The following is a 576716-nucleotide window of genomic DNA, read 5'->3' on the forward strand; positions in this document are numbered from 1 at the left end:
GTGTGAAGCTCAGAAGGGATTAGGAAAGTCTGAAGAAAAGGAAGTACTAGTGGTGAAAATGGCAGAAATATTTAAATCTCTCCTCAAGAAACAAGCAAAACTCAATGTAACTTCTTACAATTATTCTGGTAAATGTAAAAACTGTTCTGATTTTTGAAAAAAGCTTTGGAGTAAAGTAAGGTATTCTACCTTAAAAATGTTTATTTTTATAATAAGTAACAGCCACTGGAACACTTGAGAACACTATAACACTGTAGAACATTTTAAAACAGAGGTTTAAAAAAAGTGAAAATCAGTAGACCATTACTTTGAACAACAGCAAAACTGTAAACACCATTTACATTTTTTCTAGTCTTTCTTCAGTGGGTGTACAAGTGGAGGTGTGTGCATTTTTATATATACCACATCGCACAGATGCACATACTTGAGATCTGTTGTGCTTTTCCACTTAACATTATATAAGTACTTCTTGACATGAAAAATTCTTCAGTTTTTAGCTGCTGAGTGTTTCTAACATGTTTAGTTTCATACAACCAACCACTAAATCAGAAAAGGCAAATCAGTATGTATTAAAAGGCAGCAATTTAAAAAACCCCACAGAGTATTTCCTTTGACAGAGGAATGATCTTATTTTTACAAATGCTTAGCAGTAACCAGGCCTTCACGAGCCTACAAGGGACAGGAGTATTTCTGAGAGAGGCCTATAGAACCTACTTTGTATAATCTCATAATAAAAACAAATAAATCAAAAGTAAAAACTGAGGCACATTGCCCACAGGGAATTGTGAATGATAAAATAAGCACTTTAATCGAAGTTTAATGTTACATGCTTGGCCACATTCTACAGTAGAGTCGGGCGAATCTTCCTGTCCACCTAACATGGCAGTCCACACCACACGAAAACAGAGACAGATAAACCCGTGGGGTGGGGAAGGGCGGGGGTCAAAACTCCCACATCTCTGTGGGTGCGAGTCTGCAGTTCCTTTCCTCATCTGAGATTATCTGCCCATTTTGGCAGAACATTTCTGTAAAACCCCAAATTTCACATATGGAACACCCAAGACACCCATCTGGCTCCCCCCACCTTATGCTTTGGGTTGAAAATGTCACAGGAACAAATGTTACCTCCTATGATTTGAGAAACAAGAATGATCCAACAGCACCATCACATCCACCTAAGCTGCCTTAGTGGTGACATTAGCACCTCGCTCCTCTACTTGTCCCCCTGACCCCCGTAAAATGGGTTTATCAATATATTTATACATATGCATGTGTGTACACAGGTATGGCATTTTATTGAGTTATCTCCCCTATTCTGAGCTTTTTGAAACTTGTACTTAGTTTTCATTTTGGATAAATACTCATCTTTTCGGTAATCATAATGGCTGCAGTGGAAATAGACATACATTCTACTTGTCTGTAAGGTAGGTCGTTTTGTATCTTAACTGGTCACGCCAAACAACGGCTAAGGAGGTTGTGAAATGGGGACGAACTGAAAAATCAAGGGCTGGGCATATTTTTTTGGCCCCTGACGCTTCACGTACTTCGTACCGCCATTAATAAGTACACTTGTTCCCAGCTTGGACAGGGTACTGAAGCCGAGCCAGAAAAGCTCGCGGGTGTCTCCCGGGACGCGGCACCCTCTCGGGGAGGGAACACGCCCTCGGTCACAGCCCGTGCGGCCCGCGCCTTAGGTAACCTCGATTCCGGGGCGGCGGCTCAGTGCGCACCGGTCCCCCCGCGGGCGCCAGCAGTCAGTCCAGCGCTCGCCGGCCCGCGGCTGCCGCTCGGCTCCCCGACCGACCGCGCCTTCCGCCCGCCGCCGCCCCTCTGCCAGCGGCCCGCCCATGCTCTCGGCCACCAGGCGGGCTCGCCAGCTCTTCCACAGCCTGATTCCTGTTCGGGAAATGGGCGACTCCGCTTCTAAGATGATCAGCCCCCAGGAGGCCTTGCCGGGCCGGAAGGACCCGATCGCCGTGGCGGGTAAGGGCGCGGTGGTCGCGGCTGCGCATGCGTGCAAGTGCCCGGTGGCGGCGCGTCCTCCGCCCTCGCGGAACAAACCCGTGGACTGGACTCCTTGGGACTCAGGCTAGGGTCTGCGCAGGCGCGGGGAGGCGCCGGGAAGGGAGGAGGCAGGGGTCGCTTCTGTTTCTTTGTTTGGACCCTCACTCCCTAAAAGCACACACAAAATGCTTGGCCGGAATCTTGAGAGCTGGTGTAAACACACAGAGTGCAGATTCCCAGCGGCTCCAAACGCTGATCCCGTTTCAGCCTTTTCTCTCGGGTATGCGCGTCCGCAGTCCGGGCTTCTCTGCAGCCTTTCCTTTCTCCTTTGCACCGGCTCTGGGACGCTGGCCTTTTGCAGTGATGGTGCGGTGTTCTTTTGTCACTAGAAACAAAGCCATGATACAGACGCTGGAAACTGCAATTTTGAAATTGTATTTCAGCCCAGAGTCCTGGTGGTAGGCATTATCCTCAGGCTTCCATTATCTTCCAAGACTGCCTGGTTTCCTCCATTGGCAGGAACTGCTCCTGGCCCTGTGCTCCCGAGTCTGCACTTGTGTGGCAATCCTGCGGAGGTGTCTATTTCAGAGCTGAGTTTCCCAGACTTTAAAATAACTTTCCAATCTCAGACCAACGCTTTTGGAAAGTACAATAAAAGTGAAATGCCAGAAAAGTGATCTCGTGCTTGGATGCCAAGTAATGTTAAACTACCCCCAAATTTTAAAAGCTTAATTCTCATTTCTGTGGTAGACCCCTTGCAGTTAGTTTGCAGACAGCACAGGTCCACCATCCCCAGCACCATAATTTAAGTAGGATTACTTTGACGCAGTGTTTCTCAAAGTGCGGCCTTATCAACTGGTGTTTTCAGTCCTCCATCTGATTTTAATGCATCCCGTAGTTTATAAACCACTCACTGCCTTAGAGCTGTTGGATAGTGATGATTAATATTTTACAAACGGCTCAATGTCAAGATAGATTCTGCATTTGAAATTTCCCAGAAATTCTTCTATTTTCCTTTTCCTTAAAGAATTGGTGAGTATTTATAGGAAGAGGTCATAGTGAGGGTCTGCGTATCATATACAATACTCAATATGAGACTGTAAAAGGTAGAGAGAGGTTTTTGGATGTCAAGCAGTTTGGAAAGTGATTGCGTGACCTGTTTTTTTATTTACCTACATTAGCAGTTGTATTTCCTGTGCCTGCCATCACATCACCTCCAACTCATCGGCAGTCCTAAAAGTTTATTTTATTTTTAACTCAAATTCAGAGAATGAGTTTTAGAAGAAAGAAAAAAATCTAGATTACTTTTTTTATATCTAAACTATATTTGACTAAATTATCTGAACTTTGTCTTAAAAATAAATTCTTTGAAAATTTGCAAACCAGCATTCATAAATGGGTATTTACGGTTAAGGCAATGCTTTCTCAAGGCTGCACTTCCCTAGCTTGTACTGAACTTCCTTTTTACACACTACAGTGTCTTTGATATGCCCTCCTAGACAAACAACCCCAAAACTCTTGATCACATTTCCAAATTGGTTCAAGATCAAGATTGACCAAAATTTAGTTATGTTTTTTGTTAACCAAAGTCTTCCCAATCAGTTTCCCAGTATGTAAATGACACTTTTGGTAAAAGATTGACCAACATGATAGAAATCAGCCAAAGATTTTTTTTTTTCATATCCACATAATAACTCTGCAGAACCTCAGGACCTGGTTCTACTCCAGGCTCTTCTCTCTTTTCTTATAGCTGTTTGTACATCTGCTTTTGTTGATGTAGGGCCAAACCTACAATGTATATGTCCTTATTGTTCAGCTATTCTAACTATGCCCTCCCCCCAATATTTTCATTTTAGACTAGAGGCCCAGTGCATGAAATTCGTGCATGGGCAGGGTCCCTAGGCCTGGCTGGCGATCAGGGCTGATCTGTGGGGTGACCAGCGGGGCAATTAGGGGCCCCTGCTGGCACCCTTGGCCGGCCTGGCACTGCCCGCTCACTGGCCCCATCTCCCACCGCTGCAGCTGGTCGCCTCCCTCTGCAGAGACCATTGGGGTGATCTGCTGGGAGGTGGGGTGTGGAGGGTGTGTGTGGGGGGGGAGGGGCCCACTAGCACCCGCCTTGGCTGGCCTGGGTCAGCTCCTGCACCTTCCCCCTGTTGGTCAATGCGTGTCATAGCGACCGGTCATTCCACTGATCGTTCCACCATTCGGTTGATTTGCATATGAGGCTTTTATTATATAGGATTGTGGCTTATCCAGTCTCCATTCCTGATACTACTGCCTTGATGGAGAGCTGAAAGTCCTAATTGGCCCCAGAAATGGGCAGTGTTACCTCTTTGATAGGTTTTGGTGGTTATAAGCTTGAAACTTATGGATTTATTATTGTTCTGAAAGTTAAATTAATCTCAATTCCAACCTCCTATCTGTTTAACAGCTGTTCACTAATCTGTATTACCTCTGTCTGTGTCTGTTATTTTCATCCGAACTCTGAAAAGTTCTGTGACGAAAGCATCACCTTTTGATTTTTAGAAGACAAGGCCTATCCATTGCATGTCTTTCGCTCAGCCTACTGTGAGGTGTGCACTATTACCAAATACTTTTGGTGCAAAGGATTATCATCTCAGCTTTAATCCTACCTTTTTTAGTATGTTTAAGAAAACTTACACCTTTTTTTTAAGCTGTGGCTCAGTAGATTTCTACTTTGCAAGAGGGTAAGATTCAATCTCTTAAACATCTTTAATGTTTACTTTCTCCAAGGCTATCTAAAATGAACCAAAACATGAGTAGGCCTACTTTGGGTTATTAGTTAAAACTGAACTTGAACTAGACTGCCTCAATTGAAGCACACTCTGTTCAGGTTAGTGGTGGGTTCTGGATAGCACTGGCTAGCTGGCAGGGCACACACGACTTTGTCTGATCTTATATGTGGAGGTGGTTTTGCTCTGTTTTAGTGTCTGGCTACACAGCAATACTGAGAGAACTTTGGGACTAGAGAAAATGGGGGATTCATGCTTGTTGAACTAAATTGGTGGGCAATTAATTGCTATACATAGGCAGGAGGCGGAAGGCTTATAATTAAAACCCCAGAGTACCTCTTACATTATTCAAATGTAAGTTTATTATAGTTAAAACTGATCTTATTTCCAATGAGTTAATTATGGTAAAAGCCCAGATTTTACTTTATATGGCACTTTTTCCCCCCCTTCATATTGGAAACATTGCTAATCTGGTTTTTTGACCAGGTATTTGGGATTTGGAGATATTCAGGATAACATTAATAACTCCTATTTAATCTATTTCTTGCCTTTATATTCTTAGTGTTCACTGCATTTATTGCTGTGATGCCTTTTTGGGGTGAGGAAGAGATGTAGCACACCTGCTAAAGATATATTTGTTTAAGAACTTTAAACATAAGTAGAAAAACAGTAAAGCAATGTAAGTAATCCAAAAGGTGGCTCTTTGAAAAATAATTAAACGGCAACAATAAAATTTATAAACTATTACCTAGGCTAATAAAGAAAAAAGGGAAGAATGTACAAATACACAAGAAAAGAATTGAGGGGGAATAATGGAGAAAAATTTTAAGACTAATAAGAGACTATTTGCTTACCTCTTTGAAAGTTTGAAAACTCGGATGGAGTAGATAATTTTTAGGAAAATACAATTGACCCAACCTGATCCAAGAAAGGGGTAGAAAATCTAAACAGATTGATTTTTCTAAAAAAAAAAAAAAAAAAAATTGTCAAAGAGTTCTTGCCTCCTCCCAAAGCATTATGTCCAGACAATTTTATAGGGGACTTCCACTAAATATTTAAAATCAGATAATTTCAATATTATTTATGCTGAAAGAATTGTCAAATTGTTTTAAAGAAGCAAGTATAATATTGAAACCAAAATTGATAAAGATTGCCTCAAAATAAAACTACAGAACAATTGTATGTATGAATATAGATGCAAAACTGTAAAATAACTATGAATACACAGGCTCCAGCAATGCGATTTAGTCTCAGAATGCAAAGATGGGTTAATATTAGGAAATCTATTCATATAATTCATCATTTAATTGATCAAACAAACAAAAACGATGTAACTGTCTCCCTAGATGCTGAAAAGTTGTTGGACCAGTTTAACAACCATTTTTGATAGCACTCAGAGATAGCAACTTCCTTAACTTTGATAAAGTGTATCAATTTCAGCCAAAGGCCAACATGGTGCTTAATGGAGAAACATTAGAGGTTTCTACTAGAGCAGTGGTTCCCAACATGAAGCACACGCCCCACAGGGGAGTAATTTGATTTTTAAGGGGGGCAATTCGAGAATGAGTTATTTTAAATGAATTTTTTGCATTTCTTATGGCTCTAGGGGCCACATATATAGTATGTAAATATATATTGTGACATATTTATGCATTTCAGTTCTCTATTATGTGTTTTGAAACTGTGCTATTTTTATATCATTTCATATTATTATTATTTTTTAAAACAATTTCTTAGTGATTTCTTACTCAGTACTTCAACTGTCCTTTCATTCTTTTTTTTTTTTTTTCTTTTTTTTTTTTTAGAAGGGAGAGGGATAGAGAGTTAGAAACATCGATGAGAGAGATCGACCAGCTGCCTCCTGCACGCCCCCCAGTGAGGATGTGCCCGCAACCAAGGTACATGCCCTTGACCGGAATCGAACCTGGGACCCTTGAGTCCGCAGGCCGGCGCTCTATCCACTGAGCCAAACCGGTTCGGCTGTCCTTTCATTCTTTTATTTTTCTCTTTCATGGATGCCATGTTCTTTGGAAGCTTGTTTAGACCAAGTTAATGGCCTTGTAGGCTTCCTCCACGTGAATAAGAGTTTATTTTTTGAATAATATGAATTATATGTCATGGGAGGGGGGCATCAGGATTTTAGAGATGCATAGGTGGGGCATGGCCAAAAAAAGGTTGGGAACCACTGCACCAGAGTCTCAATCAAGAAAGAATGTGGAGGTGGTCCACTCTTGCTCAACCTAGTTGCAGGTGTGCATTGTTAGTAAATACTTTTGTTGTTAAGGGTTATCATCTAAGCTTTAATCTTACCTTTTTGTGTTCTTAAAATGTCCATCCTTTTATAAACTGTCGCCTGGTATATTTCTTCTTTGCAAGAAGTTAAGATTCAAACCTTCAAACTTTTTAAATGTGTAATTTGTTCAAGGCTGCCTAAAGCATGACCAGGCCTACTTTGGGTAATTGGTTATTATTTAACATGTTTTGTAGGTGTTAGCCAGTGCAGACAAGAGAAGACAATTACAGATCTACAGATTGGAAAAGAGAAGATAAAATTAACATCATTTGCAGTTGATAGGATTACATATCTGAAAAATCCAAGAGAATTTAGTAAGGTATCAGGGTATAGTCTTGCTAGACAAAAACCAATGGGTTTACTCTATATAAACAACTTGTTAGGAGATATAATGGAAGAAAACACCCCATTTATAATAGCAACCAGAAAAGTTAAAATTTAGGAGTAAACTTGGCAAGAAATATGCAGGAACTATGTGAAGAAAACTTTAAAACACTACTGAAAGATGCAAAAAGAAAAAAAAAGAAAACCAAATGTTAAGACATACCAGGTTCTTGGATAGAAGACTGAACAGGAAACATATATATCAGTTTTCCCTAAGTTAATTTATAAAGGTAATGTGGTTTCAATAAAAATACTAATGATATTTTTATTTCATTCTAGAACTGGATACACTAATTAAAAAATTCATATGGGAAAATAAATAGGGATAGTTATGGTAACTAAAAGAAGAGCAAACAGGGACAGCCAGCCCTTCCAAACAGTGTGGTACTGGTGCATTAATAGCTAGGTCAATGGAGCAGAAAAGAAAGATCAGAAATTCTTAAATACATATGGAAATGTAGCATATGAAAAAGGTGATGTCTCAAATCAGTGGGGAAAAGATGGAATATTCAGGAAATGGTTTTGGGACAATTAGGTAGCCATATAGAGGAAAAAAGATTGTACTTTCCATCTTAAAACAGGATAAGTTCCAAAAGATAGATGATGATAATAGCTCATACTTATTAAATGCCTACTATATGCCAAGCACTGTAGTAATTACTTTATGTTTACTAATATAAAATGGTTAATATCAAAATGATTAAATGTATTAGTAAACATAAAGTAATTATTATTATTCCTCATTTGTAGATGTGGAAACTAAGGGCCATAAAGGTTAGGTGACTTATCCATGCTCATATTGCTAATAAGTGGTGGCTCTGGGATATGAATGTAGGCAATTTGGCTTTAGCGTTTGGGATGTTAACTACTATACTGTTTTTCCATTTAGTTAAATGTAAAAAATGAAATAATTTAAATATGAGAAAGGGAGAATTCCTTTATAATCTCGGTGTGAGGAAAGCCTTTCTAATCATGACTTGAAAATCAGAAGACTTAAAAGATTGAAAAATTAGATCACATCTAAATAAGAATTTTCTGCAGGCAAAATTACCATAAGCAAGTTCAAAAGACAAACTGGATTATATATTTGCAACTCATATCATAGGTGAAGGACTAGTCTCCCTAATATATAAGAAGCTCCTAGAAAATAATAAGAAAACACCAACATTCATTAGAAAAATAGGCAAAGGTATGAACAGTTTCCAGAAGAGGAAGTACATTTGGCTCTTAAACATATAAAAAGATGCTCTACTTCACTCATAATGAGGAGAATGCAAATACCATTTTTCATTTTTCAGACTGGCAAACATCCAGAACTTTGATGATACACTCTGTTGCCTTAAGGAAAAAGGTACTCTCTTATAATGCTGGCAAGAGTGGAAATTGGCTCAACTCTTAGGGAAGGCAATTTGGCAATATATATCAAAAATTTAATTGCATATACCTTTTGACCCCTGAATGCAATTTCTGGGAATTTATCCTACAGATACACTTGCACACATGCCAAAAGATGACTGTACCAGGTTATTCACTGCAGCCTTGTTTGCAATAGCCAAAGATTGGAAACAACCCAAATGGCCATCAGCAGGGGCTAGTTAAATAAATTATGGTTCATCCTCACAATGGAATATGCAGCTGTAAGAAAGAACATGGAAACCCTATATGAATGGGTATGGAGAGATTGCCAAGATGTGTTAAGTAAAAAAAAGCAAGGTCAGAAAAGTGGCATTATAGCATGCTAACTTTTGTGAGAACAGGGAGGAAAATAATAATATGTATGCACAAAGAAACTGAAATAATGGCTAAGAAACAAACAGCCTGTGAGAGAGCTATGCAGTGAGCTGAAGGTGGATGGGAGACTTTTTATTTCCTTTTTAAAATTTTATGACTTGATTCTTGTCATGTGACTGCTTTATTGAATTAAATAATTTCACTTTGAAGATGATCTCTCTCTGTTGTTTTTAAGTCAAATTGACCACCTATCATTTGTCAGCCCTATTTCAAGTTCATTTTTTAAAAGAAATTCTGCTCTTTTTCTTGTCAAGTAGTTTTTTTTTTTCTTCCTCAATTTGCTTTTGTAATCAAAATCTCCATTTTGGCATGATTTAAAAATCTAAATTTAGAGGGTGAAATTGGAATGAGTTAATCCAAGTCATTTTACATTTCATAAATATTCATTTTTATTGAAGCAGCAATTGTGGTGGCATCATTTATACAAAGAAAAGATCTTTGGGGACAAATTCTTTCCTTTATTCTGTAGAAGACATTATGTGTATTTCTTTTATTTTCAGTGATGTACATAGACTTTAAAAGAAAATGACAGAAAACAATTTCCCTTTTAGAAAAATTTCCCCTAATGTGTGATTAATTTCTAAATTGTAGGACACAGAACTATGATTTCTCCACTTTTCATCCTATCTAAAGCTCTTCATTTTGCCCTGTGTTCAGACCCTCCGGTGTTTCCCTGAAGTCCCTGGAATAAGGGTATTCCATACCTCCCCAGATCTAATCCTTACTCCCTCACCTTTCTTCCCACAGTGCCCATATAGAACCCATCTTTGGGCTCACATTGGTTTCAGTGTTCTGCTTCTGGAATTGCTCAAGTGATTTTATCCAGGATTCCACACTCCAGTCCTTTCATTTAATCATTCAACAAGTGACTATCAAATAAATGCTTGCTTAGGTAAGATATTGTGTTTTCCATGTATACTTCCTTAAAGCTTGCCCTATTTGAATTCATTTCTCCAATAAACTCATCCCTTTTCTCTCTGACCTAAGTGAGCCCTTTCTTTTCCACTGGACAAATAATTATGGACTGTTTTATGAATCTTTCTATTGGTCTTTCATTGTTACTTAGATGTTTTGTTGCTACCCAGGTTATTAAATCTATACCTTATTTCCCCATACGAGGGTGAGCTCCCCAGAAGATGGCTGTTCAGAGGAGGAGCCATGTTTCAGTCCTTGAAGGGAGGTGCTGGGCTGTGTTGGATATTTATTTTATCCTCTATAGCACTTCACAAAGGGTGCTGCCTACATCAAGCACTCAATGTGGTTTGTGGATATCAGCCAGCATACTAGTATGGTCGATGCCTGAGAACAAAGTCCAGAACTGGCAGTCTTTCCTTCAGACCCATCGTGTGACCAATGTAACACAGAGACGCTAACATAGGTGACCTTTTGTCCATGGGGTACGAACTCTTAATTGTTTTTCCACTAGTGGTGATGGATTTGTGTTGATTTCAGACTTTCCTCTTACTCTTATGACCAGTGGTAAACTTTTCTACTGGCCACAATGATGGGAAGCTGCTCATCTTCAAATCTTGGAGCAGGGACTAGTTAGAAATTTGCAACAGTGGTGGGGAAAGAGTGTTTTGCTCAGCACAATCCATGTAGGACTTTGGCCTGCAACCCTTAGTCCAGAGGTCACAGTGTACCCCTGACTCAGGTTTGGGAGGCAGGAGAGTGAGGACAGATGAAGTGAGGAATGGGAGGCTGGTTGGGTAAGGAAGCATCAGGCTGTGTCATGAGCCCCAGGAGAGCCAGTTTCCTTGAGGCCCTCAGCAAGGACCAGAGTAGAGGCTCCTTGGTTTAACCCCTTTATAGGCCCCAGAGGCCTGCTACCCATCACTGTGCTATCTTGGCAGATGGCCAGGCCCCTTCCCATGCCACAGCAGCTGGCTGGCCCGGCCATCCTGTGCCAGTGAAAGTCATTGAACTGGTGATGTATGAAAGACTGAATTCTGCAAAAGATGGTTTTGAGGTGTCAATGTGTGATGAGTGGAAGTCATGGATTCTATATCCTATTATTTCAACTTTCTTCCATCATAAATTCCCAGTTTGTCAGAGAGCATCACAATATCTAATGTTTTGTGAAAAATGTAGAACTAGACTATCAACTACTTGAAAATGTAGAACTAGACTATCAACTACTTATGCTTTGTGCCTAGAACACAGTAGGCTGACGGTAAATATTTGTTGAATGAGTCTAGCATACTCTGTTGTGAGCTCTTTGAAAAGTGGTTCCTATGAACAGTACCATGCATAATAGACACACACATATTATATATTACGGCACACAATAAATAGTCAATAAATATAGACTATTTCTGGGTGTGTCTGTGAAGGGTGGATTGAAGAAGACAGTGAAGCATGGTGGCAACCATGCTTGGTGGGAATTGCTGTTTAATATTTTAACCCTGCTGACTTGGCTTCTGGCATTATTTGCTTGCTAAAATAATAGAAAAGTTATTTTGATTTTCTGAATTATATGAATCATCCCATTCAATTGAATACCCTATTGATTGTAATTTGAGTACCCCATTGGTTGTGGTCATACTGGTTTTAGAAAACACATTCCTCTGTACCTGGAGGCCAGGACTGCACAATTCCTCTAAATTACCTCAGTGGCTCCAGATAATGTGTTTCCATTGCTCAGTGGTCCCAAGCCCCTTGGGCTCCAGGTAATGCGTTCCTGTTGACTCAGTGGTCCCAAGAACCGAAACTATAATTAATATTGGTAGATAACTAATCGGCTCAATTTAGCTTCTGTAACAAATTGCTTTTTTGTAAACCAGGTTCCTCATTCCAAACCCCGAGATGTAATCAATACCTTTGTGATTTTTGCCTATATAAATCTGGTGTTGGGGCTATGTAAGGACTACGAGATTTGGAGAGCAAATGCCCCCTTGTAGTCCCGGATTTGAAATAAATGTTACTCCTTAATTCGACTTCTTGAGGCGTCCTTGTGTGATTCGCGGGGTACATTACAACAACAGGAAAGGTAGGCGTTTGGTGTGATTGACCCACATCCCGCATGGTTCAGGGTTTGGGCTCTGGAAGAGGGGCCGCGCACAACTGACAGAGACGAGACAAGAAATAATAATTTGCAAGTTGGGGGGCCAGGCAGGAGCCCAAAGCAAGAGGAAGGACTCTGCTTGTGCTCAGGCCTTGCCATCCTTTTATTCAGTTTGGGATACACATATGGCCCTTAGGCAGGCAATTTCCAGTAACAGACAGACTATCTTATCAGTAAGGATTTACATGACTATCTGGCTGGGAAGTTGCTTCAGCTACCATTGTCTTCACTAAACAGTTGGTGTATAGCTCTGACCTTTGCCAGGGCTCAAGGGTCACCAGCATTCCAGGCTCCTTGTCCGTACCTCTCTGCTAGTGAAGGCAATAGGCGGCTTCCCACAGTTTGGGGCCTGGGGATTGCCACTGTTTGCTGGTTTCCAAGTTACTGGTTTTTCCTTTCATACCAGAATACTTTATGAGCTGGAAAGAATTTTTGCAGCCAAATGGAAATGTATGTGATAAGGAGTGGGCCATATTTGAAGAATGGAGCGTCAGCCTACCCTGTTATATGATGGCAGTCTCTTACCTGCCACTTCCTCTCCTTATAGTTCAGAGCATTAGCCCGGGCTTGACTGAACAGAGCTGAGTTTCTGCTATGCTGCCCAGAGCTTTAATTACATCAGATTTCTAGTGGGGCATGGGTTTGTCATCATATGACAGTTCAACCATTTTAACTTGGATCTATCTCCTTATCAAATTTTAAGCCAAGAGATGGTAAGAGGTTGGGAGTTTCTGACAATGGCCTTATCTTTGGATAAGTAGAATTGGCATTTGCTGGGGTTACCCCCTCCTTTGTCCTTATTTTATTGCTTTTCTCTTTCTACCCTTCTCATGGCTGGCTAGCTTCTTCACTTCCACTCTAGTCAGTGAATAGCTTCTGAAATCTATATCTATTTGCAGATATTTATAGGCTGTGTATGTCCCGCTGTAACCCTAAATTTAGTTCTAAGACCAAACTTACTATTTTCTATACAAAACATTATATACATATTTTAATTCCCCATTTCTGCTAGTGGCATTAATATGCTTCTAATTCTCCCTAACCCTTAGCTACATTCATCTGTGATCCTTGCCTCTGTATTTACTGTCTTTTTCCCAAAAGTCTTGATTGTTTTTGCCCTCTATTAGTCAGAATTCTCCAGAGGAACAGAACCAATAGAATATATGTAGATATATAGAAAGAGATTTATTATGAAGGATTGGCCCATATAGTATTAGAGGCTGAAAAGTCCAAGATCTGCCATCTGTAAGCGGGAGGCCCAGGAAAGCTGGTGGAGTGATTCCTGTGCTACTTTGAAGGTAGCCAGTGACTTAAGTCCCAGTCTGAGTCCTAAGGCCCGAGAAATAGGAGTGTCTAAGGGCAGGAGAAGATGGCTGTTCCAGCCCCCGAGAGTAAATTCATTATTCATGCACCTTTTTGTTCTAATCTTACCAGGTTGGATGAGGTTCCCCAACATGAGTGGGAGCCAAGTTCTTTATTTAGTGAACTTATTCAAATGCTAATCCATTCCAGAAACACTTTCACAGGCACAGCTAGAAATAATGTATTATCTGGACATCCTTTAGTCCAATCAGGTTGATACACAAAATTAACCACCACACTTTCCTTGGTCTAGTCTTCGTTTTCCCCAGTCTGTTGTGAGCACCACTCTCAGACGTCTGTTTAAAACTCAGATTTCCTTCTGTCTCTGCTTAGGAAATAGTGGTAACTTTGTGTGACCTGTGCGATGACACTGTTCATCCTGGAGTTAGAAGCTTTCTGTAACTTGCTGCTGATGTCAGTGTTCCAGGTCTCTGCTTCCACTCCTGAGGCTTACTCCTGCTCTTAGCTCTTCCTCCCAGGATGCTTGCTGTCCTCCTCAGAGCCCATTTAAATGTCCTGGACTAAATATTTTGAGGCTAAACTCAGCTCTTCCCCTTCCATGCTGCCTTTAGGGACTGTTTCAGCTTAGATTGTTCTCAGGGTTGGAGATGGAGCTAGGGTTTTGGGGCCCTGTTTTACACTTTGATCCCAATGTGTCTCCTTAGGGAGGTGAAGGATGAGTTGCTTTAATATATTTGGAGTTCAGTGATTGCTATTTTTCTCCTTTGTTTCCTGAACTTCTGGCCTAGTTACAGTGCCCAATTGGCACGGCCAGAGTTTTTGGATTACAATGGCTAAGTGGCTTGGTCTTCAGGTAACTTCCTCTGGATGGCCTGTCATAATGTTCTTCCCATTTGGTGAGATACTTCACTACTTTGACTCAAATACAAACTGAGGCATATTAAAAATTTAAGATCTTAATAGGACAGAAATGTATTAGAATTGGGCAGCATCCAGTCTAGTAGATAGAAATGAGTTCTGAGCAGCTGTACAAAATGAAAGACTTTTCTAGGAAGAAAGGAGTGAGAATGAGTAAGTTACAGTATACTAGGAGAAAAAGCGGGTTGGTTACCTCAAGGTTAGCTCCCTCCCAGCGGTTCTCAACCTGTGGGCCACGAACAATGAAAATACATCCTGCATATCAGGTATTTACATTACGATTCATAACAGTAGCAAAATTACAGTTATGAAGTAGCAACAAAAATAATTTTATGGTTGGGGGTCACCACAACATGAGGAACTGTATTAAAGGGTCGTGGCATTAGGAAGGTTGAGAACCACTGCTTAGGAACTATCAGGTAGATTACCTGATAGTAATCTAGGGGTCTATCAGGCAGATTACTGAACTATTGCTGATCAGGTACTAGTAATTCCTGATTGACTGGTTTAAGATTTCACTCTGGGACAGCCAAAACTGTAACTAAATGAAGTCTTGGTTGGTTTGGTGATGTTGGGATTGGCTTAGACTACTCTATTTTGGGCTTGGTGTGTGTGTGTGTGTGTGTGTGTGTGTGTGTGTGTGTGTGTGTGATTATGCCAAATGCTTGATTTTATCTTGAGCAGGAATTGTCATATTGTATGGGTCAGCTGGGACCTCTTCTATAAACTGGATTGCTTATAAAAGGTTGAATAAGGTTATTGCCCTTCACAAAGGAGGACATAGTTCCTATATTTTGTTAGGACTTTTGTATCATTTCACGTGAGCATACCTGCGGTGTTTCTCAGCATGGTATATTTCTGATCCACCAGCTTGTTGAATAAGTATATTAAATTTACATTATAGTACAGCTAAGACCGGTAATAGTTGAAACTGGAAGAAATGCAGAGTTATGGTATGTTTTGATGAATGTATGTATCATTACATTAAGAAGAAGAAGAATAAAATTTAGAGACATTGAATGTCTTCCTAGAGGTTGGATGCCGGGGTCCAACCCCAGCAGGTCCAGGGGTTCCCAAAGGTGTAGACGGAGTCGGCGAAGAAGGAAGGACACGGAGACAGTGTTCAGTTGATCAGCAGCCTAGCCAGGATCTCTAGCCCGGATCTCCAGCCAAGTTCTGGTCTGGAACTCCAGAGAGGTTCTGCTCAGGTTCTCCAGTCAGGTTCAGTCACCAGGTTCTAGTCAGGCTCTCCTGCCAATCTCCGCAGTCAGGTTCAGTCCAGGATCCCTGCCATGCTCTCTCGCCAGGCTCCGCCTCCAGGCTCCGAGGCCAGTCCCTGTCCAGGATCCTCCGGCATGCTCTCGCCAGCGAAGTTCTTCTGTCTCTAGAGAACGTTCTGTGTAGGTTCTGTGCCTAGGCTCTGTCTCTCTTGGTCCTGTCTTCCAAGCCCTGTGTCCTTAGTTCTGTGTTCTGAGTTCTGTGTCTTGCTGTCTTATTACATCTGTATTTATACCAGTTGATTCAATCCTATCAATCTCTATTACAAAGGTTAGGGCGTTTCTTATCTCCATTCCAGGGAGTAAAGATTATGTAGCTTAAGCATGATTGTTTGTAGTGATTAACTACCCGCCTGGCACTTAGTTAAGGAGTTTCATCCCCTCCCTGACTTCAGGGAAAAATTCCTACCTGGGGAAACAACCTTTCTAGGAGAGGCATCCCCTCCCTGACTTCAGGGAAAAATTCCTACCTGGAGAAACAACCTTTCTCGGAGAGGTGACCTTGGTTAAAACACAGCACCAAGAAGGTGAGCAAACATATTAAGAACTGTATGCCATATATGCCAGGTCCCTTGAAACAGCAAGGATGGACCGGCTCCTGGCAGTTGGATATAAAATAAACTCTTTTGAAGATGTTGCCATGGTAAGATGAATTTTCCTCTGTAACTTTTCCATGTTTTACCTTTGATTTTTTTTTTTAAATTTGTAGTTTATAGTTAAGGAATTTATAGTTTGCTTGGGTCAAATACAGTATGAAAAACTAAAAAGCACTGGTCACATAAGGCCAAAAATGATTCTTTGGCCAACTGAAAAAAATTTGATATTTTAACAGATTTTTACCCAAAAGGCAAGAGTCATGAGAATGAAATACTATGAGGGAATTCATAGCTTTCCAGCTGGAGAAAATGAAACCTCAAGTAAAAAATCTTGAATGTGCTGTAGTTAGCAGATAAAAAGAAAACCGTGTTAGAGTTTGCAGAATGGAGTAGCCAGCTGTCAAACTGAGCCCCCGAGAAAACACTACATTGCTGAAAACCTCCATTTCCTTATCTCTTCTTAAGAACTAATTCATAAAGAGCTATGTCATCTCGCAGTAAGCTCTCTGCAGCTACTCCTGCTGGTCCCTGGAGTTCCTCGCTAACCACTTAGCATTCCTCGCACACTGAGATGTGTGCACTGGCATGAAGCGCCGTTCAGAGCTCCTGCTACCACACAGGACTGCACTGGGCCTGATAACAGGCGAGCTCAGGCAGAGTCTGTCTCTGGTTACTGGGGAGCCACATCCCTCCAAGAGTAGAAACTGCACCCAACTGCCTCTGAATATAAGAGGTTCAAGGAGCCCCTTGCAGATAACTTTTGGTTTAAGAAGTTAAAAACATTTTATTTTCTTATGCTTATACTGTGAAATTCTGTGGGTTAATAAAGTGGAATAAAAGGGAATAATTATTTTCTGGTGAAAATTAGGAGTTGGATGAATAAGATGATGTATGTTTGCTACAGTAGCTTTTGGGAAACACATATCCAATTTAAGGAATAAGCTACATACATTTAAATATGAATAACCAGGGATAAGATACAAACCAAGAGGTTTCATTTGGGTTCATTAAAAACCCACAATTTTTTTTTTTTTTTTTTTTTTTCAGAATAAGGAGATTCATTAAAGAGCTAAAGCCTAGGCTTAACTTTATGGATATGTTGGCTCTGGAAGAGCAAGTTCCAAAGTCTTTCTTTTAGTTTGTCTTTTTTGGGGGGAGGAGGGGGTTAGAGTTCTTCCTGTCTCTTGATAGCATAAGATGGTTGCAAACTCCTAATCACCCTGTATTTGCATATTCAGTTGACCAAGACCTAGACCAGGAGTGGGCAACCTTTTTGTGAGTGTGTGCCAAAACCAGCAAAATCTCTGACTCAAAATTCTTCTGCGTGCCAACCCTAATTTTTTGAGAACATGTTACTCCTACTTGATATCTCTTAAGGTGTACGTATGTGAAGAACCTTGAAGAAATAATAAAATCCATTCGAGTGACAAAAACACAGTATATGATGATGAAAAATACATTTATTTTTTAATGTATACATGTACACTGATAGTCCAACAGAAAACTTTATGACTCTGTTTGATATTATCAGTGGGACTTTTGCTGCTGCATCACTGATGACAGAGATTTTACATCAGGTTTATATTTCGTGACCTTCAGAGATATGCACGAGCTACTACTTTCATCCGTCAGGCTACTCCTATTACGAGACTTAACAAAATTCATCACTGAGAACAAAGATTCACAAGTGTATGTGGATGGAACCAAAACACTGGTCGGCTCTAGGAAGGCAGGGAGAGTTAAGGCAGAGGCATAGAAATTGCTCTTCCCCTCTCTCGTCAATCCATGTCTATGGTCTTTAAGATAACTTGTTATGTAAAATTATTTATTTATCTAAGATGCATCTACACTGAATTTATCTGAAAAATAAAAAAGTCGATATTAAAAAATTTGTAAATGGAAGATTATAAGAGAGGGTTTCGTGTGCCAACAAAAGTTACTGGCGTGCCATGTTTGGCATGCGTACCAGGGGTTGCCCACCCCTGACCTAGACCCTGAGTTGTTGCCTGGTGCCCGCCTCCAAAGAAAGCAGAGTATGGATGTGTGTAGATCTGGCTTACTTCCAAAGGCCTTTCCTACTCTGACATGTCTGTATTTCTATCAGCAGTAGTATTTTGGGTAGTTTTTAGCCTTATAACTACTGTTAACTCCTTACCTTGACTCAACCTGAACAAATTACTTGCATTGCATTTACTTCATAGCCTGAACCTTCTTTCTTACCTGGATTCCCTGACTTTTACTGTTGTCTGCATTGCTGTGTTTCAGAATGTTTGCATGATGTCAGATACACGACTTTAGTAATCGCTAAAGGGTCCAGTGGAGTGCTGCAATCTAAACTTGAGGACTCTTTACACTACTTTTTTTTTTTTTTTTTATCATATTTTGTTTTTCTAAGGGAGTTTTAAAGACTTTAGCTTTGACAAGTTTGTTGCTTTGGTGGAAGATGAGGAGCTGGATAAGTGATGGGCTGAGTCCTTAAGTTGGAAATAAGTAAATATGCTTGTTTGAACACTGCAAGGAAAACAAACCATTGTGGTTTTGTGCTTATTGAATATTAATAGGTGGAGAAATTATGTCCTGCATCTCTACATACACATTTTGTTTTGCTTGCTAGATTGACTCTCTCTAGAACATGCCTTTACTTATAAAACCTCCTTTTCTTCTCTTTGCTCGCTTCCTTTTAGTTAGCCCTCCTCACTCAGTGATGTCTTCTCTTACTCTCCAACCCATTTTGACCCTCCTCTCTTATAAATTTATAGCATGTCTTTTCTTTACTACTCATTTGGCCTGCAAGCATATTGTTTGAAGACATTTGTATTGTTATCTTATTATCGTTTAGACTTATAGTAGTGATTTAACTTTAATATATGTATATATTTTCTCTATAACTGCATTTCAAGTTTAGTGAGGGTTTATTTACTTATTTGTATCCCTCATGCCTATGTATATTTATGTTATATAATAATTATTTGTTAAATGAATGAAAAATATTGAGCTTATACTGTGTCATATTATGTTTGGAAGTTGTCAGCTCAATAAAATGCTTTTAGTATGGTGCAGGTCAATAGGTATTAATATTAATGAATCTTAAATGGATATTCTGTTTTTATCGTACCTTCCAGCACAAACTGTCCATTTTTAGAAATTTGTTTATGACTGCTTGTGTGAGCCCAGTGGCTGACTTTCCAAATATGTAGTTATTAGAGGAGATCTGAGCTCTTAGCTGCTCTATTACCATATGTGTTTAATATTTATGGCAGTCTTTCTACAAATATGTAAAAATGTTGGTGAGTGAAGGAAATGGTTCCCAGTGTGGCAGAAGAAAATATCTTATAAAGATCCGCAGTTATCTGTAGCTTCCCCAAGGCTGTGTTTACATAAAAAAAAAGACATTGTTTTATGTTCTAGAATCAAGAGATGATTTTATGATTTAACAAGTTCCACCAAGAACTTTTGTAAGGTTATCAGTGCCAGCATAACTACTGCAGAGATCACATAGCATATTAGTCTCTGGATTTATTGAGTTTGCTGCATTCCTTTAGTATCATTCATATTTTTCTCCCGAGGGTACCGCTTTCCTCTCTTGACTTAATAACAAGATATGGAAACTCATTTGTGCTGCAGTGTATGATGCTGGGAAATGAATGCCTGGTTATTATCTCTCTCTACAGGACCTTTCAAGACCATAGGTAGATGTTTGCCACCTCAATATAAATAGGTAGCGTTCAGATTTGTATTCTCTAGTGAGGGACAAGTTGCTTTGGTGGAAAGCACAGGCGTTTCATGTCCGGACCGTGACTCTGAACTTCACTTCATATGCTTACCAGCTGCGTGACCTTGAAGGGATTTGCTTGGGTTTTTTCATTTGTAAAACGGAAACAGTGGCACCTGCCTCAAATGGCTGTTTCTGGGAACAGATGAGATAATGGAGAGAGCGCCTAGCATGATACCCGGCTCCTGGCAGATGCGCAGAATGTTTCTTTTGCAGTATGATGTGTCCAATGGGGACGTTTAGGGGACAGCTTACTGCTGTGTGTTGTCTAAATTTTTTCACTTTTATGTTTAATTCTTTGAAGGCTTTGGGATGTAAGCCCAAGCAGTTTTTGTCAAGAACCGCAGCATAGGAAATTAAATGCACAAAATAGTTTTTTGATTTAGAACTGATTTACAAAGCCAACATGGGAAAAATTAACTTTTTCGTAACTGTTTTTTTTTTTTTTTTTTTGGCGGGGGAGGGGGGAGAGTGAATGGAATGAAGATGTCTCTGCAGTTTCAAAACTTCCTTTTTGTTCCTCCCCTCCCCCTTCTCTCTCCCTCCTCTTCATCTTCCTCCTCCTCCTCCTATTTCCCACTTTTCCTCACCTTCTCAGCCAACTTAATATCACATGTAATAAGCCACATTGGAGACAAGAGTGGAAGCTGAAGTATGAGAGGTTATGTGTATGGGCAGTTTGTGCAGGCACATGCTCACATACAGACTGGGCACTTGTATGCTAGAGATGGGTGGGTGCTGGGGATTGTCTGGGAGAGGCTTCAGCCCCATTCCCATGGCTCCTGCAAGAGCCTGACTTTCTATTGTGACTGCCTCCGGCATTGCGGCATTACCATTACCTGAATTGGGATCTGACCCTTCTGGGTCAAGTGTCCCTCCCAGGGCTTGGGGCCTCTTTGGAGACAGGAGCTGTGACTGGAGCTGACAGGACCTGTAGCTGCTCTGGAGTTGCTTCTCTGGAGCAGGTCTGTTTTCACCAGGAGAGAAGGAAGGTCCACCCTCAAGAAGGCAGAGGTGGTAGAGTCCTGGTTGCATTCAGGTTCTCACTGTTTGCTTTGAGACCTAAGTACCTTCCTGCCCTCCCTGCAGCTTCAGTTTCATTCCTATTTCCCTGAAATCCTTGAAACAAAAACCAAGTTCTCCGTGTGTGTCTCTGTTGCTCTTTCCATCTCTGGTCTTTCCTCTCTCTCTTCACTCCCGCTCTACCCTCCCACTCTCCCTCCCTCCCAGTTCAAGTTGGATTTTGTCACTAGTAACCAAAGGTGGCTTCCTTGAATCTGGATTTGGCTTTAATGGAAAATAAATGGAAATTGCCTGTTTCAAGCCAGTGATCTCTAACTAGCTTTCCACAAGAACCACTTTTAGAAGGCTGTGCCAGATAGAGCTACAGGCATAGACATCCAGTTTTCACCCATCACTGGTGGGGATTCCTGCCTGCTTGCATCGCCAGGAAGCCCACCCCATGACAGTGCCCTGGAGGCTGTGGATTTGCTTCTCCAGGGCCTCGCCCATGAGCATTTTCCTCCAAGCACATGATATGTAAACATTTAGGTTGCAAGAACCAGGAGAGTGGTAGAACCTGGTTCAGCAATATGATGTGACACTTATGTTCCTTTGTTCTAGCAAAATAAAGCTCTCTATTAAAGTATCGTCACCAATGATAGCATTCCTCACTAGAAGTGATAACATTTATAGATATGCAAGCTCCTGGTATAAACTAACAGCTTTGTTATTAAACCCAACTATTATCAAGTGTTACATCGTAAAAGCTTGCCCCTTTTTTCCCTACGTCGAGGTACATTTTTACTAGTCTTCTGTATTTGGCATTTCAGAAGTTAATAATCACAGGGTTCATGGCCTATGTCAGTGATGGCGAACCTTTTGAGCTCGGCGTGTCAGCATTTTGAAAAACCCTAACTTAACTCTGGTGCCGTGTCACCTATAGAAATTTTTTGATATTTGCACCCATAGTAAAACAAAGACTTATATTTTTGATATTTATTTTATATATTTAAATGCCATTTAACAAAGAAAAATCAACCAAAAAAATGAGTTCTCATGTCACCTCTGACACGCGTGTCATAGGTTCGCCAAAACTGGCCTATGTAGCAGACCCCATTAGCCACTTAGAACTTTGCCCCTATAGCCAGTCTTGTTAAGCTCAGCAAAACCAAGGTGAGAAGCCACTAAGCCACTATGGACTGTGGAATGACTGCTGAGTGTGGCCTGGCCAGTTTTGGGCTTTGGCTGTGCTACTGATGTGCTGTGCAACTTTGTGCAATTCACTTACCTTCTCTGGCTGCCCTTGAATTTATATTAAAAGTGCTTAAACGCAAAGTCCCTGGAGGCTCTTTTTCCATTCACACAATGATTTTAAGTGCTTTCTTTGTATTATGCTTAACACTTCCTCTATTCCCTTCAGAATTAATCTTCTTTCCTCAGAAGCCTATTAACTCCAACTCTAAGCCCTGCATCTTTCTTGCATGGTCACACTTGCTTTTATTTCTTCTTTCTTTTATTCTTTTCTTCTTTTTTTCCACTTGAAAAGGCAGAGAAAGAGAAAGAAAATGGAGGTGTGCAGCATGGTTGCAATACAGTTACCACTTTTCCTGGTAGCCTCTTTCTCAATCTGGAGGAAGTTACTTTGGCAACCATGAATCCATCTCCCTGCCTCTGAACTAACTTTATCTTTCCTCATTATTATTTCATTTCCGTGGGATGACTTCTTACAGTTTTTTAAAATCGGATTTTCTTCTTGAAATTTCTTAGAGACCAACTTCTTTTTCTATATCTAAAAATTGGAAAGTACAGTTGAAGCAAACCCACAGGCAATTTAGAAGTAGGACCATGCTGTGGTGTCCTCAGCGAGCAAAGTCCTTTCCACATGGGCTACACGGAAGCCTCCTTTTTCTTTGCACTCTTGGTTCTGCATCAGCCTACAACTCTGTCTGTCGCCTAAAGGTGAAAGTTGTCTACCGCTTTCCCTTCCAAAGACTAGTCTCCCCCTATTACTGTGCACCAGGTCTTCAACAGTGGCCAGGTAGCCAGTCATAGTCCTGTAAACTGTCAGTCTAGAAAGAAATAGTGAATGGAACGCAGAGGCAGGTTGAGATGGCATGCTGGGGCAATGCTGGGGCAAGATGTCACAACACAGATTACAGCAGAAGTAGTGCTGGGGAGGGCTAGGGGAAGGCACCAGGTTGGCACAGCAGGCTGGGGCAGACCCAGTCGGGGCTGCACACAAGATCCAGTCTGAAGGCAATCCCAGATCACTGCCAGGAGGGGGTTGACCAGGAAGTATCATGTGAGAACTAGTAAAACACATGGCCAGTGTTGGTGAGGCCATGTGGACTCATCTGGCACTCCTTTGGTGGTCTGAACCCAGCATAGCTGACCTCCTGTTCTTGGCTGAAACCTCAGTTCCAAACTGTGGAAGTCCAAAGCTAAGCCATCCTTAAGATTTATCTAAATTGTGTGTGTATCTGTGTGTGTGTGTGTGTGTGTGTGTGTGTGTGTGTGTGTGTGTGATGCCTATGTTTTCTTGGTTACCTTTGCCTCTAGGTTCCTGTGCTGCAGATACTATCTCTTTTTCACACTGCATTGACTCCTTTACCATTATATTTACCATAACATGAGTGAAAATGTTCTAGATTTAACTGAAGATTGAGGCAGGAGTGATGGAGGAGGGACTGCCTGCATATGGTACAAAAAGAGGTGAAACTCCTTCCTCAGATACTCCTGGTCCCAAGCACCTTTTGGCCACCCTTCCATTCATGCTTTCTCCCAGGCCCTTCCCAACATGCAGGACAAATAAGGCCTTGCACCTCTCAGATTGCACTCACCTGCCACCCTCCTCTTCCTCCTTTCTAAGAAAATTAAAATCTTTTCTCACATAGAATGGATCCAGACTTCTTGTTGACATGGGTTCCAGCTGATATCTATGCTCTAAGGCAGCGGTTCTCAACCTGTGGGTCGCGACCCCTTTGGCTGTCGAACGACCCTTTCACAGGGGTCGCCTAAGACCATCCTGCATATCAGATATTTACATTACGATTCATAACAATAGCAACATTACAGTTATGAAGTAGCAACGAAAATAATTTTATGGTTGTGTCACAACATGAGGAACTGTATTTAAAGGGTCAGAAGGTTGAGAACCACTGCACTAAGGGGTATTTGTGCCTCCCTTAGTCTTGTCACATGTATACATTTTATCCCCCCACCTCCACTAGGCACTAACATCTTTGAAGGCAAAGACTGTTTATGCTTCATTATCTTATTCCTGGAGCAGCTACCTTTGAACATTATATAACAGTTATTCAGTACATAGCTACCGAACAAATAGATGTGCTCAGTGTGATACTAATGATTAAAAGAGTTAATAATTTCTTCTCTTAAGTTTATAGTTTAGTTAGGAAGACAAAAATAACACAGATGAGAATAATTGAGCCATGAACTTGTGGCCTTGAACAAAGGGGTGAATTTCTCAAGAATTTGGAAACACTTAACTTTATTTATATTCTTTGTTGTGTATGTAGCATTTAAATAAAACTTGGGCACCTATCCAACTTATCATTAATTCAGATACATTTTTTTTCTAGATTAAAAACAAAAATATAAAGGCATATTTCCAGAGATTTTAAAAAGGATATCAAAGATTATAAATTTCATTTTAGTATTAGCAAGTGACAATCTAATTTTAATACGTTATTTTGAACTCAATACATCTAAAACTCAGTTTAGTTTTGTTTTCTGGCTAATTATTTTAACAGGGGGACATTCCTATGGAGGTTTTAGGATAAAATATTATTTTTGGATGTGTGACACATTTGTATTTTTAAAATCTCATGGGTATTTTAAAGGGAAATCTAATTCACCTGATTTTTATCTAAATATAATTTACTCACAATAATGGAGAAATATTTGATATCCAGAGGAATCTATTGATGCTCTTAAAGCTTTTCTCCTGGGAAATAAGACATCCCATTTTCTAAGAGTAAATCACAAACCTACAATGTCTACTTGTTCTGCTGATTTAAGGAAGCCTGAGTTAAGCATCAGATTGGGCAGTCCAGAGCAGTTTTTTTGTTTTTAATTTTTGAGACTTTCTTTTAAAAGCATGCATAGGACATTTTCTTTGAGAGAGGGTTTTCTTTTTTTCCTTATTCTGACAGTTTTATCTGTTATCCTGTTTTTCCCCCAAACAACAATTTAGGAAGATTTCAGGTAATAAAACAATTTTGATGTTTGTGGATTAATGGTGTCTGTATTCAAGATGTTTCAGACCTGTCAGAAGCTTGGGAATGACATTTGAATGTGTTTCTTAATTTTAAAACACCTTCTATGACAGTGATGGCGAACCTTTTGAGCTCGGCGTGTCAGCATTTTGAAAAATCCTAACTTAACTCTGGTGCCGTGTCACATATAGAAATTTTTTGATATTTGCAACCATAGTAAAACAAAGACTTATGTTTTTGATATTTATTTTACATATTTTTTAAAAATATATTTTATTGATTTTTTACAGAGAGGAAGGGAGAGAGATAGAGAGTCAGAAACATCGATGAGAGAGAAACATCGACCAGCCGCCTCCTGCACATCCCCCACCGGGGATGTGCCTGCAACCCAGGTACATGCCCTTGACCAGAATCGAACCCGGGACCTTTCAGTCTGCAGGCCGACGCTCTATCCACTGAGCCAAACCGGTTTCGGCTATTTTACATATTTAAATGCCATTTAACAAAGAAAAATCAACCAAAAAAATGAGTTCGCGTGTCACCTCTGACATGTGTGTCATAAGTTCACCATCACTGTTCTATGAGAATTAGATACCAGTCCTAAGTGAATATTTTGAATTTAAAAGAGGAGGTTTAGGCCAAGGTAAAGCCAAATTTTGTACTCTTAAAAGACCTGAAGTGCATTTCCAAATAAAAAAATAGGTCATGATATTAATATTTTGTTTTGGAAGTGAAATGTGAAAGAAGTTGGGCATTATCAGATTCTAAGAGGATCTTGGGTGGCACCCAGGAATGGAGCACCTCTGACTTCTCTCCGGGCTCCTCCCCACTTCCGGATCTAAGTCTTCCGGCCCCATAAGGACAGTGTTGTTCCCAGCCCTTCTCTTCAGGGGTAGGCTTCTCATCTCTTACTTACCTTGTTCCTTCGGGTTCCCCTTCTCCACTGGAAGCCAGCTGGCTGGAAGTCTGGGCAGGGGCCCAGCAATTGCTCCACAGCCCTTTGCTGCCCTCTGCTGCCTGCAGCAAATGGCTCTCAACCCTCCAGGCCCAGCTGGCCCCATAGGATGTGATTCCAATAGTTTCTCTGCTCCTTCCTTTAGTTCAGCAAATAGTTTACAGCCTGATAAATCTTCTTGAAATATCATTTCACATGAGAAGCAGCTCGATTGCAGCAGTTAGGTGCACAGACTGGAGGCAGACTGCCTGGGTCCTGTTCCAGCTCTGCCAGTTATGAACTGTATGATCTTGGGCAGGTTAGTTAAATTCTGTATGCCTCAGTTTCCTAGCCTAAAAAATGGGTTGATAATATCCTTATGAGAAAGATATTATTATTATCAGGATTGAATGAAATAAAATGAGAAGTGTTTAGAACAATGTCTGGCACATAGTAAGTACTAAATAAATATTAGTTATTCTACTTATCACCCTCCCTTTTAGTAATTTGTGCTTTTTTATTGCATACTAGCTATTGATGGACCATATATTGTTTATCCATTCACCATGTGGTGGGTTTTGGGATTGTTTCCAGTTTTTGTCTATTAAGGATAATTCTTTGATGAAAGTTCTTGTGCAAGTCTTTGTGTGGACATGTATTTTCTCACAGGTATACTTAGGGATGGAAATTTATGGCTTCTATGGTAAGTATAAGTTGAACTTTTAAAGAAACTACCAAACTGTTTACCGTTTTACATTCCCGCCAGCAATTTATGAGGGTTTCAGTTTGTAGCATCCTCGCCAACACTTGATATTATCTGTCTCTTTTCTTTCTAGTAGGTGATGAGGGATGAATCAAAGATGCCTCTTGGATTTTCAGGTTGAGCAATTGAGTGTTTAGTGCTACCATTTAATGGAGGCTGGAAGAAGAATGGGCTTTTTTTTTTTTTTGAGAAAAATAAAAGGTTTGGGTTTGGCAAACTTGAATTTGAGGTACCTATTAACCATTCAGAGGGATTGTTAAATAGATACTAGTATTGGGATGTCTGGGCCATCTGTATTCTTTCCATCTTCCTGAATTCATTAAATAATGGAACGTGGAATAACTACTTCAATTTTCTGTTCTCTGGATATATGTCCGATGGTCTGGAAAAATCACCTAACTTCTTTTTTTAAAAAATCTTTATTGTTCAGGTTATTACAGATGCTCCTCTTTTTTTCCTCCATTGCTCCCCTCCACCCGGTCCCCACCCCACTCCAGGCCTCCCTCCCCGCCCTGCCCCACTGACCTTGTCCATAGGTGTGAGCTCTTTGTCCAATCTCTTCCCGCATCCTCCACATCTTCCCCCTGAGAATTGTCAGTCTGCTCCCTTTCCATGCCCCTAATTCTATTACATTCACCAGTCTGTTCTGTTCATCAGGTTTTTTTATTCATTTGCTTTTTAGGTTCACTTGTTGATAGATATGCATTTGTTGTAACTTTGTTGTTCATAATTTTTATCTTTACCTTTTTCTTCTTCTTCCTCTTCGTAAAGAATACCCTTCAGCATTTCATATAATCCTGGTTTGGTGGTGATGAACTCCTTTAGCTTTTTCTTGTCTGTGAAGCTCCTTATCTGACCTTCAATTCTAAATGATAGCTTTGCTGGGTAGAGTAATCTTGGCTGTAGGTTCTTGCTATTCATCACTTTGAATATTTCTTGCCACTCCCTTCTGGCCTGCTTAGTTTCTGTTGAGAAATCAGCTGACAGTTGTATGGGTACTTCCTTGTAGGTAACTGTTTTTCTGTTGCTGCTTTTAAGATTCTCTCTTTGTCTTTTGCCCTTGGCATTTTAATTATGATGTGTTTTGGTGTGGTCCTCTTTGGATTCCTCTTGTTTGGGGTTCTCTGCGCTTCCTGGACTTGTAAGTCTATTTCTTTCACCAGGTAGGGGAAGTTTTCTGTCATTTATTTCTTCAAATAGGTTTTCAATATCTTGCTCTCTCTCTTGTTCTGGAACCTCCATAATTCGGATGTTGGTAGGCTTGAAGTTGTCCCAGAGGCTCCTTACACTATCTTCATATTTTTGGATTCCTTTTTCTTTTTGCTTTTCCGGTTGGGTGTTTTTTGCTTCCTTGTATTTCAAATCTTTGACTTGATTCTTGGGATTCTCTAGTCTGCTGTTGGATCTCTGTATATTATTCTTTATTTCAGTAAGTGTATGCTTAATTTATGATTGGTCCTTTTTCATATCCTTGAGGGTCTCACTACATTTCTCAGAGGTTTCTAGAAGATTCTTGAGTAACCTTATAACCATGATTTTGAACTCTATATCCAGTATTTTGCTTTCCTCCATTTCTTTCATTTGTGACTTGTTTCTTTGTCTCCTCATTTTGGCTGCTTCCCTGTGTTTGTTTCTATGTACTGGATAGCTGCTAAGTCTCCTTGAGTTGATAGAGTGGCCTTGTGAGGTAGGTGTCCTATAGGGCCCACTGGCTCAGCCTCCCCAGTCACCTGAGGTGGATGCTCTTGGTGCACCACTTTGTGGGCTGTTTGCACAGTATTGTTGTAGTTAACCTTTGATTGCTGTTTGTATCACTGGGAGGAATTGAGCTCCAGGCCAATTGGCTGTGATGACCAGCTGTGTCTACACTGGAAGATCTGTTGCACAGGAGACATCCTTATGGGGCAGGACTTGCTTCAGTGGGGCTTTGGTGCTCACTGAGTCTGCCCCTTGAGTGTGTCTCTTATGGATGTGAAGAGTTGTAATCTGGTATGGTCTCACTCTGTCCACTGGGTACACTGGCTCTTGGATCTCCAAGGAGGTGCAAGGCCAGCCACTGTCTGGGGCCGCCCAGCAGGAGCTACAGAGACATCTGCAGATTCCTCCTCTTTGTATGGGATTTGGAAGTGCCCAGACGAGGCCCATCTGTGAAGCAAGGCAGGCTGCTGCTGTCAGGCCTTGGCCCTTCTTTTGGAAGCTCTGGGGCTCTCTGACCCAGCTGCAGTTTGACAGGTTTTAGGCAGAGAAAGGACAGGCCATTCATATGCAAAAGCCGATGCACACAGCTTGGGTGGGGTTGTAAATTGGGTGGGGTCTCTGGGAATCACCAGGGTGGAGCAAACAGCAGTGGCTACCAGTCAGCCTTACACAGGAGAGGTCCCTGGTCTCCACGTCCCGCGCCCTCTGCAGGAACAATGATCGCTGTGAACACCTCTGAGAGAAAGCCGCCCTCGCGTTCCTGTTCCGATGCCAGACAGTCCAGTTTCTCCCTGTATGTGTCTGGGTCCCCCAGAGTCTTGCCCGGAACTGGAGTTCAGAGCAAGCGGGAGCTTGTATCTCCCTCCTGATTAAAAGAGCAGCAGATCCAGGTGCCAGGACTTGCCATGCCTCTGCACCTCTTACCGGTCTCCATGAGCTTTCTTCACCTCTCTAGTTGTGGAACTTCCACTCAGCCAGCTTTCCCGTAGTTCTGGGTGGTAGTTGTTCTGCCTTTTAGTTGTAATTTTGATGTGGTTGTGAGAGGCAGCAAGTATAGGTGTTTATCTATGCCGCCATCTTGGTTCTCCTCAAAATCACATAACTTCTGATGTCAGTTTCCTCATCTATAAAGTAAGATAATCTGTCTTTCTCCAAAGGTTGGCTGAAGAGTGAATGAATTAAAGAATGTGAAAGTGCTTATTATCATGGTTATTATTATTATTAATGCAAAATTACCTTTTGTTTATGTCATTTGTGTTCATTGTGGCTTCTACCCCATGTTTTTTAACATAAGCAGTGCTCAGTAAATCCCGATTTAATAAATAAATGAATGCAGATAATGACTAGTGTGTAATGATGGAGAAGAGAGAGAGGAGAAGGAGGAAAGAGTAGGTATAATTTGAATTGGCCATCATAATGCCACATTTGAACTTTATGGAAAGGCAATTTATCTTTTATGTTATGATACCAGGAAGAAGCATGGAAAAGTCAGGATTCAGGGAAATATTTAGATAATAACACTTATCACATAAAGCATAGTAATTTGTAAGTGTCTTAGATATCTTCACACTAGACTTTACGCTTCTTGAGAGCTGGGGCGATTTCTAATGTGCCTCTGGGTTTCCAACAGCCTTTGCTTACTGCTTTAAACATAATATGAACACAGCAAATATGTGTAAACGAATACATATACTTTTACACTTCTCTCTTTATTCTAATTAATGTTGACAAGCATTTGACTTTTGGTTGGTTGGTAGATGACTCTTCAGCAGGTTATTTCCTTCCTGTGACCTTAAGATGTCATGGTCAGGCTCTTAACATAGCTGATGGATGGCCTGTAATTGTAATTACTTGTTTATATACATGCTCCGTGATGGCAGGGGCTCCATGTCTCTGGCATAGGCCTGCACATTGTGGTTGTTCAGATCATGCTTGAAAGAATTGTTCTCAGTGGACAGCTGTATTCAAGATGTAATGAATAGTTGGGAAAGAAGACCAGATCTGTTCTCTTTGGGGTTTCAGATTACATATCTAAAGATCTAAATCTAGGGAAGGAAAGAAAGTAGGTAAATGATCAAGTAAACTCTATTCTTCCCCCCCCCCCCCCCATTTTCTGTCTTGTGGACAGGAGAGATATATTCTTGATATATTTAGGGAGTGGATCCTTATTACTGTCATAAATCTTAGATGGCAATATTAGCTCATGTAAATATTTTGAGACATCCAGAACCCAAAGTTCATGTTAGATTAGCTCACTAGGGAGTGTTTTCCTTGATTGGCTTAAAACAAAAAGATTTTAAACTGTTTTTAGAAAAACTTTTTTGCTGTTGAACAAAATCTTGTCTGAACCCCATACATATAATTCATAAAAAAAGTTACTGTAGTTAATGCAAGACTGATGTCCTAGAACCTCACCCGCTTATCATTTCTATGTCTTCTGTAGATGCCCTATCACATCCAGGGGACCCCAGGGGATTCCCTGGAGGATAGTTTAGAGGAGGTCTGTGCACTTGACCTCCTGTTCTGCCACGCTCAGTAGACTTCTTCTGAATTTGTAGAAAGATTTAACCATGCTACCATCTGCCACCACTAACTTTTAGGCTATATAAAACTTCTAAGAATCAGTCCTTTCTGATTATACTTTCTTTTTTGTTTTGTTTTGTTAATCCTCACCTGAAGATATTTCTTCATTGATTTTTAGAGAGAGTGGAAGTCGGGGGGGGGGGGGGAGGAGGGAAAACAGAGAGAATCATCATGTGAAAGAGATACATCAATTGATTGCCTTCCGCACACATCCTGACCAGGCTAGGGATGAGCATGCAATCGAGGTACATGCCCTTGACTGGAATCAAACCCATAACCCTTTAGTGGTTCTCAACCTTCCTAATGCCGCGACCCTTTAATACAGTTCCTCATGTTGTGGTGACCCCCAACCATAAAATTATTTTTGTTGCTACTTCATAACTGTAATTTTGCTACTGTTATGAATCGTAATGTAAATATCTGCTATGCAGGATGTATTTTCATTGTTCGTGACCCACAGGTTGAGAACCACTGCTTTAGTTCATAGTCCAACACTCTTACCCACTGAGCAAAAATGTCTAGGGATGATAGCACTTTCTATGTGAAGTTGAATAACCTTTTTAGGTTTGGGGTTACTAGTAAATCAGATAAACAGTGCACACTGAGAGGAAAATGCCCCATATTTATGAATGTACCATTGTGAACTTACAGTCTCATGGTCAGTATCTTTGTGGGAACAGAGTAGTGTCCTGTCTGAGTGGCTGGGAGAGGAAACCACAGGGAGATGGAGGAGAGGCAGGGACTGAAGGGTTGAGTCAGATCATGGGTTAGCACAGAGAAGGCCTTCGTAGGCCTGCTGGGATCAGGGTACGTGGGAAAAGCAAGGTGAATCATGGGAAGATAAGATTTGCTAATGTAGAGGAGGGTGACTATCAAAATTTTGAATTCAGTTAGGGAGGAAAGGCAGTGTGACTGAGTGTTTCAGAAAGGGCGTGGCAGTCCAGGAGAGCAGGCTGCCTGAGGAGTCAGAACCAAGACAGCAGGCCAGAGGGAGCGGTGTTTTAGTGCAGTCAGGAATCCTGGAGTTGGCTGGGATAGAAGCAAGTCAAAACAGAGTAAGGTATTAGAATGTACTGGGTAGATTCCTGAAGCAGATTTATGGACAAGGCTTTATAGCTCATGTATAGTATTTCCTCTATGTAAGAGGCTTAAAGGGCTTTCGTAGGTTTACCTTGGGAAGTAATCATCCACAACCCTCAAAAATACTGGAGAAAGTGACTGCAACTTTATTTTTATTGAGATATAATTCTCATACCATAAAATTCACCATTTTACAGTATATGATCCAGCAGTTTTAATATATTCACTAGGTTGTACAACCATCACCACAAATCCCAGAACATTTTCATCTCTGAAAAGAACCTGTAACCTGGGCATGTGCCTGGACCAGGGAATCGAACCTTGACCTCCTGGTTCATAGGTCGATGCTCAACCACTGAGCCATGCTGGCTGGGCAATTTTTACTTTTCTTAATGACTGCCCTGGAGTTTGCAATACACATTGACAACTGATCAAAATCCACATTCAAATAACACTATATACCACTTCACAGGTAGTGTGAGTACCTAATAATAACAAAATAATCCTAATTTCTCCCTCTTGTCGCTTGTATCATCATTGCCATTCATTTCACTTATACTAGTATATAAGCATTCATAAGTTTATATCCACACACCATACACACATAAAGCATATAATTAAGTACATTGCTGCTATTTTTTTAAAATCAGCACAGAAGTCTTTTTTATTTTTGTCCCACTTACATGCCATGAATTCATAGGGAATGGGTTCCAGCAGCTCAGGCTTCTTTCCATTGTTCTCACAAAGCGTGCTTCTCTGGATGGAGCAGGCTGCCACTTCCGTTGACCCAGGTACCTTTCTCTTTGGTTTCCTTCTTTTTCTGATCATTTTCCTTCACACGTTTCAGGAAGCTATCTCGGCTCTTAGAGAGCTCAATATGCTCAATATGTACATTAACTCTCTTGGCAAGAATCTTGCCCTTAACTTGCTTGTTCACAATAATGCCCACTGCATGCTGGGTGACATTGTAGACTTCCAGTGTTGCCATGGTAACATTTGTGGGGCATTCCTTTTTGAACACTGCCCATTCCCTTGATATCCACAATATCATCTTTCTTGTAGATTCGCACGTTTGTGGCCAAAGGAACAACTCCACGTTTTCTAAAAGGCCTAGAGAACATATAACAGGTGCTCTCCTCTTTCCCTTTGTGTTAGTCTTTGGCAAATTATTGGAAGATGGTGGTTCTGGCCGAAAGGAAGCTTGCTGCTATTCTTTTGGACAAACTATTATCTGTTAGATCACTTAAAATAAAAAAAGTAAAAACTTTTTAAAAATTAAATTTATTGGGGTGACATTGTTCAACATGATCATATAGGTTTCAGGTGTGGGTTTCTATGTTACAAGATCTGTATATTGCACTGTATTCCCATCACCCAAAGTCAACTCTTCTCCTGTCACCATATATTAGGACTTCCTTCTGCCCCCACCCCCTTCCCTCTGGCAACCACCACTCTGCTGTTAGTGTCCATGAGTTTCAGTTTTATATCCCACATATGAGTGAAATCATATGGTTCTTAGCTTTTTCTGTCTGACTTATTTCACTTAACATAATATTCTCAAGGTCCATCCATGTTGTTGCAAATGGCAGTATTTCGCCCTTCCTTATGGCTGAGTACTATTCCATTGTGTATATGTTCCACTTCTTCTTTAGCCAGTCCTCTATCACAGGATACTTTCATTGTTTCCGTATCTTGCCCACTGTGAGTAATGCTGCAATGAACACAGGGATGTATATATATCTTTGTGAATACATGATTTCAAGTTTTTCAGGTATATGCCTAGAAGAGAGATTGCTGGGTTCTATGGTAGCTGTATTCTTAATTTAGAAAAATAAAAACTTTTTGTTTTACCTGTACTTATTCCTTCTTCAGTGCTCTTCCTTTCTTTACTCAGATTGAAGTTTCTAATCATGAAAAGATGTTGGGTTTTGTCATTTGTTTTTCTCTCTGTATATTGAGATGAAAAAGTGTTTTCTGTTCTTTATTAATATGGTATATTACATTGATTGTGTTTTATAGTATATGTTGAACCAACCTTGTATTCCTGGGATAAATCCCACTTGATCATGGTTTATAATCCTTTTTATATGTTTCTAGATTCAGGTTGGTAGTATTTTGTTTGAAATTTTTGCATCTATATTCACAAGGGATATTGGTTTGTAGTTTTGTTGTAATATCTTTGTCTGATTTCTTTATTGTTTTTCTATTCTCTATTTCATTTATTTTCAGTCTAGTCTTTATTATTTCTTCATTGGTTATTTAGAAGTGTTATTTGATTCTCATATATTTGTGATTATCCTAATTTTTATGCTGGTATTGATTTCTACTTTTATTCCATCATGGTTGGAAAAATGCTTTGTATGATTTCAATGGTTTTAAATTTATTGAGGCTTGTTTTATGGCCTAACATATTGTCTGCCTGGAGAATGTTCTGTGTACCCTTGAGAATGTGTATTCAACTGTTGTGTGAAGTATTTCATAGATGCCTGTTAGGTCTGTTTGCTTTATAGTGTTGTTTAAGTCTTCTATTTCCTTCCTCTTCTTCTTCTATTCATTATTGAAAGTAGAATTTTCAGGTCTCCAACTATTATTGGAAAATTATCTACTTTTAAGAATTGTCTTTTTCTCTCTTCAATTATTTCATTTTTTGCTTTATGTACTTGAGTCTCTTTTCTTATGTGTATATATGTTTATAATAGTTGTATCTTCTTGATGAATTGACTCTTTTATCATTATAAAATGTCCTTACTTGTCTTTAGTAACAATTTTTGTCTTAAAGTCTATTTTGTTTGATATTAGTGTAGCCATTCCAGCTTTCTTTCTTTTTTAAAAAAATATATATTTTATTGGTTTTTTACAGAGAGGAAGGGAGAGAGATAGAGAGTTAGAAACATCGATGAGAGAGAAGCATCAATCAGCTGCCTCGTGCACACCCCTCACTGGGGATGTGCCTGCAGCCAAGGTACATGCCCTTGACCGGAATCGAACCAGGACTCTTCAGTCCCCAGGCTGACGCTCTATCCAGTGAGCCAAACCGGCTAGGGCCCAGCTTTCTTTGGGTTACTGTTTTCATGGTGCATATTTTTCAAAATATGCTTTTACTTTCAACCTATTTGTATCTTTAAATCTAATATATGTCTCTTGTATACAATATGTAGTTGGATAATTTATTTTTATCCATTCTGTGAATTGGATTTTAATTGAAGTCTTCAGTTCATATAAGTTTAATGTAAATATTGATAAGATTGGAGATACTTCTGTTTTCTCTTTATATTTGTTTCTTTTTTGTTTGTTTTGGTTCCTTTGTTTTTCAATTACTGCATTCTTTTGTGTTAAATAAATATTTAAAAACATTTTTCTATGGTAACATTTTAGTTCTCCCTCCCCTTTTTAAGTGGTTGCTCTGAGGATTACTGTTAACATCTTTATTTATAATAATCTAATTTAGATTAATACCAACTTAACTTCAATAGTATACAAAAACGTTGCTTCTATTTAGTGCTTTTCTATCCCCCCTTTATCCTGCTGTCACATTTTACCTCTTCATAAACTGTATGCCCACCAACACAGACTTATAATTATTGCTTTTTGCTATTGTCTTTCAAATCAGGTAGGAGAAAAAGAGTCACAAACAAAAATACATTTATGCTGGTTTTAATATTTGTGTTTATAGTTACCTTTATTTATGCTCTTCATTTCTTCATGTGGGTTAGAGTTATTGTCTAATTTTCTGTTATTTTAGCCTGAAAGAGAAGTTCCTTTAGTATTTCTTGTAGGGCAGCTCTGCTAGCAATAAACTCTGTTTTTGTTTATCTGGATCTTAACATCTCCTTGATTTTTGAGGGAGAATGTTGCTGACATAGAATTCTTAGATTTTTTTCTGTCTTTTAGTACTTTGAAAATGTTGTCCCACTCCCTTTTGGCCTCTGTCATTTCCAATGAGCAATCAGCTGTTAACCTTGTACATGAGGAGTCACTTCTCTCTTGCTGCTTTCAAGAGTCTCTCTTTTTCTGTAGTTTTCAATAGTTTTATTACATGTTGCAAACACTGTCATCCTGCCCACCTCTATTTGAAAGGATAGCGCAGGACTTTTGTTGCTTTAATTCATCCCTTATGTCTCTGTAGCATTTCTCTGATCTATCAAATTTATGATATAGTAATATGTGGTTTTGTTTTTTTACCATATTAGATAGATTTAGAAAACTTTAGAGTAATATTTGTGTGATCCATGGCCATAATTCATTTACCTAAGAGATTTGTTGAGCACCTACATATCAAAAGTTCTATGCAAGACTTTCAGTTTCCTTAGATGAGTGACAGATGGTCCTGCCTGTGAGGTGACACATTTACTTGGTAGAGGACACATACTCAGCTAACTACAATACAATTAGAATGAAGGTATGCTGAGTATAAACAGAGTATTTTTGGAGCATAGAGGAGAAAGTCACTCATTTTTATATTTGACAGATAAGCAAACTGAGGATTATATAGATTAAGCAATTTGAGACTTTGAGGTTACATACATTAGAAAGACAGGGCCAAGGACGATAACCTGTTATGATGGTTCTTTTTATGAAACCATGGTGAGCATAGAGTGTTGTTATGCTGTATTTTAAAGCATCAGAGGTAAAAATGATTTTTAAAAATGAAATATTAGAAAATGATTTGGCAAATGTTGATGCTGTTGGTGCCAGGATTTGCGTATTGTACCACAGTTTCCTGTTTTCAAATGTATTAATTGACCCACAAAGGACAGGTAAGTACATGAAGCACAGAATGGCTATTTTGCTTCAAAAGATGTGCATGCTACAAATAAAAATAAACAGTATTTATACTTTACTAGTATGAATTTAGCAAACAAGTGACTATATTGAAAATTGAGGTTCAAATATTAAAATATACTTAATTTTACTAAATCTACCCTAAGTATTTTCTTTTCATTTTAATTGATATTTATGCTTTGAAGAGAATTCCCCCCTTCACCTCATAAAATTTTGGAGATGCTGAGTTTATAAAATTAGAGTTTCCTTAATAATAGGAATTGATGATCAGTCAGAACTATGCTCTTTTCCCATAGGGTAAAGCATTACTTACTTGAGCATAGAGTTTTAATTTTAATCTGGATGCCTCCTTTTCTATTCTCCCATGATTCTTTGCAGCGGGGCAAGAGAAAGCAAGTCTTATAAAAAGAAATACAGTATGTGGTGCTTATTAAAGTTACATACATCTCAGAGAAGAATTTTGATTTACTGCAGGTTGTGCATATGTTGCATATGGACATTTCTAGGGAACAGATTCCTTATTACTAAACAGCGAATGGCTTCTAGTACTCCATTATTGCTCCGGGAACATGTTAGTAATGATTATGAAAGGTAGGATACCATGAAATCTGTAAGGTGATTTGGCAGAAGTCGATGCTGTTGGTGCCAGGATTTCGGTACCGTACCACATTTTCCTGTTTTCAAATGTATTAATTGATCCGCAAAGGACATCTTTTGGAGACAAGCATTCAGACAGACTGGCACAGGCTGGACCTCCGCCAAGACTGCTCGGAAGGTTGCCATACTGGGAGCAAAGAGTGAGAGAGAGAAAGAGGGAGAGAGAGAGGCAGAGGGAGAGCTGAGGAAAGAAAAAAAGGCAAGACTTGGCACAGCTCAGTCAAATCAGCTTCTTTTGTCTGCTTTCTCGGCTTGAGCTTCAGGAAAGAAAATCGTCCTGGGGTACAGAAAAACTCAGAACTTTTTGGTTTTCAAACTTAGAAGGTTTTTTAAGTCTCTTGGGCTATTTGAAAGTGTTGGTACATTCAATGACGTTTGGTCACCAGTATTTAGGGAAATAAAAGCCTTTTTCAAAATGAAGCTTCCACAGTGTCCATGCATTTGGGAAATACTGTACTTGATTTTTTGCATGTATGACTAAACCATGAGAGACAGGATTAATATAGAAGATGGCAAGGCAAATTTCTAATTAGAGAGAATATTAATTTTCTACAAAATAAAGTTTGTTCATCAATACAAACCTGCTTTCAAATCAAATCAGACATCCTTCGGAATGTGTTCAGAACGTAAGTTTTTAGATTTTATTTTATTTTTTCCCATTTATAGACATTCACTTTTCAAGGAGCCTTTCTAAGATTTTATGCAACCTAGCCAGGAAGTCAGAGTAAAAGTTGTTTCATCCATGTGTTTAAGAAAACGTTTTCTTAAAGCAACAGCTTTTATTTCTGCTGCTTCATGCTGTCCTAAACTACATCCCCCAGCAATGAGTGACAACACTGAAGACCAGAAAGGCAAGCTGAAGACACCCGACTTCGCTTGAAGGGCAAACAAGAAATGTGAGCTTGGTCATTATTTTTGTGTGTGTCTTTGCTCTGAACCAGTTTTTGGAGGTGGGTGGGGAGGTGGGTGGGGAGGTGTCTGTGTCTAAAAGATGTGTGCGATTAGGGAATTCTCATTGTGAGAAGGAAATGATAAAAGGTAATTTTTATGATGTTGGCAGAAATGGCTGGGAATGGTAGAGAATAGAAGTTTAAATCTTTTGGATAAGAAATAGTGAGCTGTGATTGAAATACTTGGGGAAAAAATCCATTATTTTTAGTTCATTAGATTGTATAATTAAAACGATTACTACAGCTTGGCTCTCTCAAAATGTTTTAAGTAGAAGAAAAATATAAAAAGTTCATCGATTTTCTTTTCAATATTACCCAGTATTTTATTTGCATTTATACTTTATATCTAATTTTTAACAATAAATGTTTCCTGTTAGGCCTGGTTATGATTACATTGTGATAGTTCTGCTGTTAAAAATCAGCATTATTGTAGGATAGGTTAATTGTAAGGCACGTTTTTTTGTGGACCACCCTCTTTGTTATAAATATTCTATTTCTAAAGAAGAGAGTTTGAGTTGTAGTAGGTTATGATTTCCTGTAATATTATATTTCCTTTTTATTTTATATACTAAAAGAATACAGGAAAATCGTATACATCCACATAAGTACTAATCATTTTGGGCAATATAAAAGACTGCCCCAGGATCTATGCTTTTGTTTTGAGTATGCAATCATGGATTTGTTAATCCTTTCACAATTTTTGTTTTTGTTTTTGTTTATATTATTGCGCACTTTGAGTAATGAAGTTCTGAAATGATTTTTATAGTATTATAATGATACACAGCAATGGCATTTAATATACAAGCATAGTAAAAATATATATGAAAAGGTGTTTGCATAGTTAAGCTTAAGTATTTACTTCAACTTTTTTGCTAATCAACATTTTGATCTTCCATAAAATGAAATCACTAATGTTCATGTGTGTTGCCAACACGACGACCTTTGTTTTATAAGCTTCTTTATACACCATCTCACTGATACTCCTAAGATGGACGCCAAAACATAAAAGACGTGCTGATAGGCACTGGAAAAGAGGTGTTTGCCTGGCCACTGTCTTCCTTTTTGAACTGATCACAGGATCATTCATGCCTGTACTAAAACCCAACAATATGTGAAACAAAAAGCAAGTTCAATAAATAAGTTAAATTGCAGCTACATTTTAATACTGACCGTCTTATTACCGATTTTTATTTACTTAATTTACTTCTTAAACAAGTTTGCTAAGTATGCAACTTCTTTAGTTTGTTTAAGACCATTTGCCCTTAAAGTTGGAATTATTTGCTAGCTTATTTCCTAACTTCTTTGTAGCGAATTCAGTAAGAGCAAACTTATTTTTATATCCAGACTTTTTTATGTCTAATTATTTTCTTAACAGTATAATAAAAAGTAAGTGAATTTAAAAACACAGATGTCAGAACATACCTTTAGAAATATTTAATTTTTTTTTGTATTGGCAAAGCTACATGTATAGTGTTTATTGGATTTAAGATTTAATAATAAATATTAACTTTAATACCCAACAAAGTTTCTTACCAATATATTCTCTCTGGCCTACTTGTTACATAACTTAACATGAAAAAGGTCCCATATTAAGATGCTCCTTGTTAACTGGGTATAACAGCCACTCTTTGTACAACCTTTTTTTAAAGGTATGTTCAAGAAATTGTGTTGATTACATTTTCAAGCACACATTTAGGTTTAACATAATGCATTCTTCTTTACTTTTAGACCTTTTATTTTACAAACACATTGACATAGGTTATTAATATTTCCATATTAGTATTATCATTTCACATTTTATTTTAAAGTATATAAATACTAGTGGTATGATTGTAGATGGACTCTATCTCAGCATGTTTTTTGTGTATATTTTGAAGTAGAATTATTAAGACAGAAATGGATTAATAGTTAACTGCTACTTGATGCCTATTATTAAGTCTCATTTAGATGTATATACCTGAACATACGAAAACACGATTTGTAAACTAATGCAAACCTCTCAGGGGGCCTTAGTCTATCATTTTATAATTATTCACTCATTTATTCATTTAAACAAATGTTTATTGAGTACCCATTTAAGTATGCTAATATTTTATTGATGAAGTTATTTTGGGTAACAGGGAAGGATGCCATATACATGGATAGCAGATGGAATGGATTTAAAATAGATGTACAAAATCCTAGATAGAAAAGAGCACTATTATAATGAGATTGATTTCAATAGGTTAAAGTATGTTAACTTTTATTGCACAACATATGTATTATAGAATGTTATTATGAAAAATCAGGCAATTAGTTGTAGCCCTTATAGCTATAAGATTTTGTTAATCATTATTTAGGTTGCTGCATTTTATTGGCCAAAAAACTCCAGTAGTTCAAGTCTTCTGACAAATGTGTAAAATAAGCAATTCAAATGGTGTGAGGAAGAAATTACACAGGGAAGACTGAACCACTGCTCACATTCTAGATTTTATATATGTCAAAGTAGGTGTCATTAAACCTTCAAAGATATGGCTGTAATGTAAAAAACAATGGCCTGTTTATGAGGAATTTTTTCCTTTCCTTTGTTTACTTTTGTGAGTAAAAGGAAGAGGAGGCCAATCCCATACTTGTAAGCCAGCAAGCATGGCCCTCAGAAAGTAAGTTTGCTAGGGGTGGTGTATTTTAAGTGAACCAATCAGTTCACTTTGCGTAAACTCTAATGTTTTGATTCTTTTCTTTTTTAGCTTTGTTCACTAACGTAAAGACTCATAGGCAAAATACAGCTCTTGACTCTAGATGTAAATGAGCATTTAACTTGTTTATTCCATTAACTTGTACTTTAATATAAAAAGAAAATATAGGTTCAGATCCTGAAGAGGAGATAAAAATCACATGAGCCAGGGAGATGAGCTTGGAAGCTGTTGTAGTGGCCAAGGCCCGTGTCAAAGCTGGTGATCAACGGTAATGAAGATGGGAAGTGTTTCAGCTGTAGGTATGGATTACTGAAGTAATTAAACAAATATCCCAGAAGGCCTGCTTTGTGCCAGGCATTATGCCAGATGTAGGGGATATTAGGATATAATTTCTGCTCATAAGGAATTCATAGTATAACTGGGTGTTGCAGAAAGAAGGATAAGAATAACTGATAAATTACAGTTTACCTGATACCTCATTTAATCCTAGCAACAATGCCTGGCACAGGAACTGGTACATAATGGCCACCCCAGAAAGCTTCTTTGAAGGAATAAACCAAGTTGTGAACCAGCTATTAACATCTTGGATCTTATTTAATTAAAAGAATTTTCCCCCTCATGATTGAGAGACAAAAAGCATTGTGCTTGCTTTTATCTTGAGTCTGTGTTGCTGGTTATGGGCTTAGATGGAATGCAGAGTAGGGCCACATCTTTGTGAACAAATTAGAATCCCTCCAGGTAGCCACCGGAGACAATATAAAATAAAGACTTGAGCACCCATTCCCTCCCAGCTGGCTCTCCATTGTCTTGCATTCTCCCTCTCCCAGTTTCCCCAAAGGATTCCAGAACTGTGTCTTAGGCCTTGTGGTGTGGTCTAAAGCATGGAGCAGACCAACTGATTGTCCAGCAAGTTGAAAGTCTTTTTTATCAGCATAGGAAGAAGCTGAGGGGATTGAGAGAAGAGTAAAATAGGGGAGAGGGAGAGAGGAAGTGAGGGAAAAGTATGGAGAGCTGAGGGTACTGTCCCATAGCCGGCTTCAGTCCTAGTAATAACTTCACTGAGAGTGAAGATAAATGTGGGATGTCGTGGTTAGACTGGAAAATCAGAAGCAGCCAGCATTCAGAGTGTGATAAGAGATTATGTGGGATTGCTGAGGCCAGTTTGTGTTGATCAGCATCTTTCTAGTCTTTTTCCAGAGGTGTTCTGAGAACCATTAGAGCAGTGGTTCTCAACCTTCCTAATGCCGCGAACCTTTAATACAGTTCCTCATGTTGTGGTGACCCCCAACCATAAAATTATTTTTGTTGCTACTTCATAACTCTAATTTTGCTACTGTTATGAATCGTACTTCAAATATCTGATATGCAGGATGTATTTTCATTGTTACAAATTGAACATAATTAAAGCATAGTGATTAATCACAAAAACAATATGTAATTATATATGTGTTTTCCGATGGTCTTAGGCGACCCCTGTGAAAGGGTCGTTGGACCCCCAAAGGGGTCGCGACCCACAGGTTGAAAACCGCTGCATTAGAGGGCGGGACAGAGACAGGATCATTGTATACAATTGTGTAGCCAGGAGGTGTTGGGGCTGAAATTCAGTCGCTACTTTCTTATTTAAGCCCTGTGCCTTGGTCTGCTGGAAGAGAGTAAAAAGTCACTATGGGTGTGAGTGGTGGTCCTGGAGAGAGTGGGCATGGGGTCAGTCGAGGCTTGGAATTGGAATAGTAGCAATGGAAGAAGGTCAAAGTGTCTGGGGCCGGGGAGGGGTAGAGTGTGTGATCCTGGCGTCCAGGCGGGGTTAGGAGATGTTATTGGAAGAGTTCCAGAGAACAGGGTGAAACAGGGAGAGGTGAGTGTGTAGAAATTTTGGTAAAGTGAAAGAAAAGGTTCAGAGTTAGGAGTTTATTCTGAAACCTAACACATTGTGACAAATAGCACCACTGCAAGGCATGACTTAGTTTGGTCATTGGTTGTGCTTAGGTCATATTATTTCTCTAAAAGCAACTGTAGAAAAGGAAAAAAGTTACCTGTTTGTGTTCTTTGTTCCACAATGTTATAAGAATGAACATTTTCTGTTTCATAGCTAAGAATCTCTTACTCCTAGGATGTGAAAAACATTTTGGTTTGGGTTTTGAAGAATTTGAACCTTCTGTAGTGATGCCATTCTTTTCATCTCATATATCAATGCCTTTTATATCTCTTTTGCCGTTAGCCTCTGTAAGTTATTTTCCCTTACATGAAAATTGGTTCATATTGTGGTCAGAGGCTCAGGAGTGCTTTATTCTAGTGCTTTTGAAACAAATAGGCCTTACCATCATGGGGTAGATAGAATGGGATTCAGAGCTTCACCAACCTCAGTTTGAATTTTGACTCCATTTTTAACTTGTTAAACTTTGGTCAAGTAACATAATCCCAGTTCCCTCATGTATAAAACAGAGACCATCCTATTTTCCTCAAAGGTTCTTGGGAGGAGAAATAAGGAAATATATGCAAAGCTCTTAGCATAGTGCCTGGTACATAGGTTAGTATTCAATAAATGGCAGATATTATTTTTTAATTAAACATTAATAAAATAGTGGCAAAAATACATAACAAAATTTACCATCTTAACCATTGATAAGTGTATAGTTCAATGGCAGTTATCACCATCATCCCTCCACAGATATCTTTGTGCTGTCAGCACCATCATCACTATAATCCATCCACAGAAATCTTTTCATCTTGCCAACTTAAACTCTCTACCCATTAAACAACAACTTCCCATTCCCCTTCTCCCTAGTCTCTGGCAACCACTATTCTACTTTCTGTCTCTATGAATTAGACCAGCCGTGGGCAAACTACGGCCCACGGGCCAGGTCCGGCCCGTTTGAAATGAATAAAACTAAAAAAAAAAAAAAAAAAAAAAAAAGACCGTACCCTTTTATGTAATGATGCTTACTTTGAATTTATATTAGTTCACACAAACACTCCATCCATGCTTTTGTTCCGGCCCTCCGGTCCAGTTTAAGAACCCATTGTGGCCCTCGAGTCAAAGAGTTTGCCCACCCCTGAATTAGACTGTTCTCTGTACCTCATGTAAGCGGAATCATGTCCTCCGGTCCATCCATGTTGAAGCATGCATCAGAAGTTCCTTTTTTTTTTTAAGGCTGAATTGTAGGTACCATCACATTTTGTTTACCTCTTTGTCTGTTCATGGATACTTGGGTTGTTTTCCCTTTTGGCTATTGCGGATAATGCTGCTTTGAGATGAGGATACAGATATCTATATGAGTCTTTGCTTTCAGTTCTTTGGGGCATATACTCAGAAGTACAATTGCTGGATCAATAGGCAGTATTAGCACTCATAGCAGGTTACATTTTTAAAAAAACTTGTAAGCTAAAATTATATAAGTTGACTTTGACTTTCCGGCATAGATAGTGGTAGAATAAATAGGAGGTCATAGACCTGATTAAGAGCTTGTTATGTCTATCTTTTTGTGGAAATAACTCAAACCCCACATTTGTTATCTCAAATTATTTTATAGAATAGAGTTTTGCAAGTTAATTAGGGCAATAATCTAATCACTTATAAAATACTATTTATGTATTATCTTATATAATAAAAGCCTACTATGCAAATTGACCAAATGATGGAACAACCAGTGGAACGACCGGTCACTATGATGCACACTGACCACCAGGGGGCAGACACTCAATGCAGGAGCTGCCCTCAGCCCACAGGCCCTAGGCCAGCCAAGGCAGGTGCCAGTGGGGGCCCCCCCGATCGCTCTGCCTGTCGCCTCCCGTAGAGGGAGGTGACCGGCAGTGGCTGTGGCGGTGGGACGGGATTGGCCTGGCCAGCAAGTGGGCAGTGCTGCTCCCCAATTGCCTTGCTGGTCACCTCCAAGGTGGGTGCCAGCGGGGGCCCCTTGATCGCCCCGCTGGTTGCCCCACTGAGGGTGGTGACCAGCGGCGGCAGTGGGGGGTGGGTCTGGCGAGTGGGCAGCATCAGGCCGGCCAGGGTGGGTCCCCCCGATCGCCCTGCCGGTCGCCCCACAGATTGGCCCTGATTTGCTGGCCAGGCCTAGGGACCCTACCCGTACATGAATTTCTTGCAGCAGGCCTCTAGTCTAATATAATAGTCACATTTCATTATAACACCAAGTGTTTTTTTCTTTTTTAGCATTTTTACCATTTCTGGTTTGGAGTAATTTCTTTAGCTCTTCTTTTAGGGTAGGTCTAATGGTCACATGCCTTTTAGTTTTCCTTCATCTGAGAATGCCTAGATTTCCCTTTTTCCTGAAGGATATTCTTGCTGGATGCAGAATTATGGGCTGACAGTTCTTTTTTTTAGCATTTGAAAAATGTTGTGCCACTTCCTTCTGCCTCTGTGGTTTCTGATGAGAAACCTGCTGTCATTCAAACTGTTTTTTCCCTTTCTAGGTAAAATGTTTCTCTCTCACTAATTTCAAAATCTTTGTCTTTAGTTTTCAAAGAGTTTATGATGTATCTTGGCATGGATTTCTTTGGTTTTATTCTGGGATTCAGTCAGCTTCTTGAATATGTAGGTTTATGTCTTTTGCCAAATTTGCAAAGTGTTCAGCTGTAATTTGAGTACTTTTTTAGGCCTACCCCGTTTCTCCTTTCCTTCCAGAACTTGGATGACATGAATGATAGATCTTTTGTATAGTGCTACAGGTTCTTGAAACTGATTATTTAAAATTTTTTCTTTATTGTTCAGATTGGTTAATTTCTATTGTTCCTATCTTCAGGTTTCTTGATTCTTTCCATTGTTGTCTTCTTTCTAGTTAGTGAGTTTTAATTTCAGCTATTGTATTTTTTTCTGTTATTTCTTTGCTGAGACTTTATATTTTTTTCATTTGTTTCATGTGTGTTCATAATTGGTTGTTGAGACTTTTTTATGATGAATGCTTTAAAACCTTTGTCAGATAATTCTAGCATCTGTGTCATCTTAGTGTTGTCACTAGCTGATTGTCTTTCCTTGTTCAAATTTAGCTTTTCCTTGTCCTTGCCATGACAAGTGATTTTGATTATATCCTGGACATTTTGGTTATTATGTAGTATGAGACTCTGGATCTTATTTAAAACTTCTGTCTTAATAGCCCTCCTCTGAGAGCATACCAACATGGAGAAGGGGGGTACTCTCTCATTACATAAAGGAGCCGGTGGAAGTCCAGGCTCCTTATTGGCCTTTATGTTACTGCTGGGTGGGGGTGAAGTTCAGGCTCCTTTTCAGCAGCACTGTTATTTTTAGTTTTGCAGTTAGTGAAATAACGTGAACACTTCCTGAGCTGTGTATTCCTTAAATTTATCTTGTACTGTTGGGTGTTACTTGTGTTTAACTACTTACTTAATGAGGAGAGTCAAATTCTCAAATTAGGGATTGAGCCCTCTCTAATCACTAGCTTTCCTAAGGTTAGTATATGTTTACCATTACCACATTGAAGAAAAGATTTTATGTGAAGAAACAAGATTATATTTTCTACTTTATTAGCTTAGAATATTTTGTTTTTAAAAGGAGATAAAAGCCTGGGCCGGGTTTTGGTTTTTCCCATTAATAACATGTAGGGCTAATGTTGCAGAATATTTCATTTTAGTTTATCTATTCTCCTATTGCTCTTTGTCTTGTGCTAACCATGCTATAATGGCCAACTTACACGTTTTCTATACACATATTGTGATCTCTAGGGGAATTACCTACAAATGGAGCTGAGTTACCAAATACGTCAACTTTACTCAACAATGCCAAATTATTCCTCAAAGCATCTGTACCAATTACCATCCCTGAACTAGGGATGTGAAAGTTCTCATCAAAGTTCTCATTATCTCTGCATCTTCCACATCTTCACCAATACTTGGTAGTATTAGACTTTGAAAATGTTGTGAATCTGGTGGACAAGAAATATTTTGCTGTTATTTTTATTTGTGTACCTGATTACTTAGTGAGATCCAGCATCTTTTTATATTGGCAACTTCGATTTCCTTTTTGTATGTTGTCTATTCATACCCTTTGCACATTTTTCTTTTGGGTTGTCTTATTTATTTGTAGTATATTGTAAATACCAAGCCTTTATTATATGGATTGAAAATATCTTCTCAATCTTTGGTTTGTTTTTCATTTTACTTGTAGCGATTTTTAAAAAAATATATTTTATTGATTTTTTACAGAGAGGAAGGGAGAAGGATAGAGAGTTAGAAACATCGATCAGCTGCCTCCTGCACACCTTCTACTGGAGATGTGCCCGCAACCAAGGTACATGCCCTTGACCGGAATCGAACCTGGGACCTTTCAGTCCGCAGGCCGATGCTCTATCCATTGAGCCAAACCAGTTAGGGCACTTGTAGCGATTTTTAAAATAAACTATGGTATGTGTTTGGTTGGAATGCTTCCAGTTTTCATTTTCAAAGATGATTTATTTTTGTGGTAATACTTATAATCCGTGCTTTTGGATGTGGCAGAGGGGGTTAGTGGGACTAATATTTCTTTGATTGCACCAGAATCTCCCCCTTAATTAATATCTAGTGGATAAAGTTTTTTATTTTCCATATAGACTTTTGGTCAACTGAAATCTTTGTTAGATTCCTAGTTCCTGAGCCCTACTTACTGAATTAATGACTGCTGTTAAGTCTTATTTTATTTGCAGAGCCTCATACAGCATACCAGTAACATGGGCACATTCCCAATATGTCAGCAGTGTTACCAAAAAGGAATTCTTGGGCCCTTAGAAAGAATGTGCTGTTGATCTGATTACAGTGATTTCTATACAGTAAATAATCTCAGTGCAATAAGCACTTTCTCCTTTCCCTAACCAGTCTCCTTGCTAACAAAATAACTTAATTGAGAATTTCAAACTGTTGGGGCAAGTGGAATTGAGTTGTGGCTGAGGCTCCTTGTATATCTTTTGTTGTGCAATCAAGTAGCACTTATTCACCAACTTTCCTTAGCTGTCCCCTCTAAACAAAACCCACCTAATCTCCCAAATCATTTTGCAAAACAAAAGAACACACAGAAGGATACAGAAACCAGGAGGATTGGTGGCAGATGCTAGGTGCTGTGCATGCAGCCCTCCCTCTCCTTTCCCTGCTAGTTACTATTTATGTGTAACTGCTTTAATAATTATATGGTATCTATTTTAAAATGTGAGTGTGAAAGTATGCTCGCTCCACTATACTGATAGGAAACTGGGTTGTTCAGCCCATTTGGCACCACTGCCTATCAGATGGCAGTTTGCCATGACCAAGGGTAAAGTTCTAGGTAGAAAGTCATAACCAATGGAAGACTGGACTTGCAAATCCAAACCTATAGGGCAAGCCTCCTGTTCTGGATTTTGCAGATTTTCCCCTCTTAAGGGCAGTGGCCCCTGCTTCGCTCAGGGCATGTTTGTCTTACTATTCTTGTTTGCTATTTAGTGCAGTGAATGAACTTCCCAACAGCATAGAAGTAAACTAGCTAAGTGTCTTCTCATTGGCTGAGCTTTATAATTCTTCCTTCTTCCACTTATTGAATTCTTCCCTGGAATTAGCATTTGGCACCACTTATTATCTCTGTACCACTCCTCCACTATTTAAACATTTTATGAAAAACTTTAATAAAGAATATGTGGAAATCTGTCATCTGTTTACAAACTGTTTTCTCTGTTACTTAAGTTACTGCAACTCTCTTTGTCTCGTCTTTTCTCTTCTCTTCTCTTCTCTTCTCTTCTTTCTCTTCTCTTCTCTTCTCTTCTCTTCTCTTCTCTTCTCTTCTCTTCTCTTCTCTTCTCTTCTCTTCTCTTCTCTTCTCTTCTCTTCTCTTCTCTTCTCTTCTCTTCCTTCTTCTTCTTCTTCTTCTTCTTCTTCTTCTTCTTCTTCTTCTTCTTCTTCTTCTTCTTCTTCTTCTTCTTCTTCTTTCTCTCTCTCTCTCTCTCTCTCTCTCTCTCACACACACACACACACACACACACACACACACACACACACACTTCAGGTGAGAAAATTGTGGCTCAGAGAGATGAAGTGCCTGGCTTAATTTGTGACAACACTAGGGCTAAAATGAAGTCTGCCTCCAAATAACTTGTTCATTCCATGATTTGGCATTTGTTCACTCTGTGATGGGTCATTGGGAGAAGAGCAAGTTGCTACTATTATAACAGTCCCTTCCATACACCACTTGGGACTGTGTACTTAGGTAAATCCTCGCCCTTCATTCATTCATTCAATCATTCAATCCATCATTTACAAAAAGATCTGAGTGTCTGTGGGAGTTATGTGATGTGGATACAGTGATGGACAAAATATATAAACCCTCTGCCTTCATGGAGCTGATAGCATAATGGTGAAGAAAGGTCACAAACAAATAAATTCAAAGTGTAATGACATGTATGACAAGGGAAGAGGGTCCTGGCTTAAAAAGCTTCCTTTCACCCTAGTCAGTTGCTTAGTGGTTAGAGCATCGGCCTGTGGACTGAAGGGTCCTGGGTTTGATTTCGGTCAAGGGCATATACCTTGACTTTGCAGGCTGGATCCCTGGCCCTGCTCAGGAAATGTGCAGCCAATCGATGTGTCTCTCGCACATCAATGTTTCTCTCTCTCTTTCCCCCCCCCTCCACTCTCTCTGAAAATCAATGAAAAAATGTCCTCAGGTGAGGATTATCAACAACAAAAAAAGCCTCTTTTCTCTTTTTGACATAGAAGGAGAATAAAAATTCATGTATTTAGAGAAATGGACCTTTTGGGATGTGAGACTCTTCTGATTTTTTTTTTAGTTTAAAATATTTATTCTTCTACTATATTTAGTATTAGTCAAATCACTAGGACTAAATATTACAGATTTTTATATGGAGATTTTAGATATTAGATTCTTTATCTACTTATAGAAATCTTTAATTCCATTCAAGTATTTTCTTTGAATCAGTTTTGATCATTCTGGGTTTTAGAAAATTTTATTTTTCAATTACAGTTTACATCTAATATTGTTTTGTATTAGTTTCAGATGTATAGCATAGTGGTTAGACAATTATATACTTTGCCAAGTGTTTCCCCCAATATTTTCAGTATTCGATTTTTTAATGTAATACCAAGTATACAGTCATAAAAATAAACAAAGGCTCTAGAATTTTAGAATCTTAGATGTCATTTAGTCTGCTTCCTTGTAGCCAAACCAATGGGAATCTCCTTTCTTAGCTTCCTGAGAAGCAAATTCTAGAATCGCTGGGCAGTAGTTTCCTATGCTAAACAGCACCTAGCAAAGAGGTATGTAATGAATTATTCTGTGTGTCTCTGACTCAGAACATTCCCCACACTTTCTCTTCCACCCAGACTCCTTTGAATTCTTTGGAATAACAGATCAGAGGAGATGAGCTTTGTTTGGTTATTTCTGGATGTAAGTGTTAGGAAAAAAGAAAAAGAAAACCACAAAAACCTAACATGCAGTTTAAATAAAGAAAAATGAGTTTTACTTTCAAGAGAGCTTTTGCCATTTTCTTAATGCTTATTCTTCTTTGGAGAGCTCATTATTGAACAGAGTGTGACAGTAGTTTACTGTGGCGAATGTGTCTTGTCCGGACCGAGGGATGAATTAGAGCACTGATGAAGGCCAGAGGAGCAGGCAGAGCTGCACCTAAATCGCCCCCAGATAGTTGCCAAGCCTATTCTGCTTTTTTAAAGACCCCCCAGGGAGCATCCCTAATGGCCTCTAGTTTCCCTTTTCAGTGTTTAATAACCTTTGCTGTCAGGAAATTCTTCCTTGTATTTAACCCAGTGTTCCCTTGCCACAGTTCAATCCCATTTCTCTTGTTGTCCTTGGTGGCGATGGAATAGCAGGTCATTATCTTCTTGATAATATCCTTAATGTTCTTGAAGGGCATCGGAAGTTTCCCCTAAGCCTACACTTCCCCCAGTGGAATAAATACATTCCTTTTCTCCCTCTCCTTCTTTAACATTTTGCTCTTAAGTATCCGATCCAAATATTCACATCAGGCCTATCTTGAGATGTCCCTTGGTTTCATTCTTGCTCAAAGAGTAAGATCCTGTTGTCATTCCCCTTGCTGTTGGTTTATTCACCTTGACAGCTGTTGGCTGCTCTCCCTCAAGGTGTGAGTGTCATTCCGGAGGCTGATGGGCTGTGAGGAGGAGTTCCTGCCTCCGACTTACACTTCGAAGGAGGAATCCAAATACCTCTTGCCATTCATGGTACTTCTGATGGTGTATGGATTGGGCCTGCTGGTTTCTCTTTCCCATGAATACATTGTATTCTGATTTACATTTTGGTACATTTAGGATTTCCAGTGACTTCATCCTTAGAAAGATATGGCATGTCATTAGTGCTCTCCTCACTCTTGATTTAATTTTATAATTGCCACAAGGGAAGTTGGAACATATAAACTTTGCTATATAAGTGATGGGTGGACATGTCTGTTTCCCATCAGATCTCTGTATGATCCTCCTGAGGGGGTGTGGCTGGTCTTTGTCTCCCCCACCACTCATCAGAAATGCCTGACACGTTCTAAACAAACTTAATGACTTGGTTGATTGTCATATGAGTTGTTGAGAAATTTTACTTCCTTTTGTGTTTTTAGGTTTTTGTCTCCGCGCTCCTTTCACCTAAGCATGAAAGCAGCGTAGAGCTTTTGCCTGGCTGCCAGTGCCGGCAGCCCTCCCACTTTGGCTGCCAAGCTTTTAGCAGATGAAATAAAATTCTATTTATACGTGCTCTCTGATGGATTTCCTCCCTACCTGTGGTGGTGCTCCATCAGCAGGTGTACTGAACAGATGGAGAAGGAGTTTAATTTTTTCAGTTCAATTAGATAAACTCTCCAGGTTCAGATGAGTACATTCCCTTTCTCACGTAGTTTCTTACTCTTGGCATTAAAATTGTCGAGCATAGCAAAACACAAATTAAGACCAGGAGATAAAATGCATATAGAGTCTGCCTTTAATAGAAAAACTTTGGCAAAGGAACCACATTTACCATCAAATGATAAATCAATTTAACCCTTTTCTCCCTAGCAGTTAATTTTAATGCTATTTAAAATACTATTTGGGGCACTAAAATGCTAAAGTATATAAATGCTTTCTTTTTTATGATGTACTGTTTGCATTTGAACTTACACATTTTGAAATATACTATTTTTGAAGAAACAGTTTGTCTCTGATCATAGTTCAGTGTATATTATGAAGAATCTTAATGAGGAGCTGAAATTATTAATTTCATAAAGTTCATTTGACATTGACAATTGAATTGTCCAGGAAAATGATCAAATGGAAGTATGTGTTCCAAAACCAATATGAACGTGACCTTTCTTAGCTCTGGGTTTTATCATCACTAGCCAGTGAAGGATAGGGTACCACAACTTCTGACTTCAACATACACATAGGTACATTCTACATGCCAAGTTTTCCCTTTGTGGGGTGCATCATCTCCTGCTCCCAAGATCCTAGATTTCTGTTAGCCCCTGGCTCTGTGATGCAAGGCCAAGCCTGATGGCCTCATGGAGCGAGTCATTCATTCAACAAACATTTACTGAGCTCCTGCCCGGTGTTAGGACCTTGCCTTCAATTAAGCCCATATCTAAGCCTCACTTTGTTCCCTTTAGCACCATCAAAATTATTTAGTTAATATCCATTTGAAGTTGGATTTGAAACAAGTCAGATTTGGCCTATTTTATTAAACAGGGTGGGGCAGAAGTAGGCTTACAGTTGTTCATATGAAAAAAACACAATAATCCTATCTAATAAAGAGGGAATATGCTAATTGACCCTCACACCATCACAAATTGGCTATGCCCACAGCCAATAAGGAGGGAATATACTAATTGACTGCCACGCCCTCAATGATGGCAGCGCCCACAGCCAATAAGGAGGACTATACTAATTGACTGCCATGCCCTCAAAGATGGCAGTGCCCACAGCCACAAAATGGCTGGCAGGGGAGGGTAGTTGTGGATGATCAGGCCAGCGGGGGAGGGCAGTTAGGGGCGACCAGGCCTGCAGGGAAGGGCAGTTGGGGGCGACCAGGCCTGCAGGGGAGGGCAGTTGGGGGTGATCGGGCTGGCAGGGGAGGGCAGTTGGGAGCTACCAGGCCAGCAGGGGAAGGAAGATGGGGGCAATCGGGCTGACAGGGGAGCAGTTAGGTGTCGATCAGGCTGGCAGGGGAGTAGTTAGAGGGTGATCAGGCTGGCAGGTAGAAGCAGTTAGGGGCAATCAGGCAGGCAGGCGAATGGTTGGGAGCCAGCAGTCCTGGATTGTGAGAGGGATCCCAGATTGGAGAGGGTGCAGGCTGGGCTGAGGGATAACCCCCACCCCAAGTGCATGAATTTCGTGCACCGGGCCTCTAGTTAATAGGTAATAATACAAGAATAAACTCTGTGTTTCACATACTCACAACTGTAAACCTACTTCTGCCCCACCCTGTGTGTGTGTGTGTGTGTGTGTATATTTGTTCAGATTCTAACAGAAACAGCCTCCCCTTGTTTTATTTTATCCAATTCTTAATTATTTCTGACCAATTTTTTAAGGATGTGGATTTTCCAGATTTGTGGCTTGCTCTCTATCCTCTCTCCCATTTTATTTCCCACTAAGAGTTATACCAGGGGTGTTTGGAGCCAAGAGATTTGAATAAGCAAGTCTCAGTGCTGGTTAGTAGTAGAGCAAGTAGTTTAGTTAGAGAGAAAATGTCACGAGAACCACCATTTGTTACTCAGGTCATTGTCTGGTGAGTGCATTAGAAGATTCTCTTTAGATGTGTTCTGCACTTTTTAAAATGGACTCTCATATTTGGTGATATGATAACTTAAATGTTATCTACCTAAATCACTTTTCTGATCCTTCGTCTCCTTTGCAGAATCTGAGTCAAGTGACTGTCTTGGTTTTCACAATAGAGAGCTCACTTTTTCACAGGCTGGCTGACCCATGCTATCTTTGGTAAGTTATTCTATTGAGCTGGGATGCTGTGATTTTTCTTCCTATTTCATCTGCTGATCCTCCCTTTACCTTCTGGGGTCATACAGAACAAAATCGAATTCCAACATGTGGCAGCCTTTCACATATTTGAAAAACGTACCTTCTGTATTCAACCATTGATAGGTGACATGATTTAGTTACATGGCTTTCCTCTACCCTGCTCCAGATTAGCTGCCTCTTTATTATGGAGTGGCATGCAGGAAGGAGACTGACCTTTTGTATGCTGTAGCCGACAAGTGCCGAGGAAAGCCAGGCCATCACTGTTCCAGTTAGAGGTCAAGCAATTCTGGCAACTTCCTATTTGCTTGATTGGACTAAATAGAGCATCTTATTTTTTCAGCATGACAACAGGGTTTCTCTCGCATCCAGGGACAGGTGGAACGTTTCTGGGCTGTGATGCATTCACTTTGATCATCTGACTCGGCTTCAGACATTCCTTGGTACCCACTATATGGCCGTGTGATTGTGGTGCATGAATGGGTGGGGAATGATGTCGAATAGGGTGCTGAATGACAAATATGGGGCCATCTGGAATGCTTAGGTGGCCTGTGAACATAAATCATTCCACCTCCCCATGGCTCCTTCCCACATTGCAATGCATATTTTCTCTCACAGGACCACTTAATCTTGTCTCATTTTAAATACTTCGTAAAAGCTAAAACAATAGGATGCTAGGTTCTTAAAGTATATAAAATAGATCCCCACGTTAATTCCATTTATGATTTTTCCATCTCTTCTCCTGCAGCAAGTAGAGCCTTCATAGGGAGGGACTATCAGACAGGTTTTTTGGAGATTTCTTTTTAAACATAGCATTAACACATCATACCTTATTTTCAAGGGGAAGCATATGTGATTGAGGTTGGAATATCTTCATGTGGAAATGTTCACACTCTCCAGAAGTACCTGGCACCTGGTAGGTACTCAGTATATGTTTGTTGAATGAATGAGTGAGGCAGAAGTGTTCCACTATTGTTTCAAATGCTAGTATCCCACAAGAGTGGTAGAGTTTCCTCAAGTGGAGCCTCACAATAAGCCCTTATCATACTTGGGTGGCTACAGCATAAGGATCTCTCAAATCTCTATTAATATGTCAAATCCTGAAGATGTTTAGATTAGTACTTCTCTCTTTCAGACAAATAGTTGCTTCATGTAGATTCAGCCCCGCTTAATTTACCTCAGACAATTATATATATATAATTATATATATATTATATATTATATATATATATTATTGATTTTTTATAGAGAGGAAGGGAGAGGGACAGAGAGTTAGAAAGAGTTAGAAACATCGATGAGAGAGAAACATCGATCAGCTGCCTCCTGCACATTCCCTACTGGGGATGTGCCCGCAACCAAGGTACATGCCCTTGACTGGAATCGAACCTGGGACCCTTGAGTCCATAGGCCGATGCTCTATCCACTGAGCCAAACCGGTTAGGGCTCAAACAATATTAATTCAACAGATATTTTTTGAGTATTTATCACATGCCTGGTGCTATGCTGAGAGCTGAAGATACAGTGGAGAGCAAAACATTCAGATTTCTGTCCTTAAAGTAGTGGGGGAACAGATAAAATACATGTTACGTGTGTGTGTGTACTATATCCCTACAAATTGTAAAGGACAACTGCAGGGTGATGCCAAAACATATTGAGTTACTATTATGTGTCAGGCATTTTGCTAAGTACTAGGATTACATACAGCAAGGATGTTAAAAAGGAAGAGAAATTTAATTAGGCATAGTCTGTCATCAGGGATTTCAAAACCTGGCTGCAGAGAAATATCTATAATTATGACACAATATGAGAACTCCTATGAGAATTGTTATGAGCAAAGGGTTACCCAAACATAGGAGTAGGAGTGACCAATTCTATTCTGTAATTACATTGATATTTGAATGGGATCTGAAATAATAAGTAGAATTGCATCAAGTGTAGAAATTAGAAGGAAACATTTCAAGTGGGAAAAGCATAAGCTAAGAAAAAGAGACAAAAGTACATAGGCTATCTGAGGCCTGACAGAGTTCCAGAAGATAAAGTGAGAAAGTCATGTTGCAATTTGTTGAAGACCTTTCTGTAAAAAGTTAGGATCCTTGCTATAGAGGCAACCTCAGATGCAGAGGACATAGCAATGAGAATACTCTGTGAAATTAGGTTAAATGGATGATTTTTAAAGAAAATAGGAATTACCAAAATTGCCATTAAAATGGATAGAAGAACACAAGTGAAAAAGGTGAAGGGATTAAGCACACATACACACAGAAACCTCATAGATGCAGACAACAGTATGGTGCTTATCAGATGGAAAGGGGGATGGGAGGACTTAGGAAAAGGTAAAGGGGGGATAAATGGTGATGGAAGAAGACGACTTTGTGTGGTGAACACACAATACAACATACAGATGATATCTTATAGAATTGTACACATAACCTCTGGATAGCTGCTAGTTGATTTTCTTGTGAGGGAGGCTGAAGTTGGGAATGACCCATGTTGTCGTCTTGATGATGTCACTCTGGGCTTTTGTTGGTTTGTTCATTTGTTTTATGTGGGAAAGACATGAACTTAAACATTTAAGTGCTGAGAGATTGAGGTTTAAGATACAGAAAAGGGGAGGAAGGGATATTCTTTGGAGGACTGGGATACAGAGCACAGGGATCCACCTGAAAAGGGAGAAGGAACAGTTCTTCCTTGTAGTGGGAAGGTAGGAAGAAAGACCGGTGGAGACAGTGAGGTTATAGGCTTGGTGATGGGAAGTGGGGAAGTTTTCTACTTTGAGGTGCTATCATCTGCTGAGAGTGAACAATAGGCGGCAGGGTTGGAGGTCTGAGTAAAGTAGATAATAAAATGTGTCAAATAAGAAGAGAGAGAGAATTGACTAGGGAAACATGGAAAGTTATTTGGGTACTTGTTAAAGGTGGAAGACCATGAATTTATACTGGGAACAATCTGTGAATTCAGATGATTCTTAGCAGCTCATGTATATGCATGTTTTTTTAAAAATTATTTTTTATCTAGATATATTTCACATACTATAAAATTCTCCATTTTATAGTGAACAGTTCATTGATTTTTAGTATATTTATAAACTGGTGTAGCCATCACCACTATTTAATTACAGAACATTTCCTTTATCCCAGAAATAAACTGTACCCCTTAGCAGTCACTACTCATTCTCCCCTCCCCTCAGCCCTTAGCAACCACCTAATCTACTTCCTGTGTCTTTGAATTTTCCTATTCTGGACCTTTTATTTAAATGGAATCATAATAGATGGCCTTTGGCATCTAGTTTCTTTTGCTTACCATAATGTTTTCAAGGTTTACTGTGTTGCATTATTTATCAGTACTTTATTACTTTTTATGTCTGACTAATATTCCAGTAAATGGATATACCACTTTTTGTTTACCTATTCATCAGTTGATGGGCATTTGAGTTGTTTCCACTTAAAAAAAATTGTCATTGATTTCAGAGAAGAAGGGAGAGGGAGAGAGAGATAGAAACATCAGTGATGAGAGAGAATCATTGATCAGCTGCTTCCTGCTTGCCCCCTACTGGGGATTGAGCCTGCAACCCAGGCATGTGCCCTGACCATGAATTGAACTGTGACCTCTAGTTCATAGGTCAACACTTAACCACTGAGCAACACTGGCCAGGCTGTTTCCACTTTTGGTTGTCATCAAGAATGCCACTGTGAAGAGTTGTGGACAGGTTTTTACATGTACATATATTTTAAATTAATTTGTGACTATACCTAGGAGTAGAATTGCTAGGCCGAATGGCAGCCTATATTTAACTTTTTGAGGAACTTACAAACTGCTTTCCCCAGCAGCTGTACTATTTTAATTCCTACTAGAAATGTATGAGGGTTCTAATTTCTCCACATCCTTGTAGATACTTGTTATTGTCTGTGTTTTTTATTATAGCCATTGTAGTTTTTATTTTATTTTTATTGATAAATCTTTATTGTTCAGATTATTACAGTTCCTCTTTTTTCTCCCCATAGCTCCTTTCCACCCAGTTCCTACCTCACCCCATGCCCTTACCCCCCCCCCACTGTCCTCGTCCATAGGTGTATGATTTTTGTCTAGTCTCTTCCTGCACCCTCACACCCCTTCCCCCCAGAGAATTGTCAGTCCACTTCCTTTCTATGCCTCTGATTCTATTTTATTCACAAGTTTATTCTGTTCATCAGATTTTTTATCCAATTGATTTTTAGATTTACTTGTTGATAGATATGTATTTGTTGTCACTTTGTTGTTCATAATTTTTATCTTTACCTTTTTCTTCTTCTTCCCCTTCTTAAAGAATACCCTTCAGCATTTCATATAATACTGGTTTGGAGGTAATGAACTCTTTTAGCTTTTCCTTATCTGTGAAGCTCTTTATCTGACCTTCAATTCTAAATGATAGCTTTGCTGGGTGAAATAATCTTGGTTGTAGGTTCTTGCTATTCATCACTTTGAATATTTCTTGCCACTCCCTTCTGGCCTGCATGGTTTCTGTTGAGAAATCAGCTGACAGTTGTATGGGTACTCCCTTGTAGGTAACTTACTGTTTTTCTCTTGCTGCTTTTAAGATTCTCTCTTTGTCTTTTGCTCTTGGCATTTTAATTATGATGTGTCTTGGTGTGGTCCTCTTTGGATTCCTCTTGTTTGGGATTCTTTGCGCTTCTTGGACTTGTAAGTCTATTTCTTTCACCAGGTAGGAGAAGTTTTCTGTCATTATTTCTTCAAATAGGTTTTCAATATCTTGCTCTCTCTCTTGTTCTGTCACCCTCATAATTTGGATGTTGGTACGTTTGAAGTTGTCCCAGAGGCTCCTTACACTATCTTGATATTTTTGGATTCCTTTTTCTTTTTGCTCTTCTGGTTGGGTGTTTTTTGCTTCTTCGTATTTCAAATCTTTGACTTGATTCTTGGGGTCCTCTAGTCTGCTGTTGGATCTCTGTATATTATTCTTTATTTCAGTAAGTGTATGCTTAATTTATGATTGGTTCTTTTTCATATCCTTGAGGGTCTCACTACAGTTCTTGGAGGTTTCTGGAAGATTCTTGAGTAACCTTAGAATCGTGGTTTTGAACTCTATATCCAGTATTTTGCTTTCCTCCATTTCTTTCATTCATGACATGTTTCTTTGTCTCTGCATTTTGGCTGCTTCCCTGTGTTGATAGAGTGGCTTTTTGTGCTAGGTGTCCTGTAGAGCCCAGTGGACACTCTTGGTGCACCCCTTTGCAGGCTGTGTGCACAGTCTTGTAGTTAAGTCTTGATTGCTGTTGGTATCACTGAGAGGAACTGACCACCAGGCCAATTGGCTGTGAGGACCTTCTGTGTCTACAATGGGAGAGAAGCTGTGCTGGAGACACCCTTATGGAGCAGAATTTGCTTCAGTGGGGCTTTGATGCTCACTGAGTCTGCCCCTTGAGTGTGTCGCTTATGGATGTGAAGAGTTGTACTCTGGTATGGTCTCACTCTGACCACTGGGTACACTGGCTCTTAGATCTCCAAGGAGGTGCAAAGTCAGCTACTACCTGAGGCCATCCAGCAGGAGTTACAGCGAGATCTGCAGATTTCTCCTCTTTGTTTGGGGTTTGGAAGTGCCCAGATGAGACCCATCTGTGAAACAATGCAGGCTGCTGTCTAGGCCTTCTTTTGGAAGCTTTGGCACTCTGACCCAGTGGCAGTTTGTTAGGTTTTAGATTGCAAAAGAACAGGCCACTCATATGCAAAAGCCTCTGCTTACAGCTGGGGTGGGGTTGTAAATTGGGTGCGGTGGAGTCTCAGGGAAACATCAGGGCAGAGCAAACTACAATGGCTGCCAGTCTTCTCTGCCTTGGAGAGGTCCTGAGGTCTCTGTGTCCCGCGGCCCCGTGTAGGAACAGTGATCGCTGCAAGCACCTCTGCGAGAAAGCCACCCTCTTGTTCCAGCCCAATGCCAGATAGTCCAGTTTCTCCCCGTATGAATCTGGGTCCCCAGAGTCTTGCTTGGAACTGAAGTTCAGAGCAATTGGGAGCTTGTATATCCCTCCCGATTGAAAAAGATAACAGCGTATTCAGTTGCCAGCCCATTTCCGCGTGCGCCTCTGTACCTCTGCACTTCCGCACCTCCACACCTCCTACCGGCCTCAGTGCGCTTTTCTCTTTCCTTCTAGTTGTAGAATTTCCACTCAGCCAGCCTTCCCGTGGTTCTGGATGGTATCCATTTTGTCTTTTAGTTGTAGTTTTGATGTGGTTGTGCGAGGCAGCAAGTACAAGTGTGTACCTATGCTGCCATCTTGGTTCCCCCTCTCGTATTTTATTATAATCTTTGTATGCATGTTGAAGGTAAGCACTTGGATTGCCCCATGGTTGGGATTTTTCTAGGAGGCTCCATGGAAACAGAAAGGCCTAATGCTTGAGAATGAGTGGATGGTTGAAGTGATGGGCAAGGGAATAAATTATAGAAATGTTCAAGACCCATGGGAAGGAAACTATTAAATCTCACTAAACGGTATAAATAAAGACTTAAGTTAATGAAAAAAATCAAGATTGTAAAAATGTCAGTTCTCTCATAATCTCATGTAAATGAAATTAACTTCAGTAAAGATTCCAATGAAATTTTTTTGAAGGATTTTTAAAAATAATTATAAAGTTCAACTGGAACAATACATGTATGAAAATACTTAAGATATATTTGAAGGGAAAAAAAGAACAATAATAATGAGAACTTATATACCAGATATTAAAACATATGGCAAATATAGTAAACAATGTGGTTTTAGCAATGGAATAAGCCAGTGGATTGAGGGAAAAGACAAGAAGACCCAGTTTCACATGGGAATTTATTATAAGGTAAAGATGACGTGGCATCAGAGGTGAAATGATGGGTAATTTCATAAATGGTGTTGGGGCAACTGGCTAACTATATTAATAAAATGAAAGTATGTTCCTACAACACACCTTATAGCAAAATAAATTATAGATAGGTTAAATATTTATGAGGAAAATTGTATCCATAGAACATTAGAAGAGAGGCTTTGGCGTCATGTGGGGGTTAGATTTTGTGGACTGGTAGGGAGATCAAAGATACAGAGACACATAGTAAGAAGCCATGTGAAGACAGACACACAGGGAAGATAGCCTATATGAAGACACATAGAGGAGGTGGTCAGGTGAAGATGGAGGCAGAGCTTGGAGTGATACAGCTACAAACAGGAACATCAAGGATTACCAGGAGCCACCAGCAGCTAGAAAGCAGCAAAATAAGGCTTCTTCCCTAGAGCCTCCAGGGGGAGCACAGCTCTGCTGGTATCTTGATTTTGGACTTCAGGCCTCCAGAATCACGAGAGAATAAATTTCTGTTTTTAAGCACCAAATTTGTGGTAATTTGTTACCACAGCTCTGTGAAATGAATAGAGTGACTAATCAGATTTGATTTGATAGGAGTAGTCAGAAACATTACTGAGTTTTCTACAAGATTGATAACATAAGCTGTGTTTGATTATTCAGTTCTTGGGTAAACAAGAAGTTCAATTTCATGGTTAAGAAGGCCTCACGGATCTGCATAATGAATCTGAGGAATCCGAACTAGTCCCATGGGGGCAGGAACTTTGTCTTAGTCACCACTGTTTCCCCAGCATTTAGAACAGTTAGAACAGAAGATAGCCAATAGCTCTTGAATGAAATAACTAATAAATAAAAATACAAACTATGTCAATTTTTAAAATAATGAAGACATTTATTTTGAAAAAAAGTCAGGCTGTGATGAGGACAGTGGGACCAGAATAGCTGCAATGCTCATAGGTAATGCATGTTTATTTAACCTGTAACTCATGGCGACTACAGAAGAAGGAGGTGTCGGTTCATAGTGGAGCCACCACTATGACCCAGTATTGCTGAAATAGTAGCCTTGCTCGCTGCTGTCATAGAGCCTGGCTTAAAGCTGAGTGGCAAGGAAGGAAGGAACCATCCTTGCAACTAATGATATTAAATCCCAAGTTAGATTATAGTATTTTTTTGTTTGTTTTTTAAAATGTGCTTTTTATTGATTTTTAGAGAGAGAGAGGAAGGGAGAGGGGTAGGGAGAGATAGAAACATTAATGAGAGAGAAACCTTGATTGTCTGCCTCCTGCACACACCTACTGATTACTGGGGATTGAGCCCGCAACCTGGGCATGTGCCCTGACCCGGAATCAAACCAGTAACTTCTTGGTTCCTGGGTCGATACTCAACTGTAGAGCCATGCTGTCCGGGCTAGATTATAGTATCAATATACCAAATATTAGTTCATTAATTTCTTTTTTTTTAATTAAATCTTTATTGTTCAGATTATTACATTTGTTCCTCTTTTTTCCCCCCCATAACTCCCCTCCTCCCAGTTCCCGCCCCACCCTCTGCCCTCACTCCCCACCCACTGTCCTCATCCATAGGTGCACGATTTTTGTCCAGTCTCTTCCCACATCTCCCACACCCCTTTCCCGCCCAAGAATAGTCAGTCCATTCCCTTTCTATGTCCCTGATTCTATTATAATCAACAGTTCATTCTGTTCATCAGATTATTTATTCACTTGATTCTTAGATTCACTTGTTGATAGATGCATATTTGTTGTTCATAATTTGTATCTTTACCTTTTTCTTCCTCTTCCTCTTCTTAAAGGATACCTTTCAGCATTTCATATAATCCTGGTTTGGTGGTGATGAACTCCTTTAGCTTTTCCTTATCTGTGAAGCTCTTTATCTGACCTTCAATTCTGAATGATAGCTTTGCTGGATAAAGTAATCTTGGTTGTAGGTTCTTGGTATTCATCACTTTGAATATTTCTTGCCACTCCCTTCTGGCCTGCAAAGTTTCTGTTGAGAAATCAGCTGACAGTCGTATGGGTATTCCCTTGTAGGTAACTGAGTTTCTTTCTCTTGCTGCTTTTAAGATTCTCTCTTTATCTTTTGCTCTTGGCATTTTAATTATGATGTGTCTTGGTGTGGTCCTCTTTGGATTCCTCTTGTTTGGGGTTCTCTGCGCTTCCTGGACTTGTAAGTCTATTTCTTTCACCAGGTGGGGGAAGTTTTCTGTCATTATTTCTTCAAATAGGTTTTCAATATCTTGCTCTCGCTCATCTTCTGGCACCCCTATAATTCTGATGTTGGTACACTTGAAGCTGTCCCAGAGGCTCCTTACACTATCCTCGCATTTTTGGATTCTTTTTTCATTTTGCTTTTCCGGTTGGATGTTTTTTGCTTCCTCGCATTTCAAATCATTGACTCGATTCTTGCGCTCCTCTGGTCTGCTGTCGGGCGTCTGTATAATATTTGTTATTTCAGTCCATGTATGCTTAATTTCTAGTTGGTTCCCCAATATAAGATCGAGGGTCTTATTAGTTTTCGTGTAGATCTCATTAAGTTTATCGGCAGCTTCTAAACAGTTCTTGAGAGACCTTAAAAGTGTGGTTCTGAACTCTATATCTTCCATTGACAATTTTGTCCTGTTTCTTTGTCTCCGCATTTTGTTATGCTTCCTTGGTGCACCCCCTAGTGGTCTTTGTTTGCAGTCTTATAGTTAAATCTTGATTGTTGTAGCTAATTCCAGGGAGGGTTTGACCTCCAGGCCAAGTGGCTATGAGAATCAGCTGTGTCAGCAGTGAGAGAACTTCTGTCCTCTAGGGAGGTGCTAATCTAGCCTTTGCCTGAGGCTATCCGGCAAATGGTTCTGCGCTGGGCTTGGGCGGGGCGGGTCGCACAGGATCAACAGGGTGGGCTGGAGGGAGCAGTTATGGCGGCTCTCAGTCCTGTCCCCAGGGGCTCTGCCTCTCTGAGTTCCAGCACCCGTTGCAAAGCTCGGAGAGAAAGCTGCACTCGCTCTGACCGAAGCCAGACAGTCCTGCTTCTCCCGTTTGAGTCTGGGTCCCTAAAGACTCGCCCGGATCTGGTGCTCAGAGTCTGTGACTCCCTCCCGATTGAAAACAACAACCGCGCCCTCCGCCGCCAGCCCGCTCTGGGCACTCCGCACCTCAGAATTTGACTTCAGCACTGCGCCTCCTCTGAGTGTCCGTGTGCGTTTCTCTTTCCTCCTAGTTGTAGGACTTCCACTCAGCCAGCGTTCCTGTGGTTCTGGGTGATGTCCCTTCCGTTTTTTGGTTTCACTTTTGAAGTAGTTGTTCAAAGCAGCAAACTCCGGCGTTAACCTATGCCGCCATCTTGGTTCTCCATTAATTTCTAATATTGTTTAAAAATGTATCCATTTGACAAGAAGTTATTAAGCACTTACTGTATGTTAAGTACTGTGCTTGGCTCTAGAGTACAGAAGTCAAAGATGTAATCTCTACAGGTTGTTGGGGGCAAAATATATAATTTTTTAAAATATATTTTTATTGATTTCAGAGAGGAAGGGAGAAGGAGAGAGAGATAGAAACATCAATGATGAGAAAGAATCATTGATCGGCTGTCTCCTGCACTCCCCTTACTGAGGACTGAGTCCAAAACTTGGGCATGTGCCTTGACTGGGAATTGAACGGTGACCTCTGGGTTCATAGGTTGCTGCCTCAACCACTAAGCAACACTAGGCAGGCCAAAATAGATAATTTTGATATAGTGTGATAACATGTCATTGTGATGAGCCTGGGATGCTGTAGGAGCCTAGAGCAAGTCCTGCTAAGATGGAACTAGGCATCATAGAGTTTAAAAAAGATTTAAATTTTATTTGGCTGTATGTGAGAGGTAGAGCTTGGATGTTGGCAAAATAGTGGGTTTGTTTCATGGAATACCATGAGGGGTGCTGAAGCAGAACACCTGCCCCAAATAATTCTGAAAGAATGATGCCTGAAATTTTACCTTGGACAATTATTTCTTTGCCTTATGCTTTCCAGATGTCCTCTTTTAGAACACAGATTCCTCTTTGGACCTCATGCACCACTCTAATTAGGCATTCCTACTTTGCTGGGGATTGATTTCCTAAGTTGATTTTTCAGGGAAGAGACAATGGCAAAAGATGGGATACAGGATGGTTAAGTCTGGAGAGAAGTTGGGGAAGAGCGCTCTCTGGGCCCAGAGAAAGAGCACTGGGCATTTAAGGAGAAGATTGCCAAGAAAGAGAGGAGAGAGTCCCTTGAAGGGGCACCAAATATAGTCTGGAAAATCCCCTGGGGCTGGGTCTGCCTGGCACTCTCCTAGAACTCTAGCCACCTGCAGTGTGCAGAGAAAGGGGAGCGTGCTGCTCTGTCCTGTGTAAGTGTGAACTCGTGGCTTTCTCTTTGGGAATGAAGAGAGGCTGGCTTTCTGTAAATTTAAGTATCAATATTCTGGGTATTAGAATGAATCTTAGTTGTGGGGATCATGTCTTTTATCAATCCAATAAAGTATCTTGTATACTATATGAATAGTCACTAATTTAATGGTGCCTATGTGAGTAAAATAAATACATATATACATATACTTGCCCAGTTACCTCAAGATCAAGCAGATGCATTTCAGGCTTTTTGGTGATAGGTGTGAATGTTATTTGCTAGAGTTAAAATATTTTAATCTTTGGTAACTTGACTTTCCTTTCTCCAATGAACCAATTAGAAATGTTGTCAGAGAAAACTCAAACTTGTTAGCATTTTCAGTCATGAATGGATCTTTGCTGTGATAAAGAAAAATCCTGGGTTCCTACTTCCTTGCTTGAATTAATAGAAATGTAACATTCCATTTTGATCAGAAGATACCAACCTAAACAAAGACATATGAAGAATTTTATCGCTCTGAGAAGATGTTTAATTTTCATCAGTCAGGAAAGATACAGACACCAAATCAAAGGTGCTTTATTTTGTTCTCACTGGGTTTTAACTATCCCCCTGGGCCAATGTTGATTGGCAGATCTTGAGCATTAGCTGTAGTTTTCTTATTCCTCACTCCTGCTTTGGAGTAATGTTTTTACTTCATTGCCTATATGGCCTTGGCAGATATAATCAGTCATTGGTATACATCCTTAATTATAGGGAAGATTTTATAATAATGATTATTTTATTCATTTATTCATCAGACATCGAATGAATGTTAGCTATGTGCAGTGAACTATGGGAAAGGCTAAGGGGAAACAAATATGTAAATCATGGTTCTAACTACAGTATGTGTAAAGATTCCTGAATGACATAAATAATCATAGAAGATATATCTTTACCTCAACTGGCTTATAATCTCACTGAAGAAAAACTATAGGCCCAATTATCTAATCTTGTCAGAGACCCTCAGTGGATCTCCATTTTTCCCCTGCTATAAAGTCCAGACTCTTTAGCTGTTGTACCTTGTTTTCTTTGCTTAGACTTACCTTCCTTATTTTACTAGCTGGTACACTTCTACACATTATTTAAAACCAGCTCCTCTGTTATCTCTTTTGTGAAACTCTTATCCAATATCTCCCCCTCCCCTTGTGTAAGAGTTGGTTTCTGAGCTTATGCTAGAACATCTGGGATATAGGATCACTTTGGATAGAAGTTATTCATGCCTAAAATATTGGAAGCAACAGTCCTTTTCTGGCTCAACCAGGCTGGTTTGACCCCCTCCAGAAGGATATCAGTATTCATGAAGGCAGGGTCTAGAGACCCAAGAGGAGAATCCCCCTTGTGAATGTGGGGGGGACCTAGAATGTGCCTTTTAACTCTCATCCATCTGTGTAGACTCTTGTTCTGCTTCCTTATAGTTCATGGCTTGTGTCTATACAAGCACTCTCTAAGAACATGATAGTGATTTATAGCTATTAACTCCATGGAGATCCATTATCTTGGATATTATTTCTAGTATGTTTTAACAGTGCTATGTAATTTATCCATAAAATTCATGTCTTCATAATAAAATGTGAATGGGTGTCTGTTGAAGGAAAAAGATTTTTGATGAACAAGATGATGACAGGACAGTGCCAGAACCTGTTATTTAAGTCTTCATTGGGTCACATTCCTTAATATCAAGAGGAGGTAATAATGAAGGCTACGTGGTTAATGTGCTTTCCACTGCAACCTCAGAGAACTAGTGATTAAGTCCTACATTTGGGAGTTGTTTGCAATAGGCTGAGTGATTGAAGTGTGGAGTTACTCTAGCATGGAAAAGCAATAATGGTTAGGTATTTCTATATGTATTTGGTTCTTTGATAAGCACTAGTTTTACTGAGATGAATGATATACAGCCTTGTCCTTTAGGAGTGAAAATCACTCAACAACAAAGAAAAGAGTTTTGAGTGCTCTAATAGAGGCATGTATTTGATTATCGCAGAGTATAAGGTTGTTAGTAAAGAATAGCCTTAGGTATTTGTCCAATTTTCCCAGCACCATTTATTCAATAGACTGTCTTACCTCTCTTACCTCCTTTGTCAAATATTAACTGACCATAAAGGCATGGGTTTATTTCTGGGCTCTCTATTCTGTTCCATTGATATACATTGAGTGGCCAGATTAGTATGACCACCCCATCAGTACTTCGTTGGGTCACCTTTTGCCTTCAATACTGTGGCGATTCTTCTTGGCATTGACTGCACGAAATGTTGAAAGGTGATGCGAGGAATCTGACACCATGCCTGATGAATAGCACTGTCCAGTTCTGTGAGATTTGATGGTTGTGGAACCAGATGCCTGATGGCTTTTTTAACTTTGTCCCACAAATGCTCAATTGGATTGAGATCTGGTGATTGTGGGGGCCACCTAAGCAAGGTAAAGTCTCCCTCATGTTCTTGAAAGCACTCCTGCACAATACGAGCACCGTGGCATGGCGCATTGTCTTGTTGGAAGAAGCCATTTCCACTGGGATACGCCATCAACATGATAGGATGAAGTTGATCAGCAACGATACTTAGATATGTTGTGCTATTCAGACATTATTCCACACAAATTAAAGGGCCCAAATCATGCCAGGAAAACATGCCCCAAACCACAACACTGCCCCCACCAGCTTGAAGGGTTGTACAAATGAATGTGGGGTGCATGCTTTCATGCTGTTTCTGCCAAATTCTCACTCTACCATCTGCATGATGCAACTGGAAACGTGATTCATCGGACCACATGACTTTTTTCCAATGCTTGACTGTCCAATCCTTGTGTTCCTGTGCGAATTGGAGACGTTTTATCTTGGTAACTGCAGACAGCAAAGGTGTTCGAACAGGCCTTCGGCTGTGTTGCTGATACTTACTCCATGGCTCCGAGTGCCAACAATCATCCCATGTTCAAAGGCTGTTAAATTGTGTTGTTTACCCATATCTTCAGAAAAAAATCACTACTGCTGTTGTGGTAAACAACCTGCTTCCCTATGTATAATGGTCTGGCCCTCTGGCAACTTCAGCGTGAAATTATAGCTAATTTGCCTATAACTGTCAGGTGGTCATAATAATCTGGCCACTCAGTGTGTATATGTCTGTTTTTATGCCAGTACCATGTTATTTTGATTACTATGGCCTTATAGGATAGTTTTATATTAGGTAGGATGATACGTCCAACTTTATTTTTGGTGGGAATTAGATTGGTACAACCACTGTGGAAAATAATATGGAGTTTCCCCCCAAAATTAAAAATGGAACTGTTCTATGACCCAGTAATTCCACTTCTGGGAATATATCCAAAGAAATACAATTTAGAAAGAATATATGCACTCCTATGTTCATTGCTGCATTATTTACAATAGCCAAGATTTGGAAGCAGCCCACGTGCCCATCAGTAGATGAGTGGATAAAAAGCTGTGGTACATTTATGCAATGGCATACTACTAGGCCATAAAAAGAAGGAAATCTTACCTTTTGGGACAGCATGGACGTACCTGGAGAGTATTATGCTAAGTGAAATAAGCCACTCAGAGGAAGACAAGTACCATATGATTTCACTTATGTGTGGACTCTAGTGAACAAAATAAACTGACAAACAAAATAGAAACAGACTCATAATACAGAGAACAAACTGACAGCTGTCAGAGGGGAGGGTGGTTGGGGAGCTGGGTGAAAAAGGTGAAGGGATTAAGCAAACCCCCTCCCCCCCCCCCAAAAAAAAACTCCAAACAAACCAAAAACAGACACAGACAATAGTATGTGATTGTCGGAGGGAAAGGGAGGTGGAAGGGAAGAGGGCAAATGGGGGATAAATGGTGGTAGAAAGAGACTTGACTTAGGGTGCTGAGTGCATGATGCAGTATGCAGATTATGTTATAGAAATGCACACTTGAAACCTGTATGGATTTATTAACCAATGTCACCCCAATAAATTTAATTTAAAAAGTAACAAAAAGCTTACTAAGTATCTGGGGGAAAAAGAAGAATAGACTTAGAACAGGAGAGGAGATGGAGTTAGGGGAAGGTGTTCCAGAATTTTGGCCATGGGTTAAATACTGAGAACAGTAATGTCTTGGAATTAATTGTCTCTCTGCATAGTGGACAAAGGGACTGCCTTAGTCAGGGTCCTAGAAGAAGTATACTCAAGAGGGATAATTGGAGAAAGTTGAATGAAGGTACTATTAACAAAGGTGTGGGCAGGATTAAAAGAAATGGCCAGGCATAGTAGAGCACCCAGGAGCTAGCAACAACTTTACCAATCCTAGACCCAAAGGGGCAAGAGGAGAGAGCATTTATGAGGGTGGAACCTGGGCAGTGGTAGAGGATCACCTGCAGGAATTGTGCCCTGTAGAACACAACCACTGCCAAACGTGGCCTGGCAGGGAGAGACAGGGACTACTTTCCCAGCTAGTTTCTCCCACCAGTGCCTCTCATTGGCTGAACCAACCAGAAGCCAGAGATCAAGAGAGCCCATTTGATGCATAGTCCATTCAGGGCACAAACAAGGTAGAGAAGAGTGTAGAGTGGTTCTGGACGAGCAAATAGAATATCCAGCTGAGGAACTTATTGGGTACAAGGTGAGAGTAATATTTAGCAACTTTAAGGGCTCTGCTGCGGTTGGCAACAAAGAGTTGTAGTTGTACCAAAAAGGAAGGATGTGACATTTTTATTGGGTGATCAAGGAGAACTTTCTCTGCTGATTGCAAGAGATGCCACACTGTCTAAGACTTGTATCTGCTCATTGGTGTCTGTTTTCTGACACTAGCAACATGGACTATGCATAAAGGGACAGTGACCTACCTTTCCTTGTATGGCTCAGTCTCACAAAACAAATGCACCTAAAACTTTCTGGATTCTTACATATTTTAGTCAGAATTACTTCAATTCAGTTTAGTTTAGTTAAGTTCTAATTCAATTCAGTTCAAAACACTTGTTGAACATTTATACTTTTTTTTGAAACTGTGCTAAATGTGCTCAGGACACCAAAGTGAGAAGGCATAGAACCTTTCTGCAGGGAGTCAGAATATAGGGGGAAAGATGACTATGTAAACAAATCGTATAATTGAAGTAAAGCATGATCAGTGGAAAATGGGACAGGACAGTAGAAGCTTTCTTGATTGATTTCCACCTAAGACTCACTGTGTTAATTTATAAGCCGCATTCTCTCTCAAACCATGTGGCTGATGTGCTTGGTAGACTGAATACTTTTCTGTATATACCTGTGAATTTCTATAACGTGTATTCCTTACCAAGAGTCTGTTGTGTTTGTTCCCAAACCTTTTTATGTCAGTGTGCTTGTTACTAAGTTTACACAATTTAATTATATATTGGGTAAACCAACAGAATATAAGTGTAAGAAAAGCTTTTATTTGCATTAAAAAGAAGTGAAACATTTTAGAAAAACTTAATAAAAACTAGTCACTTAAAAATGCCATTGAAATAGTTACAGCCTCTCATCCCTTGAACCTGGCAGGGAAAATAGTACTGACACAGATCGATTTGTTGATGGTGGACAAGATTAAGACTGTATTTTCTCAATGGCAAATGTTCAGGACAAAGAGAGAATCTTAAAGGCTGCAAGAGAGAGACAGAAAGTTATGTACAAGGGATCTCCCATTAGATTATCAAATGATTTCTCAACGGAAATACATCAGGCCAGAAAAGAATGGAAGGAAATTTGTAAAGTGATGCCAAGCAAAGGACTGAATTCAAGATACTCAATCCAGCAAGGCTATCATTCAAAATTGAAGGGGAAATTAGGAGCTTCACAGACATAAAAAGGCTAAGGGAGTTTATCACTACCAAGCCAGCAATGCAAGAAATGCTAAAGGGACTGGTGTTAAAAGAAGAAATAAAAAGGGAAGAAGGAACACAGGCACAAAAAATAAAAATGGCTACAAACAAGTACCTATCAATAATAACTTTAAACATGAACAGACTAAATGCTCCAATCAAAAGACATCAAATGGCTGAATGGATAAAAAACAATGACCCATATATGTGCTGTCTATAAGAGACCCATTACGGAACAAGGGACTCACACAGACTGAAAGTGAAAGGATGGAAAAATATCTTTCAGGCAAATGGAAATGAAAAAAAGCTGGGGTAGCAATACTTATATCTGACAAAATAGACCTCAAAGTGAAGGCCATAACAAGAGATAAGGAAGGCCACTTCATAATCGATACAACAAGAGGATATAACCCTGGTAAACAAGAGGATATGCACCCAATGCAGGAGCACCCAAATACATAAAAAAACTCCTGGAAGATATCAAGGGAGAGATCGACAACAATACAGTCATAGTAGGGGACTTTAATACACCACTGACATCACTGGATAAATCCTCTAGAGAAAAAAATCAGCCAAGAAACAGCAATCCTAAATGACTCACTAGATCAGATGGACTTAATTGACATCTTCAGAACATTTCACCCCAAAGCCACAGAATATATGTTCTTCTCAAGTGCACATGGGACATTTTCAAAGATAGACCACATATTGGGTTACAAGCAAAGTCTCTCCAAATTCAAGAAGATTGAAATCATATCAAGCATCTTCTTAGATCACAGTGGCATAATATTAGAAATAAACTACAATAAAAACAATAAAAAAAATTCAAACACTTGGAAGCTGGATACCATCTATTAAACAATGGTTGGTTTATCAAAGAGATCAAAGAATAAATTAAAAACATCCTGGAAATGAATGACAATGAAAATACAACAACCCAAAATCGATGGGACACAATGAAAACAGTTCTGAGAAGGAAGTTTATAGCTCTACAGGCCTGGCCTACCTCAGAAAATAAGAAAAAATGGTAGTAAGTCATCTAACTATATAATTTAAAGAATTATAAAGAGAGAAACAAGAAAAGCCCAGAGTGAGCAGAAGGAAGGAGATAATAAAGATCAGAAATAAATGACATAGAGATTAATATATATATATAAAAGATCAATGAAACCAAGAGCTGGTTCTTTGAAAGTATAAACAAGATTGATGAACCTCTAGCCAAGCTCACCAAGAAGCAAAGAGAGAGAACCCAAATAAACAAAATCAGAAATGAAAGAGGCAGAATAACAACAGACCCCACAGAAATACAAAAGATTGTTTAAAAAAAATACTATGAACAACTCTATCCAACAAACTAGACAATCTGGAGGAAATGGACATATTCTTAGAAAAATACAACCTTCCAAAACTCAATCAGGAAGAATCTAAAAATCTCAATAGGCTGATAACTATGGAAGAAATTAAAGCAGTCATCAAAAAGCTTCCAGCAAACAAAAGCCCAGGGCCAGACAGGTTCACAGGGGAGTTTTACCAAACATTCAAGGAAGAACTAAAACCTTTCCTCTTCAGACTATTCCAAAAAATTCAAGAGGAAGGCACACTTCCAAGCTCATTCTGTGAAGCCAGCATTACCCTAATACCAAAACCAGATAAAGACAACACAATGAAAGAGAATTACAGGCCAATATCCCTCATGAATATAGATGCCCCAATCCTCAACAAAATTCTAGCAAATCGGATCCAGCATTACATCAGAAAGATCATAGACCATGACCAAGTAGGATTTACCCCGGGGATGCAAGGATGGTACAATATCCAAAAATCAATAAACGTGATACATCACATAAGCAAATTGAGAGATAAAAATCACTTAGTCATATCAATTGATGCAGAAAAATCCAACACCCTTTCTTTCTTTTTTGTAAAATAAATATTTATTATTCAGATTATTGCAGATCTTCCTCTTTCCCCCCCCCCATAGCTCCCCTCCACCCAGTTCCAACCCCACCCCATGCTCTTACCCCGCCCCCACTGTCCTCATCCATAGGTGCACGATTATTGTCCAGTCTTTTCCTGCACCCCCACACCCTCTTCCCTCCGAGAATTGTCAGTCTGCTCCCTTTCCATGCCCCTGAGTCAATTACATTCACCAGTCTGTTCTATTCATCAGGTTTTTTATTCATCTACTTTTTAGGTTGATAGATATGTATTTGTTGTCACTTTGTTGTTCATAATTTTTATCTTTACCTTTTTCTTCTTCTTCCTCTTTGTAAAGAATACCCTTCAGTATTTCATATAATCCTGGTTTGGAGGTGATGAACTCCTTTAGCTTTTTCTTATCTGTGAAGCTCTTTATCTGACCTTTAATTCTACATGATAGCTTTGCTGGGTAGAATAATCTTGATTGTAGGTTCTTGCTATTCATCACTTTGAATATTTCTTGCCACTCCCTTCTGGCCTGCTTAGTTTCTGTTGAGAAGTCAGCTGATAGTCTGATTTATGGGTACTTCCTTGTAGATAACTAACTGTTTTTCTGTTGCTGCTTTTAAGATTCTCTCTTTGTCTTTTGCTCTTGGCATTTTAATTATGATGTGTCTTGGTGTGGTCCTCTTTGGATTCCTCTTGTTTTGGGTTCTCTGTGCTTCCTGGACTTGTAAGTCTATTTCTTTCACGAGGTGGGGGAAGTTTCTGTCATTATTTCTTCGAATAGGTTTTCAATGTTTTGCTCTTTCTGTTTTTCTGGCACCCCCATAATTTGGATGTTGGTACGTTTGAAGTTGTCCTAGAGGCTCCTTACACTATCTTCATATTTTTGGATTCCTTTTTCTTTTTGCTCTTCTGGTTGGGTGTTTTTTGCTTCCTTGTATTTCAAATCTTTGATTTGATTCTTGGGATCCTCTAGTCTACTGTTGAATTTCTATATATTATTCTTTATTTCAGACAGCATATGTTTAATTTCTGACTGGTCCTTTTCCATTATTTTGGCATTCTCATTAAGATCCTTAAAGGTCTCACTAAGTTCCTCGGAGGTCTCACTAAGTTCCTCGGAGGTTTCTGGAAGGTTCTTGGGTAACCTTATAACCGTGGTTTTGAACTCTATATCCAGTAGTTTGCTTTCCTCCATTTCTTTCATTCGTGACATGTTTCTTTGTCTCCGCATTTTGGCTGCTTCCCTGTGTTGATAGAGTGGCCTTATGTGGTACGTGTCCTATAGGGCCCAGTGGCTCAGCCTCCGAAATCACCTGAGGTGGACACTCTTGGTGCACCCCTTTGTGGGCTGGGTGCACAGTTCTGTTGTAGTTAAGCCTTGATTGCTGTTGGTATCACTGAGAGGAATTGACCTCCAGGCCAATTGGCTGTGAGGACCTGCTTTGTCTATAATGGAAGAACTGCTGTGCTGGAGACACCCTTGTGGGGCAGGGCTTGCTTCAGTGGGGCTTTGGTGATCACTGAGTCTGCCTCTTAAGTGTGTCATTTATGGATGTGAGGAGTTGAAATCTGGTATCTGACCACTGGGTACACTGGTTCCTGGATCTCCAAGGAGGTGCAAAGTCAGCCACTGCCTGAGGCCACCCAGCAGGAACTACAGCGAAATCTGCAGATTTCTCCTCTTTTGGGGTTTGGAAGTTTTAGAGCTCTCTGACCCAGCTGCAGTTTGTTAGGTTAGTCTGCGAAAGGACAGGCCGTTCATATGCAAAAGCCGCTGTGCACAGCTTGGGTGGGGTTGTAAATTGGGTGGGGCAGGGTCTCAGGGAATCACCAGGGCGGAGCAAACAGTGATGGCCGCCAGTCAGCCGTCTCTGCGTCTCTGTGTCTCTGCGTCCGTGCCCCCATGCAGTAACAATGATCTCTGTGAGCACCTCTGCGAGAAAGCCACCCTTGCTTTCTGACCCGATGCCAGACAGGCCATTTTCTCCCCGTAGGAGTCTGAGTCCCCAGAGTCTCCCCAGAAACTTTAGTTCAGAGCAGTTGGGAGCTTGTATCTCCCTTCCAATTGAAAAAAACAGTGCACCCATTTGCCAGCCCGTTTAGCGCGTGCCTCCGTACCTCTGTTCTTGGCGCCTCTGCACCTCCTACCCATTCTCAGTGTGCTTTTTTCTTTCCTTCTAGTTGTAGAACTTTACTCAGCCAGGTTTCCTGTGGTTCTGGATGATAGCCATTTTGTCTTTTAGTTGTAGTTTTGATGTGATTGTGAGAGACAGCAGGTACAGGTGTTTACCTTATGCTGCCATCTTGGTTCCTCTCCAACACCCTTTCTTGATAAAAACTCTTAGCAAGGTGGGAATAGAAGGACCATACCTCAACATAATAAAAGCCATAAATGACAAACCCATTGCCAACATCATACTCAATGGGCAAAAACTGAAACCATTTCCCCTAAGAACAGGAACAAGAGGGGGTTGCCCACTCTCACCACTCCTGTTCGACATAGTACTGGAGGTACTAGCCATTGTGATCACACAAGAAGAAGAAATAAAAGGCATCCAAATTGGAAAAGAAGAAGTAAAACTGTCCTTATTCACAGATGACATGATACTGTACATAGAAAACCCTAAAGACTCCATCAAAAAATTATTAGACTTAATAAATGAACTCGGCAATGTAGCTGGATACAAAATTAATGCCAAGAAGTCTATGGCATTTCTGTACACCAATAGTGTACTTACAGAAAGAGAGACTAAAATAACAACCACATTTACCATCACACCAAAAAATTTAAGACGCCTAGGAATAAACTTAACTAAGGAGGTAAAACTACAGGCCACTGAAAAAAGAGATAGAGGAAGACATAAACAGATGGAAGAACATACTGTGTTCATGGAACTGTAGAATCATCATCATTAAAATGCCATACTACCCAAAGCAATCTCTAGATTCAATGCACTCCCCATTAAAATACCAATGGCATATTTCACAGACCTAGAACAAACTCTCCAAAAATTCACCTGGAATAAAAAAAGACCCCGAATAGTTGCAGCAATCCTGAGAAAGAAGAACAAAGTAGGTGGGATCTCAATACCAGATATCAAGCTGTATTACAAAGCCACTGTTCTCAAAACTACCTGGTACTGGCACAAGAACAGACATATAGATTAATGGAATAGAATAGAGAGCCCAGAAATTGACCCAAACCACTATGCTCAGTTAATATTTGACAAAGGAGGCAAGAACATATAATGGAGTCAAGACAGTCTTCAATAAATGGTGTTGGGAAAATTGGACAGATGCATGCCAAAAAAAAAAAAAAATGAAACTAGACCACCAACTTACACCATACACAAAAATAAACTCAAAATGGATAAAGGCCTTAAACATAAATTGGGAAACCATAAAAATACTAAAGGAATCCACAGGCAGCAAAATCGCAGACATATGCTGAAGCAATTTCTTCACTGATACAGCTCCTAGGGCAATGGAAACTAAAGAGAAAATAAACAAATGGGACTACATCAAAATAAAAAGCTTTTGCACAACAAAAGAAACCATCAATAAAACAACAAGAAAGCCCACTGTATGGGAGAACATATTTGCCAATGTTGTCTCCAATAAGGGTTTAATCTCCAACATTTACAGGGAACTCATACAACTTAACAAAAGGAAGATAAACAACCCAATCAAAAAATGGGCAATGGACCTAAATAGTTACTTTTCGAAAGAAGACATAAGGAAGGCCAAGAGACATATGAACACATGCTCAAAGTCACTAATCATCCGAGAGGTGCAAATTAAAACGACAATGCGGTACCATCTCACACCTATCAGAATGGCTATCATCAACAAATGACAAGTGCTGGCGAGGATGCGCAGAAAAAGCAACCTTCGTGCACTGCTGGTGGGAATGCAGACTGGTGCAGCCACCTCGGAGAACAGTATGGAGCTTCCTCAAAAAACTAAAAATGGAACTCCCATTTGACACCATGTTCCCACTTCTAGGAATATATCCCAAGATACTAGAAACACCAATCAGAAAGGATATATGCACCTCAGTGTTCATAGCGGCACAATTCACCATAGCTAAGATTTGGAAACAGCCTAAGTGCCCATCAGCAGATGAGTGGATTAGAAAACTGTGGTACATCTACACAATGGAATACTACGCTGCGATAAAAAAGAAGGAATTCTTACCATTTGCAACAGCATGATGGAACTAGAGAGCATTATGCTAAGCAAAACAAGCCAGTCAGAGAAAGATAAATATCACATGATCTCACTCATTTATGGAATATAATGAACAACACAAACTGATGAACAAAAACAGATCCAAAGACAGAGCAGCATCGATCAGACCATCAAACCTCAGAGGGAAAGAGGGGAGGGTGGGGGTAAGGAGGAGATATTAACCAAAGGACTTGTATGCATGCATATAAGCCTAACCAATGGACACAGACAACGGGGGTGAGGGCATGAGTGGGGGGGGCAATAAGGCGATACAGACACATATGTAATACCTTAATCAACAAAGAAAAAAGACTATTTTCTTTTTGAAATTTATTTATTTAAATTCTTTATTGTTGAAAGTATTATATATGTCTCCTTTTTCACCCATTAACCTCTCCCAGCCCGCCCCCAACCCCCCAGCTCAGGCCCTCACCCTCTTATTGTGTGTCCATTGTTTATGCTTATATGCATGCATTCAAGTCCTTTGGTTGAGCTCTTACCCTCCCATCTCCCCCGCCCCAACACACACATCCTCTCCTGCCTTCCCTCTGAGGCTTGACAGTCTGTTTGATGCTTCTGTGTCTCTGGATCTATTTTTTTGTTCATCAGTTTATGTTGTTCATTATATTCCACAAATGAGTGAGATCATGTGATTCTTATCTTTCTCCGATTGGCTTATTTCGCTTAGCATAATGCTCTCCAGGTCCATCCATGCTGTTGCAAATAGTAAGAGTTCAAAACTGTACTTTCTTGATGGGCTCTAAATTTTTCTATGAGGTGGGAGTAGACAGTAAAATGAGAGTGGGGGCTTGAAGATAAAGACATTTTGAAATAGATGATGTAGATAGTGGGAGAGGGAGGCCATTGGAGGCATATATAAGGACTTCTTGGTGGCACTGATGGCCCACCTTAGGCTGAATACCATGACTTTGTCATGGCACCAACCTAAAGGATATGTGTCTTCCTCTCGCAGTGCTCAATAGGCTGGTGTAGAAGTGGATAAATAGATGCTTGTAGTGATCCAGGTGTGGGATTTTGTGGGCAGGTGTGGTAGAAGTTTAAAGGAAAAAGAGAGTAGGTGGTTGGGGCAAAGAGTGATTTAAGCTTTTCCTTCGGGATTCTCGCAATTCACTAATGATGAACACAAAGGAAACAGAAAAGACACCTGCTATATGTTCTCCAGGCCATTTAGAAAACATGGGGTTGTTCCTTTGGCAGCATACATACGAATGTACAGAAAGGTGATGTTATTGACATCAAGGGAATAAGCACTGTTCAAAAGGAATGCTCATAGCATGGCAAAATGGAAGAGTGTACAGTGTACCCAGTATGCCGGATGTGGGATGTGACTGTTGGTGTTGTTGTAAACAAACAAGTTAAGGGCATGATTATTGCCAAGACTGTTCATATATGTATTGAACACATTAAAGCACTCTAAGAGCCAAGATAGCTACCTGAAACTCATGAAAGAAAAAGAAGGAAGCCAAATAGAAAGGCACCTGAGTTCAACTGAAGCACAGGCTACTCTACCTAGAGAAGCACAGTTTGTGAGAACCAATGGAAAAGAGCCTGGGCTACTGGAACCTACTCCTTATGAATACATGTGGTATGATATATATATATATATATATATATATATATATATATATATATATATATATATATATAGAGAGAGAGAGAGAGAGAGAGAGAGAGAGAGAGAGATATCTTCCAATTATTTTTTTAAAAGTGATTTAAATTATGAATTGCGATTTATAGTCTTATTAGCATGTAAGTGGATCCAGAGAATATGGTGGGACAAGGGGATGAGATTAGAGAGTACGATGAGAGGGAAAGTTCTGTGAGGCTGTGGTCAGAGAATGGGTCATTGGCATTTGGGATGAAGGGCTAAAAGTATTTTTTTGGTTGTGTGTAGCTGTGGATGTGGGTTGTGTTAGTGAAGTGATGGTGAAGGTCAATGGAACTGAAGACATATAGGAACTTTAAGGCAGGGGAGTTCTAATGCCTTCTTTGGGAACATTAAGACCACCTCCAAATGATGCCAGGATGGAAAAGTGGATAGGGAGACAATTGGCAAAGCCATTGACCAAAGTGGGAATGGTTCCATGAAGGTTAGTAGGTCAGAGTCATGAGCCTCAAAGGAAGGGAATGATGATTTTCATTAAGGAAGGGAATGATGATTTTCCCCTTCTTATTTCTATGTGACCAATAAGATCTCTTCTTCAGTAAGCACAAAATTTATGCCTTTAATTGTGAAAAGTATCAGCTACTATTTGAAGAGGGATCTGCTTGCTATATGTATGGAAAATTTAGAAGTGACTTTGGTGCCATAATTTGCAGTAAGGCTCACTTCTTGCTCCTGTTATTCTACTTTGATATAAAATAAGTTTTCCGTTATGAGACATCAGTCAGTAAATAGAACACAATGTATGGTTAAATAATTAAAATTATTTTCATCATTACAATTATAATATGCCTTGCCATTTCAAACCAAATATCCACTTATTGTTCCTGAAATTTGCAAGAAATCTATTATTCAAGGATGCAGAAATGATTTTTTTATTGAGTTAAACATTTTTATGGATTAGATATGGATTCAATAAAATAATTGAATTAAATTGGATAGCATGAATAATTCATGACATGTAATTTCACATCAGTTCTAGCATAAAAATAAAACTATTGGTTTATGTGGTGGGAAAATGTATTTTATTATTTAGAAAGGTAGTGAACATTTATTATTTTGGAAGATAATTCACTTTATGATTAACAAGAGATATTGAATTGTAAGATTGAAAGAAAGTACAGTGGGGTCTTGATTTACGAGTGTCCCAACTAGCAAGTTTTTTGATATATGATTCGTCTCTCGGATGATTTTTTGCTTTGAGTTGCGAGCTAAAATTTGGGTTACGAGCCAGCTTCAGATACCCCACCGCTAGTTGGCGCAGTGAACGTCACAGTGAACGCCACAACATCAGCCCAGCATCACGTGTCTCACTCGTTCACTTTAAGATTTGACATACGAGTAATTTGAGTTACAAGCTCCATTATGAAACGAATTAAACTCGTAAGTCAAGGCCCCACTGTATAAAATTTGAACTAAGAGGCTTTGATTCAAGTCACCACTTCCATTTACTTAATGAACCTTGTTGCTATGTGTTGGTCATTGGTGATTTCAGAAGGTCTACTGTAATAGCTTCCTAGATGGGTAAGTCCAGTAATTGTGCCATAACATTCTAGGGAGCATGAAGGTTGCTAGGTGCTTCCTTTAAAGAGTAGATGGTGATTTTTTGGCTAGTTCATTCTCTGGGGCTGGGCTCTTAAGTCCTTAACTACATGGGAGACTTTTTCACTCCTTTGTCTTTCTTCCCTCGGTGCAGGCCAAGCACCTCTTCTTTTCTGGTTAAACTTTCAATTTTTTTCCAGGAAGAGCATGACTCCTGATGTGAGTGGAGAGCTGGCTTTTGGCACATTTTGTTGGGATCTGAGTCTGGTACTTCTTGGGATGGGTTGGTAGAAAACCTGACTCTGTGGGAGTTGTAATTCCTCGTATTAGTTCAAGGCATGACTCATTTGTTTAAAAACATTTATTGGGTGCTTATTCTGTGTGTAGCCTAAGGTACTGAGACATCTGGGTGAATAAGACTCAGTGAGTTTCTCACAGCATTGGATGGGGTGGAGTGGTGGGTCCAGAGGCCAGGAGCTGGGAGGCACAGATAAAAGTTTTAATAGAAAAGTGAACCCAGATAGACTTGGCCTGACCCTTGATGAGGGAGTCAGAGTTACCAAGCAGAAGGACAGGGGAGAGAAGTGGGGGCATTCCAGGGGTGGGAATAACCTGTGCAATGGTACTAGCGTGAGAAGGAATCAGTCTGGAGCTGCTGGCTGTTGCTGGAGGGAAGTAGCAGGAGGAATATGGTGGGAGATAGGGCTGGAGAACATTCAGGGCCAGGTTATGAAGGACCTCAGCTTACCAGGCTAATGAGTTGAATTTGATCCTGAAGGCAAAGGGGGAGCCATTGAGCAACGGTGAATGATAGACACACTCTGTGGGCCTCAAAGTCATATGAACGTCTCTAATGAAAGTTCTTTCTCTTAAACATTTTTGGTTGTTCCAAATCTCAATTGGTCCACAAAGGTAAGATGTAATAGGTGATGCAGTATCTTAATCCCTGCCATCATTTAATGATGACCAAAAGTTCATTCGCCGAAATTGATACTAATAAGAGTTATTACTTACAGCAATGTTTCATCCTCTATTAGGCTACTAGAGCCTTTTGGCCATTTTATAGTAAGACGACCATCATCTTCTTCAAAAGACCTTTGCTACAGCTTTTATTACTTGAGATTAATCAAAGGCCCCGAAGATCAGGTTTCCTACAGAACTTGGTCAGATTTTGGAATAAGGCTCTATGTTTATCTGTGTTTACAAGAAAAGAAAGGAAAATCCTGGAAATGATTCTACTACCATATTATACTTGGAAGACTATCCCCTGGGTAGGAATCCAGCTTCCTATATTAATAAATTAGTAGATACTACCTGTTGAGTGGAGTGTATCAAAATTGTTGAAGCCAGACAAAATCAGGGACGATGCCAGAGAAAATGAACTTCATTGCCCAGTATCGTAGTCATTTTTCTTTCTATAAATAACTGTATTGTTTTTGTTAAATGATGCATGCTTATTATGAATGAAGTTAAATGTACCTCAAAAGTACAAAGAATGTAAAAAAAATCACTGCAAAATCTCATCCTCTAGAGATAATCACAAATGGCATTTTGGTGAATGTAACTTTGAGACATTGCTCTAGAATTCATAGCTCGGTGTTCTTTGTTACTATCTGTTTATAAATTCCAGAGCACTTTATCCTCTGTAGGATGAGCATTGATTGTCTACATTTTTTTACTCCTGAAGTTTCTTAAATTGGGGACTGTGTTCAGTTTTGTTCCTTCTCTTTACAGTCATTGGCTTGTTATAAACAAACATATAAAATGCATATAGGAAATAGTGGAGGAAAAGAGAAACTGAATTGTTTTTAATTATCCTTGATTTGGATAGCCCACTTTTAAAAATATATATTTTTATTGATTTTAAAGAGAGAGGAAGTGGCAGGGTTGGGGGGGGGGGCAGGGTAGGAAGGGGAGAGAGAGAGAAAAACACCGATTGCCTCCACGCACCCCAACTGGGGATCAAGCCAGCAACCTGGGCATGTGCCCTAGCTGGGAATCGAACCAACAATCTTCTGGTACATGGGATGACACACAAACAACTGAGCCACACTGGCTAGGGCTGGATAACCCACTTTTTTTTGGTGGTAAAATATGCATAACATTTTAAAGGTACATTTTTACAAATTTAGTGGCTTTAAGTACATTCACAGTGTTGTACATCCACCAGCACTCTCAATTTCTAGAACTTTTCATTATTCCAAACAGAAACTGTATCCATTAAACAATAACTCCCTATTTACCCCCCCCCCCCCCGAGTCTCTGGTCACTTCTATTTTACTTTCTGTCTCTATGAACTTGCCTATTGTAGGTACCTCAAGTAAATGGAATCACACAGTATCTGTCTTTTTATGTCTGACTTATTTATGTCACTTAGCATAATTTTCTCAAGGTTCATCTATGTTATAGGATGTTTCAGAATTTTATTCTTTTTTTAAAGTCTGAATAATATTCCCTTGTATGTGTATACCACATTTTGTTGGATGACCCACTTTTTGAATTTGGTTTGAGTTCATATTTGTGTTTAGTGGTCATTTTATGAGTAGATGTCACAAGACATCACCCATAAGGAATGAACAGAGGGCGGATATATTAAATGATATTTTCTATCCCTAGCCGGTTTTGCTCAGTGATTGGTGCGTAGACCATGTACTAAAGGGTTTTGGGTTCTATTCCAGTCAAGGGCACATACCGCCCTTGCAGGCTCCATCCCTGGCCCCAGTCGGGGTGCGAATGGGAGGCAACCAATCTATGTATCTCTCTCACATGGATGTTTTTCTCACTCTCTTTCTCCCCATCCCTTCTACTCTGTCTAAAGATAAATGGAAAAAAATATTCTCAAATGAGGATTAACAAAAAAAATGATATTCTCTAGTGATTCTTCCTGAAGCTTACTATTTAGCATTAAAACAATCAATGAGTATTTGATACTGGAACTAAAGACTCTTATTATGTTTGTTGATGAAAGATAATTGAGTAAATTCACAAGTACTTTGGTAACTTGATTAAAATTCAAAAGGTTGCTGTTATGTAGAAGAAATACACAATAAAAAAAATGCCAGAGTTTGAATAAGCACAAGTAGAGAAATTCAGATAAGGAAACCATATATTTTTATCTTTATGGTGATGTAGAAATTTAAATTTTACTGAATTTCAGTTTTTTGTTTTGTTTTTGTTTTTTAATTATTCAAGAAGAATGGATTTTTTATGGCCTACAGTAGAATGTGGAATGATTTCTCTTTACATATGGGCATGCTGCCAGCTCAGTCTTTTCACCTAGTTGTTCCTCAAACTGGAGTGAGTTAGGGACCCTCCTGTGGATTGTGGTGCATTGTGGGGAGAGGAGGAAGGCAGATACAGTCTTCCTCTTGATGTGTTCTTCAAGAGATCTTTAAGAAGTTCTGTTTTAATTCCAGTGATAATAAAACATTAACATAAACATCTTCAAGATCATATCGCATTACTGGATTAACTAATCATTTCTGATTTGTCTATTTTATAGTATATCCGAACTTCCATGACTCACCTATAATAATAAAAGCATAAATGCTAATTAGACTGGACAACCTTCTGGACGAAGCCAGGGCTGCAAGGGAAACCCGGGCCCCGGGTGACAGAAGGAAGCCGGTGCTGGCAGCCAGGGGAAGGAAGGCCTACTCTTGCATGAATTTTATGCATTGGCCTCTAGTATTAATTTATAATTCTTCTGAGGCACTGCTGGCATGACCCCCTTAGGTAGTAGCTGACCCTAGAAACTGAGCTACTCAGCATGCACCTCTCAGTCTGGTTTTGTTGTCTGTCCAAGTACATTTTAGGAGGGAAATTGTCCCCATGGTGATATTCCAGATTTAGGCCAGTCTCTAGAATGGGAGAAGGTTACTGTTTTGCATCTTTTTTCTTCAGACAGTGCTAAAGACCCACTAAAAAGCTCTTTGCTATTCAACTTTTCCTTTTCATCAGAGGTCCTGACTAGTCATTACCTCACTGATTCATTCATCCAACAGATATTTACTCAATGTTTGCTATGCAATGGACATGTTATAATAAATCATATCAAAAGCTTGTTATGCTAATTATATTTAGATTAATTGTTTTCCAGGACAGGACTTGAGGAAGACATTCAGTTCTTCTTGTTAACTTACCAATGCCTTTACTGTCAGCCAAACTTAGGCGGCAACAATATACAATATGTGCTCTTCCTAAGTCTTAATTTTCTCACTAGTTTGCAAGCCCTCTGAGGGGAGAAGACTGTATCATAACTCTCCCCTTTCTATTCTATACAGAGTACTTTGTGGCTAATGGATGGATCCTATCAACCAGAATATCCTATTCCTCTACTTCTGGTGTCCAAAACTATGTTTAAACAGTCAGCTGCGAACTTGCTGCAGGTATTTTCCTGCCATGGATACTCTGGCATTATTGCTGTTCCTGTCATTACCATTAGTAGGGTATTGTGGAGATGGAGATTAGAGAGAAGTGAGCACAGCTTCAGAGTGAACAAACTGGCTCCCCTACTTGGAAAATTTATTTGATCTTCAAAATGAGAATTAAAACACACGCCTCAGAGTTGTTGAGAAAATTAAATGAAATAATATAGGTGTGAAAAGATGAGGTGAAGAAATTGCTGTGGCTCTAACTTGAAATGATGATTTGCTTCTTTTGCCTTCAAGGACATTCCTGCTCCCTGGTCCCCCAACCCCCCATCCCCCAGCCTTGGGTCCAAGGAACCATGAGCACCAAGAAGCAGGACTTTGAGGAGGAGCAGGAGAAAGACCAGTTGAGAGAAGGGAACCTGATTTTCATAATAGAGTTAGAACACAAATTCCCCGGATAGGACCCTACACATCAGAAGGAGTGGAAGTGCCATTAATAGGTGATTTTAGGTCTTCTCTCCCCATTCCCCCGTCACAGAACCCTGGGAATCTCAAGAAAACAAAGATACCAGTTACTAGGAAAAATAAAGACATTCTGTCTTGGTAAATGGCTGAGTTGAATCTGCACCCAAATGTGCTTTCACTTGTGAAAGCAGTGCATGTCTGTCTTGCTCACAATTGGCAATTGACAAAATGTTTGTTCCTCGCTCTGCATTTCCCTTTTAGTTCTTTATCTCTCTAGTGATACACATATATATATAACCCATGCCATATAATGTGTAATAGCAATATGGATTTTTAAATGTGTGTGTGCATGTACTAGCAGCACTCACCTCCCTTAGAAATAACCTGGTAACTGGGACTAGGGTGGAGGTGTATTTCTGGCCATCACAATGACTGGGAATGGCCACCAGGATGATCGGGGATACAAAACCATTCAGCAGAGTGTGGGGCGGCTCCCACAACAGGGAATTGTCCTGCCCAAAGCATCCCCATTGAAAAGCACTGAGCATTTACAGTAGGGAGGACCCCTCAGCAACGTTGTGAATTAGAGACTGTTTATAAGGGATAACAGCTTTTCAGGGGAAGTAAGAGAGCCTCTACCTTGACTAATGGTATTACTCGGTGAGAATAGAGACTGCTTCTTGATCCCTGCTGTGAAATTCTGGATATGTTAAATTCTTACCTGTTCATGAATATTATTTCAGATTTTAGGGCATTGCTATCATTGTTCTCTTAATATAGGCATGGATGAAATAAGGGTTGATACTATTTGGATTTTGTCCCCTCATATATTCTTTCATTGGGAAGCTATTAGATAAAAATTGGGTAGGTTTTGTGGACAAAGCATTTCACCAGAGAAATAATCTTAGCGTCACTGTGCACACACACAGAGACTGCACACACAAAGAAACTTTGGAGGGCTCTTTTGATACGACACAGGGAGACTGACAGTGCCAATAATAGCACAGGGCTGTATCTCTCACAGTGCTTTTGAAGGCATAGGAAGCAAATGACAATTCCAGTGGTAGCTAAGATATATTTGCAGTGGCTGGAAAGAAACTGGCATTCTTATAGGAGTCCAGGAAATTGTCTTTGAGCCTTTGAAGGCATACAGAAAGCTAATGACACCTCAGAGGAATAGCGTTCTCAGGTTTTAGATGCCACAGATGCCAGCGAGGCTAAAGCCAGGATATAAAACCTTTCTTATAGGGCCTTTAAGAATCCTCAGTGCGCTTTTATTAGCAGGCTGAGTGTGTATATAGAAATGTTAATGGTCTGTGGAGCAAGCTCAGCTTGTTTTTGCAAACTACAGAACTATAAAAGTTATCCAAAAAGGACACACATTCTCCTTCCTTTCTTTGTTCCTTTGTTTCTTACTTGTTTTCTTCTTTATGTAAGAATAGAGCACCTATCATGTGCTGGGTTCCATGGACACAAAGATGGACCTGATGTGGAGTCTTCTCTCGTCTAATACAGGAGAAATGTGCGCATTAATATCTGCAATGTAAGGTAGAAGGAGATGATGCAAACAAAGCACAAATTAAATGGAAATTTAGCTGCAGAAGAAATTATTTCTGGCTGATAGGATCAAAGAAAGCTGCATAGAGGAAAGAGTGGAAATGGTATTTAACTGTTTTCAAGAATAAGTAGGATTTGGGCAGGTAGCAATTAGCTTTCAGGGAGGAAGAAGAGAGTATTTTAAGGGAGGGCAATCCAAGCTGGAGGAATAGCATTGCAAAGACTAGGACAGGAACGGCATGACAAGGGGACAACTAAGGGATAGGAGGCTTCTGGCTTGTACTTCTGATCATTCAGAGAATGAATCTGTATTTTTTTAGTCCAGTAATTAATGATTTGGAATACTGGTCCTCACATTGTGATGTGCCACAGAAGTTCATATGGAGCTTGTTCAAAATGCTGATGCCTGGGAGCTTGTCGTTTAGAAGATTCCAGAGATCCTGCTGACCTTCACTGCCTGCTGTGGAGCACCCAGCAGCCAGCCACTGGAGTCTTGCTGTTTGCCACCGGGCTGGGACACAACACTGGGATGCTGGGAACAGAAGAGAAGTGGAAATCACTTTCTAAGAAGTATAATCCCCAGATCTCCTCTTAAGCAACTACAATAACATCTCATATTTTATTTAATTTTCTCTTAATGGAAAAACCAGTTATACTAAATGAAAGCAAATGACTGGTAAAGAATATTTGAATGATGTTTATAAGCCTTTTATATGATTTTTTATTGAGCGTTTGGTCTCCTAATTGATTAATACAGGAAAGAATGAAGGAAGACTGACATTTGTTATATTCTATCAGGGTTCAGATAGAGTGAAATTATTCCCACTTTGCCAATAAAATTCTCAAGGTTGATTGCTATTTTTAATTTATCTGAGCAGTGCTTTTCAATGAAGTGACATTGGTCCTGATCATTCTGTAAATAGGGAATTTCACCTGAGGAGTGCAGTCTCCCCCTTCACCAGCATATGTGAGCTTTGCTATCACTGATCTGACATGGTTGATGTCACAGCCATGTTCCACTGTAGTCCTGCCCTGGCCACCGACTGATGTTATTGTCAGTGGATTTCCTGTAGCGTCTTTGGCCTTAAATGAGCTTTTCGTCCCCAAGCCAGGGTCTGGCTATTGTGTAGGTTGTATTCTGCCAGCTATTGAGCCATGCAGTTGTGTCTGAAACATCAAAGCTGCTGTTCGATTGCTTGACTTAGCAATTCCCTGCTGCCTGGCTTGCTCCAGCCCCCTTTGTCTTCTCCTGACATTCCCATATAAGACATTCCCCTGTCTGCTTAAAAGCCCCAGTACAATCCTGCAAGATGTGTAATAGTAAGAAGCATACTAATAATTACTATTTACCGAGTGCCTATTGTATGTCAGATGTGGTGAAGTGACTCACCCGAAATCAGGGAGTAACGAGGTGGCAGACTTAGTACACTAAGACATGGCTTTTGACTTGGATGCATCTCACGCTTTAGGGAAACAAGTCCTCAGTCATTTACTAACTTACACTTGGGCTAGGGGGCTGGAAGTCTCCACAGCAGGCCTGGCCTCACATGAGTTGCACTTACTCATAGCAGGTACAATATGGGATCCTGCGTTGGAGCTGAGTCCTTCAAGAGTGCCTTATATAAAGGTGTGGAGCTGTCCAGCCCTCAGGGAAGCAAAGCCATCCATGTTGGGTGTGGATGCTCTGGGAAGATGTCCAGGGTCCCTGGATCCATTGTCAGCAAGACCTATATTTTGAATTCTGTTTGTCATGGACCATGTGGGATGGCAAGAGTGGTTGGAGGGGAGGAATTACTGCTGGTTGAGCATTAGCTACATGGTGCTAAGCACAGTACATTCTGGACTAGCTCATTGGGTCCTCATGTCCCTCTAGAACAGCGGTTCTCAACCTGTGGGTCGCGACCCCTTTGGCGGTCGAATGACCCTTTCACAGGGGTCGCCTAAGACCATCCTGCATATCAGATATTTACATTACGATTACGATTCATAACAGTAGCAACATTACAGTTATGAAGTAGCAACGAAAATAATTTTATGGTTGTGTCACAACATGAGGAACTGTATTTAAAGGGCCAGAAGGTTGAGAACCACTGCTCTAGAAGATTTGTGTTATTGACATGTTTTAGAAATGAGGATGTCCTGGGTTCCCCCCCACACCCCCACCCCTACTCAGGAAGGCACTTGAGCCAGGTCCTGCTTTGCTCTTACCTCAGTGCTTCAGTGACAGGGTGCTGGCCATGGGCATGTCTAGATCTTAGGGTTCTCCCTTCTGACCCCCCAGGAGAGATAGTTGGCACTAGGCCAACAAACCAATGTTCTGATCTAGGCTTCACTGCCTACGGGTTAGGTGGCCCTTCAAGCCTGAACCTATTCAACCTTAGTTTTAGCATCCCTAAAGGTGAAAAATATACCTAAGCCATAGGGTTATCGTTAGGCTTAAATGAGAAAATTGTTGTAAAGTACCAAGCATATAGCCTGGCTCATGCTTAAGAAAGTGAGTGACTCAAAAAAGTGAGGAACCCAAGAAATGGTAGCGACTGTTATTATTGTGATTTCTTGAGGCTGAATGCATATCCTGCACATAAATCTACCTCTTTAGATTTTGTCTTAAAAGAATAAAATGTCTTTCCCATGCCATCTGGTTTCCTGTGTTCCACTCTCCCACTCTCTACCTTTCTATTGTTCTGTCATAGGTGAGCTGCTCAGACTTCCAGGTGCAAGTCAGTATCTATTACCATATTTAAAAAATGAGAAAAAACACAGCTTTCTGCTCCCTGATGTTCACCAGTTGAAAAACACAATACAGCACTCTACATTTTTCAATGTTGAGCTTGCGTGGAGTCAGAATTCAAACTGGAGATAGATTCTTTCCATGCCCAACTAGTTGGTACAAAATGGGAATTTTAATTGATACCCGTGTCAGTGTTGCTCTCTGATACAGGAGACAGTGTGACATACCCATGCCCGCGTCACACACACACACTAAGTCACTGTCAGTGCTTGCTCTGGCTTGAGGACCTTTTGCTATGAGGTTCATTTTCCGGCACAACCTGCAATCTAACTTTGCCCGTGGCCCACAGTCATTTCACGGACAGCATCCAGACGAGACTGCATGCTCCCTGTTAGAGCTCCAGCAGGAACGGCCTTCCTGCTTTAGAGAGGTATCAATGAAGTGTTTTTTTTGGGGGGGGAGGGAGTCATTTCCTATAACAAAACAGAGCAGCTAAACCAAATGTTTGGTTGAAATATGTCTGTAATGAACTCAGTTTAATTTTGTTTAAAAATGCCATTACATTTTCTATTCAAATGTTCTTTTCCAAGCTGTGTTCTGACTGCAGTGTAAGCTTTGTGAGAAATCAGTCCCAAAGAACTCTTGCAGTGTTCCGTATCCAAGGTAGGCTACAAAAGAGCTGTTGCTAAGGGAATGAACTGAGGAATTTAAATGTATAAATCCTGCTATTATATTTAAATTTCATGTGACATCTGACCCAAGCTTTACTTTAAGGGGAGGAGGAAAATAGAGTAGGAACTATAACAGGCAAATACTAATGAGATAGGCACCGTCGTCACTTTAGAACCCTCCACCATTAGTATTTATGTTTCACTCTTGCAGTGAACAATCCTGTTTTTCTTTTTCAAAAGAGAACTACCTGCAAAGATACCTTGCCTTTCAGGTTATGTCTTTAACACAGGCAATTTCCATCACTGGGGGTTGTGGCTTATTTCAGAGAGAGGGGAAGTGATTAAGAAGAAATAGTATTTTATTGTTTTAACAATCTTAAGAGTGACAAAAGAAATTGCACATTTTGCTTGGTGTGTTTTTTTTTTTTGGGGGGGGGCAGGTCTATTCTACCTCAAGTGATTTTTTGCTCTGTTATAAACTAGATAGAAGAAATTTTCTTGTGCTGAAAAATAGTCAAAGCAATTTCAGCGGGTAATATTAATGATTTCAGTAGTAATATTGTGATATGATTAATGTGCTGGGTATTATATACAGTATCACACTTAAATGCATACTGTGCTAAGACAAAAGTGTGCTTCATGACCCCAAGTATATAAAATGCACAGCAGCTCCGTGTGAGATGACAGTAGTATTCTCTGCATTTGTGTGCCATTAGGCTAAATAGATCTAGATTGAATCATATGAAATTGCCATTTTGTGAGTGTTCACTATTAGCAATTTCATGTAGTTCAACCTCAAATGAATTTGCATTTACCCAAACTGGCAGGCATAGCTCTAGAATTTCCTTGGGACATCCCTGACATGTTTCACAGGCATTAAAACATGTGGGATTTCCCACAAAGTATAACTGACCATGCAGGAAAGTAAGACTCTTAAATGTTTTATCTAATAATCACAGAACTGAAAAGCCAAAAGGTCCCCAGGGTTGAGTGGTAGCCTGGCCTCGTTTTACAGAACGAAACCCTGAGAGGTGAGGGGACTTGTCTGTGGTCATGGGGTCAGTGGATACCTTGTGAGACTCAGGCTTAGGCCTGTGTGGCTTCTATAGCATCATGTTCAACCTTCCCCTGTTGATTTCCAGTCACAGGCCATCACAGCCAGTATTGTATGTGATGTCTCCAGCATAGCAGTCAACTAACCAGTGTGGTCCTGTGGCTATACCAGGCACAGGGGTTCCGCGCAGCAGGAAGTCCTGTGGTTCAGAGAAGAGCAGTGGGGAAGGGGGTTGGACATTCTCCATGGAAGTGAAGATGGATGTCAGGTGGTCAAGTGAGGAGGGATGGGGCCTCACGGAGCAGGGGCCTATGTGAGTATTTCTGGGAGCGCCAGCAGGAGAGATTGTGCAGATGAGGGCTGGGTCTGGCAGAATTTATCTGAACATGTAGATAAATTCAAACGTAGTCATATGGAACACATACATCTTGGCAGGGACTATGGGCTTGTGAATTTTAAAAGTGCAGTAAGTTTGAAAAGTTTGGACGCATGTAAACCTGTCTGTAGTAGGAGCATGTTTCTTTTTCCATAGTGGACACCATAGTGGAGCACCTTTTTTGGTGCTCCCTTTCTGCTTTCCTGTCAGAAAAGCTCCATGGCTACTCGACTGGGATGCAGGCCTGCGCCATATTGCTGGTTGGAAGTGGTCCCAAGTTCAACTCTTTCTTTCCTCTTGAAAGTTTCACCCCAGGGATCTTATGATCCTCTCCTGCCCCTGGCACCCTCCTTGTCCATCTCCACAGGCTTCAGTAATTTTGAGTTTGGGAGAGAAAGGGTTTAATGCTCAAGGCCTAACATTTATTCTTTTCTCAGAAAGGCTTTGTACTCCTGCTAATTTAATATGCTCACCCTGGGTCCTGCAACCACCAGGCTTTCCTGTCTGGCACAAGAATCAAGTTCCATTTCATTCGAGCACTAAATTCAAACATGTAGATAAATTCAAACGTAGTCATATGGAACACATACATCTTGGCAGGGACTATGGGCTTGTGAATTTTAAAAGTGCAGTAAGTTTGAAAAGTTTGGACACATGTAAACCTGTCTGTAGTATGAGCATGTTTCTTTTTCCATAGTGGACACCAGTGCTTACCAAGTCAAGGGGCTCGGAAAGCCCTGGGCACACACCTTTCTGGAATTCTGCAGCTGGGGCAGGAATCACACCAGCGCATGAGGAGTTGATTATTGGATCCCTTCTCCGGATGCACCTTGCATGGCCTCTGGAGGTTTATTTGTGGCTATATCTTTGCTTCTCTCCGCCATTCTCTGTATGTCTTTCTCAAAGTTAAAAGTTCTCTCTTTTTTTCTTCCCCACTGAATTTCCACCCTGCTGGCTGTCCACTGTGGGAGGCATATAGTCATATCAGGAACACCTCTAGTCACTGTTCCCAGGGGACTGAAAACACTGCCCCTTTATTCAGATAAATCAAATACATGTTTTTCGAATTCTCCAGCAACATGTGATGGGCACTGGCCTGAGAGAAAATCTGCTTCCACCTTAAGTCCTTGTTGTAACTGAAGAGGGTGTCCGCTTAACAAAACAAAACTCATCCTGTTTGCTGGGTGGATGGGCATTTGTCTTTATTTCCAACTTTAGTTAACAGCATATTTTAAAAAATTGGTTTTCCCTGTTTGTGTCTAAAGAAATTGTTTTATGGTTTTGTTTAACTTAGGAACTTCGAGGTGCCCACCATTTTTTCACACAAGTGTCTGAAAGATCCTTTTCTCACTCTGAAGTTGCTCGTTGCCTTCCTTGAGAGCAAACAGGACTGCCTCAAAGACACGCTTGGCATCAGCATTTGCTTTCTTTTATCCTGTGCCTGTTTCATTGTAAGAGGATTGTGGTATACTTCAAAATAAAAGAGTTCAGTGAAAACTCATTCCATAGTAAATGAGCTAAGCCATTAGGAAGAATTGACCATAGAAATCAGTCATGTGATATTGGAGCTAAAATAGTTAATGTGGTGAGTTGCAACCTTTTATGAAGTGGGGGAGCGCCTTTCTCACTGGAAATCTTAGAACCTCATGCTTAAGACAGCCAGAAGCACTGAGTGTGACTGGGGAGGTGTAAGGAGCCTGGGTCTGGATGTGGCGCCTGCTCTTCCTTTGCTTCCTTCGGTAATCTCCTCCTCAGAAATGTGGAAACCGTTGTTCTAATGCATTAATTAGACAGGTATAGTGATCTCCTAAGTAAACATAGAGGCATGTTTTTATACATCATTTTATTTGACCCTGGGGAACAGACAGAAAAGGCATTATCCCAATTGTCCCCATTTTTCATAAAAGGAAACCATGGCTAATATGTAAGGTAGGAGGGACTGGAATGTAGTTCTTCTGACTCTTATTAGTTTAGGGCTCATTTCACTGAATCATAGGATTGTCTGTGAATGAAATAGAAGCCCAGGCTTCTTCGAACTGATGGAACTGTCTTTGGAACGTTTTGGCCAGTAGTGGATTGTAAACTGGAAGATGTTCAGAGGTGGGTGACTGGGATACAGCCCTTGAAATCATAGCTAGGAGTCGAGATTTAAAAATGCAAATCTCTGACAGTTAATTCATTGGTGTGAACTGGCTTCAGTACAGGCATGAGAGGCTGTGTAAGAAGGGGTTTGAGGCTCTGAGGGCTTGGAAGCCTGAGGACCAGGAGTGGATGTCACAGTGATGGGAGAGTGGGAAGACAGGGATGCTTAAACTCCCGTGGCTCAGAGAGGAACATTCTGTGGCCCAGGGGACACGGGCAGCCCACCAGTTTTCAAAATACAGCCTTTGTTCCTTTTTCAGGATAAAAATTAGAAGGCTGCTTTCATGTTTCCATTTCTCCAATATGTCAATTTTTTTCAATGACAGCCTTTTATTCAATATAGTAGGTAATCTGAATTTTAAGAATATTGTATATTTCCCCACGGGACTAAATTAAGCTATTTGCATTTTGAATGGAATAAAAGACTCTAAAAACATTTTTTTTCTCCCTCCTGAATCATCCTCGGAAAAAGAGGCTGCTCACCACTGATTTATAATTTTATCTGGGTAAGAGCCACTTGCAGAAAAAGCAACTGTCTGAGTGCACTGATGCCAGCACAGAATGAAGCCCAAAGGGGGAAAAAGTCAGTGAGAGAGATTTGGGTTCAACCTGACAGCAGCAGCAGCACAGTCACAACAACCCAAACACAGAGCTGGTCACCAGGAGCAGGTGGCTGGAGGTCCTCGGCTTGCCACTCCCGAAAATGTGCAGAGGCTGGGCACCGCCAGTCCTGGGCACAAGGGCTAGACCTCCAGGTCCATGGCACATTAGACTACTCTGTTCTAATGATAACCAGGACTCGGTTTTTTTTAAAAGGTCTTCATTGAGCTATCATGTCAGAAGGAGTAATTCGACCTTCTTGCATTTGAGTAGATGATGCTGAAGAAAACTTAGATTCGAATTTCTCACTGTTGGAATTTTCTCAGAAAGAATCTGAGAATGTTATGACGTTAATTGGGCCAGATTTGGTAATACAATATATTTGAAGAATATGTAATCTGCGAATTAAAAAACTGATCTGAATATTAGATAAAACAATAGTCCACATACTTTTTTGTTACTCTTCACTCAAGGATATTTTTTTCATTGATTTTTAGAGAGAGAGGAAGGGGGGAGGGAGAGAGAGAGGAGAGAGGAAGAAACATTGATGTGAGAGAGACACATTGATAGGTTGTCTCCTTCACAGGTCCTGGACCTGGGCCAGAGATAGAACCTGCAACCCAGGTATGTGCCCTTGACTGGAATAGAATCTTTCACCATTTGGTGCTCGGGCCAATGCTCTAACCACTGAGAACATTGGCCAGAGCTATCCTTTTAATTTTGTCTTAAAATGACATTGATGTTGATAAATGTGTCCCCAGGGTAAAATGTAGAGAGGAACTGTGTTCCTGAGGATTGTGTATAAAGTGCCCTATTTTCAGTTTTTCTGCATAGGTTTTCAAAAATTTCCTATTTTTATTTTTGATTCATTATCAGATTTCAAGTAGTTTTCCCTAAATGGTTAGTTTTACCTTTCTCTGTCTATCAGCTTTAGTACTTAATGGTCTGTAATAAATTCATATTTCAGTGTATTAAGGGTTCAATATTGTGAACAAAAAAATGAACAAACAAACGAAAACCCCCTAAGTGAACTGTTTTATAATATACATAATTTCCCAATTTATATGTTTTATAATTTGGATTTTCTTGCAGCAGAGCTGGAGAGCAGTTTTTCTAATTACAAGCCACTGATCCACAGGAAAAATGAATCAAGCTCTACTAAGTAAAGAGCAACTTAATTTCTTTGAGAAATGTATTGTACTCCTTTGCCTTAACAAATAAGAACAGGGGACATAAAACTCTATTTAATAAATGCTAGAGATAAAAATGAGGAGATATTGAGGATAAAAATAGAGAAAAGGGAGGAGAGAAATCACAGAAACACACACACACATACACACACACACAGATATAAAGGAAAAAATGAAGACCTAGAATGAGAGACAGACAAAATGAAACAGACACTTTAAGTGAATATATAAGAACATACATACACAAGGCTCAAAAACTGAAATCTTTTTTGGGGGCCAGGAAGGTAATTATATAGCATAATGAGAGATAGTGTCAAATCTGGTGAATTTTGGAGTCTGTCCCCCATAATGGAACTTATAGCCAATAAAACAAAACATCGTGCTGACCAAAGGAAATTCATCTGTCACTAACTGGCCACCAGGTTAGACTCCTGGGTTTTGAGCACACACAGAAGTAAGAGCTAACATTTACTGAAAGCTTACTATGTGCCGGGCCTTGCTCCATGTGCCTTTCCTTTAATGACTATAATCCTCATGACATTCCTGGAGGCACATGACTGTCATTATCCCCATTTTAGAGATGAGGAAACTGAGGCACAGAGAGATTACATAATTGGTGAGTGGTGGAGCTGAGATTTTAATCCAGGGAGTCTAGCTCCAGAAAGGCTATACACAAAAGGAAACTCCACACAGATGCAGGAGACATACAGTAACACTCACATAGGCTCAGCCATCTCCCTGCCTTTTTCCCAGCCTCAGTGAAGTGCAGACAGATATGGCAGAGACAAAGAGAACGCCTTAGACTGCAGCCGTGGGCAAACTATGGCCCGCAGGCCGGATCCGGCCCGTTTGAAATGAATAAAACTAAAAAAAAACAAAGACCGTACCCTTTTATGTAATGATGTTTACTTTGAATTTATATTAGTTCACACAAACACTCCATCCATGCTTTTGTTCCGGCCCTCCGGTCCAGTTTAAGAACCCATTGTGGCCCTCGAGTCAAAAAGTTTGCCCACCCCTGCCTTAGAGAGAACACAGGAACCTTCAAGCTGGTCTGTCATGGAATATCATCTCAATCTTCTGACTTTGGCCGTGCACATAATTTGCATCATGATTTTAAAGCATTTACATAGTTGTCTGCCTCTTAAAGGTATACAGATAAATGGGTCAGGGTGAAGGAATTCACCCCGTGGCAAATGCTTGCTTTTAAATTTATTGCGATTATTTTTTGCTTGTTTTGGCCTCTTGTAAACAAATTGACAGTATGAATTTGCTTGAGACAATTGGTAGCCGTTTTTTATTTGTTTTTGCCAGATGAAAATGGGGTTAAGGATTATCATGGTTGTGTTTTGCCTAGCCTGTGGCAGGTACTCAGTAAGTGTTGATAATTAAATCACAAAATTTAGCAGGTATTTAACAATAGATATCCCCACAATTTTCAGAAAGTATTTACATGCAGTATTTTACTAATTATCTCAGAAATGTCTTGAGATCAGCAGGATAGATAGTTATTATTCCCATCTTACAGATGAGGAAACCAAGACTCAGGGGGCTAAGTGATGTGACTGAAGTCTTATGACTGGCAAGTAATGGACCTAATACTGCTACCCAAGAGCTTCTGCTTCTAACTCCAGGTTCTTTCCACTGGGCAACACTGCCCTTCAGTGATTGATACTGAAAGCCATGGATAAATCTCAAGGGAAATGTGTTTTCCCCTAGAATTGCAGTATTTCTGAATAATGTGTAGCTGTAATTTTTTCTGTCTTGAAAGGAGGAATTCTATCTAATAAAAGAGAAACATGGTAATTGGTGTACGACCGCTACCCTTCCCATTGGCTAATCAGCAAGATATGCAAATTAACTGCCAGCCAAGATGGCGGCTGGCAGCCAGGCAGCTTAAACTGAACATGAGGCTTGCTTGCTTCAGTGACGGAGGACTGCAACATTCCCCGCCTGCCTTGCTGGCCTCTGAGCTTGCAGTTTAAGAAACATTGTAACAAATATAGAAGCTAAACAAAACCCCAGAAATCAGCTTTCAGCCGGCCGGGATCTCAGAACTGGAGTTGATACAGAGTTTCGATTATAGAACTTAAACAAACCAGATACCTGCTTTCAGCAGCTGAAGCCTCAGAGCTGGAGCCAGGCTAAAGCTGGCCCAGAATAAAAAAAGAAAAAGAAAAAAAGGAGAAGTTGGGAGCTTCAGTCCCAGCCTGAAAACAGCCCTCAGCCCCTCACCCAGACTGGCCAGGCACCCCAGTGGGGACCCCCACCCTGATCCAGGACACCCTTCAGGGCAAACCAGCCAGCCCCCACCCATGCACTAGGCCTCTATTCTATATAATAAAAGGGTAATATGCCTCCCAGCACCAGGATCAGCAGAGCCGCGAGGCCTCCTGGCACCAGGATCAGCATGACAGGGGGCAGTGCCCAAACCCCCTGATCACCCTGCAGCTCTGTGTGTGACAGGGGGCGGGGCCACAACCTCCCTATCAGCCCTGCTCTGTTCCTGACAGGGAAGGTGCCCAACCCCCTGATTGGCCCTGCTCTGTGCCTGATGGGGGGAGCTCCCCAACCCCCTGATCGCCCTGTGGCTCTGTGTGTGACGGTGCGGCGCCCCAACCCCCCCCACCCCACGGGCCCTGCTCTGTGTGTGATGGGGTAGAGCCATAACCTCCCCATCGGCCCTGCCCTGAGTGTGAGAGTGGCGGTGCCCCAACCCCCTGATCTGCCCTGCTCTGTGTGTGACAGGGGACGGTGCCCCAACTCCCCTATTGGCCCTACTCTGTGAGTGACAGGGGGGAGCTCCTCAATCCCCTGATGGGCTCTGCTCTATGCATGACAGGGGGGAGCTCCCCAACCCCCTGATCGGCCCTACTCTGTGCGTGACAGGGGGTGGTGCCGCAACCTCCCCATCGACCCTGCCTTGAGTGTGACAGGGGGCAGTGCCCCAACCCCCCAATCGGCCCTACCCTGAGCATGACTGAGGGTGGCATCACAATCTCCCAATCAGCTCTGCTCTGTGCATGACAGGGGGCGGCGCCCCAACTCCCCAATCGGCCCTGTTGTGAGCCCGACCAGGGGCAGCACCTAGGGATTAGGCCTGCCCTCTGCCAGCCGGGAGCAGGCCTAAGCCAGCAGGTTGTTATCTCCCGAGGGGTCCCAGACTGCGAGAGGGCACAGGCCGGGCTGAGGGCCCCCCCCCCCCCCTGAGTGCACAAATTTTTGTGCACCGGGCCTCTAGTATTAAATATGTGTAGTGTTTTAATTCCATACCCCCTTTTAGATCTTTAACCTCTTTAAGAGAATATGTAGGACTATGATTTTTCTGTTTATTTTCAATGTCTCACATTCTGTTCCTCTGCCTTTGAAGGAGGACATTGAGTATGATGTTCTAATGCAGTAGATTTTTCCAAGGCTATTTGATAAGATCTGTTTTATTAAGGCTCACTGACAAAGTCAGTTGCAATAATGGCTAAAAGAGTTTTAAAATATTTGCCAAAGTATATCTTCCTATCATGCAGTTTTTGAAATTATTTTAATTAAGCATTGGAATTAGCATTATTTTAAGACCATGTTTTAATTTTTAAAAATCTTAGTTGAAAATTAAATGTCCTTGGGAACAAAGGAAATACCTTCTCTTTCTCGACCTCTACTCTGCTCTTTTATTTTGCCCCTGTTTCCTGCAAATTCAGAGAACTTAGTCATATGGAGTGAGAGGTGGAATATTTTACTGGGACATGCTTCAATCCCCACCCCATTCACACTCCCTAAATCAAGAAATTAAACATGAGTTTATCAAAGGAATGATATAGAAGGAGGATTTCCATTGCCCTAATTTCATGTTGTCCTCTCCTTTCAGGGGCAAGAGGGGCTGAAATGTGCTTAACTGTTTGTACATTTCCTGTGCGAACATGTTTATCCCTCATATTATCTGAGACTAACTGAAGAGGGAGTGTTTAGAAAAAAGAGAGGACAACTAATACAAGTTGAAAGTAAGATGCTTGCATCTTAATTTTAAGAGAACATAGAAAGCCAAATGCTTTCAGAAAAGGGCCCCTTCATGGAGTAATTTGCCTGGTATGGCATCCCAGTTTGTTGTATAATTTCAGCCCTGTTACTATGGAAACCGGCTTTAGTGTAGCAGTGATTGTTAATCAGGATTTGTCGTTATTCCTCTTTCATCACGAGGCTCTATATCCGTATGGATTAAATCACAGTTCTCATTGACAATGGCATAGATCAAACATTATTGCCCCACATAAAACCCTGGGCCACTCCCTGTCATTTCCCCCCATTACCAGAAGCTGCGAACGCCAGCTGAAGTCTAACTTTTACAAGGAAATTAAGGCTCCTCTTAGCTCCTCTGCTATCTACTCTCATGACAAGTAGGGGAGGAAGAGGGTTACTTTCCTTTAAACTTGCCTGTATCTACGGGAAGAGCAGACATAATTTCATGCTATTGCAAACCCGAGTCTGCAGATATAAATCCAGGCAGGAAGTTGTGTCAGTGTGACTGCCGACTTCTTTAATCCTTCATCTATCTGTATGTGCATGTCCAGCATTTGACTAAACTCTTGTTCTTGGAGCAGTCTGCTTTCCCTTTCTTTCCAATTGATCTGGATTCCTAGCGTTTCTATAGGAAGACTGCGTCAAGACCAGAGGCCAACCTGCTACCCCAGTTGTTGCTGCTGTTCTGTCCTAAACCAGAGAGCACCATGGGGCGTGTGGGGTAACCCTTCACTCTTCTCACTTTGGAGAATTGGGTGATGACATTACCTGGATGGGGAAGTTCGCAACCCTGAAGTGTGGTGCTGGATTTAGTAGTGCCAGATCACCACCTTTTTTTAGGAAAATCAGCTCGAAAGAATAATGTTATGCTTTAAGGGTCCACCACCAGCCTGTGTGCCTTCTGATTGTTCATTGTTTTGTTTGGGAGCAAGAACCTTTAAACTGTGCTGGTTAATGCCTTTGGAGCCAGTCTGCCTGGGCTTTATTTCTGGCTCTTCCACTTACCAGCTGTGTGACCTTGGCAAGCTCTTTAACCTCTCTGAGCTTAAATACAAAATGGCAGTAATAGTACCTACCTCATGAGGAATAAGTAACCTCATATTCTGGCACTTGTGAGTGTTGTATAGGTGTTTGTAAATAAATGAAGAAGAAACAACATTGTGCTTACATGTATTCAAAATATATTACAGATCGGATCATCCAAATATTAGTGAGGTGTTGAAAACAGCCCTCCCCTCTCCCTCTCATCTCACCCCCCTCTTTCCACCCCCTGCTTTCTCCTCTCCATCTCTGCACTGTGCCCAACCCCCAAGTATAATTCTGATTGGCTAAATTAATTCTGCAGCATCCTGCTGTGAATAATTATGTTGATCCAGTGTGTATTCTGATGCCTTTTTTCCCCCTCTTTGCCTAAATTATAATGTGACAATTGCGGCTCACAGCTGGCTCATCAGAGGTGGGCAGTTTGGGAATTGGCGCATCTGAATGTGCTTCTCTGTTAACCCTCTGCCTTGATTGCTTAAGACAAGACATATGTAAACCCCATGATTATTGCCGTTTGTTTGGACTTTGCAAAGACTCTGCCTTCAAACATAAAGCTGCTGGGTTTGTTTGGGGGGAGGGGGGCAAATAGGAGTCCCCTCCCCCTCCCCCTCCTCCTCCCCCCTTTCCCTTTCAGACAATAAATAGCTGTCAGGCTTATGTCAAGGATGAAATTATAGGTGCACATGAGGCCTTGATTACATTGTTTTGGAGGGATTGCTATTAACATACCGAAATGAAGTCTAATTTTTCACTGACAGAGCTGAGTCAAAACTCAAGTGACAGAGATAGGACATACATTGTGAGGAGAGAGAGGTCCAGTAGGGGCCCCTGTTCTGTGTGGGACGGGTTTTTCGTATTTAAAAAACACACAATGAAAAACAGAATAATGAATGTGAAAAATGTCTTGTTGGAAAAGAAAGACCAAGTGATGAAGGATGAAGTAAGATACTTGGGTTAGCTAAGGTTCTTGGTGAAATCGCCATGTGTGATTTTCAAGTGTATTTCATTCATTTTAAGGCAACATCTAGATTATTGAGTCAGCCTCTGTTTTAGCTGAGGAATGTTCTGTCTTGATTTTTTATTTTGCTTGCTGCCTGCATAATTCATTTCCTACTGCCACATTCCCCACACTCGCATCCTCTGAAGATGTGTGCTTATGATCACCCAATATGCAGGGTGAGTGCCCTTGTTGTACTTTTGCTGTTTATACTTTCTGATGATGTGAACATGTGGCTTGTTAATTTTCAGAATCCTTCATTTAAAAGGGGTTCTTTGCATGTGGCTTTCCTGGAATGTTTTAAGGAGTGGTGCCTCATAGAATGGTAGATTAATAATTATATGTGTTTTTTTATAACTGTCCCTACTCACTAGGGTAGAAATTTAAAATGTGTACACACACACACACACACACACACACACACGCGCGCGCGCGCGCACGCGCATATGCATAGGTGTATGTATGTTGTATTTTTTATGTATGTACTTTGACATTGTAAGTACTTGAAACGTTATTTCATACCATTGTCTCATTGTTACTGTTATTAATGGGGGTAAATGGAGATTTAGTGTGGATGGCAGAGAAGAGGGTGTCCTTCAATTTGAAATTGGGCAACAGTGGAGAATGTTTGTAGACAGACCATATATTTATTTTTTTTTGAAATAAATATTTTTAGTACCTACTAAGTGCAAGACACTGCGCTGTAGTTGTGGGGACTCAGTGGTGGGCGGAAGTGGTTCCTGCAGTTCAGGACTGTGTGGTCTAGACCAGAAGATAACACGTGCTCGCACAGTTCTAGCAGAGGGGTCTGAGGGATGACGCTCAGTGCGATTGCAGAGGAGAGCTGATACTTGCTTTGCATTCCAGCTGTTCAGCTTCTGACAGGTAAATTGAGGAAGAGAGGGATCAGTGCAGCTTCATTGGAGGAGGTTGTATTTGAAGTAGGGGGAGAATTTTACACAGAAATGGAAGAAAAACATCCCAAGCAGAGTGAAACACAAGCAAAAGCAGGGAGCTCAACTGGTGAGAGGTCTGATTGGGCTGCAGGTTCGCATCTGGGCTGTGCTTCTGTATCTCTGGGGGAACTGGTAGTAAAAAGGACTGCTGCCCGAATCCATAAGATCAGAATCTTGGGCCTGGCCCATACCGTCTTGGGCAGGTTTACAGGGGACTGTGCTGTGTTAAATACCACTGGGCTGCAGCAGAGGTAGACGGAGGAGGCACCAGGAGTGCAGGCTGCAAGGACAGGTGGGCTTTATCTTAGAGAGCCTTGAAGTCCATGCTAAAAGTTTATGCTTCTACCAGACAGAAGGAACCTCTGAATGTTTAAAAGTAGGGACTTGGCACGTTGAGACTGTTCTTTAAAAAGCGACTCACAGATGTATGGAAGATGGCTTCTGGAAGTTGGGATGCCAGCCGAGGCTATTTCAGGTTACCAGCAGAGAGGCAACGGGGCTCTCAAATGGGGGGTGGTTGCAATGAGAATGGAAAGGATGGGACAATAGGAGAGATATAGAGAAGCAGAACCAGAGCAGGACCTGGTGACTGCCTGCAGGTGGGGCAGTGGGAGGAAGGGTCCAGACTGCATTCCTGAGAGGCCTGGGGAGCCAGACCAGAGGAGGAGAGGAGGTGCAGAGAAGACGCAGGTTTGCAAGAGATGGTGTGTGGTTTTTTATATGCTGCACTCAAGGGATCAATAGTCTATCCACAGAAAATGTTCAACGAAGAGATGGAAATGTGGCTGTGATCCTAGGAAAGAGACTTAGGAGTCTGCAGACAGGATGTTCAGACAAGCTGCTTCCAGCATGGCCTCCTCACCTGGCTGTGGGTTGGAGGGCTTGCGGCCTTGTCATTGGTTGCCTGAGTGTGTTTACAACATGGCAGCTGGCTTCTCCCAGAGTGAGTGACTCAGCATTGAGCAAGTGAGAGAAGGAAGCAGAAGTCAGTGTCCTTTGTGACCTCGCCTCCAAAGTGACATTTCATCACTTCTGTAGGATGCTATTGGTCACACTGACCAACTGTGTTGCAGGATCAGAGGAGACTGTATGAGGGTGAGAGAATCAGGAACCGCTGGGGGTCAGACTGGCTATCATACCCTGTTTCCTGGCCCTGCACTGAAAATAGTAAAAAACACAGAGCGATCACTGACTCAGAAAAGTCTGTGAAGGGATGGGTCCTAAGCTGCTAGGTGGGTTCAAACTCAAGTTCAAGGCAGTCTGTGCTGCCTGGAGGATGCATTCAGTTGTTCAACATTTGGGGGCACCTCTATATGCCAGAGGCCAGGAAATAAAATGAACAAGGCCTTGTCTCTCTGGACTATCACTCCTAGAAGTTTGTTGTCCCTCAACTCTGATGTGGCAGAGGGACAGGGCAGAAATGCCTGACCCAACAATTGCTCCCAATCCCAGGCCATGATGCGGAACTCAAGAGGGAGAAGTAACTTTGAAGGGACTGTGAAAGGATGTGAGTTTTTCATCATCTGAAGTATTTATTGCTGCCAGAACCTTTTCTGCAACATTGCCAAGTGACTTTCACTAAGGCCCCTGGCACAGAGGCTGCAGGAAGGCTTCACAGAGATCCAGGCCAGTGTCAGTTCTAAGCCCAGTGAAGCTGAGAACTGGGGAGGGAGTGGACAGATATGAATCTTCTCGGCTTTGTAGCATATTTGACTTTACCCCATGAGCTGGAAAGGGATAAAGGTTACATATCTTTTTAGACTAAGGTTTACAGATAATGCCCTATTTCTGGGAACACAAGGATGAGATGAACTTTCTGAAATGATGTGGTCTCTGATCCATTAAAAAGTACATTAAAATTTATCCACTATTGAAATTCACCCTATTTTAACATGAGGGTTGGGGCTAAAGAGTTTGTTTTTATTAAGAGATGGAAAATATTGTTTTTAAATTTCAGAATAGGAATTTAATTATATTTGAAAAGTAATGAGTTCTGGGTACTTAGTTTGGTTAGTAATTTGTTAAGATGAAGAGATGTAATTAAAGAAAAACTGAAGTAGAAAAGACAGAAAGACTGAGTCTCAGATACACGGGACTCTATAAATGAGGAATGAGGGAACAGGAGATCCAGGGGTGCATTTGTTGGTGGCAAATTGCTGGCTACACCGACTTCTGTCCTCCCTGATCTCCTGGACCCCCAGGTCTCCATAGTCTCTCTGGGTAATAAAAGGAGGTCTCAACCTTAAGACCACCACATTAACACCTCTCTAGTACTTGCTAATTTTCCCTTTTCACATAGAGAGAGGAAGCCTCAGAAACCTTCCGTTGGCTAAAATTTTAATGATATTGTCTGGTTTCATTGTATTTATTCTGTAGCTACCTTCTGTTAGTGGATACTGATACTGGCTTTCCATTTATGGTGGTGGTATGGAGTTCTCTTTGGAAAATAAATGCATATACACCTAAAAAGTGGTTTGCATGAAAGATATTATGTAAATAATATTATAGCTGGCAGAAATTATGAAGGTGGCAATGAAATGACTAACATTTAGAAAACACTACCTTAGGGCACTTTAGTTTGGCTTTCATTTACTTAGTCAAAATCAGGTTGTCTCAGTTGGCTTGGACTGTCCTAATAAAATAACACAGACTAGGTAACTTAAACAACAGACATTAAGTTGTCACAGTTCTGGAGGTTGGGAAGCCCAAGATCAGGGTACTAGCATGCTCTGGTTTTTGGTGAGGTCCATCTTATGGTTGGCAGGTGGCTGCCGCCTTGCTGTGTCCTCATATGCCGAAGAGAGAAAGCTTTGGTCTCTTCTTCTTGTAAAGACACTAATCCCCTTATGGGGACATCCATTATTGTTTAATTATTATTATTGTTAATCTCTGTTCCAAATGTATAAGTTAAATTTTATCATTTGTATGTATGTATAGGAAAAACAGCATATAGAGGATTCAGTACTATATGCAGTTTCAGGATCCACTGGGGGTTTTGGAATGTAATCCCTACAGATAAGGGGGACTGCTGTACTCTGTTGGGCTGGGGAAAAGACTGCCCTAATGATACAGAAATGCTTTAATAATAAGGTTCAATGTAATACTGCAGGAATGCTGAGACTTGACTGACTGAAAGGGCAGAAAAGCTCTGTGAGTATTCTGTAAAGAGGGAAAAAGGGGGCTCCATATGGCTTTTAGGATGTCTTTTGTCCTTAAAGCTTCTCAAAGCTCTTTTCAAATGGAAGCAAGTGGATGGCATAGAGATGTTGCTTATTATATCTGTGAAGGAACTGAAATGGTGCAACCAGCTCAGAGCAAAGACCAAAGCAACTTTAGGCGAGAGAATCAGTCTGTTGTATTTGTAGAAATATGTGCACTTCAGTGATAATTACCATAGTCCTTGTTTACTATTGCTACACTATATTAATTATCTATTCAATGTGAATTAAATACATAATTCTAAACATCATCCCCCCAAAATTACCTTTTATCAATTGAAATAAGCCAATTAAATATTTCAATATGCAACCATGTAATCAACAGCTTAATGCATGTTAATTATAACCAAAATTTCAATTAATGTGTTAATATATGACCTCAAATCTCTACAAACAACAACAAAAAAGCAGCCTCACATTGCAATTATAGCCTAGTTTGATTGACAGGTATCTGTGAGTTTGTTTTTGTGTCTGATTTGGTAATTTGACTTATATAAAAAAAGCTAGCCTATTCTTTCCTTGGTTCTGAAGGCACTGCATAAAAAGCTCACAGTTTTGAAAATACAACCATCTTCTCTTCGGTTCCTGCATTGCCTCTTTCCTGCAATGTCAGATGCATCCCCTTAGGGCATCCTTTCAGCTGCCCCATAAGCCTTCACTGTGACTGCTCCACTTTTTTAGATAAGTAAGGTAGGGAATGGACAGATTCATGGGGCTGCCTGAACACACTGTATAGGAGATTTCAAAGAGCCCAAGCTATTGTTCACCTGTGTATTTGCAGGGCAGGGGGGCAGGACATGGTGGTCATGCATCACATACCCTTTGTTCCAGTTGGGAGCCATAATGAGGATCAGAGGAGGGAAGAATCATGGAAAGCCTGCTTGTGGGGTGTCAGGAAGGGCCTTGTGGAAGTAGCTTAGTTAATGGAAAGGACTCAGACAGGAAGAAATTATTGGGGGTGAAGGACATTCTAGTAGAAGAAAGGTATGTTTGGATTGGGTCAGGACACAAGTTTGGCTAGAATTTAAAATCACTGGAGAAAAGCAATGGCGAGATAGTTAGCCTGGGAAGGTTACTCTACCAAGCTTATTTCTTATTCTCCATGTGCCACTTGACGAGAAGGTCTTGTTTCAGCCCTGAAGTGAAGAATGAGGTCACATAAAAGGTTACCTGGCCTTTTTACCTGACTTTGAATGTGTAACACAACTTCACAGCATCGGTGTCCCATCACTTGACCCTGGTTTCCTTGGTTTCTTATGGCCAATTTATTGTGAGACTGTTTTATTCAGAAATAAACCAAGGATGTTTCTAAAGGAGTTATTTATTTTATTTTGTGCATACCTCTACTCTGAAACATGATTCACTTAACTGCACTGGCAATTTTGTTATGTGCAGCTAAGTTGTGAGAATATTTGTGTGTGTGTTGAAATGGAAAATACCCTTGAAAATTCAGTAAATTGGACTTAAACTTGAAAACAATGGGTGGAGCATAGAACTCTGTGTAAATAAATGTATATATGTGTCTATATAAAATATATATTCATATATATACATAAACACATACGTATGTATGTATATACAAATAAATAAAAATTGGGTTGACTCATAAAAATATAAACATGTCAAATATAAATTCTAATAGAGAAGGTGTTTTTGTGATTCAGAAAGAAGGTGTAATAAAGAGGTATTTTTAAGACCAAGAACTAGCACCTGTCAATTTTTTTGCCCAATTCCTCATCTTCTTGACAGGAAGCTGAGTCACTGGATTTGTATCATAGGCTGTAAGCAATCTTGGGGCAAACTTATTTCAGACTGGATTATTTTGAGACGTTGGGTAAATCAGTGATTGGGTATCTGGGTGGATTGAGAAATCATCAAAACAAATCTTTCCCGTCAGTTTTTCAGACTCTGTGGATCTCCTTCTAAGTACAGAAGTGCCTTTCTAAAAATATTAATAAAGGAGTGATGCTGTCTGTACATTCTGAAGGAGCTTGTTAAAAATGAGGGGAGGATCATGAATGAACACCCACATTCATAGCAGTATTATTCACAATAGCCCAAATATGGGAACAACCCACTGAAAAAGATGGAAACATCCATCAACAGATGACTGGATAAAAAAAATTATATATATATAATCCTATCTAATAAAAGAGAAACATGGTAATTAGCCGTACGTCCACTATCCTTCCCATTGGCTAATCAGGGTGATATGCAAATTAACTGCCAGCCAAGATGGCGGCCGGCAGCCAGGCAGCTTAAACTGAACATGAGGCTTGCTTGCTTCAGTGATGGAGGACTGCAATGTTCCCCGCCTGCCACTGCCAGCCTCTGAGCTTGCAGTTTGAAACATTGTTACAAATATAGAAGCTAAACAAAACCCCAGAAACCTGCTTTCAGCCCGCCGGGATCTCAGAGCTGGAGTTGAAACAGTGTTTCGATTATAGAACCCAAACAAACCAGATACCTGCTTTCAGCAGCAGAGGCCTAAGAGCTGGAGCCAAGCCTCAGAGCTAAAGCTGGCCCAGAATAAAAAAGAAAAAGAAAAAAAGGAGCGGTTGGGAGCTTCAGTCACCCACCAGCCTGAAAACAGCCCTCAGCCCCTCACCCAGACTGGCCAGGCACCCCAGTGGGGACCCCCACCCTGAAGGGTGTGTGACCAGCTGCAAACAGCCATCATCCCCTCACCCAGGCTAGCCAGGCACCCCAGTGGGGACCCCCACCCTGATCCAGGACACCCTTCAGGGCAAACCAGCCTGCCCCCACCCGTGCACCAGACCTCTATCCTATATAGTAAAAGGCTAATATGCCTCCCAGCACCGGGATCAGCGGAGCCGTGAGGCCTCTCGGCACTGGGATCAGCGTGACAGGGGGCAGCGCCCAACCCCCTGATTGCCCTGTGGCTCTGTTTGTGACAGGGTGTGGCACCCCAACCCCCTGATCAGCCCTGCTCTATGCCTGATAGGGGGGAGCTCCCCAACCCTCTGATTGCCCTGAAGCTCTGTGAGTGACAGGCTGCGGTGCCCCAACCCCCGATCGGCCCTGCTCTGTGTGTGACAGGGTGCGGCACCCCCCCCCCCCCCCACGGGCCCTGCTCTGTGTGTGACAGGGTAGAGCCATAACCTCCCATCGGCCCTGCCCTGAGTGTGACAGTGGCGGCGCCCCAATCCCCTGATCGGCCCTGCTCTGTGGGTGATAGAGGGCGACGCCCCAACCACCCCCCACGGGCCCTGCTCTGTGTGTGACGAGGTAAGCCATAACCTCCCCATCGGCCCTGCCCTGAGTGTGACAGGGTGCGGTGCCCCAACCCCCTGATCCGCCCTGCTCTGTGCATGACAGGGTACAGAGCCCCAACCCCCCTGATGGGCCCTGCTCTGTGAGTGACAGGGGGCAGCGCCCCAACCCTCTGATCAGCCCTGCTCTGTGCGTGATAGGGGGTGGCGCCGCAACCTCCCCATCGACCCTGCCTTGAGTGTGACGGGGCGGTGCCCCAACCCCACAATCGGCCCTACCCTGATCGTGACTGAGGGTGGCATCACAACCTCCCGATCTGCCCTGCTCTGTGCATGACAGGAGGCGGCACCCCAACTCCCCAATCAGCCCTGCTGTGAGCCCGACCAGGGGCTGCACCTAGGGATTGGGCCTGCCCTCTGCCACCCGGGAGCGGTTCTAAGCCAGCAGGTTGTTATCTCCCGAGGGGTCCCAGACTGCGAGAGGGCACAGGCCGGGCTGAGGGACCCTCCCCCCTCCCACCCGAGTGCACAAATTTTTGTGCACCGGGCCTCTAGTTTTATATATAAAAGCCTAAGTGACCTGCTGACTAGCCAACTGGCTGGTAGCTATGATGCACACTGGGGGCAGACACTCATTGCAGGAGCTGCCAAGCAACAGCAACTTTGTAGAGTGCCCCCTTGCACTCCTGGACACCCCCTCGGGGTATGTCAGACTGCCAGTTTCAGCCTGATCCCCGCAGGCCAGGTTGAGGGACCCCATCAGTGCATGAATCCATGCCCTGGGCCTCTAGTATATGTGTGTGTGTGTGTGTGTGTGTGTGTGTGTGTATAATTTAACCTTAAAAAGGAAGGAAATTCTGACACATGCTACAACATGATGAACCTTGAGGACATTATGCTAAGTGAAATAAACCAGACACAAAAGGACACCTATTGTATGATTCCACTTATATGAGGTACCTAGAATTGTCAAATTTATAAAGACAGAAAATAGAATGGGGCTTTCCAGGGGTTGGAGAGTGGAGGGAGAATGGGGAGTTAGTGTTTAATGGGGATAGAGTTTCAGTTCGTGAAGTTGAAAATAGTTCTGGAGATGGATGGTGGGGATGGCTGCACAACAGCGTGAATGTACTTAATGCCACTGAACTGTACACTTAAAAATGGTTAAGATGGTATATGCATATATGCATAGCCCATGGACACAGACAATAGTGTGGTGAAGGCCTGGGTGGGGTGGGTGCGGTGTGGAGGACACCAATGGGAAAAAACCGAAGGGGACATCTATAATACTTTAAACAATAAAGATAAATTAAAAAAATGGTTAAGGTGGTCAAATTTATGTTGTTTGTATTTTAGTACAATTTGAAAAATGAATGTGGCATTTTATTGAGGGCATGGGATAACAGAAGCTTGAGAAGTTGGCATGACAAGACTTGTCCAATACGGAAATCGTGATGAGCTATGAGGTGAGGAGAGAAGGCACCTAGTATTTCTTCCAACTGAATCATTCTTCTTCCCATGTCTTCACCTTCCTTTTCCTCTTAATAACTTATCCTGTCTCTTTGTCACTTACCCACTACATTTATTTTCCCCGTTCACCTCTTCATTCACCTAATCTATTTTCACCCCCTCATATTTAGTCTTCTTATATCCTTGGAAAACACTCACATACACATCTTCCTTCTACTTCAACCTCCAAGTCTCATTTTCCCTTTTTAAGGCACAAGACCAACAGGTGGGGTAGAGATCTAGTGATAATTTTTTGGCCAAGAGTTAGGGTTTTGATGTTGGTCACTTCCCAAAGCAACAGCAGGCAACAAACAGCACAAGTGAGGATGCTGCCCATTGCCAGAGAAACACATTAAAAGCGTGGCTGCTTTTCTGTAATGAAGAGTGTGCTGTTGTGTTACTGAGTGTGCTTCTTGAGAAAGCAAGTGAAAGTGATTTAGAAAAAAGTTGAGAAAGAGGACATGAAATTGGTTTTTGAATCTTGTGTCCTCAATTCAATTTTAGGATGTTTTTGGTTGATATTACTAATTACAAATCACTGTGATGTTTAACATCATAGAGAAGGAATCACATCAATGGTATTTTGACCCTTTTCATGTGTATATTCAATACCGTGTAGTCAAAGTTTAGATCAAAACTACTATGGTTTTGGGCTAAGGAATCTATACTTTCAGAAATAGTTATGGAGGAGACAGAATAATAGTTTGGAATCCTTAACACATTATATAGGTTTAATTTGTTGGCTGTAGAAAGCAAGGAGGGATAAGATCTGATAGAGGGGTGAAAAATGGTCCAAATACACTCACTAATTAAATCTGTGCTTTAGAACCTTGCAGAGGTGTAGCCTTCTTGCCAAGGTTACAGTAGATGTGACCATCCAATTAAAAGCACTACCTAACAAGGTATACCAAAATCTGCTTCAATAAAGTGAAGGCCTCAAGGCCATATTTTTATTTGTAGGAACAATCAATTTCCAATTTAAATAGGACAATTTCACTTATTTCTTGTGAAATAATTTTAAAGCATAGGTCAGACCTATTAATTCAAGGTCATTTTAATAAATATACGGGGGCTGGGTGGGAGATAGGTAGAGATGGGAAAAGGGTGGGAAATGAGGGACATCTGTAACAGTGTCAACAAAAATAAAAAATTTAAAACGATTAAAAAAAGAAAATTACTTCTGTATTGGAAAATATTTTAAATTTTTTTTTTTTGGTAATAGTGATCTACCATTTCAATGGAAATTGGAACCATGGTCTTTAAATGCACTATACTGTTGATTCACAAAAGCTTAACATTACCTATTTACCACAGGTACTATAAAATTTAATGTGAAGGCTAGTTTTAATAGACAATTTGACTTTTATATGTATATGTGAATTCATATCATCTTAAATTCATATGTTGAAAGAACAAGCTAATTTTATGATTAAGAGAATCATTAAAAAGATCTATTTACTTTGAGTTTGCCAAAGAATCCTCTATTTAAAAAATTATACCCACACTGGATATAGTCTAATGACAAAAGCAAGAACAAAGAAACATTGAAGTTTTTTTTTTTTTTTTTTAAAGGAGACTTGTGTTTTAGGGATATTGGTGATGAAATTCTGAAAGTATTTTTGTGTCTTTTTAGGAGAGAGCAAGTGAATAAATATATTGATGTATTGGAAGCCAGAATTTTTAATGTGGAGGAAGCAGAGACACGAATATGGAAAAGGGGGAATATGAAGAAGGATCTCACAGTTTTGGATTTAAGTTGAAAATATCAGTATAAAGTCACGTTAAAAAAATACACACACACACACACACACACACACACACACACACAAGCTGTAACTACTGAAAAAGTAGGAGCTATATCATGCCAGTAATAATGAGCATCTCTAATGCCCAAATCTTGGTTTCTAAATTCCATACTGCACTGAAAGAAACCTTTGGAGAAGTTGCAAGCCTGAAATATTTGGTTGTTCCAGAAACAAGAAATACTGAAAGACTAATGAGGTCATGTCAGGGGACTAGCTGAAAGGGACTCTCACTAGTCAAACTTGGGACCATTGGAGCATCAAAAAGAATATTGATGATCATGGATTATAACATATTAAGTTTTTTAAAAAAATCACGAGTTCACAGTGGTGAGAGAAGGGCAGAATGGGGAGGGGGGGAAGCTCTATTTTAGAGAAGAAGATTAGACAAATATAGAAGGAATTATAGAACTAGAAATAATCATTTTGTATAATCATTGACTCAGGATGGATGCTAAAACTATTGGGAGAAAGGCTGTTGATATTGAAGAACAGAATATTCCAGAATATTTGCTTGTTCTTAAGATTGATTATTTAGGAAAACATGCCTTTGAAGTAGAAGGATTGGTTGTCAGCACCTTAACCAAATGGTCTAGTTTGGCCTCAGGAATAGGGAGCGTCCCAATGTGATGGAGTGGATGTTCACGACTGCCACAAGATTAGCCTGGGCCCCTTAAATGACTTAATGCTGTGTGGACAGAGGCAAGTGCAGGAACTAATTCAGACTAGGGGAGAGTAAGAAATAACAGTCAATTGTTACGAATGAAACTTGGTTGGAACTGGATCAAAACAAACAAAAGAGCCACAAGAGACATTTCTAAGACAATTGGGTTGAATTTGAGTATGAATTTTATGTTGGATGATAATTTTGAATTACTGTTCACTTTTTAAAGGTGTGGTTAGATAGGAGAAGGTCTTTGTTCTTCAAGGCTGCATGTTGAAGTAATTAGGGTGAACTTTTATGTTGGTTTAAGCCTACTTTTGAATAGTTTAGCAAAAGAGAAACGTATAAATACATGTGTGTGAGTGTGTGTGTGTGTGTGTCTATAAGAGAGAGAGAGAAAAGGTTTGCCATGATGTTAGTAGTTGATGAATCTGAGTGAGGAGTTTATGAGAACTTAGTGTACTATTATTTCAACATTTCTGTAGGGTTGAAACTTTTCAAAATAAAGAAAGAATTAAAACTAAGTGAAAAAGGATATCCTATTATTTTTTCCATATAGAAACATAAAGTTATGGTGCTAGGGTAGTCTCTGGGAAATAGTTTCCAATAAGACACGTTCTTTCTTCTACCATGGAAAATGGGAATACTGATGTATTTCTGTTGAACAGTAGTAACGAAGTGAAATTTTCCAGTAATGCAGCTGTACTTGTTTTCTTCTAGTTCTTGATCAATAAACTTAATTTATTATAAATTAGAAGATTCTTTATATATTAGATCAAAATGGATTTTTACATTTCTCCAAATGAATTATGGTAAGTAGAGTAGAAAATGAATCAATAATAATGCTAATGGAATGCCTACTATGTGCTTGGAAATGTGCTATGATTTTTACTGAAATTGTCTCCATCTTTCATTTCTCCATGTTTCCTCCATGAGGAAATAGGCTTGGGGTGCTTGTGCTTTTCCCAAGGTCACATGGTGAGTAGGGTGTAGAGTTGACATTTAAATGAAATTCTCTCTGACTCTGGTGTTTTATATATTCATCTTACAACCTCATGCTGCCTATACCTGAAAATAATGATTTCCAATAGTTTCCCAAGTGATGACATTTTTAAAGAAATTCATGGTAGTAAAGATCAGGCTAATACGTCTCTGAATGTATATTTGAGTTTAAGTGAGCAGATGATGGCATTAGAATTGTACTGGGATTAAGGAGTCCTGGATGTTGCTCACGGTGGGACTTGGGGTTCCTCAGTGTTCTTGAGTATAATTATTGGTTTATCTAGTTGATATCTCAGTTGATTTGAGGAATTAAAATAGCAGACACTTTGAAAGATTTTTTTAAAAAGATTATTGTGGCAGAAATAAGGTTTGGGAGTGGGCATGATAAGAAGGGCTTGGGAGTACAGTGATGGGAGGTGGCTGCAAGAGAGGCAAGGCTGGGTTGTTAGGGGTCTGTAAGCACTTAAAAGTTCTTGTAGGATTGTAGGGGTGTTTTTATTCACACCAAAATTTAATAGTAATTCTTTCTCTGTCTCTCTACTCTCTCCCTCTGTTTTAATAACAGCTTTATTGTTATGCAGTTCATATACCATACACTTCACCTATTTACGCTGTACAAATCAATGGTGTTTAGTATAGTCATACAGTTGTGCAACCATCACCACAGTCAATTTTAGGACATTTTCATCACCCCCACAGGAAACCCTGTATGTAAGTCATTCCCCATTTTCTCTCATTTCTCCCTTTACCCTAGGAAAATACAAATCTATTTTCTGTTTTTATGGATTTGTCTGCTGTGGACATTTTATATAAATGAAGTAATATAATATGTGATCTTTTGGCTTCTTTCACTTAGCATAAAATTTCAGGGTTTATCTATGTTGTAGTATAAGTACTTCACTTTTTAAAAATATATATTTTTTTATTTTAGAGAGGAAGGGAAGAGGGATAGAGAGATAGAAACATCAATGATGAGAGAGAATCATTGATCGGCTGCCTCCTGCACACCCCCTACTGGGGATCGAGCCCGAAACCCAGGCATGTGCCCTTGGCCGGAATCAAACCTGGAACCCTTGGTCTGCAGGCCAGTGCTCTATCCACTGAGCCAAACTGGCTAGGGCTAAGTACTTCACTTATTAATTGCTGAGTAATATTCCATTGTGTGGTTATACTACATTTTATTCATGTTGATGGACATTTTGGTTCTTTTTACTTTTTGTCTATTATGAATAATGCTGCTCTGATCTTTGTGTACAAGTTTTTGTGTGGACATTAGTTTTTAAATTAATTTGACAAAACTTGTGTTGTATCTGCTCTATGGTTAAGGTAGTACAAGGGAAACCTGAGGTATAAGACCCCCCCCCTTATTTTTTTACCCTAGAGTGGGGAGATGTGGAAAGAAAAGCAAGGCATCCTCTGAGCCAGGCTCCAGGACCTGGTGTACCTGGTGCTAGAGCCCAGAGATGATGACAGATACCTGCCTGCAGGGGTCCATTACATGATAGGACATGCTCCCTGCAGGAAAAAAGTGTTACAAGGACAACAGGGGCAGCTCTTCGCCCTTTTCCAACCACCATATCACCCATCAGAGACAGTTTCAGGCTGCCATGGGGCTGGATTAGATGATCTCTAAATCCTTCCCAGGTCTTAGATGGGAAGATGGGAGTATTGGGATGGGGGCTCTAAACCCTCTCTCCTGTATGTGTGTGTGTGTGTGTGTGTGTGTGTGTGAGAGTGTGTGTGTGCATGTGAGTGTGTGTGTGTGTGTGTGTGTGTGTGTGTGTGTGTGTGTGTAGGAAGCTTAACTTTTATTTCTGGAATGTTGTGATGCTTTTTCCCTTGTAAGAAATGTATAGAAGTGCTGTTCTCAATACAAAATATGGTTAAAGAACCGACTTCCCTTCAATTTATTGAAAAATTTTCCAGGCTAATATCTTTGTCAAAGCTTTGTAGTAAAGCAGATTTTGTGTGTGTGGTAGTGGGGGGAAAGGGGAGAGATTGCCTCTTGTAAGGCAGAATTTGCTTGGCATTATCTCTTAAAGTCTTTATTTCCAGCAAAAATCTTGTAAACATGCTGTTTGGATTTAAATGACGGGTGGACCACATTTCATGAAGAGGTCACTGGGAGAAAACTGTCTCTAAATACTTAACTCATTTTTTTTAAGGAGATACATTTCCAATTTTGGAATATGAATTCTTAATGGGCATTTTACTGTTAAATTTGTTAGAAAATGTTTATAGAGTTTCCCTTAGGAAGATACCTTTATAACTTGAAATCTTTTAAAACCTTTTAGGAACACTGGTCAGTATCATGCTTAACAGGGTGTTGAAATCAAGTGCTTTTCCTCTTTTAGTTCTTGCACTTTGTCCATTGAAAATGTGCAAAGAAGTCCATCTGAAATTCTCTTTGGGCCACTTAATTCAGCTTCATTACAGAGAAAGTGGAATAAAATATTATCAAACAAACCCAGCAGGTGATTGGAAATATAGTTGGGGTGAATCAATGGCTCATCCTTAAAATGGCTTTATTTTTCCATTTCATGAATTTAGCCAGAGGGTCCTTTTAAGCTAAAACTCTAGGCAATATTTTTCCTCTGCAGGGTTAGTTAGAGAAGATGGGTAAATAGATTTTAGTTTTTAAAACTATGAATACAAAAGGTCACTTGAATTCCAAATATATAAATTTATAAATTCAGTTACGTTCTAGAATAAATAGAAGTAATTAGGACTGCATTAGTGCAGCATTAATTAACATTGCTAATTCTGTCTATGTAATTATGTCAAATAATAACACAAATAAAATGTATAAATATCAAATGAATACGACAGGAGCCTCCCTTCTCTTTTTAACGCCACCACATTACAGCGTCAGATTATGAACACAATATCATCAGGCTTCCAGACACCCACTTCTAAATACAGGCGGCATGAACTCTAATGAAAACATGAACTCCAGTATAAATCTCCTCTGCCACCTGGTTCAACTAGGGGCTGCCTAGCAAGCCAATAATTCCGTTCCTCCGAGCATTGCTGAGAATATTTATATAATTAAATATCATCTGTTTCCCCATTTAATTCCTGGTGGCTTTTTTTCCCTGGCTGTTTCTGCTATTTCCTTGGGCAGGAATGGCCCAATAATGTTGCCGCCGCTCTGATGGATTATCTTCATTAGCTACTTGGGGTGATGAGTCCCCGAGTAACGCTGAATTTGATTTACCGTGTGCAAAAGCCGAACCTTTTGTGAAAGCTCTAAGTAGGGCAGGTTTTATGCAGTTTGTTTGAAGAAGGGGGGAAAAAAATAAAGTCGTTCTTTTAGGAAACAATTTTGGAAAATACTTTGTTCTCCTAGGTACAGTGGTTGGCAAACTCATTAGTCAACGGAGCCAAATATCAACAGTACAACGATTGAAATTTCTTTTGAGAGCCAAAATTTTTTAAACTTAAACTATATAGGTAGTACATTGTTATTAACTTAATTAGGGTACTCCTAAGGCTTAGGAAGAGCCACACTCAAGGGACCAAAGAGCCACATGTGGCTCGCGAGCTGCAGTTTGCTGACCATGGGGAGAACTTCTTTTTACAGGATATCAGCAAAGTAATGATATTGAAAATCCTTTTTGATAAAGAAAAGGCGAATGAAGAACAAGTTGTTCTAAAAAGAACACAGGAGACCCGAGCTAAATCTAGGGGTAATGCTGATACTAGGCACAATTTTTGGGGTCTCAGTTTCTGTGTTTGAGAAGCAGGGAACTGGGTTGGTGGTTCTCCAAGGCCCCTTCCGCAAGAAACCAGGTTTTGGAGTTGGCAGATGTGTGTGACTCCTGCCCCTGGCATTGGTAGTGTGGCTCCTGGGGAAGTCACCCAGTCTCTTTAAGCCTCAGGCTCTGCATCTTTAAAGTGGGCACACACCACTTCTTTCTTCTCACTTGTTTCAGGGCAGTGGTGAGGACTACATAGGAAAATGCACTGAAAGCAACTGCACAGAGCCCAAGGCCATACAAGCAGGGGAAGTGGGATTCAAATGCAGGCTTGCTGACTGGAGCCCTCATACCCTTAGCTATGATTGGATCCTGTGAAATGGGAGGTCATGTAGTAACTATCATGGTGCCTTAGAATCAGTAGACTGTTGTGCTCAGAACCTAGGGTGGGTCCTTAGCTGTGTTGCTAAACTTCTTCATATCATTTCAATTTTCTCTTCAGTAGAACAGTACCCACTGTTCAGGGCTGCCGTGAGAAGGAAGTGAGGCCAAGTGTGTGGAACTGCTGTATATACTGCTAAGCAAATGCAAATGCTTGTTCCATTAAAATGTCATGAGGCAGTTGATCATTGAACCATAGCTAGTTATGCCATTTACCTTGGAGGTGGGGCATTATGCCTTCTGAGCTATAGAGAAAAAAATCCTTTTTTAGTGCCACATTAGAAAACCAGATAAAGCCAGTAGATATCTGGAAGTTGGAAGAATAAGGGTAAAATCAGGATGGCATTGGGTAGAAATAGAGTTCTATTGCATGCTAGTGCACTCTGGATCAAAGGACCATCTATCTGTTGATAAGAGTCAGGCACAGGATAAGTAAAGTGGGAGCCACAGGCATCATCAAGGGGGAAGGTAGGCTTGCGTAGGAACCTCAGCAGGGCACAGACCTGACTGAGATGGACACTGGATGCCCGTGAGGCAGCAGACGGCCGCTGGAACAGGAGCAGGTTTAAATCTCGATGCTTTATAGAACTAGTCTTTCTGCTTTCTGTGTTTTGAATGCACAAAGGAGAAAAATACTGCAGATCCACCCCTGGAAATATAAAAGGAGATCATTCTCTCAATATGTTTTATCTTGTACTTCATTCTTTAAAAATATATTTTTATTGAGAGAGAGAAATGGAGAGGGAGAGAGAGAAACATCAATGATGGGAATCATTGATTGGCTATCTCCTGCATGCTTGCAATCTGAGCATATGCCCTGACCAGGAATCAAATCACGACCTCCTGGTTCATGGGTCAGTGCTCAACCACTGAGCCACACTGGCTATATATGATTCTTGAGGTCTTTCTCTTAAGTTTTCTCCAACCCCCATGATTCTCCTCTTAAGAAATGCTTCCCCCCCCCCCTTAAAACCATATACTCATTGCAGCTAAACTAATATCACAAAACAGTACTTTTAACTGGACATAAAGAGAAAATGAGGCTTAGATGTATAGGTCTTTCTCATTAGTCCTGAATTGTTATCTTTTACAGTTTAATGTAATTCTAATTCTATTTTTCCTGACCTCCTTTCTTTTAATTTCTTTTAAAAATTTATTGATGAGAGAGAGAGAGAAAGAGAGGGAGAAACATCTGTTTCTTGTTCCACTTATTTATGCATTCATTTGTTGATTCTTGTATGTGCCCTGACCGGGGATCGAACCTGCAACCTTGGCATATCAGGACCATGCTCTAACCAACTGACCTACCTGGCCAGGGACCTGCCTCTTTTCTTGATTGCTATGTTCCTGTTAAAGTTTCTGTACATCCCTCCTGGGTGAAAAGTCCCTCGATGGGCTATTTACAGTCTTTGGGCTTCAGTATATTTGGCACCAGGCTTCTTCTGTTAGCTGTTAGCCCGGGCCCTCTATCTCACTGCTGTTTAGGGCAGTCAAAGAGACGGGCCTGGTGGGCTTCTCCAGCTTTGCAAGCGTTTTGTGCTGTGCTGGTTCTGACCTCTCCCCTTTTCTTTAGTACTCTCCAATAGGCTAAAAAAAAAAGTAAAATATTTAGTAAGCAAAATCCCATGTCACAGAGGATAGCAAAACTATTGGGATCACGTACTCATAATTTTTATTTTTAAGATTAATAATATATTTGAAAGCAGAATGCAATACCTGGAGCACAGTAGGACTTTAATAAATATTATTCTCTTTAGAACAGTTATCCTCAACCCTGGCTGCACGTAAAAATTACCTGAGGAACTTAAAAAATACTGATGCCTAGGCTCCATCCTTGACCAATGAAGTCAGAATCTCAAGGGGTGAGGTCTAGGTGTTCATATTTTTAGAAAACTTCCCAAGTAATTTTAATGTGCAGCCTAGGTTGAGAATTGCAGCAAATGGCCTTTTTTTTTTTAAAAAAAAAATATTTCTTGAGGTGCTGGTTTCTAATTAGAGTTAATATCATTACAATTTAATGCATTTGTTTTGTTAAACTTAATGGGAACTAACATGTCTCTCTCCAATAATATACCCACTTTCTCTGGCATAAGCACTTATTGTTTTTAAAAACTAGGTTTCCAATTAAAAACCTAAACTCACCCCAGGGCAGAACCTTAGAATTGCATCAAACAAAATTTTAGATCATGGATTTCAAATGGTTTCCCGACAAACCCAGTTTGAAGCAAGCCAGGGGGTAAGACAGGGGAAAGGTGGGCAGCAGTGAGTTCACACCTGGATTATGTGCCAGTTTGTGCACAGATGGCTTTAGTTTCTTAATGACACTTTACTAAACTCTTAGGTTTTTGTAGCCAGAGTCTATTTTCTAACTCCCAATTCAGGACACATAGGCTTGTAAATAAGCAAGTATATAGAGGACATTGTCATTGGAACTGGAACCTCAGTTTCCTCATCTGTAAATTGGAGGCTTTGAGGAGTCCCTCATGGGATTGCAGGGAGAATTAAATAATTGCTAACATTTACTGAGTGCATACTATGTGCCAAACACTATTCGAAGTTATAAAAAGGATGACATTATTTAAATATCAATACATTTCTGTGAATAGGCGTCATCATCATCATCTTCCTTTTACAGACGAAGAACCCAAAGCACAGAGAGGCTAAGTAACTTACCTGAGATTCTAGGACTGGTCCATGGGGTTCTGGGATTTGAACCTGTGCAGTATAATTCCAGAGTTTGTGCACAAAAATCTCTGTGCTATTATATCCCATATATGAGTAAAGTCATACAGCTCTTGTCCTTTTCTGTCTGATTTATTTTTCTTAGCATAATACTCTCAAGATCCATCCATGTTGTCAAAAGTGGCAATATTTCATCTTTTTAAAGGTTGAGTAGTATTCCACTGTATATATGTACCACATCTTCTTTATCTAGTCATCCATTTAAAAAGCAGCAAATAAACAAAACAAACAAACAGATTCATAGATACAGACAACAGAATGGTGTTGACCAGAGGGGAAGGGCCATGGGGGGAAAACAAAGAGTAAAAGGGAAGGAGACTAGACTTCATGTGGTAAACACACAATAAAGTTATAATATAGATGTTGTATTATAAAACACCTAAAATTTATATAATGCTATTCACCAATGCTACCCAAATAAATTTAATTAAAAACACACACAAAAAATCCCCATTGCCTAGGTCACACGAAGGTGCCTGAGATAGTGCCTGGCGCAGCAGAACAGACCCTCAGGAAAGAAAGAACCTGAGGCTAGTAAACTGGAAGGAGAAGAGGTGATCCTGTCTGCACTCAAAAGAGCTGAGACAGAATTGGCATGGGGCAGCTGGTGGAAGGGATGGTATGCTTTTTTAGAAGTTTTTGAGGGTTTGGTTACCTGAGTTGCAGGGGAGAATGAACTTGGAATATTGTTAATTAGTGGATAATAACATTCAAAGGTTGAAATGTGTAGAGATGCATTTTAGCATAATGGGGTGTGTGGGTATGTATGTGTGTGTGTGTGCCTATGTGTATGTAAGTCTGTGTCTATGTGTGTATATTTGTGAACATTTGTGTGTGCTTGTATGTTTGTTTAAGTGTATGTTTGTGTGTTGGAGAGTTACCTGGCAAGTGACCTGGCCTCACCCTTAAACTTGACATTCTCTGAGCTGGGGAATCTACATTTTACTTCTGGAATCTTGTATGCCCCCGCCCCATCATTCAGTTGATCATACTTTCAGGGTTGGATACTATTTCTGCCATCTCAGTTCAGTCCTTACTAAATGACGGGTTCAGCCCATTTCCTGGAATCTGTGAGCAGCCCTGCCTGCCAGCTGGGTGGCCTCAGATGTCTGCAGAGCCCACAGACTTACCCCCAAATCACAACGCTGGATAAATGTTACCACCATTTGGGACTGGTGTCCAGGTTGCTCTCCGTCTCCTTGCCCCACTCTGCACCCTCTGACCCCTTTAATTAAGTCAGGCACCCTGCAGAAAGGTCTGGGATAAATCTAGTGTGCTCCTAGGGTTGAGAAACCCTGGCTGCTCACACCTAACCTATGGAGAGGACCGAGTTATACAGAGAAGTTAGTCTCATCATAGTGCAGAAAGGCAGCAGAGCCAAATACCTTAACTCCAGGTTATTATGCCTTTTCCGTTCTCCCCTTTCTCTATCATCCTCCAACATTGCCCTTGCCCCCTCTCCCACGCAAGGAATTAAAATGTTTTGTCTGGAAGTAAGCGGACTTGACAAACATGGCCAGGGCTCCCGCGGCAGCTGTGTTCAGCGTGTTTGGATGCTAGCGATGCGAGCTTTAACATGGAGATTGGTGTCCAAAGGCGTTCGATATCGCCATGTCCATTTCCATTGTGCTGAACATCACGTGGAAACCAATCAAATAATGATCTTGGGAATGAAATATTCAACGAACAATGTTATTAACATATAAAAGACTTATGGGCAAATCACTTTTAAGTATGACAAGGCTTCAAAATGTGTTTCATTTGAGCATGGGGAGAAAGGCTTTGGGGGGTTGTTTATCAGCAGTGCCATGAGGGAGGCTTATTTCTTCCCTTTAAATCTGGATGAATATGCATGTGTGCGCTGCATGATAATAGCAATCACGCCAGCCAGGAGATTAGCTGAGCTTGTGCTCCAGTAATTCCAGCATGCAAATTCCAAGTACAGAGCAGGCAGAGGAGGCGTGTGCCGCATTTTGCCCTCCTCTACCTCCCAACCTTTGTGCTGTGTGCTGGATGTGCCTCAGGGACCTTCGCAAAGTCAAAGCCTGCATAGGTGGGTCCTTGCATGGATGCGGATCCACTCTCGCATATTGTAATATTGTGAGAGATACAGAGAGGAGTGCATGAAATTTAATGAATAATTATAGATACCCATGTAATCCCTCCCACCCCCAGGAAAAGAATATTGCCAGTGCCCTAGAAGACCCTCCCCAGCCCCCTAACCCAGATGTTGTTTAAGAAAACCGGATATGGAGAGCAGACACGTGGGTGACCAGGAATGGAAAAGCTCTGTTAGGTCTTGGCAGTGCCACTTCTTGACCAGAGGATGGTTCCTTTCCTTTCTGATATTTAGGAGGCAGTAGGGTTTGTGGAACCCCATTGTGGGTTGCACATCTTTGTGACCTTGGGCAAGACCCCTGTGCTCCTTGTGCCCTAGTTTTCCTATCTGTAAAATGGGGACAATGAAAGTACCTACCTCATGGGACTGTTGTGAGGATCGAATGTGTTAATACATGCAAAATGCTCAAAACTATGTCAGGCACGTGTATGTTTTTAGTTACTGCTGCTACTACTTTTAGTATTATTAATGCTCTTGGCTCTATGTAGATGTGTGATTTTGTGTGTGGAATTCTCAGTCTGGAAAATAATACCAACATATACAGATGTCTGTATTATTTTGGTCCATCCATGTCGCTGGGGGATTGTCATCCCAGGCCAGCTCAGATGTCTCAGCCATGTGCATTGTTTCTCCCTCCTCTCCCAGGAAGAATATTGCAACTTGGCCCAAAAATAATTTTTAAGAGAATGCTTGAGTATGAATATGATTATTGGTGGTAGGGAGGAAAGAGCTAACATTGATTGAATATCTAAACAATGCCTTTTAACCCTAGGGGGAAAAAAAGCCCTGTACAATAAGGCACTTTTAGCTCATTTTACAGATTAGGCAATGAAGCTCAGAGAAGTGAAGCAACTTGGCTGATGTCACACAGTAAGTGGTTCAGCTGGGCATCAAACATGAGTCTATTTTCGGAGACTTCAGGGGCTTCAAGCTCATTTAGTCCAACCTCCCAACCATGCAGGAATATTTTCTTCTACACACCTGCTAAGTGAAAACCAGGCTTTGCTTGAATAAATCATAGATTTAGAAGAGCATGGCATCTTGCTTGAATATGCTAAGTATATACCAGGGTCCTGATTTATAGTTTCCAGCCACAGGTAATGCTGCTGGACTTCAAGGCATGTATAGATATTCATGACCAAAAGATGCACAAATTGTTCTTAATCACTATGTGTTATGGGCAGGCTTTGAGTTTGAACCCCATAAAGGGAATGTTATAAAAGTGCTTCTGCATTTGTATACTTTTTCTCATAACCTTCTCTCATGGTGGCAGGACATAGCTCTCTTTATCCAGATACTCAAATTGGGACATCAGCTATAACAACCTTCGAGGGCTTCCGAGTGACAATGCAGCAAAGACAGGGGTGGAATCCTAAGTCTGTTGGGGCTATTGTTAGGGTCTAATATATTCCCTCACTTCTTTATTGGTCTATCTGTCCAACTGAAGAATTTTTAGAATAGGAAAGGTGGCAAAAAACCTTAGCCTATTCTTCAACCTGCATTATTGTGTAAATAAAGTAGAGCACTTTACTTCTACCAAGGGAAGTTAATAGAAAGGGTTATTTAACTATTTGTATGCCTGCTGATTTTTATTCAGTGTCTCCATTAACTGTATTAGTGCTATTTTAGTTTATTAGTGTTTGCTCATTTCAGAACTACTCTTTATGAAATTAACTCAAAGTGGATCAAAACCATAGACATAAACATAAAACCATCAGATTTCCTGAAGAAAACATTGGAGAAAATCTTTATGACCTTGAGCTAGGTAAATAATTCTTACATAGGCAAAAACAACAACAATAACAAAATCCAACTAACTGGACTTCAAAAAAAAAGTGTTCTTTGAGAGACATTAAGAAAATGAGAAGACAATTTTTGCACATATTTATCCCTAACCATTTCATTTTGTTTGAAGCTATTATAAATAACATCTTTAAAAACTTTCCATTTCTAACTGCTCATTGTTAGTAAATAAAAATTTATTTGATTTTTGTATGTTGACTCCTATCCTGAGATCTTTTAAACTCCTATTAATTCTAATAACCTTTTGGCCCATTCCTTGGTATTTTCTATGTAGTCCATCCTGTCTTTGTGAATAATGATGGTTTGATTTTTCTTTGCCAATCTAAATGCATTTTATTCCTTTTCTTATCTTATTGGACTGGCAAGGACCTCTTGCATGATGTTGAGTAGGTAGATAGAATACAGTGGATAGGCCTCACCTGGTTCTTGATCTTTGGGGAAAAGTCCTTAGTCATTCTCCACTGAGAACAATGCTGGCCTTTTGCTAGTGAGTCTCTAGCTTGGTTTTCTGCCATTTATTTTTACTTTAGGCTTATTGATGAGAAGGTTGCAGTCTCCCAACTGACGTTCCCCCAGTATCTTTAACATTCTGCTAAAGAGCACAGGAAGGGAAAGGCTGGACTAGGTGTAATCTAGTTAGAAAAAGCTGCTACTTGGGAGTCAGTCTTAATTTGTTTCAGAAATATTTGATCTTTCTCTTATTGTCCAATGCAGGCATATCCCCCCGATTGTGTCCTTGTTCTTTTCTCCCTGGACTCCCTACCCCTGAAAAAAAGTGGCAGAGATAATACTTTATGTGCATTATTCCAATTTCAGTCTTACTTTTTGAAAATAGAACTTTAAGGACATGAAAGTTCTTGTATTTATAGCAAGAGTTCTTGTCAACTTTTCACTCTTTAGTTTCTGTGAGAGAAAACAAGGTCCTATTTGTCTTTGTTGATAAGGCATCAAGTAACTGTTATTAATGAACAAAACTGTAGAAAGAAATATACTTTTTAATTTGTCAGTGTTGTTCTTCCCCCAGTGATTAAACTGCTGCACATTTGATAGCACTGGCAGCAACAGCAAACTACTGATATGGAATCACCCAGTTAATTAAATAAAGATTATATTACTGGAAAAAGCTAAATCATCAACTCAACCATATGAAAACACTTTTAAAATCATCTTTAAAATGTCTTTGCAATTTGTTTAGCTAGTAGTAGAATTTGTGCAAAGTATCAATCATTATAACAGCATTCTAGTTCTGTTAACAACTACTTGAAATCGGAAAGTATTATATTCTGTTGTTTAGATTTCTCAAAGCATTTCTTTTATAATGTAATAAGGTGCTTATGTATTTTTTACTAGAAGAGATAACACAGTATCTGAAGTCTGAAGTAGTCAATGGAATCAGAGGAATTCAGGTTATGGTACAGGGATATATAGGTAATATTCCAAATATGATGACGATAATGATGATACCAAACTTTCCCAGATTCCCTCTTAGACTAGGGAATACCCTTTGAAGGATGGTCAGAAGGATGAAAGTGCAGCAGGGCTACCTACACCTCTTTCATGCCAGTGTCTCAAAAGGAGGTGGCAGGGACAAAGGCAGTGGGCTTGGGGAGGAGGGGTGGCTGGAGTGATGATCACCTTGCATGGCAGATGATGCTGGGCTACTAAAGGAGCTCATGGGTCTTGGAAGAGGAAATAAATGATGTTTTAGGAGAACTCAGCAAGTGCTGATTGATGTTGGAGGGACAGAATATGCAAGGAGTGAAGCTAGTTGGAAGGTCATGGCTGCTGGACTAATTTCTGGGGCTGACTCTGAAGCCAGAGCAAAAGAGTCCAGTTGTGATCATTTGAAGAGGTAAGTGGGGAAAGAGGAAAGAGATAAGCGTGACACAAGACTTCTAGCTCGGGACACTGGCTGGATGGCAAAGTATTAACTGAGAAGCAGAGATTAGGAAATTAAGGAATCAGTTGATAGAAGGAATATTATCTTTGACCTAAAATAGAGGAGAAATAAAAATTCAGGCCAAGGAGGCAAAGAAATACCCAGCCTGGTATTGGGAATGGATGTTAAGATGAACTTCTAAGAGAGAAAGTTGGACCAAAGTGTTACTTGGTAGGAAGAACTAGACCATCAGAGAGGGAATCAAGGAGCCGTGGAAGAACAGAATTGTGCTCTACTCTGAGGCGAAGTAATCATCAGCAAGAGACTGGGCACCTACAGCTCACCTTCTCCTTAAGTGGAAACTTTTTGTTGTTGTTGTTAACCCTCACCAAAGGATATTTTTCCATTGATGGTGTTTTTTAGAGAGAAGGGAGAGAGAGAGAGAGAGAGAGAGAGAGAGAGAGAGAGAGAGAGAGAGAGGTCAATGTGAGATAGACACATGATTGTTTGCCCCCTACTGGGGCCCGGGACATGCCCTTGACTGGGAATTGAACCTGAGACCCTTTGGTGCATGGGCTGATACTCTAACAACTTGATAACACCAGCCAGGGCTCACCACTCTTCTTCTTTTTTCTTTTTGTTAATCCTAAGTGGAAATTTTTCTTCATTAATTGGGCCATACATATATCAAGCATCTATCATGTACCAGGCACAGTTGCTGTGTTACAAAGATGAATAAAAGAAAGCCTTGAGGTTATGTGTAAGAAGGGGACATACTGAACAGGTAGTTATAAAGATATTGTGAAGTGGAAATTACCACAACAAAGATAAAAGGAAAAAGAGCTGACATTGAATTGGGTCTTTAATGAGTTTAGAAGGTGAAGGGGGGAGAAAGAACATTCTAGAAAGAAAAAAAGCATGTAGAAAGGCCTTTTAAAATAGCACTTACGTAAGTAGATGAGCATGGAAGGAGAGTTGCTTTTTTCTCACAGCAGTCTCTGTCCCTTATGAGCCCTTCTTTTGTTCAAAGTGTTTCCTGCTCCAAGCTTTTATTTAAAATCTTAATATCTTTGGTTCATATATGTGGTTTTTAACTTTTCATATTGAAGTGTCAGGGCATCTCTGAGCTGAAGGCTCTCTGTATTTGACTGTATATCGTCTTTGTTCTCTTGTCATGTGTGAGATTAAAAAAACACCCAGTTATTTTGAAATCAAAAAACCACAGTGGTGAAGTATCTGAGGATGTCGACTAGACCAGTTGAAATGGATTATTGTCATGGTTTAATTTAGTCCAGCCAAAGAGAGGGATCATATTTCAGTAGTGTGTGTCATCTTGCTTCTACATTCAACTGAGTAGTCTCTCTCCATCCCTGAACTTGAGAGAATTAGCCTTTCTGGCTGGTTCCAGGCATTGCCTACAAATTGAGGCTACAACTGCTCTCCAGGCATCTCCCTGACACCTCAAACTGAGCCCTCTGTGGGCCCCATGCCTAGGAATCTTTCCGCTTGTCTCTCTTCTGGGCTTTCAGCCAGGCTCAACTTTTCAAGATGTTGTCTTCCAAATCCTGCCCCGATTAACTCAATCTGCAGCCCCTTCTTTGTCACTGTTTTCTTGTCACTCTTTTAAGTTTTTCCTACAGTCATCTGTGTTCATAGTCTGTCCCATCTTAGGCATTTGCATTTGCAAATGACTACATTTACATTTAACTCGCAGAAGGCAGCTTTTGCCTACTGCATAAAGAAATATACCTGGACTGCATATAAAACTGAGGAACTGGCCCAGTCATCCTGGGTGCCATGGGCTTGATCAACTGGGCTCAACCTCCAAACCAAAGAGGATGAGCCTGGGCAGATTTCCAGAACAGGAGCTAAGATGGAGGACTCCCAGCCACATGGCAATCCACAAAAGGTTTTAGGAAAGGGAGTTTGGAGTAGAATTAGCTGTCTACACATTACAAAAAGGGATTTGGTTACTTGTTAATATATTGGTGAGGGTGTGGCGCAGTAGAAGTAGGGGGCTTGTATCCAGCCCTGTAAAACATCATGCAACCATTCTTTCCCATAACTCGTCCTTCCCTGCTTGAAAACTAAATGATACAATCTAAACTCTTAGCTTTGGTATTTAAAACCTTCCATGATCTGGCTTCTACCTCCCCAAGTCATAACTCTCCTAGACTCCCCACACACTGCAACCCAACATCATCTTTCTTGCCCAGCCCCACATAATGGCGACCCACCCTCCAACCTCTGTCTCATCATTGTGCACATGTCGCACCCTCTGCCTGGAACATTCGTAGACCCTTTCTTTACCTGCCTTAACGCCTCTCCTTTTAAAGGTTCATCTCTCTGGCAGGCATTCTTCCAGAATCCTTCCATGTCTTCATCTGCTTTGGGTTAGATGCTACAGCAATAGCCTGATATGGTCCAGTCTCACCCCGTGCATATTGCTATCAAACATGCATCACATTGTGTTATAATAGTTGATATACTTATTTATGTCCCTAACAGTCATAAAACTCTGTGCTGAGAGGGATGTCTCTTTAACATTTGTATCCCTGGTACCTAGCATTGAGCCTGGTTTATTGGCAAAAGTTTGCTGAATGAATACCTAACTATTTCAGCTTTTCATATATAAGATGTTTGGCACCATTTAGATCTAGTCTTTGTACTTAGATAAGCATGGTGACTGATGATTGAAGGTCCTTCAAACCTGTGCTGTAGTCAAAGAGACCTTTGCTTTCCCCTTTCATCTAGGTCAGTGGTTCTCAACCTTCCTAATGCCACAACCCTTTAATACAGTTCCTCATGTTGTGGTGACCCCCAACCATAAAATTATTTTTGTTGCTACTTCATAACTGTAATTTTGCTACTGTTATGAATCGTAATGTAAATATCTGATATGCAGGATGTATTTTCATTGTTAAAAATTAAACATAATTAAAGCATAGTGATTAATCACAAAAACAATATGTAATTATATATGTGTTTTCCGATGGTCTTAGGTGACCCCTTTGAAAGGGTTGTTTGACCCCCACAGGGGTCTCAACCCACAGGTTGAGAACCGCTGATCTAGGTAGATATAACTATTTTATATTTCTAATATTTACTTCTGGACTTATCAAGTTTACTTATATTTGATTCATTCCTTACAATTGAGGTAGCAGAAGGGGATAAGGCAGCAACATTTTCTTCTCTTCCATTTTAATTTTTACCAGCTTTTGTTCTTCATGTAGAACGTTGCCTGGGTCATCAGTATTGGGCTAAAGGACTGGGATGGCCCAAGTTGAATGGCAATTACTCTGTTGCTGATAGCCCAGATGAAAATAGGACTTATTAGATCTGTAATAATGAGAATCTGTGTTTAATGCAGACCTTTTAAGCAGTTTGAAACAATCTCAAATTCATCTCTCTTTGCAATATGTCAAAATGTCACATTATGGTTTTAAAATTCAGGATGAGAACTGAAGTTTCAGAAGAAGCCTGCCTGTGGAAAAGTTCTCAAAACTGCTCTTTCTAAATTCAGAAGCATTTGTTCATCTAAAATCAAGCCTCCTCAGAAAAGTGAGCACTGTGTGAGCAGTTCTCCTATGGTGGGTGGTACCAAGAAGAATAGGGTCTCAGTCCATAAGGACCCAGGACAGGCAGGATGAAGAGGGAGCAGGTATGGGGCCTTCCTAGAAGCTTAAGTCTTAAATTCAGCAAATGTACCCAAGTCAAGAGTTCCTTTGCCTCAGTTGTCAAGGTGGGCTCCAGAACTGAATGCTCATACTTGTGTATCAATAGCCCATCCCTTGTTTCAGCTGTGGAGGACCTCAGCTTTTCCACCAATCCTGAGTTTTTTTCTGTTTTTCATGTGAAGAATAAAGTTCGATGAAATCTGATGCAACAAACTTCTGTGAAAAGGTGCTTAGTAATCATGGTCTATCCTCTTTACTTTGTAGACCTGAAGACCAAATCAGTAAGACAAATGGCTTTCTGAGGTCATACTTCATTACCACTGCAATTGGGTGCCGGAGGCAGAATCTAGATCTTACCCAGGGCTCCTGTCATCACTTTTAGAAGGATGTTCCTTGTGGTCACAATAGAGCCTTGTGACCAACCCAACAACTGTGTTTTCTAGTTATTTTCACTAACCTGCATCCTTCTTAACTGGGAAATGGCCCTAAATAATTTAGCTTCCTTTCTTAAGAATAGAGTTTCATCTGGAGACTTATCAATGGGGGCTCTAACCTTACCATATTTCATAAGTGAAGCAGGGTTGTGATGGAGCACTTGTTTTTCAGCAGAGACCTTAGAGTGAGACAAGGTTTTGTGCTGCTCTTTTTTTCCCCCCCAGTGAGTCTCACGCAGCCGTGGGCAAACTACGGCCCGCGGGCCGGATCCGGCCCATTTAAAATGAATAAAACTATTGAAAAAAAAGACCGTACCCTTTTATGTAATGATGTTTACTTTGAATTTATATTAGTTCACACAAACACTCCCTCCATGCTTTTGTTCCGGCCCTCCGGTCCAGTTTAAGAACCCATTGTGGCCCTCGAGTCAAAAAGTTTGCCCACCCCTGGTCTCACGCATCTTTACAAATGATATATGTCCTAAGAGGTGTCATTTTAGTGTTGAAGAACTTCACTGGTGAAATGCACCAAGCGTATACCTCTTCTGGTTTTGAAAACTCTTCATAGCATTCGTAGACAAAGAGATTGTTCTTGATTCATTGGTGAGGGATTGGTTTGAATCTTCTGACTCTTAAATTATTATGGACTTCAACAACTCAATAGACCTGCTGTAATTGGTGAGGTACTCTGGTGAATATAGTGGGGAATTAAAAGTTTGATTATTTGAACTGAAGGTGCTTATACCATATTTCCTTGTGTACTGCTATTCTTTAAAAATCATGAACTTTGATATCTTTTGTTGGTAAATTTCTTTAAGTTCATTGAGCTTGCTAGGTGCAAAATGCTTCATAAGTGAATTTTTAGCAACCCCCTACTTGGGGAGGAAGGAAGTGATCACATTTTAGTACTTACCCTAATGGCTGTAGAAATAACAGTTTTGTGTGGTATATCAGCATTGACTGAAAAGTTGCTTATAGGTATTTGCCACATGTTTTGGTGACACAGTGTGCACCATTAGGGACATTTAAGATCCTTTTTGGTAGCAGTGTTATCAGTTTATATCTGGAATTTGTTGATGTTTTACAAATTGGTGAACTTTTTCTAGTAGGAATGTATATGAACAGCCACGAAATTTCTTGAAACCAGTCTTGGAAAGAAGAAAAGCTATGAATACCCATGAATGCTTAGTTGAAAGTTCATGTTACCTGCATAGTACCTTATTCATTTATAGACAAATCTATCTATTGCGGAGGTAAGTGACTTTTTTTTTTTTTTAAGAACTAGAGGGAGTCTATTGAGAAAACAGAAATAAAGAAGCCAAATGACTTCTCTAGAATCACCTAGAACTAGGTCTGGAACCTGGGAGCCCTTTCCACCATCTCACCCACTTCTTTTATTCCAGAAACATAAGCAAATATCTTGCCTCTGATAACGCCTAATGAGTCCATTTATTGCCAAGGCTGGCAAACTTTGTGATTTCTACCAGAGCAAGCAACCTTATTTGTAAAGAGGCTGACTAATTATCCATGACATTTTAAATGTCTGCATTGTCCTTGAGCTAAGAGTGTGAAAATCAGAAGACTCATGGGTGTATACACTTCCTGATAGATTTCACTTAGTTTAACAAACTCTGACAGTGAAAACGAAATGAATCTTAGCTGTTCAACAACAATAATAACATTCCAAGCAGGAAAGTAATTAAAAAAACCTGTTAACTATAATATTGCTAATTTCGGATCACAGAAGCTACCACAGAGTTATAAGAAGAGTGATGAAGCTATAATAGACACATCTTTGTCTGAGAAAAGTGAAAAAGGCGTATATTTACTTGGCATAGACATCAGTGACAGTAACAGCCCTTTTAGTAGCTCAGCTTTTATTTCTTCAGGTGAAATTTGAAGTAACCCGGGTAGATGAAAAGCCTATGATGTTGAAGGATTGGAAACTCTTGATTTTATTAAGAGTTGGAGCTAAATTGAGATGCTGTGGGATGTTTTACTAGATAAAGAGGCAGGGGAGAGAAATGTTGTTGTCTGCGATTTGAGAAGAACAGGATGGTGCCAGTATCTGGACCTGTTGCTCAGAACTGTTGTCCAATGAAGAGATTCCTTTTCTTTCATGGTGATTCTGTTTGTTTTCTGCTTTTTACTAGAGGCACATGACTCTTAGTACTTATACCTGATTGCAAGTTTCTGGATGTCCTGTTGATTCGTGGGCATTAGAAAGAGTTAGAACCCCTCTTCATCACAATCTCACCCTTGGTGGTACCTGTCCACTTTGACAACGGGTGAGTCTGTGTCCCATCCTTTGTCATGGCTGCCCCACATGTCACTGGTCTCTTAATAATTGAAAAACATTATTATTTTCACTATTATTTTTGCTATTGTATTTTATTTTTATAAAAGTATTACTATTGCCTCTATAGTGATATGTGATAAGATAGGGTCAATCTATTTTTAAAAATATAGTAAATTTTTCAAGTTTGACTCAATCAAGTTTCTTGTAGGAGCTGCAAATATTTGCATCTGTCCACCGAATAGATACCAAGGACATAAGACAGGAGGTTCAGCTTCTCTAATTGTGGGATTCGGGGCTTTGGGAACTGGTCTCTTCATCATTCCGGTAAAGGGGTGGGGCTGAGTGATCTCTATGGTTACTGTCAGCTCTAACAGCCAATCATTTATAATTATAATGCATCTACATCTGTGCATTTTAGTCCTTCTGAAAGGAAAGAAGGTTTTGTCTTGGCACGGTTTTGTCTTGAAATGGCATGTGTGTTTTTGTTGAATGGGTGCTTTTTTGCTTGTCCTGGCATGGTTTTTTCTTGCTTTTTCCTATGTTGACATTTCTGGTTTCTAGTCCAGGACTGAATATGCCACCAGCTGATGGGGCATATTAGTTAGGAATACAGGCTTTGGAATTAGACACACCTGTGTTCAAGTCCTGTTTCTAAAGCACTGTTGAGGTGGTTTTCTGATATGGGAATGGAGATGATGCTGAAATGAGATTTAATGAGATGCTGATGGTCAAGTCTTTAGCACAGGGCCTGGTACCTGGCCAGGGCTGCTTAGCTCCTTGCCACTCACCTCTGAAGTAAAGGTTTTTATATGTAGAAGTGTGAACTCCTAAGTTGTATACGTTTAACATATTTGTTTACCATCGGATGGTGTAATTTTTTTTTGTAGCTTCCTTCAGTTGAATGCCTTGAAGAAATGGACAGGAAACCACATGTTTTCAGAAGACACTGGATCAAAAGCTGTATAGATACACTCTGCCTGCTCGTTTACCACTTCCAAATACTGCTGGAATTTTGAAGCTACCCTTTTTTTTTTTTTTTTTTAGCTAACTTCCTGAATTTGATCTGTTGCCTATGGCCTCTACCTTTATACCTTTCTATTCCAGGCTTCCTCTCTGGGCTTCCTGATCAAACCTATGGCTAATCTAATAAATACTTATTGAAACATAGGCACTGTCCCAGGCACTGGGGATAGGTGAGAACAAGATGGATAGTGATGGGAAGAGAGACAGAACATAACCAGTGAACAGTTATCTAATTTCATATCACGCTACATGTCACAAAGGAAATGAAGCAGGAGGAAGTGTGAGCAGGTAGCAGAGGGAATGCTGTGAGGAAAGGCTGTTCGGGGAAGGCCTCTGGGGAGAGGTAGTGCTCGAGTAGAAACCTGAGTGAAATGGGAGCATGAGTCAAGTAAATATCCACAAAAAGAATGTTCCGGGAAAGACTTGGAAGTGGTAACAATCTTGAAATGTTCAAAAGACAGCATGCAGTGCGGCCAGGGAGGAGTGAGTAATAGAGAGAGGAAATGAGGTGGAAGCCAGTCCTGGACAGACTGCAGGGGTCTTCAGGCCCCGGGAAGGACTTTGGAATGTGATAGAGAACCTCTGGAAACTTGGAAGCTGGGATAATATAATTGTAGCTACATGTTTTTTTTTTTGTTTTTTTTTTACAGAGATATAATTGACATATAACATTGTGTGAGCTTAAGGTGTGCAACGTGTTGATTTGATACTTTTACCACTAGAGCACATTAGCTAAAACCTCACATAATTATCTTTATTTTTGTGATGAGCACAATTAAAATCTAGTCTCTTAGTAACTTTGAAGTTTATAATACAGCATTGTTGACTATAATCACTATGGTGTGCATTAAATTTCCAGGAGTTACTTATCTACTAGTTGCAGGTCTGTATCCTTAAACAACATCTTTCCTATTCCCCTACCCCTAGCTGCTGGTAGCCACTATTCTGGTATCTGTTTTTACTGGTTCAGATTTTTTAGATTCCACATATAAGTGATATCAAGATTGTATTTATATTTAAGACAATTATTGTCCATAGTTTGGGCTGCTATAACAAAATACCATAGACTGGGTGGCATGCTGGTTGATTTTAGTTTTAAGTTTGCAGTTTCAGCCTCAAGGGGATTTATTCTTCTGCACAATTTAAATGCACTGCCACTCCCTGGTGATCCCAGGCCTAGATCTGTATGGGATATAAGTGGTCCATCTTGTGCTTTCTTTGAGACCCGAGGTATAGAAGCTCTACCTAAGTGTATCTAACTTAAATCCTGTGTTTTTAAAATGCTTTTTCTGTCTTTTACATCAACATGTCTTTAAAGTACATAATGCCGTTTAGATTGAGTCTTTAAAACAACACATGCTATGATCCAATTAGCTATCTCATCTCTTTTTAACATTTTCTTTATAGTCTCTTCTAATGCTATAGACAGCCATGTTAAGAACTCCCAAGTCTCTAGTGTATCTTAAATCTTAATTCTGTTAGCTCTTAGCTCTTGAAGCTTGCTTGGTTCTCTGCACTTGTCAGTATGTTGGTTCCTTCAGTTCTGGCCATGAGTATGTCATTTTAGGCCATTATACTACGATGTGGGAGGCGATAGAGACATTTATGCTGAGGCTTGGGAATGTTTGAGAACTAACAGAAGACAGACCTGCAGCATGCCACCTGGTACTGATAAGGCCAAATGTGAGAAATGGGTCAGGAAGTGGGAGGTTTAGGGAATGGCTGTGGTGCCCCTGGGGACTACTGTTAGGACCAGGGAAGGATCCTACAGTGAAGAAGCCAGTGCTTGGGAGTCTGTTGAAGCCTCAGTGAATGGCACACTGTCTGTCTGGGAACTCAAAGCAGAGGCAGTCAAGCCAGAAACAGTTTAAAATGGAAAAGTGCAGATTGAGTAAAATAACATCGATTAATGAGGCAGGCCAGTCCATGGCAAGGATATTTGATTTGTCCCCAGAATTTATTCTCTTCTCTCTCTCTCTCTCTCTCTCTCTCTCTCTCTCTCTCTCTCTCTCTCTCTCTCTCTTATTCTTCAGTGCAATGCAGGTCTATGGCCTTTCTGCTAGATGGAGAGGAAGAAAGTGTGGCATCAGAGGAGGCAGAGCTGAGGCTGGCATGGCTGGAATTGGTGGTGTTGCTGCTATTGGTGGTGTTGCTTGTGGAGTTTTAGTTCTCTCACTGCTCTCCCACACAGTCAGCCTCTGAAATAATCCCCACCCTCTAGTGCTCCCCTCTCCCTTAGAGACTTATCCAAACCTATTTCCATTGAAATAGGAAAGCCCTCTTCTCTCTCCAGGCTACATTAAATGGCTTGGTTTACATTGGATTCTAGGGTTTGTTTGTTTGTTTGTTTAATGCTTCCCCAACTAGTTCTTTTTGAAACTGGCAAGAAATCTTTAAAGGTAAATACGTATTTAAAACAGTATTAAGGATACCTTAGATACCATGCCCATCTTCCCACTGTTTTCACTCAACCTGCTTAACAAATGTTAAGTGTTTCTTGGCAGGCAAGTAAACCAGGCATGACCCAAATTTGATGGATGAGGTGATGTAGATTCAGAGAAGGTAGGTGATGTGTCAAAGGACACACACCTTCTAATTGTAGATAGCCAAGATTTCTGCCTGGGTCTTCCCACTCAAAACCCAATGCTCAAATTTAACAGAAAATAGCCAGGTTTATCACCCAGCCTGTGAGAGAAGAGAAAGCAAGGGTGAACCACAGTAAATGATGTTGAATAAAACATGAGCATAAGTAGTTTGCATTTGTAGTCTTATGATTTTTATTGCAGGCTAAAACCTGGTTCTTAATTCTTTCCTTGTGCCTTCTGCTTTTTGTAAATATTCACAACATTTACCATAAAACCCTCCATCTGAAGGCTAAAGGACTGTATCTGTCTCCTGCAGAAACCTTGCTGCTCGCTCATCTCTGGAGATTGGCTGTGCCTTTAGTGAGTAAGAACCCCCCTGTGGACAATTGGTGACTGAGGGACAGCTGGCTGCAAGGAGCAGTTCATCAATGTGCATCACGACCGAGCCTGGCAGTCATTAGGATTCATTATAAATTACTCAGAGTCCAGCAATCTTATTTAGTTCTCTTTCCCCAGCTACCAGCTGTGGATCTAGGGTTTTCCCCCCAAAGAACTTATCTAAGCATGGGGGCAAATAGGTCAGATGATCTGATGATGAGTGGGTAAGGGTAAAACAAAAGCTCGTTTCTACCTCACAATAGATGCTGTGAAGATGCTGTTGGGGAATTAATTAGAACTGTGGGCACAGTTTAGGCCTTGGTACCTTTGATGGGCCAAGGAACTTGAATATATTTGTAAATCTTTGGGAAGAGGGACAAGAACAGAGAAGGGAGAGCAATAACTAGAGGGAGAGTGAAAGAGAAGAGAGTTATATGTGCTACTTTATGACCTTCAAGATCTTGTCCTTGATTGCCTTTTGTTTTTGCTTCAGCTACTACTGACCATTCACTTAATCCTGTCTCCATCTCAGATGCCTTCCTTTCTTCCCAGTTTTCCACCTGTGGAAACCTACTCATCTTTCAAAGCTGACTCCTAACATGTGGACCAAGTACTTTCATGTGGATCATCCATTCACAATTCCTACGATCGCTCTTTAAGATGCATTATTTTTATCTTTTTTATTTTTCCAGATAAGGAAATTGAAGCTCAGAGGCAATGTGGTTTGCTCAAAGGCACAGTTCTGATGGGGAGTGGAACACTCCAGCCATGGCTCTTTCCATATTATACTGCACTAGTATCTTACTGTTGCTCCCTTCCCTCTTATTATATTCCTGCACTGGCCCTGACACAGTGGCAAGATAGCCACGTTTGGCTTCTGTGTCCCTGGCCCTTCATCATGTAGCCCCTCTCCTGTCCTATATCGGCCCGACATTCCCCATGACCTGACATTCATTCTCATCCTCTTATGTTCTGCCTCTTAGAGCTTTTTTTAGGACAGGGGCTGGAACATTTTCCTATAAAGGTGCAGGTGGCAAATACTGGCTCTGAAGGCCATATAGTCTCTGTCACAATTGCTCAATTCTGTCCTGTAGAGTGAAAGCCGTCATAGAAAATAAATCATGAGCAAGTATGGCTGTATTCCAATAAAACTTTATTTAATGACACGCAAATTGAATTTCATATGATTTGTCTCAAAATATTTTTCTTCTTCTGATTGTTTTCAACCATTAAAAATATGAAAGCCACTTTTAGCTCAGGTTGTACAAAAACAAGTGGTAGGCTTTGGCTAGCAGGCCGTAGATTGGCAACCCCTGTTCTAGAACTAATTGGGTAGTGATCATTTACCTTCTGGTAAAATTGTCACTGTGTTGGTTCTCTTGGAAGCACTGACAATTTCAGCCTGTAACTGCAGGTGAAAGGCTTTATTTCTCCTAAAGGGATTTGGACAGCTGTGGTTGTGATGGAGGTGGGAGGAGCTGCAAAGGGGGGGTGGGTGGAGGGGATGCCAGGGGGATAGCTGCCTTTGCATAAAATAAGGTCAGTCCTGCTGCACTCCTGTTGTCTCTTCCGTGAAAATGTTAGATTTAAATCCTATATGTCATTTATCTTTGAGCTCTGTATAGAGAAAAAGGTCTTGCTTTGGTTTTTGTAAAAATACCAGGCTTAGATCTTTTTGTGTGAACTGTCATCAGCCATTCTGATTGTTGATCTTGTAAATTCATGCTTTTTAAAAAGTGCTGGCAGAGGGATTGATTTTGTTTCTGAACAATTTCATGAAGTGTTCCTTTCAATAGAGACTTACATTGAGTTTCACTTCAGCTATATTTTCCACATAAACCAGATTTCAAAGGCACGGACGACTTCTTTGGGATCCTTCTTTAATGCGAGAGCTTCAACAGAGGGCATGATCAGCAGCTGGCTATCTTCTTTGGCCACAGGGAACACAGTGAAATTTGGTTGGTGATTTGTTGAGTATCTTGAAGGGTTTGTTTTTTTACTAACTCTTGGGTGCATCCTAGAGCAAAAACTTTCTTAAAATGTTCCTCTTGTTTGTCGAATTTGGAAAGAAGCATAGGAAAGGAAATAGAGATTTAAGGAATTGCATTCTCACTAGTACCCAACATGTCTTCCACCCTCACCCCCTACCCTGTGTTGTATGTCAGGAAGCTTACCAGGAATGTTGCACCTGGGATATTGGGTAGGTGCTTGACTTATACATTCACCCCTCAAAATGACCATTCTGTATTCCAATTGTTTAGTAGATTTCTAATCGTACTAAGTATTGCTACCAAATAGTCGTTGCTTGCTATTATTATTTTAAAATTAAGTTTAGAAGATCCTTCAAGTATATTAGATACATAACATGTCACCTGCCATATGGAGCTTATACTGTGGCTATTTCTATTCAGAGGCAGTTCGATAGTAGTTATATTGTATTAAAGACATAGAACTATCAATTATTTAATACTTTGAAATGATTATACATGTAGACTACAAACATGTGAAATTTAGTTTAAACAAATGAGTTAGTACTCTGGAACTTTGACAATTATGTTCTGAGAAGGAAAATCTTTTCAATGACTTTATAAGGTTTAATTATTTTTAAATTCTATTTTCAGACAGTTAGGGAATATTGATATGTTTAGGATTTCTCACAAGATTAAAACTGCTCATTTTAAAATAGTTTAAGACTCACAAGTAGTTGCAAAAATAATACAGAGTTCCAATGTGCCTTTCAAATAGCCTCCAATAATGGCATGTTGCATAATCATATTTACAAGATCAACAATCAGAATGGCTGATGACAGCTCACACAAAAAGATCTAAGCCTGGTATTTTTACAAAAACCAAAGCAAGACCTTTTTCTCTATACAGAGCTCAAAGATAAATGACATATAGGATTTAAATCTAACATTTTCACTGAAGAGACAGTAGGAAATTGACATTGGTATAATACATTAACTCAAATGTAGATCTTATTTGGATTTCACCAGCTATTGAATGCATTTTTGTTTTTGGAGTCTAGTTCTATGAAATTTTATCATATGTTTAGATGTGTGTAACCATAACCACAATCAGCATACAGAGAAACTCTCTTGTCACCCTTCAATATAGTCACTTTTTCCTCATAAGGTTTTGTTTAGACTGTTCCTTAGGATGTGAAATTAGCAGTAAAAGCAGAGGTATATTTTGGGGAAGTGTTAAGATTTCAATTGATTTCCACAGTGATACATCTCAAGTGAATGAGTTCTTTTTTTTTTTTTTTTTTTTTAGTTTCCACATATGAGATCATATAGTATTTGTCTTTCTCTGTTGTGACTCATTTCACTTAGCATAATGCTCTAAAGGTCCATCATGTTATACATGGCAGAATTTCCTTTTCTATGGCCGAGTAACATTCCATTAAATATACATACCACATCTTCTTTATCCATTTATCTGTTGATGGATATGGATTGTTTCCATATCTTAGCTATTGTAAATAATAGCTGCAATGAACAGGGGGATGCAGAATCCTTTTGAGATAGTGATTTCTATTACTTTGGATATATCCTCAGAAGTAGAATTGTTGTATCACATGGTACCTCTATTTTTAATTTTTTAAAGAAGCTATATACTATTTCCCATAGTGGCTATACCAATTTTCATCCCCATCAGCAATGCACAAGGGCTCCCCTTCCCCCACATCCTCATCAATATTTATTATTTCTTGTCTTTTTGATGACAGTCATTCTAACAGCCAAGAAGTGATATCTCATTGTGGTTTTCATTTATATTTAATTGATGATTAGTGATGTTGAGCTCTTCTTATGGTCGGATGTCTGTATCTCTTCTGTCTATTCAGGTCCTCGGACCATGTTTTAAATTGAATTGTTTTGGATATTAACCATTATCTGAGATATGATTTGCAAATATTTTTTCCCATTCAGCAGGTTGCCTTTTCATTTTGTTGATGGTTTCCTTTGCTGTGCAGAAGCTTTTTAGTTTGATGTAGTCCCACTTGTTTATTTTTGCTTTTGTTATCTTTGCTTTTGGTGTCAAATCTAAAAAAGCTATTGCCAAGACCAATGTAAGTAGCTTACCCCCTGTTTTCTTTTAGGAGTTTTATGGTTTCAAGTCTTGCATTCAATTCTTTAAGCCATCTTGAGTTGATGTTTGTGTGTGGTGAAAGTTAGAGGTTTAGCTTTCCCAGAACTATTTATTGAAGAGACTATTCCTTATCCATTGTATATTCTTGGCTCCTTTGTTGTAAATTATTTGACCATGTATGTGTAGGTTTGTTTCTGAGCTCTCTATTCTGTAGCATTGGTCTGTGTATCTGTTTTTTGGTCAATACCACACTGGGGTTATTTTGGTTTGTTTTTAAAATATATTTTTACAAAAATATCCTTGAAAGACAATATTTAAAGAAAGGGAGAGGTAGGGAGAGGGAGAGATGGAAACATCGATGAGAGAGAATAATTGATCGGCTGCCTCCTGCACACCCCACATTGGGGACTGAGCCCGCAACCCAGGCATGTGCCCTGAATGGGAATCAACCCATGACCTCAAGGTTCATAGGTTGACACTCAACCACTGAGCCATGCCGTCCAGGCAATACCATACTATTTTGATTATTATAGCTTTGTAATATAGTTTGAAACCAGGAAGTGTGATGCCTCCAGCTTTGTTCTTTTTTTTCAAGATTACTTTGGCTATTCAGGTTTTTGTGGTTCCATACAAATTTTAGGATTGTTTAATTCTAATTCTGTGAAAAATGCTTTGGAATTTTGATAGGGATTGCAATTAATCATAGATTGCTTTGAGTAGTATAAACATTTAAAAAATATTCATTCACCTTGGCAGGTGTGGTTCAGTTGGTTGGGTGTCATCCATGCACCAAAATGTTGCCAGTTTGATTCCAGGTCAGGGCACATGCCTGGGGTTTCATTGGACTTGATCTCTGGTAGGGGATGCGCAGGAGGCTACTGATGGATGTTTTGCTCTCACATAGATGTTTCTCTCTCCTTTTGCCTTCCCGTCTCTCTAAAAATTAATTTAAACATTTAAAAATATTAATTCTTTTACTTTACGAGTTTGGGATATCTTTCCATTTATTTGTGTCTTCAGTTTCTTTAATCAATTCATCAATGTACAGTGGGGCCTTGACTTACGAGTGCCCCGACTAACAGGTTTTTGAGATACCAGCTGTCTCTTGGCCAATTTTTTGCAGTTGATAGAGTAATTTGAGTTAATGAGCTCCTTAACGAGCTCGGTCTCGGAACGAATTAAACTCGTAAGTCAAGGCCCCACTGTATTAGTGTTTTCAGTGTAGAATCTTGTTTTAGCTAGTTTAAGCCTTTTGACTTTCCATGTAAATTTTAGAATCAACTTATCAATTTATACAAAAACTTCTTGGGGTTTCCATCTACATTGTGTTTACTATAGATTGATTTGGGGAAAATTGACCACGTAAGGATACCAAGTCTTTTAATCTATGAACATGGTATATCTCTCCATTTATTTAGATACTCTTTTAATTCTTTCAGCATAGAGAATTTGTTTAGATTGTGTAATTACTTTTTAAAGAGTTATTATTCTTTATGTTAGACTTCTTGTTTATAATCTACTGTGTGGGTTCTTGTCTTCTGATTGGACCCAGATTGCTACACTGGAATATCTTGTAAGTACTGTTTGAATTGAGACTTTTGTGACCTGTGGATTTTGTCCTCATTTTAAAGAAAGGTATGAGACATTGCTAGGTATTCAGCTGGTACTTTTTCTCCTCTCCTCACTAACCCCATGTCTCATGTGTTTTAACCTGCAATTAAACTAAATGAGGGAGAGGAAGACCAGAGTGTGGTGAATTACATTTCTGCAAGAACTGAAGTTCAGCAAACAGTGATCCAGGAACACAGTTTCTTACATCACTGAAATGATCAGCTCCAGCTTGACACTTCCAGTATTTTATGGTGGTGAGCAGAGTACTTAGAATTTCTTGAGGTACAGGATATAAAAGATCCCACAATTTTGATGCTTAGAATAGAGGTACTGTGACTTTAAGATGCTATGGATGAAATATTCAAGCTAATAAAAAAAACCTAGTTTAATACCAACAACAATTTTGATTTTTCGATTTGGTTTTGATTCCCATAGAAAAGGGGGAAAAATATATTTCTTAAAGGTACCATTATGCATAGAAATATTTGTCATATTCTTACATCCATCTAGTTAAAGAAAAAAAGTCCCAAACTCAACCAACCAAATAACAAAACAAAATCCCATCAAAATTAAAAACATCTTCTCCATTGCAGTTAAGGCCTTTGGCATGAATTTAAATTTAGCTTCCCTGGGAATTTTGGAAAAACATTTTTCTTCATTGTTTTTTATAGGCCCTGTGAGGCAGAGATACAACTTTCTCAAACAAAGCAGCAGGAAAAGCAACTAACAATCCTCTGGATAATGCAAATGAATAAAAATTGCCAGAATTATTGCAGAAGTGCTAAAAACCTTACTCTGTTGTTTTAGACACTATTCCTAGACTTTAGTGGTTCAGGGATGCCGATTTTAGCACTCCCGGCATATTAGGGAACAAAGTTTGTGGAGAAAATAAATGACACAGCATAGTCTCCACCTTAGAAATGGATCATATTCCAGGGTCATGTTCAGTTAGACTGGAAGTATCTTTTCCATGTAGAAAACAGTTTGATGAAGAATAGTTTGATTTCCTGGCTTATGCCATCAGTTTTCCTTTGCTAAGCATTACATTATTTTTTAAATAAGAACATGGTAGTGTATTAATTATCTACTGCTATATAATCAATTACCCCCAAATTTAGAAGCTTAGAAGAACAATCATTTTTTTATGTCACAGTCTTCTTGGGTCAGGAATCTGGGTGTGGCTTAGCTGGGTCCCGTTGGACCAGTGTCTCTTGGGAACCTGAAACCTGCCATCAAATGAACTTGAGAGCAATTCTCCCCCAGCTGAGCCTTCATGTAATACTGCAGCCCCTTCTAACCGTGATTCCAGCCTGTAGGTCTGAGACCCTGATCCAGAATTACCCAGCTTCCCATTCTCATCTGAAACGAGACCACTAGATTAAACTTGCATTTGAATAGTGGTTATTGTGCAACGAGGGATTTCCTTCTCTCCTTGTGGGGAAACTTGTTTTCCCCAGTGACAGATAAAGTGGGGATCACTTTCGGTGGTTGAGTTAGTAGCTGGGTAGTTTGGAAAAGTAGGGATTTTTAATTTTAATTTTAATTTATTTATTTTTTTGGTCTACTTGTAGCTTGTAGCCACCATGACCAGTATGAAAGGGTGTGTTCTTGATGGTAAAGGGTAGAACTTAGGGTGTGTTTTCACGTAGAGACAGTATGCCATAAATGGTGGTTAGAATCTTAGGAAAGAGTTCCATTTGAGACTCATTATAAGTTGAGGAAGCCCTTGTGGGCTAGCTCACCACCACTTACAACAGTATGTGCATGAGCAAATGGATTCTATATCCCAGACATCCATCTTATAAACATGCTTTTGAAGTGTGACTCATTTTTAAGTTGGGGACTTGCCTGTATTTCATTAGGTCCTCCCCAGCTACCTTCCCCACAATAGTTTACATTTTGAACTATTAGCCCTTTGGGAAGATAAAATGACAGAAAATAGAGATTACTATAATTTACTCTTAGCGCTAAGAGCCTGGCAGATGCTATCAAGATAAAATCAGATTTTCTGCAGGGTTTGCACCTACATCTCTTTATAGTTACATTATACCAGGTCACAGTCATCTTTTCCTTTTGTAGAATTCTAGAGTCTTAATCTAGGTATTTCCAAAAACCACTTAATCATATTCAGGACATGAGATACATTTTTGGTCTGCCTTACACTCCCTTCAGCCCATATCTGTATGGAAGCTGATGGCCTTCCAGCTGAGAGGTTACTGTTCCAGCCCCAGAGTGAGTTCAGTGGAAGACTGCTCGCCTGGCCTCCCACATGCTTGATATTTTTAGACATGGCTCTTATTTTATTCAGCAGTACACCAGCCAGCCAATCACTAGAGAATTTATCCAGGAATCAACCTGTTGCTTGAGCATATGTTCAAAGGATGCCACCTCTAATCTCTATCCCTTCATGAAGTCAGCCAAAAGCATGTTTTAAGAGCCACCCCTATCTCCACTTAACTTTCCTGAGTAACATGTTCAGTTTTGCCTCACTCGTTCATGGCACACAGTATAAATACATCGTAAAATGCCTTTCTGTCTCATTTGTAGAACTATAATTGAAAATTATGTCCATGATGTGTTTTTTTAAATTCTTTATTGTTTAAAGTATTACATAAGTCTCCTTTTTTCCCCACTGACCTCTCCCCCTGCCGCCCCCACCCCCCAGCACATGCCCTCAGCCCCCTAACCCCGTCTGTGTCCATTGGTTAGGCTCATATGCATGCATATAAGTCCTTTGGTTGATCTCTTACCCCCTCACCCCCTGCCTTCCCTCATAGGTTGGACAGTCTGTTGGATGCTTCTACGACTCTGGATCTATTTTTGTTCATAAGTTTATGTTGTTTCATGATTTTTCTTAATATGAATGTGTACTGGGTTATCCAGCTTCTCTTACTCGGCCACATAACCAAGCCTGCTCTCTCAGAACGACAGGTCCTTAGGGGAAATTTCCAAAGTAGATAATTTACAGGTGTAAGAGCTGATTTTATTTTTTTAAATTCACTGACTTATTGAGAATCAGTTGCAGGCTTCATAGAAAAACTTGGTTTGTGGGTGTGTTGTTTTTTTTTAGGGAAATAATAAAATGTCTCAGCTGCTTTTAAAATTGGGAAAGGTGAACATAACCTCTATTCAGTAAAACTAAAATAGATTTAAAAATACCCAAATCTTCTTTTGTGGGTGGAAATTACAAGGGACAGAAACAGGAAGGATAAGAGGTAGGAGGGACAGAGAAATAATTAAAATACATACCAAATACCAGAAAGGCAGAATGCTTGCTGATGTGCTAGTCTATCTCCCTCTCTCTTTCCCTCCATTTTCCTTCCCTTCCTCCTTCCCTCTCTTCCTATCTTTCTCTCTCTTCTTCTAAAATAAAAAAGTAAACCCAGAAATACCTTTTATTTTAAGTAATGTTTTAATTCCATCTAAAATTTGGAATGGTTGATCCTCTTAAATTCCTTACTCCCTTAAAAAGAGGACAGTTACCATATTGCTTGAGAGAATGTAGATCAACTGGAGAAGAAATGGAGTGGTATCTCTACCTTGAGGCCTTTTAGGATACTGTAAGTTACTTAGACTTTTAAAGCTGAGCTGCAGTTTAGCTACTGTGAGATACAGGTGGGGCCGCCTTTGGCATTTGTCCTGAGCCTGGATGAGTATAAGCATCAGGCTGATCTGAGCTCAGGCTGCTTGCCTACTCCTGGCCAATCCCGCATCTGGCATGGCCTCAGCCCTGGGAACAGGCTCTGGGCTGCAGGGATGATCACGTGGTAACAAAGACTGGGTCATTAAATTTTTGTTTATTTCTATTTTCAAAAAATAGAAATAATGCATCCCATGGATCAAACTTCTGAAAGTAAAAACAGAATATTAAAAAGTTAATTGTATCATATTATCTGCCTTATCCTACCCATTGACCCCCCCCCCCCAATGAACAGTGGACACTGTAGAGAGTTCCATGCCTATATCTACAGAGTTACCTCATTCTTTATAATGGGTGCCTATTATTCCACAGCACAGATTGTTTTATGCCGAAGGTTGTTGCCATTTTTTTTTTATACAAATAATCCTGAAAGGACTATCTTTGCAGATAAGCAAAATGTATTGTAGGAGCTGATCTCTGATGAATGTCAATTGTCAATGTTAATATTCCATCTTTTTATCAATATTTTATTCCCCTTAGAATCTTTTGTCTCCTCTTTGCCCTCAACAATAGATAATAATCTAATAAATTGAATGCTTGCTGATTTTAATATAAGACAAATTGTCATCTATGTTTATATCTATGACAATTTCTCTTCTTACAGGCCCATAATTAGCTGTATCTCCTTCATTTCTAATGTAAAAAGAGAATCAAGACAAGTTTCCTGTAATATTTGTAACAACACATTCCATTTTGATTAGGAGCTTCCATCTCGAAATAAAGTCATAATTCCTTTTCAGGAAAGAACAGCAACAAGAAAGCAAATAGATCTGACCTTACCCTGTAGCAGCCTGCTTTGTAGTGCTGACAGGGGATGTTGTGGAGAAGTTGGTGCTGGTCTGGAACAGATTGCAAGGGGAGGTCTGGACTTGTCAGGCTCAGCTGAGCACAGGGCCCGATCATTTATCACTGTCAAAGGGTTTGGGGGTGGAGGGAAGGGGAGTTACTGGACCATTCCTGTGCATCGCCTGACTGACAGCTGACAGCGCCTCATAAGCATCCATCGAGGTGCCCTGCACATCCTGTTGAAGGCTGCTGACAAGTTCACTAGGGGAAGAAAGAAGGCCTTCTGTTGCATGCTTTGTGCTTTGCTAGAGCTTTGCGCACCTTTCTGTGTGGCGTATATAGAACCATTTGCACAAAGCAGGTTTACTGGTATTAGAGGCATACAGTTAGGCTTCAAAGTGATAACAAAACTGATAGGATGAGAAAATACATCTGTGGGTCTCATGCCTTAATTACATTCGCAGGCCTGGGATACTGCACAACACTGATTATTTTAATGTGGCTGAACTGACATCAGCAAATGCTGGCGAGAACGTAGATAACTTTGCTGCATCCACGTGTAACAGACTAAGCAGTGCCAGCCTGCCACCAGGCTCCCCACAGGTCTTTGAAAGGCAGTGTTTTTAAAAGCAATACTAAAAAGTATGATTTCTCTGCAATACTTTATAGCTATGATTAACATTCTTCTAAAATGTCTAAAATATGGGTTAGAATCAATAGGAAATATGGACCTTAGAATGAAAGGAAATAGTTTTTATTTACAGCCGCATTTTCAGGACAACTGTTTTCAATACTGTTATTCACAGGGATGTCACATTTATCAGACTGACATGAAGATTTTAATCCTTAAAAGAATTTTATTTTAAAAGGAATTTTTATTCTCAAGATTATCTAATTTTGGTAGTCATTAGGAAGTACATGTGTTAAGAGGGTGGCAGGGAGGTTTCATAGAAGTCAGGTGAAAAATTTCCATCAATTAATATTATATGCTTATCAGACATGCTCTTACATGTGGTAATTAATACCATTGCATTACGAAGGTGAGCATGGAATTCTCCTAAAGCAAAATGAACAATGATGGAATGCTTTTACTGGGCTAATGTCATATGAATCGGGAACTCGTGCTAGTCTGATAACAGTTGGGTAGCAGGGTGTGGAAGAGCTGCAGGCAGTGTTGCTAACACGGAGCCTTGGGGATGTGTTCCTGATTAGCAGAACCCAAGAGTGGGGCAGGGCCATTGCTGCTTGAAGGATGAATAGAGGGCATTGTCTTACTATCTTTGTTTACCCAACAGTAAGCCCAGTGCCTGGCATGTAACCGGTGTTCCATAACTATTTTCTGAACTGTGATGTTATTTAGGCAAAATGTGGTTTCCTGTGCCTTGACTTACTGGGATAGATATGCACCATCCCCCTCCCGAGTCCCTCTGTTAACCTTCATTCTCCTTCCCTCACACCTGTCTACCTAGGACAGTGGTTCTCAACCATCCTAATGCCGTGACCCTTTAATACAGTTCCTCATGTTGTGACCCAACCATAAAATTATTTTCATTGCTATTTCATAACTGTAATTTTGCTACTGTTATGAATCATAATGTAAATATCTGATATGCAGGATGTATTTAGGTGACCCCTGTGAAAGGGTCGTTCGACCCCCAAAGGGATCGCGACCCACAGGTTGAGAATCACTGACCTAGGACATCATAAGCTCATGAAACCTACCCAAGTCTGGAACAAGGTCTGAGATGCCCTCATCAGATGGGATTTCATAGGCCAGCCGTGTGGCTGCTTTGAGTTAGTCCCTGAAAGTTCCAGCCCTGTCACCGAGGGGGCAGAGTCTTAAGGAGCAAACAATAGAATTCAAGGGACCCGAACCTGGAAAGGAAAAGGGCCCCGTGCTGAGTTCTTCTGTGATCAAGGAGGAAATAATCTCTCATTGGTTATTTTCTTTTAAGGGAGCTTTTATGCTTCCTCTTGCTCTTTCTATTAAACAAACAAACAAACAGGAATGGGACTCATAGGAAAACATTTAGATTTTTACAAGATGAAAATATACCTGTTAGGATCTAGATTTCTTCTTTTTAAAGTTTGCTTTGTAATTTTTTTTTTCTTTTTATAGTTGACTGGTTATCAACGAAATATTTGCTTTAAAATTTGGAAGTACATGAAAGTGTAAAGAAGGAAGAGTAATCACCTATCATTTAGCATATATAGGTAGCTATTATTACATTTTGACCCTCTTTCCTTCTAGTCATTTTTCTGTGCCTCTGTTCTTAATTGGGTAGGATACTCTTTTTTTTTTTTTTTTTTTTTTGCTTTTCCTCACTCAGCTCTGTATTATTACTATTTCCCAATGCATGGAAAAACCTTTTTATGACATACTTTTAAAATTACAATACCAAAAAATTACCATGTAATACTCCACCTTAGGACTGTGTCACAATTCCTTCGTTATCTCCCTTTTGTTGGGTCATTTAGGTGGTTTACAGTTTTTCACAGTTGTAAACAATTCTGCTGTAAACATTTTCGGATAGCTCTGCCTTAATCCTGATTATTCCCTAAGGTACATACCTGTACTTGGATTACTAGGTCAAGGACTTAAATGCTCTTGACTTTCCTGATGCATATTTGCAGGTTGCTTTCCAACTGGATTGCAGCTGTTCCCACATCCATGGGTAGTGCTTGAGGAAGCCCAGCTCCCTACTCCTTCATCCATATTCAGCATTGGTTTTGTAAGTTTTGCCATTTTCATGAATTAAAAATAGTATCTCATTGTGTGGTTGAGTATCTATTCACGTGGTTATTTGTTATTTATATATTTAAATTTTTTATGAGTAATGTGTGTTCCTGTCGTTCTCCACTTTCTCTATGGCAGTGGAATCGCTGTCTTTTACAGAGTCGTGGAAGCCTGCCTGGGGAGCATGCAGAACTAAATCCAATGCTGTTTTTTAGGGCCACTGGCTTACCTCCTGCACTCTAATTGTAGGCACCCTGTGGTCACTCCTTCCCTATCCAGGGCAATCTTGTGGCCTCATGGAACTCAGCGACACAGCAGGATCATGCTCTACCAGTTTCTCTTAGGAGCAGGAAAGGGCTTGTGTATGAGAGTGTGTGCATTTGGCATTGATGTTACAAGTTCATAGTCATGCTTGTGGTCTGTGCACTGAGCAGACCTCTGAAAAGACAGCAGGTGCATCATGAAAAATAAAAAGGCCCTATGCTTACTTAATGCTTTATTCTTTTTTTTTTAAATCCTCACCCAAGGCTATGCTTTTATTGTTTTCGAGTGAGAGAAAGGAAGGAGGAGAGAGAGAGAGAAAAGCAATGGATGTCAGAGAGAAACATCCATCAGTTGCCTCCCATAAGTGCTCTGACCAGGGATCGAACCCCTGGAACCTAGGTAAGTGCCCTGACTGGGATTCAAACCTGTGACCTTTTGGTGTATGGGACAACATTCCAACCACCTGAGCCACCTGGCAAGGGCAGTGCTTTATTATTTTAAAATACATTCTCATCTTCATTGCCTCACTCTTTTAGCTGGAAATCTTCCCTTAGTGTTCTCTAACAAGTTTGTTGATTAAATGGATCTCCTTATGTGTAGGGCCTATAAAATTTATCTTTGCTCCCACAACTCAAAATGTAATTGCCAGTGGATATGAGCCAAAGACCCTACCCATCAGTATGAGCTTATGCCTCTCCAAACTCCAGCTTAGGCTGGGGTTTACATATGGCCTTGTTCTGCCCATCCTGCTATGACTTCATACTGTGAACTTCGCATTGTGAAGTTGCAGTTCTTCTGCAGAGGGCTGCTGGGAGGTGCAGGGGCTGCCTGCAGGGCTGTCGGCTTCTTTACTGGCCAGGAGATGCATCTTAGTTTTGCTGCACCTGGAGCAAAGGGAACAGGGAGAATGGTGGTGGCGGATGGAATTCACTGAAGGAAGGACAGTGGTCAGAGCATAAGGATGTAATCCTGAATGATATATGACTTCTTTTTTTTGAGCTGCAACTTGAACTCTAGCCATCTAATTTTTACGTTTTGTCCATAGCATATCTTTTGTTTTTAGGGTAGCCCCCACTTACATACAGTGAGGGCTGACCTTCTCTTTCTCCTTGAGCTTTGAGAGCAATGCTTGCCTCTGGGTGCCCACAGCAGTTGGGGACTACTTGTCTCACTCTCCCTATAGCCTTACTGGGGACTCTGTTAAGCCTCTGCCAGCCACAAATTCCATCTGCCTCTAGTTGTGCACCTCATCCTTCAGTAAGAAGGACTCAGGCTTCCTCGGACACAGGGTGGTTGGAGCGCAGATTCAGTTGGCCCTCACTGAGTAACGTCCTCCCAGTAACTGGACCACCACCATGTAACTTCCCCATCTTTCCCTCCTCACATACAGAGCACACACCACTGGGGGCAAAACCCACTCTGGGTTGAATTTCACCTTAAAACACCATGGCCCCCATAATAGGAACTTTAAAGACAAAAACAATATAGAACCAAGGTCCCTCAGGGCAGAGGTGACTAGAAGCATCATTACATATTCTTTCCCAGTGCACCTGTCCCATATTTGAGTGACTGGCGTGACAGGTGCATCCTCAGGACTCCAGCTCTCACAGTCATCATATCATCCTCACAATAGGGTGGAGGGCACTTTGGCCAGCCAGGGCCCAGAATGCTCCATGAGCGTGACCGAGGCACCTCTGCTGGAGACAGGAGAGGCAGCTCAAAAGCTAGGGCCGTGGGCCAAATATGAACCCCACTTAGTTCCAGTCTAATTTGTACCTTGAGACACCAGGAGCAAGTGACCGGGAGAAAGAGCCACTAAGGAACAGACAGTGGTGGGAACTGTGACACCATATTTTTTGAGGTTTTAATTGCCATTTTAGTGAAATAAACACACTTTTACATCAGTCTCAAACTGAACCTAATCCCTGATAAGCCTCATAGCAGCATGAATGACTGATAGTAACAATGATAAGCATGGATTGGGCTTTTAAGGGGTTAATAACATGACTGGGAGGGGCTTGCACTGCTAGCTGACCTGCAGCTGTGAGGCTTTATTAGTCTGATAAGAGGCTATACCAGTACAGGGATGATTCTGGTCCAGCAGCTGACCAGGACTCCCAGGACAACAGTAGCTGTTCCTAGAATCTCCAATTAGGTGGTGTTGCTATGGTCACCCAATCTGGAGGAGATTGGACCTGCAGGAGAATACTGAGGGCCTGAGAGCCCACTCTCCAGCCCCCACCTCCCTGCCTTTTACCTGTCCGATCCCCCCTCACCTAGAAGATAGGAATTTTAGCTAACTTGGTTTGCGTTCTTAATATAGCTAATCACTGGTTGGTTTGTGTCAGAATTTGCATTATTAAGGGTTTATTATCAAACAGTTTTATTGTATTTTTCAAGCAAGAAAACAGTCATAAAGTTTGAAGTACATTAATTATACACAAATAAAGCAAAAAACAGTGTCAGTATTATCTTCTAAAGCTTTTGAACATGCCCCCCAAATCCCCTTCAAAATCTCTCCAATAGTTGACTTTGGCCCAATCTTGCTCTAATTAACCTTGCTGCTCCTCAAGCACTGGGCTTTCAAGATTAATGGAAATCTATTCCTTGTCCTCATATACCCTTGACTGAGGACACGTCTGGCCATCATCAGAGGTTGTCCTCCTGGAGCATGTGGCCTTGGCCATGTCCCCACGGAGCAGGGGTAGGGACATCTGCCCGACCAGCCAGATTGGAGGCATCCACCCTGCTGTGGCCAGGCAGCAGATGTAGCTGTCAGAAAGCCCCTCCTGTCTCCATTTCATGGTCTGCTGGTAATCAATAGTTAGTACCCAATCAATGAGTGACTTTTCTATTTAGTCAGTGTGATTGTTTCTCTGGTGAAATGTCCAACTAATTATGAAAAAAAAATTTATAAATGCTCATTGGGTTCCCAGGTTAGTCCTCCCCACCTCCAAATCTTACTTGACCTAAATAATGTGTTTAAAGGATCTCTGGTTCTTTGGCTCCCAGTTACTAGCCTCAGCACAGTTTCAATGGGAAAGTGCCCTTAGAAGTTCAGCCTTGGTTTCCAGGAATAGAACTGCAACTGTTCAGTTTTTAAGGACTCACCATTCCCTCATCATAGAATAGAAAGGAGCACTCAGATTTCTTCCCATTCTTTTGTCCCTAAAGCTATCTATAGTTTTCGGTCTGTCTTCTTATTGAAATTTATCAAGCAGAAATGAGAAGGAAAATGGCTTCTTTCTTTGTGCCATCTTTCTGTTTTATTCACTTAGGCCAGGAATAACAAAATGATTTAAGCAAACATGAGAGATTCTTTGGGGTGCTAAGAGGAGAAAGGATTTTGTGGTCACATTTGGGGTTAGAGAAAGCATGCTGTGGTTGCTTAGGGATGTCTGTCATGTGCATGGAAGTGGAGGAGAGGTAACTAAGTGCCATGTATTTGTTATCCCTGATTCAGATCTTATAAAATATCAAGTTCACACAAAGATGATAATACTAGTCTAACAGTTAAGTCGGGCTTACCATGTGCCAAACACTGTTCTAAGTGCATTATGTATGTTAATTCATTTAATTCTCAGAGCAACCCACAAGGTTGTTACCAATGAGGAAACTTACAGATGAGGAAACTGAGGCACAAAGAGGCTAAGTGACTGAGCTAGGAAGTGGGAGAGCTGAGATTCCAAGCCAGCCTCGTTTCAGAGCCCATGTCCTTAGCCACTGACACTGTACTGTCTTTTGTTGGTGAAGGCTGTCTTTGCCCCCCTAGGGCTGCAGTTCAGAAGGAAATGTGAAATCCAGTTTACAGACACTGTTATTTTTGGGCCTCAGGCTCTAGAATAAAGGATAAAACAAGGTCTGGGTAACTTAGCAGTAAGGAGAGAGTGGCATTTGAACTTTCACCTTCCTCTCCAGTTAGCATTTCTAGTCTTTTTACCTCCACCAGTACTCTGCCTTCTCAGCTGAGAACAGGTGAATGGGGAGGGAAGTGGACATTTAAGGAGCAGAACAAAGGAGTCTCTTTGTCCAGGCCACATGGCTGGGGACACTTCTGAGTGTCCATTTTTAATGATCATTTTTGTATGAGGGCCACATCTATATATATAAAAGCCTAAGCAACTGAACGACCAGTCGACTAGTAGTTATGATATGCACTGACCACCAAGGGGCAGATGCTCAATGCAGGAGGTGCCCCCTGGTGGTCAGTGGGCTCCCACAGTGGGAGCGCCGCTCAGCCAGAAGCCGGGCTCACGGCTGGTGAGCGCAGCTGCGGCAGTGTGAGCCTCTCCTGCCTCCAAGGCAGGACAGCTGAGTGGCAGTGGCAGTTGCAGCGGGGCCAGGATGAGCGGGATCAGTGCCCATCCTGGCTCGGGCTCCTCCCCAGCCACCTGCTGCTTTGTGCACTGCTACAGCCCTGTGGCGATCTGGCCTAAACTGGCAGTCCGACATCCCTCGAGGGGTCCTGGATTGTGAGAGGGCCCAAGCCAGGCTGAGGGACCTCACCAGTGCACTAATCTATGCACCGGCCTCTAGGGTACATATAAAGAGAGAGATGTTTTTAGTGAATGAAATGATATATCTTTCATAATGGCTAAAGAGAGTCCTTTTAGAACTGTTTATGTCTTACACTGTTGGTTAACAACAGTGTATTGAATACTATGCTATATCCCATATTGTGCTAGTATTGTGGATGTGGTGAGCCAAAAGAGACTCAGGCCCTGCCCTCCATGAGCTTACAGTCTACTCATCCAAATAGCGACAAGTATAAGGTGCAGCTCTGGTGAGTGTTGCAGACAAAGGTCGTTGGTTCCAAGAGAGCAGTGTGGCTGAGGTGAGCAGAGCACGTGGGGCCTGTGTCGGAATTTTGACGTAGCCTCAATGCAGTGGAAAGCCACAGTGGGAGGAGGTTGGGGAGTTTGTGTCATATAACCAGAGTTATACTTTCTTTTCAGAGGCAATGAGACTACACTGGGAAGAACAAGTCAGAGAGGGTGTGTAGGGACACTTGGAGGAGTCCAGGCCAAGAGGCCACAATAATTGGGGCTGGAGTGGTTTTGGTGCTGTAGCAAAGCAGTAGAAGTTATTCTAAAGATGTTTGGAAGGCAGAATTAGCCAGATTTGGTGATAGATTAGACGCGGGTGGTAAGGGAGAGAGAACGGGTAGGAGGATAGCCGTCCTATGCCCAGAGGTTGGGATGCTGGAAGAAGGTCAAGTTTGGAGTGGATGGTCAGCTTGTGTTGGAGGTGCTTTTGAGCTGTCCCAGAGGAGATGTCAAACAGGCTACACTTTCTATTGTAAATGTGTACTGGTTTGTACATGAGGTCTGATGGACTATCCTGGGAAACCAAGTATTGGGGAAAATTTTTTTAAATCTTTAATTTGTTGATTTCATAAAAAAATCCAAGCAATTATATTTTCATTTAGAAAATAAGAATCTAACAATGATAAAGGAAATTAATAAAGGTAAACATCTTGCATAATTTCCCTAGTTATTTTCAGTTTTGCATGTTTCTCTGGCAGTTTTTCCCATAAGCATTCACATTTTAATTAGTTGTCATTATAATGTACATCCAGTGTGTAATAGGGTTGTTTTCACTTACCATTATCCCAAATATTTTTCCTTATTCCTATACATCTCTCAGATGCTGTATTTAAAATATGTAGCATAATATTTCATGCTTTTGAGAAATCATGGATTATAAATTTCTAAGCAATTTCTTTATTTTGGATATTTAGTTGATTTTAAGATTTCATTATTAAAAGTAGTAATACTTCAATAAATATTGTTATGCATATCATTTTTTTTTCTAGGTGGCATTTTTCTTAGGTTGAATTCTTTTGAGTGGGAGTAGTGGGTCAGTGCACTTGAATAGGTGTACAACTCTTGATGTGTATAAAGGAAGATGTTTAGAACCACGAGCAAGGCTGTGGAGTGCTCACCATAGAACAGAGTTGTGACCTCCACATGGGGTGTCATCACATTCCTTTGTATTCAGTAACCAGTGGTCCTAACCATATGAGTGAGTGTGTGATAAAGTCCCATGCCACCTGACCTTTCACCTTGCATTTACTAAATTATGCCAATTAGTGCCTAGCGATTACTGTAGGGCTTGCTCTCTTGTTCACCTAGCCTGGCTCCGACTCCCCGCTCAGGTTTTCTCTTAGGATAGTGCCACAAATACTTAGGAACCAGTGGGAGCCCCTGAACTAGTAGTATCCCAAAGGGATCATCTAAACTGGACTGAACTTCAGAAGCCTTCAGGTTCTAAAAGGCTACAGTGGTGGTGCAGAGGGTGCTTAGGGCTCCCATGGGTTTGGATGGAGTTCCATGACCCTGTCTGTGCCTGTCAATCTGTCTTTCATTGCCATAGCTTCTCAGCATATCACCTCTAATATGCCCTAGACCAGTGGTTGGCAAACTCATTAGTCAACAGAGCCAAATATCAACAGTACAACGAGTGAAATTTCTTTTGAGAGCCAAATTTTTTAAACTTAAACTATATAGGTAGGTACATTGTTATTAACTTAATTAGGGTACTCCTAAGCTGGCCTTTGCTAAAAACATCCTCAATCTGATTGAGGTACATTTGCTGGGTCGACCCCTTCCAACTTTCCATCCACACTCGTCTTGTGTACTTGTTTCATCTATCTCCTTTCCAAAAACCGACTTCTGCGCATGGGCCACGGAGTTTCAGTCGCACTGTAAGTGAGCTCCCGCACGTGGTATTTTGTGGAAGAGCCACACTCAAGGGGCCAAAGAGGCGCATGTGGCTTGCGAGCCGCGGTTTGCCGACCACTGCCCTAGACTCTTGGTTGCATCTACTCCTGGTTCTCACTCTCTGCCTTTCCAAGTCCTGCCTCTCCTTTAAGACTCTACACAACTTGTGATTCCTCCAGGTCATTGGCTCTGATTTTCCAACTGACTGTCCCTGTGCTGTGAACTCTTTGCCTTTAGTCCTCATTCCAGGACTTAGCACATAATTGTAAGCTTTCTGGTAAAATTTGCTTTTGAATTGTTTACCCTCCTGAAGGGCAGGAAAAAATGTCATACTCTCCCCCCAGACCCCTCAGAGCCTAGCTTTAGTGCTGAGTCCTTTGCCAGAGTTCAATAAATCTAATGTGACCCATTACATCAAAATATATGCGCTACGTGAGGCAACGTGAAAGCGTTCTAGCCATTCTTCTCTTATGCATTTTTAATATAAATGCTCATATTCAAAAGTTGCTAATGCTATTAAAATACTCATAGATGGACCATATTCAGATATTCCTGATCTGGTTGCTGTTTGGTGTAATGGGAACAAATTAATGCTGGAAAACAATCACATGGTCACTTTTCATTCCTAAGTCCTTGATCTGCACTGGGATGGGGAGGATGATTGGTGGAGGAGACCAGGGTGCATGAAGAGTAGTAGCAAGCACTAGAGTATCTGTCTGGGCTCCAAGAAGGTGAGTATCTTTGGCTCCTGAGAACAGTGCTTGAACTGTAGTGAAATGATATGTTCTTGAAAAGTTGGTCTCAATGTGACCCTGCTGTCGTTATGACTCACTTTATTGATTGGGTCTTTAGTGGAAGCCTCCCAACCCCCCGGAAGCTGGAGCTTCCCTTGTTCTCCAGGGGATGGCCTGACACAGTGGGGACCCCCTGGCTAGGAGGCAGGAGCTCTCAGGCTGGGTTGGCATTGCCTCCACCTACTGCACAGTCCTGCCTAAGGCCAGGCCTCAGCACACTCATTTGCAAAGTGACATGTTTGCACAGCCTGTCTCTAGGCTCTTCTATAAAAGATCAAACCCACAATACTTGAAACTGTCATAAGAGGGTAAGCTTTGGTGTCATTTCTAAATAAAAATGAGAAGCAGGCTCTTTGACACATTTAATGACATGTGTTAGCATGTGTGTAGAACTTTACACTTAACTTGCATTTCTTTCTTTCTCCCTTTCTTTTTTTTTATAGCCAAACATCATGTCAATGGCAACAGAACAGTTGAACCTTTCCCAGAGGGAACACAGATGGCTGTATTTGGTAAGATATCAACTCTGAAAGAAAACCCAAATCGTGTGCAAAGACTAGTGCCAAATTTCTGAGTTTTAGCAAGTGTCCTCAGGGCTTCAAAATCTGGGCTCTTCTAGATATTTACAAATCATCGGAGCCAACCCCCCCCCCCCCCAACTACTGAGTTTTTAGTATTTCTTGGATCAGAAAAGCTTATTCTATATATTTTAATATGCTTTCCCCCCTTCTCTTTGCAGACCAAATATCAAACTGTGTATTTGCTACTTATTATGTCCACACTGTGAATTAACCTGATCATTTAGGGCTTGTGTTTTTCTTCCAGGGAGGGATTTTTTTCTTCCACATTGATACGTAATTTTGTTAAAGGCTGGATGGAATTCAAGTAGTTTTGAGTTATTTCACAAAACTCGATCTAGTTGAATGACCTCTGTCTCCTCCATTATGAATTGAGCATATTCTTTAGGAGAAAACATCAATTAAAATGTTTTAAGCAGAGTAAAATGTGATCTCTGAGTGTATACAGGGGTGGGCAAAGGTAGATTTGCAGTTGTAAGTACCCAACAGGTGGACAGGTGGATGAGGGCCAGTGGCATGGCCACCACAGTCCCCAGACCTCTCACCCCAGTGGACGTCTTTTGGGTGCTGTCAAAGATAAAGTCTTTTCACAGAAACTGCATACTGTAGGTGATGTGATTCACTGCATAAGAGAAGCATGTTAAGAAACCAGTGACAATAAAGAACTCCATGCCAAAGTGCTTGAGTGCAGCAAGTAGACTGCGAGGATGTGACACAATGAAGGCCGGCAATTTGAGCAATTACGAGATTGTGCCTAAGTGCACTGTGCATTGCAACATTCTTCTGAGTTACTAAAGCTATTGTAATAATCATAACCTGCATGTCTTTTTTCATATGAACAACTGTAAACCTACTTTTGTCCACCCTTCTGCAAAAGACTGCAATTATATGGTGGAGCAGCACTTCTCTGTTAGATTCCAAACCTTTTAGTGGGGAAGTCCTTTTTAAAAATTTTATTTACTTTTAAAAAATATATTTTTATTGATTTCAGAGAGGAAGGGAAGGGAGAGAGAGAGAGAGAAACATCAATGATGAGAGAGAATCATTGATCGGCTACCACCTGCATGCCTCACACCGGGGACTGAGCCCACAACCCAGGCATGTGCCCTGACTGGGAATTGAACTGTGACCTCCTGGTTCATAGGTCAACACTCAACCACTGAGCTATGCTGGCTGGACGGGAGGTCCTTTTTAATTCATGGTTTCTCACCTCCTATCTGATGTCACCTAAACTTCCTTCAAAATGTCTCTACATCTGGCACTTCCTCCCTTCCTCTCCTCCTTCACTGTTCTTCCTTGTATCTACTTCCTGTCTGCCCTCTCCTTCTCCTCCTCCTGTCTTCTCTCCAACAGTGTCCTGGGACCCTCTCAGGGATCTCCATCTCTGTTCTCTGGACTTTCAGCTTTTTGTTCTGGTTCCTTCCTCTGAGCCTTCAGACAGGTTCTGTGATCTCTCCCATCCTAAGACCTGCAGCCCCCAACTTCACTGCCTTCTCTAGCATTCCCCTGCCCTGCTCTTGATGGCAGTTTCTTGCAAGGGCTTTTGTTGTATCACTGCTTTTAGCACTGAAGTTTCTTTGAGCTGGAAATTAGCCTTAGACAACCCATATCTATATTAGCCTACTCAGGATAAAATGTTTCCTTAATCCCGGAGCTGGAACAGAGTTAGCAATCGGTGATGATTTACCATTGAAGAGTTATGAGACAGAGAGCTCATCCTGGCTAGGCGTTTGTACATCTTGCTCCGTATGAGCTGTCACCTTTTAAAATATCAGTGTTTAGGGATTATTATACTCAGACATTTAAATGAAGGATTTGATTTTTTAAGAACTACGCATAATGACACTCTAAAAATGTGTGCCAGATATTTGACTCATAACTCCCTCTGAGGAATGATGTGCAGGTGAGGCCATTTTACCTAAGTTGTTGGCCCAGCACAGTGTCTGTTACCAGGGTCACAAATGTCACATCAATGTTCAAAGGGTTCTTTTGAAGATTGTTTTTGTCTTTTAGATTTTTCAACCCTGAGACATGTTAGAAACTAGGTTTCGTGTCTTATTGGGAAGTGTAAAATAATACCTGTCTTAGCAGATTTCCCTCTGTTGTGATATGGGGAAACTTCGTTTCTGAAGGACAGTCCTAGTACCAGGCAGGCCAGTGGTACTGTTTGACCACAGAATTGGAAAGATCTGTGAATAAGTCTCTATGATGAGATGATTATTACCATCATCATTGTCGTCGTCATCATCATCATCATCATCATCATCATCATCATCATCATCATCACCATCATCACAGGTTTGGTTTATAATAGCTTCCCCCCAAATCCCAAACCAAGGCCTTTATTGTTCAACTTTGGGCAAGCAATTCCTCCTCTACAGGCCTCAATGCTTTTACCTGTAGGATGGGAAGGTTGATGGGGGGCTTTGAGACCCTTTGCTTCTGCGTTTTACATGTTCAGGACCAAAGGCTCATCCTGTAGCAGGCAGTCCCACTGTGATGGGACAAGGGGTGTGGTGTTAAAAGAGATGAATCATGTGCATAATTTATACAAGTACAGAATGTAAAATAGAATATTTTTTGACATCTAAGAATTTTTACATTATTAAAACTGCGGTTTGGCTCTTCCAGATGCTTAAATTAAGGTCCCTATTTTGGTCAAGTATACGATTGCATTTTATGTTAATGTTTTTAAAATTGTTCTCACGTTCATTACTCATCCACCTGGCCCGAAGTGGAGTGAGGAAGCGGTTTGTTTTGGGGGTGGCTTCTCTCACTCTGGGTTGTTTATAGTTATACTCAATTGGTTAAACTAAGTATAGCACTTAGCTCTTTGACATATGTTGGGTATTTAATCCTTCCAGCACCTTGCAAGGCTGGTAGGATTATGTAATCCCCTTCCCAGAAAGGTCAAATGACTTATGCCAGATCACTCAGCCAGTGAGACAGTGGAGCTAGAATTGTAGCCCAAGTCTGACTGACCCTGAAGTCCACACTCTTTTGACCATGTCCCTAGATTCTTGGCACAGGTTGAAGAAGCCGTGGGAGAGTCTGGTAGATTCACAAGTGCCTTTCAGCTGGATCCATGCACAAAAGTGTGATTTCCAGCTAAACCAATTTGGCAAATTGATTTGTGAATTTCTATGCATTCCCAGGGTGCTCTGAAGGGCTCTCGAGACAGCTTTTGCTTGTAGTGACATCTCCTACTATTTATCTTTCCCGTTGATTTTAGTTGCATGTATTATAGAGGAGAGTGTCTTACATATACGAGTACTTGACTGTGAGTTCACCAAAGCAACAATAGCACTTTCAAAGATATGGGTTGTCTGAGGCTAATTTCCAGCTCAAAGAAACTTCAGTGCTTCTTTCTTGGAGGCTTTAATATTTTATGCCAAAATTGCATCATTAGTTTCAATTTCATTATCTATTGGTTAATCATTTGAATGTACCATGCTGTTGAAATAGGAGCTTTTAAATTTAATCCACTCTGAAAGTGGCCATTGAACTGCTAGTAGGCATTTATATTGGAGTGGCTACTGTAAGGAAGGGTAGAGTGAGGGACAGGGCATGCTCCATTGTGAAAAATACATGAATATGTTATTGTATCAAGTGACCAGAGATTATATACAGGGTGTCCCGAAAAACTGCATACACACTTTGAGTGATTATAAAGTCAGTGTTTATTAACATACAGTTCATTTTCAAAATTTAAAAGAATCTACAAAATGAATAATTTTTTGTCCATGCCTGTTTTCAAACTGATGACCATTCTGGTCCAGGCACTGCTAATAACACAAAGCAATGGAATCACAAACATCAAGAATCATTTAGTTTGGTATTTGTACACCTTCAATTAATCAACTGTTGCTGGTTTTGTACCGTCAACTTTACCCTTTATGTACTCCCATAAAAAAAGTCTAGTGGCACTTTAGGATAAAATGTATTTGTTCAAAGCAGGGGTCCTCAAGCTTTTTAAACAGGGGGCTAGTTCACTGTCCCTCAGACCGTTGGAGGGCCGGACTATAGTTTAAAAAAACTATGAACAAATTCCTATGCACACTGCACATATCTTATTTTGAAGTAAAAAAAAAAACGGGAACAAATACAATATTTATATTTGCATGTGGCCCGTGGGCCATAGTTTGAGGACCCCTAGTTCAAAGCTTAGTCTGGCTTCACCCATTATTTCAAATTAGTTAAACCTGAAAAGGAGTGAAAATTAAGAGAGTCATCAGGTGTTAAAGTGTGTATATATTTTTTGGGGAACCCCTATAGGTTATTTCCTAGTTTCTGACCTGTAATCTTCACAGATTAATTTTTTATTATTATTAGGGCAGAAGTTGTGGGATTTTTTGTTTGTTTTGTTTTTTAAAAATATATTTTTATTGATTTCAGAGAGGAAGGAAGAGGGAGAGAGAGATAGAAATATCAATGATGAGAGAGAATCATTGATCGGCTGCCTCCTGCATGCCCCCCACTGTGGATCAAGCCCGCAACCCAGGCACGTGCCCCCAGCCGGAATTGAACCTGGGACCCTTCAGTCTGCAGGCCCATGCCTTATCCACTGAGCCAAACCGGCCAGGGCCTTCACAGATTAATTTTAGAGTAAGATGTTCATCTTTTCAGATTTTCTTTGTGGCCCATTGGTGAGTCCTTGTCTTGTTTTCTGTGACCACAGTTCTTTAGCTTCCGTGTTGCGCTCTCTCCTCTGCGCTTCGGGACAATGATAATGGAGGTAATAAGCTCTGCTCTCCTGTGGGTTTCTCCCTGTCTGTGTATGATGCTCTCTTTCAAGTCAGTGGGATACCTTTTTTCACAAGCTGGAGAAGCAGAACCGAACATTTTGCAATTACTTAATGCCTTTGTTCCTGGTAGCTGAGAGGGCCCCATGGCTAACATCCCTTTAATCCTACACTGGTCCTGTGAAGTGGGCTTTATTGTGCTCCTTTAGAGACAGAGAAACTGAGTCACCCAAAGATGAAAGAAATCTGGTCAAGTAGAGGGAATGCTTTCTCAGGCACGGGGACATCCACATTACATTTGTCAGCAGGCTCTACCTGACTCAGAAAGGTCTCTCGGCTCTCAATAACTTATTGAAAGTGACATCCCGTTGGCAAAGGGCCACTCCGTCCACGCTGAGAGCACCCGCTACAGCCTCTCTGTGGTGGTGGTTCTTAAGCACGGAGCAGCTTTGCATTTTATTAAAAATATTCCATGGTCAAGAAGATTTATCTTTTCAAAATAAAATAAGAGCTTATTGAGAAGAGAGCAGAAAAGTTGTGTTGGGATTCCTGTCTTAATTTTTAGTACAATTTAAAAAACTGAAATTACAATTTTTTAAAACTTTAAAGTATGGTACTTGACCATAAAATGTATCATCCAAAAGGATACTTTTGAGAATGAAAAGGGTGCTGTTAAAAATTATCCTATATAATAAAAAACTAATATGCTAATTAGACCAGATGGCAGAACAACCTTCCGGAATGACCTTCTGGAATGACCAGTGGGAAGGGCCGCGGGGCCTCGAGACAGCCGGGGCTGCGAGGGCCGAGCCCCTTGTACGAATTTCCCTATAATGAGAATGTACATTATAAAATATTGTGCTGAGTAATAAATACACATTGATTAAAGTTGAAATTGAAAAGCAATGAAATAAAATAAATAAATTGAGGTAAACAAGTGGAAAATTAAAATGCAGTAGACTTACATTATATATAGTATATATTATAGTATAACACCAGTAGTTATATTAGCTTCCAAGATTGTACTCAATATATACTGTTATATTCTTTCTGAATGCCTTGAAGTTAAAAGTGAAGTTATATTTATGAAACCATAGCAATTAAATAAGAGATGGAGAATTGATCTGATCATACTCTTGCAATTGTCCTAATACTGTACTGTCCAGTGATGTAAGTTAATGAGCTCTCCATCATTAGAGGTATTCAATGAGAGAGGTCATTTCTAACCAATTGAGAAGTGGGGCTAAATAGCCTTAAAGATCCTTTCTTCTCAATAAATGAGAACTTACTTTGTTTCAGAATGTTAAACCTTTTTGAAAAACAATTACTTCTAACTCTAAATTCTTTGATCCTACCATTTAGAAACCCACATCTAGGCTGTTTGGTGAGAGGTAAGATTCTGCCATGAGAGATCATCATGTTCAGGAATTGATACAAGGGACAACAGCAGAAGTGCCTCAGTGTTGTCATGGGCTTTTTGGCTTCCAGGAGTCTGAGAGCAATAGCTCTGTGAACTCAAATCCCTGCAAAACCCATTTTCTCTCTCAGGTTCTCTTAGGGCTCTCCAAATAAGAGGGAGCCAAAGACAGCCATGAAAATGTGCTGATGATCTCGTTGCACACGTCTGTTTATAGCCAAGCTGCCAAGAATTTGCTAGCCTCTTTCTTGAATAGCTTTGTCAAGGACTGATCCCAGGGCAGGGGCCTTGGCTGTCAGAGGCCCATGCATGCAGCTCACTCTGGGACTCACCTTCCACCCCAAGGGAGAATGAGCTCAGTGACTGTAAGATGAACCAATCAAGACACCTCCCCTCCCTACTTGAATTGGAGGTGATTTTTGAAACAGCCACAGTTATTTTGTCTGCCAGCCAAGAAAACAGCATTGAAAGCAGCAGGCAATATGTCAGACTTCAAAGGAAAATATATTGGTGTCTCATTGGCTTGAATCCAACATTATGTTGGTAAATAATCAAATCCCGGTGTGGCATATTTCTTCCTGAACCTTGACTGAAAACTACTGAAGACCATTCTGTGGGCTGTGGAGTGGCAGTCACTCATTCTAGGGAAAAGCCAGAAAGAATGACTTTGAAATGTGTTTATAATTAACCAAACAATCTAAATTCACAAGGCTGTTAGAACAGCAGGCTGCTAACTGGTGCAAAGTTCTTAAGTGATGAGGTACTTGGGGAAACAAAAATAGGCCTTCTTCCCATGGTAAACTGAAGCACCTTTAAGGAACAATAATTGGTCATTTGGAGCCATGTTTTAAGATGCACTTTATCTTATATATCTTTTTCATGTGTGTGGTGATCTCAATTTTTATTTTCTTTTTGAGTGCGGAGAGGTCAGGTAATATGGGGAAGGAAAGAGGAAGAGACCTTTCCAAGCCTGTATTGAAAATCCCTTTTGATTTGTATGGCAGCCCACCTGATCCAAGAGAACACAGCTGGAGTCAGAGAGGGTGTCCTGGTGTGGGGAAGGGTGGGAATGTATTTAGAGAATGGAAGCTGGAATCTGGGTGGGGATTTCTGTACTTAGACAATGGAGCTAAATCCATTGTAGAAAGGAATAAATCAAATGTTTGGTAAAGTAATACTTCACTTGTTTAGAGACCACGTATCCATCAGCCTTAGCATTGTGGAATGCGTGTAAGACCCAGAAAATAATTCCCCTCCCCAAGAAAAAAAAGTGTGGAGAAGTTCTAAAGAATTCAGAATTCACGGAGGTCTTGTAGTCAGATAAATCTTGCTGGGTGACTTCAGACAAGTTTGTGACTTCCTCTAAGCCCCATTCCTCATCTATAAAGCGAGGGGAAGAATAGTTACCTCCTAGGGTTGTTGTCAGAATGGCATGAGTCATCAAGGGTGACAGCATGCTGTTAGATCTCAGACTCTTCTGCTCATAGGGCCAGCTGGGGAGGTACTCCTTGCAGGGGCCACCTGCTCACCCCAGTTAGAGCTAACTGTGATCAAGGCCCCAAGCAGGTGACCCCAACATTAGTCTGTTCCATTTGATCCATAATCTCTCTGAAATAGACCTGATGATTCCTTTAACTCAGGGATTTTGAAGGATAGCACACAGCATTAGTTGAGAACTGATCTAATACTGGCTGGGTACGGGCCAGCCCTTGTTAAACTTTCTTTTAGGTCCACTCTGATCACTGGCCTAAGTTAAATTAGACTGATGCTTTCCTTCTGAGTCAGTACAGAGCTCTCAGAAATACCAATATTTCTCATTTGGCCTCAACTATAGAGCTGGTCAGTTTTAGCTATTTTTTTTCACTATTATCACTAGTATACAGTGTCTATCCATTTGACCAACTTTTAAAACAGTTTTGAAAATGAGAAAGATTTATTTAATTTATCTTACAAGTACAGCAGAAATTTCTATAGAGAAAATATGCTCAAAAGGATGTGCAGGAGAAACAGCCATGTTTCTACTGCTTCTCTGGTAATTAACATTTTTAGAAGAGAAACATAGATATGGAAAACAACAAAAACTAAAAAAGTTAATTGTTATTCAATTTAACTCAATCAGCATGTTTAAGAAAAATACTGAGCCTGTGTTGCAGGTAACATAAAAAAGAATATTCTCTCTCTTCCTTTCATTCTTCCCAACCACTTATTTTGGGCCTTATTATAAAATGAAATAAAGGAAAATTAAAGTATATACAAGAGATGGCAAAATAACACTTATTAGATTTAAGTAAATGTTAGACCTGAGAAAAATATGAGAAATGAAATATACAAAGAGCGCAGCCACAATTCAGTTTAACTGATAGAAGTTGGCCACAAATTTTCTTCTATATTTTCTGACAGATATGTAAAGATCAGTTAGTTGTATAATTGGTTTCAGGTTTTAAAAATTGTGGTAAAATATAAACACTATAAAATTTACTATCTAACCTTTTTTAAATGTACTATAGAATTAAGTACATTCACATAGTTGTGCAACCATCGCCACCACCCCCATCCTGAACTTTTTTATCTTTCCCAACTGAAATTCTTTATCTATTAAATAATAATTTTCATTTCCCTTCCCCCCAGCCCTAAGCCACCACCATTCTCCTTTCATTCCTGTTTTAAGGCTAATATTTCACTGAATGTACATACCACATTTTGTTTATCCATTCATCTGTCAATGGACACTCTGTTGCTTCCACCTTTTGGCTATTGTGAACAATATTTCTATAAACATGTGTGTACAGATATCTCTCCAAGACCCTTCTTCTTCTTTTTTTAATGTTTCTATTGATTTTAGAGAGAGAGGAAGGGAGATGGAGAGAGAAACATCTGTTGGCTACCTCCTAAAAACCTCCTATCGAGCCCACAACCTGGGCATATGCCCTCATCAGGAATGGAACCGGAGACCTTTTGGTATATAAGATGACACTCAACCAACTGAGCCTCACTGGCCAGGGCCAAGACCCTGCTTTTAATTCTTTTGGCAATATACTTACAAGTGGAATCACTGGATCATATAGTAATTCTGTGTTTCATTTTTTTAGGAACTACCATACCATTTTCCATAATGGCTGAACCTTTTTACATTCCTATCAACAAAGCACAAGGGTTTCAATTTCTCTACATTCTTGACATTTGTTATTTTGTTTGTTAATTACCATTCTGATGGTGTGAAGTGATGATTGGTTTCAGTTTTTATTTTAATTTATTTATTTATTTTTAATTGCTTAAAGTATTACAAAGGGTATTACATATGTGTCCTTCCCCCCCCCTTGACAGTCCCCTAGCCTCCCCTACCCCCCAGTTTCAGTTTTAATGATACTGAAAATCTACATGCTTGGGGGAATCATAAGATTTCCTGATTCTAGAACCAGAAAGAAATTTCTTTTCAAGGATATTAATAAAGAAGACATGTAATGTAAGAGAGTCAATGGTACAGCTATAATAACCTTGGAGTGAGCAGCATGAGGAGATTTGTGAGCTGTTGGTCACACTGCCCCTCTCTTTGGGTTCCTGATGTCCACCAGGGGCAGTTTGGTTCACATGCGCTTATGGGTACCACAGTGTGCTTCTCTGGCAGGTAGGCTCTGGCTTAACCTAGAAGTTACTTGTCTTGTATCAAAAAGAGTCAGTGGACTAGTTATCTTTTAGGTAATGTTCTATCATTGTTATTTTTCTCACTAGATTTTAAAATATATTTATTTTTTAGTTCCTTATTGTGAAAACTTTCAAGCATATAAAAACAGAGAGACTACTATAATGAAGCCTCACTCACTCAGCTTCAACAATTATTAGTTAGGGCTGAATATGTTTCATCTGTATTTCCACTCACTCTCCTTCACCCCAGGTTATTTGAAAGCAAATCTGAAATGTAATATAATTTCAACCATGAACATTTTTGTATATATCTCCAAAAGAGCAATTTTTAAGAAAACACACCACAATGCCATCATTGTACCTAAAAATAGTTCCTTGTTATCATTGAATATCCCATGAGTCCATATTTCCACTGTTGTCTCATAAATGTTTTTTTCAAACTATTTGCTTGAATCAGGATCTAAATAGAGTCCATACATTTCAACTGGTTGATATAAATATTCAGTCTCTTTTAATCTATAAGTTCATCTCTCTTTTCCCTTGCAATTTATTTGTTTGAAAAATTAGATGATTTATTCTGCACTGTTTTCTTCAGTCAGGGATTGAATGGTCATGTTTTTCAGGCCCCTGTATTTTCTGCAAACTGGGAGTTGGAAGCCTGATCAGAATCCATAGGTATAAACCATTTAGGAGACATTTAATAATCAGTTGCCTCTCTTTTGGTGAAGCCATTAATGATTATTGCTTAGATCTATTACTTTATTAGAGGCTGCAAGATGGTAACATTTTAATTCTAGCATGTCCCTGTATTTATGAACTGGAATATTTCTATAAAAAGAAATTTCCATTTTATCAACTATTTAGTACCTTGACATCTAGTTTGATTAGGAAAGCAGCTTCATTTCTCCAGATATTTACCATTTTGCTCCATGTGTCTGTGCATGGATTAAATGTATATTCATGACTCAGAAGCATACATAAGTATAGTTGCTGAAGTCAAAAGTGATTTAACAAGTGATGGAAACCTCTTTAATTGGACTGAATGACCATTTTTGCTTGTGCATTTAATGAAATTATTGATATATGTAACCACTTGCTCAAATGCTTGAAAATATAATCACAGTAGACAGATTTCCTCAACAGATTTGGGTAAAACAAAGAAGTGGCACATAGTCGGGTGGCAGAAGGTCATGTCTCCGGCAAAGTTGGATCTAAGGGACTGCTTTATTCTCTCCTGTTCTCGCCCCCGGTCTTGTGACCAGGGGACATGCTGCCATGTGGGTCTGGTCCTGAACCTCAGTGGCCCAGGATCAAAAAGCCAAATCCAGGTGGACCTGAGGGCTGGAGACCATCTTGCTTCTAGACATGGAATGCTTTCAAAATATTGAAATGATGGAAATGGATAAGCAGCCAAGAAATGACAAATCCTCCCCAGGAATGTTGCTTACCATGAAGACGAATAACTGGGCTGTTTCACCTGGGGTGCTTTTTCATGCTTTGGCTTCATATTGTGAACGAGTTAGAGGGTAGATATAGACATATTTATTAGAGTGCATTGTCCATACTTTCTGCCCTCCAATTTTCACAGACTGAGTAGGTAAAAACTATGTGCAGTTCTCACTGCCAAACATTTTGGGATTCAAGAAGGAGAGCTCTTTATTGACCCACTTATTTTTTTTAAATCTCATTTTATTTTTATTATTATCATGTATATTTTTGTTATGTTTGGAATGATGCTATGTATAAAAAACAAAATTAAAATAATTTTTTAAAATGAAATTTTTAAGTCCAATACAATGTACAGTTATTTTTTAGGGCAATCAAAATCCAGCAGTGCCAGTTCTGTTTTTTCTAGGGATAACTGGAGATGTTATCACTGAAAACCTAGGAAAGTGGTATCCAACTGAAGCAACATATTTGATCCACACTGAGAAACAGTTGTTTAGCCCAGCATACCTTTAGCCAAAGTAGTGTGAACAACGATGAAAGACTCTGAACTTTTCCTGCATTCTATAGAAGATAGTGTCTGCAGTATACCAGGGGCTATTGCACAACACACATTTTGTCTTCCTCTTGTGTCAACAATGCCCCAGGACTTAGAGGATTATCATGGACCAAGACCAAGTATCTTCATTGAGCCCAAAGACATTGGGATCAACAATGGTGCTTGCCAAATGGATGTCTTCCTGCTGTAGGCTTCACCATATATCCTTCCAAGTCCCAGCTGCAATTCCAAGACTCATGATAAAATAGAAAGAACTCATGATAGTTCATGGTAGACCTTATCATGAACAAACTCAAAAAGATATTTAAAAAAATATGCTTGCCCTAACCGGTTTGGCTCAGTGGATAGAGCGTTGGCCTGCGGACTTAAGTGTCCCAGGTTTGATTCCGGTCAAGGGCATGTACCTTGGTTGCGGGCACATGCCCTGTCGGGGGTGTACAGGAGGCAGCTGATTGATGTTTCTCTCTCATCGATGTTTCTAACTCTCTATCCTTCTCCCTTCCTCTCTGTAAAAAATCAATAAAACCTATTTTAAAAATTAAAAAAATATGCTTACCATAAGACGAGTGAAAATATTCTCACGTGACATTCCAGAATGAAGCTTTCTCAGGAATCAATGCTGTTTCTTTTGTGGGAAAAGGAAAGATCACATTTCTGATCTCTCTTAAACACCCCTATGCAATCCTTTGAATCTCAAATGTCTTTCTATGTGATGACCCTTTCTGGTTTCTTAATTTTCATAATACTGTCACTTGTCAGGTCAAGAGAAAATACCTCCAGTGGCAGCCTGCATCCATCTTGCTTAATACACCCATGTATTCATTTAGTACTTGGAAGAACTTATTGTCACCCTCTGTCCATCAGGCTTTTTCTTCCTTGGTGTATGACCTTGGCCCAGATGGTACTGACATTTGCATTGGGACGAGTTTGTATTCAACTCATAGGGAACATTAATGGGAGAGAGTTTGGGAAGGTCATCTGGGAAAGTTTTAGGAGTATGATAACACTAGGAGCTTAGAGAAAGACCTACCTGAGGAACCAGTGAACTGCCATGAAGGCATGGGAACTGCTTACGAACATTCCTTTGTTTAGGCTGAAAATTTGCGATTGGTCAGTATGTTCTTTGGCCAGGTCTTACCCAAACAGCTTTGTAGTAGAAATGTGCAAAAGGGTGACCAGAAGATGGAAAAGGCCTCATTGGCATGGATTCAGCATCTGCCCTTGCTTTCCCATCTGTAAAAAAAATTAGAGATGGATTCTCAAGCAGATAGCCTGGGTTTTAATCCTGATACCAGTACGTAGGTCTTCAGTGACACATAAACAGCTGGGCAGGTGCACCAGCTGAATGACAAAGAGCTTTTCAATTGCTGTTAATGCATTGGTAACAGGACTAAAAATTTTGTCTCTGTTTTTTCTTTTTCATGTAGGACTTTTTAAATCTACCTAGCAATGAAATGTTGGTAAAAATACCAGCAACAACCTTTATATTTGTGAAGTAATTTTCACATTATAAAGTATTTTCATATATATAATTTTATTTGATTAAATGACTCTAGGGTCAGGCTACTAATTAATGGTAGAACTGGGTCTAGCATTCAGATAATGTATTCAAGTATTAATCAAATTGTTCACTCATTGCAGCAGGAGACAAACAGAAACCCCCTACCCCTCAAAGAATTTACACTCTATTCAGGTAGGACAGTAAATAAGATAACTATCTGAAGTATGTAATACAGGATTTCACAGTGTGATAAGTGCTGTCGATTAAAATAAAATGGGGCGGAGAATAGGAAATGCTAGGTTGAGGTTGGGGGTTACAATTTAAAACAAGGTAGTCAGGGAAGGTGTCAATGAAATGGTAATATTTAATCTAAGACCTAAGGGAGGTTGTCATGCAGAGATCTGTAAATTAAGCTTTCTAGGCAGAAGGAATATTTAAGTGCAAAGGCCCTGAGGTAGGAATGGGCCTGGCATGAGTCCTGTGTGCTGGGGTGTAATAAGCAAAGGAGTGTGTGTGTGTGTGGGCGGGGGGGGGGGGGGTGGCGGGGGGAGTAGTAACAGAGGTCAGACATTAAGAGGGAGTTAAATTATAAAGTAATTGTGTTAACTGTGGTTTGTACACTATGGGAAGCTTTTAGAGGATTTTGGGCAGAGGAGTGACATGATATGACATTTTTTTTTGAAAGAACCACTGTGGCTGCTATATTGAAGATAATTTGTTTAGGATGGTAAGTGACGTAACAGGGGTACCCTTTAGGAGGCTATTGCTTCCTAGTCCAGTACTTTTGACTTGAATACACTGCCTTTAATTAGTAATAATAATAATAATAATAATAATAATAAATCTTCATACCTTTTTGTGTATTTCTCAAATGCGAAGTCTTCATAGTTTGAACAATTTAGGGATTAGGGGTGCTGGCACCCTGTGCAATAAAAAATCTGTGTATAAATTTTGACCCCAAAACTTAACCCCTAATAGCCTACTGTTAATCAGGAGCCTTACGGATACCATAAATCGTTGATTAGTATGTATTTTCTATGTTGTATGATTATATACTGCATTCTTACTTAAATTAAGCTAGAGAAAATAAAATGTTATTAAGAAAATCATAAGTAAGATAAAATATATTTCCAGTACTATACATTTGTTAGTTTGTTTATTACTCCTCACCTGAGGATATTTTCCCATTGATTTTTAGGGAAAGTGGAAGAAAGAGGGAAAGACAGAGAGAAACATCGATGTGAGAGAAACACATCGATTGGTTGCCTCTTGCAGGAGCTGCAGCCAGGCCTGGGCCTGGGAGGAGCCTGCAGCCAGGCCTGGGCCCTTGACTGGAATCAAACCTGGGACCCTTAGGTCTGCAGGCAGACGCTATATCCACTGAACCAAACCGGCTAGGGCAGTACTGTACATATTTATTGAAAAAATCTGCATATAAATGGACCCATGCAGTTCAAACCTGTGCTGTTCAAGGGTCAGCTGTATTTTTTATCCCTGCATATTAAGAATTTAAATGGTCCTTTTAAATAACACATTAGCTAAAACAGATACAAATACTTTGTGGAGAGTATTTAGGTATTATTATTGCTGTACTTATAGATCAATATTGCTTCCATTTTTAGATGGAATTAAATTACTCAGAATCATGTTGAATGTGTGCATTGATTCCATTCAAAGTGAGTTCCACAATGCATTGAACAGTTTAGAAGCACTTCAGATTGTATTTCTGGTGCACACAAAATGTGGAATGGAGCACAGGTCAAAGAAATGTAGTGAATGTAGTGATGTGATTTAAAACATGAAATCAATGCTTAAAATAAGACTAAAACTTGTCAGTGAAGTAAATCAACGTTTGCATTAATCTCTTAACTCTCCTCTAGCTCCAAAAACTGTTGGGATGGAATGTCTGATATTTGTTACCAGCCAAATTTGTGTTTAAATCCTAACTCAGTTGATTTATATTTTTTAAAAAAAGTTTTTAGAGAGAGAGAGGGAGGGAGATAGAGAAACATTGATGTGAGAGAAATATCAATCAGTTGCCTCCCGTACACTCCCCAACCGGAGATCAAACCCAACAACCTTGGTTAGTGCCCTGATGGGGAACCAAACCCACAACCTTTTGGTGTATGGGACAAAGCTCCAATTAATTGAGCTGCCCGGCCAGGGCTCAGCTGATTTCTGAACTTGCACAAATTTCTGAACCATTAGCTGAGGATAATTTTATCTTTGGACAAAATATGTGTAAAAAATTCAGTTGTCTGCAAGGACTGGAGAACAACCAAATGTTGGTCTTTGGACAGAACCTAGAAAAAACATAGTTCTTGAAATAAGGAAAACAAACTTGGTAAGCACCACATTTGACCAGCTTTTTCTTTGAGGTCAGTTCCCAGTTCCTAGTTGCTTATAAAAAAAAGAGAAAACAAGTAGAAAATGGCTATCATATTAGGCTGAAGAGACAGAGGTGGAAACTAGGAGCTGCTAGAGTAGCTAGAATCCAGTGGGAAACATTCTGGAAGGAAGGAGCAATAGAGGGGGAATCCCAACATCTTTGCACAAATTTCCCTCAAATCTGTGGTTTACTTTGTCTGTGCATGTACAGTGTGAGACTCCAAGGAAACCAGGAGAAAGCAATTGATAAAAAGCTGCGATTTCAGTACCTGCTTAGTTCTTGCAAAGAGCTGGAGTTCAAGTCCTGCTAAGTTAGACATAAAATGTTATGTTTTTCTTTGAAACTCTAATTATAAAACCAGGTTAAAGGGTTATATCATAGGTCTAAGGGGAAAAGCAAAATAAGCTCATTCTTGTAAAATCTAAAACTAAGCTTCCATAGGATCAAGACAACCCACCAGTAATTTAATTGCTTGACAGAACAAAATTCAACATTCTCTGGAAGGAAGATCACAAAATCTAATATGTATCATCCACAGTGTTTAGTATGCAATAGAAATGATTGGACATGTGAAGAAACAAGAAAAGGTAAAAGAGAAAAGTTAATAGAAGCAGGACCAGAGATGAGTCATATGTTGAAATTAGCAGATAAGGACTTAAAACAGATACATTAAAGAATTTACAGGACAAGGTAGACAGAATGGGTTGATAGGAAAATATTAACAAAAAAAGGTAAACTATAAAAATGAATGAAATAGATTTCTAGGACTAAAAACTATAGCACCTAAAATAAAACAATTATTTTTGGATAGACTTAACAGGACATTGGATATTGCATAAGAAGGGATTGGCGAACTTGGATACAGGTCAGTAGAAATTATTCAAACTGAGGGTGGGAGCAAAAAAATATTTATTAGAAAAATGAACCAAGCCTTGGTGATTATGAGATAATGTCAGTTGGTTTAATGTATTTATAATTGGAGTGTCAGAAGGAGCCTAGAGATAGAGATACTGGGGGATATATATATATATTTGATGAAATATTATTGGAGGTAGTCAAGATGAATGCCACATCTGGAGGGTCAAAGGCAAGCATCAATTCAGGAGCAAAGAGTTTCTTTCTAGTGAGGATAGAGATGAAATAAAAATAGATGACTCTAAAACAGAAAAGGTCTATCTCACTCAGTGGCCACCCCTGTTCTCACTTCCATACTTCAACTCCTTTTCGAACATGTTGTTCCTCCTCCTCTGGTTCCATAGTGACATTGTGTTGAGATGAACTCAGATTTGGGTTCAAACCTTAGCTCTGCCTCCAACTAGCAAATCATTGCAGTCTGGATCATCATTTGTTAAATGGAAATAATGCTAACTTTCTTATAAGGCAGATCTCTAAGGGATAGACTGTAGGGTGGTGCTGGCTACATCATAGCTAGACCTTCAACAGATGGTAGTTTCCTTCTTCTGCTGAGCCTATCCCTGTGGTGGTCATCTGACATCACTACACACACAGTTTATCAGGTTAAGGAAATTATACTTTCTTTTAAGAAAGCAAGAACCAAATAAATGATAGGATCATGGTTGAATTTCAGAAAAGGTCACTCAAGCTTCAGTGTGAAGAATGAATTGGAAGGATGTGAGTTAATTTTTGAAAAAACAACAACAAACAGATTGGAGGTTATTGGAGGCTACTGCACATGCCTTCATACTATGCTCTTCCCAAACACCTATATTATCTCCTTTTCTTTCACAAGAAACTCTGTTTTGCCCATTTAAGCCATGTCCTCAATCATTACCAGCAAACGTAAGAATAAAATCTGGTTGCTATTTCCTCAAGGGCAGACGTACTCTGTCTTCAAAGGGTGAGCTGATGGTAGCCTGGACCATGGTGGTGGCAGTAGGCATGCAGTCCCTCTGTCAATCTGAGAGCCCTCCTGCCAACCTATTGCTGTTTTCCTACCTTTCACTAACAGCCTCCCAGCTATATTGTTCCTTCCTGATGAAGTGAAATGATCCAAGTTAACACTAGCCTCCCTCTAATGTTTTTCTGCTTCTCAAGAAAAATAAGAAGAGGGTCATATTGTAGTTGCAGGTTGTTTTGGGGACCATTCAGGAAGTTTTCTTCATCTGGAACCTCCTTTTTACCCCCATCTGTCCTACAGGATGGAGCTGGAACTGAAAGCATTCTATTGTGTTAATCAACACCCACGGGCAAATATCACGGTCATTTATTCATTGAAGTTCCATAAATCTCCTATCCACTCTACAAAGGAAAATAAAATTGCAAGTACTTTAGAGAGGCAGGGTCCATGAACAGATACATCTGGGAAGTAGAAAAATGCTAAAGGACACCTCTTAGGAAAAATGAGTGTAACCAGTTTCCTCCAGCAGCTGAGAGAACGGTGCTGCTCATTTTGCGATGCCTGGGCGTCCACAGTGCTGGCATGTCCGTCCAAAGGCCCTCCTGCCCAGAGGAATCTACTACCTTATCAGTCCAAAACTGGGACCAATTGTGGCTCCACCGCCCTTGAAGGGACGCAGACACATTGGTCACCTTTTGAGGAGCACATAGTGAGTGGATTCAAAAACATGTCTTAATGAGGAGCAGATGTAGGAACTCGTATTCAGCTCAGACAACAGGAGGTCCATGGAGTTACCAAGGCTGTCTTCAAATGGTCAAAGTGTTGACAGATTGTCACCAGGAAGAGGAGCTAAATTTGTTCTTCATGATCTCAATGGAGAGGATCAGAGCCAAGGAGGGAACATTCCAAGGTTTCAGCTCCATGCAGGGATGAGCTTTTTAACTGTCATTAGACCTGCAGAGTTGGACAGGACTGTTTAAAGAGGTTGAAGGCAATTCAAGCTTTGGACATCGTTTTGCTGTGATATGACAGATTTTTAAATATTAGAAGGGCATTTAAACTAGATTAGAGGTAAGGTTCCTTCCAACCCTGGACTGGTCCTTGAGCCCTCCTGGTGAACAAAGACCATGAACTCTTCAGAGACTATTCCCAGGATAAAGGATGAAATACAGCAACGTGTATAAAGACCTGGAACCACATTAATCACAGTACAAAGGCACAGTGGAGCGTAGCTATATCTGTGGGCACATTTTAAATTAGGGAAGAGACTGCAAAGAATAATTAATCAAATTTAAAGCAGCATTAACAGTTGATGTGGACAGAAGGCAATTAATTGTCATCAAATACTGAAAACATCAATGAGACTCTAATTGCTATATGGTTATTTTTTAGCAGAAGATATTTGAAAATTGCGCAGTTTTCAAGTAAGAGTAGTGATAAGGAAAGTTGTTGTCTTGAATTATTTCACATGATGTAGGTTTGCCAGAAAGTAAAGCTAGCAAAGAAAATATACTGAGACCAAACTGCCACCGGTATTCACCCTCTTTAGGAGAGTCCTAGTATTTTAGAGCTGAAACTATTGGCAAATCCCTGTTCTCCTGCCCCTTCTCTGCTGCACAGCTGGACGGTGTTGATTTGCACAGGCCATACACTGCCAGGGTCTGTGAATGTGTGTCTGTGACCAGGGCCTGGCTACCTCTAGTCTCAGATTTACTGAGTTGTGTTTCTAGAATTTAACCCATTTCTGCAGGTCCCCCTTCTGATAAAGGGTTCACACTTACAAACTTGTGACTGGAATTTGGATTCTGGTTTTTCTCCCTGATCAGAGCTATGGTCTAGACCAGATGTGACATCACCCCCTTTAAGGAGGACAGGGAGTCATGGAGAGGAATGCCTTGGAAGTGTGCTGTGAACAGTGGACTATATCTTTGCTGTTGACTCTCTATATACTTTATTTACATCTAGTAAAATCCATTACAGAACATGTAATTCCAGCAGAGTGCTCCATAAAATCATGCTGTTTGCGTGAGATCCTCACGAGCTGCCTTTTGCTTAGCAGGTGCCACTGAATTCTCTATGATGAATAATGTGTTTCCACGGAATTATCCTTCACACCCGGTATCTATACTAGGGCGCCTCTTAATTCAGCTCGTTTACAAGTCTCCACAGCTTTCCACCAAGACTAGATTCTGAGGTTGTTTCTAGGGAGGCAGCATGGCATAGTGGAAAGAACATCAGCTTTGAATCCCAGGCATGCCTGGGTGGGAATCCTGGGTCTGCCTCAGTTCTGGGTCTTTGGGAAAGTGATCTAACCCTTGAATTTCCATTTTCTCATCCTTAAAGTGGGGCTAAGACTGCCTTCCTTGTAGGGTAATTGGGGAATTCTATGTATTACAGAGATATTAGTATGATATGTGGCTCCTTTTTCTACTTATCATATAAGGGAAAGGATCCCAGGTTATGTACCATTTGTAGGAAAAATTTTATTTTCTCACTGGTTATAGTTAAAGTTGATAAGAAGAGAAACATAGATTTCATTTCTCTTTATACTTCTCTCCAGAGAGCCCTCAGATCATTCAATGATCAAGCTGGATGTTAGAAATAATTTGGTTCTACTCATTTTTCAGATGACACATTGAGGCTAGTCCAGAGACACACAGCTCCCAGTGTCCCTGGTAGAGGCTGCAGTCTTTGTTGGTTTGGGGTGACAAAGACCTGTCTGGTGACACTGGGCAGGAGGGAGATAGTGAGAAGACAGAGTGGGAAGAGATGATAAGCTTTTGAAAAAAGTGATGGGTTCAGAAGTAGCTGTTAGAGTCAGGATACCTGATTTGAATGGTAACCAGTGAGTCACATGCTGAGAAGATGGAGAAACTAGCTCAGAGAAACTCTAGAGGCAGAATCCAGTCAGGCTGCTTATGAGACCCTAGTCTGTTTCACTTGAGGACTGAGGGGTGGCTCTCGGGCTCTCCCACGGGAGGATGTGGCACCTCAGAGAGCAAGGCTGACAGGAGGAGCGGCTCTGACCTTGGTGGACTGACAGGGAGTTTTGAGTGTGTGCACGTGTGCTGGGAGGGAGAAGGTGGTTCAAGCAGGGAAAATGAGAGAAGAGAATGGAAACAAACTCTTCCTGGTACTTACTGTATGCTTGACACATTTATGTTATCCATAAAATTCTTTCAGTGACTGTGATGAGTATTATTTCTAATCCTAGTTTATAGATGAGGAAACAAAGGCTTAAAGAATATAAATTGCTCCCCTGAGACAGTATAGGTTTCAGAGATACAGACCTGGTATACGTATACAACATTCAGTACTTCTGAATCCATATCTACAATCCAGGGATTGCGTAGAGGAGTGATAAGTGAAATATTTTCCTTCCTGCATATAATCACAAAGTTTCCATTTTAGAAGCCTCAAAGGAAGATCTGAACTCACCACAAACTGGCATTATGGTTTCTAGGCCTTCCTTAATTATAATGCCCATTATAATTGTGAAAGATGGTCCATTAAATTTTCAAAGAATTCCAGTTCAATTCAACAGACTTTCCCCCCCGTGAAGAGCCTAATATATGCAAGGTGCCCTGCCAAGTGACAGAGAGAAACCCAAGTCTGAGAGGTGGGTTCCATGTTCTTAGTTCATGGTGTAGGGAGGAGGTAACCACACAGAAGCCAACAGTATTTCCACAGGGGAGGCTGTGTAAAGGCTGGAGTTAAGAGGGCTCAGGAATGCTGTGGGGTTCCAAGAAGAGAGACTGTATTTGAATGGCATTCTCAAAAGACCCAAGGGAGATGGTGATTTCTGAAGTTATTCTGGGTGTATGGGCAGGATTTCCAAAGGCAGGGGGTGGGCGTGGGGGTGGTTGAATGCAAACAATAGGCAGGTCAGGGAGAGTGGTAATGGGATCAAGTGTTCGAGTGTTCAGTTGGCTGAGGGTAGAGGATTGGGGTTAGAATTTTAACAACCACCTTTATTTTGTTCGTTATAAAAGTGACTCGTGCATCAGAGAAAATTCGGAAATTATTTAAAAGTACAAAGAGACCAACCAGCGGAAGCTATCATTCTAGCATTTCATTGCTTTTCCTTCCAGACTGTCAATCAATCTATACAAATATTTTTTTATAAAAACAACTCCTTTTTATTATTATGACCGTTGGAATACATACTTCTTTAGAAATTTGAAAATACTGAAGAGTACAAGAATAAAATAAAAATCACTGCTAATCTTACTCAGAGATAATAACCACTATTCATATTTTAGTTTATTCCTCTTGAGTCTGTTTTTCAAAGTGTATGTATTAAACCAAATAAGAACAAATTCTTCCTACAGTTTAATACCCTGCTTTCCCCCCCTTAACATAATATTTTGAATATTTTTCTGTGCAATTAAATAATCATAGAAAAATGGATGTATAATACTTTATTAGAAATAAACCATCATTAAATACTTTAATATTAAATACTCAGGTTGTTTCAAATTTTTTATTATATATAATGCTGCTAAAATGTTTCTGAAAAAAAATCAGTATTTGTCAATTAAAAATATTTCCTTAGAAGTGCTTTCCACAAAGACTTGATTTGGGTAAAAAGGTGTTATTTCTTTTAAGATTCTTGCAAATTATCTCTTTGTGGTTTTAAAAAGACAAATGACATGGTTGAAAGTGGATGTGATAAAGAACAGCCTGAAAGGGATGTGAAAGAGGGTGGCAGTGCGGGGCCAGCTGAGGCAGGTGACAGCTGAAGAGGCAGTAACCAGCTGGGGAGTTACTGAATGAGGGCAGTGGGAATGGGAAGGGAGCGAGAATACAGGGTGTCCCTCCAAAGTGTATACACACACTTTGAAGAATTATAATGACAGTGTTTATTAAAATACATTTCATTTTCAAAATGGAGCTACCAGCTCTTAAAGTGTGTACACATTTTTTGAGATACCCATATAAAGGGCTGGACACCAGGAAGCTGCTTAGCCTGAGACAAATACAAGGTGATGGCCAGCTTCCCTATGAAGGGTCTTCTAGGAAAATGCCATGCAGTTAAAACAGACAGAGATGTCAGAAGATGCTGGCTCAGTTGGTCAATTACGTGTTAGGTATAATGAATTCAAGGTGTCAGTGAGCCTTCCAGGTGGGGATACCCTGCAGGGAGTGGGCAATGCGTGTCTTTCTGAAGCTTTTTCAAGTGGATGTTCAAGGGTTAGGCCTCTAGGTTGAACCATTTTTCAAAGATATGATATATGGTTTGAACTATACAGAAAAGGCCCCTTTAAAAGTGTCAAAAGGAAAGTAAATGCGTACTTTATGAGCAAGCAAAAGAAGCAAAATGGGTTTGTGTCCTTGAACTGTCAGAAACTGTGCAGGGGCTGGGGGAGCAGTACGCCGTCTCAGGAGTGGGGTGGCTGTGTCACTCCTGCTATCCTGCCTAACTCTCTGGGATCTGAGTAGTGGGGTAGCCCAGGAAATGACTATGAACATGGCTGTGTTCTGTGCTAAGTCTAAAAGTGGGGAAAAGAGCTGGAAGAGAGGGACTATTTGGATAAAATGTTGAAGGAACATGTGGTGACTGCACATGTTCTTTTGAAAGCTCAGCCTCCCTGTTGGTTTCCATTCTAACAGGACAGACCGCTCTTCCTGCCCCATCTGTTGTCTGAGGGTTTGTTATTCAAGTGACACCCCTAGCAGACAGAGTTGGAGAATGGGACATGCTAGTTAACAGGGAGAGTGTGCTAGTCCACAGAAGTTGCCCTAGCCAGGGAGTGCAGGGTACTGAGGCAGATAAGTCTCTCAACAATTTTTTTAAATTTATTTTATTTTTCAATTACAGTTTACATTCAATATTATTTTACATTACTTTCAGGTAAATAGCACAGTGGTTAGACAGTCACATAACTGTGTTCCTCCTGATATTTCAAGAACCCACCTGGCACCATACAGTTATTACAATATTATTGACTATATTCCCCATGCTGTACTTTGCATCCCCATGACTAACTACCCATTTGTACTTTTTAATCCCCTTACCTTTTTCAGCCAGCCCCTACCCCACTTCCCCTCTAGCAAGCACCATTCTATTCTCTATAGCTATGAGTCTATTTCTATTTTGTTTGTTCGTTCACTTTGTTCTTTAGATTCCACATGTAAATGAAATCATATAATATTTGTCTTTCTCTGACTGATTTCACTTAGCATATAATATCCTGTATGTCCATCCATGCTGTCTCAAATGGTAAGATTTCATTCTTTTTTTATGGCTGAATAATATCCCATTGTATATATGCATCACGCCTTTTTTATCTACTTGTCTATTGATGGGCACTTAGGTTACTTTCATATCTTGGTGGTGTAAATAATGCTGCAATGAACATAGGGTGCATATATTCTTTTGTATTAGTGCCTTGGGCTTCCAGAAGTGGAACCACTATGTTATAAGGCAGTTCCATTTTTAATTTTTTGAGAACTTTTCATACTGTTTTCCTTAGTGGCTGCACCCATCTGCATTCCCACCAACAGTACACAAGAGTTCCCTTTGCTTCACAACCTTGTTATTTATTGATTTATTGATGATAGCCATTCTGACAGGTTTGAGGTGATATTGCATTGTAGATTTAATTAGCATTTCTTTGTTAGTGATGTTGGATATCTTTTCATATGTCCATTAGCCACCTGTATGTCCTCTTTGGAAAACTGTCGATTTAGGTACTTCGCCCATTTTTTAATTGGATTGTTTGTTTCTTTGTTTTTTGGTATTGAATTGTATCAGTTTTTGATACATCTTGAATATTAGCCCCTTATTGGATGTATCATTGGTGAATATCTTCTTCCATTCAGTAGCTTTTTTTTGTTTTGTTAATGTTTTCCTTTGCTGTGAAAAATCTTTAAGTTTGATGTAATCCCATTTGTGTACATTTTCTGTTTTCCTTGCCTGAGGAGATATATTAAAAAAAATATTGCTAATAGAAATGTCAGATTTTACTGCCTATGTTTTCCTCTAAGAGTATTATGGATTCAAGTCTTACATATAACACTTTACTGAGTGTACCAGTTAATAATGTGTATTTTTTTCAATAGATGGAGTTACACATATGTTGATATATATGTGATTTGATATATATGCTATTTTGTTGTATTGACAGCAAGCTTCAAAACTTCATATGTCAAATTTGCTGAAGGTGTTACATCATAGATATTTTTATGCTTAAAAATGTCAAATGTTGTGTTCAAAAAAGAGCATTTGCAGGAAGTTTTAATTCATTACTTTATGTTGAAGAAAAAGTTATTGTATACTTTGGGAAGCTTATGGTGAACATGCTCCATCTCAAGATACTTGTGAATGCTGATTTAAACGCTTTAAGAGTGATGATTTCGATATGAAAGACAAAGAACGTCCAGATCAACCGAAAAAGTTTGAAGACCAACAATTACAAGCATCATTGGATGAAGATGTGTTTCAAATGCAAAAACAACATGCAGAAAGATTAAACGTTGCTCAGCAGACAATTTCCGATCATTTACAAGCAATGGGAAAGATTTTAAAGGAAGGAAAATGGGTGCCACATCAAGTGAATGAAAGACAAATGGAAAACCAAAAAGTCATCAGTAAAACATTGCTTAAATGGCACAAGTCTTTTTTGCATCGAATTGTGACTGGCAATGAAAAGTGGATTTATTTTGAGAATTCCAAATGTACAAAATCATGGGTTGATTCAGGTCAACCATCAATATCGACTGCAAGGCCAAATTGCTTCGGAAAGAAGACAATGCTCTGCGTTTGGTGGGATCAGGAAGGTGTGGTGTATTATGAGCTTCTAAAACCAAGTGAAACCGTTAATACTGATTGCTTCGAACAATAAATAATCAATTTGAACCATGTTTTGATCGTAAAACGACCAGAATGGGCCAGAAGACATGGCAAAGTAACTTTGCTTCATGATGATGCACTATCACACACGTCAAAACCAGTTAAAGACACGTGAAAAGATCTTGCCTGGGAAGTATTAACCCACCCGTCGTATTCACCAGACCTTGCTCCTTCACATTACCACTTGTTCTGATCAATGACATACCCACTTTCTGAGCAGCACTTCAAACTGTATGAAGAAGTGGAAAATTGGGTCTCTGAATTGTTTGCCTCAAAACAAGAGAAGTTCTATTGGCACGGTATCCACAAATTACCTGAAAGATAGGGGAAATGTGTAGCTAGCGATGGGCATTACTTTGAATAAAGCACTTTTGATATTTCTCTTGAAATTATCATGCTTCCTTTGATTACAAAATCCACATTATTAACTGGTACATCTAGTAATCTATTTAGAGTTTATTCTTGTGTATGGTATAAGAAGGTGGTCTAGTTTCATTTTTTTTTTGCATGTATCTGTCCAATTTGCCCAACACCATTAATTGAATAGACTACCTTAACCCCTTTGTATATTATTGTCTCTTTTTTCATATATTAATTGACCACATATAGGCATGGATTTATATCTGGGATCTCTATTCTGCTTTGATGAGCCAAGTGTCTGTTTTAATGGTAGTACCTTGCTGTTTTGATTACTATAGCCTTATAGTATAGTTTTTATTGACTATATTGGGGTGACATTGCTTAATAAAATTAAGTAGGTTTCAGGTGTACAATTCTGTAATACATCATCTGTATATTATATTGTATATAGTTTGATATCAAGTAGCATGATATCTCCAACTTTGTTCTTTCTCAAGATTGCTGTGGCTTTTTGGGATCTTTGTTGTTTCATATCAATTTTTGTATTATTTGTTCTAGTTATGTGAAAAATGCCATTGGTATTTTGATAGGAATTCCTTTGAGTCTATGGATTGCTTTGGATAGTATGGACATTCCAATTATGTTAATTTTTTTCATTTATGACCATGGAATATACTTCATTTATTTGCATCTTCAATTTTTTTCTTCAGTAGACAGGTCTTTTACCTCTTTGATTAAATTTCTTTCTTTTTTTCTCCCCCAATCCTCACCTGAGGACATGTTTATTGATTTCAGAGAGAATGAGAGAGGGGGTTGTGGGAGAAACATTGACTGGCTGCCTCTCACCTCTCTTATAGGTGCCTCAACTGGGGACTGAACCTGCAACCTAGGTATGTCCCCCAACCAGAAATTAAACCCATCACCTTTCATTGTACAGGATGACACGCTAACCAACTGAGCAACACCTGTCAGGGCCCTAGAGGTAATATGCAGATTATGCCAGGACACTGTAATGGGTCACAACTGGAAGGAGGAGGTTGCGCATGCTGGCGCAGAGACAGAGAGAGAGACGGGGGCCTGCCCGAGCCAGCGTGGTGGCTCCAGCGGCCTGGAGCGGACACAGGCATGGGGTCAGGGGAGCCTGGGGTGGAGGTCAGGCGTGGGTCCTGGCTGCCCGCAGGGCCGGTCCAGTCTGATTCCCGCAGCGGCCTGTGAGGTGCCTCCTCACACAGCAGGAGACAGGGTGCCTCTTCACGCGATTTCAATTGTGTACATGGCCTCTAAAATATATATATATATATATATATATATATATATATATATATATATATATATATATATATATATAAATATATATATATGTATTTGATACTATTGTAATTGTGATTGTTTTTTTAGTTTCTCTCTCTGGTAGTTCATTATTGATATAAAATCTTATTGATTTTTGAATATTTATTCGTGTCCTGCCACTTTATTGAATTCATTTATCAGTTCTACTAGTTTTTCTGGTGAAATCTTTAGGGCTCTCTATACACAGTATTATGTAATCTACAAATAAAAACAGTTTTACTTCTTCCTTTCCAATTTGGATGTCTTTTTTTTTTCTTCTTCTTGTCTGATTGTTGTGGCTAGGACTTCCAGTACTATCTAACTTATAATAGGGTAATATGCAAATTGGTCTGGGATGCGATCACATAACGACCAAATAGCAGGAGGGTGGGGCAGCAACCTACAAGCAGCAGAGAGCTACAGGACGGTGGGGCAGTGGGCAGAGAGCTACAGGAGGGTGGGGCAGCGAGTTATGTGCAGCGGAGAGCTATGAGCAGCAGTGGGCAGGGCGGCCAGCTGAGGCAAGCGGCAGTGAGCTACTCCTGCATGGGTTTGTGCGCAGGGCCACTAATGTTAAATAAGAGTGGTGAAAGTGGACATCCCTGTTTTGTTCCTCATCTTAAGGAAAACACTTTCAGTTTTTCCCTGTTGAGTATTTTGTTAGCCATAGGTTTGTCATATATGGCCTTTATTTTGTTGAGTTATCTTTCCTCTATTCCCACTATACTGAGAGTTTTTGTCATAAATGGGAGCTGGATTTTGTCAAATGTTTATTCTGCATCAATTTATATGATCATATGCTTTTTATCCTTTATTTTGTTTATGTGGTGTGTCACATTAATTGATCTGTGGATATTGAATAAAACGTGTATTTTAGGAATAAATTCCACTTGATCATGGTATATGATTTTTTAATGTATTTGATTTGCTGAATTTGATTTGCTAATATTTTGTTGAGGATTTTAGCATCTATATTCATCAGGGGTATTGGCCTATACTTTCCTTTCTTTGCAATGTTTTTATCTGGTTTTGGAAATCAGGATAATGCTGGCCTCCTAAAATGAGATTGGAAGTCTTTCTTTCTCTTGAATTTTTTGGAATAGTTTGAAAAGGATAGGTGTTAATCCTTTTTTAACTATTTGGTAAAATTTATCTGTGCAGTTATCTTTTCCAGGATTGTCTTGGGGAGTTTTTTAAATTACTGCTTTGATTTTGTTGGCTGAAATCATTCTGTTTAGATTTTCTCTTTCGTCTTGATTCGGTTTTGGAAGATCATATGTTTGTAGGAATGTATCCATTTCATCTATATTGTTCATTTTGTTGCCATACAATTAGTTCTAATATTTTCTTACAATCCCATGTATTTCTGTGGTGTCAGCTATTATTTCTCTTCTTTCACTTCCAATTTTATTTATTTGGATCATTGCTCTTTTTTTCTTGATGAGTCTGGTTAAAGGCTTATCAATATTGTTTATCTTTTCAATGAATCAGCTCTTGGTTTCATTGACCTTTTGTATTGTTTTTATTTTAGACTCTGTTTTTTTTTTTATTTCTGTTTGGTATGGGCTTCTTTGGGTTTGTCTTGTTTGGGACTCTGTGCTTCCTAGACTTGTGTGTTTTTTTCCTTTACCAGGTTAGGGAAGTTTTCAATAATTATTTATTCAAATAGGTTCTTAATCCTTTGCGCTTTCTCATCTCCTTGTGCTACCCCTATGATATGGATTTTGTTAAGCATAAAGTTGTCCCAGAAGTCCCTTAAACTATCCTCATTTTATGAAATTCTTTTTTTTCCTGTTTTGATTTGGTGTTTTCTGCTACCTTGTCTTTCAAATTGTTGATTTAATTCTCTGCTTCATATGTTCTGTTGTTTTTTTCTAGTGTGTTCTTCATTTCTGTTATTGTATTCTTAATTTCTGAATGGTTCTTTTTTAATGGCCTGTATGTTTTTTAATGCTTACTACTTCTTTGTTAAAGTTATAACTGAGTCCATCTATTCTTTCTCTAAGTCCCTTGAGAATCCTTATAATCATTGTTTTGAACTCTGTATCTGGTAGATTGCTTGCCTCCATTTCATTTAGTCCTTTTTTTCTGGAGATTTCTTCTGTTCTTTTATTTGGGGCATGGTTTTTGTTTTTTTGTTTTTTGTATCCTCTTTTGGCTGCCTCTCTTTGTTTGTTTCTCAGGTAGATTTGCTATGTCTCCTAGTATTGGTAGGATGGTCTTATGTAAGGCCCAGTGGTGTAGTCTCCCTGATCACCTGAGCTGGGTGCTCCAGGAGTGTTTCTAGTGTGGGTTATATGAGTCCTCCTATTGTATTTGAGTCTTGATTATAATTGGCATGTCCATGTTTTGGGTTGACCTCATGCTGACAGGCTGTGAGGATTGGCCATTATCATAGTTTCTGAGCTACTGTGTGGGGGCTGACCTCATGAAATAGAATTCACCCCATCAGGGTCTGGTACCTTCTGAAATCTCAACATATTTTAAAAAGAACATAATGAAGACCATACTCTCTAAGCACAATATAATAAAATTGCATCAAAATGAAAAGATAGTATAAAAAGGTCATATGATTGAAAATTAAAATGTACAACCTTAAATAATTAATTGGTTAAAAGGGAAATAACATGAAAATTATAAAATACTTGCTAAAGAATGACAAGAAAAGTACTACATATCTAAATATGTGAGATCTACCTAAAGCAAAATTTAGAGGTAAATGTACTGAAGTACATTTGTCAGAAAACAAGAACACTTAAAAATAAATAAGCTAAGTATTTATATCAAGAAGGTAGGAAAACAGCAGACTAAAAGTAAAGTGCACACCAAGATACTATAAAAAAAAGGAGCAGAAATAGAAACCAAAAAAGAGGATCAATGACAGCCAAGGTTAGATCTGTTATATAAACCTCGTAAACAGAAATAGAATTAGGAAAACTTGAATAAATAAAAAACAGTGCAGCAATTAAAGTCACCCTTAATCCCTCCCTTCTCCTCTCCAAAGACACACGGTAGTTCAGAAAGTATTATTGTAACTTCAAGGAATGAATAATTCTTATCTAATGTTACATAGGAGGGGGAAAAAGTTAGCCAATTTATTTCATGAGGCCAATATAACCTTGATACTAATTCTGGCCAAGATAGTTCAAGGAAATAAAATCATGACAAATCTTTCTTATGAACATAAGTGGAAACTTTAAAAATAAAATGTTAGCAAAAGTAATTCTTCAATATTAAAATGCATTATTAGTAGGTAAGTTTTACTTTAGTGTGGTTCAGAAAAAAATCTACAAATGTAATATACCACTGTAAGAGATTAAACAGGGAAATATATGATCATCTCAAAAGAATGCATGTATTTTTAAAACTCAAAACTCATGCATGATAAAAAGCTCTTTATAAACTAAAAATGGAGGGACACTTTTCTAGTTTGAAAAAAGATATCCGTCAAAACATGCAACAAATTTCATACTTATTGGAGAATTCTCACTAATGTTAGGATGAGGTGAGGATTCCCACCAAATTCAATAGTACATTAAAAGGATCATATACCATGATCAAGTGGGATGCAAGGATGCTTATCAATAAATGTGATATACCACATTAATATAATGAAGGATAAAAATTGCAGGAATCTCTATAGATGCAGAAAAAGCATTTGCCAAAGCTGACCATCCTTTCATGGTAAAAGCTTTCAACAAATTTTAGAAGGCATAGAGGAATTATACCTCAACATAATAAAGGTCATGTAAAGACCTATAGCTAGCATTATACTCAATGTTGAAACACTGAAAGCTTTTCTGTTCAGATCAGAAACAAGACAAGAGTGCTTACTCTCAACATTCCTATTTAACACTATACTGGAAATCCTAGCCAGACTAATTAGGCAAGAAAAAGAAATAAAAGGCATAATATCATAAAGGAAGAAGTAAAATTGTCTTTGTTTGCAGATGACATGATCTTATGTATAGAAAATCCTAAAGTGTTCATAAAAAATTGTTAGAACTAACCAATGAATTCAGTTGCAGGGTATAAAATTAACATATAAAATCAATAGCATTTCTATACAGTAACAATGAAATATCTGAAAGAGAAATAAAGAAAACATTCTGACTCATAATAGCATCAAAAACAATAAAATACTTAGGAATAAATTTACCGAAGTGAAAAATTTATACACTGAAAGCTATAAGATATTGATGAAAGAAGTTGAAGAAGACACAAATAAGTGGGATGATATTCCATGTTCATGGATTGAAAGGATTAATATTGTTTAAATGCCTATATTATCCAAAGTCTTCTATAGACTTAGTGCAATCCCATATCAAACCCAGTATCAAAATTCCAATGGCAGTTTTCACAGAAATAGAAAAAAAATATTCTAAAATTTGTATGGAAACAACAAAGACCCTGAAGAGCCAAAGTAATTTTAAGGAAGAAGAGAAAAACTGGAAACATCACACTTCCTGACTTCAAATTATACTACAAAGCTATAGTAATCAAAACAGGATAGCACTGCCATAAAAACAGACACATAGACCAATGGAATAGAATAGAGAGGCCAGAAGTAAACCCACACATATGTGATCAAATGACAACTGACAATGGAGTAAAAAATACTCTGGGGGAAAGGTAGACTTTCAAATAAATGATGTTGAAAAATGGATATTATAAAAATAATTTGAAATAGATTGAAGACTTGAACATAAGACCTGAAACGATAAAACTCCTAGAAGAAAATGTAGAGGAAAACCTCCTTGACATTGGCCTTGGCAATGATATTTTAGCTATGACACCAAAAGCACAAGCAACGAAAGCAAAAATAAACAAGTGGGATTATATCAAACAAAAAAAGCACCTGCACAGTGACAGAAACAGTCCATAGAATGAAGAGGCAATGATATGGAGAAATATTTGCAAACCATTAAAACTTCCAAATATTTGATTAAAAGTGGGTAGAGGACCTGAATAGACTTTTCTAAAGAAGACATACAAATGGCCAAGAGATACATGAAACGATCCTCAACATCACTAATCATAAGGGAAATGCAAAATCAAAACCACAGTGACATATCACCTCACACCTGTTAGAATGCTAAATCCAAAAAGATGAAAGATAACAAGTGTTGGTAAGGATGTGGAGAAAAGGGAATCCTAATTGGTGGGAATGTAAATTGGTATAGACATTATAGAAAACAGTATGGAAGTTATTAAAAAATTAAACATAGAATTACCATATGATCAAGCAATTCCACATCTGGGTATATATCCAAAGGAAATGAAATTGCTATCTTGAAGAGATAGCTGCATCCCCATGTTTATTTTAGCACTTTTCACAATAATTAAGACATAGAAATAATCTAAGTGTCCATCAATAGACTGATAGGGATATATTTTCTCTCTCTCTCTCTCTCTCTCTCTCTCTCTCTCTAATGTTATTCAGCCATAAAAAAGAAGGAAACCCTGCCATTTGTGACAAGATGGATGGACTTTGAGGGCATTATGCTATGTGAAATAAGTCAGACAGAGATTAGACAATTCTGGCAAGTTTGGCTCAGTGGATAGAGTGTAGGCCCATGGACTGATGGGTTGGATTCCAGTCAAAGGCATATAACTCGGTTGCAGGCTCCATCCCCAGCCGCAGTCGGGGCACATGAGGGAGGCAACCAAATGATGTGTCTCTCTCACATTGATGTTTCTCTCTCTCGCTCTCGCTCTCGCTCTAGCTCTCGCTCTCTCTCCTTTTCTTTCACTCTCTCTTAAAAAAATTAATAAATCAGACAGAGAAAAGACAAATACTCTATGAACTAATTTATATTGGTATCTAAAATAAAGTCAAATTCATAGAAATAGAGATTAGAATGGTGATTGTCAGAGGCTTAGAGGTGGGGGAAATGGGAAGGTGTTGGCAAAGGGTACAAACTTCCAGTATAATATGGATAATTTCTGGAGATTTAATATTTAGCATGGTGACTATAGTTAATAATGCTGTCCTTTGTACTTGAAAGTTGCTAAGACAGTAGATCTTAAATGTTCTCACTATAAATAATGTAATTATGTGAGGTGATGGATGTGTTAACTAACTTTATTATAACAACTTCACAATATATATGTGTATCAAATTGTCACATTGTATACCTTAAACTTACACAATGACCCATGTCAGTTGTATCTCAAAAAAGATGGAAAATTTTTAAAATAAAAAAAGAACATAGTACCACCTGTAATTTTGCCAAAGGTTGAAATATGAGTCTGATAAAGCCCCTGGATCTGCTCCAAATTTGCAGGAAATACTGAGGACAGAGGAACAAGATGAATTGCATCATGAGAATGTAACTAACTGAATCCACACTGTGGGACACTGCAGGTCAACTGGCACACATGTTCTTCAGTGGATAAATTAAAAGGAAAAGAATGAAGAGGGATCTTGTTGATGAAAAGAACTTAGATGCACCCCTATGTTCATAGCAGCACAATTCACCATAGCTAAGATTTGGAAACAGCCTAAGTGCCCATCAGCAGATGAGTGGATTAGAAAACTGTGGTACATCTACACAATGGAATACTATGCTGCTGTAAAAAAGAAGGAATTCTTACCATTTGCAACAGCATGGATGGAACTGGAGAGCATTATGCTAAGCGAAATAAGCCAGTCAGAGAAAGATAAATATCACATGATCTCACTCATTTGTGGAATATAATAAACAACATAAACTGATGAAGAAAAATAGAACCAGAGACATAGAAGCATCAAACAGACTGTCCAACCTATGAGGGAAGGCGGGGGGTGAGGGAGTAAGAGATCAACCAAAGGGCTTGTATGCATGAATATGAGCATGGCCAATGGACACAGACAGTAGGGGGGTCGGGGCATGTGCTGGGGAGTGAGAGCGGCCCGGGAGAGGTCAATGGTGGAAAAAGGAGACTCATGTAATACTTTAAACAATAAAAAGTTTAAATAATAAAAAAGAAGAACTTAAAGGACATCAAATTGTTAAAACTGAGCAAGACCAAAAAAATTAGGATGGGTACTTTGAGTGATAAAAATATAAAGATATATATATATATATATATATATATATATATATATATATATAGAGAGAGAGAGAGAGAGAGAGAGAGAGAGAGAGAGAGAGAGAGAGAAATGATCACAATCAAAGTCAGATAATGGTTACTTTGTGGGGAAGGAAAGCACTTGTGATTGAGGTGTGGTACAAAGAGAGATTTCTTGGGTGGATGGCAAAGTTCTGGTTGCAAGGATGTTCACCTAAAAATAATGCATTGAAATATGCATTTGTTTTGTGTGGCTTTTCTGTATCCGTGTTTTCCTTTATAATAAAAGATTAAAAATATTTTAAAGAAAATAGTGCATACTATATCTTCTTTGATGATACTCATGTTGTGGACTAGACTATTATAAATTCTGAGTACTTTGCCAAAATAAACCTGTTTTCTTTGTTTAACTACCCCCCCCCCCCACACACACACACACAAAACCAAATAAAAGAATGTTTAGGTTGTAATGGAAGGCACTAGATAAAATATCGTATTGCTTCAAGGAGTTTTATTCTTACGACAACCCCTATCCTAAGTAAGTACCTCTCTAGAAAATTTGCCATTAATTATACACCAGGTTCCTGAGGCATTATTTCAGCCACACGTAAGCCCCCTGGAGGCCTTTGCCCAGCCATGTCTTCCTTCTTCAGCAGGGTCTTGTCTTGATTTTTGCTAAATAGGGGGTCAATGCTAAAAGAGGTCACTGGGGAGAAAGGGGGGACATATGCAACACTTTCAACAATAAAGATTTAAAAAAGGGAAATGTATGGATATACTAAGTTGCTTCTTACTCATATAATCTACTATTCCTCAATTCTGTTTAATTGTGTGTTTTTATCACATTTTTTATTTTTTACCTCCTGGAAATAACATATATGTATGCTGAATCAACAGGTAATAAAAATAAAAAAAAGTGGGGGAAAAGGTGGGGATTAAATAGCTCTCTACTAGAGCACATATTTTTGGTTTTGCAAAAATCATTTAAGTCTTACAAATCTACATCATGAGGATGTAGTGAAGTTATAGAGGATATAGAGTCTGGGGCCATCTGTATGGGATTGTAAGACAATGGTAAGGGTAGGTGGGCTGCAGAATAGCCAGTCATGTACCTGTGCGTAGAATACTTGCAGTGCACTTTGGTACCATCACTGTTAGTTATTGTGCAATATGGAAATATTTTATTCAACCCACACTACAGACTTCTGAACTTCAGGGGCCAGGGTGCCTTCAGCTTGGAACACTGTACAACTTCTGGATGCGTCTGTGGCTTTTTATGCTCAATAATGCTGTCCAGAGCACTTTCTACCCATTCTTCTCCAGAGATTTCCTATCATCGTCATTCCTGTGATGGTTAAGTTTATGTGCTATCTTGAGCTGGCTAAGGGATGCCTAGATAAAACTTCATTTTGGGGTTTGTCTATGAGGCTGTTTTCAGAAGAGATTAGCATTGGATGAATTGGTACACTGAGTAAAGGACACCTCCCTCACCAACATGGGTGGCATTATTCAATCCACTGAGGGCCTGGATAGAACATAATGGCAAAGGAGGGGTGAATTCACTCCCTCTGTTTGAGCTGGGACATCCATCTTCTCCTGCCCTCGAACATTAGTGCTCCTGGTTAACAGGCCTTTGGGTTTGGACAAATTATAGTACCAGCTTCCTAGGTCTCCAGCTTTCAGACTACAGCTGGGCAACCTCTCAACCTCCATAATTATGGGAGCCAATTTCTCATAATAAATCAATCTCTCTCTCTCTCTCCCTCCCTCCCTCCCTCCCTCCCTCCCTCCCTCCCTCCCTCCCTCCCTCCCTCCCTCCCTCCTATTGGTTCTGTTTCTCTTGAGAACCCTAACATAATCCCCACATCTCAGGAATGCAATGAAATAAAATTAATAGTGAATTCTTGTTCCAGAGACTTGAGGATACTCAATTTTTATAAATACTCAGTAAATATTTAGTTATATTCACTAGCAGCAGACATTTCCTTTGCAAACAGGAGCATAGTATATAGCAGTGTATAACTCAAGTAATGCATATGCTTATGTTTTCCTTGAATTTTTTGTTTTCCTTTTAAAAATGTATACATTTTTCATTTTTAAAGTAATATGACTCAGTTACAGAAAAGCTTCAAAAGTAAAAAAATATATTCTCATCACTGTAATATAGTTATGTTATAACTGTATATTTTTTCTAGTCTATTTTGGTATTAATATATTTTCATAGTTGTAATAAAAACATGCACATAATTGTTTTTTCTTTGTAAATTTAGCTTTAGGCAATAATGACATAAGCATATACATATTTCCATGTTGCATTGTTATTACAACAGTAATTTTTTTACTGCATTAAATTTCATCATTTGGCTCTATTGTATATTTTAACTGTCAACCTATTTTTGGTTAGTATATTTCTCATCACATTTGAGCAAATATATTTTTGTGTAATATGTAATGCTATGCACATTGCTTTTTGGTTATTGTTGCTCTGAATATTTAAAGTAGAATATTAACAATTGTCAAAAATTTCAGTAAACTTCTATTTTTTCTTTCAGCTCTGTCATCAAATCTAACAAATATAGTGATCATAGTAGGAGGCATATATTAATTTGCCAACTGTTGTTCCAACCGGGATCTTAATTATACACGACTTAATAGTGCCATATAAAACTGGAGTGAGACAGGCATCTTGTTTACATCTAGAAATTGGCCACAGATAGCCGTTGTGCACAGTTAGAAATTCATGGTAGAAAATGAGGGCTCTTTAGAGCCAAGGGAAATATAAGTCATCATTTTCGATGTGTGTATGTGCATTCATGAGAGATGGGGCTTAGTTTTCATATGTTCAAAGGAATCCAGTATCTATTGTTTTGAGCACCATGTTTGCTAGTTGATTGCAATGCTATTTTTGTGAGTTTCTTTGTTTTTTGTTCCTACCTTCCCTGTATTTCTGCTCTCTCTTTTTCCTCATTCATTACACTCAGTAATAGAATTCTGGAAACTGTTCTTTTTGGGGAGCAGTGATCTATCACATAAAGGTTTATGACTTTAAAAAAATTAAAAAACTGAGCACATATGTGAAATTGTTAATAAAATATTTTGTTCATCTGTGTTGATTTGGGGAAGGTCTCCCTTTTAAATCAGTATTTTAGTGTTACTTTTCCTTGTTAGAATTTTTTTTTTAAAAGCATGATAAGGATGCTGATTGTTATATAACTTTCTACTATTAATACAAGTTATTATGGTTTGATGAGACCATAATGAATCAAGTGAGGAAATCATTCATCAAAAGCAGTTATCCTTTTACTGTTATTTGGAAAAGTGTAGCTTTACTAACTTCTTGAAATGTTAGGCTTTCTATGCTTTTGCAAACTAAAGCACAGAGACATTCTATGCAAAGAATCTTAAATAAAATTATTTTTAAATGTTACAACCTCTCCTTTAAATGATAAAATCTGAGTTATTTTTTATTACTAAATCACAGGAACAGCTTCTCTTTTCTAGTGAAACAGTGCAACGACTATTTTATCTCTATATATAAAAGCCTAAGTGACTGTTCAACTGTTCGACCAATAGCTATGACATGCACTGACCACCAGGGGGCAGACGCTCAATACACAGGCATGGAAACATGGAACAGACTGATGAATCTCAGAGGGAAGGGGGAATGGACAAGGTGGGAAGAAATTAACCAAAGATCTTATATGCATACTAGAGGCCCAGTGCATGGATTCGTCCACCAGTGGGCTCCCTCAGCCTGGCCTACAGGGATTGGGCCGAAACTGGCAGTGTGACATTCCCTGAGGGGTCCCGGATTGCAGGAGGGCTCAGACCAGGCCGAGGGATTCCACTGGTGCATGAATCTGTGCACTGGGTCTCTAGTCCTATATAATAAAAGGTTAACATGAAAATTGTCCCCTTGGGCGGGAGTTCGACCAACCAGGAGTTTGACCAGGAAGCGGGGCCAGCCAGCCAACCACCCATGGTCCCTCCCCTAGCCAGCCCCATCCTCGATTGGGGTGGGCCAGCAGGACCCCACACATGCACGAATTTGTGCACTGGGCCTCTAGTTTTTATAAAGGACTAATCAGTATCTTATGTTTTTCTTAGGAATGGGCTGTTTCTGGGGAGCGGAGAGGAAATTTTGGACCCTGAAAGGAGTATATTCAACTCAAGTTGGCTATGCAGGAGGCTACACTTCCAATCCAACTTACCAAGAAGTCTGCTCAGGTAGGAAGAATTTGTTCCAGCATATGAGGAGGAACAAGGAAGGGTCTGTCCCTGCTGGCAGGTGATAGGATCTTTAAAATGGACATACATTTTTTGTGTGCTTCCTCAGTCTTCTATTCCCCATTTCTGTCCATAGACTTGTTGACTTTAACTTTTTACTTTTAGGAGATAATAAACTTCCTATGGAATGTATAATTTAGCTTTTGCTGCAGAATAACCCAAAAAATGTAATCATTAAAACAATCATATATTAGCTAATGCTTCTGTAGTTCAGCAATTTAGGCTTTGCTCAGCTGGGCAGCTCTTCTGCTGGTTTCATCTAGAATCACTCATGGGACTTACGGTCAACTGGTGGGTTGCCTGGGGCTAGTTGGTTTAAGATGGCTTCATTTATATGTCTGGCAACTGGTGCTGACTGTCAGTTAATGCTCCCTATTGGCTGGGATAATGGGGGTGATGGACCATGTGTCTTTGGCAGGCTGGCCTGGGCTAATTTACATGGTGATGGATTCAGAGATTCCAGGACCAGCAAGAGATGACAAGCCCCATTCTGCTAGTACTTTCAAGTCTCTTTTGATGTTACATTTATTATTGTCTCATTGGCCAAAACAAGTCATATGGTCTATCCCAGAGTCATTGTGAGAGGAACTCCCCAAGGCATGTGTACAGGGAGATGTGAAGATATTGTGACCATGCCTACAACAGTTTACCACATGGGACAAATGTGTCATACCAGACATGTTTTCTTGAGGGAAAAATACTAAAAGCCAGGCTATAAAGAAGGGATTGGCAAACTATGGCTTGAAGGCTAAATTCTGCCTGCTGCCTATTTACATAAAGTTTTATTGAAACAGGGCTATACCCATTATTTGTATACTATCTATGCATGCTCTCATGACACAATGGCAAAGTTGAGTGGATGCAACAGAGTATGTACTCTGGAAAACTTAAAATATTTATGCTGTGGTGTATTATAGAAAAAATGTTTGTTGGCTAAATAGACAGATGCACTGTGGCAAATTCTAGCTTGAATACTAGATACCCTCTGTGGATTTATTTTCTGTTTCTGGCCTTCAGGGATTTGCTTTACTTTTCTGCCAGCTCAGGTAGCATTTAATACACATTTTTTTCTTTTAAATATTTTTCAATTTAAAAATACAAATTGTGTACTAGAATATTTACAGTGTTGTTTTATACAGTGAAATGATTACTACAGTCAAGCTAATGAACATATCCATCTCCTTACATAATTTTTTTTTTGGTGTGGTGAGAGCACCTATGATCTACCCTTGTAACAACTTTCAAATATTCAATACATTATTATTATTATTATTATTATTATTATTATATTTTCTATCATTTTATTTTTTCAAGAAAAACTATTTTAAATAAAATGTTACATGCAATAAGCATTAATATTTCAAGAAAAAAGATTTTAAATACAATAATATTACCAAAACTGTACTAACATAGTGTAATATCACAAAAGTTGTAGGAAATATTGAAAATCTGCAAATAACAGGATTACTTTTATTATATTCTAAAATAATTTTTTCCTCTGGCTTTATTTTTGTTCGTCAGTTTATATTGTTCATTATATTCCACAAATGAGTGAGATCATGTTATATTTATCTTTCTTTGACTGGCTTATTTTGCTTAGCATAATGCTCTCTAGGTCCATCCAGGCTGTTGCAAATGGTAAGAGTTCCTTCTTTTTTATAGCAGCATAGTATTCCATTGTGTACATGTACCACAGTTTTTTAACCTACTCATCTCCTCATGGGCACTTAGGCTGTTTCCAAATCCTACTTATTGTAAATTGTGCTGCTGTGGACGTAGGGGTTCATATATCCTTTCTGATTGGTGTTTCTAATTTCGTTTATATATTTTATATGTTTGTATATATGTTTATATATTTATATGTTTGTATATATGTTTATATATATGTTTATATATATGTTTATATATTTCTAGAAATGGGATCACTGGGTCAAATGGCAGTTCCATTTTTAATTTTTGAGGAAACTCCATACAGTTTTCCACAGTGGTTGCATCAGTCTGTATTCCCACCAGCAGTTCAAGAGGGTTCCTTTTTCTCCACATCCTCGCCAGCACTTGTCGTTTGTTGATTTATTGATGATAGCCATTCTGACAGGTGTGAGATGGTACCACATTGTCATTTTGATTTGCATTTCTTGGATGAATACTGACTTTGAGCATGTTTTCATATGTCTCTTGGCCTTCTGTATGTCCTCTTTCAAAAAGTATCTATGTAGGTCCTTTGCCCATTTTTTCATTGCATTGTTTATCTTTCTTTGGTTAAGTTGTATGAGTTCCCTGTAAATGTTGGAGATTAAACCCTTATTGGAGATAACATTGGCAAATATGTTTTCCCATGCAGTGGGCTTTCTTGTTGTTTTGTCAATGGTTTCTTTTGCTGTGCAGAAGCTTTTTATTTTGATGTAGTCCCATTTGTTTATTTTCTCCTTGGTTTCTACTGCCCTAGGACCTGTATCAGTAAAGATATTGCTACAATCTATGTCTAATATTTTGCTGTTTATGGATTCTTGTAAGATTTTTATGTTTTCCCATCTTACGTTTTAGTCCTTTATTCATTTTGAATTTATTTTTGTGTATGGTATAAGCTGGTGATCTAGTTTCATTTTTATTCATGTATCTGTCCAATTTTCCCAACACCATTTATTGAAGAGACTATCTTGACTCCATTGTATGCTCTTGCCTCCTTTGTCAAATATTAATTGGGCATAATGGCTTGGGTCGATCTCTGAGTTTTCTGTTAGGTTCCATTGGTCTATATGTCTATTCTTGTGCCAGTACCAGGCAGTTTTGAGAACAGTGGCTTTGTAGTATATCTTGATATCTGGCATTGAATATATAGATTGCTTTGGGTAGTGTAGACATTTTAATGATGTTGATTCTACCAATCCATGAACATGGTATATTCTTCCAATTGTTATGTTTTCCTCTATCTCTTTTTTCAACGTCCTATAATTTTCTGAGTATAGGTCTTTTACCTCCTTAGTTAAGTTTATTCCTAGGTATCTTAAATTTTTTGTTGCAATGGTAAATGGGATTTTTTTTTTCAATTTCTCTTTGTGTGCATTCATTATTGGTGTATATAAAGGCCATAGATTTCTGGGTGTTAATTTTGTATCCTGCCACAGTGCCAAATACATCTATTAAGTCTAGTAGTTTTTTGATGGAGTCTTTGGGGTTTTCTATGTACAATATCATATCAACTGCGAATAATGACAGTTTTACTTCTTCTTTTCAAATTTGGATGCCTTTTATTTCTTTTTCTTCTCTGATCACTATGGCAAGCACTTCCAGTACTATGTCGAACAGGACTGGTGACATTGGGCATCCATGTCTTATTCCTGTTCTTAGGGGAAATGGTTTTAGTTTTTGCCCATTGAATATGATGTTGGCTGTAGGTTTGTCATATATGGCCTTAATCATGTTGAGATATTCTCCCTCTATTCTCACTTTGCTGAGAGTTTTTTTCAAAAATGGGTATATGATCATGTGATTTTTGTCTTTCAATTTGTTTATGTGATATATCACGTTTATTGATTTGTGAATATTGTACCAGCCTTGCATCCCTGGAAATCCCACTTGATCATGGTGCATGATCTTTTTAATATATTGCTGGATGCGATTTGCTAATATTTTGTTTAGGATTTTAGCATCTATGTTCATTAGGGATATTGGCCTGTAATTCTTTCTTTGTAGTGTCTTTATCTGATTTTGGAATTAAGTTAATGCTGGCCTCATAAAAAGAGTTCCTTCCTCTGAAATAGTTTGAGGAGTATAGGTATTAGTTCTTCTTTGAATGTTTGGTAAAACTCTGCTGTGAAGCCGTCCGGACCTGGACTTTTGTTTGATGGGAGTATTTTTATTACTGTTTCTATTTCATCAGTTGTTATTGTCCTATTCAGGTTTTTTGATACTTCCTGATTCAGTTTTGGGAGATTGTATTTTTCTAGGATTTTGTCTATTTCATCCACATTGTCCAACTTGTTGGCATATAGTTGTTCATAGTATTTTTTTTACAATCCTTTGTATTTCTGTGCTGTCATTGGTTACATCTCCACTTTTGTTTCTGATTTCATTTATTTGGGTCCTCTCTCTTTGTTTCTTGATGAGTCTGGCTAATGGTTTATCAATTTTGTTTATCCTTTCAAAGAACCAGCTCTTGGTTTCATTAATTTCTTTTTGTATTGCTTTTTTAGTCTCGATGTTACTTATAACTGCTCTAATCTTTATTATGTCACTAGGGGCCCGGTGCACGAAATTCGTGCACTGGGTGTGTGTGGGGGGGGGAGTGTCCCTCAGCCCAGCCTGCCCCCTCTCACATACTGGGAGCCCTCAGGTGTTGACCCCCATCACCCTCCAATCGCAGGATCGGCCCCTTGCCCAGGCCTGACGCCTCTGACAGAGGCGTCAGGCCTGGGCAGGGGACCCTCATTTCCCCCCATCACTGGTTCTGCCCCCAGCCCAGGCCTGATGCCTCTGGCCCAGGCATCAGGCCTGGGCAGGGCACCCCCAGACCCCTCCGATTGCTGGCTCTGCCCCTTGCCCAGGCCTGATGCCTCAGCCAGAGGCGTAGACCCCCATCACCCTCTGATCACCTGATCAGCCCCTTGCCCAGGCCTGACGCCTCTGCCAGAGGTGTCAGGCTTGGACAGGGGACCCCCATTTCCCCCCGATCACTGGCTCTGGCCCCCGCCCAGGCCTGAGGCCTCTGGCCCAGGAATCATGCCTGGGCAGGGGACCCCCATCTTCCTCTGATTGCTTGCTCCACCCCCCGCCCAAGCCTGACACCTCTGACCCAGGCTTCAGGCCTGGGCAAGGGGACCATCATATCCCCCCAATCCCCGGCTCAGCCCCCCGCCCAGGCCTGATGCCTCAGCCAGAGGAGTTGACCCTCATCACCCTCCGATCACCAATCACCGGATCGGCCCCTTGACCAGGCCTGAGGCCTCCGGCAGAGGTGTCAGGCCTGGGCAGGGGACCCCCAGCTCCCTGCAGTTGCAGGCTCTGCCCCTGCCCAGGCCTAACGCCTCTGGCTGAGGCGTCCGGCTCGGGCAGCGGGGACCCGCAATTGCAGCGGCCCCGCGATCGTGGGCTCCGCTTTAGGCCCAGGCAAGGGACCCCTAGCTCCCGGGACTGCCAGCTTCGACCGTGTCCAGCTCCCATCATTTGCTCCACCCCTACTTCCTGCTATCACTGGCCAGGGCGGAAAAGGCGCCTGATTCTCCGATCATGGCTGGGGGGCAGGGCAAAGGCGGCCCCAGGGCCGCCTTAGCCCTGCCCCCCAGCTCTTAGCTCCCCCCTGGGTTTCTGATCACTGTCAGTGGCAGGGGGCTTCTTCCTGCTTTCCCTTTCGCCTCCCTGCATTGTGCCTACATATGCAAATTAACCGCCATCTTGTTGGCAGTTAACTGCCAATCTTAGTTGGCAGTTAACTGCCAATCATAGTTGGCGGTTAATTTGCATATAGCCCTGATTAGCCAATGAAAAGGGTATCGTCGTACGCCAATTACCATTTTTCTCTTTTATTAGTGTAGATTCCTTATACTTCCTCTGGAATTTTCTTGTTCTCTTTCTAGTTCTTTAAGTTATAAGGTTAAGTAGTTTATTGCTAATTTTTCTTTTTGAGGTATGCCTGTGGTGCTATGAACTTCTCTCTCAGGACTGCTTTTGCTGTGTCCCAGAGATTTGGGGTTGTTGTGTGTTCATTTTCATTTGTTTCCAGGAAGTTATATTAATTTTTTCTTGATCTCATTGGTAACCATTCATTGTTTAATAACATGCTATTTAGCCTCCATTTGTTTGAATGTTTTTACGATACTAGTTGATTTCTAATTTCATTCCACTGTGACCTAAGAAGATGCTTGACATGATTTCAATCTTCTTGAACTTGTAGAGACTTGTTTTGTGTCCTAACATGTGGTCTATCTTTGTGAATTATCCATGTGCACTTGAGAAGAATATATATTCTGTTGCTGTTGGGGTGAAATGTTCTATAAATGTCAATTAAGCCCATCTGATCCACTGTGTCCTTTAGAGTCTCTGTTTCCTTGTTAAGTTTTTATCTGGAAGATCTATCCAGTGAAGTCGGAGGGGTGTTAAAGTCCCCTACTATAACTGTATTGTTATCTATCTCTCTGTTAAAATCCTCTAGAAGTTTTTTATATATTTAGGTGCTCCTATATTGGGTGCATATATGTTTATCAGGGTTATATCCTCTTGTTGGACGAATCCATTTAATATTATGTAGTGACCTTTGTTGTCTCTTGTGATGGCCTCCATTTTAAAGTCTATTTTGTAGGATATGAGTATTGCTACTCCAGCTTTTTTTTCTTTTCCATTTGCATGGTAAATTTTTTTCCAAACCTTCACTCGCATCCTGTGTGTGTCTTTTGTTTTGAGGTGGGTCTCTTGTAGACAACATATAGTTGAATCATGTTTTTATATCCATTCAGCTACCCTACACCTTTTGATTGGAGCATTTAGTCCATTTACATTTAGGGTTATTATTGATAGGTACTTATTTATTGCCATTTTAATTCTGTATGGCTAGGTTTCTCTCTCTCTTTCTTCTTCTCATTACAGCAATCCCTTTAGCATTTCTTGTATTGCTGGCTTGGTGGTGATGAACTCCTTTAGCCTTTTTGTTGTCTGGGCAGCTCTTTATTTGACTATTTTGAATGATAGCCTTGCTGGATATAGTAATCTTGGTCTCAGATCCTTGCTTTCCATTACCTGGAGTACTTCATGCCATTCCCTTCTGGCCTGTAGAGTTTCTGATGAGAAATCTGGTGTCAGCCTATGGGAACTCCTTTGTGGGTAACAGTTTTCTTTTCTCTTGCTGCCTTTAGGATTCTCTCTTTGTCTTTAACTTTTGGTATTTTAATTATGATGTGTCTGGGTTTGGGTTTGTTTGGGTTATTCTTGTTTTGGAGTTCTCTGTGCCTCCTGAACTTGTGTGACACTTTCCTTTACCAGGTTAGGGAAGTTTTCTGCCATTATTTATTCAAACACCTTCTCTATGCCTTTCTCTCTTTCTGCCTCTTCTGGCACACCTGCTATTCTAACATTGTTATGTTTCACATTGTCCCACAGCTCCCTTAAGCTGTCATCCTGTTTTTAAATTGTGGTGTGTGTTTTTGTTTGTTTGTTTTTGGTTGTCTAATTGAGTGATATTTTCAACTCTGTCTTTTAATTCACCAATTCAATCCTCAGCTTTCCTAATCTGCTGTGTATACTTTCCAATGTGTTCTTTATTTGTGTTATGTCATTCTTTATCTCTGACTGTTCTTTTTTTAATCATTACTATTTTTTTTCATGCTGTTAAGTGTTTTTACCATCATTATTCTGAACTTTGTTTCAGATAAGTTTCTTATCTCTGCTTCATTTATCTCTTTTTCTGGAGAATGCTCTAGTTCTTTCATTTGGGGGTTGTTTCTTTCTCTCCTCATTTTGGCTTTCTGTTTGAGTTTGTGACTATGTACAGACAGTCCTCGGGTTACATCGGACTCGATGTACATCGTATTGTGGTTACGTCGCCATCTCCCATTTACTTATAAAAAAAGTTCCATCATTTTGATGTATGTACATATATGCTTTATGCTTTTTTTATTATTTATTTACCACAAGTAAAGGTCAGGAATTGTTATCTTTCTTTAAAATTTTTTTTTACTGTTTCAGTTCATTACTGTTGTGTATGTGCTCCATGTGAGTGATGTAGGTGCTTATGTAGGTGGGTTCTGACTTACAGTGAAAATTGCGTTATGTCACGCCATAGGATCTACTGTATTAGGTAGATCCTCTACACCTCTCAATCTCTAGTGCAGGACAGTGTTAAAGGCTGTTTCTTACTAATTAGATCAGGCATAGACTCAAAGACTCCAGAGACTGCCTCTGCCTATAGACTGATAGGATTCTGACTTGAATTTGTTCCTTAGGCAAGCTTCCTCAGGTGTGGTGAGAGTTCTTTCTAACAGGGTGGGGCAGTTTCTTCTGCTGGAGGTCAATTGTTATTTTTAATCTCTTAAGTGGCTTCAGGGAAAGGTATTTTCCAATAAGTTGTGTCAACTGCCTTCCCCCCAGGCAAGGCAAATGTCTATGTGGGAAAGATGTCCTCTGCTGCACAAGGGAATGAATCAGCCCAGGAAACTTGGGGTGTCTCCCTTCTGAGCTCTATCCCCTAAGTCCCAGTCCTGGCTTCTGCTCTCACAGCTCCAGTCCACTTCACTCTCCCTCTGTCGGAGCACAAGGTGCATGGCTTGTGTGTTGGAAATTTTGTGTGTTGGCTCTTTAAGAGGGTGCCTGAATTTTCAGCTGTTACTCCCTGGCAGACAGCATCCCACTGCTTTTCACAGCCAGATGTTATGTGGGTACTCTCCTCAGTTTTGGTGCTCTCTGCTGGGGGGCCCAGCTTGGGGATTAGATATCAGAGTTCTCAGTGGCAACCCCCCACAGCTGAGATATCTCTCCGGGACTTCAGTTACTGCCTGTGGGTGCCTGGCCAAACTTTTCACACCTCCACCCCTCTTATCAGTCTCTATGTAGTTTCTACTTTTGGTCCTCGGGTATCCAGGTTCTCTCCTGCGAGTTTTCTGTTGAATATTCAGGAAGTTTTTCTGTATTTTAGTTGTAATACCAATTTGTTCCTAGGAGCATGTCCGTGCAGCATCCACTTACTCTGCCGCCATTTTTAATTCTCTCCAATACAGTATTATTAACTATAGAAAGCCTAATGTACATTAGATCTCTAGAACTGATTCATCCTATATAGTTGAAAGTTTGTACCCTTTGACCAACATTTCCCTATTTCCCCCTACTCCCACCTCTAGGAACCACCATTCTACTCTCTGCCTCTCTGAGTTGGACTTTTTTAGACTCCACTTATAAGTAAACTCATATAGTACTTTTTTTCTATCTGTCTTATTTCACCTAGCATTAATAATCTAGGTCTATCCATGTTGTTGCAAAGGCAGGATTTCCTTTATTTTTAAGGCTGAATAATATTCCATTGTATATATTCCACAATTTCTTTATCCATTCACCTGTGGACAAACTCTTAGGTTGTTTCCATATCTTGCCTGTTGTGGTTAGTGCTGCAGTGAATGTGGGAGTTCAAAGGTACTGATTTCATTTTCTTTGGATGTATACCCGGAAGAGGGATTGCTGGTTCATATGATAATTCTCTTTTTAATTTTTTGAGGAATGTTCATACTGTACAATGCATTTATAAAGATTATTTTATTCACTCTTAAGAGTTCTTTTTTTTTTAAAATATATTTTATTGATTTTTTACAGAGCAGAAGGGAGAGAGATAGAGAGTTAGAAACATCAATGAGAGAGAAACATCGATCAGCTGCCTCCTGCACATCTCCTACTGGGGATGTGCCCGCAACCCAGGTACATGCCCTTGACCAGAATCGAACCTGGGACCTTTCAGTCCGCAGGTCGACGCTCTATCCACTGAGCCAAACCGGTTTTGGCAACTCTTAAGAGTTCTTAATAGAAAGAATTTATCTAGATATATTATCTAAATATATTGACAGAAATGGGATTTTTTAAAAATGCAAAAAGAGTTTTATATATTAAAAATAAAAGTTTGAATTGGTTTTATTTGTGAGGGCCCTCTCACCTCTCTTAGGGCACTGTAAATGAGGGTGGGAGAGGAGTTGGAATATGGGAATTTTTTCAATAATGAGATATTGAATGTTTTCTACAACATGAATTCTGATTTTGAAATGAAATCTGAGCTGTGACACAATGAAAATATTATATAAATACATGTTCTTGTTTTTTTGCCTCTAGAGAAGAATTAAGATTTTTTAAAAATTATTGATTTTTAGAGAGGGAGGGAGGGAGGGAGAGAGAGAGAGAGAGAAATATTGATGTGAGATCAAAACATCTGTTAACTGCCTCCTGCATGCCCCCTATGTGGAATCGAGCTCACAACCCCTGCATGGGACAATGCCCAACCAACTGAACCACACTGACCAGTGCAAGAATTAAAATATTCTTGATTGCTATTGAGAATGTGGAATATCAAACAAATACTTTAGTGATTAATCCATTTTTTTCTTTGCTTCTGTTTCAAAATTAAACAAATGCTATGCAGAACTATAAAAAGAGAGTTTAAGATGAACCCTGGAGATTGCCCAGTTATATCCCCTTAAGTCTCAGGAATGGAAATGAATAGATTCATTCCTGTAATTGCAGGTATGGCTTAATAGCCTAAGAGAAAAGTTTGCTAGGGAAATCCTTAAATATCTACTTATTATTAGCAAAATGTTAATAATCAATTAAAATATTGTGATTGCTTGTTTGCTCAGACTCATTCCAATTCAACTCTTCACCTTCACAATGATAACATGATAATCCCCCTTTGTTGAATTCCTACTATGTGCCAGATACTTACTAAGCACTTTTCGCATCTTTGCTTTTTTATCATCTAATCTTCCAAACAGTCCAATGAAGTGTCTCAGTCTCTGACTTTTACAGAGGGAGTATTGGGGCTCAGAGAGAAAAAGTCCCTTAATCCATGGGTCATATGTAAGAGGAATTCCAACCTCATTAGCTCTTAGCTCAAAGTTGAGGACATTGACCATGGTGTAAGGCACCCAACTCTCATTATGTCCCAGTGCTTCTCCATTTGTCTATTCACACTTCCCCCCACCACGTCACATGTTCTTTTTCATGTCTATGTCTCTACTGTACATTTTAGTATATTGGTGTGCTTTTTAATGATTACTATGAGGAAAAGATCCTTTTAAGATCCAGTTCATGCAGACAGCTGGTGTGTTAGAGGCCTTTAGCAATGGTGAAGTACAGGCACCATGGAGCTTGGTAAAGCACTGTCTATTTGATGTGAACACTAAGTTAGTGGTGGCATCAGGAAGGATGGTTGTCATGGAAACTTTTCCTGATTGGGACAAGGTAGTTATAGGGTTTTACCCAGACACAGAAGGAGAGATGATTTCTTTCCCCAGGCTTTTTTTTTCCTTTTTTTTTTTTTGTTCTGATCATGAAAGGGAAAAACAAAAAGGCAGAGAGAAGCTGTGATAGAAAGGTCCCTCTGGCACAGAAGTGGTAGAGCCTACAGATCCCTGGGAATAGCAGGGAAGGAGAACAAACAAGGTCCCCAGCTAGAGTAATTATGATAACCAGCTAATTAAATATTTTTGATCGAGATGAGGATGGGGAAGACAGAAAGCAAGTTATACTGGTGGGGCCTCCCCACTGAAGCCTCAGGTGCTCAAAGCCTTGTTGAACAAGTCAGCCCTGGAGGGGTCTCACTTGTAAGGGAGAAAAACCAAGTCTCCACTCAGATGCATAATAATTGCTGAGGTTTCATGTGAGAGAAATACTAGTCTGTGCTCCAGTATTTGAGTTAATTTCAAAATTGCTTATTTTTGTGTTTGTAATTAAGTTTGGTCACAACCCAGGAATCTTTTGTAAAAGTATGTATGTATGTATGTATTCATTCATTCATTCATTCATTCATTCAAGAAAAGAGCCTAAGGACCTGAATTGCTTGCCAAATTCCTTCTCTCATATAGCAATATACTTGGAGCCTAAGGTACCATTTGTTTTTGGGGGGCAAGTGTCATAAATAGAGGGGTAGTTCTCAAAATCCATAGGGTAAGCTATACCACTCTTCCCATCCCATGATGACAAATGTCAGAACTTCCGCAAGCATTGCCTAGGCACACAGATCACTGGTCACAAGCATGGAATCAAAACCATTGGCTATATTTTTTATGCCTGCTTGCTAGTGGGTATGTACAGCCTCAGAGAATGAATGAGTGTGCCAGTGTGTGCACAAGTATAAAAGTAAATGTGCATTAAGACAGGATGCAGATTAATGTCAGAATGGTTTTTCTTTATGGCTATTGATGGGCCTGTGATTCTGAAACCTGAGCTTGAGTTGTATTGGGCACATAGAAAAGATATACTGTTTCTAACAGACAGGAGAGCAGGTGAGTCTCATGGTGATATACATGGATAGGGTTGATTCTGTCTCGGATGTAAGCAAAACATTCATGAATGGCTCACCAATGGGTCTGCTCCACGCTGGGTGATCTGGGTGTGACTTGAGCCTAACTTATATAGAAGATACAAGGGGACAACTGTTCCTCAAGAATTTCAATAAAGTTCCCCTTGGGAATGAGAGTATAAAGTAAGCCTACAATACATCAGAGTGGAAATAGGCAGTCACTTTGAAGAGAGTTGGCTTCCAGATCTGGAAGACCTCAGAGTAACCTGATGGAGTGCCCTGACAAATGTAAAAGAGAAATAAATAGGATCTCAGAAGGGAGGCAATGTAAAAGAGAAATAAATAGGATCTCAGAAGGGAGGCTGGTTAGCCAGGCCAGCCTGGGAAAGGAGGGTCCTGCTGGCACCCTATGGGTTGCTCTGTAAAGTTTGGCTGCTGAACAGACTCTCAGAACCTGACACCAAGACACTTTTAAGTTCTATCACTAACTGCTTTTGTTCTGATCCACACTCTATAGAAACTTCTCACCTTTTGTCCTCCTGTAAATATTATTTACAGAAATAAAATAAAGAGACCAGGCCAGTCAGCCAGAAAGTTCTAATTCTCATTTTAAATTCAAAATGAAAAGCCATTCTGAGATGTATGTCTCATTCTATTGTGAGTTTAGTCTACAAAGGTCCTTCTCTCCATATTGGATTAACCTTGGGTTGAATTAAATGATAAGAATGGAATTTTGGCCTTGGAAACTGAGAGTCAGAAGCCAGGCCACCGTGATTTTCTAAAAGCTGTGACTGCCTCCTTGCCTTTTGCAGCAAACTCCTCCCTCACATGTGTCCACCATTTTATTTAAGTTTCCTGTTTTAAAAGTGACCATCCTTCTATAACAGGCATTTAAACCATCCTTCTTTAGATTCATCAATTAGCACTGAACCCAGAGCTCACAGGCTGAGAAACTTGCATCTCCTAGGTGTTTAAGGCCTGAATCTTGAGCTCTGAGAGCTGTGGCTCCTGCACTAGGAGCCCAGTCTCAGCTTGGATGCAGGGTTACATTGCCACAGCCACTGTGTGGCTACTCTTTCTTGTTGTGTTTCATATCTGTCTCTGAGAGATGTGCTGAGAGGTAATTTAAGTCTTAGTGGCCACCATTCTGTTCCTAAAATGATGTCCAAGATTCATTCATTCATTTGGTGTTCCCTGAAAGCGCTGTGTATGCCTGCACTAGAGAACCCATAGAACTTGGACTGGAATGGCCACGAGGAGCCTACATTTCATGTAGCCTTTCTTGAATGAATTAAGTGCATCATTTATTGGGAATGTACCATATACATTATACTAGGCACTAAGGGGAGGTTGTTTATGATACAAAGTTGAATAATGTGAATATATATCTTCTAGAATTCTTCCTCTATAGTAAATGGAAGCTTGATTTTTCACATTTGTTTTAAAGAATTGCGCTGACCTGGCTTTCTCTACACATACACACACACACACACACACACACACACACACACACACACACACACTCCCCAAACATTTGTTATGCAAACCAACTGATTAACGGACATGCTGTTGCTTTACTACATTGATTTTAGAAGTAATTGAGCTATTCACACTCCTGAATACCCTGATAGAGAATTATTCTTACATTTTATAATAATTACTATACAGATGAAAATATGAAAAGACATTCTGCCATGGATAAGCATTCTGGGTTAATTTCAGTGCATTAGCCTAATACACAAATAACCCCAGTTCTGGCAAGAAAACCCAGGATGTTCATTCACTGGGTAATACATTTTCATATTTTGCTTACAGATGTTCAGAACAATTCCATGTCTATTAGTCTATTCAAAAGCTTTTAGAAATCTGCACAGCCAAGTGGCACTGAAGCCAGAAGCATGAAAGGGACTGTATAACTTTTTCTCCTAAGTGAGATTTACCCATCATCACAGAAAATCTGAGGCCCAGATATTTTCTATATCAACAGAATACTCCAGTGGATTTTCAGGCAACATGTTCAACAGAAATCCCAAGCAGGAGCCTGGGTCTCGGGGGAGCAGAGTATAGGAGTCCTCATGTCACCCTCTGGTAGTGTAGATATCCTGGTCATTTCACCCCTGGACTCAGTTTCCTCTCTTATAAAATGGGGGCAGTGCTGCTTAATGAAGCCAATAAAATTGTGGTGAGGTTCTCATTTGAAAATGAAATTATATCCAATAGAAAGTACGCTAGGAAATTGAGGACATACAGTTTCTATCACTCTAGCTCTTGGGCATATTAAAGATAAAAATGACGGGTCATGGAGCATCGCTTGGCAGGGGACAGGATCATCCCGAAGAGTGTGCATAGGGCTCAACATGTAGGTATTTTCTTCTTTTCCTACCGGGTTCCTAGTAGATAATATCTACCCCCTTCTCCAAATGCATATCTTTATTTCCTAAGAGCTCTAACAAAGCATTGCATAATTTCCTCACTAATATAGAGAACTCAGTATACTTTTTTAGTTTGACTTAATTTCTGAAGTGTTTGGGTGGATGTCCATGTCTATGTATCTTACATGAGATTAATGATCTCATTCTTCTTCAAAGTAGTGATGAGTTGTTATTAGAAGGTTTTATCAAGCAATGTAAAACTCTTTCTGAATTCCTCACAGACTACATTAAATCTCTTTTTAGTGCATAGTAAATCTTATTGTACTCATTTCAATGTCAGTCAAGATAAATTACCAAGTTATTGACATATCCTTGAAAATGCAAGAATTCTGATGTTCAGTTCTTGCTGTAAGCAATATGATCAGTTTTTGTTCCTCTTATATTAGACATAAAATTGACCTCGAACTTGTAGCAGCTATGATGAAAATGCGTCTCTCTCTCAAACCACCAGGCAGAAAGTAAGCACCATGGTCAAGGGTCCTATGACTTACAGTTATAACTTCTAGAACCAAATACAGCTCCTCTACCCAACCTATCCGTGTAGCTATTCAAGACAGATTTGTTCAGTGAATAGACCCATCGTCTGAAGGACAAAGTATAAGTCATGGGAAAACTGGTTTTTATTTTCTAAGCCTCAATTACCAGAGAAGACAAGCTTGACTTCTTCACCAAGGGACACCTCTGAAGTCCTGGGGCATAGACCATGGGGTGGGGGGAGTCAAGGCATTTCAGACCTTGGAGGGACTTAACCATCTTCTAGTCCAGTGGCTTTCAAAGTGGGTGACCATAGAATCCTTGGCTCCGGGAAGGTGCTCCAGAGAATCCACCAACAATGAAGTGTTTTAGCTAAATAACAAAGATTTCAGCTGCTTGGAGAACTCATTTACCCTTTTAGTTATGTTATATATTGTATTTTTGACTAATATTTTATTTTATAAAGTTCTTTAAGATGCCTGAAAACCACAGAATACTGAGGATGAGATAAAGTGATTTAGGAGATGGATTGGAGAAGGGCTGAAAATTTGTCTTCCCAGATCATGCTGTTGCTAGAATCCTAAAAGGGAGTCAAAATCTGTGTCCATTATGCCCTTTTAAGTAAGGATGGGTATCAAGGATACAGAGTGGAGGTGACTTTTGAGTTGGAAATGTTAAGATTTCAGGACAGTATTTTTTGGTTATCATTTCCATTAGACTGGATTCCTCCCCCCTTCTTCCTCCCCCAAAAAATGAATACTGAGGGTTTCTAATAGACAGTTCTTACGTCTGCTAGACACTCTCAGCGCTCTCTGAGGTAGCCAGGAGCAGGGCTGAGGATGTGACATTAGAGCGTTCAGGAGCCTCTCTTGTTAGCCAGTGTTTTGGCATGTCTTATTTTCCCCAGACCTAGGAATGAGAAGGGAAATCATTAAATAAGAGTGTTGTTGCCTTACTGTCTTTCAAAGCTTCTGCAGATCTGATTTCCAGCCTGGGCTGTGGATCCCCAGGGCCTGCAGAGTTAGGACAAACAGTCTGCAAATTGATTTAGCCACCGAGCATGGCCTGGAGACCTTAAAAATCATCTCACTCATGTATTTTCCTGGTATTCAATTTGTAAGGGAAACAACGTTGTGATAAGTAAAGTGTACATTCATTCAATGTTACTGAACCCAGAGCAGCTTTTTATCATCACATAGTCCATCCTTGGACTCTAGAATTAGAGCCACTATACTGGGGGCTCTTACGCAGTGACTTGACAGAATCACGTGGTTTCTCATGCTCCTATAGGGATGGAAATATGGTGCTAAAGGATTGTGCAAAGTTCCCAAAGTTGAAAAAAAATGGACACAGGCACACTTTGCTAGAGATATTTTGAGTTTGCCCAAATATTTTAACCTGGCATTAGACATCACAGGATGCGGATTTTCTATAGCTTCAAAGGGTGGGAAGTTGGCAAGCACCAAACCATAAGGCAACAAAACCTGCAGCCTCAGACGATAGAGGAAGCACTCATGCCTTCTCTTCCTTGTTGGATCTATTGGCCAAAGACTCCACTGTCTATTCTTTGTCATTTAAGTGGGGTAGTGACGAGTGAATTTTGATGGTCTATGGATTCTCTTAAGACTATTGCATGTGCAATATATTCTTTACATGACCTTGATATTTTCCTATTCTCTAGCTTGTTTAGCTGTTCAATTCACCTCTCTCCTTGAGCAGCTTAAAGCACTGCTGGGCACAGGTGTGGTAGTCAAAGGTCAACAGACTTTAAGTAGTTAAATATGTCAATATTTCATCACATCTGATGGTAAAATTCTACTTGGTCATTTAAATGGAAAATAAATTCAATGAACAGGAACAATACTAAAAACATTCTTTATGCTCATTCAACACTAGAAATAGGTTATTCTTTCATTGTTTCAGGATTATATCCTCAAAGATTTAGAAGGGAGATTAAGAGGAATTTGCTATAGCAAGCAGTTATTAAAACATAATTGCAAAAGCATTATTAAAGATGAATGTGCCTGCTCTGATTTTTTTTCAAATCACATGTAATGGAACCATAATGGACTGTGGAAAAAAATAACCTTATAGAGGGTTGAGCTTCTCTAGGAATTTTATGTGATACTCTGGGTCTTAATTACTTCATAATGACTGACAATTTTTAGAGCCTTAGAATAAGGATTTTTTTCTTTTTTGTAAGTTACATTAAAAATAAAAATATGGGTCAATTACCTCTCCATCTGCCAAGTTAAAATTGCAACAGAGGGGTTCAGAGGAAAACACGGTGGCCCTTGTGTAGGTGGATGGCTCAGCAGGAATGGAGCGGCTTCAGAAGAGGTCACTATAGGCTGGGCCTGCCTCTGATTTGCCTGAGCCTCATCGGCACTTGAATCAGTTACAAACCACTGAGTCCCTCAGCTGTGAGCTAGGCTCTGCCTTGTAAATCCTGGCCTCTGATGCGTGGAATTGTGGGGCCTAACAGGGAGTGCCAAGGGACAGACTGCTGTCAGTGTCTCCGATCTTTGCAATGGGAGCTCATTGGTGTCTCTGTGGCAGGAGCTTTCTGAGGAGGACTGCTTGTCCACACCTGTGTTGGAATGCTTTCATTCACAATTGTCTCTTTCCTCTTCTTTTTAAAAATATACTTTATTGATTTCAGAGAGAAAGGACAGGAAGAGAGAGATAGAAACATAAATGATGAAGAAGAATCATTAATTGGCTGCCTCCTGCATATCCTACACTGGGAATTGAGTCCACAACCCAGGCATGTGCCCCAACTGGAAATCCAACCATGACCTTCTGGTTCATAGGTCAACACTCAATCCCTGAGCCACGCTGGCTGGGCTCCTTCCTGTTTTTATTCATCATTTCCTCTTCCTCCCCTTCCCTTTTATTCTTCTTCTTCCCTCTAGTTAAGGAAACATTGCTTTTCTACTCTAATATTATTATTACTAGAGGCCTGGTGCATGAAATTCGTGCATGGGTAGGTTCCCTAGGCCTGGTCGGCAATCAGGGTCAGCCAGGTTCCCCACCTCTCAGCCCCCCGCCTTCTCCTTCCCTCGCTGTCCGTGCCGCCACCATGCAGTTTCCCCGCCTCTGCAGTTTCCCGCCTCCACGCCTCCTCCTTTCCTCACTCCCTCAGTGCCCTACTGCTGCCACTGGTCACCTGCCATGTTCCGTGCTGCCCCCTCGTGGTCAGCACATGTCATAGTGAGTGATCGAATTCCCGGTTAAACTACCTAGGGGACAATTTGCATATTAGCCTTTTACTATATAGGACTAGAGGCCCAGTCACAAAAATTTGTGCACTCGGGGGTAGGCCCTCAGCCCATCCTGTGCCCTCTCACAGTCTGGGACACCTCAGGGGATGACCATCTGCTGGCTGAGGCCTGCTCCCCAGGGGATTGGGCCTAAGCTGGCAATCAGACATTCCTCTGACAGCCCGGCAGCCCTCAAGGGATGTCCACTTGCCAGCGGGGAGCAGACCTAAGCTGCAGTCAGACATCCTTAGCGTGGCTGAGGAGGCAGTAGAGGCTCCCACCACCACCGCTGTACTGACAGCCATCAGCCTGGCTTGTGGCTGAGCAGAGCTCCCCCATGTGGGAGCGCACTGACCACCAGAGGGCAGCTCCTGCATTGAGCTGGTGGTCAGTGTGTGTCATAGTGACCAGTCATTCCCAGTCTTTGTGCTGTTAGGGTCAGTTTTCATATTACCCTTTTACTATATAGGATAGAGGCCTGGTGCACAGGTCGGGGCTGACTGGTTTGCCCTGAAGGGTGTCCCGGATCAGGGTGGAGGTCCCACTTGGGTGCCTGGCCAGCCTGGGTGAGGGGTTGATGGCTGTTTTCAGGCTGCCCGCACCCCCTTCAGGGTGGGGGTCCTCACTGGGGTGACTGGCCAGCCTGGATGAGGGGCTGAGGGCTGTTTTCAGGCTGCCCGCACCCCCTTCAGGGTGGGGGTCCTCACTGGGGTGCCTGGCCAGTCTCGATGAGGGGCTGAGGGCTGTTTTCAGGCAGGCCAAGCCTGTAACTGAAGCTCCCAGTCTCTCCTTTTTTTAAATTTTATTCTGGGATTTATTTACCTTCTGTAATTGAAACTTTGTTGCGGCTCCAGCTTGGAGGCCAGCTGGCTGAAAGCAGGTATCTGTGGTTTGTTTAGCTTCTATAATTGCAACATTGTTGCATCTGGAGCTCAGAGCTGGGCCGCGGCAGGCGGGGAACCTTGGCTTCCTCCATCGCCGGGGCAACCAAGCCTCATGTTCACTTCAGCTGCGTGGCTGTCGGCCACCATCTTTGTTGGCAGTTAATTTGCATATCACCCTGATTAGCCGATGGGAAGCGTAGCGGGGTTATGGTTAATTACCATGTTTGTCTATTATTAGATAGGATAGTCCTTACAAAAATCACAAGAACTGGTGACTTGGTATATATTGCCCATCTTAGGTTTAGAAGAGTTTATCACATAATACTCTCAGCAGGTATTACAATAGTAGCTTATATGAATTGCTAGTTTATAAAACCCACAAAACCTTTTCCCAGGCTGACCTCTCCAGGCCTGTGAAGTAGAGCAGCATTGTTGCTCCACGGACAACAGTGCAAAGCTCTCAGAACAGTAAGCGCTCAGTGTGGTCCTGGCTAATTAGAGTTGCCAGCAGTCTCTTTGGAGGGTACTTCTTTTGAAAAGAAACAAGGTTTGTATTTCAGATTGTTCAGATAATTTTTATATGCCTTTCTTGAGCATTTTAGGATACTTTAAAGGATAATAAATTAAGCTATGAAGTTCTTTTAGGAATAAAGTAGAATTTTGAAAATGGTTTATTAAAAACGTCTGGTGGTCTGGAATACTAAGATGAACTTACTTGATCTGTAGAAACATGGACCATGGGTTTCTTTTTCCTTCAGTTGGTTAGATCTTAGATATTATCTGTTCCAGTGATTTTTGAAACTTTCATTAAGCATTAGAATCTTTGACTGCAGATAAAAATTTTTCCCAGAAGTCTAATATAAAAACAGTGTCCAAGATACTCTGGTTGGAAAAGGGGGAGGGCTTCTTACATTGTCCTATTTCTTCAGGCCAATAAGGTGCCTGCTTGAAGCTAAGTTAGAAAGCAGTTGAAGACCAGGGACTACTGTAGCGTGGGCTGAAACACATGGTGAGGAGAAGAGCTTCCCACCTCACTAAACACCGTGCCTGCCCAAGGCTGAGCACTAGAAGTTACTGAAATCCTCAGAATCCTATGGGAGGACATCCAGAGGAAAAAATGCTGAAAGGCATGAGAAAGAGTCCTTTTTATTCTCTGCCTGCTTAGAGACGTACCAAGGCACGTAGAGGCCCTAAGCATAGGAAGTTTTGCTTGAGTTTTGGGTCTCACAGCCAAGGGGCCCAAAACATCCATTTTCTCCCATTTACTTGTGCTCCTCTCATGTTAAGTTTCAGCTCAGGCTCCTTGACTGCACTTATTTGGAAGCCCTCCCTCCCCTCCTCAGTCATGGGAGGTAAGGAACTGTTAGCTACTGTAAGTTCTGCGCCCTGTCAGAAGACCTGCTTTGCTCCTGAAGGGTGGGTTGACAACAGGTCATAGGTCCCCGAACTTGTGTATCTTTGTGCACAAGAAAAAAACATCTGTCACCTTGTTTAAGGCTTTTTGGGTTGTATTTGATAATTTGAAAACGCTCCAGGGAAAACCATCTGTCCACTTTTGAAAGTCAGGTTGTAAAAGGGTGAAGCCACATTCTGGTGGTGGGGGGTGGGAAGTGGGGATGGGCATTGGAAAGAAGCTATTTTTTCTGGTCTTCAACACCCTTTTAAAATTAATAAATTTTATTTTTAGAGCAGTTTTAGGTTCATGGCAAAATTAAGAGGAAGGTACAGAGATTTCCTACATACCTCCTGCCCCCCCCCCACATTAATAGCTGACATTTGTTATAGCTGATGAACCTACACTGACACATCATTATGTGTCCATAGTCCATAGTTTACATTAGAGTTCACTCTTGGTGTTGTCATTCTATGAGTGTAGAAAAATGTATAATGGCATGTATCCATCATAATAGTATCACATAAAGTAGTTTCACTGCCCTAAAAAATTCTTTGCTCTGCCTGTTCATACCCCCTTGAACCCCCAACCCCTGGCAACCACTGATATTTTTACTATCTTCAGAGTTTTGCTTTTTACAGATGTCATATAATTGGAGTCATATAGTATGTAGCCTTTTAAGACTGGCTTTTTTCACTTATTAATATGCATATAAGGTTCCTCCATGTATTTTCATGGCTTGATAGCTCATTTCTTTTTAGCACTGAACAATATCCCATTGTCTGGATGTACCACAGTTTATCCACTCATCTACTGAAGGACATCTGGTTGCTTCCAAGTTTGGATAACTATGAATAATTCTGTTGGGAAGCTGGTTTTTAACCACACAGCAGAGAGATCAACGCAGAGACTCTGGATGGAGGCGTCTGGAGGCTTGGGTTGAAGGGATGTCCCACAACAGAAGATTTCTATTAGCCAATACCAGGAACTTGGGGGCTTTGCCCACCAATAGCACTTTAAATTAAACTCTCTACTTGAATTTTTATGTGGGCCACTAGGTAACAAAAAAAGTGTGTGTGGGTGGGGGGTGGTTATAAGCTTTTGGGGAAAGTAGCTTTCTTTCCTCCTTAGGAAACTGTACCTGTGTTCAGTTAGGTGTGTGTCATGCTGCCCTTTCAATGGGCCAAGTGTCTTTCTCTGTTTAGTTATACGCTGAGGGTGTAGCTTTTTGGAGTTATACCTCTGTGGGGTGTTTCCTATTATATTACTCACTTTGGGGGGCTCGAGGCCTCATCTCCAACCCTCCTTCCCCCACCCCAAGCAGCTAGCTACCAAAGTAGGTTCAGAAGAAACTTCAGAGCTTTGGAGTGCGGGTCTTTTCTGGGGTTCTTATGTTCACCTTGTTTTGGCTTCTGCATGTTTCTTTTATATTAGCTTAGTGAAGAATTTTTAAAGGATGAAAAAAACTATTTTACTCAATGTTTTAATTATATTAGACAGTAAGGGAGGGAGGAAGGTTGGAGAGGGTGAAATGAGTGAAGAAGGTCAACTTTATGGTAACAGATGGAGACTAGACTTTTGGTGATGAGCATGCAATAGACTATACAGATACCAAATTATAATGTCGTACACCTGAAATTTATATCATATTATTAGCCAGTGTTTTCTCAATAAAAATTAATTAATTAAAAAAAGATATTGAGCCATTGTATTCTTGGCCAGGGGTTATTCTGAGGAGTGGTTAGTGCTCAGAGACAAATGCAGGGTTGTGGGAAATGGGATCACCATTGCCCTCAGGCGTGACTAGGCACCTGCCTAAAGAGATGGAAGAAGTGACTTGAAAGGGTCCTTGGGCAGCCTAGAGGTAAGAGGAAGATAACAGGCCTTGTCCAGCTCCAGGCAGAACAATGTAATTAAATAATGGAATACCCTTAAATCAGTAAAATTTGTTTTTAGAGACCTTGGATCTCATGCATCAAGCAGCTTAGATTTTTTCCATCAGCCCATGACTTCTGTTTTGTTTGTCTATGAGCTTTTTTTTCAGTTATTTTAAATTAATGCACCCCGATGACCTGCCATTTGTATATAGGTGTTAAATTCATATAATTTTATCTCAATCTTTGGGCTAATTTCTCAAGGTTTTGATGAGTAGAGTACTGTCTAAAAGTGGACTTGCCTTGGTCCAAAAATTCATTCTCTTCCCTAGGACATGATTTTATTTTTCTGTGTATAAGAAAAACACTCCTGGGTGCCTCCCCTACTCTCAGTACTCTATTCAACCCTACTTCACCCCTGATACCAGATCTGTGAGTTGTCCACACATCAAGCAATTCTGTGACACCAGCTGGGTGTCCTGTAATTCAGTTTTGTTCCAACACTATTTATCTGGAGTTGGCATCAGGTCCCACAGGTTTAAGGGCTCAGTTCCACAAGACTGTCCCCACTTCAGATGCCAGTCTCAAATCCCAGGTTGTCACCTGTACTTCTGACTGACAAGCGTGAATTGAAGTGCCCATGTCCCCCTCTTGGGTATAGTAATTTGCTAGAATGGATCACAGAACTCAAGGAAGCACTTACTATGCCTAACAGTTTGTTATAAAGGCTATAATAAAGGCCCTGAGTGGATAGCCAGATGAAGTGATATATGTAGGGTGAGAGATACAGGGTTCCAAGCACAAGAACTTCTGTCCCTATAGAGTTGGGCTATGCCAGTCTCTTAGTATGTGGACATGTTCAACAACCCAGAAGTTCTCCAAACTGTGTACTTTTGGTATTTTTGTGGAGGCTTCATAACAAAGGTATATTCAATCATCATCTGAATCTTCTCTCCTGGAGGAGGGGTTGGGGCTGAAAGTTCCAAACCTTTCCTCCTGACTCGGTCTGTCTGGTGAGCAGTTCCCATCTGAGCTCTCTAGGAGCCCACCCAGATTCATCCCAAAGACACTCCTATCACCTAGGAATTCCAGGCTATTTAGGAGCTGTCAGGAGCCAGGATGAAAGAGCAAATATCAGAACAAAATGTACTCCTGGTGCTTGAGTTTTTAATTAGGTTTCCCTGAAAGAGAATTAGAAATATACGTGGTTACAACAAAGAGAACTGTATGTTCAGAAAGCTATATAACAGCCTGCCAAAATAAGAAAAAACAAACATTCAACTGAAATTCATGGCTAATTGGGGAGCAGATCTTGTTATTACATGCAGGCTCTTCTCCTATTAGACTGTATTTTCCTGGAGGGCAGGGACTGTATCTTTTCATCTCTCTGCTCCTGTAACACATGGAGCAGTGCTTTGCACACAGCAGACACCCAGCCAATGTTAATCGAATAAGTCAGAGTTGTTAGAAGCCCACAGTGTATTAAAGGAGGCAGAGGCTGGAGATCCATCTTGATGGCTTTGGGAAGCCCTTGGGGTACTTGCAGTGAGCCCTGAATGATGCATCCTGGTTTACTGAAGAAAGAAAATACCATGAAAAAGGTCCAATGAGTCTTCTCCTTCGCAGAACTCAAGGAAGCACTTATTTATGTCTACCAGTATAAAACTCGTCTGATGGTTCAGAGTAGAGATTTAGATAAAAACATACGTTGCTTCAGATTTTTCAGCACAGAACGTGTCAATTATCAAAGAAAATGTTAAAAAATCAGATAAACATGTTCATCTGTTACCTTTGAATCTATCAAGTCTAGTGAGGTTCTCAATGCCCTGAAAAATAGACTCTGGCCACCTACTGGTAATGGCGAGTGAATTTTACAAGGATCCCCATCTCAGCATCTGTTGGAATGTAGCAAGCTGACAAAATTTACACAGACAGTTTCTGGAGAACCCCAGAAGCTAAATAAATACAGTTTTATAGCTTCTGGAGTATATTTGAAACATTGAATGTACAAAATGGAATCCAATGACATGAAGAGGAGGTAATTCACACACTGGTGAAAGGAGCCTGTAACAACTGTGAGGAGTGTGGTTCTTACTCATGCAAGTAGGTGGCAAAAGATATACTTCCTGGTGAAACCAGGTAGTTAGGTCCCCACATCACTCTCCAGTCTGCAGTGACCTGCTTCCTGCTCACTCCTCCTTCCTCCACATAGGATTCATAAGTCATGGTCCCTCCCTCTTTCCCTTCCTTACCTATGGAGTATCCAGGAGGTAAAAAGCATCTTCTGGGCATTTGGGAAAGTTAAGAAAAGACTATGTTGATTTTTCTACTCCAGGGATATATACTCTAGTAGGGAATATAGACAAGTGATCAGTTATGCTGAGTTGAGAATCAAGATGTGGATCTTTCCTGGATCTAGATCCACTTAAAAAAATGTGATTGCCATTATCCAGGGTTTTTCCCTTTGGTTTTGTAGCTTTGTCTGCTCACTGGTGTTTCTGAAATTGGTTTCTTCAGGCTCTGTTTGCCTCTCCCTGCCCAAAAAACCCTCATCCTAAGGGGCTTCTGTTGCTCATGGTTGTGCTTTGGGGCGATGCCCTTTATAACCTCAATGCAGACACTTGGAGCTTAAACACATTTCCCTGAGATTCTGGAAGATACAGAAGTTCCAGAAAAGAAAATACATCCTGGATTGGAAGCACATACAGCCAAGATGAAAGCAATGCAATAACTATATGATCTGTTGGAATAAATGGCAAAGAGATGGAAGAAATCAGTGGCTGTGTGTAGATGGTGATGATGAATGCTGCTCACCCTGTAATTTGGAACAGTTGCTGCAGAATGAATGGTCCACTTCGAGATGAAGAATCGCACATGACAAGCAAGCAAAAGCTATTTAATACCACCAGGCCTGGGCCAGCTGAGTAGGGCATAGTGTTCTGGTTAGTGATGAAAGTGGAGTGAAAAAGCTGCAGGTAGCCAAGATCAATGGGACAGAGAAGGAGCAATGTTTCCAAATGTGGTGTGTGTGTGTATGTGTGTGTGTGTGTGTGTGTGTGTGTGTGTGTGTGTGTGAGAGAGAGAGAGAGAGAGAGAGAGAGAGAGAGAGCGCACAGCACTTGCATTTAAGCGAGGCAGCCCGTAATGTCAACAAGCACAGATGGGCTGGTCACATAGCCTGGAGTTAGGGCAGCAGATGGATGATTCATCACATAAATTGGATACCCAGGGACTACAGTGCCTGCAAGGAAATCCAAGGACACACCAGGTTGACCCAATGACAACATACCTGGGCAAAGGTAGAACTAGGGTGCCCATGATGTGAAAGGGATCATGCACTAGTGGGGTGGAATGCAAATGAACTTCAGTAAGGGAACAAAGGAAATCCCATTGTCTCTGTGTGTGTGTGTGTGTGTGTGTGTGTGTGTGTGTGTGTGTGTTTAAGACATGTTTTTGTGGGTTGTTTTTGTAAGAGAACTTACTGTCTTTCACTCATCTTTGTAAGACCTGATGTTATGTCATTTCTGAATGCCATAATCATGACAGAGCATTAGGAAAGGAATAGCATGTCGATATTTGATATCTATGCAAAATATATTTGAATGAAATTTTCTTAATGATGAATTTTTACCCTAAGCACAGACTGCAAAATAAAAACTTCATTGAAAATAATTAATTATAGGATATGACTCAATTTTCAAAATATAGCATAAAATGCAGGATGAAACATTCACTTAAAAACCAAATAGTATTAAAACTAAACAGAAATTATTCTTTCTGGCTATGTTTAGTTTGCTTAAATAAGTGTCACCCCAACAACTATAGTTTGCTTTAATGGTACTGATAACCTTTTCATTTGATAATACAATGAATGAATTAGCATGTTTTTAAGTTGCTACACACTCAGCACTTTTACATACATTTAGTAAATGCACATACTCATGTTAGGAGTTCTCTGTTGAAAACTTTTTAAAATTAGTTACCTACTCAGTGAGCGTCACTGTGCTAGGTGCCAGACACAGTGAAGGGTGAGCAGGGCAGGATTGTTTGTGTTTTCATGAAGGGGTACATCCATTGCTTTTTTGAAAAATAGGTTTTAATTTTTATAGCAGTTTAGGTTTACAGACAAATTGAGCAGGAAGTACAAAGAGTTCCCATGTTACCTGTCCACCCCCAGTACATTTTGCCTTTTCTTGACATCTTACATTAGTTTGGTACATTTGTTATAACTGATGAGCAATATAGATGCACCACTATTTACTAAAGTCCATAGTTCACATTAAGTTTCACTCTTTGTGTTGTACATTATATGGGCTTACCAAATGCATAATGTCAGGTACCCACTATCATACAGAATAGTTTCACTGCCTTCAGAATTTCCTGTGCTTCACCTATTCTTGCCTCCTTTCCTATCTCCAAATCCCTAGCAACCACTGATCTTTTACTAGCTATAGTTTTGCCTTTTTCAGAATGCCATACGGTTGGAATCATACAGGAGGTAGCCTTTTCAGACTGGATTTTTTCACTTATCAATATGCATTTCAGGTTATTACATGTCTTTATTTTTTTTTTTACATGTCTTTTTGTGGCTTCCATAACTCATCTCTTTTTTATCACTGAATAATACTCCGTTGAATGAAGGTATGATAAGTTACCCATTCACTTATTGAAAAACATCTTGGTTGCTTCCAATTCTTTACATTATGGAAAAAAGCTGCCATGATCATTTGTGTGCAGGCTTTTATGTGCACTTGAGTTTTCAACTTATTTGAGTAAATTCCTTAGGCCCATGATTGCTGGATTATGTGGTAAGATTATGTGAAACTGCCAAACTGTCTTCCAAAGAGGCCGTACCATGTTGCTTTCCCAACAGCAATGAATGAAAGCTTCTCTTTGTTGTTCCACATCCTCACCCGCATTTGATGTTGTCAATATTTTGGATTTTCGCTGTTCTAATAGGTATGTAGTGGTATCTCGTTGTTTTAGTTTGCAATTCCCTAATGACCTGTAATATTGAACATCTTCTCATATGCTTTTTTGCCATTTGTATATCTTCTTTGGTGAGGTGTCTATTGAGACTTCTGCCCATTTTTTATTTGGGTTGCTTATTTTCTTATTAAGTTTTAAGAGTACTAGTATTATATTCTTTATCAGATATGTGACTTGAAAATATGTCTTCCTACTTCATGACTTATCTTTTTATCTTTTCACTCCCTTACCAGTTTCTTTCATGGATCATCTAATACTTTTTAACTGCTTGTGTCAAGTATTGGTAGACCAGAGTGGTTCTGGAAAGATGGGTCGTGAGTCTTCAAAGCAGGCTCTGTTAGTCTTCCAAAAAGTCAATTGGGTCTGTGCCATGCCTGAACCCTAGTGCTCACACCTTTTCTTTTCACTTGAGTCTGTTGACCTTGACAGTAGGTTACACCCATGGTTTCTGTCTTTCCTTTCTTGCTCCCTTGGTCATTTTGTGCTTCTACTGATTGTAGTAGCTGACCCCAGTTATGCTTCCTGACTTATGCTCACTTTGGTACCTGCGTGTGGCCACCCACCCACCCTGGGCTAGTGCTGATTGTCTTGCCTGCATAATGTTCATGACAGCTCATCTTGCCCTACCCTGATGCTAGTGTCTAGAAAAGTTATCATATTTTCAGTGGTTTATTACAAAACTATTTCTAAGTTAGGTGTTCATTGATTTACATGGCTAAGCCTAAACTCTTTATCACTATAAATCCTAAATTAACTTTTTCCTGATTTTCCATTAATGGCCTCCAACCTTTCTAGTAGTAACTCAGATTAGAAATTGAAGAGTTATCATTGATTTGTCCTTTGCCTTCATCATGTGCAGACAGTTCATGGCCCTGTTCTCCAATGGGAGTCTTTTAGTGCCCACCATTCACTCTATCAAAAACTTGAGCTCTGCCCTAGGTAGTCTGGCTCAGTGGTTGAGCATTGACCTGCGGACTGAAGGGTCCCAGGTTTGATTCTGGTCAAGGACACATACCTTGGTTGTAGGCTCGATCCCTGGCCCCGGGCAGGGTGCCTGTCAAAGGCAACCAATCAGTGTGTCATTCTCACATCGAAGTTTCTCTCTTTCTCTGCCTCTCCCCCTCTCTTCCACTCTTGCAAAAAATCAATGAGAAAAATATCCTCGAGTGTGGATTAACGCGCGTGCGTTAACACACACACACACAACCCCCACCCCGAAAAACCTGGGTTCTACCATGATGGGGGGCAGGGGAGGAGATCACATTATCCTAGGAAGACATGTATGTGTGTTCAGGCACTTTTTTAATGCTGAGTACATTTTTCTGAAAACCCTTTATCTTCCTTCCTATCTGTGACAGCCTCCAAGAGCCTTTTTAGTGGTCAAATCCTGAAAGAGTCTTTGACTTTTTTTTTTAAACACTGAAATGCTTCTCAAGTCTATTATCTTTTTTTTTGCTGCTCCCAGTTTGGACCTGGTGCTGGTTTTACGGCTGGCCCATTGGGGAGCCTGTCAGAGCAGGAATAGAGAAGGAGCCTAGGAGAGAGGGAGAGGGAAGAGGACAAGATAACCCAGCTGATTTTGTCATTTTATTTGAAATGAATTCTTAGAATAGCTAATGCTGTTATAAATCAAATATAGATACAAAACTAAGCTTTAGTAATTTTAAAGCTTTGTCAGTTGCTTGTTCACACCATCATTTCCTCCTCTTCACTCAGGTAAATAATGATTTGACTATGCAGGGTGGGGAAAATGTAGTTTACACTTGTGAGTACGCAAAACACAGAGCTATTCCTGTATTATTATTTATTTATTATTGTATTATTTTCCACATAGACAACAATAAACCTACTTTTGCTCCACCCTGTTAATCAGTTCTATGTGGCTTCTTGTCATGACAAGTATATTTTACTTTAATGGACTAATGGTTTATTACAGGAGAGGAAACAAAAACCTCCAAAGTCATACTCAGCGATAACTTCAAAACTTTGACTAGAGAGCTATTCCTCTAAAAGCCAATCTTTTGTTAAAATTCACCTTCAAACTATACCTATAGTACATTATCCGCCCATAAATTATATGTGTCATTAAGTCACTGCTAAAATGGTCTTCCCTTCATCTTCACCAGCTTATGAGAACTCCGGCTATTAGCAAATAGCGTTTCACCCCATGATATAATATAATATGCCATTCCCTTAATTGTCCAAAACAACCTTATCATTGAATGAGACTATTATAAATGGCATGCACATAGTTTAAAATGATTGCAAAATATATTTAATTCTGTTATTTTCCCCATAAATTCAGCACTGAATTTTTTTCCAAGTTTTCTATTTTGCAACTTTTCCAGATATGTTTTAACTCACTTGTTGGAACTATGGTTGTTTGAGCCAAAGCCGGAATTGCTAGGCAAAGTTGCTCCAGGTTGGGCCCTGAAGGGTGCAGTAGGGAGCTGGCTGTCAGCTGGGCCTGAGATGCTTGGTCAAGCAGGAGTGACCAGGTAGGCATGACTCAGGGCACTGCTGGAGGTCCACCATGGAGATGGAGAAGGGCAGGTGGGATGGAGAATACCTTCTGGAGTACATGGTGATTAAGTTACATGGCTAATCAGTGAAAAACCTTTAGCCTTGATGAATGGGCCAGTGGTACAATCCTGTATATCAAGTTTAAGGAAGTAACCTGGAATATAGTGAGAAGCTAATGTAGAGAGTCCTGGGAAGTCAGTTAAATATACAGGGAGGCCAGTGTGTTGAAATAGAAGTGAGAGCTGAATGGGGAAGTGAGAATCAGGTGGCCCTTGAAGGGACAGGAGGCTTAAACCTACCTCTGAGTATTTCTGCCACTGGAGTTGAGGTGAAGCTGAGATCTTGGTGAGTCACAGTGACCACTGGGATTAGCTCAGGGCAAACTGAGGTTTTGTCTGACTCAGGAAAGCAAAAACATTGGAAGTTATTGCTTATTTTGACTTGCAGCTGATTTTATGGCTTGTCTGGATATCCTGGTGGTGTTTACCCTGGTATGCCAACCCACATTCCAGAAATAAGACCAAAATGCTAAGGTGCCAGTGTGTGGCTGGAGGAGAGCCTGGCCAAGCATCGAGTGGTGGGAAGAGAAGAGAGGTGAAGGGCACAGGCTGGGCTGGAGCGGCCACACAGAATCCAGGTTGATTCTTGGCTCCTGGAAGATACGTGGTCCACATGGATGCCAACCACTGGATGGTGATTCAGGCAGGAGAGGTATGCCACTGGGCCTTTTAGGTAGCAGTCAGCGTGGGATACCTTTAAGCCAGGTCTTTAGGCTGAGAACTCCTGGGGTCCTGACCAACTGTGATAATGCTGGGGCAAGTGACCCATACCTCAGTCAAATTAACAGAGCTGGAAAGACCTTTGGAATCATCTCTACTCTTACACAATAGAAAATGGAGACCCAGGAAGGCTAATGCCTTCCATTGTCAGATAGCTAGCCTCTAGCAGGGACTGGATCAGGACCAGGTCTTTCTTTATATATTAACTAGAGGCCCAATGCACGAAAATTCATGCAAGAGTAGGTCTTCCTTATAAGCATAACCAATGGACATAAGACACTGGGGGATAGGGGAGGCTAGGGGACTGTCTAGGGCGGGGGGGAAAAATGGACACATATGTAATACCCTTTGTAATACTTTAAGCAATAAAATAAAAAAAGAGTAGGTCTTCCTTCCCCTGGCTGCCGGCACCAGCTTCCCTCCTATACCAGCTTCCCTCCAGCACCTGGGACCCGAGCTTCCCTCCTCTGGCCGCTGACAGGCACCTGGGACATGGGCTGCTTCCCTCCTCCAGCCGCCAGCAGGCACCTGGGACCCGGGCAGGCTTCCCTCCGGCCCCAGCTTCATCACGAAGGACATCCGGAATGATGTCTGGAAGATGTCCAGTCTAATTAGCATATTACCCTTTTATTATTATAGATTTTTTTCAGAAACAGCTCCATTGTTGTATAATTGACATATGGTAAAATACCCATATTTAAACTATATAATTTGGTAAGTTCTAACATATGTAACATTGTAAAACTTCACTACAATCAATCTATTGAATATATCCACCACCCCAAAATTTTCTCATGTGCCTTTATAATCCCTCCCTCCTGCCTTCCTCATCTTCCCTGCTTCCTGCCACCAGTTTCCCCAACCTCCATGCCCGATGACCTCTTATCTGCTTTCTGTCAATATCAGTAAATTTGCATTTTGTAGAATTTTATATGGAATCTGTACTCTTTTATGTCTGGCTTCTTTCATTCAATATCATTGTTTTGGGGTTCATCCATGTTCTTGTATTTATCAATAGTTTGCTTCTTTTTCTTGCTGAATAGTATTCCATTGTGTATATATATACCATCCATTTACCTGTTGGTGAACATTTGGATTGTTTTCAGCTATTATAAGTAATGTTGCCACAAATATTCATGTCCAAGTGTTTGTGTGGACATACCTTAATTTCTTTTACATAAATACCTAGAAATGGAATGACTCAGTCATATGGTAGGCATATGTTTACCTTTTTAAGATATTGCTAAGCTGTTTTCCAAAATGCTTGTACCATTTTACATTCCTTCCAGCAGTGCATGAGAGTCTAGTTACTCTACATTTTCACCAACACTTGGTATAGTCAGTCATTTTTAAATTAAATTAAATTAAATTTTATTAGTACTTTTTTAAATCCTCACCCGAGGGAGAGGAAGAGAGAGAGAGAGAGAGAGAGAGAGAGAGAGAGAGAGAAACATTGATGTGAGAGGGAAATATCAATCGATTGCCTTCAGTACATGCCCTGACCATACTGAACCCACAACCCAGGTATGTGCCCTGACCAGGAATCAAACTGGCAACCTTTTGGTACACAGCATGACACTCACCAACTGAACTACTCTAACCAGGCTTTTAAAAATATATATATATATATATATATATATATATATATATATATATATATATATATATATATATATATATATATATATTATTTATTTCAGAGAGGAAGGGAGAGATAGAGAGATACAGAAACATTAATGATGAGAGACTCATTGATCGGCTGCTTCCTGCACGCCCCCTACTGGGGATGGAGCCCGCAACCCAGGCATGTGCCCTTGACTGAAATTGAACCTGTGACCCTTCAGTCCCCAGGCTGAAGCTCTATCCACTGAGCCAAAACTGCTAGGGCTAGTCCGTCTTTTTAATTGTAGCCATGCTGATAGCTGTTTAATGATATCATTGTGCGTTCATTTGCATTTCTCTGCTGACTAAATGATATTGAGGATTTTTTTTATGTATTTACTGACCATCTATACATCTTCTTTTGTAAATATGTCTAAATCTTTTGTACATTTTATTATATTATTTTCCGATTTTAGAGTCTTGAGAGATCTTTATATACTATGATTACTTTTTCAGATATATGATTAGCAAACATTTTCTCTGGGTCTTGGCTTGTCTTTGAATTCTCTTAACAGTATCATTCAAAAAGTAGAAGTTTTAAATTTTAATGAGGTCCAATCAAGTATTTTTCTATGGTGACATATCTAAGAACTCTTTGCCTAACCCAATTTACAAAGACCCCCCCCCCCGAATTTGTATATTTTAACATGTACATTTAGGTCTGTGATCCATTTTTTTTAAAATTTTTGTTTATGGTTCAAATCCTCCCCCGCCTCCCCCACCCCCCCAGTCTTTTGACATAAGTGCAGTGTAGTAAAGGCATATGGTCTCTTTATCCACACATGGTTACAGTACCCTTCTACCAAAGATATCATATTTAAATGCAAAGGTCAACCATACATTAAATATGTACATCACTCAAAAAATCCACTAAAATACGTTGCCCAGTTTTCATAATACATTTAATGAAAGAATAACAAGGTCATTAAGGGCAATCAGTGTTTTGTTATATTCTTGATTATATTCTTGATTATAGCTTGTTATGTTTCTTGATATGAACATAGTTGGAGTAAATATGTCTCTTCCCTTTAATGGAGACCAGCATAGTCCTAGACTCAAGTTTAAAACCTTGTCAACAGCCATGATTGCACATTGTTTACTCCCTACCCCTTCCTGTTGTGGTAATTATGGCACTTTAGAGTTCCTGGAGAGAATGCAATGCTTAATCATGTAATTATATCCCAAGCAATGTGGGACCTCTCTCTGCAATTCATAGGAACAGCCGAAAGAGAAGCTTGTTTGGGCTCTTATTGTGGAGACCCAGTGGGTGAGGAGGCTGCTTTGGCTGAAGAGCTCAGCTCATGGACCATTAAGAAGTCAGTTCGGAGAGACTGAATGGGGCTGAGGAGGGTAGCTGGAGTTTTGTCTGTGCTTGTCTTTGTAATCATGAGAGGAGGAATTCTTCCCATCATCCCAATGACCAATGTATATAAGTGTATGACTGAGGTTCCACGACACAGTCATCCAGGATTGGAGCCAGTCATTCATCCTGGGAATTCTTCATGGGCCCCATGATTCAGCCTTGCTTTCTGAAAAGCAGTGGAGATTCACAGAAAAGGGCACTGAAATAGGGGTCAGCAGATGGAAGTATGTGTGTTCTGACAGCCCCTTACACCTACTGGGGGACTAGGAATAAGTTGCTTAGCCTCTCCCAACATCAATTCCCTCCTCTGCCATATGAGAAAAATATTTTTTTAATGTATCCATGGGCATGCTGGGAGAATGTGTTCTGTGCTTTTTATCCTTTCATACAGAGAAAAATTACTTGCACTTGTTTGTTTTTTTGAGCACCATGAGAATTGGCCTAACGTCCTCCAGCTTTCTTCCCCAAGCCTATCCCCAGATTCTGAGCTAGGTTAGCACTCCAATCCCTCCATCTCTTCATGCCCCTTGCGTATTTCCCTCATTGCACTTACTACATCACAGTGATTGCTTCTCTCCTTGCCTGGAGCAGGAGTTTCTTCAGGGCCAAGACCTCTAATTTATCTTTATAACCCGAGTGCCATTTAATAAATGTTTGATGAATAAACAACTAAATGAATAAATATGAAGATGAGCAGGACATTCACTGTGTTAAGGAAACTCATAGCCTAATGGAGGAGATGCACGTGTGGCACATTGTTTCTAACTACGGCAAGCAATTCATTTATTTATTTTTAAACAGAATGGGAACACTTCATTCTCATCTAACAAAATAGCTTTTATTGGCACTCAAGGCATGTGGGTGGAAAGTATGTTACTGAAAAATGATTTCTAAAAAGAGTAGAGGAGATAAGGAGAGAGATTATTCCTTTATCATAGTCGTAACTCATCTGTAAGTCTTCACTTTCCAAGCTGTGCTCCCTGGGTAAGGCTGGGCACACCCATTATATATCCTCACAGCACTGTCCTTCCATCTACCTCAGTCACTGTCTGTCTTACTACTTTGCTGTCATAAGCTAGATCAGTGTCTGACATGTAGTAAGATCTCTGTAAATTGTTGTTGAATGATTAGTATATGTGCAAACAAGTTCTGCGTCATGAATAATTTTTAAAAATAATCCTGATTTCAAAAATTTTAAATCCATGCGTTCTTTCAACATCGTGGGATCTTCATATGGCTGTGTGACCCAGTATTTGTTTTGAGCAAGACCATTATCTGATTTTCTCGGTAGGCCACACTCAGTCATTAAGTGGATCTCCCTGTACCCAGCTGAGAATTGAAGAGAATTATTTCATGTTACCCTCCTGGAATTCAGATACAGTTTAACCTCTTGACATTTGTTATCCAACAACTTTATAGTAGTAACCTTTTCCCACCTCTTAGAACCCTTATTTTTAGTTTTCTGGAAAAGATGCCGATTTGAACACAGTTGCTACAAATAGATAAGGCATCACCCACGAACCCATTTGCAGGTGCTCTCTGTGCTTCCTTGCACAGTCATTTGTCTCCAGGTTTGACTGCTTCTCTGGAGTCTTTATTGGCAGTTGAAAATAGAGTTCTAGCCAATGTAAATGTATTGTTACCACCAAATGCAATTTGCTGCCACACGTTGTGTTCAGATAATGGGAAAGAGTAGAATTCATCCAAACAATTGTGCTCAAAGGAATGATACCACCGAGTGAGCTATTCTCAGTTTTTCTGAGTCATTTAAATGGTTTCATTGTAAGACGAAACCCTTTGTCAACTATTTTTCAGTGGGAAAGTAAAAGCTTAACGGAATTTCTTTTCTTAAAGAAACAGAACTTAGAGCCGAATCATAAATATGGCAGGATATGTACCTGTTTATGAAAAATATTACCCGTGATTACATGATCACTTTTGTAAGGTTGGGACAACATTGCTAATTTGAGTTTTCTGGATGCATAAGGCAAAGACTTTAATGGACAACAATGAAGTGTTACCTGTGGGGAGGCAGAGGGTACAGTGACAAAGGCCTGATTTGGAAACAGAAAACTAGGCTCTCAGTCTTGTTGCTCCCACTTGCTTTCTGTGTGATCATGGGAAAATAATTCTTAGGTTCCTCAGGGATTTGTTATGAGTGTTAAAAAAGAAAAAGCAGCCCAGCTGGCGTGGCTCAGTGGTTGAGCATCAACCTATGAACCAGGAGGTCATGGTTTGATTACTGATCAGGGCACATGCCCAGGTTGTGGGCTCGATCCCCAGAGTGGGGTGTGCAGAAAGCAGCCAATCAGTGATTCTCTCTCATCATTGATGTTTCTATCTCTCTCTCCCTCTCCCTTACTCTCTGAAATCAATAATAATTTTAAAAAGGACAAGGCAGATGTTATATAGTATTGTTAGAACAGTGAAGGAAAAAAAAACTTTACCATAGAAGTATGAACCGAAATACTCATTTAAGTCTCACATCTTAGGTCTTGTCTTTCCTAAATGTAGGACTATCAGAAAAATTGTTTTTTTATGTGTCTATATCTAGAAATTTTACTTATCTACCAAATTCTATTACAAGTAATCAAATAAAGTCCGCCTAACAGTAGCTATTTTTTTATTTTTTAAAAATCTTTATTGTTGAGATTATTACAGATGTCCCTCTTTTTTGCCCCCATAGCTCCCCTCCACCCAGTTCCCACCCTACCCCAGGCCCCCGACACCCTATTGTTTGTGTCCATAGGTAATGCATACATGCATATAAGATCTTTGTCTAACCTCTTCCTGCACCCCCATCCCCTTCCCTCTGAGATTCATCAGTCTGTTCCATTTCCATGCCTCTAATTCTATTCCATTCACCAGTTTATTCTGTGCATCAGATTTTTTATTCGTTTGATTTTTAGATTCAATTGTTGATGCATATGTATTTGTTGCCACTTTGTTGTTCATATTTTTTTATCTTCACCTTTTTATTCTTCCTCCTCTCCTTAAAGAATAACCTTCAGCATTTCATATAATACTGGTTTGGTGGTGATGAACTCCTCTAGCTTTTTCTTGTCTGTGTAGCTCTTTATCTGACCTTCAATTCTAAATGATAGCTTTGCTGGGTAGAGTAATCTTGGTTGTAGGTTCTTGCTATTCATCACTTTGAATATTTCTTGCCACTCCCTTCTGGCCTGCATAGTTTCTGTTGAGAAATCAGCTGACAGTCATATGGGCATTTCCTTGTAGGTAACTAACTATTTTTCTCTTGCTGCTTTTAAGATTCTCTCTTTATCTTTTGCCCTTGGCATTTTAATGATGATGTGTCTTGGTGTGGTCCTCTTTGGGTTCTTCTTGTTTTGGGTTCTCTGCGCTTCCTGGACTTGTAAGTCTATTTCTTTCATCAGGTAGGGGAAGTTTTCTGTCATCATTTCTTCAAGTAGGTTTTCAATATCTTGCTCTCTCTCTTCTTCTGGCACCCCCATAATTCCAATGTTGGTACGATTGAAGTTGTCCCAGAGGCTCCTTACATTATCTTTATATTTTTGGTTTCTTTTTTCTTTTTGCTCTTCTGGTTGGGTGTTTTTTTGCTTCCTCATATTTCAAATAGTTGATTTGATTCTCGGAATCCTCTACTCTACTGTTGAATCCCTTATATTATTCTTTATTTCAGTCAGTGTATGCTTAATTTCTGACTGATCCTTTTCCATTTTTTTTTTTTTTTTTTGGCATTCTCACTAAGATCTTTGAAAGTCTCACTAAGTCCCTTGGAGGTTTCTAGAAGATTATTGAGTAACCTTATAACTGTGGTTTTGAACTCTATATACAGTGGTTTGCTTTCTTCCATTTCTTTCATTTGTGAGATGTTTCTTTGTCTCTGCATTTTGGCTGCTTCCTTGTGTTTGTTTCTATGTATTGGGTAGAGCCGCTAAGTTTCCTTGAGTTGATAGAGTGGCCTTGTGTAGTAGGTATCATATAGGGCCCAGTGGCTCAGCCTCCCCAATCACCTGAGGTGGGCACTCCAGTTGCACCCCTTTATGGGCTGTGTGCACAGTCTTGTTGTAGTTGAGCCTTGATTGCTGTTCGTGTCACTGGGAGGAACTGACCTCCAGGCCAATTGGCTGTGGGGATCAGCTACGACCACAGTGGGAGAGCTGCTGTGCAGGAGACACCCTTATGGAGCAGGACTTGCTTCAGTGGGGCGTTGGTGCTCACTGAGTCTGCCCCTTGAGTGTGTCTTTTATGGATGTGAAGGGTTGTGATCTTGTATGGTCTGACACTGACCACTGGGTACACTGGCTCTTGGGTCTCCAGGGAGGTGCAAAGTCAGCTCCTGCTTGGGGCCACCCAGCAGGAGCGACAGAGAGATCTGCAGATTCCTCCTCTTTTTATTGGATTTGGAAGTGCCCAGATGAGGCCCAGCTGTGAAGCAAGGCAGGCTGGTGCTGGTGCAGGGTCTTGGGCCTTTTATTGATAGATTTGGAGCTCCCTGACCCAGCTGCAGCTTGTTTGACAGGTTTTTAGGCTGAGAAAGGACAGGCCATTCATATGCAAAAGCCACTGTGCACAGCTTGGGTGGGGTTGTAAACTGGGTGGGGTGGGATCTCAGGGAATCACCAGGGATAAGCAAACAGAAATGGCTGCCAGTTGGCCCTGCAACTGGGGCAGCCCCAACACGGGAACAGTGACCACTGCGAGCACCTCCATCTGGAAGAAAGCCGCCCCGAGTTCCTGCCCTGATGGCAGACAGTCCAATTTCTCCTTGTATGTGTCTGGGTTCCCCAGAGCCTCTCCCGGCACTGGAGCTCAGAGGAAGCAGGAGCTTATAAGTTCGTTTGTGCTCCGGCCTTTTAAGAGGAGCAGCTGGATCTCCAGCAGCCTCTGTGTCACTGAGCCCCATTCCACACTGGTTTTTACAGCCCGTAGTTCTTACTGGCTATAGGGACTTCTTTTCCCAGCTCTGGGACCCTGTGCTGGATGTCTGGTGTGGGGGTCGGACCCCTTGCTCCTCTGAGTGGCCTCTGCAGAGGCAATCTCCCTCCTGATTAAAAAAGCGGCACATGTGGGTGCCGGACCAGCCCGTTCCCCACCTCCGCACCTCCTACCAGTATCAGTGTGCTTTCTTCTTTACTTTTCTAGTTGCAGGACTTTCATTCAGACAGCTTTCCGGCAGTTCTGGATGATGTTTGTTCTGTATTTTAGTTGTAATTTTGATGTGGTTGTGGGAGGCAGCGAGTATAGGCATCTGTCTACGCCACCTTCTTGGTTCTTCCAACAGTAGCTATTTCTGTTCAAGGTAAAGCACTGAGTTGTAAAAGTCTACATAAGAGGCAACATGGTATTCTTTGGTAGAGAGCCACATGTCTATCTGTTTTGTATAGAAATTATAGGTATGTCTTTTTTTTTTAAGAAAACATCGAAAAATAATGTATAATATACTAGTTGCCTGATTCATATGATAGAATTTTAATCTAAGTTAATTCTAAAAATTAATAAAGAGAAATTTGAAAATTAAAGATGGACAGCTTGATGCTGGTCACACACAAGATTCTCCTATGGACTGCTAGTGGAGGGAAGGGGATGGTCTCCAGGTGCTAGCAGGGTCACTAAAACCATGTCAGACCAACCTTAGTTCCAAGTGCTTGTGAGGGGCACTAGACAGGGATCAGTATCATAGGGGTGGGTGTATTTGAAATTCTTTGATTTTATAAGCAGTTCTGTGGAGTATTGACACAATGTATATTGTTAACTCACTTAATATATGACCCTATGAAGGATTTAGGAAAGGTTGAATCCATAATTTTTGTGCTTTTTCTTTGAAAGAAGAGAACTTTTTAGCTAGGCTGAGATATTGCAGCGTGGGGATCCATACTGTGGGAGACAGGGATCCTAATCTGACAGCCAGCCAGGCATCTTCCCGCTTGGCTTCACCACCTTAGAATACCGAGTTGGCAGAGATTGCATTTTATCCCTGGAAGAGGGCTTATTTTATTTCAACCCCTAGCTGCCTGATGCACATTTTTGTTCAGGTTGTAAATAACTTTAAGCTCCATTATGAGCTCTCTCTTTTTCCTATTCCATAGAAGAATAAAAGTATTTATATACAAAACTCTCAAAACTCAATAATAAAGATATAAACAACTTTTAAAAATTGGGCAGATTAGAATAAATATATCGCCAAAGAAGACATACAAGTGGCACAGAAAAATATTTAAAGAATCTCTACATTCTTAGTCATCAGGGAAATGCAAATTAAAATTACACTGAGCTACCACTCTAATTCAGTAGAATGATTAAATTTAAAAATCCTGACAATACCAACTACTAGTGAGAATGAGAGCAACTGGAACTCTCATATGTTGTTGGTGGGAATGCAAAATGGCCAACCACTTTGGAAAACCATTCGGAAGTTTCTTGTACCATTTCATATACATTTACCACATGAACCAGCAATCTCACTCCTGAGTATTCACCCAAAAGAAATTAAAACTTATCCTATATAATAAAAGCCCAGCGACCATTATGGCGTAACGACCAACGACTGGACCACCAGCTGGTAGCTATGATGAGTACTGACTCAGACCTTGCTGTTGGCGCCCTGACAGCCCCAAATCCCATTCAACCACACCCTGGACCCTGACAGCAGGGGGGTTGGAGACAGATACCCACACCCCGGACCCTGACAACAGGGAGGCAGGAGCTGGATACCCGCACCCCAGACCCTGAAAGCAGGGAGGCAGGAGCCCCATTTTTCACAGAATCAGCCATTGGTCAGCTTGCTGTCCGCGCCCTGACAGCCCAGAATGGTTAGTAAAACTTGGAGATGGCAAGCTTGATAGCAGTTTTCATTTAGGAATGGATATTATTGAAATCCCCTGTGAAATGATTTGTAATGGATCTATTATTGAAGCTACCTTTGGAAATAGTATATCTATAGATAATAATAAAAGTATATCTAAATGTGAAATTCTTTGTCCTAAAAATGAACACACTCATAAATTAAATGAAGAAATTTTGGATATACTCAATGGAGATTTTCACACCTATTTGAGTGATGATTCCATCGATTCAACGGGTGATGCCAAAAAGGAAAATTTTCCCATTGAATTTCTTGATAGTATTACACCTTCAGGAATGCTGTGTCATAAATTAAAATTGAAAGTAGGTGCAATCATCATGCTACTGAGAAATCTTAATAGTAAATGGGGTCTTTGTAATGGTACTAGATTTATTATCAACAGATTGTGACCTAACATAATCGAAGCTGAAGTATTGACAGGATCTGCAGTAGGAGAGGTTGTTCTGATTCCAAGAATTGATTTGTCCCCATCTGATACTGGCCTCCCATTTAAATTAATTCAAAGACAGTTTCCCATGGTGCCAGCATTTGTGATGACAATTAATAAATCACAAGGGCAAACTCTAGACAGAATAGGAGTATTCCTACCTGTATCTGTTTTTGCACATGGTCAGTTATATGTTGCTTTCTCTCGAGTTCGAAGAGCGTGTGATGTTGAAGTTAAAGTTGTAAATACTTCATCACAAGGGAAATTAGTCAAGCACTCTGAAAGTGTTTTTACTCTTAATGTGGTATACAGGGAGATATTAGAATAAGTTTAATCAATTTATCAGTCATTGTTTGTATCAATGTTGTTTTTATATCATGTTTTTGTTTTTATATCATATCTTTGTTATTATATCATGTTGTTATTGTTTGTTTATTAATAAATTTATATATTATTTCCATATACATTTTATTACTTTTCTTTAATCTCTGACACTTCTATTGTAGAGAAAGGGCAAATAGTGATATTAAAATATTTCTTCTAATTAATTCCCTTTCAATGTGCATGAATTTGTGCACCAGGCCACTAATATTTATATGAAAACCTATGCAAGAATGTTTATAGCAGCTTTATTCATAATAGCCTCCAGTGAGAAACAACTCACATGCCTATAACAGGAGAATGTGCAAACAAAATGGGACATCCACTCAGAGAGATACTACTCAGTAATAAAAAGTTATAAACAAAGGATACACACAAAATATGGGTGAGTCTCAAAAACAATTGTGCTAAGTGATAGAAGCCAGACAAAAAAGAGTACATACTATATGATTCAAATTACATAACTGTAACATAAGCTATAGTAGCAGAAATGGTTGCATAGGAATGGGGCCTGCAGGGTATGGGAGGTAAGAATTACAAAGGTGAATGGGAAACACTTGAGAGTGATAGTGGCTCATGTTCATTATGTAGAGTATGGTGATGGTTTTAGAGTGGACACATATGTTAAAACTTCTCATATACATTTTAAATGTGCAATTTATTGTATGCCAATTGTAGTGACTCCTGTTTCATACATTAATTTCCCCAAGTTTATGACCAAAACTCATTTCTATAGATTTTTACATCTTGCTGTTAATGTAAAAGTAATTTTAGAACTAGAAAAATTACCATTTGCAACTTCTAATGAGGCAATTTCTTTAGGCAATATTCACCCTACTGCAACCTCTAGGATAAACGTTTCTGGGAATAGGTTAGATGGCTGTCACCACCTGATTAATAATCACTAACAGAGGAATAGCCAGACATTATATACCTACTGATTTGATGCAAGATGAAATACATAGCACCGCATATGAAGAACTTTTGGAAAAATAGTTGATCCTAAATAAAGTCAAAACCTTAGATCCCAGGTTCAGTTACCAGGAAATGAAGGGGATAGAGAAACACCTTACAGGCTACATTCTACGAAGAAGCAATAGGCAAATCGAGAATGTAGAGTATGCTAAGGACAACTGACCTGGTTTCTTAACTATGTCAGCAAGTTAAAAAAGCATGATTGATTATAGAACATTTATGAGACATTATAATCATATATGTGTGTGGACCATGGGATGGAAATTGATTTAAAAAACAACTTTAAAAAGACATTTTTAGGGGGTGCTGGAGCAGTGGAGAGAGAACTCATGGACAACAGTACGGGGATGATGGTGAGGGGGTTGGGTGGAGGTGGAAGAGGGCATAGATGGGATAAATGGTGATGGAAAAAATAAAAATAAACATGGGGGGGCAAAAAGACACATTTTGATAATAGGGAAATTTGAATATGGACTAGGAATTAGATGATGCTAAGGAGTGACTATTAATTTTGTTGGATGAGATAATGATATTACAGTTATGAACAAAAATATTCTTATTTTTAGTATACTATAAAATAATAGAAAAAAGGAAGAAAAAGAAAAAAGAATTGATGAATTAAGTATATTACAATATTGGTAATTTTTATATCTGGAGGATAGGTGGTAATTGGGGTTTATTTTGCAATTATTTCTGTTTTTGTATATGTCTGAAAACTTCCATAATAAAAATTCTTTAAAACTATTCTATAGGAATTATACAGACTATAAAATATAAGTAAATAGATATAACTTTAGGAGTAGATTACTGTGCATTTTACATGCAAGAAATAACTGCCCATAAATTCAATTAAAAACAGTTGTATCCCTATTTAAAAATTTAGATTTATTAACTGTCTATTTACATTACAAAGGGGATTGTTTCTTTCATAAAATGGTTTTATCATGGAATTCCATTTAAATGATTTATTTAATTTCCATGAGTTTTCTTTTTCTAAATTGTCACAATTTAACCTTTTTCTTTTCTCAGTCTCTTCTCTTCTCCGGCCAAGCATGTTGAGTCCCTTTATGCCTCCAAAATGTCATGAAAGCTTATTTCCTCTATCTGAAGTTATCTTCTTACTTTGTACTTTATAAAAGCTTATTGTGTTTTATCAGGGTTCCCCAGAGGAACAGAACCAATATCATGGTGATCTATCTATCTATCTATCTATCTATCTATCTATCTATCTATCTATCTATCATCTATGTATATCTATCTATCATCTATCTATCTATCATCTATCTATCTCTATCATCTATGTATGTTTCTATTTATCATCTATCTATCTATCTATCTACCTTTCTATCTATGAAATTTATTAAAAGGAAGTGATTCACAAGATTATGGAGGCTGACAAGTCCCAAGATCTGAAGTTGGCAAACTGAAGACCCAAGGGAGCTGTGGTGTGAGTTTTAGCCCAAGAGCCGGAAGGCTCAAGACCCAGGAAGAGCCCATGTTTCAATTCAATATGAAGGCAGGGAAAGGACTGATGTCCCAGCTCCAAGGCAGGCAGACAGGAGGAATTCCCTTACTCAGTCTTTCTGTTATACCAGGTCTTCAGTTGATCAGATGAGGCCCACCACATTAGGAAGGGCAATCTGCTTTACTGATTCAACTGTAATGTCATCTGGATACACCCAGAATCATGCCCGGGTACCCTGTGGCCCATTCAAGCTGACACATAAAACTAATTATCACACTTATTAATGTTTTAAGACCCAGCTCAAATACAAATCCTGTAGGAAAGCCTGCAGTTGTCTGTACTATACAGATTTACATGTCTGTGTTTTATTCTAGGCTGTCAGTCCATTAATGCAGAGGTTGTGTTCTTAAAATAAAAACAATGGCCAAGAGACATATGAAAAAATACTCAAAGTAACTAATCATCATAGAGATGCAAATTAAAACAACAATGAGGTACCATCTCAGACCTGTCAGATGGCTACCATCAATAATTCAACAATGGCAATGCTGGTGAGGATGTGGAGAAAAGGGAACCCTAGTGCGCTGCTGGTGGGAATGCAGACCGGTGCAGCCACTATGGGAAACAGTGTGGAGTTTCCCAAAATAAATAAATAAAAATGGAACTTCCATTTGACCCAGTGATCTCACTTCTAGGAATATATCCTAAGAACCCTGAAACACTAGTCAGAAAGAATATATACACCCTTATGTTCATAGCAGCACTATTTACAATAGCTAAGATCTGGGAACAGCCCAAGTGCCCATCAGTGAATGAGTGGATAAAAAAGCTGTGGTATATTTACACCATGGGAGAGTATGCAGCTATAAAAAAGAGAGCAGCATGGAGGGACCTGAGGAGTATTATGCTAAGAGAAATCAGCCCGTCAGGGAAAGACAAATATCACATGATCTCATTTATATGTGGAGTCTAATGAACACAATAAAATAAACTGATGAATAAAGTAGAATCAGTGGCATGGAAACACAGAACAGACTGATAAAGCTCAGAGGGAAGGGGGTAGGGGTGGGAAGAGATTAACTAAAGAACTTATATGCATATATGCATTGCCCATGAACACAGACAATAGGATGGTGAAGACCTGGGGCGGGGCGGGATTCAGGAGGTGGCGCAAAGGGGGAGAAAAAAGGGAGGGCATCTATAGTACTCTCAACAATAAAATATTTTTAAAATACACAAAAAAAGCCAATTCAGGAACATATTTGAAATTATAGGTATGAGCAAGTTATCACTCAGCTGAATGTATTTGAATTTTGTTTTAGTGAATTAATTTTGTATTATAATGAATTAAACTCAAATTTTATATGCACAGAGTTAAAAATCAACTACCATTTAAAATAAAAGCAATATTCCTCTTCCTTATTCTACTCTACCTTAAATCCTGCTCCCCAGAAGTCTGTATTTTAGCTGTTTCTTCTGCTTAGTGACCCCCATATCTTAAAATAATACATTTATACTGCTGTATCTTAATATACCCATTTTTGACATTAATTCTGCCCCCTAGTAGTTGTACGATTTTGGACAAGTTATTTGACTTTGCTGTGCCTGAATTTCAGGTTTTGTAAAAGGGGGAAATACTGTTATTTATCTGACAACATTATTGTAAGGATTAAGTGAGTTACTATATGTACAGTGCTTGGTATGTAGTAAGAATTATGATAAATTTGAAGTATATAGAATAACTAGAGGCCTAGTGCATGAAATTCGTGCATGGTTGGGGTGTCTAGGCCTGGCCAGCAATCAGGGCCAGGCCAATTGGGGCCTGAAGGCCCTGGTGGGGTCGGGAGAGGAGGCAATGGTTGCCAGGCTGGGCACGGAAGGAACGGATGCCGCCACCTTCGCGGTTCCCAGCCTCCCCCACTCCTCCTTCCCTTGCTGCCGTGCTGCCATCAGGGCCTGCAGACCCCGTCCCTCCCCCCCCTAGGCCCCTGAACCAGGGGTGGATGGCTGCATCCACCACCACCTACCCCTGGTTCCCTGTCCCAGCCCAGGGCCCGAAGGCCCCGGCAGGGTTGGGAGAGGAGGTGATGGCTGCCAAGCTGAGCACAGAAGGAACAGACACTGGACGCAGACACCCACTGTTGGCGCCCTGCCACCATGCAGTTCCCCGCCTCCTTTCTCCTTCCCTCGCCACCGCACTACCACCAGGGCCTGCTGGCCTGGCCGGTGGGAGGGACAAGGTCTGCTGGCCAGGGGGAAGGATGGGGGGACGGACCTTGGGAGATTTGCTGGCCCAGGGGAGGGACTGTGGGAGGTTGGCTGCCAGCCCCTAGGAAATGGGCCATGTCTGCTGCCACCTACCTCTGGTTCCCCATCCCAGCCCAGGGCCCGAAGTCCCTGGTGGGATCAGGAGAGGAGGTGACGGTCCCCAGGCTGGGTGCACAAGGAACAGACACCTGACACTGACGCCGCCACCATGTGGTTCCCTGCCTTCCGCCCTCCTTCTTCCCTTGCCACTGTGCTGCCACCGGGGCCTGCAGGATGGGGGGAGGGACTGCAGGAGGTTTGATGGCTGTGGGGAGAGACCACGGGAGGTTGGCTGCCAGCCCCGAGGAGGGAGCCGGCCCTTGGCCCCCTGGAAAAGGGCCATGTCCACTGCCACCCACCCCCAGTTCCCCATCCCAGCCTGGGGCCTGAAGGCCCTGGCACGGTCAGGAGAGGAGATGACAGTTGCTGGGCCGGGCATGGAAAGAACAGACACCGGATGCCGATGCCCACCATCAGCACCCTGCCACAGTGCGGTTCCCTGCCTCCCCAACTCCTCCTTCCTTTACTGCCACGCCGCCACCAGGGTCAACCGGCCAGGGGAAGGGACCATGGAGGTTTGCTGGCTGGGGGAAGGGACCATGGAAGGTTGGCCGCTGGCCCCAAGGAGGGAGCTGGCCCTCAGCCCCCCTGGGAAAGGGGCCATGTTTGCCACCACCCACCCCCGGTTCCCCATCCCAGCTCGGGATCCAAACTCGATTGGGCAATCGGGGCCTGCCGGCTGGGGGGAGGGACCACAGAAGTTGGCTGGCTGTGGGAGGTTGGCTGTGGGGAGTGCACTGACCACTAGGGGGCAGCTCCTGCATTGAGCGTCTGCACCCTGGTTGTCAGTGTACATCAAAGTCACCAGTCGTTCCGGTCATTTGGTTGTAATGGTCGCTTAGGCTTTTATATATATAGAAAATTATCCTATCTAGTAAAGAGAGAATATGCTAATTGACCCTCACGCTGTTGCAAAGATGGCGGCACCCACAGCCAATAAGGAGGGAATATGCTAATTGCTGCCACACCCTCAAAGATGGTGGCGTCCACAGCCAATAAGGAGGAAATATGCTAATTGCTGCCACACCCTCAAAGATGGTGGCACCCACAGCCACAAGATGGTGGCGCCTGGTCCCCTCAGCCTGCCGGGGTGGCAGGCACGCAGCAAGGCCGGACCCACCCCCAGGCGGGCCTGGCCGCTTGCCTGCTTCTGGAGACCCCCAGGCCCCCCAGCCTCCCAGGGCCAGCCCGAGGTGCAGGCCAGCCTCAGATGGTGACTGCTCAGCTGCTCAGGGCTGCCTGAGGCTCAGGTAACCAGGACCAACCGAGGCAGTGGCAGCAGCAGAGGTGTGATGGGGTGTCGCCTTCCCCTGATCACTGGGTTGCCTCCCGCCCTTGAGGGCTCCCAGACTGTGAGAGGGGGTAGGCTGGGCTGAGGGACTACCCCTCCAGTGCATGAATTTTCATGCACCAGGCCTCTAGTTATTATTATAATCCTCAAAAATAGATGGACACTTAGCTTTCTCATACCACTGCCCCACTTCCCACCATCTCACCTCCTCTCATTTTCCTGTATAACTATACTAGAGGCCCAATGCATGAAATTCGTGCAAGAGTAGGCCTTCCTTTCCCTGGCTGCATGCCGGCACCAGCTTCCCTCCGGCACCAAGGACCCGGGCTTCCCTCTTACCCTGGCTTTGTCCGGAAGGATGTCCGGTCTAATTAGCATATTACCCTTTTATTATTATAGATAAATTTTTTAGTAAATCAGTAAACAATGTCATATTATTATGACTATGTAAATGTATTCTGAATTGAAGTAGGTAATATACTGTACATATGAAGGTTCATTTGCAGATAATACAACTTTTTGAATTACTTTGAGCACAACCTGATGATAAAGAGAATTGGGAGCTGACAGTAAGGAGCCAACAGTTGGATTAAGCAGCATTCTATCCATGGGTTAGGTGGCAGTTGCCCTAATAGGGTCTCCTGAGCCTTGTGAGAGGAAACTGCTGCACAGGAGGGGAAGGCTGGAGAAAACTGTGTTCTGAGGAGCCCTCTGAGGGAAGCACGGGGGAGGCGGGAGGGGGGTGGAACCGGACTTGGAAGAGAAAAACTCTCTCCTCCTCTAGTGTCCCTCCAGTGCCCTCTAGTGACCAGGCTTAAAGTCATGGCATCTAGCAAAGGAGATATTCGCAGAGCCCACCTCCATTATCACAGAGCAGGAAGGAAGGGTGGATTTGGAGCTGAGAGGCAATAACTTAATTAACTGCCACACCTATTAAACTCAGAGGCCTTCTAACATGCAATTATCCTTAGATTCTGTACGTCAAAGGCTGGTTGGGTAGGTGTAGTGAGAAATGGGGGAGTGGGTTAGTTGTTTTCAGATATTTGAAGAACTGAGGGAGGAAAATTGTGTGTTACTTGGAGAGAACAAGACTGGTGAAAGGTATAGGGAGGCAGATTTTGGAAGATTCCCTGAGGAATTTGGATGCTTAGCTCCAAATGTTATAAGTAGCCTGACACTAAGATTGAGGAAATAGAGTCATGTGCTTCTTTGTCAAGTTGAAGGAGTTCAGCTGGGTGATAGGAGGTTGAAGTGGGTGCTCAATTTGGAGAAGCTATGGACTTTTAGTGAGCATCTCTATTACCTAATGTGAGGCACGCCTGTAAGTCAATCCATCACCCCCCCCCCCCCCACACACACACACACACACTTATTATCTACCTGTGTATTATCCATCCATCTGCCAATCCGTCCTCTTCTGAATTGCTTTAAAACTTAATGAAGTTATTTCATTCAATTAAAACTCATTACTTGGACCAGTGTTTACTGGTTGGCTTCCTAGGGCTATTGCATTAATGTAGGACTTAATTGACCCACATACAAATGCATTATTTTTATTTGGTTTAAATATTAGAATAACTTTACTCGCTGTCTTTTATATTCCAGGTATCCCTTTTCTAAAAATTTCTTGTAATATGTCAAAGACAGGAGTAATATCAGCAGAGACTATATAAAGCCACAAACAACCAGAGTGCTAAAATGAGAAAACCCAGCATGTTGTATAATGAGCTAAGTGACTCCAAGGTGATCCCACACTGCAGTTTCAGAAATTTAGCCTCCAGTTGTCTAAGCAGAGGAGCTGGGATAGGATTTGGTCTTCTTTGCCGGCCGTAGCTTCTCTCCTCAGTTCAAGCCTTGTCTGAGAGTTAATGCTATTATTTTACTGTTTGAAACTGGATGTGTTTTCTTTTTGATGCTTAGGAATTTTAAAAAATTGGAGTGTTGAAACAAGTGAAATCATGCAAATTGCTTCCTCAGTAGGGCCCCTTCATTGTTCAGTGGTGAAATTGGTCCTAAAGATAGTGAGCTCTTTATCACTGTGCAGTGGCGTTTCCCAGGACATTAGAAACTGTGTAAATAAATGTAAGGGATGCTATTGGAAATTTGGAGTTGGTCAACCCCGTGTATAAGCCATGTAACACAAAGATGGAACCTTGGTTTGATTCATGAAAAAAGCAGAGCCCAGAGAATAAAGCAAATTGCCCAACATCACTCAGAGTTACACATCAGGGATTAGAAATTAGATCTCTTGATTCACAACTCAGTACTTTTTATTTTTTTACGTACTTTTTAGTTTTGAAAATCATTAAGTTAGAAAATCATTAAGATAATTGTTCAGAAAAATAAAAATCTCTCTGCTGAAACCTGTTCTCTGGAACACAGGGTTTAGTCCCTTCCGTCCACCTAATGCTCCAGCCCTGTTTCCTCGGTGGTACCTGTCCAGACGTGCAGCTGCCGTCTCTATGGGAGAGGCTGGCAGCCTGGGTAAGGTGGCCTCTATGCTGGTCCCTACTCTCTTTCTTTATGGACAGGCCTTTTTCTAATCGGTAACCCAAAGCAGTGGCTCCATGACTGTGCTTCCAGCAGCAGCTGTTGGGGCTCAATGGCTGGGGACACAGTCACAGTGAGTGCATGCCACCCCGTCTGACAGTGCGAGTCGGTTAATCATATACAACCCATCAACAGTGGGCCGCCTTGTAATTGTTACAGGGCCCTTTCAATTTCTTGCAATTTCCTTTGTCTCAGCAGTTTTGGTTGCATCCTGAAAAGTGTCAGGCTTCCTTGTTTCCGTAAGGATCTGACAATTCCAGCCTCACAATGCAGTTTAAATTGGACCAGCTGCTGCCTCAATGGAGCAGTCTGCCCATCTCCGAGGCATTAAGCCCAAAATTATTTCGAAAATTGAAGCCTTTGACTTGCTCTGGATTAATGTGATTAAGTAGGGCTTGCTTTAATTTGTAGCCATCTCTTCCTTTATTAATAATGTCTCTTCAATTGGAGCAGCACGTATGTATGGGAGACAACAGAAAGTTAGGGATTGCAATTTGCCTACAAGAAGAGTCTTTAATGTTTCAGTAGTGGCCTCAGTTGTGGGCAGATTTAGATCTGCTTGTTATTCTTCATTTTTTATGGAAACCTAATAAGCAAATGAGTCCTCCCTTCTTGTCTCCCTTTGTCCCTACCCCCCTGAGGTCTGCATAGGATTTACAGCTCCCTTTAAAACATAAAGAAAGGATTTTTTTTTTTAATCTGAATTACTAGTATATCTGCTGGGGAAATTGGAAGAAATATCCTTCAGGATTAAGAAAGGTAGAATTAAAAGGGATTTGATTTTTTACTCAGTATAATTGAAGGTGCATAACCATGATGATGATGATAAATAATGTTAGCTTTTCTAAATAAGAAAGTATATACCTCATTACTTGAGACCTACATTTTTATAATAACAGTGGTGGTGATGGTGGAAGAAATAGGGGCAATGTTTTTAAAATGTCTTTAACAATTTTTTAAGATAAATGAAGTTATTCTTATACAATGTAAGATGGCCAGTTTAAGATGCTACCAATTCTAGGCCACATATCTTTCCACTTTAGTATGATTTAGCTAATTGCAAGTATGGTGCAAATATTTTTCTGAGATTAAGTTTGATCTTCCTTCTCTACTATCAGAGCCAAAGAACCCAAGTCTGGGAGTCAGCAAACCTGGAATTAGTCCACTTTTTTTTTTCTAAATGGCCATGTTACCTTGGGAAAAAGACTCAGCCTCTATGTGCCTAAATTTCCTCATGTATAAAATTAGGAACTTGAACAGGAAGCTTTCTAAAATCCCACCTCATCCTCTCATTCAATACATCCAACTTATGAGTTTTCTTATTCCATTAAAAAATACCATTCACTGGATCTGATCCCAGTGTTGTCTTCTTGCTTTTCCCCTTTACCAAGTGTAGAGTATAAAGAAATAAATTTACTGATATTTGGATCAAATATGATAATTTCTGGAAGTCAAAGAGCCTCAAATAACTTGGTATCATTGCATATACTTTAATTGTATTTAAAATCCCAGACGTGTTCCTTTCCAGTGGTTTTTAGTTCATGCACACTTAAGTCAAGGTTCTTGTTCCTTAGACCTGTTTCACTTGCAGGTATATGCCTAAAATGATCTTTATTAAGAAAACTTTAAAGATGCAACTGGATTAATACTTAAAGACATCTTTCTTATACATAAATGGTCATCTTATCTGTAGTTCTTTGGCTACTTATTTACATACTAGAGGCCCGGTGCATGAATTCGTACACCAGTGGGGTCCCTTGGCCTGGCCTGCAGGATTGGGTCAAAAACCGGCTCTCTGACATCCCCTGAGGGGTCCCGGATTGTGAGAGGGTGCAGGCCAGGCCGAGGGACCCCACCAGTGCATGAGCGGGGACACAAGGTTGGCCAGCCAGGGAGGGACCATGGGAGGGCTCCAGGAGTGTCTGGCCCGTCTTGTTCAGTCCTGATCGGCCGGACCCCAGCAGTAAGCTAACCTACTGGTTGGAGTGTCTGCCCCCTGGTAGTCAATGCACATCATAGCGACTGGTTGATTGGTTGATTGTCTGCCTCCTGGTGGTCAGTGCATGTCATAGCGAGCAGTTGAGCGGCTTTAGCATATCATTAGCATATTACACTGATTGGTTGAATGTATGACCGGACAACTGGACACTTAGCATATTAGGCTTTTATTCTATAGGCCTTTTTTTTTTTTTTTTTTTTTTGCATTAAAACTCTTTAGATAGGCATTAGAAACCCTTACTAAGGAGTAATACATATTATGCCAGGGACAAGCTCTAAAACCTTTAAAACCTTTTTTCCATTTCTTTCTCCTGTTTCCCCCAATATTTTTATATCTTTTATAACTCTCATGTTCATGGTCTTGTTAAATAGGTTACTATCAGTTGGATCATTTATTTACTTAGTCTTCAGATCTCTCTTCCAAAGCAGCTTTGAGGTATCATCCCTGGCCTGAGGGATGCAGACCTGAGAGCCAGGTACTACAGGGGGAGCCCCTTGCTCTAGATCAGAGGATGTGCCTCCTTTGGGGCTCTGTCTGAGCATCTGTTCCATAAATCACTTTATCACACAGGAGGCAGCAGACACCTGCTTCTTGACATGATTATGCCACGATCTGTGGGGTTGGATTATCTGCTATAACAAATAGACTCCCGAAATGAACAGCGGCTGAAACATAATGAAGATTTGCTTGTTCATGTAACACCTGAAAGCGGGCATTCCTGGTCGGTGGGCAGCTTTCCTTCTGTGGTGATTCTGGGAGCCAGACAGCTTCCATGTTGTCACTCTGCTATCTCTGTGACCCTGTTGTCATCCCCATCTAGCCCATCAGATGGGCAGAGAAAGCACAGAGAGGGCAGACCTGCTGCTTAAAGGCCTTGGCTCAGAAACGGCACATGTGGCTTCTGCTCACGTTCTCAGCAGAGCTCCATCATGTGGCCACACCAGCTGCCAGGGAAGCCAGGAAATGCAATGCCGGTGGACCTCCGAAGATGATGAAGTTGCTATCTATTGAAGAGTTTGCAGAATCTGCTGCCATCCCTGATTCATTCTCAGCTCTCCCTTCCTGCAATTTCATGGTAACTCCTGGAAGAAAGTGCTGAAATGGTTATCATTTATGAGTACAGCTCTTTATGGAGCTTTAAACATTTCAAATAGACTTTTTAAGTTGATTTCAAAGGACCTTGCCATCTCCAAACCCCCCTTCTGACTGATTCGACTCTGGCTTGGACCTTTGAAGTTTACTGGAGGTCTAAGTCTTATTGGCACTTTTTGGGTGGTAGGGACAGAGTGTTATGGTAGTCTTGTGAGCATGCTCAGTAACCAGAATAGATTTTTGCCTTAAAGTACAATTTAAAATAGTTTTTTCTTGGTGGTTGAGTTTTTTTTAAGGGCATTTAGGTCATTGATTATATGGGGAGGCAGCCAATCAACCTCTCTCTCCCTCTCTCTCTCTCTCTCAAATCAGTAAAAATAAATAATCTTAGAAGTTTAAGAAATCAGTCCTATCAAAGAAAATTCCCATTGAGAACTCAGTTTAGGCATCTCCTTCACAAGTTTGGGTTCAATGTCTCCCCATGTGCTCTGACCCCACCCGCACTTCTACTGAGCACTAGTCCATGGTATTGTTACTGCCAGTTTATGTCTCGGACTCTCCCACAGCATCACATGCTTTTCACTTTCTGCTATACCTCTGGGCCTTGATTGGTTGAAACATACAAAATTGTGATTTTTATAGTAAAAAATGGTTGGTTGGATATTAGGAATTTCATATGGTTGAGCATAATCCATAGGAGGCATGAGATATGTGGTTGGCTATTGAGTGATGTTTAACACTTGACCATTAGATCCATATTACTTTTGAGTTTTATGCTGTATTTAGCATCTATTATGCCATTGTTGACATCATACAGGCTAATATATGATGGAATTCTTAGTAGGTGTCTTTAGCTATTTCACGTATCCATGACTCAGATTCTCAGATGAACAAATTCCTTAAAGACAGGCTATTATCTGGTTTCTTGTGTATATCCCACAATGCCAATAGTTGTATAAATATAGTTGGCACCAACCATTTTCAGATTTGTCTTGAATGCACTTGTAAGTTACAGTTGAAGAATATGAGCCTCCTAATTGAGAAAAGGTATGTGATTCCATCATAGTCCTGGGGTGTTTGACAGAATTAGCACTGTGCTCAGTGTCTAGCCTGTATTTCCATGATGGCACTGCCACCTTCGTTAGACACGGTAAGGATGTCAGGATGATTTGACAGTATGTTTTCTTGCTCCAGGCTTTTTTGTGTGTGTCATCAGGTTTCATGGGCAGAAACACCAAATTTGGAATCAGACCTGATTTCAGACCCAGTTATGCCATTTATAGACATGTGACCTTGGCTCAGCCATTTCACTTTTAGCTTATTTCCGTTGTAAAGTGCCTGTTTCACACCATTGTTGTGAGGATTTAATGAGATCCAATATGTAGATTATTTAGGGTACTTTTGGCAGAAATAACATAAATTTCAACGGAAATTGGATTAAAAATAGGAATGCGTACTTTTTGCATAGTTAGAAGTCAAGAAGTTCCAGGATAGTTAATTCAGTGCTTGAAAAAAAAATCATCACAAATTCAGGTTCTTCCTAGCTTTTTCTCCTTTGCTATTCTCAGCTTTGGCAGCATTCCCTCATTGGCCCTGGATGGCTGCCCAATTTCAGGCTTGTAAGTCCTCCAATTTCAGGCATCGAAGTCCTTAGCTTCAGTATCCACTGTCAAGAAAAGAGGATTAATAGTCCACTTTTGTATTTTTTTATAAGAAGGAGAGTTTCCTAGAAGTCCCTCAGAAGGCATCCTGTTGTATTTCTTTGGCTAGAATTGTTCACGAGCCTGTGACTATACCATCACTGAATAGAGGAGTGCAGTAGTTATGAGGAGTTAGCACAGTCAAACCTACCCTGAGTGCTGGAAGTATTGGGGGGGAGGCACCTTGTAGAGTATATGACTAACCATTATGCTGTACCCCTGAAACCAATCTATACAGTATATGTAAAAGCCTAAGTAACCGTCTGACTGGCCAGCAAGTAGCTATGATGCACACTGACCACCAGGGGACAGACAATTCAGGAGCAGCTGAGCTGCAGGAACCAGAGAGGAGGGAGCCCGATTCCAGGGTACGTCACCTGAGAACCGCCCTCTTGCAATCCAGGACCCCTAGGGGGATGTTGGTGAGCTGGTTTTGGCCCGATCCCTGCAGGACAGGCCAAAGGACGTGCACCAGGCCTCTAGTACAAAATAATATTGAAAGTAAACTATAATTGAGAAATTAAAATTAAAAATGAAAAAAACCAAAAAAATCCCCAAAATGTACCCATGATACGTCAAAGGGATCCAGTTTGTCTGCAGCTGCTTGACTGCCTCACTCCTAAGCTGATTGGTATTCTTTAAGTAAGGAAAGTGCGTGTCAGGGGGCAGGTAGCTGCTGTGTAGATAGTAAGATGATCCAATTTATCTGACTCGTTATTGTAGACTTGATCTAAGATATGATTTGCTAGTAGGTAAGCAGCAGATTAAAATGTTTCTAAGCATTTCTATGCATATCTTTACTTCCTGAAACAAACATGACTCTAACTGTGAAACAACTGTAAAATCAAACCTATACATCAAAAACTTGAGTTAACCTTTTTTGTCAGTCTTCCCCATCACTGAAGAATCAATTATGTGCTTTGTTAAAACACACACATATGTACAAAAGTTCTCTCAATACTTACTGAGTGCCAGTCTACATAGTTGGCAGTTTGGGTGCTGTTAGAAGTACAAAGGTCTATGGGAAGTAAGTTTATTGTAATTCAAGTAGCTCATCATCTAGAAGAGCAGAGGAGATAATCCTAATTTAAGGTAGAAAGTGTTGAGGGTCACATACAGCTCCAGGTGGAAAGCCCTGAGAACGCAAAGGTATGAGGGGGCATTTCTGTAGGGAATTGGACAGGTGTCATGTAGGAACTGACTCTGGGTTAGGCACCATCTCCATTATTCTAGGTTCTGTGCTCTGCTGAATTTGGTGAGTAGAATTCACCTCCAGTTCCTGCTGCCCACTTCCTATATCGGATGGAGGAATCTGTCAGCAGAAGTGACTGGGACAGGCCCAGAATCAAGCTGACAAAGGGATGTGCAAGCTGGCTCTCCTCATCTTCTCTCTCTCTGGTTCTACTCCCCCTTCTGTTGGCTGGATCCCTTGTCCCAGAGTTGCTCCTCCCTGCTCCCCAAGTAACAAGGTAAAATAATTAGCATGTTTGAGGAAAGAAATTTAGACTAACCACAGGGGCCAAGGGATGGCAGAGCCTGGGATTCACTGATGGGAGAACCCTGAGACTCCACTTTCTTGAAGGCAGGGGCTGAATCACATCCTGCCTTTGAACCCCAAGCACCTAAGGTCATTCTCCCTCCGTGTGTGTCTCTGTCTTAATCTCCTCTTTTTGTAAGGACACCAGTCGTATTGAATTAGGGACCACCCAATTGACCTCATTTTCACTTAATTACCTCTTTATTTATTTACTAGAGCTCTGTGCATGAATTCATGCATGGGTGTGGGGGGGTGGGACCACAGGCGGTTGGCCAGCCATGGAGGAAGTCACTGCAAGAGGTCGGCCACTGGCCCTAGAAGGGAGCTGGACCTCAGTCTCCCTGGGAAAGGGACCATGTTTGCCATCACCCACCCCCGGTTCCCCATCCCAGCCCGGGCCCAAGGGCCCCAGTGGGGTTGGGAGAGGAGGTGATGGTCACCAGACTGGGCGTGGAAGGAACAGACACCAGATGCCACCACCAATGTCAGCACCCCGCCACCATGAGGTTCTGCACCTTCACCCCTCCTTCTTCCCTCACTGCGGCACTGCCACCACAGCAGGCGGGCGGCCCCCGGGTAAGGGAGAGGACGGGAGTGAGACAAACCCTGTGTCAAGGGCTGACTTTCAATACATTGCAGCAAGAGAGCTGCTCTGCTATGTATGAAACTCCAACCCAGAAACAGGTCTCTACAAATGGTTTAGCACCATGGGCCAATGGGGGCCGGCCAGCTGGGGGAAGGGGCCATGGGAGGTTGGCTGTGGGAGCACACTGACCACCAGGGGGCAGCTCCTGCATTGAGTGTCTGCCCCCTGGTGGTCAGTGCACGTCATAGCGACTGGTCGATCAGTTGGTCATTCTGGTCATTCTGGTCGTTCTGGTCATTTGGTCATAATGGTCGCTTAGGCTTTTATATATATACTAGAGGCCTGGTGCACAAAAATTTGTGCACTCGGGGGTTCCCTCAGCCTGACCTGTGCCCTCTCACAGTCTGGGACCCCTCGGGGGATGTCCACCTGCTGGCTTAGGCCCGCTCCCCAGGGGATCAGGCCTAAATTGGCAATCAGACATCCCTCTGGCAGCCCGGGAGCCCTCAGGGGATGTCCACTGCCAGCAGGGAGCAGGCTTAAGCTGCAGTCGGACATCCTTAGCACTTAGGAGGCAGGAGAGGCTACCACCACCACTGCTGTACTGGCAGCGGTCAGCCTGGCTTGTGCCTGAGCAGAGCTCCCCGATGTGGGAGCTCACTGACCACCAGAGGGCAGCTCCTGCATTGAGCATCTGCCCCCTGGTGGTCAGTGTGTGTCATAGTAACCAGTCATTCTGCTGTTAGGGTCAATTTACATATTACCTTTTTATTATATAGGTTTTATATATATATATATATATATATATATATATATATATATATATATATATATATATATATATATTATTGATTTCAGAGAGTAAGGGGGAGAGAGATAGAAACATCAATGATGTTTCAGAGAGAATCATTGATTGGCTGCCTCCTGCGCCCTCCCCACTGGGGATCGAGCCCGCACCCCAAGAATGTACCCTGACCTGGAATTGAACCATGATCTCTTAGTTCCTGGGTTAACGCTCAACCACTGAGCCATGCCACCTGGACTTACTTACCTCTTTAAAGACTACATTTCAAATATAGGCACATTCTGAGGTACTGGGGGTTAGAACGTCCGCACATGGACCTTGAGGGGACACAATGCAGCCCATACCAGATTACAAATGTCACCTACCATACAGGACTGAGCTTTCTCTTTCCTGTCTCTTCTCTCAGGGCCCAATTATGGAAGGGTCCAAATGACAGAGAAGACAGATAAAATGGAGCATGAAGAAGCCAACCACATCTTCCCCTCCCACCCCAAGCTTCCTGACCTGAGGCAGGCCCCCATTAGGAAGAGGTTATAATAATGTTTTCAGAAGGCCATTATTGGGAGGTCTTTGGACCTCGCCAGCCATGAACAATACAACTCGCACCTCAAGGCCTGAGTTTCTAATTAATCCAGGAAGGCATGGTCTGTGGTAGGAAACTGCCTAGTTTATTTTAAGGTTTACTGCAAAAGCAACCATATTTAACTTCCTAGCAGACACCCTCCAAGAGTCATTGAACAACCTCTAAGCCATCTTTTGGGTTTTATTATTTATAAGGCTTTTGAAGTGTAGTTTTTAATATATTAAGGAAAAAGAGGTTTGCTTCATGGCCTCTATAATGAAAATGATGGCTCTCAGTTCTAGATTGACACAGTACAACTTTAAAAAAAAATTAGTGGACATAATTAATTCATGCACTCATATGTATAATTAAAGTTAAATGCTTAAATGAGTGGTTCTAATAACTTGCTCTTAAAATGAAAAATAAAGGTTAATATCTATAGTTCTTTTAATAAGAACAGATATAAGGCTGCTAGTCTAAGGGCATTACAGGTGTTTCTTTTTAAATGAAATTAAATATTTGATCCATGAAAGAGGTTTGTAAAGCGAATTAAAATGTAAAATCTAATAAAAGGAACCCATCCGTTTAAGAACTAGGGCTTTACCAATAATGTCGAAGTTCTTGGCTTGCCCCTTCCTCCTTGCATCCTAAGCTTTGTTCGTAATATGGACATGGTGTTTATTATTCCTTTGCTTTTCTTTGTAGTTTTACCACATGCTCATGTATCCCAAAGAAACCTGTTATTTAGTTTTGCCTGTTTGGACTATTTTATAAGTGGTATTGTACTCTACAGATTTGTGCAGGAATTCTTTTTCTCAGTCAGCATATTGTTCCTGAGATTCATCCATATTAAGCCACATAGCTGTATTTCATCACTGTTTTCTGCTGAGAGTATATTATTGGATAGCCATGCTACAATTTATTTTTTCATTTTCCTGTAGCTGGACATTGGGTTGTTTTCATTTCTTTCCAATTTTAAACAGTGTTGCTTTGTATATCTTTGCACATCTCTTGGTACCTGAGTGTAAGAATATCTCTAGACTCCTCCTGGAAGTTTTTAAAAAATATGTTTTTATTGACTTTAGAGAGATAGGGGGGAAAGGGAAAGAGAGAGAAACATGGGTCAGCTGCTTCCTGAATGGGGTCTCACTGGGGATGTAGCCCTCAACTTGGGAATGTATCCTGACTGGGAATCCAACCAGTGACCTTTCAATGCATGCAATGACACCTAACCAACTGAGTCACACCAGTCCTTATGGAATTTTGAGTTGAAGAGTATCTGTAGGTTTTGATTTCCAAGGTATAATAGACCTATTTCAGGGTATACATTTTTAAAAATATATTTTTATTAATTTCAGAGAGGAAAGGAAAGGAGAGAGAGATAGAAACATTAGTGACGAGAGAATCATTGATCATGCCTCCTGCATGCCCCCTACTGGGGATTGAGCCTGAAACCCAGACATATGCCCAGACCTGGAATCAAACCACTGACCTCCAGGTTCATGGTTTGATTGGACGCTCAACCACTGAGCAATGCCAGCTGGGGAAGATATAATTTTTTTTTTTTATCCTGTTGAGAATTTTGTCTTTTTTCTTCCTGGAAACTCCTTTAAGGAGTTTTTATGATTACTGAATGCTAATACTTTGACAGTTCTACATATAGCAGATATTTTTTCTTATCTTTAGTTACTTTCCTTTTAAAGAATTCTTTACATTATCTTTTGATGAAAAGTTCCTCATTTTAATGTGATTGAATTTCTTGATATTTTTCTTTATGGTCTGTGTATTTTGTATCTTGCCTACCCCTTTTTTTTCTGTTACTTTGAGTTTATGTAAGATTTGGATAATCCATTTCTTGACAATTCTATAGAATTTACCTGTAAAGGCCTCTAGGCCTCATTGTTTTCCTTTTGGGAAGATTTTTTTTAAAACTAACAATCTAGTTTTAAAAATTAGTTATTAAAGAGATTTTGGCCTTTTTCTTTCTTTGTGGGACATTTTTGGAAAATTATATTTTTTTTCTATGGATTGTATTTGCATGCAGTTTTTATAGTGTTTTTCTCATCTTTTTAATCTTTGTTGCATCTGTATTTATGGTCCCATTTTATTTGTAATTTTATTTATTTGTGCTTTCTCTTTTTCTTGATAAATTTTTGGCTTCATGATCCTTTTCTATTGAATATTTGTTCTATGTTTCATTAGTTTATGCTTCTCTCTTTTCATTCCTTCCTCCAAATATCTTTGTGTTATTCTATAGTTTTCTTTACAACTTGTTCCTTCATTCATTGATATTTTTACTTTTTGCTCCCTCCTCATAATATAATTGAATTAAAGTTATAAATTTATACCAAAGAATCACTTTTGCTGCCTTCCAATAGTTTTATTTGTAGAATTTCCACTTAATTCAGTTTTAAGTATTTTAAAATTTTTATTGTGATTTCTTCTTTTTTAATTATTTAATTTTTAAAGTGTTTTGATACTGATATGTAATAGGTTTAAAATGTTAAACATAGAGTTACTATATTACCCAGCAATCCTACTCCTAGATATATGTTCTAAGAGAAATGACAACCTGTGTCCACACACAGGCTTATGTAATTGAATGTTCATAGCAGCATTATTTGGCTGCTCATAATAGCCAAAAAGTGCAAACAACTTAAATGTCCATCAACTGATGTATGGACAATAAAATGTGATGTATACACACAATTATTATTATTTGACAATGAAAAGGAATGAGATACTGATACATGCAATAACATGGTGACCTTGAAAACATTAGCCTAAATGAAAGAAGCCAGTCACAAAAGACCAAATAGTGTATGATTCTATGTATTCGAACAGTACAGAGTATGGAAATCTAAAGAGACAAATTAGTGGTTGCCCAGGACTGGAGGGGTTGGAGGGTTTGGATGACAAGAGCTAAAAGGTATGGATTGTTTCTGGAGTAATGAAAATGTTTCAAAATTGATTATTGTAATGGTTCCCCAACTCGGTAAATATACTAAAAGCTATTAAATTGTATACTTTAAATGGGTGAATTGTATAATGTGTGAATTTTACCTCAATAAAGTTATTACCAAAGAAGAAAGCATTTTCTACTGAAATAGCCAATAAATTATAATAGCTCTAAACTACTTAGTTTAAATTGTATTGCCAATTCTTATTTTCTCTCCTCCCTCTCTACTTATCCTCTCTGTCTTTTCGTCCACCTCCACCTCCTTCTCTCCCTCTTTGTCATTGGAAATGTTACATAACAAAGTGTAACTTATTTATTAAAAAGGATCAGCGTAATGAAAATTAATGGAGAACATTGACATGAACATAATTTTCCAATTTCCATCCTCAGTCTGTACACAAACAGACTGAGATGACACAACCTTGAGAATGTCAGTACTTGCTGACTAGCACACAGGTTTAGACTGATGATTTTGAGAAAGCAGGATCTTGAAACAATCCTGAAACAATAAGGGCAGTGAATGCAGGAGCAAGCAGACCATATATAACATACTTTAGAAAAGACCATAGGTAAGAAATATTCTTTAAGATATGATTGCTGGCATGTTCCCCAGGGGAGAATGGTATCACATCTACACAATAGTCAGGTTCTATGGAATGGCTCCTCTGTGGAGAATTCCACTTTATTCTCTGTGCCTGAGACCTTCACCCCACCCTGTGTGTGAAGTAGGAACCTGCTTTGTGAAGGGGCACTGATCAAGACGATGGCCATTATCGAGCTGGGATCCAAACATCTGAAGCTTATAACCAAGCACAATGGTGAAGGCTTCTTATCCACGTTTCTAATTATATATTTTTTCCTGCTTTTTAGATAAAGGGACAAAGAACTATGGGACTTACTTTTCAGGTTTTACAGGCTGCTCTGAAGTATTCTTTTTAAGGTAGAGGGGTGCAGTTTTATCAATAGCAGTGCTGGGAACAGGGTGTGTTCTCCAAGATCATCCTCCTGTGCACAATGGCATGCAGATGTCAGGGATGCATTAGGAGCTGAAATAATGCATTTGTTTTTTCTAATGAATAGTAATAATTCATAATTTGTACTAATCAAAAACCTTTCATCCACAAAAACCAACAAGCTTTACACACATTATCCTCTCACCAACCTCTGAAGTAAGTGTCTGGCAAGTACAATTATTCCTAATTTGCGGAAGGGCCAAGATAGAGAACATAGCACAGAAATAGTTACCGATGTTTCTGCAGCTTCAGATTTACATTTTGAAAGTCATTTGAACTTATTTTCATTAGTTATTTTGATGGTCAAGGAATATAATTTATACTGACCTACATAATGGATATCTCTACCAAGTGAAAACTATAAAACCCATTTTTCCAGATGTTTTTGATATTAACAGACCTGTAGAAGCTCATATTTGCCAGCCTGATTGCCATTTGGGGGTTAGATGTTCATTCTGTGCCCCATTGGTGTCCAGCCCAATGATCTCTGCAGGCCCAGGTAATGCAGGGCCCACAGTACATTCCAGTTCTCTGATCAGTGAGTGACGGGTGTGCAGATGAAGGTAAACACAGGAGAGCAGGGATGCCCTTTTAATCACTGTCTTTGCCTCCAGACACCCTCACCACCTGAACAGTCCACATGGGGCTGCTAAATTAATCTTGACATAATACAGCTCTTATCAACTCGCTTTCTTGCCATCAAATCTGTATTCTTGGTCCTGGAGTTCAGGGCTCCCCACCAAAAACTGTAGAAAAGCAGATTGCTTCCAACTCTTCTGTGTAGTGGCGGAGGAAAAGACTTGGATTTAATTTAACCAATTAAATTAAATTGGCTGGGCTTTTCAGGGAAGTCTTCTGGGCTACGTTTAAAAAAGCTCCTGGAACTAAGAATTGGATTTTCCTTCCCTTTGTCTTCAGAAACAATCTGCAAGCTCAGTGCATTAAGGGTCAGCTCTGACTTTTTTTTTTTTTAATCAAGGGTGGGATTAAAGGGTGTGTGTGCCTGTGCACACACACACATGCTTACACACGGTTTCTCTTTGCTTGGAGAGGTTTCTTGCAGGAGTTTCTATTCCAGTGAACCATGTGAGATGCATCCGGACATTCTCTTAGGTTCCAGTGACACAGCGCAGCCTACATTTTGTCTTATAAAACCTGCATGTCATTATTAGCTGACTTCAGAGCCGCCTCCATGTTTGTGGGAGGACTACTGTGTCCTTGTGAGCTCAGCACCTGAACTACTCCTTCATGTGGATTCCCAGTGAGGGCTGACTGCTGGCCTCCGGACTGAGCAGTATCCTTGGCTCTAGATAGAGTGAATGGAGTCAAAAACTCTTATCCACTGCTTCTTTTGCATAATAATGGGTTCATTAGGGAAACTGATCAAAGGAAAGATGAAAAAAATAAAGGGATGGTGAATCATTAAAAAGAAGAGATTTGCAGAAACCTTGCTGTTTTTTAAACATAAATAAATGTACCCTCTTGTGCAACCTTTGGATTTGGGGTCAATGTCTTTCTGATGGTGGGGCCTCCCCCTAGAGTGCCTCCTATCTTCCTTCCTTGGCAGAGTGCGGGTTGAGTGCACAGCGTGGAGTAGACTTCCATCTGGATTCTGATTTTGCTCGTTATGGTGTTGTGATCTTGGTCATGCTCTTTAACCTCTCTGTGCCTAATTGTCCTCATCTTTAAAATGGGCATAATAGTACCTTTCTTATTGGCTCTTCAGGAAGATTAAATTAGCTAATATCTATAAAGTGCTTAGAGCTGTGGCTCGTACAGAGTAAGTACTAAGTATTTTTCTTTATTACTATCAATGATTTCCAGTTTTGGCTTCTTTGAAATCAAGGGAGAATTTAAAGATGTGTGAAGCAACCTGAGCATTAAATTTATCTAGATTCTTATTTCTTCTTAATCTTATTTTTCCTTTTTATTTGTAGTAAAGTACATGTAACATAAAATTTACCAACTTAACATCTTGACATAATACATGTTAGTAGTATTAAGTTCATTCACATTGTTGGGCAGCCATCACCACCATCCTTCTCCAGAACTCTTCACCTTGCAAAATGAAACTCTGTATCCATTAAACAATAACTCCCCATTCCTCCCTCTCCCCAGATCCTGACAATCACCCTTCCCATTCTTTTTTTTTTTAATTTTTATTGATTTTATTTTTTTTTAATTTTTTTATTGATTAAGTTATTACATATGTGTCCTTATCCCCACATTACCCCCCATTCTCCCCACCCCCTCATGCCCTCACCCCCCTGTTGTCTGTGTCCATTGGTTAGGCCTATATGCTAGCATATAAGTCCTTTGGTTGATCTCTCCCCCTTACCCCTACCCTCCCCTACCTTCCCTCTGAAGTTTGACGGTCTGATTGATGCTTCTCTGTCTCTGGATCTGTTTTTGTTCATCAGTTTATGTTGTTCATTACATTCCACAAATGAGTGAGATCGTGTGATATTTATCTTTCTCTGACTGGCTTATTTCACTTAGCATAATGCTTTCCATGTCCATCCATGCTGTTGCAAATGGTAAGAACTCCTTATTTTTTTTTTACCACCGCATAGTATTCCATGGTGTAGATGTACCACAGTTTTCTAATCCACTCATCTATTGATGGGTACTTAGGCTGTTTCCAAATCTTAGCTATGGTGAATTGTGCTGCTATGAACATAGGGGTGCATATATCCTTTCTAATTGGTGTTTCTAGTTTCTTGGGATGTATTCCTAGAAGTGGGATCACTGGGTCAAATGGGAGTTCCATTTTTAGTTTTTTGAGGAAACTCTATACTGTTCTCCACAGTGGCTGCACCAGTCTGCATTCCCACCAGCAGTGCACGAGGGTTCCCTTTTCTCCACATCTTTGCCAGCACTTGTCATTTGTTGTTTTGTTGATAACAGTCATTCTGGCAGGTTTTAGATGGTACCTCATTGTTGTTTTGATTTACATCACTCCGATGATTAGTGACTTTAAGCATGTTTTCATATGTCTCTTGGCCTTCCTTATGTCCTCTTTCAAAAAGCATCTATTTAGGTCTGTTGCCCATTTTTTCATTGGGTTGTTTATCTTCCTTTTGTTAAGTTGTATGAGTCCCCTGTAAATGTTGGAGATTAAACCCTTATCAGTGATAACATTGGCAAATATGTTCTCCCATACAGTGGGCTTTCTTGTTGTTTTGTTGATGGTTTCCTTTGCTGTGCAAAAGCTTTTTATTTTGATGTAGTCCATTTGTTTATTTTCTCTTTAGTTTCCATTGTCCTAGGAGCAGTATCAGTGAAGAAATTGCTTCGGCATACGTCAGAGATTTTGCTGCCTGTTGATTCCTCTAGTATTTTTATGGTTTCCCATCTTACATTTAAGTCCTTTATCCATTTTGAGTTTATTTTTGTGTATGGTGTAAGTTGGTGGTCTAGTTTCATTTTTTTTGCATGTATTTGTCCAATTTTCCCAACACCATTTATTGAAGAGACTGTCTTGACTCCATTGTATGTTCATGCCTCCTTTGTCGAATATTAATTGAGCATAGTGGTTTGGGTCAATTTCTGGGTTCTCTAGTCTATTCTATTGATCTATATGTCTGTTCTTGTGCCAGTACCAGGCAGTTTTGAGAACAGTGGCTTTGTAATACAGCTTATATCTGGTATTGAGATCCCACCTACTTTGTTCTTCTTTCTCAGGATTGCTGCAGCTATTCGGGGTCTTTTTTTATTCCAGATGCATTTTTGGAAAGTTTGTTCCAGGTCTGTGAAATATGCCATTGGCATTTTAATGGGGAGTGCATTGAATCCATAGATTGCTTTGGGTAGTATGGACATCTTGATTATGTTGATTCTACCAATCCATAAACACGGTATGTTCTTCCATCTGTTTATGTCTTCCTCTATCTCCTTTTTCAGTGTCCTGTAGTTTTCTGAATACAGGACTTTTACCTCCTTAGTCAAGTTTATTCCTAGGCATCTTAATTTTTTGGTGCGATGGTAAATGGGATTGCTTTTTTAGTCTCTCTGTAAGTTCATTATTGGTGTATAGAAATGCCATAGATTTCTTGGACCCTTCCCATTCTTATGTAGTGGTCTTGCCACACCTATCTTAACTTTCTTTTGAGTTTTTCTAAAGCATCCGACTTCATTCTTAATAGCAATAAAACTATTTCTTTTCTTCACGGTGTGCTATTTAATTCAACTTTGTAATTACAATGTAAAGTACAATTGGTCTAAACAGGCTTGGGAACAAACACAGCTAACATGGTAACCAAGCCCTTGATGGGTGGGAGCAGAAGATGCGGGTGTACCAGGGTGTTGTGGTAACGTGGCCATCAGCACCGTGTTTGCCAGAAGGAACGCTGAAGATCAGTTCATCTGAGCCATCATATCCACTCTGTGGTTTCCCTTCTCTGCGCCATGGTACTTGTCATTTTCATTGTCTGAAACACCCTCATCCTCAGCTCTGGATGTCTAAGTTGCACTCATTTTTCAGCCCCCACTTCAGATGCACTTCCTCTGTGAAACCTTCCCTGTTCTCTTTCCTCCTTTTACCCGCACCTCTGCCATGGCTCCCAACACTTCCTGGCTTGTGCCATTAGTTGAGTTCTCCAGGAGCAGGCTCTGTATCACGTGTCTTTGGATGTCTCCTATCATTGGTTTAGTGCCATTAATATAACCATGACTCAGTCTCATGTTTATTGAATTATTGCCTGGCCAAGATGGGACAGAGAGAAGGAGAAGAGGAATCTAAGAATTGGAACACTTTATAGTTAACAAAACCTGTGTGTGTGTGTGTGTGTGTGTGTGTGTGTGTTTTGGGGCATTTTTATATGTACCTGGTTTGCAGATGAGGAAACTGAGACTCACAAAAGTTAAGTAATTATCCAAATCAATATTCTGGCAGCACTGTCAGTGCTCATGGCCCATTTGGTTTTATTCCTCTGGGCATGTCTTTGGGCTCCTAAATTAATTACTGGTTGTCACCAAAGACTTGCTAATCAAGGCCAAAATATCCCAATATCAATCAGAATACAGCTGAATTTAGATCTGTAGACATCCATAGGCAGCAGTCATTTAGCGGTTACCCTTAGCACCAAGGCTTACGGGGAGAGAGCATGATGTTACTGAGTCAATGACTAGGTTGGAGCCATGGCCCAAACGACTGTGCTCTGCCACCTACTGTGTAATCTTAATTAGGCAAATAATTTGACCTCATTGAGTCTGGTTTTCTCATCTGTAAAATGGATGTAATAATAGATGGAGGTACTATTAAGACTTCATAGATAATTATTGCATATAAAAGTACTTTGTGATCTATAAAAGTATTACACAAATCTAAAATATTGTTGTCATCATCCCAGACTTATAGAGTACTATTCCACTTAAGGAACAAAAAATCCAGTGCAGGGTTTGGGTTAATATGGAACAAGTTACATTAAGTCTCAAATTGGGACATGCACCCTGTTAATGTGATGTGCTTGGTCTTAGTGTCCTGGTCTGATTAAATTTTGCTGAGTGCCTAATTTCCCTTCATAGGTTAAAATAACTACAGGCAAAGGCATGTAGTTTAGATAAATGCTCCCCATTTTTGTTTTGGACTGCCTGAATGTCTGACAAGTGTGAAATTGTCATGAGAGAGGTCTAGAGGCCAAGGGAGGCTATGGTAGAGTATAGTATTAAGAGTGCTGGGTCATCCTCTCCTCTGAGTCCTCTCAGTGTGTTCCCCCTATATGCTTCCACAGAACTCTGAACACATCCCTCTCCTAGCAGTAATATGGCTTTATCCTGTGTGTTTTCCCTCATGTGTTTCTTTGCCCTCCTGGACTATAAGCTCCTTTTGGCCAGGAACTGTCTTATTGTTGTATTAGCTGCACCCAAAAGCTGTGCCCAGGGCCAATGCTAGCTGCTCAATGAGTCCATGTTGAACGAATCCCTCCGCTGGTGGTTGCCTTCTATTACAAGCCCCATCCAGAAGTGAAAATGAGGCAGGATGTTAAGGAAGCTATTTTGTCAATGTAATTGTATTGCTGTATTAATTGAATTAATTTAGGCCACTGTTTCTCAACCTTTAAAAATTATAGTCACCCTAGGGCAGGGGTGGGCAACCTTTTTGTGAGTGCATGCCCAAACCAGCAAAATCTCTGACTCAAAATTCTTCTGCATGCCAATCCTAATTTTTTGAGAACATGTTACGCCTACTTGATATCTTATAAGGTGTACGTATGTGAAGAACCTTGAAGAAATAATAAAATTCATTCGCGTGACAAAAACACAGTTTATGATGATGAAAAATACATTTATTTTTTAAAGTATACATGTACACTGATAGTCCGACAGAAAACTTTATGACTCTGTTAGATATTATCAGTGGGACTTTTGCTTCTGCATCACTGATGACAGATTTTACATCAGGTTTATATTTCATGACCTTCAGAGATATGCACGAGCTACTACTTTCATCCGTCAGGCTACTCCTATTATGAGACTTAACAAAATTCATCACTGAGAACAAAGATTCACAAGTGTATGTGGATGAAACCAAAATACTGGTCGGCTCTAGGAAGGCAGGGAGAGTTAAGGCAGAGACACAGAAATTGCTCTTCCCCTCTCTCATCAATCCATGTCTATGGTCTTTAAGATAACTTGCTATGTAAAATTATTTATCTAAGATGCACCTACACTGAATTTATCTGAAAAATAAAAAAGTCGATATTAAGAAAAAAATTGTAAATGGAAGATTATAAGAGAGGGAGGGGTTGCCCACCCCTGCCCTAGGGAGTCTTTTTAGCCATTTCTTTCCTAATTGTGTCTCCTGCCCTGATTAAAATTTGATATCACAGATATACTATATGTTAGGTTGTGTATGGTGGCCCTTTGAAGGGCCATATCATTTTAACGTGTAAGATGCTTTTGTCTCCCAAGAGCCAATTCCCCCCTCCCTTGGAAGTGATACAACCCCATTGAGAATGCCAGAATTAGACTATATTTGACTAAATTTATAGAATCAGCTGACATTTTAAGAGTTTCTATTGATATTTACACAGTCAATTTTAAAATTAAGATTAAGCTTTGGTTGCTCATCTTGTTGACATGCTTTCAAGATAAGGCTGTTGGATTAATATATATTTTTTGGACCAAATAAGTGATGCTTTTGGTACCAAATAGGTAGACAAAGCCAAGACTTCCCAGACCACCAACAGTATATCGGATTGAGGCTAAGTTATGCACAAATCTAAATGCTGGTTCATAGTTCCATTCTTCTAAAAAATATTTAAACTAAGCATAAGTTATACTTATTGTTAATTAATTTAGGCAGCTAAATAAGTCAGAGCCATGCTTTCTGGCTGATCCTGCCAAGACATTCCTGTTTGGGGTATCCTATATGATAAAAGTATAGTATGCAAATTGTCCCCTCAACTGTAGTTCTTCTGGGAGTTCAACCAGGGGGCAGGCCGGGGGAAGGGAGGGAGGCCCTGGCCAGTGGTGGTGGCAGGCAGCTGGGGGAAGGGAGGGAGTACCCAGCCAGCAGCAGCAGCTGCTAGGGACCATACCATTGCACGAGCTTCGTGCACTGGGCCTCTAGTTTATAAATAACGTACCATGCAAATTGGGAGAATATGCTGCTACAACTTACACTTAAAAAGCAACTGTAATGTGGTTTATGTGCCAGATGAATAGGCAGTTATTATCCTTGGATGACTTGAAGTAGCTCTTCTGGAACCTCTGTATAAGCAGCCACAGTGTTAGCAAAGATGAGCTCTAATTGGGGTGCCTTTTCTCCTCCATGTCATTAAGCATTTCGGATGGTTTTTGAAGAATATGAAAATACATCTGACTTGGTTTTGAAGACCTCTCGTTATCATGATTCCAGGAGTGCTCTAGCTATCTTTTCACTCTGATTTGGAACACATACACTTTTAGGAAAACCTGTTTTTGGCAGCTTGCCCAAAGAAACCCAATTTTGCTTGGAGAGTATTCCATATAGTTCTGTTTGTATTAACATGGATTCTAAATGGTTGACAGCTTTTCATATAGTGAAGTTCCATTATGACATGGCTTATCACTGGTACTATGTGATGTAGGGAGACTAGTACTGATACAGAGATTGCCAGTAAGTTTCCAAGTGCTTTCCCTTCAGTACCTATTATTTAGTGCTCTCTGCCATACTCTAAGATTGATAGGACAGATGTTCCTATCCCCATTTTACAGATGAGGAACTGTGATAAGAGAAGATAAGTGGCTTGTATGGAAGATTATGCCCTCAGATATAGCTCTTCTGATCCAAAATCAGTGCCCTTTATCTGGCCCATGAAGCTCTATACCTGTAGCCTCCTTGGGAGTCATTGTGGAGTGAGTAGACCCCAAAGGCACAGCCCAGACAAGCAGAAGGTAGATTTGCCTCAGTAAAGGTGCAACGTTCCAGCGGTTAGGGCATCCCGACAATGGCATGGATGCCTTTGTGAAACCGTGTGTGTCCCACCACTCGAGATGTTCATCTGGATGTTGCAATGGTGTAAAACCATGTGGCATTTGGCTAGTTGGTCTTTCGAGTACCTTACAATCCTGAGACTTGATTAAAAAAATCTTGTCTGGCTTCTCTTCCTTGATATAGCTGCATTTATCAAATGCCTAATTTCATGGCTTCCTTTCCCAACTTTGCATTAAAAGCACCCTTAAGGCTTTGTGAGGAGAATATGCCCAGGACTGACCCTAGGTCTTCTGTATCAGAACCCCAGTGTGAGTAAAGTGGGAGATGGGAGCATTTTTTTTAAAGTTTCACTCTAAGGCACACAGTTGGGAACCACGCTTGTGTTGCCCACTAATAACAAGGTACAAGTAGGACTCATTTTTGACTTGGTGGTATAATTTAACAGCATCAAGGATTCCTAGTTTCTTAGTGTGCAGTGCCCTTTTAAATTTAAATCAGGCCGTTTAATAAAGCTGTGTTTGATCTCTCTGCTTCAAGGGTACCGTGATTCTCGACTTGGCAGGTTAGTTTTGCTAATACAGTATCTCATAATTCCTGCCCATCTCATGTTCGCGTGGGAGCTGGTGCTGGTCTAGGAAATAGGCATTGATCAGCCCAGCCACATAGATCCTTTCATACACTTCATGTTCTGAAGAAATCAGCTCAAAGCATGTGCGGGCCTGCCTCTAAAATCAGCAGGTTGGATACAGAAACTAGTAAGCTGCTCACTCCTGGACTAGTTACCTACTAGTTAGCTTTATAGCAGTAAGAAAGCTCTAGGAACATGAGGATTAATGGTTGTCATTTATTGTTTTCTTGAGCAATTTTCTTGATCAAGTCCTCAACTGTGTTGCTATCACCCCTCAGAGAGAATAATCTTGGAAGGATGTGTCTGTATTAAATACACGCCAAAGGATTATAAATTCCCTGCCATGTTTCCCATAGTGTACCAAAAAAAAAAAAAAGAAAGAAAGAAAGAAAGAAAAGAAAAAAATTACAATCACCCAACAGTATTTGTTCTATTTTTTAATCAATAGGAAGCTTTTTAAAGCTTACATTTCTCTTTGGACACTTTAAGTGACTGATGAGACAAAAGAAAAAAGCCAAGATAAAGTGACAGTATAGACACTCCTCAAATTCTATAATGAACTCCACAGGGCATCCAATTTTGATGTATTAGGACTTTTTTTTTATAATGAGTACATTGTTGGAAATCACATTTTCTACCTGCAGGAGCTGGAGATGAAACTGAGCTGACATCTTACCTCTTTGTAGTTAATTAGCAAGAGGAAAGCAGTGTTTTCAATCTCGTATGGGAAAGGGGCAGTATTAGTCATCCCCCACTCTGCCTCTTCTTTCACACTTCTGGCTCCTTTGTGTACTCTTTGATCTGGTTTATCGGTTTGGATGGGCCTTCTTGGCTGAGAAAGTTGAGGGGAGTTGAAGAATAGTTATTATTTAATGAAAAAATAGCTATAGCTCACTTTTACCCACCATCTTGCCTGTAGGATCAATAAAATAGATCAGGTCCAGCAGGGATGGCTCGGTGGTTGAGCGTCATCAACCTGTGAACCAGGAGGTAGAGGTCGATTCCCGGTCAGGGCACATGCCCAGTTTGCAGGCTTGATCCCAGTGTGGGGCTTGCAGGAGGCAGCTGATCAGTAATTCTCTTTCATCACTGATGTGTCTATCTCTCACTCTCTTTTCCTCTCTGAAATCAATAAAAATATATTTAAAAAATAAAATCAGGTATTTTTCTTTTCGAGAGAAGTTCCTTACCTGGACCCAGACTGCAGGCAGTGCCCAGGCTGCAAGTGTTCTTTGTTGTCACTATATTAACAGTTGTTACCATTGGATCCCCAGCACTTAGCACAATGCCTGGAACTTAGTAGGCACTCAGTAAATATTTATTAATTAATGAATAAGTAAAACAGTGTTCACCCACACAGTAAAGTGTTAAAGTTTCGTCAATTGTATCTGATATCTTCCTCTGGGTAGTAACTGTCCATAGTAAGACATGTGGTGAGGTTTGCATAGAATTCAGTGGTTAGGGACAGAAACAGAGCAGAGCGTGTAAGTATGATTCCATTTAGGGGACTGGTCTGCAGGCAGGTGAGCAGGGCTGGGGTCAGCATGGCCACTCATCCAGGTGGAGGGAAGTCAGTGGTTGAAAAATCCAGCACAACGATCCCTCCAATCTGTGTGTATTTATTAATGTCAGATCATGTGCCCAGTCCTACTGAGTAGGCCACCTGCCTGCTCTCTCTTCTCTCCTCACCTGCCTGATGTAGCAAACATTAATCAGGCTAACCTGGAAGAGTTGAAGACAACATTTCCCCCATGGGATGGAGAGCTATGACATAGGGCTTTTAAAAATCGGCTTATTTATCTTGGGGAGCTCTTTAAAAACACCTGGCTGTGTATGGATGATTTGGCTCCTAAAAAGCTCCCAAGGTCTCCAGACTGCCCAATTTTTCTGACCCCAGAACTCTCCCCTATGTCTCTTCTGGGATGTTTTGTCTTGTAAGGAATGACTGCTCATATCTACCCCGTGAGGCCACACAGGGAAATGCCCAGGGAGGATATTCATCCTTTTCATTTGTTTTTTCACGATATTTTTGAACAACAATGTAAAAGCACTTATCATGCTGCTGTGAGTTGTTAACAAGCACGTTTGCACATCACATCTATTATGCTGTTTGCACAAAGTTATGTGAAGAAACAGCTAGAAGTATTTTTAAGATACAGCCTTTTATCTCTGGAAGCACCAGAAAGTATTTGCAGATTGGTTTCAGGAATCAAATTAGCCTGGCACATTGGTAAGTTCCTGGAGGCATGGACACTTCTGTAAGTGGCTTCTGGACCCTTAATCCTTTTGATCATTTGCACTGTGTATTTTTTACACCGGCTCTTGTACTTTGGAGAAATAAAGTAAAGAAACTTAAAGGTGAGTTTGAGGAAGGCTTCTCCACACTTTGTTTATTAATTCAGGTGGATCTTGAATTTTAATGGTAATAGTTTCTTTTAAACAACCAAGCATTTTTCAAAACCTCTCCAAAAGTAATGTCAGTGCTCAGATTATGTCTGAAAGTGTTTGCTAGAGAGTGGAAATCTTTCCTAACCCCTTATTGCTGCCACAAAAGAAGAACCTAATCTTGGAAAAGTCTTGCCAGCCTGGATGTCAGTTACCTCACAACTGTGACTTCTCACCTGGGCCACTGCCTGTGTTCTATTTTCTGTCACTTGGTGACTTTAGGTATCTGAAGCCTGGCTCAGAGTCATACAAGGAGCCCAAGCCTCACCTCCCATTAAATCCTGGTTGGATCATCGCTGGATCCTGTCACTTACTGGCTATGAGACATTGTGTGAAAAAGCTTGTGGAAAGGCCTTAGCTTCCTTATATGTAAAATGGGGAGCACATCTCTCTTGTAAAGTTGTGAGCAATATCTGTATGGCCATATTTATAGCAGCATTATTCACCGTAGCCAAAAGGTGGAAGCTACCCAAGTGTCCTTGGAGAGATGGATGGATGGATAAACTAACTATGGTATATACATACAATGGAATATTATTTAGCCTTAAAAAGAAAGGAAATTCTGATACATGTTTCAACATGGATGAATCTTGAGGACGTTATGCTAAGTGAAATAAGCCAGTCACACACAAAAATACTATATGATTACAATTGTATCAGGTACCAAGGGTAGTTGAATTAAAGAGACAGAAGTAGAATGATGATCGCCTGAGAGGAGGAAGGAAATAGGGAGTACGTTCTGAAGATGGATGGTGGTGAGGGAAGCACAAGTGATTGCACTTAGTTGTACACTTAAATATGGTTAAATGGTAAATTTTATGTTATATATATTTTCCACAATAGAAAAATTTGTTGTAAGCCTGAAAGAATATCAAGTAAGGAAAGTGCTTGCCATTTTATCAGCATTCAGTAAGAAGTAACAGCTTTTACCAGGGTTGGGACATTGTATTCTAATGGTTACATGATATTTCATCCTGTGGCTCTACCATAATTTGCTTCTTTTTGTTTGTTTGTTTGACTTATGGGTTACTTGTAATACTCCACCATTGTAATGATGATGGAGTGAATTTTCTGTGTGTGCATGTCTCTTTTCCACTGTTTGGGGTTATATCTTTGAGATCTATTTCCTGGATCAATTAGGGTGAATTAATCTTAATCTGTGTGGCTTTTCTGCATATGCTAATGGTGTTTCAGAAGGGTGTAGTCACTGCACCAGTCAAGGGAACGTGCAGGTTCTAGAGCTCCTCATCAGCACCAAGGGCACTTGTAAGCAGTTTTACAAAATGTAATAAGCCAAAACAGGTTTGGCTCAGTGGATAGAGCATCGGCCTGCAGACTCAAGGGTCCTGGGTTCGATTCCGGTCAAGGGCATGTACCTGGGTTGCGGGCACATCCCCAGTGGGAGTTGTGCAGGAGGCAGCTAATTGATGTTTCTTTCTCATCGATATTTCTAACTCTCTATCTCTCTCCCTTCCTCTCTGTAAAAAATCAATAAAATATATTTTAAAAAAATTAAAAAACAACAACAAAATGTAATAAGGAAGAGATGGTACCTTAATGTTTCAATATGCATTTATTTCCTTTTACCACAAAAAAATGTGAGCATTTTTTAGTCTTGATTTACGTTTATATCTTTCTATGTATGATTACATCTTTTGCCTACTTCTAGTGTGGTTTCTATGCCTTTCTTATGAATTATATTTGTCATGTTGGTAACATATTGTTGCCATTTTTAATATTCTTAGGGCTTTACTTCTTATGTAGTTAAATCATATCTTTAAACATTTCAAAATACAAAATAGTAATATTTTAAAATAGATCAAAAGTGGTTTTACAATAACATGATTATTATACTTAATGTATCTTCTTCCTATAATTTCCTCATTTTTCTTTTCATATCTGTTAGCATAAAATCTGTCTGGATGCTTAACTGACATGACTATAGCATTTGAATTAAAATTATGTAGACTGACCAATTAATAAAATATTAATAACCCAATATAAAAAATGCATTATAAAAATTAGAAAAATAAAAAATTAAAACAGTTAATAAACATGACTTTTTAACTAATTAAATGTATTAAAAATAAAATGATAGAATATTACATTCTAGCTATAAACTGGCAATGATCAAAAACATTATAATAGTGATTGAGACTGGCCCTCAAATATGCTGCCAGTGGCAGCTTGACATTAGATATCAAGAAACTTAAAAACGTTTATATACATTGATTTAGAAATTCCACAAATATATGGCTTGAGGCAGCCTCAGAAATGTGAAAAGATATTTGTATTTCATAGATAAAAACAGGATTCAGCCTAAATGCCCAATGACAGGGAATGATTGAATAAGTAATAATAGTACAACCCTCTTTGGAGTGTTATATACTAGTAGTCACTATAAATGGTATTTCTTAAAAATTTCAGTGATATGGGGAAATACAACATGCTGGTAAGCGGATAAAGCCTGATGCAGCGATTATACTAAAACAAGTTGTATGTGGCGGTGTGTGTGTGTGTGTGTGTGTGTGTGTGTGTGTGTGTATACATGCGCATATCTAGTACATATACAGAAAGAGATGAATAAAAAATATTGATAGTACTTATAAGGGAGGAGTATAGATGATTTTCATTTTCTTTTTTTTTTAATTAAATCTTTATTGTTCAGATTATTACATTTGTTCCTCTTTTTTCCCCCCATAACTCCCCTCCTCCCAGTTCCCGCCCCACCCTCATCCCTCACTCCCCACCCACTGACCTCTTCCATAGGTGCACGATTTTTGTCCAGTCTCTTTCCGCATCTCCCACACCCCTTTCCCCCCACAAGAATAGTCAGTCCATTCCCTTTCTATGTCCCTGATTCTATTATGATCACCAGATTATTTATTCACTTGGTTCTTAGATTCATTTGTTGATAGATGCATATTTGTTGTTCATAATTTGTATCTTTACCTTTTTCTTCTTCTTCCTCTTCTTAAAGGATACCTTTCAGCATTTCATATAATACTGGTTTGGTGGTGATGAACTCCTTTAGCTTTTCCTTATCTGTGAAGCTCTTTATCTGACCTTCAGTTCTGAATGATAGCTTTGCTGGATAAAGTAATCTTGGTTGTAGGTTCTTGGTATTCATCACTTTGAATATTTCTTGCCATTCCCTTCTGGCCTGCAAAGTTTCTGTTGAGAAATCAGCTGACAGTCATATGGGTATTCCCTTGTAGGTAATTGAGTTTCTTTCTCTTGCTGCTTTTAAGATTCTCTCTTTGTCTTTTGCTCTTGGCATTTTAATTATGATGTGTCTTGGTGTGGTCCTCTTTGGATTCCTTTTGTTTGGGGTTCTCTGCGCTTCCTGGACCTGTAAGTCTATTTCTTTCACCAGGTGGGGGAAGTTTTCTGTCATTATTTCTTCAAATAGGTTTTCAATATCTTGCTCTCTCTCATCTTCTAGCACCCCTATAATTCTGATGTTGGTACGCTTGAAGCTGTCCCAGAGGCTCCTTACACTATCTTCGTATTTTCGGATTCTTTTTTCATTTTGCTTTTCCAGTTGGGTGTGTTTTGCTTCTTCGCGTTTTGAATCTTTGACTTGATTCTTGCACTCCTCTGGTCTGCTGTTGGGTGTCTGTATAATATTCTTTATTTCAGTCAGTGTATGCTTAATTTCTAGTTGGTTCTTTATCACAACATCGAGGGTCTCATTAGATTTCTTGAGGATCTCACTACATTTATCAGCGGCTTCTAGACAATTCTTGAGAGATCTTAAAAGTGTGGTTCTGAACTCAATATCCTCCATTGACAGTTTTGTCCTGTTTCTTTGTCTCCGCATTTTTTATGCTTTCTTGGTGCACCCCCTAGTGGTCTTTGTGCGCAGTCTTGTTGTAGTTAAGCCTTGATTGTTGTCAGCAATACCGGGGGTGATTTGACCTCCAGGCTAACTGGCTATGAGAGTCCACTGTGTCTGCAGTGGGAGAGCTTCTGTGCTGGATGTCTAGGGCAGTGCTAATCTAGCGTTTGCCTGAGGCTATCCGGCAAATGGCTCTGTGCAGGGCTTGGGTGGGGCGGGTCCCCGGGGATCTACAGGGCGGGCGGAGCGAGCAGTTATGGCTGCTCTCAGTTCCGTCCCTAGGGGCTCTGCCTCTCAGAGTCCCAGCAACTGCTGTAAACCTCGGAGAGAAAGCTGCCTTCGAGTTCCGACCGAAGCCAGACAGTCCCGCTTCTCCCGTTTGAGTCTGGGTCCCCAGAGACTCGCCGGGATCTGGAGCTCAGAGTCTGAAACTCCCTCCCGATTGAAAACAACAACCACGCCCTCCACCGCCAGCCCGTTCCGCGCGCGCACTCCACACCTGAGTATTTCACTTCAGCACTGCGCCTCCTCTGAGTCTGGGTATGATATTCTCTTTCCTCCTAGTTGTAGAATTTCCACTCAGCCAGCCTTCCTGTGGTTCTGGATGATGTCTGTTCTGTCCTTTAGTTATATCTCTGAAGTGGTTGTTCGAGGCAGCAATCTCCGGCATTAACCTATGCCGCCATCTTGGTTTCTCTCCTCATTTTCTTTTTTATACTTCTCCACATTTTCTAAGCTTCATACTCTTTGCAAATTATTGTCTCTGTAATCAAACAAATTTAAATATGAAAGAAGATAAAATCTAATGAATAGATTTTTTTCCTTTTCTGGATTCATGTTCACTTTGTTCTCTTTGCTTTGATGTGTTAGACAGAATCCTGGAAAGAAGTCAGAAGGTATTTTTTCAGGTTATGGTCCAGAAATTCGCTAGCTATTTGACAGTGCAAATCTAACTTACACACCTTTTAATGTTTGTATTTGTAAAATGGAAGTTTCACCTTCCCTGCCTACACCATAAGATGGTTGTGAGAATTAAGGTGGGGCTACCAACAAATATGAAAACAGGGCTACAAATTGAGGGGTAAGTTCAAGGGATTCCTGGAACCGGCGAGGTTTGATAGTTTGTTAGGACTCACTGAGAGCTGTTATTCTCATAGTTACAGATTATTTCGGGCAAATCGACCAAAGTAAGAGATGCATAGAGCAGAAACTTGAAGGATCCAGTGCAAAGCCTCTGTGTCCTGTCCCATGCAGTTAGGGTGTTACTCGCCTGTGTATTACTTCCTGGCATCCATGCATGACCATATGCAGAGAGTATGGCCCACCAGGAAACTGGTGAAAGCTTTGGTGTCCAGAGTTCTTATTGGGGCTTCATTACATAGGCATGATAGATAGATTGAATGATTGTCCATAGAATGGAACTCAGTCTGTGTTATCCCCACCCTCCGTCATATACTTGGTCTTTAGCCCTCACCTTAACATTGTTGGGTATAGCCAACCTTATCCTAAGATTTGAGGAGCTGCTCAATCTTAAGATTCCCAATCTCCATCTTAAGGCTGTTGGTGTGAGAGCCCCACCCTAAAGAAGAACACTTCTACCAGTGACATAGATAACCATGACCTAGAGGCCTATGCAAAGGTCAGATAACTCTTTAGGCGAGGCTAAATGTTTTACTACACATGAGAGGATCAAAGAGAGATGGACAACAAAGTTAAATATGGAGATGATGTTTGTATGGACGGTTCTATTATTAACTATGTCCTAACACTGTAAAATAAGGAAGGGCATGAATTCCGTAGGTATAAGTGATACTGCAAATATCCTTTTCACAGATCCACAGAATCTTGGAGACCACCTTTGAGAATGGGCGCAGGTGCTGGAGACAGACATTTGCTACAGTAGTTGTTTACCACATAGACAAAGTGGGCTGAGAAAGCACTTCCTGCCCCACTGGGTATCTGAACCTGACCTTGCCTCAGTGTTAACAGCTCAGCAAATTGTTCCTCTGTTAATGAATTTATCTAACATGAACAAGTTATAGGTCTGCATTTTACAAGTTTCTGTATTTGGCACCATCTCTCTCTGTATTGCAGCTGAGCTTACTGCATACAGCAAGGGATGATGATAAAAATAAATCAACTCATTCCCCTTTGCAGGGTTTCAAATCTCAAGCACTATGTCAGAGGGGATCCATAAGGTTTCAAAAGGGTGAAATTGGAAAAATAAAAACACAAGCTTATTTTCTTGTGAAATTAAAAAAAAAATAGAGCACTGTGGAGAATTCAGCATCATCAGGAAACTTGATAAATGACAACTGCATGCTTTTAGGGGAAAAGAATCAGTGACAGAGACTTAGAACAAAACCTCAGCTGAAGCACAATTATGCTCCCACCCTTCCTTCAGAGAAAAGGATGTTAGCCTTGGTCTAGTGGGGTTTTTTTTTAATAAATAACTTGTAATAAGTTGATGCTGTCAGTGAATTTTGGTTGTACATTCTGTTTCTTTCAAGGAAAAACTGGGCATGCCGAAGTAGTCCGGGTGGTGTACCAGCCAGAGCACATCAGCTTTGAGGAGCTGCTCAAGGTCTTCTGGGAGAATCATGACCCGACCCAAGGTAGATGAGTGAGCCAGTATTTAATTATCTTACTAATTACAGCTGGGATAATTAGTGTTTGAGCTGCATGGAAGAGATGAACCTTGAAATCACACAGGAGCTCAAGAATATGATTGCAGACATTTATTGACGGAGAAGAGGGGGGGCTGGGGAGAAAAAGGGTGAGAGAATAAAGGCGCAGCCACAGTCGGTGCCCCTCCCCCCTTTACAGCTGTCAGGGGTGGGAAAATTCCCACAGAGAAAGACGCCAGACAATAGAGGTTCGTTCACCTTTATTATTGCATTATTCCTCCTTAATGCAGTCTTTTGTCTACGAAATTAAAGTGTCTTTTAGCAGCTCCAAAGTTTTCTGATTTATGGTTCCTTTATTTCCCTGAATGTAGCCTTTCTCATCTTTTGACGTTATCGGGTGTGTGTTTTTTAATGTCTGTGGGTGATAAAAAAAAAGAAAAAAGAAAAAAGAACATAAAGGTAAAATGCAGTATTCAGTAGCTCCACAATGCTTTCGTTATTTAAATATTTCATTTGTCTTCTGTGAAATTTGTTATATGGAGATATTAATATATTTGTGTTATAAACAATGGTGGCCAGAAATTTTATTTGAATGTACACACAAGCAAAAATCCCATGTTGGCAAATATCATTGTAATATTCAATAATAGAGCCATTTCCAGATCTCATCCTAATAGCCTTACGATCACTGCTTTGCCAATGGGATGATCTGATATTATGAGGCTTATGAGCTAAAAAGTCCTATATGATTTTCACAAACCCTGTTCATTTAGCCATCAGTCTATTTAAAAATGCCTCCCTTTAGTGTCAGGTTTTTCTGTAGCGGGTATGCTGTGTTGGCAGTTTCCTGGTGAATGGATGTCTTTTTCCACATGCTCATTGTGCTTTGTGCTGGAACCTTAATGTGATTCAACAGCAGAGGCTGGTGAGTCCTGGTTCTGAGAACCTCCCAGTGTCAGTGTGATTTGCCAAAGGGTGAAGGTCAGAGCTAAGACAAGAGTAACAAATTGATAAATGAACCAGGGTAAGGCAAGCCCAGGATCCAGACATATCCATCAGGGTGGATGAAGGCCTAGGAAGGAGGCCAGGAACCAGTTTTCCATTTTAGTGAAGTGTGGCTAGACATGGGGGGATGAGTCCCTGGTGGGAGAGCAATAATGTAGGGGCCAGGGGTAGGGAGGACTGGTAGGGCAAGAATACTATAATCAGAAGGTTCAGGTGTCACCCCAATGTGGACTACCAGCCTCCTGTCATCAAGTGAGGCAGGCTTGGTTCAATGGAAGCTGTGCCTGATGAGCTCTTAAAGGTGATCACTAGGAGCAGCCATTCAGCCATTTGCCTCTCAAAGCCAAGGGTTAGGGCAGGTTGCTGAGAACTCCAAAATTCTCAATGGAGACGCATACCAGGAGCCAGTAAGCCTGAAGTCATGTAGGAGACTGGCTCCTACAGGTCCCTGAGGTTGGGTATGCACCATTTGGCCATGCCAACCATAATGCTATCATATGAAAGAATCACCTTATGCTTAGCCCTGGTAAAATTTTGAAAAGGGTGAAGTCTGTTATCCACTTTTCTCTCCTTATTTCTCTTAACTTCTCACCAATTTTATCATATTTTTACTAGTACACCTCAGATAATTAGGTCACTAGTACTGGCCCCTGAATCTCATGGGGGAATTCTACTTTAGAAAAGAATCTTAAAAGAACCTCTTGGTCTTCCATCCCACATGTTAAATTTATCTCAACTGTGCCTTAGCCCTTTTTGAAATCTTTTGTTTACTATCTAATTTGTTAGGGATGAAATAACAGAGTACCTAAGACTGGGGTGGCTTAACCAACAGAAACTTGTTTTCTCACAGTTCTGAAGGCTGGAAGTCAGAGATGAAGGTGTTGGCAGGGTTGGTTTTACCCTGATTGTCATTTCTCTTTGTCTTCACCCAATCTTCTCTGTGTGCATCTGTGTCCTAATCTCCTCTTATTATAACATCATCACTCAGATTTAATTAGGGCCCACCCAAATGACCTCATTTAATCTTTTTGTTTAATGGTGTGGGGTTTTTTTTTATTATTGATTTCAGAGAGGAAGGGAGAGGGAGAGAGAGAGAGATAGAAACACCAATGATGAGAGAGAATCATTGATTGGCTGCCTCCTGCATGCCCCACACTGGGGATTGAGCCCAAAACTTGGGCATGTGCCCTGACTGGGAAGCAAACCTTAACCCCTGGTTCTTAGGTCAATACTCAACCACTGAGCCACTCAGCTGGGCTGGCCTCATTTAGTCTTAATCTTTAATGACTATCTCCAAATATGGTCATGTTTTGAGGCACTAGAGGTTAGGGTTTAAAATTATGATTCGTGGGTACTAGGGAAATACGATATAGCTCATAACACTAATAGTGTTAGTTTCTGTACTATTTTGGTTTGTGTACTATTCTTCTTGGGCTATTTCTATTCTAACTGGGGTGCATAGACTGGAAAAGACTTTAGAGGTCATCTTGTTAAACTTCAGCTTTAGTTCTACAAGCCAAAAGATGAAATTGTGGTTTAAGGACCATGGGATTTGATTATTCAGTGACATTTTTACACGGATATTTGGACAAATTGCACAGCTGGGAGGAGAGTTTCTCTGCCCTTTCATACATTTTTTCTTGCTTAGAATAGTGCGTGATGCAATATACACATCACTCATAGTAAATCACAAGATATCTGATCTTCCCAGGTTATTATTAGAATTACCTTTTTGGATACTTTAGTGTAATGGGCCATGGTAACAATCGTTCTCTGCCTTGCAAGGTTTCCCATGAACCTTCTGGAAAAAAAGGCCAAATGAGTGATCACATGACCCAGGTCTGGCCAATCACAGTATCTTTTCCTGTTGTCAACAGTGTTTGACCCAAAGAACAGTCATGTGACCCAAGCAGGACCAATTAGAGTCCTTCCCCAGCACCCTTGATGAGAGAAACTAGTGTTCTCACTATATTGGGGTGCCAAGGTGATGGTGCACTGAGCATGGAAAGAGTCTGTTCACAGGATAAGCAAGGGAGGAAGATGAGAAGACACTGAGAAGTGAGAATTGGAAAGAGAGAACCTTCAGGAGACTTGGGGCTCTGAGAATTCATGCTCCTACCGTTCTTCCTTCAATTCTGAGAGTTCTTGTAGCATTCCAAGCAGTGAGGACTAATACGTATCCTCCTCTTTCCTCTTTTTTACTAAAGCTAGTTTGTTGGGTTTCTACTACTTGCAATAATAAAAATCCTGAATAATTTCCCTATTCAGCTTAATCATTGTGCTCATTATCTTCAGTAACTATTAGCTAACCATGTTCATTTGGCTCTATAAATCTGAGGTCTAAAGCCATTTTGTTAATAGTTTTACCATTGACTCAGACATGGACTAAAGGACACAATAATTGTTTCTTCAAGACTGATTGGTGGTTTGATTAAAGGGTTCCTTGGTAATTCAGAATTCAGAATTGGGTTTGAGATTTGCAATCTTTGACCTAAGACCATATCATATCCATATCCTCTCTCAATATTTCTGAATTACTATGAAAGATATTAATTAACAAATTTTATCTTGTTTCTACTCTGTTAGCTAGGTATTGTGCAAGGTGGTGCTAAATCACTAAGTGGTCTGGAATAAGTAGAAGTATGGTTAATGCATAGAGAAAATGTATTCCTAAAGGAATAAAATGGTTTAATCTCAATGTACTGGAATCAAATGAGCATTTAGATAAATGTCTATAAGACCATAGACCAGCGGTTCTCAACCTGTAGGTTGTGACCACTTTGGGGGTCGAACGACCCTTTCACAGGGGTCGCCTAAGACCATCGGAAAACACATATACTTACATATTGTTTTTGTGATTAATCACTATGCTTTAATTATGTTCAATTTGTAACAATGAAAATGCATCCTGCATATCAGATATTTACATTATGATTCATAATAGTAGCAAAATTACAGTTATGAAGTAGCAACGAAAATAATTTTATGGTTGGGGGTCACCACAACACGAGGAACTGTATTAAAGGGTCGTGGCATTAGGAAGGTTGAGAACCACTGCCATAGACCAAAATATTAACCTGAAATAATTAAAACAAACATATGTTAAAACTGGAACACTAAAAGCAAAGAAACATAAGTTCAGAATAATCCTGGTATCAATGGATTAACTATTTCCAGGGAGCCCTGACATCCTAAGACATACCTTCACCTGTAATTTTTCTGAGGTAAGAATTTGAAGCTCACTTCCTGAATGATGGGCATATATATGGACATGTAGCAGGAGATAGCTGGGCTGCACATGAACTTGATCCTTTGACCACAGCTTCTCAATTCTCTACTTGTCATGTTTCTCAGTGAAAAGTGGCACAGAAAAGAAAAGCATCCCTTTGTCCAAATGAGGTAAATAGAGACATTTAAGACTGAGTGCTCTGACTCAGAAAATGGACATTTCGGAGGCAACAAGTGGCATGTTGGATTTGGTGGAGACTCTGGTCTGTGAAGCAATAGGTTCTTTTCCAGAAACAAGAGTGACTCCTAAAACTGCCTAAGGAATGTTCTTGCCTTTACCAGAATTGCTTGTCACCAGTAAGACAAAACTTGAGTAAAAGTGGAGAAGGCATTGACCTTTGATGTGAAGCTGTACCCAGGAAACACACAATTCTCCACAGAACTGTGACTCAAGATAAATGTGTTTTAATTAGCATGTTGAAAGACTTTAGTACCTTGTTTACAAAATCATTAGGGATTTGAAGGGGCCACTTAAATGTTTTAGTTATAATTTACTTCATTTTGTGGGAAAAGCAGTCTTCCTGAATATTTGCATATGTGGGATTCTTGCTAATGTCAAGTGTCTACTGTAGAAGAAAAAGCAGGAATTTGAGCTTAATTAAAGTCAGCTTTATTAACTCAGGTATTCATGGCATAGATTCGACAGAGAATACCCTGCATGTTCTTCACTGCTTCCAAGTACTAAAGGCGGCTCTCGCAGTCTCCATCCTGACGGGAAGGAGGAAGTCCCCGTGTCTTCCCTTTTGAAGGGAGCAAATCCCATAACAGAACTATTAGAAAGTGTAGGCTTCTAAAGATATAGGTGGGGCCAGACACCTGTAATTCCATAGCCAATATGCAGTGAGGCCTGAGAGAGTACCACTCAATGGATTAGTGTCGTGGGGAGTAGCAGACCTAATGGCATCATTATACATTGGGCCAGTAAATAGGGTAGATTTTTCTCTTAATTTACCAATTACCACAAAACCTGTACTTTTGCCAGAGCTTTCACATAGCACTGTTTAAGCTACTATGTCCTAGTCTGTCTTTCTTTTTTATTCATTGGAGAAATAAAGTCCTTCCAGGCTTCTAAGGGTAGACTGGGGCATGTCCATTCTTGACCATACAGTCCCCAAGCTCCTCTGGTCTCCAGGCAACATGGCAGAACCTGAGATTTATATTTGGGTTCTGGCCCCAGCTGGATCTCTTCCCAATCTTGCAACCTTGGCCAAAACAATTGTTCATTCTGAACCTCTGTTTTCAGAAAAAGGGATACTAATGTCTATATAGCTTACTTCATGGGCCATCATTACAATTAAAATAATCTGAAAATAACTTGAAAATTGTTAAGTGCCATGCAAATGACAGGCATTGTTATGTTCTCAATACAACAACACAATTTCACCAGGTCTATTTATTTTTATATCCATATTGATAAATGTTTTCATGACACTCCCTGTGATATAGTTGGGCCCTTAGTATATTTTTTAAAGCAAATATATTAAAATGCTACTATGAATTTAATCACACTTTAAACTGAATGCCTATTTTATTAACCAGCACAATGTCCCCATACCTCCGGAAAATGGAAATTCTTACACACATAATGTGCCCTACAGCCTCTACCATACCTGCTGTGCAGGTGGATTTTGTACCTCTTGCAGTAGCTCCAGGCCTTCCTGGTGAACTGTGGCCACAGGTGGGGGCTGCTCCAGAGCACTCCTGAAGGAGCAGTGGCCTTCCTGCAGAGGCCTCCTGGCTGAGACTAGGCATTGAGCCCATATCAGTTTCCTTACTTCAGTGGTATTGGAATATTAGCTGGATATGCTTCTACCCATAGCAACTAAATTTCCCAGAAGCCTTATGGCTAAGTATGGCCATGTGTCAAATTCTGACTCCCTGGCCATGACTACAAGTGATGGTGCACAATTTCTGGGTTGTGTGCACTGAGAGGAAGGGATGTTCTCTTCCTCCTCCTCTCTTCCTACAGGTTGCATGTGCTTGTAGTGGTGAACTGTCTGGACCACTGGGATGGGGGCTTTATACTTGTAATTGAGGCATTACAAGATAGAAGGCTCCAGAGTTATCATCCCAGGCTGGACTTTATACAAGAACTGTCTTCTTTAAGCTACTGTTATTTTGGTTTATTTTAGGCCTTTTTATTTTCTACAACAGATGAAACTCTATCTGTACTAAAATAGCCTTCAACTCTAAGCTGATGAACTCCTAGTCACTCCTCTGAAGATCTTAATTAAAATTTTCCCCAATTAAATGTCTTTAACGAAATCTGTTAAGAGTATGGACTCTGGGGGTAGAGGAGATATGGCTTTAATTGGGTATGCCACATGCTAGCTGTGTGGCCTGGGAAAGTTGCACAGCCTTACTAAGTCTTGTTTCTCTCTACCCCACTTGACCACTGGGTCCTAGCTGTATTGTTTCTCATCTGGCTGCTACCAGTAGCTTTCTAACTGACCCATCTTGTCCTTTCCTAACCCATTCTCCATAATGACCTGTTAAACACACAAAACAAAGTATGTCCCTCTTCTGCTTAAAGCACAGGGCTGGTTGTCTATTTTTGGGGGGACAACAATACAGACTTTACCCTGGTCAGCATGGCCAGGGATTAGCTGCTTGGTGCCTACTTCTCCAACGTTTTTACCCCTCCCCAGCCCTTACACAGCATTTCTGTTACTGCGGCCTTCGTACACAAGCACTTTCTTGCCTTGGAGCCTGCACCTACTGTTCAATCTGCCCACAGCTCTTGGCCTGACTGGCTCCTTCCTTTTCTTCAGCTCAAAATGTTCTGTCCTCAGAGAGGTCTTCCCCGATCTACCTGAACGGAAGTACTTTTCCTCAGCCCCACTCCCAGGTTTCTCTATCACTGCACTCTCCTTCCTGCCTAACATTTATTACAGGTACAATGATTTGTCTGCTTACTTGTTTATTAACTATCTCCTCTTCTAGAAACTAAGCTTCATATTAAATATTTTCTCATTGAAAAATTAATGGGTGAGTCTCACTTTCCCCATTAGTAAAACAGTTCCTGTCCCATGAGTGTGTGTCAGGATGTGTGAGGGAGTGTAGTCTGTTGGGCAGAGCCCAGTGCCGGGCAGAGTGGAGGACTGTACTCGTCCTGCCTGGGTGAGAGCCATGGTACCAGCTCCTGGTTATTTGCCCTACTCCTTCTTGAACCCCAGTATTTCTCCACTTTTCCTCTATGACCCCCCGGCAAACGTCCTCAATACTCCTGATCATCCTCTAGTTGGTTTACACCCTTTATCCTCAGTTGATTCCTCAGTGCCTCTTTTCCTCTCATACCCCCATCCCCTCCCATAGTGAGCTCCCTGTGGTCCTCTGAAAGCTTTGTCAGGCCTGACCAGTGGGCCACCCTATCTGTGGTGTTAGGTCTCATGGGGCCCCAGGACCACACACCCTGGTGCCATAGCCCTCAGATCCATGAGTAGGGAATTAATGTGGCTCCTCACTCTTTGCCTGGAACTAGAGACCCCTATGGACTCTCCTCCATTCAGTGCCCTTTGATCCCACTTCCCCCCTCTCCTCTCCCCACTAAGCATCACTTCAGGTGGGTTGTTCTCATGAGGCCCCCAGAGAATCAGGGGTGGGTTCGTCCATTCCATCTTGAGCAGTTTGCTTCATAACCTCTTTCCAGGTGCACAGTAGAGAAGCGAGCTCCCCCACCCTGCTGTCTACTGGGAAACATTAATTGGAGAGAGAAAAATCCTGCTTTCCTTCTGTTTCTCATCAAGTTGGCATCAATTAAGAGTGGTGTTCATATATTTGAACTTGCCAAATTAATACCTGAACTTTGTTGTGCTGACCCTTTTAAGTTAGTTTTTTAGATAAGTCACCAATTCTGAAGGACTATCTTTTTTTTTAGACCATGTACAAGGAATCCATCATCTGCAAATAATTAGACAGTAGAAATTACATTGTATTGCTAATGAGCAGATGTGCATACTTATAGTGGAGGAACAGCTGCACACATATAAAATGCAAAAACGACCCAAACCCGGCATTATGAATTCTGAAAGGGACTCCATTCTTTTAAGAATTTTAGAAACAGAAAAAAATGAAACAAAGAATTTAACCGACATTTTTCTTTATTAATTGTTCTCTGAGTTGCACTTTTCCCTGCATAACATTATCATACATGTACATAGTATTTTTGCTATTTGCAAATGTGCTATTTGCACTTTCAAATCCCTCTCTCATATAATACTATGGAGCTTATATTTAACATTTTTTCTTTGCATTTCTAGTACTGTAAGGGTTTAAGGGTTTGGTGCCTCCAAACTAATAAAAGACCCCTCCTGGGTGTTTTCTCTGGGCTGGGCATGGTGCTAAGTGTTTACATCCACACAGTCCCATTTGATCCTTAAAGTCACCTGTGAACAAATGGTCTTGGACCCGTTTTACAGATGAATAAACAGGTGCAGAAAGGTGAAGTGATTTGCCATGAGCCAATAAGTACTAATGGGACAGAGCTGGGATTTGGACCTAAGGCACAATTCCAAAACTTGTGTTCTTTCCATATGTGGTGCATGATTCCACGTTGTTACACAATGCTATTAGCCAACAGAAAGAAAGAAAAAAAACCACCCATGGCTGGAAATAGTAGCACATTATCCATCAAACAGTTTCTGTCCTCATAAGCTCCTTATAATTCTGTTAAGGATTTTTAAGATGAAGTTCAAATAGGCTTTTGAAAACTTTCAGCCAGGAAGAATTCCACATATTTTACGTAGGAATGGTTAGATTGTTTAAAGTTTGAATAAGTTTCTAAAATGATATAAAATCAATAAAAAGAAATGAAGTCAGAAGGATTGTATTACTTCACACAAAATAGTTCTAAATCAGAGCAAAATCAGAGCTGATAGCACTGACAGGAGCTAGGACTTCCAGGTGCTGGAAATGGCGAGGTTATTCAGGTTAACTTTCTCATCAAAAGCAACTGAAAATGTTGGATAAGATATAAAATTATATTAAACATGTGACATCAAAGAGCTTACAAAATGATTAGGAATTACCAGGTAAAATTTGCCAGACTAAAAAACCATTGTTCTAGGGAATTTGCCAATCCCAGAAAAGTTGAATTTTGGGGGACTTATTAAGGGTATAGAGCAGGTGTGGGCAAACTTTTTGACTCGAGGGCCACAATGGGTTCTTAAACTGGACCGGAGGGCCGGAACAAAAGCATGGATGGAGTGTTTGTGTGAACTAATATAAATTCAAAATAAACATCATTACATAAAAGGGTACGGTCTTTTTTTTTTTTAGTTTTATTCATTTCAAACGGGCCGGATCCAGCCCGTGGGCCATAGTTTGCCCACGGCTGGTATAGAGGGTGTGACCAACACAATTAAAGTACTTGACCTTGGATATCTATTAAACATTGTACCCTGTACCTTTGTCTTTTAAAAAAATCCTTACCTGAGGATATGTCCCGATTGATTTTGGGGGCAAGGAAAAAGAGAAATATCTATTGGCTGCCTCCCATATGTGCCCTGACTAGGGATCAAACCTGAAACCCTCCTGGTGCACAGGATGCACTCTAATCAACAGAGCCACCCGGCCAGGCAATCCTATACCTTCTTAATCACACATGGAACATAATGTCTCAGTACATTGCAAAGGGACTAAAATAATAGAGATTATGTATCTCTTGCCAGAATGCAATTATGCTAATATTGCATATAGCGTCTTTGCTCTTTGCAAATATGCTATTTGCACTTTCAAATCCCTCTCTCATATAATACGATGGAGCTTATGTTTAACATTTTTCCTTTGCCTTTCTAGTGCTATAAGGGTTTAAGTGTCTGGTGCTACACACATCTCTAATTATGTATAATAGTGCAATTATGCTAGCAAAAAGATGTAGAAAATACTCTTGAAATTTTCAAAATATCTTATAGATCAAACATAAGTCAGTATGGAAATGAGAAAATATTTTGAACCGACCAGAAATGAAAATATGATACATCAATACTTATAGGGCATAGCTAAATCAGTTCTTAGTGGGAAATATAGAGCCTTAAGTCTATCCATAAGAAGAGGAAAAAGACTGAGCTGAACATCTATCTCAAGAACTTAAAAAATCAACAGCAAAATAAACCAAACAATGAAGAAGAAAAATAATAAAGAGAAGTAAATGAAATGGAAAGTAAATGCATAGTACAGAGAATTGAAGCTAAAAGTTGATACTGTATTTCAAAATGGCTAATAAAATTGATAAAATCTTGGTATACTGATCAAGGAAAAAATGAGAAGGCACACATAACTATTCTCAGGAATTTAAAAAATGGGATATCACTACAGATATGCAACTTTGTACCAATAAACTTGAAATATTAGATAAAATAAATTCCTTAAAAATAGGACTTTAATAATAAAACTACATAGGCCTATAATCAATAGAAATTGAATCAATATTTAAAAAGCTTTTCATAAAAAACGCCACTAAGTTCAGATGGCTTCATCAGTGAGTTCGACTAATATTTAAGAAAGAAATAATTACAATCTTCCACAAACTCTTCCAGAGATTAAAGATGCAATTTACCTTACGATTTTCCAGAGAGAGATAGAGAGAGAGAGAGAGAGAGAGAGAAGAGACATTGATATGAGAGAGAAACATTGGTCAGCTGCCTCCCAAACATGCCCTGACTGGAGATGGAACCCAAAACCTGGGTATGTGCCCTGACTGGGAATCAAACCCTCCACCTTGTGGTGTATGGGACAATCCCAACCAACTGAGCCACACTGGCCAGGGCTCATCTTATGATTCTTACATAATCTTGATACTAACACCTGACAATGTAAAAAAAGAAAATTATAGTTCAATTTTACTCGTGACATATATGCAGAAATTTTAAACAAAAGTATCAGCAAACTGAAGTTAGTATTATATAGTAAGTATAATACATCATGACCAATTTAGGTTTTTCCAAAGAATGCAACTTGGTTTAGCATTTTAATGTCAACCAATGTAATTTACCACATTAGCAGATTAAAAGGAAAAAAAGCATGATTATTAAAATAGGTACAGAAAAGGTGTTTAAGTCAATTATGCATTAAACAACAATTTAAAAATCTCTCTATATAAAAGGCTAATATGCTAAGTGTCCCTCCGACCTTTCGCTATGATGTGCACTGACCACCAATGGGCAGATGCTCAATGCAGGAGCTGCTGTGATGCACACTGGCCATTTACAAAGAGACGGCACCATGGACTTGGCGCAGACAAAGCAACACTAGGCTTCCCCCAAGTGGGACACAGGCCCCGCCACCACCCCAGAGCAACACCCCACCAAATTGCAGCCAACACTGCCAAGACCCATGGCGCAAAATGGGGCCCACAGCCCAGCTCAACCTGGAAATGGTCGCTGTGGATGCTGGGTAATGATGTCAGATAGCAACACCCAGCTTCCTCTCCCTAGCGACTAACCTCCTTGCAGTTTCTGCAGCCCAGGAACACGACTTGCTTTATAGCCAGGTGCAAACATTTTATACTGTAACCAAATGTCTGTGAAGTGTTTCCCGTGCCTCATCTCATTTGATCCTCACAGAAGTCCTGAAGTAGGTAGATAGGAGACTTGGTAGAATCCTATTTTCTTTGCATTAGCCAGAAAACAGAGATTTAGAAAGTTTAGAAACTTGACCTGACTGAAAGGCAGTAAGAAATGGTGGACCTTGAAAATGACTTCAGATTTTCTCACTGTGGAGAATATAGTCAAACACTGCTGCAGTTAAATATTTTACCCTTTGTTCTCCCTGTGTGATCTACAGTAATAATCTGCTTCATGTTCATATTTACTGCTGTGTTGCTGACAATTACCTGAAAGAGAAGTTGAGGTGCTTTACTGGGCTGGAAAAAGTTTAGCTACATCAGAAAGCAGGTCTAATTAAGCAAGTTTATTCTACATATATAAAAGGCTAAGTTGACTCGCTCACCTGTGATACATAGAAAGCTCTCTCTAGAGCCAGTCACACATGTGTGTTTTGATCTTTCATTGTCCATTCCAAATTTGGTTGACACTTCTATTATAGAGAAAAGACAAATAGTGATATTAAAATATTTCTTCTAATTAATTTCCTTTCAATGTGCATGAATCCGTGCACTGGGTCACTAGTATAAATATAAAAGATTACTTTCTTAATATGATAAACAATATATAAAAATTCTACAGCAATTATCATACTTATCAGTGAAATATTGAGAACCTAATGATGCCATTACAACTTCTAATGAGCATTTTACTGTGGTTCTTGGCTCATGCAGTGAGTCAAGGAAAGAAAAGTGATTGAAAAATATGGCATATACCTGTTTACCTTTTCTCACCTGGGCAACATTTCCCATCCTTCCTTGTAGTGGCCACATGACTAAGTTTTTGCCAATGGGATGTGAGCATAAATGACACGTGATACTGATAGGTCTGGCCCATAAGTACCTCCTGCATGATCTTTGAACTTCTCTCTTCATCTGTCTGCCAACTAAATGTGGAGTCTAGGGCAAACCTTTGAAGTAACATCTTGAAGATAGTTAAGCTTCCATCAGGCTAGAGCTTGGAAGAGTTCATGAAACAGAACCATTTCCAACTCCTCTTTACAAATTGGATTTTGCATGACCAAGAAATAAACTATTAAAAAAAAAAAAGAAATAAATAAACTAGTTACTTAAGCCAGTGGAATTTCAGGGTTTATTTACCAGGAATTGGTACCTTGAAGTAGAGTGCTACCAAAAACTCTAGAAAACGTGGCAGTTGCTTACTGGTTGGGCAGCTGGAAAAGGAACGCATTTTTAATAAATATGATAAGATGGTTTGGATTTTCACATGGGGAAACAGTCAATTAGATTTCCACCTTGCACCATACATAAAATCCAATTCCAAGTACATTAAAGACCTGAGTGTGAAAGCAAAACTCCAGAACTCCAAGTAGATAATATCATGACAACTTTGGGTTTGAAACACATTTTTTTTTAAGCAAGACTCCAAAAGCATTACCCATAAGGAGATAATACTCGGTAAACTATATTTAAACTTAGCCTGGCCAATGTGGCTCACTGGTTGAGCATCGACCCATGAATAAGGAGGTCACTGTTAGATTCCAAGTCAGGGCACATGCTTGCATTGCAGTTTCCATTCCCCAGTAGCTGGTGTGCAACCAATCGATGATTCTCTTTCACTATTAATGTTTCTATTTCTCTCTCCCTCTCCCTTCCTCTCTCTGAAATAAATAAAAACATTTTAAAAAAAGAAAAAGCTATATTAAAATCATAGCTTGGTTGATAAAAAAAAATACAATGTAAGAACAGAGAGGTTATATTTTATAAAAGATTAGTATCCAGGATATATAACAATAGATTTTAAAAATATCTCCAGTGGATTAAAAAAAAAAGACCACTGAATAGAAAAATGGGCAAAGCACTTGAATAGTGGTGAGAAAACATGTGAAATTATAGTCAATTCATTATTAATCAGAAATGCAAAGTAAGTTCTAGTGAGATTCTATTTCATATCAAGCATAAAGTCTCATGCAATGATGCAGGTTTTGTAAATTGGTACAACTCTGGAAACCAGTTCAATGTTCAGTTAAGGTAAAGATATGCAAATTCCATTAGCCAACAATTCTATCTCTAGGTATTACAGAATACATGTGAAAAATGTTCTTAGAAGCCCAAGCTGGTAATATTCATCATCAGTAGAATGGATAAATCAGTTGCAGTCTATTATACAATAGGATATTATGAAACAATGAAAATGAAGAAAATAAAAAGAATCTCATGAAAATAATAGTATGTGAAGTATTAAAATTACAGTGTAATTTTATTTAAATAAATTTCCAAAGCAGGCAAAACTAAACTATGTTGTTTCCTATGTGTGCCTAATACAACAAGGAAATTATGGTCACAAAAATCAGGCGTGGTTATAACTGGAGAGAGAAGTAGGGTCTGTTATCAGTAGGGATACACGGAGGGCTTTCAAAGGTGCTGGCAAACACTTTATTTCTTGACATGAGTGGTGGTTATATAATGTGAACACTTCAATAAACTGGTTTGTTTTATGTACTTTTGTACATTTATGTACCTTTCTGTAATAAGATCTAGAAATGACAAAGGTTAATATATTGATTGCTATTCCTGCTAACAATATGAACAATGTCCATGATGAAGCACAAACGTTGTGAATGAGTGTGCACATGTGTGCTGATACTGATACAAATGTAAACATCTTGTAAGTATCATTTACATGCCTAATGTTCTATAGTGGAATACTCTGGCTGACTCATTCCTACAAAACTTTAAGACTTGGATAAGAAATGGTGACAGAGAAATTTTACTATTTTGAAAGTTTTTAAATACATTCTCTGGTAATTTGAACATTTCAAGATACATTATTTGGTCAAACTTGTAAGTTCAAATGGATGTGGAGTCTCAGACATCCTAAGAAAATCCTATCTAATAAAAGAGTAATGTGTAAATTGACCATCACTCCAACACACAAGATGGCCACCCCCATGTGGACACAAGATGGCTAACAGGGGAGGGCAGTTGGGGGCGACCGGACCTGCAGGAGAGGGTAGTTAGGGGCAATCAGACTGGCAAGGGAGCAGTTAGGTGTCGATCAGGCTGGCAGGGCAGTGGTTAGGGGCAATCAGGCAGGCAGGCAGGCGAGTGGTTGGGAGCCAGCAGTCCTGGATTGTGAGAGTGATGTCCGACTGCCCATTTAGGCTTGATCCTGGTGAGATTGGGCCTAAACAGGCAGTCAGACATCCCCCGAGGGGTCCCATATTGGAGAGGGTGCAGGCTGGGCTGAGGGACACATACCTCCCCCATGCACCGGGCCTCTAGTATCATAATAAAATATTTCCCTTAGCCAGCCATAAATAGAATTTTTCTTTGATAGAAACAAAATCTATGCCAATATAACTTTTTTACCTTTTAGGAATAAATCACCATACCCTCTTTTCAAAATTATTTTTGATTGTAGACATAATGTTTTCTCATTAATGAAAATCAGACCTTCCTTTTAGGTGTAAAGTGAATATTTGGCACCTCTGTTATATAGCAACTAGTGGCCTGGTGCACGGATTCATGCACATTGAAAGGAAATTAAGTAGAAGAAATATTTTAATATCACTATTTGCCCTTTCTCTATAATATAAGTGCCAGAGATTAAAGAAAATTAGTAAAATATATGTGAAAATAATGTATAAGTTTATTAATAAATAAACAATATGATATAACAACAACAAAGACATGATATAAAAATAACAAAAACATGATATAAAAACAACATTGATCCAATGACTGATAAATTGATTAAACTTATTCTAATTCTCCCTGTATACCACATTAAGAATAAAAACACTTTCAGAGTGCTTGACTAACTTCCTTTGTGATGAAGTATTTACAACTTTAACTGCAATGTCATATGCTCTTTGAACTCAAGAGAAAGCAACATATAACCAACCATGTCTGAAAACAGGTTTAGGTAGGAATATTCCTACCCTGTCTAGAGTTTGTCCTTATGATTTATTAATAGTCATTGTGAATGCTGGCATCACAGGAAACTGTCTTCGAATTAATTTAAATAGGAGGCCAGTGTCAGACAGGAACAAATATCACACATGCGTGAGTCCACATTTATATTTAAATTTCCAGGGTTCGTCATATATACTGGCTGATTGGTTGGTCGGACAGTTGGACAGATGGACCGTCGGTCACTGAGTCTTTTATGTCTATATTATATAAAACCCTAAGCTACCAGTCAACCGTTGGACCAATCAACTGTTTGGCCAGTCACTATGATGTGCACTGACCACCAGGGGGCAGATGCTCAATGTAGGAGCTGCCCCCTGGTGGTCAGTGCGCTCCCACAGTGGGAGCGCTACTCAGCTGACTAACGAGTGCCAGATACCAGGCTCATGGCTGGTGAGCACAGCTGTGGACACACAAGCCTCTCCCGCCTCCTCGGCAGTGCTACTGAGCAGCCGCGGCAGGTACAGTGGTGCCAGGATGAGTGGGAGCAGTGCCCGGCCCGGGCTAGGGCTCGGGCTCCTCCCTGGCTGCCTGCTGCTTCGCACACTACTACATCCCTCGGGGGATGTCGGACTGCCGATTTCGGCCTGATCCCTGCAGGCCCTCCCTGGCTTTGGAGTTAGTTTCAGATCCAGCACAGGCTTTCGGCAGGTATTCAGCGTCTCTCTGAGTATCAGTCTTATCTTCAAAAAAAGGGTTTGATAATAATACTCCATGTCATTGGAGAATTGGACAAATAACATAATAAAATACAGTGGCACATAATAAGGGCTTTAGAATCATTAGCTATTTTGTTGATCACCTACATTTGTAGGTAAGATATGTTTGGTTAAATAGGCACATGTATGTGTGTAATTGTAACTAACTGGGAAAACTAAGTATTACGTGTAATGCTGAGACATGAAAAGTGGAAAAGAGCAGTTTGCCTTAGCTGGTAAGGCTTACATTCTTTCTAGGCAGAGGTTGGAACGGGCCATTGGAGTCCTGTCTAATCTGGTCTGGCCAGTTTCGTAGTGGACTGTCCATCATAGTTTCTCCAGCCCAGTTTCCCCCCCTGAGTTATTTTCACACTCCATAGGAAGAAAAGAGGTACTTGAAGAAGCAGATAATATTTAACTTCTCCGTCCCTCCCTCCCTCCCTCCCTCCCACCTTCCCTCCTTCCTCTGAAACAAGGGCTCTCCATCTGTTTGCTCAGTGTTTTAAATTTAAAATGAGATGTCAGTTAAAATTGACAGGATTAATTTTTCAGTCAGGTAAAGTGAGATTGTTCCATATTAATAAGGCTTGTCTCAAGCACCTGACTTAAAGGCCAGGTGTGCCAGGAAGGGTCACATGGGTGATGATGAGAAGTGCTGTCTATCACTATGAGGGATACAGGCTCATCTACCTATTGGAGGACTTCAGTGCCCTGTGATGTTTTTCCCGTGGAAGCCCTATTTCCAGCAGAAGGCAGGAGGCCCTCCTTGAAAGGGCATTTGTGTAAGCTGTTCCATGAATGCCAGTCATCCATGCTGGCTCCTGTGCTCCTGCAACACATAGATGGCTTTTTTGTGCCGTCTCTGTGGAGGCAGGGTCAGTACAAAAAGCAGGGAGTAAAGGGGCTGACTCTGTTTATGTGCACAGAATGTTTGAAATTCTGACCCATTCATTGGTTATTTCATTTTCATTGCGATAAATTGTGGAGAAGCAAGTGGGAGTGTTCAAAATCTAGTAAACGGAGTTATAGCAACTAAGCTTCTCCTTATGTTTATTGCACAAAGAGACTCAAGTAATATAATGTAGATATACCATCCTGATGCAGAATGTAGGCCAGTGGTCTTCCCCTGAGAATGATGTTGCTCAGGTGTATGGAAACCACATGCTGACCACAAGAAGTTTGATCTCTTAATTTATAGCAGTTTAATAAACTTGTCTAATAACACTTCAATAAACATCTCTCTCTATATATAAGGCTAAGTGATCGACCATACGTCCATCCAACCATCCAACCCACTGACTGGCCGATACATATGATGCGCACTGGCAATTTAAAAATAAATGTTACCCTGGTTGGTTTGGCTCAGTGGATAGAGCATCAGCCTGTGGATTGAAAGGTCCGGGTTCAATTCCAGTCAAGGGCGCATGCCCAGGTTGCGGGCTCCATCCCCAGTGGGGGGTGTGCGGGAGGCAGCCGATCAGTGATTCTCTCTCGTCATTGATGTTTCTATCTCTCTCCCTCTCCCTTCCTCTCTGAAATCAATGAAAAAATATATATTTAAAAATAAATGCTGACTTGCACATGCATGGTACATATAAAGCTCTCGCTGGTGCCAATCGCACGTGTGTGTTTCGATCTGTCATTGTCAGTCATGAATTTGGTTGATGCTTCTGTTATAGAGAAAGGGTGGATAGCGATATTTCTTCTAATTAATTGCCTTTCAATGTGCACGAATCCGTGCACTGGGCCACTAGTGTCTAATAATAGTTTACCACAACAAAAGTGATAGAATGTAAGGACCAGAATAGTAGAAGAGGTGGGCAGCAGGTGGCTTGAATGAGAGCAAAACTAGTTGAATAGTTTCAATTGTTAGGTTATTTTCCCTCGACACAGAGCCTGAGACAGGGATTCAGTCCTGTGACTTATTGAAGAAAAAGAAAAGAACCTCTGAGTGAGTGAGAGGGAAATAGGATAGGAAAGGGGAGAAAGCTGAGCAAGGATGTGGCCTGGGTAGTCTGGCCTAGGCCTGCTCCCATGTGGGAGGCAGGGCAGTTCTGGAGGTGTGTCCATGTGACTGCATTCTCACCAATGAGATACGAGTGAACGTCTGGGAAGGCTCTTTAAAGGCAGAGGGAGTGGGAAGAAGTGCCCTTCTACTTTCCCTCCTTCTAGTCTGCAACTTGGATATGATGCCTGTAGTACCAGACCCTTGGATGAGGGCCATATGTTAGGGATATGTGAGTGGAAAGAAAAAATCTGGGCTCCTGTGACCATGAACCACCCTGTCACCCCTAGACCACCTACTTCAACAGCTTCCACTTAAAGTGAAAAAGCAATATAATTCTATCTTGTTTCACTCGCGTTTAGTTTTGTTCTCTGTTAAACTGATGGCAGTTCCTCATTGGCACAGTGAGCCAGGACTATACCAGTTTTTGAGAGAGATGAGACTTTCTGAGAGAGATGGTAAGATGCTGTAGTCACCAGGAAAGCATATTATGATGATAACGTCAGTGCTGCCCACAGTGTAAATAAGAAGGGGGAAAAGACTTTTTTCTTGCTTTCTCCATACAACCAAGAACCTTATCTCTTTCAAACAGTATATATACGTGTTGATTTTAATTTGTGTTTCTCCCCTTCTTTCTAGACTTTTAATATGTAACTTAATATGCTATTTAACCAAAAAAAGAAAGTCTTATTCTCTATTGCACATCTCCATTCTCTTGAATGTGAGGATAAAAAAAAAATAATCTACACTAGTAACCACTGAAATTAGTGGATACAAATGAAAATATAAATGCCAAAGACCTCTGACTCTTTTATAACAACTAGTTTCCACCCATCCCAGAGTTTTCAATTCTTACACACTGTTTCATTTAGCGGCCTGAATAAGTAGGCTTTATAAGTGACACTATCACAAGGCGGGGCTTATTAATATGTAGCAGTGGGTCTCAACTGGGGACAATTTTGTCCCAACAGGAGGGGAAGATGTTTACTGAGCTCCCAGGTACACAACCCTGTAAGGTACATTTCTTAATCCCCATTTTTCCCAGTGAGGAAACCAGACTTAGATGGGCCTAGTAACTTGGCCGAGGTTACAGTTAGTAACGGGCAGAGCTGGAATTAGAACCCAGAATTGTCTCATGACAAAACACAGGTCTAGTTCTCTGCTTCATTCACAGTCTGTGGGTCAGGACCCATTTCCTGCTGACAACAGTCTAGAGAAGAGAAGAATATGGATTCATCCTGGTGGGAGTCACCATGTCTATGCAACCAACATGGCTAGTCCCTTCATGAGATTGCCCCTTTGACGTTCCCTAACACAGAGTTCGTGATTTCTGTCCCTTAGGAATATGTCCTTCTTTGCCCTGATGTTCACTATTAGCTGGTGGCTCCTGGAATTTCTTAAAGTAATCATCTCACAACAATTCACAGGGTGAACTTCCCTTTTAAATTCCCATGTTCTTGCATATTTCTCATCTCTCCAAATAGAATGCATAAAACAGGGCTAGGGCCCAAAGATGAGCTAAAGTTTAGAAGGCACATTGAGCAGATGAGAAATCATCCATCTTTTTGCTCATTATAGAGTAAGCATTTCTCCGTTTGTTTGTTTTTTTTCTTTTCTTTTTAGTGCTTTCTCTGGCTTTACCGAGAGAGAGAGAAATCTTAGAGCAGTCTCGGGGTGGCTTGTCCCTTTCAAATCTTATTTGGAGAGGGTGGATGGAGAAATCTCAAACAGTTGGGAGGTGCCAAGAGGTCAGTTTTTTTCAGGAATACCCCAAAGCCCAGTCCTCATTAATCACCTCAGAGAATGTTATGGAAGAATTTTAAACACAAGATGTTGTTTCTGGGCCAGTTGTTCTTTTTTCACCAACTACAGCAAACCCATTACTTGCTTTTCTGGGACGTAAAGACAGCCAGATAAAGTCAATAACGTATCCTCTTAGATTTTCCAAAACCAAATGGAGGGCACAGTGAACTTTGCAATGCTTGTTGAATCTGTGCCAAGTAGAGTCCTGGATTTTTGATGCTCACCCAGGCTTCCACGGAATCCTGGGGCTCTCTTGAAGTTGACTTTTCCCTACATCTCAAATCCCTGGTGTGTCCTGTCTTGACACCTGTGGCCTCATGCTCAGCTGACCACATTCATTTCCTTCCTGGCCCTTCGGCAGAAACCAGCCTTGGATCTTCACAGTTCTCAGCAAATACCAAACTTGTTCTTATTTCTGTGGTGCCCTCTCCCCACCAGATACGCTGCCTACAGGGCGCTTTGTTCCACTGCCTTTGATTGTTTCGCTCTAACGTCTTGTACTTCAGTTTTGAAAAGAGAAAGAGCTTTGTGTCAGGTAGAGCTAGGTTTAAATCATAGGATGGCCGATTACCTGCTGTGTGACATCCATAGGATCACTTGAAGTCTCTGATTCGTAGCTTTTTTTGTGTCAAAGAGGGTTAAGAATACCTACTTCACAGGGCTTATGTGAGAATTAAATGAGAAGCATTGGCAAAGACCCGGTACAGGTAAATACAGTGTCAAGCTCAAAATTGTTCCTCTCCCTCCCTGCCGTTTTCAGGCTATTTCTTGAGATCAAAGCATATAACCCAATCCTTCTGTAGCCTCCATTGTGCTGAGCACATAGTCGGCACCATATGAATACTTCATGCTGGAGAGGCAATATTTGTTTGAAGAAAACTGAAAGACAAATAGGGATTCTCTGCCTTTCAATTACATTTTCCCCCCTTTGTCAAAATGTGATTTTGGTTAATTCTGTCCTTTGGAGAACAGCTACATAAAGGCTGCTTAGATCAATTTATAACAGTCAAATATCTCATTTATTTTGTGATTAAGTGGGTTAGCAGGACCACTTCTTGCATTTTCAGCAGCTCCTAGGTGTTACTTTTCTCATCTGGACTTCAGGCTTGCTGGAGAAGATAAGCCCAGGGCTTTGATGAAGATGCTCACAGGCGGCTGCTGCTTTTGCAAACAGTCCGGATTCCTATCATGTCCCTGAAGGCACCACACTGTTCCGTAATCCTTACCATTGGCCTCCTGGAGAATGTCTCTCACCCCTCTCCCCATCTACTTCTCTTTCAAGACAAGAGTCACTTCCTCTAGACAGCCTTCGGACCCTTCTACTCAGATCACGTGGACTTACCCACTCTTTCCTCTGAATCCTTGTTTTTTCCCAATCACAGATTTTTCCCCCCATAACATCTTGTTATGGATGCAATGTTTGTGTCTCCCCAAAATTCATATGTTAAAGTCTAATTCCCAACGTGATGGTATTTGGAAGTGGGGCCTTGGGGAGGTAAGTAGGTCATGAGGGCTCCACCCTCATGAATGGGATTAGTGCCCTTAGAAGAGGCCCACGAGCCAGCACACTCTCTTTCTGCTATGTGAGGACACAGCAGGGAGACAGCAATAAGTCTGCAACCACGAAGCAGCTGCTCAGCATACATCAAATTGTCTGGCATCTTGACCTCCAGCCTCCAGAACTGTGAGAAATAAGTTTCTGTTGTTGATGAACCACGAGTTTGTAGGTTAATGGTATTTTATTACAGCAGCCTGAGCGGACTAAAACACACCTCCAACACTCGGTTATAGTTATTACTTTTCATCTACTTCCCCTTATTGTCTTAGGAAGGTGATCTAGTTGAAAAATGAGACTCTCTTATTTCTGAATCCCCATACCTGGTACCTTGCCTGAGATGGGAAGGATGGATGAATGGGTGGGAGGAAGGAAAGAAGGCAAGCAGTGGCCAGGAAATAGTGTGGGCTTTTATAGCTATTTTTCAATGATTTTTAATTTTTTTTGTTTCTTTCTACCATTCTGCATATCTTTCTGTCTCCCTTTCTAGCACCTCAGGTGATATAAGATAATGCCAAAAGACCTGATTTTTTTTCAAACCAGGTCAGAGACCAATAGTGATAAACATTGGAAAACTCTTCATGGCTAAGAGCAGGGGTAGGAGAATTCACTCAAAGATTTTTTTCCCCTCTCTTAGGTTTATTTTCCATTGAAATGAAGAATTGGGCTGGAGGTTGGCAGGGTTAAAATTTAAAAGGTAATTCTGATAAAAAGAGGTAATAAACAGTTAAAACTAAAATAGTACATACCTATACACATAAAATAAATTTTGTTCCTCTCTTTGGATTTATCTGTGTGACCTCTGTTTTGTGCATATCTGAGAGATTAATAGAAATAATGCTTTTCAAGGGCTACTCCTAGACTATCTTGCATGACATCATTTGTTATTTTTATTTCAAAAGTAGTTCTGAAATAGTCTAAGATTATTAAAAGTTGTACATGTAAAAGTATTTAACATCTACATAATAGTTCAAAAAGTGCTTTGCAGGTTTTATCTTATTTATTCCTCACGACAAACCCACTGCTTAGGCCTTTATAATTCCTGTTTTACAAAGGAGGTTTGAGACTCAGAAAGATTAGGCAATTTGCATTAAGCATGTCAGTGGCAGAGTCAGACTTAAAAACAAGGTCTTACAGCTCTAAGACCTAGGCTTCTTACAAGAGATTTAGTAAACAGGTTTTCCTCACATGTGAATTACTGTTTTATATTCATAACATAAACCAATGGAGGTTGAAAGAAATGGTGAAAAGTTTAATGATGCTAAACATCTGTAAATGCAATGTATTAAAAATAACAAGAACAGAAAATCCATAGTTCTATGGGATTTTCAGTCTGTTGAGCATCAAATCATGTTTTCCAATGAACCATCTGCTTCCAAATTTCAAGCTCCTATCCATTTACTAAGCCCCTTCATCAGTGAAATGAAAGGTATATGCATTGGAATTAACCAAATACACATACAAGTATGTGAATATGAGTATATGGTTTTGTTTTAAGACATTATACTTTCTCATCAGGATGAACATTGATGGGGGGAAATTGAATCAAATTAACATTTTTATTCATGAGTAGACCAGAGAGAGTTAATATCTTGTCCAGTATCGCCTAAGATTCAAGGAATCAAAACAAGGCATTGATGTTTTCTCTACACCCTCTATTGTATGTATCTGTTTAGCACTTTCTTGTCTTCTCTCCTATCCACAGGGATTTAGCTGGAGAGACCAGGAAGAGAGTGTCTATTGTTTCCTGACATAGGGAGCTTTTAGTTTCATTAGAACATCAAAAGGGTCAGAAGGTCAGGGCTGTATTCAAATTGTAAGACTTCTGCCTGTAGGTGGTGGTTGTCACTGTGTGAATAACTCCCATCTTTCCACTGGAGGAGTAGCCCTTTTGGTTTGGGCAAAGGGAAAGGTACAGGGAGACTGGAGCAGAGTTGTGGATAATGCCCACGATGTTATTCTCACTTAAGGCTGCCCAGAGTGAGTTTGGGACACCCCAAATCTGCACAGAGAGGACAAGGGCAACAGTGACAGGAGCTATATCAATGTTATAGTATTACAATGAACAGATGATCAAGTTAGAATTTGAATTAAGGGATCATGGCTTCAGGGTAAGCTGTGTAAATCCTTGTCCTGGATTGCAGCAGTAATATAACCACTAATTACTTAAATAATACATGGATTGTTTTTTATAGAAGTACGTTGCCTTGAAAAAAATGCCATTGATATTTTGATAAGGATTGCATCAAATCTGTAGATTGCTTTTTATTTTAATGATGTTAACGCTTCCAATCAAAGAATAGTGTATATTCTTCCATTTATTTGTATCTTCTTCAGTTTCTTTCTTCAATGTTTTATAGTTTTTTGAGTACTGGTCTTTTACCTCCTTGGTTAAATTTATTCCTAGGTATTTTATTCAATGGATAAAGAGGATGTGCTACATATATATTCAATGGAATATTACTTGGCCATAAAAAGAATGAAATCCTGCCATTATAACAATATGGAAGGTAGAGGATATTATGTTAAATGAAATAAGTCAGATGGAAAAAGACAAATACCATATAATTTACTTATAGGTGGAATTGAATAACAAAATAAATGAACAAACAAAACAGAAACAAACTCAAAGATACAAAGAACAAACTAATAGGAGCCTGGTGGGAGTGGTGCTGGGGGTAGGCAAGAAGGGTAAAGGGATTAAAAATTGTAAGTTGCCAGTTATAAAAATAGTCATAGGGCATACTTGTCTAGCATGACAATCATGTGCATCTTTTCTTTCCAACCACACAATTTTGTAAAACCTTCCAGATGTTCCTACTCCTTAGGTTGTCATGTCACTACAAGAGAAGCTCTAAATACAGATGTGAGCTTAAGGCTTTCATTATGCACTCCACTATCAGACTATTTGTGAAAATATGATTAGTGGGAGAGCCCATTATTATACTGTTTCCTTAGAATAATTCTCCATTACTCCCATTTTGTTTGATAAAAAGCCATTATCCTATATAATAAAAGGATAATATGCAAATTGTCTCCTCGACTGGGAGTTCGACCAGGGGGCAGGGCTGGCCTGCGAGCTGCCTTCAGCCCCTCCCCCCAGCCAGCCCATCCCTGATCGGCTCTCCCCCCACCCCCAATTGGGGTGGGGCTGGCCAGCCAACCTCCCACATCCCCTCCCCTAGGCCGGCCCTGCCTGGGCAGGCTGGCCAGACCACACCCATGAGTGAATTCATGCACCCGGCCTCTAGTTTATCCATAAGTAACAATTTCTCAGGATCCTATGATAATTCAAAGACCTTCAACCAGACATACAGCTATTTATTATCTTCATTGTACAAGGCATATGGAATCTTAGCAAAACTTGTTGAAAATAGAAATGTCACACTTCATATTCTTTTTTACTCACATATTAATTTCTCTTTTAAAAGAAATAAAGTTTAAATAGATTTAAACAACTCTTCATAAAGACCCTGCTTTTCTGAGACTTGAATGGGAGGAGTCAGATTTTACCAAAAATCAGCCATCCCACGATCTTTTTTCTTTGTGTAGAATAATGTCACTACTACCGTGTCTTTATGCACAAAAGGATGGGAAGTAGCTGTGCAAGAAAGCCCTGCTTGTCAGTGAAGGAGGTAAAGCTGAGGAAGGTGAAGTGAAAACGTCACCAGATTACCACTCTGGAATGTATATCTCCCCAGTCTCTTAGGTTCCACTAAAATGTGAACTCTGCAAGGGGATGATGTGCTTTTATTCATTGCTGTGTCCTCAGCACCTGGAAAAGTACTTGGTACATCTTAGGTGCTTAATAAGTAATACTGATACTCTAATAATACTTACAGAGTATGCACTGAAAGTAATATTTATACTGTAACAATACTTATATATTATATATGCTAATAATACTAGGATGCTTACACTGAAATAGATGTTTTAATTTGATATTTGTTTATTGGAGGGGTGAGAGGGTTTATTTTTATTACATATTATTAACCAGTAACTGCCACATGTTCAAAACAGAAACCATCCCCATTTCTTTCATATGCGCTGGAATATTTATGAATTTAAGTTTTACCATTATTTTCTTTACAAACCCAGAGATGTCACTAATAAATCTGATTTTAAAATTGAGTGAGCAGAGTTGATATGTGAGGTTTGCAGCTATAGACGCACATGGCGTATGGGGGAGGTCCGCCACTTTCTTCTATAGATGTTTATGGCATACAATAGGTTAAATTAACATTTTTGTGTCATTATTGGCTCTTTTAGTCACTAATTAGTTCCTGGTCCTCATTGATCTCTGTGCAGTGAGGAGAGGATGGGGCTACGAAGGTGGGAGGAGATTGCCAAGAAGTCAGCTAAACTGGGGGTGTGGACAAGTAGGCATCAGAAATACCCCCTCACACTCATATACACACATATACACCTCCAGAGTGCCATCCTCTCCTTGCTAGTAGCCTATGGCTTGGCCCTAAGTCCCACTGTTTTGTTACCATTTAACCCTCTGTTCTGGGCCCGCAGTTGTGAGCATGAGTTCTAGCTTGCCCATCCATAGTGAACCTTGGTGTCCTTAACTCCAGAGCTTACCTCTCAGATCAAACATAGCAGCTCATTTGTAGTTTTTCCCTGCAGCTCCTAAGAAAGATTATTTTATTTATATTGGAATTTGTATTTACATTTACAAAGTAAATGTGACAGAGCCCTCCAGTATTGATTGCGGGGCCCTGGATCACAAGGTATGAACCATGTGTTCTTCATGCAACAAATATTAGTAGAAGTATATCCCTCTGGCTGAGGTTATATCAGGCACTGTGGCTGTAACACTATGCCCGCTGGCATTACAGAAGAGAAAGAAGGACAACCACGTGATACCAATGCAGCATGATAAAACCTCTAGGGAGCCCATGGGAGTCTGTGACTGTCATGTGAGGTGTGACCAGGGAAGATTTTCCAGAGAGAAGATGCTTCAACTAAGACTTAAGATTGAAGAGGATTTCTGCCCTGGCCACTGTGATTCAGTTGGTTGTGCATCATCCCATGCACCAAAAAGTCAATGATTTGATTCCCTGTCAGAGCACATACCCTGGTTTCGGGCTCCATCCCCAGAGAGGGTGTTCAGGAGACAGCCGGTTGATATCTCCCTCTCACATTGATGCCTCTCTCTCTCTCTCTCTCTCTCTCTCTCTCTCTCTCCCTCTCACTTCCTCTCTCTATAAAAATAAACCATTAATTTAAAAAATGTAAAAGAATAGGAGTTCCATGAAAGGTGTGTATATGACATGTGGGGTGGAAGGAGCCTTGTCAATGCCATACCTGAGAAAGTGTAGCTTGGAAGATTCAGGTTTTCCTCACCATATTGCTGGAATTAAAAATGTCACTGACAGGTTATAAAGGAATCTTGAAGATATCTGGGCAAACACTAAACCCTTGCTACCCAAAGTTCCATCTGATGACCCCGCACCACCCCTGAACAATTTAGAAATGCAGAATTTCAGGTTCACTCAGACCTGTGGAATCAGAACCTGCATTTTGACAACATCCCCAGGTGATATAATTGTGCATCAAGTTTGAAATACAAAACTGGTTTTCTTTGAAAGGTTGAATCTTCTGTTGGAGTTTTGGGACATTTGTTAAGACTGACACTGATTCTTGAATGATGCAATAAACATGTGAATTCATTTGGACAGCAGTATAGAGATCAGTAGGGGACCCATATTAAGCCTGTGGCTATTTAGCTTTGAGGACTAAATGACTCAGTGAGAAATCGACCACCATCTACATCCTAGCTGCTGTGACAGGGTGAAAAGTGCACTGGGCAACATTAAGTCCCAGGGATTTTTTTTGCTTAGGTGTATGATCATAGGTTGAGTATCAGTTACTGTGTCACTTACAGGCACCTCCCACATACCTAGCAATGCCCCAGGCCCTGACATGCACATCATCACATTTCCTTAACTGATGAGTGAGGGACAGCAATACCTGCCATAGAGGGAGTCTCATTAGGAGCCAAAGGAATAATGTGTATCACAGAGCTTTGTAAGTGATAAATGGACTAGATGATGATTTAAGTATCTGCATAGAAAAATGCATACTTCGAGAGCATCTACTATGATCCAAGACCTGTGATAAATTTAACTAGGTTCAAAAATCCTATATAATAAAGAGGTAATATTCAAATTGACTGTCATGCCCTCACACAAGATGGCCACCCCCATGTGGTTGCAATATGGCCACCCCAAGATGGCCAGAAGGAGAGGGCAGTTGTGGGCAACCAGGCCAGCAGGGGAGAGTAGTTGGGGAGGACCAGGCCTGTAGGGGAGCAGTTGGGGTGGACCAGGTCGGCCAGGGAGGGCAGTTGGGAGCAGTTAGGCATCAATCAGGCTGGCAGGGGAGTGGTTAGGGGGTGATCAGGCTGGCAGGCAGAAGCGGTTAGGGGCAATCAGGCAGGCAGGCAGGCAAGTGGTTGGGAGCCAGCAGTCCTGGATTGTGAGAGGGATGTCTGACTGCTGGTTTAGGCCCAATCCCACAGGGGTCCCAGATTGGAGAGGGTGCAGGCTGGGCTGAGGGACCTCTCTGCCCCCAGTGAGTGAATTTCATGCACCAGGCTTCTAGTATGTGTTATAATTAAAATAGGCAAAGCAAAACAGATACATTTTATGCTTATTTAAGAAGGGAGGTGGCAAGATAAAATTAAAAGAAGCACTTGGCACATGAGTCATAGAGACTGAGTGGCCCTGGCCTTGATGTACAGCATAATAGTTAGATAATCATGTACTTTACAGAGTGGTCCCCCCGATATTTCAAGTGTGCATGGGGTCCAGTCACCCCAGTAATCCTCTACTTTCCACATTCCCAGGCATGCGCCAAGGCAATGACCACGGCTCTCAGTACCGCTCAGCCATTTATCCGACCTCCGCCTCACACATGGAGGTGGCCCTGCGATCCAAAGAAGACTACCAGAAGGTGAGCTTTCCCATTGCTCCTCGGCTCCTCCGCCCACCCCAGTGCCTGCCCCTGCCAGGTGCGGCCCCACCTGTGGAGGGAGAGTCTGGCTCTTTTCACCTGGCACTGAGTTCCATTTGCACACGTTTTTGAAAATTTCTATCAGCCTCTTGGAATAGAGCCACTCCGCTTCATAAATGTGCTAAATGAGATTTTAATAATAGGCCCTTATGCATTTCTCTTTAAAATCAACACATAGTCTTTCTCCTGTTCTCTTTATCCTGCTCTGCTTCTCTTTCTGAATTTCTCCTTTTCTTTTTTCTTGCTGTATTTGTTTGCTCAGACTACCATCACAAAGAACCAGACTGGGTGGCTTGAACAACAAAAGTGTATTTATTGTCTCATGGTTTTGGAGGCTGGAAGTCTGAAATCAAGGGTCAGCAGGGTTGGTTCCTCCTGGGGCCTGTGGGGAAGGATCTGCTCAGGGCCTCTCCCATTGGCTAGTAGACAGCCCTTTTCTCCTATGTTTCTACACACATTCAACCTGTAATGCTCTGTGTGTTGCTCGTAATAGTAGATTGAAATATAGTAAAAAATACTTCTCAGAAATATGGACATTATATCATAAAATAATTATTTTCACTATTAACTTGTGTTATAATTTAAAAATCTCCTCCAATAGAGATTTAATTCTTTTAAAAGTAAGTTGAGTTGCCCTAGCCAGTTTTGCTCAGTGGGTAGAGCATCAGCCCATGGACTAAAGGGTCCAAGGTTCGATTCTGGTAAAGGCATGTACCTCAGTTGCAGGCCCAGCCCCTGTGGAGCCTGTGTGGGAGGCAACCAGTTGATGTGTCTCTTTTTTTCTTCTTCTTCTTTTTTTTTAATCTAAATGATTCTATTTATTCTAGTTGGAAACCCAGCATTGGGCTGCTGCCCCCCCCCCCCCCCCCCCCGTGTTTCTGTGTAATAACACAAGCCTCTTCAGTTCCAGATTCTACCACCATAACTCATATTGCATCATGGCAATAGCCTTTGGAGAAGTTGCTTCTTCCTTCTGGGCTTCAAATTCTTCATCTTTACAGAAGAGGCTGTACCAGTTCCATCTAGAAATCTATCCTCCAAGCATTGTTTATAATAGCAAAAACTTGGAAGAAATATAAGTGCCCATCAATGGAGAAATAGTTTAATAAATTATGATACATTCATAGGATAGATGACAGCATAGGTGCTCAAAGGGAAATCCATATGAGCTGACACAGAAAAATGTACTCTACTGAGCCAAAATTGACATGCAATAAACATACTAATTCTGAGGATACAGCTCTGCATTTTGGCAAACGTATTGTCACCATGACTCTGACGAAGATAAAAAACCTTTCGACTTTGGCTCCTGACCCGGTAGCTCGTAGGAACATGCAATCTTCAGTTAGTCTTTATTTCCTGTTGCTTGTCAGTTCCTTAATCTACAACCACTAACTTTTTCACTTCTTTCTTTAAACAAGACAAGAAAGCCTTGCCGAAACAAGGCCACCAAAAATTGATCAGCTGCCTCCCAAAAAAAATGGGAGGAAGAGAGAGAGATACAGGCTCACTTTGTAATTCACCCCTCGGGTAAAAGCGACTCCTATTTCACTATGACAGTGGTTACTTGATGCCAAAATTCAGTGCTGGAATAAAAACATCCAGATTACTCTCTAAATAGAAGTCCAATTTTCAGGAAATAAATAGAAGAAAACTTTTAAATTTGCCCTTTTTAACCTCAGATTGTCATTTTCCCGTCAGCCTCATTTACATAATATGCAAATTTTACCTTCGATTTTACTAGAATAAACTGCCCACAAAAAACCCCCAAAACATTTCTATTGCTCTACAACTCTCCCTCATGCCATTTTTCCATCAGTCTCTCCCCATCCACACAGAGGCAACCACTATTCTGATTCTAACAACATTGTTTCATTTTGTCTCTTCTTAAAAAAAAAAAAGGTGTTTTTTTAATTATTCAGCCATGTTGTTGAAAGTAACAGTCGTTTTCTTTTTGTTGCTATTGTACACTGAATGTTTGTGCCCCCTCACCCCCAGTTCCTGTGTTGCAGCTTTAACCCCCAATATGTCTGTATTTACAAATGCAATCTTTATGGAAATAATTACGGTTAAATGAGATCATAGGGGTGGGACCAGCCCTATGATACCAGCAAGCTTGCTCTCTCCAGTGCTGAGAAAAGGTCATGTGAGCACAGCAGGATGGCAGCCACCTGTAAGCCAGAAGAAGAGGCCTCAGAACAAAACCTACTTTGCCAGCATCTTGATCTTGAACTTCCCAGCCTCCAGAACTGTGAGAAGTACATTTCTGTTTACTAGTAAGTCACCCGCGTCTGTGGCATTTTGGACTTGCTGAGCAGTAGTCCATTGTTTGTTTGTAGACCAGGGTTGTCTTATTCTCTATAGATTGATATTTGAGCTGTTCCAGTTTTTGGCCATTATGTATAAAGTTGTGAGCCCTGGTTGGTTTGCTCAGTGGTTAGAGTGTCAGCCCGCACACCAAAGGGTCTTGGGTTCAATTCCTGGTCAAGGGCATTTACCTCAGTTGCAGGTTCGCTCCTCGCCCCCAGTCTGGGCATGTGTGGGAGGCAACCAGTCGATGTGTCTCTTTCACATCGATGTTTCTTTTTTTTTTTTTAATTAAATCTTTATTGTTCAGATTATTACATTTGTTCCTCTTTTTCCCCCCCATAACTGCCCTCCTCCCAGTTCCCGCCCCACCCTCCGCCCACACTCCCCACCCACTGTCCTCATCCATAGGTGCACGATTTTTGTCCAGTCTCTTCCCGAATCTCCCACACCCCTTTCCCCGACCAAGAATAGTCAGTCCATTCCCTATCTATGTCCCTGATTCTATTATGATCACCAGATTATTTATTCACTTGATTCTTAGATTCACTTGTTGATAGATGCATGTTTGTTGTTCATAATTTGTATCTTTACCTTTTTCTTCTTCCTCTTCTTAAAGGATACCTTTCAGCATTTCATATAATACTGGTTTGGTGGTGATGAACTCCTTTAGCTTTTCCTTATCTGTGAAGCTCTTTATCTGACCTTCAGTTCTGAATGATAGCTTTGCTGGATAAAGTAATCTTGGTTGTAGGTTCTTGGTATTCATCACTTTGAATATTTCTTTCCATTCCCTTCTGGCCTGCAAAGTTTCTGTTGAGAAATCAGCTGACAGTCATATGGGTATTCCCTTGTAGGTAATTGAGTTTCTTTCTCTTGCTGCTTTTAAGATTCTCTCTTTGTCTTTTGCTCTTGGCATTTTAATTATGATGTGTCTTGGTGTGGTCCTCTTTGGATTCCTTTTGTTTGGGGTTCTCTGCGCTTCCTGGACCTGTAAGTCTATTTCTTTCACCAGGTGGGGGAAGTTTTCTGTCATTATTTCTTCAAATAGGTTTTCAATATCTTGCTCTCTCTCATCTTCTGGCACCCCTATAATTCTGATGTTGGTACGCTTGAAGCTGTCCCAGAGGCTCCTTACACTATCTTCGTATTTTCGGATTCTTTTTTCATTTTGCTTTTCCAGTTGGGTGTTTTTTGCTTCTTTGCATTTCGAATCTTTTTTTATTTTATTTTATTTTAATTTTTTTTTTATTGCTTAAAGTATTACAAAGGGTATTACATATGTGTCCATTTTTTCCCCCCGCCCTAGACAGTCCCCTAGCCTCCCCTATCCCCCGGTGTCTTATGTCCATTGGTTATGCTTATATGCATGCATACAAGTCATTTGGTTGATCTCTTACCCCCCTACCTCCTGCACCCACCCTCCCCGGCCTTCCCACTGCAGTTTGACAATCTGTTTGAGGCAGCTCTGCCTCTGTATCTATTATTGTTCAAAAGTTTATAATGGTCTCTATTATCCATGAATGAGTAAGATCATGTGGTATTTTTCCTTCATTGACTGGCTTATTTCACTTAGCATAATGCTCTCCAGTTCCATCCATGACATTGCAAATGGTAAGAATTCCTTCTTTTTTACAGCAGCATAGTATTCCATCGTGTAGATGTACCACAGTTTTCTAATCCATTCATCTACTGATGGGCACTTAGGCTGTTTCCAGATCTTAGCTATGGTGAATTGTGATGCTATGAACATAGGGGTGCATATATCCTTTCTGATTGGTGTTTCTGGTTTCTTGGGATATATTCCTAGAAGTGGGATCACAGGGTCAAATGGGAGTTCCATTTTCAGTTTTTTGAGGAAACTCCATACTCTCTTCCATAGTGGCTGCACCAGTCTGCATTCCCACCAGCAGTGCACAAGTGTTCCTTTTTCTCCACATCCTCTCCAGCACTTGTCGTTTGTTGATTTGTTGATGATAGCCAGTCTGACAGGTGTGAGATGGTACCTCATTGTTGTTTTGATTTGCATCTCTCGGATGATTAGTGACTTTGAGCATGTTTTCATATGTCTCTTGGCTTTCTGAATGTCCTCTTTTGAGAGGTGTCTATTTAGGTCCTTTGCCCATATTTTGATTGGATTGTTTATCTTCCTTTTGTTAAGTTGTATGAGTTCCCTATAAATTTTGGAGATTATGCCCTTATCAGATATGACATTAGCAAATATGTTTTCCCACACAGTGGGTTTTCTCGTTGTTTTGTTGATGGTTTCTTTTGCTGTGCAGAAGCTTTTTATTTTGATGTATTCCCATTTGTTCATTTTCTCTTTCGTTTCAAGTGCCCTAGGAGCTGTTTCAGTGAAGAAATTGCTTCGGCATATGTCTGAGATTTTGTTGCCTTTGGATTCTTCTAGAATTTTTATGGTTTCCCGTCGTACATTTAAGTCCTTTATCCATTTTGAGTTTATTTTTGTGTATGGTGTAAGTTGGTGGTCTAGTTTCATTTTCTTGCATATATCTGTCCAATTTTCCCAACACCATTTATTGAAGAGACTATCTTGGCTCCATTGTATGTTCTTGCCTCCTTTGTCAAATATTAATTGAGCATATTGGTTCGGGCCGATTTCTGGGCTCTCTATTCTATTCCATTGATCGACATGCCTATTCTTGTGCCAGTACCAGGCAGTTTTGAGAACAGTGGCTTTGTAATACAACTTGATATCTGGTATTGAGATCCCACCTACTTTGTTCTTTTTCAGGATTGCTGCAGCTATTCGGGGTCTTTTTTTATTCCAGATGAATTTTTGGAGAGTTCGTTCTAGATCTCTGAAGTATGCCGTTGGTATTTTAATGGGAAGTGCGTTGAATTTATAGATTGCTTTGGGTAGTATGGACATTTTAATGGTGTTGATTCTACCAATCCATGAACACGGTATGTTCTTCCATCTGTTTATGTCTTCCTCTATATCTTTTTTCAACGTCCTGTAGTTTTCTGAGTAGAGGTCTTTTACCTCTTTAGTTAAGTTTATTCCTAGGTAGCTTAATTTTTTTGGTGCAATGGTAAACGGGATTGTTTTTATAATCTCTCTTTCTGAAAGTTCACTATTGGTGTATAGAAATGCCTCAGATTTCTTGGGGTTAATTTTGTATCCTGCTACATTGCCAAATTCATGTATTAAGTCTAGTAGCTTTTTGATGGAGTCTCTAGGGTTTTGTATGTATAATATCATGTCGTCTGCAAATAAGGACAGTTTTACTTCCTCTTTTCCAATTTGGATGGCATTTCGAATCTTTGACTTGATTCTTGCGCTCCTCTGGTCTGCTGTTGGGTGTCCGTATAATATTCTTTATATCAGTCAGTGTATGCTTAATTTCTAGTTGGTCCTTTATCACAACATCGAGGGTCTCATTAGATTTCTTGAGGATCGCACTACATTTATCGGCGGCTTCTAGACAGTTCTTGAGAGACCTTAAAAGTGTGGTTCTGAACTCAATATCCTCCATTGACAGTTTGGTCCTATTTCTTTGTCTCCGCATTTTTTATGCTTTCTTGGTGCACCCCCTAGTGGTCTTTGTGCGCAGTCTTGTTGTAGTTAAGCCTTGATTGTTGTCAGCAATACCGGGGGTGATTTGACCTCCAGGCTAACTGGCTATGAGAGTCCACTGTGTCTGCAGTGGGAGAGCGTCTGTGCTGGATCTCTAGGGCGGTGCTAATCTAGCGTTTGCCTGAGGCTATCCAGCAAATGGCTCTGTGCAGGGCTTGGGTGGGGCGGGTCCCCAGGGATCTACAGGGCGGGCGGAGCGAGCAGTTATGGCTGCTCTCAGTTCCGTCCCTAGGGGCTCTGCCTCACAGAGTCCCAGCAACAGCTGCAAACCTCGGAGAGAGAGTTGCCTTTGAGTTCCGACCGAAGCCAGACAGTCCCGCTTCTCCCGTTTGAGTCTGGGTCCCTAGAGACTCGCTCAGATCTGGAGCTCAGAGTCTGAAACTCCCTCCCGATTGAAAACAACAACCGCGCCCTCCACCGCCAGCCCGCTCCCCGCGCACTCCGCACCTTAGTATTTCACTTCAGCATTGCGCCTCCTCTGAGTCTGGGTATGATATTCTCTTTCCTCCTAGTTGTAGAATTTCCACTCAGCCAGCCTTCCTGTGGTTCTGGATGATGTCCGTTCCGTCTTTTAGTTGTTTTTTGAAGTGGTTGTTCGAGGCAGCAATCTCCAGCGTTAACCTGTGCCGCCATCTTGGTTTCTCAATCCCGTCTCTCTTACATTGATGTTTCTCTCTCTCTGTCTCTCCTCCTTCCTTCCACTCTCTAAAAATCAATGGAAAAATATCCTCGGGTAAGGATTAAAAATATTAATAATAAGTTGAGTTGCTTTAATTTTTAGAACTTCATGATGCTTAAATTTCAATTATTGTTGTTTTCTTTTTTATAGTTATACTTAATCCACTTTATTTTTAATTAAATTTTTAAAGTTTTTTATTACAATTTACATTCAATATAATTGTGTCTTAGTTTCAGATGTACAGTGTAATGGTTAGATAATCATGTGCTTTACAGAGTGGTCCTCCCGATATTTCAAGTATGCATGGGGTCCCATGCATAGTTATTACAATATTATTAACTATATTCCCTATGCTGTAGTTTACATCTCTGTGACTGTTCCATAATTATCAATTTGTACTTAATCCCTTAACCTTTTTCACCCAGTCTCCCCAATTCCCCTGATTTGGATTCACATTTAACAACAGAGCGAGTAGCTACTGTAATGCTGATCTATTTTAGAATTATGTAAATAGTCTGATATGCAACAGTTCCTAAGAATGTGTGGGTTCTCCAACCTGTCCCACATGTGGCAGAGGTGGTGGTGAGGAGGAGGCAGGAACAAGAGTGTATCTACTGATGAAGAATTAGCAGGGCATGCAACTCAATGTAACTCCAAAAACAGAGAGGGCTAAAGGATATGCTGAAAGGCCCTACTTTTTCCTCAGCACACCCCCTCTGTCCCTGCAAGGTGTGATGTTTACCTGGGTGGTACTAGTAAGCAGCCTCTAGGATGGCCCTCAGTGGTCTCTGGCTGTGTGTAATCCCCTTTCCTTGAGTATGAGTTGGATTTAATCACTCGCTTCTACTGAATGTAGAGTGATGGGATAGCACCTCTGAGATGAGTTTATTAAAGATTGTGACTTACATCTTGGGGCCCTTTCTCTCTCACTGCCCCTTGGATCACCCTTCGAGGGGCAAACCAGTAGCCGTGTGGTCAGGCAGCCCTGAGCAAAGGCTCACGTGGCACTTGGTGAAGGCCTCCATGAACCACTGAGTGAGATTGGAAGCCCCTCAGCCTCAGGCAGGTCTTCAGATGAGATTGCAGCCCCAGCTAATAGTTTGCAACCTCATGAAAGACCTCAAGCCAGGGGTACCTAACTAAGCTGTGTTGTTTTAATCTGCTAAGTTTTAGAATAACTTAAGTATACTTATATTTATACCCTAAAAAACTTTTAATTCTAAATTATTCTTTCTCATATCCTTTTTCATCATGACCTTTCTGATTATGGTGGGCTTCCCTGGACATATGTGGTGGCAGTTAAGCGTATAGTCTCTAGCATCAAATCGCCTCAATTTATATGTCAGCTGAGTTAAGATTTCATTAAGTGCCTAACACTTCGATGCCATGTATCATATTTACTCAAGCAGTCTATAAGGATGAGAGACCTCATTATTATCCCCATATTTTAGATGCCCAGTGTCATAAGGTTAAGCTAGTAGAGTAGCCAGAATTAGAAAAATAGGACTAGATGCAGAGAGATGAGCTGGGTGGCTGTTACAGGTCTCCAGGCCAGGAATGATGGGAGCTTTGTCTAGAAGATAAAAATATGAATAGAATGAAGGGATACTTAGGAAGTAGAACTCATAGAACTTGGAACTGATTGGGAGTGGAGAATAAATGAGAGGGAGGAGTCCAGAGTGACTTACACACTTCTGGACAGTGATGACTTGTATGATGTTATGGAGGAGCACAGGCACATTTGTGGGGAAGGTAAGTTAAGTTTGGGAATGTGGAGTTTGAGCTACCCATGATATGGGCATCCGAGTGATTGCTAGAAGAAGTGGGCTGTTCCTACCTTGCAGGGAGGGCATTTACAACTATTAACTGGGTTAATGCTTGTAAAGTGTAGGACCTAGCACATAGTAAGTGCTCAACAAATGGCAGCCCTTATTATTATTTGGAGTTTACTTATACTTAGTAAATGAAGCCCAAGTTGCTGATAGACTCACTGAGGAAAGTGATGAGATGAGAGGAGAAGGCGTAGGCCTGAGGAACACCAACATCTGAGAGAAGGGTGGGGAAATGTCTGCACCAGACAGGACATTGCTCTGGTTTCAGAATCAGCCCCAAGCAAGAACTTAAAAATTATTTCTATACTATATAATACAGAGGTAATATTCAAATTGACCATCATCTCCTCGCACAAGATGGCCACCCCTATGTGATCAAAAGAAGGCCGCCACAAGATGGCCAGCAGGGGAGGGCAGTTGTGGGCAACCAGGCCAGCAAGGGAGGGCAGTTGGGGGCGACCAGGCCTGCAGGGGAGGGCAGTTGGGGGAAATTGGGCCAGCAGGGAGGGCAGTTAGAGGCAACCAGGCAGGCAGGGGAGGGCAGTTAGGGGTAAACAGGCTGGCAGAGAGGGCAGTTGGGGCAACCAGGCAGGCAGGGGAGGGCAGTTAGGGGCTTCCTGGCCGGCAGGAGAAGGCAGTTGGGGCAACCGAGCCAGCAGGGGAGGGCAGTTGGGGGTGACCAGGCTGGCAGGGGAGGGCAGTTGGGGGCAATTGGGCCGGCAGGGGAGCAGTTAGGCATCAATCAGGCTGGCAGGGGAGTGGTTAGGGTGTGATCAGGCTGGCAAGCAGAAGCAGTTAGGGGCAATCAGGCAGGCAGGCAGGCAAGTAGTTGGGAGCCAGCAGTCTCAGATTGTGAGAGGGATGTCCAACTGCCAGTTTAGGTCCTGTGGGATCAGGCCTAAACTGGCAGTTGGACATCCCCCAAGGGGTCCCAGATTGAAGAGGGTGCAGGCTGGGCTGAGGGACATCCCCCCCTCCTCCCCAGTGCATGAATTTCATGCACCAGGCCTCTAGTTTAATTATAAAGACAATCTTAACAGTTAATACTTAAAGTTACCTATGATTGATGCTATATATAAATTGCCTATTGTAAAGATTCACAGTCCTGGGATATAGCAATACAAAGACACTTTGGAAGGATGTTAATTTCTCTCCAGAATATCTCAAAATGATTTGGTGTTCACAATGAAAATTTTAAGTGCAAAAGGTCGGTGCCTCCCATGTGATGTTGAAGAGGCTGACTTACACCTAATTTTCTGGTTTCTACCCCAATATAGTTTCTTACGCTTAGCGTTAAGTGGAACCCACATTGATTTTATACAATGGATACACATATGAAATAAAATTTAGATATTAAATATTAATTGTTTTTCTATTTTTCCATTATTTTTTGAGATTTGGGGAATGTCATTTTTATATTCTAGACCAGTGATGGCGAACCTTTTGAGCTCGGCATGTCAGCATTTTGAAAAACCCTAACTTAACTCTGGTGCCATATCACATATAGAAATTTTTGATATTTGCAACCATAGTAAAGCAAAGATTTATATTTTTGATATTTATTTTATATATTTGAATGCCATTTAACAAAGAAAAATCAACCAAAAAAATGAGTTCGTGTGTCAGAGGTTCGCCATCACTGTTCTAGACAGTTATTCTAGCCAAATGCTCTTTGGATGTTCTGTACCTAAGCATATGGGAATTAAATACATACATTCATATACATATATACATTTTTTGCTTGTTTTATTAAAGTAGGATCTTTTTTGCATAAATATTGGGGTTTTCTGTGCCCCCAGCATGCAGATATTCATTGCTGTTAACATAAGCACATGTATCTGCTTTATCATGGATTCACAGAACAAATGCTGTCACATCTCGGATTCCACATGAGGGGGCATATGAGTCTGGCTCCCCAGCTGGGAGACTCAGGATTCCAAGCATTTTACTCCTGTGTGGGCTTACTTCCAGGACACAGACTGCCATGGGGCACAAGTCTTCATTGCCGTCAGAGGGCTGCTTTGGGGACTGCTCTTCTTCCCCTTCTGGAGATACACAGCATGCAGGTCCACTTTCCAGGCACCACTGGAGGGAGCTGGTACTGAAAGGCCAGGGGACCCCTGGCTAAGCTCAGTCAAGTGCAAAAAGCTCGCTCATTCCTGACACAGCCACTCCCATGGGTCCCACCCAGAAGCCCTGGCTCAGGCTTATCCTCTGTCCCCTGCTTGAGCACCAGGAACTACCATCCCATTCCCCCTTTTCACATCTACACCAGAAGGGATCAACTCATTTTCCTTTTCTGGAAGAAAAGAACAAAGTGTCTGTCACCACTCCAGGAGTGGGAGGGCTGACTGCAGGCCGGCACATGGGTGACCACTGTGATTTTTATCTTAGTCTGGGTGTCATAGAGAGCAGATCCCAAGACAAAGGCTTGTGTGTGAAGATTTATTGCGGCATGTGGTGCTATGAGCAGGAGTACAGAGGAGGGGGAGTGGAAAAGCAAAGGAGGAGAACCAACTCAGGTTGGGCCCTGCTACTGCTATTGCTAACCAGTTGCTTGGTCCTTATGAAATGACTAGTCATTCTGGGGGAAGAAGGGAAGCATATGACCATTGGATGTCATCTCCCACTTCTGGTTTGCACATGTGTGGGCTCAGGATACTGTGTCCCCTCGGGCAGGAGGCAGGAGGCAAGAGGCACATGGCATAGGTGTGAGGTGAGGTGTTTCAGGATTGTGCCTTCTAAAGCAAATTCGAGTCCATGCAGAGCCGGGCACTGCAGAGGTATGGGGCAGGGGAGAGAAAGGCGAGGCCAAGAGGATCTGCGCTGGTGCATGAGATGAGCTACAAGGGGTCCTTTACCCAACCCGGGCCAGGCAGCTGACCACAATGTCCCAAGAGTGGTTTGCCAAGATTCAGTGACTTTCTGGCACCTCTGTTACAGCAGAGAAAGAGAGAAACAAGTTTAATTTTCAGCAGGAATCCTGCTACAATTACATAGTTATGTAACATACGATTATATATGTAGTTTACATAATATATTTATATATAGTATATGTAGCTAAATAATGATGAAGATAATGATAGGACAGCAACAATAGTACCAACTGAGTGCTTACTACATGCTAATCACTGTTTAAAGCACTTTACATAATGAAGTCATTTTTATATCTCTTACTATATTTATCTAATGCATACATAGATAAAATGGGTATGTTTACTGTGGTATATATGTATCTTTCTTATCTTTATGCAAAATTATATGCATTTATATATTTCTTATTTCCAAACTGGAAACTTGTATAGATTTCTAACCAACTGTCCGTTCAATTGGTATAATTGATAATGTACACACACACACACACAAGAAATTACTAATTCAAAATGCCTGTGGGAAGTGAAATAATTAGCTTCTGTACCATAAAGAAGTTGATTTGTGCTTTTACATTTACCTTAAAAGTAATGTGGTTTCTAATGATTGCACAGAGTAGGAGAGTATCTCAAATATCACCAGCTGCCTCAGTAGGTGAGAGAAGGACAGGAGGAAGCCTATGTTTTCTCCCCAGGGTGACCTAAACAAATTCCTGAAACAACAGAGGTCTTCAATAGGAAGAGCCATTTCTTAACAATCCTAGATTAGTGCGTAGGACTCTGTAATCATAAACATTTAGGTTTATTTCTAAGAGTGGGGAGGTTCTGCAGATGACTCCTTCCATGCGTTTTATGTCTGCAGACTATTTTCCCTTGTAACAGCTGGCATTTCTGGCCCTGTCACTACATTCTGGGAATTCACCTTATTTGAGCCCTGGTAGGCCCCCTGTGTCGTAACTGTAACATTGACTTGGGCACTAATTTGATAGTCTTCGTTAGTTTGCCCCCAGTGACCTCCTAGGAACCAGCTTCTTCAGCAACTTTATATGTGAAGTTTAGAGTGACAGGATTGCTTAGCACGGAGCAGTCATTTGAACATAAAACTGGCTGATTTTATCACAGGGACCAATTGTTGAGCTAATTAGATGTGCAGTTCTGCTGATGAGCCAGAAACCCAAAGTGATTTTCCTTCTAAACTGTGGTTTTGTGTAAAGTTGACTGGATTGTAGATTCCAGGCTCACTAACGACCCTAGGCAAGGAAGAATGGCCAAAGAAGCTTGCTGATTTCTATTGAGATTGGAGGAGCTGGCATCTCACAGAAGAGGGTCAGAGTGAAAGTTGAACTCCACTTCAGGCTCACTGACCTTGAAAGGGCTGGATTGCGCTCACGGAATTTGGCATCTGTGTCGTGTCTTTGATGAGTTGAAGACTTCGCACACACCTGGGGGGGTTATTCTTGCCTTTGGACCAAGACTTTATAATCCTTTCTTGACTGCATTTTCTTATTTTTTCTCAGAGTTTCATGTTGGCATTATATGCTTATGGTATTAATTAGGGAGATAGTCTGATGTATTATTAATTGTTTTCAGATTATCAAATATTCCCTAGTGAACCTGTCATGAAAAACATTTTCTTATATTCTACACTGAATGGCAGGTGGGGGGTGGGGGAGGATTCACATGTGATTCTTACCTCCTGAAAATGCAACTCCTCATTTAGGAATTAAATATTTTGCTCACTGATATGTTTCTTGAAATTTGAAAGAGAATTAGTAAATCTAGAGATTATTCTCCTGGCCACATGGCCTATCTCCTTCCCAACTCCTCAAGGCTTCACCAACAGTAAGCACAACCGTTCCTCTGGATAACCTTTTTGGGTAAATGTTAAATTACTCACTATGTGTCAAATATAAAACAGTGTTTAAAATTTGTCTCTATCAGTCTCTTAGTCTGTTTGTTCATTCATCCATCTATCCACCCTCTCATTCATTCATTCATTCATTCATTCATTCATACCTTCAACATAGCTATAATCTCTAAGTATTTACCGTATTTCACCTTAAATTTCAATTATCTAGCAATCTGTCATCTATACTCTATATCATATCATTTTAAAGAAAAGTGCCCAAAGTGAACGATAAAAACAGTATTCAATGTTAGATTACAACAAGCATTTTTAAGAATGGCTTTAGATTTGATTATTTAATTTTCTTCCCAAAGCACTTAAATTGCAGCCAAATAGTCAGCCACTCCCCATGCTCTCCAGTTAAGCCCTGACAAATTATTAGTTATTTTTTGGCTGGGGTGGTGTGTGTGTGTATGTGTGTGTGTGTGTGTGTGTGTGTGTGTGTGTGTGTGTGTGTGTGTGAGAGAGAGAGAGAGAGAGAGAGAGAGAGAGAGAGAGGAACAGCTTTCATTTTCAAATAACCTACCTACCTGTGTACCAATTAAGTATTTGCTTCTTTTTTCTAGCATAGTTTAAATGCCATCTCTACTCCAATGATGCTTGAAATTTATGGTCTAGGACTACCCTCTGGGTTCCAAATTCCCATATTCCACCACTTACTTGTTATTTCTACTTACTTTTAACATAATATTTCCTAAACTGGAGGCTTGATTCCCACCCCCCAACTCTTAAAAGAAGCCCCCAGCTCCTTGTCCTCACCCGTTGCCAGCCTTCCCGGCCATCATCTTTTAGCTTGCTTATGCAAGATCCCTGGGAGTCATCCCAATTCACCTCCAATTAATCAGACTAACCTAGATTCTACCTCTAAATATATCTCCAGTGTGCCTTCTCTTTCATCTTCATGCTCACTCTCATAATTCAGGCACCATTACCAGTTCCTGGACCACTGAGTTGCTTACCTCTCTACACACCACCTGCCCACACAGGGTAGTCAGAGCATCTTCCCAAATCTAATTCCAGTCTTTTCCTTTTCCTGTGTCAGCTCCTCCATGGCTGCCTTATGACTTTTAGAATAAAATCCAAACTCCTTGGCCTACAGGGTCCCACACAATCATTTTGCTGCCTTCCTATAAGACATATGCAGCTTCTAGTTAGAGTGCCAAATTACCATGGTGCATATAAAAATTAACATACAGTTCTTATTCGGATCTCAGACCCTTTGAATAAAGTCCACGAGATCTAGGGACTCGAGATGAGAACTACAGTCACTCATGGAAAATTTCACAGCTGTGTAGCCATCATAAAGAATGGTTTTATGTTTCTTTGTATTTCAAAGTTAACTCCTGTGTGGACTCACTGTTGCCACCAAGAAACCAAATTCAGAGGTCCAAGGAATTTCTGCTTTGTTTAGTACGTGTTATAGACCTGTAGGGCTTACCTATTGCATTAACCATAGTGCTCTTTACCCCAAAGCCTACCTTGCAATCTCTCTTGACACAAGAAATTGCTAAATATCACAATCATAAAATAATATTTGGTGAGATGAAGTCAGTAATTGATACATGAAACTGTCTCTCTTTCTCTAATTTTCTAATTCTCTGACTTTTTGCCCCATCCTATTTACCCATGGCTACTGTTACAAACTCCCCAAGACTTGGTGGCTTAAAACAACAGAAATGCATTCTCTTACAGTTCTGGAGGCTGGAAGTCCACAGTTTCACTGGCCCAAATCAAGGTTTCAGTTGGGCTGTGCTCCCTCCAGAGGCTCTGGGGGATCCTTCTCTTCCCTCTTCCAGCTTCTAGTGGCTGCTAACATTTCCTGGCGTGAGGCCACTTCACTCTAGTCTCTGCCTTGGTGGTCACCATGCCTCCTCCTCTCCTCTATCTAATCTCCCTCTACCTCTCTCTTATCAGGACACATGTGGTGGCGTTTAGGGCCCACTGGAGAACCCAAGGTAATCTCCCCATCTCAAGATCCTTAATTTAATCTCATTTTCAAAGTCTTTGCCACATAAAGTAACGTTCACATGCTCCAGGGATTGGGACACAGTCATGTGGGGGCACCACTATTCAGTCCACTATAGTCCTCAGGCCTGGTTTCCAATGTACCTCTGTCGAATGTCCAGCCTCAAATGGGGACTGAAACTGGGAGCTCTTATGCTTGGGCTGCTTGGGAGAGGTGGACTGGCCACTTGGCTTCCTCTAGACCCCGGGGCCACAGATAAAACATACCCATTCACCAGAGAGGGTGGAACGAGGTCTCTTCTCTCTTGGAGTTTTTGTCTGGTTTTGAAGGGAAGTAGAAATTTACATAAGCTTATCCCTTTTCAAAAATCTCTACCTTTAAGAAAGACCCACCTTCACCCCCATACTACTTACTAAAATGAAGTAGCATACCAAATATAACAACAGGAAAAAAATTCTTAAGAGCTAGATTTGGGAGCAGATGGGAGGGCATGGTTGTATGTACCAGTAAGTAAACAAAATAATGTTTGAATGGTTGGCAAGAATATTTTAGTGCTCAGTTACTTTCTCTGACTTTTCTGATCTTCATTTTAAAATTCTCTAAGTGTGGACAACAAAATTTCCTCATAGGCTTGTTATAAGAGTTGAATGAGACTTTACATATATGTAATGTCCCATTTGTTTTGGACTAAATACTTATATATAAAAATACAAAAAGCTACTAGCATCCACACACCTCCTACTGCCATGTAGATGTTACCCATAGGCATTAATTGAAGCTGAGCCCCTTCAGTTTTCCAATCCAGAAAGTAATTTTAATTTTGGCAACTCAATTAAGAAAAATTAAATATACTTAGTAAATATCCAGTTATGCTATAATCATCATGTTATAACTGGACTCGATAATTTCCTACCAGGAGGAGCAGATCCTTTGTGTTTTCTCATAAGCATCTCTAGGCTAAAATTTTGGAAATATCCCTTCTTCCTTCCCTCCCCCTACCTTCCTCAGTAAACTAATGCATTGATTACCTTATCAAATACTGTGTACTGATTAGTTGGCAGATTTGCATTGCAACTGTTTCAGACACAGCCATCTGAAGATGATCTCTGAAGGTTGCTCCAATAAACGGTGCTGTACCCAGTCACAAAAGCCCACATTGTCACAAATGCTCTTTCCGTAAGCCATTTCCAAGGCACTAGACTGATGTTCAGTGAGCTCTTTTATTCATCCTTTTTCTCCCTGAGGCCTGGGGCTGTACTTGGCACCTAGCAGCTTGTCAGCAAATATTTGTTGACCTGAACTGGAGAGATGTAGTCGGATAAAGAAGGCCACTGTTACCCCTTGTTGTGGACTGAATGTTTGTGTCGGACCCCCTCCCCAAACGCTTATGTTGAAGCCCTAACCCCCGATGTGATGGCCTTTGGCGATGGGGCCTTTGAGAGGTGATTAGGATTATAATAAGGGGCTCCAGAGAGCTCTCTCTCTCCACATGCACACACAGAAGGGGTTGTGTAAGCACACTGGGCAATGGTGGCTATCCACAGGTCATGAGAAGAGTCCCCACGATGAAACCTACCCCACTGGCACCTCCCAACCTACAGAACTGTGACAAATGAATTTCTTTTGTTTTAAGTCACCCAGACTGTGGCACTCTGTTATAGCAGCTCAAACTGACCCAGACCGAGGGCTGGGAAGAACCAAGGCCTTGGCTGAGAACGCCTGGCTGGGGTCCCGCTCTGCCTTAACTGACTGTGAGCTTGGACGAGGCTGGAAAGCTCTCATTCCTTGTCTACAAAATGGGGAAAATAAGAACAAAATTTAAAGAAGTAAATCTTAATAGTTTTCAGTGCTTGGTCCCATATGATATGAGTGACCCTGACTCCCACAGGGAGGTAGCTCAGAATCTCTTCTCCTGCCGCCTCAGGAGGAAACTGAAGCTGAGAGGCTTCACTCACATTCCCGAGATGACCAGGTAGGACATTTAGAGAGTTACAGTCATTTGATTCTGCATTCTAAATGCTTTTCTCACAGGTTGTGTGCAAGTGTTTTTATGAATATCAGGGTTTAGTGGGGTGACTCCAGAGACGGGGCTGCCTGCATCCTGTTTTTCCCAAGGCCCTCGATTCCAAACCATCGTGAAAATACAGGCCCAGGGAATCTTCCTTTCTGTCGTGAATTGAGAAAATGGCAGGTCCATTCTATTTCTTTGTTCCCAGGGAAGTGGGTAGGTTGCTACTAGAAGTATCCTCTTGAAATCGACTATATTCTCTATGCTATGCTGTTAAAACCAGCAGGAGCACTCAAAGACTCTGCTTTTACCAACACCAAAAATCAGTTAGTAGCACCCTGAATAGACATGGGTAGATGTCAGTTGATATTTTGTGGCTTGGGGATTAGCCAGTTCTTCTTTTTAATTTTTTTTTTATTTGTGCTATTGTTTGAAGCATGGAGCTATGATTTTTAAATGCCAATGAAAAGGCCCTGAATAATTCATTCACTTACCTTAGTCAAAAAGAAAAATCCCCCTTTGTGTGCCTAGCAATACAGATGAAATTCCTCTCACAACCCTCTTGTAGCTTTGTGGTTATCATTACAGGGATTATTATGAACTCTAAATAAGAACTTGTCAAATAAATGTTTTTAAAATGCCATTTCTGGAGTTCAGTATCTCTGTTTCAATGTATGCAGCCATATAGGCGGCTAAATCTTTAGCCTTAATGGTTTAGTTGCATCTGGGTGATTATTTTCATTCCCACTTATTACTGTGTGTTGGACTCCCTGTGTATGAGTGCAGATTGCCCTTTCTTGCACTGTATTTAGAAATATCTGCATTACCCCTGGGCATTTTTTCATTAATAGGGGGTGGGGAAAGGAAAAGCTTGTAATAATAGGCTTTACATATTATTAAACTGTGCATCCACATTTGGATCCAAATGAAAAATCTGGTTTGTGTTACTGCCCTCTGGTGGCTGTAGCCTGTTGCTGCAGTGGCAGGGACCCGTCCCTGGGGTGGAGTTTGGTCTGCAGTAGCAGCTTCCAGGAGCTATGTAGACAAGGGCATGCTGGCCATCAGTCTTTTATTCATGTCCACTGCTTTTTATTCAAGTGCTTTGCAAGCACCTTAGGATCCCATTACTGGCCAGAACAATGACAGAAGAAGGCATTCTTCTGAGAACTATTTTAGTGGAGGTATATGTGCCAAATAACCCTGACCAACATAGAGTATCATTTGAATGAATTCAAATTCTCCACAGGCACACCCCCTTTCAAGGCCAACATGGGAAAGTGCAGTGACTCTCAAAGTGTGACATATATAGCCCATGTGTTACACAAAATTACTTTAGGGTATATCCAGATAAACCTTTTAAATGTTAACAGTTATGTGTTTGTTTCAATGTGTATTAGGAAATATGCAGGGAATGTTCAAAGTCCATGATTTCATTGATGGTATTGCTTGGGTGAAGGCCAGGACACAGTGCACGCACACTCAGTTGCAGTCTTTGCAGCATGTGCCTTGTGGTTCATGGAGCAAAACCCCCATGGGGGTGGGTGGAGGACTCGGGACAACAGTGGCACTGCTACTTGCGAATGGTATGACCTTGGACTGTTTACCCCTCTAAGCCTGGGTTTCCTGATTTGTTAAATAGGATAATAATGGCTCCTTTATAGGGCGTTCTAAGCATCAGAGGATAATGGTATATATGTCAGGTGTCTGTCACAGAATTGGCGCTCTCCTCTCCCCACACACCAGGACACTTCTCAGAGCCTGCCTGCTCCCATGGTCTCATCCTGCTTAACTGGCCACGCTCATTTCGTCCAACCTATTCTGAGAGCTTCCATGTTTCTTTTCCTTCCTGATTATAAGTGGCACCTTCCCTTGCTTTGCATCCTGTGCAGACTCCGTGTGGCTCTTTGCACAAAGCAGGCACTCTACGAATGCTTGTTGGGGGAATTAAGCACAAGTGCAAAATAATTCTAAACAACGTTTTCCCCATCCTCTGGCACATTCAGTGCATTTCATCCATCGGATTAGGACAGGACCTATATGTTGTCCCTCTTGCCTTCCTGATTCATGGGGTCTGATAACAGGAACAGGATTAGGTTCCTGCCCATTGGCTCCAAGCAGGGAGGAAAAAAGGCCTGCAGCGTCTAGTGCCTGCCTGCTGCTAATATCACTCTTATCTTACCAACTAACATATAGGTTTAGCGGTGCGCCTGCGTGCACAGGCTGTGCTTGTTAAATTTCAGTGCGAGATAAATGGAGGGCAGTGGAAACATTTTAAACACAGTATTTCAGCTAGGATAGGATCTATTTTAGAGACAACAAAAGAGCCTTTGTTGCTCAAGCAGGTAGATTTATAAGCCTTGCGCTCGTTTCGTTTATATAAGATGGCCCTAGGAGTGGTCTGATCAGAGAACCCACACCAGGGGGGAGGGAAGTAGGAGCCCTTCCATTTTAGTGCAACAAGAGTGAAACAGGGTTTGTTGTTTGCCTACAGAGGCAATGCGTTTGCCATTAAAATTCCCATGGATTTTGTCTCAGCTCTGTGTGGTTCGAAGTTTCTCCAGTTCCCCGCAACAGAGCTGCCCGCCAGTTCCTCAATGCCTGCTTGCATTTCTGCAATGGAGGCGATGCTCATTTAAGGCTTCCAGAAATCAGAGCTTTCATGTTTGCCATGAAAGCCAGAGAGCCGCGGCACCTCAGTAGCAGAAATGAAAGGACATTTGTGTGTGTGCGTGTGGGTTTAGAACTTAAAGGACGAGGAAAAGAAAGAAAATAGATGTTACCGTTTTGCACTTACTTCAAAATATGCCTTACTCCCTCTGGTGGGACCATTTAACTCCAAATGTGTCCCCCACACCCCTCCGCCCCCACCACTTGCTCCCCACCCCCACCACATTCATCTTTGCTCATGTGACATCTGTTCTGGGCACTGCAGAGCAGTCTTCTCGTTGCCATGGCAGCTGGTGGAGAGAGCCCGCCCATTGGCTGCTGGCGGAGAGGAGGAATAAAAGGCCCACGGTGTCAGGGGTCGGTGCCTAGTGCTTGCCTGCCACTGTTTTCAGTCAGCTGCTGGCTGGGCCACATTAACGGAGCATGCTGCCGAGGGCAGAGGCCCACAGGGACCATGCCACAGCTGTGTACATGCCGGGTGGAATGGGGGCCCCAAGGTCAGTGTCATTAGTTTCTCCCTCAAGTGTGAAGTGTGTGAAGGACAAAAGCAGAGCACATAAAGGAAAGTGGGCTGCCTTTTCCTTCACCTTGAACTCCTTTCAGCTCTCTTTTCTTTTGTAGCATTTGGATTTGAAATTCGGAGGATGACCCTTGCTACTCCCACACATCTCCACAGTGAGAAGGCCTGGGCCTCCGTTAAGCTGTCAGAATAAAAGCCTCTATCAGATTCCATTTACCTTGACCATTACCCTGTCACTCTAAAATGAAAAGAGGACAGCATTCCATTTCAAAATCTACACCTAACACTGATTGTTTTTAAAATCGTTTTTCTCTGGTTGGACTCACCTCTGAATTTAACAACACATTGCAATTTTACTGTTCTGGCCTCATAGCTGTAGGTAAATGGTATCCTCACCCCATGGCCAAATGAATCCATGCCCCCAAGGCCTGATTCTGCACCTGGCAAATCAGACAGGTATAGTCTCAGTGACCAAACCCCAGCCTCTTTGGGTTCCCTTTTCCAGGCAGGGTTTGAGGTCCCCACCGATGAGTGATGGATAGGGGCACATGTATACCTGCCACACCCAGGACCTTCAACCTCAGAGCTTGACACCAGATGGGATTTGGCTATTGCCCCCTGGCTGACACTGACATGGTTGAGGGCGAAGAAGGAGCTGCCATGAACACTCTGTCATCTGCTCCTCCCAGTGAGCATGAGGTAGTTCCAGCGAATCCCTGCTCTACAGGAGACAGAAGCTGACAGTTTCCAAGGTCACACGACTTGTAAATGAGTGAGCCCAGGATGCGTACTCGGGTCCTTTGATTCCAAACTCTATGCGCACTTTTTCCATTCTGTCACACAGCAGATTTCTACATGGGGTTCTATTCCTGCTTTATCATGCCTATTTTACATTTACTAAGCATGTGTCCTTAGTGTTTGGTTTGTCAAGATCCAGCGCTGATGCCTTGAGGACATTTTGTTGTTCCTTCTGTTGAGGGTCTAGGCCAGTGATGGCGAACCTATGACATGCGTGTCAGAGGTGACACACGAACTCATTTTTTTTTGGTTGATTTTTCTTTGTTAAATGGCATTTAAATATATAAAATAAATATCAAAAATATAAATCTTTGTTTTACTATGGTTGCAAATATCAAAAAATTTCTATATGTGACCCGGCACCAGAGTTAAGTTAGGGTTTTTCAAAAGGCTGACATACTGAGCTCAACAGGTTCGCCATCACTGGTCTAGGCTCCCTGAAAGCTTGAATACAATGCACTTTCGCTGGGTAAAGGCCCCTGGCTAAGGACTGGGAGGAGATTGGTGCCAGAGCCAGTGAGATTATGAAATCATCCATTGTCCCCACTACTTTTCTCTCGCAAAATTATTTTTGTCACTTGCATATTTTGGGATGGTTTGGGCATCATCTAAATAGAAACATACCATGAAATCATGACCGAAAAGGTCTGTATGAAACTTACTTTGCAGAGTGAGGATTATATACGATCACATTTTAGTTCAGTTCAAAAGTATTTACCAAGTACCTGCATATTGTGGGGGAAGATGTTGTGGAAACCCATGTGCAGAAAGGCATATGCGTGACCATTTAGAGCTTGGAAGAGCACCTGCATCAGCTTCTCTATTGGCTCAGTTCCCACTTAGCTGAAGATATAATAAAAATACTGTGTGGGTTTTTTTTTTTTAACATCAACAACAAAAATAGCTCTGAAAATAAAGCCAACCATTAGTGCTAGCATGGGAAAGGCTTTCAAATGTGAAATGACTTATCCAGCTAATCATATAGCTATTAAAAAAAAACACAAAGCTACAAGTCAGCTGTTTGTAGGGTTCTGTGAACTCCAGACTTCACCCACATCAACTGAATTAGAATCTTTAGGAGTGGGGCCAGGAAATGTGAAATTTAAGGTTTTGATGCACAGCTTAGGTTTGGGAACCTCAGTGTAGTGGATGAGTCCTCAGTCTTGGGTACCTTAGTGCTTAGTCCTTAGTCTTACAACGTAGTCTTGGGTGCTTGAGCCTAGATAACCAACTTCATCAGTCAGCCTAGATAACTAACTTAATCACTCAGTTTCAATGTCCTAATCTCAGAAATGGATCTAATCATGTGAACCCCAGAAGCATATTGTGTAGAATAAATGAGATAAGGTGTACCAAGCTCCTGACTTGCAGGAGGGCTTGATCCATATTAGTTCTCTTCTCTTCATGCTCTTTCCACCCTGGCGCACCATATTTAGTGTTTCATTGAAGTCCTCAGTTATATCGGCACCTTGCATACAGAGGCCATGACCTGTCCAAGGTAGTCTACCTTGAACACTCAACTGTTGATGAGGAAGGCCTGGGTCATGAATGACAGTTGCTAATTCAGGTACGCTTATAACTCAGTTTTCTACCAGTACATTCTTTCTCCTGAAAATAACTACACCTACTCAATGGAGGGCTCAAGGGTAAGGATTTGGGGGATGAGTTAACCATACGTTCTTCTCAAGCAGCCTTTTCCCCCTATCTGGTCCTCCTGTGCTTTGTAGTCAGCTGGGTCTTCTCAATTCAAGGAATTAGAATGGCTTGTTAATAATTACCTGTACAGAAGCACCAGTCTTTTTGTTCTTAAGTTCTGTTCTTCGGTGTTTGAGATTTTAGGTCATTTTGTTTCCATTGGTCTTATGGATATGACCTCGGGCAGTGGTTCTCAGACTTTTTTTTTTTTTTTTAACCTCAGGATCTCTCTAAATGCTTAAAAATTATTGAGGATCCCAATGAACTTTTGTTTTTGAGAGTTATATCTATTGAGGTTCACCATATTAGAAATTAAAAATGAAAAATTTAAAACACAAGCACACATTCCATTAGCCATCAGAGTAATACCATCACATTTTATGCAGCTTCTGGAAAATTATATCTACACTCTTGAGAGAATGAGAATGAAAAAAAAAAGGAAATATACCTTAGTATTATTATGAAAATAGTTTTGGCCCTGTAGACCTTGAAAAAGTCTTGGGGAGCCTCAGAGGTCCCCAAGCCACAATGAACTGTTGATCTTGAGTACACAGGTTGTCTGTGGTACCAATTGATGTGTCTCACAGAGAAGCACAGAAATGAAAGCAGACATCACTGACTCACTCACTGTCATACCTGGAAAAGGATCTGAGAGAAAGCATTGGAGCCTAGTTGCCAAACTGAGCTTAGAACCTATAGCTTCTGACCACTGTCTTGTCCTATCTTTAGTTTAGTGGCTTAGGGCACAGGCTCAAGTGAAAGACAGCTGGGTTCCAATTCCAACTCTGCTACTGTGTGACCTTGGACAAGTTTCTTAATTTCCCTGGCCTCAATATCCTCATATGTAAAATGTAGATTATAAAAATACCTCTTCGGCTTGCTGGGAAAATTAAATGAGACAATATGTGGCTAGGGAATGACATCTTACATAAGCATTCAATAAATATTAGCCAAATACACTCTGATAGAATCCAGATTTCTTCATCATTTTTATAATCCTCTTTTTGCTTTAAATCAACCAACTCTTAGAGGTGCACATCTGTAATATTACAGCAGGCACCACTCCTAGGATTTATTACCAACTTTTCCCCATCTCATGGTCAAGGTTGTTCCCTTTTCTGACAACCTTTAGGCTGGTTGAGCAACTGAGCAAAGCATGGGGATTCCAGGTTGCATAGTGAATGCCGTATTTGTATATGCCTTCCCAATAGGCTGAAGGCAGAACAAAAAGCGGATATAATTAGTTTACATGTCAGACCCAACAATCCATGCTGCACGTCATGCAGGCACGATCAGTGTTTTCAAGGTGGTATGAATCCTCATAATGAGCCAACAAATAGTATTATTACAGTTGAATAAACTGAAGCATGATTTATGATGATTAAAATTTGTTTGCGACATATGTTTTTCTTTTTCTTTTTCTCCCAAAGTGGAATGTGTGCTTCTGTATCACCATCCATTTGCAAATTGCATTCCCAAGCCACGTTTTAATTGTTTACTGATCAGTGTGTGGGAGAGCTTAGTGATGGTAGGTGACCCAGTTCTCCTCATTTGACAAATGTAAATCTAATACATTCTTACTTGGGGGGTGGGGGCAGTTGCCCCTGGTGGCTCTCACATATAAGCCAACAGATTTTTACTGCAAAACTTTTAATATTGTTTTAAAATAGTATGTGTGGATTCAAAGGTTTCACTAGCAAAAGAACAACAAAAGACAGAGATTTTAAAATAATATCCTATAAATAACTAGTTTTAAGTATTCAGCCAAATGAGATAATCTACGATCCATGGCCCTGCTCCCTAAGATCCTATTTAGGCATATGTGGGTGTCATTAATCAATGAATGAATGAATTCATCCTCAGTCTTGCTGAGTGAGGCACCTCTGTGGCTCTATTGGTCACCCAAGAAGTCTTTGAAGGTAGAATGCTCTGTGGTCCCAAATGGCAGCATTATGCCTAGAACTGACGTGTGACCATTATCTCTAAGATGCAGGATTGGAGTGTTTTCCCTCCTGCTAAGGAAGTAGCACATATCAGCTAAAAGATACTGGCTTTGGAGTGAGAAGACCTAGGTTCTTATCCTATCCCTTGTACCAACAGCTGTGTAATTAAGTCAAATGTGTGTGTGTGTCTGTCATTTTTCACTCCATCAGTACAAAGATGTCTCAGTATCCATCACCTCTAATGTTGGACTAGATGCAGAAGTGGTGTTGATTTCCTCTACCGTCAGGCATACAAAACCAGCCATATCCAGTGGCTTTGAGGGAAGGAGTATGTTGCATAAAATGAGAGTCAAAAATCATTAAGAAGCTGGGTGAGCTAACCACAGTAATTTTGAGTGAATCTAGAACTTGGAATCTCAGGTTTCCAAGTCAGGGATCATTCAGTTCAAATTTGCAAAGCCCCCAAAGGGTACCAGGACATCCATGGACCCTTTACTTCTTATATGGTGGGCAAAGAATGACTGACTTTGGATCCTTGACTCAGAAAATGTAGTCTTGTTCCCACCCAATCCTTTGTTTATTCTCTGAAAAGATGGAACTAAAGATTGAGAATCAGCTCTGACCTCTGCATGGATGATTTTATACTTATCATGGACTTCATGCTCCTTCACCTAGTGTAGGTCATCCCTAACATGGCTGCTGATTCCTCACTTTCTTAAGCCCAAACTCCACTCTCAATTCTGCTAACCCTCTACCCCAAATCTATCTACACTAATATAAGAGAAAAATGGTAATTGGCGTACGAGCTACCCTTTTCATTGGCTAATCAGGGCTATATGCAAATTAACTGCCAACTAAGATTGGCAGTTAACTGCCAACAAGATGGAGGTTAATTTGCATACGTAGGCACAATGCAGGGAGGCGAAAGGGAAAGCAGGAGGAAGCCCCCTGCCACTGACAGTGATCGAAAACCCAGGGGGGAGCTAAGAGCTAGGGGGCAGGGCAAAGGCGGCCCTAGGGCCGCCTTTGCCCTGCCCCCCAGCCATGATCGGAGAATCAGGTGCCTTTGCCGCCCTGGCCAGTGATAGCAGGAAGTAGGGGTGGAGCCAGCGATGGGAGCTGGGCACGGTCGAAGCTGGCAGTCCCGGGAGCTAGGAGTCCCTTGCCTGGGCCTAAAGCAAAGCCCACGATCGTGGGGCCGCTGCCACTGCGGGTCCCTGCTGCCCGGGCCGGACGCGTAGGCCAGAGGCGTTAGGCCTGGGCAGGGGCGGAGCCTACTGGCTCCACGGGGAGCTGGGGGTCCCCTGCCCAGGCCTGACACCTCTGCCGGAGGCCTCAGGCCTGGTCAAGGGGCCGATCCGGTGATTGGTGATCGGAGGGTGATGAGGGTCAACTCCTCTGGCCGAGGCATCAGGCCTGGGTGGGGGGCGGAGCCGGGGATTGGGGGGATATAATGGTCCCCTTGCCCAGGCCTGAAGCCTGGGTCAGAGGCGTCAGGCTTTGGCGGGGGGTGGAGCAAGCGATCAGAGGGAGATGGGGGTCCCCTGCCCAGGCATGATTCCTGGGCCAAAGGCCTCAGGCCTGGACGGGGCCCAGAGCCAGTGACCGGGGGGAGATGGGGGTCCCCTGTCCAAGCCTGACACCTCTGGCGGAGGCTTCAGGCCTGGGCAAGGGGCCGATCAGGCAATCGGAGGGTGATGGGGGTCTACGCCTCTGTCAGAGGCGTCAGGCCTGGGCAAGGGGCCGATCCTGCGATTGGAGGGTGATGGGGGTCAACGCCTGAGGGCTCCCAGTATGTGAGAGGGGGCAGGCTGGGCTGAGGGACACACACACACACACACACACCCCCAGTGCACGAATTTCGTGCACCGGGCCCCTAGTGTATATATAAAACCCTAATATGCAAATAGACCAAACGGAGGAACAACCGAACAACCAAACAACCTGTCGCTATGATGTGCACTGATCACCAGGGGGCTCTTGTGGAACATGGCGGGCATAGGCAGCAGGTGGAAGAACGTGGAATATGGCAGGTGTCGGCCATGGTGGGACAGTGGAGCAGATGAGTGGGGGCACTAGACCAAGGCGGGGCGCCAGTCCCTATCATTGGGGTGAGCCTCTGGTGGTACTGAAAATTCTTAGTTCCTGTACGCTGCAGTCCTGCCCAGTGCTTGCACCTGCTGCTGGCACCAGCCCTGCTCACACCCACTGCTGGTACCAGAGCCGCCACTTGCATCTGCTGCTGGCACCAGGTACCGGCCCCGATCACTTGGCGCTGTCAGCAAGTGCGAGTGGCAGCTGCCAGCCCCAATCACCCCTCAAGGCCTCTCCACCTCCCCCTACTCCTGAGGGGTGATCGGGGCCGACAGCCACCTCTCTCACCTGTTGCCGGCGACAGTCCCGATTGCACCTGCTGCTGGCGCCGGACCCGCCACTTACACCTGCTCCCAGCGCCTGGCACCGGTCCTGATCGCTTGGTGCCATCAGTGGGTGTGTGCGATGGCTGCTGGCCCTGATCATCCCTGAGGGTTTATCCTCCTCCCCCTGCTCCTGAGGGGCAATCAGGGCAGCAGCTGCCACTCACACCCACTGCTGGCACCAGCCCCAATTGCTCCACGCCATCAGTGAGTGCAAGTGGGGCCGGCACTGTCAGCATGTGGGAGCAGCGGTGGTGGGAGTGGGGCTGCTCACAGACAGAGGACCAGGGACTGTGGTGGGAGGGACAGGGCAGGGGCATGAGGGATGGGCCAAGACCCACCCTTGTGCCCACCACAGTCTCATGGCCCACAGTTCCTTTCAAGGTGTGCGAATTCATGCACTGGACTCCTAGTATCTATATCCTATATACTAAAAGAGTGCTATGCAAATTAACCATCAGTCCGTCACTCCCTCACTCTGTCACAAAGATGGCAGCGGCCGTGGAGCTGGAGCAAGCAGGAGGCTTGAGTTGCTCCTGGCAATGGAGGAAGCCAAGCTTTCTGCTTGCCCTGGCTGGCACTGGTCTCTGCTCAAGGCTACAAAGTTTCAATTATAGAAGATAAATAAATCCCAGATACCTGCTGAAAAAAGAAAAAAAAAGGAGTGGCTGGGAGCTTGGGTCGCCAGGGGGGTTGGCCAGCCTGAAAACGGCCATCAACCCCTCACCCAGGCTAGCCACACTCCCATGGGGTGAGGGTCCCCACTGGGTGGCTTGGCCAGCCTGCAAACAGCCATTAGCCCCTCACCCAGGCTGGCCAGGCACCTCCACCTTGATCTGGGACACCTTTCAGGGCAAACCAGCTGGCCCCCACCCGTGCACCAGGCCTCTATCCTATATAATAAAAGGGTGATATGCAAATTGACCCTAACAGCAGAACAACTGGGAATGACTGGTCACTATGACGCACACTGATCACCAGGGGGCAGACGCTCAATGCAGGAGCTGTTCCCTGGTGGCCAGTGTGCTCCCACAGGGGGAGCTCTGCTCAGCCACAAGCCAGACTGATGGCTGCCAGCACAGTGGTGGTGGCGGGAGCCTCTCCCGCCCCCTCAGCAGCACTAAGGATGTCCGACTGCAGCTTAGGCCTGCTTCCTGCTGGGAAGTGGACATCCCTGAGGGCTCCTGGGCTGCCAGAGGGATGTCTAACTGCCAGCTTAGGCCTGATCTCCTGGAAGCGGGCCTAAGCCAGCAGGTGGACATTCCCTGAGGGATCCCAGACTGTGAGAGGACACAGGCCAGGCTGAGGGACCCCTCCAAGTGCACAAATTTTTGTGCACTGGGCCTCTAGTATATATATATAAGCCTAAGCAACTGAACAATAGGTCAACTGGTTGCTATGATGCGCACTGACCACCAGGGGGCAGATGTTCAATGCAGGAGCTGCACCCTGGTGGTCAGTGCGCTCCCACAGCCAACCTCCTGCAGCCAGCCAACCTCCTGTGATCCCTCCTCCCAGCCGACCTGCCTCCCCATCAGCCCCAATCGGGGGTGGGGGGAAGCTGGCTGGCCAACCTCCCGCAGTCCCTCCACCCAGCCGGCCAACCTCTTGCGGTTCCCTCCCCCTGACTGGCCAGCCCCCCCAAATGACCCCAATTGCCTGCCAGGCCAAGGGACCCAACCATGCACAAATCTGTGCACCGGGCCTCTACTTGTAAAATAAATGGAGTCCCCCTAATGTGAACAAGCAAAGACTATTCATTCAGAACTTACTATAATAAGGGAGGTGGCCACCATCACTTGCGTTTGGCAGAGACTCAGAGGTGAGCAGGAGTGGGGAAGATTTATAGTGAAAAAAGGGAAGGCTTTAGGTGTGCCCTGATTGGAAGCTGTTGGCATGGGCAAGTTGCAGGTGGGATAACTAGACATGGGACAGCCTATGTAATCGGTTTGGAGGACATATTTGTCTTTCTTTGGTTGTTCCTAAGTTGGAAGCAAAAATTAAGGAAGCTGTCAATTATTAACCAAGTCTGACTGTTTGGGGCCAATTGCTACAGGGGTTATTATCTGGCTTTCTGGGCTGGTTGCTGCAGGTTGTGGCTCAGAATCCTCTTTTTATAGGTAGTCTGGCCACTGTCCATATGTATATTCAGCCTCTCACCATTCCCCCAACTGAAGGCACTAGTCTGTGGTTCCTAGTTCTCTTTCCTCACACCCTCCCCTTACCTGGCTCCATTGTTCTGGCTTAAGCCCCCTTTAGTGTGTTTTTATAGCACCTGCATTCCTATCATAACACGTATCCCTTTTTGTTATAATTATTACTAGTTTGTTTCCTCTCTCACTCCCATAACTCCTTTAGGGCAGGGGTTTTATGTTTTGTTCATCATTGTATCTTCAGTCTCCAGCCCAGTGTCTAGTACCCAGTCAGCTTATAACCAATATAAATATTAATTAAACAAATGATTGATGAATATCCAATACAGCCCAATTTATCTCCCACCTTTCACCTTCTGGTTCACCTTTCCCACTGCGTTATGGATATTTTCAAATGGATACCTCACTTGAATCTCAAAAATAACGTCTAAAACCAGATTTCTTATCTTTCTCCCCCTGGGATGCCCCCATTTTTTAAAGCCCCACCCGTCTCGCAGACACTCTCCTTTGTCCCCTCTAGATGAGTCACCAGTGGGCTTCCTTCGTCTTTAACTCTTCCATTTCTGTCCATTCCTTTCACTCCCACCTCAGCCCTTGCTCAGGCTTCGACAGTTCCCCAGCCTCCTACCTGGTCACTGGCTTCCATGGATTCCAGTCTCACCCTTTCTAAGTCATCTTCCACATTAGGTTCCAAAGTTTCATTTTGGTTAGACTTCTCTCTTAGGAAAACCCTTCTGTGGACTCTAGGCTTCATAGCCTGTCATTCAGAGCTCTGTACAATATCATCTTAACTGATTAGGTCTATGATAGTGCTCAGTACTCCTTGACACATACCTGATTTCCTGATCAATCATTAAATTATCATATATGTGTGTGTGTGTGTGTGTGTGTATTAGAGGCCTGGTGCACAAAAATTTGTGCACTCGGGGGGGAGAGGGGGGTCCCTCAGCCCGGCCTGTGCCCTCTCGCAGTCTGGGACCCCTCAGGAGATAACAACCTGCTGGCTTAGGCCTGCTCCCGGGTGGCAGAGGGCAGGCCCAATCCCTAGGTGCCGCCCCTGGTCGGGCTCAGAGCAGGGCTGATTGGGGAGTTGGGGCGCCACCCCCTGTCATGCACTGAGCAGGGCGGATCTGGAGGTTGCGATACCACCCTCAGTCACACTCAGGGTAGGGCCGATTGGGGGGTTGGGGCACCGCCCCCTGTCACACTCAAGGCAGGGTCGATGGGGAGGTTGTGGCGCCACCCCCTGTCACTCACAGAGCAGGGCCAATCAGGGGGTTGGGGCGCTGCCCCCTGTCACGCACAGAGCAGGGCCCATCAGGGGGGTTGGGGCTCCGTTCCCTGTCACACACAGAGCAGGGCCCATCAGGGGGGTTGGGGCTCCGTTCCCTGTCACGCACAGAGTAGGGCTGATAGGGGAGTTGGGGCTCCGTACCCTGTCATGCACAGAGCAGGGCCCATCAGGGGGTTGGGGAGCTCCCCCCTGTCATGCACAGAGCGGGGCGGATCAGGTGGTTGGGGCGCCGCCAGTCTCACACTCAGGGCAGGGCCGATGGAGAGGTTATGACTCTACCCCATCACACACAGAGCAGGGCCCATGAAGGGGGGCTTGGGGCCCCGCCCTCTATCACCCACAGAGCAGGGCCGATCAGGGGGTTGGGGCGCCACCACTCTCACACTCAGGGCAGGGCCAATGGGGAGGTTATGGCTCTACCCCGTCACACACAGAGCAGGGCCCGTGGGGGGGGGTGGGGGTTGGGGTGCCACACCCTGTCACACACAGAGCAGGGCCAATCAGGGGTTTGGGGCGCCACACCCTGTCACACACAGAGCCGCAGGGTGATCAGGGGGTTGGGGAGCTCCCCCCTATCAGGCACAGAGCAGGGCTTATCAGGGGGTTGGGGCGCCTTCCCCTGTCATGAAGAGAGCAGGGCGGATAGGGAGATTGTGGCCCCACCCCCTGTCACACACAGAGCCGCAGGGCGATCAGGGGGTTTGGGCGCTGCCCCCTGTCACGCTGATCCCGGTGCTGGGAGGCCTCGTGGCTCCACTGATCCCAGTGCTGGGAGGCATATTACCCTTTTACTATATAGGATAGAGGCCTGGTGCATGGGTGGGGGCCGGCTGGTTTGCCCTGAAGGGTGTCCAGGATCAGGGTGGGGGTCCCCACTGGGGTGCCTGGCCAGCCTGGATGAGGAGATGATGGCTGTTTGCAGCTGGTCACACACCCTTCAGGGTGGGGGTCCCCACTGGGGTGCCTGGCCAGTCTGGGTGAGAGGCTAAGGGCTGTTTTCAGGCTGGCGGGTGACTGAAGCTCCCAACCGCTCCTTTTTTTCTTTTTCTTTTTTATTCTGGGCCAGCTTTAGCTCTGGCTCCAGCTCTGAGGCCTCTGCTGCTGAAAGCAGGTATCTGGTTTGTTTGGGTTCTATAATTGAAACTCTGTATCAACTCCAGCTCTGAGATCCCGGCGGGCTGAAAGCAGGTTTCTGGGGTTTTGTTTAGCTTCTATTTTTGTAACAATGTTTCAAACTGCAAGCTCAGAGGCTGGCAAGGCAGACGGGGAATGTTGGTTTCCTCCATCACTGAAGCAAGCAAGCCTCATGTTAGTTTCAAGCTGCCTGGCTGCCGGCCACCATCTTGGCTGGCAGTTAATTTGCGTATCTCGCTGATTAGCCAATGGGAAGGGTAGTGGACGTGCGCTAATTACCATGTTTCTCTTTTATTAGATAGGATACACAGGAGCCTAGTACACGAAATTGCGTGGCCCCGCCCACCCCCCTGCTGCCCTGCCTGGACACCCAAACCTCTCCATGCAGAGCTCTAGCGTGCCTGGCCCTGCCCCTGACCCCTCTGGCCAGAAGGCCACTTCAAGCCCCGCCCTCAGTCCCTCGAGTCGCCTCAGGCTGGTCCCACCTCCTCTAGGTGCCTCCCCGCTTCCACCCCATCTCCGGAGCAACTCTGCGGCTCTACCCCATCATGGTGCTGGAGGAGAGTGTGGAAGCCTTGCGCCTGCTACGTTGCACTCCTTCCCCTGGCAGGTGGGTGGCGAGCCTCTGAGTGTGAGTGGTGGGTGGGCAAAGGACTGGTGAGGGGGCCTCTACAGGCTCTCACTCCCACCCTCCCCGGCATGGGATGGTCCCACCTCCTCCTGGCACCTCCCCTCTTCCGCCCTATCTCCAGAGCACTGCCAAGCACGTGCAGGCAGCCTCCTGCTGATCAGTTGTTATGTGATGGTGTCCCGACCAATTTGCATATTATCCTATTATTAGATAGGTGTGTGTGTGTGTGTGTGTGTGTGTGTGTGTGTGTGTGTGTGTGTTCTAAGCTCATTGAAACAGGCACCCTATCTGGTCTGTGCCTTATATAGAGAGGAAACACAAAATAAATGTTTGTTGAATGAATGAGTGGTGATGAAGCTGGTCTGTGTATCTAGACTAACTTTCATATAAAATGGGTTTATATTTAGATTGATTTGGGATTGATTAATTCAACTCCGCAGTTAAGAATTTGCTTGTTAATCATGGGATTATATAGACAGAATACCAGAATAGTTATGTATCTGAACTATCAGCATGTGCTTAGTCCTTCCTTTTGTGGGGCTAGTAAATTGCTTTGTATTAGAGTAAGTTCTAGGGCCCTCTCCCCGGAAGATGTCTTTGTGAGATCTAAACGAGCATTATGGCCAAATTCCTGTTCCTCAAATTCCATCCAGAGATAACTGGCTTCTCCTGAGTAGGCGTTCAGTTCACACTACCGAGGCATCTGAAATACTGATTTTCTTACTCATTAACACGTCGCAGTCATATGTCATACTGGAAAGAGTCATGGATTGGCAGAACTCGGGTCCAACAGGTAGCTGGGATCTGAGAGGTATTGGGGGAGAGAAGGCTTACTGTAGAAGAGGAATGTGTACCAAGTCCGAGACCAGCATGATAGGAAAGAAGGAAATGGCTGCTCCTGGGCTTGTGCTATCTGAAAAAGCTTGCCAACTTGGTATTTTGTTTCTTGGATTTTTCTTAAAGAAAATGAAATGCTAACACTATGTAAAATGCCAGCCTAAGAAAATGAAATGAAAAGAATACCTACAAAATCTGAATAATCATATGCAATGCATCTATTCATTTAAAACACGTTTACATAATGCAAATATGTGATCATCATAAATTCAAACAATTACAAATAAAACAGAATACTGTCATTGTTTGAGTTGAAGTTTACATTTAGAAATTGCTTTTGCTAGCATCAACATCCACACTCCCAGCAGACCTCACCTTTGCTGTCATGGCTGGTGGGGCAGCGTTTGAAATGGTTTGAATAGCACGCACAGGATGAGCTTCTGATACGATGAAATGTTTCTCTGATCAAATGTGCTCCTCCCCGCTCTCCGTGGTTTCATCATCATATGTACACTAGTCCACCTGTCTGGAATAGCTTTACCCATTCTCCATTGTTTTTCATTCTTCAAGATTTAATCAAAACTCTAACTCTTCAGTGATTCCACCCCTCACTCTCTTTGGCACTGCTTCCTCCTCTGCAGCTGCATGACGTCCTGCCCATTCATTAACATGGACATCTTGGTGATGTACCTTGAACACTCTCTATTCCTGTACCTACTCAGAGGTAAGGAGGCCTTGCCTTAGCTGCTTTCGTAAACTCCCTCCATGCTATACCTCACAAAGGGCCTGACACTTTAGTGGAAATCAGTAAATATTTCTGAATGAGGTTGGTCTAATACAAGACTGGTACTCAGTTTAGGTCATGGAAAACTGCTGTCTCCCCATTGCTGCTCATTTGGTTCCAGCCTCACTGCCCTTAATGCCTGTGGTGAGTTCACTCCTAGGTTCTCTAGGCGAGAGCTATGAATGACTGTTAGAGCCCAAAGGGGCCAAGAGGCCTTCTCCTACAACCCCTTTGTCTTAATCTGTTCAGGCAACTATAACAAAATACCACTGGATGGCTTATAAACAACAGAAATTTATTTCTCACAGCTCTGGAGATCAGGGTGCCCACGTGGTCAGGTGATGGCCCTCTTCCAGATGGCAGACTTCTCATTGTGTCTTCGCATGGCAGAAGTCAAGAGAGCCCTTTATAAGGGCACTGATCCCACTCATGAGGACCCCACCCTCATGACCTAATCTCCCAAAGTACCTACCTCCAAATACCATCACCTTGGTGGGTAGGTTTCCAACATATGAATTTGGGGGTGGGGTTCGGGGTGGGGGCGCACAACATTCAGACCAGGTACAAGTCCCGTACAAGTAAAAGGACTACATGAAGGTCACAGGTTTCCTTTGAGCTGCCATTTAAGATTTTGACTTTGTTAAACAAGCTTCCATAGAAAGAATTGTTGGACTCTGAGAGTCAGGGGATACCGAGGTTTTCATTTTAGACTTTACATTAACCAGCTGTGTAGTTGGGGCACTTCCCCTCTTTTAAAAAATCATTAGTCACAAACCAGTGACTTGTGGCTGGAATTTGGTCTGTAGTCTTTTTTCTTTTCTGTTTTTAAGCTTGAATTTTAATACCTTTCAAAAAGACATGCACTTGCAGTTAGGGGCAGTTGCCATCCTTCCCATTGTTCTAGACCAGCTCTGTCCCATAGAAGTAGAAGACAAATCACAAATCTGAGTCACATATGTAATTTAAAATGTCCTCGCATCCACGTGAAAAACATAAAAAAGAAACAGGTGAAATTAATTTCAATAATTGATGTAACCCAATATATCCAAAATATTTTCTTTTAAACATAAAATTAGTACAAAACACTAATGAGCTATTTTACATTTTTACTACTTCTATACCTTTGAAGAACATTATATTTTATACTTATAGTGCGTCTCAGTTTGAACAAGCCACATGGTACGTATTCAGACCCCACCTGTGGCCAGTGGTTACAGTACTGGACATTGCAGTTATAGACCCTTCTCACTGACCTCATTTACCTTCCTCACTGGCTTCTGAAGGCATTTGAACTTGAAAGCCTTGGATGAGAAGGTCATATGAAGTTTGTTCTGCTCTGACATCCTATGAATCTATTGTCAAGAAGAATTTCTGAGTTAAATTAGTCCAGAGCCACCATAGTCGTTTCACAGAATTAGAATTCACTTATCAGGAGCCACAGCGTCTGAACCGGAACCAGAAAGTGGCTCTCAAATTTCACAGGGGTCAGATTTGCTGGCCTTTGGGCTGAGTGTGCTTGTTGGCTGGCCTGGGCAACAAGGCCTATTACCATGGCTGGCAGCCCCCACCCCTGACACAGCACCCACAGGGGCCTCTGCCTCCACCTCTACAGCAATAAGCTTTCTCCTCACATGTGCTTTCTCTGTATCTCTTCTGGTTCCAAGGATCATTTCAGATTTTCTTAGCCATTTGCAGCAGTCTACCTGGCAGTCAAGGGTTAAGTGGGGTCACCCCGAGCAGCCAGAGGCCTCACTGCTCCCTCCTGCCTCGGCTTCCCTTAAGGCAGAGGTGGGGAACCTTTTTTCTGCCAAGGGCCGTTTGGATATTTAAAACATCATTTGCGGGCTATACAAAATTAGGAACTTAAAAACTAGCCTGCTGTATTTGGTCGAACATTTAATGAACTCACCCCTAATGCCTTGGCAGGGCCAGACCAAATGATTGTGTGGGCCTTATCTGCCTGTGGTGGGGTGTTCCCCACCCCTGCCTTAAGGTGACAAGGAGTATGTTTTTGAACCACCACACAACACGATTAGTCCTGTTGATGCTGTGCAGCTGCTCCAGAACTGTCTGGAAGGAGCACTTCCCTGAAGCTGCCTGAGTGGAGAGGCTGTGAGTCAGGGGCATCCTGCCCAGGGACCTGGAGGGGCCTCACTGGTTGCTCACCTGCTAGTGCTGACACCCTAGTCCCAAGTTCCTCGTCCACGTGAAAAATGGCTGATCTGTGCAAAGAACATTTTGTAATGAACAATGTTTTCTTTTTCCCTTCTAAACAGAAGAGTGATGTCTATTTGTAAAGATAATCACTACAGAAAGGTCAAAGGTTTCTGTTAAAAACTGCTGCTTGTAAAATATCTTTATCGGGAAGAGTTCTGGATGCTTAAACTACTTCTCCAATTAGACAGTACAACCTGTAAGAGCACATGTGATCCGGATCCCAATGTTACATGTAATTAGATGGCTGGAAGGCAGTGCTTCTCCAACTTTCATCCACCTGTGGGTCCCGGGGAGCTTGTGCCAATGCAAACCTGGATTCAGTAGGATTCGGGGGAGGCCTGAGACTCAGTGTTTCTGACAAGCTCCCCAATGGGACCCAGGCTTCAGGGTCATAAGGAACTTTGTCTGGACCCTGGGTCTCCCACAGTCACAGTTCATGAGAAAAGAAGGTGATATTGTAATTGTTTGCTCTCTTGGGAGAGAGAAGAGAACTGAGCTGATTTGTGAAGCAATGGCTTTAATGTCCATGAGCTGAATTGCTAAGATTTAGTAAAACAGCAGGAAATGTGGGAGTTTAGAAAAAGGAAGAAGTAAGCTATAGGAAACAGCTTCCTGTTTCCTAATTCATTATTGAGTCAAGCCTTTTGTTTGCTGGTGCTGATGATCCAAAAATACTCAACTGAACAAAGTTCTATCATAGTTGGACAAGATGGAGATCTTGTAGGGTCCATTTAATGAAGCCTAAAATTATTGTTATACTAGAGGCCTGGTGCACAAATTCATGCACAGGTGGGGCCACCTCGCCCAGTCCTGATTGGGGCCGATGAGGGCCGGCCAGGGAGGGACCACAGGAGGTTGGCTGGCCAGCCCCAATCAAGGCTGATTGGGGCGGCCAGCTGGGGAGGGACTGCAGGAGGGCTTCAGGGCATGTCCGGCCTGTCCTGCCCAGTCCCCATCTGTCAGACCCCAGCAGCAACCTACCATTTGGAGCGTCTGCCCTCTGGTGATCAGTGCGCATCATAGAAACTGGTCATGGTGGATGGAATGGTCGACCGATTGGTTGGACACTTAGCATATTAGGCTTTTATATATATAGATATAAATATAAGAACATATAGATAAGAACACATTAAAAGGATATGTGTATGCACGCATGTGTATACCCCATGAAAAATAGTTATGCTGGTTACATACATGAGAAAATCGAGTGTTTGGAGCACGTTCTGTGTTGTGCTTTGGGACCACAAGTTCAGCTTGGGGCAAGACCGAGGGGTTGGAAAAGGGTGGAGGGCAGAATGGGGCCATCATTCCTGGACAGTTCATAGCAGATTCCTTTAATTTTGGTCACAGAATGACCTGAGGGCTAGCTTCCTATGTATAGGAGATTGCAGTTGCAATTTGCTGGTTAGTCTCTGTTCTTTTAATGCTTTCCTGAAGTGCCATTTTGTCTCAGTAAAATGCTCCCTAAAAATACTCAAATATTTTTAGTTGTAGAGTACAAATCAGATTGAGCTGCACATTTCCCTGGTGAGCAAAAGTGATGAGTTTGTGTTCATTAACTCGAGGCCATCTGGTGTAGACACGCAGCAGTCTGTGAATCAAACGTGCATCAAACTCCAGGGATCAGAACCCGTGCCAGACCCAGTGTTTTGGAGAGTCAACAACAACCAGGGGGGAGAAAAGGGCCTCGGCTATCTTTCTTTTATTTTTAAAAATCAGTTCCGCCTTGCAGTATATCAGAGCGTTTCGCGCTGCTCAGCTGGCGAGCCACATTGCTTTCTCTTCATTGCCCATCTGAGCTGTCTTTGGGGTGTGCTTCTGCAGATGAAGTCGTTTTCCCGTCACCGGCCCGTTTGGGTGGGGGGAGGAGAATGAGAACGTTAGCATTCCTTTCCCTGCACTTTTCTGTAACTATAGGCCTAGCCACCTACATGCATGCGCGCATGCACACACACACGCACACACATTCTCACCGTGAGACAAAGCAAAGCAATACTCAAAATAGCGGGAGCACTATAGCTCATCCTCAGGAGAATGGCCTTTTTCACACAGCCCATTGCTGGAGGAGAGCATGAGCGCTCCTTGCAGCCCTGCTAATAAAATGCCACCCAGCAGTGGCTAGCTCTCTGTTGAAGTGTGCTCACTAAAATATAAAGAAAGAAAATAAATCGCTACGCTGATTTGTTCCTGTGGCCACCAGACCCTCAATGGCATGTGTAGAAATTTTGGGAGGGACTGTAGGCCTTGTTGAGGCTTCCGCCCAAGTCAGAGTCTGTAATTCCTGTACTTGAAACTGGAGTCAGTGTAATTACAACTAGCAGTCAGTGTCCACTGCAGAGCAGTGTAGCTGGCTTTTCTGTTAAATGCAATTTTCTGGGCGGCCTTTGCTCTTTAATGCTTTCCTGAGTCCGTCTGCCTGGCTCTGCAGTTCTCGTTAAGGCACCCATGCATGTTTAATTGAAGAATATGAACAGACTGGGCTGCCCATCGAGGAAGATATGACCAGTGGCCATCCGTCTCTGTCTCTGCACCTGCTCGGTGCCCACCCCTCTATGTTCCAAGATAACAAGCACATGGCAGACTTCTATTTGGGAAGTTCTTTTGAATTCCACACGGGATTATAATAAATAGGAATAAATAGCTCTTTTCCTAGGTTTTGTAAAGTGTCTTGGGAAACTTTGTTTTTTAAAAATTAAGAAAAACAATGAAGCAAAGGTCTTTAAAGATGGGTGCAAACACCTTTGTTGTAAACAGAAAGCAGGATAATGGATGTGAAGAAAATTTGCTCAAGTATTATGAAGAAGACTAAAAGTAATTCTTTTTCCTTTTTTCAGTGGGTTAACATTTAAAAGTACAGGTTATTCAGTGCACTTCATTACAATGTGTCTTTTACAATTTTACCAGCCCCGGGTGCTATCATTGTTTTTAATGTTTGCTGATATGGTAAATATAAAACAACACTAATTTGTCTTGCATATCTTTGATTAGCACTGGCATTTAAATTTATTGGAGTTTTTTGAAACCCTGAATAAACATTTTCTTGTACTTAGGGAAGCTCATCTTTTAATATGCAGGGTAGCTAGCTCACTGAAGGTCTGGTTAAGACATTAATTATAATACATTTGCTTTGGACTTTATCTCTTAGTTGGTGGAATCCATGTTGTTTGCAGGATCCAACTGGAGGTCACCACTTTGAGAACACACAGTGAGAATAAGTGAGAGAATCAGATGAGTTTTTAAGGAGCTTTCTGGAGGAAGAGAATTTTTTTTAATTGTATTATGCAACAAATGTATGTTTATTGTGGAAAACACAGATAAGCAAAAGGAAGAGAATAAAAACTACCTTTAATGGTCAGATTTTTAAGCATGTTGTTATATTATACTTCCATCCATTCTCTGTAGGAATAAGTAATTTAAACAATAGAATCTTAGTGTGCATCCTGTGTTTTTAAATTGCGTTTATTGGCATGACATTGGTTAATAAAATTATATAGGTTTAAGGTGTACAATTCTATAATACAACATCTGTATATTGTCTTATATGTTTGCCACCCCAAATTATGTCTCTTTTCATCACCATTTATCCCCCCTGTACATTGTTTTGTAATATATGTTTTCACTAATCAATATTTCATAAATATCCTTTCATATCATGACGTTATTTTTTTCACTACATCATGTACACTGGATAGACATACCATAATTTATTTAACTAATCTAGTATTATTTGACATTGGGTTGTTTCTGATAATTCCTGATCATAAACACCACTATGATAAGCATACTTGTGGTGAAATCTTTTCATGTAACCCTCATTATTTCCCCAGAATAAGTTCTCAGAAGGGGATTTGCTGCATATAGTGTGTCTTTGAAGTCTCTTTTAAAAGCTGCTGCATCTGCTCTAGTTGGTTTGCTCAGTGGATAGAGCATTGGCCTGCAGACTGAAGGGTCCCGGGTTCGATTCCAGTCAAGGGCATCGAACTTGAGGGCTCGATCCCCAGTAGGGGGCATGCAAGAGGCAGCCAATCAATGATTCTCTCTCATCATTGATGTTTCTATCTCTCTCTCCCTCTCCCTTCCTCTCTGAAATCAATAAAAATATATTTGAAAGCTGCAGCGTCCTCTCCATCCTTTTCTTCTCCTTACACTTTTTCTGTGGAAGGACCCAGGCATTTTTCATCCAGAGAGTCCCAGAAGCTTGTATGCTTGGAGCGCCGTTCAACGTGTTCTCCTGTCTTTTGTATTTTCTGCACGTTGGCAGCTGCATCCAGAGGCTTGACCAGACCCAGGGTCCATCTCCTTGGCAAGGTAGTAGTGTTTTTCATTAGGAAGCACATACCATGTGGTTTTTACATTTTCTTGTTAACACTCAGTGATGCTCAATGTCTAGATCCACCGTTTCACTAGGGGCTGCAAAATGTATAATTCTAACTCTATGATTTTGTTCTCATTTATTAGCTGGGATATTTTTTAAAGGGGAGGCTTCCACCCAACTACCATGTGGTTACCCAGTGGTTCAGTTTTTATAGGAAGGTCAGAAAAAATGTTTAATGTATTCATATACCCAGCCTGCAAGATAATAAATTGGATTCCTGTCATGTTTAAAATGCAATCAATTAGTTCCTTTTAAATGGTATTGTGAGCTTGTAGATTTACACATAACTGATGAATTTCCATCTATTGCCTGGTGGAGCTTCTTCAGTTGGCTCCTGAGTCCTTTGATATGACTTAAGGAGGTTTCTGATCTACCTCACTATCTGGCATATGAAGACACTCTAGGGTAGGCTCATATTGTGTATTTCCTGCTCCAGACCTAGGAATCAACCATTTCTCCGAGAAGCCTAGTTTCTTTTAGTGGGAAAATGCATTTTAAGACCACAATCTAGATGCTATAGATGCTTATTCCTACTGGGTTGGAATAAGCTTTTCAGCAGACATAGGATACACATGTGTAGTATGTGTGTGTGGAAGGGGAAATATGTGTGATCAAATACTTTGTGAGTTCTAACTATTTCAGACTCAAATTCAAAACCATAGAGTTTCTACTTAAAGGCTTTATCTCCCTTATACCAAACCAAGAATCCTGGTTCTTAAGAACACTGAATTAGATTGAAAACATCCCGTAATTATTCTCAAAGTCTCAGAATAACAATAACACCACCACTATCAATTATGGTTACTAAGCAGTTTACTTTTTTTTTTTTTTTATCTCTGTATTCTCTTCCCTATGCCCAGTTTTTATGGTTATATTATACTAGAGGCCAGGTGCATGGATTGATGCACTGGTAGGGTTCCTCAGCCTGGCCTGCGGGGATCGGGCTGAAACTAGCAGTCCCCTATCCCCCGAGGTGTCCCGGTGTGTGAGAGGGCACTCTGCAAAGTTGCTGTCACTTGGCAGCTCCTGTGTTGAATGTCTGCCCCCTGGTGGTCAGTGCATGTCATAGCTACTGGCTAGTCAGCTGGTTGCTTAGGCTTTTATATATATAGATTTGTGTTACCAGATCATATAGCCAATACATACTGTAATCTTTCCTATTTAACCCTCGTTTACTTTTAGTTCTATAGGTAGCCATATATTTAATATTCATTATCTTTATGCTGATGCCAATTTCATCATTTTGGTTGTCTGAAGCTGATTCTCTAGTAGATTCCTTAGTAAGATTTCATCTCATGGAAGCAATATTCTCTGAATTCTTGCATATTGGAATAGTTTGTCTGTGCTTTTTATACATGAGGTCAGTTTTGCTGGATATCAAATCCTGAGCTCACACTTGTTTTTAATATCGTAAATATGAGCATCAAAAATATAAGAAAATAGTTCTGTTTCTTCTAGCATAAAATATTGCTGTCAAAAAGCATGGGATAATCTAATTTTCTTTCCCTTTATGTCATGTATTTTATGTGTCTTTAAAGTCCAGTAATTTTACTAGATTATGTCTTGATGTTGATTTTTCTGGGTTAATAGTTCCAAGTATTCCTCTGATTTGATTTTCTTTTCCTATATTCAATATTTGTCCCTTTCTTGAGACCTTTTTAAAAATATTTTTCCTCATTTTGTTTTTTCTTTGTTTATAATCCTCACTTGAGGGTATGTTTTCATTGCTGAGAGAGAGAGAAATGTTGATCTTGATCAGTTGCCTCCCATACACACCCTTCAAACCTGCAACCTAGGCATGTGCCCTGACTGGGAATTGAACCTGCAACCCTCTGGTATATGGGACGATGCTCCAACCAATTGAGCCACCAGGCTAGGGTGTCATTTCTTTTTATTTTTTAAAACTTTAAGGTTTAGCCATTTTACCTTCCATTTCCTTAAGGCATCTTTTATTTTATTTATTAGCTTTTGTGTTCCTTCTAGTTTAGTCTTAATTTCTTAAATTATTTGTTAATGACATTTCAAATTTTGAATCATTTTTCAGGCTTTTAGCTGATTTTGAAATAGTATGCTAAATTTTGACATTTTCTGAGCCTATTTTTCTGGCATGCCTTCATGATCTGTAGGGATGCTATTTTGCAATATATATAATCCTGCAAAATGTATGCACACTTAGAATAATTATAAAGGCAGTGTTTATTAAAATACATTTCATTTTCAAAAATGTAATAGAATCAGCTGTTAAAGTGTATATACATTTTTTGGGACAAAAATGTATATATGTATGTATATGTATATATGTATACATACATATATACATTGTGTGTGTGTGTGTGTGTGTGTTGTATGAGATTTTACCTATATGCACATCACCACAGAGAGACCCCTTCTCCCAATTCCCCTACCAAACCTCCCTAAGAGGAAGGTTGTCTCAGATGGGGGAGTCTTGTGCAAAATGTGACTTTTTATGTGAATTTACTTTTTAAACATTTTTTGGAGGAAGATTGGTCTATTTAGCTTTTCTAACTTCATGGTGCTCCCTTCTGTGTTATTGTTTCACGTAGTGTTAGAAAAATATGGCAGCTTTCTTCCTGGTATTTCCTGTTTCTGTTCCCCTCCTTTACTTTTATCTGGAGCACATCGGTTTTTTGTCTCTGTAATTTCTATCTGCTCAATTTTGATTCTGCCCCTGCAGTGGAGACCTGGAAGGATGCACTGCGAGTGGATAGAACCATGCAGCTCCAGCCCTGCATTCAGACCTTCTAATCAAGTCCTTACGTTCTACTACTAGATGAGCAAAACGGCTCCCGGTTTCAGCCGTTGTTCTCAGTTTGGCCATCTGTATTTCCCAGGACACCCCGTGGCACAGCAGATCCATCAATGCCCTTTTGCCTCCCTGTGCTTTCTTTACTGCAGATGCCAGTAATACACACAGCTTGTGGCTATTGGTAGTTTCTCCCATTCACTTGTATTTCGGGGTTCACGGGGATACTTTGTCATCTAGTTTCATCATAAGCATTGTCTGTGTGTTTTTGATTTTGCATTTAGTTTCTCAGTATTTTTTTTTTTCTGTGAAGCATTGGAAAGAGGTCACTGCAGCACCCTCTTCCTAGAATCTCCCAGCAGGGTTTTAAGCTGATGGAAGACAGGGCTCACTGTTGAATCTCCAGCAGCACTTCACATGTCATCCTGTGTAACATGGACTCAGTCAGTGTTTGGGGAGTGAAATGAAACTGTCTGCCTCTGGAGTAGAACTCCAGCACTTTTGGTACCGAATCCTATTTCCAAAGAGTCTTCTGATCATTGGGATGCCAGGGTACAGGCATCCTGGCGTGGGAGGAGTTCACCCTCTGGTGGGAGGAGAGTACCTCTCCACTGCCTGTTATTTGGAGATAAGTTGCAAATGTTGAGTTGACTTTTGGAGGTCACAGCCTGCCACTTTGAACCAAGACCAGGATGAAAAGTAGTTGGGCAAGCTGTGTCTCCCAGTGCCTTTGTCAATTAAAGCACTTAATATAGCAGTAACTTATCTGCTCCTCAGCTTAGGCCCCTAATTAAAGCTGTTTTCAACCCAATAAACAGCCTCACCCTGGCTAATGGAGTTGGAAAACTCCTTAGTGGCCTCTTCCTTTGTCCTCCAAGGTTCAATGGCTCCGGGGTCAAGTTCCTGCTGCCTTCCGCAGGGCCACCCACTGAAACATTTAATAAGGAGAAGAGTATTGTTTCTTGGAGACATAATTATAAGAGTCACTTAGTGCGACCTTTTCTGAGATAACAGGCCTTTGAAACGCAGTGTGTTGGGGGAAGATTTAGCCCAGATCCGTGACTGCCTTAGCTCCTAGGAGTCATTATTAATAAGGCTGTGTTTCTGCCTTGGCCAAAAGGCTCTGGGGTCTGTTTCTAAAGTTATTACCCTTTTGCTTGAGAGACTTGTACTTGGGACTTGTGGTTCTAAGTCTTTACTTTCAGCTTTTCAGGCCGTAACTCCAGTTTGGTGGTTGTGGCTGTGGGTGCATCTGTGCAATAGGTAACTTCGCCTTTGACTCTCCCATCACTAGAAGCCAATTATGTCCTGGATTTGGGGGCTCATGTAAACCTAGTTTGTATTGAGTTAGGATTTCTGAAGATGGGAAACTCCGGGCGCAAATAAAAGCTACTACTGGGAGACACACGGGGAACATTTGAGGACTCATGTTATGTCCCATCTTCTCAGGACACCGCCCGTCTTCCTCAAAAGTCACATGGGAGAGATTTTTACCCAGCTCTTAGATTAAATATACTTGGGAAGCCATCTACATACTGTAACCCTTAAGGAAATCACTTTGTTAAGTAAACACACTTTCTGTAATGTGAAAAAATGTCTCCCTAATTTGTCTGTCTTAAAATTTCAACATCACTCTGTCATCCTTCAAGGCAAATCTGTTGTTTCCTTTTCTTTCTTCTGTTTCTTCCCCTTGTCTTTCCTTCATTTCCTGGAAAGGGGAAGTAGTTTCCTTCACGTGAGATGTGTGGTTTTTCTTTCCCTCATCCCCTGTATCATTGTTTCATCGTGTTTGACTCTTTTTATAGGAAACAGAGAAAGAATTTTGAACTGGGAGGGAAAGCCTAGGGTTCCCATCCAGCTGTGCTCTAACTTGCTGTGAGAACTCAACAAGCTAGTTAATCCCCCTTAGCCTTAGTTTTCTTATCTGTAAAAGGGGTATGAACAATCTGTGCATGGCTTTGTTGCTGCTGGATTAATGTAATAATATATGTAAAGCCCTTGGTGCCTGGCACAATGTAATGCCCCCCTCAAATAATTGCCATTAATTGGGAGCCCTCCTGCCAATGAAAATGCGATCTCTTGCGAAAGGAAAATAATTTGTGATATTTGTTCTCAGGCTCCCTGCCCCCATAGGTGGGGCAGGAACTTCATTCCATTCTCCTCCTGTACTCTTAAGCATGTGTTTCTACATATAAATTTATTTACAGCCACCAAAACAAATCAGAAATACCCACTCACAGTGATACCATAAGCAGAGAAACCCAAGCCAGGAAGGTGGCTATGCATCTTTAACAACGTGGGTGGTGTGATGGGGAGGGATCACTGTGACATCTCTTGGCTCCATTCCCATTTCTGAGTTTTCCATGGCTCAACCATCTTCTTTTTATATGTGACTAGAGGCCCGGTACATGAAAATTCGTGCACTTGTGGGGGGCGGGGGGAGCAGGAGGAGGGGGTTTTTCAGCCTGGCCTGCACCCTCTCACAGTCTGGAACCCCTCGGGGGGGTGTCCGACTAATGGCTTAGCGCTGCCACAGAGGCGGGAGCGGCTCCCGCCACCACCGTGGTGCTGGCCAGCCATGAACTGGCTTCTGGCTGAGCAGCGCTCCCCCTGTAGAAGTGCACTGACCACCAGGGGGAAGCTCCTGCGTTGAGCATCTGCCCCCTGGTGGTTAGTGCGTGTCATAGCAACTGGTCGTTCCTGATCGTTCCTGGTCGTTCCGCCATTAGGGTCAATTGCATATTACCCTTTTATTATATAGGATGGGCTCATAGATATGACTCCTATTGCATGGCAGGTCCCTTAGAGCCCAGCATCCTCAGAGAAGCCCCTTCTGACCCCCTCACCATGGGCTCCCAAGGAGAGGTTGTCTCAGGTGAAGACCCCTTTGCAAAATGTTGCTTGAGAGATGGGAAAGTCAAGCACACACAGGCTGGTCCTGATTTCTCTCCTGGCCTCCTAACCCTTCCTATTCCCTCCTTGTTAGTATTTAAACACAGTTCCCGCCACCAACTTATGCTGTCCCTGGTACACCCCACCCCTCCTGGCCCCCAACTCTTTTGTTCTGTCCCTGCCACTGCCTCCCTCCCCCCCATACACTCAGCTTCATTGCTGCTTAAATGTCAATTTTGAAACAACAGAAGGACATGCTGTTTCTGTGGCATCTCTGGGAAAATTTTATTTTGATCCATTTGGTGTTAAGAGCACTCGCAAGAAATGTATTCAGGGACCCTCGCCAGCCTCCTTCACTGTGTGGTTCACATTTGGTGGTTGGTGATTTCACAGGCACATTTCTCCCCAGAAATGTCCATCTTCCTATCATCTGTATCCTTCTTCCTTAGATATCTTTGTCTTTCAGATCATTCTGTACTTGAATTGTGGCAGTTCCTGATTTATTTTCAAGCTGGGGGTCCATCTTGATCTAGCCCCTTCTTGGGGTTTTGAACCAGGTTCTTAGGGAAATTGTGAAGGAACCTGGCCAAGTCTGGCTTTTTTCTCTGGGCCATAGAATGGAGGAAAAGGATTGAGACACTTTGCTCCCCCTCCTTGACCCCTAGGGCGCATAGAGCATGAGAGGAGTCTGTCAGATGGCCTGTGCCAGGACCTCTCGTTCAAAGGGGAGCTGTAGGTCTCCTCAGGAAACCAGGAACTAGGGGTTCCCTTTGTCCTTCATCTGTCTCTCTCCTCCAGGCCCTTCCATATGAGATTCTGTGTTCTCACACATCATTATTCCCCTTAGACTGGAGAATTCTTTAGGGCAGGATCATGTCTGATTCATCTTCGAGTCCTCCAGTGCCTAGAATGAGACCCTGTAGATGCTACCCATTTGCAACAAGGAAGCACGCGTGCACACACACACAGACACACACACACACACACACATGTTCACTCAACTGAGTGTGTGGGAGGGAAGCAGAGAGAAGAACCCGCTTCCTCCAGACTTCTTCCTGGCAACGCTCTGCCGAGGAAGTGGTGTACACACAGGCTTGTGCCTAAAACCCAGAGACCCTCTGCGTATTACAGAAGGTCCAGGTGAGCAATTAAGTTATGAAATGGAATTTTAATTAGCTTGTTGCCCTGGCCAAAACCCCTGATTGCAATACAGTGACTGGGATCGTCCCTGCCCATCTGAGTTATTCAAAGCCTTTAAGACTGTGGTGCCCAGAGTGGGGGTTCAGAGCCATCAAAGCCAGTGCCTTGGGCCCTGGATGTACCGGAGGACCCTCAATGCAAGAGCAGTGGGAAGGATACTGTTAAGGCTCAGAATCTCACCTGGTGGGTCTCTATTCCAGCCCCTTTGCCAGTCTGCTGTTCACTTCCAGCCCCTGGGAAGAAAATTGTAGGGCACTTAACAGGTAATACTTCCCTACTAGCCTTTCAGCCATCATAGGAACTTGGAGGAAAGGAGAAATGGCTCAATTTTCACACACACAAATCAAGAGTTCTTGTTCTAATGACCTGTTCCAACACGCCACTTGACAGGAGGCTGACAACTTGAGGTTTTCAGCTGAGTGACCTTCTCTAAAAGGATACTGTGTCTGCACTGACTTTGACTAGACCTTCACTGACGGGCGAGTCCCGGCAGAGCTCAGTCCCTCTGCCAATGGGGACCCAGCCGTCGTCCCTCCACCCATAATTCCCCGGATGTAGAAACGCCAGAGGTGTCGATTTCATGGATATATGTCTTTCCTAAATGGCCAGTCCTTCCTTCCTCAAATGCTATTCATTGAGCCTGTCTTAAAAATCAGCTCAGGAGTAGGCTCCTTATGTAATGTTGCTCTCGGTGCTTCTCTATTGGAGGGCGTGTTTCAGCCTCTCTTTATCTGCTTCTTTCTCACCTTTGAATCTCCTCATTGAGGCTGAGCTTTGCCAAACAGCTATGGAACAAAATTAGAAGCTTTTCGCTGGGCTGACTTCTAAGGGCCTTCCTGGTTTTCTAAGAAGCAGCCAAAAATAATAAAAAATAAAAAAAGAAAGGGGAAAAAAAAGAAAAGAAAGAAAAAATAAAAAGTAGAGACTGGAAGAAGCAAACTTTCAGCTAATTATCATCCTTTTCCCCCTCTGAGCTCAGAGTACTGTTCTTAATTTCCTGACCAGCTTGTGCCCCTCCCCCACTCCCTCTGAGCATCTGTGGTGGTTTCAAATTGAACTGCATACCTGCTGCTCTGAATTTCCAACATACCATACCAGTTGGTTTGCCAAACAGCGAACTGCCAGCCATCTGCCATCCAAAGTCAGAATTTACATTGTTTCATCTTAAAATAACGCCTCCGGAATAGCAAGCCACTCTATGCATCAGGTTTTAAAATTGACAATCAGCCAGAATTAAAAACAAATACCAAATGGGCATTAAAAAAAAAAAAAAAGAACTTGGGGAGGGGGGCTGGCATTTGAGGGAGAGTTCGTTTTTCAGCATCTTTACCTGATTTTTCCACCAAAATAGCATTGAATTGTACCTGCCACAGCAGGAACTGCTTACAGGATGAGGACATTGACTTTTTACACGCCCGGCTTTAGGTAGAAGAGGACAGGGCTCCGGGCTCCGGGCTGGAGCAGTGGTCCCGTCTCAGGGAGATAGCTGTCTGCACAAGCCCCGGCTGCAGGGAAGGAGCCCCGTAACCGCTCCTCGCCAGGCTCCCTGGTTGCTCAGAAGAGAAAGCTAAGATACGTGAAGGTGGGACGCCTGGCCAAGGTCACAGGCTAGGAAGCGGAAGAAAGAAGCCATGAACTCAGACCTCCCAGCTCCCTGGCATCCCTCCTGTCACTTCCTCCTCCCTGCCCTGACTAGTCATTATGGGTAACTAGGTTAGTTCTTATCATCTCACTGCAGCAACCTCCCATGCCCTATCTCCCCGCTGCTTCAGGAAGACAGGAGAGAGGGGGTGTCTGCAGGATCTGGCAGACCCCTGTGGACCTGGGATGTTGGCCTTGTCAAAGATCAGCCCACAATCTGGAGGGCTTTCCAGAGCAGGTGGGTTCGAAGGAGATTTGTTTTTTAAGCGAAAAAGAGGAGAGGTTTTATGTTTCTTTTTGGGAAGCTGTTCTAGGCGAAGGCAGCTTGGGGAAAAGTGTGAAGTTATGAGTGGGCAGAGGAAGCAAAGGGCTCTAAATTTATATCAAAGCCACCTGTCTACCGCTTGGCATCCTGTGTCGCGGGCATGAGCCGAGAAGACACAAGCAGTTGCTTGTACCTGTCTGGGGCTGGGTAGGGCACCGGGTGACCCCTGAGCCCAGCCTTGTGCAGCCTTCTTTGGAATTCTCCTTGAGCCATTGGTGGGGACAGGGGTAGGCATCACCCCCATATGGACTCAGACATTCTGGGGGCCAGGGAGCTGCTGTTCAGCCTGAGTTGGATGTGAGTGTCAGAGATTGGAACTGCGGTTGCAGCGGTGGTTAAGTTTGGGCTGGATGTTGGCATCTCCTCTGGAAGCCTTCTCCAACCCTGGCTAGAGCCAGGGGCCACTTCTGTGCTCCACAGCACCTGTCTGCATGTAGCTCTAACAGGCCTGCCCCACTAGCAGCCTTCACTACTGGAACCGCTGTGGGAGACTCCTGTGGTCAAGGCCACGTTACTCATGGTTTGGCCTGGAGCACCCGCCGTATGCACTCAGCTCGCACTCACTTAATGAGTGGATCAACGGGGTGACAGAGCTTGATTGCGTTGATCAGTAGACCCAGTTTTGCAGTATTTTACCTGTGAAAGCTGCTTTTGACTTACCCGAACTCTTCTGATTTTGTTGTGTCTTGATTAGCATTGTCGTTACCATCTGATATGGTGTAATTTCATTTATTGATGGTAATCCTGTGAAGTTGCTGTTGTCATTATAGAGCTGAGCCCACCAAGACACAGAGGTGAGGATAAGTCCCACCTGAAGCATCGAGGCCGAGGCAGGTTGGAACCTGGGAGCCTGCTAGAGCTCCTTTTAGTTGAACCTGCTGCTCTGTGTCTGGCACTGGGCAGGCCTCCCTGTGCTCCCATATACTGGAGCATCGTGCCCAGTCCTGGGACACCTGTGGTGCCCTGACACCTCAGCCCGTGGGGAAGAGGGGAACCAAGATGAGTGGGGCTCTGTGAGGAAGGGTTGAGAAAGAGGTTCTGTGGAGCCTGAGAAGAAAACACTGCAGTGAAGTGTGAAGGCTGCACTCAAGAAGCTGTTGGGCTGCCGTTGGCAATGAGAAAGGGTGCTGTGGTCCTCACTCACTTCAGGGGACAGGGAGGACTTGGGGTGAAAGTCCAGTGAGGCAGGTGTTAGCCCATCAGAGAGGATTTCCAAGCGAATGGGGCTGCCCATCAGTAGAATTCCCTGCCCTGCAAAGGAGGGCATGCCCTGCACCGTGAGGTCCGGCAGCAGCAGAATGACTGCGGGGCATGAAGCCACAGAAAGGACGCCTGGCCGATAGGGACCTGGGTGCAAGGGCGCCTTAGCACATCCATTCTGACTCCAAAATCCCTTAGTTCTGTGTTCTTAGATTGGTGCATAAAACAATGGTGATTATGAGGGAACATTTTTAAAGCTTAAAATAGTCTTAACTCATTTTTGCAGAATGAGTCATTTTAAGGCCTCCTTCCTCCCCTTGTCTTGAAAAATCTTTCCAGAAGAATCTCAGTTTGGAAAAAACCAAAAACCCTGAAAGTGTAAAAAAAGATTAAACACAGCACTATCATTTGACTTCTACAGAGGAGCTGGAAGGTGAACATGTGATCCTTTCCAGAGACTGAAGAGGGTGCCACTATGGGTCAAAGGTCCCATATCAGGTTCTTGCCCATGATTGCTTCTAGTGATGGTACCCTCTAGATCTGAGTTTAAAACTCTGTCCAGCTATCTGAACAAATGCTGTTTGCAGGATGCACTGTTCTGTGAGAAAAGATAAAAGCTCCTTTATAAAAAGCAGTTGTGAGATAGTTTGTATCTGATCCTGAGTTAGCGTGGTTACTAAGGGAACCGAAGAGAGATTATATTTAAATGAGCAGACATCTTAAGATTCCCCTGGGCAGGAGGGATGTTTCTCCCCTAAGAAAGAGTAGAACATCACTTTCTTCTGTGTAGTAAATGGATTCGTGCTGTCTGCTGCCCACGGGTGCTTGTACCTGTCTGTAACTGTTTTTTCCTTCTGCCTGAAAAATGGGACAGTCAGTTATAAAGGGTCTTCTAGCTGACCTAGTAGTCCCCAAAGCAAATCAAGTCTTCCCCTTTAGTAGTCTCAAAGAGCTTAGTAAGAAGTCTGAGTTTTTGCGGTTATAGGACACAGCCGTGCCAACAGGTCTGTTGAAACAATGGACTTGAAGTTCAAAAGCTAAAAGAGTGACAGAATCCAAGCTCAGGGATCTTAGTGAGTTTGAAATGAGCTCTGCATTCAGTTCTGGGGGGTGGGGGAGTAATTATATTAAATAGGGACTGAGAAATTGAGACTAAATGGTTAAGGTAAAGTTTATATTTATATTACGTTATATCAAGTATTAAAAACTAAGTCACTTTAAAAATACTGTTGAAATGTGGCTCTTTTCTTCCTTATTTTTTTTAAATATAGAAGAAAAATAAACTCTCCTTCCTAGCTAAGAAATAATCTATTGTAGACATAATCTTATTTGAATATAGCATGGTTGTGACACTACTGCCACCTAATGGTAGGGTGCCTTAATTGCAGACCAAGTACCTAAAATAAGCAACCACTAAAATTTCAAAAGTAAATATAATTACAGCAAACCAAACATCACCTATGGAGACTGATCTTATATATAGTGTATACATTACTGTCAGATGCAAGTAAGAGGGGGTCATCTTTTGACTTTTTCTTGGCTTTGACTTACGGTGTTTTATGCTTTAAAGCAGTCCATCAGAAACTGAGGACATGTAAAAGAATTACAGAATTCTTTTACAGAACTTACAGTATGTCAACATTTGATTTTAGAATTAAAACTATTGTTAAAAATGGGATGTGGTTTAAAATAAGTATTAATATGTGCTAGGTAATGGTCATCAATAGTCATCCTATTTGAGCATTATTGATAGTTCAATAATTTCTTCAACTTATTTAGGGCCGATTAGTCACAAAGACATTTTAAAAAACAGTCATAAGAAGAAAAATACCTTCATGGGAATTATTCATCTGTTTTCCAAGTTTAAAATCATCCTTAATAACATATAGAAGATAAAAGAGGAGCAGCCATTTCCTCATTCTCCTACGTGGTAATGAAACCGTAAGTTCATAACTGAACAATCCACACAGTGACATTCAGCATCTAATCTGTAGTGGACACTTGGCACTACGTGTGTTCTGTTCTTGCTTTAGCAGGAACCTGATGGTGAGTCCTCCATAAGGGTAGATGGGGACACTTTCATTAACTTTGTTTTGACATTGTTTTTGCTTTCTGGTTTAGTAACATCCAACATTTGTCTTATGTTTGGCAGCTGCAGAATGCTTTCACATGTTGTTTTTATTCTCCCTGCCACTAGATAATTAGTACCTTTGTTTTACAGCTGAGGAAACCATAATGGTCATAGAAATGTAATGACTTGCCCAAGGTCACATAGCCAGTAAGTAACAAAGACAGGGGGTGTAAATCTAGAATTTCTGGCTTTCAAGTTCATGCTCCTTTTACTGGATGGCGCCGCTTTCCAAGAGAAGATGAGATCATTCCTCAGGATGTAATTCCTTGATTCTGTTACGTGTGGTAGCATAACATTCAAGAAATAGCCAGTCAAGAAATAGCGAGTTAGAGAACCATCCAATGTCTGTGGCTTCTTAGGAAAGAGATTTCTTACTGAAACTGCTAGTTATACTCTTCTTTTAGTCAAATGTCAGTTCTCACTTATTCATTCATCCAATGGCAATTACTGTAAGAGCAGCAGCCATGTTGCCTGCGCTGTCAGCACAGGGAACCAGGGCCTGGAGGGCCTACATCCTAATAACTTGTGAAATGCCTCTCCCTCATTCTGAACCCCTTTTCTCATCTTCATCTGCCATCTCCAATCCACACTACATACCTAGACTACAGGAGGAATTGCTTGTCAGAATGGACAGTAAGGAGGAAAGCATACTTTGTTCCAAATGCCTTGTGGTTTTCACCCTCAAGGTCTTGTTGGTCAGCCTGGGACTGGCATATGGGTCTGTTCTGCCAGATGAGCCAGTCAACGTGGGAACATTTATTTGAATGAATATGGGTCAGGGTTGCCATGGAGAAAATAAACGTGCCGGTTCTTTTTCTGGGGTGTGCCATCACACATCCACATGCACATAGGCACCGGCTCATCCTTAGAAATACATCTTCCCTTAAGCCATCTCCTCTCCACAATGCTGCTACTCCTGTGATTGTGGCCCTTCCCACAAACGCAGATCTCACCATCCTGTGCCATGGCTGCTCAGCCCAGGCAGGCAGACCACAACCCCCTGGGGGTGTTTTCAAGCCATGCTTCTGCACTGCACCTCGTGCAATTCCAATTAACAAACAGCGCTCTCCGTGTGATGACACGTGGTTGATAGAAACTTAATTCATCGGTATGTTTAGGACATGTTATTTTGAGACAAGATCAGGAAGGGGCTAAATACTAGAAGGCACTTGAAAGTCAGAAAGGAAGTCATCTGCCATCTCAACCTTTAGAAGTGGTGCAGATTTAAGACTAGGGAAGTCCATATGTATATTATGGTAGAAGTCAGCTTCTATGGAAGCCTGTCATCAGTCCCAAACCTTGGCTGTACAGCACCTCGGTCCTTAATTTTTCTGGCCCCACATGTGATGAATGCATGGTAAACAAGGGCCTTCCCCATATGGTCCCTACACTTGGGAGTGACATAATTGTGTGTCTTGTTCTCAGATTTTTGCTTGAGCAAAAGTAAATGGCAGAAAGGGAACTATTCTTACCAGTTGGGAAGGGAGAAGAGGAGATTGGTCCTCTGGCCAAGATAGCATTTGGACTCCTACACATGGCGTGCAAGGCTGTCCCCAATTTGCCAGCCTCCCTCTTCTCTGCCAACCCCCTTTTACTCCACCCTGAGCTTCCATGTCCGCGTTGCCACCTCTGTGCCTGTGCACACAGGGCCTCCTCTGCTTTGGAAGGCATCGTGTGCTGTTCTCACCCAGGCAGCGGGCCCACCGACTTCCACCTCCAGCACAGCTCAGGGCTTTCTCACTGGGTGTCACTGGCCCTGCTGGGCAGCTGCTGCCACAGGAGCCAGAGGGGTCCAATTAGGAATTAAGAAATTGACTATTACAATCACAGGCCTCATTGAGCCGACAGTGTTTAGGGTAATTTTCCAAGTAAACTCCATGGAGATTATTTTCACCATGCTTGCAAATAAGATGCAGATTTCTTATGCACGTGCAGTGCTTTGCAGTGATAATATGCTTGTACATATACCACTGTGCTTTATCGCACCCCCTACAACAATGTTACGAGGTAAGTAGGGCAAGTGCTATTTTCCCTGTTTCTAGATATCCACACTGAATTTCAGAGAATCTGACTTATACAACTACTGTGTTCCTAGCGACAGAAATGATCCAGTTGACATGAATCTACTCCCACCTCTCTCTCCCTGGATGTGAACAAAGGGCATAAGCCTACAATTAGACAAAGCTAAGATATGAAAAACCATCATGCATAACACTGAATGATGTGAGACAGACTATAGGCGCTACAGGAATTTGCAAGAGAAGGGTGGAAGAGTCAGGGAATACTAATTAAAATAATAGCTGCCATTTCTGAGGGTTTAAAAGTTGAGGCAGACAACTAAAACTATTTTACAAACACCAATAAAGTAAAACAATAGGATTTCCTCTAAAGGTTTGGCCGTTTACCAGCCACTGTGCTGAGAGTTTACAAGCATGATTTCATTTAGTCCCCAATCTAACACATGAGGCAGGGACTGTCATTGTCATTGTCCAAGGACGGGAAGGTTAGGTGAGTTGTTCACAGTGACCAGGTGGGCTGGGAACTGTGGCTTCAACCCAGGCCTGTCTGACTGTGCTTTGACATGACACCAAGCTGCCAGCTTTGCAAGCTTCATGGAAGAAGCAGGTCGGGAACTTGACCTTTGGCTGGAGTCAAGATTGGCCCTTCTGGGGAGAGGAAGCGGAGGACTCCAGAAAGGAAGCCAGAGTGACTAAGGTGCAGGGGCAGGGCATGTGCAGTGTACGGAACTCTGGGGACACCCGGAGAGAGGGCAGATGTTACAGGAAGCAGGGGCTATGGGGATCAAGTGGGAAACGATGAAAATGGGCCAGATTAGGGTAGGGCCTCAAAGCCTGACAGAGCAGCTTGGATGTGATGGAGCTGGCCATGGGGCTCTGGGAGGCTTTCAGCAGATGCAGGAGGTGAGGTGGGGGTGCGTGTAAAGATCACTGGCTTTCAGCATTTAGGTAGAGGCTGTGGGCCAGACCTGAGGGCAGGTGTGTGACACACCACCATGTTAGCATCCTTCACTGTGGTGTCCGCCCGCCCCTGTACACCGCACACCCCGTTCCTGGCTTATCCGCAAGCACGGGAACCCAGTGGAGACGGTTTCCCTTGCTATTAGGCTGATTGATGGAGAAGTCAAGCCTCCTTCTGTTCAGTGCGGAGAGCTGATGGGCTTTTGTTCTTTAGGCCAAATTCCTAGGATCCTTTTGGTCCCAAAACACTTCGCCTGTGGAGTTGATGATAAGAAAGTAGAGAAGTGAACTCACAGAATATAATTTGGGGATTGTGGATAGAGATAGTGTAGGGGAAATAGCAATTCATCTGGGGTCTTGTGGTGTGGGATTGGTGGTATGGGGAGACTCCTGCACTGACACTGTGCTATGGTAGAGATGAGATGAGCAACCATTAGTTCAGCAAATCCAGGCCTCAATCCCCAGGCTTGGTGCTTTACATACACGACTTACAGAACTCTATTAAGAAGGTATTAGAGTGTGGCTCATTGGTTGAGCATCATGCCATGCACCAAAAAGTCACAGGTTTGATTCCTGAGCTGGCCGCATACTCAGGTTGCGAGTTCGGTTCTCTAAAATCAATTAATAATACTAATAATAACAATAATAATAAAAGAAGAAGGTATTAGGAGTCCAATTTACAGGTTTGTAAAATAAGTCTCAGAAATATTAAATGACTTCCCCAAGGTCTTACATAGTAAATGACAAATAAAGCTGCAATGCAGGTCTCTCTGTGCCCTTCCCACTGTACTTTGGCAGGAAACTAATCATGCAGATGTAGCCGTCGGGGTAAAAGCTTTTTGCTTTGAAACACTGAGACATTAACATTTTGCATTTTCCCCTTAATTTCGCCTTTGAAATCTCCTATATGTTTGAATTGAGAGAAGATGTTAGGAATGACCTTGTACAGACACCTATCTGCTCCTCCTCTGCTTTTTCCTCTCTTTCTGACACCTTCCCTTCTCCCTATCCCAAATAAAGTCAGAAGAAGATAAGGCAAGCATCAACTCTGTAGCAATTACTTACTTTTTCATTTACTTGAGAGAGAGAGAGAGAGAGAGAGAGAGAGAGAGAGAGAGAGAGAGAAGGAAACATGGATTTGTTGCTCCGCTTATTCATGCATTCATCGGTTGATTCTTGCATGTGCCCTGACTGGGGATCAAACCTGCAACCTTGGCGTATCTGAACGATGTTCTAATCAACCGAACTCCCCAGCCAGGGTGCAATCTGACTTCTTGTTAGATCAGGAGCTAATGGCATCATGCACCACCTCTGGCCGCTGGGGCCGGATCCTTGGCCCTGGAGGTGGATGAAAGCCCCCTGTGTGGGCACTACCACAGCTGTTCTTGTAGACCTGAATCCATATGCTGTTTCCCTCGCAAGGCCCACGGCATGATGTTTCGTGGGGCTTGTGATTCTGTGGGTGTCTCAGTAGGAACAGGCCATGTTTGGGGAAGCAGCCTGGTCCAAGGGCAGGCTGCCTGTCCGCCACAACTGAGCACCAGCAGGGAGTAGAGGGTTACTGGGAGCTGCCCATTAGCCAGCAGAGGTCCCTGGGTGTGGGGTTTTTCAGAATGGCAACCCATTGATTAATAAGGCCTCAAGCTCGCTTCTGTCCCTTTTCCTGTAGAAGGCCAGTCCACTCATGGGAATGGAATTGAGCATTAGGTCAGTGAAATGAGCATTATATTAGAGGCTTCTGTGTGGATTTCAGATGGGGTCAGTTATTAATATGCATTCCAGTGTTATAGTGATGTCCCCCTCCTGCACAAGATTAAGGACCTTCTTCTGGAAAGATTGTGTCTTCCTGGAACTTGACTTGATCTCGTCAGGTGTCATCAGTGAGTCCTTTGCCGGGGTGCAGTCTTACATTTCTGACAGTCTGAGCAGCTCATTGTTGCTTAGTAGGCAGATCATCCATTTCTTCAGTGGGATCATTCAGCAGGCCTTTGCTGAATGAGATGATGTATTCCTTGGGGTGCTGGTTTTTCCAGCATGTTCTCCAAGGATCCTCACAGCCCTGGCTTGTATAGTCCAAACAGGAATAGCCAAAACCACTCAGACTGCTCATCTTCAGTCGGCACCTGCATCTCTAGTCCAGTACAGATGAAGACAGTGCCTAGTTAGAGGTGAAACAGCACAGTGCCGTGCATTCTGCGGCCACATCGCTTGCACCTGAATCTCTGCTTCGCTACTTACTGTGTGTGGTGGGCATGTGGGCATGGCACCTGCCTGCTCTACCCTGCCACGGTTTCCCAATCTGCAAAATGAAGGTAACAGTGGTACCTCCCTCCTAGGGTTTGATACATAAAATAATAAGTTATTCCATGTAAATTATAGAATGGTGACTGTTAGCTATTATTAAGCACTTGGAACCCCAAGGAAATTCTATTTTTAATTTTATTGGGGTTTTTAAGCCAGTTTTAGTTTAGTTTAGCTTGAGTTGTCAATTCTTGTAACTACAAACATTCAGTGCATACATACACACAAGAACTGACATATGCTAAATGCCGAATACATATGTAAGCTAAAGTCCTTTCCCTAAAGCAGTCTTAGTCTAGTGGGCACTAGCCACAACCACTATGTGGATGGGGAGAGCCACAGCCAATATACAGGTGCTCTCTTCACTGTTACCATTGCACTTAGGTTAAAAAAGGAGAACTTGCCTGAAACTTAAAAAAAAAAAAAAAAAAAGAAGTGATGGGGCTCAAGAGAACTCAGTCTTAGCCCATATTCACACACTCTGTGAGCGTGTGGGGCCATTCAAGCTTCCTGGGTCTGACTCTGGTTCCTAATCTGTAAAATGGGGCTGCAAGTCATGACCTAACTTCTAGTGGCAGTTCACGTTTGCAGCTGTATGGAAGGACTGTGGTGATCCATCTTATTGAAAGTAATGATCAGAAGGTGTTGTTTTTTTTTAAATAATTCACCTGTTATACAGGTGGACCCAGCCAGGAGGGTAAAAACCAGGCCAGTTTGCCTGCATGATTTTACATTAATTGCATTTGACATTTTTGGTTGGCAAAATCCCAAACCTGGAGGTGGCCTGAATCCCCTTTAAGCAGATTTCTGCCAGCATGGATGTGGGGCCTCCGATGTGAGGCACAGTTTGACCTATTAAGAGCCAGACCCTTTGATATTACTAGTAGCATTCTTTTTCCTCTAGCAAATCTTGATTCTTTGTTCACTTCAGCAAAAGCTTATTACGACCTCAGTATCTGACTCCACTAGAAGGCATGGCTTCTCTGTAGCAATACCCTTCAGGTGGGAGACAAAGGGGCATGGGGGTGGATAAAATAAGGGGTGTAGATATTTTTTTTTACCTACAAATACACCCTGCTCTTCCGACCTTTTGCTTTTGCATCTGCCCAGCTCATGGAGACCGCTGGGAGCCTGCGTGCTGGAGCTAGGGACAGCAGGCAGCCTGAGTCTTTCAGAGACCTTGGCTGACTGGCTTCAGGCTCTGAAATCAGATTTAAACCTCTGCTGGGTCTCTCTGAGCTGCTTTAATTGTGGCAAGTTCACAGGGCAAATTCCTGCTGGGAAAACACTTTTTCAAAGGAGGGTCATAAATACCAAAGTGCTGGGTGTGGAGGGGGCACGTGGCTCCCAGGGACAGCCAGCCTGAGCGCCTAGCACAGACCCCAGGCTGGCCAGGAAGACGTTTCCTGGCAGAGCTGGTGCTGGTGGCCCAGGAGGGGCTCCGTTTGAGCCCGGGCATTGGCAGCAGGCATGCGACCCCCCACAGAGCGTGCTGGCCCCAGCACAGAAGCTTCTAATCAGAGACACCTGCTCAGGGTGAAGGGCGCCGGGCGGCTAGGCCAGCAGATGTCTTTATCAGTGACTGGATGTTGGCGGAGGAGCTCTGCTCACTCTGAGAGCAGGGCGCTGGGAGAAGGCACTGTGGCCTGGCAGCCTAGAGTCCTGGTTCTAATTTCAGCCTGCCACTGGCCAGCTCTGTGGCTTCTCCCCTCTGGGCCTTGGTTTCCTCCCATCTGAGAGCTGGCAGTGAGGTTAGATCACTTAAGGGTCCCTCTGATTCTCGGGGGCCTGGGCAAAAGCAGACTGGGGAGAGCAGTTGCTCAGGGCGGGTTTCCCTGAGTGGGCAGCTGCCCCAAAGAAATGCCTGCTGAAAGCCCAGCAGTCAGGCCTCAGGGCTCCCCCAGAAACTTGGGGGGCTGGTGGCTCACTGGCTTGAAATGCTCCCTCAGTCTCTGTGACCCATGAGGAATGTTCCCATCAGGGCAGCAATCCCAGTGACCTTGCTGAGTTGGTGATCCTGACCGTGAACAGAGCACAGGTGACCAGGCTTTCCATGCCCATTGGTACAGACTGGCATCATCTCCTGGACTAGCTAGAGCCTCACCACAGTGGTGAGGATTGACACCCTCTTCAGCAGCTCAAAGTGCACACTTTCATAGAGACCACCAGCTAGCCCAGTGTTTCTCAGAGTGTGGGCCCAGTGGCGCCCGCATCGTCTGGGAACTTGTCAAAAATATAAATTCTCAGGCCCTGCCCCAGACCTACTGACTCAGAAACGCTGGGATGGGCTGAGTTTAACGAGTCTTGTGAATGGTCTGGGGCAGGCTGACATCCGAGCACCGCTGTGCCAGCCTCTCTCTTATTTGAAACTAAATTTTATTACGAAGGCAACACTGCAACCATAAAGGTACTTGGGAAAATTACCCATAGGCCCCCTGCTCCATCACAGTAACTGTTTCCATCTTCCTGGGCTCTCGCCAGTCTTTGTGGACTTGCCCACATATTCTTTTACAGATGACATTGTACAGCGACATTTCTGAGTTGCACTTTTTCACTTAACGTTATTAGTGCTTCCCCCCCATTGCTTTATAACCTTCATACTTGTCACTTTCAATGACTGCAGAACACTTCCCTTGTGTGACTGGCTTTTCGAGCTTGACCGCCCTGCCCCTAGACATTTGGCGACTTGCAGCTTTTCTCTGTGGGAGAAGTCACCTGCCTGTCCAGGGCAAGGGCAGCTCCTGGGCGTTCCATGTGACTTCCCGTCCGCTCAGCGCCTGACCTCCCTGAGGTCCTCAACATGAGGTTATCTGCAAAGATTACTTAGTGTCAAAGACATCAACAAAAAGCCCGGAACAGATACTGAATCTGCAGGGACGTGTCAGGACTGAAAGATCCCTGCTCTGCCCACTTTTGTTAACCTGAGTATCTTCTCATTTTGCTCACAGGTGGCATCAGCAGAGGGTGCCTGGAGTGGGGCGGGGACGGGCACCTCCCCTGCCCTGATGGGATGGAAGCCTGTGGCCTCACTCTGTGCCAGGCCTGCTGTCGGTCATTTCCTGAGCATCCTGGTCCCCAGCAGGAAGGCCCCTCCTTCTTTTTCCTGCTGCCTCCACCTTCTCCCTCTCCCCCGGTTGTGTGCCCTTTGGTCTCCTTCCTTCGCCAGCCTGGCACAGCCCTCTTGGAGTCGGAAACACACAGCCTGACCAGCATGGCCCCTAGTGGTAGCCCCTTTGTTTTGACAAGACCACTGATCTGTCTTGGGCCATATAAATACACTGCTGCTCTTAAAATGATTTTTGTCGGGATAAATCCCTAAGGATGGTATTACTAGGCCAACGGGTAACCGTTGGGGCATCTTTTATGCGATTGTCTGTCCTGTTCGTGGCAATCTGCATGTATGCCTATCAGTGGCTCCACATTGCTCTTTCTGAAATGGGGTTGTCCTGCCTACTCAACAGATGAAGAAACTGAGGCCCAGTGAGATTAAGTGGTTTGCAGCGACCATGGAACTGGGGCGAGGATTGCTTGGCTGTGGGTCTTTGTTTCTTTCAGCAGATAGGGTCCCCTCCTTGCCCTTCTCTGGCTGCCTCTCTCGGTTGTCAGCACTGTCAGCCACTCAGGGGCCTGTGGCCTCGAAGATGGCTCTGCCTGCAGGCACCCTCTCACCTCTGTGGTGCTCTTACGTCTTTTGGATGAGAGTCCGGGTCTATGACTTCCTTAATCTTTATTGCCCCACCCACCCTGGGTCTGAGGAGATGCCTGTCACCAGTCTCCTGTGAACTGCTTTCAGTGCCGGGACCAACGGTAGCAGCTGGTGTGGAGGCTCAGCTCAGCCCAGGAGGGAGGCACACCTTGAGTGCCCTATTTGCAAAATGACCAGAGGCTGTCATCCTACACCTGCCTCTCATTTAGAGACCTGAGCTAGAATCGTAAAGGCGGTGCCAGGAGAGGGCTTTGCCAAAGCATCTCATGAAAACCTGGCTAATGGGCCTCTGGGTCCACTAGCTATAGCTTCACATGGCAAAGACCTCAGCTCTGTTTTCATAGTTTGCAGGTGGCCAGAGGTCTTGAATGGGCTGAATTGAAGGTCACTTAAAGCCAGAATGTATTCCCAGACCCTGCTCCCCAAGCGCATGCCCCTCCCAGCGTGGAAGGACGAGGCCATGCTTGGGAAGGGCCAGCTCTCCACCAGCTGCTAGTGCCCACTGACATCACCCCATCAGCTCCCTGGCGACTCCCCATCCCGGCCCTCAGTCAACTCCCTTGTAGGCACTCAGCTCCTTCAGTGTGTCTTCCTCTTGAGGTGCTGGATGGCAGAACAGAATTCCCAGAACTTCATGTTTGGAAACAGGCGAGAGTGTGGAACTTTCCTAGAGATACGGAAGCATCCAGAAGAGAACACCTCGTCCTGCCTGGTCTCTGAGGCGAAACATCTGAGGCCTGGTGATGCGCGAGTCGGAACTGTCCAGGGAGCAGCGCAGGCCAGCTGTGCGGCCAGCAGGAAAGCAAGGAGGCTGCAGGAGGAGGGCGGGGTCCAGCTGCAGGAGGCTTGCCTGTGTGAGCCATGGTTCAGGGGGGCTTAGAATGGCAGTGGGGTGAAAGGCGTCCCGTGCTGAGAAAAGGCTTCCATTCATCTCACAGAAGCTCAGTTTTTTCAGTTGAGGTCTATTTGACATTTAGGAATTGTAGCCCTGGCTGACGTGGCTCAGTAGCTTGAGCGTCGTTGCATGCACCAAAGGTCACTGGTTCAATTTCTGGTCAGGGCACATGCCTGGATTGTGGGTTTAATCCCTGGTCAAGGTTCATGGGGGAGGCAGCCAATCAATGTTTCTTCCTCCCTCTCCCTTTCCCTGCCCCTCTCTCTAAAGATCAATAAAAACATTTTTAAAAGAATTGTACATATTTAAAGTGTACAATTTGATTATTTGCTTACGTATATACTGTGAAATGATCACCATATTTAATCTAATTAATATATTCATCTCTTCAGATAGTTACCACTTATGTGTGTAGGTGAGGGGCTGGGGGGTGGAAACACTTAAGATATACCCTCTTAGGAAATTTGATTCCATTTTAAAGTGTGTGTGTGTGTGTGTATGTGTGTGAGAGAGAGAGAGAGAGAGAGAGAGAGAAAGGGAGTTTTGTGTGGCTTATTCTAACTCATGCAGCTCCTGAGCTCTATTGAAGCAATTTCAATTTGGTTCTTGTGGCTTAAAAGGTCCCTGAAACACTGCAGTGAAATTATAGCTCCTTAATTTAGCTGCCTGTCAGTTATTTTTTTTTTCCAGGTGGTTTAGGATTGACAGTGAGTTTGACATTTATAAAAATGTTTTGGAAATCATATTAGACACCTTGGAATCAAAAGGAATATGAAATACATTATTCCGGGAAGCATGGTTGGAGTTATTCTTCTGGCCACCCCACGTCACATCTCTTCTCTCAGCAGTCTTTTCAGACAAAGCGCAGCGATGGGCTGTGAAATTGTGGGTTGCTCTGGGCCTGGTCGCCTTTGTGAGTTTCCTTCCGGCTCTTTGTCACCCTCACTTTGGTGGCTTCTGCTTCATTTGCGCACGGCTAAGGACAAAGCATTTCTGTTTTCTTTGTCAGAACATTGTAGGATGCTAGAGATGGAAAGAACTTTAGGGACTGTCTTCATCTGCTCACACCCACTCCTTTCTTGGGGGCTCAGAGGATGGGGGATGTGACTGCCTTCACATTGCTGAGATTCACCCAAAAATCAAGGACTCCGGATCACCCGTGCTCCATGAAGCTACATGCTACAATGCTCACTGTGACATTCACTTGCCAGTTGAGGACAGCTGTGAGCCCAGAGCTTGTTCCTGAAATGAGAAATGCCTGACAGAGAGGGCTGTGTCACCCTGGAGAACTGTGTGACACCTTCTGTGCCCCTGAGATTAGAGGTGAGGGGGGAGGAGGAGCAGCCTGCGTGAAGTGGGAGACTCTCTCTGCTCCCACCTGCCTGCTCCGATGCCTTCAAAGCAGTTCAGCAACTCCGCCAGGCACTCCGCCAGTGCTGGGACCCACAGGGTGAAAACCAGAATTCCTGCCTCCAAAGAGTGACAGGACAGCAGGATAAACACCCCAGTGACAGTCATCGGGACGCCTGTAAGATGCCCGGCAGAACTGCGTTCCTTCTTTAGGTGGCGTAGGGAAGATGTCTGGGCCACAAGTTCTCAGCCCCAGCTGCTCACTGGGGTCACCTGTGGAGATTTAAAAACTACCCCCCCCCCCAACTCCATTCTGGTGTTCAGCTGATCTGCAGTGGGACCTGGCCATAGGAGTTTTGGCTTTTGTGTTGTTTTTTGTTTGTTTGTTTTAGACACTTAGTTGTTTCCAGGATGTGGCCAGGATTGAGAACTGTTGGGTGAGGTAGAAGTCCCCCATTTGAGTCCTATTTGGTCAACTGTTAAAAATAAAATTACTCATGACACTTGTTAATGTGTAAGGAAGACCATTCAAGGGGGACTACTACAGTGAGGCTTTGCAGCAGGAGAGAGAAATTGGGCTCAGCTTCCAATACAACAGGGAAACGTGGGAATTTATAGGCAAGGGGTAGCGGTGGAGTGGCTGTCGATGAAAAATTACTAAGAGGAAACAACAGGTACTAATCTACCAGGATCCTGCTGAAGGCAGGCCAGGATGATCAGACATCACCTGGCGATGGTGGGGATGAGCAACCCAATAGGTTATCAAGGTGATCAGGTCTGTGTGTGTGTGTGTGTGTGTGTGTGGGGGGGGGGGGGGGTGGGAGGTCTGGTTAAACTGACTTAACAGAATAAATTGGACAATGCAGAGACGAACATGAAAGCCCAAAGTCAGGGCCTTGCTGAGAAGAGTTCGGAGGAGCCTACGTAGGGATTGATCAAGGAGAGAATTTGTCCGCGTGGTGGGTGGCATGTTGTGGCAGAGGGTGAGTCCTGGGTGGGGGGCAGAGCGGGGGAGGGTAGGAGAAGTAAGGGGATGGGTTTGACATTTATGTTTGGGGCAGGGTGGGGGCAGGGGAGTGAGATCAGGTCTGCGATTTAAAAAGACTATTCTCTTGTTGGAGATTGATGGGGGTTGGCTCTCAAAGAAAGGGACTGAGTTTAATATGGGACACGTGGCATCTGAGATCCTCGTTGGATGATCCCCGTGGAGATTTCCAGGAGGCCTCAGAAATGTCAAACTTCACAAACAAGAATCAGTTCAAGAGACAAATTGTTTCGGATCAAAGAATTGCAATTCAGGCTACATGGATTTCAGTAGAATCCCAAATAGTGTCCTGATCAAAAGAGAGAGAAATGGATTTTAGTGGGGAAAAAGGAGAAAGACAAGGTAAGTTGTTTTTAAGAAAAGTTCACTGGTGCTGACAAAGCTAGATTTGTACTTCCTGGCGGGCAGTGGCTCACTGGGTAAACGTTCGCTTGACCAGCTCTTTGGACAGGAAAGTTTCATCCTTGCTAATGTCTTGGGATGTTGGCAGTTTGCCCCAGTTCAGAAGTTCATAAAACAGGACGTGCAAGCCAGTTCTGCTGGAACGGCTGCTCAGCTCCACTTAAAATGACCCCAAATAGGTTACTTTTTACAGAGTAAAGGTCTGAAGCCGGGGTGCAGGTGGAGGAGATACAAAGGGCAGGATTCGTTAGCATCGAAAGGTTCTTTCTCACTAGGTTCCACCTGTCTGTTACACCTAGTTCACGTTGAACTAGTTATCTATGATGCTAGTTCATTAAATGGCCATGTATTGGAAGCCTATTGTTTCCTTGTGCAAAATGGAGGGCCTGGTAATTATCTGGTTAAGGGCTTCATCAAAGACAGATGACCAGCAGCACTAGTCTGGTTGGTTGTCAGCTTTGAGCAGGGTCATTGTTAGGGCTCCTACCCTTTGGATGTCACAGCTCTGCTCCTGCTGCCTCCCCAACCCCTCGGGAAGCCAGTGGCATCTGCAGCCCTGTGAGTACTGATGTTGGGACAGAAGCAACATGACAACTTCCAGTTGAATCACATTGTTATATGTCTGGCTGTTGTCACATGGTGATTTGAGAAACTTTTTAGATATTTATCAAGTCAAAGTAAAAACTACAACAATAAAATGACACCTTGCAGTTGCTCGGTGAATTATGGTTGTCATATTACCGTACTTGAGCACCCTGAGAGGTGTGGACATGCACTCACTCCAATTTAAAGGTGATGAAATGAGGATAGGAAATTACATTTTAAAAATAGCATGAGGTATTGTGCTCTGGGGTTTTTAAAGGTGAATGCTACCAATTCTCAAATGCAGCTCATGTTCTGGGGTTTCAAAAGCAAAAACAGAGGGAAGTCATTCTCGAACTTATCCATGTTCAGACTCTACTGGAAGAACACTTTTATAAAAATGTTAACCTAATTTTACCTTGACTTTTATTCTCCCTTAAACAACCCAGCTTAACCCAGTTAGAAAGAGGTTTATTCATCACAGTTGTGACAGCAGGAAGCCTGGGTTTCAGTCCTTCTCGGACACTTGGAAACTTAAGTTCCAATTTCTTCTGAAATGGGCGCTGGTTACTCAGATGGGCCCTGTGTGGGGAAGGCACTATACTGTGTACGAGAGATCTTGTGCACTGCCCAGGGCCCAGCAGGCAATCGTAGGTATCTGCGGCATTCTGGGTGATTAAACCAAGTTCACGTCTTTAATCAATCTCTATTAAAATATTTTCCATCGCTCATGGATAATTCTGTGGACATTTTACTAATATTAAATCCAATGAAGGAGCCCAGGAGGGTTTGATAGAGGCCACATAAAGCCTGCATGACACAGATGAGGATGTTGAGGCCAGAGAAGTGGGTGTGTTCCCAGGGACACACATCTGGCCACTTGACTGTTGGCTGGCCAGGTTCTCCTTCTACACGACCACACCTAACATGTTTGCCACCCACTGTCCTAGCCTGCCCTGCCCTCGAGTCCAAGAAGAGGAATTTGTGGCCTCACTTGTTTGTGGCTTTACGTGTCCCATGCAAAAGGAAGTGATGGAGGAGTGGTAGGCAGAATGTGACATCTTTCAATACTGCCCTCACTTACCAGGACCTTGGGTCACTGCCTAGTTTTGCCACAGTGCTGGTCAGGAAGTGACCATTCCTGGCCTGTAGAAATGTCTGAAACATTTCTCTACATTTCTAAAAGTTGGTATTCAGACTTTCAGGTTTAAAGAAACTCACTGTGTGAACACAGAGTGCTCAGAAAACAAAGTAAGAAAGTTTGATGAGTCTCAGCCTCCCATTGGCTTTATGATGGAAGGTTCGCCTCTGTGAAGGGAGGGAGATGTAAGGACTGTGTCTCTGTATGTGGTGATAACAGCTGACCTGAGACCCTCAGGATGAGGGAGAGGGGATGCAGGCGCACGGTCCGGGCTGCCATGGCTGAATGGGTGGGCATCTGTCTCCTTTCCTCTTAAATTTCACTGCCTACATGCCAGGCTTCCTGGCACACTGACTGATGCTCATACCTCCTGCATCTGTCTGAATTATGAATGTTAGAAGGACTGTGGAGGGAAGATGGTTTCCCTGAGACCAAAGGGCTGGGCGTTGAGCCCGACTAGGGTCCTTCCCTGCTGTCCCCACCTCCACTCTCCTCTTGGTCCTGAGCTCCACATTCCACCCTCACCCCCGCTTCTTCCCTCTCTCTGGATCTGCTCATGGTGCTCTTTTTGTTATCAGTTAATGTGTTCAGTAGCCAAGTATATTCTGTAATTAAAAATTAATCTGGTGGCTAAGTATGTCACTGTGAATACACTTCGTCCTTTAATCAGCAGTGCAGCCCAGAGCCATCACTTTACCCCTCAGCCCTCCGTGTTTTCATTTTTGAATTAGCTGATGTCAAAGGCGCCTCCCCCTGCCTCCCACCTCGAGAAATGTTCTGTCATCCCTGTGCCCTTAGTTATACATGAGAAGGGAACAACCCCCTACCGTAGCTACTCCTGAGTCCCAGAATGGGGAGAGGGGAGGAGGAGATAGAAAGCAGAGCTGTCCCTGCCCCGCCCTCATCTCCAGTGTGTGAAGAGGAGTCACGGCCTCTTCTGCTTTTAGAGTGGAAACAACATCAGCTTGATGGCCGTTCTTCTGCCATTGGTTGGACACATTTTCCTGTTTACTTTTCCACTGAACTCACCATAGTGGAGTTTTCAGACTTGAATCCGAAGCTTTTGCAGCAAATGCTGATGTAGAACTGACAGGCATTTCTTGGCTTTTAGTGAAAATGGGCCTTGTGTTCTAGGCAAAAGGATGCCATCTTGAAGGGAATTGGCACTGTCATTCCATATCTGGGACATGGTCGCCCACTTCTGGGTGCTGTTGTGAACACAGTGCTGTGACCAGCACCTAGGGATTACAGATGCATCATCACCTAGTTATTATAGATGCACAGCTGGGCAGTCGAGCATAGAACCTGTAGTTATGGAAGCACAGAATGTATGTGGAACTGTTCTGTGTGTTTGATTACAATATATGAATTGTCAATATTCAAGGAGGCCAGCATGCAGTTGTCCTACTGTATATCATTTATGACCTGCACAGGGCAGCAAGCGTGTCTAATTGTGCAGTCAGCATGGGGGCAGCGGGCATGTGCAGTGATGTGGCTAACAGGCGAGCATGTGCAGGTATTGAATGGAGACAGTTTTGTGACTGGTCCCTGGGCACCATGTGTACCCTTCTACACGGTCACTCTGCAGATTTCATGTTTTTACATGAAGATGCCATGTGGGTGGTGTTGTGGTCTGAAGACAGTGTAATGTATGATGGCCACATGGCCAGCCCACAGGCCTTGTGTTGTGTAAGCTTTCTGTGATAGGGGACGAAGTAAACGGCAGATGGGAGAGACCCTAAGACAACATGTCCAGTGTTAGCGTGGAGTTTCTAGGGAGTTGATAGGAGCTATTAGCTAAATGGCATATGCATCTTGTGTATTTATAATCACATTTAAATATTTTACCAGTCTCTTCATCTTCTTGTTATGCTGAGTTTTTTTCACTGACCTTTTCAAAACCAAAAGAGGCCATTCAGTGTTTTATTATAGAGAAACCAAAGTTAACATAACACTATGACACTATGTGTCTGTATTTTTGGAAGCTAGAACCCTGTGGTCCTCAAAGATAATTTTTTTTTCAAAGAAGCTATCCCAAAGTAGCAGACCCTTTACCAACACATAAATAGAGCTTCCCACCATTCCCATCACATTCCTTCTTTACACAGTACAAAAGGGGGATTAACATTATATTAACCATGAAAATTTGCTTATCCCAGTAAGAGTTACAAAAATAATTATCTAAGTTTTCTCATTTGAATAGCATATATTTAGTTTTTAAATTTCTTCACATGTATGATCTCATTGATTCTCTAAATAGCCTCGTTAGATTAGCAGAATTCTTATGTCCATTTTACAGATGAGGAAACCAAGGCTCAGAAGGTGTGCAACTTACCTAAAGTCACACAGCAGCCAGGAGATAGAGCTGATTCATAGTCTGGTCAGATTTCATACCTCTCACTGCCCTTGGGTAATGAACTAGGACCTCTTCCTTCTTCAAGTCTCTCAGCAAATGGTGTCAGCTAAATAATTTATACCAGGAGGTACTAATGTGAATTGGCTTGTCTAATTGTTACCTCATACCACAGTGGGCTGTTGGTGTGAATTGGATCCTGATATTGTTCATACTTCTTATTGATGATAAATCAGTTATCTGTGATTCTATATTCCATTCAGTCAATACATGGACTGAGTACCATGTTTAAGATGCTGTCTTAGGCCCTGGGGTGCATGGGAGGGTGGTGGGACCAATAAAAATGATTACAGCTCAACCTCTGCCTTCAAGTTGGCTTCCAATCAAGTGGAAGAAACCAACACACACACATAGCCACCCAGAACAATGCGATAAAGGTGGCAACAAGGGTGAGCTCAGGAGACACTGGGACACACATTTGGGAGCACTGCATTCTGACCTGGAGAAACCAGGAATGCTTTCCAGAGGGCGCGCCTGTTTAGGAGCATGACTTGAAAGATGAGTAGGATTTTTAAACAGAAGTAGAAGTGTGTTCGTGTGTGTGCACATATACACGTATTTACAAAGGACTGTGGTTGGTAGGGGAGACCAACTGCCTCCCAGGGAGAACGAATAACCTAAACAAGATCTGGAAGACAGTGTGTTCATTGGGACAGAACCGCAGGGTGTTTGGAGGACAGAGCAGGGAGTGGAGGAGCTGAGATTGCAACACCTGGCTGAGGCCAACCCCGCTTCTGGGTATCTGCCTGAAAATTTTGAAAACGTTGATTCATAAAGATACATGTACCCCTATGTTCATTGCAGCATTATTCACAGTGACCAAAGTATCCTTTAATAGATGATAGGGTGAAGATATGGTACATATTATATACAATGGAATACTACTCAACCATGAAAAGAATAGAAATACTGCCATTTACAACAACATGGATGGACCTTGAGAATATCGTGCTAAGCGAAATAAGTCAGACAGAAAAAGTCAAAACCATATGATTTCACTCATATATGGGATATAAAATTAGAAGCAACAAATGAACAAACAAAGGCTCATGGACACAGACAATAGTATGTTGGTTACCAGAGGGAAAGGGGGTGGGGAGAGGTAAAAAAGGGTAAGGGGCGTCAAGTACATGGTGATGAAAGGACACTTGACTTTGGATGGTGAACATGCAGTGCAATATACAGATGATATATTATAGAATTGTACACTTGAAACCTATATAATTTTATTAGCTTATGTGTCCCCCCCCCCAATAAATTTAATAAAATTTTTTTAAAAAAAGAAACAGCAAAAAAAAATTTGGCGGTGGACAAAATGTGAAGAAAACATTTAGCCATATTTTTGAGCAGGGGATTACAGTCAGGATGTGTTTCAGAAAAATTATTTTAGCAGTGGCAAGGTGAATGGAGCAGAGGACGCAGATATAGAGGCTAGGAACTAGGGCCATTTTAGAGGCTATTGCAGAAGTCTCGGCAGAGCATGAACAAGTCATCTCTGCTTAGGATCAGAAGGCTCATTGCCACTGCCCCTCCATTTACAATTAACTGTTGAGAATGTCTTCATGTCTGTTGACTCTGATTCACCCTGGCTACAGAAATTACCTTTCAGCACAGATAATCTGAAACCCTCTCTGATCCAGTGCAAATGCATTTGCCTACTTCTGAGAGTATTTCTCATCTTTTTGCCCTGCATCCCTGAAAAACGCTTAAAGTCCTTGCGGTTGTAGATAGTGTATCTTCTGAATCTCAGAGGCAAATTATCTTTAGTAAAAAATATAAAGTAGCACTCCTAAGCACACAGCCCCTTCCTCTATAAAAGCTGAAATCAGAATCAACACCTCACAAAGATTCCTGTTCCTGTCCATCTTCACAAGGCCCCCCAAGTGGGGTCAAGCTCAAGAGGGCCATGTCTTGTCTACACTTTGTATTGCACAATTTCTGTTGAAATAACCTATGTCTGAGGCTGCTCGCTACCCCCTCCCTACTCCACCCCCTGCCACAAGGGCCCTTAGCTGCAACCTTTCGTCTCTCAGGCTAACTTCTCCTGACTGCAGGGCCTGATCCCCCACCTTCTTTTTCTTCAGGGTGTTTTTTTTCTGTTCGCTAACTGGTACCAGTAGCCCGTTGAATTACAGGAAGAAGCAGGTGCTGTGATTGACAGTCTCTGTGCTGGGTACAGGTGCCAGGCCCCAGGGAGCAGCACTCAGACACTTGGTCAGTGCTGCTGGGCTCCACCTTCGAGTCCTCTCTGCTTCCCATCCCCGTTTCTTTGCACATTGAGTAGCAAAGGCTATGCTAAAAGGTGCAGCATGCCTGTGGAGGGACATGCAGCACTTCAGTAACTTCTCATGGTCCTTCAGTACGGTAGGCTATATCATTAAAGGGAAATACTGTTTGGAGAAAAACCAGATGTGTGTTTAGTGGACATGGGACTAGTGTCTGGAGATTATGCAGTGAGAACACACATTGTGATCCCCTGAAAGTGTCCTGGCTTGTAAACCTTTGGGAATGATTAAAGGTCATTTCAGATTCCCTAGAGTATGAAGACTTCGGATATGGGCTGAAGGTAATTTTGGGATTAGAACTTTCTAGAAGGATGACATATTTTTGACAGTTGAATGACCTTGTCTCTTTACTCAAAGGAACTGCTACTAGAAATGTATCAAGACCAATACGTCCACTTAGAACCTCAAGGTTGTTAAGTAAGTGAAATTGCCCAGGTCAGATGAAGTTGAAGACCATGGATATGGCCCTGAAACTGAGGTTTCAGCCCCTTTGTTGACCCCTGGCAATGGTCAGTCAGGCAGCCTCTGTTTAAACAGAATTAGATGTTTTCTTGCTTCAACTTTCGGCCCTGGTTAGCAGGAGCCACCGTTGCTTGAGGAATTGTGTGGTATTTTTCTTCACGGTACCGCTTCCATTCTGCTATTAGTAGCAGCAGTGATTACTGGCTTGGCAACGTTTGGCAATCTCCTCATCAAAGTAGCCTCGTTTAGATAAGACCTCTTGGGTAAAGCCTTCCCTTACCCACCCAGCTAAAGTTATTCAGTTGGACGTTCACGCTCCGATGCATGAATTCTTGTGTGCCCATGTCCCGATTGGCATCCAGACAGTGAAGGTTTCAAGTGTCCACTGTGTGCCAGCTTCTATGCTTTTAGACTCCAGAAATTCGTATAAGGGTTGCCCTCCATCCCAGCTAGCTAGGAGACTGTCCTAGTCATCCATGACGTCAAATTTTCAGTTCTATTTTAGCGAGTATGTAGGACCCTCTGACCTCCAGTCTCCCGCTTGACCTTCCCCTAGAGCAGTGATGGCGAACCTATGACACGCGTGTCAGAGGTGACACGCGAACTCATTTTTTTGGTTGATTTTTCTTTGTTAAATGGCATTTAAATATATAAAATAAATATCAAAAATATGAGTCTTTGTTTTACTATGGTTGCAAATATCAAAAAATTTCTATATGTGACATGGCACCAGAGTTAAGTTAGTGTATTTCAAAATGCTGACATGCCGAGCTCAAAAGTTTTGCCATCACTGCCCTAGAGTGTGTATTTGTCCTGCTCTTGTTTTATTTTTGTAATCCATCTCTAATGGTCAGGGAATAAAGCAGAGGCATAAACAAACAAATGGACACATATTTAGAAGTTTCTCCAAGGCCCTGATATTGACCTTGGTACTTTGTGGGAATTTAACAAGCATTGTTCAGCATGAGCTCATTTGAAATAACAGCAGCCAGCAGACAAGCCTGTTGACCGGTAGAGAGTCCAGGGGCTGGTGTGGGAGGCGAAAACAGCCCAGTGTGAGCAGAGCACCAGTGTGAGGCCAGGATTGTGTGTGCTCCCCCAGGAGTGCCTACCGAGCCGGCTTCAGGGTGCCCACCAGACACCCCAGGAGGCAGGGGCCACCCCTTTGGCACGTCTTCATCCATGACCATCCATGGTGAGCTAAGGCAGGACCAGGCCCACTTCAGATTGTGACCTCTAACTTTGAATTGGGAGGCCCACCACCAGTGAAAGTTACGTTTTCCTCTACCAACCTCATATTTTTTTGTTTTAGATTTTCTTTTAAAAATGTTCCACTTTGAACATGAAGATGTTTTTGGAGTGCCGGGTATCTGGATTGAATATAAATGCGAACGCTTTCTTTGAAGAACATTCTGTTTTCTCAGAGTCTTTAGGACTTTTTATTCTTGTTGTTCTAAATTACGAAAAAAGAAAAAGGCAGAAGTAAAGAAGCCTGCCCATTGTAACAGCTTGGCGAGGAAGAGAGGTGGGGAGAGGCCCGCTGTTCTCTCTTGTGTTAATGTGGACAGCCTTGAACTTGAGTTACAATATCAGCACTACAAAAGGTAGTGTGGATTCAGCACAAAGTAAAGAAGACTGGCAATTACTCTGTGGCTTTCATCAGAGCAGATCAACAAATTTGTAATTTAGTATAAAAATCCACCTTGGAGTCTATTAAAATGTTGGCATCCACCATCCAGCTGCCGTCCACGGTGATAGCTTCCATCCACTGCTAATTGGTCTCCATTGGCTTCCCAACCTCGAGAAGCTCAGTTTTCACTCCATCCAGGGGCCCCCCTTACGAACTCCTGGCAGTGGTCAGTCAGCCAGACTCTGTGGGAACAGGCCTGACACAAACCATCCCCCATCACACCTTTGATTAGAGTTGTTCTTTGTCATGAACTAGCTAAATTCTGCCTTTGGGTGGTTCCACTCATTTGTCCTAGACTCGGGTCTAGAGCAGGACAGGCCTCCCCTTTTCCATATGAGAGCTTCCTCTGGGGCTCAGTGAGGTTCCTCTGGAGTGAACTGTTTGGTGGGGCTGAGCAGCCCTTTCTCCTTGAGGGTCCCTTGCCACTGGGATTGCCATGGCCTGAGACAGACTTGTCACTATCAGTGTCAGAGTGGGCGCCCATGTCCAAACAGGGGTTCTGCCCAGGCCGTGTCGCTGCCCCTGCACGCTGTGTGGGGGAGACGCTGCCTGTACCAGCAATTCCTCCACCAGCTGTTCAGCCAAAAATAAGTTCTCGGCTGCTGAGGGCTGATCTTCCTGCTCCCCTTCTCGGAAGCAGAGCGTCCAGTGGTCTGCCAGCTGGAACTGGGAGATTGGGGAACTTTTTCATTCCAGCTGAAAGGAAAAGCAGTTTGAGGCTTTTCTTTCTTTTTTAACCTTGTTATGTCAAAGGCGTTATCTTGTTCTTAAGGGCAAAAAATAACGCCGTGGCTTCTGAATTTGCTTTTAAAATAGCACTGAAATGGTAGGTTCCCGGTTCCTGGCAGACACTCCTATCAGGAGCGTCAGATGCGGCTTCCACTTGGGTGCAGGGCGGCTCTGGGAGAGAGCCCGAAGCTGCGCTCAGCTCAGCGGATCTGCTGCCAGCCTTCGGATTGATAAGCTGCCTATTTGCACTGAGGACACGAGCAGCTGCCCAAACTGTGGAATTTTCCAAAGGCCACAAAACTTTAAAGTGGGAGCTTGAAGTCATTCCTCTATTTAGCAAAAGTGTGTTAACACCTGCTGGGGGCCAGACACTGTGCTGGGGCTGCACTGAGGGCAGTCCCTGTCCTCAGATCCCTCCCTGTCTAGGGCAGTGGTTCTCAACCTTCCTAATGCTGTGACCTTTTACTACAGTTCCTCATGTTGTGGTGACCCCCAATTTCATTGTTACAAATTGAACATAATTAAAGCATAGTGATTAATCACAAAAACAATATGTAATTATATATGTGTTTTCTGATGGTCCTAGGCGACCCCTGTGAAAGGGTCGTTTGAACCCAAAGGGGTCGCGACCCACAGGTTGAGAACCGCTGGTCTAGGGGAAGAAATGGACAGGGAAACCAATGAGAGCGGTATCACTGTGATGAGTGTGCGTGGTGTCCCCCAGCGTGTTGGAATATGGGAGGCCTGCAGAAATGGTGGTAGCATTATTACTGCTGTTATTATTACTAACAAATTACAAGGGATGCACAACACAACACATATGAAGGAGCAGCCAGTCTGCTTCAGGTTCTCTGGGGGATGATCCCAAACTGTCATAAAGGAGGGGATATGTGAGCTGCTTTGGAACACTGATGTGGATGACAGGAGTAAGGACTTTCCTGGCAAGAGGAAAGTCATGTGTGAAAGAATGATGATGAAAAGGATTATTTCGGGACCAGCAGCAGTTTCAGTGCATCTAAGGCATCGTGTGTGTGTGTGTGTGTGTGTGTGTGTATTTGTGTGTGTGTGTGTGCACGCACGCGCGAGCGTGCAAGCGTGTGAGCGTGTTGGAGGAATGGGGAGGATAGACTGTATTCCTGGAAATGGGGGTCTTTGAGGAGCTGAGCAGTGGAGATAAAGTCTCATGTTACACGTTACTCTGCAGGAGCTGTGTAGTCTGGGCTGGCCCCGCGTGGACCTGAGGGCAGGAAAAGGGGTCAAGGGTAAGAAATGATGAGGGAGAGACTGGAATAAGGCAGTGGTGGAGAGGATGAAAGGGAGAAGGTAGATTTAAGAAAAAATAAAATGGGGGGACTTCATGACCTATGACCTATTCAGTCTCTCTGTATGGGGGCGATGGTTATAAGTAATGAGTGAGTGAAGGCTGGAGCTAAGAATTACCTTATGATTTCCCCTCCTATGGATGATGTTGGAACTGAGAGAGGGCAAACCGGAGTGGGAACAAATGAGGGAGAAGAGAGAGAATTGTGTTGATAGTGCTGGCTTTGACCGGGGAACCTGCTGCCTAGAGGCAACAATGATCTGGTTGGAGGATGCAGGCAATGGGCCTTTGGGGAAGTTACATTGCTGAGGTTGTGGCAGAAAGAGAAGGGTAAGGGGCAGTTTTAAAAAGGAAGGCTGACCCTGGCCAGTTGGAGCATCATCCCATACACGAAAGGATCGCGGGTTCAATTCCTGGACAGGGCAGATGCCTGGGTTGCAGGCTCAATCCCCAGTAGGGGGTGTGCAGGAGGCAGCCATTCCATGATTATCTCTCATCATTGATGTTTCTATCTCTCTCTCCCTCTCCCTTCCTCTCTGAAATCAATAATATGTATATATATATATATATACACATACACACACACACACAGTATTTTTTAAAAATCAGGTAGTAAAATACAGCTAAGAAGATAATACGCAACAAATACTTGAGATCATGCTGGGCAGGGGGGCAATAACTCACTCGAGAAGATTTTTCATTAAAAGTTATTACAGTATTCGAGGTTTTTATTGCATCATAATGGAGTAAACTTTGTTTACCTAAACAAAAATCCTTCAGTGGACCCAGCCCTGAGCCATGTCACCCTCTGATGCTCATTCAAGGCGTCACCTCACCCAGTGACACGATATGATGTCTTGTTCCCAGTAGGGCCCAGGACGCGGAGTCACTATTGTTCCTCCGCAGGCAGTGAGGCCAGGATCTCACCTTGGGAGAGTCTGGGCTCGGACCTCCAGGGAGCAGCTGCCCTGGCATTTTTCTCTTCCCAGCTGGGAATCTGAATGAGTTTCTCCCCAGCTCCTGTGGCAGGTGACCGTCATCCCTGGTCCCAGAGGCAAGGGCAGTGCGGAGCCCCTCCCCCCACCAAACACACACACACACACTTCATTTGCGGAAGTCGCGGAATGGCCAGGATTTTGTCACACCCCCTCCTAAGTGGGACGGGCTTCCAAGTGAACAGCTGGCATTCCTGTGGGGACAGGCCCTATGCGCCCTGAAAGGCCACCCGGGGCAGGGCTGCCTCGCCTCCCTCACCTACGCTCTGCCATCAGCAGCTGTTTGCGACAGGTGCTCGGGCTCTTCACGGCAGATGGTGACCAAAATGGGCCTGTTGGCAGGTTGTACCACACGCCACCCTCCCATCGCACACATTGATGTGCATGCGAACACGCCTGAGCTCTCGGCTTTGTTCTACAGGCGCCTGCCTGGGGTTTCAGGTGACGCTGGGGGCTCATTCCAGAGGACACCCTTGGTCCTCAGGGCCACCCCCTCAGTCTGGGACCCTTCAGCATTTATTTGGCCACAAGACACGAATGGAGCACGTGCCTGCTCCCAGGCACAGCTTTCTGACTCCTCCATTCTAAGACCGCGCATCTCCTCGCCGGTTTGCCCGGGAACGTGGCTGTTCCCCAGGTGCCCCATGACTGCTTGGGCTCAGCCTAGAGACAGAGGGCCTGAAGGCCAAGCTGCATGGCCAAGGTCACAGGCCGCCAGAGGCGGAGGTTGCACTGCACTCTGTGCCTCCATCTGTTTCCCGAGTGCAGCCCTGCAAACGTTGGATGAAGAGACCATGGGAGCAGGGGCTGCTTCACTGTGGACTGGATCCCAGATACACTGGGAGCTTGTCTTCAGAAAATAGCAAGACATGGCTGTGTCCAGTGCCAGGGCGAGTGAGATCTCAAAGCTCATTCCTGGGAGGCAGCCGGTGTGCCCTCCAGAGGACCCCTGCCCTGAGCAGAGTTGCTCCTTCCCTGGCAGTTCCCCCACCCTCTGAGGATCCGGGCATTGCTGGGGCTGCCACCCAGCTCGGCCCACAGCCTCGCAGGAGCCCCGCCTGCGCTGTGTTTGGGCTGCTCATTCCAAACAACTAAGCAGCCAAGGCAACCAGATGAGGTGACATCTGGCTCGAGACTGCTGCCAAGTCACTCCTGTTCCATCCCTGGCAGGAAGGAGGTGAGCTTTTTGTGCCAGATTCTTAAAAAGAGAGAATAAAATGTGTGTTCCACGCCCTGCATTTTTCTTCTTTTTACCCTGACTCCTCAGCTGTCACTTTTCTTTCCCTGGAACTTGGACACCTTAAGGATCCAAAACCATCACTATTTTAGACCAGACTTTAGTGCCTGGTGGTGAATAAGGAAAGCACTGGAGTAAATGATGTGAATGGGGTGGAGTGGCGGAGTTCAGAAGGGAAATGCCCACAGGCACACGCACACATACATGCTCACACACATGCACATGCACATGTTTGTACACGCACACCCACACATGCTCGCGCACACACACACATGCACGCACATGCTCACATACACACATGTTGGATCGTGAGGGACAGAGAGGGCTGTGTACTGAGTGCCATGGGTAAGCTTCTCTGCAGTGTTCGAGTTTCTATTGAACTGAATAGGCTCAGAACACGACAATAGGAACTTAGTATCATGCTTCCTGCTCTTTCCCAGTATGGAGGAGAAAGAGTAATGATTTTCACTGTGTCTGATTCTTTGTAGAGTGTCAGGCACAGCCTGGTGCCTGTGGGCCAGGATGGAACTGGAATCCAGATTCATCCACTTGTGCTGGGTAGGAGAGAGAGGGGATGTATGCACTCAGCCAGGGAGGCTGAGAGAACATCTAGCTGGTGGGCCAGGTATGGCATCCAATACCATAGCAACTTGGTAGCTGTGTGACCTTGGGAAAGTTACCTAATTTCTCTGAGCCTCTGTTAGGCATCTGGAAAATAAGAATAATAGTCTTTTAATAATTGCCTTTTAAACTTTGAACAAATGCCTCTACAAGGTAATATTGTCATTTTAATTTTAGAGATGAGGAAGTTGAAGTACATAAAGGCTAAGTGACTTGGCCAAGGTCATTCAGGTAAGTGGAGTATCCTGACCCAGAAGGGGAGAGGAGGTGGAAGGGGATGCGCAAGAGCAAGCAGGCTAGGACTACCTCAGGAATGTCAGTCAGCAGAATGGGCAGCGAAGCCTAGGGCCCGCTGACGTTACCCCCTCCACGCTGCCACCATGCACTGCTTGGTATCCGCTTTCCCTCTTGGCATCAATTAAGCTGGCAGCCTACGCCCTAACACACAAAAAATGTGTTATTTTTTCACATGTGACCTGTGTCTCCCTGCTCTGTGCTAGTTCCTTTGATTCTTTGAAGTGTGCAGAGGTTTCTTTATCTCTTTGAAACATCTTGTTGTTGGATCTACTTTTGTGGCTAGCGAGAACTCCTTGAAATATATCCAGTTCAAGGAACCAAGGTGAGACTCATGCTGAGAACGGCCTCGAGTCTCGCCTTGTCAGATGTGACATTTGCTTTGTGTCATTTGTGAATGTGATAAACAAGGCATATATTTCACAGTGTAGAGGTGGATGTAACATACCCTTGCTTTCACTGTCAACCTTTCATCAGGTCCCCCTTGGTCCATGGTCAGGATCAGGGTCAGAGTTTAGGGTCATGAAATGAGTCAGCAAGACCGGATGGAGGGCCATGGCAACAGCCAGGCAAGGTCCATGGTGGCTGATGCTGGGAAGTGTCAGTGCGGGTGGGGCGGGTTCTTGCACCATTCAGGATGCAGTGTCACGATTTGCTTGGTAAACATAAATTGTTACAAGACATCAGACAGGAGCGAGTTGACAATAGCAATGAGATATATGGCTTGGGGGACGTGGCTGATGATGTCGTGTTCCAGAAAGGGGACAGGAGAAGATGAATAGCTTTGGGAAGAGAAGAAGAAGAATGGCTCCAATTTTGGATGTGCCAAGGCCGAAGCTTGTGGGGCGAGGGATGAGTGGCAGGTTTCAGTAAGCAGGTAGAGAGAAGGGTCTGGATCCCAGAAAATAGAATCTGAGTCATCATTGGTCTGAACAACACAATACCTGGCATCTTGCTTGCATTTTCATGATCACTATATTTATATTTGAACGCCTGTTCTGCATCCTATGATGATAGCATTCGGAATCCTGATCAGATATCAATTCTGAGAGTTTCGTCCAGGACCACTTAAATCTTTAACCCGTTAAGCGCCCAGCCTGTTTTGTCTTCCGGACGGAAAGTGTAGTGTCAGTCACCGATGACTGACTGGGCGCGTAACGTGTTAAGCTACTCTGGCAATGCAGAGATTCTCTGAGTGGATTAATAGGATGCAAAGAAGAACCAATGGACATGAACTTCTTAGACTTTCAGTAAGAAGCAGTGGATAGGCTGACAATCTTTTACACCAAATTCTCATTTTGGTTCAAGGGTCATCACGAGATCAGGAGCACAGCAGAAGATCTGTGTGGTCACCGACAGGGACCTAGCTTACTGACAGGAACAAAAGCCAGAGATAAATGGCCACATCTCGGGGGGCGGGGGGTGTAAAAAAATCAAGGTTCTTAGGATCATGTCCTTGGACCGGCCTTATTTTGCATCTTTATAGTGATACTCAAAGGGGATATGTAATTTAAACATCCAGGTTTTCAGATGTGTTAGTCTCTTTCATCATATGGAAAGTGGGTCATGTGAGTAAACATTCTGCCATCGGCCCGGTGTATTGTCACACAGTGGACTAAAGTACTTTTTCATTAAGAACGGGCCCCAGAGTTGGACTGCCTGGGTTCAAGTCCTGGCTCCACTCTTCTCTGTGCCGAGTGTCCTCCTTACAGAAACGGGGATCACAGTGGGTCTTTCATCAGGGGGGCTGTTAGGAGTAACGCATCCAGGACGGGCCTGGCCCAGAGTGAGCACTCAGGGAAATTGTCAGCAGCACCTCCTCGCTCCTCTCCATCCCCACCCCTCCCCGATGTGCACGTCCTGTTCCTGGCCTTACAGAGACAGAGATTTTCACTGAGGTCTTAATAGACGTTGATCAAGATATTTCTTCATAAAAAAAAAAAATCAAAGCAACAAAGGCTATCCTCCGAGACCTGTGTCCAGATTCTCCTCAATGGCATGCCAGTCCCATCCCCGCTGTGCAGCTTGTGACATTCAGTACTGGAGTGGGCGGAGAGCGTGGCCACGGGGCACCAGCGCTCTGGTGTGGGACGTCTGCTCCACAGGCTGTGTCTTCATAGTACCCAAGCTCTGCATGACATGTGAACGTGGGTTGTGCTGAGGGAAAACAAGAAAGGGCGACACAAGGGTTCAGTTAGTGAGGCTCTGGTCTTCCCACTTCTCTGGGCACAATCCCTGCCACCTCAAGTCCCGTAGTGTGACATTCCAAGGGGTCCAAGAGTCATAACATCTTCAGAAACAGTAACACAGGGTGAGTTGTGCGACTGAAATGGAACATACTATCTTGAATGTGTAATCTCATCTATTCCTTAAAACAGTGCTGGGAGGTCAGTCTCCTATCCCCATTTTGCAGACGAGAAGGCCCAGCCTCAAGGTCACATGGTTTGGTAGAACCAAGGGTAGAACTTAGACTCCTCTTGTCACGTCCATCTGTGCAGACATGATTTACTTGAGGGCCCCTGGAGGCCTTCTGAGGAAGTTTTGATACTTAGAGATACAAAATGCTCCTTTAAATATAAAGTGCCTTTGTCTTAACTCCAGTTAACATGGACTTACATCACCTCAACTGGTAGCCACACCAATTACATTGCTTTACCAAGTTTAAGTCGTATAATTATCTGATGTTCTTGCCAGCCTCTCTTGAGGGAGTTCCAGTCCTCCCGCTGGTTCTGAGCCTTGAAGAAAATTAAAATTATGCCTTGGCAAAGAGCACCCATAGCCCATTTTTGATTCTTTTTCATTTTCCCATTTTCCCCTCCCATCTTCCCTCCCTCCCTTCCTTTACTCTCTAGAAAAAAATCCTGACTGTACTTCATTGCTAAGAAGCTTAAACAGCCTGAATAGAGACTTCGTTAATCCAGACCCCTCCACCTTATCTCCACTCGGGTTTTACTTTTCCCTTTGTTAACTTATTAGCAATTAGAAAAGCCAAAGTCCAACAACGTTGCCTCTTAGAAGTTGAGATGGTGCTGCCCGAAACCAGGAAGCAGCGTGCCAGTCACCTGCAGCTTCTGGACAGCACGCTGACAGTGCCTCAGGGAAACAGCCTTGCGGGCGTCCCCCACTGACGCACACTGTGCCATTACAGAGCTCAGCGTAAAGGGACAAAAGCTTCCTTTCTTTCTTTCTTTCTTTCTTTCTTTCTTTCTTTCTTTCTTTCTTTCTTTCTTTCTTTCTTTCTTTCACGTCATTTTATATCCTCTACCATGTGAGGCTGGAAGCTAAAGCATTAAAGCAAAACATATCTTAAAGGAATTTTCTCATAGAGCTTATATTTTATTTTATAGTCCTATTTTTAGTTTCCTCTGATGAAAAAAAAAATCCCAATCATTTAATTCTCAGCCCTAGACAAGACAGTGTGAGGTTATCCATATTTCAGCCCTAGGGAGAATTTCTGCTTGCAAGCTGGCCGGCCTGTTTGCAGGTGACAGATGTGACCTACTCCAGGGCAGAGAACGTCTCAAGGGAGCTTTTAATTTCTTAATATTGAAATGAGCACAACTTTTATTGTCTTAATCAGTGGATAAAAAAATAATAAAGTTGCTCAGTCTCATTTTTAAAATTCAGTGTAAGAGGATTTTAAGAAATTGCCATTGCTTTTTAAGCTTCTCTGTTCAGAAGATTCTTCCCGCAGTTGTGAGGATAGATGGTCACAGGGCGGTTCAGTGAGACTTTGCTGAGCTGTTGTGTAGACACTGCCGCTCGGCGGGGAGAAGGTGTGTGCTCAGATGTGTTCAGAGTGGTTGTACTTTGTGTTTGAAGAGAACAGGACTTGTCTTTCATCACTTTGCATGGGCTCAGGCACAGGCGTATCCATTTAAAATTGCAGCAGAATCTTTTAATGCAAACTGCCTTCTTTCAGAATATATGTTGCTTTAGGTTGCATTGAGGAATATTTTTATGAATGAAGAAAGGATTTACTTATGATAATTAATGGGCCTTACAAAGTCATAATGAACATGTTTCAACCATTGCTTGAACAAATAATTTTATGTACAAAAAGCTGATGTGTTACATACAGTCATTCTTGTGTATTTCTTAATTTAATCCAATTTAAAACCACATTTCTTAAAAGGGAAAGTTCCTCAATTGCACGGGCAATGTGTTATTCAATTCTGGTTCCCTGGTACCTTCCACCATGCCTTAAAGGGACACATTAGTGTTTCTTGAACTAAATTGAAAAAGAAAATTGCTTAAGGGGTCATATGTGTTTATGTGTATGAATGTGAATATAGATAGATAGATAGATAGATAGATAGATATTGCATTCAACATAAAATAGAAAGCATTATGTTATAGAGATAAAGCCAAGATACTCAATATCAGTGTCTCTCTGCAGAGGTTATGCATTCAAAATTATTGTCAAAATTATAAAGAATTGTCAAAACTCAACAATAACAGCAAATTAATTTAAAGATAGGTAAAAGATTTGAACAGAGATGTCACCAAAGAAGATATACAGAAGTGAAATAAGAACATTAGAAGATGCATAGCAGTATCTGTCATTAGGAAAATGCAAATTACAACCACGTTGAAAGACAGTTACCACACACCAGTTACAATGGCTAAATTAAAAATAATAAGTGCTGACAAGGATGCAGGGCAAACAGTGCTAGTGGGAATGTAAAATGGTACACCAGTTTGGGAAACCATTTGGAAATGTCTCATCAGATTGAATATGCATTTGCCATGTGACCCAGCAGTCCAACTCCTAAATGTTTACCTAAGAGAATGAAGATTTATGTGCACACAAAAACCTATACCGGAATATTTATAGCAGCTTTATTCATAATAGCCCCAAACTGGAAACAACCCTGATGTCCTTCAGTTGATGAATGGACATCCAAACTGTGCTGTGTATTCACCCGAGAAGGCCCTAATATCTCACCTCTAGCTGACTTTGAGGCCCTGCGCAGGCAAAGAGAAAAAGATTAGGCAGAGCTAAAAGCTCCTGTAGCCATAAGGCTCTATGTTTGCTCCAACGTTCACACAGAGCTAGAAGGTGGGAGACATTGCTTCACCGTATGTAAGGAACCCTGCCTATTTGCTAACCGTGTGGAGATGTTAGTGTCCACATGTAAAAGGGAAAACAAACTTTACAGAATTAGCCTAAAAGTCACTAACCAGTGAACAGCAGCAGCAGCAATAACAAACCGATTTTCAGATTTACATCATATAATTTTAAATGTCCAGTTTTCAAGAAAAATATTATGAGACAAACATGGAAGTACAGCTTACTAGACAAAGACTTTATTTATTTATTTATTTATTTTTAAATATATTTTATTGATATTTTACAGAGAGGAAGGGAGAGAGATAGAGAGTTAGAAACATCGATGAGAGAGAAACATCGATCAGCTGCCTCCTGCACATCTCCTACTGGGGATGTGCCCGCAACCCAGGTACATGCCCTTGACCGGAATCGAACTGGGACCTTTCAGTCCGCAAGCCGACGCTCTATCCACTGAGCCAAACCGGTTTTGGCGACAAAGACTTTAAATCAGCTGTTATAAACTGATATAAGCTATTATGCTGGAAGAACTAAAGGGAACCATGTCTAAAGAATTAAAGAAAAAGCGAGAACAGTGTCTCACCAAATAAAGTGTATCAATAAAAAGATAGACATTACTTTTAAAAAAAGAACAGAATAGAAATTCTGGACTAAGTAGAACAAAAACACACAAACCAATCACTAATTGGGCTGTTTTCAGAAGAAAAATGAGGAAGAGGAGGTAAGTTCATTGAGATTATTCAGCCTGAAGGACAGAAATGGAAGGAAATAGTGGTATTTGTTTCTTTATAGTGTGATAAATAAAATCCAATAAAACAGTTATCTGGGGGGGGGGGGAGCACAATTTAGAAAAGGCTCTGGAACTCAAGGCTCAAAGGAAAGAACATGTTTAACAGGAGGGCGAGCCCCTAGCTTAACTTCTCATTTTACAGTTGAGGAAACTGAGGCCCAGATGGTAGAAAACTGCCCAGTGATGGACATGGATGTCTGCCTGCTCCTCAGTTGCAGTGAGGACCGTCCCAGTGGACCCCAGACCACCCCAGTTTTAGCACTGACAGTGCCGCATCCTGAGCAGCCCCCTAGTCCGGGCAGGTCACGACCGATGGCCACTCTGTCTGCAGTTCAAATCCGGATGAATCCCTGAGACTTGGGCATGAAGGAGAAATGGTGGCATTCAGAAAAGTTCCTTTTCCTCGCAGAATTCAGTGCACTAAACTGAAGCCGCTGGCATTTTGCTTTAAGTCCCTTTCTATTGAACCTTTCAGAATGAAGGAGCTTTCCTCTTTATGTAATCTGCATTTCATCCCCAAGGTGAACGCCAGTGTCCTTGGCTTCCTCTGGAAAGTGACAAGTAGGTTCCTTTGTATACTAAATGCGAAGGATATAACAAAAACAGCTGATGGTTTTTTACTTCAGATATGAAAAATAAGTTAATTGATTACAGATATGAAAAAGCAATTATCACCCTTAGAGCTATATACATAGCTCGAGAGAGAGAGAGAGAGAGAGAGAGAGAGAGAGAGAGAGATTGATTTTCTATAAAAATGAAAGCCATGAAAAGAAAACTCATATAGGGAACGTCATTGGAATTCTTTTTCAGAACCACAGTCCTCAAAGGAAAGATCAAATCCAGAGAAAGCAGCAGCCCTTGAGTGTGTGATTGACATTAGTATCTCATGGGTGCAGGAAGCACTGTGAAGCCAGAGCAAATGGGCAATGGCACCTTCCAGCCATGCAACCTGACCTCTGGGGGGAGGGCAGGGGATGCTGGTGACCACTAAGGCCATCTACCACATTGGTTGCCTGGGGCAGAGCTTCTCAAATTCTAACATGCACTTGGATTGCCTGGAGATGATTGTAAAAAAAATAGATTCTGATTCAACAGGTTTGGAGAGTGGCCCCATTTTGCATTTCTGACAAGCTGACGGCCCATTGTCCACACTGAGGAGCTAGGGTGAAGCTCCAAATCTTTACTGGCCACACTGCCTGCCCCTGCCCCCTTCTCTGCTTGTAGCTATCATTCTGTGTTGCAAACCAAGAAAAATACCCTTGCCAGTCCGAAGGCACTTGTGATTTACCTCGAGGGTGAGGGGGACACAGAGCAATGGGTAACGAAAGCTGCAGAATCTGGGAAGGGCAGAGTGCAGGGCCACGCCACTGCCCCGAGAAGCCAAAAGCATTCCATTTAGAGGCCACCATTTGCATTAGCAGGTTCTGTTAATGGATCCAATTTGATCTAACTGTGTCACCTCTTTTTCTACTCTACCTCCCTTCGTCCCACAAAGCTGTGAAGGGTCAGTGCCCCTCCGACTGGGCCCCATAGAGGCCACGGCCCCCTTTGGGCACTGTTCTTCCGCTCGCCCTGATTTGTTGCCCTTGCTGTGCCCACTGTTCCTGATGACTTATAGGGGTGATCCTGTGGTTCCGAGCCTGGAGCTCCTGTAGTTCCAGAATTCATCGTGGGCGGGGCAGACCTGCTTCCTGCACACCTGCCGTTTTGTGGGTGCTCTGGGCCGTCCTGAACTGGATTCACATGAGCCTCAGCTCAGCTCAGAATAGATGGTGTTTTTCTGTCTGGTGGTTTTCTTTAAAAGCCATGCCAGTCATTTTATGTCCTTTCCCAGAAGTTCTGATTGATGGCAATCTGGTCAGCCAGAAGCTGCCAGTGGAATAAAACTGCTGACTTGGGCACTGGCCTTGGCTGAGCTTATTAAGCTTCAACGGTGTGTGCATGTGCGTATGTGTGTGTGTGCATGTGTGTGTGCATGTGTGTGTGTGCTCAGGATAGAAACAGAGCATGGAATTCCATGCCGTTGGATCTGGGAGGAACTGAAGGGGTCTTTCAGTTCCCACAGGGAAAGGAGGACCCAAGGAATGGGCTATGCCCGGTACATGCTCCCTGCTGCCGCCACTAGAGGGCGCAGTGAGCAACAGAATATCTGCCTCCTGCTTCCTGCCCCACAGCCTTTGTCTCTAAGGCAGGCCTGGTTGGCCCCTGGGCAACAGTTTCAGGTGGAGTTCTTAAAAGTCAGACCCCAATTTTCTGTGGTTTGAATCGTAATTCGGATTTCAGTTCATGGAAACACATTTCTCACCGTTAAAATATTTTTCAAAAGTGAGCCTAAAATAAAATGAAACACACATTTATACTTTATGAATAATTATCTAAAAACCCAACATCAAATAAGGCTAAAAATTCCTTGAGTGGTGGAGGAGGTGGGGTTAGCCTGGCCTAGACATAATGAGGCTTTAAAACACATGAATCTGATGAGTTGGCACTTGGATCCCTTCTCCCACTCCTGCTGGCTTTCCCATTGGCAGCACAGCCGTTTCTCTGGTGTGGGGCTTCGCTGTGCTTGAATTAGTCGTCTCTCTTTTTTTGTATAATTTTATTGATTTTTTACAGAGAGGAAGGGAGAGGGATAGAGAGTTAGAAACATCGATGAGAGAGAAGCATCGATCAGCTGCCTCCTGTAGACCCCCTACTGGGGATGTGCCTGCAAGCAAGGTACATGCCCTTGACCGGAATCGAACCTGGGACCCTTCAGTCCCCAGGCCGACGCTCTATCCAGTGAGCCAAACCAGCTAGGGCAGTCATCTCTCTTAACAACGTCCAATTAGATATGCCTGCATGTTTCCAGAACCCAGTGAATGGGCAATGGGCAGTGGTCATGATGGCTTTGGACTTGGTGGTCCTTTCTGAAGATTCTGAATACTGGGCCATGGCTGGTGTAGATGGAGGCTTACATAAGGAGGGCGAGATGGATGGGCCAGCTTTCCTCCAACCTGGGGCATGATGGGAAAGGGAGCCAGTACTGTTGTGTAGTTACAGTATGCCAGGTGCTATGCACTTTTTATGCTTTATCTTGGATTCTCACAATAGCACAGTGAGCTGGGTGTTGTGCCCATTTTACAGACAGAAAACCTGCTTCCAGAGCGAAAATGATAAGAGAAAAAAGCCATAAGAGGCGTCCTGGGCCTATCTAAGACAGAGTGAGGTAAAGTATGTGAGAAAAGCATGACTGATTCCATGAGGTGACCTTCCAGAGATATCTGAACCAGGTGGCACAGCCTGTAACATCAGCAAGAAAAAGTATGCCACAATCAAGACGTCAATAAAAAGGGGAGGGTAGAAGAGTGGGGGTGGGGCATTAGGCCCAGATCAGCTCTTCCCCTGGAGCTGTCCTGGCTGAGGAGCCTGGCGGAGAAGGGGCTTGAGGGGCTGGCTCTGTGTGGGGACGGACCCAGCCTGGAGAGGTGGAGGACAGGCTCTGGGGAGGGGAGGACAATGCAAAACTGGCCATCACAGACAAGATCTAAATAAGCAGAAAGGGCCGGGAAGGGGCCCTGGGTCCCTGGCGCTGCATCCCGCTGCGTGTGTCTGAGCAACAGGTCCTGGGAGGTGGCTGAGGGGAGTGACTTCCTCTTGTCAAGTGAGAAAACAGATGCCAGGCTGCGGGGAAGAAGGGAACATAGAGACCAGGGGGGATTTTTCCTCTGCCTTCTTGCTCTTCTTTCATATCCGGTTTCTTCGGTGCATGTTTGTCCCCCTGCCCCGTTTTAGAGCCACAGCTCTGTGCTGAGTGGCGGCCTCAGCCTGGAGTTGGTGGACTGCAGTGTGGACTGCAGGCCTGGGGGCTCCAGCTTGTGTCTGCCACATGGACAAGGCCTGTCCAGAATGTCCCAGGTGAAGGGGAGGTGGAGGAGGGCAGCATAGCCCTGTTTCTGTGGATTTTCATCACTGTGGATGGTGTTTTCCTCTTAAATAAAAGTGAATTGTCTGCCATCTTGTGGCAGAGACCTGGTACTGCCTGGGCCCCGCCTTCAGGCCTCCCTTCCCATTGCTTTCCCCAAAGCAATGCTGACCCTCTGGGCTTGTGGGGGTGGGGGTGGGGGGGGTGGGGGGGCTCAGTGAGAGCTGATGTGGGGAGGAGGAGGGAGCCTGGCAATTTTGGCAATAGCGTCACAGACCACAGGCGCCAGTCTCAGGTAGAGAAGCTTCTGGGAAGGCCGTCCTTGTTGGTACAGGGAGGACTGCTGTCTGTGAAAGGGAAGTTCATCCCGAGGGCAGTGCCTGAGGAGGTGACCCCCAAGGAGGACAGAGCCCTGGTGAGGCAGGTGAGCAGAGAGGTGGGCAGACCTGGGAGCCAGCCATGGCCCTGAGGATGATGGAGACAGTGGAGGTTAGAGGATCTCAGCAGTGTAGCCAGAGTGGGGGAAATTCTGAGGTCAGTATCTAATGTCATGCAGAATGTCATGGAAGACTCATGTCAGTGTTTGCCGAGAGTCTGGGGTAGGAGCTGGAGGGGCACAACTCCACATGGCTGTGCCTGCAGCAGTGTGAGTGGAGGAGCTCAGAGTAGAGGGGAGCATCTCCCATGGCTGTGCCTGCAGCAGTGTGAGTGGAGGAGCTCAGAGTAGAGGGGAGCACCTCCATGGCTGTGCCTGCAGCAGTGTGAGTGGAGGAGTTCAGAGGGGAGCATCTCCCATGGCTGTGCCTGCAGCAGTGTGAGTGGAGTTCAGAGGGGAGAGGAGCACCTCCATGGCTGTGCCTGCAGCAGTGTGAGTGGAGGAGTTCAGAGGGGAGCACCTCCATAGCTGTGCCTGCAGCAGTGTGAGTGGAGGAACTCAGAGGGGAGCACCTCCATAGCTGTGCCTGCAGCAGTGTGAGTGGAGGAGTTCAGAGGGGAGAGGAGCACCTCCATGGCTGTGCCTGCAGCAGTGTGAGTGGAGGAACTCAGAGGGGAGCACCTCCATAGCTGTGCCTGCAGCAGTGTGAGTGCACAAGCTCAGAGGGTATCCCTGGGTTGCAGACCTAGTGAAGGTGTGAACTGCACTTGTAAATCCCAAATCCTCAGGAACCAACCTTTTATTTGGAACTTGGGTACAGCTCCAAGAAATAAGAGAGGATTTTAAATCCGCCCTAAACAGTCCCTGGTTCTCTGAAGTTGGGCCAGGAATGCCAAGTCCCAACCTTGCATCCTTTTCTCCCCACAAGCTCTCAGCCTGGACACCCCACAGACCTTGTGCTTATCATCGTCACCAGGATCCTCCCTGCCACAGCCACCTCCTGTCCCGAAGGCATCCTTCGGTGGCATTTCTTCATGTGCAAATACTAGTGATAAATTAAGTGACTGTGTTGCCACTGTACACATTGGCGCTGATCCATTTTCCATCACAATGAGGTCCTTCCCAACTCTAACTCTGACCAGGACAGTTAGGCCATCCCAGCTCCTCATTCTCACTGACGTTCTGCGTCCAGAAAACAACACAGGCAGCAAATGCTGAGTTAGCCGGCGGTCAGTCACGGAGGCAGAGAGCATGTGAGGTTTTTGGAGCAGATGGGTTTTGAAAATGGAAGCTGGTGCTTCTAGAATCATTAGAAGGGCCGTTGGCGTGAAGGGAAAGGCACCCCAGGATGTCAGGATATCAGGAAGTTACAGAAATCGCTAGAAACGATTGCCGATGACGCTACCTGTCAGCATGGGAGTGGACAGCTCTCAGGAGGAGCTGGCAGTCTGAGGTGCTGTCTGGGTGTCCCTGTGCCCATCCTCGCAGCCGCACCCTGAGAGCAGTGGCTTCTCCCTGGACCTGGCCTGCCAGGTCCCACCAGTGCCTCTCCCATAAGTGGCATGTAAACCCGAGTGCTGTGGCAATAGAACCGGGGCATGGAGTTGCCAAGCTTCCAGCCGATGCGATGCCAGTGAGCCGAGAATGCCCATATCTGACACACACTGTTAAAGATAGACGATGATAATAGAACTTCCTTCAGATGGCGGTTGTGAGGCTCATGTGAAGCCTCAGTGCAGAGTGCGGCATATGGCGAGCCCTTGATAATTGCTGGTTTACAAAAAAGTGTCAAAACTGAAATCAGAATGGCTGCTCGTTGTTATTTCTAACCCCTGTAAGGAGCCTGGCTGCTCCTGAGCGGTGGGGTCCTGCTGCCGGCTGTGGCGAGGATGCTGCCTCTCCCCATCCGGCCTGCTTGTCAGGTCCTCACTGGGCTGGGAGGAGGTTCCGGAGAAAGGTGCAAGTTCTCAGGGGAAAACTGTGGCAGGGAATCACGCTGAGTTTTAATATGGGATTCCCGACACTCTGCAGATGTGAGGACTGATGGACAGTCAGAGATGGGTCAGTCCCCTTATGGAAGCACAAGCCCCAGGCCCCGCCTGGCACCCCTGTCCAGAATGGGATCCGAGAAGCTGGGGCCGGGTCTCTGTAGCCTTGTGCTCAAATGCTGCAGGCAGCCGGGAGCAGGAAGAATTGGGGCACAGCTGAAATCCAAGCGGGAAAGCAAACAGCTAAGATCCATGGGGAACAATGTCTGTTTCTTAATCCGTCTCCTGCCCCAAATAGGTCCGCTCTCCTCCCCCAACTTGTGTTGACGTGTCTGTTTCTTCCCCTGGCAGCGGTGCCACCAGGCCTTCAACTAGGTCAGGGGCAGTCATGAGCCCACACAGGCCCTCAGGCCACGTCCTCCCCTCACCCCGCTCTCCAGGCTTCCTGGCCTGGAGTCACAAAGCCTGGACCCCAAGTGACCTCCTGCTGCTCAGGGCATCCTGGCCAGGCCCCTGCTCCCTAGAACCACAGGGAGCGAGTGGGGGGTCCTGTGAGGTGGCAGGGGCCGTGAGCTGGAGGCAGAGGGCAGCTCTGGGTGGTGCTGCAGCCCTCCCTGCCCTGTTCTGCAGGTGCCCCTTCATCCCCCCCTGCAGCCCTGCTGAGTGCCCTCGGAGACCCCCATTCTTCCAGGGCAGCCAGGGAGCCACTCGCCCCTGCTGTTTCCCCTGGGAAATCAAGAATGATATAGTTTGCCCAGAATAACTCAGCTGGGAAGTGGCAAAGCCCAGGCCCACAAGCACCAACTGCTCATCCCTAGCCACCGGTGTCGGCCTTCCTCCCAGCCCGTGTGTCCCTCCCTGTGTCTCGGGACCATCTCTGCCCAGGATCAGGTCCTGATGGTGCCTTTCTCCCCACAGGTCCTGTCAAAGAATGGCTACGGCCCGATCACGACCGACATGCGGGAGGGACAGATGTTCTACTACGCCGAGGATTACCACCAGCAGTACCTGAGCAAGAACCCTGACGGCTACTGCGGCCTGGGGGGCACCGGGGTGTCCTGTCCGCTGGGCATTAAAAAGTAACATCTCCCCATGTGGCTGGCCCTCGAAGTCACAGCAAACGCTTCAGACAAATTGGGCAGTTCTGTGCTTCACATCACTGGCTTTTAGAAACACAGGAAGCAAAGAGGGCTTGGTAAACACCTGGTTTATTGAGGTGTGATTTACATGAAGCGCCATGCCAAGTTGCTAACACGTAATTTATCTCCTAATCAGCTGTGGTGGGAGTAGAGCTGTGAAATTCTTTGGATCATTTGGGGTCTGAATGAGGATAATGAATACTCTGTTCACTTTTTTCCTGCTGTGGTGCCTGCCATGGAAGCCAGGGAAGGAGGGGGAGACGTTGGGCCGGATGGGGCATGCTGGAAATCCTCCATCTGAGCCTAGGCCCCTCACACACCCTGCGCCCTCCAGTGCCTTAAAATTCGCAAACATTTATAGCCTCAACGAATCATTCCCTGAAATACTTTGCTCTCTGGCCTTGCACATGTGTAAGGCGCGTTCTCTCTCCTCGGCCCTCCTGCGGCAGAGAACATGGGTGTGAGCTTGATGAATTCTAATGCGCTGCTTACAGCTATGAGAATTGCTTGTTCTAATAAAGGCTACAATCTAATAATACAAACTGAGTGATGTCTCATCTGTCTTTTGCTTGTTCGGGTAGGATATTCCTAAGCATTGTAAGATAAAGGCCTGAGTCATTCTTCCCCAAATGGGAAATAAGATTGAAATTTTCAGAAAACATGTACACCTCTGGCTCCTTGCAACTTTAGTAAGAATAAATGGTTTTCACATACATGATACCACTATCACATTGGAGACTATGCTAGTTCAGAGTCTTTATACTCAAGACAAGAAGAGGTGGGGGCCTGAGCAGTAACCACGTAACCACATGAATAAATAAGACAATTGTGGACTCTGAGAAGCGACATGGAGGTGATTGGTAGCAGAAGGTCGTAAGTTGTGTCTGAGGTTGTCGCCTCGAGGGCTGTCTCACCCACACTGGTCAGTGGAGGCCTCTGTGCGGTGTGAAGCCTAAGTGAGAACTGAATGATCTTAATGCTGCAAAGGAGACATGGAAACGCAGGTTGTGGGAGGAGTGCAGAGCTATGTGGGGCAGAAGACGGATTAGGAAATAGACATTCCTCCCCATGGATCTTAGTCTGTCTCTTTCTTTTCCCTCTGGGATTTCTGCTGTGCCCTAAGCACAGATATTCCTGATCACCGTCAGCACCCCCACTTTGGTTACTGGAAGGAAATGCCTTCTAAATAGAACCACCAGGACATACAAATGGCGAAGACAGGGAGGAATGTGTAGTGATGCAGAAACAAAAAGGCCAGGGCTGGAATAGTGTGAATTCATAAGGGTGGCGCCCCCATAATGGGAGCTCCCTCGCTTGGTCATGTGAGGACACAGCTCAGAGGCTGCTGTCCACCCTCCAGGAAGCAGGCTCTCACCAGACACCAGACCTGTTGGCACCTTGATCTTGGATTTCTCAGCCTCCAGAACTGTGGGAAATAAATGTTTGCTACTTAAACCACCTAGTTTATGGTATTTTTGTTATAGCAGCTCAAGCTGACTAAGACAGTGGCCTGTGCTGATATCTTTTTGTTCCTCCAGATCCAGACTCAACACTTCTTCATTTTATCTTGCTCTGTGTCCTGTGACTCCTGAAGGGGCTCTAACTCTAGGCTTCCTTGCTCTCTTGCTCTAATCTGGCTCTGGCCGGATTATGTAAAACGGGGCACTAGCAGCAGATTGTGGGAGGGAGAGGAGTTCGGTCACAGGATGTGCTCTCCTGCAGGACCCCATGGGTTGGCTGTCTGTGGGTGGTATACGCTCCATACTGAAGCTCATTGTGACCTACAGCACCATCGTTTGGGGGTTTACCTAAGCCCTGTTCACTTTGTACCTGTTCTCTGTATGAAGGACCTCTCCTTCAGTATCCAGTTTGAATGTTCCATCTGTTTCCTGACAAGGCCTTCATAGACACAAATAGGGAAGGTAAACGTTCTTCCATAATTACTTCCAAAAATTACTATAGGAAGATGCTGTTGTCTGTGTTCATGTCAATTAAGGAAAGGTATTTTAAAAATACTATATTATGTAGAACCACAGGTTTTAGAGATAAAACGGGTTTTATAGATGATTTTATTATTTTTCCCTTTCTTTTTTAATCTTTATTGTTGAAAGTATTACATATGATCCTCCTTCCCCCCATTAACTTCTTCCAGCCTCCTGTCCCCCCGCCCCAAGGCCCTCACCACCCCATTGTCTGTATCCAGGGGTAATGCATATATGCATACAAGTTCATTGGTTGATCTCTTCCCACCCACCCTCCCCTGCTTTCCCTCTGTGGTTCAATAGTCTGTTCATGCTTCTATGTCTCTGGGTCTGTTTTTGTTCATCAGTTTATTTGGTTCATTAGATTACACATATGAGTGAAATCATGTGATACTTATCTTTCTCTGACTGGTTTATTTAGATTAGCATAATAGTCTCCAGGTCCCTCCATGCTGTCTCAAAGGGCAAGAGATCCTTCTTTTTTACAGATACATAGTATTCCTTTGTTTTTTTAAATTTCACTTTCCAATCATTCACTGCCAGTTTATACAAACACAGTTGATTTTTGCACATTAATTCTGTATGCTGTCACCTTGAAAAACTCATTAATTCTTGTTTCTTTTTTGTTTCTATGGGATTTTCTATATAGAAGATCATGTCATCAGCAATAGAGACAGTTGTACTTCTTTATTTTTCATCTGTATGCCTTCCCTCCCCACTTTTCCTTATGCAGAACTTGATCTCCTGTATGATGTGGAATGGAAGTGATAAGAGCATTCATCCTTGACTTGGGGAAGTTTTTCATCATTAAATATCATGATAGTTAGATATTTCATACAAATTCTTTGTCAAGTCTCCTATTCCTAGTTAGCAGAAAGTTGTGCTTTTTAAAAAAAATATATATATTTTATTGATTTTTTACAGAGAGGAAGGGAGAGAGATAGAGACTTAGAAACATTGGTGAGAGAGAAACATCGATCAGCTGCCTCCTGCACATCTCCCACTGGGGATATGCCCACAACCCAGGTACATGCCCTTGACCGGAATCGAACCTGGGACCCTTCAGTCCACAGGCCGACGCTCTATCCACTGAGCCAAACCGGTTTCGGCTGTTGTGCTTTTTTAAAATATAAATCAGGAATATATGTTGGATTTTGACAATGATATTTTGAAACTGGAAGATGATCATATGGATATTGTTTATTAGTCTGTGAATATGGTGAATTACATTGATTTTTAACTTGTTAACCTTTTTTTCGTGGGATAAATCTATTTGCTCATGATATAGATCCCTTTTATATAATGTTGAACTTGATCTGCTAAAATTTCCTTAAGAACTTTTGCTTTCATGTATATGAGGGATATTGGTCTGAGTTTTCTTGTAATGTCTTTGTCTGATTTGTGGTATCAAGTTAATGCTGGCCTCACAGAATCATTTGGGAGTCATTCCCTCTTCTTCAGGTTTCTAGAAAAGTGAGTTAGAATTGATATGAGTTTTTCTTTAAATATTTCATAAAATTTGCCAGTGAAAACATCTACATTTTTAGTTTTCTTTGTGAGAGGGTTTTTCATTGCAAATTCAATTTGTTTAACAGACATAGGGCTATTAAGATTATCTATTTCTTCGTGAATGAGCTTTGCTAGTTTTTGTTCTACATGACATTTATCTATCTTATTTATTGACATAATAGTCCCTTCTCTTCTTAATAACCATAGACTCTCTAATGATGTTACTTCTCTCATTCCTGGTAGCAGTAAATTGTTTCTTCTCTGTTTTTCTAGTCATTCTTTCTACTGGCTTATCAATTTTCCTGATCTTCTGACTGAACCAACATTTGGACTCATTGATTTTTCTCTGCAATATTTCCTGTCCAATTGATTTCTGCTCTGATCCTTAAAATTGTATTCATTCTGCTTACTTTAGCTTTGCTTTTCTCTCCATTTTACTGACCTCTATGTGGAAGCTAATATCATTGATTGGAGACTCTTTTCCTTTCCTCAGATAGGTATTTAGTGTTGTAAATTTCCTTCTGCTACCTTTGTGGAACCTCACAAGTTTTATATACTATGTTCTCAAGTTTCACTTAGATAACAATTCTTTTAATTTTTCTTTTTGATGTTTTTCTTTTACGTATGAGTTATTTAAAAGTGTGTTATTTAGTTTCCAACTATTTGGAGGTTTTCCAGAGATCTCTTATCAGTTTCTAATTTCATTCCATTATCCAAAATCATACGTTATATACTCTGAATGCTTTTGAAATTATTGAGGCTAATTTTACAGCTCAGAATATGGTTCATTGTAAAGGTCATGAGTGCACTTGAGAAGAATATATATTTTGCTGTTGTTGGGTGAGGTGTTCTATAATTGACAATTATTCAAGTTGGTTGATTATGTTGTTTAAGTCTTCTTAATTTTTTACTGACATTCTGTCTACTTTTTCCATCAATTACTGAGAGAGCAGTGTTGAAATATCCTGCTGTAATTGTGCATTTGTCTTGTCTATTTCTCCTTGCAGTTTTGCTTCATGTATTTGAAAATTCTGTGCTAAGGGCATAAACATTTTAAATTTTTATATTCTTTTGATGAGTGGACTTTTTTATTAAAAATTATCTTTTATCCCTGGAAATATTCTTTATTCTGAAATCCACTCTGTTTTAGATGAATATAGTTACTCCAATTTTCTTCAGATTCATGTTCACTGTATATATAACTTTACCTCATTTCACTTTCAATCAATTTGTATCTTTATACTTAAAGTGAGTGGGTATGCAGCATATAGTTGAGTTGTGCTTTTTAAACTAATCTGACTTTCTGACTTTAATTGGGGTGTTTACACCATTAAATTCGATGTGATGATTTATATGGTTAGGTTTAAATATTCTATATTTTCATTTGTTTTCTACTTGTCCTACCTGTTCTTTGTTCCTGTTTTCATTTTTTCTCACTTCTTTCTTTTAGGATATTGAATATTTTTGTTCCACTTTATCTCCTAAGATATATGGCTATTACCTACATATCATTGTTGTATTATCTTAGTATTACTTTGAGGTTTATAGTAAACATCTTTATCATCATCTACTTCATTGTTATTGCATCACTTAAATGTATACTAAAAGTACCTTCGAACAATATAGTTCCATACTTCTATTTTGGTCATTGTGCTATTATTATACACTAGAGGCCCAGTGCACGAATTCGTGCACGGGTGGGGTCCGGCCAGCCCAGCCCCAATTGGCACAGATGAGGGCTATGCCTGTCGGGAGGAGACGACAGGAGGTTGGCTAGCAGTCCTTGCCCCTGATTGGGGTGGAGGGACAGATTGGGGGCAGGGCTGGCTGGGGGGAGAGGCTGCGGGCCAATTGGAGTGGTGGGGGGCCCATCGGGGGCAGGGGCGGCTGAGGGGAGGGGCTGCAGGAGGTTGGCCAGCCAGCCCCACCCCCTATTGGGGTGGGGGGGCTATCAGGGGTGGGGCTGGCCAGGGGGAGGGGCCACAGGGGTTGGCTGACTGGTGCCACTCCCAGATCCAGCCAGTTCGCTGGCCGCAGTAGGCATTATAATGACCGGTCATTCTGGTCATTACAGCATTCTGGTTGCTGGCTTTATATATATATAGATTTTATTCTATGCATATTATAAACTCCCTAATACATTCTTATAATTTTTGTTTTAAGCAGTCAATTATTTTCTATTTAAATAATAAGAAGAAATATTTTCTATTTACCCACGTAGTTACCATTTCTAGTGTCCTTCATTCCTTTGGTTGATTCACATTTCCATCTGGTATTATCTTCTTTCTGCTTGAATGACTTCCATTAGCATTTCTTGTAGTGCATTTCTGCTAGTGATGAATTTGTGCAGCTTTTGTATGTCTGAGAACACCTTCATTCCTGGGTTCATGAAACATATTTTTGCTGTATGTAAAATGCTACAGTGACATTTTTTCTCCAGAAATATATAAAGATGTTGCTTTAGTGTCTGTTTTTTGTTTGTGTTGTTTCCAATGAAAAAAAATCTATCATTCTGTGAACATGATTCTTTTCCACTCATTTGTTTGCTTTTAAGATTTTCTCTTAGTTGCCAGTTTTAAGTTTGATTATTGTAGAGTGTAAAATTGTGTTCCCCCCCCCGCCCCCAATAAAATGTGACCTTATTTGTAAATAGAGTCCTTGCAGATGTCACCACGTTAAGATGAGGTCATGCAAAAACTAACACCATTTCCCCTAAGAACAGGAACAAGACAGGGATGCCCCCTCTCACCACTCCTGTTCAACATAGTACTGGAAGTGTTAGCCATTGCAATTCGGCAAGAAGAAGAAATAAAAGGCATCCAAATTGGAAAAGAGGAAGTAAAACTGTCCTTATTTGCAGACGACATGATATTATACATACAAAACCCTAGAGATTCCATCAAAAAGCTACTAGACTTAATACATGAATTTGGCAATGTAGCAGGATACAAAATTAACCCCAAGAAATCTGAGGCATTTCTATACACCAATAGTGAACTTTCAGAAAGAGAGATTATAAAAACAATCCCGTTTACCATTGCACCGAAAAAACTAAGCTACCTAGGAATAAACTTAACTAAAGAGGTAAAAGACCTCTACTCAGAAAACTACAGGACGTTGAAAAAAGACATAGAGGAAGACATAAACAGATGGAAGAACATACCGTGTTCATGGATTGGTAGAATCAACATCATCAAAATGTCCATACTACCCAAAACAATCTATAAATTCAACGCACTTCCCATTAAAGTACCAACAGCATACTTCAGAGATCTAGAACGAACTTTCCAAAAATTCATCTGGAATAAAAAAAGACCCCGAATAGCTGCAGCAATCCTGAAAAAGAACAAAGTAGGTGGGATCTCAATACCAGATATCAAGTTGTATTACAAAGCCACTGTTCTCAAAACTGCCTGGTACTGGCACAAGAATAGGCATATAGATCAATGGAATAGAATAGAGAGCCCAGAAATTGGCCCGAACCAATATGCTCAATTAATATTTGACAAAGGAGGCAAGAACATACAATGGAGCCAAGATAGTCTCTTCAATAAATGGTGCTGGGAAAATTGGACAGATATATGCAAGAAAATGAAACTAGACCACCAACTTACACCATACACAAAAATAAACTCAAAATGGATAAAGGACTTAAATGTACGACAGGATACCATAAAAATTCTAGAAGAATCCAAAGGCAAGAAAATCTCAGACATATGCCGAAGCAATTTCTTCACTGATACAGCTCCTAGGGCACTTGAAACTAAAGAAAAAATGAACAAATGGGACTACATCAAAATAAAAAGCTTCTGCACAGCAAAAGAAACCATCAACAAAACAACGAGAAAACCCACTGTGTGGGAAAACATATTTGCCAATGACATATCTGATAAGGGCCTAATCTCCAAAATTTATAGGGAACTCATACAACTTAACAAAAGAAAGATAAACAATCCAATCAAAAAATGGGCAAAGGACCTAAATAGACACCTTTCAAAAGAGGACATCCAGAAAGCCAAGAGACATATGAAAACATGCTCAAAGTCACTAATCATCCGAGAGATGCAAATCAAAACAGCAATGAGGTACCATCTCACACCTGTCAGACTGGCTATCATCAACAAATCAACAAACGACAAGTGCTGGAGAGGATGTGGAGAAAAAGGAACACTTGTGCACTGCTGGTGGGAATGCAGACTGGTGCAGCCACTATGGAAGACAGTATGGAGTTTCCTTAAAAAACTGAAAATGGAACTCCCATTTGACCCTGTGATCCCACTTCTAGGAATATATCCCAAGAAACCAGAAACACCAATCAGAAAGGATATATGCACCCCTATGTTCATAGCAGCACAATTCACCATAGCTAAGATCTGGAAACAGCCTAAGTGCCCATCAGTAGATGAATGGATTAGAAAACTGTGGTACATCTACACGATGGAATACTATGCTGCTGTAAAAAGGAAGGAACTCTTACCATTTGCAACGTCATGGATGGAACTGGAGAGCATTATGCTAAGTGAAATAAGCCAGTCAATAAAGGAAAAATACCACATGATCTCACTCATTCGTGGACAATAGAGACCATTATAAACTTTTGAACAATAATAGATACAGAGGCAGAGCTGCCTCAAACAGATTGTCGAGCTGCAGCGGGAAGGCCGGGGAGGGTTGGGGGGCAGGAGGTAGGGGGGTAAGAGATCAACTAAAGGACTTGTATGCACGCATATAAGCATAACCAATGGACATAAGACACTGGGTGATAGGGGAGGCTAGGGGACTGTCTAGGGCGGGGGGATAAAATGGATACATATGTAATACCCTTTGTAATACTTTAAGCAATAAAAAAAAAAAAAAAAAAAAAAAGATGAGGTCATGCTGTAACCAATGGACATAAGACACTGGGTGATAGGGGAGGCTAGGGGACTGTCTAGGGCGGGGGGATAAAATGGATACATATGTAATACCCTTTGTAATACTTTAAGCAATAAAAAAAAAAAAAAAAAAGATGAGGTCATGCTGGATTCACATGGGCCCAGGAGGCAAAAGTGAGCAGGGCCCACAGTATCACCAGTAGCTCTGCGTGCCGACAAGAGAGAATGTCTTGGCTAAGAGCTGGGGCTGGAGATTATCTCTCAACAGGTAGTGATTGAAACCCTGTCATTTGGTGAGCTCCCTGATGGAGCTGGTTTCCTGGGAAACAAGCAGAGAGCAAAGCTTGAGCGCTGGGTTTGGTCCAGGATGGAGTGGAGAGAGGGAGACAGGCAGTGAGAGGCTGTGGTGCGAGTAGCAGGGCCTTTAAAGTAAGCCAGCCCAGGGCAAGTTCCCTTAAATTTCTCAGCCTGAGTTTACTCGTTTCTAAAAAGGAGTTAAAAGGGGCCTTGAGAATTCAAGGAGCTATATGTGAACATTTCCTGTAAAGTCCATCACTTTCTGCGAATATTTTTTATTGAAGAACAAGAAAGCTCTAAGTAATAGAAACCAAGAATACAGAGAGGTGCGTGGCCTGCAGTCACCAAGGATAGAAGTGGGAGACTTTCACATAGGAAGACACAGAGGCCTCAAAGACATCAGGGACCTTAATATGAAGGGACTCAACTCCTACAGAAGGAGTCTGGGAAGTAAGGTTTCCCCGATGTCAGTCATTACAATCCTGGGAGAGTTAGGAGGACTGCCCCATGCTGAGTATCAACACCAGCCTGTGGCACAGAATTTTGCATGTATTTAAGATGACACTTTAAGACCACCCCCATTTGGCTGTTAGGAGGACCACACGATATAATACTTGGGAAATTGGTCCTTAGTCCTTAGAATTTGCCAGCTTGCAAAGACAACTTTCTCAAGATGTACTTAGAATGACTGAGTCTTCAATCTCATTTTTTTGTTTTGTTTATTTTGTTAATCTACACCTGAGGATATTTTTCCCCATACAATTTTAGAGAGAATTTTAGGGAGGGGGGGAGAGAGAGAAACATCAATGTGAGAGAGACACATTGATTGGTTGCCTCCTGACCGGAGCTGGGGATGGAGCCTACGACTGAGTTATGTGCCCTTGACCAGAATCAAACCCAAGCCCCTTTAGTTCATGGACTGATGCTCTAACCACAGAGCAAAACGGGTCAGGGCCTCGATCTCATTTTTAATCCCAGTTGGGGAACTGGCTGATTTGGTTCCACCTTTTTCAGCCTTGATCAGATTCCTTGTTTATCACCACAGGACTGCCTAGTTTCAGGATCATCAATCTCCTTTATTCTAGCTCAGAGGGTGCGTGGGGATTTAGAATTCCAAGTTAGTGCAAAAAAACAACCCCCCCCCCTCACACACACACACAAGAAAGCAAACAAACAAAAAAACAACAACCAGGAATTAAGGAACAAGGTCAATATTGAGATTAGATCTAACATTCTTAGAAGACTTCAGTTCTTCACTCTAAATGGAATCAATCAGAGTCTAATTAATTCCTGTGTGAAGGCACAAGCGCAGGACCTGCCTTGCCCACTCTGTCCCACGTGGAATTAATGAAACGGGAGCAGAGTCTCTGTCATCCTGTGCTCAATACCCTAGCTGGCTGGGAACAAGAAAGAATCAGGGCAGAGCTCAAATACAGAAGTGGAAAAAGAAGCAGGCTACACTCCCCAGGGAGAACTTTCTATTTCCTAATGTCTCCTGCCCCAAATAGCTCTGCTCCTCCCGATTTGTGTTTATGTGCTAGGCTCCTTTCTCCTGCAGCAGATGCCACCAGACTGACAGTGTCTGAAGTAGGTCAAGTAGGGCTGAGGTGGTGATGAATTGACACAGGCCCTCCAGCTAAGTCGTGCCTTATCCTCACACCCCCTCCAGTTCCCTGGCATCTCAGGCTGGCCTCTGTCCCCCAGGACCATGGGGACTTGGGGAACCCTCTGTCCAGCTCCAGGACCCTGGACTTGCAGGGTCTCAGCCCCCTTGGCTGGAATGACAGAGTAAGGTAGATCTTTATGTCTTCAGCACTTTTGGCGTCTCCCTAATCCTGAGCCCTCTCATTCCACTCTAGCTCTGATGAAGAGATTATTTCAGAGGTCATTTGTCTGTTTTCCAAAAAAGCCAGATAATCACACTGCCCTTCTAGTACTTCTATTTGCTTTGGGGGCTGTTTCAAACAGACAGACAAGAGCTAAGTCAGGGCTCTGGTATGCCCAATGTGACAGCATTGGAATGGTGAGTAAGGAATAGTTTTTGCTGCCAAACAAACCTTATTTTAAACACCAGGAGACGGAGACTGAGAGAAATAAATGGCTCACCCAGTGTAACCCAGTATGGGGAAGAATCCAGTGTCAAAACACAACCTGATAATTCCTACTCCAACCCACTCTTTGCTGTGTCATTTAAAATTTGCATTGCCCATGAGTACCTGTCTCTTTCCTTACTGACTTCTGCTAAGGCTCTAGGTTCAGATTTCTCCTTTTCCTCCAGATGCCCTTTAAGAGGATAGTAATGACATGCTATGACTAATATTTCAGAGGAAAAACATTATATTGAAGATGGCCAACAGCTGTGTTGAAGCAAAAATCCTGGTAATGGATACTGTAAACAGGGAGGGGGGAGGGAGGCAGGGAATTTTCCTTTCCAATGGATTCAATACCAGTCTCTCAATTTCCACTTCTAGGTAGTATGCTGTAAATAATAGTAAATCGGTATTCCCACTGCATCAACAGAAAAACCTGAATAATTTTTTGGAATCAGCATAAGAAAGCTATGAGAGCAGTGAGAACTAAAGAAACTAGATATTTCAGAGAATCAACACTGTTACAAAATGAGGTGATATTACCAAGTTGCCCACAGGTTTTTGTCCCTCCTCTCCCCTGGGGACATCTGCCAATTGTCAATGCAGGCTGAGACTCAGACTTGGTTCAGAAAGAGGCCATCCACAGGAGCAGAGAGAAACCAGTAAAGCTCTCAGGTGTGGCAGGATCTGGAAGAAACAGGAAACTTGAGAAGCCACAAGTGCACAATTTCAAGCTGAATGAATGACTGGCAAGACGCTAGGCTAACATGAAGTTAAAGGACAGGAGTTGCCATGCTGTCTCCAATGCTTAGGGAAGAAAGACCCACCACAGGAAGGAACCTGCCTCAAGATCACCACTCCTGTCCTCCCCAAGACAGGAGCCAGGCTGAAGCTCCTGAGGTGAGAAGCTGGAGATGTAGGTGGGACACCCCAGCAATCCTGTAGACTTTCAAGGCTGAGGAGTTTGAGACCGGCCAGGGTCTCAATCAGGACGGCAAAGGCCATGCCTGGGAAATAAGGATCAGAGAGAGAAAGACTGAGCCTGTCTGAGGTGTGACTGCAAAGGCAGCCAGGACCCAGCTGGCCCCTGACTGGATGGAGGTGATCAGCCCTTTAATTTATCAGCCAACATAGGGCAGGGGACTCTTCTCAGGTGGAAGCAACAGTCTATGGATGGAACCTCTTTCCCTTTCCTTTTTCTAAATGCACAATGTTGCCGAAACCGGTTTGGCTCAGTGGATAGAGCGTCAGCCTGTGGACTGAAAGGTCCCAGGTTCGATTCCGGTCAAGGGCATGTACCTGGGTTGCGGGCACATCCCCAGTAGGAGGTGTGCAGGAGGCAGCTGATCGATGCTTCTCTCCCATCGATGTTTCTAACTCTCTGTCTCTCTCCCTTCTTCTCTGTAAAAAAATCAATAAAATACATTTTTTAAATGCACAATGTCGATTATTTGAATTTATTACATTTAATTAAAATTAAAAATTAGAATTACTAACTTTACCAAAAAAGAAAAAAAATATACCTCACAGTTTAGACATTAACATTGTCAATATAGATGAAAAAGAAAACCAACTATGTGCCACTTACATGTTTTAAATATAAGAGAACAGAAAGTGGAATGTAAGAATATAGAAAAGAAATTATGGAAACACTGTCTTAAAGATGGCTGGTGAAGCTGTACTCATTTCAAAGCAGACTGGAAGACATGAATCACATGAGATTCAGACATTGGAAGAACCAGACATGGAGCTTCAGATGAACCATAATAAATATTTTATTTATTTTTTAAATATGGAATGCTTCACGAATTTGCATGTCATCCTTGCGCAGGGGCCATGCTAATCTTCTCTGTATCGTTCCAATTTTAGTATATGTGCTGCTGAAGCGAGCACCATAATAAATATTTTAAACAAAATGGAGGGAAGGTGGACAGAATGAATGAAAAGATTCAAAATTGGTGAAGGGATTAATCAAAACAACAACAATAAAAACAACAACTCAGACAACAGTATGATGATTGCTAGAGGCAAAGAGACAATAAATTGTGATAGAAGGAGGCTAGACTTTGGGTGGTGAACACAGAATAGAATATCTAGATGATGTATTATAGAATTGTACACCTAAAGCTATATAATTTTATGAACCCATGTCACCCCAATACAATAAAGTTTTTAAGGAGTATAATTTATAAAGAATTGATGGGTCTTATAGAACTCAAAATATATAATATCTTAATGAAATTGTTGGTATCCACAGCATATTAGAGGCAGCAGAGCACAGAGTTAGTTAACTGAAAGACAAGCCAGTGCCAAGAGACAAGAAAAAAGAAATGTGCACAGCATTAGAGACATGTGGGCCACATTCACAGTGTCCATCATATGTACAATTACAATTTCAGAAAGAGAGGGAAAGGGCTGAGATGAAATGAATATTTAAAAAATATCGAATGAGCATTTTTCAGAACTTAAGAACTTCCAGCCCCCATGTTCAAGAAGCTCAGAGAATCTCAAGCAAACGGAACATAGAAGTAGTACAACTAGGCACATGATAGTAAACTAGTGAAAACCCAAGACGGGAGGGGAAAAAAGCCACATTACCTTCAGGGGAGCAGCAATCAAAATGGCATATGACTTCTCAACAGAAATGATGGAAGCCAGAAATTAATGGAATGACATCTTTAAAGTGACAAAAGAAAAATAAGAGACAGTCTAGAACAGCCGTGGGCAAACTACGGCCCGTTTGAAATGAATAAAACTAAAAAAAAAAAAAAAGACCGTATCCTTTTATGTAATGATGTTTACTTTGAATTTATATTAGTTCACACAAACACTCCATCCATGCTTTTGTTCCGGCCCTCCGGTCCAGTTTAAGAACCCATTGTGGCCCTCGAATCAAAAAGTTTGCCCACCCCTGGTCTAGAACCTAGCCCCGCAAAATAGCCTTCAAAAATGATGGTAAAATGAAAATGTTTTGAAGCCAAAAAAAAAAACTGAGGGAATTTGTTGCCCACAGGTCTGCATGGGAAGAATAATGAGAAGTAGAACTTCTGGCAGAAGAAATAATGACCCTGGGTAGAAATAAAACCCAAAAGAGTAAATATGTGGGTAAATATAAATGAATATATAGTACAAAGCAACAACTATAATGTTAGACATGTAGAGCTAACATGCGCAGCAACAATGGTAAATAGAATTCAAAGATTCTAAGCTTCTACCAGTATCAGGACAGTCTCCAGACAAATGTGTTGTCCCAGAAAAAACAAAGCAAAGAGAGAGACCCAAGATTGTACCACGATTCAGGGCAAAGCTCAGATGGTCTGACTTCACTTTCCTTTATACAGAGCAGAACTGACATGTGGTCTCTCTATATGAATTTGCTGCTGATACATATGAGGAAGGCATCGTTATTACCTATCTTCCTATTAAAAGCCAGAAAGCTGAGGCTTAGAGAAGTTAATACCTGGCCCAAGGTCGCATGGCCTGCAAGAGACATGGCCAGAACCAGAACATGCTTTTCCCAACTACACCAAGTTTCCTGAGAGCAAGGCAAGAGCAGGTAATTTTCCATGTTCAAACCACACTGGCTTCTGCAGACTTGAGTTCGCTTCCCTCATTTCTGAAAGTATTTCTTCAATTAGCAGTCAGCAGCCAACAGTGAGAACTTCAGGGAATAATGTTTCTGAGACAGCACTGCTGGCGGAAGCCAACTGGATTCAAAAGTCGATATGAGACCTCCTGGGCTCATGCCATCTGCTCTAATCTACCCCTTGTTCTGGCTGGATGGTCATTTGGGAAAAATCTGTGCTCTGAAATTATCTAATTCTAGAGGCGCCTGGAATCCACCAGGAAGAAACATTTTAACACCCCCCACCACCTCCCGCCACCGCCCCAGCCGGCAGGGCACTAGGAGGCTCTGTGACTCCTTGTCTCATGATACTGGTGGGTCCATAATCTCACTCACTGCTTAAAAACTTCCAATATTTGCGCTCCCTGGAAAGTCCCTAAGAATGACAACAAACAGCTCTCAAAGTTTGTAGGACAGCACAAAGTTAATGTAATTAACACCAAAGTTAATCATTAAATGTGTATAGCACTGTCTGAATTGTTATCTCTTCATAAGAATTTTGGCTTTAAAATTTTTAACAACTTTGTTACGATTTACATACCGTAATGTCTGCTCACTCTAGGTGTGCAATGTCTTTTATTTTGTGTGTGTGTGTGTGGTGGCTGTTGTTTAGACGTTTATAGGTGTGCTGCCATCACTCCAATCCAGTTTGGAACGTTTCCATCATCCCAGAAAGTTTCTTTATGCTCCTTTGCAGTTAATCACCACTCCCACCTCAGCCTCTTCTGATCTGATTTCTGTCTCTGTTAATTTGCCTTTTCTAAATATTTCATGTAAATTGACTTAAACAATAGGCAGTGTTATGTGTCTGGCTTCTTTCATTTGGCATCCTAGTTTTGACATTCATCTGTGTTGTACAACATATCAGAGGTTCATTCCATTGTATTGCTACATAGTATTCCAGTGTATGGATGAATATACCACATTTGTTTATCCATTTACCATCAGTTAATGAAAATCTGGGTTATTTCTAGATCGGGACTCTAATGAATAATGGTGCTAAGAGCATACACATACATGTTGGGTAGATTCCTAGGAGTAGAATTCCTAGGAGTGTTGAGTGATACATTTTTAACATTTTAAGAAATGCCAAACTGTTATCTTATATTACCACCAGCAAAGTAGAAGGTTCCAGTATCTACACATCCTTGCCAATATTTGTTATTGGTGTTTTTTTTAATTATAGCTCTTCTGGTTGGTGTATAGTGGTATCTCATTGTAAATTTAATTTGCATTTCTCTAATAACTAATCATGTTGAGTATATTTTCATATGCATATTAGCCATTCACTTATCTTAACTAATGAAATGTCTACTTAAGTAATTTGTCAGTTTTTTTCTTGAAAGTTGGGTTGTTTTCCTTCTTATTATTGAGTTGAAGAGTTCTTATATATTCTATCACTCTGGAATTTTTCATTGCTTCTATTACACCAGTAATTACGTTGTTCATTTTTACAAGACTAGTTGTCCTTCTCAAGGTATATGTTGGGGTCGGACAAGGGTGATAATTCACCCAAGGTTGGCAGTCCTTACACTGGCACTAACCTTGGCTGCAGCTGTGCCCACGGCCTGATTGAGCACACAACCTGAACTGCAAGTGCAGAGCACAGAGTTTGCCTCCTTCCATCTCTGTCATTAATCAGAACCATGGCCTTGAAACTGTGCAGGAGGGCCTATCTTTACATTCTCTTTGTGACTATCCAACCATAGCAATTGAGATTTTTAAAAAATGGGTCAAGGGGCCTTAGCCTGCATTTTGGAATCTCTCTTAGACAATTGTTTTGGTCCCACTGGAGAAGACAGAAACCAAATTCAGGTGGAAAAGGTATGGCAGCCCAAATCATGTTATGCTAATTTAGCTATGAGGTGGGCAAGAGAGACCCTTTCAGAAGAACACGCTGATGTTTTGGACTTGGCTGGAGACAGATATACAGCATCTTCTGGGGAGGTGGGGATGGAAGAGTCGTTCTTTCCTGTAGAAGAAGAGGCAGCAGCTACATGCTACCCTCATTCACAGTGTTTTGCTTTCCCACCTCATCTCTAGGACTTTTCTATTCAATGGTTTCCTGACCCTGAATCTTAGCATCATTGTGCATGATCTATAAGAGCCAAAAGCAACATTTATGGGGGCTCTGGACCAGGTAGTAGATATGGAAGCAGAGGAGGATAAAGAACAAGGATCTTTCTGGAAACCAAGTCTGTAGGCCTCAGGGATGAACTGCAAACAAAGGGAGAGAAGCTGGATTGTTTCTTATTTCAGGAGCAAAAGAAAATTGAGAGCTGCCAACACCTTTGGAAGATGAAATAAGTTGTGGAAGGATACCTGTCTGTAAGAGAGAGAAGAACAGGCTTTCTGTTTCAGAGATCCCATGGAGGGATGCTCCACCCAAGCCTGTGGAGAGGACTCAGGCTGAAATTGGTAACTTACCCCAAGATCCAGGGGAACAATAGGCGTGGTTGTGGGTCCCGGGTTTTGTAAGCACCCCTATATGTACATGATTACTTCAGGCACAACTAATCATATGCGAATCCTTCCTCACAGCCTTCACCGCACCCTTGACCTTACTCCACAAACTGAGAAGGGCACTGGGCTTTGAGGTAATACCGTGTTTAGTCACAGGGTTAATAGAAGCATCACAAAATAGAGTAACAAGATGGGCGATGGTGATAGAAGCAAACTGTACCCAGAGTCTGGCTCATGCATGTAGGGCCTTCCTGACAGGTTGGTCTCCACATTAATCCATACAAGGTAATTAGCCACCTTCGTGTACACTCCAGGCACATTCTTCCGGCCACAGCCCACTCCCCAGCTGACAATGCCCAGCTGGTACCATATGTTTTTGTCCTTTTTCTGGCAAACCAGAGGTCCCCCACTGTCACCCTAGAAGAGAAAAGTTGTTTGGGAATAGAAAGAATAGTAACAAGTTACTCCTATAGCCTATTGTATAGGCACCTGGTACAAGGCAAGAAACACAGTGACTTTTGATGAGCAGACATTTTAAATTTTGATTAGACTCTCCAACTACATGGCTATGTTCCCAGATCTGTGACTGTCAGAAAGAGTGACAAGCAGTTTGGTCAAAAGCAATGATAAGTGACAACTTGGTCATAAAAGGAACATCCATCATCACCTTCATGTAATTGTGTGCATTCATTTTAACATACAAAGAAGTGATTTGCTAATCCATGTTGCCTCTAAGCACTTTTTAAAATTTCAGAATTCTTTCAATTGTCCCTCTGCCTTTTTACTTCAAAGCCACTTTCAGCCAGCCCATATTGCTCTTCTTGGATTGTTCACCACAGCAAAAAGTGAAAATACAAGCACAAAAGTCCATTATGCCCCATAATAGGTCATTGGTTGAATACAGCAGGCATACCAAATGACACAGTATATGTAATTCCTAATTCCAACCATGCAGAGGGAACTCCTTAGTTAAAAGATCACATTTTAGTTTAAAACATGAAATTTTAAACAATTTACACTTTTAAAAATATCATTTCACATCTGTCCGAATGACCATCATCAATAAGTTAACAAACAAGTGCTGGCGAGGATATGGAAAAATGGAACCCTACTACACTGCTGGCAGCAATGAGATGGGTGCAATCACTGTGAAAAAAAGTGTGCATTTTCTCAAAAAAATAAAATGACTGTCATTTGACCCAGGGATCTAACTTCTAGGAATATATCTGAAGAATCCCAAAACACCATTCAGAAAGCATAAATACACCCCTATGTTCATAGCAGTGTTATTTACAGCACTGGAAACTGTCCAAGTGCGCATCAGAGGATGAGTGGATAAAAAAGCTGTGGTACATCTACACAATGGAACACTATATGGCTGTTAAAAAGAAGGAACTGTTACCTTTTGTGATAGCATGGGTGGACCTGGAGATTATTATGCTAAGCGAAATCAGCCAGACAGAGAATGATAAATACCATATGAACTCACTTATATGTAGAATCTAATGAACAAAATAAACTGATGAACAAAATAGAATATGAAGTAAGGATACATGGAAGAGACTGACAGACATCAGAGGAAATAGGATGGGGGAGACTGAATGAATGAAGGTGAAGAGATTAGCCAAAGAACATATATGCATAGCTATGGGCACAGACAACAGTGTAGTAATGGCCAGAGGGACCGTTGATGGGAGCTGGGTGGAAGTGGTTAAATTGGGGGGGGGGGGGGGGATAGGGAATATCTTTAATAGAGTTAATAATAAATGAAAGAACATCATGAAAAAGATTGCCAATAATTACAAACAAAACAGACATCATTGACATGGAAATTGAGGCCTACTCTGCCTTTTTATGCCCCCAAACCTTTTGGACCACTTTTTAAATTCTATTGAAGAATAAGGTGTCTTCAAAAAACTCAGATATGGAAAAATAACATGAAAAATCCCATAATTATATAAATAATTAAATTTATGCATAAACACGTGATAGTGTATAAGAAGAATGTTTTGGGTAGACTATGGGACTCTGTAGCAGTGGTTTCTCTGGGGAGTGTAAGAGGTAAACTGTGCGCCATCTTCACCACTTGAATTTCCTTTACCAGGCACTCAAATAAATAAGTGCAATAAATAACATTTTTAATTCCAACCATGCAGAGGAAACACCTTAGTCAACTTTCTACATCGTTATGCATTACTATTTTACAGACATAGGATCAGGCGGTACATCTCATTTCATAGGTTACAAAGATTTATCTTTGAAAATATTAAGTGACTCAAAAAAGTTGAAAAGGGGCACCATTCAATAATATGCAAAAATCCTAATGAAAAACTATTAACAAACAAATAAAAAAAACAGGACACGTGTTTGATTTCTTTTCACCAGAACGTTCTCATGAAGAAGTTGCTGTGCACATTACCTTACTTGGAACCAAACTCTCCTTTACCAGATTCTTTGAAGTCACTGGAGAAGCCCATGATCTTTCTCTAAGATGAATTGCAATCACTTCTCTGGAGAAGGAAGGATCTCCATGAAAGATGCTCGGCAGAGCACAGTCTTGTTAAGAACCTAAATTTCTGGAGCCAAACAGGCCTTGGTTCCAATCCCAGGGCGAAGCTTCAGCTGAGAGAATGTGACAATCTTCCTCCGTGTTTTAAGGTGTGTTTTTTATGCTGGTGATAATAACTGCACGTCTTCTGCAGGACGGCTGTGTGAATGGAAGGAAATGACACGTGTGCAGCACTTAGCCGGGCCCTGATGTGTGGCGAGCCTGTACTCGGTGGTAACTTGTGGTTGATGAGCAGCCAAATCTGGGCAGCTGTCATTGGAGCCCCACTTCTACTGGAACCCAAAAGATGGCTCCAACCCCAGAAGTCAGCATGCCTTCCTCAGAATTCTGGGTCTGTAATTTACCTCACTGGTGTGTCCTCCTCAAGACTGTCAGCTTTCTGATCCTCAGTCTCCCCATCTGAAATAGACCTGCTTCCTAGGGCCAGTGCTTAACCCTTTCATGTATTTGTGGAAGCGGTTTGTGTGCTATTGAGTTTCTCTGGGGAGTGTAAGAGGTAAACTGTGCACCATCTTCACCACTTGAATTTTCTTTACCAGGCACTCAAATAAATAAGTGCAATAAATAACATTTGTAATTCCAACCATGCAGAGGAAACGCCTTAGTCAACTTTCTACATCGTTATGCATTACTATTTTACAGACATAGGATCCAAACATGTCTAAGAGATGGTGATGGAAAACACGATATTCACAGCAAAATGAGCCCAGTCCATGTTGCCTCCCCTTTGCCCATCAATATGTCCCTCTAAATTTCTCCACGTTACCCCTCTGATTCTGAAAACCTCTGCCTGGGTCGTCCCTGAAGCCCTACTCAAGGTTCGTGTTCCTCCTCTACCGTGCTGTGCATTGAATCAATTTCCACAACAGTTCTAAAAGGTGGGACCTCTTAGTATTCCCATTTTACAGGTGATGAAATGTGAAAAGGCACAGAGGGAAGTCATAGGCAGTAAGTAGAGAAGCTAGGGGAGCCCGCACCCCCAACCACCACCCTGCACAGCCTCTGTTTGGTTACAGAGCATCTGTACTAGGTTGAAGATCATCTCTCCCAAATTCATGTCCACCCAGAACCTCAGGCTGTGACCCTATTTAAAAAAGGGTCTTTGCAGATATAATTAGTTTAATTAGGATGAAGTTGTATTCAATTAGGGTGGGCCCTAATCCAACACTGTCCTAAGAGACACGCACACAGGGGAGAAGACCATGGTAAGAGATGGAGGCAGAGGTTGGAGTGAAGCCCCTATAACCTATGGAATGTCAAGGATTTTAACCACCAGAAGCCAGGAAGGGCCAGGAAGGATCCTCCCCTGGAGCCTCCAAAGGGAGTGTGGACCTATGGGTGCTTTGACTATGGACTTCTGGCCTCTAGAGCTGGAGAGAATACATTTCTGTTGTTTTAATCCACCCTCTTTGTGGTGGTTTGTTACAGCAGCCTTAGGAAACTTATTCAGGGGAGGAGGAGGGCAGCCAGTTATCCTGGGAAGGTTGGCCAGCCCTCTGTGCAGCCCTTTTCCCATCAAAGGACCAGCTCCATTACCTGGCAGGCATCCTTCCCACCATGAGCGTTCCCAGCACACAGCATGTTCCTGGTGACCATAGGCATAATATTGGAGCACTTTCTCCATTTGACCAGCTGGATGTTGACTTTCTGCAGCTCTTGATGCACACCTCCCAGAGGAACTGACCCAAAGAAGAAGCAAATGGAGAGAGGACCCTGAGCTCAAAGTGGTCCCTATGAGTGGAGATCAAGCACCCACCCACATTGTATCTTTTCACCTCAATGACAAGGGAACTTCCCTATGGTCCAGAGAACAACCCAGTGTGGACCGAGTGAGGCAAGGGTGGGAAGGATGGCCAGCAGACTCTCAAGCCCACCCTCCCTGAATCCAGAGGTCCCCAGAACTGGACCCTACTGGGTTTCAGCCTGTGTGCACCATCTTCTAGCCCTACAGAAGCTGCCAGTCTCCAACTAGAGCAGCGGTTCTCAACCTGTGGGTCGTGACCCTCTGGGGGTCGAACGACCCTTTCACAGGGGTCACCTAAGACCATCGGAAAACACATATATAATTACATATTGTTTTTGTGATTAATCACTATGCTTTAATTATGTTCAATTTGTAACAATGAAATTGGGGTCACCACAACATGAGGAACTGTATTAAAGGGTCGCAGCATTAGGAAGGTTGAGAACCACTGAACTAGAAGCTAAAAATACGTTTCTTTTATATCCACAAGGATGTAAAGAGATTCCACAGTTACAAGTTCTGTCCTGGGCTCACAACACATAATGGTGGGCTTGAATTGTGTCAGGCCTCACGAGGAGCTGAGCCCAACACCTAGAATATTCACTCCCCAGAGATGAGGATAGTTTTGTCTTTGTACAGTATTGCTGAATCCCTAGAACAGGGGTCCTCAAACTATGGCCTGCGGGCCACATGCAAATACAAATATTGTATTTGTTCCGTTTTGGTTTTTTACTTCAAAATAAGATATGTGCAGTGTGCATAGAAATTTGTTCATAGTTTTGTTTTTTTTTAACTATAGTCCGGCCCTCCAACGGACTGAGGGACAGTGAACTGGCCCCCTGTTTAAAAAGTTTGAGGACCCCTGCCCTAGAATCTAGAACATTCCCTGGATCATAGAAGAGGATCAGTGAAGATGTGCTGGATGAAGCATGAGGAGTTCTACGTTAAGAAAATGGCCCTCTTTGAAGCTCATGATAAATTTCTAAGGGCAATTCTTAGGAAATCTAATGTAGCTCTGAGCTTTGGGACCATGTGGGAATCCACATACAGCCATTGGGAGACCGCTGGGAAGAGGAACACTGACTGGAATTCATTTTTTTCTGCTCTGTTGATTAGGGGGCAAGACACATGTATCAAGATGAAGGACGAAGGTCACCATCTTGTGTGGCTGGGAAAAGTGGTGGGAGTAGTTTGCAGGTTGACTCTATAAAGACGAGTTCACATTCAGTTTATGCCTTTCTCCTTGATCTGTGATTTTCAAATGTTTTAGTCACAGAGCCCCTTATCCCAAGGGCACAGAATTGACACCATCAGTTGGAACGGAACTGTGCTGGAGGACATGGGTATGGATTTCCTTGAGCACAGTCCATTTTGCCACCCCTTTGCCCATCTATATGTCCCTCTACATTTCTCCAAGTCATCCCTCTGACTCTGAAAACCTCTGCCTGGGTCATCCCTGAGGCCCTATTCAAGGTTCATGTTCCACAATCTGGGCATAAAGCTTGCTCCAGGAGGCCAGGAAGGCACAGGAAGGACAGCTCCCATATGAACTGAGGAGAAAGTTCATCATAGAACCTTAAAGGCTCCTAATCAACCAGGCAGCCTTTTCAGGGCCAGCAAAGTCTCCAGCTTTTTTATTCTCCTTGCAAACATCAGCCAGGGTGCTACCCTCCGGTGGGCTAAGCTACAGTAACTCACTAGTAAGGCCCCATCCAGACACCCAGCAGTTTCTCCATCTATGTATGTCAGTGACTTCTGAAAGGCAGATGGGAACTTTGGTGACACTCAAGTTAAATGGGGATTGGAGCAAGAGTAAAGCGATGTCATTATCCAAGATCCAGCTGTCAAAATAGGGGTGAGTAATTAGCTTGTCCACTTTTATCCTTGTCAAGTTCATGGTGATATCATTTCTGTTTTCGTGTATGATCTCCAAGGTAGATCTTATTTCAAAACAAAAGGGAAAAAAGGTAAGTGATGGAAGAGCAAAAGGTGAATCTTATGAGAAAAAAATTTCAACAGTCTGAGGCTCTGATAATGAGAGCTGGGGAGATGGTGCATCTGGGGCCACGGTGAAGAGCCCCTCCCTACTGGGCAGGAGGAGACAGACACGAGTTCCAGGTCCACCCTGTTGGCAACAACTCTTGGCCTGATGGTCTCTTGTTTGGGCAAATTTACTTGTAAATTTCATCAACAAATGTCTGGGAAGCCATGCTATGCACAAGTAATAGAGGGAATTGTCCCTGGATTTGCAAGAAGGGCTGGACTAGCTCCAACAAACACCTGGGAAGATTCTCAACAATACTGATTGGAAGATGTAGGCTAAGACAGCAGGCACCTCAGGAGCTGCTGCTATGCAGCCAGGCCTGGAGCAAATGCTTAGGAAAGCAAGATTCTGAGAAGCACGAGGAACATTTGTTCTGCCATTTTGGTCCTACACAGCAAGCTGTAAAAGCTCCTAGAAAGAGAGCAGTGTCTCTCCCACCTGCAAAGGGTGATGTTTAACCACAAGGGCATATATTTAACCTCCTGCTAACTTCTATGACAAACCTAATGGAGGCTCCAGGAGCATAATGAGCAGGTAGGAGCAAATATTCGACCACACTGGTTTAAAGAGAAGTCTGTTTGCAGTACTTACATATTTTTGTTTATAAAGCAATGGGACGCAGACAGAATCCACCACTCATTGAGAATCGATCCTCCACAGAGATGTCTCCCTTGGTCAAAAATATTCACCTGCCACGGGAACTCTGTGATGGCTGCAGGCTCCCCGCCTATGATTTTCGAAACTTTTGGTTTTTCAGTTTGGGTGTGTATTGTTTGACCACATGTCACTAAAAGCAGAAAGAAGAAAGAGGGTCAGAGCCCAATAGTCATGGTTGGTTGGATTGGAAGAGACTTAAAGACAATGCCCCTTCTCCCAGCCCCTCCCCATCCTAGCACAAAGATAGCCATGGCTTAGCCAGGGTAACCTCAGATGGGAAACCCATCAGACAGTGTGCCCCCAGGCTGTCAATGGTGCCACAGTTGTAAGGATGTGCCTGTGGAGAGCAATGGTTGTTGCCTTCACCATAGCTTAACTTCTGAGATGGGTCTCTCACTGAGGGCCTTTGGGGAGGAGACACAACCACAAGCCTTGGGCCTGGATCTTGTTGTTGCCCCCGAAGAGGGGGAACCCAAGTGAGCATATTCATTTATATGAAATTAGGCCTCATTGTCCTCTGAAAACAGGGCCTTGGTATATTGTCTTGGTATAGAACATTCTCCTCAGCTCTGGACAGATATCTTCAAGGGCCTCTCACATGGACCACACAGACACCAGAAATCTTACAGCCGAGGGAAACTGACCAGCTCCTTCCTTCCCCACTGGTTCCTCTTCCAAGTTTCTGACTGGTTAGTGGTGCCATCTTTCACCTAATTTTAATTCTAGAGATCATCCCAGTGGCACCTTGAGAGGAATAAAAATTTGGCATTTCCTATGTAATAAGATTACTTTGACTTCTTTCAATGTCTTTGAAATGTCATTTGATTCATGAGAAAAATAAACATCATAAAATCTAAACTATTGAACACTTGGTAGTTGCCAGCCACCATTCTGTTCTCTCTAAAACAATTAAAGGATCGTGTAAACCCCATGAGGTAACTGAAATTACTATTGCCCATTTGAAAGGTGAGGCAACAGAGGCAAGTTTAAGATTGGGATATCTGGCTAAGACCCAGCAGCTAGCATATGACTGAGCTAAAATTTGAAATTGGGCAGTCTGACTCCAGAATCTGTTCTCATAACCATGGGGCAAACTGCCTTCTAAGTGTTAAACATGTTTACTCTCGGGGAGAAAGAATTTTTTAACAGAAAGGTATAATATGAAAGGTATATCTATTCAAATCAACACCCACATGTTAGTATCACCAACCATCACCATATCCACACAAATACCACCACACATCCACACACACCACACAGCCCTACATCACAGATCCCCACACTATACATCCGCATATGAGACATCCCCGTATCACACATCCCCACATCACTACCTCACCTCCCGTCTTCCACTCTTGTCCCTGCACGGTCTGTCCTCTGTACCAGACAGAGCACCTTTCTCAAGACCTCTGATTTCTCCCTCTCCCATTTACACTCTCTTATGGCTTCTCATTGAATCCAGAATAACAGCCAAAGTCCTTACTGAGCCTCTATGGGGATCAGCATGATCCGGGCCCTCCTGACCTCTCTGGGCCCACCTTTCTCCTGTTCCCCCTTCCCACTCCCTCTGCCCCAGCTGCACTGACCTGTCTGCCTCTGAAACATACTGAGCATCATTCAGGGGACTTTGCATTTGCTGCCACTTCTGCTTGGAAATACATGTCCTTATCAGATGGGTCTCAACGTGTGTCTGGTCATGGTAGGAAGGCTTTCTGTGACCACCTACTACAGCAGTCTCACCAACCACCTGCAGACCTTCCATCACATTAGCCAATTTTGTCTGCCTCAGACCACTTAACAGGAGATGAGATCAATTTGTTTATGGATCATTTATCCATTTAATACTTCCTTCCCCTCACTAGATAGTAACATTGCTTAAGGATAGAGAATGTATATGCCATTCTCTGGTATAAACCCAGCTCCTAAAACAGCTCCCAGCATGTCATAGAGGTTTGATATTTGTCAGCCAACACATTGAACATAACGCAAGCTCCATAAATTCTCAGGATCCAGGGAGATGAAGCCATCATAGGCGTTAATACACAGCCTTCATTATCTTATATACTAAAAGCCTAATATGCAAATTGTCCCATCGACCAGGAGTTTGACCAGGGGTGGGGCCAGCTGGCCAACCACAGGAAGGAAGGCCCGGGCCGGCAGCCGGCATGAATTTCATGCACTGGGCCTCTAGTACTTATATGTCATGGTTTTGCATTAGACCAGTTAGGCTCCACATGAGCCTTTAGAAGGTAATCAAGGAGAAAACAGCAGGGAAAACCTTCCTAGGCTTATCCTTGGCCTTAAAGCTGCAGGATGTGGCCAGGTGGCACCTTCAGCTTAACAGCTGGTTCCTTCTCTCAGGGGGTTTGCTTACATTTTCCATTCACTCTGGAACACTCTGGTACTTAACACAGGTATTAAACACACACACACACACACACACACACACACACACACACACACACACGGCTCCTCCACATATAACTTTACAGTTTAGGGTAGTGTGGGAGCAATGATCTGAAAGTCTGATCTAGGCACCCCTCCATCACATTCACCTGAGGGCCTTATTGAACATGCAGTTCCCCAGCTCCCACCCAGAACCAGAGAATCAGCATCCTAGGACTTGACCTTTTGAACACAGCTCCTCTGTGCTGTGAGGCACAGACATAAGAACACCACGAGAGACCTACATGCCAGGGAGCTATGTGCCCAGGGCAGCAACAGGGCGATGGACAGCAGAAACACCACTCTTCCATCCTCCACCCTGTCCTTGGCCATGGTCTCTACTCAAGCCAATGGAGAGACTTCTGCTGAGATGGTACATAGTCAATTCAGGCAGATCCAGTTGTGGCTTTGCCCTCTGTGCTTGGTTTCTCTCAGTCTTAACCTACGAGGTCACAATAGGGCACTGGGTGGAGCTGGCACGATCCAGTCAAAGCAACCCGCTGGTGCCCCGGACCCAGAACTTGATGGTTTCCATGAGCCAGTTCTCTGAGATATGGATGTCAGTGTGGAACTGGGGGGTTAGAGGGAGCAGAGTGGGAGAACTCTATACCAGTCAGGGCATCTCAGATTCACTAATGTGACAGGATAAAATTGCTGAAGACATCCCCAGGAGAAAGGATCTGAGGCTGCTGGTCCAAACAGGTCAGATCAGATACAGCAGAGTGAGCACGGACTCAGACTCCTACAGAGCGGAGCTCACATCGCCAGTGGTTCTTAGGGAAGCTACTGAGTTCTGAGCCTCAGATTACTCATCTGTAAAATGGGCATGATAACAATACATCATTATATTGTTGGGAGGATGAATGAACTAATTATGTATCCTAGCACATGGCAAACACCAAGTCTGTGATTTTAAATCTCTATTAATTTAATTTCTCCTAGTGTCTCTCTCTATTAATTGCATCTCTGTTAATGTTTTCCAGCAAAAGAAAGCACGTTGACCAGCATTTCTATGAATAAGACATGCATAAAGTACAGATCCTGCCAAAACCGGTTTGGCTCAGTGGATAGAGCGTCGGCCTGCGGACTGAAAGGTCCCAGGTTCGATTCCGGTCAAGGGCATGTACCTGGGTTGCGGGCACATCCCCAGTGGGAGGTGTGCAGGAGGCAGCTGATTGATGTTTCTCTCTCATCGATGTTTCTAACTCTCTATCTCTCTCCCTTCCTCTCTGTGAAAAATCAATAAAATATATTTAAAAAAAAAAAGTACAGATCCATTCAGATATCAGCTGCAGGGTGCTTTTCCTTGATGCAGTTCATTCATTTGTTTGTTCACTAGGTTAGTTAGCACTTTTTGGAGCTCTGTCTATATCCAGGCTTTGGGGATGGTGCAAAGATGAACAGTATTTGTTCTCTGTCTCCTAGAAACTCTCACTCATCATGGAGAGACGTGAGCAAAGATACCACCTTAGTGAAATGGGGGAAGGGTATTAGTATCATTGGGAGTTGTGGAGGGAGACCCAACCCAGTCTGGAAGGAGCATGGGTGTGTGGTAAGTGAGGTGGGGGTGGGGAGAGAGAGGCCTTTAGAGAAGATTCTATAGAGGAAATAAGTTCAGTCTGGGCTGCATCAATCTACAGAGAAATGGCGTTGGGTAAGGACAGAGACTTTTATGGGTGGTGCCCTCCCTAAATCCATCTGTTGAAGTCCTAATCCCTAGAACTCAGAAAGTGACCTTCTTAGGAAATAGGATTGTAGCAGGTGTAATTAGTTAATTAATTAATTAATTTCTGTTAATCCTCACCCAAGGATATATTTTCAATGATTTTTAGGGAGAGTGGAAGAGAGAGGGAAAGACAGAGAAATATCGATGTGAGAGGAACACATCGATTGGTTGCCTCCTGCACGAGCCCTAACCAGGGCCCCGGGCCAGGAAGGAGCCTCCAACCAAGGTCCCTGCCCTTGACCAGAACCAAACCCAGGATCCTTTGATTCACAGGCTGATGCTCGATCCACTGAGCCAAACCAGCGAGGGCTGACTGAGCCTTTATAAGAAGGGAAATTTTGGATGCACACCCATACCCACACAGGGAAAATGCCATGTAAAGATTAAGGTTATGCTGCCACATGCCGAGGAACTGCCAGAAGCTGGAGAGAGCCCTGGAACTGATGTAGCCCTACACCTTCAGAGGGAGAAAGACCCTGCTGACACCTTGACTTTGGACTTATGGCATCCAAAACTACAGACAATAAACTCCTGTTGTTCTAAATCACCCAGTTTGTGGTACTTTGTTATGACAGCCCGAGGACACTGACATGGCATTCTGGATGGGCAGAAACCATGTACAAAGGTACTGAGGTGTATGGCAACTGTAGACGCATTTAAGTTAAACCATATAGAATTACTGTTTTAGTCGAATGTTGGCAAAATCAAATACTTCAAACTAAAATATGGAGTTGGAATATTGTAGGAGGTTGAGTGGTGGACAGGGGCTAATTTATGGAATAAAGCTTGAATCTGAATAAACAGTCCTCCCTTCTATGTAGCCACTGAATAATTCTCCTAAGAAATCACCATGGATATGACAGGTGTGTGGAGAACAGTTATTATTACTAAAAATTATATTGTTGGGAGCTGTAGGTGCAATTGTTTTCTAAAATTTCATACATAATGGATTTCAATTTTAGGGGAAATGACTATGGGACTTGTTCTTCCTCCAGCTATTTTGAGGCTTTAAAATTTATCTTAAAAATTCTTGGAAGTATTCCATCAGAATAAGTGAAGGCAGATTTAAAATTAGGAAGTTAGTTTATTATTGGATATACGCAAAGCATTAAAAGTAATCAAGCTAATTCATATCTTTGCTCTGCCAGAGAGAAGGCCTCCTGACCTTTGTTCTTTGGCAAACATCGCGAATTTGAGCTCAGTAGAGCAAAATGTTGCATTGCAGCTCTACTAAGTTTGCAAACATAGGGCACTGGAGGGCATGTGTTCACGTGTGGTAGAATGAGGCCAGTATCACCCACAGTCCTGCCCAACTTAACCACATAGCTTCCATGGCCAGCCCAGGGTTCAGAATGGGAGATGCAACATACCAATTATCTTCATTCAGACCCCAAAGAATCTCTAAACCTTCCAGCATATCAGTAGATGAATTCACATTGTATTAAAATACAGTTGTGCGAAGATGTATGTCCACAAGGAAACCTGTACACAATGTTTGCAGTAACTTGACTTATAATTGCTAAAATCTGGTGACAACCTACATGTACAACATCAAGTGAATGGATAAACAGTGGTGCATCAGACAACAGCAATAGTATTCAGCAAGAAGGAGTAGAAGAACAGGAAGAGGAGGAAAAGGAAGAGAAGGAGAAGAAGGAGAAGGAGGAGAAGGAGAAGGAGAAGGAGAAGAAGGAGAAGGAGAAGGAGAAGGAGGAGGAGAAGGAGAAGGAGAAGGAGAAGGAGAAGGAGAAGGAGAAGGAGAAGGAGAAGGAGAAGGAGAAGGAGAAGGAGAAGGAGAAGGAGAAGGAGAAGGAGAAGGAGAAGGAGAAGGAGAAGGAGAAGGAGAAGGAGAGGTTAAGTTGAAGAAGCCAGACATGACATTCTGTATGATGCCATTTAGACAATATTCTGGAAAACACAAAACAACAGGCACAGAGAATGAACCAGTTACTGCCAGAGCCTGGGGTTGGTGGAAGGGGATGGTTCCCAGGGACTCAGGGCAACATTTTTAGGTGAGAAGGTTCTATGTCTGGATTATAGTGGTGGTTACACAGACATTTGTATATTTGTCAGAATTCATGGAACGGTACACCTTAAAAAGGTGAATTACTAAATAAATACTTATTATATATCAAAACCTAAACTTTTAAAATTGCCTTTGTGCATGGCTCCCTGGCTGCCCTGGAAGAATGGGGGTCTCCGAGGGCACTCAGCAGGGCTGCAGGGAGGGGTTGAAGGGGCACCTGCAGAACAGGGCAGGGAGGGCTGCAGCACCACCCAGAGCTGCCCTCTGCCTCCAGCTCACAGCCCCTGCCACCTCACAGGACCCCCCACTCGCTCCCTGTGGTTCTAGGGAGCAGGGGCCTGGCCAGGATGCCCTGAGCAGCAAGAGGTCACTTGGGGTCCAGGCTTTGTGACTCCAGGCCTGGGAGCCTGGAGAGCAGGGTGAGGGGAGGACGTGGCCTGAGGGCCTGTGTGGGCTCGTCACTGCCCCTGACCTAGTTGAAGGCCTGGTGGCACCGCTGCCAGGGGAAGAAACAGACACGTCAACACAAGTTGGGGGAGGAGAGCGGACCTATTTGGGGCAGGAGACGGATTAAGAAACAGACATTGTTCCCCATGGATCTTAGCTGTTTGCTTTCCCGCTTGGATTTCAGCTGTGCCCCAATTCTTCCTGCTCCCGGCTGCCTGCAGCATTTGAGCACAAGGCTACAGAGACTTCACTGATTCCATTCTCGCCAGGAGTGCCAGGCAGGGCCTGGAGCTTGTATTTCCATAAGGGAACTGACCCATCTTTGACTGTCCATCGATCGGTCTTGTCTGCTGAGAAGGGTGGGCCTAGTCTTCCTGTTCAGCATTAGCCCACTGCCCAGCCTTCGGTCTGGCCCTGCCATGACTTTCTGAGGCAGAGTCAAGGACACTGACGGCTCTGGGCCTTCGGGCTCAGGTGTTTAGGAAGGTGACCCTGAGTGTATCAACTATGAAGGGGCCCAGAAGGAAATAGAATTCCACTCAGAAAGTTTAAACGAAGGTACTTTCATAATGAGACTAAGAGTTGTGGGCGTCTTAAAGGGACCCAACAAGTGGGAAGTAGGCGGTCCAGAGATGAACAACAACAACAAAAAAGGCCAGGGGCTAGAATAGTGTGAAATCATGAGGATGGAGCCCCCATAATGGGATGAGTCTGATAGGAGAAAGAGACAGGAGCTCTCTCTCTTGGTCATGTGAGGACACAGCTCAGAGGCTGCTGTCCACCCTCCAGGAAGCAGGCTCTCACCAGACACCAGACCTGTTGGCACCTTGATCTTGGACTTCTCAGCCTCCAGAACTGTGGGAAATAAATGTTTGCTACTTAAGCCACCTAGTTTATGGTGTTTTTGTTATAGCAGCTCAAGCTGACTGAGACAGTGGCCTGTGCTGATATCTTTTTGTTCCTCCAGATCCAGACTCAACTCTTCTTCATCTTACTCAATGTCCTGTGACTCCAGAAGGGGCTCTAACTCTAGGCTTCCTTGCTCTCTTGCTCTAATCTGGCTCTGGCCGGATTATGTAAAACAGGGGGCACTAGCAGCAGATTGCGGGAGGGAGAGGAGTTCGGTCACAGGATGTGCTCTCCCTGCAGGACCCCATGGGTTGGCTGTCTGTGGGTGGTATACGCTCCATACTGAGGCTCATTGTGACCTACAGCACCATCGTTTGGGGGTTTACCTAAGCCCTGTTCACTTTGTACCTGTTCTCTGTATGAAGAACCTCTCCTTCAGTATCCAGTTTGAATGTGCCATCTGTTTCCTGACAAGGCCTTCATAGACACAAATAGGGAAGGTAAACATTCTTCCATAATTACTTCCAAAAATTACTATAGGAAGATGCTGTTGTCTGTGTTCATGTCAATGAAGTAAAAATGTTTTTATTTTTTAAAAAACATTATTTTTTAAATATGTTTTTATTGATGAGAGAGAGAGAGAGAGAGAGAGAGAGAGAGAGAGAGAGAGAAATGGAGAGGAAGAGAGAGAGAGAGAGAGAGAGAGAGAGAGAGAGAGAGAGAGAGAGAGAAACATCATTGTGATAGAGAAACATCGGTTGCCTTCTGAATGCCCCCCAACCAACCTGGACAAGTGCCCTGCTCCAGAATTGAACTGGCAACCTTTCAGTGCATGGGATGACACTTAACCAACTGAGCCACACTGGCCAGGGTGTAAAATTTTTTTAAAATACTATACCTTAGTATGTAAAACCACAGGTTTAGAGCTGGAAGGAGTTTTATAAATCATTTAGATGACTGCCTTCATTTTATAGGTGAGGAAGATGAGGACCCAATAGGCAAATTTTCACTATTGGAAAGGGCTCCAGATTCCTTTACCTCTCAGAAAGAAACCTCCCTCCTGGTTTCCAGGCCACTGGCCTTGGTCCTGGCCTCTGGGGCCCCTAGGGAAGCCTGACCCTCTTCATTAGGAGACAGATACTTGAGGATATTTGAAGAACACACTCTCCCAAAATAATATTTTCTAGGCAAAAAAATGCTTTCTAGATTCCTTCTAAAATCCTGATTCACACCTGTTGGCCAGCACTGCTAGATGCTCTTGCCGCAAAATGAAGGTACTTTGTCTAAAATTGTGTTGTCCAACATGTAGCCACTGGCCACAAGTGGCTATTTAAATTTAATTAAATCCAATTCCTCAGTTGCACTAATTTCAAGTACTCCGGAGATAGCCACAAGTGGCTAGTGGCTACCATATTGGATTTTCAGATTTAGCACATTTCCATTACCACAGATTAGAACATTTGCATTACCACAGAAAGTTCTACTGGGTAGCACTAGAGTAAGAAGGGAGTTTGATGGGACTTGTATGTCCTTTGATTTTATGATTTCCTTTTATTAATGCAGTCAAGTCATCTTGCTGGCCCATAGGATTAATGAAAGCCTAAGCACTTTTCATATGAACTACCTTCAAGACAGAGCTTTCCATTCATATTCTTATACCCTTTATTATTACCATTTTAACTCTTGTTATAGGAATTGACTTTCATTCAATTTGGGCCCTGCATTTCAGTTTGTTAAAATAATTTAACTTAGACTCTCACATCTGAAATACTGTTTTCCTCTCCCAGTTTTGCGTCATGTGTGGGCTTCATTAGCATGTCCTTAATATCTTCTTGAAGTTCATTATGCAAAATATTACACTGGGCAGCTCACTCAGAGAGACATGTCACTTCTGTGTTTTTTCAAATATATTTTATTGATTTTTTACAGAGAAGAAGGGAGAGAGATAGAGAGTCAGAAATATCAATGAAAGAGAAACATCAATCAGCTGCCTCCTGCACACCCCCCACTGGGGATGTTCCCGCAACCAAGGTACATGCCCCTGTCTGGAATCGAACCAGGGACCCTTCAGTCCACAGGCCAACGCCCTATCCACTGAGCAAAACCGGTTAGGGCACATGTCACTTCTTTAAGGTCTTAGAGCATCTATTATTCTTGGCATGCCTGTCACTCTACTGCTGTTCCTGACCCTTCCTCCCGCAATCTCTATTTGAAATTGCTGGTAGATTTCATGGTTTTTCCCGCTGAACCCAGAATTCTTGGGGCAGTCACTGCCAACATACCAGACTTGGTTTTCCAGGTGGGACCCCTTTTCTTCCAGGCAGACCCAGAAGTTTTGACTAATGCTTGGGATACGATGTCTCAACCAGTTATAAGTTCACCAAAGACAACATTATACAAACATTATTTTAGCCACAACATGGTAATCAGAGAATGGGGCAAATGCTTTGTTGACATCTAGAAATACCGTAGAAGCTGATGGAATGATCAACTGGAGTCAGACAGACCTGACTGGAAATGCTAGATCTGTACTTCTGAGGTTGAGTGACATCCAAAAGGTCACATGATCCCGCTGAGACTCAATTTCTTGGTATGTAAAATGGTTATGATACCTAGGTTGCAGGGTTGTTGAGGAGATTAAATATGTATTTATATACATATAAAGGTCAATCCCTGGAAATTTTATAAAATATTCAAACAAACTAATAATGTCCGAAAAAGGTCACCGATCATTCTGGGGCCAGAGCAGATTCACAAAAGTAGATGAGATTAAAAGTCTCATTAAATAATCTCCTTTTCTCCTTTTCATAAGAAAACTTAACAATATTTACATGTAGAGAGCACTTAACTATGTGTCAAGCTGTATATATAATATACTAGAGGCCCAGTGCATGAAATTTGTGCACTGGTAGGGTCTCTAGCAGCTGCAGGCTGAGGCCTCTCTCCCTTCCCCCAGTCGGCTCTGCCCCCTGGTTGGACTCCCGGATGACCTCCCGGTCGAGGGGACAATTTACATACTATGCTTTTATTATATAGGATATGATATATATTATACAGTATACATACTTCATATTACTGTATGAGTATACATTATATATCTTATTTTTATGTTATATGATTTATTATTCATTTTATCTGTATCTAAAAATCCCCCCCTCACTCAGTCCTGAGGCAATCTGCTCTTTGTCATTATAATTTGCATTTCTAGAATTGCATATAATTGAACTCACACAGTATTTACTCTCTCTGTCTTTCCCTGTCTTCTTACACTCAGCATAAGCATATTGAGATTCATTGTGAAGATATCCCACCGCGTGTTTATCCATTCACCTGTTGATGGATATTCGGATCGTTTTCCATTTGTGACCACAGCACATAAAGCTTCCAAGGAACTCATATACAAGTCTTTGTAGGGACATATGTTTTCTTTTCTCTGCATAAATATCTAAGCATAAAATGGCTAGATAATCTGATAGGTGCATGTCTAATGTTTTAATAATCAGACAGACTCTTTTCCAAAGTGGTTGTAACATTTTCCATGATCATCAGCAGCAGCATATAAAATTTCAAGTTCTTCCACATCCTTACCAATACTCGGCATGGCGGGTCTTTTTATTTTTTTATTTTAGACATTTCAATAAGTGTAGAGTGGTATCTCACTGTGGTTTTAATTTGCATCTCCCTAATGATAAATGATGTTGAGGACCTTTTCATGTGTTTATTAGCCACGTGCATATCTTTTTTGGTGTCAAGTCTCTTTAAATCTTTTGCCCAGTTTTTGTTAGGTTGTTATATGAATATTTAGTTTTGAGACTCCTTTATATATTGTAGATACAAGTCCTATATCAGATGTCTGTTTTGCCAAGTTTGTAATCTATCTTTTTATTCTCTTAAGAGACAGAAATTCTTAATTATGATGAAGCCAAATTCTTCAAGTTTTTCCTCTATGGATTGTGCCTTTGTTTTCATATCTAAGATACCTTTGCCTAAGATTACAAGTTTTATAGTTTAAAGTTTTACATTTTGTCCTATAGTCTATTTGATTTTTATATGTGGCATAAAGTATGAATTGAAGTTGAGGTTGTCTTTTTGCATGTGGATATTCAGTTGTTCTAGCACCATTTTTGAGAAGACTACTCTTACTCAACAAAATTGGTTTTGTACATATATTGAAAACCAATTGTTTATATATATATGGGTCTATTTCTAGGCTGCCTATTTTGTTCTATTAATCTACTTGTCTATCTTTATGCCAATACTACACTGTCTTGATTACTATAGATTACTAGATAAATATTTTTCACTCATTGATCAAACACTTATTGTCTGCCTGATACGCATCAGTCACTGAGTTAGTTTAATGCATAATTAATATCTTACAATAGACATTTTTATTCTGTTTGGCAAATTAATCCTAACAGTTCACTTATCTCAAAATTTGTACTCAGTTAATACATTGATTTTTAAATAAAATGATGAAAAAATTAGCCCTTTAAAAATGTATGGATGCACTTATCTTGGGATAATGTGGTTTAAATTTACTGCCCAATCATGTTGACTTCTGGATAAGTCTTCAAATCAGGGAGTGTGGCCTGTGAAAATCAGTGAAAAAGTTCAAAACCTTCTCTAGAGTTAAATCAGGTACTTAAATGGTTCTTTTTCATCATTCAACATGAATATTCCCTATATGTCTCTAAAGTTTGAGTTTCTTCTTTATTTCAAGGAGGGGAAAAAGGCAATGAGGGATCAATACCTGTTGTTTCCTGGCCTGGCCAAGTTCATGTAAAACTATTGCACAGGAATTGAATTTTCCCAGCAGCCTTCATAAGGGCCACAGGGCTCCATAACAGTGATCTGTGAGCAGCCCTGGGAACAGGACTGCATGGGCTTCTGGGAGGGGCCATGGGAAGGACCTGATCTACGTACAACATTGGTTGGGAATACAATTGTTTCTAAATATCTCTTTGGAAATGTAGGCTTCAATAGTTTATATCTTCCCTCTGTAGCTTATTAACCACTTTATAACATTTAGCAAAATCAGATAGTGTAAGTTCTTCAACTTTGTTCTCTTTTAATGTTGCTCTTGGTTATCTTAGGTCCTTTCATTTCCATATGAATTTTAGAATCAGCTTGTTGATTTCTATAAAAAGGCAGTCTGCTGGGATTTCAATTGAGATTACATTTAATCAGAAAATTAATGGGGAGAATTTACAGCTTAAAAATATTGTCTTGCAATCCATGAACACAATATAGTTCTCAGTTTATTGGTTGATTGATTTTTATTTCTCTGAATAATGTTTTATAGTTTTCAGTGTATAGGTTTTGTTAATATTTTTTAGATTTATTCCCAAATGTTTCATATTTTTATGGAGTTGTTATAATATTGTTTTTTATTTTTTTTTTATTTTTTTTTATTTTTTTTTCTTGTATTATTATTTATTAATAATTATATGACTTTCCATATGAACAACTGTAAACCCACTTCCCCACACTGTAGATAATTTCCCTCTGCTGGGGATTCTTCCCCCACTCTCCTACCCTAAATCTCCAACTATTGTAAAACCCCATTCATCCTTCACATTCATTTTTTTAAAATATATTTTACTGATTTTTTTTTTTAACTTTCCGAAATTTATTTATTTATTTTTTTTCTTTTTCTTTTTTTTTTTATTGCTTAAAGTATTACAAAGGGTATTACATATGTATCCATTTTATCCCCCCGCCCTAGACAGTCCCCTAGCCTCCCCTATCACCCAGTGTCTTATGTCCATTGGTTATGCTTATATGCATGCATACAAGTCCTTTAGTTGATCTCTTACCCCCCTACCTCCTGCCCCCCAACCCTCCCCGGCCTTCCCGCTACAGTTCGACAATCTGTTTGGGGCAGCTCTGCCTCTGTATCTATTATTGTTCAAAAGTTTATAATGGTCTCTATTGTCCATGAATGAGTGAGATCATGTGGTATTTTTCCTTTATTGACTGGCTTATTTCACTTAGCATAATGTTCTCCAGTTCCATCCATGACGTTGCAAATGGTAAGAGTTCCTTCCTTTTTAGAGCAGCATAGTATTCCATCGTGTAAATGTACCACAGTTTTCTAATCCATTCATCTACTGATGGACACTTAGGCTGTTTCCAGATCTTAGCTATGGTGAATTGTGCTGCTATGAACATAGGGGTGCATATATCCTTTCTGATTGGTGTTTCTGGTTTCTTGGGATATATTCCTAGAAGTGGGATCACAGGGTCAAATGGGAGTTCCATTTTCAGTTTTTTAAGGAAACTCCATACTGTCTTCCATAGTGGCTGCACCAGTCTGCATTCCCACCAGCAGTGCACAAGTGTTCCTTTTTCTCCACATCCTCTCCAGCACTTGTCGTTTGTTGATTTGTTGATGATAGCCAGTCTGACAGGTGTGAGATGGTACCTCATTGCTGTTTTGATTTGCATCTCTCGGATGATTAGTGACTTTGAGCATGTTTTCATATGTCTCTTGGCTTTCTGAATGTCCTCTTTTGAAAGGTGTCTATTTAGGTCCTTTGCCCATTTTTTGATTGGATTGTTTATCTTCCTTTTGTTAAGTTGTATGAGTTCCCTATAAATTTTGGAGATTAGGCCCTTATCAGATATGTCATTGGCAAATATGTTTTCCCACACAGTGGGTTTTCTCGTTGTTTTGTTGATGGTTTCTTTTGCTGTGCAGAAGCTTTTTATTTTGATGTAGTCCCATTTGTTCATTTGTTCTTTAGTTTCAAGTGCCCTAGGAGCTGTATCAGAGAAGAAATTGCTACGGCATATGTCTGAGATTTTCTTGCCTTTGGATTCTTCTAGAATTTTTATGGTATCCTGTCGTACATTTAAGTCCTTTATCCATTTTGAGTTTATTTTTGTGTATGGTGTAAGTTGGTGGTCTAGTTTCATTTTCTTGCATATATCTGTCCAATTTTCCCAACACCATTTATTGAAGAGACTATCTTGGCTCCATTGTATGTTCTTGCCTCCTTTGTCAAATATTAATTGAGCATATTGGTTCGGGCCGATTTCTGGGCTCTCTATTCTATTCCATTGATCTATATGCCTATTCTTGTGCCAGTACCAGGCAGTTTTGAGAACAGTGGCTTTGTAATACAACTTGATATCTGGTATTGAGATCCCACCTACTCTGTTCTTTTTCAGGATTGCTGCAGCTATTCGGGGTCTTTTTTTATTCCAGATGAATTTTTGGAAAGTTCGTTCTAGATCTCTGAAGTATGCTGTTGGTACTTTAATGGGAAGTGCGTTGAATTTATAGATTGCTTTGGGTAGTATGGACATTTTAATGATGTTGATTCTACCAATCCATGAACACGGTATGTTCTTCCATCTGTTTATGTCTTCCTCTATGTCTTTTTTCAACGTCCTGTAGTTTTCTGAGTAGAGGTCTTTTACCTCTTTAGTTAAGTTTATTCCTAGGTAGCTTAGTTTTTTCGGTGCAATGGTAAACGGGATTGTTTTTATAATCTCTCTTTCTGAAAGTTCACTATTGGTGTATAGAAATGCCTCAGATTTCTTGGGGTTAATTTTGTATCCTGCTACATTGCCAAATTCATGTATTAAGTCTAGTAGCTTTTTGATGGAATCTCTAGGGTTTTGTATGTATAATATCATGTCGTCTGCAAATAAGGACAGTTTTACTTCCTCTTTTCCAATTTGGATGCCTTTTATTTCTTCTTCTTGCCGAATTGCAATGGCTAACACTTCCAGTACTATGTTGAACAGGAGTGGTGAGAGGGGGCATCCCTGTCTTGTTCCTGTTCTTAGGGGAAATGGTGTTAGTTTTTGTCCGTTGAGTATGATGTTGGCTGTGGGCCTGTCATATATGGCTTTTATTATGTTGAGGTATGATCCTTCTACTCCCACCTTGCTGAGAGTTTTTATCAAAAATGGGTGTTGAATTTTGTCAAATGCTTTTTCTGCATCAATTGATATGACCATGTGGTTTTTTTCTTTCAATTTGTTTATGTGATGTATCACGTTTATTGATTTGCGGATATTGTACCATCCTTGCATCCCTGGGATAAATCCTACTTGGTCATGGTGTATGATCTTTCTGATGTACTGCTGGATCCGATTTGCTAAGATTTTGTTGAGGATTTTGGCATCTATGTTCATGAGGGATATTGGCCTGTAATTCTCTTTCATTGTGTTGTCTTTACCTGGTTTTGGTATTAGGGTGATGCTGGCTTCATAGAATGAGCTTGGAAGTGTTCCTTCCTCTTGAATTTTTTGTAGTAGTCTGAGGAGGATAGGTTTTAGTTCTTCCTTGAATGTTTGGTAAAACTCCCCTGTGAAGCCGTCTGGTCCTGGGCTTTTGTTTGATGGAAGCTTTTTGATGACTGCTTCAATTTCTTCCATAGTTATTGGCCTGTTGAGGTTTTTAGATTCTTCCTGATTGAGTTTTGGAATGCTGTATTTTTCTAGGAATTTGTCCATTTCCTCCAGGTTGTCTAGTTTGTTGGAGTAGAGCTGTCCATAGTATTTTTTAACAATCATTTGTATTTCTGTGGGGTCTGTTATTATTTCGCCTCTATCGTTTCTGATTTTATTTATTTGGGTCCTCTCTCTCTGCTTCTTGGTGAGTCTGGCTAGAGGTTTATCAATCTTGTTTATCCTTTCAAAGAACCAGCTCTTGGTTTCATTGATTTTCTGTATTGTTTTTTTGGTCTCTATGTCATTTATTTCTGCTCTAATCTTTATTATCTCCTTCCTTCTGCTCACTCTGGGGTTTTCTTGTTGCTCTTTCTAATTCTTTGAGTTGTAGAGTTAGATGATTTACTACCATTTTTTCTTGTTTTTTGAGATAGGCCTGTAGAGCTATAAACTTCCCTCTCAGGACTGCTTTCAATGTGTCCCATAGGTTTTGGATTGTTGTGTTTTCATTGTCATTAGTTTCCAGGATGTTTTTAATTTCTTCTTTGATCTCATTGGTAACCCAATCAATATTTAATAGCATGCTATTCAGCTTCCAGGTGTTTGAGTATTTTGGGTTGTTTTTATTGTAGTTTATTTCTAATATTATGCCATCGTGGTCTGCGAAGACGCTTTTTATGATTTCAATCTTCTTGAATTTGGGGATACTTTGCTTGTGACCCAATATGTGGTCTATTTTTGAATATGTCCCATGAGCACCTGAGAAGAACGTATATTCTCTGGCTTTGGGGTGAAGTGTTCTGAAGATGTCTATTAAGTCCATCTGATCTAGTGAGTCATTTAGGATTGCTGTATCTTTGCTGGTTGTTTGTCTATAGGACTTATCCAGTGCTGTCAATGGTGTATTAAAGTCCCCTACTATGATTGTATTGTTGTCGATCTCTCCTTTGATATTTTCCAGGAGTTTTTTTATGAATTTGGGTGCTCCTACATTGGGTGCATATATGTTTACCAGGGTTATATCTTCTTGTTGTATTGATCCCTTTAGTATTATGAAGTGGCCTTCCTTATCTCTTGTTAAGGCCTTCACTTTGAGGTCTATTTTGTCCGATATAAGTATTGCTACCCCAGCTTTCTTTTCCTTTCCATTTGCCTGAAAGATATTTTTCCATCCTTTCACTTTCAGTCTGTGTGAGTCCCTTCTAATGAGGTGGGTTTCTTGTAGACAGCAGATGTATGGGTCATGTTTTTTTATCCATTCAGCCACTCGATGTCTTTTGGTTGGAGCATTTAGTCCGTTTACGTTTAAAGTTATTATTGAAAGGTACTTGTTTGTAGCCATTTCTTTTTTTGTGTGGCTGTTTTCTTTCTGAGCTTTTTATTTCTTATTTTTATACCAGTCCCTTTAGCATTCCTTGCATTGCTGGCTTGGTGGTGACAAACTCCCTTAGTCTTTTTTTGTCTGTGAAGCTTCTTATTTCCCCTTCAAGTTTGAATGATAGCCTTGCTGGATAGAGTATTCTTGGATTCAGTCCTTTGCTTTGCATCACTTTGTAAATTTCAGTCCATTCTTTTCTGGCCTGATGTGTTTCTGTTGAGAAGTCATTTGACAATCTAATGGGAGATCCCTTGTATGTAACTTTCCGTCTCTCTCTTGCAGCCTGTAAGATTCTCTCTTTGTCCTGAACATTTGCCATGGTGATTATGATGTGTCTTGGTGTGGGTCTTTTCGGGTTCACCTTGTTTGGGACTCTCTGGGCTTGTGTGACTTTTTTCTTCCCCACCTCAGGAAAGTTTTCTGATATTATTTCTTCGAGTAGGTTTTCTAATCCTTGTTCATCCTTCTGTTGTTCTGGTACTCCTATTATTCGTATGTTGTTTCGTTTCATGTTGTCCCAAAGCTCCCTTAGGCTCTCCTCCTGTCTTTTAATTTTTTTCTCCAATTGCAGTACATTTTGGGTGTGTTTTGCTTCCTTGTCTTCTAATTCACTAATTCGGTCCTCCGCTTCTCCTAGTCTACTGTTGATACTTTCAATGGAGTTTTTCATTGCAGCTATATCACTCTTCATTTCTTCTTGGGTCTTACTTAGGTTGTTGATTTTTTCATCTGTTTCTTCTAGCTTCTTCCATATGTTATCGATTTTTTCATCTGTTTCTTCTAGCTTCTTCCATATGTTATCGATTTTTTCATCTGTTTCTTCTTGCTTCTTGAAGAGGTTGTCGATTTTTTCCTCCATCCAGTTTATGCACTCTAGGATCCTTATTCTGAATTCTTTATCTGTCATGTTGCATGCCTCTGTATTACTTAGCTGCTTTTCTGGAGAGTCCTCCTTCTCTTTCCTTTGGGGGTTTCTTTGTCTACCCATGTTTGATCTCACTGACATATCTAGACGTTGAGTTGTTCAGTGGTTGCTCCCTTGGTGGCAGTGACTCCTTGGTCTGTGGTTGCTCTTCGGGCGGTTGCGGTAGCAGCTGCTCTTCAGTTGTCAGCAGCTCCTCTGGTGGGTACTGTTCACAGCTGTGGTGGCTCTTCTGGCTGGTGGGGCGAGGTTTCACGTACAGCTGCTGTTCCTCAGCAGAGGAAGAGGTGCTCAGGAGGTTGCTGTTGCTTGGATCTGCTGCGTTGATTTAAAGGCACAAAATACAACACAACAAGGCACCACGTACCAGGCACTATACACAAATATATTCACGATATTAATAACCCCAATTAAAGGTGACCACCTGAATTAAGAGAATTAGGGGATAAGGAAGAAGGAAGAGAAAAAGATAAAAGAGAAAAAGGAAAAGAAAAGTAGGGACCAAAAAAAGGGAGTGCAAAAATGAAATTGGGAAAAAGGAAGGGGGAAAATAAAAGCGAGAAAAGAAAAGAAGAAAAAAAAAGAGCGAAAAGAGAGAATGAAGTGGAAGAGGGAAGAGACTTTTTATATGAGGAGAATACTCCTATAGAACAGCCATTAATCCCAACAAATTCCAGCAACAGCTCCCTGGATATGAATGCAAACTAGAGACAACCAATAATATAACAATGAAAATAGAATGGTGAACACTAATCCCAAAATAAAATAAAGAAAAAATAAAATGGCACTTTAAAAAATGGTAAAATGGTAGCAGTAATAATACTGGTTAAAAATAAGAAGGTAGTAATTAAAAGGGTAAAATCAGGTGATGGAAAAAGAAGAAAAGAAAGAAAAAAAAGAAAAAAAAAGAACAGAAAAAAAAGAATGAAAAAAAATTGGTTTCTTAGTTCAAAAGTGAAAAAAGAAAAAAAAATTGCAGTAGTGGAGGTCCTTCGTTTCTTCTATTCTTCAGTGTGGCTCGCCTTAGACCTTCCAGGTATTCAGGAGAGTGTTGAGTTTCCCTGCGATATACTGTTCCTCTGTGTTGTAAACCACAGTCCTTATTTTAAAGCATGCCGCATTTATTTCCCAGACTGCCTTATTTTGTGTTTAGCAAAGAGTCAGTTTGTGGGTCAGCCTCTGGGTGGCAGTGTTCTGGGGTTGGCCTCTGAGGCTATAGGGCCTCTCTGTCCAGTGGAAGTTCACTGCCCAGAGCTGACTGCGTAATAGTTAGTTACTGGCGCTATGTTGTTGCTGGGATTGAAAATCCCCCTATAGGCCAGACCCTGTTAACTCCCAGGGACTGATCAGGTTATCTTAATCCTTGATCTCGTACAGGGTGGAATCTGGGTGTGGCTGTGCTCCTTGCCTGGGGGCTGGGGGGAGGAGACTCACTCTCAGGAGCGGGTGGCTGCCCCAGTCCTGGGCTCAGGGGTGTCTCAGCACTCAATTCACTACCACCTCTCCCGGCTCCCCCTCTTTCCCCAGTCTCTCCCCAGATTCCACTCCTCAGCACACTCTCCCTCTCTTCAGCACAGGTGAGTGTCTGTATCCGAAATGTCCCATGAACAGGATTCAGTGAAAACAAACAAACAAATGCCGGCCGCGGAAACGGGGAAGGCTTGGTTTCTGTAAGCTTCTTCTCTTACCGGGACTGCATGGTCAGGTCAGCTCTTCAGGCTGTCCCCTTTAGGCTCAGTCCTCCGTGATCACAGAACCCAGCTCTCAATTTCCCTGGCGGCGCCAGGAATCCCGCGGTTCTCCTTTCCCCCGTCAGGGGCTGTGCCTGTCCCAGGGGACGCGGCTGTCTGCCACGCGGTCTCCCTCCGACTCTCTGGGCTCAGAGGTCTGGCAAACTTTCCTGCCCAAATCCCTGGGTTTTTTTTACCTTTCCAGGGGAGTTCTGCTCTTCCCGGCTGCAAACCCTCTCACCAGCTGAGCAATTTCGCCAATTCGGTGTGAGTGTTACTAGCTTCAGCTGCTCGCTCCATTTGCTCCGGGACACGACCTGGGACACGTCTGCCTATATCGCCGCCATCTTGGTTCTCCATAATATTGTTTTTTAAACTTCACTTTCCAATCATTCACTGCCAATTTGTACAAATACAGTTAATCTTTGCACATTGATGATGCCACCTTTGAAAACTCGTTAATTCTAGTCTCTTTTTAGTAGTTTATATGGGATTTCCTACGTAGATGATCATGCCATCTGAAAATAGAGACAATTATACTTCTTTGTTTCTAGTCTGTGTGCCTTCCCTCCCCACCTTTCCTTATGTAGAACTTGATCTCCAGTAGGGTGTTGAATGCAAGTAATAAGAGCAGACATCCTTAACTTGGGAAAGCATTTAGTGTTAGTTGTAGCTATTTCATACAAATTCTTTGTCGAGCCTCCTATTCCTGGTTAGTGGAAAGTTGTGTGTTTTTTTAAAAAATCAGGAATGGATGTTGGATTTTGCCAATGACATTTTAAAACTAGGAGATGATGATATGGATGATATTTATGAGTCTGTGAATATGGTGAATTACATTGATTTTTGACCTATTAAATCAACCTTATATTCCTGGGATAAATCTATTTGATCATAATGTACTACCCCTTTTATATAATGTTGGATTTGACCTGCTAAAATTTTCTTAATAATTTTTGCTTTTGTATTTATGAGGGATATTTGTCTGAGTTTTCTTGTAATATCTTGTATGATTTATACTATCAAGGTAATGCTGGCCTCATAGAATATTTGGAAGGCATTCCCTCTTCAATTTTCTAGAAAAATTAGAATTGGTATGAGTTTTTCTTGAAATATTTCATAGAATTTGCTTGTGAAACTACGTTTTCAGTTTTTGTGTGAAAGGGTCTTTAATTGCAAATTCAGTTTGTTTAACAGACATAGGACTATGAAGATTATCTATTTCTTCCTGAATGAACTTTGCTAGCTTTTGTTTCACATGACATTTGTCTATTTTATCTAAGTTGTCAAATTCATTGACATAATAATCCCTCTCTTCTCAATACCCATAGAATCTCTAGTGATTTTACTTCTCTCATTCTTGATATCAGTAATTTGTTTCTTCTCTTTTTTTTTCTAGTCATTCTTTCTACTAGTTTATCGATTTTCTTGATCTTCTGAGTGAATAAACTTTTGATTTCATTGAATTTTCTCTGCAATATTTCCTATCCAATTGATTTCTGCTCTATCATTATTTTCTTTATTTGGCTTGTTTTAGCTTTGCTTTTCTCTCCATTTTAGTGGCCCCTAGTTGGAAGATAAGATCATTGGTTTGAGACCGTTTTTCTTTCCTCATATAGGTATTTAGTGCTAAAATTTCCTCCTACTACCTTTGTGGAACCTCATAAGTTTTGATATACTGTGTTTTCATGTTTCACTTAGTTCAAAATTCTCTTAAATTTTTGATTTTTTTCTTTGACATATGGGTTATTTATAAGTGTGTTGTTTAGTTTCCAACTATTTGGAGATTTTCCAGAGATCTGTCTGTTATCAGTCTCTAATTGTAAAAATCATAATTTATATATCTTGAATACTTTTGAAATTATTGAGACTAATTTCACAGCTTAGAATATGGCCCATTGTAAATGTGTTAAGTGCCCTTGAGAAGAATGTGTATTTTGCTGTTGTTGGGGTGTTCTGTAATTGACAGTTATTCAAGTTGGTTAATTATGCTGTTTAAGTCTTCTATAGTTTTACTGATATTCCATCTACTTTTTCCACCAGTTACTGAGAGAGCAGTGTTGAAATATCCAGCTGTAATTATTCATTTGTCCTTAGTAATGGTCTTTGTTCTGAAATCCACTCTGTCTTAGATGAATACAGTCACTCCAGTTCTCTTCATATTCATGTTCATAGTATATATAATTTACATCATTTCCCTCTCAGTAATTTGTATCTGTATACTTAAAGTGAATTGGTATGCAGCATATAGTTGAGTTGTGCTTTTTAAGCTAATATGACTATCTCTGACTTTAATTGGGCTTTAATTTGATGTGATGATTTATATGGGTAGATTTAAATCCTCTATATATTTATTTGTTTTCTATTTGTCCTACCAGTGTTTTTTTCCTCTTTTCATTTTTCGTACTTTTCTTTTAGGATATTGAATATTTTTTGTTCCATTTTATCTCCTTTGTTGGATTATTAATTAGTTATATATCTGTGTGGTATTATCTTAGTGTTACTTTAAAGTTTATAGCAAACATCTTTAATTTATCACCATCTATTTCACTGCTACTACATACTATAGGTACTTTCAAACAATATATTTCTATATCTCTACTTAAGGTCAGCATGCTATTATCATACATTTTATTCTATGCATGTTATAAACTCCCCAATACATTTTATTATTTTTTTGTTTTAAACATTTAGTTATTTTTTATTAAAATAATAAGAAAAATATTTTATATTTACCCACATAGTTACCATTTCTAGTGTCCTTCATTCCTTTGGTTGATTCACATTTCCATCTGTATTATCTTTTGCTTGAATGACTTCCATTAGCATTTCTCGTAGTGCATTTCTGCTAGTGATGAATTCGTGCAGCTTTTGTATGTCTGAGAACTTCTTCATGCCATCTTGGCTCATGAAACATATTTTATTGTATGTAAAATGCTAGATTGACCTTTCCCCCAAGTAATATATAAAGATGTTGCTTTATTGTCCTTTTATGGTTTGTGTTATTTCCAATGAAAAATCTGTCATCCCCTGAACATAATATTTTCACTTATTTGTGTGCTTTTATGATTTTTCTTAGTTGCCAGTTTTAAGTAAGTTGATTATTATAGTGTGTAAAATTGTGTTCCTGCAAAATGAAATGCCCAAGTCCTAATCCCTGATATCTGTGAGTGTGACCTTATTTGTAAATACAGTCCTTACAGATGTCACCACGTTAAGATGAGGTCATGCTGGATTCACATGGGCCCAGGAGACAAACATGAGCAGGGCCCACAGTATCACCAGTAGCTCTGCGTGCCGGCAAGAGAGAACGTCTTGGCTAAGAGCTGGGGCTGGAGATTATCTCTCAACAGGTAGTGATTGAAACCCTGTCATTTGGTGAGCTCCCTGATGGAGCTGGTTTCCTGGGAAACAAGCAGAGAGCAAAAGCTTGAGCGCTGGGTTTGGTCCAGGATGGAGTGGAGAGAGGGAGACAGGCAGTGAGAGGCTGTGGTGCGAGTAGCAGGGCCATTAAAGTAAGCCAGCCCAGGGCAAGTTCCCTTAAATTTCTCAGCCTGAGTTTACTCGTTTCTAAAAAAGAGTTAAAAGGTGTAAAGGACAACATTTTCTGCAAACATTGTTATTGAAGAACAAGAAAGCTCTAAGTCAGTGATGGCGAACCTATGGCTCACGTGTCAGAGGTGACACGCGAACTCATTTTTTTGGTTGATTTTTCTTTGTTAAATGGCATTTAAATATATAAAATAAATATCAAAAATATAAGTCTTCGTTTTACTATGGTTGCAAATATCAAAAAATTTCTATATGTGACACGGCACCAGGTTAAGGTAGGGTTTTTCAAAATGCTGACACGCCGAGCTCAAAAGGTTCGCCATCAATGCTCTAAGTACTGGAAACCAAGATTACAGGTGGGTGGGCCTACAGTCACCAAGAATAGAAGTGGGAGTGGCCCTTGTAGCCACTTAATCCAACTTTCACAGAGGAAGACACCAAGGCCTCAAAGACATCAGGGACCTTAATTTGAAGGGACTCAACTCCTACAGAAAGAATTAGGGAAGTAAGGTTTCCCCGATGTCAGTCATTACAATCCTGAGAGAGGATAGGAGGACCAGCCCAATGTGGAGTAGCAACACCAGCAGGTGGCACACAGAATTGCATGCCTACCTCCCCGGTTTGGTTGTTAGGGGGACAACATGATATAACACTTGGGAAGCAAGTCCTTAGTCCTCAGAATTTGTTAACGTGCAAAGACAATTTTCTCAAGACATACTTAGACTGACTGAGTTCTTAATGTCATTTTTAACCCCTTTAGGGAACTGGCTGATTTGGTTCCACTTGTTTCAGCCTTGATCAGATTCCTTGTTTATCATCACAGACCTGCCTGATTTCAGGACCATCAGTCTCCTCTATTTACCTCAAAGGGTGAGTGGGGATTCAGAATTCCATGTGAGTGCTCGGGGGGGAAAAACGGAATTAAGGAACAAGGTCAATATTGAGATTAGATCCTAACATTCTTAGAAGACTTCAGTTCTTCACTCTAAACGGAATCAATCAGAGTCTAATTAATTCCTGTGTGAAGGCACAAGCGCAGGACCTGCCTTGCCCGCTCTGTCCCATGTGGAATTAATGAAACGGGAGCAGAGTCTCTGTCATCCTGTGCTCAATACCCTAGCTGGCTGGGAACAAGAAAGAATCAGGGCAGAGCTCAAATACAGAAGTGGAAAAAGAAGCAGGCTACACTCCCCAGGGAGAACTTTCTATTTCCTAATGTTTCCTGCCCCAAATAGCTCTGCTCCTCCCGATTTGTGTTTATGTGCTAGGCTCCTTTCTCCTGCAGCAGATGCCACCAGACTGACAGTGTCTGAAGTAGGTCAAGTAGGGCTGAGGTGGTGATGAATTGACACAGGCCCTCCAGCTAAGTCGTGCCTTATCCTCACACCCCCTCCAGTTCCCTGGCATCTCAGGCTAGCCCCTGGCCCCCAGGACCATGGGGACTTGGGGAACCTTCTGTCCAGCTCCAGGACCCTGGACTTGCAGGGTCTCAGCCCCCTTGGCTGGAATGACAGAGTAAGGTAGATCTTTTTTTTTGTAATATATTTTATTGATTTTTTTACAGAGAGGAAGGGAGAGGGATAGAGAGTTAGAAACATCGATCAGCTGCCTCCTGCACACTCCCCACTGGGGATGTGCCCGCAACCAAGGTACATGCCCTTGACCGGAATCGAACCTGGGACCCTTGAGTCCGCAGGTCGACACGCTCCGCTGAGCCAAACCGGTCAGGGTGACATAGTAAGGTAGATCTTTATGTCTTCAGCACTTTTGGCGTCTCCCTAATCTTGAGCCCTCTCATTCCACTCTAGCTCTGATGAAATTACTTCAGAGGTCATTTATCTGTTTTCCACAGAAGCCAGAAAACCACACTGCCCTTCTAGTACTTCCATTACATTGGGGGCTGTTTCAAATGGACAGATAAGAGCTAAGTCAGGGGTCCCCTATGTTCCAGGTGACAGCATTGGAATAGTGAGTAAAGAATAGGTTTTAGTGCCAAACAAACCTTAATTCAAATGCCAGGAGACTGAGTCTGAGAGAAAGAAATGGCTTTCCCAGTGTAACCCAGTATGGGGAAGAATCTAGTGTTAAACCACAACCTGACAATTTCTACTCCAGCCCATTCTTTGCTACGTCATTTAAAATTTTTATTACCTATGAGTATCTCTCTCCTTCCTTGCTAACCTTTGTTAAGACTCTAGTTTCAGATTTCTTCTTTTCCTCCCAATGCCCTTTAAGAGGATAGCAATGACATGCTATGACTAATATTTCAGAGGAAAAAAAAAAACATTGTATTGAAGATGGCCATCAGCTGCATTGAAGCAAAAATCCTGAGAGATACTGTGAACTTGGGAAGGGGGATATTGACAGAGAATTTTACTTTCCAATGGATTAAAAACTAATTTTTCCATTTTCACTTCTGGGTAGTATACCGTAAGTTATGGTAGACCAGTACTCCCACTGTATCAACAGAAAAACCTGAATAATTTTTTTTTTTTGGAATCACAGCGTAGGAAAGTTACGAGAGCAGTGAGAACTAAAGGAACTACATATTTCAGAGAACCAACACTGTTACAAAATGAGGTGATATTGCCAAGTTGCCCACAGGTTTTTGTCCCTCCTCTCCCCTGGGGACATCTGCCAATTGTCAATGCAGGCTGAGACTCAGACTTGGTTCAGAAAGAGGCCATCCACAGGAGCAGAGAGAAACCAGTAAAGCTCTCAGGTGTGGCAGGATCTGGAAGAAACAGGAAACTTGAGAAGCCACAAGTGCACAATTTCAAGCTGAATGAATGACTGGCAAGACGCTAGGCTAACATGAAGTTAAAGGACAGGAGTAGCCGTGCTGTCTCCAATGCTTAGGGAAGAAAGACCCACAACAGGAAGGAACCTGCCTCAAGATCACCACTCCTGTCCTCCCCAAGACAGGAGCCAGGCTGAAGCTCCTGAGGTGAGAAGCTGGAGATGTAGGTGGGACACCCCAGCTTTTGTGTAGATTTTCAAGGCTGAGGAGTTTGAAACCAGCCAGGATCTCAATCAGGACGGCAAAGGCCATGCCTGGGAAATAAGGATCAGAGAGAGAAAGACTGAGCCTGTCTGAGGTGTGACTGCAAAGGCAGCCAGGACCCAGCTGGCCCCTGACTGGATGGAGGTGATCAGCCCTTTAATTTATCAGCCAACATAGGGCAGGGGACTCTTCTCAGGTGGAAGCAACAGTCTGTGGATGAAACCTCTTTCTCTTTCCTTTTTCTAAATGCACAATGTTGAGTATTTGAATTACATTTAATTAAAATTAAAAAATTAGAATTACTAACCTTACAAAGAAACAAGAACATGTACCTCATATAGACATTAGCATTGCCAAGTATAGATGAAAAAGAACCAACTATGTACCAGTAAGATGTGTTAAATATAAGAACACAGAAGGTAGAATGTAAAATAATAGGAAAGAAATTATGGAAACACTATCCTAAAGATGGCTGGTGAAGCTGTACCCCACTCAAAGCAGACTGAAAGGCATGAATAGAGTCAGAATCACTCAGGATTCAGACATTGGTGGCGCCAGATATGGAGCTTTAGATGAACCATAATAAATATGTTAAATAGAATGGAGGGAAGGTGGACAGAACAAATGAAAAGATTAAAAACTTGGTGAAGTTAGCAAAAAAAACAACAGCAACAAAAGCCAGGAAGCTAAGATTTAGAAAAGTTAAATACCTGGCCCAAAGTCACATGCCCTGCAAGTGACATGGCCAGAACCAGAACACGCTTTTCCCAACTGCATCAAGTTTCCTGGGAGCAAGGCAAGAACAGGTAATTTTCTTTCTTTTTTTAAAAATTTCTTTATCGATTAAGGTATTACATATGTGTCTTTATCCCCCCGTTACTCCCCCATCCCCCCCCACTCATGCCCTTACCCCTGTTGTCTGTGTCCATTGGTTAGGCTTATATGCATGCCTACATGTCCTTTGGTTGATCTCTCCCCCTTACCCCCACCCTCCCCTACCTTCCCTCTAAGGCTTGATGGTCTGATCAATGTTTCTTTGTCTCTGGATCTGTTTTTGTTCATCAGTTTATGTTCATTATATTGCATAAATGAATGAGATCATGTGATATTTATCTTTCTCTGACTGGCTTATTTCGCTTAACACAGTGCTTCTCAACCTTCCTAATGCCGCATCCCTTTGATACAATTCCTCATGTTGTAGTGACCCCCAACCATAAAATTATTTTCATTGCTACTTCATAACTGTAATTTTGCTGTTATGAATCATAATGTAAATATCTGATATGCAGGATGTATTTTCATTGTTACAAATTGAACATAATTAAAGCATAGTGATTAATCACAAAAACAATATGTAATTATATATGTGTTTTCCGATGGTCTTAGGCGACCCCTGTGAAAGGGTCGTTCGACCCCCAAAGGGGTCGCGACCCACAGGTTGAGAACCGCTGGCTTAACATAACAGGTAATTTTCCATGCTCAAACCACACTGGCTTCTGCAGACTTGAGTTTTACTTCCCTCATTCATTTCTGAAAGTATATCTTCAACAAGCATTCAGCAACCAACAGTGAGAACTTCAGGGAATAGAAGTTTCTGAGACAGCACTACTGGAGGAAGCCAACTGGATTCAAAAGCCTATATGAGACCTCCCGGGCTCAAACCATCTGCTTGGATCCATCCCTTGTTCTAGCTAGATGGTCATTTGGGAAAAACCTGTGCTCTGAAATTATCTAATTCTAGAGGTTCCTGGAATCGATCAGGAAGAAGCATTTTATCTCAGCCCCCCACCCCCCCACCCCCCACCCACCATGGGTACTAGGAAGCTCTGTGACTCTTCCTTGACCCATGATCCTGGAAGATCTCATTTGCTGCTTAAAACCCCCTAATAGTTGGGCTCCCTGAAAAGTCCCTAAGAATGACAACAAACACAGCTCTCAAATTTTGTAGGACAGTGCAAAGTTAATTTAATTTCCATCAAAAGTTGATCATTAAATGTGTATAGCAATGTCTGAATTGTTATCTCTTCATAAGAATTTTGGCTTTAAATTCTTTCAACAGCCAGGCTGGTGTGGCTCAGTGGTTGAGAGTTGACCTATGAACCAGGAGGTCACAGTTCCATTCCCAGACAGGGAATATGCCCATGTTGCGGGCTCAACCCCCAATGTGGGGTGTGCAGGAGGCAGTGGATCAATGATTCTCTCTCATTATTGATGTTTCTATCTCTTCCTCTCCCTTCCTCTCTGAAATCAATCAATAAATCAATAAAATTTTAAACAACTTTATTAAGGTATGATTTACATATAATATTTACTCACTGTAAGTGTACAACGATCTTTTTTATTTTAGTAAGTTTATAGTTGTGCATCCATCACTATGATCCAGTTTGGGAACTTTTCCATCATCCCAGGAAGTTTCTCTATGCTCCTTTGCAGTTAGTTAATCACCACTCCCACCTCAGCCTCTGATTTCTGTCTCCATTAATATTCCTTTCTGACTATTTTGTGTAAATTGACTTATACAGTAGGCAGTATTATGTGTCTGGCTTCTTTCACTTGGCATCATGGTTTTGACATTCATCTATGCTGTACAACATATCAGAGGTCCATTCCATTGTTGCTTTATAGTATTCCAGTGTATGGATATACCACATTTGTTTATCCATGTGCCACCAGTTAATCAAAATCCTGGTTATCTTTTATTGGGGCTCTACTGAATGGTGGTGCTAAGAACATTCACATACATGTTGGATAGATTCTTAGGAGTAGAATTAAGAAATGCCAAATTGTTATCTTGTATTACCACCAGCAAAGTAGGAGGGTTTCAGTACTTACACATCCTTGCCAATATTTGTTGTTGTCTTTTTTAATTATATGTCTTCTGGTAGGTGTATAGTGATATCTCATTGTGAATTTAATTTGCACTTCCCTAATAACAAGTGAGGCTGAGTATATTTTCCTATGCTTATTAGCCATTCATTCATCTTCTCTAATGTCTACTTAAATAATTTGTCCATTTTTTTCTTTAAGTTGGGTTGTTTGCCTTCTTATTATTGAGTTGAAGAGTGCTTTGTATATTCTGCATACCAGTCTTTTATTAGATATAGGATTTACAAAATTTTATACCAGTCTTTGGCTTGACTTGTCATTTTATTGGTGGTGACTTTTGAAGCAAAAGAGTTTTGATTTTTTTTTAAACAAATGAGATGGTAAATGACATTTATTTTGAGCAATATAGAGAAATTCCCACAAGACACAGATGTCCTCTCACCATTTGAGAGAAAATGAAACTCACTATGTGAGAAGATGGAAAACCTTAATTAAATAAGGCAGCCCAGTAATGGAAAGCACACTGAGGCATTTGGGGGAAAGCAATTCCATCTGTAACATTTCTTCACCGAGACTGTGGGTTCAGAATTGAATGAAGGCATTATCATGCTTTTGGATGACACAACAGTGGATAAAATAACAGAACAGAATAAAATGTTCCTTCCATGATTGGCAGGCTTTGCCTGTGAGGATTACAGAGGGGAGATGCCTGACTATCTTATGCCTAAATTACTTGGAACCATTGTCAAGAAGGCGTCACACCCGGTCTCCTATGCATCTGGCCCATGTGTCTGAAGCCAGTGTTCTGTGAATTCTTTATCCTGACTCAGCCAGAGCGAGCCAACAGAGCTCACTATCTGTGTGGCTTGACCTAGAGACTGACGGGCTTTTCCCTGGCATGCAATGGAGCATTATGGGTGTTGAGTGCCCCCAGCTTTGTGAAGCTCCTTCCACACTCATCACAAGCAAAAGGCCTCTCCCCTCTATGATGGTGCAGATGGGTCTTCAAACTTCTCTTCTGGAGGAAGCCTTTGCCGCATTCGGGACACCTGCAGGGCTTCTGTCCACTGTGCGTGTACAAATGGACCTTCAAACTCCCCGGAACGAGTAGCTCTTGTCACACGCTGGACACTGGAAGGGCTTCTCACCACAGTGAACTCGAATGTGTTCTGTGAGCCTGTACTGCAGCTGAGTGAAACTTTTGCTACACTTAACACAAGAGAATGGGGTTTGGCCACTGTGTTGGAGCAGGTGGCTTTTCAAATGTCCTTTGAGACGGAAACTCTTACTGTGCTCAGGACGCTGGAAGGGCTTCCCCCAGGTGGATTCTCGTGTGGTCAGTGAGCGGAGACTGCTGAGTAAAGGCCTTACTGCACTCGCTACAGGAGAAGGGCTTCTCGCCGCTGGGCATCCGCGGGTGGAACTTCATGGAGGCCTTCCAGGAAAAGCTCTTGCCACACTCGGGACACTGGAAAGGATCCTCCTCACTGAGAAGCCACCTGTGCTCAGTGAGGTGTGAGTGTCTGCGGAAGCTCTGGCTTCACTCAGCACAGGAGAATGGCTTTTCCTTGGTGTGGACCCTGAGGTGCTCCGTGGGCCTTGACTGCCAAGGAAAGGTCTTTTTGCACTCGGCACAAGAGAATTCCTTTTGCTTGCTGTGGACTCGGCTGAGGCGAGTGAGCTTGGAGGGCCGGGTAAACCTCTTGCCACACTGTGCACAGGAGAATGGGTTGCCTCCTTTGACTGGGGCCAGGGATCGGACCTGCAACCCAGGCACATGTGCTTGAATCAAACCCATGATCCTACAGTGTGTGGGCCAATACTCTAACCACTGAGCCAAACCAGAAAGGGTTATTTTGTTTTTTACTTATGGCCATTCAAATGTCCGAAGGCCATTTGTTAAAAAGGTTAACTTTTGCTTGGTTGAATTATCTTAGCATCTTTATAAAAAATTGACCCTAAATTTCAGAACTCTCAATTCTGTCCCATTGATCCATATTTCTATTCTTGTGCCAATGCTACCCTCTTTAGATCACTGTAGTTTTATAGTAAGTTTTGAAATTGGGTACTGCCAGTCCCCCAACTTTATTTTTCTATTTCAAATTATTTTTGCTATTCTAGGTCCTTTGCATTTCCATATATATTTTAGGATCAGCTTAGGGACTATATTGAACTTATAGATGAATTTAGGGAGAATTGTTGTTGAGATAATTTTGAGTCTCCTAATCTATGATATGTCTCCATTTCTTTAGGTCTTTAATTTCTCTTCGCAATGTTTTGTAATTGCTCTCATGTACCAGCACCATCTGCATCTGTCACGCTGGTATTTTGTGTTGCTCCTGTTACACCAGTGATTACATTGTCTGTTGTCTCAAGACTAGTTGTCCTTCTCAATGTGTGTGTTGGGGTCGGACAACAGTGATGATTCACTCAAGATCGGCAGTCCCTGCACTGGCACTAACCTTGGCTGCAGCTGTGCCCACGGCCTGGTTAAGCACAAACATGGACAGCAAGTGCAGAGGACAGGGTTTGCCTTCTTCCATCTCTGCCATTAAGTAGGATCATATCCTTGACACTGTGCAGGAGGGCCTATCTTTACATTCTCTTTGTGACTCTCCAACCAAAGCAATTGAGATTTTTAAAAATGGGTTAAGGGGATCTTAGCCTGCATATTGGAATCTCCCTTCACAGATGTTTTGGTCCCACTGGAGAAGACAGAAGCCAAGGCCAGCGTTCAGGTGGAAAATCTATGGCAGCCCAAAACATGTCATGCTTCCTAATTTAGCTTTGAGGTGGGCAAAAGGATGCTTTTAGAAGAACAGTCTGATGTTTCGAACTTGGCTGGAGGCAGATATACAGCATCTTCTGGGGAGATGGGGATGGAAGAGTCCTTTCCTGTGGCAGAAGAGGCAGCTTCATGCCAGCTTCATCTTTAGGGACAGCCAGAGCTGTTTCCAAGGGGTTGTACTAATTTGTCCTCTCAACCGCAGCCTATGAGGGTTCCTGTGTCATCACATTCTGTCAGCACTCAGCATTACCAATATTTTTAATGTTAGTCCTTCTGGAAAGTAATAGAGTTATTTCATTGTGGCTTTCATTTGTATTTCCTAGATAATTAATATGTATAAAACATTTTATATATGTTTATTGGCTACTTAAAGATCTTGGGGTGTTGTTTTTATAAGTGTTTGTTCAAGACTTGTGCTCAAGGAGGCCTCTACTCATCACATGTAATCTGTTTTTGGTTTAAACATGTCAATTAAGACCTTAGTGGGCTTTATTTCCTTGCTAGGAACCCCATTACTAGTGACCACTGCCCAAGATCCCTGCTGTTCACACTATTACAATGATTTTCCTGGTCCTGTTACTTACCACAATTGCTGTGTCCATCATACTTCTAATAGTCAACACCTCTGGCCTTTGACTTTCCAGGATGACTTTGGTTTTTCAGGATTACCTCTATATTAATCACTGATGCCCATTTCAACCTCAGCATCTAACACTGCCCCTCTTCTCAGATGACAGCTGCTAGATAGGTTGTCAGGTATGCTGAGTTTGGTAAATATGGTAACACGACTTGCTATAACACAAAATTTTAAAGACTTAATACAACACATTTTATATTTTGTTCAAGTAACATTCCAATGTGGGTGTCCCTGTTTAATGGTCAGTTTCTTCCATATGATCCCCAAATTTTACTTCTAGGTATTTACCCAAGAGAAATAGAAACATCTACACAAAAACACTTGTCACAAGACCCTTCATAGTCATTTTCCTTTTTAAATAATAGCCCCAAACTGGAAACAGTTCAGGTGTTCATCAAGATGCATGTGGAATACCACTCAGCAGCATTAAGGAGAGAGCTACACACACATGCAACAACATAAATTAACCTCAAAACTATTATGTTAAATTAAGGGAAGCAGACATGAGAAAGTACATACTGTTACTCCACTAATTGAAAGTTCTATAACAGGCAAAATTAATGCCCTGTGAAAAAAGCAAGAATGGTGTCTGACCCTGGGGGGTTGGATGGAGTGTGGCCGCAAGTTGGAGTTGGTAGGGGAAGGACTCGAAGTGTCTTTCATGGTGATGGAAGTGTTCGATATCTTGATAGGAGTGTGGGTTTACATGGCTATAAGCATTTAAAAAATTCATCAAATAATATACTTAAGATCGAGGCATTTCTCTCTGTTTAAATTATACCTTAATTTGAAGGGGAAAAAACCCTAATCTGATCTCACATTTCTTCCTTTCAGGATTGATAAACATCATAGTTTGACAAAAAGCAGCACCCTTTTTTGCACAGACTTCCTTTCATAGGAGCCTGGCTGAGGGGCCTGCCTGTTTCCTCTTCTCTGTCAGCCTGTTGTCCTGAGGGGAGGGCACTAGACCTGGGCCTCAGTCTCTTCCAGCCTCTGCTTCTCAACTGGAAGGCCGGCTGCATCACTGCCTCTTCACAAAAAGAGAAAATTTTAAAAAATATATTTTTATAGACTTCAGAGAGGAAGGAAGAGGGAGAGAGAGAGAAACATCAATGATGATAAAGAATCATTGATCAGCTGCCTCCTGCACACCCCACACTGGAGAACGAGCCTAAAACCTGGGCATGTGCCCTGATCGGGAATTGAACCATGAACTCCTAGTTAACAGGTCAATGATCAACTACTGAATCACACTGGCTGGGCAAGAGGAAATTTTTAAACCTACCTTCTCTGGGACCCTAACCCATCTGCTCCTGGACATATTTCCTTGCCTACCAATAAGCCAAAATTCCTGTGGTAACTTTGCAGGTTTGGCAAAACATAACTGTATACTGATTCTTCCCATTCTTGCTCACTTAAATGCTGCTCCAATCACCCTCTCTCTAGATTCAGAGACAGCCAAGCTGTCCTGTTCTGATACAGCTGATGAAGGCCAATGTAGATAAACTGTCTTTTCCTCCTCTTCTCTTTTTTAATTTTTCAATTACAGTTGACATTTAATACTATTTCATATTAGTTTCAGGTGTACAATATTTGTTAGATATTTACATAATTTATGAAGTGATTCTCCTTGATAATTCTAGTACCCACCTAGTGGTGGGATTGCAAATTGATGCAACCACCACGGAAAACAGTATGGAGGTTCCTCAAAAAGTTAAAAATAGAACTACCTTATGTCCCAGCAATTCCATTTCTGGGTATAATTTCAATGAGTAAAAACAACTAATTCAAAAATATATATGCACCTCTACGTTTATTGCAATTTAATTTACAATAGCCAAAATATGAAGGCAACCCAAGTGCCCATTAAATGAGTAGATGAAGGAGATGTGGTACATATATACAACGCAATATTACTTGGCCATGAAAAAAATGAAATCCTGCCATCTGTGACAACATGGATGGACATAAAGGGTATTACGCTAAGTGAAATAAGCCAGACAGAGAAAGACAAATGTCATCCTCTTTTCTCCCCTCTCAAATTGCGTATGCACAAGGGTCGAATTTTCTTTTTCATTTTACATCTTTGTTCACAGTTCAATGAATTCCACTAAAGGCAAATTCAAAGGAATAAACACATCTTTTTGAATATTCTACCACTTTCCCCTCTCTCTTCAAAACTGTTCTGAGTTGCCTCAGAAGAGAAGAATGCCACTTAGCATGTCTAGCCTGGTTGGAGGAATTATGCTCATGGCTGATTGCATGAAGGATAGAGAGTCTACCCACCCTTCCTGATGGCCCAAACGCACCCCAGATTAAGTCCCACTTAGAGCTGTTTGCTAGAACAGCCTCCCAAGTCTGTGCTGCTCTTCTTTTGATTCTGTGCTACCCACCCCAGTATGTTACTCACTTCCTTGTTTGCTTCAGGTTCCGTTTCTGATACTTGCAGGCATAGGTGCCTTGGTTACCATAACCCATTCACAATGTGTTGCTTTCCCATTGTATCTCTAGGACCTTTCTGCTTCTATGATTTCCTGGTCCTGAATCTTAGCATCATGGCCCATGATCTATAAGAGCCAAAAGCAACATTTACGGAGACACTGAACCAGATGGTAGACATGGAAGCGAAGGAGGGCAAAGAACAAGGATCTTTCTGGAAACCAAGTCTGTAGGTCTCAGGGATGAGCTACAAATGATGGGAGAGGAGTTGGAATGTTTCTTACATCAGGAGCAAAAAAAAACTGAGAGCTGCCAACACCTTTGGAAGATGAAATAAGTTGTGGAAGGATACCTGTTTTGTAAGAGAGGGAAGAACAGGCTTTCTGTTTCAGAGATCCCATGGAGGGATGCTCCACCCAAGCCTGTGGAAAGGACTCAGGCTGAAATTGGTAACTTACCCCAAGATCCAGGGGAACAATAGGCGTGGTTGTGGGTCCCGGGTTTTTTAAGCGCCCCTCTATGTATATGATTACTTCAGGTACAACTAATCATATGCGAATCTCTCCTCACAGCCTTCACTGTGCCCTCAACCTTACTCCACAAACTGAGAAGGACACTTGGTTTTGAGGTAATACAGTATTTAGTCACAGGGTTAACCGAAGCATCACAAAAGAGAGTAACAAGATGGGCGATGGTGATAGAAGCAAATTGTACCCAGAGTCTGGATCAGGCACGAAGGAGTTTCCTGCTGCTGTGGTCTCCTCGAACATCCATAACAGGTAATTAGCCACCTTCGTGTACACTCCAATCACATTCTTCTCGCCACAGTTCACACTCCAGCTGACAATGCCCAGCTGGTACCATGGGCTTTTATTATTTTTCTGGCAAACCAGAGCCCCCCCGCTGTCACCCTAGGAGAGAAAAGTTGTTTGGGAATAGAAGGGACAGTAACAAGTTACTCTATAGCAGCAGTTCTCAACCTGTGGAACGACCCTTTCACAGGGGTCGCCTAAGACCATCGGAAAACACATATATAATTACAAGTGTTTTTGTGATTAATCACTAGGCTTTAATTATGTTCAATTTGTAACAATGAAAATACATCCTGCATATCAGATATTTACATCACGATTCATAACAGTAGCAAAATTACAGTTATGAAGTAGCAACGAAAATAATTTTATGGTTGGGGTCACCACAACATGAAGAACTGTATTAAAGGGTCACGGCATTAGGAAGGTTGAGAACCACTGCTCTATCGCCTATTGTGTAGGCAACTGGTACAAGGCAAGAAGCACTTAGAGCATCTTTTGATGAGAAGACATTTTAAATTTTGATTAGACTCTCCAACTACATGGCTATGTTCCCAGATCTGTGACTGTCAGAAAGAGTGACAAGCAATTTGGTCAAAAACAATGATGATGAGTGACAATATGGTCAAAAAGGGAATATTCATCACAATCCTCAGCCAGTCCTGTGCTTTCTTTCTGATGTACAAAGAAGTGAGTTGCTAATTCATGTTGCCTGTAAGCACTTTTTTTTCTGGAATTCTTCCAATAGTCCCCCTGCCTTTTTACTTCAAAGCCACTTTCAGCCAGCCCATATCGCTCTTTCTGGATTGTTTACCACAGCAAAAAGTGCCCCATTATAGATTATTGGTTGACTATAACAGATATATATATGTAATTCCAACCATGCACTTAAGTGTTATAGTTTAAAACATGAAACTTTAAACAATTTACACTTTAAAAAATATCATCTCACATCTGTCAGAATGCCCATTACCAATAAATCAGCAAACAAGTGCTGGCGAGGCTGTGGAGAAAAGGGAACCCCATGCATTGCTGGTGGGAATGCAGGCTGGTACAGCCACTGAGAAAAACAGTATGGAGTTTGCTCAAAAAATGAAAACTGGAACTGCCTTTGGACCCAGTGATCCCACTTCTGGGAATATATGCTAAGACTCCCAAAACACCAGTCCGAAATAATATATGCACCGCTATGTTCATAAAAGCATTATTTACAATAGCTAAGATCTGGAAACAGCCCAAGTGTGCATCAGTAGATAAGTGGGTAAAAGAGCTGTGGTACATTTACACAATGGAATACTACGAAGCTATAAAAAGAAGGAACTCTCACCTTTTGTGACAGCATGGATGGACCTTGAGATTATTGTGCTTAGTGAAATAAGCAAGAGAGAGACAAGTACCACACGATCTCACTTATATGTGGAATATAATGAAAAATAAACTGATAAACAAAATAGAACCAGAGGCATGGAACAGACTGACAGAGGTCAGAGGAGAGGAGGATGCAGGGGGCACTGAATGAAAGAAGGTGAAGAGATTAGCCAAAGAACATATATGCGTAGCCCACGGAAACGGGTAACAGTTTGGTGATGGCCAGAGGGAGGGGGGATGGGTGGAGGTGGTTAAAATAGTGGGAATGGGGGACATCTGTAATAGTCAACAATAGATAAAGAAAAGAACATCTTGAAAAAGATTGCCAAATAAGCACAGATCAACAAAACAGACATCATTGATGTGAAAATTGATGCCTACACCACTTTTCTTGCCCTAAACCTTTTGGATCATTTCTTAAATTCTATTGAAGAATAAGGTTTATTCAATCAAAAGAGGTGAGAAAACTCAGATATGGAAAAACAACATGAAGAATACCCATAATTATATAAATAATTAAATTTATACATAGACACATGATTGTGTGTAAGAAGAATGTTTTGGGTAGACTATGGGACTCTATAGCAATGGTTTCTCTGGGGCATATAAGAGGTAAACTGTGCGCTATCTTCACTGCTTGAATTTTCTTTACAACCTATTCAAATAAATAAGTGCAATAAGTAACATTTGTGATTCCAACCATGCAGAGGAAACTCCTGAGTCAACTTTCCACATCATTATGCATGCATATGTACATACGTCATTATTATTTTACAGAAATAGGACCAGGCAGTACATATGATTTCACGGCTTACAAAGAGTTATCTTTGAAAATATTAAGTGACACAAAAAAGTTGAATATTTAATAATATGCAAAAATTCTAATGCAAAACTGTTAACAAACAAAAACAGGACATGCTTTGATTTCTTTTCACCAGAATGTTGTCATGAAGAAGATGCTGTGCCCATCATCTTACTTGCTGTGACCATCATCATCCAAACTCTCCTTTACCAGATTCGTTGAAGTCATGGGAAAATCCCATGACCTTTCTTTAAAATGAATCGCAATCACTTCTCTGGAGAAGGGAGGATCTCAATGAAAGATCTTCAGCAGAACACAGTCCAGAATCTAAATTTCTGTCCCTGCCTGGTTTGGCTCAACAAATAGAGCTTCGGCCTGTGGACTGAAGGGCCCTGGGTTTGATTCCCGTCAAGGGCACAGGCCCAGGTTGCAGGCTTGGTTTTCAGTGTGGGCATGCAGGAGGTACCTGATCAATGATTCCCTTGCATCATTGATGTTTCTGTCTCTCTCTCCCTATTCCTTCCTCTCTGAAATCAATAAAAATAGATTTAAAAAAAAAAGAACCTAAATTTCTGGAGCCAAAAAGACCTTGGTTCCAATCCCAGGGACAAGCTTTAGCTGAGAGAATGTGAAAATCTTCCTCAGCATGGTTTTTATGCTGGTGATAATAACAGCACATCTCCTGCAGGACGGCTGTGTGAATGGAAGGAAATGACACATGTGCAGCACTAAGCTGGGCCCAGATACGTGGAGAACCAGTACTCAGGGGCGGCTCCCACCACCTTTTTGATTCATGAGCAGCCAAATCTGTGCACTAGCAGGCTGGGCAGCTGGCATTGGAGCCCCATTTCTACTGGAATCCCAAAGGTGGCTCTAACCCCAGAAGTCAGCTTGCCTTCCTTAGAATTCTGGGTCTTTAATTTACCTCGCTGTGTGTCCTCCTCAGGACTGCTGGCTTCCCTGATCCTCAGTCTCCCCATCTGAAATAGGCCTGCTTCCTAGGGCCAGTGCTTAACCCTTTCATGTATTTGTGGAAGCGGTTTGTGTGCTATTGAGCACCGAACAGGTGTAAGAGATGGTGATGGAGAACGTGATATTCACAGCATTTCCTGTGACCCTCCCCAGCTCCATTACCTGGCAGGCATCCTTCCAATCTTCAGTGCTCCTAGTACACAGCATGTCCCAGGTGACCATAGGCATATTTTCGGAGCACCTACCCCATTCAACCAGCTCCACATTGACTTTCTGCAGCTTTTCACGCACACCTCCATGAGAAACTGAACCAAAGAAGAAGCAGATGGGGAGAGGACTCTGAGCTCAAAGTGGTCCCTATGAATGGAGGTCAAGCACCCACCCACATTGTATCTTTTCACCTCAATGACAAGGGAACTTCCTCTATGGTCCAGAGAACAACCCACATGTGGACCGAGTGAGGTGGAGTGGGAGGGATGGCCAGCAGACTCTCAAGCCCACCCTCTCTGAATCCACAGGTCCCCAGAACTGGACTCTACTGGGCTTCAACCTGAGTGCAGAAGCTGCAGACTCCATCGAGGGTCCTAAAACATGTTTCTTTTAAACCACAAGGATGTAAAGAACCCACAGTGACAATTTTTGTCCAGGGGCCCACAATACATAAAGATGGGCTTAAGGAGCTGAGCCCAATACCTAAAATGTTCACTCCCCAGAGATGAGAATAATTTTGTCTTTGTACAGTATTGCTGAATCCCTAAAATCTAGAACACTTCCTGGATCATAGAAGAGGATCAATGAATATGTGCTGGATGAAGCATGAGGAGTTCTACATTAAGAAGGTGGCCCTTTTTGAAGCTCATGATAAGCTTCTAAGGGCAATTCCCAACCAGGAATTCTAACATAGCTCTGAGCTTGGGGACTATGTGGGAATCCCATGCAGCCATTAGGGTACCACTAGGAAGAAGAGTACTGACTGGAATTCATTTTTTTCTGCTCTGTTGATTATGGGACAAGATACATGTACTAAGATGAAGGACAAAGGTCACCATCTTGTGTGGCTGGGAAAAGTGATGGGAGTAGTTAGGAGGTTGACTCTATAAAGACAAGTTCACATTCAGTTTATGCTCTTCTCCTCAGCTTGTGGTTTTCAATATTTTAGTCACAGAGCCCCTTATCCCAAGGGCACAGAACCAACACCATCAGTTGGAACAGAACTGTGCTGGAGGACATAGGTATAGATTTCCTGGTTTCCAGTCCGTTTTGCCATCCCTTTGCCCATCAATATGTCCCTCTACATTTCTCCAAGTCACCCCTCTGACTCTGAAAACCTCTGCCTGGGTCATCCCTGAGGCCCTATTTGGGTTCATGTCCTACAATCTACACATAAAACTTGCTCCAGGAGGCCAGGGAGGCCCAGGAAGGACAGCTCCCATGTGAACTGAGGAGAAGGTTCATCATAGAACCTTAAATGAGAACTTAAAGGCCCCAAATCCACCAGGAAGTCTTCCCAGGGCCAGCAGGGTCTGCAGCTTTTGTTTCTCCTTGCATACATCAAACAGGATGCTACCCCCCAGTGGGTTGGGCTACAGTAACTCACTGGTAAAGTGGCACTTTCTCCATTCCTGTATCTCATTGACCTCGGTGAGGCAGATGGGCACTCCCATGACACTGAAGTTAAATGGGTTTTTGAGCAGGAGTAAAGCGATGTCATTACGCAAGAGCAAACTGTCAAAATAGCGGTGAGTAATTAGCTTGTCTACTTTCTTTGTCGTCAAGTTGTTGGTGCTGGATTTTCCATCATCGTATATGACCTCCAAGGTAGACCTTAAATTTGGGAAAAAAAAAAGAAAAAAAAAAAAAGGAAAAAACGGTGAGTGGTGAAAGAGCAAAAGGTGAATCTTATGAGAAAAAAATTCCAACAGCCTGAGGCTCTGATCCTGAGAGCTGGGGAGATGGTGCAGCTGGGGCCACACCCTTGGCATAGAGCCAGGTGAAGAGCCCCGACTGGGCAGGAGGAGACAGACATGAGTTTCAGGTCCACCCTGTTGCCAACAACTCTTGGGCTGATGACCTCTTCCTTGGGCAAATTTACTTGTAAATTTCATCACCAAATGTCTGGAAAGCCATGCTATGCACAAGTAATAGAGGGAATTGGCCCTGGATTTGCAGCAAGGGCTGCCCTAGCTCTCCAACAAACAGCTGGGAAGTTTCTCAACAATACTGATTGGAGGATGTAGGCTAAGACAGCACCTCAGGAGCTGCTGCTACGCAGCCAGGCCTGGCGCCCTGCCCCGGTGTTCCAGTCTCTTTGTAGGGTTCTCCAACTCTGTGCTCACTGCTAGCCTGGGAGCAAATGCTTAGGCAAGTATTTCCATAGGATTAGACCAGGTTTACATGGCAAGATGCTGAGAAGTCCAAAGAACATTCATTCAGCCATTTTGGTCCTACACAGCAAGCTGTAAAAGGTCCTAGCAGGAGAGCAGCATCTCTCCCACCTGCAAAGGGTGATGTTCAGCCACATGGGCATATATTTAACCTCCTGGTACTCTGTTCTATGGCTAACAAACCTGAATGGAGGCTCTAGGACAGCCGTGGGCAAACTACGGCCCGCGGGCCGGATCCGGCCCGTTTGAAATGAATAAAACTAAAAAAAAAAAAAAAAAAAAAAGACCGTACCCTTTTATGTAATGATGTTTACTTTGAATTTATATTAGTTCACACAAACACTCCATCCATGCTTTTGTTCCGGCCCTCCGGTCCAGTTTAAGAACCCATTGTGGCCCTCGAGTCAAAAAGTTTGCCCACCCCTGCTCTAGGAGAATACTAAGCAGGTAGGGGCAAATATTCTACCACACTTGTTTAAAAAGAAGTCTGTTTGCAATACTTACCTTTTTTTGTTTATAAAGCAATGGGATGCAGATAGAATCCACCACTCATTGAGAATGGATCCTCCACAGAGATATCTCCCTTGGTCAAAAATATTCACCTTCCATGGGAACTCTGGAATTTTAGCAGGCTTCCTGCCCTTGATTTTCAAAAATTTTGATTTATCGAGATCAGGATATACTGTTTCACCACATGTCTCTAAAAGCAGAAAGAAGGAAGAGATTCAGGGCCCAATAGTCAAGGTTGGTTGGATTGTAAGAGAGTTAAGGATAATACCGCTTCTCCTAGCCTCTCCATCCCCCCTGGTGTACAGATGGTGATGGCTTAGCCAGGGTAACCCCAGGTGGGAGACCCATCAGATAAAAATGTGCCCCTAGGCCTGTCAATGGCACCACAGTTGAGAGGGTGTGCTTATGGGGAGAAATGGTTGCTGCCTTCTCCATAGCTTAGCTTCTTGGGTGGGTCTCCCGCTGTGGGCCTTTGGGGAGGAGACACAACCATAAGAGTTGGACCTGAATCTTGCTGTTGTCCCCTAGAAGGGGGAGCCCAAGTGGGCACATTCATTTATTTGAAATTGGGCCTCATTGTCCTATGAAAATAGGGCCTTGGTATGTTGTCTTGGCATATTTTGGACAGATATTTTCAAGGACCTCTCACAAGGACCAACAGACACCAGAAATCTTACAGCCGAGGGAAACTGATCAGCACCCCCCCCCCTTCCTCACTGGTTCCTCTTCTGTGTTTCTTACTGTGGTTAGTGGTACCAACTTTCTCCCAATTTTAATTCTAGAGATCATCCCAATGGCACCTTGAGAGGAATAAAAATTTGGCATTTCCTATGTAATAGCATTACTTTGACTTCTTTTGACATCTTTCAAATGTCATTTGATTCATGAGAAAAATAAACATCGTAAAATCTAAACTGTTGAACACTTGGTAGTTGCCAGCCACCATCCTGTTCTCTCTAAAACACTTAAAATATCTGCAAACCCCATGAGGTAACTGAAATTACTATTGCCCGTTTGAAAGGTGAGGCAACAGAGGCAAGTTTAAGATTGGGATATCTGGCTAAGACCCAGCAGCTAGCATATGAGTGAGCTAAAACTTGAAATTGGGCAGTCTCACTCCAGAATCTGTTCTCATAACCACAAGGCAAACATCCTTCCAAGTGTTAATCATGTTTACTCTCGGGGAGAAAGGCAGTGACATTAAACACTTCTCACAAGAAAGTATAATGTGAAAGGTATATATATTCAAACCATCTCCACACCACCACCCACATGTATCATCATCCATCACCATATCATCCATCACCACTACACAGCCCCACGCCACTACCTCACCTCCCATCTTCCTTCCACTCTTGTCCCTGCAAGGTCTGTCCTCTGTACCAGACAGAGCGCCTTTCTCAAGCGCCTCTTATTTCTTGCTCTCCCATTTACACTCTCTTATGGCTTCTCATTGTAACCAGAATAACAGCCAAAGTCCTTACTGAGCCTCTATGGGCTCAGGGTGATCCAAGCCCTCCTAACCTCTCTGGGCCCATTTTTCTCCTGTTCCCCCTTCCCACTCCCTCTGCCCCAGCTGCACTGACCTGTCTGCCTCTGAAACATAACAAGCATCATTCAGGGGACTTTGCACTTGATGCCACTTCTGCTTGGAAATACATGTCCTTATCAGATGGGTCTCAACGCGTGTCTGGTCATGGTAGGAAGGCTTTCTGTGACCACCTACTACAGCAGTCTCACCAACCACCTGCAGACCTTCCATCACATTAGCCAATTTTGTCTGCCTCAGACCACTTAACAGGAGATGAGATCAACTTGTTTATGGATCATTTATACATTTAATACTTCCTTCCCCCCACTAGATAGTAACATTGCTTAAGGGTAGAGAATGAATATATATATATATATAGTCTCCACATCTTCTTTATTCATTCAACCGTTGATAGACACTTAGGTTACTTCCATATCTGGTCTACTGTGATCAATATTGCAATGAATGTGAAAATACAAATATCACTTCAAGATCCTGTTTTCACTTGCTTTGGCTATCTACCCAGAAGTAGGATTGTTGGATCATATGGTAGTCCTATTTTTTAATTATTTAAGGGACCTCCATAGTATTTTTCATAGTGGCTCTGCCAAGTTATATTCCCATTAATAGTGTAAAAGGGTTCCCTTTTCTCCACACCCTCACTAGCACTTGTTATCTCTTATCTTGATGATATCCATTCTGTGATTCCTCTTTATGGATTTGATTTCCCTAAAAATCAGTGATGTCAAGCACATTTTCATGTCCCTGTTGGTCACTTGCATGTCTTTTTTTGAAAAATGCCTATCTAATTATTCTGCCCATTTTTTAAACAATCAAATTGTTTGGATATTGATTGATTGATTGATTGATTGATTTACTAGTGGCCCATTTCTCAACATCACTTGCAGTAGGCTGCCCGCCCCTTCCGCGGGAGCAGGCAGAAACTGCAGTGCTCCACCAGGAGCCATGCTGCTTCCACGGGAGCCTAGAGGGACCCGGGCCGATTCTGTGGGAGCCTGGAGGGACCCACACCGATTCCGCGGGAGGCGGGAGAGGACCTATCTCCTAGTGACTGGTTGTGCACACCCCTCGCTGTGCACAGCCCCACCCCTCACCACATGCAGCCCTGCCCACCCATGGTCATGACTATGACACTGTAACGGATAATTTGCATATTAGAATATATATATGTCATTAATCCTCACCCAAGAATATTTTTTCTTCTATTGATTTTTAAAGAGTTGAAAGGGAAGGGGAGAGACAAAGAGACATCAATTGTCTGCCTCCCACACCCCATTCCCCCCATGACCTGGTCAGGAATCCAGCCTGCAACCAAGGCAGGTGCCCTTGACTGGAATCAAAGCCATGACCCTTCAGTCTTTGGGCCAATGCTCCAACCACTAAGCAAAACCATCCAGGGCTGGATTTTTTTTATTTTTAGTTGTACGAGTTCTTTATATATTTGGGGGATTAATCCCTGACCTGATATACAGTTTCCAAAAATGTTCTCCCATTCTGTAGGTTGCCCTTTCATTTTGTTAATTGTTTCTTTCATTGTGCAAATGCTTTTAAGTTTAATGTAGTCTCATTTGTTAATTTTTGCTTTTGTTCTTTTATTGTCGTATCGAAAAAATTCACTGCCATGACCAATGTCAAAGAGCTACTTTTCTATGTTTTCTTCTGAGAGTTTTATGGTATCAGGTCTATGTTTAAATCTTTGATCCATTTTGAGTTAATTTTGTAAGTGCTGTAAGATAGGGGTCCAATTTCATTGTTCTACATGTGTTTATCCATTCTCCCAAAACAATTTGTTGAAGAGACTATATTTTCTCTATCAGGTGATCTTGGATCCCTTGCCAAATATTAGTTGACCACATAACAGGGAGTTTAATTCTAGGATCCCTATTCTGTTCCACTGGTCAGGATGTCTATTTTTGTGCCAGTATCTTACTGTGTTCATTACTGTAGCTTTGTAGGATAGTTTGAAATCAGACATCTGATGCCTTTCCATTTGTTTATGTCTCTTCAATTTCCTTTAGCAAAGTCTTGTAGTTTCCATTGTCCAGAACTTCCACTTTCTTGGTTAGTCTTATTCCTACGTGTTTTATTCCTTTTGATGCTATTGTGAATGGGATTATTGTCTTTCTTTTTTCAGATGTCTTATCCTTAATGTATAGAATTGCAACTGGTTTCTGTATGTTAATTTTGTATCCTGCAAACTTTACTGAAATCATTGATTAATTCAAACAATTTTTTTGTTGTGTCTTTGGGATTTTCTATATACAAAATTATATTATCTGCAAATAGCAACAGTTTTACTTCTTCCTTCCTGATTTGGATGTGTTTTATTTCTTTGTCTTGCTAATTGCTCTGGCTTGGGTTTCCAGTACCATCTATAATAATAAAAGCATAATATGCTAATTAGACTGGACAGCCAAATAACCTTCCGGATGTCATTCTGGATAAAGCCACAGCAGCGGGGGCTAAGGCAGAGGCAGTTAGGGGAGATCAGGCAGGCAGGCAGATGAGCAGTTATGGGCAATGAAGCAGGCAGGCAGAGGGGTTAGGGGCAATCAGGCAGGCAGGTAGGCGAGCGGTTAGGATCCAGTGGTCCCGGATTGCAAGAGGGTGCAGGCCGGGCTGAAGAACCCTTCCCCTAACACCACCCACCCCCCCCCCCCCATTGCATGAATTTCATGCACTGGGCTTCTAGTATTGAATAAGAGTAGAGTGAGTGGGCATCCATGTCTTGTTCCTGATCTTAGAAATGCTACAGATATGATTGTGTTTATAATATTGGGATAAAAAGGCCTTTCTAATTCATCAAATAAAATCCAAGAACCAGAAGTAAAAATATTGCTGGATTGTACATAAATTTTAAATTTCTGTATGTCCAAAATAGAGTTGGAGAAAAGATTTTGCAGCACATATTAGAAAAAGAGAGTTAATGGCATTAAAATTTTTTTTAAAAGATTCTGCAAATCTATTTACAAAACCCGCTCAAATAGGAAAAATGGGAAAACTATAGGGACAGGTAATTTTCAACAGAGCAAGTAGAAAATGTTACAAATACGGCTGGAAGTGGGGGTAAAGGGTGGTCTTGTGCACAGAAACATTTCAGAAATAGTGGATTAAGTAAAATTAAACCATTCTCCTTACGGTGAGATTTCTCAGAACCCTTAATATGTGGCTCTCCACTGTGACGTTACAGAAAAGGTGACCATAGAGCTCCTCTCTGCACAGCTTCCAGCAGGAGAGAAGCTCTAAGGAACATACCTGGGGGAAAGCTGCATTAACTCATTTGCTCCTGCCGCAGCCCTATAACTTTTCCCACTGAACGAGAGGACATAATGTGACACCGGTGGCCTAAGTTAAATAAGTCCCTCTGCCACCACAGCTCCACTGCTTCTCCCAGGGTGCTGGGCCCAGAACTGGATCTTTAATGTCTTTACAAAGAGGGGACTGGAGAAGCAAAGGCAGTTGCTGAATTGTTGCTCCAAGTCCCTCGTACTTCCAGAACTTTGGGTCCAGACCCTAAGGCAGTGGTTCTCAACCTTGGCTGCACATTAGAATCACCTGGGAATCTTTTTAAAAATCCTGATTTCTGGGCCTCGTCCTCCGGAAATTCTGTTTCTTTGTTACTAATGTTGTGGCCCCACCCCATAACAAAGAAACAGAATTTACAGAGGATGAGGCCCAGAAATCAGGATTTTAAAAATATTTCCAGGTGATTCTAATGTGCAGCAAAGGTTGAGAACCACTGCCCTAGAGCTGTGGTCGGCAAACTGCGGCTTGCAAGCCACATGCGGCTCTTTGGCCCCTTGAGTGTGGCTCTTCCTAAGCCTTAGGAGTACCCTAATTCAGTTAATAACAATGTACCTACCTATATAGTTTAAGTTTAAAAAATTTGGCTCTCAAAAGAAATTTTAATCATTGTACTGTTGATACAGTGGGGCCTTGACTTACGAGTTTAATTCGTTCAGAGACCGAGCTCGTTAAGGAGCTCGTTAAGGAGCTCGTTAACTCAAATTACTCTATCAACTCAATGCAAAAAATCGGAGGAGAGACAGCTGGTATCTCAAAACTGTTAGTCGGGACACTCATAAGTCAAGGCCCCACTGTATTTGGCTCTGTTAGCTAATGAGTTTGCCGACCACTACCCTAGAGGATCATCTTAAATGACTATTCACTGAGCCTAATGCATTTACTTTGGTTATAATATCCTCACTTCCAGAGCCATCTGCTCTCACTCAGCACCCCCACGGGCCTCTCGCTCAGCTCTGCAGGAGCCAGGTAAGAGATTGCAGGCCTCTCCCCATCCTCTGCACTAGGTTTTCCTGGCACAGACCTGGAATTTTATGGGGGTATTCAGTGAACTCCAGCATCAGTGGAATGAGAAACTGGAGCATCTTCTTTTCATTCTTTTCCAGAATTGCCCAACCTGTGCCTCCAGCCCAAGGTGATAAAATGCCAGCTGCAACTGCTTAGGTTGTGACCATCACAAATACATGGTCCTGTGTGACATCACAGTAAGCTGGGGGTTAGAGCGGAAGTAGGGGAGCAAGGTAGACTGGCTGAGTCTGCAGGGGAGACTAGGTGGACTCCATTGCAGGCAAACTTTTGTCTGTACACTCCCCTTTCACCCTTGACTCTGAGCCTCCTGAGGAGTCCTGTATTCTATCATCTGCTTCCGCATTAACGAGCTTTGGGTCGTTGGGCACGTTTTCATGGTCTCTGGAACCAGATCTCAAAGCCTCTACAACGTGTTAGGAGATGTGGATTTTATTGTGAGGTTGATGGGGAGAGTGGTGGAATGAAAGCAGGTCATATAATCCCACGTGCATTACAAGATTATTCTGGGTGTAACATGGAGACTATTTGAGAGAGGATGACTAGAAAAGAGACTATCAGAGAGGAAGTGGCTCCAGTTATACTGATGAAAGATGAGGCAGCCTAAAGGAGGAAAGAGGGTGCGTGTTGTCGTTTGCCAAAGCTGCCATAACAAAATGCCACAGACAGGGTGGCTTAGATAACAGAAACGTCCTGGTTCTGGAGGCTGGGAAGTCCAAGAGCAAGGTGCTGACGGGTCTGGGTTCCTTCTGAGAGCTACAATGGAAGGACCTGCCCAGGCCTCTCCCTTTGGCATGCAGATGGCTACCTTCCTGCTGCCTCTTCACACCGTCATCTCTCTGGACATGGACACTCCTAGGTCTCTTCCTCTGCTAACAAGGACACAAGTCCTAGTGAATTGGGGTCCTGCCCTGAGGGTCTCATTTTACCTTGATTACCTCTTTAAAGACCCTGTCTCCACGCAGGGTCACATTATAAGGTGCTGGGGGTTTGGACTTCGACCTCTGAAACATATAATTGAGATACAAAAGAGGTTGAGAGTGGAAGTATTGTGATTGACGAGCTCTACAGGATGAGTAGGCAGACACACTGCATACTCAGACATTGCATGACGGGTACATATACTGAAAAACATTTGTTCTTGGTCTGAAATTCAAATGTAACTGGGCATCCTGTATACTTATTTGCTCAATCTGGCAGCCTTAACCTGCACTGAGTGTGCTCCCTAGTCCCGTTCTAGAACTGCTGGCCAGGATGGTGGTAAACAAAGTCACTACAATAGGGCTGCCCTGGGGATCTGGAACCTCGGCCAGGCAGCAGTCCTAGGCAGCCTATGTCATCATGTGCCTCCTCTACTCTTCGGATTTCTATAGATTACTTGTAGAGCTTCTCTCCACACCTGGCCCCCATGTTCACCCAGTTCCGGGGGGGAGTCATTCCCATTGTGATCTATAGGATTGGTGCCCTCTGGAGTTGTGGCTAGGCATGGCAGTTTTGTCTCACCCAGGCCTGGTGCAGTCCACTGTTACTGTGAAGAAGCTTGGCAAAGAAATGCCGCACAGTGAATGAATATGTCACAAGCAATAGGGCCCATGTTAATAGGAGAGATATAGCCCCAGCGGAAAATGGGTCCTCTTAGAGGTGAACTGTGATTCTGTCCGGATACTTTTCTAGAAAGTAAGCAGCAGTTGCGAGTGGATGTGCCGTCATCCCTGCATCCCCACTGGTGGGATCAGCTGTCATCCTCCCAGTCAGACCCTGCCCAGGTTTCTCCTCCTCTCCTCACCCCCAGAACCAACAGTAGGTGAGCAAAGGAGAAGCTGCAGGCATTTGGCCAGGGGTGGTGGCAGGGCCAGGGGATGGAGAGAGCCGAATTCAAAGGAAGCACAAAGGGAAAGCCCAGAGCTTCCCGGTGGCAGGCCAGGCCAGGTGGCCTGAAATCTTTGGGACCTTTGACCATATGCCCTTAAAAAAAGGCTTAGCCTTTTGTCAGGGCCAGGATGTTCTGTTGAGGACGCAGATGAGGTGTTATTCAGGACAGATGAGGACAGCACTATCCATGGCCACACAACACGCTGGCCCAACCCTGATAGTGGACACCTGGGCGCTGAGGAGCAGCTGCAGGGAGGGGCCATGGAGAGGGGAGAGTAGCTGGAGATGTAGTAAAACGAGGCCACACCTGGGTCACATAATCTTGTTTTGAGCTTCACAACTTTACTTGTGAACATTGTCATCCCTTTTCTGCAGATGAGCAAGTTGCCAACGAGGCTGTCCTGAGGGTGCCTGTGTCCAATGCACCCAAGTCAGTGCATGATAAGTGTGAGGTAAACAGGAAGGTCCAAATCCATGACCCAGGACCAAACCCGTGGATGTGAGGGGAAGCCATGGGCCAGGCATTTACATCTGTGAGTCTGATCCTTTCATCCTTAGATGTGGTCAGGGGCTTACCTGGGGGTTGGGGCATCATGTGGAATAAACCGAGAAAGTGGTGAGAGCAGGATTGTCACCTGCTAGGTTGGGCATGAAGGGCCAGGTCCATGTTGGCAGCCCCAGGTCAGAGGTGACTGCCACCCCCTTACCCCCGCCACCCCCACCCCGTGTTAGTGCTGGGGGAGGCCCCCTGGGACTCCTGAGCTCCTCCCCATCCTCGAGGTCCAGCCTGGCAGTCCCTGGCTCAGGCCTCAGGTGCACATTCACAGGGACCTCTGACGTGACAGGCTCTGTGAGAGAGGAGGCATTTGAGCCTTAAAATGGGTTACTTAGGGCAGGAACCACAAGCAAGGTGCCCACCAAGGACTTGGTTGAGGGTAGGTGTGCCCAGGTCAGCGGGAAGAGGATCTCAGACAAGACTATTTCAAGGATGAGGGCCCCCTGTGCCACCATGTTAGGAACAAATGGCAAGAAGAGAAGCCTGCAGGACCCGAGTTCTCAACCACCCAGCCCATTGTGACATCGCCAGCTGGGCCGGCTGGGAGAGGAGAGGCCATGGCAGTGTCTTTCCCCTCAGCCCTGGCCTTCGCCACCTCCTAGGCCAGCAGCAAAGACAAGGGTCATGTTCCTGTTATCAGTTTTGCTGCTCATGTCCCAAGTCAGGGTCACACTTCTTGGTATGTTGACTCCTCCCCCGCCCCACCTTCCTCTTCCCCCCCCCGCCCCCCGCCATTCCCTCCCCCTCCCCCCCCCCCCTGTGGTGGGGAAGGGCTTGATAGTGGCCCTGCTCATGTCCCCTTCTCCCAGTCAGTGGTGAGCATTAGGGGCAGTGGAGGGAGTCGGTTAGCGAGCTCATTGATTAATTAATTGACTACAACAAATACTAATGGAGTGGCTCCTCTCCTGGGAGCTGGGCCAGGAGACTCTCTCCAGAGACAGATTTCTCTTCTCTGCACAGGCAGCTGCAGCCTGTGCTCTCAGCCTCTCAGGGAACAGAATGTTCTAGAACAGTTCAGGGCTTCTGGAAGGTTCAGGCCCTTTCTGGGACCGTTCTGGTTTCCCACATGAATTAGCTTCTAGGGCTGCTGGAACCAACCACCACAAACTTAGTGGCTTCAACAACACACATTTCTTATCTTACAGTTAGTTCTGTTGAATGCAGATCAGACACGGGTCTCCCTGGGCTAAGATCAAGGTGTCAGCAGGACTGCATTCCCTGCCAAGCCTCTGGGGAGAACCTTTGCCCTTTCTAGCTTCTGAAGGTCATCCCCATTCCTCAGCTTGGGGCCCCTTCTTCCATCTTCCAAGGCAGCTCTGTGCCTTTCTTCCCTAGTCACGTCTTTCTTCTTCTGCCTGGTCCACTACCATTAAGGACCCTTGGGATTCATTGTGCCCACTCAGATTATCCAGGACAATCTCCCCAGTTTATTTTTATTTTAAATATACTTTTATTGATTTCAGAGAGTAAGGGAAAGAGAGAGAGAAACATCAATGATGAAAGAGAATCATTGATCAACTGCCTCCTGCATGCCCCCTACTGGGGATCAAACCTGACACCTGGGCATGTGTCCTGATAGAGAATTGAACTGTGACCTCCTGGTTCATAGGTCGATGCTCAACCACTGAGCCACACTGGCCGGGCCAATCTCCCCATTTTTAAATCAGCTGATTAGCAACTTTAATTCCATCTCCAAAATCCTGTTTGCCTTATAAAGCACTATCCACCAGTGCTTTAGGACATGGACATCTTTGTGGGGAGGAGGGTGTTATTCTGCCTGCCACTCCATACTTGGTGTTGGACAAATCTTTTCCTCTGATTTCTCTTGGGTGAGAGCAGAGACAAGCTCCGTGAAGAGACTCTCCTAAGATCACAATGCTGGAGGGGGCAGAGCCAACACTTCTGACCTGTGTCCCAGGCGCTGTGCTATGAACATAAAGCATCGGCTGGCTTACTCGTGTATCTGGGTGCTTCCCTGAGCCTGCCTTAGATGCCTCATGTCTAGAATGAGCATAACGGTAGCTACCTAGAGGTCTCCTATAGATATTGATTGAGTGGTTTCATCTTTTCCCTTCCTTCCTCTTCCATGCCACCAGCATGCGGCGAAAGACCCCTTTTTGAGGGAGGATCTCAGTATTCCAGGATCATAGAGGGGATGGAGGCTGAGGAGGGCGAATTCCCGTGGATGGTGAGTATTCAGACAGGAAATGAACATTTCTGTGGCGGCACGATCATCAACAATTGGTGGATTGTCACTGCGGCTCACTGCTTATCAAATGAGGAAGTGAAGTAAGTATCAAGAGCCCATCCCTGTTGCTTCTGACACTGTCCACCCCCGGAGCGTCCCCACACTCAGGCAGACCTGATTGCTAAGGGGAGTCCCAGGGCCTGTCAGTCCCGAGTCAGACACCATGGCCCTGGGTTGAGGAGGCGGTGAACCCCTGCTGTGCCCACCTCGCGGTCACCCAGGGCCGGTAACTAGGGCTTCCCTGCGATCACACACTCCAGGAGCATCTGGCCTGGCAGAGTTAAAGGGCTTGGTCCGTTTACTTCTCCTAGGACAGACAAATCCTTCCAGGAAGACACTTTCCTATTTCTGAAAGCCTGGGTTTCCAGGCCTTTGGACACCCCCACTTCCCTGCTCCCTGTAGAGTTTTCTTTTAGCTCCAGGAGATGGGTGGCAAACGCAGCATTTACTGATTACTGATCATGGCCCAGTGACCATGTAAGCAACTACGTATATAATTTCATCGTACAACAACCCTCTGAGGCAGATAGAATGAACAACCGTATTTTATAGAGAAGGAAACTGAGATCCAACTGACTTTAAAGCAGTGGTTCTCAACCTGTGGGTCGCGACCCCTTTGGCGGTTGAAGGACCCTTTCACAGGGGTCGCCTAAGACCATCCTGCATATCAGATATTTACATTACGATTCATAACAGTAGCAACATTACGGTTATGAAGTAGCAACGAAAATAATTTTATGGTTGGGTCACAACATGAGGAACTGTATTTAAAGGGCCAGAAGGTTGAGAACCACTGCTTTAAAGGGTAAATGGAACATCTGGGAAAGTTTCACTGTGGCATGACCACGTAGCTTGTTGCATCTGCCCACATGGGATACTAAAAGACACGCTAATGGAAAGTTCCTAGCCATTCTGCCTGGAGGGAATTCCTGAATTATGACTGAAGACTCTTTCTGTTCAATCAGTGGCATGTCTGGATTAAACTCCAGTCTGGGGTCTCTAAGTTGCTGGCAGGCGAATCAATGTAATCCTACCTTACCTCTCTGTGGGCTGGTTTGATTTGTGCCAGGTGGTGGGCTCTTTGGAGCAGCAAAAGCTAAGCTCTGCCCTGGCCCCATTAGGAGGGGTGTCCCCTCCACACCTCTGGGACTGTGCTGGGTACCGTGTCGCTGTGGTCTGCCACAAAGACTGCTTCACCCTCCTTCGTTACCTTTTTAAAAGTATCACATCTTTTTAGCAACAGCCCTGGTAGAACAAGTTGTAAAGGCTCCTTGAAATATATGGGAGGTAGGTTTTGGGGGCACAGCAAACTCTGGGTGCTTGGTGACTTTCCTTCCCCTCCACCTGCCCTCTCCGGCTCTGTGCCACCCAGTCCCATAGACCTGAGCGTTGTGCTGGGAACCAACGACTTGCAAAGCCCCTCCCTGGAAGTGAAGGGGGTCGCCAGCATAGTGATTCACAAGGACTTCGAAAGGTTCACCATGGACAACGACATCGCCTTGCTGCTGTTGAACACAGAGATCAGGTTCAGCGGCCTGAAGGAGCCCATCTGCATGCCCAGGCAGCCCGGCCCCGCCAAGTGGAGCAAATGCTGGGTGGCAGGATGGGGGCAGACCAAACCTGGTACGTGACTGCTCGGTAGCTTCTGAGAGCTGCTGGGGGAGGAGCCAATCACAGGCATCTGGAGATGGGCCACTCACTCTAAAGGAGGCAGGAGGAGGGTGAAAGGAGGGAGGGCTGAGGGGCAGGGGCGAGAAAAGAACTTGCATTGGAGCAAATTCCTGCCCAGCAGAGGCTCCCAGAGACCCAATCTCAGCCTCTGAGGGCCAAGGAAGCATCACCCCAAGGCCCAGGCTGAGATGCCAGGTCTGAGACTGCCCCGGGTGTGGGCGTGTTCGGCCAGCACAGAGCAGTCTTGTTTGTTTGTGTAATTGAATTTAAACTCTCCAGTTTGCCAGGGGCCACTCTCCTCTTTTCTCTTTCACATCTCCCTTGATTCATACATCGATGTCTCCCACCTGGTTTGTACAGGCATTCAAGATGCCTGTCCGGGCTCAGGCCTTTGATGGCCCTGGAGTGTTGCCCAGCCAGTCTGAGAATCTGCTGTTACTTGTTCCCTGTTGTTGCACTGTGGCTTGGCCAAAACAGGAGGAACTTGTACCAGGGCAGAGAGGGATTACGAAAGCCTTGCTGGACTGTCCCCAAAGAAAACTCAACAAAACCAAGAGCCAATAGGTAGGGGATGGGAACAGCACAGCACTGTCTCAGGCCTGAGGGAGACTCTGGGTCCACAGGGACGCCTTGCACCGAGCTGAGGTCTGGAAAAAGGTAGGGATTGCAGGAGTTCAGTAGCTAGAGAGCCACTGGCGTGTGATTGCTTCTGCGCTCCAGGCACCCCTTGAAAGTTAGAAGTGAAGGAGGAGGAGGCCTCCAGATTAAAAAGAGTCAAGCAGAAGAATTTTGAAAGGTCTATGTGGTCAGAGTTGGTGAGCTAGAAAGATGCCGGCTGGAAAGGGCCCTGGCCAGTCCCCTGTGAAGACATTTAGCCAAACTCCCCTGCCCGGGGGACCGGAAAACTTCCCACTGGGAGTGCAGGTCCAGGCTCAGCAGCCCTGTGTCAGGGGAGGGCCATCCTCTCATACTGAAAAGTGGCCATCGGCAGGCAGGAAGAGGAGGCAGGACTGTGCTGAGAAATGACCAATAGCCACTTCCAAGAGGTCAAGTCTGTAGGGCTGGTTGGAGTAAGACTTGTATGATTTCTTACAAGTCTTACAAGTCTTCTTGGAAGCAGGGGTCTGATTTTGAATGAGAGCAATGATTCGAGTAGGTGGGGAATTGTGGGAAACCTGGGGTGGTGGAGTGAGTGAGCTGCGTGGGATTGAAGGAAGGAAGTAGCGACAGGGGGAAGTGGTGAGGATGTGGAGGAAGGTGGAGGGCGGCTGGTGGGCTGCAGGGATGCACAGCGTGGTCTAGGGCAGGTCATTTGCATTACTGACACCCACAGACTGCTGTCCAGCCACTTTCCTGATGTGCTTTCTCTGTGGGCCAGGTGACAAACACTCTGAGACCACTGACCTGATGAAAGTGCCAATGGTCATCATGGATCGGAGGGAATGTACAAAGGTGTTTCCAAAGCTCACCAAAAACATGCTGTGCGCTGGGTATGAGAATAAGAGCTACGATTCCTGCCAGGTAACTAGGGGTGTCCCCTCCCTCTCTCTCCAGGCCCTCATCCCCTCAGGGCTGCCAAGGCAAGGGTGTCCTCTCTCCACTGGGAATAAACAGTGAGTCTGGGAAATGTGTGGGAATCAGGGCGTGGCCCTGGGAATGGGGACATGGATTGGGAAATACTCATTAGAGGTTCTTAGAGTGATACCAAAAATGCAGCTCGAAAGAAGGAAAATTGATAAATTGGACCTCATCAAAATCAAAGATTTTTTTTCTCTGTGAAAGACCCTATTAAGAGGATGAAAAGACAAGCTACAGATTGGGAGATAATATCCCACAAAGGAATTATACTTAGAATAGATAGTGAACTTTTAAACTCGACAGTAGAAAAACAAACCCTGCAATTAGAAAATGGGCCAAAGACATGAACAGACATTGCACTGAGGAGGATAACTGGATGGTAAATAAGAACATGAAAAGATGTTCAGTGTCATTGGCCATTAAGCCAATGCAAATTCAAACCACAATGAGACATCACTACACGCCTCTCAGAGTGGATAAAATTAAAAAAATAATAATAGTGACAATGCCAAATGCTGACAAGAATGCTGAGAAACTGGACACATTGCTGGTGGGACTTGAAAATAGCCCAACCACTCTGGAAAACAGTTTGCCAGTTTCTTAAAAAGTGGAACATGCTCTGGCCACATAACCTAGCAAATGCTACTCTCAGGCATTCATTTCAGATAAATGAAGGCTTGTGTTCACACTGAAACCTGTACAGGAGGCTCTGTAGCAGCTGTATTCATAATAGCCAAGCATGGGAAACAATGTCTTTCGAGACGCGGATGGTTAAATAAACTGTGGTACATCTATACCGCACAATCCCACTCAGCTATGATAGACACAACTATTGATACATGCAACAACATGGCGGGTCTCCAGAGGCTTATGCGGTGTGAAATCAGCCAGTCCCCAAAGGTCCCACACTGCATGATGCCAGCTACATAACATTCTTGAAATGGCAAAATCGTAGAATTGGAGACAGATTGTTGGTTGCAGCAGAGGTCTAAGGAGAGGCTGGAGGTGGGAGGGAGGTGGATATAGCCTGATGGGCACCACGAGGGAGCCCTTTGGCAATGGAAGTGTTCTCAGTTTGACTGTGTCAGTGTCAGTATCCTGCTTGTGACTATTATACTGTAGTTTTGCAAGATGTTGTTCTTGGGGGAAACATGAAAAGGCTACATGGAATCTCTCGGTATGATATCTTACAAATGCATATGAATCTATAATTGTATCAAAAATTTAAAAAACAGCCCTTGCCAGCATCTCAGTGGTTAGAGCATCGGCCCTTGCACTGACGGGTGGAGGATTTGATTCCCGGTCAGGGCTTATACCTGGCTTGCAGGTTAGATCCCCAGCCCTTGTCAAGCACATGTGAGAAGCGACCAATAGATATGTCTCTCTCTCACATCAATGTCTCTCTCCCCCCCCCCCCTCTCTCTCTTTCCCCTCCCTCCCTCCCTTTCACTCTCTGTAAAAATTAATGGGAAAAATATCATCCAGTGAGAATTAACAAAAAAATAAATAAAAACAAAGAGAAGACAAAGCTTCCTAGACACAGTGGTTAAAGGAAGATCTGGGATCACAGCCATGCCATAGACCTAAAGGAGCCACCAGTTCAAGCTAGAGCCGGAGACAAAGAGCTCCAAATAGCAATTGGGGGGGGGGGGGGGGAGACAGCATTCAGCACACAATGTGAATAGAAAGAGAGCATCCCAGAGAGAACATGGGGGAAATCAGAAGCTTGAAATGGCATCATGTGTTCAGGGAAGTTCCAGGGTTTCAGAAGCCAGAGGTGACAGGAACTGAGTGTGGGCAGGTGAGCAGCGCAGTAAGGGAGGTGGTGCCATGTGTGGGAGACTACTGTTATGCCAGGCTGTTGCTCCTATGCTCACGCAAGAATATAAGAAGCAGGCCCCACCCATCCCCCCACTCTCCTTCCAATCTCTTTGATTCAACCCCGTCCCATATTCCAATGGGCAAACCAACTGTGGCCACACCTGAAATCATCAAGTGCCACCTCCGGCGACGTTTTCTGCACCCTCTGCTCCCTCTGCTACAGTAGATGGATGTCCATCCGGAGTCTAGGCTTTTTGTTACAATCTCTTGCAACAAAAAGTGCACTTTAATGAGAGCTTCGAAAATTCTCCATTAAGTGTTCTGTAAATAAATGTGCTGTTATCGTTGTAAGCCTTTTTTTTTTTAAGTTGTGAAATGAAAAGCTTTGCCCTCTGTTTAGAAAGCTTTCTATTGTCCACGATAAGCTGACAGTGATCCAGTCAAGGAAATTTTTCTGAAATTAAACAACATTATCATCACTTTAAAACAAAGAAACCATTTAAAAATAATTGCCCTTAAAAATAAAATCACACTTTTAAATTTAGCCAACTTTAAAAAAGCATGTAATCACATATTAAGGGAAATGATCATTTTAGGGTGATAGCATTTAAATATGTTCAAAATAATGGCAGTAAAATTATGCTATGCTTAAAACACAAATTAGCAGTAAATGCTAAAATTAAAAACAGGTTTTATTTTTGGTTTACTTTTCCCAGAACTTTTCTTCTTTGTAATCTCCTGGTTATGGTTATAGTGTGGGAAAAAAAAAAAAGTTCAATTAAAAAAATAACCATTTTTAAGTGGCATAGTCAAGCAAAATATAACATCACACATATGCTGGCTAGTAACAATACTTTGTGAGTGATTTACAGAGTTTAAAAAATTTCATCTACTGACAATCTTGGGAAGGAGTTGGTATTATCTCCATTTTAATGACACAGAAACTGAGGCTTTAAAAAGTTACTTGCCTAAGGACAGTTCTCTCCTTGTTATGTAAGAAAATAAATCATCAAGGCAACATATTGATAAAAATTGTATAACATGCATGCCTTCACAAAACATCATTCATGGGAGGAGCTATGTGAGTAGAGATCCTGTTGATTTGGTTCTTGCCCCATGACTTTGAAACAGAACTAGCACCAAAAAAGCGCACACCCACAAAAAACAGACAAGTAGTAGAGCAACACTTTGTAGGAAAGGGGGATTTGGGTTTTGGCCAGTGCTTACTGTGTGTCCTTGAACTCCAACCTCTCTGTAATTCTGCTCTATTTAACCCTCTATTTGGTGATGCATTCCACAGCCAACCCAAACTCCACTTGCAAACACTTCATTAATTATCTTCTCCTGCACTTTATCTCTCTAAGTACACTCCATGCCCTGGGAACTAGTCACCACCATCTATGTCGAATGTCACCAGTCATCAGATCATGTGAATTTTAATTCATTCCTCCCCATCCTGACCTTCAGATCCTCACCATTTCACTTCGTCTTATCCAGTCCCTCTACCTTCTGTCTGGCTCCTCTCTGCACGGTCCCACACACTCTTTCTGTCAAATTCCTAATCGTCCTTCAAACAAAGTGCCTTGAAGTCTCTTCTGACAGAACTTTCCCTCAACAGAATCAGTTCCTCGCCCTCTGCACTGCTTCTAGATTTGTTCATACTTCTCCTGCCCATCAAACACAGTTTATATTATCTCCCCCACTAGAGCATAAGGTCTTGTATCCCAATTGCCTAACAATTAGTTTTTCCTCAATGAAAATCTGTGAAATGGGAGTGATCAAACCACTTTTGACATTCAATTTTCTTATTAGAAAATAAGAAAACACCTACCTCACAGAGATATGAGGTGGTGGGGTTGATGAGAAAAAAGAAAGGTAAGGGGCTAACACAATGCTCTGCACATGTCCAGGAAATGTTAGTCCTCCCCACCCCCCCCCCCCCCCGCCAGAGTCTAATCATTCTAGTCAGCTGTGTATGATCATGGAAGAGGCCATCTCGCCGCTTCTTTTGGCCTGTGAATATTTACTCTGACTTCTAGCTCCCATCTACAGATGGAGTTCTTTTTTACCAGGGCCTTCTTCCTCTTCCTCCTCCTCTTCCTCTTCCTCTTCCTCCTCCTTCTCCTCCTCCTCTTCCTCTTCCTCCTTCTCCTCCTCCTCCTCCTCCTCCTCCTCCTCCTCCTCCTCCTCCTCCATCTTTAGTCCTACCCCATCCACTGCCCACACTCTACAACCCACAGTTCCCAGAGCCAACCTGACAGCAACACACTCCCCCGGGGGCCTGGGATTAAGGTAGGCCGTGGGCAGCAATGACAGATTTCCTTTGGCAGCCTGGAGGAGGGGAGGTCAATGTGTCCTCTTCCATCCATGTGAGTTACTACACAAATGGGCAGTTTAGAATGAGACTTGCTACTGAACTGTGTTCTCTGCCCACAGGGTGACAGTGGAGGGCCTCTGGTCTGCACCACAGAATCGGACAGGAAGTGGTACCAGGTGGGCATCATCAGCTGGGGAAGGAGCTGTGGACGGAAGAACATCCCAGGAATTTACACCTTGTTAGATAATTATAGCCCCTGGATCAAGAAGGTGACGGAGGTGGAGGGAAGGCCCTATGTCTCTGAGAAAATGAGAACTGAGGAGGTGAGCGCTCCTTCCCCAGAGATACTGATGAGATCCAAGGCCTCAGAATTCCCAGAGCCAGGTGGCCCCAGACTCTGGCTCCTGCCCTGCCTTCTGTCCTACATGCTGTTCTAAGCCATTTTCTACTGGTGATAAAACAAGTGCTATTCCGTAACCAAGGAGGGTGTGTGAGAATGTGTTTGAATGATTATAGCCATGTGGCTACATCGGGGAGAAGCGAGTAGTGAGGTGGAGAGAACAGATGTTGACAGGGACTGTTTCTCAAAAGGGCTTCCAAGTGGAGGCCACAATGACCCCAGCCCCTCCAGTTTGCATCCTACCAGCTAAGCAGCCTCAGTGGAAACAGCACCTTGTTCCCGACAATTCCAGTAAGTCTGTGGTCTAACTCTTGTGACTCAGAAGCCCCACAAATGACCCGAAAGCTTCTACATCTGCCTGGAAACGGACTCCTATCTCTTGTAGCCACAGGGCTGAGATGGCCAGAAATCAAACTCACAACCTCATCCTTCGACTGGCTGAATTACAGGGTGAGCTATACCCCCAGCCTTGCAGGGTGTCTATCTACTCTTAAAGGCATTGGTTGAGAAGGAATGTGATCCTGAACATTTGAATGGGGATGTGTGAGAAGACCCTGATGGAACTGGGACACTGGGCCCCTGAGTTCTGGTGAGTTTTCTTTGCCAGTGGCCACAGGCTCTCCCCCCTCTCAGTAAGAGGGACCTCTTTGCCCACCCCAGGGTGTTAACCCTGCATTGCTGAGGAAAGGGCCATGGCCTTTCCTGAGGCAGGTGTCAAGCAACACAATGCTGATTCCCCTGGGGACCCCACTCCACTGCCCTCCCTGCTTCTATAACTAGACTCAAGTCCCGGCAGACCCCTACAGGTGAAGAAGTATAAAGCGTGACCCAGGAGGAGGGACACGCACCCCAAAAGAACCTCTTGAGTTTTCTATTTGTACCAATAGAAATCTGGGCAATGTGTGGGAATGGATATTGAGGGTGGGGTGATGGTGGGAGGAACATACATTTGCATCAGGTAAATTGATTGAGATGGGCTCACGAAGCAGGGATTCTGCATCTAATGTTACATTTGCATCCACTGTTCCCAGAGTCAGGAAGGGCTCTACTAGTCTGTGTGGCTGAAGCATGCCCTACAAGGAGACCCATTGAGAGTGAGTTTGAAAGGCTGGGCCTGCCTTGGTGAAATGCAGAGAGGGATTGGAATGTTGGCGTGGATTTGTCATTTGAGACCTAGTCACCCACCCTGGGAAAAGACATAATTTTGCGAGTGAGCCCAGCATTCTAGGAGAGCTCTATGGTCGCTCTTCCCTGAAGACGGGACCTCACAGGGGTACCTGCAGCCACTGAATTGGGAAACCTGAATGCAATGGGGGTAACTGGATCCTCGGAATGGCAGGAGGTAATGGGGGCACTCAATCGACAAAGGCTAGGTGGTTGTGGTTACTGAATGAAGAGAGAGTCAAAACAGCAATTAGAACATAGTCCTATATGCACAGAGCCGTGATGTTAGCTCACTGATCATGGTGTTCTGTGTAAGCAGAAAAATTCTAAGTCAAATGAATAAAGTCTAATCTGAATCATAAAAACAGAGAGTCATGGCCCCTCAATCAGTTCTCATACTTGAGCCAGTTTATAGCTCAGCTCCCCTTGAATGAAGGGGAGGCTGGGTCCCCCAATGAGGGACTCCCGTGCACTACCAAATGTTTATATGCTAATCTTTCTCCCAGCCTTCCAGAGGGACCACGGCCGTTCGCCAGGGTAACTGCACTGGGGGAAAAGGAGATAATCAGGCCTTTGGGGGGCCCCTGCCCACTGGCTCTGACCTGACAGATTCCAGGGGACCCAGCGTCCCTGTGGCCCACCAGTCAGAGAAGGGGCTTATGGAGGTCAGGTGAGAAAGTCCATCTCACCATGGGCCCAGGGAGTCCCCCAGTCCATCCCGTGGTTGCTCCCCAGTTCTGGGATGTGTAATTATGCTAGACGCACTGAGTAGCTGGCAGCATCCCCACACTGGTCCCTGGCCTGGGAGTGAGGGATATTATGTGGGAAAGGCCAAGTGGAAGCCACCAGAACTGCCCCTACCTGGAAAATAGTGAACCAAAGTAACACCACGCTCCTGGAAGGATTGCAAAGATGAGTGCCGCCATCAGGGCCTACGGGACGCAGGGGTAGTGATGCCCCCACGCCCCCATCCATCCTTCCTCTCTGGCCTGGGCAGAGCGTGCTAGGTCTCTGAGAAGACAGGATTCTTGTAAACTTAACCAGGGGTGACTCTAATTGCTGCTGCTGTTCCACATGTGGTTTCATTGCTTGAGAAAATTAACACACCTCCTAGTATTTGCTGTGTAGCTATTGATCTGGAAAGTGCCTTGTTCTCCATTCCTGTGCATAAGATTCACCAGAAGCAGTCAACTTTCAGCCGGCAAGACCAGCATCACACCTTCAGTGTTCTAACTCATGGCCATATCAACCCTTCAGACCTGCGTCAGAATTTAGTTGTCAGGGCTCTTGATCACAAGACCCCCTTCCCTTCACAAGATATCACACTGGTCCATTGCATTGACGATACTGTGCTGACTGGACCAAGTAAGCAACTACTCTAGACTTATTTGGTAAGACATTTACATGCCAGGGGATGGGAAACAAATATGAAAAATTTCAGGGTCCTTCTACCATTGGTGAAATTTCTAGATCACCCTACCAGGTAAGGAACCATGACCAGCTGAGGTGCTTGTTGAGGGCAAAGAAAATGCAGAATAGGTATTGGAAAAGGTCGTTATAAATACCATCTATAACCATGTGACCAGTTACAGAAACAGAGACTATAATTTTTCTCTTATTTTTGTTATGCATGTTTGCGTATGTGTATATTAAGCAAATATCTTTTTCTTCTTATCATGTAACATAAGGTATGTTGACTTTATGTCATAGTTGTGTGTGTGTGTGTGTGTGTGTGTGTGTGTTTTAATCCTCACCTGAGAATATTTTTCATCGACTTTTAGAGAGAGTAGAAGGAAGCGGGAGAGACAGAGAGAGAAACATCAATGTGAGAAAGACACATTGATTAGTTGCCTCCCACATGAGCTCCAATTAGGGCTGGGCATTGAGCCTGTAACTGAGGTACATGTCCTTGACTGAAAGAGAACCTGGGACCCTTCAGTCTGAGGGCTGTGTCTACTGAGCCAAATCGGCTAGGGCTATGTCATAGTTTATTGGACTTAATATGGAATAGTACTTAAGTTACAGGATATCAAGAAGACTAAACATCTGTTGAGGACTGCCCCCTCTTCTGGAGGAATGATTAGTGCATTTTCAGTGATTGAGCATCAACCTATGAACCAGGAAGTTATAGTTCAACTCCCGGTCTGGGCACATGTGTGGGTTGTGGGCTTGATCGCTTGATCCCCAGTAGGGGACGTGTGGGAGGCAGCTGATCCGTGATTCCCTCTCATCATTGATGTTTTTATATTATATATTTTATTGATTTTTTACAGAGAGGAAGGGAGAGGGATAGAGAGTTAGAAACATTGATGAGAGAGAAACATCGGTCAGCTGCCTCCTGCACACCTCCCACTGGGGATGTGCCTGCAACCAAGGTGCATGCCCTTGACCGGAATCGAACCAGGGACCTTTCAGTCCACAGGCCAACGCTCTATCCACTGAGCCAAACCGGTTAGGGCATCATTGATGTTTTTATCTCTCTCTCCTTCTCCCTTCCTTTCTAAAGTCAATAAAAATATATTTTTTAAAATTTAAATTGTGAAACTTTGAGTAAGCAGGTATCCTTCCATAATGTGGGTGAGTCTCATCCAATCAGTTGAAGTGCTGAATAGACAAAAAGACTGGCCTCCCTGAACAAGAAGAAGTTCTCCAGCAAACTGCCTTTGGACTTCATCTGCACCATCAGCTCTCCTGGGTCTTGAGACCGCAGCCCACACTGCAGATTTGAACTTGTCAGTCTCCACAATCACATGAGCCAATTCCTTACAATGAACCTCTATATGTATATACACACAGCTTCTATTGGTTCTGTCTCTGACTGATACAGAAAGGAATATCTTCAGTACAGTGAGTGAAAAGCGCCGCTATGATAAAGAGCTGGAAGCGATGTTGCCATTTAACATTGAACTGAGCACTGCATGCAACGCGTTATCATATGGAAACAGCGAGTTTGAACACTATCCAGTCAGTTCACCTATGATTGATCATGCCAGATGATTATCATGTATGGCCTATCAGAGTTTAATACCTAGAGCTGCAGTTCCTAAACTGTGCACTGAGGTGCCCTGGGCACTACTACAAACTCACGGGGACACGATGGAAGCACAGAGACATCTGTTGGACATGGAGGGAAATGGCATCATCTGCCAGGCACTGAGCGGAGAGCTAATACTAAGTCATTTGGACTTAGCCACTTAATAAATGCAGTCTCTAAGCATTTGTTTTGGCCTAAGAGTGTAAAAAAATTACTAGGACACTAATAGCCCTGAGAAACTGAACTGAGAAACTCCAGGAACCTCTGACCTAGTGGATAACTGCTGATGTTAATACTTTGTATTTCAGAATAAAGCATGCGCTGTAATAGAAATTTTGTGCATCTTGGCAATGACAAGGTTCTCAGATTTTCCTTGTGTGTCATGAACTTGACCATTTTTAGAAGGGCTAGTCAAGTTTACTGTTGATGCCACTCTATTGGAATTTGATCTTTTCCCACAGCTAGACTGGAGCTATGGGTTGGGGAAGGAAGGCTAAGTGCCATTTTGATCACATTTTATTAAGAGTATGTGTCATCCACATGATTTATAACTGTTGATGTTCACCTTGATCACCTGGCTGAGGCAGCGTTAGTTGGATTTCTCCACTCTAAAGTTACTTTTGTACCTCCTTTCCATACTGTACTCTTTGGAAGGAAGTCACAGTGTCAGGCCCACCTTAAGGTGTGGTGAGTTATGCTCCACCTCCTTTAGGGAAGAGTATATTTACTTGGAATTCTTATTCATGAGATATTCATCTCTTTCTCCCATTTATTACTTTACTAGGGGCCCAGTGCACGAATTCGTGCACCTTGAAAGAAACTGTGGGCCGCAAGGCTGCGGTGGGCACAGGGGCAGGTCTCAACCCATCCTCTGAGCCCCTGCCTGGCCCCTCCTGGGGCGGCCCCTGGTCCCGTCTGCCAGCAGCCCTGCTCCCACCATTGCTGCTCCCATACACTGACAGTGCTGGCCCCACTCGCATCCACTGACAGCGCAGAGCGATGGGGGCCGGTGCCATCAGTGGATGCGAGTGGCAGCTGCTGCCCTGATTGCCCCTCAGGAGTAGGGGGAGGTGGAGAAGCCCTCAGGAGTGATTGGGGCCAGCAGCTGCCACTTGCACCTGCTGATGGCACCGAGCAGTCAGGACCAGCGCTGGGCACTGGCAGCGGGTGCGAGCGATGGCTCCAGTGCCAGCAGTGGGTGCAAACAGGGCTGTTGCCAGCAGTGGGTGCGAGAGGTGGCTGCCAGCCCTGAACAACCCTCAGGAGCAGGGGGAGGTGGAGAAGCCCTGAGGGGCAATCAGGGCCGGTAGTCGCCAGTCGCACCTGCTGATGGCACCAAGCGATCAGGGTGCAAGTGGAGGCTCCAGCACTGGCAGCGGGTGCGAGTGTGGCTGGCACTGGCAGCAGGTGCAAGTGCCAGGCAAGACCATGGTGCACAGGAGCAAAGAATTTTCAGTAACCACCAGAGGCTCACTCTGATGACAGCAACTGGCGTCCCTCCTTGGGTGGTGCCCATGCTCACCTGCTCCACCATCCTGCCATGGCCAATGCCCGCCATGTTCCATGCTCTTCCACCTGCTGCTGACAACCACCATGTTCCATGCATGCCCCCTGGTGGTCAGCGCACATCATAGCAACTGGTTGGTTGGTTGTTCGGTTGTTCTGCTGTTCAGTCTATTTGCATATTAGGGTTTTACATATATAGATTCAATCACTTTCATATAGCAATATAGACTTTTGTATACTAATATTTATTTTGGGTTATAATCCAAAACTATTTTTTAATTATATTGTTGAAATTTTCCTGCTTTAGTCATTGGGAGCTCTGTGTTGGCTCCTTTGCCCCTCTAACATACCCCCTCAGTGTGTGTGTGTGTGTGTGTGTGTGTGTGTGTGTGTTAAACACCACCTTATTTTCTGGCACTGCAAGATGCTACAAAGAAGCACAGACTTTTGATTATGAACCAATGAGATTCGTTTTGTTAAACTTTTGTGTTTGTGTCTTACAACTGGAAGAGTTCTGACTGATAAAACGGGACCAGTCTCACTCCTGCACACTTTCATAATGTTTTATTTTTGACGAGTAAAAATTATATTTGTTTAAGGTGTACAGTATATTGCGATATATGTGCACATTGTAAAATGAGTACCAAAATTAAGCTAATTAACATATCCACCACCTCCCCTAGTTACCTAGTGTGTGTGTGGTGAGAACACTTGAGGTCTCTACTCTCTGAGCAAATTTTGAGTTTGCAATATAGTCATGATGCTGTACATTAGGTCTCCAGAACTTATAACTGAAAGTGTGTATCCTTTGGTCAATATCTCTCTCCTCCCCCTACTTCCCAGCCTCTGGTAACTACCATTCTACTCCCTCCTGCTATGAGTTTGACTTTATTTTTTTAGATTTCACATATATGTGAGATCATGTGATATTTATCTGTGTCTGGCTTATTTTACTTAGTGTGTAAACCCTCCAGGTTCATCCATGTATTACAAATGGTAAGATTTTCTTCTTTTTAAAGGCTGAATAATATTCCATCATGTATATATACCACGTTTCTTTTTTCATTTATCTGTCCATAAATACTTTGGCTGATTTTCATATCTTGGCTTTTGTGAATAATGCTGCAATAAGCATGGAGCGCAGATATCTCTTTGGGTTAGTGATTTTATTTCTTTTGGAGATATATGTACTCAGAAGCAGATTGCTGGATTTTTTAAGGAAGCCTCACACAATTTTCCATAATGGCTGCACTAATTTACTTCCCCACCAACAATGGACAAGGGTCCCTCTTCTTCTCCACATTCTTACCAACAGTTGCTGTCTTTTGACTTTCTGATAATAGCCATCCTAACAGGTGTGAGGCGATATCTCATTGTGGTTTTGATTTGCATTTCCCTGATGATTAGATGATTAATTGAACATCTTTTCATGTACCTGTTGGCCACTTGTATGTCTTTTTTAGAAAAATGTCTATTCAGTTCCTTTGCCCATTTTTAAATTTGGTTATTTAGGTGGGTTTTTTTGCTGTTGAGTTCTATGTGTCCCTTATATATTTTGCATGTTAACCCCTTATCAGATATATGATTTGCAAATATTTTCTCATATTTTGTGTGTTGCCTTTTCATTTTGTTGTTTCTTTTGCTGCGTGGAGCCTTTAGTTTGATGTAGTTTCACTTGTTTATTTTTCCTTTTCCCCATGTGTTCTTCTAGGACTTTACATGATCAGATCTAATGTTTAAGTCTTTAATCCATTTTGAGTTGATTTTTGTGTATGTTGTAAGACAAGGGTCCAATTTCACTGTTTTGCATATGGATACCCAATTTTCCTAACACCACTCATTAAAGAGACTAAACTTTCTCCATTGTATATTTTTGGCAATTTTGTCAAAAATTAGTTGACCACCTATGTGGGTGTATTTCAGAACTCTCTATTCTGCTCCATTGGTCCCTGTGTCTGTTTTTATGCCAATACCATACTGTTTCAATTACTGTAGCTTTGTAATACAGATTGAAGTCAGGAATTGTGGTGCCTTTAGCTTTCTTCTTATTCAAGATTGTTTTAGTTGCCCTGGCTGGGTGGCTAGGTTGCTAAGTTGGTTGGAGCATCGTCCAATACACCAAAAGGTTGTGGATGCGATCCCTAGTTGGGGCACATATGGGAGACAACCAATTGATCTCTCTCTCTCTCTCTCTCTCTCTCTCTCTCTCTCTCTCCCTCCCTCCTTTCTGGTTTCTTCTACTTCTGTGAAAATGTCTTTGGAATTTTGATAGAGATTGCACTGAATGTATAGACCACTTTGGGTAGAATGGACATTTTAACAATATGAATTCTTTCAATCTGCATACTTCAAACTTAGATTTGCCCATAATATTTAACTGCTGGGGCTAAGATAGGAAAGCTCCAAGAGACCATTAAAGTCTGGCAATAGGTGAAAAAAACAGTCTGGCGAGATTTAAGAATATACAGCACTTTAACCCTGAGCAGTGGTGTCATCAGCTCCAGGCCCTCCTGACTCTATTCTTTGAACATCTGGGGCGATAGAAGTTCCAGTCCCATTGATTGACATTCAGAGGGAAGGGAAAGGGGAGGGGAAGAGAGGAGATGTAGAGTTCAGATTTTGATATGTTGAGTTTAAACTCTCTGTGGAACATCCAGTCAAGGTGTTTAATAGGTATTTGAATACTATCTGGCTTGGAGCTCGAGAGGGAGAACTGACCGGGAGAAAATACATTTTACACTCACATAAAAAAGTTAATTGAAACCAGGACAAGGGCAAGATTGTCAAATCAGATTCATAAATCAAATCTTTTACCCAGTATCAAGTTTTACTAATAATTTCAAGGACATGCATAATTGAAGGGCACAGGCAAAGCATGGCAAAGTCTGGGGCTGCCAGACCTCTTCCAGCTGCCATGAGGTCAGCCCTGACCTGGATTTAGTTTGTGGGGTCTCTAAGTGATGGTTGGGGCACATCAGTTACACGAGAAAGAACTGTTTAATTTAAAATATCTCCATTTTCTATTTGATTAGGTACATAATTTATACCAGGGGTGGGGAACCTTTTTTCTGCCAAAGGCCATTTGCATGTTTATAATATCATTCTTGAGCCATACAAAATTATCAACTTAAAAATTAGCCTGCTATATTTGGTCAAACATTTCATTAATTCACTCCTAATGGCTCACCAGAGTCAGACCAAATGATTTTGCAGGCCTTACATGGCCCAAGGGCTGGACGTTCCCCACCCCTGACTTCTAAGATATTTGCCAGAGCCTCATGACTATAAATTCATAGATTCCAGGTTTATTTACCATAAGTAATACTAGATAGACCAGGTACACCCTGCTAAACACCTTCTGAGAAAAAAGAAACAAAAACAAAAAACTCCAATCTGGATGCCTACTATAAGAAAATGTCTCTAACTTCTGTATCTAGTGTGTTTCCCTAGTTACTCTTTATTTCAACACCCTGCATTCAGCACTGCATTTATTTATTCACTATCTCCCTCACTAGACTGTAGTGATGGCCCATGAGCTTAAAGATTATGTTTTTCACCATTCAACACTCAGAGCCCACCCTAGCACTTAATAGAACAGGTGCTTACTAAACATTTGTTGAATAAGTGATGAAATAAAAGAAAAAGGAAGAGAGAGAAGGGGAGACAGGGAGAAAAGAAGAGAGAGGGGAAGGAGGAAGGAAGGAAGGAAGGAAGGAAGGAAGGAAGGAAGGAAGGCTGTTGAACTGGTCCAGAGTTGGGTTTTGGGTGGCAGGTAAGGTGGAAAGACAGTGGGACAATTGAATCATGGACATGATAGCAGTGCAATTGGGTAAGAGGCGCTGTGAGAGAGGACCCAACCAAAGGCTTTGAGAGGTAAGAGGTTTGAGCCTGCCTTTGGCTGCAAGGATGAACGGAAGCTCTGAGGTGAGGAGGTTATATTTGAACCAGATCTTGAGGACCAGCCTCCATGATGGAGCTGAGCTTCTGTGATTGGATCCGTTAACAGAATTGTTCAAGATGTGCAGAGTGGGGGAAAGCAGCTGGTAAACACACAGGGTTGACTCTTTGATGTAAAGGAAGTCTGGAGATAGGCAGCTCCTGGTGGTATGGCTCCCAGAAACCCAGATTCCTTCTCTCTTCCTCTTCTGTTATCCTATATAATAAAAGGCTAATATGCAAATCGATCGAACAGCAGAACAACCAGTCGCTATGCTGTGCACTGACCACCAAGGGGCAGAGGCTCAACGCAGGAGCTGCCCCCTGGTGGTCAGTGCGCCAGAAGCTGGGCTCACGGCTGGCAAGTGCAGCAGCAGTGGTGGGAGCCTCTCCCGCCACCACGGCAGTGGCAGTGCTAAGGATGTCTCATTGATGGGGCAGGGAATGGGCCTAAACCACCAGTCAGACATTCCCCAAGGGCTCTGGGACTGTGAGAAAGTGCAGGCCGGCTGAGGGACGCCCCCCCTCCTGAGTGCACAAATTTCGTGCACCAGGCCTCTAGTCTTGACTGTAAAGAACCAGATGTCTGAGTTTGTTTGGCTTGTGTGATACGGGACTCTGAGAAGAACCTCGCCTGTGCATCTCTCCCCACCTCAGCACCAGAGCTGAGTCTGTGGCAGCAACCCAAGGCTAGTTCTGACTAGGACTACTGAGAGCTCTTCCTCTTCTATGCCTTAGTTTACCTGAATTACATCCAATCTTCATGGGTTTTACGATGGGTTTTCTCTATTAGTTCTAAAACATTAGTATATATAAAGAAAACAAAACAAAATAAAACCACAAAACCTGAGGATCCCAACCCATTACAAGTGGATCTAACCATATATCATGTCCAATGGGAACCCAGCTGGTGCCAACCTCTCTCCATTTTGCTGCGTAGATGCAGAATTGAGGACAGCAGAAATCTCAGATTATTCTTCATAGAGTCAGGATTTGAACGCCTGGTGATAAAATGTTAAAAGCCCACTGTCTCACTGGGGGTCACTTCCAAACAGAAATTGTTTTCTGTGATTCTCAACCCAGTAGGGACTTTGTCCCCTGCCCCTCCCCTCAGGAGACACTAGACAATGTCTGGAGACCTTTCCTGTTGTCACACCTGGGAACTTAGGTACTCCTGGCACCTACCTAGGGAATAGAGAGCCAGGGCTGCTGTTAAATATTCCATGATGCACCGACAACCCCCACAACGAAGCCTCATCCAGCCCCCACGATCAGCAGTGCTGAGGCTGAGGAACCCTGGGCACTAGGTTGGCAGTGGCTCTCCAAGTTCATGTTGGTGATGTCAGCGCTGGGTGTCAGAGTCAGGCTTCCTTCCAGAGCCCCTGACAGCCTTCCTTCAGGTTGAATTCCCTTTGCACCTCCCCATTTGCCTTCTCTCTCTTCACCGCCTCCTGCCAGCTGGATTGTCCCACCCACAGACTCCAACCCTCACATTTCCTTCCTCCCAGCCATGTGCCCCTGGTGAGCAGGCATCGGTGAGCTCAGTACTGCCCTTGTCCAGCCTCTGCTGCTGCTCACAGCACAGATGTAGCCATTGCATCCTCTGGGGGAAAACCATCCTGCTTCTAGGCCTCCCAAATGACCTGCACTGGGGTCTGCACCCTCTCATCACAGAGAGTCCATTGCACACAGGGAATAACTCCTTGGGAGATGTGTGCTGGAATCTCATACGCAGGCAGAATCTTTGCGTCGGTTGGGGAGGGAGGGAAGGTAGAGAGAGAGATGGAGCCAGAGCAGGGTGAGGCTGGAGGGAGAGGGGAGAGAGAAGGCAGGCCGCAGCCAGGGAGGAGATGGCATGGGATGGATGGGGCGGGTGGGGGAGGAAGTGTCCATGTTTCCTGCCAGCTCCTGCCATCCATCATCTCTTCCTGGAGGGGAAATCAGTATTCCTCCCTCTTCTCTCCCCAAATGTTCTGAATTTAGAAAAGAAAGAGCAAAACCCTGACAAATGCATATTGTTTTCTGACTATAAATGCTGCATCCGCTTCCACCCCCACACAGATGTCGCCGCCTCTTCCCGGCTGCTGGCTGTCAGTGTCGCAGGCCTGGGCTGGCTGCCACCACCGCTGGCAGCACCTGCTGTGAGCGCAGATGGAGCCAATGAAATGAGCTGTCGGCTCGCCACTGGAGGTCACCTGGCTGCCTAAGAAGCAGATTCTGGGCAATTTCTTGCAGGATGAGCATTTCCGACTCAAAACTCTGTTGGCATTTCCTCCTGACAACTCACTTGTTTGGAAAATAATTGTGAAACCATTTACTCTTCCTATTTAAAAGCCCCCCGATAGCTCATCCCTGGTGTCCTTAGAGGTAGCAACGCAGGGATGACTGCTTCCTTTGTTCCGATGAGGAAACTGAGGCTCAAAGAAGGGAACGCATTCACGCAGAGTGAACAGTTCTAAGAACAAGGGTTAATGGGAGATGCCCCTAGAGCACCCATGGGCCCCAGGGCCTGAGCTCTAATTCAACCCCTAATTCAAGGCAGAAATGTCTCAGATTCGGTCCCCTCCAATCACATGATTCAGTGGCTTTGAGCAGAGACATAAGAAACACCATGCAACCCTCTTTGTTCATAACGGCTGACATTTGCATAATGCTGCTTATGTGCCAAACACTCTTCTAAATACTTTTATGTGAAGATCCCCATTGATCCTCAGAAGAACCCTATGAAGTATTATTATCACGCGTTGTTTACAGATTGAGGAAACTAAGGCTCAAGGAGGCGATGTGGCTTGCTCAAGGTCATGCAGCTAGGAGGTGGGAGGGCTGGTATTCACACCCACACCATCTGGTTCTAGAGGCAGTAGGCCTAACCACTGGACTACACTGCCTCTGCACACTCTCTAAGGCCAGGACACTGGCCCTTGGGTATGATAACCAGGCTTAGGGCCTCAGTTTGTACTCACTCTAAGGGATTTGGTCAAACTTGGTCAAACTTTGTATCCCTAGAGAAATGTAAGAACCCTTTGCAGAATAAGAATCAATGATTTTACTTTTGCAAAGAGAGGCAGCATCTCAGCTCTTTCTCGGGGGCGGGGTGGGGGCAGATTGCCCTTTCATGAAAGAGCAAATTCCTCTCGGGGCCTCTTCAATCAGACGACATTAGTCAATTAGCCATTCAGTCAACACATTTATTCTGCATCTACAATGTCCCTGGGTCCGGGCACATCACTCTGACTGAGGTAGGTGTGGTGGGTGTCTCCTGGAGCTTGTTTTGTGGTAGGGAAGCTAGCACTGCACAAGCAATGACAGAGGGACACATTTCACTGAAGGGAAGTCCAGGGTTCCATGGCAGAGTTAACCAAGTTGAGGGTTCGGGGAGACACATCTGAGAAATGAACAATAAGACCGAGTTCCCAAGTAAGAACTTCCCTTCCCCACCCCAAGTGGTTCACACAGTGCTCTGCAGACCAGTGAACTTCCTGTTCATTGTAGGACGGTGCTAGCATTATGATTCCTGCGGCGCTCCAGAAGTCTCTGTACTCAAGTCATTTGTTTGCAGTCCGCAATCATCGCTCAGAGCATCGTGAACAATGGGGATTGTTTGCTAGGCTTGTTGGGAGTGAACGGGTTAATCTATAATAGTAAAAGCATAGTATGCTAATTAGACTGAATGACCTTCTGACGACCTTCCAGATGAAGCCACGGCTTGCATCGGACCTTTAGTGAGTATATAAGCAAACGTGTGGAGAATGGGAGGCTAGAGTGATTTACATAAAGGGCAAAGAAAAGATAGGGAGCAGGTGCCTAACCTGGAGACCAACTGCTTAATGCCTCCTTTAGGCATTAATTTGCTCTTCCAAGAAAGGGCACCTTCCCCCCACCTCCAAGAAAGAGCTGAGATGCTGCCACAACATTCATTGATTTTTATTCTGCAAAGGGTTCTTACATTTCTCTAGGGATTCCTTTGACCAAGGAGGATATCTGGTTCCCCTACACTTACTCCACAGGCAATACACTGTACAGGACTACAGGCTTTTCAGAATGGTATTCAGCCATCAGCTGCTGAGAACATACACAGTGCCAACATTTCCTAACTAAGGAACAAGACGTACCAGGTCCCTGCACTGAGCCAAGGGCTTCTATCCTCAAAGCTTTGCTTTCAGTAACCTGAATAGAGCGGGGCTGCCTTGGGGCCAGCCTCAGCATGCTGTCACATTCAGAATACATACAGATCTAACTCCCAAAACTTTGAGGCGCATTAGAAGTTCTTTACTAGAAATGTCTTGAAGGGGAGAGAGGAAACACTGGATACACACATTGAAACTTGTCACAAATCCTCTAGTCTCAGCTCTATTCCCAAAATGTACATTTCACAGCAGTTGTTCAGATTCATCCTGCCTCCTCTTCAAACTCCCAGCCAGCCTGCTCTTCCTCTCCATTCCTGCATCTCCTGTTGGCAAGCTGCCTTCCCCACCCTCCTCTTCTCCTCTCCAAGTGTCTACAAGTCCTCTCTTATGCATATAATTTGAGATATTTTTCTTTCACCAAGTTCACTTTTTCACATATCTCCCCCATTAATGTCACAAAAGCCAAACACAACATTCAGGCTCCCATGAGTTCTCCATGTCTGCTCTTCCTCTTCTCTTTGGCTTGGGGTATTCACCCCTTTATTCTCCAGTCCTCAATCCCTCTACAGACTCTGGGTTAGAGGATTCATTCAGTGTCCTGCCTTCAATCAGGAATGCCTACCGACTTTAGCAGCTGGACTTGCATTGCTCTCAACAGAGTCACCAGCTCTCCCTGGATGATTCTACCAAGCACGTCCCCTCAGCCGTGGTTTCTCTGGTTAGCATGTAGGGGCAGTGGGAATCTCATTAAACCTTTCTCTGTTGAACTTTTTCATTCATTTTTACTGCCATATCCTAAAACTCAATTAGTCTGAAACTATACATACTGTCTTACTCACAAAAAGTTCTCTACCTTCACTTGGCCTACTTCTGCAAATGTCACCAGCCTCGTTATCTTTTGACCAGGCCTGAAACCTTAGAGCAGGTCTTCATCTGGGCACCTGGCCAGGACTCAGGCTCATGGGTGACCTTGTAGAGCGCTGTAAAGCTCCTTGAGATTGTATAGTCCCAGAACTGAAGACCAAGGGTTGGGACTGGGAGAAAATATTTGCAATACATATATCAAAGGACTTTTACCCAGAATATATAAAGAACTAGGGGCCCGGTGCACGAAATTCGTGCACTGGGTGTGTGTGTGTGGGGGGGGGGGGAGTGTCCCTCAGCCCAGCCTGCCCCCTCTCACATACTGGGAGCCCTCAGGCGTTGACCCCCATCACCCTCCAATCGCAGGATCGACCCCTTGCCCAGGCCTGATGCCTCTGGCTGAGGCGTCTGGCCCGGGCAGCGGGGACCCGCAGCTGCAGCGGCCCCACGATCGTGGGCTCTGCTTTAGGCCCAGGCAAGGGGCCCCTAGCTCCCGGGACTGCCAGCTTCGACCGTGTCCAGCTCCCATTGCTGGCTCCACCCCTACTTCCTGCTATCACTGGCCAGGGCGGCAAAGGCGCCTGATTCTCCAATCATGGCTGGGGGGCAGGGCAAAGGCGGCCCCAGGGCCGCCTTTGCCCTGCCCCCCAGCTCTTAGCTCCCCCCTGGGTTTCCGATCACTGTCAGTGGCAGGGGGCTTCTTCCTGCTTTCCCTTTTGCCTCCCTGCATTGTGCCTACATATGCAAATTAACCGCCATCTTGTTGGCAGTTAACTGCCAATCTTAGTTGGCAGTTAATTTGCATATAGCCCTGATTAGCCAATGAAAAGGGTAGCTCGTACGCTAATTACCATTTTTCTCTTTTATTAGTGTTGATTATTGCAACTCAGTTAACTTAAAAATGGGTAAAAGGCTTAAGAGAGCCCAGCTGGCATGGCTCAGTGCTTGAGCGTCAACCTATGAACCAGGAGGTCACAGTTCAATTCCCATTCAGGGCACAGGTTTGCTCCCCAGTAAAGGGCATTCAGGAAGCAGCCAATCAATGATTCTCTCTCCCCGATGTTTCTATCTCACTCCTCCTCCCTTCCTCTCTAAAATCAATCAAAATATATTAAAAAGACTTAAGAGATATTTCACAGAAAAATACTTACAAATTATCAATAGGCACATGAAAGGATATTCACTAGTCATCAGAGAAATGTAAGTTAAAACCACAAGGAGGTACCACTTTGCATTTACTAGAAAAGCTAATATTTAAGACTTGCAGAGACCAAGTATTGACAAGGACATAGAGTAGCTAGACTTTTCACATAAGGCTGATGGGGTTGTAAAATGATACAACCCACTAAAAACTGAGTTTTGTAAATTCTTTAAAAGTCTAACATATACCTACCTACCTTAGGACCCAGCCATCCAACTCTTAAATATTTGCCCAAGAGAAATGAGAGCACAAGTTCACACAAAGACTTTCCATATGAAATTTTACGGTAGCTTTATCTGTCACAGCAAAAGCTGGAAACAACCCAAATGTTTATCAACTGTTGAGTGGATAAAACTTCTGTGGTTTATCTCTACAATGGACTACAGTTCAACTATAAAAAGGAGCCAATTATTGACACATGTGACAAGATGAATAAATATCAAAACCACTAGGCGGAGTGAAAAAAGACAGACAAAAAAGTGCATACTGTGTGATTCAACTAACATAGAATTCTAGAAAATGCAAAGTCATCTGTGACAGAAAGCAGGTCAGTGGTTGCCTGAGGGCCAGAGGGAAAGGGGAAGTGGGTTTTGAAGGAGCACAAGGTCACCTTTGGGAGTGATGGAAATGTTAAATATTTGGGTTGAGATGATGAATGCATCTCTCAAAACTCACCTTGGTGGACACTTCAGATATGTACAGCTTGTATTAAATTCAACCTTAACAGCGGTGTCAGAAAGTATGTGTTGCATGTCAGTGATTCTTCTGTGTTTGATTAAGAAATCTCTTTCAGTATGCTATGAGACCTTATTTCGAAATCTGGCATTGATTTTTTTTATTTTTTTTTTGGTTAATCCTCACCTGAGGATATTTTTTTCCATTGATGTTTAGAGAGTAGAAGGGAGGGAGGAGGAGAGAGACAGAGGAGAGAGAGAGAGAGAGAGAGAGAGAGAGAGAGAGAGAGAGAGAGAGAGAGAGAGAAACATCAATTGCTTGCTTCCAGCATTCAGGGAACAAACCTGAGAACTTACAATCCAGGTACGTGCCCTTGATCCAGAATCAAACCTGGGACCCACTGTTCTACCACTGAGCTACACCAGCCCCAGGGCAGATTTTATTGTTTTTAAAATCGGCATCACACTGGTTCTCAGAGCCAGTGTTGGAGTCATAGAATGAAAAATCTGGAAGGGCCCTTAAGCTAACAGAGAGAGGTGACTTACTCAAGGTCACCCAGCTACATTGTGACAAAGTCGGGTTTGAACTCGGTGTCCTGATTCAGTCACTGGTTGAAAGCACAAGGAAGGCTCTGTGGCTCCAGGAAGGTCGGTCATGGCCATGAAATAAAGGGCTGCACAGCGGGAACCCGGCACAGTGCCTGGCACAGAGCCCACTGTAAATGAAGGGTGCCTCCCCCTCGCCACACATTTAACCGCTGTCTGTGTCTCTGCTGTGACTGGGCACTGAGGGCCAGGAACTGACCGTAGACCCTGCAGACACCACCATCAGGAGCAGGACCATGTCCCGGACCTGTGCCTCTCAGACCATTGCTTTTGGGTTTCCATTTTAAATTTCTAACTAATTGCAAATCAATACCTTCATAACAAAATTGAATTACTAGAAAAATGAACATATAAAACGCAAGCCCAAACGTTCATTATTAGATTTAACCCACCTACAGTCACTGTTCAATGGCCATAAAGGCCTCTAAGCATCTACTCTCCATTTCTGTCCTTATCTCTGTGGGGACCAGGAATAAGCAGTGGCAGGCCAGCGGTGGTCATGGCCTCACACTTTAAAAAGTATTTCCCTAAACAATTAAAATTTTAATCGCCAAGAAATAAGGGGCCCTGGCTGCCAAGCCCAGGCTTTCTAAGGTATAGAAGGTCACATTAGACCAGTGATGGCGAACCTATGACACGCGTGTCAGAGGTGACATGCGAACTCACTTTTTTGGTTGATTTTTCTTTGTTAAATGGCATTTAAATATATAAAATAAATATCAAAAATATAAGTCTTTGTTTTACTATGGTTGCAAATATCAAAAAATTTCTATATGTGACATGGCACCAGAGTTAAGTTAGGGTTTTTCAAAATGCTGACACGCCGAGCTCAAAAGGTTCCCCATCACTGCATTAGCCTATGGATTGGGCTGGAATGAAGCCTTCACTGTGACTCCTGAGTCATCATTTGAATTGTAACTCCAGGCTTATGTATTATTCATTGTCTTGAGCAATGAAACCTCACAAAATCCCCAAGTGCCCCCAGGCCCCAGAATAGCTTAATTGGCTCTGGGGTGCAAAGTGCCTGTTTCATTCTGACTTCTGTGTCTCTGTTCTGTTTCAGAACAGGCCAGTAAGACACATTTTCTATCTCTGGTCCCTGCTCATCTCTCTCTGCTTCTGCTATGAATGGGCCACCCCTCCCCATGGAATGTCCTTCCCCAGCGCTGTCCCCAGGTCACCCAGGGGCTCAGATGCTGTGTAAGCAGCTGCCAGCACAGACATGGGGAGGACAGGCAGCCTCCCGCTGGGGTTCAGAGAGCAGGGTCACATCTGTGTCACCTCACCAAGGGGAGCAGACAAGGCCTGGACTTCCCTGTCGTGAGCTGTGGGATCAGGTCCAGAATCACACCGGCCAAGTCTCAAGGCTTAACCCAAGAACATGAGAATCTAAGCCCCAGATTCCTTGCCTGTAAAATGGCTCAGTGGATAGAGCATTGGCCTGTGGACTCAAGGGTCCTAGGTTCGATTCTAGTCAAGGGCACATGCCCGGGCTGTGGGCTTGATTCCCAGTAGGGGGCATGCAGGAGGCAGCCAATCAATGATTTTCTCTCACTATTGATGTTTCTATCTCTCCCTCTCCCTCCCTCTCTGAAATCAATAAAAATATATTTTAAAATAAAATAAAATAAAATGAGGAGAGTTGTCACATGGACTGCATAAAGCCAAGGCCAGGTGCAATGACACAGATGAAGTGATGAGCAAAGCCTGGCACCTGGTGACATCCAGTGGACACCAGTCATAGGACAAAGCTGAATGACAAGACCTCAGGTTGGGATGGGCTGTTAGTGAGTTCTCTCTCCTCTCCCACCCCTTTCTTGGCCCAGACTTGAGGTTCACTATAGAAATCACACTAGTTCTTCAACTTGAATGCTACAAATGACAGAGAACTCACCACCTACGCACAGCTCTTCTCAGCTTTGCATAGCTTTGCCCTGGAGACCAATGTCCCATGCTGAGCTAATGGGCTTCCCTGTAGCCCTCTCACCCATGCACTGGGTACTGCTCTGGGGGCCACCAGGCAGCCATGAAAATGTGCGAAGACCGTGCTGCTGGCTTCACAAAGCCTTGAATTCTCCAAGCTACATGTCCCCAGCTCACTGTCACCTCTCCTATTTAGTTTTACAATTTGCACCATCCTGTCACTTGTCTCAGAACACACACCCCACATGAAGTAGCCTCCCAAAGTGAGACCCATCCCCACCCATCCTGCCCTTGTGGGGTTCTCTCTGTGGACCCCAAAAGTGGATCACATATCTGATCTTTCCAAAGCTTTGAGTGTGCATAAGTGCCTTCAGTTCCCTTGTTCTTGTCTTCTTAACACACGGCTGCCTCTTTCTGAATCCTGAGGCCTGCTGTCCTTCTCTTCCTCCTGTTGACCCTCACTCAGCAGACACCATCCATATTCAGGGGATACACTCAGTACTGAAGTCTTAAGCTACCACCCTCCAGCCTCCCCTCCCTACTTCCCCTCCCCCTTCCTCCCAAACAATTTAGTCCTAAACCTTGCTGGAGCACCTATTGTGTCCTTAATTCAGGGACAAGAAAGCCAGGATGTCTCAGGGCTGTGTGAGAGCAGCAAGGAGGGCATCCACAAGGAAGAGTAGCCTGGCAAAGGGTACTGGAGCCCAAGCAGGGTGAGGAGGACTTCCTCAAGGAGGCGTGGGCCAGAATGAGAGGCAGAGCCTGGATGGGGCGTCAGGGGCTCCATGCAGCAGGATGAGCAATATGGGGAGTCAGAGTCCAAGGTGTCCTGTGGAGGGGGCCTGGCATTGAGAAACACTCTATAACATAACTGGACCATGATCTACAAACGTGTCAAGGAGGTGAAAATCAAGGCAATATGGAGAAACGGTCCCAGACTGGAGAGCACTAAAGAAAAGTGACAACTCAAGGCAGCACCTCATTCTGAACAGACCCTTTTGCTTCAAAAGACCTTATTGGGCCAATTGGTGAAATTTCATGGGGTCTGAGGATGATGAAGACTCTCAACCAGATAGGGAAAGGTTTGATCCTAGAGCTGTACTTCCTACTTCTCTCTTTTAAAAGAGAATTTCAGAGCAGGCACTGAATTAGAGGTTGCCCGACTCTTTACTTATGGGATGGGGACTAAGTCTGGGAGAGGTGAAGAGACTTGATTGAGGACACAATAGCTAGTTGAATTAAAGCTGGGACCCAAACCCTTCTTTTAAATCTTACTATTGGATCTAGTCCAAGTCCCACATTTTACAGGTTAAGAAAGTGAGGTCCAGAGCCATGCAGAGATTTGCCTCAAAATGAGAGGAACAAATTTCAGGTGTCAGTTGTTTGGGACAAATTTGGGGAACTTCTTAGGTATCTCAAGTTGAACTCTAAGTCCACGTGTATAGAAAGTTCCCCTAGATGTTGGCTCTAGAGCCAACTTCCTCCTGGAAGGGAAGTCCCCTGCCACTTACTCAGGATTTTGATTTGCTGCCATGCAGAGTGGCCAGCTCTCTCTATGGCTTCTGGAATTTTCCACCCTTTCAGTTACTGATGGCCTGGGACCTTGCCTTTCCATGTCCCAGTCATCAAGCAACCAACTGGCAATTCTGAATAGGCAGAAGGCATCCAGAGGCCCTCCGAGGTGGCATTCATCTGATAGGGGGCAAGTGGTGGGGCGGACTGTTATGGGCTGAATTGTGTCCCCAAAAGCCATATGTTGATGTCCTAACCCCCAGCACCTCAGAAAGTGACTGTGTTTAGAAATGGGGCAGTTAAGGTAAAATGGGGTCATTAGGGTGAGCCCCAATCCAATCTGACTAGTGTTCTTATAAAACAAGAAAATTAGGAGGCAAACACATACAGAAGGAAGACCATGTGAGGATACAGAGAGGAGATGGCCATCTATGAGCCAAGGGCAGAGGCCTCAGAAGAAACCAGCCCTGTTGATACCTTGATCTCAGACTTCCAGCCTCACCTGTAGTACTTTATTATGGCAGCCCAAGCAGATTACTACAGCAGGGGGGAGGGAATCTTAGAGAACAGCTTTTCACCCTAGCCAGCTTTGCTCAGTGGATAGAGCATTCACTTGTGGACTGAAGGGTCCCAGGTTTGATTCTAGTCAAGGGCATGTACCTCAGTTGCAGGCTTCTCCTGGGCCCTGGCCCTGGTCGACGTGCCTGCAGGAGGCAACAAATTGATGTGTTTCTCTCATATTGATATTTCTCTCTGTCTTTCCCTCTCTCTACCACTCCCTTAAAATCAACAGAAAAATATCCTCGGTGAGGATTAACAAAAAAAGAAGAAGAACAGTTTTTCTACAGACCACAGGCTCTTTTCACAGATCCGTCTGCCCACACTGTAATGTCACCTTCCCCCAACAAGCTCATCTGAATGGCAATCTCCCCATTGACACTAATCAAGGAAAACTGGGAACAGAATGCTTGGAGTTGTACAATCTCAGGCTAGTCATTTAGTCTTGCTGTGCCTTAGTTTCCATATATAAAAATAGGATGAGGAAGTGAGGGACAGAACCATGTCGCTACGTGGGAAAAGAGGATTTTAGATGGTATCGGGTGCCTTTACCAAACAGAGCTACACAGCGCTTTTCGAAATGAATAGGACTTGATTAGGTTGCTGAGAGGGCTGAGGGAACCCAGCCAACAAGGCTTATGTGGGATTGGCCAGGACGGTGTTACAATTCTCAGATGTCGCCACCAGGTGGCAGGGTGGCTTCAGGCAAAAGGTCTACCAGGTGTCTGGGAACAAAGTTCTTTCAGACTCCAAAGGAGGAGTGTTTGGATAGGCCCCAAGATGCCTAAGAGGCTAGAGAAAGCAGATATAGCCCTGAAGGGTGAGGAGGTAGAATAAGCTCCTTGCCTGATAACTGGTTGAAGCTTTCTGAGAGTCACTGTATTTCCCCATCCTCCCAATGGCTGTCACCCCCAGCTTGGCAATAAGGCATAGCACTTGTTAAACTACAAAACATTTTACTAGTAGATACCCCGAGAATCATAATTATTCTGTAGAGAATCTCTATAGAACTAGTAAAACCCTGCCATGACCCCATAGGTAGGGCAGATAAATCCAAGCTCCTAAAATGCAAGGTTGGGATGTTGCAAGTGGATGAAGGAATGGTCTGTTCCAGCCCAGGTTCTTGCTTGGCGCCACCTGTTGGCAGCTGTCTGTTCTGGCTTAAAAATCATAGGTGATTCTGGGTCCTAGGACTTTTGCCGGGACTTCAAGACAGATGCAGATTCCAGGACTCCCCTAATTGGTGCCATTTTGTTGGTCTTTATGGAGAAAATTGGGGCACAGGGACCCATCATCTACTTCCCTGCTTCCTCAATCAGGATTGCCTGCAGTTTCTCCACCCAGCTTTGCCCTTTCCTCCCAGCTTGCCCCCACCATGAGAATATTTGATGCCAACTTTCTTATATCCAAATTCCTGGTATCCTGGGCTATGTTACCTTGGGTTTTCACTGTATTGGATTTTTACCTTTTCTGAAGAAGCACCTTTCTATTAGATAACTGTGTCCACCACATGATCTACTTCCCAAAGAACCTGATATGCATGCATTTCTGTGTGTGCACTTGTGCATGCGTGTGGTGCATGTGTGTATGCATGCACACATTTGTATAGGGTGGAGGGAGGGCTTGAGAGAAGGGTGTTTGCTCAGTTATGCTGTCTTCTTTCACATTCAGATGACTCTCAATAAATCAACTAGTTCCACCAAGACTTTTTCCTGCCCCATCAGCCAAAATGGACCCAGCCTCCCTCCAGGATTGCTTTGAAATTCCCTTCTGCCACCATCTTCCCTGATTGTCTTTTTATTTCTTCACAGGCTCAGAAGGTCCTAACAGTGGTGGGCTCTGAGCACCATCCAATCTCCCCTTCCTTCTGGGAGGGCAGTGGAAGGATATCCTTTAAAAGCAGTCTGTGCTCAACAAGCAGTAAAGGTCATGCTTCATAGCTGAAGGTCAAAAGGCACAGGAAGCAATCCTGCACACTGGACTTCTCACTGATCTCCTCCTCAGTGGCCTTCTTTCTTCACAAGACAATGACTTGTGAGACAGAAACACCCTTGGCTTTAAAATGCAGCTATTCACTCATCCATTCATTTATTCATTCACTTACTCATTTTGTTATTGATTCAAGTAAGTGTTAAGTGCCTTTCTCTATGCTGGGCAACACAATGGCAGGCAGTGCATGGTCACCTTCTGGGGGCAGCTCAATGTCTGGGGGGTGGGGGTAGGGGGGCCTGAGTCCCCAGCAGCATCAGAGGTTGATGGATGCAATATTAAAAATGCCACATTGGAGGGATGAACTGAGTGCCATGTGTCCCAGGGGATTGAGAGCAAGCTTTCCTGTGACTTATTTTTGCCTGTGTAACCTTGTTCAAGATTTGGGAATTGCATAGAGGGACATCACTTCCTAACCCTGGCAATGCTGACCAATGAATCAATGGAGGGAATGAAGGGAGCAGCCAAGAATGATGGAATGATGTCTCCTCACCCTGCACTGTCCCAGAGGCGCTCAGTGACTAGCGAGAAGTCCCCTCCCCATCCTGATTGCTTTGTCCTGGGTCAAGTCCCAAACTATCTATATATATAAAAGGCTAAGTGTCTGTCCAACTGGAAGCTATGATGCACACTGACCACCAGGGGGCAGATGCTCAACGCAGGAGCTGCCATGACACACACTGGCCATTTAAAAATAAACGGCACCACGGACTTGGCGCCAAAAAACCAACACTCGGCTTCTCCCAAGTGGGACACAGGCCCCACCACCACCCCAGAGCAACACCCCACCAAATCGCAACCGATGCTGATGACACTCCATGGCACAAAATGTGGCCCACAGCCCAGCCCAGCCCGGAAACCGTTGCTGTGGGTGCCAGGTAATGACATCACGTAGCAACACCAGGCTTCTTCTCCCTAGCGACTAGTCTCCTTGGAGTTTCTTCAACCCAGGAACATGACTTGTTTTATAGCAAGGTGCAAACATTTTACAGTTTAACCAAATGTTTGTGAAGCATTTTCATGTGCCTCATCTCATTTGATCCTCACAGAAGTCCTAGAGTAGGTAGATAGGAGACTCAGTAGAATCTTATTTTCTTTTCATTAGCAAGATGCGAAAAGTGACATTAAAATGTTTCTTCTAATTAATATCCTTTCAATGTGCATGAATCAGTGCACCTGGACACTAGTCCTCATATAAAGCATTCCCGATATCCGTTTCTTTCCATAGGGCTGTTTAATAGGAGCCAACAAACCACTTCCAAAAGCAGGACCTTTGCAAAATCCCTGCTTTTAAATGCCCCTGCCCAAAGGGACAGTTAAATGACAGAACCATTGCACATTTGGATAACAACACTGGGGAGCAACTGAGTGGTGAAAAGCACTGCAGAAAATGACTGGAGGTCACTGGGGGGGGACAGGAACTCATCTCCTGCCTTCTTCGGGCAGCCTTCATGTGACTATGCAAAAGGGAATTTTTTAATGTGTTAGAAGAAAAGGATTGGGAGCTACTGCTGAAGAAGCCTCTCATCTTCCTTGTAGTTTAAAGCTGGAGACCATTTGAGTGAAAAGAGGGACCCCATTTCTAATGCATTGATGCCCTAAAGTTGGAACTTCCAACAAATCCTTTTCTTTGACAGCATGAGTGAAATCATGGGAATGTTAATAATGGCAAAGCCTTGACGGCTGGAGGCAGGGGGAGGGCGGGCTCCCAGGGAACATCTCTCTACTCTAATCTGCCAAGAATTGAGTTGAAAAAGCAAACCTGTCTCTGGCCCTGGCTGCTTAGCTCAGTTGGTTGGAACATCATCCTAATACACCAAGGTTGCAGGTTCGATCCTCAGGCAAGGCATATTCAAGAATCAACCAATAAATGCATAAATAAGTGGAACAACAAGTTTCTCTCTCTCTCTCTCTCTCTCTCTCTCAATAAATTTTAAAAATTAAAATTAAAAAGTCAAGCCCAGTAACCTAGCACATAAGAAGAGCCACGTGAATCCCATGCTTTCATTTGCAAAATCTGTGTTTTCCTTTTTCTTCTACATGAGCCATTTCTTCAGGCTGAAAACACATTTCTTAGACATAGTCTCAAAATGAATGGAAAAATCAAGATAAGACTCTCCATTTTGATAATCCTCTTGCTTTGTGGTAGAAATAGCCTTAAAGTGCTGTTAATGGGACCATTTTCCCTGCCTAATCATGAAAATTCAGGTAATTACTAGAAAAAGAAGCAAGTTACACTGATAAGGGGAATTAGGCCTCTAGCTACTCTATGATTTTAATTCATGGAAAGAGAGGGGGCTGGGATTCTGTCTTGATGAACCCTTAGACAAGGATTAATATAATAATTATATTTATTGAACACATTTATATGCCAGTTGAATACCTCACTTCAAATCCATGCGACCCAAGGAAGTAGGACGTACTATTTATCTCCATTTGACAGATGAAGAAAAGGAGACCCATGGGGATTAAATAACTTGTCTAAGGGCACACAGGAGCAAGGGGTGGACCTCCCACTCCTGAGCCATCCCTATAAGGTTGCTGAGAACCATCAGAAAAAATTCAAACCCTATGGAGCCAGCCAGGCTTTGGTTCTGCGTTGCATGGTCTCCTACCCTGGGGACTCTGAGGCCCCTTGCCCTTGCTCATAGCCTTTGTCCCTGTGGCCACCCTCCAAGCCTCCATATCTTCCAAGTGAGATGCCCATATTTTAGAAAATTAATGTGTTTTACTGCATCATCTGGGGATAAAAAACAACAGTTAATTTTTAAAACCACTCTAAGTTCTAATTATAATCCCTTTGCTCTAAATGTTCACCCCTGCCTACACTTCCCATTTTCTTTGTCCTTAAGGCAGTGGTTCTCAACCTTCCTAATGCCGCAACCCTTTAATACAGTTCCTCATGTTGTGGTGACCCCCAATTTCATTGTTACAAATTGAACATAATTAAAGCATAGCGATTAATCACAAAAACAATATGTAATTATATGTGTTTTCCGATGGTCTTAGGTGACCCCTGTGAAAGGGTCGTTCGACCCCCAAAGGGGTCGCGACCCACAGGTTGAGAACCGCTGCCTTAAGGCCTCTATTTTATCTTTCATCCACTTAACAGATGCCTGCTGAGAAACCTTCCCAGGGCCAGGTGCTGGGGAAGTAGGCAGTGAGCAAAAAGAAGCAGCCATTGCTCGGTGGAGCGTAATGTAGACTGTGTGGGGGACAGGCATCTATGAGAAAGTTGCAGCTGCAATAAATGAGATGCAGGAGACATAACCAGTGACAAAATGAGAGTCTGGCCCATGTGGGACACCCTGGAGGGCTTCCTGTGCAAGTGACATTGAAAGAGATGAGTAGGAGAACAAGGAAGGAAAGGATATTGCAGGCAAAGAGAACAATATGTGCAAAGGCCTCAGCAGAGGAAACAGGGTGAATCCAAGAGTCTAAAAGAGGGTCAGGTGACTGTGGAGAGAGAGCTCAGGGGTGTGTATGGTATAGACGAGGCTACAGAGCTGGGCAGGGGCAGAGCAGACAGGACCAAGGAAGTTGTGAGCCAGGGTAAGCCATGGATAGAGCTCAGCAGAGGGTGACGTGATCAAATTTGCATTTTGGGAGAGGCCTCTGTGGGAATAGCAAGGATATTCAGAGTGAAGTAGAGAGGATGCCTATGGAGAGGTTGGGCACTGTGATGTGGTCCAGGGGAGAGGTCAATGGTGTGGGTAGGTAAGTGTGGGGAGAACATTCCTGGGGGTGGAGGGAAGTCGATAGGCTCAGTACTTAGTTCAGAAGTCAAATTGATGGGACTTGAAGGACTGACTGGACAAAGGTTGGTGGGTCAAGGAACTAATCTAGATTCCTGAGTAGAGGAGCATGCAATTTCTTGAGACAGACGAAGGAGTCAGTAGGCTGGAAACAGGCAGCATGCACGCCCAAGCAAGTACAAGTTTACCTGGCCAGCCCGTTTCCCCATTCTCAAGGACAGCCAGTGGTTAGCAAACTTGACCTCCTTTCAATTCTTATGACTTTGTGAGTGTCTTAAAGAAGCAAATACACGCATTTGGAAGAGGCCCTGGCCACTGCTGAGGCCTTTATCGACTGCACCCCATCCACAGCTCCTCAGTCTGCTTCTATGACCTTTAAAATCTTTTCCTTGTTCCTAGCTAACCCACCCTCCACCAAAACCATGCACAGAAAGTAAAATAATATATTCAAAATAAAGGCCGACATTATGGGCAGAAAAGCTTATATTTTTGGAAAATTTCTGGACTCATTAAATTTGTTGTAGTCTATCTAAAATCTCATCACTTCAGGTTCTCTCAGGGTTGAAAGGAAAGACCAGGAATATGCAGAACCCACGCTGGGGGATGGGCACCCCCTGTAGTTGCTATGGGAGTTCCTGGTTGAGGTTGGAATTTTCAGAATTAAGCTCATTTGTCTAGTAAACCCATACGTGGGCTCACCTGTGTCCAGGGGACCTGAGGTTTCCCAAGACTTCCAGAGCCACAAGACAGATTCCAGGGTCCCCACCAGGATTCTGGAGTTAGATCCAAGCTAACCTCAAGTTCTAGAATCTCCTTCTGTCCCATGGAGCCCTGCCACAGGGTCAGTCTGATTCCCTGACTCACTGAAGAGAAATCTTACGGTGTCCACCCCTCCCACTCATTTCCAAGAGCTTTTTTCTACTGGCTAGAATAATTCATGTCTGTTGCCTGATAGAAAGCCTGAATCTGACTCAGAGAAGTCCAGCCAGGATCTAAGTAAAACAATTTCTGCACATCAACTACCCCAAGGACTCCAATTGCTCACTGGAGCTTCTGAGTACAAGGTCAAGGTTCCCACAGAAGGGGGTTGGCTTCTGCCAGGCACTGGAGACCCCAAAGGCTACCTCTACAAGCCTCCTGCAGCCTGGGGAGTTCCATCCCAGCTGTGGTTGGGCCACGCCTGCAGCCTGGCCCAGGAGACCCCCCCACAGCCGACCGGAACTGGGGAAACTTGAGAAGGGGCCCCCCAGAGCATGTGATTTCTGCCCACTCCCAACTTCAAGAAGAAGCAAATGCTGTAATTTCCTGCAACAATTGCATGTAAGAGTGAATGAGTGAAAAGCTGTTGGTTAAGGCACAGTGACGGGGACTTGGAGTAGGAGGCTCTTCTCTGAAGTCCAGCGAGGCAGGTGAAGAGGCAAGTCCCCCTCATGGGCTAGAATTCACGCTGTGGCCTGTCACTAGTCACAAAACCAAGGAGAGGAGCCACATCTGCTAACATGAACCTCAGACAACGGCTTCCAATACAACGGCCAAGAACTGCAACTAAACCCCGGGAACTAAAAACTTAAAATATCTTCAAGTCTCCTACCATCCACAGTGGGAATATATTTTGATAGTTTCACTATAACTGGGCAATTTTCAAGGAGAAAAGAGAGCCCAGACCCAAGAAGGGCTTCTCCTAACGCTGAGCAGGTATTCTCCCCCTGGGAGGGTTTTGGAGGACGACAAGGACACGGGGTCCTCCCTGAGTGGACCCAGAACTGGGGAGAGGGCTTGAGTCCCTGGATCCACTCCCGCCATCTCCTGAGGGTTTCATGGATCCCTGAGGCTACAACAGCCTGAACACAGAAGGATGCTCAGTCCTGGATCACGGCCGTGAGGCTCTGGGAGTAAACTTCCCTCTTCCCCAACGTGCTGATGTTATCAGCTGGAACAGATCAGTGACTCATGATTATGCAGCAGATGCTTTGCATTAAATAGGATTCAATTAAGCCACATGGAACCTGTGAAAATGTTCCTCCCGCTGTGCGCTAGTCAATTGTCAAGCAGCCTTTTTCTCTGTCACTAGGAGGCAGATGTTCATGGTTGACTAAGATGCGGGAGGAGACAGCCATTCACAGGGGCTCGGACCTTTGAGTCGGCCTCCTGCTGCTGGGGCTATGAGTCTCCAAGCTCCCTGGTGGCTATGGTGGCACTGTCCCTTCTCTCACCAGGACTTTTGTCTCCAACAGATGTGACACTCACACTCCTTTTCTACCTCTCCTGAGGGGACCTTCCCTCTGAGCTGGCCTTTCAGTCTCACACTTGTCTCCAAGTCCCCTGGGCCCTACGGAGAAGAAGCAGCCTCTTCTGCTAAAGTAGACAGAATGTCCCCTTGTCGTTTTAGGTCACTGGTTCCAAATCCCATAAAAATCTCCCAGCTGACCCTCTTTCCTCCTTTACCCGTCCCTTACCCCTCCCCTAGCGGCCTGGCCCTGTCTATTCTTGACATGAGCCTGGCCTCTCCTGGGGCCCAAAGTCAACCCTCCCCTTTCCAACAGGTTCTGCCATTACCAGACAGCATTTCCCAAAGAGTGTTCCCAGGCCTCATGAAAACCTATGTGTTCAGGCAGGTTTGGGAATCCCTCCTCCCCACTCCATCTTGGGGGTACACAGTGATGTTGGCACAGTAAGGATTCTGGAAAGCCTTGTAGAAAAGACCCAGCCTTCCATAGACTTGTATGACCCTGGAAGGCCTTCCTGCACATAACACTGTGAATATCCCACACACGGCACAGACAGATGCAGCGTCTGACGCAGAAGGTGCTGCCAGCTGAGCACCGAGATGCTGGCCACAGGCACACAGACTGCATCCTCCTTCCCAGGCCCAGCTCCCTGTGCTCCTTCATTGAGACCCCAGCCTTGGTTTGCCCTTGGTTACGTCCTTATATTTAAGGCCCTGATAACTAATATCAAAAAAAAGTTTCTGTAGCTTTCTAGAAGGCCCAGAATTCAAGCCTGAGTGTGCAGTTCCACATGAGACATCAAGCTCATGTAAGCAGTGCCAAATAATGATGAGACTTGTTTATAATGTTTGTGGGTTCAGTCCTGGCTGGGTGGTTCACTTGATTGGAGCATCATCCTGTACAACAAAAGGTTTCAGATTTGATTCCCGGTCAGGGCACATGCAGGAGGCAACCGATGTCTGTCTGTCTCTCTCTCTCTCTCTCTCTCTCCCTCCCTCTTTCTAAAAATCAATAAAAAATGTTATTGGATGAGGATAAAAAAATAATAATAAAATAAAATGTTTGTGGGTTGAATTAATAAAATGATTGAATGAACACATGAATTAGCTGAGTGAAGAAGAAAGCTAATGATGCCCTGACCAGTTTGGCCCAGTGGATAGAGCATCGGCCTGCGGACTGAAGGGTCCCAGGTTCGATTCCGGTCAAGGGCATGTACCTGGGTTGCAGGCACATCCCCAGTGGGGAGTGTGCAGGAGGCAGCTGATCGATGTTTCTCTCTCATTGATGTTTCTAACTCTCTGTCCCTCTCCCTTCCTCTCTGTAAGAAAATCAATAAAATATATTTTTTTAAAAAAAGGAAGCTAATGAGCTAGGACCTGGGATATCATTCTGATTCATTTCCATGTGTAAGTGAAGACCATGATGTTCTTCCTTCCATGCACATGTATGTGCAAAAGACTCTCTGGTCTAAGGGTGGAATTGCTCTAGAAATCTCTATGTGTGGACATACAGCTATGTCATATTTTAGCAGGTGCCTTGTTTTCTCCAAACCACTCCCTCTCTTTATGTTTTTTCATTTTCCTGCTCACTTCTGGGAGGAAGCCTCACTGGGACCATGGTTGTAGGACGTTTCTCTGTTGCATGTCCTAAACACTTCTCTAGCAAGAGGGAGGGTGCACTCATAGCAGCAGGTGCTGAGTGTCCCGGGGAGCAGGTCTCAAATCCTACAACCAGCAGCTTCCCTTTGAAGGCTGGCTATCCCCTTTCGCAGGTGAAGAAATTGAGGTCCCACCAACAGTTGCTGAATTGCCTGATGGTAGCCATTGGCAGACCTGTATGCAAACTTGTGGCTCCTCATGGGCAGAGCTAGACCTGGGCTTCCCACCCTGGAAGTATAGGAAGGCTTTTAAAACTACTGATGCCCAAGCCCGCTCTGCGAGAGCAATAGCCCTGAACTTACACAGACCCACATGGGCCACGCGGGCAAAGGTGTGAGGCACAGCTTGTCTGGGTCTTGGCAGGACAGCTTGTGATGGTCTGGGGGAGGGAGGTACTGGGAGGCTGTGTCATGTCTCCTGTTGCCCCTTTGTCTCTGTGTTGTCCTTTCTGGCTTGGGGGACAGAGCTCTCAGGGAGAGCTGGTTTGTTCTTTTTTCCGCTGTCCCTGTGCAAAATAAATCAACAGTGGCTCATCGGATTAGGTCTCAACCTTGTCTCGTGTGTGCGCTTGACAAGAATCTGATTGAATTGTAGAGATAAAGGCCAGACAGGTCCATTTTTTAACTGTGGTTTTTACTTTTTCTTTTGAAACAATTATAGAATCACAGGAAGTTGCAAAATAATGTATAGGAGGCCCTACGTACCCTTCATCCAGTTTCCCCCAATGACAACATCACATGTAACTATAGCACAATATCAACACCAAGACATTGGCATCGGTGCGGTCCACCAAACTTCCGATTTCACTGGTTTTACGTGGACTTGTGTGTGTGCGTGTGTGTATAGCTGTTTGCCACGGTATCCCCCACGCAGATTTGTGTGGCCACCACTGTGATCAAATATAGAACTATCCCATCACCACAGGCTGCTGTGCGGCCTCCATCCCGCCCCCCCCCCCCGCCCCCCGCCTTCCACCACCTCATTGCTACCCTCATTTGTTCTCCATCTCAATAATTTGAATATTTCGAGAATGGTATATACATGGAATCAGACGGTCTGGAACCTTTTGAGATTGGCTTCCTATGCTCGGCATAATTCCCTTGAGGTCCCTCCAAGCTGTGGCCTGTACAGGTAATCCCTTGCTTCTGTCCTAGGTGGTCCCAGGGTGTGGATGCACCACAGAGTGTTTAGTCCTCACCCTGCGGAGGACATCGGGGTGGTTCCCAGTGTAGGGCTGTCACGAGTAAAGCTGCTAGGAACATTCACAGACAGGTTTTCACGTGCGCTGAAGTTTTCACTTCCCTGGGAGACATGCCCAGCGGCGGTTGCTGGGTGGTATGGCGGCAGCATGTTCAATTCTATAAGAGACAACTGTTAAACGCTTTTCCAGAGCAGCCTGACACTGTTTTACTCCCATCCGACTCCACTGAGTGGAGGGAGCTAAGATTGCTACTCTGGGAGCCAAATGGAAGTGGCCCAGAAGCTGCAGGAACTTTAGCTAATGGAGTCGAGGTCTTGCACTACAATTTCTAAAGGATAACTCCTGGGGAATCTTTCTGAGTCATTCCCCAATTCTTTATCTGTGGTCCCCTCAGATATGAGCGCCAGAAAATGTGGGTGTCCACCCTGACAACCACACAGGTTTCAGGGAGCGGAAACTCGGCCTAATTCAGCGAGCTGGGAGAAGGGCTGAGCCCTCTGACCCGCCCCTCTCCTGGGGACTAGGAGTTCTTCTGGAGATTGGAGCTCTCGACACCCCTGAGCCGGAGGCGCCTTAAGCCTCACCCTGGAGCTCTTGGAGAGAACCAAAGTCAAGGCAGGTCTCTCCTGAGAGGACTACCTTCTCTGGGCTCCCTCAGGTGCTTTTGATGAGTACATGTCGATGCCAGCCATGGGAGCAGACGGGCAGCATTTGGGTTAGGATGTTGGGGGGCCTTCCCGGATCCACTTTCTGCAAGGCCAGCTTGGAGGCAGGATGACCAAGTCCGACTCCGAGCTGCTTCTAGAACCCCCTCTACACAGAGCTCTTGACCCTGTACCCCGCCCCCACCCCCTTCAGCCAGTCAGAGGCCATCTGCCATGCGTGTGGCCTTTGCCCCAACACAGCAAAACACGGCTCAAAGGCAGCAACTATGCAGCAGAAACATAGCTGGTGAACACACCCCAGCATCTCACTCCCTTCTTTTCACAGGACCCCAAACTTCCCCTTACAAACTCTTACAAACTCTCCCACAAACCCATGGCCACCTCCTGGCTCCTCCACTCCCTCCTTGCTGGCATCACCGCCCCTCCACACTCCTAAGCCTGGGGGCTAGCCAAAGGCCAAACAACAACAACAACAAAAAGGGAAACAAAAGCACACAAAAGAATTCCCCTGACCCCCCAATAAACACACACACAAAAGAGCAGGCTTGTGGGAAAAGGAAGCTACCACCAGCATCGACCCCTGGGGGGTGGGGGAGACTGGGGGTCCCCTCATTGTTCTCCCTCCCTAGGCCTGGTGATGACAATCCCAGCCCGGGACAGGTTGTAGCCCCCCTGCCCTGCAGCCAGCACCCCTCCTCGTTTCCCACCTTGGGGCCCCTGAGAAAGACGCCTGGGAGCAGATGTCATAGGTTCCCACAGGAGCAGGAAGTAAGAGCTCACAAAAGACCGGGTTTTCCCTGAGGAAGTCGCAGTGGCTTCTCAGTGACAGACTCCTGCAAGGATGAGGGACAGGGCAGCCGGGACCCCTGGGACCAGGGCCAGGAGAGGAGCGGCTCCTGGAGGAAGGGAGGGCATTGTGAGCCCTTGTTTACGGCTCTGGCTGGCGGGGGCCGTGACCTTGCTGCTTGTCCACAGGCCCGGGCTCCCTCCTCTCCCCGCAGCCTTCATGTATTGTTGTAGAGTCTGTTGTGGAGGCAGCCCATTCATAATTTTATTTGGGGGCGGTTGTTTTTCGGCCTCCAGCCCCTCCCCCAACTGGCTCACTTTCAGCATTGTCACCCGGATAAAAAGCAAGATATCCTTCCCCTTTCATGCAGCCAGCTTCCTATCCTGGCCTTGTTGGCTCCCAACTCTGTTAACCCTTCCAGGAGCAGGAAGAGGGCTCCCCTCTAATGACAGGCTGCCAGAGCCAGATCAGACCCCAGCTCCACCACCCCAGCACAGGGTCCTTGGAAGGCTTGGGTGAGGAGCAGTCCCAGATCATGATGGAGACACTGAAATGCCTGAGCGCTAGGATGTGGGGACAGGTTACAGGGCGAGAGGATGGAGTGACTGTGACTTTGTTATAGCTTACTTGCCCCCAAAGTACCTTTCCTGCAGGGTCCTAAAGGCTCTGAGGAGTCCTAGCCTCTGCACCCTGCAGCAATCACACCTTTCTTTGAAATGCATCAATTGCCCCCACAGGAGGATGCACTATGAGCCAGGCATCTATAGCAGCTGGCATAGCACTGAGCACACGCCGGTGTAGCCCCGTTTTCTCATAGGGTGGGCTGTACAGCCTGAGTTGTCCATGCCAACAGATATTTATTTTCTAACAGTTCTGAGGCTGGAAGTCCAAGGCCAAGGTGTCGGCAGAGTTGGTTTCTTCTGAGGCCTCCCTCATTGGCGTGTAGATGGCCGTTTTTGTCAACACATGGTCTTCCCTCTGTGTGTCTGTGTTTTAATCTTCTCTTCTTATAAGGATACCAGTCAAATTGGATTAGAGCCCATCCAATGACCTCATTTTAACTTGATGACCTCTTGAAGGGTCTTGTCTCCAAATATTATGTAGAGGAGCTTAGGGCTTCAGCATATGAACTTTGGGGGAACACCATTCAGCTCAGAGCAGGAGGACTTGGGGTACTCTTTCTCTAGGATAATCTCCAGGAGTTTACTGACTCTGCAAATAGTCTAGTGGCCAAAGACATAGAGCAATAAATAGAAAGAACTGTGGGATCTGAAACTAGAGATGAGGTGAGAGCTGACATCTGGAACCCCAGAACCTGCCCTGGAGAAGCATGTCATTCCACCTTGGGCAGCTCCTCAGTGTATAACCCATTTGCATTTTGGGGTGGCCTAAAGCCCACCCATCGCCATGCAAGGACTTTTGGTTAAGGTCTTAGTCAGGCCTGGTACAAGGATAATGATATTTGTGACAGTGACTGAAATGGGCTGAATGGAGGTTGGATCCATTTGTGGGAGGTGCACAGTACATGGAGACACATGGTCTAATTGGGGGTGGAAAGGGACTTATGGGGTTGGGACACTTAGGGATTAATGATGCCCAGAAAGGCTGCTGATCCTGACCACAGATTAGACCACACAAAGAGTAGGGTAAGTAGAAGCCTTGCTAGGAAAGCCACGACTCCTAAAGGCAAGCCAGCATCCACCCCAAACTCCCTTGCCAAGTGTGTGCATGTGTGAATGCATGCACATGCATGTTTATGTCTCTGTGTATGCCTGTATGTTTGTGTGTGTGTGTCTGTGTGCATGCATGCACAGTGCATGTTTATGTGCATGTATGTGCGCATGTTTGTGCACCTTTGTGTGTGCATATGTGCATGTCTATTCATATGTGTCCAAACATGTGTGTGCATGCATATGTGTATGTGCCCTCATGCACTACAAGTTGCTGAGTGTTCTGGAAAGAAATTTCACCCAGCCAGTTTGGTGGGCCTCAGGGTTCTTTGCCAGTGAATGGCCACAGCACACCAAGCCCCAGTTTCACCCTGGAACATGTGGGGACACCCACTTCTCTTCATAGCCCACTCTTCTTCACAGCTCATTGTTGCTCTGTTTGCTTTTCTCCAGACAGCCCTGCTTTATAGTGATGTGTGAATGCATGCACATGCATGTTTATGCCTGTGTGTTTTCATGTGTACCTGTGTCTATGTATGCATGACTGTGTGCATGGCTGTGCAGTGCATGTTTATGTGCATGCATGTGTATATATGTGCATGATTATGCACGTTTGTGTGTGCATATGTGGACTTGAGAAAAGGGGTGTCTTGTTGCCCAGGATCGTTGTGAGGGATCATCCACCTTGCAGTTTGGCTGGGAATGCTGGCTTTGGGGCTTGGGAGCTAGAGGGACCAGGCCTGAGATCCTGGCTCAGCCACTTAGCAACGTGTGGCTCAGGGCAAAATTGACCTCTCTGAACCCGTTTCCTTAGATGTAAAACGGGGATATGAGTACCTGCTGGAGAAGTTTTGTGTGGTTGACAAGAAGAGGAATATAAAATGTGAAGCAGAGTTCATTGTAGGTGTGGCAGCCTCTCCTGTCCTCCTGCCCTTTCACAGATGGCACGTCTGGCCCAGGGTCACAGAGCACAGAGCCGGGACATGCTCAGGAGCTCATTGTCTCCACCACCCTTTGCCTGTCTCTAGAAATCTCTGCTCAGCTGTTTTTCCTGATCAAGACTGCCTTTATCAACCCTCCAAAGTCTTGGACTAAGAAGAAGTTGAGGTAATCAGCACATTTTCTTTCTCACTTTCCACTTCCAGTGGCCCCAAACTAGCAAAATCCCAGATCAGAATTAAGAAAGCGAAGACAGGGTAACATGGGCTCTTCTCAGAACCCATGATGGGCCAATGGTCCCCCAACCGCACATAGCCTGCAACTCCCTAAGGGTCTGCCAAACAGCAGCTCAGAGGCTGTGGCTGGCCCGCTGCTCTGCTTCTCCTTCCCCCTATCCCCGAATGCCCTCTCCCACGCAGTCACTCGGGCATTCATTGATTACTTACTGAACCCCTATATGGATAGGTGGCAACCTGGCACATGGCAGAGAACAGCCCCACACCCTCCCGGACCTCCCAGAGTTGACTATCCATGTCCCCCCACAATCACGACCCCCGTCTCAGCTACAAGCAGTGAGGAAATGAGATGGAAAAGAAAAAGAACAGCAAGAAAGGCCAAGTTCCTTCAAGCTGCTCTGGGTTGCACCCAACAGCCCTCCATGTCATTTCCAAAGCACTTCTTCAATCCTGGACTCAGGATCAGAAGGTAACTGAGTCAGGATCTAGCCCCAGCTGCCACCTGACTAAGTGCCCTTCCACCCCTCCCAGCAGGAGAAGATAGGAGAGTAAAACTCATCAATGGCATGCCCTCCCTCCTCCAAACCCCGGAGGCAGATCATTGAAACCCAGAAGAGAAAGCTATTCCTTCTCCCAGGTATGACTAAGACCATCTTTTTGACCAAACTGTAGACAGGCTCCTCTGAGTCCCTTTCAGTTAGGCCTCATCCTTGGGCTTCTGTGTCCATCCTTCCAGAGTTCAGTTTTAGCAAGTTTTAGTCCTGCTAAGTCAGTTTAGAGAGAATTCTCCACCCTCCGTATCTGATTACTCTCAATATCTGATCCAACTCTCACCCCCACCCTCCTCCAAGTGATATCTGAACACCTGGGCTGTCTTCAGCGAGTGCCCTCTTGGTCATCTAAGCAAGAATCCCCTACTGTTGACGGCTGCTCTTGGTAATTTCCATCCTCTGACCCTATTTGTCCTTGTATTAGGAGTTGAACCCACTTTCTCTCCCCTCTCTAGATATTCTTGATGTCTATCATGATAGCCCTGAAGTCTCCCTTGCTGTTTTAACAAGTGTCGGAATAATTTTCCCTCTAACAGGTAATATTAAAAGTGAGCAGACAAATCGCTGCTCTGTTCGGGTGGCTCTGTTGAACACAGGTGCTTGCAGGTGAGTTTTATGAGCTGTCTAGCTGGCCAGCTTTTGGGGAACAATCATGAATATTGTTATCAATACAATCATGACCAGGGAGTCATGACCAAGTGGAAGAGTCCAGGCTGTTGGATTTCTCTTTCAGGGAGAAGAATCTAGAGACATGGATAGAAGTCTCAGCAGCTCCAGGCACCAGCCTTGTTGCTGATCCCTCATCAGAATTGGACCATCAAAGCTGGACACCTGTTTACCGAGGACCTGACTTACAAATGGAGCCTGAGCTCATGGCCATCTCCTGTCATCATGGGCCGCTATGGAACCTTGGGTATCTGGAGCTCTGGTTGGCTCTGGCCTGAAAATGAACAACCAGAGGTTGAGATGGCCTTGCCCTCTCTAAACAGGGACTCCTCCATGGGCCACACCCAGGAGGATTTGACTTTTCAGTCTGTGCCATTTGTAAGCACAACACTTGAGAACGAAAAGAAACCCCAACTCTCTGGCCCACTCCCTCATTTTGAGAGTTGGGAACTGAACCATTGGGTAGAATCCCTTGCCGAATGTCAGCCAGCAAATGTGTGGGCACAGCCAGGGCCAGGATCTAGGACTGGCACTAAGGACAGCTCCCTTTCCACCAAGCAGGAGCCCACAGCATCATCACCGAGGGGACTCCGAAATGGATTTCACAGTTATTTTTCACCGTCGCACTTGGGAGAAAACTACCCTTCACTAAAGTTTTCTTTGTGGGAGGAGGAAAAAATAAGAACCCACAACTCAGCAGGGAATACAATTTTAAAAATAAGCCTCCGGTCCGTGCATTTAATGCCCGCCCCGTGGGGATCCTCGGCCCATAACTAGGAGCACAATGGCTTTTCTTGTTATGAATGAGTGTGAAGTGCCGGCAGAGGAAATAGGAAGCCCCCAATGTAGTCTGAATGGACCTGTGAACAGGGATAATAAAAGTTGTCCTGGATTTCCGTTACCACCAGGTGTTTCCGCCGGGACTTCTATTCATTCAGACTCGGGGATGGCCACGGGTGCCAAACCTTCTCGGGCCCTGACCCCGGCCCCTTGCTCCATTCCCCTGACCTCACTGCCTCCACCAGAGGCCACTGGGCCTAGACCCCTGCATCTCAGTGATGGACACACTCTCACCCCTGGGACCCCAGCCATGGGATTTGTTCTAGAGTGAAGAAGAGGGCAAAGGCTGGGAGTGAAGAGGGGGTCACCAGATTCCAGGCCCCGCCCAGTTTGTTAAGAGAAGCTAATGAGAGGGAACCCAGGTGCCCGTGGAGACAGGTGGTCATGAACTATGGATAGCATGGTAGGGACTCAGGCCAGGCACCAGGAGGTCCCCAGCAGCAGGGAGAATTGGGCTAGAAGCTGAAAAGGAGGCCATTGGTGAGGGAGTGCTGAGAAACAGGGGCACATTGACACAGCTGGGGGCAGGTGCCCAAAGGCCTCCCCGGGATTCTGATACTAACTGGTCCTGTGATCTTGAGTGTATCACTCCCTCACCGAGCCTGCCCCTTAGATCCTGAGGCATTGCCCATCCAGGGCTATTTTCTGTGATCTGAAATCAGATTGTAAGACAGGAATGCTTCTAACGAAGAGGGAAAAGGTGACTTTGGTCTCAGATGCCCACAAGAACCAGGCAGGAGCACAGAGGAGTGAGGTCGACCTGGTGTGAGAAGGGGAACTGTGGGAACAGAAGTCCAGCATGACCCAGGCCACAGGGCACGCACCTGCCTGCTGCCAGGTGAGGCCCACACCAAGGCAGCCTTCCTGTCACCAGATGCTGCGGAAGCCAATGGAATGGCGAGGCTGCATTTTAACTGTTTTAGTTCTGAAATGGGTGGGTGGGGGGGAGGGACTTATTCTCTTGAAGCAGAAAATGTGTCATAAATGACTTGGCTGTCTACATAATAGATGGTTTTACAAAACACACTAGCTGGATGGACAAGACATTTTGGACCAGCAATGGCCCCGACCCCTGCACAGGGAGCCAGTCGCTCCTCCCCCATCACAAGTATGAAGGCCAATCTCCTCCAGGAAGCCTGTCATGAGTGCCCAACTTGGAAGGATACCACCTGGAATCCATGGGTAGCCGACCCCATGGTCATTAGAACATAGAAGTCGGGATCTCTCCATTCTGGCAGTATCACTATGGCAGGTGAAAGAACCACCAACTGGAAACCCCTAAGTCCTGCCTCATTTAGCCTCTCTTGATTCCATCTACAAGGCAGGTGGATGAGCCAGGAAATAAACATGTACTAAGAACCCGCCGGGAGGACAGCAGCCCGCTGGAGAGCAAGTTCTGACTATGGACAGTCCAGGTGTCTGACGGCTGTCTTTATTAGTCACCTAAGGCCTTTGGTAATTAGCAATTAGAGTTACGCATCATAACATCCAAAATAATGTACATCTTCGCTTCCTCCAGGCAACAATGATGATGATAAAAATGGTGATGGTGATGTTGATGCTACGCAGATAAAGCTTCAGAGCAAACACAGAGCCATATATTTCTCACATCAGATGTTTTATTTTGGGTCTAACAACTGCATGATGTAAGAAGGGTGTGTACTATCGGACAGGTAAGAGCATGGGGACTCATAGAAGCATGAGGGTCATATGTGTGTCAGAGGTCTCATAACGAGTAAGTGGCAGAGACGATCTTTCGCTTCCTCAACCTAGAAAGTCAGGTCTGCAAAGGATGGGCATCACCCCGGAGGTGCTGAGCAGCTGAATGTTGTTGTCTTCACTGCAGAAATCTGTTGCGCTCTAAACACCCCCAGGACTGGATGACTTTAGTGTTTCTTATAGCAAGCATGGGACCCCTGGTCTCCCTCCAGCTCCTTGAGAAGCTATAAGCAGGCCTAGGGCTGGGACCTGAAGCATGGCCATATGTCCTCCCCTCTCCATCCTTCAGTCTGCACACGAGCTGGGCGCGACACAAAGCAGGTGAGGAGTATGGTGGGAACAAGAGTGCCACACTGGAGGGCAGAAATCTGTGTCAGACTACAAGCTGTGTGGTCCTAGACAAACACCTTCCCTTCTGACCCTCAGTTTCCTCACCTGTGAAATAAGGGAATTAACGGCATCATTTTTGTATTTCCTTCAGTTTTATTACTGGATGGTTCTACTCCAGAGCTCTTTGGGGCCCACTGACCCCTTCTGGAAGCCCAGTCAGTGCAGGCTGCTAAGAAGCCATCCCCTCACCTGGAAGAAGAAACTGAGAGCAGAAAGCAGGTAGTGCTCTGACTAGGGATCTTTCCCCTCTGTGCTTAGCCATCCAAATTCAGTTCAGGGCTCTGGATTGGAGCAGCCATGCAGCAGCCACCCCTCTTATCCCCACTGGCTCCAGCTCTCTCCTTCCCCAAGGCTGTCTCCCACACCCTTTCTACTGCCAAACCACATCACTTGCAGTTTTGCAATTTCCAAACTGAGCTCATACTCTCACTTTCCAGAAATCTCCACAGGCAGCAACCAGGACAGCCCCAGCCCCCGTCCCTCCCAGGCTCCCCTTGGCCTAGCTATATGGGTGTTGGCCATAGACTTCCTTCTGATCTGCATGCTTTTCCAAAGGGGAGGATGGGAGGCAGGGAGGACAGGTGGGTTGAGGTTACCATGGGTTCATGCAGATAGTTTTGCACCTGGGCTTCTGGTGTGGCCTGTGGTTGTTGCCAGGGCTGCCAGGTGGCTGAACCAGCAACAAATCAACCACCCCCGGGCTGAGTTTTCAGTCATGGAATCCCCTTGGGAGAGGGTCTGCTGGTAAGATGGCTGCTTTCATGAGTTTGGGGTGGGGAGGGGAGTAAATAGACGGGAGAATCAGTGTCTTAGTCCATTCAGCTGCTCTCACAAGTTACCATAGACCTGGCAGCTTAAACAACAAAATGTATTTCTCACAGTTCTGGGGACTCCCCAGCCTAGGGCCAGAAGTGCTTGGTTGATCTCATGGCTGGTAAGAACGCGCTTCCTGGTTTGTAGACAGAGGTCTTCTCGCTGGGTCCTCACATGGTGGGAAGCGGAAAGGGGAAGCAAGCTCCCTCATGTGTCTTCTTCCTCTTTTTCTAAGGGCACTCATCCCATCCTGAGGCCTCCACCCTCATGACCTCATCACCTCCCAAAGGCCCACCTCCTCATATCATCTTGCTGGGGGATGGGAGGGGAGAAGAATTTCAATATATGAATTTATGGGAGACACAAAGAGGCAAATCACTCATTCCAATGGCACAGTTGAGAAAGAGTTCTGGTCTGGCTCCTGACAAGACAGAGGATGAAATCAGCAGGGAAAGATCCACACCATAGTCTCTCCCCCCACCCCACCCTGTACATCTTCATAACAGTTATCAAGTTATCACCCCTGAAGGGATCTTGCTTATTTTTAAAATATATTTTTATTGATTTCAGAGAGGAAGGGAGAGGGAAGAGAGATAGAAACATCAATGAGAGAGAATCACTGATCGGCTGCCTCTTCAACCCCAGCATATGCCCCTGACTGGAATGGAACCCAGGGACCCTTCCATCCACAGGCCAACACTCTATCCACTGTTTCACTTTCTGCTTCTTCTCACTAGAAAGAAAGCACCATGGGAGCAGGTCATTGTTTGTCACATCTGCCACTGTGTTTCCAGGCCTAGATGGGCATCATGCTGGTCCTCATGGGACCTTCCTTATACTCTCTGTTCTCTTGCAGTGGGTCCTCAGTAGATGGTTTGGTGAATGAAGAACAAACCCTTGTTATCATTATCCTCAAGTAAACAAAATAGAGGCTCAGAGAGGTCAAGTTCCTTGCCAATGACAAACATCTAGTAAGAGAGGGAAGATCCCATCCCAGGTCTAGGGAACCCTAGTCCATTAACAGTCTCGTGCATCATGAGACTTGCTTCATTGTCTCAAGCCCACATCAGATGCCTCCTCCTCCTCCTCCTCCTCCTCCTCCTAGAAGCTTGCTTAGCTCTCCTGAGCCCAAAAGAGTCAAGGAGGTTGCACTACCCTTGTGGCTTAGCATGCACCACCAACACTCTGCATTTTAGTTAGGAGTTTTCCATCTTGTTTCCTTCTCTATTTTGGAGTTCAGTTCCATAAATATTTGTTGAGATCCACATGCATAGATGGAATACTGGATAGATTCTATTTCCCTGGGCCCAGCTATGGTTGGCTCCCTGACCCACCCTGCGAGTCAGCACTTGGGGGCAGTGGTTGTGTCTCTCTCATCCCCATTCAGTACCTGTGTGGAACTGAACTTCATCTTCTGCTCCCTTTCTTGGTGCCCCACCTGCCTCGTAGGTTTCTTCTGCAGGGAGTCCTCAGCTGGTCCAGTCCTGGGCCTATTTCCCTTAAGAACAAAGTTCCCACTTTTCTGCAGGCCCAAGGCAGAGCTAACTCCTGCTTTAAGGGAGGTGCACAGAGGAGCCTTCCTTTCCAGATTATCTCTCTTTCCAGGGAGTAGAGGCTGGAGATTGGTTGCTGGGGTCCAGTCAGAGCCCCTGACTTTTACATGTTGAGTCTGGGAAGAGACTATGGTGAAAGTTTCAAATGAGGGAATGCCTCCTTCTCCACCAGGCTCTCTCCCTCCAGACTACTCCATATCCCAAGCGCCAGGGCCTGGGTTCCTGGGCCCACACGGCCACCTCTCAGCTGCTGTGCCTCACGGGACCTTCCTTATACTCTCTGTTCTCTTGTGAATGGGCCCTGCGCCCTTCCTCACCTTCCTTCTTGCTTCCTCTACTCAGTTAAACAGTGGAAACTCACTCAGATCACACAAAGGCCACAGTTACTGTTGCGGGGCTCCCGGTTGGAGGGTCTCCATCTCATCCTCCATCAGCCCAGGCAGAGAGGCCTCGTGAGCTCTCACCCAGCTCCATCACGTACAATGGCCAGTGGCTGAAATTCATTGAGTCCCAATATTGCCAACTATAACATAGAAATAACCATTCATATTTCACATGGTTGTTGGGAGACCTGGGCGGGGGGGGGAGAGGAAATGCCTAGCTCAGGTCTTTCTAAGCACAGTCTTCTTCAGAAAATGGAAATAAATAATTCCTAATGTGTGATGTGGGGTCAGGATTAAATGGGGTGATGCATTTGAAGTTAGCAGAGTTTTCCCTACATAGTTGAGTCTTAATAAATGGCAGTTACTGTCGTTGATAAAGGCAGTAGGTGGAAGCTGCTGTTAATTCTGTGGTCTCTATAGAAGGGGACAACCTGAGCACCCAGGGCAGGGATGGCCCTATTCATATTGGCTGCTTCCTGCCCTCAAAGCAGGTGGGGGAGGGGGACTTGCAGCGCTCTGGCACCTCATCTTGCTATTGCACTGAGTATGTCATCCCATTTGCTCCTCGTGGGGAGGCAGGGTTTAGTAGAAAATAAATGCCTTGATTTTGGAATCTGACAGGCCTGGTTTGAAATCCGTATTTTACCACTCGCTAGCTGTGCAATCTTTGGCAAGTTATTTAATCCCATTGATCCTCCATTTCCTCATTTGCAAAACAAGGTCATAAGGAAAGATTTCACAAAGGAGCCATCATGTGACTTGAAACTGGAAGGATGCGTAAGATTTGGAGAAATGGAGAGGAGGAGGCCTACAGGCGGGTGGGGAGAGGGAGAGAGGAACAGCAGCCTTGCTGGTCGGAAGGCAGGGGAGAGCCAGGTCATGGAACCCTTGGCGGCCAGACAGGCAGGACTTCTCAGCAGGCAAAAGAGAAGCACGGAAGGTTTGAGGAAGAAAGAGGCCACCTGCTCTGAGCCTCTTGGCCGGTGTTGGGAGTGATCTCACGTTACTGCAGGTCATGCTACGGTTTCTGGGAAGACAGAGATCCCACCTGTAGCACCTGCAATGGGGGATCCATTCTTGGCAGAGTGAGTCAGGAGCCCGGTTGTCTCATGTTTGTTCATGCCTCTCTACAGGTATGCGCAGCTTGGGCATGGACTTGGCTGGCTGGGATCTTTTTCTCATTATTCCTATCACATTGTCAATGCCAAGGAAAGCAGAGAAAAGCAGACCAAGTCCCAGGAATGTGCAAAGGATGGTCGTGAGGAGTGAGCAAGCGGAATCCCTTTAGCCAGGTGGAAATAAACAGTCATGCTGGTGTCAGTGGACACTGTAGTGCTGAAGTGGAGGATTCAGGTTTAGGGAAAGTTAGTAAAATGAACACTGCTCTTGGAGCCAAAGGGCCTCATGGAATTCTGACTCCAGGACTTACCGGGCACGTGGATTTAGGGAACTTCCTTGGTCCCGTGGACATTAGTTCTTCACATCTGTAAACAGGATAATGGGATAATGGGATACGAGACCCATAGGGAAGTTGTCAAAGTGGAATGGGATATGGACACGAAAGAGCTTTATATACGCAGTAGAAATAGCGAGTGTCATGCTTCTTGAGTTCTAGGATTGATTTTCTTGACCTGATCACGCTCTTCTTGCTCAAGGTCATCATCCATTGGCCCTCACTGTTGTCTCTTCTGCACTCCCAGGGTGTGGGGAAGGTGTAGCTGCGGGGATGGGGTGCTGGAGCAGGTCCGGGAGCCTTCTCACCCAGGTCAGGCCTTGTTCCTGGGCAGTGGTTGGAGGGAGAGTCCAGGGAGCCAGGCTGGGTTTCACTGCACCCAGGCCTGCATTTGCCAAGGGGCCCAGCCCAGTGCTCAGCCATATCTGCTGTCCCTTTTTCTGTATTCTAAAGACACTCTCACCTGTGCCACCCTCAGAGGAAATAGCAGAGTGATCTGAACATAGTAGGATGGCCCTACAGAGATGGGGGAACGAAAACCCAGATTCAAAAAATGGCTGGGATGCCTCGCTAGGGTGGCTCAGTGGTTGAGCATTGACCTATGAACCCGGAGGTTGCGGTTCAATTCCCAGTCAGGGCATATGCCTGGGTTGCTGGTTCGATCCCCAGTGGGGGGCATGCAGGAGGCAGTCAATCAATGATTCTCTCTCATCATTGATGTTTCTATCTCTCTCTCCCTCTCCTTCCTCTCTGAAATCAATGATAAAAAAAGAAAAACTGGCTGGGATGGGCTCACCCCTCAGGAGCTACAGGGCCTGGAGTGGGACACCAGCACTGACAAAGACAGGGGACACCTGTCCTGGCACAGTGCCCCAGGTCGGAGGAAGGTCACCCAGGAGCCAGACACAGGCTCCAGGCAAGCTGCCTATAAATATCGCTGGGATCTGTCCCGCACACTCCCGGCCGCCGTGGACAGGGTGGTGTGCACAAGCCCGGGGTACAATGAATGGGGATTGTTACGCAGGAGATGGCTTGTATTCATCTGCACTGCTTGGGCCTGCGCCAGCCCCTTTTCTCCAAGCAATTCCATTTTGGCTATTGTGCCGATTATGGCTGATCATTATCTTGGTTGTTTATCCAGTTGCTGTATAGATTGACTTTCTGAATGTCAGGGTTTGGCTGTTTCCATAACAGGAAGCTGCTTGCTGTCTTACTGTGTTAAGAAACTCCAGTCTACACAATAGAATCCCAAGAAAACCCTAAACACTCCATTTGTCGGGGGAGCCTCATTGAATCCTGCTCTTATTGTTTCTTTTATAGGCTGAATCCTGTATTTACAGTCAGGGGTTTTGTGTGTGTGTGTGTGTGTGTGTGTGTGTGTGTGTGTGTGTGTACAGGATATCATGCCTGGCTTTTCACTTTCCACGTTTTTCCACCTGAACCTCAGCACAGATTAGGGTGCCAAGAATCCCCAGACATCGATCTGACCTACTAAAGCTGGAGGTCCGAGGGGTGGGGGTTGGGGAGGGGGGGACAAGCAGGACCCTGTGCCTGGAGAGTTTCCTCCTGGTTCTCATCGGGTTGCCTAGCCTTCAGAAGGAAGTTGGTGTTCGTGTTTCCATACCAAGGCCCAAACAGAACAACATTGAACCCAGGTGCCAAGATCCTTATGGAGGAAATCCGAGATCAAAAGGGAGGCATTCGGCCCTGTTTCTGTGTGTCACTATTATTTACTATCTTCTGAGGAGGTTTCCATGCCCAGGGGACCTCACTGGGCACCTGGTTAAATATCATGGACTCATTTTTTAATTGGATCGGGCTCTCCCTCCCTGTCCTCAGCTGCCAAAGAGCTTAGAGAAGAAATCAAGTGGAGAGCAGTTGGAGAATCTAGGTCTCCAAGGAGAGCTGCCTCCTTCAGAGCAGAGACTTGGGGCACCAGAGAATCAGGTACAATTGGAGCTTGGCCAGGAGCTCCTGGAGGGCACAAGCCTCCTCAGCCTAGTATCGGGCAGGTGAATGCCTGCCAACCTGAACTCTTAGGACCCTTATGAGCTTTCAGTCCTTGGGATTGCAGTTGTAGATAGAAAAACAGCTTGGATTCCTTGGGAGGAGAGTCTCCTGGTTATCTTTAAATTTGACACAGAAACCTCTGTTTTGGTTGAAGACTCTTTTTTACCAATATATTTTCATTGATTTCAGAGAGGAAGAGAGAGATAAAACATCAGTGATGAGAGAGAATCATTGATCTGCTGCCTCCTGCATACCCCGCACTGGGATTTGGGAATGTGCCTGGCATGTGCCCCGACCAACCAGGAATCGAACCGTGACTTCCTGGTTCGTAGGGGGATGTTCAACCACTGGGCCACACCAGGCTGGTTGGAGACTCTTGGTGTTCTATGGATCAAACCATTTCCATCTTGTTCCACTCCCCTTCAGGGGCTCTCAGGGAAAAGAGCCCGGCGCTCTGTGATGAGAGCTGTTTAGCAGTAGAGGGCGCTGTTTACCTAAAATCCAAGCATGAACCTTGGACAGGAGAAAGATTTGGATGCCCTAGGAATGGCCATCTCACTGGTTCTCTTGTCTCCTCCAAAACATGTCCAAACCAGCCCCATGGGTGAGAAGGTCATAAGTTCACAAGCACTCCCGGGTCTTCCTCGGGAACTCAGTCCCTCTGCGGCAGTCCTTCTTCCCAAGAAACCCTCAGACCGACCTGCACCCATTGTGTTACGTTTCCTCTGTTCTGTTCCACTGGCTTTGAACCTCCTGTTCGTATTACCGCAGATCGGGTTACTTCCCCGAGAGGCCTTCCCTCTATTATTCTTGTTCACCCAGCATTCCCTACCATGTTCATGTTCCTGGGGTGGGGCCCAGAGGAGGGTTGGGACAATACTAATCTGAACATTAGCAGATTAAATTGAACATTCCTGAGAGTTCAGGATAAAGCTAGATCTTATAAACAGTAAATAAAGAGCATTTGATTATTTATTGGGCTTCTAGGTCAGAAGCTTGGTTTCTGTAAAACACAGGCAAAAATCAGAATCATTCTCACAGGCTGTGATTCTTGGGGAAATGCCCCCAAGACACTGAAAATCACAAGGCATTCATAGTGTTCTTCTCTAAATACTTAGCCACATTTTTGTGGATGATGTTAACTTTATTAGTGTTCAGATTTGACCTTGGTCTAGATGCAATGGGAGGTTTACCATGACACCAATGAAGGGTAAGCCTCAGGGCCCCTCATCACTGCCCAAGTGCCCTAACAATGTGTTCTAACAGTATATGTTTTTGTGAAATCAGCAAAAGTAAGATATTTTCATGACAAAGGTTAAGACCGTTGTATTATTTTCAGTCTGGCTTTCCCTCCATCGCTCTTATGATACGTATTCACACTTCAGTCACTTTGTGTAGTTAAGCATGACTCACTGTCCTGATGTAGAAGTGGCTTCCAGGCACACCCCAATGGCCTACTGGTGCCATGAGATGGAAGTTGAAGACCAGAAACATGCCTGGGTGGAACATGTATTAAGGCTCCCAACCCTGGAAGTGTATACCACGCAGAGACACAAGATTTGAAATATACATAGCCAGGGCTTGACTGGCTGACTTTTCTGGTTTTGTGAGATTCATGGAGTTTTTTATCTTTTAAAAATATGTTATTTGGGGAAAACTATGGAGAAAGTCAAAAGGTCATTGGTTGCTAGGATCAGGAGGAGGGAGGGGTGAAAAGGTGGAGCACAGGATTTTTAGGGCAGTGAAACTATTCTGTATGATCCTATACTAGTGAGTACATATCACTTACCCATTTGTCCAAACCCACAGTATGTATAAGACCAAGAGTAATCCCATTGCAAGCTATGGGCTTTGGGTGATAATGATGTGTCAATGTAGGCTCGTCGACTGTAAAAAATGTACCACTCTGGTGGGAAATATTGATAATGGGGGAAGGACTATGCCTGTGTTGGGCAGGGTGCATATGGGAAATCTCTGTACTTCTATTTTGCGGTGGATCTAAAACTGTTCTAAAAATAGTCTTTTAAAAATAGGCAATTTGTTACAATCTGTTTACTCATTCCAAATAAATATTCACTTTTGAGCCTACTTACGCATTCACAATCTTGTATTATTTTTCTTTAAGACGTTTCCAGATTGTTGAGGTCCCCACAAAACGCAAATCTGACCTGTTTGTATGTAATAAATCCTGCAGCTATATTAACTCATAACTATGTCATTTTCCCATTCAAATTATAAATGCCTTGATGGTGAAAAAGTGTCTACTATTTCCTGTATTCAGTCCATGAAGTAAAACAATTCCTTGGCTGAAGGCGATAGGCCCTCTCATGGCACTCGGTTGGCTGGAACCTGAAGAAATGGTGTTCCTGGCCTTGGAAGTAGAGCACAAAGAATCTTTTTTTTTTATTGCTTAAAGTATTACAAAGGGTATTACATATGTGTCCATTTTTTCCCTCCGCCCTAGACAGTCCCCTAGCCTCCCCTATCCCCCGGTGTCTTATGTCCATTGGTTATGCTTATATGCATGCATACAAGTCCTTTGGTTGATCTCTTACCCCCCTACCTCCTGCACCCCCACTCTCCCCAGCCTTCCCGCTGCAGTTTGACAATCTGTTTGAGGCAGCTCTGCCTCTGTATCTATTATTGTTCAAAAGTTTATAATGGTCTCTATTATCCATGAATGAGTGAGATCATGTGGTATTTTTCCTTCATTGACTGGCTTATTTCACTTAGCATAATGCTCTCCAGTTCCATCCATGCCGTTGCAAATGGTAAGAGTTCCTTCCTTTTTAGAGCAGCATAGTATTCCATCATGTAGGTGTACCACAGTTTTCTAATCCATTCATCTACTGATGGGCACTTAGGCTGTTTCCAGATCTTAGCTATGGTGAATTGGAGCACAAAGAATCTTGTCCTGCGATTGCTGGTCACTTGGTGTTGTCTTGAGCTAAAATAGAAGGGGATCATAGGAAGCACCTATTGTTCCATGTCGTGGGAGGCAACTGCAAATAGTGAACTACCCAAGCCAGTGGCTTCAGAACTGAGTTCCTGGTGCAGTAAACGAGATAATGGCATCCTGCCCTGGAGAGCAGGGTCCAGAGGGGCTAAGAGGTCCTTCTGCGTGGTCATCCCCTCCTGATGCTCCCACCGCTGTTAATGACATGGAGACACACTGCTTCACTGACTGTTGTGTACTTTTCTATGTCTAGACATTTCAAGTTCACTCCTTCTGGGAGACAAAATTGGTGAAGTTTACATTTTGTTTTCTCTGAGTTCCTGCTTGGTTAGAGTCAAAGAAATTGGGTAAATTTGTTCTTTGCAGAAAAGCTACCATGCAGATTCTCCCAGAGCAGAGAAAGATGAGTTGAATTGAAGATGGTAATGAGGTTTATCTGGCCATTCTTCCTGGGACCATGCTTGAAGGAGAAGCCCTGTCATACCTGCATCGGCCAGCAGAGGGCGAGACATCCCCACTGGTAGGAAGAGAGTTGACTCCAGAGCCAGGGTTCTTTCCTTGGTCCACCTGGGTTGCAAGGCCCGCTCTGCAGATTTCAGGTTATGTTCCCGCCCCTCTTGAGGAGGTGGCCCCACCTGAGGAGGCTGCTAAGAGCACTGAGCCTGGACATCTGGCCTGCGCTGCTCTGGGAACTTGGAGCATCTCCCGTGCCCTGGATGGAGAGCCGCCTCCAACCTGCGGGTCTTCTCTAGAAGAGTCCGGAAAAGGTGCTCCAGAGAAGCTCTTGGGAATGAGACAGATCCAGGAAGGCGACCCCCTGCCTCATCTCCCTAATCCTGTCTGAACCACACAGGGGTCTTACAGCAGGTTGCCAGATATAATACAGGACGCCCAGTTCAAATATTGCGTGGGAAATACGTATACTTACACATTATTTTTTGTTTATCTGAAATTCAAATCAAATTGGGTGTCCTTTCTCTTTTTTTGCTAACGATGTTACCACCCAGCTCTCCTAAGACAGCTAAAATATTCTAGCCCAGTGCAGACCAAAAATAGGGTTCCTTCTCCCTCCCCTGAGACCCTTTGCCCCCAAAACTCTGTCAAGCAGCTGCTTTATTAGGTTCGCTCTGACCTAAACCCTTCACTTCGGAAAGGGCCGGAACTGTGGGTGAAGAGGGCCCTTCACACTTTCGTTTCCTCAGCCTTATTTGGCCTTTTAGTAGAGCAGACAGGCCTGTGCTTCACGGAGCAGGAAACTGCAAGCCAAGAATCCTGACTCGTCCAGGGACCCTGGTGGAGAGACTTGCAGAAACTGTGCGTGCCTTCCGACATCATAGCTGGAAAGCAGAGGGCGTGGGCCCAGCGCCGCAAGCTCCAGGAACCAAAATGCCCCAAAGAGAGCACGGCTTTGTACCCTGCACCCCACGGCCCTGGCAGGCGGCCGGGATTCTGAGACAGGCGTGGGGGGACCTGATTGTGCAGGCAGCCCCGCCAGCAGGACACCTGGGCCCATCGCCGCCTCAGCAGCGGCCCCAGCGGCAGCCACACTTTCCTGTGCAGCCGCTGCAGCTTGTAGGATGCTGATAACGGGAACAATGCCGCAGAGGAAAAGTGCAGGAGTGGGACAATGAGCCGGCCGCGGGGACTCTCCCAGGCCAGGCGGGACCGAGGAAGGAGCTGCAGGTCCCAGGGGCCAGGCCGGAGACTGCTCTGTGTCTGGAGGTGGTTAGGGGGGTGCCCAGAGCCCCAGGAAGGAGGGCTGGCGGCTGGCTGTCCCTCCTCAGGGCAGCCGTCACATTGTTCCAATCCCCAAGAGACTCCTCTCGCTCGCTCTGTGGGTGGGGCAGTGCCGACAGGGAATCATTAACCGAGGAGGGACCTTCCGGGCCTCCCCGGTCAGGAGGGCAAGTGTCCACAGCTAGAACAGGAGACGATGGTTCCCAGGATGACCACAGAGCTGACCCCAGGAGCCCCTCAACTTCAAACTCACTCTCCTGCCTCCCTGCCTATGTCATGCCAAGCAAGAGGGCTCTTTAACACCACCCCCCATAGGTGCAGAGGAGCTGGGTACCCACAGGACAACACAAAGACAGGCCTGAGAATCACTCAGGGGGACTGGCTGTTGGGGGCAGCCAATAGGCAAATATCTCAGGATTTGGCCAAACATTAGACCTAGTTGTCTTGCTGGCTGAGTCCTCTACTCTCAGTCAGGGGTGTCTGCTAAGGTGCCCCAGGTTGTCTATGGTGCACAGCATGTGGTAGGTATGAGGCAAATGTGTGTAGAATACAGCGTGGGGCAAAAGTAGGTTTACAGTTGTAAGTACACGAAACACAGAGGGTGTCCGCAGCAGGGTCTGTCATGGAGGCCAGCGCGCAGGTGAAGGGCATGGACACAGCAGGCCCCTTGAGAGAGAAACATGATCATCAGCTGTGGCTTGGGAGGAGCAAGAAATAATATTTAGAAGAAGAACCCAAATACCAAAATGTTATTTTTGATACTAAAACCAAAGACCAGTTCTTGCCCAAAGTCCTCATGGAGAGAATTCAGAGTGAGGCAATGATGCCTTCCCCAGAGATGGGGGCCTGCTTCTCAGCGCTCCTCCCAGGTCAGACAGGGCCAGGATGGAAGGCCCTAGAAAGAGGCTCTGGGATATGGCCCACGGGCCCAGGTGTATGCTGTTTTGACTTCATTTTAAGGCAAAATTTTAAGGGGCAGATTCTAGTTATCAAAAGAATTGGACGTTTCACACAGCCCCCGAGCAATCCTCCGCCGCCCCTGATTCTGTTGAGCTCTGGCTGGGAATGGGGTGTCAGGAGTAGGAGGTGTTTCTGTCTGCAACACCTGGGAGGGCCCCTGTGTGGGCTCCTGGTTCAGCTCAGGCCTCCGCTGAGCTGCGTGATGCGGGTGGGGCCGCCATCCTCTTGTGAAAGATCAGTTTGAGAGGCTACTCCACCCATCTCCACCGGAGGTCAGCCAGGTCAAGGACCCAGCCAAGCCAGACTGGGCCTGGCCCAGTGCAAGGTCTACCTGGTCATGAGCAGGTAAGCTGGCTTTTACCCTCCTAAGTACTCCCACCCGACCCCCAGCACCGCCCTTCGCACACACCTCAATCTGTATTTGTGGGTAAAACTCATTCAACCTTAGCGGCATCATCTCTGTAGGGGAAAGGTAGCAGTTTTGCTGGCAGGAGCCAGGGCACCTTTGAAGGCCTCTACCTCCACGTCCCCAGGATGCAGAGCAGCCATGGGCCGCACTGACCAGAGAGGTAGGCGTCAGACACCAGGTGCAGCCCTGGGAGCAAATCCTGGCCACTGGACACTAAGCTGCATCTGTTTAGAAAGATTCTAGCACATTCTCCAGGTTGGCCCAGGATACCTTTGCATTTGTTCCTAACTGGTCCCGCTGCCTCTCCCTGGGGTATCCTCAGAGAGCTGGGGGGCCACACAAGGGCAGTGCACAGAGCTCCCTGTTACGGACTGTTTTGTCAGCATTTGGCATGCAATCAACAGAGATGACACCAATTACTTGTGTCACAGCTTCTGGGGAAGACGGAGATGTATGACATCCAGTGTGGGGGCCATTCATCAAGGCCTGAGACGGGCCGAGGGTCTGTCACAGTGACAGGGAGTTGAATCTCCCAGGACAGCTGGTGGCAAAGTGCATTCTATCATCAGAATTGACGCCTGGGCCATGGCGCGCAGCCCAGTGCGAGGAGGAGGACTTTTGGAGCCAGGCAATCTAAGCCAAAAAGCCACCCCCTACACACACACACACACACACACACACACACACACACACACACACGCCTGTGTCTGGTCAAGCTGGGCCCTCCCTAAACTTCTGGGCTTTTGATGCTTCTGTCTCCTCCCCTGGAATCTCCCACCCCAGGTCCCAACTCCTCCAGGTCAAAACCCTGCTCTTTCTTCAAAGTGCCGATCAAAGGCTATCTCTTTTGTGAAATTGTCCCCAATTCACTCCCCTCTGGTTTGAATGTGCTCACCCCAGCTGTATGCCAGGAGCATGCTCTCCCTGCTAAGCAGGCATTTCTAACCTGTCATAATCATAACTTACTTATTAAATATTTACTATGGCACCTGTCCACATTTATTACACCACCTCATTCTCACAACCGCTTAGTCAGGTGGGTTTTAGGCCCATTGTCATAGATGGGTAAACTGAGGCTCACGGACATTGGTGACTTGCCCTAAATTACAAGTAGCATGTGACAGATGGGCAAACGTAGGTATAAAGAAGGGACGATAGCCGAACCGGTTTGGCTCAGTGGATAGAGCATCGGCCTGCGGACTCAAGGGTCCCAGGTTTGATTCCAGTCAAGGGCATATACCTTGGTTGCGGGCACATCCCCACTGGGGGGCGTGCAAGAGGCAGCTGATCAATGTTTCTCTCTCATTGATGTTTCTAACTCTCTATCCCTCTCCCTTCTTCTCTGTAGAAAATCAATAAAAATCTATTTTAAAAAAAAAGAAAAGAAAAAAAAAAAAAGAAGGGACGACAGAGGGGTCTGTGGAAGGGGACTTCGGGACCCTCCCACGTACGCTTGGGGCCCTCCACTAGAAGGAGGCTTCCGTCAGGACACAGGCGGCTGAGATCATCTGGTCCTGGGACATCCCACCAGCCTGGGAGGACATTTGGTGTCGTGGGGCCCAATCTCCTCCCTGAGCGCGGGCCTGCTTCAGCTCACCCTGCACAGTCCACGTGGGATGGGGCTCACAGTCCTGAGGGTTTGAGTCGTTCTTGTGAAACGTGATTCCCAGTTGAGTCCTGGCTCACAGGGTGCGTGGTTTGCTTCACACCCCAAGATGCTTGAGGACACGTCCTTCATCCCTGGAGAGGGACGGTCCTTGTCCAGCAGGCATCGGTCTCCTCCGGTTCTCCGAGAAGCCACTGGCTGTCACACCTGAGGGATCTGCCCAAGACGCCTTTCCCTGGAGGGTTTCTCTAACCCTCTTATTTGCGCATCCACATCAGGGCAGGTTTTACCTTGCTTCTCCACTGGGCCGTGCTGAGGGACTGAGGGCACCGGGCTGGGCTTTGTAAAATGTGCAGTGCCACTCTCCTGGGAGGTGCGGTCAGCTGGATTGGGGGGTGGGGTGGGGGGGCTGGAACAGAACCCACGGAGAGATGCAGATCTTAGTCAAGGTCCAAAAAGGCTGAGGCTGGCAGGTCCCAGGCCCCAAGCTAGGACCACGCCAGAGGTCCTGCGGAGCCACCAGCCCACAGCTCTGCTCTTTGATGGGAAGTCAGGGAGGTGACTCAGCCCAGCAGGCAGAGCGGGGAAGGGACTCGAGGAGTGTGGTGGGTGAGCAAACAGGCCCAGAGGCATGAAAGGGCTGGTCTGAGGTCACCCAGGTCATGACCAAAGAGCTGAGATAGCACCCCTTCCCCACGCTGCCAGGAGAGGCCCCCATAAGGGGACCTTCGTAGGAGGGAACACTAGCTAGCATGGAATTCTTCTTCTGTCTTCGGTGTGGACTCTGCATCCAAGAAACCACTCAAGTGTGGCAGTTGCAGGAGCCACTCAGCCATGTGCCCCTCAAAGAACTCACAGAGGATGTCACATGGCTGCTGCAAAGGACTGTCTTTTCTAACTGAGGAAGCTGAGGCCAAAGAGGGTGACAAGGCCAAGTCTCCCCCTCGTGCTGCAGAGGGGACTCAGGCGTCACGCCCCGGCTTTCCGCCACCGTGTGTGGTCACCTATCCTGCTGCCACCCCGCGTCATAGGCCACCAGTCTGCTGCCCCAGCTTCTCCCCTCCTAGTTTCCCTCATCCCAGCTCTTGATTCGCTTGAGACCACATGTTGCCCTCAAATTACATACCGTGCCCCGTGAACCCCATCTCAGAGCCCGGGCCCCAGCCCACTGCCTCCTCAGAGCTCTGGACACCAGGAATTGGAAAATGCAGCCATCAGCACTTTTCCGATTTAAAGTGACCCCGTTGCATTCATTAATTAAACCTCCCTGGCCTCTCAGAGAGGGAGGCCACAGAGTTATTCCCACTTAAAGCCGGAGGGAGAGGTAGGCAAGCTCCCGCCCACCCACTGAAAGGAGAAGCAGAAGGGTCCCTGGAAAGGGAAGGGGACGCCCCTCCCTTGTCCATCCCTCCACACACCAGAACAGAGCCTCCATGGTAAGTCCAACAAGGTTCCACACTCCCATCCTTCCAGGCCCAGGCAGGCTGAGGGGAGGGGCTTCACGCCTGCAGCAGGATACACTGGGAAGGGCGGGGGTGGGGGCAGGGGCGGGGGCGGGGGGGGGGGGGGGACAGCCCAGAAAATGCGAATCGGCTCAGGGAGCGGTAATGGGAAGATTTCAGCGTGATGTATGGTGCCGGGAACGTTATTAATGGTTTGCTGATTTTTACCTTTAAAACCTTTGGGCAGATTATTTATTATGTCCTTGGCATGCCTATGATCTATGGAGGGGGCACTAATCTGCGAGCACGGCCCCCCATGTCCCTGCTCCTCTACAGCGTCTAATTAGGCTGGGACACTGCCCTCCCTGCCCGCGCTCTCACCCACAGGAGCAGAGGAGGCGGCCTGGGCTCTGGGGCCTCAGCTCGGGGCTGGGGAGTCAGCCTGGCCTGCAAATCAGGGAACCCAGTTTCTAGGCCTGACTCCGCATTGACTTGCTCTGTGACCTTGGGCCAGGGCGCGACCTCTCTGGACCTCTGTGCTCCTATCTGTCCAGCAAGGTGCTAGGGTCCAGTGACACAGAAATATATACACAGGCAGAGCCAAGATGCAGCAGGTATAGGGTCTGAAAGCCTCAGGCTTCCATGACAAAGGGAATGAAACACGGCGGTACTTTTCCAACACTTCACTGTCGCCAGCCCTGGAAGCCAAGCATTTCTGAGTCAGTTGGGAAGTCAGTCTTGTTCTGGGCCCTCTGCTGTGGCTGCTAACCACAGGCGGGGCCTGGTGAATCCTGCCTCCCGAGTTAAGGAGGAATGGCTGGACCCTCTAAGGACATGGGTTAGGGACAGAGCCAGGACTAGAAGCCAAGTACAGCGAGGAGGGTCATCTTGACCCCCAGAGTGCAAGGCCTCAGGCAGAAACACCTAGATCTGAGGCCACACCCTTCGTGAGGCCGGGCCCTTCCCCCAGGGATCCAGGGGTCCTGATAGTCCTGGCTCTTCTCGGCCTCGCCTGGCTGCTCCCCGGCCTGTCAGCTGCCATCACCTCTGTTAGATTGGCCTTTTGGGTGGGACTACCCACCCTTGTGAGGGTCCGGCCCGCGTGCTGCAGGGCGTTCAGCATCCTGGCCCCTGCACACCAATCCTTCCTGGGTCTGTGTTTTGGGGACCTGATGGCTGGTTGGGGCTTTGAGCCAGGGGCCACCTTAGCTGCCAGCTGGGCTGGCTGAAGCCTGGTCCTCCTGGAGGTACAGGAAGAGGCCTGCCCTCACATTGGCCAAAGCTCCATCCCCTTCATTCTAACCAAACTCTTTTGCCTTCCAGATTGGGTATTTCTCAGGTCACTGGCCTGGGGGAGTCCTCAGAGCACCTCCATTTCTGTGGCTCTTAGCCCCCTCTCTGCTCTACACCCTCTACCCACAGACTACCACCCCACACACCACATGACTTTCCATGGTTTCTCCTCATTGCTGTCATCCCCACCCTACGGCCCCCTGACCTTCAGTCTCAGCTCATAACAAATTCACCCCGTCCTGAGCCAGTCTTTCCTGCCTGTAGAACACCCAGCCCATCGTGCCCCCAGTCACACAGCCTGGCCTGCGGCTGCGGTTGCTGCTGAGACCTCTTCCACAGCACGTCCCAGTTTCCCAGCCACTGTCTGCGGTTTCCGCTGTCACATGGGCACATGGAGCAGGAACACAGATCTGCTATTTCACGTATAGGTCAGGAGGGTAGCACTGCAGTCCAATGAACCCCAGGGAGGGCCACACAGGCAGGTACGGGAAATGGGCACATCAGGGGCCATGGTCTCATCTCTGTGTCCTCAGCACATGGCCTGGCACCAAACAGCGGCTCAACGTGAGCTGGATGAAAGTCCTGACAAACGCCAATCTTCTTGGTGAGCGGTGCGCCCTGAAACGCAGGCCCAAGGAATGCAGGGAACCCTCTCACAATCAGCCTTCACGGTGCTGTTGTGACGTCTGATGGCAATGAACCCATTGGCAGAAATCATCCTCTCCATCTTCAAAGCCAGGATGAACTGGGCACTGTCTGGTGGCATAGAAGGGTTTACAAAGAGGGACTAGGCTCAGCTTATCATGTAGGCAGTCTATCCCCTCACCCACCCCTCAAATTCAGAACTCTTTGAGGGTTTGACTCTGATATGTATTTGGGAAGGCCAGGTGTGCGTGGAAGGCTGTGGTCACTGGGGAAGAGAGATCGTTGCTCCCTAAAGGCAAAACAAAAGAGCTGTTCTCTTCAGCCCTGGTCCCCAACATTTTCTAGAGCTGCCTGTCCTGCTGGGGCCTGTCTCCAGGCCCAGGAAAAGCTCCTCATGCTGGGGCAGAACAAAATAGGATGTGGGGTTCAGCCTTTTCCAAGAAATGAATCACTTTCCAATTCTCACCCTTTCCACCCTTCCATCCATTGCACCGGGGGAGTATCTGCTCCCCGGGGTCTGTTCTTTCCTGGAACTACTGTGATTGATGAAGCTTTGATAGGTTCCCAGTTCATCCCTTTGCCTTGAGGCAGGGTGTTCTCAAGCAGCCTGGAATGTTAGGAAACAGCCTCAGTCTTTCTGGGGGATAGTAGGAGAGACAGAAATCAGGAGAAGGATGCTGATTCTCTCCCAGCCCTGTGCCTATGGGGGAGCCACTCTGCTCCTGAATTTCAGTCTCCCCGATTATAAAATGCAGCAATAAAAATACCTGTGGCATTTGGGGTGGGACTTCCCATCCTGTGAAGGACTGGCCCACGTGCTGCAGGGCATTCAGCATCCTGGCACTTGCATGCCAAGTAACCCCAGTTCCCCCAGGCCTTCTGACAAACAAACACGTTCAGTGCTTTCCCAAGGCTTCCCAGAGCTGGAAAACCACAGGTTCCCTGTTCCTTATCAGGGAGAGGCTGGGGAGGTATCAGGGATGTCCCCTAGGAGGTGGATCCCGGGGTTAGGAGACACCAGCGGGGACAAGATATAAGAACCTGGAAGACTCAGCCCAGCAGATAAGGGCAGCACTGCAATGTGGCCAGAGGTGCAAGCCCAGGAGAGCACAGCTACACCAACCGGCATTTGGCAATGGGGCTCCAAGGGGATTTGGTGGGGCTCAAAGCCCAGCCCAAGGGTACAAGACAAGAGGACCCTCAGAATGTGGGGCTTGGTGCCAGGTTGTGTGGAAGAAGAAACCCAGGCCGAGGAGAGTCAAATTTGGGTTCAAATCAAGGCTTTCGCATGTACCAGCCGTACATCTTTGGGCGACTCGCCTCTGAACCCATTTCTTCATCCATAAAGTGGCAATCAGAAAATTCTGTAGGGTTGTGGCAAGTATTAAAGGTGACAATGTACATAAAAGCCTCTTCCAGATACACCTTTGGAATGCAGTGAAAGATTGCTGGTTTCCTTGTGGATAGGAGGAAGTTGCACCTTCAAGCACAAAGTAGACCCTCCATTGAAGGGCACTCAGACTGAGCTGAATTCCACAGCAAGGGCTTGAGCCCAGTGGAAAGGCAACAGCCCAAATTAATCCCAGGACTGTTTTGATGCCTCTGGCCAAAGGTCAGGGCTATCCTGGAGCCCAGAGGTTTAAGTGCTATGGGGCCCTGTATATGTCCACACTCTCTCTGTTCACACACCTTCGACTTCAGAGACCCTGACTATCACTATTCACCATCCAAGCTCATGCTTGCCCTCTCTGTTCCTTTGCTCCTATTGTCCATCACCTCCACCTGGAATGCCTTTCCCCTCATCTCTCACCAAAGCTTATTAGGCAAGACCCAGGCCCAGTGTCATTGTCCACCTGGCGCTTTCCTGGACAGCCAAACTGAAGGTAGCCTTGCCCATTCAAGTGTCCATAATGGTTTATCCACATCATGGTGGGGGAGAGATGAGTCTAGGATGGATGCTGGCTGTGCCATGGCATAGTGAGGGTAGAGATGAATCTAGCATGGATGCTGGCAGTGCCATGGCATAGTGAGGGGAGAGATAAGTCTAGGATGGATGCTGGCAGTGCCATGGCATAGTGAGGGTAGAGATGAATCTAGCATGGATGCTGGCAGTGCCATGGCATAGTGAGGGGAGAGATGAGTCTAGGATGGATGCTGGTGGTGTCAGGTGAGCATGTGGGAGAGGAATGGGCTGAGGAAGAGGGAAGAGCTCTGCTCTGGGCTGGAAGCTGAAGCCCTGGTTTTGGGAGTCACGAGTCAAAACGTAGGAGCAGAAACAGCAGTCATCCAGGGAGATGAAGGGGAGCGAGAGCTATGAGCTGAGGGTGGGGAGATGCCAGTGTTTCAGGGTCAAAGTGCAGGCAAAGAATAGGAGCCGGAGCTGGGCTAGTGAGGGACATGCGGAGGAGACACAGTCTCAGAGGCAGAGGGGTGTCATTAGGGGTTTGGGCCACCTCCGTCCAGGGAGATGACTGAACAAAGTCCCTGAGTTTGGAAAATAATCAACCAGCAGTGATTTCCAGGCCAAGAGGGTGGCGGGAGCAGTGAGTTGAGTTGGAGGGGGATCTAGATGAAAACGGAGGAGGGACGGCAGCAGCAGTGGGAGGTGGCCCATTTCCTGACCTGTGGAGCTTCAGTGGGGGTCTTCTCATTGACAAACGGGATGCCTTGGGCTGTGAACACCCCAACTAGGTCTAAACATTTAGAACCCAGGAGAACACAGGTCTCTATAAACCTGGAGGAACGAAGGCAGGGGTGGCTGTCTGGGGTAAGGGAGCAGAAGCTATGGGAGGGTGAAGACCTGGCCCAGCAGAGAAGCACCATGAGACAGCCGCCTTCTTCCCCTGGGTCCTGGGGCTCAGCTTGGATCCTGGGGCTCAGCTTGGATCCTGGGACTCAGCTTGGATCCTGGGACTCAGCTTGGATCCTGGGGCTCAGCTTGGATCCTGGGGCTCAGCTTGGATCCTGGGGCTCAGCTTGGGTGCTGGGAAGTATCAATGGATGGAGGATTGAAACCGTGGGCCAGTTACCCCAGGAGGCTATGCCTGACCCATTTCAATGGAAGTCATGGAACAGGTTTAGGTCACTCTGCCGGGTAGCTGGTGAGTAAGGGCATAAACTCGAGGACTTTGGTGGCCCAGGTCCATGTCTGCCCCAGGTGAGTCCTATGGACAACCAGTGGCCGGTGCTGGCTGTGCCTGTGGACACTGGGGGTGGATAGGGGGCCGGCAGAGGGAGACTTCGCTTTACCCACCCTAATTGCCTCTCAGGAGAGGGAGGCAGAGAGAGAGAGGTTGACTGATACTGACCTGCACTATCCCTTGGGGAGACTACATAACGAGGGAGAACAGCAAAGCTAATGGTCTGGCAGGCAACTGGGAAGGGGCGGGGGGTACGTGGGTTTTCCTCCAGCTGCTCATTGAAACATGTATCCCTGGGCCCACCGTCAGACACACTGAACCAGAACTTCCTGAGTGGAGCTGTCCCTGTTAGCGAAGCTTTCGGGTTGTTTGCGTGTTTATTAAAGTGTATGTGCTGCCGAAGCAAGCACAGCGTGTTTATTAAAGTGAAGGGGGAAACCTGGCCCATGCTTAGTTTGGAAACCTCTCAGGACATGACCCCTTGCAAGCTGCACCGCACTGAGGGCTTCACAGACTAAAGGCAGGCGACTTCTCCACTGGGCACCTTAGCAGGGCCCTTCTGGAGACAGAGCTTGGGCCACAGGGACAGATGCGGACGCAAGGAATTGGGGCAAAGACAAGGGTAGGTGGAGGTGCAGGTGGGGGGAGCACAGGTCTGGATTACAAAGGAGTAGATGGTTGTTGTTTTTGTTTTTTAATATTTTTATTCACTTCAGAGAGGAAGAGAGAGAGAGAGAGAGAGAGAGAGAGAGAGAGAGAGAGAGAGAGAACCATTAATTGGTAACCAATGGTGAGGGAGAATCATTAATTGGTTACCTCTTACATGCCCCACATTGGGGATCGGGTCCACAACTTGGGCATATGCCCTGACTGGGAATTGAACCATGACCTCCTGGTTCATAGGCTGATGCTCAGCCACCGAGCTACGCTGGACGAGCACAAAGGAGCAGGTTTGCTGCTTGTTGTATTTCTCTGCAGGGCCACCCAAAGCTTTGTGAAGGGGGACTATGAAGAGAGGAATAGAAAAAGAAAGACCTGCTGTCCGGTCCCAGCCTGGCCACCTACCCAGGTGTGTGATTTAGGCACTTCGCTTTCGCAAGATGGGTCTGTCTTCTTATATGGAAAAAGGAAGCTGGACTAAATTAGGGATGGGTCACCTCGACGGAACATCATACACATCTGAGAGTGTGACAAAGTGGCTGGGCTGGGACCCTAATTCAGACCCATAAGGTCAGAATCTCTGGGCCTGGGATCTGGCCCTGCTCTTTAATCCTCAGCCACAGAAAGATGGTGCTTTGGAGCTGGAATCTCTGAGCCCCACCAGCAACAAGGCCAGGAGGAAGAGCTTGGTTTCTTTTCACCACCACTTACTCCCCTGTTCCACATAGTTCGAGGAGAACTCTCTGTCTAAAAATGTTTGTGTAACTACTGATACTTCAGCAACACTTGAAGTGACGAATGAATTGAGTTTTGCATCAGGGGCGGGCTGAAGTGACAGGAAAAAGAAGTGGCCTCTCCATTGCATTCTCTCTACCACTTAGTGCCAGATCAGTAGGTGCCAGGAATGGCTGTCTCTGTCATTTGGGGATTATTAGCAGATTATGGTTGGAACATCTCTCAGGCATTTCCTGGGGACTTAGGTGACAGAAGAAGTGGGAGCTCCATGTCCACTAAGTGCTGGACATCCCTGCCTATCACCACATCTAAACCAAGCCCACAGTGCAATCTGCTCCACTGGGAGCTTCTGGCAAAGGTACCGGTTCCTATAGAGAGAGATGCAATTTTAATGTAAAAGCTTTAAAGAACCACCTGCAAAGAAATTTTAAAAACATGTCAAGTTTTATTAAGAATATCTCCAGCACTCAGAAGCAGAGAGGAATGAAGGCTGCAGGCATGAGGACACAGCCCAGGCCCAATATTTGTTTTATTTATTACTAGAGGCCTGATGCATGAAATTCATGCAAGAGTAGGCCTTCACAGCCACGGCAGCAGCCTGGATCCTGCCCTTGCAGCCATAGCGGCTGCCTGGATCCCTTGCAGCCACAGCGGCTTCCTCAATCCCACGGCTGCAGTCCCAGCATCGTCCGGAAGGTTGTCCAGTCTAAGTAGCACATTACCCTTTTATTATTATAGATTACTTATTTATCTTTATTATTAATGTTTACATTTAAATAACCAGTGAACAACAGCTATTCTTGTTTTCATCAGTCTCAATATACAAAATGGTCATGTATGAGTCAAAGAAATTCAGCCCCATCACGAAGCTCCCTACCCAGATGGGACCCAGGGCAAGGCTGGCTATAGAAGGGTACAGAGAAAGGGCATTTTTCTAAACCTCAAAAATGATAAACAGAATTTCAAAAGTATTATAAGGGGCACATAGAAATCAATTCGTTAAAAAAAAAAAGGTAGGATTCCAGTTGAAAAATGGGCAAAAGGCATATATATAACTTATATGCAAATAGCTTTTGTAAAAACATAGAAAACTCTGTAATCTCAGTAATGATAAAATATAGCTAAAATAACACCCCATTAAAATGAGATACTCTTCTTCCCCATGAAGTTAGCAAAAGATTTCTCATTTTAACGAGTAGACCAAACACCTGTGAGAGGGTGTCGGGCCAAGTGATGTCAGTTAGTACAGGCCTTCAGAAAAACAGTTTGGTGACAAGATATCCAGAGCCTTCAATAAAAGTCAATATCCTTAGACCCAGTAATTCCATTCCTGGGTGTCTATCCTAAAAAAATTATCTGCAGTTCAGGGGGAAAAAAACATTTTTAAAAAATTATGGAAACCATCTGAATGGTTGACAAGAGTGAAATGATGCAGTAAAGTATTTTATATTCTCACTAGAGGCCCAGTGCATGAAATTCATGCATGGGGGAGGGGTCCCTCAGCCTGGCCTGCATCCCTTCCAATCCAGGACCCCTCGGGGGATGTCCAACTGCCAGCAGTCGGACATCCCTCTCACAATCTGGGACTGCTGGCTCTTAACTGCTTACCTGCCTGCCTGCCTGATTGCCCCTAACCACTCTCCCCTGCCAGCCTGATTGCCCCTAACCATGCTCCCCTGCCAGCCTGATCACCCCCTAACTGCTCCCCTGCTGGCCTCATCACCCCTAACCACCTCTGCCTTGGCCCCCACCACTGTAGCTTTGTCTGGAACATCCAGTCTATCCAGTCTAATTAGCATATTACCCTTTTATCAGTATAGATAATGTATTATTCAGGTATTTAAAATCCTATATAATAAAAGGCTAATATGCAAATCAACCAAACGGCTGAAATACCAGTTGCTATGACATGCACTGACCCCCAGGGGGAAGACACTCAATGCAGGAGCTGCCCCCTGGTGGTCAGTGCACTCCCACAGGGGGAGCACTGCTCAGCCAGAAGCCGGGCTCATGGCTGAGGAGCGGGAGCCTCTCCCACCTCTGCGGCAGTGCTAAGGATGTCTGACTGAGGGCTCCTGACTGCAAGAGGGCCCAGGCTGGGCTGAGAGACACCCCCCTCCCAGTGCACAAATTTCGTGCACTGGGCCTCTAGTAGGTTTATAAAGATCTGGCGATAAAGAGGGAACATGCTTACATTGTTAAGTTTAAAAAAAAAAAAGAAGTGTATAAGAATGACATCCACCATCAAATGGTTAGAAAATCCATTTGATAGGAAAAAAATCAAACCTCTAACACAAGTTATCTCTGAGTGGTGGGATCATAGGTGACTGCTTTTCCTTCTTTCCCCTTTTTCACAGTTTCCATTACCCAAAAATATATACATAAGTTAAGAAGCATGGCCAACTAGCTCAGTTGATTGGAGCATGATCCCATCCTGATACACCAAGGTTGAGGGTTGGATCTCCAGTCAGGGCATATACAAGAATCAACCATTGAATGAATAAATAAGTGGAACAACAAATCAATGTCTCTCTCTCTCTCTCTCTCTCTCTCTCTCTCTCTCTCTCTCTCCTCCAAATCAATTTAAATATTTTTTAAAAAGGAAATGCACTTGGTCTTTTACACTAAGAACAAACTTTGTCCAATGACCCTGAATTTATCTGCTTCTCCCTGAATTTTTGCACATCTGCAGAGTCACCAAATATATTCAAGACTTAGAGAAAAGCACCTCAAAGTCAAACGAGGTGAATGCCAAGAGAGGCCAAGGAGAAAAATAACAGGAGATCAATAGACAAAAGAATGAGAGAAACACTTGCTCGCAAAAAACAAACACACAAACAAAAACTCTCCTGGAGCTCTGCCAAGCAGTCCCATCCCCCTGGGCTCCGCAGGCAGTTGGAGGGGCAGGCTGACCTGGAACAACAGGGCGGAGCTGAGATAACCTTCACACAGTGCCTGGGAGGGCCAGCGGCCCGCTGAAGCTCCAGAATTTAGAAGCCAGGACAGCATGGTGTGGCTGTGCCCTTGGCATGTCCTTTATCTTTCCCCCACGCTCCTTGTACATTGCCAGGGGTCTGAGCCACGCTCAGGTTTGTAGACAATACACGAATAAAAGCAGAGCTGCCGACTCATGGGCACCTCACCGCTGAATCTCTAAAAATCTAAGTCGTCGTGGCCAAAGCCATGGGTCCTGTCCATGGTGAGGTTGCCAAACCTAATTTCTGTCCCAGGGAGACTTTTAACTCTCGTCTCAGCTCCTAAGTCAGAGCCTTGGACTGCTCTGGGCTCTGGAGTCAGATTCTCATCTGTTCCTCGCTCTGGAGTCCCAGAGCCCGAGGAGGGCCCTTCTCGTGCAGAAGTGGAGCTTTCCAGAGACACACCTGTGCCATTTCTTTCGGAGCCCGGGACTCCCTTGGGCTCATCTCCAAACGTGCTCATGTCTCCATTTGAAGACCCCTCCTCAGAGCCCTTCTGGGAGAGCTGAGAGCAGTTTCCCAGAGATGATGCTCTGGATGAGAAGAGGCCTGTTTTCAGGCCTGACCTGTGGTCTGGGGTGTCTCCACCTGAGGCAGAAGGTGGTGTGGGCCCCCCATCTTGGTCTGGGCTGCTGTGTCCAGAAGCCTCACCTGACTGGCCCTGCCTGGGGCCAGCCTGTGGACTCCCTTCCTTCTCGCCTAGATTTCCTCTTCCCGACTTGGGCTGGCCCTCTCCTTCCACATCCTGGTCCTCTCTGGTGTCATTCTGTCCTCCTGGACTTCGGTCAGCGCCTCCCCAGACTTCGCTCTGCACACTGAGCTCCGCCCTGGAGCCCCCCTCTCTGATCTCTCCCTTGTCACCCACGCCCTGTTCCTCCCACCCCACTGCCTCCGAGGGGTGGCCTCCACAGGGATCTGTGTTCCCTCCTCTCTTCTGAGTGGCCTCCTCCTCTTCCTCTCCTCCTGCACCTTCACCTCTGCCCACATCTTCATGCCCCTCCTCTGCCCCAAGGCCCCGGCCTAACCCCAGCTCCAGGCCTCCATCAGCTCCCTGGGCAGTCCCTGTCCCTGAGGGGTCTCTCTGAAGCACCTCCATCCCTGTCTTCTCAGGGGCCATCCCTGTTGTCTCCCCATTAGCACATCCTACTTTTTTCTTCTGCAGAATTAGCTGCAGGTCAAAGGCCTTTTTAATGGGTGCCCTGGCTATGCCCATCATGTCCTTCGGGGACACAGGAGTCACTGTCTTCCTTACACAGGTTTCGCAGGGACAGAACTCCTCCCCGCCGGCCTCCCCACCCAGCCGGGTCCCCAGGGCTCCACTGAGGTTTGGCACATCGTCCAAGGAGAGGGAGGGGGCGCCCGGGGCCCGGGTCTGCTCGGAGAAGGCCGAGAGGTTGTGCAGGCCCTGGAGGCGACTCCTGCGCTGCTCTGTCTGCAGGGACGTCTCCCACCTGAGGGCTACCCTGGGAGACCCCAGGGCCTTCCTCCCCACCCGGCTCTGGATCTTTCCGAGCTCCTTTGCGGTGCTGCCTTGGAGCCGCTGGCTCACGTCCTGCTGCAGCTCAGCCACCATCAGGTCCAGCAGGTCGTTGTTCTGCAGGCTCCAGCGGGCTCGGAGCTCAGCCATGGCGCTGGCCAGGTGGGCCAAGAAGGCCTTCTCCATCTTCCTCAGCAGCCTGGACACCCAGAGTGGGTCAGGGTCCGGAGACACTCTGTGAGCCACAGAAGTGCCCTGCTCTGCAGCCCCCTGGGTGGACTTGGCCTGGGTTTGCTCAGGGTCTGAGTCAGCTGTTCTGGGCAGCGTCTCCAAACCAGGCTCAGCATTGGGGCTGCTTTGACTCCCACTGGCATTTGAGTCTCTCTCAGTGAGGCCGCCAAGGGTCCTCTCTCTCCTCCCTGCAGGGTGCAGTGCAGCGGAGTCAGGCTCTCCTCCTCCTGCTTCCTCTTCCTGCACGCTCTCATCTTCCGGGGCACCGGCTCCATCCTGAGAGCCAGCCCCTGTTGAGTCTTGTCCGGTGGTTCTTTCCTCTTCTGGAAATCCACAGACACCCTCTCCGTGTGGTTCTGCTCTTTCTTTTTCTTCTTGCGTTTTCTCTAACTGCACTGCCTCTCCTTGCATCCTGTTTTCAATTACTTGGTCCAGGTCCCTGCCCCGCGCCTGCTCCCCGCAGCTTCCTCCTGCCTCACCCCTCCTGGTGGCACCAGCCCACACTTGGGAACTTGAAGAGGCCATGGAACCAATCGACTCACGATTTCCCGGTTCTTCTGGGTTCTCTGTGGTTCTGGAGTCAGGCCTCTGGTAGGGGATTTCCGAGGGCAGCTCTCCCCTTTCAGAGACCAGGGCACAGTCCACGGCACAGGGTCCGCTGCCCTCCCCCGAACCTCCAGAACCACTCCCGACATCCACGCCGGATGAGGACGTTGGTGTGAAGGCCTCAGTCACAGCGTGGGGCCCGAGGCCCGACAGAGCCCAGCTCCTGCCACACCCCCGGGGGCCCGAGTCCGGCTCGCCCCGCCCGAGGCCACACCCGGGCCACGAGGCCTGCAAGGTGCTCAGGAGCTCCTGGTACCGAGAGGAGTCTGTGCACCTCGCCTTGCCGGTGGGAGACCCACGGTCTTCATTGAAGAAGTGGAGCCTGGCGAGGCAGGTGATGAGGGCCCGGGCAGAGCGGCCGAGCCTCCTGCCCTCTGGGCCGGACACTTCGGGCAGGCTGCTGGGCCGGCCCTGCTTGGAGCCCATCAGCGCCTTCATGATCTGTATGGAGACTGAGACCCTGCTGGGAAGCACACACTGGCCCCCACCACAGTCCCCAGCAGCCCCTTCACCTGCTCCAGCCTCCTCGGGGGCTTCCGCAGCCCTGCTGGGAGGAGGACCCTCTCCTGGCTGGGGACCAGCGTCACCAGTCACCGGGAGGGCTCCCTCTGGGTCTGCCTCCTCGCTGGCGGCCCCTTCCAGGGACGGTCGTCTGGCCTGAATGGGCTCCCCCAGGCCTTCTGGGGGATGTGTGTCAACAGGGTCTTCCGTGGGGCCTTCTGGGCCGTCCCCAGCCGCCTCCATGCTGTCATCCACCATCTCGTAGCTCAAAGGCACGGGCTCCTCCGGGATGTTGCTCAGCCACCCACGGACCACGGCTTCTGGCGAGGCCCGGGGCAGAGCACCCGGCGTCACACGACCACTGTCCTCTCGCTCTTCCAGGCCTTCCCCTCCACTAGTGACCTGTGCCTGGAGCTTTCTCCCAGGCCGGGGACCTGGGCTGGGGCTGCCCCTTCTCACTGCTCTGACTGCTGTCCCCCTGCCCCCTGACTGAGATCTGGGGGGCCCTGGGCGCTGCACGTCTAGCGGCTCCTCCCCCTGCTCGGCGGCCCCTGGCGCCCAGTGAGCACCGTGGTCTCTGTGGTCTCTGTTGCTGCTGCACAAAGGGTGTTTCCTGACAGGGGGCCTTGCCCTGGGCGGAGTGGGACAGTACCCGCTGCACACCAAGCAGGGCTCAGAGAGGGGCTCCTGGCTGCTCTGAGGCTGGGGGGCCAGCAAGGCCTGCATCTCACCACCAGGGGCCCTGCAGGCCCGGGGTGTGCCCATCTGTGAGCCGCACCCCTCTCGGGGGGGTCCTGGCTTGCCCCCCTCATGCTGTCCAACTGGCAGGCTCAAGGGCCGGGAAGCCTTGGGGCCGCCCCCTGCCTTTCCTCCCAGGCCACCTCCTGGGGAGCTGAGAGGGTCGGATGTGGTGGAGAGTGAGTGTGACCTGAACTCGGTCTCGGCAGAGGGAGAGAATGGGGGGTAGAAATTGGAGGCACAGTCCGAACTGCTCACAGGAGTAGCGGGGACACTGCTGGCCTCTCGTGTGTCCTGGGAGTTAGGGGAGGCCAAGGAGGGTGGCCCTGGGTCCCGGGAGGCCGGGTTCCTGGCGCTAGAGGAGCTTCCAGAAAAGCGTGGTGCTAGGTGGGCTGGGCAGAGCCTGCCTGTGCTGGGGGGGCCCAGCATTGGCCTGGACACAGGTGAGTTGAGCGGACAGTGGGTGTGCCTCTGGCTGTGGTGCTGCCTGGGGCGGCCTCTCTGGGCCCCTCGGCCAACGCCAGAAATGCTGGGTGAGGACACGGCACTGGCTCTGCTCTCCTGCTCTCTTCTCCTGCCTGTGGCTGAGGCGCAGGTGGAGGCCGGGGAATAGCCTTCTGCAGTGTCCCCAGAGCCCAAAGGGCTAGAAGCCAGGGGCAGTCTCCTCCCAGACCCACCCCTGGGCTGCGGGGGTCCAGTGTCCTGTTCACTCCCCTCCGCCCGTGGGTCCTCGTTCCTCAAAGACGAGGGATTCGCAGTAGAGGAACAGGGTCCTACTCCAGGGGTGGCCTTCCGTGGGGAAGTCACCGGCCTGGTCCTGCTGGTGTGGCCCTGGTGCCGCTCACCCCTTTCACTGGACTCCTCCTGAGCCCCGGCACTCGCTGAGGCGTCAGAAAAAGCACTTGCCGCACCTTGGGCCCTGGGTTCCAGGCAGCGGTGGCCCCTGCTGCCCGGCCCTGCTCCCTCTGGACCCAGGCCCTCAGCAGCCTGGGGTGTGCCACCAGCTTCCCACCCTGATCCTCTCTGGGGGGCAGCCCCGGAGGCCAGGCGCAGGGTGCAGCTGCCCTCTGGGGACCTGGAGCAGCAGGAGTTTGGCTCAGAGCCGTCGGGGGCTCTGTCACTGGAGGCAGGGCTGCCGCTGTCCTGGCTGCTTCTTTTCCTGCCGGCCACCCCCCGGCTCCAGGGGCCCCTGCAGGGGGAGTGCTGGGCCAGCCGGGACCTCCCCCAGGAGGCCGTCCCCTCTCTCTGGGCGGTGTACAGCGGGTTCGTCCAGATCTCATATCCGGACCCTGGCTGCCACTGGCCTCGCTCACAGACTTCTGTGCATCCTGCCTCTTGAGTCCCCAGCCCCCGTGTTCCAGGCTCCGAGGAGCCCCCAGGGTGGCCCTCCCACACACAGTGGAGGGGGTCTGCCTCCCTGGAAACACGGCCCTGCCCACTGGCCCTCCCGGCCCTCCTGGGCCACAGGAGCATGTCGTTGCCAAGTAGGTGGAAGCGGACTTTCATCTCCACAGACAGGCTGCCGTCCTCGTTCAAGTGCACCTTCTTCTCCACGCCATCACGGGCCACCAACGGACCCAGCTGGGCAGGCATGTCCTGAGGGTGCCGGTCAGGAGCGGGGCCCACCCTGGTGTGATACGGGGACACCAGGGGGTCGCCGAGACCAGCCCTCGCCGACAGCAAGGAAGACCGCTGCGGCCTGCTTCCCGGCCTGGACCTCGAGTGGGTCATGCTTGGCTTGGCCTTGGGGCCCCAGCTCCCTGGCACACGATGCAGAGGAAGAGAAAGAGGAAAAGATAGTGAGCGGCTGGGGGAGCTTTAGGGCAGGAGCCTAAAGGCTGGACAGGAGCCTCTCACACCTAAACACCCTGCCGCCTCCAAACCACACAGCAGGGCAGAAACCATTCTAGAACAAATACCCAGTTGGCTGTTTGTGAACCTGCATAGCAAAATGAGTTGAACTTGAAGCCTGAATTCAGTCTCAACCCTGCCACTTCCTATTTGTGTAGCTTTTGGCAGAGCCTCTTTTCTGAGCTGTAAAATAGGAATAATGGTATCTATTTGGAAGTGTGTTTGGACAATGCAAGGCAATGCATATAAAAACTTCCTAAAAACAAACAAACAAACAAACAAAACTTCCTGCAGAATTACTAGCACAAAGTGAATTCTCAGTAGACAGCAGGGGAAGCCGGCAGAGTAGCAGTGCCCAGCGCTAACTCCTAGCCCTGCTCACACCGGCACACCCCCAGAAGTAAAATCAATAAGCTGCTGCATACGCACCTGATTGCAAACTGTAAAATGCTTTGCAATTATTAGTGGTGATTTATCATCCTGACACTCATCAAGCTTTGGAGTTGATAAATGATTGCAAGGAGGACCTGGACACACAATAGCAGGTCCTGATAGTCAAGCCAACATCCCCCACCCCCCCATAAAAAAGGAGGAGAAGGGGCTCCTGCAGACAGAAAGAAATGAACCTCAAGAAAGAATGCAGCCCTAGCGCTTTCTCATTTCATCTCCTGAGCTAACACATGACAAGAGGAAAGGGCTAGTGGAGGGTGGGCCTGTGGCCTGTGACCACCGCGAGTGCATCTGAGCAGGAGGAGGTTTCGTAAAACTGCTCTTTCATAAGCACCGAATGAGAAGGGGGGCCCCTCCAGGGAGGGGCCGTGGCTGAGGGGTCTCTGTACCTCCCGTGCCTGGCATGCGGCAATCACCGACACCATTATTGTCATTTCTCAACAGCTTTGCACAAAGGATATTATTTGTTGACTTGCCAAAATTTGCCTATTGCCATTCTAATAACTTTGCTGAAACTCTTCTTCTATAATTGTTAATTGTGCTTTCAAAAGAATGTGTTGTTTTGTTTTTTTAAAAATAACAAAGCCTAAACTCTGGCACATAGTAGGTCTTTGGATGGATATGGTGGGATGTTTAGACGGATGGGTTGGATAGATGATTGAAGGTATCATTCGTTTTAGCCCATTTGGCCCTCACTGTTGTCTAAGAGAGTCGTGGCCCTTAAAAGACGCAAATGCCACATACCTATAGCACATGGCCTCGGTAATCTCATGCCCACCACAGTCCTTAATAAAGCTAATTTTAGATCCTGGAAACTTAGAGTAGACGATCTCTTCCTAATCCTTAATCTCTAAATACCACACTACCCTCTCTCATACCCCAGTCAAATGCTCAACCCGGTCTAGGTGGATGGTGATGTGATGAGGAAGAAGAAGCAAGAGAGACCCCAAACAGCTGGCTGTCCAAGAATTGGTGCCAAAGGCAGGATCCCTAAATTATCTAGAAGGAATATCTGCCCAGCTCTCCTGATCCACCATCCAGTGCAAACCACACTGGGGAAATTACAGCACCCACTCACCATTTTTATTCCTTGATGTCTGCCCCGATAAAGTTCCAGTCCCACTTCTTTTGGCACCTTCTGGAGGTCTGAAGGGCTCATGGCCGGCACACACCAGCACCGAGGGGCTGCGCAGAAGAGCCTTCAGAGAACCCACCTGAAGAAGGAGAGTGTTGAGTTAGGAGGTCTGGTCTGCAGAACCTCCCTTCTGCTCAGGGAGACACAGGTAGAGAAAGAATCCCTCTCTCTGGCCCTTTGCTGATGTTGGCCCATTTCACCCCAGATTTCAGATCCAAGGGAAGGATCTCCATTCATTTGCCGTAACCAGTGCGGGTCTGAGGTCCTACCCCCTGATCTTCCTCTCCACCTACACCCTCCTGTAAGAGGCTGTGGATTAGAGGTTATGCTGGATGCTTCAGCTAGAAAAGACTTCATGAAGCTTTGGTCTGCTTCCCTGCCCACACTCATACCCCCCAGAATAGGCATTTTTTAGAGCAACCAGCTTCCATATGGAGACCTGATTCACTATTCCACCTTTTCCCAGGCAGAGCCCTCTCTTGGGTTTGATCTCTGTTTTTCCAGTGTAATCTGAGCCCGTCGCCTCTGCTTCTGCCCCTGGTGGAGTGGAGAAGGGCAAGGCACTGGGAGCCCTTCCATCCCAGTCTCCTCCAAGGAAGGGTTCTCCAGGCTCCTGTCATCCCCTTCCCGCCCAGCCACAGGCCCACCAGCTGGATGTCCTGGGCTGGGAGTTGAGTGGCAAAATCAGTGCTGGGTTGCATTCCAGGAAACAGGTCCCTGCTTTTAGAAAAACCTCACCTGGCTCCCGAGGCCCCTGCATATCTGAGGGTTTGCACTATTTATAGCATTACATTGTAACGAGCAGTGTTGGGGAATTTAGTTCCATCTTTAAAGTGCTGAATCTGCTCTTTTTCACTCTCTCAAATTAGAAGGGGATGTTCATTAACAAGGAAGTGGAAACAAAAGAGAGAACGCTTGCAGCTTCTCCTCCCACGACGACATTCAGGGTGCTGTCCACCAGATCTCTCAACCCAGTTCATCAAAAGTTGGTCTCAAACTACCAGGTACTTTTCTCTTTTGGTTCAGATCTCTGGTCCATCGCACAAATGCAAATGTGGGTGACCCAACTCTACCAATGGTAGATGTAGCCATGCTTCTAGAAAATCAGACTTTTCCGAGGAAGAAAGCAGAATTCAAGGTGAAATGATGCTCCCTTTTTAGAAAGAGGTAGAGGTCTAGGACTCATGAGGGAAAAAAAATAATATTATTGAGAGTGTGCATCCAGTTGAGAGCCTGCAAACGAATAATCAAATAATCATGACACAGCCTGTCCCGGGAGCAATGAAGTTGCTTTGTTTACAGAAACGCTAATAGTTCTGTAGTAAGTCTATATGGAAATATGCTAATTTTTCCTCCAATTAATTTATGTTGCACCTGCTCTCTCTCTCTCTCTCACAACTGTAGCCAATTGATGGTAGGGACCCAGTCCTATTTGTCTGTAACATCTGCATGCAGCACATGTGTGCTAGAGCACGGCCAATGCACCACAATTCAGAAGTGTTCTTACAGCACAACTCTGAAATCATGAAGGCGGGCCCTATCATTCCCAGCCATACAGCTGTGAGCAAATGACTTAACCTCTGTGCCTCCATTTTCTTATCTCCACAAATAGGATAATATTGACTGCCTCGTGAGAAGGTGTGGTGGAGGCTATGCCCTAGATTCATCAGTGTCTAACTCACCCTCTTTCTGGTGTGCGTCCCAGTCCTGCAGGGCTTAGAAAGCTCTGAACACATTATCAGAGATGGTGGCAGCTCTGCAGCAATGATCAGAGCCGGCGTTCCAGTGTCCCCGTGCACTGAGGTGCACATGTGGCTATTTCCAGACCTCAGCTTCAGAAGCCTGGATGCCACAGCCGAGATGCCAGCTTGAGCTCAGTGATCACAGCAGCTCCAGGCAGAGGTAGCAGCTCCCTGCAGAGTTTCAGAGCCATCCTGTAGCCCAGACTTCATCCCTCCAGATGTCTGAAGATTTGGAAGCCCCCTGATGCCTTGTATTAAACTGCTTTCTGCTTAAGGTACATCAAGTAGTTTCTGTTTCCTGCACTGAACTCTCACGGAATAGATTGGATAATAGGAGAATTGGATAAGAAAGTCATGAAAGTGTGCAAGGCAGTGTCTGGGGCTTGCTAATAATATGAATAACAATTGTCTGATTAACTGATGAACGCCTCCACCCTATCTACTTTCATTAGCTGCAGGACAACAGCTATATATATATATATATATATATATATATATATATATATATATATATATATATATATTCTCCATTTATTTCAGAGAGGAAGGGGAGAGGGAGAGAAGAGAATCATCAATGATGAGAGAAAAATCTTGAGCATCTACCTCCTGCACGCCCTTCACTGGGGACTGAGCCCACAACCTGGGCATGTAATCGAACTAGTGACCTCCTGGTTCATAGATGGACACTCAACCACTGAGCTACACCGGCCAGGCAACATCCCCTCTTTTTAAGGATGACCTCCCCATCCCATCTAAGTATTTTGCTCTGAGGTCCAGAGAACTTTTTAAAGAAAACATCATGCCCGACAGCCTACCTTTTCCCCACTGGGTGTGTACACCTGCTTCACAGGGAAGTGCAGAAGGCCTGTGGCTCTGCTGAGAAAAGCCGACAGGCTCCTGGTGTCTCTGTGACTGAGGACCACTGTCTGCTGGAATCGAGGGTCCCCATTCTTAACCAACATTATCCTCCTTGGGGTTTTAGGATTTTTCCGGGAAGAGGATATTCCTGGCCCCTCGCACTGGTCTTTGACATCCTGGGACTGCTGAGCAGAGGAACTTCTCTCCTGCGGCCGGCCTGGCCCAGTGGAGGTCCTGGGCGGCTTCCTATCGGAGCAGAGGTAGCAACCACCATCCTCCAGCTGCTCCAGGGCGCTGAGGCCATGCAGGCCTCGGGGCGTGGTGACGGAGCGCACCCCAAAGGAGAGGGGCATGCGCTGGGAGAGCTCATCCATCAGCGTGCCCAAGCTCTTGAAAGTGCGTTGGTGTACAGCCAGGCGAACCCCGGAAAACCGAGGATCCCCTCGCTTGAGGAAAGTTATCTTCTTGGCTGGCGTGACCTGGGTGACAGAGGGGGTCCGGGCCACAGAAGGCAGGAGGCACTCGCGGTAGCTTGGGGCCTGGGCATCCCTTGGGGTGCTGTTCATGGCGTGGAGCCCCAGGCAGCTGCAATCGATCAGAGGAAGAGAGTCAGAGTAGCCCAGAGATTCGTCATTTCCTCTCTCCTGTTCAAGACAAAGGTGCTTCCTGCCCACTTCAAATTTGTTCCACTCTGCTCTGTACGGGCAGGTTAATTCATTTTTTAAAATATTTTTATTGATTTCAGAGAGAGAAGGAGTGGGATAGAGAGATAGAAACATCAATGATGAGAGAATCATTGATTGTCTGCCTCCTGCACATCCCCCACTGGGGATTGACCCCCGTAATCCAGGTATGTGCCCTGACAGGGAATAGAATGGTGATCTCCTGCTTCATAGGTCAAAGGTCAACCACTTAGCCAAGCCAGCAGGGCAGGTTAATCCATGTTGATGGAATAGAATGAAGGCCAAAGGTTTGGCATCGGATAGATGTGAGTTCAAATTATACACCCCCCCCCCCCCTTTACTCCATGTGACCCAGGAGGTGAATGACATGCTCTGTGTTTGATAGGCCTGCTTGTTCGATGCAGCCACATTCACTCTGCAGAGTGGTTACAGCAAGTAAATGAGTTTATGCAGATAGAGCACTGGGAACAGAGCAAGCACCAGTACATCTTGATTCCTTTCCTTCCTCTTGCTATTTCTCTTACTTGACTCTACCACCTGAACTCCTCTGAATACCTTAGGGTTTATCTCCTAAAGAGGTGGGTAAATAAGGAGAAGACCATAGAATACAGATGCAAGAACACAGGGCAAGCAGTCAGGAGGCCTAGGCACCTTGCCCACTCTCTCAGTGCCAAGTCTCATGTGTGGCCCTGGGGGATGCCCGGAGAGCTGAACTTTCATCCTTCAACTACTAGGTGAGAGGGTCCCAAACCCTTCAGGGACCAGAGTGCAGACAAGGAGACTTGTAACACAAAGAGGATGTCACCACTCGATGTTGTGTGCTTTCTCCATTATATGGTGATGTTTGCTTTTCTATGAAAAGGATGCCCTCCTTCCCATTCCTCCAAAGTCTTTGGAAGATGCCTGATGAACCCTGGGGTGAGTACCCCAGCCCACTGCATGGACACTGGGGGCTCAGGCCTTTCATGGTTAGGTCAAGACCATTGTCCAACCACTCATTTCTATTCCCACTGTGTGGCGCTCACTGCCTCACCTGGAACTCCTGTAGAAGCCTCACTCTTTCTCTCCAGGTCACCACACCATGCTCTGTCCTTTGTACCTGCAGGCCAAGTTGTCCTGAAACCCAGGTTTTACGTAGATATTTCCTGTGCTCCAAGCTCTTCAAGAGTCTTGCAGCATCTGCAGAAAAAGCTCAGACCCTTTATCCCACAATTCGAGGCCTCACAGTTCTGCTCCTTAAGCCTCTCAGCTCCTGCTCTTTCCTACAGGAAGCCCCCACTCCAATCCAACTGCCTGTCTCAGGCCACCCCACCCTTCTGCACCCTTCCTGGGCTCCCCTCCTTTGTGGAACTTTCCCCAGCTCCCAAGTCTGGGGTGATTCCCATGTTCAGCAAGGTTCCCTGACATTTCCCACATCCTGGGCTGTATCCTTCCTGGCCATCTATCCCAAGGCCTGGGAGGCAAAACCAGTGCTCCCCGGGGCACCCAGCCCCAAACTTGGCACATAGCCGGGACCCAGGAAATTAATACTGATTAATAAGGCAGGTGTTTCCCAGAGCCTCCTACAGAGCCCAGGCCTGCCAATAAGCTGATAGTTGAGTAATTATAATCCGGTGAGGAGTCGTCCCTGCTTCCATGTGGTTCAGACCACGCCGGACCCTTGCTAATGTGCCTGCTGCAGCCATGGTCCCTGCTTACAGTTCCTCCAGCACCCACATCTCCCTTCCTTACCTGCCTCCCCTCTTTACCCCATTCCTCTGACGGGGAAGGATTCTTCTCTCATTTTCAAAACCTTGGTGCACAAAGAGGCCTTGTAATCCTCTCTCATCTCTGGCACCAACTTTATAATTAGCTTCTCCAGCCTCCTCCCTCCCCACTAATCCCTTTAAGCCGCTGTCTCAGACCTCCCGCTCACAGCCCTGCAGCTGCCTGTGCTGCTACTCCACGTGCCTTCCCGCAGGACTAACTGTTCTCCCCACTGGATTTTTATTTTTTAGTTGTGACAGTGAGGATTCTTCTTGGCCCCCCTAGAGGAACAAAGAAGAAAAAGAAGGGACATTGGGGGATACAGGGATGCTGGTGGGGGACATGATAGTGTGGGGGCACAGTGACATTGGGGGACACAGTAACATTGGGGCACAGTGACATTGGGGGACACAGTAACATTGGGGGACCATGTCCCCCATAATCACCATATTCCCCAGCATCATTGTGTCCTTCAGTGTCATCCCAGCAGAAGAGTGGAGTGAGGAGCAGTTTGGGAGGCAGGGGTGAGGGAGCGGTGGGAAGAGCCACTCTCTGCGGGAGCAGGCACACTGCAGGTGAGTGCATCCTCCTCGGAGTTGTTAGGGTGTGGTGAGCGCCCCAGGGAGGATGAAGCAGCACAGACACTACAAGGTCAGCTCTGGCCCCAGGTGCCTCAACAGCAGAACCCAAGGCCCTGGTCCCCTGCCATCTGCAAGGCTAATAACTGACAAAAGCAAACTCAGGAGGTCCCTACATTTGATCTAAGAACAGTTCACTAAAGGAGGAGGCTGATAACAGAGGATGGCGAAACAAAGGAGAAATAAAAGGCAGGTGTCATTATAGGTCAAGCTGACAATTGCCCCAGTGTACCCAGGACTGCTCCAGTGTTAGTCCTGAAAAGCCCGCCAGCCAAGACCCCACTGCCCCCCACCTCCTGCCCCGACTGTCTGCATGCCCCAGGCAGTTCCTAGGATCGAGTGGCCTCTTTTGTTCAGCCACCCCCATGACTGAGCTCTAAAGGTGGGCCACAGGATCAAGACCTCCCCCCAAGAGTTGCCTCATGGACCCAGAAAAAGATGCCACACGAAGAATAGGAAACCGAGTCTGGTGATCTGGCTGAGCGCCTTGGTGCAGTGAGACTGGAGAGCAGAACCCAAACTAGAAAGCTGGGCTCTTCAGTTATGGGAGCCAACAACTCTCTCCTTAGCTTCATGGATTTGGGTAGAAACAGAAAAGAACACAAGGCGAGAGGCAGCCCCAGTGAGTGCCCTGTCTTTCCCAGATTCTGAAGCTGCATTTCTGAGTCAGGAAGGCCCCTGGGGGCAAAAGAGGGGAGAGGGGATGCAGCTCTGAAGCCCCTGACAAATCCTCCCACTGTGTCCCCATAGGGGACAAGTGTCCCATTCCTACATGCCAGTGAGGGTAGGGGGAGGAGAGAACATACCACAGGCCCTCTGGTCAGCAGATACATGAAGCCGCATGGATCGGTTTTTCCCTCAGTGCTTTTTCTCCTTTCAAAATCATGAGGTTCAACCCTGGCCAGTGTTTCTCAGTGGTTAGAACGTCGGCCCTCACACGGAAGGGTCACCGGTTCAATTCCTGGCCAAGGGCATGTATCTGGTTTGCAAGTTTGATCCCAGGACCAGTTCGGGGTGCATGCAGGAGGCAATCGATAGTTGTGTCTCTTTCACATCAATGTTTCTCTCTCTCTCTCTCTCTCTCTCTCTCTCTCTCTCTCTCTCTCTCTCTCTCTCCCTCCCTCCCTCCCTCCCTTCCCCCTTCCACTCACTCTTAAAAAAGAATCAATGAAAAAAATATCTTCAGGTGAGGACTAACAACAAAATAAAATCATGAGGTTCCTCTCCCTAAGCAGGAGCAGGAAAGGACCTGACCTCTTTAACAAGACAAGCTACGTAGGCTAGATAGCAGGCCTGGCCCAGAGAGAGGGCGCCCTGAGTCCATTTAGCTCCTCTTTGCCATATCATGAACCAGGTGGGCCACAGGGTCAAGAACCCCACTCACCGTAGATGGGAGATAGCCCTTCCCCCATTAACACTCAGCGGGAATGAGGACAGTAAGAGAAGGCTACAAAAGTGAGAAGCCTGACTCCTGAGTGCAAGGAGTCATGGAGAAGGGGCAATGAGAAGAAGGCATTGGAGATGGAGGACAGCAAGGAGGGTCTGGTTCCCAGCTCTCCACTCTCCCCTCCCAGCTTGGGGTCTGGTGGGGAAGTACCCATGGTGGTGGGAAAAAGTCCCACCACCAGATAAAGTGGGAGACACTCCCACAGCAGAAAGCTTTGGTTCAGCCACCCCATGACTGAGCTCTAACGGAGACCTCCTTTTGGACTCCTCACGCCCACTTGGGATAGGGCCTCATCCAGGTGTGCTGGGCAGAGTGGGTTAGAGGAGGCTCTATGTTCAGCTTTCCCGAGTTACCTGGGTGCCAGGAGGTATGGACTGAACCACGCAGGAGCTCAGGGAATAGGTGAGCACTAAGACTGGGGGTGGGGACTCGGGGGTGAATCATTGGTGCTAAAGGGGTCCCAGCAAACTCCAGCGTCCACAGCACAGTCAGAGCATCGTGGGACTGATGTAGGTCAGCAAAGGATGAGAGAGGGCTGCCAGGGGATTTCAGGAGGAAGCAGGGCGAGAAAGCCGAGAAGGCATCCCAGCTGTTTGTGGGTGGGGGAGGGAAGCAGAGAAAAACAGACTAAGGGGCAAAAGGAGGAAAAAATAGAAGTCACAGGAAATGCTCCGAAAGGTGACAGGGGCAGTGGGAGGAATTGAGCAGGGTGGGCCTGCAGGGGAGGAAATAGCTTTGTCACCAGCCCTGGAAATGAGTGAGGCCAGGGTGAGAGGCTGGAGGCAGGAGCAGGCAGCAAGAGCGATGAGTTCAGGAAAAGAAGAAATACGGTGAGAGAAGTCAGGCAGGGTGGAGCCTGGGGGGGGGGGGGGGCAGAAGAAAACTATAAGGCAATGACAATAAGGCTAAACCTAAGAGGGACTGAGCCGGAAGGAGGGGGGAGTGTCGTGGCTGGAACTGTGAAGGGTGATTGATATTACACGTGGACAGCTACCGTGACGTGAATAGTACATGTCCCCAGAAGAAAATGCTTATGACATGCAGCCTTCAGAGCGCACCAGGACCGCTGTTATTTAGCAGCGGCTGGGCCCTTCACAGGGTCCTCCACTGCCCCCCGGGTCTACATAGGCAGTATGAGGTCTAGACCATTTCCAGCACTGCCTTTTAGTGTCTCCAATTTGCCGAGGAACAACACTATTTTATGTGCCAAGAAGAAAGAAAAAATGGTGGCAAACTAAGATAAGGACACGTTATTTATAGCTAGGAGCATCCTGACTCCAGAGATATTAAAACATGGGGAGAAAACATGTGTGTTAAAGTCAGTGGAATGCCGTATGACCAAGAGCCAAGCACAGACTGTACACATATCCATGATAAAGCCATGGCGCTGAGGCAAGTTTGTAACCTGATAGTCATGTCATGATGATCAAACGGGTAAGTGTGACTTCTAGGAAAGAGGAGAGGACCATAAGATACCACTTTACACACATCAGGATAGCTATTATTAGAAGAAAAAAACACACCAAAAAACTAACAAAAACAAACAAACAAAAAAACCCAGCCCTGGCCAGGTGGCTCAGGTGGTTGGAATGCTGTCCTGTACACCAAAACATTGTGGGTTTGATTTCCAGACAGGGCACATACCTAGGTTGCAGGTTCGATCCTCAGTCAGGGCATGTATGGGAGGTAACTGATCAATGATCTCTCTCTCTCTCTCTCTCTCTCTCTCTCTCTCTCTCTCTCTCTCCAGGCCTCTCTCTGCCTAAAATCAATAAAAACATATCCTCGGGTGAGTATTTTAAGAACAAAAACAAACAGAAAGCAACAAATATTAACAAGGATGTGGAAATTTGGCTTGTGGGAATATAAAATGGTGCAGCTGCTATGGAGAATAGTATAACAACTCCTCAAAAATTAGATATAGAATTACCATGTGATCCAGCAATTCCACTTCTGGGTACACACCCAGAAGAATTGAAAGTAGGATCTTGAACAGATATTTGCACCCCTATGTTCATAGAAGCATTATTTACAATAGCCAAAGGGTAGAGCAACCTTAGTATCCATTGACGAATGGAGACACCAAATGTGGTACAGTCATATGATGAATAGTATTCAGCCTTAGAAAGGAAGGGAATTGTGACAATGCTACAATAGACAAATCTTAAAGACATTATTCGCAGTGAAATAATCCATACACAAAGGGACAAATACCGTATGATTCCACTTATGTGAGGTACCTCAGTAGTCAAATTCATAGAGACAGAAAGTAGAATGGTGAAGGCCAAGGGTTGGAAGAACAGGGAGTTAGTGTTTAATGAGTACAGAGTTTCACTTTGGGAAGATAAAGTTCTGAAGATGGATGGTGGTGCTGGTTGCACAGCAATGTGAATGCACTTAATGCCACCAAGCTGTGTGCTTAAAAATGGTTAAAATGGTTAATTTTATGTTTTGAATATTTTACCACAATAAAAATGTAAGTAAAATAATAGAAAAATAAAAAATGAGCCAGTGGGGTGAATTGTCCTTTAAGAAAGGCAATTTGGTGGATGAAGACTTCCCAAAGCTGGGTGCAGAAGTGGTGAGGGGTGAGGGAAACACCACGCTGGCTCCACAAGGCAGTCCGGGCACTCCCTGGGCTCAAGGTTCTGAGTGGTGGATTCAGGAACAGTGTAAACAGAGGGAGAGGGAAGAGGGTCTAATGAGAGTATGACTTTTGATTAATTGATATAAAGCAACCTAGCCACAAACATTGATGCCTATTATGTGACAGACATTTGGTGAGACACAGAGAATGAGGCCCAATGTAGAGAGATGGGCTCGTGCTCCATGGAATTTATAATCCAGGGGAGAAAACAGAACTACTCACCTTTTGGTACATGACTGTCCCTGGCTCAGCCCCCTTGGCTCTGCCAGCAACTAGCTGATGACTGTGGGCAATCTAATTGACTTCTCTGCGTTTCAGTTACTTTAATCATAAACCAAAGGTGCTAAACTAAAGGGCTGCTGAGGTTACACTAGGAGTTTGTAGGAAAAGACAGCACATGAGGCTGTGCTATAAATGATTACCTTTGAATCTGGAAGACCTCCTGAGAAAAGATCAAAGGCATTTGTTCTTAAAAATTTCCAGGTAAAACCCTCCTTTTTCACAATTGTGAAAACTATGAAGAACGCCCCCATCCAGAAAAATGAGCACATTCCCATAGGCACAAAGTATTGCATACAATATCATAGGCTTCTGAAACCCACCCATAGGAGCCCCCTACTCCAGAGATCCACAAGGCCCAGGTTAAGAACCTTTTATCTAAGACTGAGGATCTAATGTAAAACATGTTGATGATAGTTGATAACACTGTGTTGTGTAATAGAAATTTTCCAAGAGACTAGAACTTTCAACATCAACACATAAAAGAACCTTTGATGTAGTCCTTGGAGATTAGGAAACTAAGAGAAGGGACAACAGAGAAAAAGACCATGGAGCTCTGGGCTGACCAGCATATGCTGATGGTGTGGCTTAGGAAAAAGAAAAAAGCTCCTGTTTGTTAATATAGACTCTGTCTCTAGTTCAACCTATAACTACTGGGAAAAGTTTTCCAAAACTGGTTCCCTTTCTTTGTGGTGATAAAGGAAGGGCACATTCATTACAACTCAGGAAAAGAGACTTAAGACTGGAAGAACCCTGAGATTGACAGAGGAACTAAAATCCTTGGAAACCCTGTTTAAAAACAAAACAAAACCAGCATTAGAGTATCTTCCTGTCTTCCCCCCTCCAACACCCTCCCCCCTCACACACACACACACACACACACACACACACACACTTTGCTAATATTCTCTAGATACCTTATCAACAAGGGAAGTAGGCTAATGAGATGGCCTAGATTTACAGGACTTAAAATGCAATGTGGAATGTGAAAAGTGGGATGTCTGAGCTCCTTGTATGCAGTAAGTGCTTCTGGGTCTGTCCCTACTGCTGAATAAATGATGCTCGTGAGATCATGCAGTGGTAAGAATAAGGAGAAGAGTACAGTGCACAAAGAGTAAGAGCAGGGGTCCTCAAACTTTTTAAACAGGGGGCCAGTTCACTGTCCCTCAGACGGTTGGAGGGCCAGACTATAGTTTAAAAAAAAAACTATGAACAAATTCCTATGCACACTGCACATATCTTTTTTTGAAGTAAAAAAACAAAATGGGAACAAATACAATATTTGTATTTGCATGTGGCCCACGGGCCGTAGTTTGAGGACCCCTGAGTAAGACAGTAATAAATGGGGACAGGATAACTCCAGGGCAGAAAGCTTTCTCTTGCCCAACCATGAGCTAGTGCATGGAGGGAACAGCCAAGGGAAGTGGGAATCCAACAATTGCCATAGGCTGGAGGTAGCTGGGAGGCTCTGTGAAGTGCACAGACAGGACACACACCCTCAGGCTGCCCATAGGCCTGAGCAGCTGAGAAAAACAACTAAGGGGGCCTGTGGTCCAACAAACATACAATTGCAACTGAAAGCATTGGAGCAAAGACATCAAGATGAGTAAGTCAATGCTGGAGAGAAGGAAGGGACTGGATTTCTCTGGGGTGACCCTAGAGGTCAGAACTGGGAGTTAACAATGGCCAGGGCTTTCCTAGGACACTGAGTCTGATCTCAGCTCAACTTAGAGAACAACTTTTGAACAACTTTTGTACAACTAGAGTGATCCCAAGATGACTGCTGTATCAGAAATTGCCTTAGCTACAAGTAACAGAGTCCCTCCTCCCAAAATAATGTAATCCAGGTAAAAGTTTATTTATCTCTCACATAAAAGAAAGCTGGAGATAGACACTCTGAGCTGGTATAGAAGCTCCATGATGCCATTAAATATGGCACCTTCCATATTTCTGTCCGGTTGGCCTTACTGCTAATTTTCCTACAGTTTTCTCATCATTACAAGATAGCTACTATGGGTCCTGCAGTTTGACTGGGACTCATTTAGCCTGAAACTAATGGTCTGCTTCCTCAGTCACCAAGATCACAGCTTCCCAGCCATCCTCTGAGCTCCTACAGGGTCCTGACCACATCCCATGGCACCCAAGTGGCTCAGGAAAGCTGAGCATCAGAACCTCCTCTGATAGATTTCTCCAAACATGATGAGGCCTTGTCCTGAGTAGGAGTGGGGTCAGAAGAGTCCAAAAGGAGGTCTCCTTTAGAGCTCAGTCATGCATCTCGGCTGGACAAAAGCTCTTGGCTATGGGAGTATCTCTCACCTTATCTAGATAGTCCTCCTCCACTGCTGGTACTCCTTCACTTGAGCCCAAGCTTGGAGTAGAGTGTGGAGAGCTGGGAGCCAGAGCCCTATCTTGCTTTCTTCCAGCTCTGTGCCCTTCTTTTTCCCACTCATCCTCATTCCAGTAGGAGGAAAAGAGAAAAGCAGAGGCACTTACTGACTTAACCCCTTGGAAAGTTGACCTGACATTTTTATCTAACAACTTCTGCCACGGCCCCCTGCAGAACGTATATGGCCATCGCTGCTTGCATGGGGCGCTGGCATTACCACAGCAGAGGTGGGAGATGAAGCATGTCAGTGATGACCATCACTGGCATTCAAGTGGAGAAAGTTATATAAAGTTTGATGGCAATAAAGGGCAGATGGAAAGAAAACTTCAAGGCAAATTCTAGAGAACAGGAAGAGGTGAGAATGACCCCTCGGACCCACCAAAGCCTACGCGCTGCTGCATCCCCACATCCAGCCTGGGCATCCCACCACTCTCGCCATCATGCCCAAGAGAAAGGCTGAAGGGGATGCTAAAGGAGATAAAACCAGGGTGAAGGACAAACCACAGAGAAGATCTGCCAGGTTATCAGCTAAACCTGCTCCTCCAAAGCCAGAGCCCAGAGGCCTAAAAAGGCCCCTGCAAAGAAGGGAGAGAAGGTACCCAAAGGGAAAAAGGGGAAAGCTAATGTTGGCAAGGATGGGAATAACCCTGCAGAAAATGGAGATGCCAAAACAGACCAGGCACAGAAAGCTGACAGTGCTGGAGGTGCCAAGTGAAGTGTGCATTTTTGATAGCTGTGTATCTCTGGTGTCTGTACAGTTTGAAATACTATTTTTTATCAAGTTTTATACAAATTCAGAATTTTGTTTTACTTTTCTTTAGCTATGTTGTTAGCACACAGAACACTTCATTGTTGTTGTTGTGTGTTGTTTTTTTTTTGGGGGGGGGGGGAGAACATATAGTACGAATAGAAGGTCTCCAAAGCTGGACTGACATGGAGAAAAAAACACCTTTCCCTTCAGGTTTTGAGAGACTTCCTCTTGGTTCCTAGGAGGAGGGATCCCTTGAGGTTGACACACATTAGACACTTTGGCACAAACACCTTGTGGTGTGGGGAAACTAAAATTCGTTTTTATGTCCCTTTCTCCTTCTCCACCTTAAGCATAGACGTTGTCTCCCATAAGCCCAGAGACCTATTGGGACCAGATCCAAAAAAATTGATTACTAGTATAATGGGCTATCTGGACTTTCCGATGTCGCCATTAAGATAGCATCCTTTAAAGCAGCAGCAGTTCCCTTTTTAGATTGTGGATCTACAGATTGATATTCTGCCATTTTCATTTCATTTCCTGAAAGTCAGGGTCGGCTTGTGAAAAGTTGTTAAACAGCATGCTTAATGTGAAATGTTAACTCTCACTCTAAACTTTCCCTGTTCAGAGCATCAGATGAAGATTTCATTGGGTTTTATAGTGGCTTTCCAATTTTGGTAGTTCATTAAAGAAGGGAGCTTGAAAGTTGTTCTATACTGTTAGCAATTGCCAGCCCATGTCCTGCCTGAAATACCATGATTGTTTATAAAAAGTATCTCTAATAAAGCTGGATACAGTTTGGCTTGGAAAATAATTTCTGGAGAATGGAGGGTTTTGCTTTTGATTTTGCTTTATGCCCACATTGTCTCCCAAGAGAGGAAATCCCCGTCTGCAGGATAGCCGTGTGGGCCAGAGAAAAGATCTCTGCATTATCAGACAGACAGCCTCCAACACGGGCCTGGCCACTGCCTAGCTCTATGACCATGGGCCAATCACTTCCCACCTCTGGCTGGGCCCCAGTTTCCCATAAGTGAAATGACCTCCAAGTTCAGTTCCAAACCCCAAGTCCAGTGGTTTGCAAGACCATCCAGTTTCTGAAAAGAGGGGCTCTTCTAGGCATGATGGTCTTAAGGCTTGTGGAGGTGGGTGAGCTGTTGGCAAGGTTCTCTCCTGAATGCACAGTGGGAAGAGACTTCAATGACCCCAGAGAGATGGGAGGTAAGTGAGGTCAGGGGTATCACTGAATAACATTTAAAATCCTACCAGATGGCAAATTGTTGGTGGAAGTGGCATGTGGGCCAAGCTTACCACATAAAGAAGGTCAAAAGAGTCAGGTGTTTACCCAAAATAAGAGAAAATATTAAACATGCCAGCTAAGGTTAGGATCCCTGGAACAGAAAAAGGCCTTTAACAGAAAATGACACAAGTTGTTTATGATGTAAAATTGGCCAAGATGATAAGCAAGAAAAACTTTGGGGTGGGGAGTCCAAAGCATCTCCAAGTATAATGGGGCATCAGGAATAAAGGACCATGAAGAGACGGGCATGGAGGCCGTGTCCTATGGCATAACAGCTGTTAGTTACCAGTGGGTCAGTAGTCAGCTATGGACAGAGGGAATCAAAAGGTACAGCTCCACCCCTGCCCTCAGGAAGATTATGATCCAGCTGGGAGGTGGGGTGGGGAGATCCGGGTGCTAGAAGAAGGCTTGCTCCCTGGATGTGCAGTGGAATCATCTGGTATATTAGTTGGCTAGGGCTGCCATAAAACATACCACAGACTGGGATTTTTCTCATAGTTCTGGGGGCTGGAAGCCTAAGATCAAGGTGTCAGTGGGCTGGCTTCTCTGAGGCCTCCCTTCTTGACTTGTAGGTGACCATCTTCTCCCTGTGTCTTCACATGGTCTTCCCTCTGCATGTCTGTGTCCTAATCTCTCCTTCTTATCCAGATATAGTCGTATGGGATAAGGACACACCTTAATAAATTACCTTATTTAATTTAATTACATCTTTAAAGGTCCTGTGTCCAAATATAGTCACATTCTGAGGCACTGGGGACTGGAGAGGAGGATTTCAATGTATGAATGTGGCAGGATGGGGTGGGGGACAGGGACATAATTGAACCCTTAATGTGTGGAAAGCTTTAGAAAGTACTGACACCCAGACTTCACCTTCAGGGATTCAGAGCCTTTGGTTTGGCCTGAGCCCCAAACAACTTTTAGTATTTACAAAGGTTTTCTGTCTCTTTAAAGGCTCCCCAGCTGATTCTCAGCCAGTGCTGAAAACATGGACTCCATTGGATGCCAATTGCATTCCAACCCATGTGATGTTAAGTCGAAATCCAGCACAGGTTCCTAAAAGGAGAGCCTGGTCATGGCCTCTGGAGAATTTGACTGAAACTTCCAGGTGGGACTTTGGGGGATGGGAAGATGTGCACTGATAGACTGAGCAGGGCGAGGCCTGCGGCAACTTCGGGAGTGAACACTTTAATCTCAGGAGTGAAGGCATTGCCTGGTTTGGGGGAGATGGGGCTATAAATAAAGCAGTCACCGCAGGCAGGAGCCACGGTAGACTTCTGAGCAGGGGCTTGATGTTGTGAGAGTGACAACCACCCAAGATCAACCAGCAGGATGGATTGGAGGGCCTCAGGAGAGTAACGCCCAAGTGGGGATATTGTCATGACAACAGTACCTAAAATATACACACAATAAGGAAAGGGCATTTCTTCACATAATGCATATACAACCACAACTCAGTAAGAGTTCACAAAGCCTAAAGAATCCTTACCATATGTAATCTTTTGTATAGTTCTGAACAGGCCTAATGAATCTATGCTGTTACAGGGTAGGACAATGGTTCTATTCACAGGAGGAAGGAGCCAAGATTGGGAGCACGCTTGAGGACGGCTACCCTACAAGGAGAGGCAAGGCCGGGAAAGCCCCTGAACAAAGGAGAAGTCCGAGGCTGGGCATGGGTCCAAAGGGTATTTGTCTCCTGGCCTCAGGGTTGTGAATGTCTCAAGCCTTAGTGGCCCTTCAGACTGCAAATGCCATGTTCTCTCCCCCAGTGAGGTTGCCTTGATCTGCTGATGAGGGCTGGTTGAAGGCAAAAGAGAAACAGCCCACTCTTGCAGAAATAAAAACCAAGGATGAGCGGCCCATAAAGATTCTGCACTGCCACGGAGACCATACAGTGACAGCAAGTGTCTGGATTCAAAAACAGGAAGGGGGAACTAGCCAGCACAGATGTGGACTCGTTCCATGGAAGTAGAATGAATAACTCCAAACCCTGCTATCTCTGACACTTGCAGTGGCCTCTGTGAGTGGGGTAGCTCATTTCCTTGAGAATGTTTTTGTCATTTTGTCATCATGCTTCACACAGTGGGAGGTGGTGGTGGTGGGGAGAGCTGTGAGGGACCACCAGAGGCCAGGTCCTGTTGTGGAAGAAAAGGGAGCAAAGATGGGACCAGAACGGCAGGCTGGGCGGGTCCTGTTTTCACAGACTATCACTGTGTGTTAGTCAGGGTTACTCAGAAAACAAAACTAATATGATTAGATACATAGATGATAGATAGATAGATAGATAGATAGATAGATAGATAGATAGATAGATATTATGAGGAACTGAATCATGTGATTATGGAGGCTGAGAAGTCCAAGATCTGCCATCTGTAAACTAGGGGCCCAGGAGAGCAGGGGCATAATTCAGTCCAAAGTCCAAAAGTCTGGGAACCAGGGAAGCTGATGTAGGTCCTACTTGATTCTGAAAGCCCAAGAACCAGGACAGAAGAAGATGGAGAATTTTCCCATCCTCTATCTTTTTGTTCTATCGGGGCCCTTAATGGACTGGATGATGCCCACCCACATTGGTGAAAGCAATTTTCTTTATTTACTCAGTTAACTGATTCAAATGCTAATCTCAGAAAAGACCCTCACAGACACACCAGAAATAATGTATCACTAGCTACCTGGGCATCCTTTAGCCCAGTCCAATTGACACACGACATTAACCATCACACCGTGGTTCTGACCAATGCTGTAAAATAACCTGGGGCAGCCACAGGGTGCAACCATGGCAGGAAAGCCCTGTTTTCCCTCTTTAGGTTTAGTTACAACTGGCTAGTACTGTACTCTATGACCCTTCATTGGGCTGGAGACAGAACATTCTATTCAGCCTTTTCTCCTCTGGGAAATGGGTGGAAGCAATTTGTAATATGTGGATGTGGACTAGACAGGAGAGAGACATACCTGCAATCTGGAGCTTGCTGGGCACAGTGGGGAGATGAGTGTTTACCAGGAGGTTTGAGATGATGGTTATGAAATTCCTGGGACATAGTAAGATAGCAATAAAGATTAGGTCTCCCTTTTGGTTTAATAGGTAAAAAAACCCAAAAACAGCTCTTGGCTATACAATCCAATTTATTGATTTATGTGGTTATGTCCATCCAAAATTCAGGGGAAGGGAATCTCTATCTGATCCTGATTTCCTTTCTCCCCTGAACTCTTAGAGTACTTTCTCTCTTTCATTCTTACGCAGACTGTATAATTGTTATGGGCATACACAGCTTATTTCTCCTACTGTACTAGGATAGAGTTAGGCCATTTATTTTGGAGTCCTCAGGACATAGTACAGTGCACAGCACATAGTAGGTGCTCAGGGAATGTTTGTTGAATGCCTGAATGAGTAAATGAATGAACATTCATTGGAATTAATGGCCATATGATTCTTAGCCTGAGATTGACCTGATACAGGGTCAATGAGGTCAATGTTAGGATTTAAAAGCATTTGAGGACCCTTTGATGGTCTAACACTATTTGGAGCCAAACATGACCTACTTGTCCTCTGAGATGGCTCAGGCCCTCTATCAATCATCAGTTTCTACTCACCCCTCCTTAGACTGAGACTGTGGTAATATAATGAGTGGTACCTCAGCCACTGGCCTCACTTATCTATGCTGGGCTGGACTCCCCCCACCCCACAGAAGCTCAGGGCCTGGATCCACTGAACCCCAGGAGTCACTCTGAGAGTGAGGGTCAGCATCTGATGGCACCCACCTGTCAGTCAGGGTGCTCGTGGGAAACACAGAACATAGCCAAAAGGTTAATTGAAGTTTAAAGAAGAAACATGGATAGAATGTCCAACATTCTGTGTCCGACAAGGAAGGGTGATGTGTGCCTAGAAAACAGCAGCAGTGGGAAGCTGCTACTGCCCCTGGACCTGAAGGGGCAGGAGAGGAAACAGCATTGCTGGACCAGTGAAAGCTGCAGCTACAGAAGAGCCATCCAATGACCTTGAGTAGAGGAATGCAGACATTGCCAAAGTTATGGCGGGGCAGGGAATGGAGAAACAAATACATACCCAACCTCTCTATCATCTTTCCCTCTGACCTACAGCTGGTGCTGCCCATTGAGAAGCTAGAGGGCAAGGGAGACCATGAGGCAATCCATAGCAGTTAAACTCCTAAGTCAAAGGACTAAGAATAGATCTGGAGAGGCAGAGATTTAACAAGCCAAACACCCCAAATGAGATCTGCTTCCAACCAAAGGAAACCCTGTGCAGAGGCACCAGGAGCAGCCCTGAAACGTTAAGTGTATGCCAGCTCCATAAACACTCTCCATGACCCTACTGCAGTGATGGTGAACCTGTGACACATGTGTCAGAGGTGACACGCGAACGCATTTTTTTGGTTGATTTTTCTTTGTTAAATGGCATTTAAATATATAAAATAAATATAAAAAATATAAGTCTTTGTTTTACTATGGTTGCAAATATCAAAAAATTTCTATATGTGACACGGCACCAGAGTTAAGTTAGGGTTTTTCAAAATGCTGACATGCTGAGCTCAAAAGGTTCACCATCACTGCCCTACAGTGTGCCAAGCCTTGGGGAGGCACTGGAGAGTCAAAAGCCTAACCAGAATTTCCCTCAGTCCTGGGAGAGAAATAAAAATTATTTTTTATCCTTCTTGAATCTGATGGCAACCCCAGAACACGAGGTGGGGCCCCAACCTGCAGTCTGTGACCCAAGTTGCCCCCCAAATTCTCCAGATCTATATCAAGTCATGTAGTAACCAGTAATTCATGGTGGGTCATAGCTATGAGACATTTTCATATTATTTTATGGAATCCCAACATAGTCCCATGAGAGATATAATAACTAATATCCCTCTCTACCAACTCTACATTTTTTCAGGTGAAAAAAACTGATTAACAGGTCTGAAAACAACCCAAGTTTCATGACTGAAAACCCTACCCTCTCTCTTCGCCTGTGAGAAAGGGTGGCTGAAGTCCTGACCAGGCTCCTGAATTCGCCCTGCTTCCCAAATACAGGCTTGAGGCTCCTAAAGCAGAGCAGACAGAGCTCAGAGGGTCAAGCTGGACCACACCACAGCTGCCTGAGCAAAAAAAAAGTGGAGAAGGTACCCTTGGCTCCTCTCTGACACAAGCCCATTCACTCACCTGCTACATAAGCTCAACCACATGTCTACCCCCTCTTCTCTGCAAACAGTTCAGAATAGATGCTCTCCCAGAATCCATGGCTGTGGGCAAGAGAAGCAAGCTTCTCAGCATATGGACCACAGGACAATATGCATCCTACAGGACAGCCTGGCAACTTTGAGGCTCCTGCAAGCATATGAACTGATTCTCTGGGATAGTGACTAGTTGAAGATCAAATCAAAGAAAGCAAGACTGTCAGAGTATAGAAAGTGAGTGTGAAAAAAAAAAGAAGAAGAAAGTGGGTGTGGGTATGGTGTTGTTTCTTGGTTTCCATGACTGTCCAGGGCCACCCCAAAGTTACTGGCATTGCTCAAGTACCACTTGCTGGAGCTGAAGGAGGCCCTAGGTTTGGCAGGGCAGTTGGCAAAATAGTACCAAGTCCCTGGGCTCTTGCTGGATTAGGAGGCCATCCAAGGGTTTAGTGGACATCCAACAGGAATGGACCTATAGGCATAATTGCTCCAGCATTACTGCAGCCCAGCCCCATCTGTGGGCAGAGCAAACCCACCTCTAGACATTATGGTTCTTCCACCTGGAATGAGCCCACTAACCCCAACTTGGATTTCTCCTCCTCAATAAGCACGGCCTCTCCAGTCTCCTTGGGACCCTCTTCACCTGGAATTAGGAGCCCACCTCCCTCAGGAATGCATCCACCCAGGCCCTAGGTAGTGTTGAGCCTTCTTGACCACTTTTTTCCTGCCATAACTAGGTGAAAGTGTGCACTGTTTGTGAGCTTTTCGTCTCCTCTTTGCTACATTTACATGGCCAATAATAATAAATGCACAGAACGTTTGAACGAGGGGTGAGGTGGGGACAAGCAAAAGCTTCGGAGTCAGAAGACTAGCTCTTCATCCTGATTCTGCCATGAGGAAGTCACTTCATCTCACTGGGGAAGATGTGGGAAGGAGATGAAGGCCCAGGTGCTTTCCAAGTGACCTTTGAGCTTCAGTGCCTGTGATCCCATTACCTCCGCCAAGAGGATCACCTTCTACATATCCAGCCCCCTCCCAAGTTAACCTCTGGGCTTTTTCACCCTCCCATGCATTGGCATCCCAACCCAGCCCTAGAGACCCAATGCTTCTTATACCTCCTGTTCCCTCTTAGGTATCTTAAGGAACCATAACTCATAAACTTGTGTCCACACAACTTTGCCTGTGAGGAAGGGTGGCTGAAGGCCTGACCAGGCTCCCTAATTCGCCCTGCTTCCCAAATACAGGCTTGAGGATCACCTCCCTCAGGAATGCATCCACCCAGGCCCTAGGAATGCACGCACCCACAATTGTGTATGAGGCCAATTCATCCCACTATTACCTACTGAATACCTACTAGGTCCTGGGCATTCACAAGAAAGAAGACTTCTCAGGACACAGTTCTCTAATATTTTACTCTCCAGGCAACTATGAAACAGAGAAAGGGAAAACCTTTTGATTTAAACAACTCTGATAGTACCCCTTCCCCTCCACTTCCTTCCCCTTCCCCTCCCTGCACAGAGCTGCTGGTCAAGGGAGCAGGTGCTGGAGGGGTGGGGGTGCAGAGATGATGGAGGGAGTGGACCTTCTTTGCTCTGTTCTTACAACTTTTCAGTAGGTTTGCAACTACTGTACTTCAAAATTAATGTTAGTTACTTTAAAAACATGAATAGTGGAGACACAAGATTTGCTGGAGGACAGTAGGCGGAATGCTTAAAGGCAGCAGGCACCAGAAGAGCCCCCATTGACCTGTGGACAAAACCATCCCCACCGAAGAGGCTGACACAGGCCCAGAGACCAGACTGGGAGATGGTGACCTGGCCCTGCCACTAATCCCATTGTTTATGCAGCAGCTCT

The 576716-nt window shown here is 43.1% G+C and overlaps 5 protein-coding genes, 1 non-coding gene and 2 pseudogenes across 8 annotated transcripts; 3 read left to right on the top strand and 5 right to left on the bottom strand.

The window, feature by feature from the left end:
* The first annotated feature begins 1555 nt into the window (after positions 1-1555).
* On the top strand, positions 1556-399383 carry MSRA (methionine sulfoxide reductase A). 3 transcript variants are annotated; one of them, XM_059697594.1, is made up of 6 exons: positions 1558-1983; positions 158722-158790; positions 197115-197234; positions 277310-277414; positions 306173-306279; positions 398621-399383. In XM_059697594.1, exons 1-6 carry the CDS (start codon positions 1848-1850, stop codon positions 398783-398785), a joined length of 702 nt encoding a protein of 233 aa, XP_059553577.1. In that variant the 5' UTR covers positions 1558-1847; the 3' UTR covers positions 398786-399383. The 3 variants fall into 3 exon arrangements, with proteins under 3 accessions (XP_059553578.1, XP_059553577.1, XP_059553579.1); XM_059697596.1 differs by lacking the exon at positions 1558-1983 and adding an exon at positions 38511-38538; XM_059697595.1 differs by lacking the exon at positions 197115-197234 and having other exon boundaries at positions 1556-1983.
* Positions 33032-33623, bottom strand: LOC132235351 (large ribosomal subunit protein eL21-like; annotated as a pseudogene).
* Positions 399384-411379: 11996 nt separating the features above from the next.
* LOC132236193 (U6 spliceosomal RNA) lies at positions 411380-411486 on the bottom strand. Its single transcript, XR_009453161.1, has one exon. It is a non-coding gene; the product is annotated as a U6 spliceosomal RNA (small nuclear RNA).
* Positions 411487-415831: 4345 nt separating this feature from the next.
* LOC132234231 (serine protease 52-like) lies at positions 415832-425519 on the bottom strand. The gene is given in 6 exon segments (XM_059695274.1): positions 415832-416098; positions 419787-419929; positions 421693-421934; positions 422630-422825; positions 425386-425452; positions 425454-425519. Coding segments are annotated over 6 exon segments (981 nt in total).
* Positions 425520-458517: 32998 nt separating this feature from the next.
* LOC132234232 (serine protease 52-like) lies at positions 458518-470661 on the bottom strand. The gene is made up of 5 exons (XM_059695275.1): positions 470601-470661; positions 464716-464911; positions 463425-463651; positions 461990-462132; positions 458518-458784 (listed from the first exon to the last, which is right to left on the bottom strand). Exons 1-5 carry the CDS (start codon positions 470659-470661, stop codon positions 458518-458520), a joined length of 894 nt encoding a protein of 297 aa, XP_059551258.1.
* A 5811-nt stretch (positions 470662-476472) lies between these two features.
* PRSS55 (serine protease 55) lies at positions 476473-483351 on the top strand. The gene is made up of 3 exons (XM_059695276.1): positions 476473-476901; positions 478328-478470; positions 482785-483351. Exons 1-3 carry the CDS (start codon positions 476559-476561, stop codon positions 483100-483102), a joined length of 804 nt encoding a protein of 267 aa, XP_059551259.1. The 5' UTR covers positions 476473-476558; the 3' UTR covers positions 483103-483351.
* Positions 483352-545694: 62343 nt separating this feature from the next.
* RP1L1 (RP1 like 1) lies at positions 545695-558482 on the bottom strand. Its single transcript, XM_059697598.1, has 3 exons — positions 557781-558482; positions 555167-555302; positions 545695-553547 (listed from the first exon to the last, which is right to left on the bottom strand). Exons 1-3 carry the CDS (start codon positions 558387-558389, stop codon positions 548413-548415), a joined length of 5880 nt encoding a protein of 1959 aa, XP_059553581.1. The 5' UTR covers positions 558390-558482; the 3' UTR covers positions 545695-548412.
* Positions 558483-568021: 9539 nt separating this feature from the next.
* LOC132234234 (non-histone chromosomal protein HMG-17-like) lies at positions 568022-568487 on the top strand (annotated as a pseudogene).
* The last annotated feature ends 8229 nt before the right edge of the window (positions 568488-576716 follow it).

The sequence above is a fragment of the Myotis daubentonii genome, chromosome 5, assembly GCF_963259705.1.
Source record: "Myotis daubentonii chromosome 5, mMyoDau2.1, whole genome shotgun sequence".
In the NCBI taxonomy this organism is placed as follows: Eukaryota; Metazoa; Chordata; class Mammalia; order Chiroptera; family Vespertilionidae; genus Myotis; species Myotis daubentonii.

Excerpts from the sequence above, each read along its gene's own strand:
- MSRA (XM_059697594.1), top strand. The coding sequence starts at position 1,848 with ATGCTCTCGGCCACCAGGCGGGCTCGCCAGCTCTTCCACAGCCTGATT. Across the intron at positions 1,984-158,721 it reads GGACCCGATCGCCGTGGCGG|CCAAACATCATGTCAATGGC; the intron begins GTAAGGGCGCGG and ends TTTTTTTTATAG. Across the intron at positions 197,235-277,309 it reads TTACCAAGAAGTCTGCTCAG|GAAAAACTGGGCATGCCGAA; the intron begins GTAGGAAGAATT and ends GTTTCTTTCAAG.
- LOC132234232 (XM_059695275.1), bottom strand. The coding sequence starts at position 470,661 with ATGCTCCAGTTTCTCATTCCACTGATGCTGGAGTTCACTGAATACCCC. Across the intron at positions 464,912-470,600 it reads ATACCCCCATAAAATTCCAG|AGACATGTGGTGAAACAGTA; the intron begins GTCTGTGCCAGG and ends TTCTGCTTTTAG. Across the intron at positions 462,133-463,424 it reads GAGAAAGTGCCACTTTACCA|TTTCTCATGGAGGTGTGCGT; the intron begins GTGAGTTACTGT and ends TCTTTGGTTCAG.
- PRSS55 (XM_059695276.1), top strand. The coding sequence starts at position 476,559 with ATGGGAGGTAGGTTTTGGGGGCACAGCAAACTCTGGGTGCTTGGTGAC. Across the intron at positions 476,902-478,327 it reads ATGGGGGCAGACCAAACCTG|GTGACAAACACTCTGAGACC; the intron begins GTACGTGACTGC and ends TCTGTGGGCCAG. Across the intron at positions 478,471-482,784 it reads AGAGCTACGATTCCTGCCAG|GGTGACAGTGGAGGGCCTCT; the intron begins GTAACTAGGGGT and ends CTCTGCCCACAG.
- RP1L1 (XM_059697598.1), bottom strand. The coding sequence starts at position 558,389 with ATGAACAGCACCCCAAGGGATGCCCAGGCCCCAAGCTACCGCGAGTGC. Across the intron at positions 555,303-557,780 it reads ACACACCCAGTGGGGAAAAG|GTGGGTTCTCTGAAGGCTCT; the intron begins GTAGGCTGTCGG and ends CTCCTTCTTCAG. Across the intron at positions 553,548-555,166 it reads GACATCAAGGAATAAAAATG|GGAGCTGGGGCCCCAAGGCC; the intron begins GTGAGTGGGTGC and ends ATCGTGTGCCAG.